At 41.5% G+C, this 576,716-nt stretch overlaps 5 protein-coding genes, 1 non-coding gene and 1 pseudogene across 12 annotated transcripts in view; 2 read left to right on the top strand and 5 right to left on the bottom strand.

The window, feature by feature from the left end:
* Positions 1–11,620: 11,620 nt before the first annotated feature.
* Positions 11,621–45,503, bottom strand: MUC13 (mucin 13, cell surface associated). Its single transcript, XM_054574928.1, has 12 exons — positions 45,478–45,503; positions 43,294–43,490; positions 42,887–43,240; positions 39,021–39,134; positions 37,273–37,379; positions 27,250–27,305; positions 24,157–24,317; positions 19,853–19,978; positions 19,386–19,515; positions 18,650–18,687; positions 16,983–17,064; positions 11,621–11,819 (listed from the first exon to the last, which is right to left on the bottom strand). Exons 1-12 carry the CDS (start codon positions 45,501–45,503, stop codon positions 11,621–11,623), a joined length of 1,590 nt encoding a protein of 529 aa, XP_054430903.1.
* A 21,609-nt stretch (positions 45,504–67,112) lies between these two features.
* HEG1 (heart development protein with EGF like domains 1) lies at positions 67,113–157,064 on the bottom strand. 2 transcript variants are annotated; one of them, XM_054575181.1, is made up of 18 exons: positions 156,589–157,064; positions 129,643–129,930; positions 127,429–127,725; positions 120,983–121,336; positions 119,761–120,093; positions 116,024–116,266; positions 114,022–115,356; positions 111,785–111,901; positions 111,063–111,182; positions 107,140–107,243; positions 104,241–104,299; positions 103,848–104,008; positions 99,816–99,950; positions 94,932–94,974; positions 94,762–94,799; positions 80,635–80,722; positions 77,029–77,203; positions 67,113–72,522 (listed from the first exon to the last, which is right to left on the bottom strand). In XM_054575181.1, the coding sequence occupies exons 1-18, from the start codon at positions 156,917–156,919 to the stop codon at positions 72,373–72,375; spliced, it is 4,371 nt and encodes a 1,456-aa protein (XP_054431156.1). In that variant the 5' UTR covers positions 156,920–157,064; the 3' UTR covers positions 67,113–72,372. The 2 variants fall into 2 exon arrangements, with proteins under 2 accessions (XP_054431156.1, XP_054431157.1); XM_054575182.1 differs by lacking the exon at positions 111,785–111,901.
* A 20,212-nt stretch (positions 157,065–177,276) lies between these two features.
* Positions 177,277–332,333, bottom strand: SLC12A8 (solute carrier family 12 member 8). The gene is made up of 14 exons (XM_054574927.1): positions 332,215–332,333; positions 331,190–331,286; positions 307,140–307,286; positions 303,579–303,770; positions 286,162–286,393; positions 236,382–236,495; positions 220,137–220,224; positions 218,506–218,593; positions 211,367–211,513; positions 205,815–206,460; positions 195,370–195,467; positions 194,713–194,830; positions 180,945–181,005; positions 177,277–177,656 (listed from the first exon to the last, which is right to left on the bottom strand). Exons 1-14 carry the CDS (start codon positions 332,331–332,333, stop codon positions 177,494–177,496), a joined length of 2,310 nt encoding a protein of 769 aa, XP_054430902.1. The 3' UTR covers positions 177,277–177,493.
* On the top strand, positions 327,801–327,907 carry LOC129071875 (U6 spliceosomal RNA). The gene has a single exon (XR_008529301.1). It is a non-coding gene; the product is annotated as a U6 spliceosomal RNA (small nuclear RNA).
* Positions 332,334–341,541: 9,208 nt separating the features above from the next.
* Positions 341,542–524,877, bottom strand: ZNF148 (zinc finger protein 148). Of its 6 annotated transcripts, none has more exons than XM_054575177.1 (10): positions 524,860–524,877; positions 452,757–452,862; positions 434,436–434,516; positions 426,527–426,668; positions 409,686–410,034; positions 383,540–383,665; positions 374,761–374,884; positions 373,368–373,451; positions 348,837–348,955; positions 341,542–348,515 (listed from the first exon to the last, which is right to left on the bottom strand). In XM_054575177.1, exons 5-10 carry the CDS (start codon positions 410,016–410,018, stop codon positions 346,917–346,919), a joined length of 2,385 nt encoding a protein of 794 aa, XP_054431152.1. In that variant the 5' UTR covers positions 410,019–410,034; positions 426,527–426,668; positions 434,436–434,516; positions 452,757–452,862; positions 524,860–524,877; the 3' UTR covers positions 341,542–346,916. The 6 variants fall into 6 exon arrangements, with proteins under 6 accessions (XP_054431152.1, XP_054431150.1, XP_054431153.1 ...); XM_054575175.1 differs by lacking the exon at positions 524,860–524,877 and adding an exon at positions 470,305–470,534; XM_054575178.1 differs by lacking the exon at positions 524,860–524,877 and adding an exon at positions 470,222–470,236.
* A 20,254-nt stretch (positions 524,878–545,131) lies between these two features.
* SNX4 (sorting nexin 4) overlaps positions 545,132–576,716 on the bottom strand; it is a 73,355-nt gene continuing 41,770 nt past the window's right edge. The window contains exons 8-14 of the mRNA XM_054575173.1: positions 571,437–571,498; positions 558,319–558,384; positions 554,815–554,904; positions 553,264–553,363; positions 551,146–551,291; positions 549,903–550,017; positions 545,132–546,502 (exon numbers count right to left, since the gene is read on the bottom strand). Of these exons, the coding sequence (XP_054431148.1) occupies positions 546,455–546,502; positions 549,903–550,017; positions 551,146–551,291; positions 553,264–553,363; positions 554,815–554,904; positions 558,319–558,384; positions 571,437–571,498 (627 nt within the window). The 3' untranslated portion in view covers positions 545,132–546,454. The remainder of the gene's footprint in view (positions 546,503–549,902; positions 550,018–551,145; positions 551,292–553,263; positions 553,364–554,814; positions 554,905–558,318; positions 558,385–571,436; positions 571,499–576,716) is intronic.
* LOC129071615 (anillin-like) overlaps positions 571,828–576,716 on the top strand; it is an 11,145-nt pseudogene continuing 6,256 nt past the window's right edge.

The raw sequence follows: 576,716 nt of genomic DNA, 5'->3' as shown, positions 1-576,716 counted from the left end.
TACAATTTGACAAGTTTTGCTGTAACTGTGACACCATTACCACAATCAGGATAAGGACCATGCTCTTCAAGATTGACCTGGAAGAGTCCCATTTTTTTTTTTACCTTTTCTGTTTAATCAGAAAGTAGTCAATAAAGTCCCGAGGGTTGTTGAAATCCAGGGATTCCTGCTGTTCTTTTACTTTCTCTAAAATAAATGTTTTAATTTTGGCCATATTTTTATTTTTAAAAAATTTTTTTCTACACAAGGCTTTATTTATTTATTTACTTATTTATTTTTAATTAATTAATTTATTTTTTAGATTACATTTGTTTCTGCCTACACCCCACCACTTTCCCTTGCCCCTCCCGCACTCCACCCTCAACCCTTTCCCTTTAGTTTTGTCCATGAGTCCTTGCTATATGTTCCTTGACTTTCCCCTTCCCTTCCGTCCCCCCCCACCCGCCCCTCCCCGCTCCTTCCCCCTTGTCTCTGCTGGTTTCTTTTCCTTTCAGTGTTGCTGGTCTTATTTTCCTTGCATCTTTGTATTGTTGGTTAGGCTCCACTTATAGGTGAGATCACATGGTATTTGTCTTTCGCCCTCTGTCTTATTTCGCTTAGCATAATGCTCTCGAGTTCCATCCAGGCTGTCGCAAAGTTTAGTAGTTCTTTTCTTCTTTCTGCTGCGTAGTAGTCCATTGTGTAAATGTACCATATTTTTTGATCCAATCGTCTACTGATGGGCATTTAGGTTGCTTCCAACACTCGGCTATTGTAAATTGTGCTGCTATGAACATTGAGGTGCATAGGTTCTTCCGAATTGGCGTTTTGGGATTCTTAGGGTATAGTCCCAGCAGGGGAATCACTGGATCAAAAGGCAGTTCCATTTTCAGCTTTTTGAGGAAATGCCACACTGCTTTCCCCAGTGGCCGCGCCAGTCTGCATTCCCACCAACAGTGTACTAGGGTTCCCTTTTGTCCACAGCCTCGCCAGCACCTGTTGTTTGTGGATCTGTTTATGATGGCCATTCTGACCGGTGTGAGGTGGTACCTCATGGTGGTTTTGATCTGCATTTCTCTGATGGCTAGTGATGCTGAGCATCCTTTCAAATGTCTCTGGGCCCTCTGTATCTCCTCCTTGGAAAAGCGTCTGCCCAGGTCCTTTGCCCATTTTTTGATTGGGTCGTTTGTCTTCTTGGAGTGGAGTCGAGTGAGTTCTTTATATATCTCGGAGATCAAACCTCTATCGGATGTATCATTAGCAAATATATTTTCCCATACGGTTGGCTCCCTTTTCATTTTGCTGATGTTTTCTTTAGCCGTGCAGAAGCTTCTTATTTTGATGAGGTCCCACTTGTCTATTCTTCCCTTCATGTCCCTTGCTTTAGGAGACATATCGGTGAAAAAATTGCTGTGTGGGATATCTGAGAGTTTCCTGCCAATGTTCTCCTCTAGGACTTTTATGGTGTTGCGACTATATTTAAGTCTTTCATCCATCTTGAGTTTATTTTTGTGTATGGTGTTAGCTGATGATCCAGCTCTCCCAACACCATTTGTTGAAGAGACTATTATTGCTCCATTTTATGCTTCTGCCCCCTTTGTCAAATATTAGATGCCCATAGAGACCTGGGCTTATTTCTGGGCTTTCTATTCTGTTCCACTGGTCTATGGGTCTGTTCTTGTGCCAGTACCAGATTGTTTTGAGTATAGTGGCTTCGTAGTATAGTTTGATGTCCGGTATTGTGATCCCTCCTACTTTGTGTTTCTTTCTCAAAATTGCTGTGGCTATTCGGGGTCGTATATAGTTCCATATAAATTTTTGAAATGTCTGTTCTATTTCTGTGAAATATGTCATTGGTATCTTAAATAGGGATTGCGTTGAATCTATAAATTGCTTTGGGTAGTATGGACGTTTTGAGGATATTAATTCTTCCAATCCATGAGCACGGTATATGCTTCCATTTACTTGTGTCTTCCTTAATTTCTTTCTTCAATGTTGTATAGTTTTCTGCGTACAGGTCTTTTACCTCTTTGGTTAAATTTATTCCTAGGTACTTTATTTTTCTTGTTGCTATATCGAATGGTATTTTTTTCTGATTTCTTCTTCTTCTATTTCATTGCTGGTGTACAAAAATGCCTTTGATTTCTGAATATTGACTTTGTATCCTGCTGTTTTGCCAAATTCACTTATTAGGTTGAGGAGTTTTTTTGGTAGAGTCTACAGGGTTCTCTATGTACACTATCATGTCATCTGCAAACAATGATAGTTTTACTTCCTCCTTTCCTATTTGGATGCCTTTTATCTCTTTCTCTTGTCTGACCGCTGTGGCTAGGACTTCCAATACGATATTGAAAAGAAGCGGTGAGAGCGGGCATCCTTGTCGTGTTCCCGATCTTAGTGGGAAAGCTTTTAGTTTTTGCCCGTTGAGTATGATGTTGGCTGTAGGTTTTTCATATATGGCCTTTATTACGTTGAGGAATGCCCCATTTTTTCCCATTTTGGTGAGTGTTTTGATCATAAATGGGTGCTGTACCTTACCAAATGCTTTCTCTGCATCTATCGAGATGATCATGTGGTTTTTGTCTTGTCTTTTATTTATGTGATGAATTACGTTTATTGACTTGCGTATATTGAACCATCCCTGCATGCCTGGGATGAGTCCCACTTGATCGTGGTGGATAATCTTTTTAATGTATTGCTGGATGCAGTTTGCCAATATTTTGTTGAGGATTTTAGCATCTATGTTCATCAGCGAAAGTGGCCCGTAGTTTTCTTTCTTTGTAGGGTCTTTATCTGGTTTGGGGATTAGTGTGATGCTGGCCTCATAGAAAGAGTCTGGGAGTCTTCCCTCCTCTTGGATTTTTTGGAATAGTCTGAGAAGGACAGGGCTTAGCTCTTCCTTAAATGTTTTGTAAAATTCTCCTGTGAAACCATCCGGCCCTGGGCTTCTGTGTGCTGGGAGCTTCTTGATGACTGCTTCAATTTCCCCAGCTGTTATCGGTCTGTTCAAGCTTTCTGTTTCTTCCTCCTTCAGTGTGGGAAGATTATACTTTTCTAGAAATTTGTCCATTTCATCAAGATTTTCGAGTTTCTTGGCCTATAATTGTTCATAGTAGTTTCTGACAATCCTTTGTATTTCTGTGGTATCAGTTGTTATTTCTCCTCTTTCATTTCTGATATTATTTATTTGGGTCCTCTCCCTTTTTTTCTTGATGAGTTTTGCAGATCTCATCTGCAAAGAACCAGCTTCTGGATTGGTTGATCCTCTGAATTGTTCTTTTGGTCTCTATGTCATTCAGTTCTGCTCTAATCTTGACTATTTCCTTGCTTCTACTCGCTCTGGGATTTATTTGTTGTTGTTTCTCCAATTCTTGAAGTTGTAGTGTTAGGTCTTTTATTTGAAATGTTTCTATCTTTTTTAGGTAAGCCTGTATTGCTATGAGCTTCCCTCTCAGGACCGCCTTTGCTGTGTCCCATAGGTTTTGGACTGTTGTCTGTTCATTTTCATTTGTTTCCAGAAATTTTGTGATTTCTTCTCTTATCTCATTATTGACCCATTCATTGTTTAATAGTCTACTGTTCAGTCTCCATGAGTTCGCAAGTTTTTGAAGTTTCTCTTTGAGGTTGAGTTCCAGTTCAAGCCCTTGTGGTCCGAGAAAAAGTCTGGAATTATTTCAATTTTCCTGAATTTGCTGAGGCTTGCTTCGTGTCCTATCGTGTGGTCTATCTTTGAAAAACTTCCATGAGCCTTTGAAAAGAATGTGTATTTTTCTTCTTTGGGATGTAAGGTTCTATATGTGTCAGTTAAGTCTATTTGATTCAGTGCGTCATTCAGCTCCACAATATCCTTATTAATGTTTTGTTTGGAAGATCTGCCCATTTTTGACGGCGTGGTGTTGAAATCCCCTACTATCAGTGTGTTGCTGTGCATATCTTTTTTGAAGTCGTCCAAGATTTTCCTTACATATTTGGGTGCTCCTATATTGGGAGCATATAAGTTTACAATGTTTATGTCTTCTTGACAGATTCTTCCTGTAAGTATTATAAAGTGCCCCTCTGGGTCTCTCTTTATGGCCTTTGTTTTGAGATCTACTTTGTCTGATACAAGTATGGCAACCCCGGCCTTTTTCTCTTGCCCATTTGCTTGGAGTATTTTTTTCCATCCCTTTACTTTCAATCTGTGTAGGTCTTTTGCTCTGAGGTGGGTCTCTTGTGGGCAGCATATGTGTGGGTCATGTTTTCTTATCCATTCAGCTACCCTGTGTCTCTTGATTGGGGCATTTAGTCCATTTACATTGAGAGTTATTACTGATAGAAACCTATTCATTTTTTCTCTTTGTACCTGCGTTTTTCTCTTTCTCACTCTTTTCCTTCATCTTCTTAAACCAGTCCCCTTAGCATATCTTGGAGTGCTGGTTTGGTAGAGACGTATTCTTTTAGCCTTCTTTTGTCTGGGAAACTCCGTATTTCCCCTTCTATTTTAATGGAGAGCCTTGCTGGGTAGAGCAGCCTTGGCTGTAGGCCCTTGCTTTTCATGACTTGGAATATTTGTTGCCAGTCCCTTCTGGCTTGTAGTGTTTCTGTTGAGAAGTCAGCTCCTAGCTGTATTGGGGCCCCCTTGTATGTTACTTTCTCCTTCTCCCTTGCTGCCTTGAGGATTCTCTCTTTGTCTTTGATAGTTGCCATTTTAATGATGATGTGTCTTGGAGTGGGCCTCCTTGGGTCCCTCTTGAGTGGGGCCCTCTGTGCCTCCTGGATCCATGAGACCTTTTCTCTTCTCAAATTGGGGAAATTTTCCATCATTCCTTTTTCGAAGAGGTTCTCTATCCCTTGCTCCTCTTCTTCTCCTTCTGGTATCCCTATTATGCGGATATTATGGCGTTTCGGGTTGTCCTGCATTTCCCTAAATGCCTCTTCATTCTTTTTGAGTCTTTTTTCCATTTCTTGTTCTTTCTGGGAGCTTTTTTCTACCTTATCCTGCATCTCACCGATTCGATCCTCAGCTTCATCCGGCCTGCTTTTGATTCCTTCTCCTGTGTTCTTCAATTCAGAAATGGTATTCTTTGTATCCTCTTGTGTCTTCTTGATAGTTTCTATGTCCTTTTCCAGGTTGATATAGTTTGCTGTAAGATCCTGATGGTTTCTCTGCAGTTTCTCATAGTTCTCTTTGAGCTGGCTGAGCTCATTGAGCTTCCTTAGAACCATTGTTTTGAATTCCATATCTGATAGTTCCCTTGCCTCTATTTCATTTAGCTCTCTCTGTGGGGAGTCCCCTTTTCCACTCATTTGGGGGGAACTTCTTTTTCTTCCCATTTTTGTGAGAGTCTATTAAGTTATTTATTTATTTATTTATTTTTGCTTCTGCTTCAGTTGGGCCATCTAGATTTCCTGACTTTGTGGATTAAACTTCCATGGTAGTAGGCAGGTCTTCTTTCTTTCTTTCTTTTCTTTTCTTTCTTTCTTTCTTTCTTTCTTTCTTTCTTTCTTTCTTTCTTTCTTTCTTTCTTTCTTTCTTTCCTTCCTTCCTTCCTTCCTTCCTTCCTTCCTTCCTTCCTTCCTTCCTTTTCTTTCTTTCCTTTTCTTTCTGGGCCTGCCTCTGATGATGTCAGTTGCTGACCCTATATGACCTTGGGTCATTTGTTTGAGCCTTCCAGGAGTCTATTGTCTGTGTCTGGCTCCTGCTTTGTGCAGGTCTGTGACCCCTTCGGCCAGGGATCCACTATTTCTGTGGATCGCTCTGCACTCTCACGCCGGCTCCTTGAGCATGCTTCCTGGACCAACAGGATCCCCAGCCCGCCTGGGCGCTTATTCGCCTGACCTTGCACACTTGTGTGGCACCTGGCCTGGTGGGCGCCGTGGGACTGGTCAGTTTAGGGTCTTCTATTGTGTGCTTTCCCTGCTTTTGGCTCTTTGGGGGTGTCGCCTGCCCATGCAAAATGGAGACTACGGAAATGGGAGGAAGTCAGCTCCAGGACTCTCTGGTTAATCCTGTCTCCAGTCTCTCCTCCAGGGACCCTGGGCAGCTCTGTGTTCCCATCCGCCCGGGATCCACTATTTCTGCAGGCCGCTCTGCACTCGCGGGCCCTCATGGGTGCCGGTTTCCGCCTGCCCTCCCCAATCTGCGCACTCCCTCACAGGCGCTGTGGGCGCCAACCTGTGTGAGCCCTTGCCAGCCCCCACGGTCGGGGGTCCACACATGTTCTGGCCAACCCTTGCCGGCCACTCGGTGTGTGTGTGCACACCTGCACTGGGTGGTTTTGGGCTGTCTATTTTGTGCTTTTCAGCTTTTGGCTCTTTGAGGGCATGGCTTGCCCGCGCGCAATGGAGACTATGGAAAGGAGAAGGAGTCGGGACTCCCCGGTTCCTCCTCCTGGTCTTTCCCCAAGGCTTCCATTTCCAGTCTCTCCTCAGGGGTCTCTGGGCAGTTCTGTGAACCCTTCAGCCAGGGATCCACTATTTCTCTGAACCACTTTGTATTCGCGGGCAGTCTGGCTCCCGCACGCCCCCTTCTGCCTCTTTGAGGGAACAGCATAAGCAAAGAATGGAGGCTGAAGAGACCTTGGGTTAGGCAGCAGTAGGTGTGTCTAGAGTGTTGGCGCACTTGGGGTATGAGGCAAAGTGGGAGCAGCTGGTGGCAACAGGCAGGTGACAAGCAGTGATGAGCCACAAAGAGTCTGGCTTGATTCTATAAGCTTTATTCTCTCCTGAAGAATTTCTGAAAGCCTTCCAGGGGTGTCCAACTTTTTGGCGTCTCTGGGCCACACAGGAAGAAGTTGTCTTGGGCCACACATTAAATACATTGTGACACACAATCACAAAAACATCTACAATTTACAATTTTGTGTTGGGCCACATTCATAGCCATCCTGGGGCGCATGTGGCTTATGGGCCACAGGTTCGACAGCCCTGCACCTCAAACAAAGGAATGGCATGATCAGATTTGCATCTTAGAAAATTCATTCTGACAGCTCTCCAATGTTACAGGACAATTGGTAAACTGTAAAACCTTTGCAAAGTGGGGATAATGGTGGTGGAAAGAGACATGACTCGGGGTGGGGAACACGCAGTGCAATGTACAGGTGATGTGTTGTAGAATTGTGCACCTTAAACCTATGTAATTTTATTGGTTTACACTTATCCTTTGTGTAAGCCTCTGTAGTGGTTTACAGTTTTAGTGGGGTTTACACAAAGTAACCCCACTAAATTAAATAAAAAAAGAAAAAAGGAAAACCTTTGTAAAGCTCCCAGTTAGCAGAAACAAATGAATTATAGGCCATATTACGTAAAAATCAAAAGCCATCTTGAATGCAAATCTGCTTGCATAAACATTACGTGTATACATATTTAGAGCATTATTTTTATTTAAACAATAGCAATGAAAGTCTTTGAAGAATGATACTCTGATCTGTGAAGCCCAGAATTTGTGTGGCGCAGGACCTTCTGAAAGCAATGGAAGCTGGCCTGCTCTGGTGCAGAGGGGCATCAGAGGTGGGACTCTTTAGAAAACAGGTTCAAACAGCCTACTTCTAGCACCAAATTCAGAACCATCTTCAAATCAAAAAGAGGTAACAGCAAAGTCAGAAATAAAATCTGTAGTTATAAGTTACAGTGGTCCAGCAATATTAAGTTATGTTTGAGTTAATTCTGTTGCTAGTAACCAATTGTTTGAGTGCAAGTGTCTGTCCTGTGGGTATTAATAGCTACTGAGAGTGTACCTCTTTTATTCCATTCACCACTGAGCGTTGAGAACACAAGAGTAAAAACAAGTGTTATCAGTGAGGATGCTCTCAGCTGCAAAACAGAAAACAACTATGGGCTGACTTCGTTTTATTTCACTTTGCCATATTGCACTTCACAGGTGTTGCATGTTTTTACAAACTGAAAGCAAAAAAGAGTATAACTGGGTTTATTGCAGTGGTTTGGACCTGAACCCACAATCCTTCGAGGTATCCTTCTAATCAAACTGGCCTAACAGTAAAGTCCAGAGGCTTTAAGTATAGCCTGACAATAAGGCCCAGCTACATCTTTCCATGGTTCTCTCAGCTCTGTCCTCCTTTCTGTGTCAGCTCAGCAAAACTTAAGCAGTTCTAGGATTCACATCTTTAAGCACATTCTCCAGAAGAGGTTCTCTTCCTCTAAACCTCCTACCAGAGTTTGGGCTTCACTCTAATTGCACCCGCTTATGCCATGTGTTCACTCTTAAGTCAATCACTGTAGCAAGGAGGGCCAGGATTCCACTGATTGGCTTGATCCAACCAAAGTGCACTCATGGGAGCTGAGGATCCAATCATTCCCATCTGAAAGGCTTGGCTGCTTCGTAATGGAAGGGGAGTGGGATGTGCACCAGCAAGCAGCTGAAAATATCTATTTGATTAAAAATTCTCTGGGTCATCCAACAGCCCCTGAGGACAGCAGACGTCAATCCTGTTGGCCATGGATCATAGTTGCTATGGAAAATGAGACTTAACTGCTTTGTACATCACCAAAAGCCCCAAACATAAGGAACACAAGGAAGGACACTATCTACCAAAGGTATTTTATTTGTTATTTTTCACATGAACACTCAAGAACAAATAATAATAACAAAAATAACTCGCAAGGGGGTCAGACATTAGACATAAATAAGGATGCTATTAACATTAAAGAAAGCCTTTGCTGGATGTGGCTGCCCCATGCTTGGGTGTGTATATGTTGATGGCCACAGCTAAGCCTCTGCCACTTTTGAAAGCTGAGACCTTAGTGAAGTCCCTCTGGACTCTGCATCACAGGGCTGGACAACTGGAGCCAGAGCACAACTCCCTTTCTCACCCTCAGCCAGATGGAATGCCTGCAACTTCAGAGAGACTTCAAGCTCTTGCTCCTGAGGGTTTTGTCTTTCCCCTTGTCCTAGGCTCTGAGTCTTGGGTAGGGGATGAATGAGAGGAAATGCCCATTTGCTCATGGAGGAGGGGAATCTGGGAACAAAGGTGTGTCCTGTGTACTTTCTCCTTTACTCATCCTCCCAGTCCAGCTTCCTCCTGCCTCTGTTTCTCCTGCCCTGGTCACATTTTCTCTCCCTGTCTCCCCTACTGACTGGCATTTCAAAAACTCTAGACTGTACCCCATGATGGCCATTTCTAGTTCAAGCCTTCTAATTCACAAAAAGGTCCTGTATCCCATCGGTCCTCCTGAAAAAACAGAGAAACATGTCTTTTTTCTTTCTTCTTGGCGTGAGGCCAGGTCGCAAGTACCTGGCTCTTCAACAGCAATGAAATCCCTACAGCCGAGGGACAGAAGAAGAACCTTAGAAGATGGCACCTCTTCCCATCCCCTGGGATAGCCACAGCTGATGTGCAAGAGTCTCCCAAGATTAGGTTACTTATCTGAAGGCTATCAATTCAAGAACAACCTTTTCCCAGGAGAAAACAAACTTCAGGAACTATCCCCTAGATTAGAAATGGTTATTGTTGCTCACCAGAAAAACAAAACAAAACAAAACAAAAAACCCCTAATCATTGTACTAATTGGAGAAAATCAATTGTCTTATAACTGCGAATAGCATCTAAATGCCTTTAATTTCATAAGTACTTAGCAAACAAGCTGTAGTCTTTGCAAACATTCACAACTTCCATTCAGAGAGGGAAGATGTCAGATGAAAGAAAAATAGCAAAGGCCACATCATCACTGTTGCTCACTCCTCCATCAGTCTCTTAGTCAAAATACAGGCTCATATGCTGGGTTGAGGGCCATGGATGGTTCCATATTCTTACTATTCTAGACGAAAAAGAGAGAAAGGGGGAAGGAAAAGAAAAACTCTTAGAAAACAAGGATTCCAACAGAAACACATGAGAAAATTTAGATTCATAAATTATTAACATTATTTTATTTAACATTATTTGAATAGCATTCTTAAATTAGAACCAGTCATTGTGCTAGATTTTTGTCCTATGAGATAGGAGTCATTTTGTCCATTTCATAGATAAGAAAAAAAAGCCAGAAAAGTCAAATAACTTGTCTGAGATCACACAGCTCATAACAGGAAGGGCAAGGCTTTGAACCAAAGTCTGTCTGACTCTAAATCTCACACCTACTCTACCACTAAAGGGATCTCTTGCAGGGGTGTCCAACTCGCAGCTCATGGGCCACAATCATGTGGCTCAGGATGGCTATGAATGTGGCCCAACACAAAATTATAAATTTACTTAAAACTTTTTTTTTGCTCATCAGTTTTCATTAGTGTTCTGTGTATTTAATGTGTGGTCCAAGACAACTCTTCTTCTTCCACTGTGGCCCAGGGACACCAAAAGGTTGGATACCCCTGCTAGAAGTTATACTCAAAGTAAGGGCTCCATGGATAAGGAGGGAAGGAGGTTTTTAATGAGTTTGGCGGTTAAGGTTCACCTTAGGTGGGGCTGACAGGTTCTCCCACAGGACATGCATTCATGGCTATTGCTGGCTAGACCCTACATGTGATCCAATGTGGTACATATTGTGCAAGTCACCCCTTTGTACACACATGAATCATTTAGACTTCCTTGACTAAAGGAAAGTTTATATGCAACATAACCATAAGATTTTAAAATGAAGATAGGTCAAGTTTTCCGAAAGTTCAAAGTGTGTTAAGATCCTTAAAGGGCAGTGTGCTCACCTGGGAAGCCTGCAGAGATGAAGTGTGTACACAGAGACCTCGGAGCCTGCACCGGCCCTCCTCAGTCCCTTCCACCAGCCTCTGTGTCCCCCTGTTCCTTTATCCTCTTTATTTTCTACTCTTCTGGGTGTGCCTCACTCTTACCTTTCCTTCTTTCCCTTTCTCCCTTTTTCTTTCCTTTTTATTTTTTAAAAATTGGTTTTCTCCTTGCTTTCTTTTTCTTGATTCCTCTCTGGCCCCCTGTCTCCTCTTCCGTCACCATCTCTCTTTCCATCCATCTCAGTTCCCTTGTCACTCTCCCCATGAGAGTCACCTCTTACAGGCTTCCTCCTTTCAGCATTTCCTCTGGGTCAATTGCACTGAGCAATGCCAGCTACAATTATCCAATACAAATATAATGAGTACAACCTATTCTCCTTGACAGTCCTTTCATGGGATATAAACAGTCACCAGCCTAGTTTCCCTTGCCCCTTTAGTAACTGATCAGGTGCCTTAACGTGGGGTGGGGGAAGAAAAGGAGAAGACTTGCATGGGCTGCTGGAAAGGGTCCACAGAGCTGTCTTCACACACATCAATCCTCCTCAGGCCTGACCTACATCCTAGTTACACAGCCTGGGGATTGTAACTCAACTCAACACAACCATTGGAGTCATAGCCATAAGAGCTTGTATTTACAAGGGACCTTACAGGAATCTAAAATAAGCTGCTGCTTGTCTTTTTTTTTTTAAACAACTAAGGACATAGCTGGCTAAGGAATTAAGTGATATAGCAAAAATCACATAGATGGTCAGTGTTAGGGACCAAGTGGCGGCTATTTACAATAGCAGAGAGCTTCTTCTGCTCTTTCTCTTTTGATAGAAACAAACAAACACACAAAACAAAAACAAAACAACAACAACAACACAAAAAAACTTGCAAGGCAGCCAGGACTTGGTGAAGATACAATAGCCAGGTCCCTACTCTACCTTGGGGCATTTCACTCAAAAAAAGCCAAACAGAAGCCCACTGACTTACCTAATAGTCAGGGCGGGGTATGCTTCTAGGATTTGCGTAGGGATTCTGCATCCCACCATCTCTGGGGACTGTGGATGTGATTTTAGGGAAGATGCTCCTTTGTGCTGGAGAGCTGAAGCCTGTTGTTTGCTGCAGTCTCAGATTCTGAAAGTCATTCTCAATCAAGTTCTGTTCTTCAATGTCTTTTGTTTTCTTTGATCTGCAATTAGTAACAGGGATTAGGATGTGAAAATGGCAGGTGGTTTCTGAAAGCAAATGTTAATACTCTTTTCAAAAAATGCTTTAAAATTTGGGAATATTTTCAAATTTACACGTGAGTTACCAAAAAAATATTACACAGAGTTCTTATACATCATTGCCTGGGTTCTCCAATTCTGAACCACTTAAGAATAAGTTGCAGGCCTGATGACCTATTACCTATAATATCTCATTACTTCATTCAGCATAGATTCCCCAAGTTTAAAGACAGTCTCTTCATAAGCTTTGTGTAACCACCAAAACCAGAAGGCTAATGTTGATCAAATATTACCATGTAATTCCACCAGTCCATGTAAATTTTGCTAATGATGTTAGTATGCCTGAGTGTGCTTTTGAATTATTTATGGAAATAAAAATAGGAGTCAAAGAGAAAAGGTGATTTGTGATATAATTTCACATTCAAGGAAAGTCAATGTCTATAGAAGTACCTCAGTGAATGAAACAAATTTAAGACATAAAAGTGTTTTTTTTGTGGCCTTTATTATATTGAAGTATGTCCCCTTTATTCCCACTTTGCAGAATGTTTTTATCATAAATGGATGCTGAACTGTATCAAATGTTTTTTCCACATCTATTGATATTATCATGTGATTTTTTGTCTTTGCTTTTGTTTATGTGATGTATTACGTTTATTGATTTGTGAATATTGAACCATCCTTTCATCTCTGGGATGAATCCCACTTGATCATGGTGGATGATCTTTTTAATGTGTTGCTGGATGAGATTTGCCAATATTTTGTCAAGGATTTTAGTGTCTGTGTTCACCAGTGATATTGGTCTGTCGTTTTCTTTCTTGGTTGTGTCTGTATCTGCTTTTGGGATTAGGGTAATGCTGGCTTCATAAAAAGAGTTTGGGAGCCTTCCTTCTTCTTGGATTTTTTGGAATAGTCTGAGAAGGACAGGGGTTAGCTCTTTCTTAAATGTTTTGTAAAATTCTACGATGAAATCGTCTAATCCAGGATTTTTGTGTGCCGGGAGTTATTTGATGACTGCTTCAATTTCCTCAGCTGTTATCAGTCTGTTCAGGCTTTCTGCTTCTTCTTCATTCAGTGTGGGAAGGTTATATTTTTTCTAGAAATTTGTCCATTTCATTGAGGTTTTTAAATTTCTTGGCATATAATTGTTCATAGTAATTTCCTATAATCCTTTGTATTTCCGTGGTATCAGTTGTTATTCCTCCTCTTTCCTTTGATATTATTTATTTGGGTCCTCTCCCTCTTTTTTCTTGATGAGTCTGCTGAAAGGCTTGTCAATTTTGTTTCTTTTCAAAGAACAAGCTCCTGGATTTGTTGATCCTTTGAATTGTTCTTTTAGTTTCTAGATCATTCAATTCTGCTCTGATCTTGATTATTTCCTTCCTTCTACTTGTTCTGAGCTTTGTTTGTTGTTGTTTCTCCAGTTCTCAAAGATGTAGGGTTAGGTCATTTATTTGAAATGTTTCTGTCTTTTTTAGGTAGGCCTGTATTGCTATGAACTTCCCTCTCAGGACTGCCTTTGGTGTGTACCATAGGTTTTGGACTACTGTGTGTTTATTTTCGTTTGTTTCCAAAAACTTTTGATTTATTCTTTGAACTCATTATTGACTCAGTCATTGTTTAATAGCATGCTATTCAGTCTCCATGAGTTTGGATGTTTTTGAGTTTTTTCCTTGAGGTTGGTGTCCAGTTTCAAGCCATTGTGATTCAAGAAAATGCTTGTTATAATTTCAATTTTCTTAAATTTTTTGAGGCTTGCTTCATGTCCTATCATGTGGTCTATCTTTCAAAAAAACGTGTATTTTGCTTCTTTGGGATGAAAGTTTCTATATATGTCAGTTAAGTCCATTTGATCTAATGCATCATTCAGTTCCACAGTATCCTTGTTGATGTTTTGTTTGGAGGATCTATCCATTGTTGACAGTGGGGTGTTAAAATCCCCTACTATCAGTGTGTTGCTGTTTATATCTTCCTTGAAGTTGTCCAAGATTTTCCTTATGTGTTTGGGTGCTCCTATGTTGGGTGCATATAGGTTTACAATGTTTATGTCTTCTTGATGGATTCTCCTTTGAGTATTATGAAGTGTCCTTCTGGGTCTCTTTTTATGGCTTTTGTTTTGAAATCTATCTTGTCTGATATAAGTAATGCTTCCCCTTGCTTTTTTTTCCCTCCCTGTCCATTTGCTTGGAATATTTTTTCTATCCCTTTACTGTCAGTCTGTGTAGGTCCTTTGTTCTGAGGTGGGTCTCTTGTAGGCATCATATGTGTGAGTCATGTTTTCTTATCCATTCAGCTACCTTGTGTCTTTTGATTGGAACATTTAGTCCATTTACATTTAAAGTTATTATTGATAGGTACTCACTCACTTTTTTCTCTTTGTACCTATGTTCCTTTCTTTCTCACTCTTTTTCTTCATCTTCTTAAAACAGGCCCTTTAGCATATCTTGCAGTGCTGGTTTGGTGGAGGTGTATTCTTTTAGCCTTCTTTTGTCTGGGAAACTCCTTATTTTGCCTTCCAGTTTAATTGAGAGCCTTGCTCGTTAGAGCAGTCTTGGTTGTAGACCTTTGCTTTTCATTCCTTAGAATATTTCTTGCCATTCCCTTCTGGCCTGTAATGTTTCTGTCAAGAAGTCAGCTGCTAGCCCTACCAGGGCTTCCTTGTATGTTACTATCTGTTTCTCCCTTGCTGCCTTTAGGATTCTCTGTCTTTGATATTTGCGTTTTAATTATGATGTGTCTTGGAGTGGGCCTCCTTGGGCTCCTCTTGAATGGGACCTGCAGTGCTTCCTGGACTTGTGTCACTTTTTCTCTCCTCAAGTTAGGGGAGTTTTCCATCATTACTTTTTCAAACAGGTTCTCTATCCCTTCCTCCTCTTCTTCTCCTTCTGGTATCCCTACTATGCGGAATTACGTTTCAGGTTGTGCTGCATTTCCCTCAATGCCTCTTCATTCTTTTTAAGTCTTTTTTCATTTTCTTGCACTTTCTGGGAGCTTTTTTCTACCCTGTCCTCCAGCTCACTGATTCTATCCTCTGCTTCATCTAGCCTGCTTTTGATTCCTTCTACTGTGTTGTTCAATTCAGAAATTGTATTCTTCATTTCCTCTTGTCTCTTATTGATATTTCTATGTCCTTTTTCATGGTGATATAGTTTGCAATAAGTTCCTTGTAGTGTCCCTTGTAGTTTTTGGTAATTCCCTCTGAGCTCACTGAGTTCATTGAGCTCACTTAGAACCATTGTTTTGAACCCAATATCTGATAGTTTACTCGCCTCTAGTTTGTTTAGTTCTCTTTCTGGAGATTCCTTCTTTCCCTTCAACTGCAGGGTGTTTCTTTGTCTTCCCATTATTTGTGAGACATGTCCTTTTTGCTTCTGCTTCTTCAATTGATCTGTCTTGATTTCCTGACTTTGTGGTGTGAACTTCTATGGTAGGAGACTACTGTTTTTTCTTCTGGACCTGCCTGTGGATGTCAGATGTTGACCTTGTCTGACCTTAGGCAGTGTGTTTGAGACTTCCAGGAATCTACCATCTGTAGGTGTCTCCTTCAGTTGTAAACATAGTCACTCTACACTCAGCAGTCCTCAAGGTATAAAAGTCTTAATACCTTTCACTATTGGCCTCTCGAGGATAAGCGCTCAAAGTCAAATGAAAGTTCTTGCAGATGAGGGAGGCACATGCTCCCACTAACTCTGATCATGACCCTATTCTTCCTTCTGTCACACAGACCATGGCCCGCTCCTGCAGTGCCCTAGGGTATAGGAGTGGCATGTGGGGCGGGCTACATCCACGATGCCCACAGGGCCCTCATGGGGTGAGAGTCACATACCCTCAGTCACACTGAGAATGTGGTAAAGAAAGAACTATTCACCCTGGACCTTCATGGCCAGCCTAGCCAAAAACAGAGTTCTTGTCCTTTGACAACACTCCTGCCTAAGATGCCTGAGGAGAGGCTTCCTTCCTTTCCAAATGGGCAAGAAATAACTCTTGGGGTGTGTTCCCAAGAACCATGAATCTGAGGTCAAGCTCAGAGCAAAGAGAGCTCTGTGGCAGGAAGGAGGAGGTGAGAGGCATGGTTGTCCCAGGGTCACAAGTTTCTGCAGCAGCCTTTGACCCAGGATGGAGAGACAATCCTCCCAAGAAAGGAGGAACAGCATTGCTTCATAATTGGAAGGGTCTGGCCCTCTCCCTGGGAAAGGGAAAGACACATTTCCTGTTCCCAGCTTCCTGTCTTTATAACGGTCCATGGGGTAGAGTTACTAGCTTACTAAAATTTTTAAAAGAGGTAGAAGCAAAATATTTTAGGAACCTAAAATCTATTTATCCTCTCACATTATAGTGCAAAAATACATATTTGCAAAAATATAAGATACAAACTAAATGTTATTTTTATAAAGTAACTTGTTTTTTTAATCAAACTGGATCCCCACTTGGCACATTTAGAATGGAATACATAATAGTATTCTCTCTCCCTGTTAATGAAGGGTACTTTAGGATATCTAAATATCTGTTGAATAAATTAATGGACCCTACTTCAGCTCTTAATTAAGACATCTAGCTGAGAAATGGCCATGCAGAGAAAATGTTTCTACTTAAATAAAACCAAAGGTGCTCCAACTGAGGCTGATTTTTGATCATTTGAAGCAAGATTCTGGGGAAGGGGACTGATATTATGAAGATGACATTTGACAACATCAATGGAGTTAAATACTGTTAATGAAGAGTTTTTATGACATAAGAAAATGATTGCTATGCCACATTATAGTGTTAAGCAAAAATAACCTAAACAATTTTTTAAAACAAAAAGGATACAAAATTATGTATATAATATCCTTTAAAAAGATAGAGAAAAACCTGGAAGGATATATTTCAAAATGTTAGTTGCCTCAGAGAGGTAGGTTGGTTGGGTGATTCTTCTTTCTGCTCCTTTACACATTTCTCTCTTTTCCAGACTTTTATTCAGTGATCATGTAGAGCTTATATAATGAGAAGGTAAGACAAAAACTCAGTGGTTTTCGAGAAGCCTCATCTTACTTCCTTTCTCTTGCCTGGGAAAGACTGCGTGTGTTTGGGAACCAGAGTGTCCTGCCAGTGGCGCTGAGCCCCAGGACAGGGACATTTCCAGACCATACCTCATGAAGATCACTGCAATCACCATGCCAAGAATGAGGATGCCTGCAATGGTGCCCACGACAGTGAGGATTAGCTGAAAGTCTGAAAGAGAGCAGAGAAGAGTAGGCACGGTATCCACGAGCAGGCCCCCACTGACTGTCTTCTGCACAGATACATGTATACCTATGGGCTCCTGGTTGTGAAGACCAATGGCTCTCATCTCTGACCCCTCCAGGGCCAGGTGGGATGGGTGGCTCAACTCCTTAAACCCTCCCTCCCCACCTCCAAACCCTAACTCTGTCTTCAGAACCCAATCAGAAGAGGCAGCCTTGCCAGATAAAAGGCCACACATGCAAAGGAGGCCATGGTGACAGAGCTTTCCTGGGCTTCGTGGGGACTGGGATCACAACCCAGGACCACACTCTCTCCTGAGCTCTGTTGCCTTTGCCTGCCCACCGCCCCTGACCTGGAAGATAAGCTGGAGGAACTTTAATTGCCACTAATGGCAGAGCTGGGTGATGGCTGACAGCATCGGTGAGGGAAGAGCCTGGAGGTTCATTACCACCCATCCTCCTTCTCTGGCTCTGCTGTCTAGGACTAGTGAGAGCTTGAAATATGGCTATGAAATAGCCTGTAAGTGTAACAGACACAGTGGATTTAAAACACATTTGAAAAAACTGTAAAAGATATTATGAATAATTCTTATATTGATTACATATTAAAGTGATAATAGTTTTGATATGTTGAGTGAAGTAAAATGTTATTAAAATCAATTTCACCTGTTTCTTTTTACATTTACAAATTTACTTAGACTTTTAGATTTTGAAATTAAATATGAAGCTTACATTATATTTCTATTAGATAGTGCTACTTTAGACAATTTGTCTCTCTGCGACATGACTGTCCTGTGTGCCACCTCCAGCAAGGATCTGTGGGGCCATGGGCCTGAAGTCTGGAAAATACCTCAAAGGTCATCCAGTCCAAACCTCTCATTTTATCAGTGTGGGCGCTAAAAGCCCAGAAAGAAGAAATGATTTAGCAAACCCAGCCTCGCCACAAAATACAGTAGAAATTGAGAGCATTTCTCATCACTAACTTTGGGGCTGGCTGGGAGACCAACAGTAATATTTCCTTCATCTTGGAGCACTGGTCTTTTGTTCATTAGGTTAAATTTTAAATATAAAATAATTTAAAATATAAAGTTAGCATTGTCCCAATCTGGTGGGTGTGGGGCATGGGAGAAAATAAAGCAATTGAATTTGCAACAATATATATCAAACTACTAAATAACTCTGAAACAAAGAGATTTGAATATTTGAATGTCTAATTTCTAGTTCTGCTCTCCCATGACCACAAACCTTTTCAAAACATACGAGTCTTTTATCCTTTCTAGTAGCAGAAAATGCATATTTAACCTAATATAGATAATGAACAGAACATTCGGAAGCCCTGGGCTGACTGGGCACTTGTCTAAGGTGCCAGCCCACCTGTTGGGCTGAGTTCTGTGAATTCCTATAACAAGGGTACTTCTGCCTGTGACCCAGGTGCAGGACCCAGAAGACAAACTGAAGGCAGATTTCCTCCCTCTTCATAAAGGGAACCAGAGACTTCAGGGGACCAAATTAAATTCTGAGTGTGATTAATATTTTTCACATGTTTAACAACAAAGCAAGACTCTTATACTCACTGTCTTCACAGTTGACTCCTTGGTAACCAAATGCACACCTGAAATACAATGCATAATAGGAAACCATGGTAAAGAGCATATGGGAGCATGTCAGAGTTCCCACCTAACCTCCACGCCTTCCTTTCCATATTTCTTTCATTCTCTCCTCCCTTGTGCCTTCTCCTCTTTCTCTTTTCTTCCTTCCAGTCCCATTCTCCAGGTCAACATCTTTCATGAAGCTCTAGAAGGTCAAGGGTGGGGGTGGTGGTTACACAATCCCATATGGTCTTTTTTTCTCCTGATCGAACACTCCATCTCCTGAGCTCCAGGAATACTCAGCACTTCAGGCAAAGCTGAACCCCAGAGACATGGAGCATAGTGGGACCCTCTCAGCCTGCAAGGCCACGTGGCTCTGCCACTTATTTGCTGCCCTGTGAGCTGGGACAAATTATTTATCGTCTCTGAGTTTCTGCCCCTGAAAATGGGGAACTGATACATTTCTGACAGTGTTGTTGTGTGAAAGATGTTATCTAGTGTGATTCCTGGCACATAGAGAATGTACAAAAACTACTGATGATGATGATGCTGGCAATGATGATGCTGACGACAGTGGTGATGATGCTCTGTACATACTAACTTCTGCCAGAATGCCAGGTTCCTGACCATAAGGCCATGTTGCCAGCTCTATCCTTTCTATCCTTAACCCCATACATAAGTTCCAGCTATAGCAAGATAAAAAAGGAATGATTTCTCTTACGCTTGACATTTCCCGCCATCATCCTTCTTGTAGCCCGCCAGGCACACGCAATCAGAATTCCCATCGTCCTTCACCAGGCATTGCATATTGTGTTTTGCATCGCAGGCAGGAGGACACTCTGGACTTAACGCTTAAAAACAAAGTGGTTTCTGGGTAATTTTCAGAAACAACCTCTTCAGCCCAAAATGATATGTCACAGAATACAATTTTTTTCTCATGCTTTTTTCTAAGTAAAATGAGGGTCTCATTGGCTGTGCATGTTATGCCCCCTGCGAATGCTCATGGGCTATCTCACCGGCCCGTGGCCAAGGCAACACTCCATGTCCATGTGTCTAAAGCCAAAATTCATATCCCTCAGAATCTGAAAGGCACATGGACTCTTGAGCAATAAAATGTTTATTCTGCAAATGTGAAAGGAGAAAGGGTAGGTGTTGTGAAGAACATTTAGAAGCAGGTGGAATACTTACGAACACAAAAAGCAACCTGTGCGTTAGGTCTTCCAAGCCCTGGTTTGCATTTACACTGAATACCATTGCTGCAGTCATCTTGCTCATTTTTTTTTTCACAACCATAATAGTCACACAGATCTTGCGCTGAAGGGTACAAGTAATTCAAAAATATGTTCAGGAAGACGAGTGTGGATAAAGCAACTTTTGAAAGTCCTCCACTCTATTGTTGTTATAATTGCCCTTTAATAGGTTTTAGGATTTAAAAAATGAAAATCTGGGATTCTAAAATCCAACTTCCCAATCCCTTCATCCATGACTATTTCCTTACATTATTCAGTTCAAATTAATTCAATCCAAAGCAGTGCTATTAGGTTCAAGTTCAAGATCTCTTTCGCACCTATCTCTCTGCTGGATTCTACAAAGGACACAGTAGCTATATAACTTTTGGGTCCCATTTTTTTTAGAGTTACACATTTGAGCCCACAGAGAATTGTTGCTTCAAGAAACTCATAATTCAGATTTTTAAGTACAATGGGAATTCAGGGGCTCAAGTAGCTAAAGGTAATATCATGGAGGAGATGGGGATTGGACTATCTTGAAAAATAGGGAAAATTTAAACACTGAAAGGAGAGGCAAAGCCTTTCTAAGCAGAGTAAACAAGGCATGAAAAGAAGGAAAGAATTGTAATAGTGGTGGTGTATCTGGGTGGGGAAAAGGCAGTGTGGTAATGTGGAAGAAAGAGAATTCTTGGCTGTACCATTTATGGGCAATGGGCTCTCTCTGTTTGATCATCTGAGTTTTGGTGGGTCCAAGTTCCCTCAACCTATAAAATGGGGCTAATAATTCTTACATGATTGTTGTGAGCATTGAATGAACTAATGCAAATGCAAGCCCACTGCAGGAGACTCAACAAATAATCATTCATTTGCTCATTCATAGGTATAGCAGGGTTTGAATGCCAGGCTAAGGACAGGGACTTGAATCCTACAAGCCTGGGAATCCATTGGTAGATTTTGAGCAGAAGCATAGCATGAGAAAGTAATCTTTTAAGAATATTAGTTTAGAATAGATAAAGAAGTAGTACATATTTACAATGGAAAATTACTTGGTCATAAAAAGAATAAAAATCTTGCTATCTGTGACAACATGAACAGACCTAGAGGACATAATGCTAAGTGAGATAAGTCAGAAAATGAAAGATAAATACTGTATGATTTTGCATATACCTGGACTCTAAAAAACAAAATAAACAAACAAAACAGCAACAAACTCATAGATATGGAGAACAAATTGATGGTTGCCAGATGGGAGGGAGATTGGAGGAATAGATGGAAAAAATGAAGAGATTAAGAAGTACAAATTCCCAGTTATAAAAATAGTCACAAGGATGTACAGTACAACACAGGGCACGTAGTCAATTATATTGTAATAACTATGTATGGTGTCCAATGGGTACCAGACTTAATGGAGTGATCTCTTCATAAGGTATATAAATGTCTAATTACTGTTGTACATCTGAAACTAATATAATATTATATTTCAACTCTAATTTAAAAATAAAATTTAAAAAGAATGTTGGTCTAGAAGCAGGTCAGAAAGCATTCAGAATAAAAAGATGAATCTGAAAATAGATTAGTGGTGAGAGAATAGGAGGAGGCAGAACAGTTATGTGGTTACTCTCTTCTAAACATCCCAGACCTGTAACAAACCTTTTTTCATCCCCTACTATTTAAAAATGCCTCCAATTAAAAGTCTAGAGTAAAAGATTCTACAGCTTTTCACACAGAAAAGAGAATCTGTCTTTGCAGCAGAAGCAAAAAGCAGGGAAAGGTGTTTTTTTCCCTAACAGTTCTGAGCCTCTCCCTTCCCTTTGCTGGGTGTTTCATGTTTTTGTGACCACCTCTAACCTGCGTCATTTGGAAATTTGTTAATGTATTTACAAGTGTATGCCTGGTCTCACAGTGGAGAGATGTTGAGAGGAGTTGTCAAAGGAGAGCAAGTCTCAGAGATGAGGCCAAATGGTTTTGAGTATGCCAGGGCTTAGAGCCAAGGCAATTACTAAGGAGAGCCAAAATGAGAGAATTGTACCGGGGACCCCAACTTTATCTTGAAGAACGCACTGGTTATTTTCAGCTGGCAACCATGCTGAGTCAGTCCCCCTGCTGATGGGGTCCCTCAAACTTCCTCACACTTGCTGGAAGTCTCATTTAGCCAAAAGCAGAGTGTATGACAAGGTTTGTCTTGCCTTGCAGACAATTCCATCTTTCAGGGAGTAGAGGTTCTGACTACATGAATTGCTACTCTGCACCAATTCTGACCCAAGGAGAAATAGATTGATGGGTAGAAGTGATGGGTCCCTTGGAATACAAGAAATAAGTAATAGCCAGGAGGATTAGTTTGACAGAATAAATATTAAAATGTTCAGAAAGGGAAAGGTGTAATTCTGAGGCATGAGGCTCTGGAAGGTGAAAATAGTTCAAGAAAGTCAGAAGATCTGAAAATGTCATTCTAACTGTGCAGCTGCTAAATGAGCTGTAAAAACAAAAAAAGTAGGAAGAGGGTCTGGTAATTTAAGAAACTGCCATTGTTTGCAAAGGAAGGTGTCAAATAAGACATAAACAAAATATAGAAAGAAGGCCCTATACCCAAAGACAGAATATTAAAAATGTGGCAGGGAAAGTCTAGAGCCCCAAGTGAGCTCAGGTTTCCCACATAACCCAAAATAATGACAATAAAATCCAACAACAAAGAGCAAAGGGGTAAAGTGGAAAAATGGGCAAATGAATGAAGAGGGGTGTGTATGTGTTTTCCATACTAGGGGGCCTCCTGGCAAAGCAAGGCCTGGTTGGTGTAATGTTTGTGGATAAGATGAAAAATAGAATGGCTCCACAACTGTCTTCCCAGGCTCTTCTGCCGGGAAACAATACTTAGATGGAAAAATGTTGGACACTGCTAAATGGACTGCAGCCCAAGGAGAGAGAACAGTACAGGGGAGCCCCCATCTTTTGTGATAGAATTTTAAGTGTCTTATCACAGAGCATTTACATCCCAGGTCCTGAGAGAATAGTGAGACTCTTTGTGAAAACTTCAAGAAAAAAGAAAGGTGCTGAAAAACTATAAATGAACAGGATTTGTTTATATTTTTAGTGAGAGAAGTAAGTTTTGCACACTAGGCCAATGATGTTATAATCATTAAAAAGTAAAAATTTAAGAGACTAAAGAAAGAGTCTTAGAAGGATCAAAAAGAAGGATGAGAGAGGCAGGAAGGGGATCAAGAGAATGGTGGATGGAGGCCCAGGGAGAAGAGGACTTCAGGAGGGGAAGGATACCAGTATCAAATGCTACAGAAAACTCAAGTCAGTTTTGCCTTATTAGGTGCCTTTGGATTTGGCAACCAGGACTGAGAACCAGGTGCACAAAGCTGCCACCAGGGCTGGTCGTAACAGGTATCCCTGAGGCAAGGAACTTCTGATGACTGCTCTAATGGTGTCAATTTACTTATGCCTTCCTGTATCCATGCATCCCCTTTGGTAGGGCCTGCCAGACTGTGCTTGGTCAAGCGAATTGCTTTGGCCATCAGGACAGCTGTACATGTGACGTAAGCAGACACTTGAGAAATACCTGTGCTTTGAAACTTACCCTCTTGTTGCTTTTGAAACCCTTTAGGATAGCCTGCTGGAGGGTGAGAGACCAGGTGGAGCAGAGACAAACCATCTAGCTGAACCATCGTAGATTAGTCAGCTCCCAGCCGACCCACCCAGTAGCTAACAGCAATTGCTTAAGTGAGCCCAGTGGAGATTGGCCAAGCCTGGCCTTGATCAGCAGAACTGCCCGGCTGAGTCCTGTCCAAATTCTGACCCGCAGAATGATGTCATTGCAATAAATAAATAGGCCACTAAGTTTTGGGGTGGTCTATAACGCAGCAAAAGTGAATTGTTACAGTTATGCTGTGGGCTTGTGTGTCTGCCTAAAGGCGAAGCAGTATAGGTAAAATGAATCATTTGGAAAGCTATAACTTGGGATAAAGCTCTCTCATTTCACCTTGCTTCATCTTTCCTTGTCCAGAGACCATTTGTCCAAGACAGCCTTCTAGACAGAGAAACAAACTGGTTAGTTTGATGACTAGGGAGATGGTTGGAAAGGAGTAGAAGCCAAGTGAGAGAAGAGAGGGCAGAAGAATGGACTGGAAAAAGGAAACTTGAAGACACCTATTGATTTGGTTATTCAGTTCTTCTTACCCTCTTCTTACATATGATGAAAATATTTACAAAAAGGTAGGTAGGTGTTTAGATAAACTTTGAATGAAATTATTTAGTACTTACTAGTATACTTTGTAATGTCAGTAGAGCCGTTGATTGCCTCGTTAATTGCAGTCAATACGGTCGTCTCATTTTGCTTTGTCCCTTCTGCAAAAATGTTTACTACTGCTACATCCACAGCCTTGTCACCAGCACGCATTTCAGATCTTGCTGAAGCAGATATTCTAAAAATGAAATGAATTTATCACTTGATGAACTAAATTCAAGCATCAACAAATTGGTCTTTGAACCTCTCAAATTTCCCAGTTCTAATCCTGATCAACAGATATATCCACAATTGGGGGCCCAATATGGAGGACTTAGCTTGCAATAAGATGGCAACTTGTAGGCCCAGAGATCTCTATTCAATGTGTTCTCAGAGGAAATCTACAGCTAAAACAATGTCCTCTTGGGGGAAAATTGTGAACTATTATTTTAAGGATCTAGGAGTCTAGAACTAACCAGAAATAGAACAAGTAACATCTGAAATAGTAACTTATCACTTTCTGTAGAAAATCAAGAGTAAGTCTCTCACTGGGCTGTTAAACCTCAGAATTGTACTTAGAGAGAGAGGGGTATGTGTTCCTCCCTGTGCACAGAGAGCAGTAAGCAACCATGCAGAGTCTGGATCACTCTCAGAAAGGGCCGGGAAGTCAGCTGGCAAAGTGGGTAAGGGATTGGGCCTGGGTACACATGACCCAGAGGAGAACTGGAACAGGGAGAGGTGAAGCTGTGGGGAGCATGAGCACATGATACCAAATCATATCACCAAATGCATAGTATCTGCTATGTAAGACTCTCTCTAATCAGCACTGCAGTTTGGAGCCCTAAGAATAGCTGGGCCAACTTCTAACCCTTTCATTGACCCAAAGGAATCAAATAATACAACCACTGAGAAAAAAAGAAAAGGACTTTTAAACTCCCTCTCTATCTGATTTGTGGCTGTGTATTTTTAAGATTCTCGATATACTTTTCCTGTCCACCTTTTTCTCTCTACTCCATTTTGACTTTTGAATGAATACGGAAGCTCAAAAACATAGCCAGCCTACTTGGGAAATGTTTACAGTCACATTGATTCTTCATAACAATCAGCATAATCCGAAACATTAACCAAATTCCATTTTTAGGAATGATCACCTCAGAAGGGAGTCCACATAAATCTCAACACCAAAACAAACAAACAAACAAACAAAAAAACCACACCCAAAACCCCCAAAACAAAAAACAAACAAAAAAAATCCAATTTAAAAATGGGTGACCTGAATAAGCACTTCTCCAAAAAGGACATACAGATGGCCAATAGACATATGGAAAGATGCTCAGCATCACTAACCTTCAGAGAAATGCAAATTAAAACCACAATGAGATATCATCTCACACCTGTCAAAACAGTTATCATCAATAAATCAACAAACAACAAGCACTGGTGAGGATGTGGAGAAAGGGAAACACTTTTGCATTGTTGGTGGGAATGCAGACTGGTGCAGGCACTGTGGAAAGCAATATGGAGTTTCCTCAAAAAAGTAAACATGGATCTGCTGTTTGACCCAGCAATCCCACTTCTGGGAATATATCTGAAGGAACCCAAAACACTACTTTGAAAGAACATAAGCATCCCTATGTTCCTCACAGTTATTTACAATTGCCAAGATACAGAAGCAGCTCAAGTGTCCATCAGTAGATGAGTGGATAAAACAATTATGGGACACTGAGCTCAAGGTTAAAGGTTGCCCCTGGACACTCCAGGCTCTCTTTTAGTAACTCCAGAAGGACAGAAGGAGAGCCACGACTTCAGGGAACTCCCCAAACGACACTGTGGGACCTGCTCTCCATCACACTTGCAGGGTCCCATATTCTGGAAGGGAAATAGATGGGAACTAACACACGTTGAAAGCACTTTGTGCAGGGGAATCTTTCAAATGTTATCTCATTTATTTTTCCCAAAGTTCTAGGAAAGTCGATCAGATTATCCCAGCTATATGGATGAGGTAACAAAAGTTCAGAGAGGTTAAAACAATTGCCCATTCATTCAGTGAGAAGGTACTAAGGCCAGGATTCAAGTACAGATTTGGCTGAAGCCATCACACCTCGCTGTTCCTGTGTTACCCAGTGGTGCTCAAAGCATGACCTCTCTGTTGTCCACTACACCAAACCGAATGCCCTGAAACAACGCCTAGCCCTCCAGCAGCTGTCCACTGTGAATCTTCACATTCAGAGCCTCTGCATTGGGGCCCAGCCTCTCTGCCTGCTGCCTGCTCCTTGCCACGTGGCACTGTGCCCCTCAGTAGTCTGCCTGATGGTCTCCTGCCTGCCAATCACACTTGCCCTTCATTCACCATCAAGCTCAAAACTCACCACCTTCAGGTTGCCTTCTTTGAATTTATATGTATAAATACACCCTGTATCTTATTTCACAAAGAATTTGACAAAGCTTATAAAGATAGGTGCAATAATAAAACCATAAAATATGAATGCATTAGGACAGCTTTTTCTGCACAACTTCATTTGTCTTAAACTAGAGCGTTCTTTCTTCAAGTTGTAGCACTTGTATGTTAAGGTGCCTCAGAGAAGGCTGAAATAAAACTGCTAACTTCTTAATAATCCTTTGCCTCTGTGGGTCCCTAAATAGCATTCAGCACTGATCATTGTATATGGTATGCTCAATGAATGCTTGTTCTTACTGCAGTGAGAGCTCACTACTGGCCCTTTTGAGCCACATGTGAGATTTGGGTGTTAACTCCCTCACGTCCTCCATATGAGGGAAGAGATGACCATGAGCTACTCATTCTCCTCCTGGCTCCCTGGAATGCATGTTCTAGAGGTTGGCCAGGTGTGGTTTGTAGTCAAGGGATCAAACCAATCAAACTGATCCAGGTGATGCACTGGACCATGTGTGCAAATTGCTGAATAGGCAGTCACAGGCAGTGTCTTGCTATCCCCAGGCTACACTGCCCATCCATACCAAGGTTGGTGTGACATCAGACTAACCACTTCTTCCTGACTTGTGATTTACCCCCAGAGGGCCATAGTGCTGCACAGGGAACTCAAGGGAAGGTGAGAAGTTAAGCAAATGCACACCTGCCTCCGAAGTACCCCATTGATCGATAGCAAACTTACCTTGCTTTCTGAATTACAGTCTGTCCATAATCAGAAGCTTTAAATGTATTTTCAAACTGTGGAAGAGAAGAACAGATTTAAAAACAACTACAAGTCGGAGCGGGGGCGGGTGGAGAACATGGTACTGTATTTAGGTCTTAACATAAATATATTTCTATATTCCTGTATATAAATAAATATGGTTCATCACAGCAAATTGTTTATTCTTGACATGCTCTCTAACAACTTCCGGTAATTTTTGCTGTAAAATAGTAAGAATTTAATATAAGTCAGAGTTCTCTAAGAAAAAGATGAAAACCTGAAGTAGACAAATCAATGATTATACTCTTAAAAATTAAGGTGACTAACTTATTAAGTTTGTCTTTTTAAAGTCACAACAAAGTTTTGCATATTTGTTAGACTTATCTATATGCCTGTGTCATGCATGCATTAATATACCCAAGGAATGCTTCTTTAATTGTCTCCAAGGCAATTACATTAAGTGACTTAGAAATTACAAAGATAGGCTTGCCCAGTACTGGGATCAAATAAGAACCACACCATGAGGTTGAGACAGGTAAGTGCCATAGGGTGATATGATCTTACCATGACAGTTCAAGGGAACTGTCTTCCATAATTTGCATAATTTAACTTCTTTGAACTTCACTTTTCTCGTTGGAAACTTGAGATAGCAGTAATTCCTAACATGTAGGGCTATGATGTGTATAAAATGAGATGGCTTTGTGAGCTGAAAGGTGGATCTTATTAGGCTTGAGTTGTGTTATAACAAGAGAGACAACTCTAGAGACTTGTAGAGAAGCAGCTAGACATAAAGCTGAGGATGAGGTAGATGTGGGCTGAGGGTCCCAGTGAGAACATAAGTTCTCTGATGTCAGAAATTGAGTTTGTTTTTTTCTCTCTAATGACACAACCTCCTCCGTTCCTATCCAATAGCACTCTGTGCAGGACAATCCCTATGAAAAATTCAACACTGGTTGGCTGATGATTGAACGAATTAAATGTGAAAGACATGAACTTGGATGTGTCTCCCCTATTTTGGGTCCCAGCCTCCATATTTATTACATAAGTGTTGAACTGGGTTGATGCAAACTTTTTATAATCCATGGTGTTTAAAAATGTTTCTCCCAATGGGGACTTCCCATTTTAAAAGATTGTGGCAACCAATGTCATTTAAAAAGATGTTAAATAATTTCTCTTTTATTCTAGTGAAATTCAAATAAATGTGATGCTTTAGTTAGTCTGGGCATCTTATATCCAGAATATGTCCATATTCCTTTTAATTCTTTTAAATATGAGGAATAGCTAGTATTTCTGTAAACTGTCAGGGAACTGGAAATCCATTTAGAAACAAGTTAGCTGGATGACCTCCAAGGTCCCTTCAGCTCTCCTGCTGACCACTGCCCAGTAAATTTTCTTAATCCCAAAGAAGAGATTGTGAAATTAGCATTTGGCATAGGAAAAAGTATTTCTGTTTTTTCTTCCAGGTCACCTTTTGAGAATATTGGGATACACACCTCTAGATCCAAAGAGCTGTGTGGTTGGACAGGGAGGCAGGCACTATCCAGACAGGCCTACCTGGCCTCCACTGCACAGCAGAGTCAGCAAGTGAGGAGAAGGCAGATCTGGGTTCAGATCCCCACCTCGTCCCTCATCAGCTATGTGACCTTCAGTCAACTTAATTAATTTTTCTGACTCTTGACCACCTCATCCACAGAATAGGCACCACAGTATCAACTCCCCCATGGGGCTATTTTGAGGTTTAGAAATATTACACATAGAATGCCAGGCACAGCATGCAACAGAGGAGCTCTGAATCGGGAACTATCCATTTGGAGCCAGCCGGGTAGAAAATGCATCCTGGGAAATTACTCAGAGTCTGAGCTGGGACTGCCCCAGCTACAAGGTCTGCTAAGAGGACCCTGAAGAAAATAAATTGTCTCTGCTTTCTTATCTCTAGGAGCTGCAAGGGAGTTCTGGCATATCCCTTTTGGATTAACAGCCTCTTGGAAATTATAAGAATGCTCTATCCCCTCCCTCGTGCCTCTGGGACCATGAAGACTTGACTGAGATCAAGTCTCTAAACTGGTCTCTGAAGGCCAGGCATAAGCCTGGAGCTGGAGGGGCCTTTTGGACACTTATACCCAAAGCAAGTTTGGGAAGTGTAGTGGCCACAGTGGCCAGTGCCCAGTAAAGTCACATGAGAAAATCAAGGGACTCCCTGGAAATAGGAACGTATTGATGTTGCCTTCTTCAAGGTACTGACTCTCATGCAAGCAGGCAAATAGGGATGTAGGTCCAGGATGAGAAGAGGTCTCATGGGCAGGTGGCCTGTCATGCACAGAAGGTATGACAAAGGGGCCACAGCAAGCCCTGGGCTCTGGCGGCCAGGGGTTTCATCCCAGCAGAACCAGGCACTGGCTGTTCAGTCATGAGCACTGCTTTTCTCTGTCCAATTTGTGAAATCATTTGGATAATCTTTTTTTTTTCATTTTATCATTTCTAATAATGAAACTCTTTTGTAATGATGTAATTCCGAGTTGAAAGACATTGTCATCAAATAAGACCTTAGTTTCCAAAGTCTTACTAAACTTAGAGACACACTGGCTGGATCCCCCCTGCAAGCCCTTCCTGGTCCAACAGCTGCGGTTCTAGAACGGAGTTCTGTTGACACAGCCACTTAACAATAATCAAAATGATAAGAAGCTATTGTACAATTTGACATTTTTGACAACAGGGAAAAAAGGAACAGATGTTAATTCAGATGGAGTTGCTCTTTCAGACATTTAAAACAAGTCATACTAGTATAGAAACGTATGCAAATTGGAATGTAAAAAGAAAAACAGAACATCTTTAGAACTTTTTAATTCTGTGGAAAGAATTCATTTTAAAATATCATTATATTTGAGAGGAAAGACGGCGGAGGAGTGAATGGGAGTCATGCTGACCTCCTCCTCCCAAGACCAAACTGGTATTGCGACTAAATAGTGGAGTAATCACCTGGAAAACAATGGAGCAATAGTGGGAGAGGAGCCTTGGAGCCCCGGACAGTGGATTCAACTCTCACACATCCCAATGGGTGAGAAGTGCGGTGGAGGCTCGAAAGGGTGGGCTGGGTGCCCACGGGCACCAGCACCAGAGGGACATTGAAACAGCCAGTTAGCTCCCCCCAAGAAGAAAGGAGTCTGAATCATAAACAGGGACCTCTAAACTACAGCAGCTAAAACCAGGAAAATACAGACAAAATGCAACCCCGAAAAGCTTAGGGGTGCTCTCTGCCAGAGACAGGTGGCTGGGGATGCAAAGAGACATTTAAAGGGCCAATGCAAAAATTGCAGTGGCAGCCACCCTCCTTGATCTCTGCGTAGAGGCAGCAGCAGAGTGGGCTGGGTAGAGCAGAGCAGCGCACTCTGCTGCTGCCTGGGAAAAAACTGGTGAGGAAAACTTTGTGAAGAGAACTGAGATGGCAGCCGTTGGAGCCCAGGTGTTAACGCACCTCCCACTCTGCAGCTACCATCTCACTCAGGCATAAGGGAATCAATCAACCTGCCTTTTGTATGCTCTGCACACAGCTTGTACACGTGTGAGCTGGGGGGCTAAGTGCAGACTGGCTGGAAGAAATAGAGGATCCCTGGCCAAAGGGGTCACACGGCTACATTGAGAGCCTTGAGGAGAGACTAGAGACGGAGGCATTGGGGAAAGAAGGGGAGGAGGAACCGGGGAGTCCCGACTCCCTCTCCATTCTGTAGACTCCATTCTGGGCAGGCAGGGCGCGCCCCCAAAGAGGGAGAAGCGGGTCGCGCATGAACCAGACTGCCCGCAATTGCAACGCCATCTGCAAAAATAGTGGATCCTTGGCCGAAGGGGTCTCAGAACTGCCCAGAGACCCCAGAGGAAAGACTAGAGACAGAGGTGTTGGGGAAAGAACAGGAGGAGGAACCGGGGAGTCCCGACTCCTTCTCCTTTCCGTAGTCTCCATTGTGTGGGAAGAGGCCACACCCCCAAAGAGCCAAAAGCTGAAAAGCACACAATAGACAGCCTAAAACGACCCGGTGCACATTCGCACACTTGCACCGAGTGGCCGGTGAGAGCTGGCGAGCGTGTGTGTAGACCCGTGAGGGCTGGCAAGGGCTTGTGTGGGCTGGCAAGGCGTCCCACAGGTTGGCACCAATGGGGCCTGCGAGGGAATGCGCAGATCGGCAAGAGCAGGTGTAAATAGACCCGCGTATGCCCGCAAGTGCAGAGTGGTCCGAAGAAATAGTAGATCCCTGGCCGAAGGGGTCACAGACCTGCACAAAGCAGGAGCCAGACACAGACAATAGACTCCTGGAAGGCTCAAACAAATGACCCAAGGTCATATAGGGTCAGCAACTGACATCATCAGAGGCAGGCCCAGAAAGAAAAGGAAAGAAAGAAAAGGAAGGAAGGAAGGAAGGAAGGAAGGAAGGAAGGAAGGAAGGAAGGAAGGAAAGAAAGAAAGAAAGAAAGAAAGAAAGAAAGAAAGAAAGAAAGAAAGAAAGAAAGAAAGAAAGAAAGAAAGAAAAGAAAAGAAAGAAAGAAAGAAGACCTGCCTACTACCATGGAAGTTTAATCCACAAAGTCAGGAAATCTAGATGGCCCAACTGAAGCAGAAGCAAAAATAAATAAATAAATAAATAACTTAATAGACTCTCACAAAAATGGGAAGAAAAAGAAGTTCCCCCCAAAATGAGTGGAAAGGGGACTCCCCACAGAGAGAGCTAAATGAAATAGAGGCAAGGGAACTATCAGATATGGAATTCAAAACAATGGTTCTAAGGAAGCTCAATGAGCTCAGCCAGCTCAAAGAGAACTATGAGAAACTGCAGAGAAACCATCAGGATCTTACAGCAAACTATATCAACCTGGAAAAGGACATAGAAACTATCAAGAAGACACAAGAGGATACAAAGAATACCATTTCTGAATTGAAGAACACAGGAGAAGGAATCAAAAGCAGGCCGGATGAAGCTGAGGATCGAATCGGTGAGATGCAGGATAAGGTAGAAAAAAGCTCCCAGAAAGAACAAGAAATGGAAAAAAGACTCAAAAAGAATGAAGAGGCATTTAGGGAAATGCAGGACAACCCGAAACGCCATAATATCCGCATAATAGGGATACCAGAAGGAGAAGAAGAGGAGCAAGGGATAGAGAACCTCTTCGAAAAAGGAATGATGGAAAATTTCCCCAATTTGAGAAGAGAAAAGGTCTCATGGATCCAGGAGGCACAGAGGGCCCCACTCAAGAGGGACCCAAGGAGGCCCACTCCAAGACACATCATCATTAAAATGGCAACTATCAAAGACAAAGAGAGAATCCTCAAGGCAGCAAGGGAGAAGGAGAAAGTAACATACAAGGGGGCCCCAATACAGCTAGGAGCTGACTTCTCAACAGAAACACTACAAGCCAGAAGGGACTGGCAACAAATATTCCAAGTCATGAAAAGCAAGGGCCTACAGCCAAGGCTGCTCTACCCAGCAAGGCTCTCCATTAAAATAGAAGGGGAAATACGGAGTTTCCCAGACAAAAGAAGGCTAAAAGAATACGTCTCTACCAAACCAGCACTCCAAGATATGCTAAGGGGACTGGTTTAAGAAGATGAAGGAAAAGAGTGAGAAAGAGAAAAACGCAGGTACAAAGAGAAAAAATGAATAGGTTTCTATCAGTAATAACTCTCAATGTAAATGGACTAAATGCCCCAATCAAGAGACACAGGGTAGCTGAATGGATAAGAAAACATGACCCACACATATGCTGCCCACAAGAGACCCACCTCAGAGCAAAAGACCTACACAGATTGAAAGTAAAGGGATGGAAAAAAAATACTCCAAGCAAATGGGCAAGAGAAAAAGGCCGGGGTTGCCATACTTGTATCAGACAAAGTAGATCTCAAAACAAAGGCCATAAAGAGAGACCCAGAGGGGCACTTTATAATACTTACAGGAAGAATCTGTCAAGAAGACATAAACATTGTAAACTTATATGCTCCCAATATAGGAGCACCCAAATATGTAAGGAAAATCTTGGACGACTTCAAAAAAGATATGCACAGCAACACACTGATAGTAGGGGATTTCAACACCACGCCGTCAAAAATGGGCAGATCTTCCAAACAAAACATTAATAAGGATATTGTGGAGCTGAATGACGCACTGAATCAAATAGACTTAACTGACACATATAGAACCTTACATCCCAAAGAAGAAAAATACACATTCTTTTCAAAGGCTCATGGAAGTTTTTCAAAGATAGACCACACGATAGGACACGAAGCAAGCCTCAGCAAATTCAGGAAAATTGAAATAATTCCAGACTTTTTCTCGGACCACAAGGGCTTGAACTGGAACTCAACCTCAAAGAGAAACTTCAAAAACTTGCGAACTCATGGAGACTGAACAGTAGACTATTAAACAATGAATGGGTCAATAATGAGATAAGAGAAGAAATCACAAAATTTCTGGAAACAAATGAAAATGAACAGACAACAGTCCAAAACCTATGGGACACAGCAAAGGCGGTCCTGAGAGGGAAGCTCATAGCAATACAGGCTTACCTAAAAAAGATAGAAACATTTCAAATAAAAGACCTAACACTACAACTTCAAGAATTGGAGAAACAACAACAAATAAATCCCAGAGCGAGTAGAAGCAAGGAAATAGTCAAGATTAGAGCAGAACTGAATGACATAGAGACCAAAAGAACAATTCAGAGGATCAACCAATCCAGAAGCTGGTTCTTTGCAGATGAGATCTGCAAAACTCATCAAGAAAAAAAAGGGAGAGGACCCAAATAAATAATATCAGAAATGAAAGAGGAGAAATAACAACTGATACCACAGAAATACAAAGGATTGTCAGAAACTACTATGAACAATTATAGGCCAAGAAACTCGAAAATCTTGATGAAATGGACAAATTTCTAGAAAAGTATAATCTTCCCACACTGAAGGAGGAAGAAACAGAAAGCTTGAACAGACCGATAACAGCTGGGGAAATTGAAGCAGTCATCAAGAAGCTCCCAGCACACAGAAGCCCAGGGCCGGATGGTTTCACAGGAGAATTTTACAAAACATTTAAGGAAGAGCTAAGCCCTGTCCTTCTCAGACTATTCCAAAAAATCCAAGAGGAGGGAAGACTCCCAGACTCTTTCTATGAGGCCAGCATCACACTAATCCCCAAACCAGATAAAGACCCTACAAAGAAAGAAAACTACGGGCCACTTTCGCTGATGAACATAGATGCTAAAATCCTCAACAAAATATTGGCAAACTGCATCCAGCAATACATTAAAAAGATTATCCACCACGATCAAGTGGGACTCATCCCAGGCATGCAGGGATGGTTCAATATACGCAAGTCAATAAACGTAATTCATCACATAAATAAAAGACAAGACAAAAACCACATGATCATCTCGATAGATGCAGAGAAAGCATTTGGTAAGGTACAGCACCCATTTATGATCAAAACACTCACCAAAATGGGAAAAAATGGGGCATTCCTCAACGTAATAAAGGCCATATATGAAAAACCTACAGCCAACATCATACTCAACGGGCAAAAACTAAAAGCTTTCCCACTAAGATCGGGGAACACGACAAGGATGCCCGCTCTCACCGCTTCTTTTCAACATCGTATTGGAAGTCCTAGCCACAGCGGTCAGACAAGAGAAAGAGATAAAAGGCATCCAAATAGGAAAGGAGGAAGTAAAACTATCATTGTTTGCAGATGACATGATAGTGTACATAGAGAACCCTGTAGACTCTACCAAAAAAACTCCTCAACCTAATAAGTGAATTTGGCAAAACAGCGGGATACAAAGTCAATATTCAGAAATCAAAGGCATTTTTGTACACCAGCAATGAAATAGAAGAAGAAGAAATCAGAAAAAAATACCATTCGATATAGCAACAAGAAAAATAAAGTACCTAGGAATAAATTTAACCAAAGAGGTAAAAGACCTGTACGCAGAAAACTATACAACATTGAAGAAAGAAATTAAGGAAGACACAAGTAAATGGAAGCATATACCGTGCTCATGGATTGGAAGAATTAATATCCTCAAAACGTCCATACTACCCAAAGCAATTTATAGATTCAACGCAATCCCTATTTAAGATACCAATGACATATTTCACAGAAATAGAACAGACATTTCAAAAATTTATATGGAACTATATACGACCCCGAATAGCCACAGCAATTTTGAGAAAGAAACACAAAGTAGGAGGGATCACAATACCGGACATCAAACTATACTACGAAGCCACTATACTCAAAACAATCTGGTACTGGCACAAGAACAGACCCATAGACCAGTGGAACAGAATAGAAAGCCCAGAAATAAGCCCAGGTCTCTATGGGCATCTAATATTTGACAAAGGGGGCAGAAGCATAAAATGGAGCAATAATAGTCTCTTCAACAAATGGTGTTGGGAGAGCTGGATCATCAGCTAACACCATACACAAAAATAAACTCAAGATGGATGAAAGACTTAAATATAGTCGCAACACCATAAAAGTCCTAGAGGAGAACATTGGCAGGAAACTCTCAGATATCCCACACAGCAATTTTTTCACCGATATGTCTCCTAAAGCAAGGGACATGAAGGGAAGAATAGACAAGTGGGACCTCATCAAAATAAGAAGCTTCTGCACGGCTAAAGAAAACATCAGCAAAATGAAAAGGGAGCCAACCGTATGGGAAAATATATTTGCTAATGATACATCCGATAGAGGTTTGATCTCCGAGATATATAAAGAACTCACTCGACTCCACTCCAAGAAGACAAACGACCCAATCAAAAAATGGGCAAAGGACCTGGGCAGACGCTTTTCCAAGGAGGAGATACAGAGGGCCCAGAGACATTTGAAAGGATGCTCAGCATCACTAGCCATCAGAGAAATGCAGATCAAAACCACCATGAGGTACCACCTCACACCGGTCAGAATGGCCATCATAAACAGATCCACAAACAACAGGTGCTGGCGAGGCTGTGGACAAAAGGGAACCCTAGTACACTGTTGGTGGGAATGCAGACTGGCGCGGCCACTGGGGAAAGCAGTGTGGCATTTCCTCAAAAAGCTGAAAATGGAACTGCCTTTTGATCCAGTGGTTCCCCTGCTGGGACTATACCCTAAGAATCCCAAAACGCCAATTCGGAAGAACCTATGCACCTCAATGTTCATAGCAGCACAATTTACAATAGCCGAGTGTTGGAAGCAACCTAAATGCCCATCAGTAGACGATTGGATCAAAAAATATGGTACATTTACACAATGGACTACTACGCAGCAGAAAGAAGAAAAGAACTACTAAACTTTGCGACAGCCTGGATGGAACTCGAGAGCATTATGCTAAGCGAAATAAGACAGAGGGCGAAAGACAAATACCATGTGATCTCACCTATAAGTGGAGCCTAACCAACAATACAAAGATGCAAGGAAAATAAGACCAGCAACACTGAAAGGAAAAGAAACCAGCAGAGACAAGGGGGAAGGAGCGGGGAGGGCCGGGTGGGGGGGGACGGAAGGGAAGGGGAAAGTCAAGGAACATATAGCAAGGACTCATGGACAAAACCAAAGGGGAAGAGTTGAGGGAGGGAGAGTGGGAGGGGACATGGGAAAGTGGTGGGGGGTAGGCAGAGACAAATGTATTTGAAAAAATAAATAAATAAATTTTTAAAAAATTAAAAAAATTTGAAGAAAACCCATCATTATATTTACCTGTCCTTTAAAAATATTCTCATAGCTTATGTAATGACAAGTCTGGCATAGACCTCTGCTGAGCCAGACATTACTTAGAGAGGTTCAGGGCCATGGAGAGGTCCCAGGGTACCCAAGGGGCTCAGGGTAGCTGCTGTTTACCAACCAATTAGGGTACATTTCGCTGTTTGAATAATGGAACAGCTGTACGCGTGCGAACCGCCCACACATCAGCCCTGTGCTCTGCGACTCAGTGTTGGAATGAGGAACACTTATGCAGGAAGGAAGGTTGGAAAACACTTACAAAGCTCACAACTTTTACATGTAATTCTTCATAGGTTATGGAATTTTCATTGTCCAGGCCAGATGTGTCTGTTACCTTTACTTGAATTGTTCCAGGGAATACCTTTCCTGAAATTCAAGAAGAATCTTTCTGTAATGTTTAATGTAGAGAGGGTCATTTTCATTTTGTTTAAACCATACTTTCAAAACATTATAAACATTATATGATGATACTACAGGAAACCTGGAAATATAATAAATGTTACCTCAAATCCTACTCCTCCTAACACAACTGTTTTCATTTCGGTATAAGGTATCCCTTGCTTTTCAAAAGTTCACTTTATGCCTCTTCACTTTCATAAAGGACCTACTGTAGGACCTGTTTTCACCAACCAACAGAAATCTTACGAGGATTTTTGCTCTTATAAAAAAAAGCTGAACATTGAAAATTGCGTTCGGCATTTGTTCTGCCGCGAGCTGCTCTAGAGGCAGCACACACCCTGAGCAGCCAGTGCGCCTGGCCAGCTCCAGCACGTGGCACCGCGGCATCAAGCCGCCCCGGCTTTGAACTGTGTCTGTGAGCAGCTGTGCTTTATTTTGACTTATTTTGTGCATCCGTTAGCAAGATGTGTCCAAAAGCAATTGCTTCTTCTTTTTACACCACTTTGGTTTACAAATGGTTTCATTGCAATGCTCTACCTTTAGATAGATGGGGGAACCTGTATTTCTCCCAGCTCCTTTTTTCCCTATGCATGGTTTATATCATTATAATTTCAAGTTTATATCATGAATCTTCTTTACTTATTATTAAATAATAAGCATCTTTCCAAATCATTACCTGGTCTTTATGACTATTATTTTTTTACAACTGCATAGTATCCTATGAAATCTATGTTCCCTTCATTGATGTAGTTGTTTTTTGTTTTTAGCATTTTTAATTATTTAAGAGAAGAACAAAGGTTGCAATGAACGTCTCCATGCCCAACACTTTCTATACTTGTGGTCATTTACTTAGAGAGGATCCCCAGAAATGAGATTATTAGGACTAAAAATAAGAACATCCTTTTGGCTTTTGAAATATCTCTAATCCCTTTGGTCAATACTATGCATTTGTTTTCTGTACAGTTGATCTGCTCTGGCAAGGGGGATATTTCTCATTCATGAAACAGATAAAAATTTATTACACAGGAAACAGCCTTGGACCTTCATAGCACATAGCTGATCTAACCAAAAAAAGTGTTATGTCAAGTTTATGGAGATTTGCTCCTGAAGTCCATTTCTATGACTGAGAGGCTCCTACGTCTCTAAAAATGGGGTTTGCTGTTATGGAACAAGCAAATCCTATGACAGAGAACTGACCAAAGCCAGAAGAGCAGGCTCCCAGGCTTGTCTGATTGTGCGGTCTCAGGCATGTCACCCTCTTCTGCCCCAGCGTCCCCATGTAACAGCGCTTCTTTGTGCAGTCTTTGTGTACTTTACAGGGCCTATCATTCTCATTTTGTTCTCACGGCACCATTCCCTTGAGCAGGCCTTCATGTTTAGGAGGGACCTTCATGTTTAGCCCACACACCCCACTCGGTTCATTCCCACTCACACTTGGTTCCACTGAGACAAAGGCAGGAGCCGTTGTCTTACTTTGCTGGCCTTCATTGCCTCCAAATGTCTGCCTCTCTCTAGTATCCCAGAAGCTCTTTTTGCCATTAGTTTAAGTATTCTGTTACACTTTAGGTATGAGATGCAGCTCTGCATGGTTCATCCTTTGTAACTCACCTTTATTGCATTTGGTATTCTTATAGTAATATCCATCTATACACAGGCAAAAATGTGATGTATGCAGATTAATGCATGAAGAGCCACCACCACAGGAATTGGTTTGGCAAGGACCTGAGATGGAGTAGAAAGAGATGAAAAGTTCACAGAACAGCAAACAACATCCAGAAACATACTTTTGAATTCTCATGCCTACCTCCTAAGCACTTTCTAGTCTTTGGTTGTATTATTTCAGGGCATACCCTTAGAAGAGGTAGAAACAAGTACATATTTTCTTATGTATCTAGGGAGTTTGTTGCTGAAATTCTGGAACAAGTGCTTGTCTACAGTAAAGGTCAGAGGTTGGTGGGCAGGGTGTGTTCAGAGTAGTCTTCTAATCCAAGGAGTCCGGAGGTTTTGGACCTCAAGGACCTTCTAGAACCCTGACGTTTGATCCTCTAACATTAGATAGGGCTCCCCAAAACTGTTTTATAGAAAGTATCATATTTTTAAGGAAGGCATATAGACCTGACTTATAGGGAGGAACAGGCAGGAAGTTCCTAAAAGAAACTAGATGTTATAGTCTAGTTAACACACATGGTATAAATATCCATAATGAAAGGAAAGGGATGTTAAGGGGAGTATGTGGATTAAGTCAATGAAAATTGTAAGAGTAATTGATGAAATGACATTCCACTGTCTGGCTTTCTGAGTGGATGACTTGAATAAACGGTTAGAATAATATTGTAATTGTTCCTACACCACTGGCTGGCACTCACAGACCAGGAAGGGCGTAGTGTCTTTTCTGTCTCCAGAGGTCAGATGGGATTCAAAGAGGAAAGTTAGGTCAGTAGCCAAATGGTGATCCTGGCTGGCCATTTCCTTCATCTCTTTCAAATGAAATGATTCTGATCTTAGATTTCTGAATAAACTAAGTGTCTCACAACCTTCAGAGCTATCTGAATGCTTATGAACCTATAGGTAGAACTAGAATAAAAAAAAAAAACCTACCTATAAGATACAATGTGTATAACATTCTCTTTTTGTGATTAAGAAAGGGGAACACACAAAAACAGAAATATATATATTTATATTTGTGTAGATTATTTATGGAGAGAGACACAAGAAACTGGCCACAGAACTGGCTTCTGGGGACAGAAACTGGAAATTTGGGTCCTAGAGATTTAGGATGGGAGGCAGATTTAGGTTTTACTGCATCTATTTTTTACCCTGGTTAAGCTCCCCCTCCATAACTATGGGCTTAATTTATTTTTATTTAAAAATATAAAATAAAATAGGGCTGATGAGAATGTGGAGCAGCACTGTTCTTGGGAATGCAAAATGGTGCAGACACTTTGGAAGACATTTTGGGGATTTCTTATAAAACTAAACATATTCTTACCATGTGATCTAGCATGCAAACTCCTTGGCATTTACCCAAAGGAGTTAAAGACTTATGTCCACTCAAAAACCTACACACCCATACTTGTAGCAGCTTTATTCATAATTGCCAAAACTTGGAAGCAACTAAGATGCCCTTCAGTAAGTAAATGGATAAACAAACTGTGTTACATCCAGAATGTGGACCATTATTCAGAGATAAAAAAGAAAACGAAAAAGAAAAAGAAATGAGCTTTTCAGCACTAAATTATAATCAAACCATGAAAAGACATGAAGGAAATGTAAATGCATATTACTAAATCAAAGAAGTCAATCTGAAAAGACCACATACTGTATGATTCCAACGACATGATATTCTGGGAAGGGCAAAACTATAAGCAGTTAAAATAGCGGTGGTTGCCGGGGTTGGAGGGACAGAGGGAAGAGTAAGTGGAGCATAGAAGATTTTTAGGGCAGTGAAAATAACCTACGTGATACTGTGATGATGGGATATGCATTTTTCAAAACTCATAGAATGTACAAACACCACCAGTGAATCCTAATATAAACTGTGGGCTGTGGGTGATTATGTTGTGTCAATGTAGGTTCATCGATAATAACAAATGTACCCTCTGTTTGGGATATTGATAATGGGGGAGGTTATGCATATGTGGCATTTGGGGTATATGGGAAATCTCTGTACCCTCCTTTCAATTTTGCTGTGACTCTAAAACTTCTCTAAAAAGTGAAGTCTATTTTTAAAATTTCTTTTAAAGAGTTTTAAAAAAATTCTTCATGGGACAAAAGGAAGCATAGTACAGTAGTATCTCATAAACAGCAGTAAGGGTCACTGTTTATGAGATACTACTCTGATATTGGCTCTGATAAGACATGAGCCAATATCCTAAGTGAAATAAATGGCTTTAAAAAAAAAAAAAAGCCTCAGTCACATTGCAAAGATGATTTGGGAAACCTAGGTAAGAAACTGAGCAAAGCTCCACTTTGGACCCACCAGACAAATAACTGCTGGAATGCTTTCTTTCCTGAAATGAAGGGCAGCCTTGGCTTGTTTGGTGGACCAGGAATGAAGTCACTGGATGTTACAGCTGGGAGGTTTTGGTGGCTATTTATTTTAGCCACACCATTGTACAGATGAGGAAGTTGAAGCCCAGAGAAAAGTGGCTCGCCCCATTCCCCACAGTCAGTAATGGGACCAGAGCACAGTGAAGGTCTGGGGAAGCAGAAATGGCTTGGAAGAGCTCCCTTCCCTGGCGCTAGGAGAGCTGGCTGTGTAGCTGTGATCCACTTGTCCCAGCCTTCAGGTTGGCCCCTCCAAATATGAAAGGCTGTGAACAAGGTCTTAGATACAGGCTCTGGATCCATTTGCTTAATTATCCATTTTTTAGATCTATCTCAGAACATTGGGGAAGACAAACGATCTAAGGGTATGAAAACTAAACTTACTTGCTCTTTGACCTTGGGCAAGTTGCTGCTCTCTCTAGGCCTCTGTTTCCCTATGTGAGAAAAAAAGGGTTGATCTAGGCCCTTCAAGCCTAGGTTTGAGGGTTTTTTGTTTTTTGTTTTTTTTTTTTTTTGACTAGGGGTTGGCAAACTACAACTTACGAGCCAAATCTGGCCAAGCTTCTGTTTTTTTTTTAAATAAATTAAGTTATATTGGTACACAGCCAGGCTCATTAATTTACATATCGACTGTATCTGCTTTTATGGCAAAATTGCAGAGTAGAGTAGTTTCAAGAGAGACGCTAGGTTGTGGCCCACAAAACCTAAAATATTTACTAGTTCGCCTTAATCAGTAGTTTGCTGACCCCTATTCTAGACCAAGCTTTGAGTCAAGTAGTTTCTGTTTCAATAACTTTGGCTCAAGATCAACTCTTAGACAGCATTCCCAGAACATCTGTCCTTTGGACAATGACCCTGGTCATGTCCAGGACTGTTTGAGCACTGCTGTTGTTTGGCTTTTTATCCCTCAGGCTCAAACTCCACAAATAAGCTCAAAATCCCAATTATGATCAGCCACTACCATAACTTGTTCTATTTTTCAATAACATCTGATAAGCAGTCAGGGTAGAGTTGACTCTTTCTTTAGGTAAAGGAGCTAGACCAGTGGGGCTGAAGAGCTGGTGCTTATTTGGACCTCACCTTCACAGAGAAACTGATGTTATTTCCAAAAACCTCCTAGGAGAGAGCAGCTAGAGAAATAGCTTTTATAAAGTCCGAGTTCATAAAAATATTTCACATTGGGAAAATAGCTTGAGGTAGGATGGTTAGTAAGCAAAGGAGAACAGAATGGAACTGTGGGTAACTTTTTAGGGTCTCTGCCAACACTGCCAGCTTTTCTTACTTAGATTTTTTAATTCTAAGGGTTCATATCCAAGAAACCTCGAGCGTCTTTATACCCACTTCCTTATTCCAGCAGAACATATTTGCCTACTACCCTCCACAAAACTGACTCCTCAGTAAGGCATCTTTGAGGGAGTCACTCTTACCTTTAGTATTAGGGTTTGGATCGCTAGTTGTCGGGGAAGCAGGTGCAGGCGTTGTGGCGGGAGTAGCTGCAGGAGTCGTCGGGGAAGCAGGTGCAGGCGTTGTGGCGGGAGTAGCTGCAGGAGTCGTCGGGGAAGCAGGTGCAGGCGTTGTGGCGGGAGTAGCTGCAGGAGTCGTCGGGGAAGCAGGTGCAGGCGTTGTGGCGGGAGTAGCTGCAGGAGTCGTCGGGGAAGCAGGTGCAGGCGTTGTGGCGGGAGTAGCTGCAGGAGTCGTCGGGGAAGCAGGTGCAGGCGTTGTGGCGGGAGTAGCTGCAGGAGTCGTCGGGGAAGCAGGTGCAGGCGTTGTGGCGGGAGTAGCTGCAGGAGTCGTCGGGGGAAGCAGGTGCAGGCGTTGTGGCGGGAGTAGCTGCAGGAGTCGTCGGGGAAGCAGGTGTAGGCGTTGTGGCGGGAGTAGCTGCAGGAGTCGTCGGGGAAGCAGGTGTAGGCGTTGTGGCGGGAGTAGCTGCAGGAGTCGTCGGGGAAGCAGGTGCAGGCGTTGTGGTGGGAGTAGCTGCAGGAGTCGTCGGGGTAGCAGGTGCAGGCGTTGTGGCGTGTGTAGCTGCAGGAGCTGTGGATGAAGAAGTAATAGGCATAAGGAACAAAGGTACCAAGTTTCAGAAGACAGAACATTAAATATATAACAGTAATTGTTATTATTTAATACAAGAGTTATCCCTTGAAAAATGCAGGTCTGAACTGCATGAGTTCACTTACAATCTGATTTTAAGAATGAAACCTGTGTTGTTCAAGGGTCAGCTGTAATTAGTATCCAATCAATTCTTTTCAGAAAAATAAATGCAGTAAGTCTTCAAATGACATTGTTCTCTTTCAACATCTTTTTTGCTATAACTCTGATGAGATGATGTAGGAACTTAACTCTTGTTTGTACCAATTAACCTATGGTAGAATTGGTTGCATTATACATCATTTCACTGTAAGTTGTAGAACCTATCTACAATGTTAGATGAGGACTTACTGTTTGGTTGACCACATTAAAAACAAAAAGACATGACTACTTCCAAAAATACACACAGAAAAACCCCACAATAAATCAAATAAAAATTTTAATAGACAAAACTGGAAAAATGTTATTAAAAATATGACAAAGAGTTCATGAGTACCAAGAAGTAATATCATTTATGTCTGTAGTTGCAGAATCATCAATCTGGGTTTAATATTCCGCAGAGTAGTCCTCAGAGGGACAATTAAAAATGTCACCAGGTGGCGCTGTTACAACCTTGAAGTAAACTCCTTTGTCTTACAGTTTAACACAATTGCCAGAATTTTCCATGATGTGGTATTTTAGCCATTGAAAGGTATGAGGGAGGGTAGGAAAAGGGCATGTTTAAAGAATGATGAAATAAAAAACAAACTTCATTGTTATTAAACTTCTTCCAAAAATATTTTTCTAGTAATATTTAACTATTAATAATTCCAGACACATGAGCTTTTTAAAAGAGTAGAATGCATAGAGATGGGTTTTGCCCTAAGGGCTATGGTGATCATCAAAGTTGCCTTTTTCTTAGATTCTTAAGAGCCCCTGGACATATGGGGTAGTAAACACTTAGTGATTTAGTGATCAGTTTCCTAGAACCCTTATTGTCATTAAGAACTCTGACATTGACAATCAGTTAAAAAAAATTATTAAAAGTGAGAAAGCAGTTTCTAAACATCTGAATATAGAAAAGTGATGACGAGGCTACTTGATTCCTCCATGGGTCTGTAAGTCCCTGGCTCTTCACGTAAACAGGGTCTCGCTTAAATAGTCATTCCTAAGAGATAAGCAATTGCTCTTGCAGGGGCAAGAAAATAATCCAGACTTCTGGTCAAGATGGTGGCATAGGTAAACACAGCTTGCCTTCTTGCACAACCACATAAAATTACAACTAAACTATAGAACCATCAGAAATTGAGCTGAATGGAAGTCCTAAAACTACAGAAGTAAAGAACAAACTACATTGAGACTGGTAGGAGGTCAGAGACATGGTACAAGCTGGTCCCGCACCCATGTGCAGCAGATAAAAATTAGGAGGGATATTTCAGGGTTTCAGTGCTAGGAAGATAAGTCTCCATAGCTTCTGTCTGTAAAACCCAGCGGGGATTGAGGCTGTGGAAGACAGATACTGCTGGACTCCCTGGAAGTTCCTTTTAAAGGGCCCACACAGACTTGCTCAGACTCACTCCCTCTGAGCTCCAGCCTGAGCTCACTCCCTCTGAGCTCCAGCCTGGAGGCAGCTTGAAAGGCACCAGAGACATAAGGGGGGAACTGAATTGTCTGGTACCAGGGCAGAGATGGAGGGCAGCTTTCTCCCAGACAGAAGTACTGGCAAAGGCCTTTGTTTCTTTTCTGAGTCCTCCTCCAACAGAGCCACAGAGCCAGCAGGCGGGCACCATATCTGAGATTATATCCAAAGAGGGGAAAATTGGGACAACTGTAATAGCATACCCAATAAATATAATATAAAATATTTTTAAAAAAGAAAATAGTCCACCAGCCAGTCATTTTTGACTGCTGCTACTCCTATTCCTACTATTCTCATTTATCAAGGGCTTACCCTGTGCCTGGCAGGACCTGGGACATGGATATGAGAGACACATTTAATAGAAGACTGAAACAATACTCAGAGGGATTAAGAGATATATCTGGGGGAAAATCTTTAATTCCCACATGCAAGGGGGTAAAAAACTCTGATGGCAGAAGCAGAGGTTAAACCAGTTACCTGCATAGCATTAGGGCCAAAATGACATTTCACGGTCAAAGAGAAGGCCACTGGGCCCTTGGAACCTACCAAGTCGCTCTTCTCTGGCCTCAGGAACTCTTAAGGACAAATCTCTGGCTTGCTGAACCCCAAATCTTAGTTCAGAGGCCTCCTTACTACTGCTCTATCCTCCGTCACAGACTGTTACGCTTGTGTCTTTGAGCCAAGTTGGAGAGGAAATTTCATCCACAAAGTCGTCCATCTGTTGGGCTGCGGGAACTAGTAGCTAAAGCCTGTTGATTCTGCCTCAAAGACAACAAACATGGTTAAAAGAATTTAACATTTTTAAATGTTCCTTACCTAAAGTTACAAAAAGGAGGGCGAGAAGAGTGAGGTGAGTGAAGGCTTGCATTTTAGATCTTCTTGCTAGGTAATCCAAGGAGGAAATGGTTTCCCACTCAACTATCTTTAGTTTTAACTCTCTTTCGGGTACAAAGTCCAGTCATTAACTGACGTCAAATCAGCCAAAAGCAATTACTTCTCAGGGCCAGTCATATACCCCAGGTCTCAGTTGAGTTTTTGAGATAGAAGAGATAAACCCGGCCTTATGAACGTTTTCTGACTCATAGTCCAAAATAACTCAGGAGAGTTCAAACATCCTTGAGAGGTGGCAGTTAATCTCTATATAGCTCAAATGTCCCCAAAGTACCACCTTTTAGGAGGTCACCATTTCTTTAACATCTGTGCTATTGTCTGTGCTTCAGTCACTCCCTGGTGAGTGCAGAAAATCCACTTTCTTTCACCCTTAGTTTTGAGAATCCCTGAGGAGTACTTACATGTTTCCTCTGACTGTTTGTTGCTTAGCTTTTGTCACATTTCGCTGTGGATCCCTACTCTGGGCCTCCTTGATGGTCACATCCAGCAACTTTGTCTCCAAGCTCCCACACTCTCCAGAGGTCACACTACCTGTATACAGCACCCCCACCCCCCCGCCTTAATGTCCCAAACACAGTTAATATCAAATTGTGACATTTAACCTAAGTTTACTGTAGGCTTATGGGTGACAGGTCAAGGAGTGGGAAATAGAATGTAGAAGAGGGAAAAATTTAGAACAGATGACTCCATCTCTTCATTCCTGGTTGTTCACTGTTCGTGTAGCTGCCTCCCAGTTCCTCTACTTACCTGCTATTCCTCAGCTCCTGACCTCTCACCCCATTTCAGGAACCAGCTTTATTAATTGGATGAGGGTCTTCTCAATCCAGTCCTCCCTCTTTAAAACCCAGGACTCCAACTCCCCCTGGGTGTAGCCCTAGCCTGAGGAACAAAACCAATTAACATCTTGTGAATATTAGCCAGAGTTTTAACCCTGACCTTAGTAAAAGCAAAAATTTTCGTATTATTGCATAGCACGTTAGTTTCTTGTTATCTTAAAAGTCTCCATTCAGCAATGGGATTTGGGGTTGGCTTATAAAGCTAAGAGGCCCATTTACATAATTTCCCCAAGAAAGACACCTCTCAGGCCCATGTTTTGTGCTGTTATTCTTAACTTGAATGATTCCTGGCATGAGGAGTTAAACAAAAACCTTTTAAACAGCAAAACTTTTTTTCTTTTAAGAATCACTCTATTGAGGTACGTATAATTTGCATCAATAAACAAATCCATTTAAAGTGTTAAATTCCATGAGTTTTGATAGGTGTATATAGATATGAATCCAACATTGCAATCAAGATACAGAACATATCTATTGCACCCTGAAGTTTCTCTCGCCCCTTCACAGTTTATTCCTCCTTCTACTCCCAACTCCAGGCAACCACTGATCTGTTTTTGTCTCTAGAAAGCACTTGGCTTTTTCTAGAATTGTATAAAATGGAGTATTACTGTATGTCTGGCATCTCCTCAACACAATAATTTTGAAATTCTTGTACATTACTGTATGTATCAGCCCTTCCTTCCTTTCTGCCTTCCTGTGTTTCTTCTCTTCTTTCTTTTCCAATATTATTGACATATATTTTATATATAGTAAATTGCATATACTATTTAAAGTCTTGACATATGCATACAGCCATGAAATTATCACTGTAATTGAAATATCAAACTTTCTTATAATCCCCAAAGGCTTTCTTATGCCCATCCTTCCCCACTCCCCCAGTCGGACGTAACCACTGATTGGTTTCTGTCATTATAGATTAGTTTGCATTTTCTAGAGTTTTATATAAATGTGATTGTACAGATGTACTGGGTTTTGAAGTCTTTACTTTTTGATTTGGCTTTTTTCACTCAGCATAATTATTGGAAGAGTCATTCATGTTGTACATATTAATAGTTTTTTCTTATTTCTGAATAGTAATAATAGATATGCTGGATATACCATAGTTTATTTATTCATCGGTTGGTGGACATTTGAATCATTTCCAGTTTTTGACTATTACAAATAAAGGTGTTATGAGTAATCATGTACACATCTTTGTGTGGATATATGCTTTCATTTCTCTTGGGTAAATACTTAGGAGTGAAATGGCTTCATCATATTGTAGGAATATATTTAACTTTTAATAAATTGTCAAACTGTTTTCCATAGTTGTACCATTTTACATTCCCATCAGCAACATGAGTTTCAGTCGCTACCCACCATTGCCACCACTCGGTTATTGTTATCTTTCCATATTAACCATTCCAAAGGGTGCATAGCGGTATCTCACATTGGTTATAATTTGCATCTCCTGATTACAAATGACACTGAGCATCTTTTTTTTTTTTTTTTTTTTTTTTGCACTGGGATAACTTTTATTTTTTTATTTAATCTTTATTGTATTTCTTTCCATTACCATTTAGTCTCCTTATACCTCCCTCCCCTGAGCATCTTTTCATGTGTTTATTAGTTACTGCTATCTCTTCTTTTGTAAAATATTTTTTTCAAATTATTTGCCCATTTTTTTTGGTTGAGTTGTATATTGTCTTATTTTTGAATTGCAAGAGCTCTTTATACATGTTTTAAAAAGATAGTCTCCCTTTGCCATTTTTACATGGCATTTCAAATTACTATATTCACTTTATAAAAGACTAACCAGGAATCTAGGAAAATTTAAAAGTGGCCTGAGGTCACAAAATTAACTGCTCAGTCTCAGATTCAGGGTCTCAAATTCTGTCTCCCAAATCAGGAATAGCTCACTGCTCTATCTTGTCTTGGGTTCAAGATAGTAAGAAAGTAGGACCCACAGAGCTAATGTCTGCTAATGCCATTATATTACAACAGTGTCAATATTTACCCTGGTTTTCTATATCACTTCTCTGCTGACCATAAAATGCAAAGTGACCAGGAAGGGATGGAGGCCTGCTAAACACCTGCCTTCCTTACTCATCCCCAGCCTTACCTGGGAAAACATAGTCAATGCCTGAGAAAGCCAGGCAGTCCTGATAAGAGCCAGCAATCATCTTTTTTATGCCCCCTGTCACGCAAACCACATCAGGTTGCAACACCCCAGAATTATAGACACAGGTACACAGGGCTTCTCATTAAGGGAAGTGCTTCTCCTTTGCCACTACTGTTTCTTTCCATGTGGAAGGGGCTCAATGTGTGCCATGCTCCTGGTCTCTGGGCATGCCTTTATTCGCTCTTCCCGAAGTTGAGATGCAGTGAGTTATTTCAGAAGAATAAACTGGGAATGCTCACCTCAAATCCTGCCTTTTGCCTCCTGCAAGAGAACCTAAATTTTCACAACTGTTGTACCTGGGAGGAAAAGGTGTCAGCATTAAGAAGCCCTAAGTCACATTCTCCAAAATCAGAGATATTTTGTGTCCAGTTATCATATTCTTTGTTTTATTTGTCACATGACTCAAAACCTGGGTGAGGAAAAAGGATATTTATTAGCATGGCTATATTCTAGTTATGTATCCATAAATCATGAACACAGACTCCATCTTTCCATAGAAACAATCTTATGCACTACAAGGAAACATGGGCAAATTAATGCGTTTGATTTGTTGGGAGGCAGTATTGTGGTGGAGCTCTCTTGCGAGTTTTTCTCTTATACAAATGATGTCAGAAACTCAAAAGAGGTTTAAATGCTGACATGTGGACTTTTAATTACCGGAGATGTGTTCCATTTAAAAAGAGTAGGAATAGGGTTTTAGAGTCTTGGCTTGTAAAACCACACAATCCCTTATCTATTCATTCCACTGAGTTTAGTCACCTGTAAAAAAAAATTTATCTTCATCATCTATCTTCTGGAATCAACAGGCTTTGGAGAAGTTATATGAATGGGCCTTTTCCCAGGAAGTAGTTTGACTTCTCACCTACTTCCTCCTCCACTCCCGGAGTGGGATTAAGGGAAGGTTTGACCAAGGTCAGAGCTCTCCTTAGGCAGCTACCAGTTGTAACTCAGGTTTCCTCCTAGAGGAAGTGAATGGTTACAGAGAGTGTAACTACCCTCAGGGATGTTAATGGTCGGCCTGGGTTGGTTGCTCTTTAAGAGGAAAATTGTCAACAGATGGAAGCAGGTTGCCCCTGTTTGGGGTTTGCAATTGTTTTTGCTTTGCACCTGTCAGCCTTCCCCAGACCAGTTATTCCTAAGTGAGAGATGATGCGATGAGGGCAACGGCTCTAGGACTGTGTTCCCCAGGCCAATGGCACCGGCATGACTTTTTGCAAGTGCACATTTCAAGCCCTAGCCTAGACCTACTGAGTCAGCGGTCTGTTTTAACAAGACTCCCTGTAACTCTGATACATACTTATGGCACAAAAGATTTCAAGCGCTCCATGGACACAGCGTTAGAGAACATGGACTCACTTAGAAGGGGAAAATAACTGCCTTTCAAATTTATTTTAATCATTCTGATTATACCAGGAGAAACATCTCATTTACTGCTAGCATATCTTTAACTGTCTCTCCAATACTTGCTTATTTCCCTTTACAAGGAAGAGAGAGCAAGCAGGCCTCAGGCACAGAACCTTTGTAATCAAAGATATACACCTAGGATCCAATAACACTTTATTTTTATTGTGTTTATTTTATGGTGACTAATTTTGACAAAGAAAACTAGTGTTTTATTTGAGGTTTATTTTATTTATTTACTTAATCATAACATTTTAAAAATATATTTTATTGTTTATGCTATTACAGTGGTCCCCATTTTCCCCTCTTCAGTCCCTCCACCCAGTACACCCCACTCCCTCTGGCAATCGCCCCCCCCCTTAGTTCGTGTCCATGGGTCCTGCATGTAAGTTCTTGGCTACTGCATTTCCTATATTGTTCTTAACATCCCTCTATCTGTTCTGTACTTTCCAGTTTGTACTTCTTAATGCCCTCACCTCTTTACCCATTCCCTCACACTCCCCTCCCATCTGGCAACTGTCAAATACTGTTCATATCCATGATTCTGTCTCTGGTCTTCTTGTTTGCTTAGTTCGTTTTTTAGGTTGAATTTTTTATAGATATGCATTTATTGCCATTATACCTTTCATAGTTTTGATCTTTTTCTTGGATAAGTCCCTTTAACATTTCATATAAAAATGGCTTGGTAATGATGACCCCTTTAGCTTTACCTTGTCTGGGAAGCTCTTTATCTGTCCTTTGATTCTAAATAATAGTTTTGTTGGGTAGAGCAGTCTTGGCTGTAGGTTGCTTTGCATGACTTTGAATACTTTCCAGTTCCTCCTAGCCTGCGGTTTCTTTTGAGAAATCAGCTGACAGTTTTATGGGAACTCCCTTGTAGGTAGCTAACTGCTTTCTTTTGCTGCTTTTAAGATTCTCTCTTTATCTTTAACCTTTGGCATTTTAATTATGTGTCTTGGCGTCAGCCTCTTGGCAACCATCTTGTTTAGGACACTATGCACTTTCTGGACTTGCATGTCTATTTCCTTCACCAAATTAGAGAAGGTTTTTTTCATTATATTTTCAAATAGGTTTTTCAATTTTTTGCTCTTTCTCTTCTCCTTCTGGCCCTTCTACAATGCAAATATTGGAACACCTGAAGTTACCCCAGAGTCTCCTTCACTTTTTTCCGGATTCTTTTTTTTCTTCCTGTTGTTGTTTTTCAAAAATAATTTTTAAATTTATTTATTTTTTATTTTTTTACTTTTATTTATTTATTTAAGTCATGTTTATCCTATTATAGTCATCTCAATTTTCCCCCCCTTTGCTCTCCTCCATTCGTCTCCCACCCTCCATTCCCACAGTCAATTCCCACACTGTTGTCCATGCCCATGGGTCATTCATACATGTTCTTTGTCTATTCCCTTCCCCTTCTTTCCACCATTGTCCTTCTTCCCCACCCTCTCTGGTCACTTTCAGTCTGCTCCATGTTTCCATGCCTGTGGTTTATTTTGTTCATTAGTTTATTTTGTTGAATAGGTTTCACTTATAGGTGAGATCATATGGTATTTGTCTTTCACTGCCTGGCTTATTTCACTTAGCTTAATATTCTCCAGTTACATCCATGTTGTCGCAAAAGGTAGGAGTTCCTTCTTTCTTTTCTTTTTAGAATGCAGGTTGATTTTATTTACTTATTTTTAAATGTCAAATCCATTATAAAATATTTAAAAATGTAAATCCGTTATAAAGTCTCAGCAATTAAAACAACATGACACCAGCACAGAAATAATCAAGTAGCTCAATGAAATAAAATGAGCATTCTAGAAACAAACGAACATATCTGTCTAACAATGAAATCCATGATTCAATTGATATTTCAAATCAATGGGGAAAATAAGGCTTATTCAAAAAATAAAGTGCATGGACCACTATTGAAATAAAAAAAATATAGAGCCCTATTTCATACATTATACAAAAAATATTTAGGTGAGTGAAAAATTAGTATGTAAAATCTAAGCAGTTTTTGCAGAAAATACAAAATAATATTTTCCTTACCCTGAAGTAAAATATTCAAAGCCAGGAGATACAAAGTAAAATATTGACAATATGACTAAATTAAACATTTAAGACTATACAGTAATATACAAAGAAGAAAAGTTAAAGGACAAGTAATAGAGTAGGAAAGTATTTGCAACACATCTAAAAAAGGGTTAATAGGTTTTTTTTAGGGAAAAAATTCTACAAACATTTAATCAAAAAATGAATAAAGAATAACAAAAAGTCATTTAAAGCTTTTTTAAAATAATAGAAATTGGCAAGAAATATACAAAAACTGGTTTAGTTTCAACAAATAATAAAGCAACATTAAAATAACACATCGTTGTCACGATCAGATTAATAAGTATTAAAAATATTGGTAATATCAAGTACTGTTGACTGTGAAAAGAACTGGGTATTCATAGACCCTTTTTCTTTATCTTCTAAAAGCAGTCCCTTTAGCATATCTTGCAGTGCTGGTTTGGTGGAGGTGTATTCTTTTAGCCTTCTTTTGTCTGGGAAACTCCTTATTTTGCCTTCCATTTTAATTGAGAGCCTTGCTGGTTAGAGCAGTCTTGGTTGTAGACCTTTGCTTTTCATTCCTTGGAATATTTCTTGCCATTCCCTTCTGGCCTGTAATGTTTCTGTCAAGAAGTCAGCTGCTAGCCCTACCAGGGCTTCCTTGTATGTTACTATCTGTTTCTCCCTTGCTGCCTTTAGGATTCTCTGTCTTTGATATTTGCGTTTTAATTATGATGTGTCTTGGAGTGGGCCTCCTTGGGCTCCTCTTGAATGGGACCTGCAGTGCTTCCTGGACTTGTGTCACTTTTTCTCTCCTCAAGTTAGGGGAGTTTTCCATCATTACTTTTTCAAACAGGTTCTCTATCCCTTCCTCCTCTTCTTCTCCTTCTGGTATCCCTACTATGCGGAATTACGTTTCAGGTTGTGCTGCATTTCTCTCAATGCCTCTTCATTCTTTTTGAGTCTTTTTTCATTTTCTTGCACTTTCTGGGAGCTTTTTTCTACCCTGTCCTCCAGCTCACTAATTCTATCCTCTGCTTCATCTAGCCTGCTTTTGATTCCTTCTACTGTGTTGTTCAATTCAGAAATTGTATTCTTCATTTCCTCTTGTCTCTTATTGATATTTCTATGTCCTTTTTCATGGTGATATAGTTTGCAATAAGTTCCTTGTAGTGTCCCTTGTAGTTTTTGGTAATTCCCTCTGAGCTCACTGAGTTCATTGAGCTCACTTAGAACCATTGTTTTGAACTCAGCATCTGAAAGTTTACTTGCCTCTAGTTCATTTAGTTCTCTTTTTGGGGATTTTTCCTTTCCCTTCGACTGGGGAGTGTTTCTTTGTCTTCCCATTATTTGTGAGACACGTCCTTTTTGCTTCTGCTTCTTCAATCGATCTGTCTTGATTTCCTGACTTTGTGGTGTGAACTTCTATGGTAGGAGACTACTGTTTTTTCTTCTGGATCTGCCTCTGATGATGTCAGCTGTTGACCCCATCTGACCTTAGTCAGTCTTTAAGAAACTTCCAGGAATCTACTGTCTGTAGGTGTCTCCTTCAGTTGTTAATCTAGTCACTCTGCACTCAGCAGTCAGGCTGAGACACCACAGGGCAGGGCAGAGTCCCTCCTTGGGCAGGGCTATTGGGTCCTCTCATGCTGCCGCCACTCAGAGGAGTGGTCAGCCTGAGCCAGATGGCTGCTGTCGTATGCAGGAGGAGTCAGCACTGGGATCCCACTGGTTACTCTCTCAGTTCTCTCCCCAAAACCTCTATTTCCAGTCTCTCCTCAAGTGTGTCTAGACCACTCTGTGCCCCCTTTAGCCAGGGATCTACTATCTGGGGCTGCCACTCTGTACTCAGCAGTCAGGCTTTAGCACCACCGGGCCAGGGCACAGTCCCTTGGGGAGGGCGGGGCTACTTTGTCCTCTCATGTTGTTGCCGCTCAGGAGAATGGTCTCCTTGAGCCAGATGGCTGCTGCTGTATGCGGGAGGAGTCAGCATTGCGATCCCGCCGGCTACTCTCTCAGTTCTCTCCCTTAAGTCTTCTTCCGCAGTCTCTCCTCAGGCATCTCTAGCCCACTCTGTACACATCCCCAAAGGCATGTCTGCCTTTACCAGAGACCAGGGTAAGTGGCAGTGTGGTTGTGCTAATGCTGATTCCTCTGTCTGTCCAAGGTTATAAGGCCCCTCTCTCACTATTGTTCAGTTGTTTGTCCCAGGCAATTTCTCCACAATTTAGTTGTAATTCCAGATCAGTCCTGGGAGGAGGTCAGTGTGATTTCCATTCACCCCTCCACCATCTTGATTTCCTTCTTCTTCTTCTTGTTCTGATTGGGTGTTTTTTGCTTCCTTGTGTTCCAAATCATTGATTTGATTCTCAGCTTCATCCCCTCTACTGTCATTTTCCTGTAATTTGTTCTTTATTTCAATTAGTGTATCCTTTGTTTCTGACTTGGTCTTTCTGATGTTGCTGAGGTCCTCACTAAGTTCCTTGAGCATCCTTATAACCAGTGTTTTAAACTCTGTATCTGACAGGTTGCTTGTGTCCATTTCATTTAGTTCATTTTCTGGAGTTTTGATCTGTCCTTTCATTTGGGCCATGTTTCTTTGTCTGCTCATTTTGGCAGCTGCCCTGTGTTTGTTTCTATTAGGTAGAGCCACTATGATTCCCTGTATTGATATTGTGGCCTAACATAGTGGGTGTCCTGTAGGGTCCAGTGGCACTGCCTCCCCTATCACCTAAGCTGAGTACTTGAGGTGCACCCTTCATGTGATCTGAGTTCACCCTCCTCTTCTAGTTGAGTTGAATCTTGGTTGCTGTTGGCAGGTAAATTGGAGGTGTATACCCAGGCCAGTCAGCTGCAAAGACTTGGCTGTGGTCACTGGCCACCTACCTGCACCCACCATGGAGTATCAGCTCTGCAGAGGCAGGTTGGTGGGACTCTGACGTGGTTTGTAGCTGTCTGCTGGGTGTGCTGGCCCTGGGGTTTCCTGAGTGGTGCAAGCCAAGGTCAGTCCCTTCCTGTGTTTTTTCTAGGGCTATCTGCAGATGCCTGCTACTTTTGTTGTGCTTGGAGATTCCCAGGTGAAGCCAAGCTGTGAATGTAGACTGGTTGCTGATAGTGCCAGGCCTGGGTCTACTTAGCAAGTGGTACTGGAGTTGGGGGCTCACTGAGGCTGGTTGTTGCTTATTTGAGAGTAGCTAGAAAATTGTGAAGCATGAACATGAGCCAAGACCAGCCATTCATATGGAAAAGCCACAGTTAACAGCTTGGGTAGGTCCATCAAGGAAGTGGCATGGAGTTTCAGGGGATATCCTGAAAGGACAAACTGTGTTAGCCAGGTTGATGGGGTCTCAGATATGGCTCTTGCCTGCCGGCCCTGTGGCTCTGTTGGGGGAGGGTTCAGGAAAGAAGAATGGCTTCTGCCCACCTTTCTCTCTGGGAGAAATCTGTCCTCCAGCTCTTGTCTTGATGCCAGACACTTCAGTTCCCCACCCCCCCGCCATATTCCACTGGTGCCTTTCAAGCTGCTACCCCAGTGCTGGAGCCCAGAGGGAGTGCGTTAGAGTAAGTCCGTGTGTGGGTTCTTGTAGAGGAACTTCTTGGTACTCCAGAAGTTTCTTCCACCGACTCAGTTCCTGCTGCTTTTTGTAGCTAGAAGTTATGGGGACTTATATTCCTGGCACTGGAACCCTTGGCTGGGAGGTCTGGTGTTGGGCTGGTACTCCTTGATCCTGAGAGATCCCTCCCAAATTTTTATCCACTACACATGGATATGGGACCAACCCTTTCCATGTCTCTGCCCCTCCTACCAGTCTGGGTGGATGTGGTTTCTTTAATTTCATACATGTTGGATTTCCACTCAACTCAATTTCTGATGGCTCTGAGTGATGGTGCTTGTATAGTTTAGTTGTAATTTTGATGTGGCTGCTCAAGGAGGTGAGCCATGTTTACCTATGTCACCATCTTGACCAGAAGTCTGTGTTAATCATTGTAAAGTTTATTTTAAAAGTAAACTCACTTAGGTCTTAAAGAAATAAGGCCATTTCATGAAAAATATTATTGAAGGTAATGTAAAGACAATAGAATAGTGCCCCCCCCATCCACAGAGTCTATGTTCTAAGACCTCCAGGGGATGCCTGAAATCTAATAAAACCAAGCCCTAATCAACTTCGACTCTGCCAGAATGTGGCAGCAGAGTCTTCATAGCCGAACAGGCTTTCCAGTAATTTCTACATTTTACAGCCCAAACCAGTTTCTGAAATGTGTAACCATCCCTTACCTGCAGTAAATGGCTTGTTGTTATTTGTTTCAGGGCATCCCATGCTGAAGTTTTTATATAGGTTCACTGCTTTCTGGTGCAACAGATTAGTGTCAATCACTATGTGATCTCTGTTCATGTCTTCCACCCACAAATGCGATGCTTTTTCCATCCTAACTAAGCACTTATCATGCACCATGGCCATAACTTTTGCAGTTTGATGTGTGACAGCAAAACTAGCACTTTTTTTTTCCTTTCTTACAATTTCATGGATAGAATATTCTTTCTTACCATAGATCTTAGCTACCTTGGCTTACAATTTTTTTTTTCCTTATCAGGTTGAGAACTTTCACTTTTTTACTTAAAGGAAGCACTTCATGGCTTGTCTTTGGTATATGTGATTGTCAACATCACTACTCTTCCTCTTTGGGGCCATTATTAAGTAAAATAAGGATTACTTGAATGCAAACACTGAGATACTTTGGCAATTGATCTGATACTTTAGCCATCTACTAAGTGACTATACAGTGTGGATAAAAGTGGGCTGGACTTGTGAGATTTCATCACTACTCAGAATAGTGCACAATGGACTTTGAAATACAAAAATTTTTTTAAAAATTTTATTCATTTTTACAGAGAGGGAAGGGAGGGAGAAAAAGAGGGAGAGAAACATCGATGTGTGAGAGGAACTTGGATCAGTTGCCTCTCACGTGCCCCCAGCTGGTGATCGGCCTGGCCCACAACTCAGGCATGTGCCCAGACAGGGAATCAATCCAGGGAACTTTTTGGTTTGCAGGACAACATCCAATCCACTGAGCTACATCAGTTAGGGCTACAGAAAATTTTTTTGTAGTTGCATTAAAATCCAAAATGTATTGCTGAAACTGTAGTTTAAGTTCAGAATATATGTCTGCTGCAAATTTGTTTGGGAAAGATGTTGCCTCTCATTTTAACTTTTGACCACATAGGAATTATAGAAGGCCACTTAACATTACTTGTGATTTACACATCAGCTGTTAAAATGACTTTACCACAGCATAAAATTTGCATGTAAATGCTGTTTTGCCTTGTAATTATAAGTTGAATTCGTTAAGAATCATCACCAAGTCTTCAGCTCAAGATGATTTCAAAAACCATTTTTTCCTGTTAAGAGTGTTTCTTCTCACTCAGAAATATTTTAATCTCAGCCCTGTGCTCAAAAACTTGCAAAAAAAACTTCACTACTGCTAAGCCATCAAACTGCTTTATAGTAGGTAGGATAAATTATGATATCAGCTTCTATATCTGACAAAAATTCACAGAACCAATAATGGTTAAGTTCATTAATTCACGGATAGTGAATGAAGTTCACTGTTTATACTACCGGTTCCACAACACATCATATTTTCAAATATTTTCCACAAAATACTCACTCATGAGTAGTACAATAAATAACCATAAGCTTTAAGTACCTAACATTTTCACAAGCTTTGTAAATGAATCACACTATAGCTTTTTCTGTTCTACCTCCAGCTGTAACATGTCTTAGCAGATTCTTCTTCAGTTTATACTGAACTAATGTTTTCTCAGCTTCTTTGAAAATCATTTTTTAAACTGCTTTATTGAGATTTAATTCACGTATCATGCAATATACTCATTTAAATGTATGATTTCATTTTAAAAATATCCTTTCTTATAGTTGTTCCACAGAGGCTATTTATTCATAGTGGCTAATTTTTCAGTCACTTTAAACTTGTCTCTGACTCCTTGAATAAACAACTGAGTGTATTGGTAACATCTGTCAAGAACCAAGAGAAACCACTAAAAATTATTTGCCTTGTTTATTGACTATTGATACTGTTTCCAGTGTTGTCAACTCTCTGAGCAACTGTTCTTACTGAAACAGTCTTAAATAAGCTTCTCTCCTTTGAACACATTGCTTGGGCAGCTTCAATCAAATACAATTTAATTAACTCATCACTAAATGGCTTTCCTTGCTTGGTTAACAAATGAGCCACTTGGAAACTTGCTTTGATTGCAGCCTTATTTTTGTTATTTAGTTTTAGAATGAAAGTCCGCTGTGTGCGTGTTCACTTTTAACCTCCTAGAACAGCGATTTTCCATTGGCGTGCTATAAGAATTTCTAAGGGGCTGAGGGCAGGGCAAAGGGGGCACCATGTCCCCCAGTGGGGGCTCCATGATGCCCCTACCCTCTCTGCCCATTACTCCCTTCCCTCCAGCAATCCCCCCACTTAGTTCATGTCCACAAGTCATTCATGTAAGTTTTGGCTTCTCCATTTCCTATGATATTCTTAACTTCTCCCTGTAAATTTGGTTCCTACCATTTATGCTTCTTAATCCCTGTACCATTTTTCCCATTCTCCCCATTCCCTCTCTCAGCTCATAATCATCCAAATGATCTCCATACCTGTGATTCTGTTCTGGTTATTTGCCTAGTGGTTTTGTTTGTTTGTTTGTTTGTTTTTTAGATTTAGTTGTTAATAGTGAATATTTGCCTTTCTAATGTTCATGGCTTTGATCTTTTTTTTCTTAAGTAAGTCCCTTAAACATTTTCCATAATAATGGCTTGGTGGTGGTGAATTATTTTTGCTTTACCTTGTCTGGGAAGCACTTTATCTGTCCTTTAATTCTAAATGATAACTTTGCTGGATAAAGTAACCCTGGCTATAGGTCCTTGCTTTTCATCACTTTGAATACTTCTTGTCAGTCCCTTTAGCCTGCAAAGTTTCTTTTGAGAAATCTGCTGAGAGTCTTACGAGAACTCCTTTGTAGGCAACTCTATTCTCTTGCTGCTTTTAAGATTCTCTCTTTATCTTTAACCTTTGGCATTTTAATTATGTTGTGTCTTGGTGTGTTCCTCTTGGGGTCCAACTTGTTTGGGATTGTCTGTACTTCCTGGACTTGTGTGTCTATTACCTTCATCAAATTAAGGAAGTTTTCTTTCAAATTATTTTTTCGGGTAAGTTTCCAATTTCTTGTTCTTCCTCTTCTCCTTCCAGCATCCCTATGATTTGGATGTTGGCATGTTCGGGGATATCCCAGAAGTTCCTAAGGCTATCCTTGTTTTTGGTTTTTGGTTTTTTTTTTCCTAATTCTTGTTTCTTCTTTTTGTTCTGGTTGAATGTTTACCTCTTCCTTATGTTCCAAATTGCTGGTTTGAAGCCCAGCTTTCTTTACTTCTCTGTTGGTTTCCTGTGGATTATTTTTTATTTTACATAGAGTAATCTTCATTTCTTCCTTTATTTTTCTGCTGTACTCAAGTTCTCTGAGCATCCTGACTACCAGTGTTTTGAATGTGATCTGCATCTGATAGGTTGGCTATCTCTGTTTCACTTAGTTCTTTTCCTGGGGGTTTTGTTCTATTCTTTCATTTGGGCCATATTTCTTTCAATTTAGCAGCCTCCCTGTGTTTGTTTCTGTGTATCAGATAGAGCTGCTTTTACTTCCTGTCTCAGTAGTGTGGCCTGTGTAGAACAGGCACCTGTGAAATGTGTGGGATGGAGCCTTAGGTAATTGCCAGGGTAGGGCAACCCTCTCTGCTTCTTTGTGGCTATGTGGGGAGAGCTGGGAGAGGGGAGGATGCCACTTCCTGGCTGCTGGCGGTTTGCCTGGTGCTTGCCCTGTTTCCAGTCACTTTACCCCCTTCCCATGTGCGACTGACACCCTTCCATCTGCTGCCCTGGTGGTGAATCCTGGAGTAGGTGGGTTTGCATCCATTCTAAGACTGCGCTGGCCCTTTAAGTGGTGCAAATCTGGCAGTTTCTTCTGCTGCCCCAACACCCACTGGTTTTTACAGCCAGAAGTAACAGGGATCTGTATTCCTGGTGCTGGAACCCTGGGCTGTCTGGTCTAGCCTCTAGCTGGGACCGCTCACTGCCAAGGTATCCCTCCTGTCCATTCTGCCACCACCACTGCCACTGTCGCCTTTCAGTGCCACACCATCCCCCTCTGCCTGCCTCTGCGACTCCGCCCCTCCTACCAGCCTGGATGACTATGTCTGCTTTAAATCCTTGGTTGTTGGACTTCCATGCAGCTTGATCTTCTGATGGTTCTGGGTGTTATTAGTTTTGAGATCTGGTTGTAATTCTTTCTATGGTTGCATGAGGAGAAGAACCATGTCTACCTATGCCTCCATCTTGACTGGAAGTAAAAAAAAATTTTTTTAAATGCAATACCTGACTATTTAGTCAGTGGCACTGACCTCTTTTTCCTTATATTGTCAAATTTAAAAAATTGCAAGAGCTAACACAAAAATAGTTATCCAGTGTGAATGAATCAAAATTATACTTATTTATTTTGTCAGATAGGCAAAAATATAAAATATTTTTGGTGTGCCATAGAATTTTATTAATTAGCTTATGTGTGCCATGAGATGAAAAAGGTTGAAAATCGCTGTCATAGATGGACCACAAGACTTGACCTCCATGAAGAAGTCACAAGCCACCATCTTTCAGAGCTCTTTCCTAGAGCTGAGTTGACTATTGCAACACATCCATTTGTCTCCTTTAACTCCATTCTGAGAAGTCAGTTCCATAAGCGAATTTTTACAGCTGAAAACTTGCATCTTAAAGATGTTAAGTAACAGGGGATATGTGGCATCCCTGGGGTTGAATGCCCAGTTTTAAAGGCCATGTTCTACTCAGCATACCATACTGTTTCTTTTCCTCCAGACACTCGTCTATACCTACCTCACATCCCTGCCCATGTTCTCCAACCAGGCCCTCTCCCAGCATCACAGTGACCTGTCTCCATTATGGAGCTCTGCCTTGTCAGTCAACACAGCAGGGAGTGCTGGCCTTGTCCCCTCCCATACACTGCTGTTGCTTACGAGCTCTTATGACACACACTTTTGATGACAACATGTACCCTGGAAATCATAATAAACTGGATGCCTAGACCCTGGACTCTTATCCTAACCCTTCCAGGAACCAGAATGTAACCTTGGGAAAATATCCCCTCTCTGATCTTGAGTTTCCTTACCTGTAGATTTGGAGTGGGAGTTGAGTGATCCCATCATTAGCTGAGGTTCTTCCTAGTTTTAACTTCCTGTGAGTCAACTGACACCTCACCATGTTCTATTACCCGCATATTGCCATATCACTTTATTAGTAAGAGTTATGAGAAGTTATTACTGCTGATATGTTCAGAGAGGCATGGACCCTGAACCTTTGCTTCAAGGTATATGACAACGAATCTATTAATAAACATAGTACTCCTGAAATGCCAACATGTTGGCACATACACAAAGACATTAAAGAATAATTAACTGAACAAAGAAACCAACTTGACCTTCAGCCAAAGCACAAACTAAAGAGGGCAAAAAAGGGCCATTCTGGAGCGGGGAACAGCTGGAATGACCACCAGTTCTATGAAGGTTTATTAGGCATCTACTATTTAAGTATTAGCAAAAGAGAGTAGAGGTAAATATGAAACAAATAGATAAATACTGTAAAGCTGAGATTCATGCCCTTGAGGAGTTCAGTCTAGTGAGTGAGAATCACCAAGGAGCTAATAGAAATTTAAGAATTATAGAAATGTAGGAATCAATAGCAATGAAGTTGGGAGGGGGGTGGCTTTTGACTTACCTGCCTCTGTAGAGAAGTAGACTGAGAAATCTTGCATTATTGGGATGCTATAAAGCAGGAGACAGAGAGCCTCTGGCCTCAGAGTTCTCTTATTTCTGAAGGTTAATCTGACTTAGATCTTTGGATACAAGCATAGAGCTTGCTGGGAGGCAAGGGAGTGAGAAGGGTGTACCTCTCCCCTTTCTGATTTTGGCTTTGCATTATTTCCTTAGTATAAATTCCATGGAGTGAAATTACCAAATCAAGGGTTAAGAATTTGTAAATCTTCTAGAAATTATTGCCTAATTATCTTTTTAAAGATGTATAACAATTTACACCCCTATAGTTTTCCTCTCATCCATCAGCATGAAGCATTTCCATTTTTAAAAAGTAGGCATTTTTCCCTTCCATGACAGGTAAAAAAAGCATACTTCAGTGTTTAAATTCTCATTTATTTGATCACTAATGTGACTGAACATTCTCATATATTTGTTAGGTTATTTGTAGTTCCTGTAACTGATTTTTGTCTATTGCTTTAAGGGAAGCATTATTCATAATGTTCTAGTTGACGTGTATGAGACGTTTAGGTATTTTATGGATTGAAGATAGTAACCTTTGTTGGCCCTTCATTTTCCCCAGCCCTCTTCTGACTCCAGACCCACAGGCTCAAGGTTAAGTCCTCAGCCAGGACTCTCCCATTCTGGTGCCACCAACCAAACAAAATCTCAATTCTGGGTCAACCCATTGGCCCCTTCTATACTCTAATATCCACTGCTGAGCTCTGCTAGAGTAAAATGAATTTTTTAAATATATTTTTATTATTATTTTAAAATCCTTTCCCAAGAATATATTTACTGATTTCACACACACACACACACACACACACACACACACACACAGAGTCACACACACCCTGAAACATCAATGTGAGAAACACTCACTGGCTGCCTCCCGCATGCACCCCGATTGGGGAGCAACCTACAATGCGGGTATGTACCCTGACTGGGAATTGAACCTACGAACTTCCAGTGCATAGAATGATGCTCCAACCAGCTGAGACACACCATCCAGGCCTAGAGTAAAATGATTTTATGTAGGGACTGCTGCTACCACAAAACCTGCTGTTCTCAACCTGTGTCCAATACTCCTCCATGTTCTGAATCAACTCCCTCCTGTGTTGTTAATCAGCCATTTCAGATATTCTCTCCCCTCCTCCTTTCAACCCTTATCACCTGCTTTCTTCCTCCTTCAGGAGAAGACTTTGTCTTTATTTTTTTCACCAAATGATATATAATTGATATGTAACATTGTACTAGTTTTATGTATACAACATAATGGTTTGATAGATGCTTATATTGTGAAATGATCACTACAATAAATTTAGGTAACATCCATCACAGTTATAAAAAATATTTTTCTGGTGATGAAAATTTTTAAAATTTACTCTTAGCGGCTTTTGTTATAATGCCTCTTTCATAATGTGATTTGCAACATGCTTTAGAGTTTAGGACGTTGTCAGGAATATAATTAAAAAAGAAACATGAGAGTACATGAAATTGGCTATATAAATCATGAAACCCAAGTCATGATTCAATGATTTAGTTTGAACTTCAAAATGTTTTATATTTAACAAATATAAATAACAGCGCTTACTACATGTAAAATACTGGTATAAGTTTTATAGATATTGACTCATTTAATTTGTATGACAAATCTAAGAGGTAGATTCTACATTATTACTTCTGAGGAATTAAAAATAACTTGCTCAGGGTCACAGAGCTAGTAAGTGGGGATGTGAATCCAGGAAATCTGCATGAGTGCCCAGGGCCATCTGTCCTGTCCCACAGCCTTGTCAGTCTATGCCGTTCCTGCACCATGCTCGCAGGGACAGCTGGGGAGAAGGTGGCAGAAGTGGGCAAGGACCTCTTTCTCCTCACACATTTTCCGAGTGTCCCTGAGAAGCTGCTTGTGGCTCATCCAGAGCAGAAGAACCTGTCCCGTATCACTGGTATGTGTCTGCATCTGGAGCCTGCTGCCTTCATACAGACCCTTCTTCCCAGCCTCACCTCTCCGCTCTCCTGTTCAGCTTTGCTCAAATCTGTCCTTATAGAGCCCTAACCTAAATCCAGTACTTCACCCTCTTCAAGCTCCTTGCCCCTTTCAAGAGGACTCTTGTCCAAGAAGGAGGAGATTACTTGGTTGAAAGTAGGAAAGAACTTTCTAGTAGTTGGAGTTATTGAGATAAGCAGGGGGCTTCCTCCAAGCAAATGAGCTCCCTATTCCTGGGACAGCTACTCAGAGGAGAGGGAATTTAAGTGCTTTTTAAGGATAGTTGGAATAAACAATGGCTAAGATCTCTTCCAAATGTGAGATTCTGGGATTCTGTATTTTATGTTTCCTAGGGTAATTTGAATTTGTATTTAGTGTTTAAAAAAACTTTTTACAAAAGATTTTATTTATTTTTAGAGATCAGGAAGGGAGGGAGAAAGGAAGGGAGAAAGAGAGGGAGAGAAACGTTGACCAGGACTGGACCACAGCCCAGGCATGTGCTCTGACAGGGAATCGAACTGGCAACCTTTGGCTTTGCAGGATAACATTCAACCGAGCCACACCGGTCAGAACTATGCTTAGTATTTTTTTAAGGAAAAATTCTCCTCTCTAATGTCCTGAAGTATCTCTCTTCTCCATTGAAATTAGTTCTAACTTTAGTACTGATGCTTCCCATAAGGATATTACATCCACTTCACCTGGAGAGGTTTCCCTGCATCTTTCTTCTCCTCGAGCCATCCCCTTAGAAAATCCTGAATGCCCTACTTCTGCTCAGGCTACGGGTCACCTTTGATGTATGATATTTCTTATCATGCCCAGGTCAATACCTACTTTGATAATTCTGCTTTCCATCACTGAGGCAAGATAAGAAGAAGCTAGAGAAATTGCTTGGCAAGTGGAATAAGGGAAAGAGACAAAATGATTAAATGAGGCCAAACAGTTTGAGCAATTTACAGCCAACTAATGAATGTCAAGGTTTTATATTCCCCAACCAAGAACACTTAGGAGTAAATGTTTTACACATTCTAGACCATGCCAGGGCAGATTGGCCTCAGTCCTGGTCCCTATTCGATGATGTTTCTTAAAAATGAAACTAAACAGACAATAACCCTGACCCCCCTATATGCACATTTTAATGAATCAAGATCTTGAAGGACACACCTGGAAAGCTAATGAATAGTGTTAAAATCCTCCCCTGAGATCTCCCACACGATTCCCATCAGCTAAAAATAAAAAGCCTGGAGTGCATGCATTCTTTCACGAGCACGCCCATGCCTTTCTCCCTTAGCTGTGTATCTGTTTTCTTTCTCCTAAACTCTAAGGGTTCCCATGAGTCTTGCAGTCAGGGGAGCAGTGGGTAGTGGCAGCCTGTCTGGACTTACCCCCTGACCCTGTCTCCAAATCTCCCTTTTTCTTTGACTTTCCAGTGAGCTCATAGCAGCCCCATCTTGGCTCACCTCTTTCACTCTTTCATTTCTCAGTGAGCAAAGCAGCTGCCTAGCCTCATTTCTTTCCAATATCATTTCTAGGGAACCAAAGCAGCCTAGGCTCTCCCCAGTTGCTTCTTTTCTCCTAAGCCCTTCCTTCATTTCACTGTCCCCAGCTTTAATAAACATACCCTCAAAATCACCTGGACTCTCATGTAGCGAGATCTTTCCTAGGTGAAGTCAAAGAACTCTCACATACTACTGGCTGGCCCAAGGCAGACTTGCTTTGGGCCCAGTCCCCATTCGGTAACATGAATGCATGTCATTGATTTCCAAGAAGTTGAATCAAGTCCAGGGTTTTCAGGACCAGTTACTAGTGAATCGTCATTGAAAGGACATATTAATCCCACAATTGCCTGCCTTCCTTTTGGTGACAAGAGGGCCCTACTGAAGAGAATCAGTATGTGTTATGTTCCTTTGTATTTTATGGAGTGTTTTCATATGAATTCTCCCCTTTAATCCTCCCAGCAACTTTAGGGGGCAGTAATTATTATCCCCACTTCACTGATCAGGACCCTGAGCCTCAGAGAGCTGAGCAGACTCTTAGGCCTGACAGCACAATGTCAGAAAACTGTGACATTGTTAGAAAAGTGTCTTGTACCAGCTGTCAAAATCCAGGCCTCCTGACTGTGCAAGTTTTTATGAAGTCAATAACAAGCAACACGAATACCTTTATTCCTGGCATCTGTGATGTTTATAGTGTCTAGCTGAGCTGGGCAGGACAACAAAGGGGTTCCTGCTGGGTTTCTGTTAAGAGCTCAGGCGGGGTTGCCTGGGAGGCCGGGAGGGAGGCCGGGTCCGCAGCGGAGCGCTGCCGTCCTCTCCTCTGAGATGTGTGATGGGCTGCAGTCCTCACCTCCTCTGCCCAAAGGTCACCTTTATGTCCCACGCAGCCACTGTGGGTCTCTCCCAGGGCCGAGTTTCTCTTACAGAGCTGCAGACTCCGAGGGGCTCACCCATCCCTGCCACAAAACGTGCCCAAGGAAACAACTGATTAACACGTATCTAGCCAGGCGGCCGCATTCACTGGCCACTGTAAGTGTAAGGCCCATGGCCCACCATCTTCAAGTTCCACAGGTTCTCTTCACCACAGAGCACAGATATACTCACTCAAAGAACTGGCATGGAGTGGTAGTGGGAGGCATCCGGGTGGAAATTCTGTGTCTGTAATGGTTACTTATGCTCTCAATCCACAGAAAGAAAAGTGAACAAAAGTAGTTGTTATACCTGAATTAGGCTTTTTATCATTTAGGTCAATCTGTGTGTCCATCCATCCATCATCAAAAGTATATCTCCTCACTGTGTTGGGCACTGAGGATACAGAAAGTCCCTACAATTGCCAGGTGAGTTTACCGTTAAGGGTTCACTGTAAACAGTGCCATGGTTTACGTGATGCCCTCATGAAAAACAAGTTGCTGTACTGCCTGGTTTGCTGGTTTTTATGAGAAAAACACACAATGAAAATGACACTTATTTTATTGCATTATTTTACTGACTAGAACGCCAGATTTATAGTGGGTATAAAAATAACCATATTCTTACAAATAATATTTTGCTGCTACAGTACTGAATAATTAGTGGAGGTTGCAATTATAATACAACTTTAAATAACATTCTCATAATTGATTTAACACAATCAATCAGGGGCTAAGGTGTAAAGGTTTGCAAAGAGAAATCTAGGACGTGGAAACTCAAAAAATTCATATTCCAGCTACATGCTTCATTTAACTGTAAATCCAGCAACACAAACATTAAGAAAACTCACAACAACCCATGTTGAAAGAACTCCTCTTCTTTTTTTTTTTTTCAAGGAACAGACCAAGGTAATACAGAAAGATAAGGGAGGCATGTTAGTTTCCCAGGTAGACTGGTTCCATTCCATCCCTGTGTGGTCCCATCCTTCTTACCCAATAATTCTGCATCTGAAGTGCATTTGATGTTTCCCCCCCGCCCCCACCAAAAAATAAAATAAAACCAGAAGCTAATGTGTCCTCTTCAAAAACAGAATCTAATGCCAAAGGGACAGATTCAGTCTAAGATCTCTTTTCAGACCTAAACCGTCACCTTTGGCTTCACAGACTTTTCTGTGCTCAGTTTACACCAAATAGGATACTCCGTAATACTACTAAAAAGATATTTTAGCACAACAAATTAACTGACATTTAATACTTTAACGTTCCTAGTATTTTAACCAGTTTCCTTCTCTGGGTATTGGAGAAAAGAAGAAGAAAAAAAGAATACACATTATACTCAAAAGCCGACTCTACAGAACCATACATCTTTTTTCAAAAACATACACAAGAAGCCCAGAATGAAATAAAATGTCCCTTCTAATCCCCACAAGTTTTCATATAGAAAAATATCTCTGATATTAAGGGTAGTTTTAAATAAAATGCAAAATATTGAATTCTCCATCTCCAAAGAATTGCTTTAGTTTTCAAATCAGTGTATCTTAGAACTATGGGTGAAACCCAAGTTTTGGGCGTGTTAGGCTAAACTAAGCCAGGAGCAACTGGACTTTACAGCTCTAGCTTCTCCGGGCGGCCCACAGAACTGCAGGGCACCCGGGCACTTCACCAGTGGGAAGGTGGCTAAACAGAGGCCCCAAAAAGCCACGTGCAAGACCCTACTGTGTCTGCCCCAGGAACTTTCACATCAGAATGTCATCCTTCAAAGGCATTTTCTTGGGTGGCCCTCCAGCCTTGTACTGAAGAGATGCTGCCCTCCCTTTTGGGCCAACTTTAACAGTTATCTCTTCAAGAACTTAACAATCACATCGTAGTTTTTGACTCCAATCCTATCAGCCAACTTGATTACACTATCCACTCAGCAATTTTGGCTCTAAATGACATAGCTACTTTTGAAAATAAACTTTTGTGGAAGGAGGAAGATTTGTCAGCATTTAAGACATTCAACTGAATATGTTCCTGACTCTGATAATATTCACGAAAACATACTTCCAATATGTGGGAGTCATGTCACAGCCTTACCATGGGAACAAGACAAGTCAGCCCTTAAATGGACGTGTAAGTCTGGCTGTGTGTGTCAAAACCCCAGGTCATCACCTCACTCCCGCACCCAAAGCCGCCTACCAACATGCTTCTTGCTAAGCGTGAGCCAGCCGCCATTTTCCTGATGACCACAAGAAACAGGTGTAATTATAAACCTGAAAAAACTTTTTCAAAAGGGGATTTAACTTTTTTTGGCATTTCACGTCATTAGTTATTGCTTAATGACATTATGGTTCTTTTTTTAAACAATAACATACTTAAAACCCACTCTCTCATGCCCTTTGACATTTGAAGTACAGGGATGGTGAGGCAGGGAGGGATGGTGAGGCAAGGAAGCCAGGCAAAAGAGTTTGAATCCTGGCTCTCCAAGGCAATCATGCTCTGAAGTTTCCCAAGTCTGAGAAATGGGCACTCTCATGCCCACCTCACAGGGATTTTGCGAGGCCAAGTACCTTGCACAGAGCCCGGCCATGGTGGGAACACCGGAGATGCCATGTGACTATTCGGATTCCCTGTCTGTCTCTAGAGCTGTGGCCTGGCTCATGGGGAAAAGGGAAAAAGACATGAGGAATAAGACTTTGGCTTAAGAGTTTAACAAAGCCCACAGATGCTAGGAGGCCAACAGGTGAGCACTGCCCTGCTCTAAGAGTCACCTTGCTCAGGAATGCTGCAGGACAGGTGGGTTCTATCTGGCCCCTCTCTTCTCTACAAAAGTTTAAGGGTCTCATGGGCAGTGAAGTGCTACTCTTCCCTTCCTCCCACCTTCCCCCACCTGTGCCCTGCCCCACCCCACCCCAAGTCGCAGGACTGTGGCATTTCTGTGTGCACACATTCCAGGTGCAGGGGCTGACACTGAAAATGCGTGTCGGAGCTAAGAGCTTCTATTTGCCAGGGGTGCAACCAGACCTGTCCCTTGAGTCCAGAGCTGCCCTACCAGGGGTCTGCCCTTGCCAGACAGCACCCTTCTGGAGGTACTATACCCAAGCAGAAGTGAAGCCAGGCTCTCCCTTCCTCCCTTAGGGTCAGAGGGCAGTTGGCACTGGCTGACAGTCAAGCTATTTCTATGCCTTCTTACACCCTCGTGCTCTAGAGATGCACTTTCCCTACCATCACATGCTTCCTAGAAACTGTGCATTCTATGTGAACTCAGCCTTGCAGGGTGCTTGCTTTTTTCACAGTAAAAGTAAAACAACATTCCTGATCCACTTCATATGCACAAAACCCATTCATAGGAAAGTATTCTTGGAGCACACAGGAAATTCTTTTTTGGGCCCTGAAATTCAAGAATGCTTTTAGGACAGGACACATTATTTTGTGGTGCTTGTAGCTTCTGGCCCAGATATAGGAGATGATTTGTCAGCTGTGATGTGAGCTTAACGGTGGCAGATGCACGTAGGCCTGAGAATAGCCCCACCTGGGACTCGGGGTCCTGGGAATGAACAAGAATCTGATCAAGAGCCAGGAAGCTTGGCCACCTCAAGTCTGTTGGCTCAGGTGAGCTGAGTGCAGGAGCTCAGAGCTCTCCAGTTAGATGTGAGGCCATGAGGCACAAAAGGCTGTTTGGTTCCACAGAGAGATGCAAGACCCAAGATTTCAAAAAGGCGATGCTCTGAAATTTTAAGCTGGCTTCCGGTGACAAAAACAGAATTCTCTTTGTATCTATGTCATGAGCTGAGTGCAAATTAATTTCTAAGAGGCCTGACACCTGACTCAAGTTCCTGCTGCAGCAGGGGGATGATGGCTTGTGGAGCCCACCAGACACAGGAGTTTGCACTTAAAACTGTTAGAATAAGGATTAGATACATTCTGAAGAGATTAGAGAACCTTGAAGAAACAGCCATGCCCAGGACAAAGCTGTCCCCAAAGTCTACCCCATTTCCAAAAATAGGGGTTCCAATGAGCTCCAAGCTTCAGGGTAGGAACAGTTCTCTTTTACCTCTGTGTTCTCTTCACTTCACTCAGAACTAGGATGTTTCAAAGGCAGATGACAAGAATAATCACAGGAGCAGTTAAAGACACCGAGCACTGGATGTGGCCCCTCGCAGGACCCGTAGCACAGGCATAGTAAGACACGTGACATTTCCTTCCCGAGGGCAAGCTCTCTCTCCCCAACCTGTCCAGAAGTCTTTAGTCTCCAACACTGACCCGAATTAGAACCATGTTTCTGAGGAAAACGATATAGTAGTATAAAGAGGTACAAATTACTGGATGAGTGAACATAAATTACTTCTTCAGTGAATAGCTAGCTTTGAGCAGGTGGTTGAGAGTTTATACCGAGTTTGTGAATGAGATCAGGGGTACAATCAAAGATGCAGCCCTCGGAGGTAAGCAGACTTACGTGTGGCTCCATCGCAGCTCCCTATTCATTCTCAGGAATCTGCGCGGCTTCCCCAAGCACTGGTGTTTCAGGAAATGGAACTTGCCTATTCAGCTCATTCCTCTAACCACATTCAGCTGTAGGGACTAGTAAGCTGCTTTTCTCGTAGTGGTGAAACACCAGCTCAGACCCAACCTGCATTCAGCTTTCCATTTCCACTCCATATGGAGCAGCCTCAGCCTCAAATACGAAGGTCGGGGCCCCAGGCCCCACGCCACATCCTCAGGGATGAGAAGCGCCCCACCGCCTGCATCTCTCCCTCCAGGGCCTTCCCTCAGCCCCAGTGCCCGCTTGTTGCTGCTTGCAGGGCAGCTGGATGCCTCTAACTAAAACCAAATGCAAGCTATTTTACCCTGATCTGGACTTACTTGAGAAGTGAGATTTAACTGCAAAGGGAAAAAGTAATCTTAAATCTGTGTGTCACCTTGACTGAAAAAAAACAAACAAACTGGAGTTGTGCACTGTGCCTCACAAGTTTTGATTTCTCATTTTAGGGGCTGGCTTGGAAACTGTAGAACAAAAAAACCTAGCAACATGTTAAACTATTGTACGATAACCTACAGCATCACCAAACCTTAGTGGTACGTTCATCACCATCGTCTGTTGTTTAGCACATAGATAATGGGCAGAAAAACAACTAAAGAGCTGGTATTGTGCTGTAAATTAATCACCAAATTGAGGCCTATGGAAGTGTCTGGGGAAAAGAGGCCTTCTTTCTGGAACAGTCTTGAAAAAACTCCAAAAGGAGACCTCCCTACCCAACTTACTAAAGTGCAAACTAAGGAAAAACTGGGTCCTTACAGTGGTGCCTAATGGTCTGTTCGAGCTGACATCGTCCCTGGAGCCAGTGGCCAAGCTGCAGTCACTGAGAGAGGCGCTCCTGGTACTGGCCCATGTTCACATTCACAGTAACAACAAATGGGCGGCCTACAGTGTCATGTCCACAGGTTCTGTCTGTCCCCTTCTGCTGTGGCCAGGCCCCCACACCGGTCCCAATCTCTGCCTGCCACTCCCGTGTGGCTGCACAAGTCTGGGAGCGGGGAGCAGCCGGCAGGCGGGGCGCCCCCTGGGGCAGTCCTCAGAGCAAAAGCGGTCTCGAGCCACTCGCTCAGGGCAACGGGCTCCTCTCTCTTCTCACTTAAAAGTAGTCTCTTCTCCTGCTCTCATCACTGATGAAAGACGGGTTATACTGTCCCGGGAAAATGCAAGAGTGCCGTGATCCCGGCAACCCAGTGTAGGCCGGGTAGAGTCCATTTCGTTCAAGTTCAGGATTCCTTACACTTGTGGGCTGGTGGCCAAAGAGAAAAGAAAATAAATTTATTATTCACGGTTTAAATATATGTGTATATATACACACACACACTTTTTTTTAAAGAATGCTCTGTTTTAATAAACCTCAGATGGAGGCAGCTAATACACAGCAGAGCAAGGTCTGCCGCGGAAGTCAGGACCTTCCCCCAGGCCATCTCTTTATGGAAAAAACATCAAATGAAGTGATTTTAGACCAGCATGGGAAAAAACCTGCACTAATTATGATTTTTATTATTACCAAGATTGTTATCTGATTATTAGCTTGACCTTTTTTTTACATTTTTTAATTATATTTTATTGATTATGCTATTAACAGTTGTCCTAATTTTTTTCCCCTTTCATCTCCCCTCTGCCCAGTACCCTCCTTCCCTCCAGCAATCCCCTCCCTTAGTTCATGTCCATGGGTCGTGCATATGAGTTCTTTGGCTTTTCATTTCCTATACTATTCTTAACCTCTCTTTGTCTATTTGGTACCTACCAACTCTGCCTCCTAATCCCTGTATCTTTTCCCCCATTTTCCCCCTTCCCCTTCCCTGCCGATAACCCTCCAAATGATCTCCATTTCTGTGATTCTGTTCCTGTTCTAGTTGTTTACTTAGTTAGGTTTTGTTTTTGTTTTTTAGGTTCAGTTGTTGAGAGTTGTGAGTCTGTTGTCATTTTACTGTTCATAGTTTTGATCTTCTTGTTTTTCGTCAATAAGTCCCTTTAACATTTCTTATAATAAGGGCTTGGTGAGGATGGACTCCTTTACCTTGACCTTATCTGGGAAGCACTTTATCTGCCCTTCTATTCTAAATGACAGATTTGCTGGATAGAGTAATCTGGGTTATAGGTCCTTACTTTACATGACTTTGAATATTTCTTTGCAGCCCCTTTTTGCCTGTAACATTTCTTTTGAGAAATCAGCTGACAGTCTTATAAGAACTCCTTTGTAGGTAACTTACTGTTTTTCTCTTGCTGCTTTTTAGATTCTCCCTTTATCTTTAACCTTTGGCATTTTAATTATGATGTGTCTTGATGTGTCCTCTTTGGGTCTAGCTTATTTGGGACCCTCTGTGCTTCCCGGACTTGTATGTCTATTTCCTTCACCCAATTTGGGAAGTTTTCTCTGAAATTATTTTTTCGAATTTTTCAATTTCTTGCTCTTCCTCTTCTCCTTCTGGAATCCCTATGATTTGGATGTTGGCACGTTTGGAGATGTACCAGAGTTGTCTTATTTTCTCCTCGTTTTTCCTTAATTCTCGTTTCTTCATTCTGTTCTGATTGACTGTTTATTTCTTCCTTATATTCCAAATTGTTGATTTGAACCCTGGCTTCTTTCCCTTCACTGTTGGTTTCCTGTGGATTTTTCTGTATTTCACTCAGTGTAGCCTCTATTTCTTCCCTTATGCTTCTGCTGTACTCAGTGAGTTCTCTGAGCATCCTTCATACCCGTGTTTTGAACTCTGCATTTGATAAATTGCTTGTCTCCATTTCATTTAGCTTTTTCTGGGGTTTTATTCTGTTCTTTCATTTGGGCCATGTTTCTTTGTCTCCTCATTTTGCCAGCCTCCCTGTGTTTGTCTCTATGTATTAGGTGGAGCTGCTATGACACCCTGTCTTGGTAGTGTGGCCTGATGTAGTAGGTGTCCTGTAGGGTCCAGTGGCAGAGCCTTCCCTATCACCCAAGCTGAGTACTCAAGGTGCACCCTTTGTGTGGGCTGTGTTTACATTCCTCTTGTAGTTGAGCCTTGATTGCTGCTGGCAGGTCAATGGAAGGGATCTACCCAGGCCAATCAGCTGCAAGGACTGGCTATGACCACTGACTACCAAACTCTGCCCTCTACGGAGAATCAGCTGTTTGGGGGCAGGTGGTGGTGCTCCGATGTGGTCTGTAGCTGTCCACTGGGTGCATAGGCTCTGATGTTTCCGAGGTTGTTCAGGCAAAGGTAGCCCTCACCTGTGTTCTTTCTGAAGTTCCTCTGCATGAGCTATAAAACTATCTGAGGTGGCTGCTACTTACGCTGGACTTGGAGATTCCCAGGCAAAGCCAAGCTGTGAACCTAGGCTGGCTGTTGCTAGTGCCAGGCCTGGGGCCACTTAGCAAGAGGTTTGGGAGCTGGGAGCTCTTTGAGGCCAGCTGTTGCTTGCTTGAGAGGATTTAGGAAGTTGTGAAACAGGCACCTAGGCCAGCAGTTCCTATGGAAAAGTCATTGTTAACAGGTTGGGTGGGCCCATCAGCTGGGTGGGACAGAGTCTCAGGGGATCCCATAAACAGTGTTAACAAGGTTGATGGAATAACAGATTTGGCACACACCTGTCGGCTCTGTGGCTCTGTGGGGGAAGGGTTCAGAAAAGGGACAATGGCGTCTACTTGCCTTTCTGTCTGGGAGAAAGCTGTCCCCCAGCTGTCGCCCTGATGCCAGACACTTGTTCCTCCCTTTATGCCACTGGTGCTTTTCAAACTGCTACCCCACTGCTGGAACTCACAGGGAGGGAGTCTGAGTAATTCCATGTGTGGGTTCTTTAAGGCACATATCTTCCTGGCACTGGAACACTGGGCTGTGGGACCAGGACTCATTGCTCTGGAGATATTGCTCCCTAATTTTTATCTATCACACGTGGATGTGGGACCAGTCTGTTCCGCACTTCCACCCCTCCTACCAGTCTGGATGGATGTGGTTTCTTTAATTCCATAGTTGTCAGACTTCCATTCAACTCTATTTCTGATGCTTCTGAGTGGTGGTTGTCCTATAGTTGCATTGTAACTTTGATGTGGTTGTGTGTGGAGGCAAGTCATGTTTACCTATGGCACCATCCTGACTGGATTTTTAGCCTGACCTTTTAAAAAAGTGTCTTTTTCTGTGGAACACAATAGCTTTAAATCCTCTCTGGCATGAGCTGAACTCAACTCTGTGAAAGGTTATATGACTGCCTGTGAGAGGTGGAGTTAGGATCCCAAAGTAGGAAACCAACAGCAATTATTGGTATCTTTAACCAGGTATCAGCTTAGTAGACCTTGACTATCTATCTAACGTGCAAAAGAAGCTCCCAAGGAATGACATGGCTATTTTGAAGAGGCCCTCATTTGTAGCCATCAGGGCATAATGCCTGCCTGCCAGAAATAAGCACTAGGTACTGTGTATAACAAATGCAAATTCTAGGAAAGCACAATGTATACCTGAGACCACCATAAGAGGCAGAGCTCTCACAGAGGTGATAGCTTCATGCCATAGCTTAGTCTCTGCTTCTACAGAGTGCTCAGCCTATTTTTGAGATGAAGACAGGTTCATTTCAGTTCTTATCTAAACTTATTTATGGCAACTCTTTAGCTAATGCCATGGAAACACACAGGGGTCCTATGTCTCTGCAGGCCTGTTTGTTGCTATGTTATGATACCATGCTGGGACTGAGGACACTTGCACAAAGGGTGTGAGTGTGTGGTCGCTCCTGGGTAAGACACCTGCTTAGTTATTCCTGCAGTTATTAGAGCAAAAGGACTTTCCTGACAGAGAATCAAAGAAACCCGTTATGCAGAAAGATCAACAGACCCATCTGAACTAGAGCTAAGTTTGTGTCCACATTTATCTTTCCCCTTTGTCTTCTTGTTCTTCCTCCTGGTTGAAATTTTTCAGAGTCCATCGAGACGATGGCTTTCTTAGCATGAACAAATTTGCCCTTCCCTTCCAAAGTCTGAACCGTCATGGTTAATCCCCATAGCAACCAGAGGGGTTGTGGTTTCTGTCACAGGATTGCCTATTGTTATTAAGTCCCTATGGGGCAAGGTTTCATGTTTATTGCTATAGCTCAGCCTCACATGGCCTGACATCTATTTTTCAGCTCAGATATTCCTGTATGGCTGAATGTTTATGGCTGACAGTGTAATGTGAAATGAACTGAGCAGTGCACGGGACTGTGACATGGATTTTTCAATGTGGGACAAAAGAAGCAAAGGCTCAAGGGAGCCTCCCATCTATCCAAGGGACACAGTCCAGGACTGGGTGTAGCAAATTATTAAACACCTACTGATTACATAATCTTCTAAACCTCTGAGAAGTGCTAGTTGAGGAGGACATTGAATTGTTCTCTATACCTTTCTCCAACCCCTCAGTTTCAACTTCCCAACTACAGGAGGTAAAGTGAGGCAGACGAGATCAAAAAGGAAAGGGCCGAAGGCTAAGTGTCACCAAATTCTTCCTCCGTCTTTTAGTATCCAATCCTGTAACTTAAAAGCAAGGTCAGTAATCAGAGGCTCACTGCCACAACCCCGAAAAAGTAATGTGCTCTGTGGAAAAAGCCTTCGTATCTCAATGTCTAAACCAATAAATACCATGCAAATAGATCATAAGTGAACTGAGTGTTGAATTATGTGAATAAGAGGTTTAGGCCATTATTCTCATTAACTCTTAACTAGCTGTAGTGATTTTACTACAGCAAAAAAGAATCCCTTTAATTCTCAAAGGAAGCTGGAGCCTGAGGTGGCCCTAGACACAGGTATACACACCGAGTAATACACATCCGTCATCTGGAGGAGGTTTTTGGTACTTCCATTCTCATGCATTTCAATAGCTTCTCTGCCCCATTCTTGTGAGCGAGGGTTCTTGGGGTACTCAGCATATGGGGACATTTGGAAATCTCCACTTTTGAAGATGAGTTTGCTTATGTCATTTTTATTCTTTCTGTGGGGTAAAAGATATTTGAAATTTTGAATGAATAAGTTCTGTAAAGAAATGATATTTGTGAAAGCACCACTTAGTATTTTATAAGACAAATTAGACCTAAAGCTACCACTATATTTTTTTATAACTGCCCACTGAGGAATGTTATTATTGTTGTTATTCTTTTTAGTATTTGCTCAAAACAGGTAAAAATGGCATTTAGGTGCAAGAAAAGATGCAAAAAAGTCTTCCAACCAAAGAGGGCCAGGAACCCATGGGCAAACCTAGACTATCCTGGGGGCAGAGGTCAGCGCATGTTGGGGGCAGCCAGGGAACCAAGAGGCATAGAGTAAAGGCCTCTAGGGCTCTTAGGCCTTTAGTCCGCGGGTTCCCAACCAGTTTGAGCATCAGAATTTACATGGGAGCTTCTAAATCTCACACAGGTTTACTGAAACAGGAGCTCTGGCTTGGTGAAGAGCTACGACCTGTTCCCAGGACACCTTCTGCTATTAGCTAAACTGTGGCTAGAACACAGGCCTCCTGACTCCCCCTGCTAGTGCTTTTACCACATGAAACTACTTCACAAACCATGAAAACAGGATGTGTTGTTTGCACAACAGCCTACCTATTTATACACCTACACGTATTCTCAGGCCAGCGGATCAGGGAAACCCTGGGACAAGTTCCCTGCTTGTGACAGTTGAGGGAAGCTATTGGCATATGTTCTTCACCTACCTAACAGGCATTTTTACTCCTATTTGTCCTGGGTAAGATAATCTGAAGTTTCTTCCTTCTAGCTCATTTTTCTACAAGTAAACTTTCTGGGGAAAGCACAAAATTACTCAAGGTCATAAAATCAAATGCCCAGCCTGTGGCTTAGGTGTTGTCCCGCTTGCAAATTCAGAACAGGCTTGCCATTGTGTTGCCCCTGGGGGGAGGGGTGCATCTGGTCTCAAACAATGACTTAACTTATTCACAACTAGCCTGTCTCTCCAGAGACCAAAAGTCACAGGCTCCTTCCCCAAATGGTTACCCAACTTGGTGCGGGGCATTAGCAAATAGGAGGCTTCTGTCCTACCGAGCACTCATGTTTTGTCTCTCCAGTTCCTAGCCTTAGCCCCAGAATTTTATTTTCGCTCACGCGCTTGCTTTGGTCACTTGGTGGCAACTTTGTAAATGACAGGCAAAGGCTGTGCCATGAGGCCTGCATTCCGGAGTGGGCAGTGTGCTCCGCAGCCTCACTGGAGATGGGGGGCACCTTCCGATTGTCCTCCATGTCGAAAAAAGAGCTTGCTGTTTTGGTATGTTTCCTCCATCTGTTATGTCGGGATAACTCCTGCCATTTATTATCATCGAAATCACAGGCCATAATGTTTCCTTATCTGAATAAATACTCACAGAGAAGGGGAGCCACTCTGTCCTTTGTCTTCCTCTCCCAGTGGAAACCCAATCCCACTGGCTCCCAGGAAGCCCAGAGCCAAGCACACTGCCAAGTCTCTGCTCATCCCAAGTGCCTGCTACGGCTTCTCTATATGCTCAAATAAATACTTCAGGTAACCCCTTTCATTTCTTTTGGTTTGTTTTTTAATTTGTCCACTTAAAGTGTTGATATATAATCAGTGGCTTTTCGTATATTCAGAGTTGTGCAACTATCATCACAATCAATTTTAGAACAGTTTCATTACCCCAAAGAGAAACCATACTTCTCGGCCATTACTTATCAATTTCCCCCCTGCCCACCCAGCCCTAGGCAACCACCCATCTACTTTCTGTTTCTATTGGCTGCACCGACTTGGAACATTTCATACAAATGGAATCTCATACAATAGGTGGTCTTTTGTGACTGGCTTGTTTCATTTAGCATCATATTTTCAAAGCTCATGCACATTATAGCATGTGTCAGTATTTCATTCCTTTTGATGGTTGAGTAATATTCCATTGTATGGATATGTCACATTTTCCTTATCTAGTCACCAATTCATGGATATTGGGATTATTTTCACCTCTGGCTATTATGAATAATGCTACTATGAACATTCACGTACATGTTTCTGTGTGGATGTAGTTTTCATTTCTCTTCGTATATACGTAAGAGTGGAAGCACTGGGTCAAATGGCAACTGTTTAAGGAACTGCCAGACATTTTCTAAGTGGTTGCATCATTTCCCATTTCCACAGCAGTGTATTAGTGTTCTAATCTTTCCACATCCTCACACCAACACTTGTAGTTTCCTGCCTTTAAAATTGCTTTGTAAATAGCCATCCTAGTAGGTGTAAGGTAGTATCTCATGGCGGTTTTGATTGAATTTCCCTTATGGCTAATGATGTTGGACATCCTTTCATGTGTCTACTGGACATTTGTATGTCATCTTTGGAGGAATATCTAATCAAGTTCTTTGCCCATTTTTAAATTGGGTTGTCTTTTTATTATTGAGTTGTAAGAACTCAATAATAAACTTCACATATTCTAGGTACTAGTTCCTAGTAAGGAACTTCACATATTCTAGGTACTAGTTCCTTATTAGACATATGATTTATTTGCAAATACTTTCTCCCATTCTGTGTGTGGGGGTTGTCTTTTTCACTTTCTTGATAGCAACCTTTGAAGCTGAAGGGGTTCAGAACAGGTCCTGCCAGAATGTGCCACTTTGGCATGTGGACTATTTTGAACTAAAGACAATCAAGGCCCAAAAGACTCAGGAAGAGCTTTTATACCTCCCTTTAAGTGCTGAAAAGAATTTAGATAGAGGGCTTGCTCCAGAAAGAGAGCTATCACCAGAGATAACTACAAGGAGTACGGGGCTAAGTGTGGAAAGCGATGGGGGAGCTCAGGGGGGCCTGTTTGTTCGAAGTCCTCTCTGCATCCCACTGCCTCTGCACGGCATGGCAAACACTGTTTATAAAACATTTGCTCTTTCCATCTTCCCGTAAATTGCTTTCCTCCCTTTTGAAGTCCCAGGCCCCTACCCCTTTCTCTTAGCTCAGGATGGTATATGAGCCTTAATTGCCTGCCTGCCTGGCTACCTGTGGGTTTCATATTCTTCTGTGCTGTCACCCACCCCTCTACATATGTAATTAAACTTCTTTTCCCCCATTTATCGGCCTTATGTTAATCTGGTTATTGGACCAGCCAAAGAACCTAGAAGGGTAGAGAAAAAAATTTCTTCCGATATAGCAGAGATGTTTTTAATTTTGATGCAGTCCAACCTATCGTTTTTGTTGCTTGTGCTTTGTGATATTTCTTTTTAGTAAAGAAAATAAAGTCCTATTTGCTGTCTTTTTCTTTCCTCCAATGGCACTACCTACCATGAATTTCCCTTTCTCCTTTTTTTAACGGTTCAGTCATAGCCATTGACAATGTCATAAACCACCCCAAACATTCCTTAAGAGTAAAAATTGGCCCTCGTGTAGCACACGCAAAGAAACAATTAGAATGTGAACTCCATCACTCACCGGCAACAGGTGACAATCAGTGCGATGCCTAGAATGAGCAGAAGCCCACCTCCTGCTGCTGCAATCACTACGGTGATAAGCTGATAGGCTACGCAGTGTTAAAAAAGAAAAAAGGTGGATTGGTAAGCGTTAATGAAAGAATCCATGGATGCAAAAAATGGTTCTCCTCCCCTCCCCACAGCTACAGTGCCTCAGCGGGTGGCCTCACCTTTTCCTTGGCCTTCCTACATCTTCTAGGTCAGAAGGCAGCAGAATTGCCAGGCAATTTGGCATATTTATTATTTTTGAGAAATGGCAGACACAGAAGCTCTGAAAACTGAGTATCACCCTTCTGTAAGGAAGGTTCACACTAGCAAGGCGGCCTGCACCAGGAACAGGGCTATCAGCAGAGACAACTTTTCACTGGAGAGACTTACCCACGAGGCAGGGACGCCACTGTTTACCAAACACTTCCTCTTCTCACCCTCCCCTGAACTGCAGCCCCAGGCCCCTGGCCCTGCCCTTAGCTCAGGAGGGTATTATTAGCCTCAATCATCTGCGCTACCTCTTGAGTCTCACCTTGTGGGACTGCCACGTGTATGTATGTAATGAAAATTTTTCTTACCCGTTCACATATTTTATTATGGTGATGTCTGGGGGTGTCAGCCAAGAATGTAAGAGGGTAGAGGGTAAATTACTTCTCCTATACTACACTGTTTTGAGTAAAGTTCCTCCTTCTCAGCCACTCCTAGAATGGCAGCTCCCAAATTGTACCTGCAGACCAACCTGGAGGACTCTCTCACCAATCCATGGGAAAAAGAGAAAAATAAAAGAGATGTATGCATTTTTCAAACACTAAACCTAAAATATTTGGTTTTAATCGCTGTTCTGTTTTCTAAGGCTCTGTTCTATTTTTTCCTCACTTAATAGGCATGCATTTTATTATGTATAAAGTATGCCTCCAGTAAAATTGGTTTTTAAAAACTAATGGAGATCCATGGCTTGTGTGGCTCAGTTGTTTGAAGCATTGACCCATAAACCAAAGGGGCGTGGGTTTGATTCCCAGCCAGGGTATGTGAGGCAACAGACAGATAGATGTCTCTTTTTCACATTGGTGTTTCTCTCTCTCTCTCTCTCCGCCCCCCTCTAAAATCAGTGAGCATGGGGAAGGATTGAGGGTGGGATGTGGGGGCAGGTGGGGCAGGGGAAGTGGTGGTGGGAAAATGGAGACCAATGGATTTGAACAATTAAAATAAAATAAAATAAAAGAGTGAGCATGTCCTTGGGTGAGGATTAAAAAAAGAAAAAAACTAATGGAGAAAACAGGACCTTTTCTTTTTTAAAAAAATTTATTTTATTTTCGATTTTAGAGAGGGGGAAGGAAAGGAGAAAGAGAGGGAGAGAAACATTGATGTGAGAGGGAAACATCGATTGTTTGGTCAGTTGCCTTCTGTACGTGCCCTGACTGGGACCAAACCTGCAACCCAGCCATGCGCCCTGACTGGAACTGAACCAGCGACTTCTCACTTTGAGGGACAATGCCCAACCAACCAAGCCACGCTGGGCTAGAATCTTTTCTTGTCTACTTCCTATCCTTTGGTGTTTTTGGTATTAACTGTTTCTTAGATTTTTCAATTTATAGTGACAGTAAAGATAAAAATTCTTAATTTGGTTTTGTAGGTTTTTAATTAATAAAATAAAAAAGGCGCCCTGGGTTAGACTCCCCAATTGTATAAGAAATATTACTGGCTAGTTAAGACCAGAATCTGGGAATCACTGCATAGACCATGCTAGGCACTGAGTAGTCTCCTCAATACATACAAATTGAATTTAAATACCAAAAGTTAGTAGTCATGTGAGCAGACACATATCATATATAATAAATAATATTAAATTTTTAACTGATAAGTTTTATACCTGTGTATTCCTGGGGAAATCATATTTTCAATAAAACTCGTTAAATATTCAGATTGATTTTTGTTGTTGTTGTGGAGATAAAATTAAAATCATTTTCTCAGGTTCTAAGGTCCAGAATGAAAAAAAAAATAAAAAAGGACAATAGCTAGATTTTCTATAGTAGATTAAGATGGAAACATGCTCTCCAGGTCTTCAGGTAAAGTCAGAGGAAAATGCCCAGAGCTGAGAGCAGACTGTGAGACAAAGGCAAATGCAAGCTATACAACCATTTACCTATCCTGCATTGGAATAAATAGCACAGAAACTTGATTGTGTTGAAAACCTTGAGTATTAAGATAGACAGGAAATAAAGCCAAACCTTGGAATGAGGCAATTCTCTACCTCATCTCCCTACACATGCATTCAAACTTTACTTTTAACAAAAGTGAAGACAAAAGACAAATCTTGATTTCCAACTTTTCCTCATCTCCAGCAGCACCACCATCCTAAGCTCCAGTCAGCTCTTGACCAGGCAACTGCAAGTGCCTTCCCACTCATCTTCTTCCACCCAGTCTCCCCTCTTTATTTCAAAACACGGATCTGATTGTGCCATTTCCCAGTTTTAAAAAACCTATGGTGAAAAAAACAAACCTACAGTGCCCCCCTTTGTTTCTAAAGGCCAAAGTCTAGCTCCTGCTTATCCCTCCACACCAAATTCAAAATCTCCCACTCCCAACGAACAAGCAAGCACTCATTTTAGAAGTGCCCCTTGCAAGTGGCTGCCGCTGTGGCTGGTTCCTCTTGGAAACAAGCAGTTTTGTCTCAGAAGAGAAACAGATGGTGTTTTTCTTTGCTTGTGCTTTTGTACACTGTTTTTAACTAAAGAAAATGAAGTCTCATTTGCTCTTTCCATCTTTTCCCACGGGTACCAACTTTCACGAATTTCCCTTTGTCTTTTTTTTTTTTTTTAAAGGAATCTACTATGAAGAGATTTTGTAAAGTACAATAAAACTATTTTTAAAAAAGAATTGCATGGTTGGATGTTGCAGCCATGTCAAAGTAACACAAATATTTCTAAGTGGTTACTCTGAATTTTTGTATTGTCTGGTCCAGCCCAGGACTAGGTGGCAGACCACATCTGGAGGAGCACCGGTTACACACTGGTCCTCCTGAAACTTTCCAACCGCGGTGACTCGGATGCACAGGATGCGTGCTCACTGGAAGGGATTTGACTCAGCAGGCCTGGACCAGGGCCAGGGAGAGATGTTGTCATCTCCAGCAAGTTTCAGGGGGACAGTGATGCTGCCGGCTACAGACAGACTTCAGGTAGCACTGGCTTCGATTACACAGGAGAGGAAAGAACACTGGACTGAAAGCCAGAAGGACTCCGCATGTGAGCGTTGAAAGAGAGCCTGGGACGGAGTTCACCAAAACGCTCACAGAAGTAGGTGCTGCCTCAAGTAATTATGGCTTCACTTTACTTTCTTCTTTGTGTTTTCTATATTTCCAAATTTTATTCATATGTACACATACACACACACACACACACACACACACTCACAACCTCCTCTAAATGTAGAAATTGTATATATACATATATAATTTATTGTATACATAGGTGTCATTTAAAAATTATTTTAATCTTTACCAAGGATTTTTTTTTTTTTTTATTGATTTTAGAGAGAGAGGAAGGTGGTGAAAGGGAAGAGAGAGATGAAGAGAAACATTGATCAGTTGCCTCCCATATGTGTGCCCTGACTGGGAATTGAACATGCAACCTTTGGTATACAGGATGATATGCTCCAACCCAACCGAGCCACCCGGCCAGACCCATATCATTTTTTAAAGGAGACGTCTGATATTCTTCGGCAGCCATATCACTGGAAACTTGTAATAAAGTTTATGGACAATATAACCCACAGATCTTTTTTTCTCATACCTGCTGTGGAGTCAGTTCATGAACTACAAGTGATCTTTTGAACTCAAGTGCTGACTTTTGATTTAGTATGAGGCCACATGATGATGCACAACTGCACGGAATTTGAATCAACACCAACCGTAACTAACATTTGTCAGTTCCAAAGGTGCTCTGACAGTTTATTAAGGCAAGGCAGACGGCAATGGGTGCCGTCTTAGGTCTGGCTGTCTTATCCTTTCCACTTTGAAGAGATCTTCAGAATGATGAACTTGGAATCCTTAGTCTTACTTTCTTGTTGATATCTGTTGACATTTCAGTCTTTCTCCAGCAATGGTTGTACCTTTTCTTTATTCTTGTGGTTTGATCCTAGGTTAACGTTGCTGTCATTGCTGTTGGTATTTTTCATTAAGCCAACCATTCTGAGCCTTAGCCTTTCCTATAAACTATTTTGTCCTGCTTGTATGTTTATTTGGATGGAATCTACTGGACTGTCTGCTCGGTCAACCCTGGTTTGGGAACTGTTCACAGTGCAGGTTATAGTGGGATAGTCAGGCTTGTACATGTAATACCATCTGCTGGCTAGCTACAGCAGACTGGTGTGGGAGTTAACATATGATCCAAACTGATCAATTAATTCCTTCCCAGGAATCTCAATTTGGGAAAGAGAGAGAGAAGCTCCTTCTTCAAAATGGCTGAACCAGTAACACACACTGGAAGCTGTTTGGCAAGCCTCTTTCCATCACGCTGTCTGGGAAGGGGAGGAAGCGTGTGCACAGCAAAGAGCAGAGAGAGAGAGGAAGAGATGGAGCCATGTGAGAGGAAGGCCCCTAGCCTCCAGCTGCTGCGGCTCCCACAATTCTCCTAAGGCTGGAATTCCATGACATACCCCAGGGTCCTTCCAATAGTGTTTTTGTTGCTTAAATTAACTAGGCTTATTTACTCCAGAAGAACCTTAGCCAACTGTGATACTGTGATTTATAATACAAAATACAGACTTGGTCTTCGTCCCAGTTCCAGGCACAGAGCTCCTAAAACCCTTAGAATGTCTTTAGTGATGAGAACCCATAAAGGTGTCCTTTGTTATGCTCATGAGGTGACTTTGCAAAGTACCTAAAGATGGGGGCCGGTTGCCAGGGGAACCAACCTTGTGATTAGAGAGCTGAAACTTTCAATTCCAACTCCTGACTTCCAGGGAGGGGAGAGGGCCTAGAGGTTGAACAGATTGCCAATGACCAATTATTTAGTCAATTGTGCCTACGTAATAAGATCTCCAGAAAACCCCACAAAGATAGAGTTCTGAGAGCTTGGGGAGAGTTACACACTCGGAGGGCACAGAGGCTCTCACCCTGTCCTCACACACTGCCTTGTGCATCTCTTCCATCTGCCTGTTCCTGAGTTATGTCCTTTTACAATAAGCCAGTGATCTAGTAAGTAAAATGTTTCTCTGAGTTCTGTGAGCCACTCTAGCAAATAAATCAAACCCAAGGAGGGCGTTGTGGGAACCTCCAATCTAAGCTAGTAGGTCAGAAGCACAGGTGACAACTTGGACTTGCGACTGGCTTCTGAAGAGTGGGGCAGTCTTGTGGAACAGAGTCCTTTGCCTGTGGGATCTGATGCTATCTCGAGCCAGATGTGTCAGAGTCAAATTAACTGACTGGCAGGGTGAAAAGAACACACTTGTTGAAACTGACATCAGAATCACACTGTGACAAGCACTTAAACAGAAGTGAGCAGAGCAAGGATGATGAGCCAGGTGCAGGTCACCGGGCCGGAAAGTCCCGGGTGCCTAGGAACTGGGAAAACTGGGAAAACAAAGACCTTGCCCCCAGGGCACTCTGTCCTCCCCTGGTGTATGGCAGGGCATGCAGTTTGGGCACCCTGACCTTTCCTCCCTCGCCATAGCATGGAGGCCTCAAGTGTGTTCCAGCTTCAGGCCCAGAAAAGCAGCAACACCAGAGAAGCGATATCATCAGGACATCAGGACCAGACGCATTGATGGCCCGGCCCTGACCGACCAATTAGCAGAGACAATGACCCTGAAAGGATACACGTGGAAAGATGATAAATATTCTTTTGGAATCCTCCCCTGGGACCTTCCCTAAAATTCCCACCCTTAAAAGCTCTTAGCACTGCCCTCGCTCTGGGAGTGGGGGCACGTCTCCCGCCCCCCCCCCCCCCTTCCAGGCTCCTTTTCCTTGCCTTTTTCTCCTAAGCTCCAAGGGCCCTTGTTTTGCTTCTATAACTCGTTTCCTGAACCCATTTCCTCTACAGCTCACTTCTTCCACCTTGGTGATTTTGTAAATAAACTTTCTCTTACAGTTTGTCTTTGCTCTGAACCCTTTCCTAGCCAGAACTTGTTGAACCAAGGTCTGGTCTGACCCATTGGGTCTAATACCTGGTGCTGTTCTCGCCCACCAACAAGGCCAGCCAATATGCCTTCCTTTAGAACTTTTGAACTCATTACAGAACTTTCTAGGTGGCCACATTAGTTTTATTTTAAAATCTATTTACTGCTCCACATTTGCCCCTCACTGACCTCGTTAGTCATATATGGTTAGAATTTTGCCTTTTAAATCTTTCCAATCCTCTTGCATCACCTTTTCTTTATAATCTCTATCCATGGCATTTCTTGTTTTTTCCTCTGCGCTTTTTATGAGAAACATGCCTTTATCTCATACCCAGGCTATGCGTGGCCACACCCAAGAGCAGATACGCAGCAGTGTTCCCCTGCTGCCTTCTCGTTCTGACATAAAGTGAGGCCACTCAAAACTGAGACATTTGCTTCTTGCTGAATATGAGACTTCAGTTGACTTCTGGATAATCAATTCTCCCTTTACTTCCTAAGCAGTCTAGCTCTGTCTTCCTGAATGTTTCTTATGAATGACCACTGTTAACACTCAGCACTTCCTCTGGCGTGAATCTTTTTCAGCCTGATGTAGCAATACAGCAAACACAGTTAAAAGGTACGTTATATCCTTGCCACTGACTCTAGGTTGGGGTGGGGAGACAATGCAGAAAGATCGTTAAGCTGAGGTTCTGGTTTTGCTGGAAGAGGACCATACATGCGGGACCCAGGCTCTAACTCCTCACTGGCTGCGCTGGTGTGAAAGAATGAGCTATAAAAGGGCAGGTGGTGAATATGAAAGAGGGATGGACAAAAACATCTGCGGCCTGACAAAAGTAACTGGGAAAATTTTGTGAGTTCTGTTATCGCCAAGTGTCAATAACCACAAAACTGGAAAATGGCTTACAGGATGGGACTATAAAAAAAAACTTTTAAAGGGTGATAAGAGGGAAATGGTTAAATAAATTACGGTAATCCACAGAGGATCCCAGAGAAAACTGATGTTATAAAATTATGTAGATAAAAATATCACATAGTTTACTAGAATTAAAAGCAGGTTACAAAACAGTATATTCTGTGAGATCCAATTTCTATTTGCAAGATACACACATACATACCACTGGAAAGGTATGGAATACTAGTTGCTTCTCAAACTTGAAAATGCATACAAATCTGTATATTAACCAAACCTAGGGGTCCAGTTAAAATTCAGATTGTGATTCACAGGTCTGGAGCAGTCATCTGAAGTTCCACACTTCCAACAAAGGCTGATGTTGCCGCTGGTCTTTTGGGCCACACTTAGCAGCAAGAATATAGACCAGGGTATTAACAGTGATGTTTAATGGATGAGACTGTTTATTTTAGCTTTCTTCTTCCCTTAGTTTACATTTGTTTTCTAATAACTTGGGTTAAAATTAAAATCAATGGGTATGTGTTATTTTGTTATGAAAAAATAAAATTTATTTCAAAAAGAGAAAGAAGGTGAAGCAAACCAAGATGTCATGGGAGATGTAATAAAACTGTGAGGGGCAGCCAATATAAAATTCAAGCGAAGGAGGGAACACGCACACCTGAGAAAAGGGTGGAAGGACGTGGGAAAGGAAGGGACGGGCATCTCTGATAACATGCTTGTAAAAGAATTCTGTAGCCATTGAGCACGTGGTATAAGAGCTGTTGGGATCTGGGGAATAAACAAAGACTTTTCAAACATGGAAATAAAATAAAAAGGACAGCAGTGATGAGACAGGCGCCGGGCGTGCATGGGAGTCCAGCTGGGCCTGCATTCCCTCTGGGACCTAAAACCTTGAAAGAAGGTTTGTCCTGCCCTCTCCAGTTTGAAGGAAAGTCTCTATGAGGAACAAGGAGTGCAACATGGTACAACTAGAAAGCCAAGGGAAACCTTTAGGAAGACAGATCATAGATTATGCCTAAACCCAGAATAAAGTACAGCTGGATGACTCCCAGGTATACTTTACATGTAGGAGTGAGGGTATCTCAAGACCATGGCCTGGGAAAAAAAAAGCAGACTGGGGCTTCCGTCTCACTGAGCTTGGGTAGAATGTGTGCCCCAAGAATACACAGAGAACAAACATTTGTTATCTACAAAAAATCCAGCCTAAGCCACAGCCCCAAGAAGGCACTTACTGCCTTTAAGTGACAGCAGAAGTGACAGTGTTGAGTGTTCAGAGCCCTATTCTTCAGCACAAAACACTGAATGACAAGCCACAGACTTCACAAGGTGTCACCGCTACAGATAGGCGTGAAGTTCATGGGTTCCTAGTTCCTTAACCAACACCCAGGGCTGGTCTGAGACCACAGGAAAAGGGACAGGTGGCAGGGTGTATTTGTTATCAGCCACGATTAGTTGCTAGGCAACACTAAAAATAATACAGATATTCAAATCATAAAATGGTATTTACACACCATCACCGAGTTAACAGAAGGAGGCCGGCAGCTGGCCTGCTCCCAGGCAGGAGTGTGCCCTCTGCTGGCGAGACAGCGACTCGGATAAACAGGGAGGAAAAAGAAGTCTCAGAAAATCCTGGTTACTTCCAAGACTCCCCTACACATAAAGGAGAGACACAGAAACTTACCAAATAGTTAATAGATGTAGGGGCTTATTATCTCCAGACATATGTGGTATTTAATGATCACCAGGAAAAAAGCACTAACCTCCACTTAGAAAAATGACCTGCACTCACTTCCTTCTACCAACCCTTCAGAGGGCTTTCCCCTACGTCCATCTTCCCTCCATGGATCACTCTTCCATTCACTGAGAAAGAGGAAGCATTTTCGGGTAAAAACTATGTATGGAACTGTTTGACCAAAGAAGGTCTGACGCGCTGGTTCTATGAGAACCTGTCAGGGCCCAGAGGCCCGAGGAGGACCTGGCAGATGGCCTCTCCTCTCTTTGCTCCCTGGCTTACCCCAGAGCTGCTGCATCTCCACACTCCTCACCTGTCTTTTTTCTCTTGTTAATCTTCAGCTGAAGATATGTTTATTGATTTTAGTGAGAGAGGAAGGGGAAGTAGGGGGAGAGAGAGAAACATCGATCAATTGGTTGCTTCCCATATGTGTCCCAATCAGGAATCAAACCCCCAAACTTCTGGTGGATGGGACAAAGCTCCAACCAACTGAGGCGCCCCGCCAGGCCAAGGTGCCTCACCTGTCTTGCTCATTCATTCTTTCTTTCCCATCTGATGGGACTGTACTCCAAGAAGTTCCTGGCAAATGTGATACAACTCTGTTGTAACTCCTCCCTCACTTAAATTATTCTCTATTAATTATACTATCTAAGCATCTCTGTTTTTAATACTTCTAACATCCTAGGATCAAGGTCTGCAGGCTGTGGTGCAATCACTACTGTGAGCCCTAAAACCACCTCTTCTGAAAGACTATACCATTTAGATCTAGCATTCCAGCATTTGGTGAACGGGTCTCAGGTATCTTCTTCTTCTTCTTCTTTTTTTTCTTTTTTTTCATTTTTAAAAATTATTTTCTATTGATTGTGCTATTAGAGTTGTCTCAATTTTTTCCCCTTGGACCCCTTCCATCCAGTACCCCCAACTCCCTCAGGCAATCTTCCCACTGTTGTTCAGGCCAAGGGTCATGCATCTAAGTTCTTTGGCTACTCCATTTCCTGTGCTGTACTTTACATCCCCATGGCTATTCTGTAACTACCTATTTGTACTTCTAACTCCCCTCACATCTTTACCCATTCCCCAACAGTCCCCTCCCATCTGGCACCATCAAAACACTCTCCATATCCATGATCTTTTCTCTGTTCTTCTTGTTTACTTAGTTTGTTTCTTAGATTCAATTGTTGAAAGATATGTATTTATTGCCATTTTGTTGTTCATAGTTTTGATCTTCTTTTTCTTAAATAAGTCCCTTTACCATTTCATATGATAAGGGCTTGGTAATGATGAACTCCTTTACTTCTTTTCTTGTCTGGGAAGCACTTTATCTGTCCTTTCATTCTAAATGGTATCTTTGCTGAGTAGAGCAATCTTGGATAGGTCCCTGCTTTTCATGACTTTGAATATTTCTTGCCAATCCTTTCTAGCCTGCAAAGTTTCTTTTGAGAAATCAGCTGACAGTCTTATGGGGATGCCCCTGCAGGTAACTGCTTTTCTCTTGCTGCTTTTAAGATTCTCTCTTTATCTTTAACCTTTGGCATTTCAATTATGATGTATCTTGGAGGGGGCCTCCTTGCATCCTTCTTGTTTGGGACTCTGTGCTTCCTGGACTTACATGTTTATTTCCTTTATCAAATTAGGGAAGTTTCTTTTCATGATTTTTCAAATAGATTTCCAATTTCTTGCTCTTTCTCTCTCCTTCTAGCACCCCTATGATGCAAATGTTGGAACACTTGAAGTTGTCCCACAGGCTGCTTACACTATCCTTGTTTTTTGGGATTCTTTTTTCTTCTTGTTGTTCTGATTGGTTGTTTTTTGCTTCCTTATGTTCTAAATCATTTGATTTGATTCTCAGCTTCATCCACTCTACTGTTGTTCCCTGTAAATTGTTCTTGATTTCAATTGGTATATCCTTCATTTCTGACTGGATCTTTTTTTGTTCTTTTGAGGTGTTCTGAACTCTGCATCTGACAGATTGCTTGTCTCCATTTTTCTGGAGTTTTGGTCTGTTCTTTCATTTGGGCCATGTTTCTTTGTCTGCTCATTTTGGAAGCATCCCTGTGCTTGTTTCTATGTATTAAGTAGAACTACTATAACTCCCTGTCTTGGTAGCATGGCCTAATGTAGCATGTGTCCTGTAGGGTCCAGTGGCACAGCCTCTCAGATCACCCAAGCTGGATACTCGAGGTGCACCCTCCATGTGGACTGAGTACACCCTCCTCTTGTTGTTGAGCCTTGGTTGCTCTTTGCAGGTCAATGGGAGGGATTTATCCAAGCCAGTCAGCTGCAAAAATTGGCTGTGACCACTGACCACCAACCTTTGCCCTCTGTGGAAGATCAGCTGTGCAGGGGCAGGGTGGTGGTGCTCTGATGTGGTCTGTAGTTATCCCCTGGGTGTGCAGGCTCTGAGATTTCCCAGGTGGCACAGGCCAAGGTCAGCACCTGCCTGTGTTCTTCCTGGGGCCACACTGTACGAGCTAAACCAATCTACGATGGCTGCTACATGTGCTGGGTCTGGAGATTCCCAGGCAAAACCAAACTGTGAATCTAGGCTGGCTGCTGTTAATGCCAGACCTGTGGCCACTTCGCAAGAGGTACAGGGGGCTGGGCGCTCACTGAGGCCAGTTGTTGCTTATCTGGTAGGATTTAGGAAGCTGTGAAGCGTGAGACAGGGCCTGCCATTCATATGGAAAATTCACAGTTCACAGTTTGTGTGGGCCTGTAAGTTGGGTGGGACGGAGCCTCAGGTGATCTCCAGGGTGGGGCAGACAGTGTTAGCCAGGTTGATGGAGGCTCAGATATGACACCAGCTGTTGGCTCTGTGGGAGGAGTACTCTGAAAGGGACAATGGCCACTGCCTGCCTTTCTGGCTGAGAAAAAACTGTCTTCCAGCTCTTGCCTTGATGCCAGACACTTCAATTCCTCCCCATATGCCTCTGGTGTCTTTCAAGCTACTACCCCAGTGTGGGAGCTCAGAGGGAGTGAGTCTGAGTAAGTCTGTGTGTTGGTTCTTTAAGAGGAGCTGCTTGGGACTCCAGCAGTTTTTTCCACTGACTCAGTTCCTGCTGTTTTTTGCATCCAGAAATTGTGGGGACTTATCTTTCTGGCACTGGACCGCTGAGCTGGGGCGCCTGATGTGGGGCTGAGACTCTTCGCTCCCAAGATATCCCTCCTGAATTTTTATCCACCATAGGTGGATGCGAGACCAGCCTGTTCCGCGTCTTCAGCTCTTGTACTAGTCCGGATGGATGTGGTTTCTTTAACTGTGTAGTTGTCAGACCTATTAAACTTGAATTCCGATGGTTCTAAGTGATGTTTGTTCTATATTTTAGTTGTAATCTTGATGTGGTTGTGTCAAGAGGCAAGCTATGTCTGCCTATGCTGCCATCTTGACTGGAAGTCTTCAGTATCTTCTATGTTTTGCCTGACTCCTCAGCCTCCGTTTTCCATATTGAAATGTCCTAGCCTTTCTCTGGTTTATTCTTATGTGCAAGCTCCTCTTCCCTCTGGTCAGTTTAAGGATGTCCTATATTCCGGAAAATTACTGAACCTGATGAGGGGGTTAAGGGAACCTCTAATTTATAGCTAGTTGGTCATAAGTGCTGGAGGCCTGGATTTGAGACTGGTGTCTGAAGTGGGGTCAGTCTTGTGGGAATGAGACCTGTGAGGTCTGGAGTAACTCTGGAGACTGTCAGAACTGCTTGGTGTGAGGAAACCCCCCACATATTTGATGTTAGAAGTGTTGTGAGCAAAAATCAGTTCACAGTAACACAGAACAGCCTTTGGTGCATGATGACGTGGGTCCATCATAATAGATGATTGTACTTCAGTTGTTTCATGGCACCATGGTGTCCTTAGGGACTACTAATGATGACGGGGTTATTTACTCCACCACTTAGTGGCTTCAGGTTGCTACTTTTTAATAAAGCAAATATTAATTCTGTGGTCTCATCTCTCTCTATTCAGCATGACTCTAAATATAGTTGCTTCTAGGAGTACTTCCCTAGTCTTTCTCATAGGTTGTCTACTGTAACCTCTTGCTAGTTTGCCGTCAAGATAAAGCGGATGACCAAAGTCACCAGTAACCCTAGATGGATATGTGATTCTGAATCTCTAGAGTCTGGCCTGAGAGTGGCTCCATGCTGAACACCCCAAGGGAGTGTGTTGTCAGTTTTATAGTCAGGACTGAATTTGCTTTACTTTATTTAATTTACTATTTATATATATTTTAAAAAGTACATAATGAAACTTACTAAAAGAAAGCTTTATGAGCAAAGAAAATATTGAGGATGTAAAATGCAAGGTACACCACCAAGGAACAGAAACTGGGGACTTTAATACACATTAAGTTTTAAAATGTCTATTTTTGGTCTAAGTAAACTTAGAATATGGACTGTTGGCATGTTTATGTATAGAATAAAGGACAAAGCTATCCTAAAATGTAGTACTGAGTGTTATTATTCCTATTCCATCCTATATCCAAGGATACCTTTCATAATTTTGAGGGTGATTTCAATTTATCAGTTATCCATGTAAGAAAGTGTCAATGAAAGTGACCTTAAGTAAATCACAATCACTTTTTCTTGAAGAACTAAATTAGATGTGAAACATACCACATGCACAGTTACCACTACCCTACCCTGCCTACTCCAGGGAGCGTGAGCATCAGCCAGCAGTGCCTGCGAGCCTGTCTTGAGCCCTGAGCCCCGGCTACGACTGCACTGGAAGTCTCTAACTCCCCATGTTCTCCCTGCCTCATCTGTGTTCCTCACTGCAGCCTGACTTGATTTTCTTGTTCAAGCTGCTTCCTGTGCTAAGACCAGCCAGTTCCACACTGGATACTGACCAGAGTCTCAGCTATCAGGCTGGCCATCCCAAACCCAACAGTTTGGTACCCTACACTCTGCCAACCTAGTCCTTCATTCTTCACCTTCCTGTCCCCAGCCACACTCACTGACTCACTGTCCTGAAATACCATGGGCCCAGGCTGCCCCAAGACCTTTGCTTAAATTGTTCCTTCCTTCTTCTTCCTCCCTACATACCAGTCAAAGTCTTCCAAATCCTCCAGAACCATCCCCTCAAAGAAGAACCCTGGAGGTTCTTCTATTCTCCTGGGTGTGGCCCCTTCCTCCCTGCCTCACATCTCACACCTAATTTACTGTATTGACGCTCCACAGTCAGAGCTATTTAGGAACGTGTTTATCTCCCCTACGAGGTCTCCAGCCCCTGGAGAACACTCTGCTTTCTATATACCACCCCGCGCAGGAGCTGAGACAACAGCCATCTGAACTGCGGGGAGGAGGAGGCGACGGACCCTCCCCACGCGGAACTCAAGCCTTCTGTACACTTACGGTTTCCACAGTTGAGACCTCCAAGGCCAAATGGGCAACTGCAAGTCAACAAAGAAAAATAGCAAGAATTAATTTCAAATCTCAAAAGAAATCATTGAGGCAAATTTACTAAATAATTTCTAAATAAGGTTTGTAACAAATTCATCAGAATAAATGAACACGAAGCCTACCTCATACAGGTTTCATTTTCAAGCCTGTATCCATCTTCACATGCTGAAAGAGAAGTGGACAGTCCATGAATGTGTCTAGCTCTCTTGGCCCAAACTGACAGTTGATTGAATGCCAGCCACCCTAAAGTCCACAAGAATATTCTAGAACCAGAAGGCCACAAATAACTTTACAATTATCTATTATCTGGGCTAAATACTATGGTCAGCTCAACTTGTAATTTTATTTAAAAAAAGTTTCTTAACTTCTTTGTAGCTCTCAGTTTTGCATCTGTAAAGAGTAATAATAATATTAATAATAATAATATCTACCTTACAGTTCCTTGGAGGGGATTAAGGAAAATAAGGCATGCAAATGGCTTAGCACAGTGCCTGACGGATAGCAACCACCAAATAAATGCTTTAAATTATTCTCCAGCAAGTGCAATGCTCTTTAGAAGTTCTCTGTGGCCCCGTGTAACATTGTATACACAAAGACAAGTGCTTCACGTTCTTTAAGTCAAATCTTTAACCTGCCGCTGGCCCCATGGCCCCCCTTCTGTGAGGTAGTATGTGGCATCTTCTGGACTCTGGTCCTAGTGGTTGCCTCAGTTTTCATAAAAGAAGCTTCCCCTATAGTCTGTGCAGGGGATATCAGACATATCTAGCTTAGCCCTGATCAGCACGTCACCCAAGGACATAACTTTGAATCCCCTGGTGCTTTCCTGCCAAGGGTGGTGGTCCAGCCATCCCTCTCAATGAGCAGCTCCCGAATTTATTTGATCACTAAACACTTTCAACACTACACTCAGGTGATAGAATCTCATGAGCTACCACACAGGTTTGGATGAAAGCAGATAATAAGAAAAATGGCCTCATAGACAAATCCATTGCTGCAAGGAATGTTAAAAATTTGATTCATAATTAATATATGGTATATACTGCAAAAAAAGATCCTGGGTAAGAACCAGTACGTGGTGTAGAGCAGCAGTCCCTGGAGGGACAGCACACATGCGAACGAGGAGGTGTGAGCACCAGCAGCACGCATGGCTGGGGAGAGGCGAGGGACCGGCCCAGCAGGCCGGGATGCAGACTTCCTGCATCCTCCCTTAAGGATCAATGCATCATAATGCTAACTACATAGATGTGTTCAACACTGTTCTTCCTTCTGTTTTTTAATGTTAGACATTAAATATTCCTAGCACCTACTTTATTGTCATAGAGTATAGACACATCACAATAATTTTGTGGAACGGCAAACACTGTTTTAAACAATCTGTATTTCTCTCACAGCAGATCACGAGAGCTGGGAACCTGGACTGTACTGTTCTGACTCTATGGAATCGCTTTTCCTGAGCTACGTTCTCTTGTATTAAGGGCTATCTAGTGGGAGCAGAAGCCCTGGGCAAGTCCGGACGGTATTTATTGTAGGATGTCATGAACCTCATCACCACAGCACTGCTCAGTCACCTCCTGGTGAGGCCACCCCAGAGACACTTCTCTTGGGTCCCCAAGTCTAGAAAGATAGGGATGCTCCTGAACAACTGCATGTTATGGTCCCTACCTGTTTTCAGAAGCATGTTTCTATATTTGCCTCAGTGTCCAGGAAGCTCAGAACTTGAACGAGAGGCCTACCTTTAGGAAACATGCAGGGCCTGATGGTGTATCTTTCTGGATAGTCACTTTCCTCCTAGCCACAACAGAGCAGTCATTTTATTTTTCCTTCAACCTGATTTACCTTTTAAATTAAATCTAAATATGTTACATGGATATTCCTTAGGTGCTTCAATTCTTTTTTGCAACAAGGTAGCACACAATCATAGCCCATTAAGAAAGGAGGAACCAGCCCCTCCCCCAAATCTGGGACATCTTTGAGAGCTGCATTGGCCTGGCCTGTCTCAGGTGAGGCCTTGTCTAAGGGACAAGCTGAGCCCTCCGCCTCCTGGTCACGGAAAGCACCATGCTGTGGCTGTCCTCATGCTATGGCAGGCCATGGGGACGTGGGAGGCCACCCCTGGGTGACCCATGGCTCTGTCTGCAAGGCAACTACTGGCATCCCCAGCGACTCATCCCCACCCACTGTGGCACCAAGGCGGGCTGATGTAACACCGGCCTGTCCTGTCCTAAACACTTTTTCCTGGAAATGTTTTTACCTCAGATCGACCCACCCAATCCTCTTCTGCTGGGTGGGAGCTTTCCACCCTGTGACCGTCAAAGAAGCTGCACGTCAAGTACATCTGTTGCCCTGCCTGCAAGCTGATGGGTCACTTAGCTTCAGAAGTATCCTGACTCCTGATATAACAAAATTTCTTTATTTTGAATGGGCTCATTTGGTTGTTCATCAAAGACTGATGCTACTGTGGGCATGGAGCTATTCTAGGGTCTCTTGGAAGAAAACCTGGTTATAAGTCACTCCAGTGCACCTCATGGCCACCCCGTACAGGGGCTTCGAGCCACGGAGCACTGAAGATGAAGTAAGTGTGGGTAGAGCCAGCATATACACCCAAACTGGGTTTCCCTGTTGATATGGAACAGAAGAAAATTCAACCCCTCTGGGCTTTTTTTTAAAAAAAGGGGTAGAGTCTTAAAAACTCTTTTTGTTCTCTTGCAGGAAACTAACTCAAGACCTGCCAAGCTTGTCCTATCATATTTGCTGCCCTATCATCCATTTGTTCCTTCAGCAGACATTTGCTGAGCATCACAGTGTGCTAAGCACATTCTAGACACAGGTCGCACCCTTAAGGCACTCGTGGTCTGGTGAGAGAAAGAAACCTGCAAATAGGTAGCTGGAATTTATCATGATGCCTACATGACGGAAGGAGGCTAAGACACCTGAAGGAAGGGCACCTACTTTAATTTTATATGATGCTTGGAAAGACTGGTAAAGACACTTATGCAAAGACATGTTATGTGAGACACTGTGTGTGTGTGTGCGCACGTGCATGCATGACAAGAGAACAATACAGCTATGTTAATGAACAACTACAAAGTGCAGAGATTTAGAAAACACACCCAAACCTCTATCTTACATTTATTCAGAGGACCGACCCTTGATTTGCCATGTCCAAAAGGGGGACTCCATTTTAAATACCCCTGTGCTCCAGCACCAATGGCCAGAAGATGTCACTGCTAACCCATCAGGACCCAGGTGACAGGGCTGTGACCTGTGGAGATCCCAAATGTACTCGTCAGAGGCCTGACAGCCACAGATGAAAACCGAATGAGTGAGGATACTGCAGAAATGAGGCTTCGCAGCATCTCAGCAACAAGCCCAAAAGCTAACCAAGGCTTCTTTGTGCGGCTTCTTGGGTCATTACCTGATGAGCAGATTGCCAGTGCCTGTGTCACTGCATTTGAAAATCTAGGACAGCTCTGCAATTGCTAATGCTAGACTGTAAGTGACACAATTATGATGGGGAAATAGAGGGGAAGTGGCTCAGGCCAGCCAGGAGCAAAAGTGGCAGGGCCACACTTGAGGCCATCAGAAACTGCAGAGGCATGGCACGCTCGGGCCCGCACGCCTACAAGCCTGCGCTCCTGCCCACCTTCCCTCCCCTCCCCCGGCCGTGGTAAGGTGCCCCAGCAGAGCGATGTTAGCAGCAGTCGCCGTCCCACATGAACCAGGGCTCTACAGCCCGGTTTCTCAGAAGGGCGAGGAACACTTTGCGTTAAACCAGGTAAGATGGAATTAGAAAGCACCATCTCTTCGCATCAAAGCAGCAGCCTGCCACGGTGCTGAGAAACACTGTGAAGCTGTCAGGTATCACGGCTGCTGCCTGTCATGGAGCACTGGCCCTCTTCTTCCACACCCACTGCAGAGCCCGCATGCAGAGCTAAGACTGTGCACTTTCAAAGCCCTTTGTATATAAACCTAAGTCACAGGGTCTGAAGCGCAGGGTGAGAACACTGCCCTGAAATCTATTTTTGTCCTCTCCTGATAGAATGAGTCCCTTAGTGGGAAATTTTGACAGATATAAGTGGCATGCCACCTTTCCTGAGTATGCAATTTTTTCTCGGATTTCAGTACACCGGTCACCAGGAGGAAAAGTGAGCCAAACACGTTCTAATGCCATGCGATGCTTAAAGCTGCGTCCTGGCCTTTACATCGCCATGTTTTTCTCGCGATCATCCACTGTAGCAGTGTTTAATAAGCCAGGCACACAGTGCTCGGCACTTGGATTCATCTCGTGTTAAAGCACTACTCAGTGAGCAGCCTTTAATCTCAAGCTAAATGAATTTAAGCCTCACCTAAAAGGTTTGCAGAATTTGCTTTTTGCCCTCAAGCACTTTATGAAACCTTTTAAACTACAACTCATTGATTCAACAACAACCTGGGTAAAAGATAATAGTAAATGCATCTGGTGTGCAAAGTACTGCTGTTGTACTGCTTTCTTGAATTCTTAGAGGAAACTGAGGTTCTGTGAAACAAAGTGACTTGCCCAACATGCTGCACGACCGGTGCTGCTGAGGTGGCCTCTGACCCATCTGCCTGATTCTCATCAGAACTCTGTCTACTGAGCCACAGGTGCTGCTAAAATGTACATGCTTGTATTCCATGCTTGTATTACAATTTTAAAAGATTAGCAGAAAATAGAATAAAGCTTTGGGAATTGAAACAAAAGTTTTCTGACTTCCTTAAAGCGGTGGGAAGGGAAAGACGCTGCCACCACAGGCGTTCCATTCTCTTTCCTTCCCTTCGAATCCAGTGGCCAGGCCAGTGCAGGGCCAGAGATAATCCTATTATTCCAAGGAGATAATGTATTCTACCCTGCTGTGAGCAAAATAAAAAGAACTGGTTACCCTAGGTTTAGAACAGTCACACCTAGAGCAGGAAGAGAGCCCCGGGGCAGAGAACAGCATCTATCCTGTCCCAAGATGGGCCACAGAACCCCTGAGACCCTGCGGTACCTCGGCAGGAGTGGTCCATCTTGTTGAACTGAAAGTAGCCCGACTTGCACTGACACAGTGCGACACCATCCAGGTCAGTGCAGATGGAGGTCTCTTTGTCACATTCTGGAGTCTTCCGCTTACACAAGCTGCCCGCTGGAATGGAAAAACAAGACAGTGAAACAAAACAAAACCTGACAGACTTCAAACCTTCAGATGCATAAACTTTCTATTTTGAGAGGCTCTGAGAACAATTTTCCAAAAAGTGTTCAACAGTACACACCCCTCTCAGAGGTCCATTCTGCCTTCTGCCATGCCTCCCCTCTGTCAGCCCCAGGCCTGCTCCCTGAAAGTTCGCGCGGTGCGCTGTGAGACAGAGAAACCCGGGGGGAAACAGTGCTGTCCCCAACCCCAGCGTCCACTGCAGATCTGGCCCCCAAAGGTGTGGCATCTTCTTGCTTAAGGACTGCAAGGGGGAGACTGACACAAACACCAAAGCCATGACCACACTCTTCTGAGGAAGATGAGGGACTCAGAAAGCATATCTCAGAGCCACCTCTGTGCCGCCGAAAGGGACGCAGCACACTCCTGTGGAGGGTAGCTTGCTACCTAACACAGACGATTCCATGGAGAGGTGTGGAAGATGAGCTGCTGTCTGGGGGCTGCAGTTTAATTATGTCACCTGTCTGCCGCCCCACTACAATGACCATGTCTTCAAGCGTATCTGTCTCTGCGTCTTCAGCACCTTGCACAGAGACTGGGCCACACAGCGCCCGGCACAGACATGCTGAAGGCGGCGTCAGACCACCAGTCACCGGGTCAGCAAGGGAGACAGGCAGGCGGAGGAGTGTATCTTTCAGACCTTCTACCTCCTCTCCCTATTTCTTACAGTGTATCTACCTGTCTGTGTCCGGCCCTGAGCACGTGGGCCATGTCCATTTCACAGATGACAAAGAGTCATTTCATTATGATCAAAAAAGCACTCGTGTTGGGCATGTGGCCCTCCCTGAGACTGTACTCATTGAACCCTCTCTGAGATTGCACAGAGCAGACCCTCTTGGAGGCTGTATGCAGTAGACAGAACGAGGGCGCATTTTACCATGTAAGATAAGCCCAACTAAAAAAGATACACATAATTGGGGTACACAGACAATAGGACAAAAATATAAAACCAGCTGGAGAGTAAGCAGTAGCTGATTCAGACCCACGCACAGGGCAAGGCAAGCCTGCTACATGCTGTTGTTGTTGGCAGACAAGTGCAAGTTCAGAATGGGGAGAGGGCCATGGAAGAACAATGCATATTGTGCAGTGAGGATGGTATCTCTTCTCCCTTTTGCCCACCTTAAGGAAGACATCAACCTATTCATACACCTGCTCTTAACACAGCAAAGCTGACCCTCCGGGGCAGGTTCTGGTGATGGGAGCTGACACCCCCACAGGAGGGCTGGAGTGTGGGAGGGGGTCCCAGAATCAGCCTACTTTTCTGAGTCTTGAGAGCTTGGGGCCTGGTGGACGGCCTGGCCACAGGGAGGTAAGTTTAGGACACAACTTTAGTTCTCAACGCCAAATTTCCTGTCTTTATCAGTGGAAGCTGACGTGCTAAATGAGAACCCTGTTTGTGTGTGTGATAGAATTTCCTTTGTTTATTGCGAGGAGTTTGTATTTAAGGGGGAATAATAAAAAATGGAAAACCTCACCAAGCAAACACTGCAAAGCTGGCACCAGAGAGGTCCCAAAACCCTGCAGTCCCTCATCTGTATTTTCTGAAGGCCCTGCCAGTCCTCGAGCCTTAATCGGGAGAAGCACCCCCAGGGCTAAGGGCTGCCCAGGCCAGCACTAGCCTTGTCTGGCAGCCAGCCTGAGTTGCCTGGCCTGATTAGGTATTTTCTGGAACCCAGTGTGGTGTTTGCCTTTTGTCCTGCCCATTCATCCGGCGTGCTGCCTGAGGCAACCCTTCCCTGCACAGAGGCAGGTTCATGGGAAAGCAAGAACAGCTGGCCTAGCCTCTGCGATGGAGGAGCTGCTATCCTAAAAATTCTTTATTAACATTCTATCACAAATCCATCAGACGGAATCACTCAGAATCCCATTTGCATTGCAAGCCCAGCAATGTGACTTTTCTACATCCACACTTCCCATGGTCCTGCCTGGGCATAACGTCCGCCACACAGGCAATGAGAACTTCCGTAAATCTAAGGCTAAGGTGCCGCATGGGGGGTTTCCAAGGATTCTAAACCTCTCAAGGCATGGGCTGTGGGGTTGTGAAAGGTAAGGGAGTAGGTATTTTGTGAATTGAAAAGTAAAAACCCGCCTTTCGAATGGCCGTGTCCATTGTAGCCCGGTGCTGCCCAGAGGTTGGAAACCCCCAGATGTCAGAGCCTGAGAGCTCCTGCCCGCCATGCCCGCCTCTCCCACACTCAGAAAGGTGAGCCAGAGACCAAGCTGAGTGTGTTGGCAAAGCCTGGAGAAGACCTGGGATTAAAACAGAGAAGTGAGCCTGCAATTCACGGGCTCTGAAAGGAGGGGCGAAGCATGTGTCGGGACAAGGGGCTATGTGGGAGAGCTGTGTAACTTCTTCTCAATTTTGCAGCGAACCTAATACTGCTCTTAAAAATTAAAGTCTTAAGAAAGAAAAGAATGGGACCTCAGCCAGGAAAACAGGAGCTTTCCCATGAGCCTCAGACATCCAAGCGGTTGGAAGAATGGGAGTCTGAGAGTGGGCAAAGCTGCTCCAAACAGGACCTTACAAATCCAAGTACCCGGACACTTGATTTGCAAGGCATGAACTGCATTTACTGGGGACAAAAATGTAACCTCATACAATGCTGACCACAGAGGATATAGTCCCTAAGTGTATGATGAATTCAAAGGTCCCCTTCCTACTCGCTAGGGAGGACAAATTGGGACCCCTGAATCACAAAAAGAAACAAAGTAAAACCAAAGAGTTCTTGCCTCAGAGTTCAGAGCACAGTCTAATGGGACATGAATTTTTAAGCTAATTTCCCAATGATTCTGAATGATAGCAACTCTAATTCCAGAAAGTTTAGTTTAATTTTTTTAAAGGAGTAACTGGCCCTGAAATAGGCCAAAGATTTATCCCAGAGTGAAAGGTTAACTCCTGGCTCGCAGGCTCTCCAGTGAGGGCCCTGTGGAGAGCACGTAGGACCAGCACTCACAGAGCCCCAACCCACAGGGAAGTCCTGGATCTACCAGCAGATACAGCACAGAACCTGCTACCTACAACTTGGGTCAGCGTCTGGGCACCAGAAGGGAGGTTCACACAGACTCCACATCCTACTTGTGTAGTAAAATGAGCTTAGCAGAGCCCACTTGGGTCACTTATGATACGGCAGCAGGGACAAGCCCCCTTTGTGAGGAAGCACTTTGATTCCAGCAGCTTTCCCATCCCAGAGGCAAAACCTCCCCTCCAAGACCCAAATTTGCCTCTGAACTTGTTTCTAACCCCTTTCTCCATCTGCTTTCTTTCTACTAGATGCCCCGCAGACACTTTTTGACAAGACAGGTAAAGCAAGAACAAGAAGAGGGAGGTTATCTTGAACAACACTGGGCAGTCTTGTTCCTGTGCTTTGGTGATGTGCAAATAAACAAAAATGGCAGGTAATGCTGCACATGTTTTTTTGTTGTTGTTGTTTTGTTTTTTAACATAATGGCATACATATCCCGATGAAGGTTTGGGGTATTGACAAGCAGGTACACTCTGTGTGTGAATGTTTGTCTCCCCAGAGAGAGTAGGAACTTCTCAAGGGAAAGAAGAGTGATTTCTGCTTCATTACATCAGGTCCTGTAGAGGAAGAGAAGGGGAAGCATGCCAAGGACCAGGTGACTTCAAGACTGTGTGTACATGCGTGAGTGCATGCACGCATGTACAAAGGTGCACACACACAAAGGTCTTTGGCTTAACACCCATTTCAAAGATAGCCTGGCTCTGTGACAAGCTTTCTTGGGCCTGAGAGCCCTGAGTGCTTTACATGTCCACGCTAGGTCTGTGCCTAACTGTGTGGGTGAGGTCCTCCCCGAGGGCCTTTCTCTTACCTCTAAAGATCCGCCTCTGAGACCCCAAGAGCTGGCAGACCTCAGCAGAGGACCTGCAGGAGTTGACGCATTTCTGCATCCCGTCAGCCAGATCAAACAGCGTCACATTGGAGGCCAGGGAAAAGGTTGTTTGCAGCGACATGACCACAGCGCTGGACTCTCTATAGGCAAAGTGTGTAGGTTTTTAATTGTTCTAAAATGACATGCGGGCCCCAAGGCTTTTGAAAAACAAGTGTCATCTCCATTGTCTGAAGAGGAAATGGGAGAGCACGAAGGTCCACTGAGTTTGGTCACATTGTCGCTTGGTCAAATCAGGGCCCAGCTTTATTGCTGTCACTCATGTAAGAATATCCTCCCCTTTCTAAAGACTGGTTCACAAGCGAATGTACTTACCTGGAAGCATGAGCTGTGGATCGGGTATAACCAGGTAATGTGGAAAAACACGTATGTAACTGAAAGGAAGAACAGGTTTGTAATTAACTGTGAGTTAGACAAAAGCCTTAGACCTGGAACCAATTTCCCATTTTCAGAATTAAAAAGGCATTATCTAGCCATCAAGTCATCTGCAGGGGGTTTTACAGAAGAGTGCTGCCCTATTCTCGTTCCCTTCTCAATGCCTTCCTGCACTTACACTGTTTTCCATGAGTACAAAGGGAGGGAGGCAGATAGTAAATCAGTGGGGAAAACCTTGGCAGGAACGATGTTCAGAACAGCACCCTTGGATGCAAAACATCTTCAAAGCAGCAGATCTCTTCTAAGACCCAGGGTTTCAAAAAACTCACAGGCAACTGTTTATTTGGACTTTGCATAGTGAACAAGCCTCATGAAAAGGCTGGCTCCTTTCAGCTACCCAAGTCTGGCAGGCCCTACACAGACCCTTCTTAATCTACAATGAGTTGACCTAACTCAAAGATAGGTCCTCTTCAAAAGGCTCTCCGCAGGAAATTACATTACGTGGGTCAAGGACTGACCCCTTCTGTTGAGAGCAAATTAAGACTGACTGCCTGTGTTTTCCTTGTGCCCTCAGAGAAAGCAGGAGGTCCCTCCAGGGCATAAAGAAAGTACCATGCCTGATTCCCTGTTCTCCCCACTGGGGGCCGGGGATTCCTTTTAGGCAGCAGAGGGTCTCAATACCTCGACCAATGCAGATCGACCTGGCTTCAAAGCTCATGTGTCAGATACATCTCACTCTTCAGAAGATTCAAACACGGGATGTTATCAAACCCTTTATGGCTTTGAATGATATTGCTTTATACTTTGATAGGCAATGATTTATTATTAGCATTATTACTTAAGCTTTGTTTTTTCCCCAGGTGGAAACAGAAATGGCACACTTTAGAATAAAATGACACCTTGGGAAAGGCCACTTGAGCAGCTTTTCCAGTCTCTGCCCAAATCTTCACTAGTTCTTGGGGAGGAGAAGTCACTTAATTAATACATTGACACTGGGTAAAAGTTAGCAAGTCAGAGTAGTCACTGAGCACTGTGTGCGCACTGAGCACTGTGTGCGCACTGAGCACTGTGTGAGCACTGAGCACAGGGGCAGTCTGACTACAGAGGCAGTAGTCAGACTGCCCCTGGGCACAGGGTCCTGAGCCCCTGTACTCTCTTAGAAGGAAATACTGACCTGCAGCACAACCAAGAGAGAGGTGCTATGGAGTGACACTACCAGCAGGTATAGGGTTAGAAGACATGGAAGTTGACATAAAACCCACCATATAGAAAAGAAGTTAACCTGGTCCAAAGAGAGGTCTAGCCCTTGGCTCCCGGGAGGTGCTCTCTAACTAAGCCTCTGGAATGGCCTGCCTTTGTTTACCCGGAGGCTTGGGCCTCTCCAGATAGTCTAGAGACGTGAATTATGGTGAGGACTTTGAGTTATATGACATCTCCTTGACCTCCAGAGGGGCTGGAGACTGAGGTCAGCCATATGGGCAGTTGACTATGTCTACATATTGGCTCTAATTTTAGTATATGTACCGCCGAAGTGAGCACTACATATTGTCTCTAGACACCAAGACTCAAATAAGCCCCCGTGGTTGGCCATACTCCATAACTATTACACACTTTTTTTTGCCAAGAGGAGATAACACTGTCCACAACTCCATGGGGAGAGAAACACTGGAAGCATCAAGTTTGGAGCCCTCCTGGACTCTGCCCTACATGCCTCTCTTCCCTTGGCTGATTGTAACCTGGATCTTTTCACTGTAATAAACCATAACCGTGGTATAACAGCTTTCCGTGAGACCTTTGAGTCCTAGTGAATTATCAAAGCTGAGGGATCCCCAAACTTGCAACTGGTATCAGAAATGAGGGCAGTCTAGTGGGCTGTTCCCTAACTTTTCACTTGCTCTGTGTGAGCTCAAGAGATGTCATTAACTTCTAGAGCCTCTCAGTTTTCCATCTATAAAGGTGTTAGCAATACTTCTTGCAGAAGTGAGGTACCTTGTCAAAGCACCTGTCACAGAGCAGATGTTCAGTAGATACAGAAACAAGACTGGAATCAAAATTTTATACAAATAAAATCCACAGTTCCTATAAAATCCTATAGGTTTTGGTTAATATAGTAACTCTCACACATAGAGAACAAGTAAAATTGAAATCAGAAATCAGTTGATCTCTGAAACTTATTTTAATGACAAACTTCAATTTTCTAAACACCAAACCTTACACTCAGGTAGCAGCTGAGAGGCAACATTTACTATCTGAGTTTCATTTTCATTTCTTCTTTCTTTTCCACTTTTCTTTTTCTTTCTTTTTTTCTGACAAAAAGTAAGCAACGAGGGAGAGAAGAATCCAAGTCCCCTAGATAGCCTGTGCAATGCATTCTCAACCCCGGACAGTTAACTACTCCGGCTCTGGCATTCCCTTGAGGAAAAAGAGCTTCGTCCTTTCCATGTCCCTAAATACAGAGAGCGGTCCCAGAGCATGTCAACAGCACATGGGATAGTAGGGTTCTCTGGGTCCTTCCTCTTTACCAACAGCTTTTACAGGTTCATGGCATCTAAACGTCTGTGACTATCAGTTTGCACATGGAAAAGAAATGCCAAGACCCTGATAAAGGCTGTGCACAAGGACAAACTTAAAGAAATGCTTCCACTGGAAACTACTAATTCTCAATACCTCCCTTCTACTTCTGAGAGGCCTTTTATTCCACCACGGCGTCTCCCTTTCAAATATAACAGAAATGAACAGCACAGGAGATATAGCCAATCCCCAGGAGGTTCCCAATTCTGAAAGAAATCTGTTCTAGAAGGCAAAGTACTAGAAGGAAGATGTCTTTCAGAAAACTTACTGTTTTGGTGATCTCATTTTCAACTTCACGTAGGTCTGAATGTTTTTCCACAGTGGTGTTAAGAAAGAGTTTCTTTAATTTAAAATCTGTTACGAAGGTTCTAACTGAAAATAAAAACATAACCTATTAGGCTACAAAACAGGTTGACCTACACCCCTGTGTGTATGTAACTTTCTGGGGCATCCAGCTTTACTCCACCTCAAAGGACCACCTCTGTGCATTTCTCTCTACTGGAGGGTGGAGACCACCTCTCCCATCCTGGGCCCTTCTCTAGGGAAGTGAGCATCTACTGAGCTGAGCTGAAGGCTCAGACTGAGCAAACCTTTGGGCGAGAGACTCCAAGGAGCCTTTTGTGTATGTGGGAGGACTGCGGAGAGGAGCCTTCTTGATGTCTCTCTCGTGGCCTTCCCATAACAGATGCCTAACAGAGCTGTGACAAAGAAAAAAGATGAGCTGGCCTAAATGACATATTCCTGGAGGGAGACGTGGGGCTAGACATAAATAATGCTCACCAAGCCCATAAAGGTTTAGAGGGAGGAAAGCTCTTTCACTCTAGGTCTTTCAACAAAGTCCTCACCTTCAAGGGTTTCCTCTTCTCACTACCGTCACCCCCATCAACCCCTGTTCCTCTCACTCAGAGGAAACGCCCATTTTTTCACTGATAAAAGAGGTGTCCAGAAGTCAGAAACTTCCCAAGGTTGCACAGCTTCCAAGGGCCAAAATTAATATTTAACGTCACGTGTGCCCATCTTCTGGGTTCTTCTACACCCTCAGCCCCCTTAGGAATCTGATATTCTAAGGACAGCCAAGGGGCTAGAGCAGAAGGTTCCAAACATCTGTAGTGAGACCGCACTCCAGGAGGCTGCCAGACTCCATGATTATAAGCCACGTAATGAAACGACCCATATTCAAGATAATGTTGGATTCAGACATGAAAGGAAGCAGCCTCATTTCCAAGGCCCATTTCACTCATAAAATAAAATTCTAGTTAACGTCAATTTGTGCTGATTAGGCCTGAGGGGAATGGAATTTAAAAATGGGCAGGCAACCAAAAATTAGTATAGCCTGCTTTATATCTGGCTCTTATCTTCTTTTATATTAAATTGTTATCTTCCCCTCTGGACAGAAAAAAAAAACAACAACCCTGAAACACAGAAACCTCTGAAGCTGCTCTTTCACAGAAAGCTTTCTTGCTGAATTAAAAAAAAAAAAGGGGGGCCCGCAAATGAGCCAGGGAAAACATTTAACATCTTATACTTACTGTCTAAGGCCCTTAATCCTTATTTAACATCTTTTTGCTTGTTCTACAGTTCAGTGAAGCCAGCTGCTAAGGACTCTTTCTGAGCAGCAGGGAGCTCTTTGAAAACATTCTTGGCCAAATGAAAGCATTTCAGCATGCTCTAATTTGCATGTTCCTCTAGTGTTTATGAACAATGAAGTTAATGACTTGAAAAGGGAAAGATGATTGTTAACACAATAGACCCACTCTCCTCCTGGATTGTGGGGCCTGTGGGACACTCCACAAACAGGCTTCCAGAACTGTCTTCACATCTCACAGGCACACAGGTTTATACCCAGACGCCTTGTATAGAAACATACAGACTGTAAATGCTAAGTACACAGATCCCTTCTGAACCGTGACAGTGAATGTGGCCTCTGCTTTCGGTGTGAATGTGAGGCTGGCATCACGTGGCATCTTCCCAGCCCCTGCACTCTCCCCAGGCACACAGGCATCCCCACCTCTGCAGTTACATCACTTAGCTTTAAGGCAATTTTTTTCATCAGATTTAACTGTCCACTTACACAGGTTATCAAAATGACTTACGATCCATAATTATTACTCTGTATTCAGAGTGCTTTATTATTTTCAACTCTGGTCCAAGCAGTCTCAGAGGTTAAAGGCTAATGTTAAAAAAATACCTCGCACCTAGAGAATTCTACTGTTTTCTTTTCTCAAAAATTTTTATAAGAGTTTATTTGAACCAAATGGCAACATATGCCAAGGAGGGCTCCTGAAATCTCCCGTTTTCAAAACTTGCTCAAATACATTACTTTATTTGATCTTCACAATAACCCTGAGTGGGAAGCAGACAAGGGGATAATCTGAGTTCACAGATGGGGAAACGGAGGCTCAGGGGTCACGTGCTGTGGGTGGGGCGCTGCAGCCGGAAGCGGGGCAGGCGTACTTTCCGTCCGGCTTCGGGACAAAATCTTTTCCGTCTTCTCCATTCTTAAACCAAAAACTCCTGGCTTATTTCTTATGTGGTGTAACTAAATGGAATAGGTTACCGAAAGCGAATAAACTATTAGAATAAGAGGAATTCTTGATTTGGAGCGATATCTATATTCCCAGAGTTTTCGTTCTTTAAATAAGGCTTTGATTTGATCCTTGTATTTTAAACAATTTTCAAAATCCTACCATTATTTTAGTAGGGTAGCAACTGTTGTGATACATTTCTTGGCCCCAGGTGGAGCCACTCCTGTCCAGGGTGCTAGGTCAGCAAACTGACCTGTTGGGGCCCTGTCAGTGCTCTGTTTGGCCAGTAGTCCATCCAGTCCGCCAATCCCCATACTGCACGCCAACCCTGGGCTCTATACTTATTTCCTTGTTCCTTGATCTTTCTAAATAAGGTCAGATACACAACCCCAGCCAATCACACACTGTTTCCACATTGCCACTTCTCGCCCTCTAAAAATTCACTCTTGCCCACAGTTCCCCAGGAAAAGTGCTCCACAGTTGGCGAGGCACTGTACTCTCCCACCCATGAATTGTTTTCCTTCAAATTAAGGATGTCAAACTCGTTACTAAATTGCTTTAGTTTTTTAGCCATTTGACACAACCTTCTAAAAAGTCTGATGATTCCCTTCAGCGTACAGGCAATAGGAGTTCATGCAAATGATATTTTCAAAAGATGAAGACATCTGTTCTCTCAAAAAAATATTTACTGAGTACTTTTTGTGTGTCAAGAATCACACTGCACGATTAAGGATGATTCAAAGTTGATTCACTTTACCTGCCAGTTTCCTTACCAAGCTTAGATAATAACTCTAAGTTCTTCATGTCTAATTTTTCAACAAGTTATGTGTTGAACTCAGCACTCCAATACAGGGTTACACACTGCGTGCAGGAAAGCTCTTACGATTAACACATTATTGTGCAAAAGAAGGAATGTGGGCTGGAAACTTGGCCTCCAATCAAGCAGTTGTTTACCGTTGGCCACTTAGCACCTTGTCAGGGCTGTAGTTTTCATGTGGATTGTTTACTTCTTACTCTTAAAGCGGTGATTATATCTAAAATCAACCAAGTTTCATGAAGCTATCAAATTAGGAAACAAAAGATGACAAATTGTATAATACGATTATGACAATAGCTTTGTAAAAATATGTCTGCCCGTGGACAAGAACATGAAGATTGATTTTAAAAATGAAAAGAATGTGTGACTCTGGTAGGACAATCAGGTTTTTTCCCTCTTTTTTCTCTCCCTTAAATGTATTTTTTAAACTATGTGGTTAGAATACCCTTTGATATATACATACATATTTATTCCTAACTGCAGGATGGAACGATTAAGTAAAAATTGTTATGCACAACTGATGGCATATGTATGCACTCATTAAAAAGTTTGTATAATATTTTCAATAACATGGGAAAATGCTTAAGATGTAAAGTTTGCACAAATACCACATAATTTCAACTGTAATAAGAATAAAATGCACACTAAAAAAAGTTTCAAATAAGGCGATATATTTCTAAGTGGTGGAATAATAGGCAGCATCGACTACTTCTTCCTATATTCCTCATGTTATACCTTGGATAAATATTGATTTCGATTACAGAGAAAAACAATGTTACTTTTTACGTTACTTAGCAAAATATATTGTGGTGTAGAAAGAGTTCCAAGACAGGCTAACTACTCTCTTACCCAAATTGCATATTCCTTTTTCCAACTGGTACCCAACTGGGCATCTGCAGGTGAAGGATCCCTGAGTATTGTTGCACATGGCCAGGGGTGGGCAGGGGTTCGAGAGGCACTCATTCACATCTGCAGAGGACAGAAGAGCAAAACCAAAACCCATTACAGTAAGCACTGACTGAGGGCCAAATGGCACCAGGTGCAGCGGGCCCCCAGAGATGAGCCGGCCACTACCCTTGTTCCCAAGGGGCTACCAGACTAGCGAGGGTAGAGGCAGCATGTATACAGCTAACTATACACACAAGGCAGGATCTGGAAGTACAGAGAAAGTAGCAGCTTTTAATGGAAGGGAGGATTAAGACTGTTTCAAATAATATATGGACTAAGACTAGAAGAACTTCAATACACAGACATACGTGGGGGGATTCCAGGCCGAGGCCCCAGCAGAGCGAAGGCCGGGAGCAGGAAAGTGCAGGGGCCGAGGGGAGCTGTGGATGGCCCCGGGGGTGGGAGCAGAGGGAGCCCACAAAACGAAGCCAGACCATGGAGACTTGTCAACCTTACTGCCTGACGTCATTCTACCCATAGCACCTACGCACGTTAACTCTTAGGTAAGCAGGGAATTAATTGGAAAATCTCACTCCCCTGCATTTTGGAGAAAAAAAAGAATTTACTGCCTATCTCAATGTGCTGTTGGACCGCAGACCACCGGGGACGACCTTCCCTCTTACCCGCACTGCAGTCATCCCCTTGCCAGGAAGGGGAGCACGCGCACCGATACCCACGGCTGGTGGCGTCCACAAAGCATTTCCCGTCGTGAAGACAAGGATCAGGGTCACAGCTGTTCGCTAAAAACACATTCCAGGAATAAAGCAGTTAACCACACAGGAAATGTAAAGGCAGCTCTAGGTAAATATTTAATTCTCCTGGCTAATATTTGATCCTTGCTTATTTCGGTTTACTTGCCCCGAAAGGCCACACTACTAAAATAGAATGGGTTCCCAAGAGGAACAGCAGAAAAACGGTGAAACTGGATTCCAGCACTCGCTTGTGCACAGGCACAAGCAACAGACGACTGGATCCCTGAATGCAAGAACTGGTTCAAATCCAAAAGCTACTTACAGGTCACTCCATTCAGGGTTGCCAATTATATTGCCTTTGCGATACTTGGAAAATTCTACTTGAATTAATGCCCATTTAAAACACATGTTAAGTGGAAAAGGATCTCTGATCACCCATCTTCCTGCTGCAGATTTCCCTTTATCCGAAGTGCTCAAAATGTAACAATGTGTGGGCCTCCACAGGTTGTGCAATCATTTAGAAAACCTTCTGGAGCTGAGCACTGCGATGCCTCTTCTTCACATACTGTAACAAAGCGCCTACATGACTCATCTAGGCCCTAATGATGCACTGGCTTCAATGTCATCTTGGACTCGCAGTTCCCAAGGGCAGTGACCACAACCCTCTGTTTCAGTCTGTATAATCCACACTGTCATGCTCCAGTTACATAACAACTGCCTAATAAAGGTTTCGGACACATATTTAGAAAAGCCAAAACCCACAAAATAACTGCCTCGTCTCCAAGGAGAAAATCGGTGGTAGGATGAGGAAAAAGAAGGCAGAAATCAAGAGTTCTTACTCCAAAAGAATAATCCTGAATAAAACCAAATCCTGAAAAAACCTAAAGATTGTGTTCCTAGTCCTCACTGCTATGTTCATATACCTAAAATCACCTAAGCACAGCAAGTATATATCCAAACACTGAACGCATGGATCCTGCCACAAAACATGTTTCCAGCCAGTAATGGTACTCCTAATACTTGCCCACAGTTACCATTGCAAGAGCCATCAGCTCTAAGGGAGATCATGTATGTTTGGCCACTGGCAATGAAGCTCTGTGAACTGTGAAGCAGGGATCCCACATTCCCAGGTGAAGGATCCACTTTTCACTTCCCAGAGGTGCTGGGATCACTGTATAAAGGGCCACCGACGCATCATGGCACTGTGGGGCTGGTGGGGACAGTGTGGTCCCTCCAGTCACCACACTGCCGATGGCTGATTCAGGTGGAACTCTGCCACTAACTGAGCTCACTGCCCCAGTCACTACAGAGCATTTCTCGTCTTTTCTTTTTCCTTAAGATGTCAGTCTCCATGTCACCCTGTCACCAACAGCAGTTCTCCTTTCCTGGGTCTGGACAAGCCAAATGTACCATTTTGAACATGATATCAAATGATAAACCATCTTCCTTCTACCTTTCCTTACACAGTAAAGAATCGTGTGGATGACGGCTTTATTTTCCTGAGCCAAGAACTTCAGTGTGGATGTAAAGATAACCTCAAGCACAATTAAAATAGCCCTAGACATCCATTCACTATGGGAACAGATTAGCTCATCATCTTCTTATTGAACGTGGCCACCTACCCCCCTCAACGCCCCCTCCCCCACCATTTCTCAACTAGCAACATCATCTGTGGGAGGCCAAGGGGCCTGGGCTTCCCCTGGACCAAGAGAAGCCTCTCTGGTGACCGGAGCCACCTGACTGACTCAGAAGCTCGGAGCTCTGATCTGGGAGCCATCACCGGCTCACTCCATGTCTCAGACAGGCCACCTAACGCTTCTTTACTCCATTTTCTCTTCCCTCCAATCCCACATCACTGCCCACTCTGGCTGTGGAAGAGTTAAGGCATGCTTGAAAAGCTCTTGCAATTACAGGGCTTTAGAAGCTGCAATTACGCTATCTACTGATGTCACGCACAGCCAGTGGCACCCTCTCCTCCTTCTTTAGGACGGATTACGTAACTCAGCGGTGAGAAACTTAGGTTCACCACAACATTATTTTATGCTTCAACAGGAAGCATTTGAGATCACAAACAAATACTGTACTATTGCAAACAGCAGCCACTGCCATGCATTCAAGTGAATCCCCTCCCAAGCAGCTCTCGGCATGCTTGTGTGCCTGTGTCCTACCTGAGGATGTTGGGGACTGCGTGCTGCTCTCAGCATGGAAGGTGGTAGATCTGGGAGGCAACACTTCTGCTGGAGAAACACCTGTGCTTTGGGGAGAAGGAGGTGTTCTGAGGAAATGTGAAGCTCGGCTATACTCCTCTGAAATGCCAAGCCCTGTTGTCAGTTCTTTTGCTGATGTGGATACACTGGTCAGGAGGCTCAACTGGGTAGTATCATCTATACGCATTTCATTCCTTTTTGTGGTAACAGCAACTCCTGTAGAGATTTGCGGTGCTAGAATTTCAGGACTGGTTGGCAAGAACTCTCTTCCGGCCACAGTCTGTACTGCTGGGGGGCCAGCCATCGGAGTTGCTGTGCTTGACGAGGGGCTGGGAGTGGGCACGGGGGGATGAGAGATCTTGAGAGTGGTGGCTGTCAAAGCTGGAAGCCTTTGGGCTAAGCTGGTGCTTGTGGCTGGAAGGATCTGCTCAGGGGAGGACCCTGCTAAGGTCGGGGGCAAAGGAATCCCTGAAGCAGAGCTCACGGTCTCAGCTTCAGCAGCCTCCGTGTGCACAGGCTGCAGGCTCGGTGGCTCCGATTCTGTAAACATTCTCTCATGGTGTGGCCTGCTCTGGTTCTTAGGATCTGCTGGTTGACTACTGGAGGGCATCGCCACAGATGATGCCGTTGCTGACGTCTGAATCGCAGCCACAGGCGTGGTCCTTGCCCTGGGCAGGGCCAGCGTAGGAGATGACGGTGGTTGGGTTGTCTGGGGCACGGGCAGTGAGGCAGGGGTGGAGACTGTCAGGGATATTGGCAAAGGTGGTGGTGAGGAAGACAAAGGTGTGGGCGCATCGGAGGTGGACTCCAGTGGACGAGCAGAGGCCCTGGTGGATGATAAGGTTGAGGGGGACGACTGGTGGGACTGTGACACTGAGGGTGGCGGCAAAGGGGAGCCTGACGAAGATGGGTCCCCAACTGATCCAGTATGCATGTCCAGAAGCACCAAGGTTTTTGGCATATTAATGGTGGATGTGTAGGATGGAAGGTTGGCTGTACGCAGACCCAGTGACTCAGTGGAAGGCTGAGCATATTCCCCTCCATAGGACGAGACATTACTTCTTTCAGTCTGAGCCTGAGAAGAGGAAGGATAGTCTGAATGTGAGGAGTCTGAGATCTTAATAGAAGAGGTCGAGCTCTCCCTTATGTCCAAGGAGGAACTGCCATCTGTGATGGACAGCAATGCTCGTTCTCCTTTGGTAAAAGTAGATGAGACATAGGTGTGGTCTGTGTGGTCACTGGAAGTCCTCTGTTCAGTACTGGTGCCACTCACTTGATCATAGGTAATTCCAGAGCCTGCAAAGGGAAAGACTAAAGTTAGGCCAACTACACAAATAAGCAGTCTCCTGAACACACACCATACAACAGACTGTCAGTGTCCTATCCATGAACCCCAGTGGATGAAACACTTCCTTGGAGAGGCGGTTTTCAACGGTGAGCTCTCCGGAGAGTGAGTTCTGAAGGCAGGCAGGGTCTGTGTCTGCTGGGCAGATTTGAGCTCCTCTGAGGAGCGCAGTGGCAGCAGTGGAAATAAATGGTCATGAAAGAGAAGGGGCCGGGGGCCAAAGAACAGGGAACAGGCCCAAATTCCTTCCACAGGCCTACTTTGATCAAAGCAAATTGGTATCTTAAAAGCTCTCAAGACCCCAAATAGAACAACTGTTATGCCTAAGTGGAAAAAGGAAAACCCTCTCAACTTTGCATTCTGTATGAGATATTTCTTTCCCAGGAGACCGGCCTTAGCCACAAAGTGCCTGCTCTCTTTTATTCAAGCATCCTGGCAGATGCGGTTGGCAAGTGCCTTAGGCAAGTGCGTGTATAGGGGGAAGGTGAGAGAACACAGGTAGGGCTCTTGATAAAGAGCTTGTAAGGTACTTCCGCGGTGGACAGCGAACTTAGTCGTTCTGGGACCTCAAGGCAATGGACAGGTGGCTGAAAGAGTGTGGAAGGAGGCCCTGCTCACCGCCTCTGGGAGTGGCACCAGCAACGGTCCCGTTCCTGTGCAGAGGAGCGCTGTCTGTTTCTCTGGGCACCGCCTCCCCGGAGGTCACGCTTGTGTTGGTGAGAGATCGCAGCGTGCGCTCTCCGCTTCCAGTGAACGTAGCTGAAGTGTGCGGGCTGCGGGCTTGGGCCCTTGAGGTCCCGTCAGGCCCTCCCTGCGCCTCCAGGTCAGCGCTGACTCCCAGCTCAGGGCTATCTTCAGTGGCTACAAGCAGATCCAAAAGGGAAAGACGAATGTCATATGATTTCTCTCATACGTGGAATCTAATGAACAAAATAAACTGCAAAGCAAAAGAGACAGACTCACAGATAAAAAGTGCGCTGACAGCTGTTGTGGGGTTGGCAGCTACAGAGATTGAGCAGGAAAGAAACAAGAGAAACCTCTGGACACGAACGACAGTGTGGTGATTGCAGGTGGGTGGGAGGGGGAAGTGGAAGACGGTAAGGGGGTAAGTGGTGATGGAAGGAAATTTGACTTGGGGTGGTAAATACTAAATACAATGATATGCTGTGGAATTATACACCTGAAACCTGCGTAATTTTGTTAACCAGTGTTATCCCAATAAACCCAATAAAAAGAAAGAAAAAAAAAAAGAAGACTGCGAAGGGGATGACGGCTCAATGCCGGGAGGACGATGATACGGACTCGAGTCTCAGGAATAAACCTCACTTCCTGGACTACATTAGCCCAAAAGCTTCCCTAGGCTTTCTCGGGGTGTTTATTGGAGAAAACAGAATGTGTGGTGTTCTGCAGACGCCCATCCGTGACTAAAAGCTCAGGGGCCACTGCGGATCAGCATGTGTCCAGGCGACCTGGATTTAGGGGAAGGTTTATTACTTAAGTGAACAGGATCAATGCTGTCTTCTGCTTGGAGATATATAACAAATTGTGTTTACGTCGTGGAAATGGGTGGTGGCTGCAGAGGAGGTGAAAGCTGGGCTATAGACTAACAACCCTCCTGGGGTTTTAGACCTTCTGACAAGGCCTAGGGGGAGGCCCCCATTACTCCGAAGGCTTTCACCTCCTGGTGGGACCAGCGACGCATGAACTGACACAGGGCCTGTCATTCTGTACTGTTCGTTCTCTGTCCTAACACATCCATGAGAAATGGCATTGTGATCAGAGGTTATAGGTGGGCTTGGGTTTTTTGTGTGTTTTTTAAATGTATTTGTTTTGTTTTCTTGGTGGGGATAGAATAGGGACAGGTGACACATGAATAAATATCCTTTTCTTCCTTTCTTGGATATGGAAGTGAGGTCCAATTTTTCTTCACCTAAATACTTCACAATCTGGCTTTATGAGAAAACAGGTTCTTTTCCTGGTTTTCATTCCTATTCTCAGACCAGACTAGCTCTTGATACCCCATGGAGACACCTCGATGGAAAACAGATGTAAAGCGGGGTGTTACGTAAGTTCACTTCACAAGAGGTTCGCGTTCACTGACAGAAATGAGTGTGGGGACAGGGATACAACAGTGACCTGGAGCAGCACCGAGAGAGCCAGGAACCAGGGAAAGACGACACTTGACTCAGGGCTTAAGAGACCCATGGAAGATCCACCAGGAGAGGCTTCAGAGCTGCGCAAATCTGAGCACAAGCGCCCTAGGCAAACAGGGCAAGGCCTGGGATGGGCAGATCGTGAGGCTCTGTTAGACAAAACTGAGGCAAGCGACCCCGTCAGGCTGGCAGACTTAACTGCGTGGAGTCACGACCTGAAACAGAGGGGCTGCATCTGAATCCATGAAAGGAACAGCTCGAGAACTCTGAAAGGCTGGATGGCAGAAGCAACTTTGAGCAGTCAGAGGAAACAAGATACAGCATTACGTTAGCCCACAGTGAGATGGTTTCAGGCATGAGGCTATTCCGTACCTAGCACTTTATAACCCAACCCCAGGATCCGCTCCCATTTTCTACTAGAACCACCTGAGCATTAACTGCAGTGCAAAGGGCACTGAAGGGGCAGGAAAAGGAAAGGCTACAGAACCTGAGCTCCTGGTGTGAAAGGTAACAAGTCTGAGCCCCAAAACTGTGAGGCTGGAAAATGATTCCTTTTGTTTAGGAGAGAGAGAATGCGTTTTCCATGCACAGACATAAAAGAGCATGAATAGCTTCCATGCACACATATGGTATTCTTTCCTGATAAGCATGTTTTCTCACATCACATGAGTAGTAATACATGCTAATTTTCCTCATCAATTAGGATGCTCATATGCGGAAATGGAGATGCTATTATTAGTGGTAAAGAGGTAAGAATTTAAACCTATTATAAGTTTAAATGATAAATTAATGCATTTTTGCTTTAGTCGGCATACGATTCACACAGATAAGGCTGCTGAGAATGGGTTTTACAAATTACACAAAAACATCATTAGAAAGGAACATCAAAAAAGTTTCCTCAAGTTGATAAATTGGACTTTATCAAAATTAAAAACTTTTGTGCTGTAAATAATGCCATGAAGAAAGTGAAAAGACAACACACAGAATGGGCAAGAATGCCTGCAAATCACGTTATTTGATAAGAGACTGGTTCCAGAATATGCAGTGAACACAAAGCTCAAAAAAAGACAAATAACTCAATTTAAAAATAGTCAGAATATCTGAATGGACATTTCCTAAGAAGATATACAAATGGCCAATGAGCACGTGAAAAGATGCTCAACTGGAAAATGCAAGTCAAAACCACAGTGAGACAGCATGTTACACCCACTACGATGGCGAGAGTCAAAAAATATGGACAATAATAAGTGTTAGCAAAATTGTTGAGAAACTGGAACCTTTGTACATTGCTGACAAGAAGACAGAGTGGTAGAGCCACTTTGGAAAACAGATTGGCAGTTCTTCAAAAGGTTAAAAATAGAGTTACTACGTAACCCAGCAATCCAAGAGAATTGAAAACACATATTCACACAAAAGCTTGTACTGGAACAGTATTATTAATAGCCAAAAGACTTTTAAAAAACTTACACATCCATCAATTGATAAGAAGATAAACAAAATGTGGTATGTCCACACAATGGAGTAACACTCAGCGATGAAAAGGAATGAAGTGCTGCTACAACATGCATGAACCTTGAAAATATTATGCCAGCCACATATCAAATGATTACATTTATATGAAATGTCTACAACGGACAAGTCCAAAAAGTAAATTAGTGATTGCCAGAGGCTGAGAGGGGGAGAGAATGGGGAGTGGCTTTTGGTGCTGGGCTCCTTTCTGAGTGATGAAAATCTTCTGGAATTAGACAGTAGTGATGGTTACACAACTTTGTGTATAACCTAAAAACCATTTTAAATTGTATGCTTTAAATGGGAGAATTGTATAGAATGTGAATTCTATTTCAATAAGGCTATTTTGGAAAGAGAATTTCTCGAACAACCTTCCAGAAGCTGTGTGACTGAGGCAGGCATGGGGTGTGGGGTGGGCTAGAGGGAGCAGAAGGACATGGACAGAGAGGTCCCTGAACTCTGTGTGCGATAGGCAGGTACAATAGCAACTCTGTGGAGAGGTACCAGAAAAAATTTGGGGACATATTGGTATATCTGTATCCACCGGCTAGAAGAATGGCCTGGGAATAATGAAACTAGAGGAGACTATGGAACTATTTCACTGACACATGGCCTTACTATGCTACAGAAGATCGTAAGCCTGGTAAGTCCTTGTCCCCTCCACAAAGGCAGTTCTCTGAAGCAGAAACTCACTCGAGCGTTCCCCACGTGGTGCTGAGGACTCCAGGCTTTCTGAGGAGGAAGAGGACAAAGCCTCAGTGTCTGGCTCAGAGTAACTCTTCTCATCCAGCGCTGTGTCACTTCCTCTAGACTGTGGAGCGGAGGCTGAGGACTGGGTCAAAACCGAAGTGTTCACAACTTCAGGATAGGAAGTAGAGCTTCCTGTCCTGTCTACGGACGTCTTGCTATTGGTCAAGGCCCAGAGTGCAGTGGTCCCTCCAGCTCTGCCCAGTGGGACTGACCCAGGCACAGTCTCAGTCTGAGGCATGGGGCTTCCATTTTCTGTATCAGGGCTGCTGGCCGAGACTGTAAGGTGTCAGGGAAAAAAACTGCCATTACATGGATGTGAAAGAGACCCCTCCACAACTGACATGTGAGTCCTCTCTAAGCAAAGATCTCCTTTCCCATGACCTTGCATAGAACGCATTGCATGTGTAACCTGACATGCATTTTCATATTCTAAATAATTAATTCTAAATTTTTCAGTGTCAATAAGATAGCAATACTAAGAGTAAACGTTGAAGAGAGGAGCTTTTAAACAGCATGAACAAAGCAGCAGAGTAATTAATAGGCTTGAGTATTTTATTCTCTTTCCCCAAAAGGGGTCAAGGGAGGAATGGTGTTATGTCCAACAAATACAACATACCAAATATAGTGCTTGGTCAGAGCAGTTTTTCTAAAGCAGTTCTATTATTAATACAGATTATTCTAATTTTGAAGTATAGCAAACAAAAAATAAACTCTGGGGAGTACATTAAAACTATGAATTCAGGGAATGTATTTGTATCTGCACATTATAGTTTTAAAGATGATCTATAAAATAACCAACTAGTTTTACAAAGTGAGAGCAGGACAGGTCTCGTTTTGAAGACAATGCTGCTGGGACAAGAGTCAATCAACAGTGAGGGCTCGGGGGGGGGCTGAGGTCTCTCAGTGCTGCTTAAGTCCTCTGACCCTTCATTTCCTTCCTCATCTACAGAAAAAGCAGGAGGAACGATGCCTGTCAGACGAACTTCACAGTGTTTTCATAAGGACGAAAATCGAAATGTGGTAATGTGACATAGTAGATAAAGGGGATGGTGTTATCCAAGGACACTCTTTTTCTTAGAGACTGCAAATCACCTTGAAGCCACCCTCGAAAAAATCCAACAATTTTTAAATATCCATAATGGATCAGGCAAAATTGAATACTTACTTGGGGAATCATTTTGCCAAAATCCCACCGAGCCCTCGGAAGATGAAAGGCCAAATCCATTTTCTGTGGATGACTCGGTGAATTCCCCGTGCCCTGGATTCCTGATCAGCCCAGTGTTTCTTCTCAATTCTGCATCAGACGGTGAAGAATAGACTGATGCTAAAGTTGTGGTAATTTCAGTGTCCTCAGGGAAACTCTCTGTTTCATTTAGCAGCCCCAGACTGACCGGTGAAGACTGGATTACCCGAGGGTCACCACTGGGGACTGTGGTGGCAACATGCATACTCTTCGTCCTGCTGATGAAGGGGCTTTGGAGAGCAGTGGAGTTGCTTAGCTCCTCCAAAATTTCAGATGCTGAAACAGAAAAAAAGAAAAAATGCTCAAGACTAACTGAGGAGTTTAAGAAAATCAGGGATGCATCTAGATACAAATAATATCTGATACATTTTGGCGGGTAAATCTAGATAATGTGGACCTAATATAAACCCATTTGACACACTCACCAACTCTCTCCTCCCTTGCTCTAATTCTCATAGAGCTAAGTGGACAAGCGGTGACGTCCTTCACCAAACACAATGAAAAGCTTCTGCTCAAAGTAAAAGAAATATTAGAGAATGACAGAGAAAGCTTCTACACATTATTTGCCTTGGTTTTTATAGAGGGAGGTGAAACTTTTACTCCTGAATTCACCTTATAGCTTATATAGGACAGGCCATTGTGATATTGGACAGGTTTTTGTTTGTTTTATTTTAGCCGTTGTAACCTTCTGTTCAGGTGCCATTACAGAGGAAAAGCCATACATAAAAATGAATAAAAGCGAGGCCATACTGGGATACCCCGCTCCCAGGTTACCCATGAGGAGGCCCAGGGCTCTGCGCAGTAGGAACAACACCCACCCAGAATAACGATTCCCAGCCTTGTCATCTTCAAGGGTTCTTTGTTACTTCCTTCCTCATGGCCACCATAAACCTTCTGTCTGAAAAGACTATTGACTGAAATGCAATTATTAAGTAACAGAGCTTCCAATCAGCAGGAGATAGTCATTGTTACCCCACTGATTTGATTTAATTCCAGCTGAAAGCAAATGGGCCCCATTATTGTACTTTGCCTCTGTAGGTTTTGGAGGCCAGCTCCCAAGCTTACATTCTACTCCACTGGGCCCTTAGCAGATCCAGGACTCCAGGATGGGAACAGTTTTTCTGATGAAATGGATGGGCAGAGACTGGATTAATTATCAAGAACCTCTAAGAACTGAATTTTACACCATTATTTAAAATGCACAACCTGCTGCACAAGAGGACGGGTGGCTTGCTCGTAGCTCCCTTTCACAAAGAACTTTGTGAAGGACGCCCTGAGCACAGACCTAGGAGCGCACACTGAAATCCTCACCCTGAACAGCAGTGATCTGCAGGAAAGCTCAATGAGTGGGAAGAAACATGGCAGGCAAGATCCAAAGGCAAGGAAAAAGAGTGTTATTTTTCTTTTTAAGCCAAAAATAAAAAAAAAAGGACTCTATACCTTATAATGAAAGGTTTCAAACTGTTAATGATGACCCAGAAAGGGAAGAAGGAAGTTCTCATTATAGACGGTTCCTTGAAGACCTGTCCTATGTATAGCTCTGACCAAAATCACAAATAAGTATTATGTATAATTAGAAAAAGAGCACAGGAAACACAAAGGTCCCTTTTAATTGTGTACAAACCATAGAACCAACTATGCCCGAACATGGCTGGCAGCTCTGTTCACGGGGCCTTAATGAAGACAAAATGAAGATGTAGGTGATCCATACAACTAGCAATTAGAACAAGAGAAAAGACCCAGGCACAAAAATTCAGTCCCAGCTTACCTAAACCCATCGCTACTTATAAACAAAAATGCATTGCCCTGGCCAGTGTGGCTCAGTCGGTGGGAGCATCATCTTGTACACTGAAGGGTTGTGGTTCCAATTCCCAGTTAGGACACACACCTAGGTTGAGGGTTTGGTCCCCAGTCAGGGTGCATACAGAAGGCAATTGATTGATGTTTCTCTCTCACATCAATGTTTCTCTCTCCCCCCCTCAATCCTCTCTCTCTAAAATCAATAAATGTATTTAAGTAAATAAATGGCATCCTTCATTTAAAAATCAAAACAAAAAAAAAACCCCCCAAAACAAAAACACGTTAATATAAAAAAAGAAAAGCTTACTATAGATACATCCCAAATCCTCACTCAACCACTTAGCTTCTCAGGCCTAACTTCATTACAGTTACAGTCTAACTGCACCAAGTTACAGCATCATCGGGTTGCTCAGTGCTCTTTCAAAGCACTTTTATTCCCAGTAAATGGTGTTATTTCATCCATCCAATGGACCATGGTAGTTACAATGGACTCAGCCTGAATACCTTCTAGCAAATCAATGGCCACAGAAATACAATTACAGAAGTCACAGATGCTGGCAATCACAAAAAGAAAGTGGCTGTGTTTTCCCTGACCCTTAGGGCTCTGTGGAACATTTACTTCATCAACTCATTATCATCATTATTAAAAGCTGCCATTTACTGACCAGTTACGATATGCCAGTACTATACATGCAGCTTTCTACATTGTGCCAAGTAAGTACTCTGTGTACATAATCTCACTCAGTCCTCACAGTAAAGTTCTGAAGCAGTGTGAGGACTTCTGCAGAGCCAGTGCCTCTTAATCAAAAAACAGAATGTAAGTACAATCAGCACTTACATCACTAAATGAGCACCTGTTCACTACACGTAAGAGAAATTTACCATGTTTCCAATGAACAGGCCAGCTGTACTGATTAGTTAAGAGTTGCTCTTCCTTCATTTCTACCTTTAAAGCAGCAATGCAAAAATGGGAAGACCACCCATTTGGAAGCAGAAACAAGCGAAGTTCCCTGATTCCAGTGTAGGAGGTAGAAAGAATGACTACTCCTCTGGTAACGTACATGGGTCAGTCTCCAGTCACAGTGCAGGCACGGCGCTTCAGGCACGCATCAGAATGCTCAACCTTGGCTTGACTGCTACCCAAACCTGCCAAAACTGTAGCTGAAGCAGCTGATATTTGCGAAAGATACGCTAAATCTACAATCTTCTGAGTTATTTATGCTCTCTTCCTTTACAAAGTAAAATCACCACAAAGCCATTTGCCTGGACCACATTAGCTCAGCTCCCCACAGAAATGGCATCGTGAGTTGAGATCCAGTATTACATCCTCAGCTCCAATTCAGAATCTACATAAAATATCACCTTTTAAAGAACATTAGCATTTGCACAAAACAGCAATTGATGGCATTTTCTATTATAATTCTCAAATTTCCCTGTATAAATAGTCCTCTTAGAATGTACTGCCCCCAAAACACTTAGGCCCATGGATGGAACTGTATGCTTATCTTATCAGACAACAATCTCATGCCCCACCCGGTTTCCCTTTGTGCCCTGGTTTCCAGGAAGCTCAGTAGTAAATTTAGGGCTCAACTGTAGCTACTCTCGCACAATTCAACATACACATATCTCTTTTCACCTTCAAAAGAGAACTTTTTTCCCTGTCGGTTGCTTTACTTACTTTTTCCCCCTTATGATCAAATAATACATGATCATTATGGAAAGTAGAGAAAGATACAAAGCAGCAAGAAAAATAATTTCAAATGGCTTCCAATCTCTTTTTTAAATCTTATTTAGCTCTCTGGGCCCACACCTGCTTTCAAACATACATTGGCTGGCATACTACTTCTTTTTGGAAGTGGTTAACAGCTGGCTCCCCGAGCCACAGGAGAGGTTGTGCTGCACGGCTGTTTCTGTGCAACAGGGCGAGGGGTGAAAGGAAGCACAGAATACAAAGGCTGGTGTGTTTGGAGTAACAGATGCTGGAACTAGGAAGAATCTTTAGGATCATTTGATCTAATCCTTTCATGTTTCAAATAAGGAGCCCCACTCTCCCTGGGTCCGGCTCCTGGTGGGCCACCCAGCGATCACCTGGTGAGGAGCGCCGCTCCTCTGAACAATCTAAGAGCCAGGGCTCTCACTGAGTCACACTTATTAGTGTATGGAGTGGCCAAGTGTCAAAGACATACGCCCCCGCCACACCACCTCTTCACTCTGTTGTACAGATGGGCCAGCAGGGCTGGGCGATTCCGGCCTGCCTCTAACAAGCCCTGCCAGCTCCCGGATCCTGTGGCCAGAAAGGGTCAGTAAAATCTCAAGATGTAGATTTAATGGGAGGAAGGAGGTATACCAGAGCTCGGGTTAGCAGGTTAGGGGGTACTAGCCCAGCCTTAAAAATGAAGCAGGACTTTGCTTTCCGGTTGGCTTCAGGTCTTTGTGCATGTCCCCTCTGCACCCTCACAGGGAGGTGAGGAGGCTGGAGGCTGGATCCAGACTTCCTGGATGCCTGGCTATCCCCTCACTGAATAGCAGCCAAAGCCCTCTTCAGCTTCTAGAAGGAGGCGGGACTCTACTTAGCACAGAACACATAGGTCGCAGAGAAGGAAGCAAAGTTCTCAGTGAAAGACTCAAGAATTGGAAGGATAGGGTACTATTCTTTAAAATTAAAAGTATAGAGTTTTGCTATGACCTGGGTGACTCAGTTGGCTGGGTGTGATCCTGCAAAATGAAAGGCCTTCGGTCTGGTTCCCAGTCAGGGCCTGTGCCTGGGTTGCGGGGGGCATGTACGAGAAGCAACTGATCGATGTTGTTCTCTTTCTTCCTCTTTTCCCCTCTCTCTCAAAATAAATAAATAGAATCTTTTTGGAAAAAGCGTAAGGTTCTGAAGTGATGAATGCTCAAGGAATTTGAGGACTAATTTTTTTTAATGTTGAAAATATAGGGGACTACTGAGTCAAGTGCAGTAAAATTAGAAACATAGGTGATTTTCAAATATAGCACAGTAGTGGGTTGAATTTAAATGATAAATATTGAATGACCCTGACCAGAACCAAAGCGTAGCTTAGAAAATGCTTCCTTTCCACCATTTAGTAAAGCTGGTAGTAAATCACTGAACCACAGACCTTTGAAGCTGGAAAGGATCAGCTCTTATCTGATCTAACCAATGTTTAAGAATAATCTTAAAAAGCAATCTCTGAAGAACACGAATCATAAATTATACACACACTCAGCCAGCAGGAAGCAGTGTACAGAATATATGGATGAGGAACTGGTGGTTTTAAATAGGCATTACAGAGAGGACCTCTGGATTCCGTTTCTGCTTTGATGACATAAACCCAAACCTCTAGTCTTGCAAAGTACTTTGAAAAACCTCTGACCTTTAACAATTTTGGAGTGGCAATTTCTAAAGCAACCTAACTTCTATTTCCCAAGAATATGTCTAACCCTCTCTGTCCTTCTCCCTCTGGCATGGGGATGAAAACAGATGCAACGTTCACCAACTAGAAATAAAACCTCAGAGAAAAAGTGGACAGGATTGCCAATATTCTCTTTGGCCCCTGGCTGGGGGAGCCTTGTGATATCTGGGAACATGCTATCCCCATTACTAATCAACTGTACCTTGTTCCGGCACAGTGGGAAGCCTCGGAGAAGTAATAGACACAGCCTATGCCCTCAAAAGACATACAATTCACCTGGGCAGACAGACATTAGGTAACCTAGTATGATAGGGTATATGACACAGAGGCTCTGAGTGCTGAAGAAACACCTCGCAGAGATGGAATGAAATGTCTGAGCAAGACTTAACTGACAGCTAGGGATTGGAATGACAGAGAAGCGAGTGCTCCACTTCTGTAGCCTTGCAAATACCGGTATTACATGATTTTTTTTTTTTTAAATGATGCTTAGAAAAATGCACTTTATCTTTGCCATTAAAACAAACTTTTGCAATAGTGAAGAAATATAAACCTAACTCCTAATCAAATGATACAATGCTCACCATTTCATTCACCCCAGCATGTGGCTTCTTGTGCAAGAATTCAAACCAATAACACTTAATGTTTGTTGTGTGTCTATGCGTGTGTATGTAGGGAAAAAAGGGAAGACCAGGGGTTGGTGGACAGAAAGCTCTAGAGCAGCCACCAGACCAGCTATTATCTTCCTCTTTATACAGTTAAAGAAAATGTATCTTTTTAAAAAAAAATTTATTGATTGATTTTAGAGAGGGTGGGGCAAGAAACATGGATTGGTTGCCTTCTGTACGCTCCCCAACTGAAGATCGAACCTACAATGTAGGTATGTGCCCTGACTGGGAATCAAACCTGCAACCTTTTGGTGTATGGGACAGTGCTCCAAACGATTGAGCCACCTGGCCAGGGCAAACAAAACATATTCTAAAGATGAACTTCAATATGAGATAAATTGTGTGGGTTGTATTTTTACCCCAAATACTTTGCATTTGTGCTTACTGTCTTTTTCCCCTAGCCCATGTGACAAGTATGTCTAGCTATACATGTCTATTTATTTCTGTTCTGAATGACGTCAGAGTGTTAGGCTGGGACAGGGGTACTCACTAGCAGAATGATCTGAGGGAGGTGAGTAAGCCGATGTACCGGAGAAATGCAGCCCGGAGAGCTCTGGTTCGGAGGAATTTCTCTTCCTGGAGAGTGTGGTCTCTTCTCCCATCTCCAAATCAGGGAGAGGGGACTGGCTCAAAACCGAAGTGGCCACCTGGACGTGCATCATCACTTCTTCGGGGAACCCCTTTCCTCTGGCCAGGGAACGCCAGGATGTCCTGCTGTCTGTGTGAGAAGGGGCACTTCTTCCCTCCAACCCTGTACTGCTGGATGGCAGGGCAGGCCTTCCCAAGGCTGAAAGCAGACAGCAACAATTCAGGTTCCACCAGGAGACCTCCAAATATCTGAGTGATCTTTAAGTGGGCTGATGACATAAACCCAAACCCCTAGTCTTGCAAAGTACTTTGAAAAACCTCTGACCTTTAACAATTTTGAAGTGGCAATTTCTAAAGCAACCTAACTTCTATTTCCCAAGCATATGTCTAACCCTCTCTGTCCTTCTCTCTCTGTCATGGGGATGAAAACAGATGCAACGTTCACCAACTAGAAATAAAACCTCAGAGAAAAAGTGGACAGGATTGCCAATATTCTCTTTGGCCCCTGGCTGGGGGAGCCCTGACCTATATGAACGAGCTCTGACCTCTATAACATATACAGGCGTGAGAAGAAGTCAGGAGCAATTACTTATTCTATGGAAAGCTAAGCCCTGAACAAGAGACCACAAACTAAGACAAAGACTGTCTAGATCTCACAGACGAAGACTTTGCATCTTGTGGCAAAATTATCAGAGAATGAGCACAGTGAAGCTAAGTATTAGATGTTATGGAACGAGAGACTGGCTTCTGATCAGCATGACTCATCATCCACATTCCACTAAGTTGGTTTAAGAATTTACTGGAATTCAGCATAAACAAAATTCCCAATACCTGGATGCCCAGCAAACCCAAGCATCATTCTGTGCAGAGGTTCTAAGCTCTAACTCCATTACTCGTAAATGAAACACAAAATACCCTCATATGCACTCTTTACAGAATTGAGTGCTCCAAACAGACCTCCTGTCACTAGGCTGTACAAGTGTGGGGACATCTTTGATGGATTCGTTCACCGTTAGGCCACGACCAAGTCCTGCTGATTTTCCTTTGTGAAGAGTCTCCATCAATCCCTTCCTCACCATCCTTAAGGCCACCAGGCCCCATTTTAGCCCCTGGTGTCTGTATTTCTGTGTCTGTCTGGGTGGTCCCCCTGACTCCAGGTTCCCTTCAACCCTTCTCTCTCCCCAGACCTCTTATACCTGTCTGCCAGGTGAATCTTCCCCAAACTCACTCTAATCCTGCCACTGCCTGGTTCAAAAACCTTCAGTGACTCTTGCCACTATACCAGATCTAAACTGCCAGCCTTTTAACGTCCTCCATGATTGCCCCTGACGCCATTCACACAGCCATCCTGCCCACTGCTCCTCTCCTGTTTGTGACTTACACCCTCCCCCATGGGCTGCCCCACAGAAAGCCCACGCTTCTCTCCTGCACTCCCAAGGTCCAGGCATCCACTCCTCAGCCATCCTTCCACCTCAGATACACAGATTCAGGCTCAAATCCCAGCTCTGAAACCTGTTAGCTGTGAGTTGACTTCTCTGAGCTTCAATTTCCAAATTCCTATGATGACAATAATGTGATTTCATTGGCTTACTGCGAGAACTGAGAGACTAGACAGGTTGGTATGTAGTAAGGACTTAACACTAGTCTTCTGTCTTCCCTTCCTCAGTCAAATCGTGTTCATGCAGCCCCAGCCCCATCTTGATATCCTTTGCTAAAAATGGCAGAGGACCAGCTGTGCAGACTAAAGCAAGAACATCCATCTGCGCCACATCAACACAAACACGCAGCCACACATCCCACCACACCTGGTACCTCTGATATTTGCAGTGTGTGTCAGGATCCCCGGATGCCGTTTAGATTCAGATTGACAATAGAATATAGATTCTATGGGATTGGACAGGCCCTCAGCAAGTCTGCACCCTTGTCTTGTTTATACTTATAACCCAGTTAACCGCAGAGTGCCACAGTTAGAGCCTAAGTCACAGGCCTGATCCCCAGGGGCCCAGGACCCTGGGATGGTACCGAGGCTCTGGATGGGACAGGGAGACTGGCAGCATCTGTCTTTTCCAGGACTGGATATACATAAATGAAATGAGCGTCATCAGCCCTAACTCACCTAAGGTGCGGCTCTGGGAAGTCACAGCTGTTGCTCTCTCAGGCCCAATGGGGAAAGTTGTGACATTTGTTCTCAAGGAGTTGTTTCTTGCTCCAGCACCTGCTGTTGCAGTTTGTGAAGTAAAGTTTTCAGGAGCATCTAAAGGAGCGTGGCTCCTGCCGGGGGCCTGAACCGTCCCGTGGCCTTTGGAGGCCACTGCGGAAGAGAAGTCTGTTTGATTCTGATCAAAGGTGATGTCTTCCGCCTGGGGCTCAGTGTTGCTTTCTGGCCAGTGGTTCCTTACAGTAGCTGAAACGATCGGAAAACATATGGGTAAGAATGCGCTGGCTTCTGAAATGAGAAATAACCCTTCAGAAACACCGCCATGAATAGCTTTGTCCATAAGAAGTGGATTCAAGTAGAATGATTTCACCTTTCTTTTTCCACCCCACAGTAATTACTCTTACAATCAATCCAGTGGAAGAAATTATAAAGCAACAATGGTATATAGGATTACATTTTACCATAAGTGGAATAAATGATGAAAACTGATACAGCTCAACATGGGACTCTGGGAAGAGGACTTGAACCTCTGCCACCTGGGCAGGCTCAGAGCGGGGCATGGGGAATGGAGGCCACGTGTGAATGGAGGAAAGGAGGCTCTTCCTCAGCACTAAGGCTGTGAACTGTGCCTTCACAACGGTGGTGGGGAAAAGCCGGCAGCTCTTAATCCTGACTCCTACTCTTGCAGGCGGGAGGTGGGACATGAACAGTTCCGGAAAAATATGTGAAGGATTTGGCAATATTGCCAAAACTTTATTAATGTAAATAGGTTTGATGTAGTAACTTCATAGGAAGAGAGCAAGCAAGAAAGAAAAAAGTGACAGAGAAGGGGAGGGAAGAGAGGGAGGAAAGAAAGGAAGAAAGAAAGGACCTAAAATTCCGATAGCAGGTCAATTAAACCAGTTGCAATATATCTATATGAAAGAATACTATGACATTAAAAGTATGTTATAAAATAAAACAAAGATAGTCTATAGGTACCATTGAGTTAAAACAACAGGCTTCAGGATAAAAGAGTATGATTTCGTTTTGTTAAAAATAGTGATCAAGGCTATCATGTGTGAATGTGCCAAACACTGATGTAAGCGCTTAACATGCACTCATTCATTTAAACCTTGCACTCGTTGGAGGTAGGTGCTCTTGTTCTCCCCACCTGGCCTGGAATGCAAAGGAGGCTCAGGGAGGCCACATTCCTTGGCCAAGCCACCAAGCAGCCTGCTCGAAGCCCAAGCCCCTCAGCTCTCGGCTGTGCTCAGCTGGAAGATAAAGTGCTGAAGAGGAGCGTTAGAGCAAATCCTCCTGTTTCCCTTTATTTCCAGTTCAGAGGTACTGTGAAATGTTGCTTGTTAGTAAGGAAGGTTACTTGACGTTTATAAATTAGGAATGTATTTATATTAGAAAAAATTTGAAGTGATCATTTACTTCCGTATCGCCCAAAATGATTACAAAGAGGACATTAGTTAAAAACGTTGTGAGCATGAAGTTAAAGTTGAGGGTAAAATTGAGCACAGAGAAAATCCTCCCGTAATATCACAGTCACTTGTAAAGGCAGGGGGTTCAGAGTTGGGCAGGTGGGTGGGACGTCCAAATCCAACTCAAGAAGGCATGTCGCACATGTGACTTCAAATTTTCTAGTAGCTGCATTTTAAAAAGTGAAAAATGACAGGTGGAATTAATTTTAATAAATATTTTATTTAATCTGACTTATCCAGAATTGTGCCCTGGTGGGGTGGCTCAGTTGGGTGGAGTATTATCCTGTACATCAAAAGGTTGCAGGCTTGATTCCTGATCAAGGCACCTACCTGGGTTGTGAGTTTGATCCTAGTTTGGGCATGTATGGGAGGCAACCAATCAATGTTTCTCTCTCACATTGATATTTCTCTTTCTCAATCAACTAATCAATAAACATATCCTCAGGTAAGGATTAAAATAAATAGTACCATTGCAATATCTAATTAATATAAAAATTATTGAGGTTTTTTGCATTTTTGTATTAAACCTTTGAAACCCAGTGACTATTTTACTAGTCATGCTTTAAGAGCACAGTAGCTATGTGTGGCTAGTGGCTACCATATTGGACAGTGCAATTCTAAATCAATCATTCTCAGCATTTTCCCCACTCTGGACCACTCCTAGCAGAAGCAGTGGGGTTGGGAGGGTGGTGATTATAAAAACTTCCATAAGAGATTCTAACAAACTTTCCTAAGGGAATCATTTCCTCCGCCAATCCCTTGAGATTACTGTATTCATGTCCTATTTTGTTTCCTGTCAGTGATAATTAGCAGAAGCTTCCTGAAGGGGGAGGGAAGTTGTCCAGGCATCTGGGCTCGTCTGGGGCCCAGCCCCAGACAGGCAGGGCACAAACTTACCCAGAAATGGGATGTGGAGAAATGTTTCCAGGAGCAGATGCAAAGTCACTAAATTGAACTTGAGACTCTGGGGTTGTGAATAGGAGCCACCCGCAGGACATGTTCCCTTCGTTCTTCCTATCTGAGTTGCTGGCCTCCCAAGAGGACGTGAAAGGGTTTGAGGATGCTTTCTCTATCGTCTTGGCATAATGAGAGAGATGATTCTCAAAAGAAGCCAGAAAAAAGTGATTGTGGGGAGACAGAGGGACTCAAACTCTATGCCCCAAGGCTGGCAAGCCGTAAGCAAAGGTAAGGCAATGAATTTAGCCCTAGTATGCCCTAAGGCGAATGTGAGACTTATATGTTTGGGCCTCTGAGGAAGCAGCAGTGTCCCCTTCTTCAGGGATAAGGAGTGGAAGTCCCAGACCCCAGTCAAGTTAAGGAATTTCACTGCAGGCTCCAAAAGGAAGAGAATGGCTGCATGAAACAGTGTGCAGCGAGCACTGAACACACTCTCTCCCTAGAGGGCTGACAAAAGATGGAACAAGAGCAAAATGCACACTATAAGCCAAACTAAAACACAGATGACAGTCCTGTGGTATCCCAAATAACCATGCCAGTAAAAAAGATGCTGAATAAAATATTTTTCAAAAAGATTTCTACATGTATTGCTGAGTTGACAAGTAAGTAAAGAATCAAATCTTCTGAGGCCAAAAATGAGGCAAGAGCTAGAATTGAGGGGTTGAGCTAACTCTGAAGCTAGTAGCTTCCCTGAGGCACCTGCTCAACATTTGTGACCTTGAAATTCTGTTCTGACAGCTAGAAGGATACAAGAGACAGGAGACAAAACTCTCAAGGAGGGAGTCTGAGAGGAAGCTCCTAGGGCCAGGGCAATACCTTAGGTGTCAGGCAAATAGAAACCAACCTGCCCTGTGGAAGGAAACAGCAAGAAAAACAGCAAGGACCTTCAATCTTGATTTTAGGTGAAAGAAAAAGACATCTCACCCAAGGATTTGTAACCACAAAGCTGGCCCTCATGTGCATATGCAGCACAAACTCACAATACCTATGCTGATTATACCTCAAACGAAGCCTGTGCTTAAAGGTGGTCTTGAACCTTGTGACTATACTAAAAACCACTGAATTACGTACTTCAAAAGGGCAAAATTCATGGTATTTAAATTCCATCTCCAACACACACAGAGATCCTGTTAATGGAGGGAACAGTGGTCCTGATATATAGTGCCCTCGAGAACTTGGCAGAAATAAGAGCTCAAAAAATTACAAAATATACAAGGGGAAAAAAGCACCCATGGACAAAAGTCAGCAAATTAGACAAGCAAAGACTTCACATACTAGAATTATCAGACAAAAAATATAAGTATATAAAACTACATGAAAATAAATAAGAAGTGAAAAAACGAGAGAAAATGGACTATAAGTAATGTCCAAAGACATTTTTAAAAAGTCTAAATGGAAATTCTAGAAATGAAAAACATAATAACTAAAATTAGGAAACTCAACAGTGGATTAGATACAACTGTGAAGAAAGTTAAGAATTACAAGACAGTAAAGAAGAGGATGCCCAGGTGACATAAAAAAGCAACACACATGACAGAGGGGAATCTACAAGGAAGACAGAGTGAGAAAGTCCAGCATATCTCTCACTGGGGTTCCAGGACAAGAGAGCTAAAGGAGAAAAAAACAATATTCAAAGGTAATGGCTGAGAATTTTACAGAACTAATGAAATGTATGAACCCTCAGAGTAAAGAAGCCCAACAAAACCTAGGAAGCCAAATTAATAGGAAATATAAACTCCTATTATAGTCAAACTGCAGAAAATCACAGAAAAAAACCCACTAAGTCTTAAAACCTACCAGAGGAAAAAAATGACAAATCATGTGCAGAAGTTGATAGTCTAACTGCTGATTTTTCAACAGCAACCATGGAAGCCAAAAAATGGTGAATAAATATTTTCAGTGTGTTGAGAGAGAAAAAACTAGTGTCGAATACTCCACAAAGCTGTCTTTGAAAAGCATCTTGAGATTATATTTCAAAATAGAAACATCGCAGTCAAATTTGAGTTCATCAACCATGTCCATTAAAAGAAATTATGGAGAATTTATTTCATGCAGAAGAAAAACAATCCTAGATGAAAGCTATAATAAGATACAAGAAGAAATGATGAGCAAAGAAAATAGTAAATATGTGCATAAATCTAAAGCGATATTGGATTTATAAATTAACTTTTCATTTGTGGGATTAATAAAACAAGATAGAGCAAATCCTTGAAAACAAGAGCACATAAATTGGGAGAGGATGATTAGAATCATGTTGTAGGAGAGAGGTAACTTTAAATTGTGTCAATGATGCATTATAAAGTTCTTCAGCCTAACCTTAAGGAATAGAAATAGAATATACCACTTCTAAATGGTATAGCTTGAAATGATGTAAAATTTCCATTGCGTGAAATCAATAAATGTTGCCTAAAACCAAAACAAAAAAAAATCAATAAATAGCAACAGAAGCATGTTATTTAGAGATATGGACATAATTACTAAAAGAATCAGCTAAAGGGGTTGAAAGTGGCTGATTCTGGGAAGCAGAAAATGATGATAGTAGGAGTGGCCAGGGTTTTAAAACAGTTTTATAAAACAAGCAAATGAGGATACATGTTTGCAGTGCATGATAATGTTTAGCGTTCTTAATACATGAAGAAATTTTCCAAATTCCTAAAGTGTCCATGTCATAAACAAAGAACATGAAAATGTGATGCACAAAAGAAAGTGGAGAATATATATATGGAAGTATTCTTGGAAAGAAAGAAAATGCAAATCCAAACTAGAAAAAACCTTTTTTAATTTTTACATATTTGTTTTTTCTATCTAATTGGCAAAGATTAAAAAAATTCTAATATCTAATGTCATTGCAGGTATAGAAAATGGACATTTGCTACCATGGGTACCTGAAATATTGGCTGGGGGGCCACTTAGGAGTCTCTGGTTATCCAACTACAATGCTGTTACATCTGAAACTAATACATAATAATACTGAATGTAAACTTTAACTGAAAAGTAATTTGTTTTAAAAAATGAAAAAAAAAGAAAAGAAAAAGAGAAAAGACACTTGCATACCATGTTGGTAATGATGTCATGGGCACATTCTTGAGAAATTTCACAATCTAATGCAAAAGCTTTAAAAATGGGCCTGTACCACTTCAATGAGTTTCTGGCAGCCAGTGGCTGGGAAGGAGATGTTCAGCTTCATCCTGAAGCAGCCAACTGCCCCCGGAGGGCCACAATAAAGAGAGTAAATCTTGAAAGTTCTAATCACAATAAAAACGATCGTAACTATGTAAAGTGATATATATTAACTAAACTTATTGTGGTAATCATTTCGCAATATATACCTATATAAAGTCATTATATTCTAGATCTAGAATCAGCAATTTTCAACACGGGTGCCATGGTACACTGGTATGCGGCAAGAAATTTTAAAATATGTAATATCCGACTATTTAGTCAGGGCACTGATGTCTTCTCCCTTAGATTATCAAATAAAAAAATGACAAGAGCCAACACAGCAATAGCCATCTGGTGTGAATGAATAAAAACTATACTTATTTTTTGGCCAGATTGGCAAAAAATATAACACATATTTTGGTGTGCCACAGAATTTTAGTAATTAGTTTATGTGTGCCATGAGATGAAAAAGGTTGAAAATCGATGCCTTCAACTAACAATGTTATTGTGAATAACATAGAAAAAATGTTTATTTTCTCAATAAAGTTAGAAAAATAGAAAAAAAAATGGGCCTGTATTTTGAACCAGGAATTCCATTTCTGAAAATTAATTCCAAGGAAATTATTAAGGAAGTACACAAAGTTTCAGGCATAAGGAAGTTTATCACAGCATTGTTTATAATAATGAAAATTGGAAATAACCTAAATTTCTGCAATAGGGAGTTGGTAAACTTAATTATGAGATAACATAGTTTTAAAGAACTGATGAAAATATATTAATAGTTTTACATATGTATTATGCTCACCCTCTATTGTTAAGTGAAAACATAAATTACTAAATGGTTTGGACCACATGATCCCATGTTAGTAAAAATACATCTGTTAAAAAAAATGTATCTCCTAAGAAAAAGAACAAAAACGGTTGGTATCCTGGTATCCTCAGGTCTGGAAGCCACCTTGTAATGGGCTTTCTTTGGTGCCCAGACCTGCCCCCTAAAGTAGGCAAAGCCTGTGGACTCAAAGATAAAGGTGGCTCACGCAACTTGCTAGTAAGATGGTGTGTGGGTTTGGGCACCGGTGCCATTTCTGAAATGTAAGCATGTGAGTGGCATTTGACTGCTCAGCTGAAGGGCTGATGAGTTTATTGAGGTCTGGGCCACTCGGCCTCTACATGCTTAACCACTCTCAGCACCAGCCGTGGCCTTAGCTGGTGGCCCGACCAAGGAGGGGTGCCAACGACCATCTCTTCAGAGCAGAGACAAGGCACACGGCTGGTCAGCGCTGCCACTGCTGGGTCCTGCTGCCTGCAGAGACCTGCTGGTTTGTGGTACCACCTCCATCCTCTTTCCCTAGTCACGGGTGCCACAGCTGCCTAAATTGGTGAGAAACTCTCACCTTTTTGTCCTTCTTTATCTAGGGGCCTTTCTCTTTTTTTCCCCAGGAACACAGGAGGCAACATAAAAAGTTGCTCTTTTTACCCACACCTTGTGAATCCGTGTCCCCTGTGCAAAGGGCCTCTCATCTGGAAGGAAAAGAGCCTGCTTCTGGCTCCACGTCTGCATCTAGAAATTCATTTCTTAGTAAGACAGGCAGTGCTAACACACAGATTGTGGTTAAGGTCAGGATGTCTGGGTGAGACTCCTGGCTCTACCTGTTACATAGGGTACCCTATTTAAGAGGTAGAGCCAGATGAGATGCACAGTTTCTCTGCACCTTGGCTTCTTCACCTGTAAAATGGGGAAGAGTAGAGTTCCTGTCTCACTGGGCTGTAGCAGTACACACATGTGAGAGCTCTGAGTGGTATCTGGTACATAGTGAGTGCTATATACATTGTAGGTATTAAATGAATTAAGGTCTATCGACTTTTAACAAACAGACGTGGAGATGGCTTTGGCAGGTACTGCGAACCAGTCATGGCTCAGTCTCCCAATCCCTCTCCAGGCAGCAGATCAGAGCTGATACCAGAGGTGGAAGCCCCTGCGCCATGCAGGCCCCCAGGCCCTCCTGGAAGTGAGCAGTGCATCCTGCTGGAAGGACAGGTTGGCTAAGCGGCTGCTGGGGCAGCCTGTGCCCGACTCTAGCTCTGCCCCATGACACCCTCCTGGCAGGTGCAGGGAGGAGCTTGGGGCACAGGGTGACCACCTCTGGCATGACAGACCCCTGATGTCACTGGCCTGGAGTTCCAAAAGAGCAGTATTCTTCTGCATCCTGTTTAACTCCAGACGTCCCTCTACCTCTTATACTGCCCTTGAACTATTATTCCTCAGACACGAGATTAACAAAGCAGGCAGGCTGGGGGCGCAGCACCAGCCTACCCCCTGCCACTCAAGGTCTCGATTGATTGTGAACATCCAAGTGTTTTACACTATTCCATGTTGTATCTCAGAAGAACAAAGCGTCAAATGCTAAAATATTCATTGACGTCAAAGGACAAACCCTTTCAGAAGCCTTGAGTTGCTTAGGGCTCATGTGGTTGAGCTTCGTTTGCTATGTGGCTCCTTATTCTGCACACGTGTAAACCCTGAGTGGGAGAGTGATTCAGAGTAAAGTGGACAGGACCGAACAGGGGCCAACCTCTTGTAGGGAACAGTCCCAAGGAACCTGCTCTTACTCTTGGTGAGGAAGAGAAATGGCCCTGGAGAAATGGAAAGGAAAAGGGATGCCTCAGGCAGCAGAGCCTGGGCCAGATGGGGAGTGAGAAGAAGAGACGGTGCCCCTGAAGATGCTCAGGGGAAGATGCTGGGCAGGATGGGCACCCCGAGGGTCAGCAGAGGCTGGCACTCGTCACCTCACCCGACCCTCCCCCCCAGCTGGCCAGAGACAATTGCTAAACCCCCTCACATCCTGTGGCAACTGAGCCACCCCACCAGCCTCACATTGGAGGTTAGAGGCCCCCATTTCCCAGGGATTTTTTGAGCTGGAAATACCGTCCTTCCCTTTGCACTCAGCCCCCGTCAGGCCATCACTTTCTCTTAGACCATGAATAGAGATTAAATTAACAAGACAGTTTTATTGCTTTGCCTGCTTTCCCCATCCCCAAGTTGACAACTTCCACTTCTGTGGTGTCTTTAATGTTCCAAATCATCTGTTTGTGAACAAACATCACTGGGATACTAGCATGGCCCAGGAGTAGGATTGCCTAATTAGCAGCTGCTAAAGAGTCAACCCCTCGTCCCCCTCCCACCCCAGGAATTGTGGTTTTTCAACGTGCATTGTGCCTGAGCAGCGGAGTGGGTGTGGACAGGGAGTGCGCTGTGTCATCCCAAGAGGCAACTTCCTCCCGGAGGGCTGGGCGGCGCCCACGCTGCTCCAGGGGGCCCTGTGTCAAGTGCTGCCAGCCAGTTTCGGGTTTCTGGGGCACAGAGTCGAAGCACCAGTCCCTTCTTTTCATTTCCTTCTCCTGCCATTCAGATTTCACCACCAAGTGCTAAGTGTTTTCACATGTGCTATCTCATTTAATGTGCACATCCACCAGTCAAATGGGTATCATGGGGAAACTGAGGGGCAAAATGATTAAATGATCATTCAGGGTCACACACTCAAAAGCAGAGAGGTCCAATGAGAACCCAGGTTTCAGTTTGTCATTCGCCAGCTTACTCTAAGGTGCTAGCCGGGGATCAGGGCCAAAAAGGTCCCATCGGCCTTCAATTCAGCCTTAAACCCAATGGCACTGACTTGCTTCTCCCTCAGAGGAGATGGTGAGAATCACATGGGCTCTGGAGTCAGGGTGACTTGTGTGACAACAGCTGCACCTTATTGGTTGGAAGACTGCACAGGAAGACTTTTAAATCAGCTTCAATGTTAGAAAGGAATTTCATGGGTAAGGAGAAAAAATAAGAAAGAGTAGAGGCAAAATGGAGAACAAGTCTGAGGGACAAGAAATGCCTGTTTTTGAAATGTGAAGCTGGGGGGAGGCTGGAACTTCCAAGTGCAAATGTCCGACGGGCAGTTAAAGATTGGGGACTGTGGATTAGAAGGAAGGACAAGCAGACGGCATATGAATGAGAGCAAAGGTCAAGGACTGAAGGGAAACAAGAATCTGGAGGGAGGAGAAGCACCAGTGAAAGAGACACAGGTGACGAGGGAAGGCTAGGACAACCGTAAAAGTAGGGGCCCGAAGGTGGCAAGTGCTGAGCTGTGGCAGAGAGGAGCCCTGGACGCCAGGCCTGCAGGAAGAGATCAATCAACGGAAGTCCCAGGCCTCTCCAGGGAGCCTTGGTAGGGGGATTATGAAGTCGGGCTGAGGGGATAAGGCTTGTGAGGAGGGGATTCTGGGGCAATGAGGCACGGAGCCCGGCTGCGGAGCTCCCCCGCCCCGCCTCCCTCTCGGAGCCTCCAGGGCTCTCACAAGAACTGCTCTTGGTACCAGCGTGGATCTTAAATCTGAGACGGCAAGCTTCTGTGTAACTTTCTTAAGATTTAATCTCTTCCATAGGGAGGGGAGAAGAGAGACTTTTTTAAAAAGAGACACTGTTAGTCCCCTCTCTTGTGAATTTCCCTTTGAGTATGGGGGAGGGCTGTAAATCACAAGAGGAAGAGGACATTGGCCACAGGAACTTTACAGAAAATAAAATTATGTTCTTTTTCTCAGAGGTCAAATAAAGAAATCCCACTTTTACAATGAGCAAAGCGCTTTTATGGGATAATTTCGGGGCCCTAAATTAACCTGTTAGATCCTGACATTCTAAGCGGTGGGCATGATAGGAATTCTTATCCCGTGTCACAGAAGAGAAGGCTGGGGCTCAGTACTAAGGCCACCTTCCCAGAGTAACCCAGAAAATAAGTGGCAGAGTAGAGAAAAAGCCAGCTCTTTCATTCTAGTGTCTCTCCTAATTAACCACCCATACGCCAACCAATGAGGACCGAGAGGCAGCGCAGCCAGCTCTCCCCTAATCGATGTAAGGCACGCAGCCGCCTCACTAGCCAGCACCCACAGTGCTCTGCATCCTTCATTCCGGCCCCAGTCGGGAAATTGGCTGCATTGTCTCTGGTGTCCCCATCCCTCCCTGAAGGGGACCCCCTCCATTAGGGACCATAGCAACCAACTAGTCTGACCCTCAGATGAGAGGATTGAGCTCCAAGAGGGGCAGTAACAGTTCCAAATCCACAATAGAGCCATTGAGTGGCACTTATGAATTTAAAAAAGAGAAAAAGAAAGTTCACTTTCATACTCCTTAGGAAGGCTATTATTTAAAAAAAAAAAAAAAAAAAAGGAAAGTAAATGTTGGCAAGGATGTGGAGAAATTGGAACCTTCTTGCATTACTGGTAGAATGTAAAATGGTGCAGCCACTGTGGAAAACAGTTCCTCAAAAATGTAAACATAGAATTACCATATAATACTGCACTAAGTATACACACAAAAGAATTGAAAGCAGGGAACCAAAAAGATGCATGTACGCCCATGTTCATGGAAGCATTATTCACAGTAGCCAAAAGGTGGAAGCAACCCAAGTGCCCACCAATGGATAAATGGATAAACAAAATGTATTTATATACAATAGAATATTATTCAGCCTTAAAAAGGAAGGGAATTCTAACACATGCTACAACATGAGGCAACCTTGAAAACTTTATGGTAAATGAAATAAGCCAGACAAAATAGGACAAATGATGTATGATTCTCCTTATATAAAGTACCTCGAATAGGCAAAGTCATAAAGACAGAAAGTAGAATAGAGGTTATTAGCAAGGACTGGGGGAGGGAGGAATGAGAAGTCATTAATTAAGAAGTTTCTATTTGGGAAAATGAAAAATTCTGGAAATGATGGTGATGATATTTGTATAACTTTGTGAATGTGCTCAATGCCAATGATTTATACACTTAAAATGGCTGAAATGGTAAATTTTATGAGATATATATATATATATATTTACTGAGCACCAACCACACATGAGACAAGGTAGCATGTGCCTGACAGAGCTCACCGCTTCCAAGAGAGCCACGGCATGTCAATGACGCCCTACAGTGCCGCTGGGGAGGGAGAAGTGGCCCAGTACCGCGGAGGGCGCCCCGGAGCTGGGAGGGCACAGTGCTGAGACCAGGATCCCCTGCTCCCTTTGGGGCTGCCGCCTTCTCCTCCAGATCACGGCCCTCCCACCGCAGGGCCCTCGTGGCCTCACCGCGTTTACCCCAGGAACCCTCTGAATGAGGGGGATTTCAGGCCAGATGGCCAGTGGTGGGATATTTTGGGGCACACAGGAACCCTGGGGGCGTGGGGGCAGGTGGCTGCGATCTCACTAGAAAGGCCGCCTCCTGCTCAGCTGGTCAGCTCTTGGCTGTGTTTTGAAACACTGCTGCGGATGTAATGATTCTGGGTGGAGGACGTTTAGGAGCCAAATGAGTTTGTGTGAACAAAAGACTCAGCCCTTGATCTGAACTGTCCAGGGCTCACAGGGAGTTTCATTTCCTTCCTTGTTCTTGCCCTGAAAGGAGAGGCCCTAAGGAAAACTGAACACACTGAGAAGTGTTTAGACTTGAGATTTGATGATCTGATTTTTTAAAAAAGATTCCCCTGAAAACAGCCTCTAGTAATGAAAAGTATAACGTTTACAAAGCATATTGCCTCCCCTCCCTGTGAGACATCAGCTTCTGCCCAGCCGATCATCCTCTGGGGAGAAAGGCAGGCTGCAGGGCCCGCCTGTGACCCAGGGGCTGGCTGACCTGAGTCTGGAGTCGGGCTTCCAGAAAGGGAATCACCCCTGCCATGGCCTGGGGCCGACGAGAGCAGCTGCCTACCCGGGCAGGAGAGAAAGAGGAAGAACCGGGAAGCAACCTTGACCTTGAGCTCTTTGTTTTAGAAACAATTCTATGGGTTTAAAAACAAACAAACAAACAAACAAACAAACAAACTTGAGAAAAAGCTGCAGGGTCCAAGGTCAGAAGATTCTCATTCAATTAACCTTGTGTGTGGAGGGGGGGGCTGCGGGGGAGGAGGTGCCTACATTGTGCCTTGTTTTCTTTGCTTCCCTCGGCCTCTGAAAAAGAAACACCCATCAGAGGGGCTGAAGAGGAGACCCTTTGGCCGATGCGACTCCCTGCAGCGCCGGGGGTGAAGGTCAGGCAGCCAGGGCAGGGGTGCAAGCAGGCCGCCCTGTCTCCCCTGTCGTCACCCTAACATTCACTCACACCCAGAGAGGAAGCCTGGTGGCAGGGCTCCACCTAAGGAGGCCTGCCAGGTTAGCGAAACAATAAAAAGGCAAGGAAAAACATCCTGGTTCCGAGGAGGAAGGGGGTGGGGGCAGGAAGAGGGGGCTGCTACAGGGGCGGCGGGCGAGTTTAGAGAGAGGTGGCTGTGGGCTTTACACCCTCACTCGGCACCGGTGGCTGACTTTGGTAAGTTCTGCGGTGAATTTATTCTACAGACCTCTGTGAAGTGGCCCAGGACCCTAAGGAAATCGTAGAAGCATCATTTGTCTAGTAAGTTTACAATGTTGGAGAATGTACACAGCGGAGTGGCGTTGTGGCACAAAGGGCATGAGGCCTGAACTGGAGGCGGGAAGGGAACACGGTCACTGTTGCCACTGTCTCCCACGGAGCGGGGTGCTCACTGCGCGCCCTCCAGGACCCTCCAGATAAGAGAAGTAAACGCTATTTAAAGGGGTAAAATAGACTTTTAAAATTAAGATTGGGAAACTTGACACTCAATTCACATATAACCAGTATTTTAAAAATCAGTCAAATACCATAAAACAGAGGGAGGAAAAAGGGAAGGGGTGAAAAGGGAAATAAAACGAAAGGGAAAAACTTACAGAAGGAGGGAGAAACAAAGGTAGGGAGGGTTAAAGGAAAAAAAAAGACACCAATCAGAGTAGGGTAACTATCACAACTGTGGTTATAGCAGCTCAAGCATGTGTGGCGTGTTCCCTGAAGGCACCATGCTAAGCACTTCACACAGACTGTCCCAGGCAGGCCTTGCTACAGCCCTGAGAGGGAGGTGCGATTATTACCCCAGCTTTCTGAGGTGTAGTGAGGGGAAGGAAGTTGCCCACAGTTACATAGCACATAGCAGAATAGGACCCCAACCCAGGTCTGCCTGACTCCAAAGGAAGTCCAATTTAAAAAACATAGAGAAAGAATAAAGGATCAGAAAGGGAAGAGCAAAATGAAGACTGAGAGCTTCAAAGAAATGGCAGTATCTTCAGATAAGGAAAGCCAGAAAGGACGGAGGTGACACCTCAGGTGGGCACCCATGATGCCTCCCTAAGGGCGTCTGGAAGGATCACATCGCAGTCTCCTGACGCAAATGGAGAATTACATCTTGACAGCCTGCGAGCTCACTTGCAGATGGAACAAAGTGTACTGACAGGATTCAGAAGAGGGAGGGAAGGAAGAAAGAGAGGGAGGGTGGGAGGATGGGGAGAAAGGAAGGCAGAGTCGATGGTGGTTTCGGGTAAGAAAAGGCAAGACAGACACAGTTGAGGTTTGGAATGCCACCACTTCCATGAAGTCTTTCCCAAAGAGAACAAACTCTCCCTCCTGGCCATTGCTTCATCTTGTTATACAATTCTAACTTATTTGATCACACTTCCATGTCCCTTATGAAAGACTGTGGCCCATGGGTGGTGCTCAATAAAGGTACACGGAACCGAGCTGGAGGTGGAAGGTCAAGCGCAGAACTGTGAAGAACATCCCAGCTGAGGGGAGGGAGAGGCGCAGGGGAAGAGTTCATCATGGCAACTGGCAGGAGCCGAGAGAACATAGAGATGAAGGACTGGAAAAGACCGTTCAGACTGCCTCGAATGTTCTCCCTCTCTCCACCTCCTTTCCAACCTTCTACTCACCCTCCCACATCTACTTTCTTCATGAAGCCCCGCCTCACCTAGCATGGTAATGATTCCTTTGTGTTCTGGGAAGCCTTAATGACAAACACACACACAGCACATGCATGTCTACTAAGCTTGTCCATGTGGATTAAATCCTCTCACCCCACAAAACACTGCAAAGTGGACGGAACTGGGATTATCATTTCCATTTTGCAGATATGGAAATAGGCTCAGAGATGAAATGCCTTGCCTAAGGTCACAGTCAGTTTGTGGTATTATGGCTCAAATTATTTGCTACATCCACACTTAAAAGTGCTTTTGCAGTCTTCCTCAAAAGCCTTGTTAAGGAAACAAGACAGATATTATTATCCCCATTTGTAACACAAGGAAAATATGACCCAGAGGCATTAGGTAGCTGTCCGGTGCCACTGAGCTAACAAGTGAAGGGGTTAAGACTGAAAGTCCTCTGACCCCAATGGAGCTCTTGAGCCGCCCCTGGCACCTCCTTTCCCTAACTCTTCCGGGGGCTATGGATGGCAGCACTCCATTACCATGAGGAGTGGCTACACTATAAATAATTCCTAACAAACCACAAGAATTCATCTATCCAATGGCTATGGTCCTCTTCAAAGAGGTCCATTAAGACATATTTATTCCAGCCATGCTGTGATTGCTCAAGCTGTTTTCTGAAATTCTCCAATTTTCAATAGAGCCCGCAGAATACTCTCTTTAGTTTCCTGAATTTTCATCCCTTGATTATGGATTTGTATTTTTTTGGAAACAGACAAAAATTCAAAGCCCAAACTAATGGCTGATGCAGGAGATGGAGATGTCTGACCCCATTTTGGGTCCATAAGGTTTCACTGCAAAGTAACACCAGTGAGTGGCTTGCAGCCCACGCATGGGCTCTGAGGATGGCTCCTGACTCCTTCCAGTGCTTCTGAGGCATGTGTCAATAACTTCCAAAGGTCCTGGGCAGAAAGGAAACATTCATTGGTGACAAAGGTCCCAGTATACTTGATGTTTTTTTGAATTGTATGCAGAAATATTTATTTATTGTAGTTTTCTCCATTACCATTTATCACCCATACCCTCTTCCGCTTCTACACACCTCCTCTCCCTCAATCAGCCCACTGTTAGTCTGTGTCCATGAGTTCTTTCTCTCTTTTTTCTTTTTTGTTCCATCCTCCACCCCCCAACCCTCCCCAGAGCTGTCAGCCTGCTCTCTATGAGTCTATCTCTATTTTGCTTGATAGTTCAGTTTGTTCATTAGAGTCACATATGATGAAATCATATGGTATCTATCTTTCTCTGACTGGCTTGTTTCACTTAGCATAATGTTCTCCAGGTCCATGATTGATTTCTAAAGGTTTATTATTTTGCAGCAAACTCTTCACACACTTTTTTTTTTAACCCTTATTGCTTCATATGTATTAATCTGGTCTCCTCAGATGGCTACAAGTGAGGGCTGTGGCACTTAGTTTTTCTCACTTCAAATCTTGCTCTTTCCTCTCTGCATCTGAAGCTAATGGTGAACAGAAAGTCCTAGGAATACCAAGGGGTGAGGTTGCAGGGGTCCAGGGTGAGGAAGGACCAGATAACTGAGGTCCTTGGAAGGTGGACTTGAACCCTTTGCATTCAAAACTTGTTCCATCTCCAGTGTCCAAGAAGCCTGGAGATGAAATGGGTGCTGCCATCAATACAATGGTCCAGATAAAGAGGCCGCTGATTTCAGTAGCATCATCACTGCCAGTATTCGCAGAGCTCGCCTGCCCAGGCACTGGGCAGTCTGCTTCACAGGGGTTACGTGAAACCTATATTCCCTGAGTAGGGCCTATTAAGAGCCCATTTGACAGATGAGAAACTGATGGCACAGAGGGGCTGAATTACCTTCCAAGGTCCCACAGCGAGCAAGTAGCACTGTTGGGGTTTGAACGGAGGCACTCTGGCCCCAAGCCAGGACCTCCGCAGGGCTGTGACTGCAAAGACAGCAGGGCTCTTATCCACACCCTGGCAAAAGAGGATCCCGGGAAAAGTTTCACCACATGGCCAGCCTCAGCCCAGAGGCTACGGGAATGAAACTGATCCCCAGGTTGAAGCTGTTTCCGTCTCTTCCCACCACCCAGGGAAGGAAAAACAAGTGGTCTTCAATACTGGCCTAACATACGACAATCACAAGTCATGACCTTGTGCAAAGAACATCCTACTACATTACAACGAGGCATCCCTCCCTGTATTCTTTCTACTCCTTCCTCCAATGTGATGGATTCAGTTCAGATGGCCCAGGATGGTGCAGGGCCAGCTGGCGAGCTTGACCTTGGCCTCTGGCCTCTTCTCATCACCCATCTTCTTCCTTGGTCTTCATTTCCCAACTTAGTAAAGACCCTGAGCAGAAAGTTGTCAAACTTACCATATCCATCTCCTTGCCTCCAGTAGCCCAACTCTTACAGCGCAAGGAGGTGGGAACCACGGTTACTCATTCAGGGTCTACGAGTGAGGTCGGAGCCTCCCCTCGTGCCCCCAGTGAGGGCAGGAACTGGGAACACAGAGCACGCCTGCCACACCACCTGACCTGTGAGCTTTCCTCAAATATTCCTACCATGACAGGGAAGCTAGAATAGTTCCATAAAGCACAAGTACCCCAGAACCAAAATATTACAGAAAAAAAAAAGTGTCCATTTTTAACAGCCTCTGTAGACTTGGCAGGTGGTCTTGCCAGCTCCTTATTACAGGAGTCCTGGGTCATGTAGCGGGGAGGGCATTGCTGCAGTACCACCCGGGCAGCTGGAGGCCACAGGCTGGACAGATGCTCCCTGGGCCAAGGCCTGTGTTAGGCGGTAGGGAACCATGATGGACAGAACGTGGTCCTTCCCCTGAAGGGGCAGGAGGTCTAGCAGGCCCACTGGTGTACATGCAGATCCTCCATGACACCCTTTTCCTTGTCTCTCACACAGGCTCCCACAGCTCCCGGACCCTAAGCTCAGAGGCCAGGTGTTAAGTCTCCTCATACTTCCTGCCAGCATCAGGGAGGTTCGCAGACTAAAGGCAGGCCCTCCCAGGTGGAGCTTTTAGCATAGGATGGACCAACCCCTCATTTCATAATAAAGAAACAGAGGCCCAGAAGCGGATGTGATTTCCTCAAAGCCACACTGACGTAGGGGCAGAGCCAGGACTTGATCTTTTGGACCAGCTTTCACCTTTAGTCTCTCCTGGTTGCTGGAGCACCATTTCCACCCTCAACTCTTAACTGTCATGAGGATGGTTTTGAAACTGCTTCACTGGTCTCCAGCACCTTTCCAGGCCCACCTATGTCTGTGAGCTGCAGCCACCTATCGCTCAGATGGAAGTGTCTGGATTTATGAAATAGCGTCCCAATCTGAGGTGACCTTGCATTCTGTATCATGCCCTGAACAAAGAGACCAAAAGTTTCTGAGCACAAAGTGAAATTTACTGATTCTGGCTGGAAATCAACCAGGGAGGATGAGGCTAAAAATGTTCTTATAGACACAAAACAAAAATCTAATTTTTGCCCAGCACTGCACAATTTAAAGGATCAATTACTGCCAATGAAATGGATCTAAATTAGAAAGATACAGGTCCCTGTGGCATTCTCTTGTCCCATTCCAAATTCTGCATTCCAGTTCCTTCTAAAACACTGTTTGCCTTCTGCCTGGCCACTTTGCCAAAGCACTTCACTGGGCTGCCTCCCTGCCCCAAAATGCGGCCACCTCAACACACCCGCAGCGAAGGGCTTGCCCGAGTCTCTGGGGACACCAGCTTCCGTCAGCAGTGTCCATCCCTCTTCCTGCTCACCACACACCCTGCAAAGTCAGTCACCCACTGACACATCCTCTCTTCAACTTGCCTCGGACCAGAGGATAACAAGGAGCCTGAGCAGCTTCAGGATATGAGGTTGGCAGAGCGATGCTATTATTGCCCTTACCCCCACACACCACTATCAAAAGATATCTGGGTGGAAAAGGTGCTTGGTTTTAACCAAAAAGCTCAGTGGCAAACAGGGCATGGTGAGATCTATAAAATCATACAATGCTGCTAAAAGTATAATTTGGTTCAATTCTAAGAGACCATTTGTTAGTACTATCAGCATCTTAAAATTTTCCACGTCCAGGAATTGACACAAAGCCAATAATCAGGCACAAATACAAAACTTGATGCAAAAAGATATTTATCACAGGATTATTTATGATGGTGAAAAACTGAAAACACTCTATGTATCCAATAGAGAAATAGCTAAAAAACAAACTTATGGTATCATGGAACAGTATTCATTCTGGATATTTATATGGATATACATATAGATACACAGGGTCTGGCAGAAGTAAGGCCCCTTTTATATTACAAAATCTTTTAATACAAAATCATGAGCATGTAATTTTGTAACATAACTATGTCACACTCAAGCATACCATATGATATTTTAGGTGAAATATTCAAATTAAAACTATAAATTATTACACCCATATTATTACCCTACCAACCACGCTCAAGCAGGCCTTACTTCTGCTGGTCCCTGTATACAAAATTTTATATTCCATGTAAATGAGAAACAAAAAGAATTCTTAATGTTTTAATGTATTTCTTGTAGCTGGAGTATAGGTGATATTTTATTTGTTATTTTCCTCTTTAACTTCCAAACTGTGTGATACACACATAAAGTGTTTATATTAAAAAAATGTTATAACTTTTAAAAAGAAAAAATGACCATACAGCTTGGAAATACCAAAATGCAAACACTTCATCCTGAGCTTAAGTCAAACATGTCGCCTCATGGCCTCACTGTCGATTGACAGCAAGCCAGGTGTCTCTGGGCTGAGGGTCCCTGGTCTGGCAGGGGCCACAAATGTCAGAGAGGAGGGGCCCCCGCCTGAAGAGAGAAGCATCCTCACCCTCTCACAGTTCCTGGACCAACAGGGAAGCGGGGACACAATAAGAAAAAGGTAAACACCCCCGACACGTACAGTCACGCCTTTGACTGCAGAGATGTCTACCCCAGACCACAGCCCACACCGCAGCAAGGATGCAGGAGGCCCCTTCTCCAGTGGCTGCCCCCTGCCCTCTCCTCACCCAGAGAGGAAGACTGTTCAGTCCACTGTCCTACTGCTTCTGGGGGTAAAGCAGGAGGAAGGTATTGGCTAGCCTGTCCCTGTTTTGTTTTTTAAGATTTTATTTCTTTTAGAGAGGAGGGAAGGGAAGGAGAAAGAGAGGGTGAGAAACACTGATGTGCAAGCAAAACATCCGTCGGCTGCCTCTCACTCACCCCCAACCTGGGACCTGGCCTGCAACACAGGCATGTGCCCTGACCAGGAAGCAAACCGGTGAGCCTTTGCTTTGCAAGACAACGCCCAAGCCACTGAGCCACACCAGTCGGGGCCTACCCCATGTTTTGATGATCCAGGAACATAAGGATAGCTCAGCCAGAAAGATGACTGCCCACATGCACTCCTCTTTCCACCTCCAACTTTTACACCTGGACCCATTTTCTCTTAGCGATCATTTATTCAACAACTGCCCATGAATGCTTACCATGGGTCAGGCACCAAACTAGCCCTGGCTTCCCACCTTTGCTTCCTCTGGGCTTCCTATAGTCTACTCTCCACATCATTCCTCTACTAAACCCCCTCCATGGAGCCCAGGAGAAAATCTGACCTCCTCACCGCAGATCCCATGGCAACTATGTGACTCCGCCACTGCGGTCTGCGTTTGCTACAGTCCTGAGACATCCAAGCTTGTTCCGGCCTTAGGGCATGTACACTGGCTAGAAGGCTGGTTCCACCACAGGCAGGGGGACACGATGTGCCTAGTTTCCAGGACAGGAAAAAGTTTGTCTGGTGTGATTAGAAGAGGGGAATGGAGCACAACGAGACCAGAAGGTTGGCAGGGTCGGATCCTGCGGACCTTGCATTCCAGCAGGGAGTCTGGATTTTATCCTAAGTACAATGCAAAGTCCTTGGAGGGTTTTCAGCCTGAGAGTGAGGTGACCTGAATTACGTTTTAAGAAGATCACTTGGGCTTCTGTGAGCATGGATTAGAGGGAGAGCAGAAGCACACGCAGGGAAGACAGAAAAGAACAGTGCAGACAAAGAAGGCAGATATGTAATATCCCCTAGAAACAGAATCTACTGGTGTTGCAAAAAAGAAAGAAAGATGTAGAGGGTGAGGAAAGGAGAAGAATGGAGGGTAGCTTCTAGGCTTCTTGTTTAAGTAACTAAGTGAATGGCGTTGCCAATTTCTGACATGTGAAGTGTAGGGAGTTGACAACAGATTTAGGAGGTATGCATCAAGGGTGCTGGTTCTCTCTGACTTGCCTCTTTCTGAACCCTTAAAAGCTCCCCTAAGGCTCAGAATCAGATCCAATGCTCCCCCATTTCCCTTCTCCTTTTAACTTGGATAGTGCCAGTTATCCAGGATGAGAAGACAAGCCCTGACAGATACACGTTAACCTCCAGGCACCTTGGCAGACTGCCACATTCTAGGCATCAACTGTGCACTATATTCAAACCATCTGCCAGTCCACAGACAGGTCCAGACTGCCCAGCCCTCCCTGCGCCTTCAGGCCAGGCTGGCTCCTTGGCTGGCGCCACTTCCACCCCCGCCCCCCTACACGCACTGTTCACACTGGATGGTCTCCACCCAGTCAGAGAGGCTCCCTCTTCTCCTGTGGCTTCGACCCCTCCAGGCTAACTCTGGCTCCAACTTCTCCCCAGTTCAGTTCCACGTTCTCAACTGGGCACAGAATACTTCCACTGAGACCTTGCTGCAACCTTGACAGTGAATGCACCGGAAATTCAGGTAGCTGTTTCGATGGCAAACCAGCGTCTCTCCACTCTCCCATCATCCCTACAGCTGGGCAGTCACCAGGTCCTCTAGCCTTACCCTTTTAAATGGCCCCTGCATTGCTCCATTTCAATGTCCACTGCCCCCATTCGAGTCCATGCCCTGTTTCAGTCTTTTCCTCCCAATGTATCCACACAATACCTGCCAGCGTTCAATATTTCTGAACTCACCACTGGCTGTAGTAAGGGCGGATCTGTCCGTGGCTCATCCACACTCAAATGAACAATGAACAAGCAAATGACACTGCTCCTTCCTCAAAAGCTATCAGGGGCTCCTCAACACAATGTGGTAAAAGAAATGCTTTAAACACGCCTCTAAAGCCCTTCGCCATCTGCCCTAATCCTCCTTTGCCATCTTGTCTTCAACAACTCCAGTTATTCCGGAGCCTAACTAGTCTCCCCGAGTCCTCTCCTCACCCCAATCCCACCTTTCTGGTTGTCGACTGCCTCCATTTTCAAAGTTTTGAACTTTTTAATATTTGGGATTTTGCTGGTACCAACACCCTCCCCACCTCTCTGTCTGCCCATACCCCAGTCAACGCCCTCCTCCTCCCTGACGGCTCCCCAGGCTGCCTGCCCGCGGGGGCCTCTCCGCCTCTGCCTGCTGCGCCCGTCTACCCACACCGCTCCTTCGGTCAGCGTGATCCTCTCGCGATATTCGCTTATAAATCACTAATGCATTGTTTCACTCTATATAATTTTGATGTTTGTGCCTCCCAAAGACTGCATGCATGTTCCCTGGGAGCATCGTAGACCTGCACTGCAACCTCCATATCACCTGGCACAGCCTCCTTGAATATAGAAAGTGCTCTATAAATATTTCCTGATTTACAAATCAGTCAAACGTGACACAGACTGTGACATCTGCCACACTCCAGCAAAAGAAGAGGGAAAAACACAGGATAGAAACATGTTTGTTTTTGCCTACGTAAAATGAACAGTTAGGGTAGAAAGAGGGCATAGATGCCAAAAAGAAAACAATTTTACAGGCTCTGATGGGGAGCACCATTTAACCTCTCCTCCTACTAAATAGGTATACTTAAGAATTGCCTCATAATATCAGCCATGCTCCCAGGAGAGAGGCCATTAAAAATGTCATCAAGTTGTTTTAGTTTGGTTGATAGTTAATATAGCTACCTCCAGCATCAATAACCTATGGACTGGCATATAAGCAGGGCATAATTCACGATGTCTATTTAAAATACCGTTATATCACAGACACACACACACACACACACACACACACCCTCATCGTGAGCAATTTCCAAAAAATGTTTTTTTGATCTCTACTCTGCAGGTAGTCCCCATCCCCACTGTCATCTTTTCATCCCATCTCTTGCCCAATCTTAGTCCCTACTCTCTAAAAAGAGGCTGGAGCCCAGAGAAGAAAGGAGAATGATGCGCTGGAGAGGATCTTAGAGATCTAGAACAATTCTCACCCCATTTAACTGGTGGGAAAACTGAGGCTGCATGACACTGGAAAATGCAAATCGCTCTGGTCAAACTGATTTAAGTTCTGCCTCCTCCATTTCCTGTGTGATCTAACCTCATCAGGCTTCAGTTTTCATGATTGTAGAAGAAGAAATAATACCTCTCACAGGACTGTTTGGAGGGTCATCTGGGAAGAGGATCAGGAAAGCTCCCACCACAGGTAGGTGCTCAAAGGCTGGAAGTCCAAAGAGGGGTCAACACATACCGTCCCTGTTGCCTCCCTAGGATTCTTCAAAGGGAGAGACCTTTATTACAGCTGAAACCGACCATTTATACAAAAAGGGCCTGGGGGCAGAGGGAAGCCCCTGAAGAAGGAGGTAAGTGGCTCCTGAAAACTCTGACTGCCATCTGTTCTCTGCTTTCTTTCTGAAGGACTCTGAGACGAGTCAGCACCAAGAACACTGTTTTCAGCCAGCCGGGCAGAGCCACTGGAAGGCAAAGGGGATCACTGGGAGGGCAGAGGCTCCTTCCCCAGCTCTCCAGGATGGGGAATGCAGTCGCTGCCCAGCTGGGCATCGAACACCTTTCACTCTCCCTCTGCCCACACCATTCAGCTCTTGGGCAGAAAATAGCAGGTCAGCATTTGCGCACATGCCGAAAGAAGAGTTTTTGCGAGGTTAAAAGGACGTGGCTTTTAAACACACACAGGCACGGAGAGTCCCTTTCTCCACACCGCCCCTTCTATTGGGGACATCCTCCATCGAAGCAATCAGGCTTCTCAGGGATCCCCATGTCCCCAGCCTCCCCCAGCCTGGCCAGAACACAGGTGGCCAAACCCCTCTCCCTTCCCTGCAGAGCTGCCTCTCGCCCAGCCTGGGTCTTCACTGCCCTGTGTATTGGTCTACCCAGCAGCTGAAGCTAAATGATGAAGTTGGCCCACAAAGTTACTGCAGTTCAGGCGACAGCTATGTAACAGCCCAGAAGGGGCTGGGCTCACAGCGCTTCCTTTACTCTAGGGAACTGCATTTTTCTAAGATTATTATTCCTTGGGCTGGCTGCTCAGCTACTCGGCGTCATTTCCCCTTTGGGTGGGAAAGTTCTTTCCTTCTCCATTGATTTTCATTGTGACTTAAGCTTTTTCCCCTTCTCATCCGCAGAGCTCACAATTAGAGCATGGCCCATAAATCGCAAAAATCGAGGCATATAAAGATCAGATTAGAACTGTGGCTTGGAAGCTCTGAGTTATATTTAAGAAAATATAAAATATTTGAGAAAAAGAAAACCTCCAGGACTTGTTATCCTCTCTATCTCCACTGGCTGAATTATCAGCAACAACTTCAGCTATATGACGAGCAGGTAATAGGTGGACGCATAAGTTTAACAGTGGCTATGGGGTGGGGGGACTGCGGTCCTGGGCCTTGCTGTCCAACGCAGGCCAACAGCCCCCAGACAGAATGCAAGTGCATTTACTTAACAGTGAGAACCTTGAACTCTGTCAAGAGGAGGGAAAGGACTAGAAATGGCCCCAAGGAGAAAAGGTATCTCTGGTGTCTGCTGCTCATGCCCATGTATTTGGAAGCCCAAGCCACGAGGGCCAGGCACTGACCACGAGCATCCTTGTAGCACAAGGGGTTGCAGGCAGTTTCCCCAACAATCAAATGAAACACGTTATTTGTAAGACGCATTAGCAGCAGGAGGGAGCACCTTCCCAAACACAAGCATGTTGGTTCGCAGCCTGGATGGCCATGTGTCAGGTGCTGAGAGGGCAGTTGCACAATGGGATGCAATGTGGACCAGAGGGCCTTTGGAGACACATTCAGCATGGTGACTTTTCTTCCTTGGGAGATACCTGATTGTACCTTGTGATACATGGTGGCCTATCAAAAAGGGTCCAAAAAAAAAAAAAAAGTCTTTGGAGATTATTAGGAAACTCAGACTCACTGAAATCAGGCAATGCTGGCTCTCTTGTTCTTTCTTTTGTCCCCTAAGTGACACTGTTTGAGCGACCACCAGGAAACAAGCACAGGCTGTGCCTGAATTCTCAGTCATGTTAGTAGCTTCTAGTTTTCAACAGGTAATCAATCTCCTCTCTTCTAATCTCAGGTTTCTAACATCCTACTTGAGATCCAGCCTTCGCTCAGCAGAACAGCAGACACTCCTTGGGCATTCTTCATGGGAGCACCAGGAGAGACCCTCTTAGGTAAGAGAAGTTTTAGACTACACCTCCGGCCTGCTTACTCTCTGGGACTCTCACGTCTGTTCCTCCAGATCTCCAGCACCTGAAATCTCCCTCACTCTCACCTCTCAAAATGAATCAAACTGAGAAGGTTGTAAAGCCAAGACTAGCAGTGTTTACCTGCCAAACCTGGGAAGAAGGGTGCGACACTGAGGGCAAAGGAGGACTCCCTGATTAGCAAAGGTCAGCCCGACTCTTACCTGCTGAGTCCTCTGAGCCAGTTTTCCTCCACTGCCTCTCTCCTTGCAGCACCTAGCTCTCTAACACCTAGCTTTCTGTGATGTATAGGGATTCCCAGCACCAGGAGGAGGAAGGAGACTTAGGTACCAGCTCCATCCAGCCAGAGCCCGCACCGGACCCTGCCCTGAAAGCCAGCATCCCCCCCCCCCCTCTCTCCCATCAACTATGATCAGCGCCTAAGCTAAGAAAGCCTGACGACCAACCAGAGAAAGCTGCCTTCAATTCCTGGGTGTCTCTTCTGACAGGGCCTCAGTCCCCTGCACTACACTTTTCACTTAGAAAACTCACAAAAGACAACAGTGTTCCTCAGTTACTTTTCTAGTGCAAGAAAGCCAGGAAGTGTTCTCTTTTATGTTCTTAATTCCTTCCTGTGGAACTTAAAACAATGTGTGTTTTAAGTCATCTAAAATGGGAGTCACAGGGGGTGTGTATGCAGCAGGTCTTTTGAAGCTTCTTTCTCCTTTCCCTTCCCTTGGTCTTCCTCAGCTCTCAGTCCTGTGCCAGTGGTCTAGCAATTCACAAAGACAGGGTATTTTGCAATGATGGAAGTACTATTTGAATATGGAGTTGAGTTTTTACTGGGGGATCTGGTTTTGGTTTTGTTTGTTTTTTTTTACTTTTTAGAATTTAATTAGAGGATGGATCCCTAGGTTCAACAAAGCAAGCTAATTCCTAAACCACAGAGTTTGTGTGATATGAAAAACTTAAATGAAATGTCAACTAGGAAGATGAAATCTCAACCTTCACCTAAACTTCAAACCTCCAGAATAACCCCAAGAGAGCATAGGTCTTGTGTCACTCACAGGGAGGCACTGGCTAACGCCGCCACATTGCTGACTTTGTTCAGAGCACTTTCCATTATTTTTACTTTCATTTTGTCACATCATCACTAGGAGGCCAGGAGAAACAGGGATCATTACTTCCACTTCACAGATGGAGAAACAGCTCTAAAGACGTGACATTCCCGAGGTCACAATGGTATCATAGTTGAAATTTCACTCAGACTTTATAGCGTTTCTTCCAGACCTAAAGAAGAAACTGGGAAGAAAGGAGGAGGGGAGTGGCAGGTCCTCTGAGCAGTTCAGGCAGTGGCTATGTATATAAGGAAAGGGGAGGAAAGGCTCAGGAACGGTCCTGTGTCACATGAGCTTCCGCCTTGCAGGGGTTCGACCTTGCAACCCCTCATCCCATCTCCCCAGTCCCCCTGCTTTTAGAGTGAACCAGCAGAGCGTTTTATTTCCAACTACATCCTTTGTCCTTTACAATATCCTAAGGGCTGGAAGTCTTTCAAAATCAGTTATTTATATCTGAAAGTCAGGTTGTGTAGCTGCAGAGGATACTTCTTTATAGGAAAAGAATGGACTTGGAGACTGGGCAGGCCGGATGTCATCACTCCGAGAGCTTGGTAGGATGCTTTGGTAGGTTTGGGATTTTTCCTTTTTTTTTTTTTTTTTTCTCTTTTTAAAGGTGGGGGATGCACATACGGTTGGGAGGTGGGGGGATCCTGGGTACGTCATGGGAGATAAGTTTTCTTCCAAGGAGTGGGAGGAAAACAGGATGGTCACACCCCCAGTCCAGCTACCAGCGAAATCGTCTAGGAAATCCACACTGCCCGCTCGCTGCCCTCCCTCCCTGCCCGCTCTCAGGATCCCACGTACGCCCGGGTCAGGGGAGCCCCCACCCGGGTCGAGCGGCGCTGAGGGGCCTAGGGTGGGGGATGCGGCCCCGGGACGCGCCCACACCCCAAGCCCGAGGCTCACTCGTCTCCTGGTCCCCGACTCTCACTCACCCGCGCTCGCGCCTCGGCGGACCCGGCCCCAGGGTCCCGGCCGTGTAGCGGCGTCCGGCGCTTGGGCCGTCTGGCTGGAGCCGGGGGGCGCGGGCCCGCGGCGCTCCCGGGGCGGTGTGGGTGGCGGCGACTGCAGCTCGTGCTCGGGGCCGGGCTGGGACGACCGCGCCAGCCCCGCGCCTGCGAGAGGCGCCCCACTGGGCGCGCCGCGGGCCGGGGAGGGCGGTTGGCCCCGCGTCCCGGGGGCGGCCGGCGGCAGCAGCAGCAGCAGCGGCGGCAGCAGCAGCAGCGGGAGCGGAGGCAGCCACCGCGAGGCGCGCGGCGAGGCCATGGTGGCGGCGTCCGCCCGCGCTCACATGCCCGGCGCGCGGGGTGGGCGCGGGGCGGGCGCGGGTGCGAGGGAAGCCGGCGGCGGGTGCCGTGTAGGGCCGGGGAAGTCAGCGAAGTGAGGCTGCGAGCGCAGTCCCCGCCTCAAAAGTTGTGGGGAGCCGCGCGGGGGGGGGGCGGCCGGGGGCCCGGCAGGCGCGGCTGAGGCGGCCCGGGCGCCGCTACATGCTAATTAGCCCGGGCGGGTCGCGGGGCGGGCGGCTCCTCCGCTGGTTGACATCACCCGCCGAGCGCGGCTGGCCCGGGGGCGGGGAGAGGGCAGGAAGGGGGCGGGGGCCGGCCACCGCCGAGCGGTCGGCCGGCGACCGCGGGGTGACAGCCCCGGAGCCGTCAACTTGCTCTCTCTCTCTCTCTTTCTCTCTCTCTTCCCTCCTCCCCCTCTTTCTCTCTCTCTCTCTCTCTCTTTCGCCCCCCCCCCCCCGCCTGCCCCCACACACACCTATTAGTATGGCTTTGCCATTTCGAGAAAAATTAGAAAAACCGAGTCTTCCGAGTCAGGAACCAGAATTTCCCAACTCCTTAAATGCACAATAAATCGGTGAAAAGCAGGCATTGGGTAATTTAATTAGCACTAAAGAGATTTTACAAAGTGCTTCAATATGGGGGAGGAGTGAAACCTGTGCCCCTGCTCCCCACCCTGTGCGGTCATTGCCCCTGACTAATTTGAAGTGTCCCCCTTCCCCACCCCAATACTCCAGGCCCCAGGGCTGGTGCTGGGTTCGCTGCTGCCAAGCCTGACACCTCATCCTGCGGCCAGTGCCGGAGTCATCATCCTTCACCGCTCGCTCTCCAGCCTGGATTTCATCCCCAGTGACCGCTGCCTTTGGCTCGCACCAGAGTTCTGCAGAAATGTCACCACCAGGACACCCGAACAGGCCGCAGGGAAAAGAAAACTGTGAATTCAGGAACTGCTAGGGCGAACTCAATCGGTAAAAGGGCTGCAGATGGCAAATTCAACAAAAGTCCTCACAGAGATCACTGAATTTTAAATGGGAACCTTCAAGGGAGAAATGTAAAGATTTAATGTAAACAGATTTTTCTGGTAAATAAAGTCCCGTATGTGTCCATATTCCCTCCCTTCCCAGTAAATTAATGATAAAAAGTCTAAATTTTAGGGTTGCGAGCCTCTTCATTTCTAGGTGAAGAAAGAGGGGCCCAAAATGGAAAATAACTTGCTCAAGATTCTGAAGCCAGACCCAAAGATAAGGAATGTATCTATGAATGACCATGTGGCATCATTAATTCTGGTCCCATTTTTCAGAATTTGCAATGTTTCAGACAATGTCTCAAATGAAATAAAACCCAGAGCTCCTTGGGGATCTCGTCAGTTCTGTTGGAGGTCCCTATCTGAGCACCAGGTGCTCGTGAAGCTCTGGGTTGCGACTTCCCCCTCCGGTCTGCCTCTCCACCCCATTTCTCTGCTCTCTCCGTTGCGATCCAGAGCCTCAGAGCCCAGGGCCAGGGGAATGAGCCGATCCTGGTGTCCAGGGCAGCTGCTGGCAGACCTAGGCCCATTTTCTGGTAAATCACTCCATGTGAGTCACTGGGCAGAAGACATATGGATGCGCCACATAAACAAGCTCATCTTAAATAGGGGAGTGAGAAGGAACAATTTGGTTTTATTTTGTTCTGTTTTAAAAAAACCACAAAACCCCAGTTTTCCTGGGCTCTCACAGGGAATTTCCAGGTCCTTCCAAGAAGGTATCATACAATGATCCCCATGTAAGTAAGTTGGTTTGATGGCCCCCACTCAAATGCTTGGGATTCTGCTCTCATATTAACAGGCAGGACACCCCAATTGCCCAGACACAGCCCTGCAAGCCCCAACAAAGACAAGACACTGTGCTTAGAGATTCTGGTCACGGCTGCTCCCTTCCTTCCTCAGAAAATATTTCACGTAGCACGAATTACCATCCCCAGGCAACCAGTAATGTTCAAGAGTTAGTGGCTCTTACAGGTTTCTCAGGTGGATTTAGAGATCCCACTAGAGACTCTACCTTCATTACCATGGCCCAAGGAGCAAATGTGCACCTGCCACATGTGCCTTCCCTGTAAGCACCAAGAATTCTCTCTCTCTGATCTTCTCTCTGACTCCTAAGGGAAATGATCAAGTTCAGGTGAGCTGAGTAGGGCTTAACCTATGAATGAGGAGCGGGGGCAAAGGAAAACCTGGAAAGATGGATCCCAGTGAAGATGAATGCCTGTGCTTTTTCATCTTCTCCTAGGACAGAGCAAGAGGAAACAGCAAGAGCAAGCTGGAGGCAGAGAGAACCCTGAAAGAGTCATTAACTTGGTCCTAGAGCCCTTGCTTCTTGTCCTAGCTTTACCACTGTTTAACATTGTGATCTAGGCCTTAGTTTCCTCATCTGTAAAATAAAGATCGATCTCCTAGATGATTGCAAAGGTGCTCCAGCTCTGTTGTTTTAGGATTCAATAAAGACCTTCTGACATAGTAGCAAGGGTATATGAAACAGATGTCTAAGGACATTTGCAGTGTTTCCTTCCCAGAGATATAAAAATCCAAACAATAATTTTGGTCATTTCAGATGGTTTAGAAGACGCCCTATCTGGAGCCAGGGGGGTAAGTCAGATGACATAGCAGATCCATTCCAGCCCTGAGAGTTTACTTATCTAGAATGAAACAAGTGGGACACCTCAGACCACATTTCGAGACTGAGTTAGGAGTCAGGCATTCCTAACCTCTCCAGAGGGAGCGTGAGGACACTCAAAAATGGTTGAGTCCGTTGTCTCTACTACCCAACACCGTAAGTCGTCAGAGCTTTTGCAGGGCCTTTCCTGTCTCTACTTGCATTGATTGGATTAGGTTTAAGCTAAACTGCAATAACAAATAGCGACCCTCCCCCACAACACAGCAGTTTTACATGATAGATGTTTTATTCTTCTTGTTCACTTAACAGCCTTAGGCACTGCTGTTCAAGTGAGTGGGGTGTGTCTCACAGAATCTTTCAGGGATCTACACCGTGGCAGTTCTGCCATTCTCTAATGTATGGATGGCTTCCAAAGTTGCCCTTGGAATTGACACTCCTGTCAGCCAGCGGTGAAAAGAACATGGAGATGTGAGCATGGGAAGTTTGAATGGGCCCAGCCTGCAAGTGGCATGCTTCTCTTCCTCTTAGATCCCGCTGGAGAAAACATGGCTCACCAAACTGCAAAGGCATCTGGGAAATACAGTCTAGCCATACAGGGAAAGCAGGGGAGAAGGGGTTTGGGTAGATAGCTAGCAGTCTCTGCCCTATCACTCAGTATCAGTAGGAAAAGGAGAGGAAGGGTAAAGGAGATTCCTCGGTTTCTTCCTTCATAAAACAAGAGTGTTGAATCAGATGATCTCTCAGGGCCCGTCTGCTTTAACATTCTAGGGTTCCAAGAGGTGATGACATGTGTTTCTGCACCAAAGCAAACAAGCCTGCAGGCTTCGGCTGCAGATCCTTCGGCTGAGCAGTCCTCCTCTGCCAATTGGTCTGGCTGGTAGACCCCATAGACAGGGCCTTGGGCTCTCTCCATGTTCTCTTCCTGAGTTGTTCTCAATCCTTGGCCAAGTCAAGTCATCTCTGTTGACCTCAGTCTCCCCAGCTGTACGGTGGGAAGAAAAATTATTAACCTTTGCATTACCCAGAGTTGGTCTGAGGACATGATGAGATCACTGTCCAGAAGGCACCAGAAGCTCTTCTGACTGAAGTGCTCTACACGATGCTTTTATTATGACCAGGGTCTTTAATAACACTGCATTCAGAACAGGTTCGGAGAGTACCCAGTTCCTAAGGAGAGTGCTCCTGCAGAATTTGTGGCAGTGTGGGTGGCATTGCCATGGCTGGGATACAATGGTGGCATAGCAGTAACATCACAGCATTGCTGAGGACTGAGAGCTCAGTCATAGACACCTGACTGAACTTCATCTGGGGGGTGGTGAGCTGGGCCCAGGCATAATCGTCCTTTGGCCTGCCCCTCTGCTATGTTCTCATCACCCTGTTACACCCTGGATCTGTTTACTCATCCTCTCATCTGCTTGTGCCTTCCCACTCCCAGTCTCTGAGTTGTTTTCTGGAATTTCTGTGCCTTATTCATCTTTGTAACCCCAGAACCTAACATAGTAGCTTCTTCTTTCTTTTCTTCAGTTATTCAACTAATATTTACTAAGTGACCATTCTGTGCCTGGCACTGTGCTGGTATTGGGTGAGTCTCAGACCTCATGGAACTTTAAGGTTTGGAGGAGACGGACAGAAATCAAAAGAACATGAATGCAAACTTGCCACTGTGGAAGGCACTTTAAAGCACAGCACTAGGGAGGGGATGTCGTTGTTCTCCACAAACATGAGGTTGAGCCATGATTTGAAAGCTGTATGGGCCATTCCTATGTTGGCTGTTAATCAAAGGAGAGTGGGAAGAGTATGTGCAAAGGTCCTGAGGCAGGAGGCGTTGCGATAAATGTAAAGGATCAAAAGAAAGCTAATGTGGCTGGAGTGAGAAAGAGTGTAGAGGAATCATCTGGGAAAGAGAGTGAGGCTCTCTTTGATAGCAACCAGATCAAGCAGACCCTAATGATCCAATTCAAAGATTTTTGCTTTATCTTAAAAATTTAGGGAAGTCATTTTAAGGTTTTAAGTTAGGGAGGTAGGGTAAGATGGGAGTTGGAAGAGAGAAAAAGTGATGAGTGACATGATTTGCAATTGGAAATCATGATTCTGGCTATGATATGGGGGATAATTTAGAAAGAAATAAAAGATTATGCCTGAACTCCAAGTGAGTCCAAGTGAGAAATAATAATTCTTGGACAGGATGACAGAAATGAGTTCAGAGAAACATATGAGCTTGAGATTATAGGAGATAAAATCCACAAAATACGGAGGATGAGGAAGAGAGGTCAAAGATTTCCTTAGTTTCTGGTTTTCATGATAGGGTAGATGGTAGTACCATTGACAAGGAGAGGTAACAGTGGTTGAGAACTAGATCTTTGAGGTCAAGATTGTTAACTTTGTTTTGGACTTGGGTCTGGGGTAACGTTAAGATGTCCAAGTGTTAAATGTAATGTGTGCATTTAGCCCTGGCCAATACGGCTCAGTTTGTGGGAGTGTTTTCCCACACACCGAAGATCACGAGTTTGATTCCTGTTTAGGGCACATACCTAGGTTGCAGTTTCCCCAGCTGGGGAACATTTGGAAGGCAACCAATCAATGTTTCTCTCTCACGTAATGTCTCTCTCTCTCTCTCTTCCCGCTTCTCCTCTTCCTCTCTATCTAAAAACAATGAAAAAGTGTCCTCAGGTGAGGATAAAAATAAGTAAGTAAATAAATAAATAAAATTTAAAACAAAGTGTGCATTTAGACCTGCAGGCTTGAAGCTGAGGGGAGAGGTTCTAGTCCGAGGTCTAGATCTGCAGGCAGGCAGTAAGAGCGCATAGGGAAGAGAGTATAGTGAAAAGAGCCTAAAAATGAACCCTGAGGACATACGAGATGGCCAGCGATAGAAGAGTGAGCCACAGAGGAGACTGGGAAGGAGCCACGAGGCCCTGGGAGGAATTTCAGACAGCCTGGTCACTGGAGCAAAGGGAAGAAGGCGTGGTTAACAGTGTGTAATGCTGCTGAAAGGTCAAGCAAGGTGAAGGCAGAAAATATCCATTGGTTTTAGCCACATGGAAGTCACCTTACCATAACAGGAAAAGTTTCAATGCAGTGATTGGAACAGAAGCGACAATGGAGCAAGTTGGGAGAGTGGGAAGTGAAAAAACCAAGCTGGTCAAGGGAGTTTGGCTTTGAAGGAGAAGAGTGAGTGAGGACAGTGACTGGAGGGCAATATAGGCATAGGGGACTTTGTCTTGTTTTCAGTGGGAGAATTTGAACATGGAAAAGGTCTACTTGGAAGAGAGAAAACCAAAATTCTAAGAAAGAGAAAAGATGGTTAACAGGATTAGGTTTCTGAGAAGCAGGAGGGAAGGAATGCATAGCCCAGGCAGAGGGGCTGGCCTTGTGAGGAGGAGCAAGGAGAGGGTGGCCCAGTGAAGGGGTCTGAATTTCTGCCAGAGGGTTTCAAGAGGACTTCAGTTTTCTTCGTAATGTAGGGGACAGGGATATTTGCTTAGAGCAGAGGGACTGAAAGGGTGAGGCCTGAGGGATTTGAAATTTTGAGGAATGTAATATATTCATTTTCCAAGGCTGCTGTAACAGTGCTACAAACTTGGGGACTTAAAGCAAAAGAAGTTTATTGACTTACAGATGTGGAGGCTGGACATCCAAAATCAAGATGTCAGCAGGGCCATCTTCCCTCTGACGGTTCTAGGAGAGAGTTCTCCCTTGCCACCTAAACTCTGGCAGTTGCTGGCCATCCTTGGTGTTCCTTGGCTTGTGGATGCATCACTGCAGTCTGTGTGTCTTCACATGGCCTTCCTATAAGGGCACCAGTCCCTGGATTTAGGGCCCAGCCTAATTCAGTATGTTCTCCTTTTCACTTGACTATATCTGCAGAGCTCTTTTCAAATAAAGTCACATTCATAGGTACCAGGAGTTAGGACTTGAACCTATCTTTTGGGGGACACAATTCTGTCCACTACAACGAAGAAGCTGAGAAACAGTTCGTAGAGAGTGAGAGAAATGTGCTGGAATGCCAGCCTTGTCCAGGGCTCACAGAGATTAGTGGAGCATGTCCAGTGACACCAGCCGTTCCCAACTTGCTCCTCTCTGCTGATCGGCATCCAGCACCCTTGGCCTGAGCTGGGGCGCCTCAGTCCTCTCCCACTTCAGGGTAGATTCCTATCTCCTGGGAACAGAGACTTCACCTCTCTTGACCCATCCTCCCTTCCCATATCAATCTCTGCATACCACTCAGTCTTGCCCAATGATACATCAAGAATCCCTGAAGACCAAGGCTGCCAAGCTGGCCCTCACAGCACCAGGGTTATAACAGAAGAGAGAGAATTCCAGTCATTCATGTAGCACCGGGTACACCTGCACTGTCTTGTTCAGAGCTCCAGGAAGCAGAGTGCCTTGGAATTTTGACTAAAGAACTGAAGGAATAAACCCATCTCCTTGTTTTTGACCTCCTGGGATAAACCTTACTGTCACCTTTCTGGAATGTCAAGAATGGTTTTCTTTTGTTTAGGCTGAGCTGAGCTGCTTGCTGGACACAAGCCAAGGACCCCTTGCCGCTTCCCCACCAGCCGGTGCAGGACTCCAGGGGCATTTGCATTGGCCAGCCAAGGTGAGAATGTAAACACTGCAGTCCACTGCTAACGCCCTGGGACCGCCTCCAGGGAGGAAGGCTTGCTCACGGCTTGGCCAGTATCCCAAGCATCATGTACAGCAGTTCTGAGTTCCAACTTAGACAGCTTGGGGTGGGTCCTTGAATGACCTTCTGTTTCTTGTCTGCCCATCTGAGAGGACCATTCCATTCCAGAAAGCATTCCTCCGATAAAATCGGTTACGCGCTGTAAACATCAATGAGCCAGGAACATTCTCGGACGCAACAGGATTCTGATAAAGTGATCTTATTTTGCAAAAAACTTTCAGTGTGAAAAATCCTCCCTGGAACAAGCAAGGAAATTCTTGGCATGCCAGGCCCCTGGGCAAAGTGGTCAGAGCCCTAGGGCAGGAGAGAAAACCCAGAGAAGTTCCCACTGTGGGCATAGGGGCCTCGGTTTTCAGGCAGCATTTCATTCATTCAGTCAGCACAAGTTTGATGAGCTCTTTCCAAGTGTCGGGCCCTGATCCAAAGTCACTGGGAGGGCAATGTCTTCATGTGGTTGCAAAGCTCTCCTGCCTTTCACAAGGCAATGGTAACTTGCCCCCCTCACACTGTCTAGGTCAGCAGTCAGTAAACATCCACAGTTGCACCTCTAATCCAGACTTCCCACTCCCATTTGCCACTGTTCTCTGCCTCACTCTGGGGCGTTGTGAGTTCTCTTCCTTTGCGCTCCACTGGACCTCCCATTCTTTTGGCCTTTCTCTAGACCACTTTCTGTTCACGGGTGTCTCCTTGTGGGACTGTTTCCGGATACCTCAGTCTCTACTTTTCTTCATGTCTCACTGTGCATCGCTGACTGCCTCCTGGCACGTCCAGTTCTCTCCATCTCTACCAGGCTCTTTTCCTCTGTTTCTATGCTTTTCTTCCAAGCAACTCATCCCCATTACGCACCCCCTTCTCTTTTCTGTTTTTTTCTCCTTAGCACACTTTTACACAGTACTAAATACATTTTTTAAATATTTGTGAAGTAAACTTTTACATTCCCTGGGTTTTATTTTTTAAATTGTTTGAAGAACATGTGAACTTCTCTGTGTTGTCTGAATTTCTTACAAGAGCATGAGCAACTACTTAAAACTTTTTATTGAAATATGATGTAAACAGAGAAAAATGCACCTGCAGAGGGCCATTGATGAGCCATGCAGAGCCTAGTGAACGTCACTAGCAGAGCATTTGTATAGTCCACACTCAGGGGGAAAGCTGCCCACGCTTCCCTCCAGCCATTCTTCCCCACACAAGTCACCACTATCCTGACTCCTTTCAGCACAGCTTAGTATTTTTTGATAAAATACCTGGTTTTGTATTGTGTATCACTAGAATGCTATAACATGTATCTTTCCTATTGCTCAGCATCGGGATGGTGAGATTTATCCACGTTGCTGCATGTAGCGATAGACTCTTCATTCTCCTCATCAGTAGTATCCACAATGGGTCTAGCCCACGACTTATTTTTCCTTCTGCTGTTAATGGGCATTTCATAGCTATTACAGACAATGCTGGTACTAACAGTCATGTGTGTGTCATTTGATAGCATGTATTACCTTTATAATCAGGAAAGAAAACTATTTCCATTTGGAAAGATGGAAATAGATGGCCAAGTTGCATATTTACAAAAGGGGCCTGGAGTAGGAAGCAGAACACATGAGTCCTCATTCTGGCTTCTCTATCATCTAGTTCTACAGCTTTGAGCCAATCAATTAACCTCAGTGAGTATCAGTTTTTTCATCCACAAAAAAATGTAATGTCTGCCATTGGTAGGTATTATTACCTCATGGACTAACTATGACAGTCATATAAGATGATAGATATAAAAAAATATATCATGCAAAGATAAAGTATGTTATTTTATTAAAGAAGAAATTAAATAAGTTACATTTTGAGGTTCTTGATTTATCTGTTTTTTCATTTTGAAAATAGAAATTGAGCTTGTGGCTTTCATTAGACAGGAGGTCTCCCCAATCCTTGACCCACTGTGGGCAATAAAAGATAAATAAATAATAAATAAAATATAGTGAATGTCTCAAAATGTCCTGTTTCCAAAGGTCCCAGTTTTACATGAACAAGTGGGAACATGTGGCCTAGGAAGTCTTCTGCCCCTTCCTAGTGACCTTAGTTTATAACACTTGGGGGATCCTCATCTAGATAAGGAACAACAACAACACCACCTGTCTGGGCTGTAGGGACACAAGGGACAGGCCCAATATTCTCCCGCCACCACCAAAGGATAGGGACATGCCCAAAGAAGACACACAGAAGACCACATATACCAGACCAGTGGCTGGTCCACTACCCTGCATCCTAAGGAGAAAATCAGGAAACAAGAAACAGGACTACATGTCGGCTGACCAGCAGAGCAAATCTAAGGCTCTGTGCTCTCTGCCAACATAGAGTCATTTGTTAGTGTAGGGAAGTTGGTCCTGTTCACACACTGGTGCGGAGGCAGGCTTAGGCACCCGCCTCCAGCTCCCACCCAATTCTTCCTCCCCACCCAAACCAAACAAACTCTGTGCTGTGAGTCTCAGGCCCAGCAGTTCCCATGACACCAACAGCCCTGTGCTTAGTGTTCTGGGGATGCAAAGCTCCAGGGTCCAGGTCCTCATCTGAGAGGGTGTGGAGGGTGGAGGGACAGAGCAGGACCTGAATGATTCAATACAGTTCAGGAAGGATGCCACACATGCAAGAGGGACTCTGAGCAGGAATTCATGAAACGATGGGGAAGTGAACAAGAGCCTTGAAAACTTGACATTAGACTAGTGATTCTCAACCTTGCTAGGGAGTTTCTACAACAGGTCAGTGCCTGGATCCCACCTACCTGATGAGAATCTATGGCCATGGGGCCTGGGCATCAGTATTCTTTCAAAGGTCTCCAGATGATTTTAATGTGCAGCCAGGGCTGAGAATCACTGCCTTAAACTTAGTGCAGTAGGAAACAGAGATGTATAAGCCTTCAGAGTAGAAAAACATGATCAGAGTGGTTGCTCAAGGAGCATTTATTGAACACCTACTCTATACCAGCAGGAACTGTAGTAAGCTCTTGGTACATGAAGATGAGAAAGCTATTGGGTTAGCCAAAAAATTTCATTTAGTTTTTTCCATACAATGGCTCTAGTACTGCTTAGTTGTCTTCAACTCCATTCAAAGCAATTTTGTTAGACTGTACTGTGACAGCTGTCACATCAGTGTGCATTTAAAAAACTTATCAAAATTGGTGAATTTTTGTGCAGCCATTTGAATAATGAAGATGGAAGAAGATATGCAACATTTTTGGTATATTATTCTTTATTATTTCAAGAAAAATGAAAATGTAACCGAAACACAAAAAAAGATTTGTGCAATATATGGAGAAGGTGCTGTGACTAATCGAATGTGTCAAAAGTGGTTGGTGAAGTTTCTTGGTATTGTTGACATTTTGGTCAAATAATTCTTTGCTGTGGGGCTGTCTTATGCATTGGAAGATGTTTAGCAGCACCCCTGGCCTCTATCCGCTAGAAGCCAATAGCAGGAGACAGCTGACATACTCAGAATATACACCTCAACAAAGTTATTGATGAAAATGAAAAATGTATCTTTTATTTTATGGAAAAAAACAAACAGACTTTTGGCAAACTCAATATATAGAGTCCCTGCCCTTGATTAGTCAACAGATTAGGAAAAAAGACAGATCTACAATAAGGATAATAAAGTACCTTATGAAAGTATGAACCAAGAGCTCTAAGAGCATTGAAGATTTTCTGGAGAAAGCTTTCTTAGAGACTTGACATTAGAATTCGTTTCTGAAAAAGCTAACCAAGCAAAGAAAACAGAGAACATTTTAAGTGGAAAAAAGTAATATACAGGTGCTGAGTCCTACCAAAACCTGCTGTGTTCAGGATAACAAAGGAGCATAGGGAGAGCACTCAGGAAAGAATGCCAAAGGCAATCACCACTGGCCCAATTATATTTGAGCTCTCTGTACGTGAAAAATGAGCTAGAGAGGGTAGATGAGAAGAGTGAGAGGAAGGTAGGAGGCCAGCCAGGAGCCACTGTAGTGATCCAGATGTGAAGTGATGGAGGTCTGGGCCGAGGAATCGATGGTGGGAATGAGGAAGAGAGCAACCTAAGAGATATTTCCTAAAAAAGCAACAGGTTGAATCGGGTAACAGGACAGATGCAAGGAGAGCTAAGTTGTGTGTGTGTGCATGTGTGTGTGTGTGTGTGTGTGTGAGAGAGAGAGAGAGAGAGAGAGAGAGAGAGGGACAGGGATGTAAAGATGGCTTTACAGTATGATTTGAGGCAGTAAGAGAACAGTATAACATGGCATTAGCAAAGATAGGGGTGCTGAATAGATTACGTGAATTTCATATAACTCCAAGATATCCATGTGGAGATGTTTCCAAAAGGCTAGCTTAAGGACAGGAGGTGGATTGTAGCGGGTGAGGAGGGACAGTATAAGGCAGAGAAAGAAAGAAAAATGGATGGCACCCGGCAGATGAGGCACAGGTGTGTATTTACCAAGACTGACCTGTGTGGTGTGTGTGTGTGGAGACAGGAGGGAGGAGGAGGAAGCAGAGCTGGATAAGCAGCTAGGTCCATGCGGTATGAATGTGTGGCCGCTACCAAAGGAGGAGTACTTAATTTTAGGAAGGAGAGTCATTTCTTAATGGAGGTGCAGATGTCTGAGAAAACTTCTCCCAAGGCCTGGATCCAGACCCAACCATCTAAAGCAGGGTCCAGGAAACCTTTTTCATAAATGGCCAGATAGTCAATGTTTTAGGCCATGTTGGCTACGTGGTTTCTGTCTCAACTCCTCAGCTCTGTGGTTGCCATGTAAAAGCCGCCAGAGACAGTATGTGAATGGATGGGCTTGGCTGTATCCCCATAAAGCTCTATTTAAAAAAATAGGCAGTGGTTAAAATGGTTAATTTTATTTTGTGTGAGTTTTACCTCAATTAAAAATTAAAAGAGAAAAAAACAGACCTTGGGCTTGATTTGGCTCAGGGGCTATAGTTTGCCCACACAGGCTCTAGAGATGAAGGAGGAACAGCTGGGGACTTACAGAGAGAAGATAAGGTCTATGCTGGCCTCTATGGGGACTGTGAAGAGTGATCCAGCTCTGCCACTTACCAGCTATGTGACATTGAGTAAGTTATTTAACTATCCTCAGCCTGTTTCCCCATCTGTAATATGGGGGAAATAGCAATACCTTCCTCATGAGTTCTGAGAATCAAAGGAGACAATGAAAGTGTGTAGCATAATTCCTGGCTCAATACAAATTTTCTTAATGAATTTTAAAGGACTAACCATGAGGCACAGGATCACAGCTGCAGATGGGTGTCTTGACCATGGAGCCCAGGCAGTGCTGTCATCGGGTCCCTGAAGGACAGTGTAGATAGAGCTCCCCACCCCTTTCTGACTTGAGTCACACTGGAACAAGAGCCAGAAATAAATGTGTAGAGTGTCAAGTCACTGAGATTTAGGGGCTGTTTGTTGCAGCAGCAAGTCCACCCTGACTAAAGCAGATGCACAGTCACACAGAGGTGCCCATCTGACAAGCAGCTCAATTAAAAGTTGACACTGCCGTTTGGAACATCTCCCTCTGTGACTTTCGGTTTGGGGTTCATATTGGAAACCAGTGTTGTTTTCTCCATCTTCAGCCTCTTACCACATATGGTGTATGTCACATCGCACGGATCAGCACTCATCGAGCCCTCCTGCTGGCTGCTGGGGGGTGACTGCTAATCCTTTGAAATGCCACTCACCCTCAGGGCTTCCCAAAGTGAATCTGACAGAGGCCACATGGCCCCTATTTTAAGCCAGACCTCACATTTGGTGAGTCCAGCTTTTTCAATAGCAGGCTTTCTCTAACAGTCAGGAAAGTACACACACACACATACGCCCATAGGTGTGTTTTTGAAGAAACAATAAAATAGGCTAAAAATCCAGGCTCTCTATTCTTTTAGAGACTCCCAAGTAGAGAGCTGCTTCTGCCTCTTTTAGAAGAAGGCTGTGGCTGCCTTCCCCTCAATGACTGCTCAACTGCTCCCTGCCCTCCACTCACCCCCGGCCCATGAGGCTAAGGAACAGGGAAAGTGCACCCACCTTGATGCTGTTAAGCGGGCTGCGTGCCCAGGAGCACAGCCAACTGGGGACCCCCTGATGCTGGTGGGTCTTTCTTGCCATCTGCTTTGCCTCTTACTTGAATGTGACCTTCCCCTCCCAAAAAGTACTTTGTCAAGAGTCGGGGGCTCATGCCTAGACTTGCTGTCCCAAATCAATCAACTAGCTTGCATCTATTTCTGCTTGTAAGTCTCCTCACAGGAGCCTCGGTACCTCTCCCGGATGCTCAGGTGTGGTGGGCACAGACTTCTGCATTCTGTCGTCTGCAGAGAAGGGCAAACAGTGTGGGATAACCCCCGCCTGTGCAAACACCACATCTGATCGTGGGCATCGATGTGAACATGGAGGGTACAACCCATGGCAAGAAGCGGGTTATTTGCTCCAGAGTAAGCCTTGGTTCAAAAGAACAAGTGATGGGGGTAGGTTTTTTGATGCTTAGGAAAAATTCCTAAGGCTCTAGGAAGGGAAGGGAGAAGACTGAGAGAAGTGATACAGGGAAGTGGCCAAATGAATGCAATAAACCAAAGATGCGGGAGGAGGAGGCAAAGTTGAAATGGTAATCAAGTGACAACTCTTGTCAGCTCTCCTCACTCTGACCGGGTCTGCGCAGATTTTCTGCTGTTGGCTAGTGAGGATGTCCCACTGTCTATGGCTGACAAGGGACAGTGTGGTCCATTGAAGCCATAGGACTCCGCTGTGCTCTAAAATTTCAGTACAGCAGGTGCCAAGAATCACAGCAGTTTCCCCCCCCCTTCCCTCCCTCCCTCCCTCCCTCCCTCTCTTCCTTCCTTCCTTCCTTCCTCTCTTCCCATAGTAAGTGATGCAAAATCAGCAGGGGTAGTAGGATAACAATTATGACACCTCCTCCACCTTTATTTCCTCTCCCAAAATGTGAGTCTCATTTTATTTAGTGCTCAAAACTCCACTTGGAGGCAGGCAGAATTATAATTCCCATTTTACAGACAAGGAAATCATGGCTCAGTGAGGTTAAGAAGCCTGTCCAAGGGCACAGAGCAAGTAAGTAGCAGAGGTGGGATTCAGAGATTTTCATCCCCAAATCCATGAGTTTGCCACTATACCAAACTCCTGCTCACATGAGCCCACTTAAAAGACACAGGCAGTCCTTTGTCAGGTGGCTAAGTTGGTTGGAGCATCACCCCGTTCACCAAAAGTTTGCAAGTTCAGTCCCCAGTTGGGGCATGTGCTGGAGGCAACTGATCAATGTTTCTTTCTCACACAGATGCCTCTTTCTCGCTCTCTCTCTTTCCCCCTCTCTCCCTTCCTCTCTAAAATCAATATAAACATATCTTTGGGTGAGGATAAAAAGAAAGTTACAGGCAGGAAGAAGAGTAGTTAGGCTAAACATAAGATATACATTCTCTCGTTTTGGTCCTTCTGTCTCCTTTGTTCACGTCATCCCCTTGTTTCACAAATCTTTCCATATCCTCTGACCAATCTGGTTCACACTCCACTTCCTCCGTGTCTCCTCAGCCCTTGTGACTTCAGCCCGCAGCCTGGGGTTTGGCCGCATGCTCTACTGCTTTGTAGTTATGTCCAGCCTCCACTGCCTCCCCCAGCAACCCCGGCTCCAAGTCAAAATGGACAGCTCCTGATCCCCAGACCCTGCGAGCAGTTACTTGTATTGCAAAAGGAACTCATGTAATAAGGATCTTGAGTTGGGAACATTATGCTGGATCATCAGAGCCGTCCAAATCTAGTCACGTGGGTCCCTAAAAACAGAGAGAGAAGCAGGAGAGCTAGAGATGTGATGACAGAAGCAGGGGTCAGAGTAAATATGACCACTGGTTGCTGTCTTTGAAAATGGAATGGGCTACCACCAAGGAACTCAGGCAGCCTCCGGAAACTGGAAAAAGCAAGGAAACACTTTCTCCCTGAGACTCTCCAAAAGGAACCCGGCCTTGATTTTAGCCCAGTGAGACCCATGTCGGACCTCCGGCCTCTAGAACTGTCAGAGAATGCACTCGTGTTGTTTGAAGCCACTACATGGGTGGTAATTTGTTACAGCAGCGATAGGAAAGTAATGCAGTGTGTGCTATTGCTCTGTTCTTGCCTCCACACCGCCCCACCGCCCTGAAAACTCATATCCACAAACTGTTAATTGGTATAGTTGGTACTCAGTATACATGGGGGCTCCGTGAACCTGAGGTGACTGGTCCCTGCACATGCAGAGCTCTGGGCTGGCTCCTCAGGCTCTCCTCCCCTGTGCTCCAACCTCTGGCGTGGAGCCCCCGCTGGCTCTCCACCGGCTCTCCAGCATAGCTGAGCAGAAAGAGCAATGTGTGTGTCAGAGGAGGAGTGCATCTAAAGCGGGATTGTTCCTGAGCCTGGATCATGCTTAGTCCTCATAAAGGTCTTCTGATAAAGCACTATACAATATTAAGGATGGACTTTCGTTATCATGCTTCAGCCTTCCCTCCTCTTTCTCATAGCATTCAGGATGGGGCAAAAGCTCCTTCAGGACTTGGCCCTCGCCTGCCTTTCTGGTACTGCGCTTGCCTCACAGTGCCTCACCCCTATGCCGCTGCAACCCTGAATTTCCAGTCAGCCCCACATGCCGTCGATCATGCTGTCCCTCCTGGTGGGAATGCCCTGGCCCTCCTCTCTGCAGATGGCTCCTCCTTCAGAGAACCCCCTATGACTGCTGTCAGAGTGGCTTGGGGCACCTCTGGCTCTCCACAGGCCTTGTGTCTGCCTCTGCCACTGCTCTCACTGCTCCTGGGTCCCTTCAGTTCTCACTTTCTTCCTCTGCTCACAGAGAGGATGGGATTACCACCCAAACTCCAGCCCCTTGCCACCCCACAGCAGAGGCAGAGGGAACAGTTCTGTCCCTACCCTTACCCTATCATCATGTATTTGCTCACGTCTGTGGGAGGGAGAGACCAACCTGATTGGTCAGAGCTAGGGCCACATTTCATTGGTGGGCAGGACCTGGATTTGAAAGATAAGGTGTGGCCCCTTTATGATCTCTGCCCTCTGCTACTGGTGGTAAGGACAGTTGGTCATTCTCGCTTGATTCTAGCTCCTCATCCAAGGGTCTTCAGGAAAAAGTATTCTTAGATTCAAGAGAAAGAAAGTTAGACAGCACAGGCCTTGCTTCAGCCTTCTGGCCTCAGCTGCATTCTCCCTTGCACCTTTGTGCAGTTACTAATACATAAACCGGCACATTGTTTTTTACCCTTAAATATACTCCCATAGTCAGAAACCTGGAGGAAAGGAATGATGGTGGAGTCCTGAACCTCAAACTTTCACACTGATGTATAGCTGTCTGTGCAGGATGCACCCTATTGTGTAGGTCAGAGGACTTGTTAGCATGGCTCCCAGAGACATCTGAGAAAATGACCCCTGTTCTGGCTCCAAGCTCCAAGTTCAAGAATGCTCTTGAATTGGGCTGTACTTACTCTGTAGGTGTGAGGGGGTGGCTGAGGAATTCATTTCTGCCTGAATGGTTTATGGTCCTAGTTTTACGCTATAAAGCTCTGAGATTGGTGAGAAATAGCTGGCTCATGCGAGGTGGTCTCAGGCATGTGTACAGTTGCTCCAGCCATGGATGGGTGGATTGGTAGATCAATGGGTGAAGGGGTGGACCAGTGGGTGAGTGGATAGGTGCATAAATGTATAGATGGATCAATGGATGGATAAATTGATTGACAACATGGCCTGAAGGATGGTGTTCATGGTCCCAGAAGTTCTGATAGGGCCCTCGCTCATTCAAACATTCTCATGCACAACTGTGAATTCCTTGGTAAGACATTTAGACCAGGAACCTGCACCTTTCTCAACTTTAGAAAATGTTCCAAATCCCACTACCATATATCCCGCAAAATGTGCTGTCATTTTTCAGCATCTGTTAGAGAAATAAATTATCTGAATGATCCAGCGACACCCATGTCTCATCTTTCTGACAACCTGTACTTACTACTGACCTTTGTCAATAAACGGATTTTGTATAACACCTTTTATGTGCCCCTAAGATCCTCTCTGCCCCACGCCTGTGGGGCTGAAGCCGTTTGTCCCACCTCACCCCCCACTGCAGCAACCAGTTCTGCTGAGCTCCAGTCCATTTCATGTACGTAAACCCAGCAGTGCCTCGTGCCCACAGGGTAGCTGTTTACAGTCAAACTCACAGGTACTCATGCAAGTGCAAATCACAAGGGTGGGGGTGGGGGTCATTAACACCCTTCAGGGCTAACATCTGCTCTGGGAAACAGGGACCCCTGGATGAATTTTCATACTTTCCTTCCTCTGAAAGGGGGTCTTGTGACACGAGTGTTCCTACAGTCCCTCAGGAGGGTCCTTCGAGATGCTGAGGAGTCACCAACTCAATGACATGCACTGTTCCTTGCTTCACTCCTCTTCCCTGATGCACGTGAACTTCTGCTTTCTGGGGTGCCCGGGCTAAGACCTGATTATTGCTTTACTGATTATTGTGACTACTTATATAATATAGTTTGGGTTAAATACAAGATTTTTAGACCTAATTAGAGATTCAGCATGTATAGCACCTGCATCTCACGCTAGACACCAAGCTATTCATTTAGGTATCCCCAACACTGAGTAGAAGGTTGGAATTCTTTGTCATACCTCATCCTTCTCTTACTCTTTTCCATAAAGATAATCACTTTAAGGAAGTTCTCATCCTGGATAATTGAGTCTTCTGCCATGTATGGTTTTCAAACTCAGTACCATCTTTTTCAGAGGGGTTGCTTTTTTAGCTTGTTTGCAGAATTCAAAAAAAAAAAAATCAAAAAGCAGAATCAGTAAAGGCTGAGGTAGGCTGATAAATGGTGTTCCCAAAATATATCCACATCCCAGTTCTTGAAATCTATGAATGTTTCCTCATTTGGCAAAGCCTCTGCAGATGTAATTAAATCAAGGATTTTGAGATGAGGAAGTTGTTCTGGATTACCTGAGTGGACCTTAAATACAATCACATGAACCTTGTAAGTCTGAGGCAGAGGCCAGCTTCACACACACAGAGGAGAAGGTGATGTGACCACAAAGCAAAGAGAGAGTTTGAAGAGGTTGGCCTTGAAGAGGGGAGTGACGTGGCCACGAGCTGCAGAATGCCAGCGACCACCAGCAGCTGGGCCAGGCAAGGATCGAATTCCTCCCTAGGGCCTCTGGGGGGAGCACAGCCCTCCTCACACCTTGACTTCAGCTCAGTGACACTGATTTCCAATGTCTGGTCTCCAGAGTTGTGGGAAGATAAATTCCTATTGTTTTTAAGCTATTTAGTTTGAGTAATTTGTTACAGTAGCCACAGGAAACTAGTGCAGCTTCTTCTTAAACAGGGCCCTTAGAGATCACCTCCAAGGTCAGCCCTTCATGAATACAGTCTGTCTTTTTAGTTTCTACTTTCCAATGCCTATTGTTAACTCAGGGTTTCCTTTCTTTAATTTGTTTCTAATGATGCGTGGAAGTCTGGTATTTAATCAAAATAGGGCATCAGCAGTGATGACAAATTAGATCTCATTGTAAACTGTAATCATGAGCTATATCTCATTTTCTGGGAGAGAATGTCAAGATCTAACTAGCCCCTCATCACCACCACCCCACCACACCCTCCCCAGTCCATTCAACGGGTCACTATTTTTCAAAATGGAGCCTGAGGATCACCTGGGTTGAATTACCTGAGGCACTCATTAAAATGTAAAGTCCAGGACTCTCCCTCAAACTTACTAAAACAAACAAACAAAAAACCCCCCAAAATTGTGGCTGAGGCACAGAAATCTGTACTTTTAAGAAGTCTCCCGGGTGATTCGGAGCCGACTGACTTGACAGAACTCTACTACAGGAGAAAGAGGTCATGACTGACCTAATAGTACTTCCCTCTGTGGCTAAGCGGTGAAACCACTGACTCTGGGCCAAGTGCTGAATGTATCTGGGGAGTCCCTACCACGGCCCCCAGGACTGGATGCTCACAATGAATGCTGAGCTCAGAGAGGAGCCAAAATAGTCCCGACCCCTCATGCATTTATACTGAAAACAGCTGCAAAGGTGTTGGGAGAGCTGGGGACCACAGATGCTTTTGGGAACATGAATCACCATTAGGTAATTCATGTTAATTTACCTTTTTAATTAACAAGACCCTTACTAAACAAAAATAGCTTACAAAGGCATGTACCCTTTGATCTTGCAATTCCATTTTTGGGAATTTATCTTGCAGAGATTCTTTATATTTGTACATATGTACAAGATTATTCACTGCAGAACTGATTATAATAGCAACAAAAGATTGGAAATAATCCAAATGCCATCATTGTGGAACTGATGAAATAAATTATACATACATACAATGAAAAATAATGAGAAAACTGTATATGTAATGATATGGAAATGTCTCCAAGATAGATTGTTAAAGGGAAAAGCAAAGTACAGAGCACATGTATAATATGCTACGTTTTGTGTATAAAAGGGGAGTAATAAGAATCCACAGTCCACCTTGATGAGTATTTGCTTTATACTCATCAAGAAATGCTGGCCCTGGCTGGGCAGCTCAGTTAATTAGAGCATCATCTTAATATGCCAAGGTTGAGGGTTTGATCCCCAGTCAGGGAACATACAAGAGTCAACCAATGAATGAATGCATAAATAAGTGGAACAACAAAAATTGATCTCTGTCAAATCAACAAATAAAAATTTAGAAAAAAATTTAAAAAAAGGAAATGCTGGAAGCACATATAAAAACAGTGTGGTTACCTTTGGGGCAGGGAATGGGAACTGAACAGATAGAGACACAAGAATGGGAGGGAGGCTCTTAACTGTGTGTGTGTGTGTATGATTATACTTTGGAGTCTGAAAATATGTGGGTGCATTATTTATACAAAAAGTAAAGGATAAAATAAAAATTTAAATAACCATTTATTGTGGACCTCAGAACAAGCAGTCTGGTCTGGTTCTCCACACCTGCAAGTCTTGGTGTCCACATGGAGCTCTTCAGACTGGGTGCGTGGTTCAGAGCCACAGCTGTTCCAGTGGTTAGCCTGGTTGGGTGTGCTGCTCCAGACCAGAATGCAGATTTTCATTGTCCAAAGCGGCAATGGGAGGACAAGTCTTTGAGTTTCTTACTGAGGAGAATCAGCTCCACAAAGGCCCTGGGGCTCAAGCCCACTGTGCACTAGACAGCTCCAAGAGGGGAGGGTCCCCGGCCTGCCTAGTACTGAGGCAGCAGCTGTTCTCGACTCACAAGGGAAGAGTGGTGGTAGCGATCCCGAGTAGCGAAGTCTGCGTTCTCTTGGGTGAGCTGAGTCATCTCCATGTCAACCCGAGCCAGGGACGGCGCCAAAATTATCTGCTCTTGGGGGGATCTCAAGTTCCTGTGGTGAGAGAAACACAGAAGACAGTCAGAAGGGAAGGCCAAGAGCCAAACAGTAAAGATGAGTCTTCTCTGGGATAGAAAAATTATTTGCAAAAACATCATTGTGCGTATTATTGAACCTGTATTTAAAAAACATAACTTTGAAAGCTATATGTACAAGGGTTTATGAACAAAGTATGAGAAATAAGTATTATATAAAATAAGGAGAGAAGTGACATTTACCTTTCTTTAGCAGAAATGTATAAAACTGTACAAAATAAATATCCAAATAGTGTCAAGTTGGAGCTCTATAGTTTTTCTTTGTGTTTTTTTTTTTTTTTTTGGTCAGGTGAAATAACAGAATGGAGAGGCTGAAAAAGTGAGAAGAGTAGAAAGAGAAACCTTCTCTTTGATTCGTGGAAAAGAAAGTTGAATGGGAAATGACCTCCAGAACTAAGGTTGATGTAACAAGCAGCTATGAGATAAACCACAAAGGCTTTGACACCAATTTCGCCTGAGTCGAAAATCAAGTCCCAGTATGGATCGCACTCTCACCAAAGTGTCTACATACAGTTGGAGTTGGATTAAACTGGTAAAGAAAAATGTTAAGGATACATGAGGAAAGTGCCAGAGGCAGAAAGGAATAAGGAAAGATCAGACTGGCAGTCGGGTACACACAGCAGCCTGGCACAGTCACAGCCTTGCCTCCAACTAGGCCTGTGGCCTCAGGAAAAACTCTCCACCTCCTGCGGTGAGGCCCTTGTCATACCTTAGACAGGACTTGCCGCTCAGAGGTTCTATTAAAAAAGAATCATCTATTTATAAGTAGGAATGTTCAACTGTATAAATAAGGAATATATCTGATAGTTGCAAAAATTTTTCAAAGGTACAAATCTAATGTTTAAATCTTTATAACTTAGGCAGAAAGCTTTGACTGACTCTGGCCAAGAGTGGTGTTACAGACACTCAGATCACATGACTAAGGCTTTGCAGCCACTGATGAGAACAGATCTGAGTTAGGGAGGGAGGTTTTCTGAGGAATGAATTAACTTCTATAAAGATTGAATCTCCTAGAAGTAAGGTTGAAAAGTGACAAAAATGCCATACCAATGAACATATAAGTGTTTTTGCCAATGCAATTTTTTCATTAATGATTTTTTTAAGGGGAAACTAGCATTCTTCTGAGTTCTAGTAAATAATATACTCACTTTCTAACCTAAAATGGCCTAAGAATTCTCATCTGGGCAGTTGTTAGGACTTCAGGAAAGCAAGCCTTCTCAAGGTCAGACTAAATTTTACATAATTCTGGGAGTCGTAACTGTAACAGAGGAAGCAGCCAAATTCCTTTGCCCAGACACCTCTACTATATTACTTTGCTTTGGTTTTGAAGAGCATCTGGGTCTATAGTTGCTAAACAAAATACTCTCAAAATTACAAAACAAAAACACACAGCTACCAATTTCTATTTTAAATAAATCACCATTTCTTGGTCCCTTTACGCTCCTAAATGATTATCACAAAACAATCAGTAGCCATGGTGAGACCAGCAAGTTTGAGGTTGAGACAGCTGAAGCCTCCATCGCCCACTCCATAAACCCACAGAGCTATGCATAGTGTGGGCTGGGTTCTTTTCCAGCCAAAGTATTGTCCTTCTCTAAGAATAATCTCCTCCTAATACATTCTTCTTTCTACATAGCACTACCATGACCTCAGAGGTGAAATTCTATGAATTCAGAGGGCAACATAAAGAGTAGTGACCACCGATGGCCACGGGTAGGCTTTAAAATTGCAAGTGCCTAAAAATATTCCTGTATATCAGATAGGGCCAAACACTCTTAACCAGTCATCACTTCCAAGTCCAGGTCCGTAAGCAGCCTCTACACAGAAGCTATTTCCATTTATACTCTACTTTTCCTCAGGACTACCTGACAGAGAAAAGAGATCGATGCGGAAGTGCTGTGACCTGGTCACCTGACCTGGCGCCACAGACTGGAAGAGAGGCAGACAGGTGACCCCACCCCTCCTATAGTCCCACACAGAACATTTAGCCCATCTTCCAAGCAGATGACAGGGATTGCCCACACACACACTACCCTCCCCCCCAGCATTTTCCCTGTTGGCTTCCATAGGCTCTGCTCCTTTTCCTTCACCATCCTCTTGGCTCTAGTATCAATGTTTCATTTCTTGTACAATCTTGAACAAATTGGTAGTGCTTATAAAGACCTGTCTTAAAAGGGATTCTTAGAAGGGAGGAAAAAGGAATTATTGTTTAATAGAGCGTTTCTGTTTTTGCAAGATGAAGAGTTCTGGAGATTCATGGTGGTGATTGTTGCACAACAATATAAATGTACTTAATGCCACTGAACTGTGCACTTAAAAATGGTAAGTTGATAAATTTTGTTATAGGTATTGTATCACAATAAAAAAAATGGGAAAAAAGGATTCTGGGGTCAAAGGGAAAGGGGTTCGTAATTCATTAGCAATGTCTGGATATGGAAGATGAAAATATCGGCAAGTCCAATCCAGATATCTAGAGTTTCAAAAACAAAACAACAAAATGAAACCAAATAAAGACTTGGTTGGATCCTGCTTGGATTTTCCCAGCCTGCAGCTTTGGCTCCTCACTGATATTGAGAGAGGAGAGAAGTAATTCCCCAGGGTCCCGAGGCCTCCAAAAATGGGGAAGCACTGTATTCAGAAGGGTGGAGAAGGAGGAAAGAGATTAGGGCACTCATGAAATCTTGCTTTCCCTATGAGGCCTTCTCTGGCTTCTCAGGGAAGTCTGTGCTTCCCTTTCCCTGTGCATTTGAACATGAGGTCCCACAGAGGTCCTCCCGGATCTCCACCTATTTCTGTACTGGGCATCTGCATGTTCACCAACACAGTCACATCAACCATCTCTCACTTGAGATGGAAGAACAGGAGTCCTTTGGGCCTTAATCTTGTGTGTGATGATTTCACTAATTGTGGTAACTTCGGTCTAGTGTGTCTTAAACTGTGAACCCACTGGGAGTAGCTCTCTTGACTTATTACCCAGCAATCAGATTCTACATAAAGCCTCTGTCCATGATTCCTGAGAATATCAAGGGGAGAGGACATGAGTCAGAGGACACTTTGATGAGCTGAGTCTAGGGCCTGGGTGGTGGAGGGCAGTGAGGAGCAAAATCTGAGTCTCCTCCGGGTTCTCAACTGTCAGGTTGCCACATTACAAGTCACTCAAGCAAGGCAAAGAATGGGACACACTTAGCACCTCCTAGGGCTAAGGGACGCTCATCCACCCTGGTTCTGGCCCTGGATTAGCACTGACCTGCAGGAGGGGATCAGAAGAGACCTCATCCATCTGAAAAAGCTGAAGTTGGAGGCTGATCCTACAGAGAAGACATATACATAAATATTGATGAGGGCTCTAGGTATGCATCTATAACCTTAATTTTAATAGAATATACATTCCCTGACACACATGCAGAATTAGCACATTTTTCCCCCTTTTCAGTCTAACCAAACAATATTCATTGAAATATTTCCTAACAGGAGCCTGCTAAGGACTTCGTACCCATATGTAGTTTCCAAAAATTTATTTCTAAATTCCAAAATCCCAAGAAAGAAACAGAGAAAAGGTAGACAACTTGTTAACTTCAGTTCTAGGAATTTAAAAAATTTTGATAATTTTTTTTCTTAGATTCAAATTATGTGTTAAATATGTCCTATAAAATCCCCTACTAGACCACACCCTCTTTGAGGATAGGAAGCACATTTTTTTCATCTTGTAACACTCACAGTACAACACCCACAGGAATTGGCATGCAGAAAGTTTTCCACAGGTGTTAAGTGAATCAAATAGCTCAACATGTAGAAATGTTAGAGCTGAAGTTTGAAGTGAGATTGTTGTTGACACAGACATATTTTTTTTCAAAATGATGAGTTTTTTAAAAATCTTGTATAACAAATTATATATATACAACTTTAGGAAACCAAATCAAATGGAATTTTATAAAATTCTCTTCCAAATTATATATATTTGTGTTAATATCTGCAATTGTAAATAGAAAGTTCCTAATATATTCTGATGTCTTCAGAGGAAGGAAATAGACATTTTATCAACTTGACTTTACTTATCTGTGACCATTTGGATTCTAAGTTACTTAAAATTTAGATGGAGAAATTTGATTTCATACTTTTCTGTGAATAGATTTCTGGGAAATATTTTAATTTCTTTTTTATTGTATTTTTTCCCATTACCATTTAGTCCCCCTTCCCCCTCTCAATCACCACACCATTGCCCATGTCCATGAGTCCTTTTTCCTTTTTGCTCAATCTCTCCATTGCTTCTCCTCCCCTCCCAGCTGCCATCCTGCTCTCTATTTATAAGTCTGTCTCAGTTTTGCTTATTAGTTCAGTTTGTTCACTAGATCAGACTAACTCATAAGAAATTCAAAAGCAGTCGCTGATGTAATAATCACTGTGTTAATTAAAACCTATTCTATCCTTTAAATTTGTTGATATAAGGACCTTTCCTTAGCTTGACTTTTCTAAAGCATTATTATTGTTTTTTGAAACACCTCACAAGGGCCCTGGCCAGGTAGCTCAGTTGGTTAAAGCATCATCCCAATAAACCAAGGCTTCAGGTTCAATCCAGGTCAAGGCACATACAAGAGAACAAACAAATGAATGCATAAATAAGCAGAACAACAAATCAATATCTCTCTCCCCTCTTCTCCTTTCTCTCTCTAAAATCAATAAATTTTTAAAAATTAAAAAAATTCCCTCACAGACACAACCACAAATAACCTTTAATCTGGGCACCCTGTGGTCCAGCTAAATTGACATAAAAGGTTAACCATCACAGGAACGTTTCACAGGTGAGGGGGGCTCTTGATGGATCCTGAACTGAGAGACTTGGGCCTTCACCACAGGTCACCCCTGAGGGCCTTAGACTGGGCATATCTTCTTTCTGGAATTTGTTGTTCCCTCTTCTATTCCGCCATCTTGACCAGAAGTCCTCCAAAGCATTATTCTTAGTGTGCGTGTGACTAAGTATATAAAGAGCATTTCTTCCAAAAATATACACCAAAGTATTCTAATTCTGAAGAATTTTTCTTCAGTTTGCCTGGGTTGTTACGGTTCATATGATTTATTTAGGACTTAAAACTAATCGCTTTATCTTCAATTGGGGCATCATAGAATTTTGCTGAAAAGGGTTTGCAAATTTATTTTATTTTTTTCTGTGCCAATGAGTTCTTTCTCACTTTTTATTCTTTTTTGCTCAATCCCTCCACCCCATAACAATGTATTTTTTTTTTACAGCTTTATTACTGAGAAATAGCTGACATACAATAGAGTATTAACTATAATTTCTTACTTTCTATATTTTTGATGCTCCAGTATTTAAGGCCTTGATTTTAGGGGTGCTAATTCCTAGGGGTAGTAACAAACTCGCCTATGAGCACACCTTCGATATACAAACCAACCGAACCAGAGCCCACACCCCCAACCATCTCCACTGTCAAATTTCCACACACCAAGTCAATACACCCCTGTCCTAAATCACACTAGGGCCAGATGCCAGACAACTAGAGACTACTCTTCTGACTCAGAGCCCACTGAAATTATTCAAACTATCAATCCTAAACTTGCACAGCTACTTACCTGCCTCACCCATTCCTTCCCAATAAAAGCCTAACAAAAGCTCTGAGCCATGGTCTTCCCTCTTGCTCTCTCTATGATGACCAACGCTGGTCCTCCCTCATGTGATCCCGCTTGGCATGCATGCTGTGCCACAGGGATCTGTGAGGATAAACTCATTCCTCCATGACAATCATTTCTGTGTCTGTGCGTCTTTAACATACCTGATTAAAACAACTTCAGGGTACATTTTTAGAACAAAATACATGCATTTAAAGTGTACCATTTAGTAAGTGATAACACATGTAGTACACTGTGAACCCATTACCACAAGCAAGAGCATGAACACATCCATCACCTCCAAACGTTTCCTCAAGCCATCCCCAACCCCATCCAAAGGCAACCAGTGATCTGCTTTCATTATAGGTTACTTTACATTTTTAATAACTTTATATTATATATAAATAAATACTCTTTTTGTCTGGTTTCTTTCACTGAGCATAATCGCATGAGATTAATCCATGTTACCCCATGTTCTTTTTTATTACTGAGTGTTCCATTATATAGATATACCACAATTAATTTATAGTCACCTGTTGGTGGATATTCATATTGTTTCCAGTTTTTGACTATTACAAATTCAGCTGCTGTGAATGTTCATGTAGGTGTTTTTGTATGCTTTCAATGATCTTGAGTAAATACCTAGGAGTATATTGGCTAGTTCATATAGCAGGTATAAGATTAACTTTTAATAAACTGCCAAACTGTTTTACAAAGTGATTGTATTACTTTACTTCCTACCAGCAGTATATGACAGTTCTAATTGTTCCACATCCTTGCCAACACTTGGCATGATCAGTATTTTAAATTTTAATCCCTTTAATAGGTGTGTAATAGTATTATATTGTGGTTTTAATTTGCATTTCCTAATGACTAACCATGTTGAGAATCTTTTCATGTGCTCATTTGCCATCCATATATCTCTTTCGTGAAATCTATTTAAAACTTTTGCCCATTTAAAAAATCTTTTTGTTTTCTTATTATTGAGTTTTGAGAATTTTCATGTATCTTAGATACAAATCCTTTACCAGATACATGATTTGCTAATATTTTCTCACAGTCTATGGCTTACCTTTGCATTCTTTTAAAAATTTTTTTTAAAAATTGTTGTTCAAGTACAGTGCCCTCCGTTTTCCCCACCCACCCCACCTCCCATCCTTGATCCTACTGCCTTTGACTTTGTCCATGGGTCTTTTATACATGTTCCTTGATGATCCTTCCTCTTTTGCTCCCTGTTATCCCTTCCCCACTACCCGCTGGTTACTGTCAGTTTGTTCTTATTTCAATGTCTCTGGTTATATTCTACTTGCCTGTTTTGTTGATTAGGTTCCACTTATAGGTGAAATCATATGGTATTTGTCTTTTACCAACTGGCTTATTTCACTTAGCATAATGCTCTCCAGGTCTATCAATGCTGTTGTGAAGGGTAGGAGCTCCTTCTTTCTTTCTGCTGCATAGCATTCTGTTGTATAAATGTACCATAGTTTTTAGATTCACTCTTAGTGATGGGCACTTAGGTTGCTTCCAGTACTTGATTATTGTAAATCGTGCTGCTATGAACATTGGGGTACATAGGCTTTTTTGAATTGGTGTTTCAGGATTCTTAGGGTATAATCCCAACAGTGCAATTGCCAGGTCAAAAGGCAGTTCCATTTTAGTTTTCTGAGGAAATTCTATACTGTTTTCCACAGTGGCTGCACTAGTCGGCATTCCCACCAACAGTGTATTAGGGTTCCCTTTTCTCTACAACCTCTCCAGCACTTGTTTGTTGATGATTTGTTTATGATGGCCACTCTGACCAGTGTGAAGTGGTATCTCATTGTGGTTTTAATTTGCATCTCTCTGATGGCTAGTGATGCTGAGCATCCTTTCAAATGTGTCTAGGCCCTGTGTATGTCCTCCTTGGAGAAGTGTCTTTCCAGGTCCTTTGCTCATTTTTTAACTGGGTTGTTTGTCTTCCTGGAGTGGAGCTGTGTGAGATATGTTTTAGAAATCAAACACTTGTCTGAGGTATCATTGGCAAATATATTTTCCCATATGATTGCTTTCCTTTTCATTTTGCTGATGTTTTCTTTAGCAGTGCAGAAACTTTTAATTTTGATGAAGTCCCATTTGTTTTTTCTTTCCTTTATGTCTCTTGCTCTAGGGGACATATCGGTGAAAACATTGCTGCGTGGAATATCTGAGATTTTCCTGCCTATATTATCCTCTAGGACTTTTATGGTGTTTTGACTTATATTTAAGTCTTTTATCCATCTTGAGTTTAATTTTGTGTATGGTGTAAGTTGTTGGTCAAGTTTCATTTTTTGCATATAGCTGTCCAGATCTCCCAACACTGTTTGTTGAAGCAGCTATTTTTACCCCATTTTATGCTTCTGCACCCTTTGTCAAATATTAATTGACCACAAAGACTTGGGTTTATTTCTAGGCTCTCTATTCTGTTCCATTGATTTATGTGTCTGTTCTTATGCCAGTACCAGACTGTTTTGATTACAGTGGCCTTGTAATATAGTTTGATGTCAATATAGTGATCCCTCCTACTTTGTTCTTCTTTCTCAAAATTGCTGCAGCTATTCAGCATCATTAATGGTTCCACATAAGTTTTTGAAATATTTGTTCTAAATCTGTGAAATATGTCATTGGCATTTTAATAGGGATTGCATTGAATCTATAAATTGCTTTGGGTAGTATAGACATTTTGATAATGTTAATTCTTTCAATGCATGAACACAGTATATGCTTCCATCTGTCTGTGTCTTCCTTAATGTCTTTCTTCAGTGTTGTGCAGTTTTCTGAGTACTGGTCTTTTATCTCCTTGGCTAGGTTTATTCCTAGGTACTTCATTTTTCTTGTTGCTATAGCAAATGGGATTTTACCCTGATTTCTGTTTCTGATATTTCATTGTTGGTGTACAAAAAGGCCTTCAATTTCTGAGTATTGACTTTGTATCCTCTGTTTTGCCAAATTCACTTATTAGGTTGAGTGGCGTTTTGGTGGAGCCTATAGGATTTTCTGTGTACACTATCATGTCATCTGCAAACAATGACAGTTTTGCTTTCTCCTTTTCAATTTGGATATCTTTTATTTCTTTATCTAGTTTGATCACTGTGGCTAAGACTTCCAATACTATGTTGAATAGAAGTGGTGAAAGCAGACATCTTTGTCCTGTTCCTCATCTTAGTGGGACAGCTTTTAGTTTTTGCCCATTGAGTATGATGTTGACTGTAGGTTTCTTGTATATGGCCTTTATTACCTTGAGGAATCCTCCCTCTACTCCTACTTTGCCGAGTGTTTTTATCATAAATGGATGCTGTACCTTAACAAATGTTTTTCCCACATCTATTGATATGATCAGGTAATTTTTGTCTTTCCTTTTGCTTATATGATGCATTATGTTTATTGATTTGCAAATATTATTCCAGGGGTACATCCTTGTACCCCTGGAATGAATCCCTCTTGATCATGGTGGATGGTTTTTTTAATGTATTGCTGGATCTTGTTTGCCAATAGTTTGTTGAGGATTTTAGTGTCTATGTTCATCAGCGATATTGGCCTGTAGTTTTCTTTCTTTGTTGTGTCTTTATCTGGTTTTGGGATTAGGATGATACTGGCTTCATAAAAAGAATTTGGGAGTCTTCTCTCTTTTTGGATTTTTTTTTGAATAGTCTGTGAAGGATAGGGGTTAGCTCTTCCATAAATGTTTTGTAAAATTCTCCTGTGAAACCATCTGGTCCAGGGCTTTGGTGTGCTGGGAATTGTTTGATTATTGCTTCAACTTCACCAGCTGTTATCAGTATGTTCAGGCTTTCTGCTCCTTCTTCATTCAATTTTGGAAGATTATATTTTTTGAGAAATTTGTCCATTTCACCCAGGTTTTCAAATTTCTTGTCATATAGTTGTTCACAGTAATTCTTACAGTCCTTTGTATTTCTGTGGCATCAGTTGTAACCTCTCCTCCTTCATTTCTGATTTTGTTTATTTGGGTCCTCTCTCTTTTTTTCTTGATGAGTCTGCTTAAAGATTTGTCAATTTTGTTTATCTTTTCAAAGAACCAGCTCCTGGATTTATTGGTCTTTTGAATTTTCTTTTAGTCTCTATGTCATTCAGTTCTGCTCTGGTTTTGGTTATTTCCTTCCTTCTACTCACTCTGGGCTTTGTTTGTTATTGTTCCTCAAGTTCTTGTAGATGTAGTGTTAGGTTGTTTATTTGAAATGTTTCTATCTTATTTTGGTAGGCCTGTATTGCTATGAACTTCCCTCTCAGGACTGCCTTCAATGTGTCCCATAGGTTTTGGACAGTTGTGTGTTCATTTTCATTTGTTTCCAGAAACTTTTTTATTTCTTCCTTGAACTCATTATTAACCACTCATTGTTTAATAGCATGCTATTCAATCTCCATGAATTTGAACATTTTTGTGTTTTTTCTTAGAGGCTGGTTTCTGGTTTCAGGCCCTTGTGGTCCAAGAAAATGCTTGATATGATTTTAATTTTCTTGAATTTTTTGAGGTTTGTTTTGTGTCCTATCATGTGGTCTATCTTTTAAAATGTTCCATGTGCACTTGAAAAGAATGTGTATTTTGTTTCTTTGGGATGAAAGGTTCTGTATAGAGAGAGAACCTTATTATATATATATCAGTTAAGTCCATTTGATCTAGAGCATTGTTCAATGCCACAATATCCTTATTGATATTTTCTTTGGAAGATCTATCTATTTTTGATGGTGTGTGTTAAAATCCCCTAGTATAAGTGTGTTGCTGTCTATATCTTTCTAGAAGTCCTCCAAGATTTTCCTTAAATATTTGGGTGCTTCTATGTTGGGTGTATATATGTTTATAATGTTTAGTTTATGTCTTCTTGATGGATTCCTCCCTTGAGTATTATGAAGTGCCCTTCCATGCCTCTTTTTCTTTTTTAAATATATTTTATTGATTATGTTATTACAATTGTCCCATTTTTTTTCTCCCCTTTATTCCCTCTGCCCTGCATCCCTCCCCCTCTTACTTCATGCCCATGGGTCATACATGTAAGTTCTTGGACTTCTCCATTTCCTATACTATTCTTAACATCCCCCTGTCTATTTTGTATGTACTATTTATGCTGCTTATTCCCTGTACCTCTTCCCCATTCTCCTCCCTCCCCCACCCCTCTGGTCTTCATTTCTGTGATTCTAATACTGTTCTGGTTGTTTGCTTAGTTGTTTTATGGGGGGTTTTTTTTAGTTTCCATTGTTGATAATTGTGAGTTTGTTGCCATTTTACCATTCACAGTTTTTGATTTTCTTTTTCTTACATAAGTCCCTTTAACATTTCATATAATAATGGCTTAGTGATGATGAACTCCTTTAATTAGACTTTATCTGGGAAGCACTTTATCTGCCCTTCCATTCTAAATGATAGCTTTGCTGGATAGAGTAACCTTGGATGTAGGTCCTTGCCTTTTATTACTTTGAATACTTCTTTCCAGCTCCTTCTTGCCTGCAAGGTTTCTTTTGAGAAATCAGCTGATAGTCTTATGGGAACTCCTTGGTAGGTAACTGTCTCCTTTTCTCATGCTGCTTTTAAGATTCTCTCCTTATCTTTAATCTTGGGTAATGTAATTGTGATGTGCCTTGGTATGTGCTTCCTTGGGTCCAACTTCTTTGGGACTCTCTGAGCTTCCTGGACTTCCTGGAAGTCTATTTCCTTCACCAGATTGGGGAAGTCCTCCTTCATTATTTTTTTCAAATATGTTTTCAGTTTCTTGCTCTTCCTCTTCTCTTTCTGGCACCCCTATGATTTGGATGTTGGAACTTTTAAAGTCGTCCCAGAGATTCCTAAGCCTCTCCTCATTTTTTTTGAATTCTTGTTTCTTCATTCTGTTCTGGTTGGTTGTTTATATCTTCCTTCTGCTTCAAATTGTGGGTTTAAGTCCCGGTTTCCTTCCCTTTACTGTTGGTTCCCAATGTATTTTTCTTCATTTAACTTTGCGTAGCCCTCACTTTTTCCTCTATTTTGCATTCCTACTCAACCATTTCTGTAGGCATCCTGAGTGTTATGAACTGTGTGTCTGAAAGGGTGGCTATCTGTTCATCACTTAGTTCTATTTTAGGGGCTTTGATCTGTTCTTTCATTTGGGTCATATTTCTTTGTCTGATAGCTCCTGTTACATTATAAGGGGTGGAGCTTTAGGTATTCACCAAGGCGGGGCAAACCAGGTCCACTGAGTTGTGATGCTGGATGTGGGAGAGGAGTCAGAGAGAGAACAATGCTGCTTGCTTGGCTCATGGCCATCTTTCAGTCACTTCACCTGCTACCCATGAGCAGATTGGACCCTTCTGGTACTGATTCCCAGGTGGGTGGGTTTGTGTACATCCTATGACCCTGTGGTCTCTCCAATGAACACTCCTGTGAGGCTGGGAGTTTCTCCTACTGCCGCATCTCCCACAGTTTTTACAGCCAGAGGTTTTGAGGCTTTCTTTTCCTGTACTGGAACCCTGCATTGTGTGGTCTGTCTGGCTCCCCAGCTGTTCCTCCCAGTTTATCAGCATGCAAATGTGGGACCTCTGGGTCTGCCAGCTGCCACCTCACCCACCTGGTCCTCCAGCTGCCTCATTGCCACGTGTCCTCTTTACCCCAGCTGCCTGTCTTAACCCCTCCTACTGGTCTGGATAAAGGTTTCTTCTTTAACTCTTTGGTTGTATGACTTCCATACAGTTGATTTTCTTGGAGTTCTGGTTATTTTTTGCTTTAAATTTATTCTTGTCCTTTTTTTTTTCCTGTGTCTCTCTTTATGGCCATTGTTTTGAAGTCTATTTTGTCTGATATAAATATTGCTACCTTGGCTTTTTTTTTTTTTCCTGTCCATTTGCTTGGAATATTTTTTCCCAACCCTTCACTTTGTTTGTGTAGATCTTTTGTTCTGAGGTAGGTCTCTTATAGGCAGCATATGTGCAGGTCATGTTTTCTTATCCATTCAGCTACCCTATGTGTTTTGATTGGAGCATTTAATCCATTTACATTTAAGGTTATTATTGATAGGTACTTATTCATTGTCATTTTACCCTCTTTGTACCTGTGTTCCTCTCTCTCTCACTCTTTTTCTTCTTATCCTTAAAGCAGTCCCTTTAGTGTATCTTGCAGTGCTGGTTTGGTGGAGGTGTATTTTTTTAGCCTTCTTTTGTCTGGGAAACTCCTTACCTCACCTTCCATTTTAATTGAGAGCCTTGCTGGGTAGAGCAATCTTGGTCGCAGGCTTTTGCTTTTTGTTACTTAAAATATTTCTTACCATTCCCTTCTGGCTTGTAGTGTTTCTGTTGAGAAGTCAACTGCTAGCCTTATTGGGGCTCCCTTGTATGTAACTTCCTGTTTCTCCCTTGCTGCCTTTAAGATTCTCTCTTTGTCTTTGAATTTTGCCACAGTAATTATGATGTGTCTTGGAGTGGGCCTCTTTGGGTTCCTCTTGATTGGGACCCTCTGTGCTTCCTGGACTTGTGTCACTTTTTCTCTCCTCCAATTAGGGAAGTTTTCCATCATTACTTTTTCAAACATGTTTTCTATCCTTTGCTCCTTTTCTTCTCCTTTTGGTGTCCCTATTATAGGATATTATTACATTTCATGTTGTCCTGCAGTTCCCTTAATGCCTCTTCATTATTTTTTAGTCTTTTTTCCTTTTCTTGCTCTTTCTGGGAGTTTTCCCTTGGCTGGGAGGCCCTGTGCTGGGAGCAACAGAGAACGAGTCCAACGGGCAGCAGGGGAGCATGGGCAGGGGAGGAGGAGGAAGAGGATAGGGAGGAGGTAGACTTGGGGCACCAGCTAATGGAAGTGCCACCCTCCTCTTGGCTGCTCTGCAGCAGGAGCCCACCTTTGCATTATTTTCCCTATGTGTTTGGAAGATTGGAGTCCTTAATTTGAGGAAGTCCAATTTACCACATTTTTTCCTGCTTTTGGTGTTGTATCTAAATCTTTGCCTCTCACTCAGAGTCACAAAGGTTTTTTTCCTTTACTTTCTTTTAGAAATAATAGTTTTATGTTTCACATTGAGTTCTAGGATTCATTTTTAATTATTTTTACATTGTATGATACCTAGGTTAAAGTTTACTTTTTGCATATGGATTTCTGATTGTTGCAGCACCATTTGCTAAAAAGATACGTGTTTCCTTCATTGAGTTGCTTTTGTACCTTTTTTGAAAATCAACTGATATATACATATGGGTTAATTTCTGGATTTCCTACTCTATCCACTGACTTATTTGTCTATCTTCATTTCAATACCATGCTGTCTTGATTACTTTAGCTTTATGATCAGTCTTGAAATAAGGTGGTGTAAGTCTTCCAACTTTGTTCTTCTTTTACAAAGCTGGTTGGGCTATTCTAGGTTCTTTGCATTTCCATATACATATTTTAGAGTCTGCTTGTCAATTTCCACCAAAAAAAACCCAACAAAAAAACAGAGCCCTGGCTGGTGTGGCTCAGTGGACTGAGCAACTGGTCTGTGAACTGTGCTAGTTCAATTCCCAGCTGGGTTGTGGGACAGGTCCCCAGTGAGGGGCGCTTGAGAGGCAACTGCACATTGATGTTTCTCTCCATCTCTTTCTTTCTCCCTTCCCCTCTCTAAAAATAAATAAATAAATAAATAATATCTTTTTAAAAGAAAAAAGAACAAGACTTTAGGATTGTGTGGATTCTATAGGACAATTTGGGGAGAATTGATGTCTTAAGAATATTGAATCTTCCAATTCATAAACATAGTATATCTCTTCACTTATTTCTTTAATTTCCTCTCAGAAATGTTTTAGTTTCCTCCTCTAGTCTGTAAATATGGTGATTTACTTGGAGTAATTCAGAATGTTAAACCAACCTTGAATTCCTAGGATAAACTCACTTAGTTATGATATATTATCCTTTTCATATTTTTGTATTCAGTTTGGTAAAACTTTGTTATGAATTTTTGTATCTATGCTTATGAGAGATATTGGTGTGTAGATTTCCAAAGAGTTTGTATAGAATTTATATTCTTTCTTCTTTAAATGTTTGCTAAGTTTCATTGGTGAAGCCATCAGGGCCAAGAGTTTTCTTTGTGGGAAGGTTTTAATGACAAGTTTAATTTCTTTAATAGGACTTAAATAGCCCTATCTTTCTTCTAGATCAAACTTTAATAGTTTGTATCTTTCAAGGAATTTGGTCAATCCATCCAAGTTATCAAATATATTGAAATAAAGTTGGTTAAAACATTTTTGTATATTCCTTTTAATATCTGTAGACTCTCTAGTAATGTCATCTCCCTCACTCCTGACACTGGATCTTTTTTACCTTCTCTCTTTTCATTCTGATCAGTCTGGCTAAAGGTTTGTCAATTTTATTGATATCACATAACCAGCTTCTTGTTTCATTGCCACTTTCTACTTTTTTCCTATTTTATATATTATTGATTTCTATTTTGATCTTCATTGTTTCACTGTTTCTCTTATTTAGATTTAATTTGCTCTTCTTTCTCAAGTTTCTTAAGTTGGAACCTGGGGTCATTGATTTGTCACCTTTCTTCTTTTCTAATATATACATTTGATACTATAAACTTCCTTCTAAGTACTGGATTAGCTGCATCATATAATTTTGATGTTATATTTCAATTTTCATTCAGCTCAAAATACTTTGAAATTTTACTTTATTTCTTCTTTGAACCATGAGGTATTTCATTTCTTTAGTTGATTTAGTATTGTTTAATGTCCTTTGTAACATAGTGTTATTTAGTGTTCTTCAGTTCCTAAAAATTTGAGGATTTTCCAGATATCTTTCAGTTACCTATTTCTAATTTACTTCCCCTTTGGTCAAAGAGCATACTTTGTTCTTGAGTTGACTTGAATACCTTTAACTAGACATTGAGACTTTTTATGTCCTAAAATGAACTTAAAATGAACAAATATTCTGCTGTTGTTAGGTGACATATTGTATAAATATTAGTTTATCCAGGTTTATTGATACTGTCATTCAAGTCTTCTAAAGTCTTACTACTTTTATGCCTATTTGTTTTATCAGTTATTGAGAGAGAGATGTTGAAATCTCTCCCTATAATAATGGACTTTTCTATTTCTTGTTACAGCTTCATATATTTCAAAGCTCTGTTTTTAAGTACATAAATGTTAAGGTTTATTACATTCTCCTGATAAGTTTTTTAATATCTGCAAAATAACCTTCTTTACCCCGGTAATATTCTTTTCTCTAAATTCTACTTTGCCTGATATTAATACAGTCATTACAGCTTTGTTCTGACTCACGTTATCATATCTTTTTTCATACTTTTACTTTTAATTTATTTTGTCTTTTTGTATTTAAATAGGTTTCTTATAGATAGAATATAGTTGTATCATCTTTTTTTATTCAACTTGACATACTCAGTGTTCCAACCACTTTATTGGGAGTGTTAGACCATTTATTTTCAGTGTGATTTTTAAAAATATTTTTTAATTTATTTTTAGAGAGGGGAAGAGAGGGAGAGAAACATCAGTGTATGGTTGCATTTCATGCACCCCCTGCTGGGGACCTGCATGTGCCCTACACTGGGAATCAAACCAGTGATCCTTTGATTCGCAGGCCAGTACTCAATCCACTAAGCCACACCAGCCAGGGCTAGTATGATTACTGATATGACAAAGTTTATATAAATTGCCTTGTTACTTGCTTTTGTTTGTCCCATATGCCCTTTATTATCTTTTCCTCTTTTTTTGCTTTATTTTGATTTGAGCATTTTTTAATTTAATTTTATCTCCTTTATTGGTTCACTAACTATAACTTTTTTTTTTTAATTCTCACCAAAGACATGCTTATTGATTTTAGAGAGGGAAGTAGGGAGGGAGAACAAGAGAGGGAAAGATACATCACAGAAAGAGAGAAACATGGATCGGTTGCTTCTCATACACGCTCCAGATCTGGGATCGAACCTGCAACCTAAGCATGTGCCCCAACTGGGAATCGAACCTGTGTCCTTTCAATTTACGGGACAATGCCTAACCAACTGAGCCACACTGGCCAGGGCAACTCTTTGTTATTTTTAATGGTTGTTTTAGAGTTTTTAGTACACATTTGTGACATGTCGCAGTCTACCTCTAAGTGATATTATATAATAGTATTTCACACAGATTATCAGAAACTTAAAACAGTATATTTCCATTTCTTCCCCTGACCCGTGTGCTGTTGTTGTCATTCATTGTACTTCAACATGTTTTGTAAATCTCACAAGTTATTTTTTAATTTATTATCATTTATGTGCGTATCATATTTTTCCTTCTAGACTGTAAGTTACTTGAAAATAGGATTCATATGTGAGCCAGTGTTGGTATTTAATAGGTGCTCAAAACACATTTCTTCAATGGATGCTAAAAGGGAAGGAGGGAGACGGTGGCAAAATGCCTCTGCTGCTCACCAAGCTGAAGCCCTGGGCTGGTCCGACCAATGTAGAAATACACAATGGCAGCAATGCACATGTTAATCAAGGTGTAGACCCACTGGATCACGAACATGATGACAAGGGACCCAACAGCCTGTGGAAACAGTAAGAAAGGCAAGTCACATAATGGTTTATCACATGGCAAACAAACCACAAGGCTAGGGCTTTAAGAAACAATAGTCTCTCTCATCAAACACTGATCACTATAAAAGTCTGCTTAATTGGAGTTCACTCATAATTCAAGAAACCTCACTTAATCAGATATTGGAGAAAACACCCTCTGAAAGTACCCTCTAATCAAAACTATCAGTAAGTAGATATTCTATTGTAGCTCCTTTTCCTATTCCTCCCTAGAAGTAACAAAGTGAAATGATTCTAAGTTGGTATACCTAGAAATTTAGTGACCCAGACATTATCAGAGATGATTAATTATTTTACCAATAATGTAAATGGTACACTAAATGTACTCTTGCCATATGTAGTCTCACCTAAATTCTAATGTAACCGAGAGTTAAATCATATTGCTTCTAGTTAATTAAGGCTCTCCTCTTCCTCCTCACAGCCCCAACCCTGAGATCACACATGTCTTCACCTGAATTATGTCTCAATTGAGATCAAAATGAGGCTACTCACCCCCAACAGGGAGACCCAGGGATTGCACATGCAAGTGTAGAAAGAAGTAGGCCTGCTTTGTATATCCTGTTCCTGGAGTCTACACTTCAGGAAGAAATCTAAAAAATAAATGAACCAAAACCTTGGTTACCAATTTGTTACCAAATCTTCTTTTATTTTTTATGAGCACATACCTAGGAGCTCTTCTTCTCCAATTTTGTAACTCAGCCTAAAAAGATAACTTCCACTTACTTCAACTATTAACTCCCTTGTGGTCTTAGTAAACTCATTCTCTTACTCTCTATATAACAAGTTTACAATTTCTCCTCTCAAAAGAGAGCTTTCATATTCTCTCATTACTAAATCTACCAACCCAGTTGCATCTAAACCCTCTCCTCTGCCTTCCCTCTTTGTATAGTGGGTGAACAGTCCTGGCTCCTACATAAGGCCCACCCTTCCATTTGTGCCCTGCTCAAGGATTTTGCTTTTGCATCATTGATTTTTTCCATCCTATACCACATCATTCCCATAAAACACAAACATTCTATGCTGCAATTTCTCCACCTAAACAAAAATACCTCTGGTCAACCCCTAATTACTGCCCTATTTCTTTGTCTCCTATATAGTAAAACTCCTCAAAAGAATAACCTATAAATTCTTTATCTCCCAATATTTCCTCAACCCATTCATAGGATTTTAACATCCCACTAAAATTACTCTTCCTAAAGACACCAATGACTTGATCTTTTCAAATACAATGGTCAACTCCAAGTTCTCATCTTACTCAGCCTTTCAGACAGTATCTGATACATGTGATCACATCCTGATTATTGAAGCACTTCTTTCTCTTGGTTTCTAGGATGCCTCGCTCTCCCAGTTTTCCTCCTATCTCATTGCCATTTCTTCCTAGTCTTTGTTGCTAGCTCACCTCCTCCTTCCAATCCCCAAATATTGCAGAATCCAATATTCATTCAGTCCTCAGCACTTCTTTTTTTTTCCCTCCTCCATATGCACTCACTCCTAGGAGATCTCATCTAGTCCCATGGCTTTAAATACTATCCATATACTAATGATCCAGTTTTATATCATCCTTGACCCTTGAACTGAAAATTTGAATATCTAGTTTTCTTTTCAATATCTCCCCTCACACAGCTAACAAGCACCTCAAACCTTAACATGGCTAAAGCAGAAATATATTCTTCCCAAGTCTTATTCATCTGAAAAAACGACACCATCATTTACTCGAATATCTAAGACTCATTCTCGACTCCTCTTTTCCTCACACCTATATCTATTCCACTAGTAAATACTGTTGATTCTGCCATCAAAATATATTCTGAATACAACTACTCCTTACCACGGGCACGGCTCCTGCCCTAGCCCAAGCCACTTTGTCTGATTTGCTGCAGTGTGCTCCTGTGGTAGAGACTGTGGCAGTTAGTGTGGTCATGTCACCAAATTCTCATCAATAAAATGTTAGCAGAAGTGATGAGTGGTACTTTTGCACCATGATCTTTGAGAGAGAAGGTGTGCTTCTTCTCTGTTCCTGAAATCTGCACAAAGTAATTCAGTCTTGAGTTTGAACATGACAAGGTCCTAGATAGGGGATGGAGGGAGCCTGGGTCCCTGAATCAGTGCATGGAGGAGAGCCTCCCACTTATTTGGAACACACTTCCTGGACTGTGAGTGCAGGTAGGAAATCAATTCCTATTGTACTTGAGCCACTATATATTTGGTTATTTCTTATAGCAGTTTGCCTACCTTAATTAATATACCTCCAAATAGACTTCGGCTCCTTCTTTTGCCATTATATAATACATTCCTCATAAAGCTGGTGATCTTCTTAAAGCCTGAATCTGATCATATCACAGCCCTAGCTGGAACCTCCGTCAGCCTCCTATCACTGTCATGGCCCTACATAGCACTGACTTCCACTTCCCTCATGGCGTTCACCTCCCACCTCCCGCCCCTGGCACACTCCTGTCCCATCACTGTTGGACCACTGTTCTTCTTAGACCCTGCCAATCCACTTCCTACCTGTACCTGTATACACGCCATTTCCTCTGCCTGGAACTCTTCCCCCACATCTCTGCATGGCTCACTGCTTTATACAATTCAGTTCTACATTAAAACATCCTCTTCTCAGAGAGATATTTTCTAACAAACCTATCTCAAAGAGTATGCCCTCTTCACCCTAGTCTCTCCTATCCCATCGCACCTCTTTATTACTCATCACAGTACCTGGCATTACAGTGCATGTTTGTTTGTTGATGTATCTTCTCCTACTAGAATGCAAGCTCAATGGAAGCAGAGACCCATGTGTATTCAGCATGTTCCCCCAGCACTTAGAACGGTTCTTAGAATGTAGTAAATGTCCCATTCATGTGGTTAAATGAATGAACAAACCATTCTAGCCCCCAGAGAAGTCTTCATCTTCTCAACATGTCTTCCTTTATCATGTGCTGCCAACTATTATACTTATTTTTTATACCTCCATACCTGAGGGCAAGGACTGTCTTTTATATCTCTAAATGCCAAATCTAGACATTGAGAAGTTCATGTGTAGGAAGTGCTCCAAAAAATGTTTCCTTATTAATTGTGGATTAAAATAAACTCTGCAAGGTTTATGATTGATTTGAATTAATGGTTCTGTTACTTTTTTAAATTTTATTTAGTTATTTTTAGAGAGAGGGATGGAGGGAGAAAAAGAGGGAGAGAAACACCAATGTGTGGTTGCCTCTTGTGTGCCCCTCAGTGGGGACCTGGCCCACAACCCAGGCATGTGCCATAACTGGGAACAGTATGGCAACCCTTTGGTTCACAGGCCAGTGCTCAATCCACTGAGCGACACCAGCCAGGGCTGTTATTTATTTTTTTAAAGAAAGAATACTGTTATTATTCCATTAATTAAATTGTATAATTTTAACATGTTCAAAGTGTGATTCTCTTTTTCAGTCATTGGTTTAGTGAAATACAGTTGCCCCCTTTGTTATTAAGAAAAGTTCACTATTGGTTAAGGACCTAGATTTTTGCCTCTCTGAGATTTGTTAAATGTTAAGCTCACCCTTTTACACAGTCTTGATCTTGCACAATATCAATTACACTATACCTAAGGGAATTGCGTGTGTGTGTGTGTGCGTGTTTTCTGAAGAACCCAGGAGGAAGCAGTTAGGAAGGGGTGTGTCCATCAGGCAAGCGTAATGCAGTTCTATACATGAGAATGTGAGGGAGAATTCATGCAAAGATGCTCAATGACTTCAAACTGGTATGACAGTACAGGCAAAAAAACATGGTTTCAAAACCCTTCCAAATGACTAAAGGAATTTTTTTCTCTTGTGAGAACTTTTCTGGAAGAAACAAGCCTTGAAACTATTGGTAGAAGGGGACGTTTTTCACATTAGAAATTCTAGAGTAATAGCCAGAAAGGCAACTTTATGTTTCAAGTCTTAGTGGCAAAACAAAAACCAAGTAAACACAACTATGCATCAGGCATGATAAAAATATCAAGTATTAAAAAATAATAATAAAAATAATAGTGGTATGTCTAATAAATTCAATATTCACAAACCTATGCAGATGCAAACACTTTGAGCATGAAGTGAAAAACAATTATGTTAATTTTTAAAATCATGAACTTACGTAATTTTTTAGAAATTACTGAAAATAAATATTAAACCATCTCTACAAAGGCATTCCATATCTTTTTCAGAATAATAAGCACACAGGTTTAGTTAGCATGTACAGGCTGAAAATGCGCCTCAATGCCATCCACCAGGATCATGTTACAAGTCCATGTGGTCTTTTATCATAGTGATAATGCAATTTTTTTAACTGCTTTTCAAATGCGGTACATTTAAGTTACTTCTAACTTGATTATACAATTCCTCCAAATAGATTTACTAAGCCAAGGGCAATTAAACAAGTTTGTATTTCTTGTTACATCTTGAATGATCATGCTCCAGTAAGAATGAACCAGAGGGACTTTTGGCTATGGCATGTGAAAAAGTAGGTGAATTCTTTTACATAAGAATTAAGGGTGCACCTACGCAAAATAAACAAAAACAGTAACTCAGGGCTCCAGAAATTTACCAAATGGAGAAAACAAATTAAGAAGTGTTTTTTGTTGTTGTCTTTTTTTTCCCCAAAAACGGGTAGAGCTAAGAGTAAGAACAGTGACAGTCTATGACTTTCTTGCCTGGGCTGCTCCCATTTCTGCCCTAGTTCTTACCTGCATGGAGTGGCCAGAAACCTACAAAATTGTAGGTTAGCCTTTATAAACTAAATGTGGTGAGTGCAGTAGGAAACTGAGCGGGGAAAACTCTTCGGCTTTGCTAGAGACCCATTTAGGGGTGGCAGTGAACAAGCAGAAATTTACTTGAAAGGCCCTGGTAATGAGAGAGCCACAAAAGAACTATAGCTCCTCACATTTCCCTGGGTGACTGGGAAACTATCCCCCTGCCTGGGGAGATCCAAGAGAGACTGGCAAAAAGTAAAAGCCTGGGGAGGCTGGATTACTGGCTGCAACTTCAACTGTTTTTCCCAAGCCACAGACAGATCCACTGAGAGAGAATAGAAGCCTTATGGGCCATGTAGACACAGGGGCAACCCTCTAAGAATCCAGGCTTAAAATTTAAAATAAGAATAAAAAGACTGAGTAAAGATTTCAGCAGCCAAACACCACAGGGGAAACAGATCCCACAGTTCAAATCCAGGCAATTTGCTAAAACAAGCTAACAAAAACTCAGAAACATACATCAGAATCAGGAGTTGCCACAATATATTATCTAAATTATCTAGTTTTTGACCAAAAATTACAAGACATGCAAAGAAATATGCAATCTGTGACCCATGTAATCAAGAGAAACTGACTCTGAGTGGGGCCACATGTTGGGTTTAGCAGACAAAGACTTCAAAGCACCTACTATTACACACACACACACACACACACACACACACACTCAAAGAATTAAATAAAAACACAATGTCGGTGACTTATGGAAAACTGATGGCAATGACTTTCCAAATAAGGAATATTAACAGAGATATATAAACTATGAAAAAAAAGAACCAGGTGAAAACTCTACAGCTAAAAAGCACAATAACAGAATGAAAAATTTACTAGATGGCTTCAACATCAAATTTGATGTGGCAGAAGACAGAATCAGTGAAACTTAAAGATAGATCAATAGAAATGATTTAAACTGTAAAACAGGCAAGAATAGGTGGACGAAAAAAAACTGAACCTTGGAGACGTGGGAAACGATGTCAAATGAACCAACTAATGTGTAATGGTAGTGCCATAGGATGGCAAGGAGAGGAAAGGGCAGAAAAAAGTATTTAAAGAAATAATGGCTAAAAACCTCCCAAAGCAGATGAAGAACTTTAATCCGCAGATCCAGAAGGAATGAATCCACTGACATTGCTTCCAGCAATGTTCACATATACTTGATTACCACAGACCTACTATTATCTTTATTTAAATTTTTGACAGTATAATAGATATGCAATATCTTAAAGGTGGTTGAATTTGTGTTGATTTAATCATCACCATGTCCTAGTTCATAAAACATATGGACAGCAAGCACCATACACCTAGAATAGTTAAGAACACAGGTTCTAAAGGGAGACAGACCTGAGTTCAAATTCTGATTGGTTTGTATCCTGAGCAAGAGTTTAGTTTCTCTAAGCCTCTGTAAATAAAGATAGTAACAGTGTCTACGCTGAACCAAGATGAGACAACCTGTGTTAACTGCTCCTCTCAGTGTCAGGAACATGGGACATGCTCAGTAAATGCTGCCTCTTTTTTAGCTACTAACATTATCCAATACTTAACAATAATAGTTTGTTGAGTGGACAGTGAATGAGTCTGGGAATTGATGTTTTGAATGTAAACTGTATATTCATCTCTTCTGACCTCTGCTTAGTAGAATCTAGACTTTGATCTTTCTGTTTTTAAAAGTAATGTGCTTTGGAAGGTATGCTTTTGTCAGTTGTGTTTGTCTGAATAATTGTTTCCTTCTGCAACACTGTTGTTCAAATGCTTTTTGTTTCTATTTAATCAGATTCTTTTTATCTCTGGTGATGTCTTTAATAGTCAGAAACATCTTTTTTGCACAGCTGCTATAAATAAGAAATTCATGGCTATATAAGGCATAAAATACAGCCCCAAGTTAATTTTTTGGATCCATTTGCTCTCAACGATATTTATTCAATAGTGGTTTGATTCTTATAATTTCATGCATCTGGTTTGTCACAGATTAGGTTCTTATAATAGTTTAACACTTTCTAGTCTACTTTACTGATCAAAGTTTCACTTTTTTAGACTGTATTTGTTCAAATGTTCATCAGTGTAGCCAGCTTTTACCGTTTGTGGTGTGCCGCGTGCTGTGTGGGAATACTGCAATGAATACATGGTGAAAAGACATGGCTTGTGACTAAAGGAGGCTCACGGTTTATAGGCAAAGGAATGGAACTAGTATTTCTTTTCCTTAAGACAGACAGACGAGTGGGCCTGAAGGCAGATATATAAGCACATGTGATCTGAATGTATAAAACAATGTGATATTTATTTGTACTTCCTGTATGATTCAAATATTATGCTTGCACAGCAAAGAAATTAGGTTATCCTTCTCAGAGGGGATAAAAATGGGTCTGAAAAGCCAAATGGATTTTTAAACCATAAGTGGGAATTTTTCAGATGGAGAAGGGGGAAGAGAAGCAATTTGAGAAGGCAGAATGTATTCAAAGGCAGGAAGGCATAAAAAACATGATGTGTTTAGGGGCTAGTCTGGGCTTAGCCGCAATACACAGAGCGTGGGTTGTCATGAGAAAAGCGGCCAGAAAGGTAGGTCAGGAAGGGAGGAATGTAAAGAACGTTGCAGGTCACATCAAGCATCTTGAACTTTAAATGGAAGGCATTAAATTCCAGCGAAGGTTTTTAATCAAGAGAGACATGAGGAGAGTTTTATTTTCAAAAGATCATCCAGTGGACAATGAGATGGAAAAGTGGGACGTGGAAAAATCTGGAGGCAGGAGACTAGTTTGGAGACGTAACAGGAGCCTGGATGCAAGATGACAAGGGTCTATTCCGAGGTAAAGACAGCAAAGGTGGAGCAGAATGAACGGTCAATAGCTATGACATTTCTAGATTGGGCAATTGGGTAGCAACCACTTCATTGATTAAACATGGCAAACTGACCATATGTCTCTCCTGAAAACCAAACAAGACAGAAAAGGAATTAAATAGCTATAAACCCACAGACACAAGGAGAATGAGAGAGGAAAGAGAAACACAAGCCTTGGAAGATGAAAAGGTAACACAGGAGTGGTGCCAGGCTGAGCAGAGCAGAGGAGGATGAGGTGCAGGTAAGAAGCAGCCCCAGGGCAGCCCATAGACTCCAGCAGAGTTCAGGACCAGGAAGCACCCTGTCCCCAGGAAGTGGTAAGGTGCAGGGGCCTGGTCATAAAACCGTACATGAAACAGTTGGACACTGAGGTCCTCTGCCCATGCTGCTAGGTAACGACTCCTTCGCCCTCTCCACTCTCCAAGAGGGATTTTCTCTAATGAAATCAAACAAGAGAGTGCCCACACTTGGGCCACCAAGCTCAGCAAAGAGTATGGGGATGGAGCTAAAAACTGGGGGACTAAATGAAAGCCTATATCCTAAAAAATGGGGAGCCCCCAAGTCCCTTCCCTTACCTTGCACCCTGAATGCAAGCAGACATCTTGGTGAGCCCCAGGCAGGAGATTAAATGACTCTTCTGCAGAAGAACTGAAGAGCCCCAGAGGAAATCCTCTAGAGATTGTTACAGTTGGGAGTTTCCTTTGAAGAAGCTAGTTTACTCCCTAAGCATTTCACAGTGAAGTACCCCAATGAACAAGCCCTGCCCAGTATGTTTGTTAGTACTCCACTTCTAAGTATGAAAAGAAATCAAAAGATCAACAGACATGTTGGTAAAGCCTCTAATAAGAGAGAGAGAGAGAGAGAGAGAACACTAACCAAGCCAAACAGAAAAGAACCTAGAGAACACAGGGCAGTAAAAGGAGAAGAAAAAGACTTTAAAGGGAGAATAAGTAATATTACCAGAAAGATGAGATAAACCGTTGTACCCAAAACACAAGAATAAGATGATGTTCAATTGTTTTTTAAAAGGACAAGGACAAATTAGGTTACAACCAAGAGCTCTTGGAAATTAAAACATGACAATAGTGGTATAGCCTGACTGTGGCCACCCAAGCTCCTCTTCTTCTTTAGGGGAAAAAACCTACATCATTTCATGTGAAGCAGCAATATGACCAATCAAAAAGACATTTCCTAACCTCCCCTGTAAGAATAGCTGGAAAGCCTAGTGAATCAAGTTCAGAGCTCCACAACCAGGGACACCACTCAAAATTCTCTGCCAGAGCAGCTTAATGAGGGCACCAATGCCGCAGGCACTGTGGCCTAGACACCGCAGCCTGAGCGTAGACCCTGAAAGCCCTGGACACTAGGACTAGCAATGGTCACCCTGCAGCTATGGTCATGCTTCCTGAGAATTCCTTCAAAGTCCCCATTTCTTTGGGGTTCCACTTCCCAATATAAGAAGGACTTATCTGATTAGCAGATCTTTGGTCTTGTGCCTGAACTCTGGCTGCAGGAGAGGTTAGAAAACTGATACCTGACACTTTGTTATGAGTGTGAAAGGCTTGCTGTGCCTCCAACCAGGACTCATAACATTGGAAAGTCTCCAAATATAGGGAGGTCACTCAATGCTGGGTAGGCAAAAAAGGGGCAAAAAGTCTGCTATAATATTGTATCCAAAGAAATCTCTTGTACCCTAGATCCAAAGAAATCTCTCATTCTCTGAATCCAACAAAAAAAAGTGCAACAAAGAGAGGAATTCCAAGACTAGCTTGTAGCAGCCTAGAGAACAGGTGGTCTAGAGCAGAACAGTAGAGTAGCCATGGGACAGAGGGGGAAAACAAATGGATGTGACAGATTTATGGAGAATTCGAGCATTTGGGAAATAATATTAAGAGGCATTTGCTGTATCTGCCAGAGCATTTAGAGAAGAATTGATGACCAAATAAACAAATAAATAAATAACCAGTGCAATTATTAACTCCAGGAAACAGAAAATGTTGGACAAAAAAGGAAAGGTAGTCTTAGTAGAGTTTAGGGTTCAGAGTTAAGCAATATTTACTTAATCATGATAATATAAGTACTAGATATTAAGTTAATGAAAACAGTAACGTAATTACCCTGGGGCATTGAATGAGGAGTCAGAGTGGTGTAAATGGGTTAAACCTTCGTTTAACAATAACAGGAAGTCAAAAGATGATACCTGAAACTGACATCGAGGAGGAGCAAAACAAATATTATTTACTAACATTTAGGTTAACAGAAGAAGCACCCTTTTTTGTTGTAAGTGGGGTTTTCTGGGAATTAAACTAGGGGGCAGAGAAGAACTACTGGGGTAGCATAGAAGAACGGAAAGTATTTTTGATTATGTGGCTTTTAGTTCCACTTGGCTCATTAAACTATACAATTATTACTTTGATAAAAATAAAATGATTTAAAAAATTTTAATACTGCTCCTACCTTTAAAAGCCTCACAGCAATTTGGAGGTAAGAAGAAAAAGTGGGGATATGGAAAAATGTAAAGCATTTCTTCTTAGACACCGTCTATGTCCTTCTGCCTCCTCCTCCTTGCCCGCTGGGCTCGAGGGGCCAGGCCCTGTGAAGGGGGCACTGGGCTTCCCGCACAGGCGGGCCTGGGTGGAACGCCCAGCTGTGCAAACGCTCCGCTCGGAGGCTTTTCTGTGACCTCCCTGTGCATCCGGGTCCTCGTTGTAAAATGAAAAATGCTAATATCTATTATATTACATGAAATGACGTGTCAAGTGCCTAAAATAGGGAAGACTCAAAAATTGAGTTCTCACTCTCTCAAAATTTCTCATCTCCTGTAAGCCTCTCTTTGAAGCCTCTCTTCATGTCTCTGTGTTCGCAGATTTGAGAAAGCAAAGAGAAGCTGTCTTCTTTTCGCTACCTTCTCTCCATCCCCTCTTGCCTGTTTTGGATATTCATCTTCTACAGACAAAACATACTGAGTCCTTGCCAGGCAGCTTTTCAAAGCACATTTCCACTTCTCTTGAAAAAGGAAATTGTTTTCATTCACACTGGCCTTATATCTCAGCTGATTTTAGAGTAAAATAAAATTAATATTCAATTTTTAGTTGTGGCTCCCACATGTAGGAGTAGACAGCAATTTCTGTTTAAAATCAACCGTCTATAATAGAATTAAAGTTCAGCTGATATCCGAATATAACTTTTGAAATAAATATAAAACAAAGTGAGCAAGGATTTTAAAGCCAGCTATAAAGTGACTGGCAAAGGACTTGAAAGAGTATTGTGATAACTGGGTGGGGGAGGCAACCAGTCGTCAGCCCAAATTAGGAGGCCCCAGTACGATTTCAGAGTGCTCACCTTCTCCACCTGGCCCTGGCTGGTTGCTCCGCTCGGGGACAAGTTTCTCTCCACACGCTCCCCGAGGCTGAGCCCTTTCACTCCTGGCACACTGCTTGTACCGGTGGGACTCTTGCCCCTCCCAGGAGGCAGGAGGGAATCTGTCAGGGCCCTCAGGAGGCACGGAAGTTGGTGACTTGAGGTCCAAGAGGAAGCTATCTTGTAGGGTTTGCTTGGTAGCCTTCTTGCATTTCCCCTTCTGATGCTCTGGGATCCTGTCACTGTCTCCTGGCCTGGCCTGGCTACTCTCTAGCTTCCTGGTTAGCTGAAGGAGCTGATCCATGTCTTTGGTGAATTCTAGCAGAGTGCCCTCAGAGAGGCTTCGGGCAGTGCCCTCAGAGCCATAACTGGGAGCCTTTTCCAGCAGCAGGTGCTCAGAGCAGAGGAGAGCTTCCGTGCCCTCCCTGTGCACTGACTCAGGCACCTGGGGGTGGCCGCAAGAAACCATTGACAGGGAGAAGTAAGAGTAATCCACCGCGATGTACGTCAGCATGAAGTTGATGGTGACAATGGGAGCCAGAACATTCACCTGACCCACAAGGACAAAAGCCATGGTCACCAAGCTCGTCAGGCAGATGGCAGCTACAGGCGTTCTGTTTGGCCCTTTCTGCAAAAATAGAAATAACATGCAGTACTATGAAGTTTTAGAAGAAAATCACATTATATGATAGAAACACAACTTGAGAGAAGGGCTCCACCACTTCTCTCAAGCAAAATACAAAAATAACCCACGGGACTATGAAATTTCAGGAGAAAATCACATTATATGATAAAAACACAACTCATAAGCACTGAGCCACTTCTCCCAAGTGATTCTTGGTATGTTAATAATTGGTCATCTACAAACTTAGGATAATATAATAATATCCAACCGATGGAATTATTGTGGGATCAGAGCTAATGCATATAAAATGCTTGATGTGGCACTGACACACAGTAGGCTCCTAACACAACATGCGTATCAGTTGTATCAGTAGCTATTAATATGGGGCATTAGCCTAGAACTTGGACTTCCCAAGTAGTTCTCCTTTTGTTTTTCATTGGTTTCAATATCACTTTGGGAATAAAAAGGATGGAAAGTTGATTTTTTCCAGACCACAGTGGAGAAAATGACTCTAGGGGAGTGGCAGACCCTAGAAGACAGCAGAATCATTGGTGGCTGAGGTGGGGGAATTCTGATACTAAACACACACATGCACATGCTCACACACACATTTACACACATCTGTTATCGATGGGGGTGGGTATGGCGAATTCAGAACAGGAGTGGAGAGTATGTGCTGACTCCATACACTCTCTTACTCCACAGAAGATGTTTATCACAGAAACTGACACAGTTCATGGGCCAAAAACAATAGTCCCTTCTCAGGCCTCATCCTCCTTGACCTAAGAACTACATTTGACCCAGGCGATCACTCCCTGGTTTTTGTAAGACTCTTCACCCAGCGTCTCTTGATTCGCCTCCCTCCTCAGTGACTGCTCCTCTGTCTCTGCTGCTCCCCCACGTCTTTGAAAGCTACATGTAAAGCTGCCCAGGCTCCATCCTCAGACCCCTTCTCTTGTCTGTCTACATTCCCTTCCTAGGTAACCTCAACTAGGCTCAGGGCCTTAAATACCAGCTTTATGCTCTCAACTCCCAAATTTAATTCTCCAGCCTGAAATGTTCTCTGAAGTCCAGACTTTAGTATTCAACTGTCTTCTCAGCATTTCCAGCTGATGTCTTATAGGATCTCAAACCTAATATGTCCAAAATCAGATTGCTGGTCCCCCAATCTCCTGCTCCTCACATCTACTCCTTCTGCAGTCTTTCATCTCAGAAAACTGATTGCATCCTTCCAGTTGCTCAGTCAAGGAAAATTCTTGATGCTTTTCTCATTTTTCATTAGCAAATATTGTTAAGAATTTACCCTCAGGATACACACAGGATCTAGCCACCTCCTTTGCTGACAGCACTCAAAATATGAAGGTCAGGAGTATAAGCCTCTTCCAGATCTGCCCTGGGGACCTCCCACGTGTGTTCCTCCAGGTGTGCCCTGTAACTGATGACTGGAATAGAGAGCAACCTATGAAGTCACAGGATGAAGATGGCAAAGTCATCATCAGCCTGAGTCTCTGAGGGTCAGAGCCCCTGTTAATCTGAAATACCTTTCTTAGAGCTTTAGAGTAAAAATCTTAAAAAAAAAAAAATAAATAAAGGGGAGAGTAAAATTACACTTTTATTGTTTTTGAGAATTATTTTTTTTGGTACAGCTACAATTCTTTAGCATATTCTAACAATAAAACTACTAAGAATAAAGTAAATATTCAGAAACTAAAAAAAAAACAACAAAACCTTAAAAGGAGAGTCTTAGGTATGCTGAAGGAAATGCTAGCAGTCCAGGCCAGGACTTTGATGAGGGTGGATTGTAAAGAGACACATTAGTCGAACAAACTTTTGTTCACCAAAAAACACCATAAAGTAATGACAAGACAAGCCACGGAATGGGAAAAGATATTTTTAAAACATACAGGGGTGGAGAAAAGTAGGCTTACAGTTGTAAAACAAATAATATAATAATTAGTAAATAATAATACAAGAATAAACTCTGTTCCACATATTCACAACTGTAAACTATTTTTGCCCACCTTGTGTAACTGACAAAGGGTCAGACAAAATATACCAAAAGAAATCCCCACAAAATACTTAGAAAAAGATAGACAACCCACTAAAAAAATGAGCAAAAGGATACTTATTAAACATATTGAAGATGCCCAATCTCATCATGTAATCAGGAAATTGCAAATTAAAACCATAGTAAGATACCATTAAACACCTACCAGACTGGCAAAAATTAAGTCTGGTATTATTAAGCATTAGCAAGAACACAGAGAAATAGGATTGCTTATCCACTGCTGTGTAAATCAGCACAGCTACTTTGGGAAAAGATTTGGGTGTTTTCTAGTCAGGGAAGATATACAGACCTTACAGTTTAGCAATTGCACTGATGAGCATGTAGTCTGGGAGAACTCTACGTGTGTACCAGCCTACCAGTGCAGGAATGGGCATTGCTCTGTCTGCAATAGTCCCAAGTTGGAATGACCCTGATACCCATCAATAGCACAATGGATAAATAAACTGTAACAGATGAGGACATGCCATACAGGGATGACAATAACCACACTGCTGCTCTGAGCCAAAGTGTGGACGAATCTCATAAATGTAACATTGAGTGAAAGAAGCATGCCACACTTACATAAAATTAAAAAACAGACAAAATTAAATTATCTTGTTTAGAGACGCTCATGGAGTAAACCAGGAGCTGGCAAACTATGACCCCTGAGCCTGATCTGGCCACCGTCTGGTTATATTTGCCCAAGACTTAAGAACAGTTTTATATTTTTAAACAGCTGGGGGGAAAAATAAAGAACATAGAGAAACATAGTAATATTTTTGTGACACATGAAAATTACATGAAATTCACATTTCAGTGTCCTATAAATAAAGTCTTATTGGAACACAGACACACTTATCCCATTGGTATTATCTGTGCCAACTTTTGAGCTACAATGAGAGAGTGGAGTTGGGACAGAGACTATAGGGCCTGGAAAACCTAAAATATTTTCTACTCTTTGTCAACACTTGAGCAAATGACCAAGAAAGTAAAGAATACTATTATCATAGAAGCCAGGACAGTAGCTTCCACAGGGAGAGGGCTGGGCCTCTAACCAGAGAGGACATGTGGAGGGCGGCGTCTGGGGCCTGGCAGTGTCCTCGGGGTGCAAAGATGTTCCCTTCATACTTAGTCTTTAAACTGCTCATATTGCTTTTATAACCTTTTCTGTATATTGAATAAATCTCAAAAAATTTAAAGTTTCTTCTCTTCCCCGTAAAAAACATGTTAATAAAATTTAATCATATGTAAAAAAACTTTGGGAAAAAATGGTTTAAAAGCTAAAAAGCAACTAACAAATTAGAGAAAATATTTGTAATACATATCCCAAAAATTAATCTCCCTAACAAAGAAAGGCTTCTAGCCACTGAAAAGAAAAAGACCAACAATCACAGAAAACAAAACAACAACAAATACACACACACACACACACACACACACACACACACACACACAAATGACTCTTTGAGGAAAAGTGTTCAATCATAGTAAGAGTAATACAGCCCTGGCTGGTGTGGCTCAGTGGCCTGAGTGTCAGCATGTGAATGAGAAGGTTTTTGTAGCTGGTTTGTGTCCCGGCAAGGGCACATGCCTGGGGTGGGGGCCAGGTTCCCCACTGGGGGCCTGCAAGAGCCAACCAATTGACGTTTCTCTCCCTCTCTCCAAGTGTCCTAACCATATCTCACTATCTCACTACACAATGGCAAAAATTCACATTTAACAGTGAGCTGTGGGCAAGTTCATTGCTCACACTGTGATGCCTGGGGCAAGAGTGCAAATGGCAGCCCAAGCACCCTATGTATAAATGTTTACAATTATAACCCAAGATAACAAGCTGTTAATTCAAATTTGTTCTATCCTTGCCTTGGCGAACACATTATAAGGACGATGGGAAGGCTGGGAGGCCGGTTTAGAACTCTCGTACTCCTCAGGGTGCCGCACTGGAGGATGGCTGTGGCACGGTTGAGGAAAGAGATAAAAAGATTCGTGATAGGAGAAAAAACTTTCAGCGAATACCTTTTATATCTCTTTTAGTTTTAAACCCTGTGCATGTATCACCTAATAAAAATAAATGAAATTAAAATAAAATAAGGCATAGACCACATGGAAGGTACAGAGGTCATAGTCATTACTTTTACCAGCCTGTGCTGACTGAAGGATAACGAGTGGCGGAAGGTAAAGAGAAGAGTTAAGGATGACTCGCAACCGTGAGGCCCTAAGCCAGAGGGAGGCTCAGGATGGGCGAGGGGTTAGGGACGGTCTCTATGGTGCTCCAGTGAGACAGAAATGAACTGTAGCCTGCAAACCACATTAATGGAGAGCAGGGTTCTCTGTTTATTTCTTGTTTGTCATCCCCTCGATTTTAGGAATGTTTCATTTGATTGCCCCATGGCTCAACCAAGCCACAATGGATCAGTTACGGTTTGGGCCATGATGATTCATAGGGAGTTCCGAGGCCAGAGGTGTGGGAAACCATCATAGAGCAACCCCAGAGAGAAGGTGGCCTCAAGGACAGTTAGATTCACAAGGGCCAGCACCCCTCCTCACCAAGGAGCCGGAATTTTCTGTTTTTAAAGGAGGTGTTACTTCCTCTCCCTTTGTGCAGAGTCCAAGATGTTTCTATGACAGTAAGCTAGCCCAGGGCCGGGGCCCGGGGTGGCTGTGACACAGACAGACTCTTTGTCCAACTCGCCGCAGCCGAAGACAGTCAGAGGACGGGGCCATAGAAATGATCCCTGCATTCCTGTTTCTCCTGCCCTGGAGAACTTGACCAGTGGCTCTAATGAGAAGGCCTTAAGCAATTTATTCACCAACAATCAGCTAAATGGACATTTGTCAAAAAAAAAAAAAAAGGTTACTCACCCCTTGCCCCAGACAGGCCAGTGCGGGAATCACTTTCTCCTGGGCAATGCACTGCAGAATCCGGGGGGCTCCGTATAGGCCTCCCATACAGGAGGCCAGAGATGAGATGTATAAGCCCAAAAGGAACAGGAAGCCCACCAGGGACACCTGTATGAGGGAGCAGTTCCATTACCCAGTGCCAGACCCTGCTTCTGTCCCTTTCTGCCCCCCCTTGTACCCTCTCCCCCCACTTAGATGCATCTCATCTAATCTTAAATCCACTAGATTCAACCTCTTGGACGTATTCCCAATATCAGCCCCACCCACTTCATTCACACAGCCACCATTTCAGTTCAGGTCGTCGTCACACCTTGTCTGGACTACACAGAGATTCTCAAATTGAGCGTGCACCGACACATCTGAAGGGCCTGTGAAAACCGATTCTGGGTACCACCTCTGAGTTTCTGGCTCAGTCGGTCTGGGGTAGGACCCAGGAATTTGGATTTCCAATAAATTCCAGACATTGCTGATGCTGAGGGTCTGGGGACTACACTTTGAGAACCACTGGCCTCCCGCCTCTACTCAGTATCCACACTGAATCATCCCCAGGCCTCTGTGACAGTGACCCCTCCAAACTCAAAACTGATCATTAATGCCTCTGCTGCAGAAATGTCAATGGCTCCCCACTGCCCTGACATATGAGACCTTTCCTGGTCTGTGACCTCCCTAGCCCTCTACCCTGAACACTCAGTCCTTGTCAGCACCATTTCCCTGCCTGCTCACACCTTTAATTTACTCTTGTCTGTTAAATTCCCAGTTGTGCTTTAAGACTCAGCACAAACCCCTCCTCCTCCAAGCAGCCATCCCCAACCCCCTCCCAACTGTGGCTGCTCCTCAGGCCCCACAGCACCTCAACATGAGATTGGGGGCACCTCGTGCACTGTCTCCTCTACTGGCTTCGTTTCTCATTTATCTTGATATACCTGGCACCAACACGGAATTAATAATGTTGAATGAACGATTGAATGAATGAATGAATGAATGAATGAATGAGATCTGTGACTCACAGGGCCCACAAGGCACCAACAGACAGAGTAAGAGAGAGCATTGTTGTTCTGCTTGGCGTCACCTTGTAGAAGATGAGTGCTGCCGGCCATGCAGCTGTGTCACAGGCTGTCCGTCGTGAGCCCACCTCACCCCCCTGACCTGGGCCCACAGGGAAGTCTCTCTGTTTACTCAATTACTTGAGGTGCCCTTCTCCATTCTACTTCACCTTAGGCACAGTCACCAGAACTGTTTACTCCAAGTGCTCATTTGCTCAACGATTAAGATGGGTTAAATTTAATTTTCAGTTTTGCTCCTCTTACCCCTTCTCCATGAACCCTCACCTGATCCCATATTTTAACTTTCTTGCTTACAATGCACCACATCAACGACATCAAATTACACAGAGCTCCAGCCCCTGGTTAGTCCTCTTTCCTGGTTCATAAATTATCACCAGAAACCTGCATCAGCCATGATTCTTGATGGGAAATACATTTTTAAAGAATATATTTGTAGGACACAGGAGGTTCACAGAATCATCAGGAGGCTGAAAGATTAGGCTTGGGAAAGGGCAAGCCCCCAGCCTGGAGGTGCATCCAGGCTCTTGAACATGAACAATTTGAGCAGGATACTGCCCATCCACAGGTGCCCTATGGATGAATTCCCACCATTTTTTAATATTTGCCTCATTCGTTACAATGGAAGCATCGATGGGCCTAGCCTAGTGTACATGCCCTACTGAAGGACAGGCAAAAGGGGGTCTAGTCATTTGGGCTTCTGTAATATTAAATGGGGTTCACTCCTTTAAGAACACACATAAGTGGAATAACCTCCTAACGGTCAGTGAGGCCAGAGGTTTGATGAACGTGACTAAGGCCAACTACAGAGACTACCTTGTCCTTAATTCAGTGTGGGTTACTTTTCCCTAAATGCATTACCTCATCTTCTCCCCAGTGAATCTTCCCTGTTTCTTCAACGTTACAGGTTTCTTGTGTTTGTTCCATCCCTAAACCTTCACTTACCGTTTTATTACCAGAAGAAATTAAGGTCATCACATTTTTGTGTGTGTGCTGATGACATTTTGTTATTTTCTAGCCTGATATAGTTTATTATAACCCCATAGTATAGTTAATTATGCTCATGGCTTATCTTGCCCATGCACCATACGCTCCCTAGGGGTAGATCTGTGTCCCACATACCTGGCCCCCCCCCTTGCCGCACATAACAGAGTCTGGAAAGCAGGGCCCAGCAAGTGCCAGCTGAATTCATGAAGCTTCACAACACCACTGTGATTTGCGTGCTGGGTGTCTTACAAAATTTTTAGATGAACTGGTCCCCTTATCAGTCCTCGATCCACTCAGAGATGTGATCATTCATCTATAAGCTTTGTTTCTGTCTTTGCTCCCAATCCCATCCTATGCCAACTGATTCTAAAAATACATAGATTATGTGATAAAATTTTATCAAAAGCGCTTTAAGAATGTAGCTCAGTAGTTCTCCACTCTGGCTATCCATAAGAATCAGCGCAGAGATGCTGCTTCAGTCACTGTGGGGAGGGAACAGGCATCCTGGCTTCTCGAAAGCACTCCAGGGGATTCTAACGGGCAGCCAGGGTGAGAAGCACTGGGCATAGGACACTGTATTATTCTGCGTTCTCCCCCACACAGAATTTTCCAGTCCAGTCTGACATGTTATATTCTTGCAGAAATTTCACTCCTTCTTACCCAAAATGTTACGCATATTTTCGTTTACAATATTTTTTTTCATATATAGCCTGTTCATTTACTCAGAATAGAAATGAGACTGCCTTACTATTCTGGTGTCCTTTTGGTGTTGGGACTGACCTCAGGAACTTGGTGAGTCTCTGGCACCCAAAGGCCATGATTCAGTGACGTGCAGCCGTGGCCAGCCCTCCCGCAAACACTCCCTGGGATCCCTGCCGAGCCCTTGCGCTAAGGCCAGGCGGGGGACTGTCTAGGTACAGGGACTTGTTTGTGTCCAGTTTGTCAATTGTGTTTACAATGGTCTGTTCACTTGCCAATCCTTTATATAAAACTACTATTCAGTCAGTTTTCTGAAAAATAAATGACATGTTGGTCCTCGTGCCTGAATAAATTATTTAAAAAACTACATTTCATCTCTTTCTCACCTGAACTTTGTCTCTTCCTTCCTGTATGCAACCGGCCATGTAGAGAACATTAGCTAAGGACAAGCTGTACACCTGGTAAAGGACTAGGCACAGAGCAAGACTTTACAAGTACATTAGTAAACCACCAGGTTTGCTTCCAGCCCTTGCAGAACTTAATCACTTTCTCTATTCATATGGGACTAGAAACTTGTTAACTGTGCCAGTGGAGGTGGACATGAGGCAGCAGATGAACATTTTTTAAAAAAGGTACCTTTTTGTCCTATACTTATTTGAACCATCACAAAAACTTCTTCTTTCCAAAATATTGTCTGGGGTGTGAGCTACCGTTATTTATTTATATATTTATTTTTATAGGAACTACTGAGGAAAATCATTAATTCCATCTCTGCTCTTGGTATCTTGTTCTTGCTCCCACTTGAGCTGTAGTCAGTAAGAGATCCCACCAATCCATCGACTGCCCCTTGAAGGATTGAAATTGAAGTCATTTGCAAGGTGCTCATTCTGCCACATTCAATCCTGTGGCTCCTTGCCATCACCGAGGGAAACCCTTACAACCTCAAATTCATTAATACAGCAATGTCTCAATAGTCCTAGTTTCCTTTCACATCATACTTTTATAGACCAGAGTTTTCTGTCCACGCTAAACAAATTGACTGACATCCCAACTTACAGTCGTATTTTCTCTCTCACAGGATAGCCATTTTCAGTAAGGAAGCAACGTTGGTTTCCTTCCTGAGAGGCCGCGCTGTGTCCATGAGGGAGAGACACGGAGAGCCCAGCCGGGCTGGGTGGCGGGCGCTGAGCAGCTGGCTGGGCTCGCTCACCGGCCATGAGCCCCGCCTTGCCCTGTCTTCCCATGCACGACTGTGAACATGTGACACCATGACTGTCACAACCAAGGGTGACTAGGGTTTACTTTGTGGGATACCCCACCTTTAATAAATATGTTTTGGGGGGTACTCTCATTACTCAGTCTGTTCTTACTCTGTTAGTTAGCAAGTCCCAGGGCTCCTAAAGGACCTGGTCTTTTTGCTGTATTAAGAAAACCATTTTTTTCCTGGATTGTGTACAAGTTTATCCTGAAACAATCATTTAATCTATTTAACTTAACCCCTACTAATACCTGCTCTTTGTATAATTCCTTTCTGTGTAACTGAATAATGCTGGGATTGACTTTTTAGCCTTTTCTATTCAGTTAAATATGGTGGATTCATAACAAAAAAAAATATATGACCTCTCCCAATGTGTCCTACCTGTAAGGATGTCCCCATAAGGGGTGTGTAAGGGAGTCAAAATTTATAGGCACCTACCCTGTACCAAGTATTGTGTTTTATACAGAGATGGCCTTAGAGCCACCACCCACATGGTATTTGAGATTTTTTAGAAAGCATAACATTACTGAGACTGACACTTGAGAGCCAGGATAAAGTTCTTGTGGGGCAGGGACATAAGGCTAAAAAGAAATTAGAGAAACTGTGGACCAGGAAGCCAAATAATTAGAAACACATCAGAGAAGCTGCAGGAAACCCAGAAAGAAACAGACGAACTGAGCAGCTGCAGGCCACTGGGAAGGAACCCAGCACAGACAGCAGCCAGGGAAGGTAATTTATACCCAGGAGAGAGACAAGAGTGGGGAGGGGCTTTGTGAGAACCAGGACCAAAGGCCAGCTCCATGCCAGAGGCGAGGCCCTCTGGGCACACAGACCAGGCTGAAGAGGTCTGGCTCCCTCTGGACTCAGGAAAAGCTCCGAGATGGACAGGCTCACAACCAAGGCCACAGCTAAGATGTGAAACCGAGATGGATAGTTCATTAAAATCACATCGTGGTGGTAGGAAAGTTGTATCGAGTGACAACATAGGACTGGGCATTTACACCTCCTGACCTCTATACACTACTCCTTTCCATTCCCTAGAACTGCGAGTAAAATTGTTTGTGGCCCAACTTACTGACTGATTATAGTACCTGCTATCACAGCAGAGTCAGCCCCAAGGAGGGACACCAGAGAGTAGGAAAAGAGAAAGGCCAAGGTTCAAGGCTTTAAGAGGAAAACCCTGCGTGGTCCTGGGCACGCCAGGGCGCTGCTCTTGTAGTTGCCTGGTTACTGTTGCACCAGCCCATCAGCTACTGGGAACCAAGAGTAGTATCTTTTCTTTCTTCCTACGCTTCACGACTCCTATTGCAGGAAGTGGTCTCACATCCTCTCCAAAAACTAACTCTTCACTTCTCATCCCTGGGTGTGCATGACATTCCCATATATTATTGCCAGGCATGGTTCAACACATGCCTCCAACCGGCCAAGTACTTCCCTACCTGTTTTATGGTCCAGGACAGGTGGCATTCCCAACAAGTTCCCCCACCTCCGTGGATGTTTCCACGATTGGCAGTGGAAAATTCCCACCTGCAGAGGCTCTCCCATGCTGTTCATGGAGATGTTTTTACTCTCCTGCTGTCGTGGCCTTCCTTAACTTCCGCTGCCTGTCCTCCCACACCCCCATTCTGAGTTCCCCTGCAAGGAAGGGAAGGGAGGGGAGAGAGGAGTCCCAGCCCAGTGGATAATTTGCCTCATTCCATCCAGATCGGAGTCTCTGGTAGTTGAAAGGTCCCCTGGGAGGGAATCTTCTAGGAAAAAACCAGCCTTGGAAGCAGGCAGAGGTAGCTGGCCACTGGCAAGGTGCATACAGCAGCAGACAGTCCTCGTGGGCAGAGGACCTGCTGCTCCCCGAGGCCTTTAATTCCTCTACTGCAGCCAAGCTTTTCATTCCACAGTTTGAGAAAAGGGCGCTGGGAGAGGAAACTCAAGATGAAAGCAGGCACATAGCACAAATGAGGGCCACAGATTCCTTCCCCGAGAGCAAGCCTTGCTCGTTGGGGGTCTAAGGCCTTGGGCACCGGGGGCTGACATTACAGGAACTGCTGCCCCTTTTGAAACCTGCCTCCAAGGTAAGGTCATGACCCCTGAAAACAAATATCACCTTTACATCAGTGTCTCTGTGCTGTAAAAAGAAGCCTGTGCTCGTGTCTACACCAAGCCCAAATGTAGCTCTGAAAAGTAAGCTAGTTTCCTGCCCCGGGGTTGCCCAATCAGTGCCCCCGTCCCTCCAAAGACCAGTGAGGCGTCACCGAGAGAAAAGGGTAATTTCTCCTAAAATATGAGCAGTGATACTCAGGAGTTAACTAAGAAAGTCTCCCTAGCCCACTGTATTTCTCTCATAAATGACAGAAATCTCAGGGTCCAGTTTTCCTCCAGGAGCTTAAGGGAAAGTAGGAGTTTGGGGGGATTTCCAGAAAAGTGTCAAGCAATCTTATTCTCCTGGGTTCCAGAGATGTCAAGTGAGTGTCTTTGACCATCACAGGCCCCCCCAGCCTGCTAAGGGGGCAGCTGTGGAATGTGAGGAATTCACTAATCTTTTCAGGCCAGGATGTTCAACTTGAAACAAAGATGTTACAGCCACATCTACCTGGCCCACCCTGTGTGGAGAGCCCAAGGGGTCAGGGTTCTCAGAGGACAAGGGGGCCTCCTGCCCTGCCTCCCTCAGGCTCTCGCTGGGCTTCCTCCATCTCTCCCCACCTTGCTGCTCTCTTGATGTCCATCAGCCTCCTCCTTCTTACCTGCTTCTTGTGAGCAGCGCTTTCTGCTCAGGGTGCCAGGTGAGGCCCTGGCAAAAATAAAGGGCTGGTTGAGCAGGGGATTTCAGGTAAACAGATTCTGTTTTTGTCTTGATATTGTTTTCCCCACTATTTAGTCAGCTGGGTGCACGTACCTTGACAGGTATTGTTACCTGTTTCTAGGGTTTCATAAGAAGAGCCTATATCTTTCCCGTGTCTTTGCCCCCCATCCTTCTGTCCTGGGTCCAAGAATATATGGATTTCCAGGCAGGACTGCAAGGGGCAGGCTGCCATTTGTTGATGGGAACAAATAAATGACCCAGCACATGGAGCCCTTGGGTTAGTACAGGACTCACCCACCTTTTCGGCTATCAGGAAGTCATAGCGAAGGGCCTCTCGGGTGCAGATGGAGCCGAGCAGGAGGACAAAGACAATGTACAGAAACCACCTGTAAAACACCCAAGAGCAGAGCAGAGCAGGGCTGCCCCCGGCCTCAGCCAACCCCGACCCAACCCACAGCACACGGCCTTTGGGTTCCCAAGGGGACCTGACTCGAAGGAAAGAGAAAGGCTGGTCGTGAAGACTCCCTAGTTCATCTGGGGGGGCCTTCATACTCTTTCTCCTTACATTTTTCTTAGCAAAAAGAAAGTAGCATTGTTTTGTCTCTTTTTGCACAATAAAGAAAAAAAACACACAAAGGGTGTTGGACATGGGGTAGAGGGAGGCCCAGCTGGCCTCTGCTTTGCCAGGACTCAGGCCAGAGTTCACTGGCAGCCCCCACCTCTTCATTCCGCAAGGAGAACAAGTTGATGATCTCTCAGACCTCTAAGTCCTGCTGTGCTTGGCTTCCAGATGATAGACAACCAGGCCAAGTATAAAAAGGCCACAGTGGTCTGGCTCCGCCCCCAGATGCCCTGTGACCTGGAACAAGTCCCATGATCCCTGTGGCCTCATTCCCATCTGGGCGGTGAGAAGACAGGCCAAAGGTTCCTTCTGGGACCTCCCAGCTCTGACCAAAAACAAGACAAGGTTCTTTCTTTATTTCCTCCCCAACTACCAACCCCCTCTCTCTCCCCATTGGCTTCATTTTCTTCCCAATACCGTTGATTGCCCCGTTTAGCATAAAACAGACTGGTGCTGTGTGCCTGGCTAAGAGCAAATCTAGCACTTGTGAAATACATATGTTAATATTTATAAATATCATAGTTAAAATAATGCAGGCACTTTTAAGTTTTCAAGTCATTGTTATGTCTGTGATCTCACTGCCTTTTACATCCACTCAGTGAAGGCAGAGAAGCTTTTTCCCAGGGTACAACAAGAAAATCAAAAGATAAGGTCAGAAATAGACCCAAGGCCACCCAGCCTGCTTGTGTGGGTAGCACTGTGTGACCTAACACCCAGGACAGCTTCGGGGTGGTGCAAGGAGGCTAGCTGGGAGAAGGACCAGCCTCTAAGCTCGTACTCTGTGCCTTCATCACATAATATCTTCTCCACAGTCTATGAGGCCCACTTATTTTCATTGTCCACATTTTACAGAAAAGAGAAAGGAGACTCAGAGAACTAAGTAAATGGCCCAAAGTCACGCCACCAAGCAGTGGCATGGCTGAAATGCAAATCTGAATTTGATTGCAAAACCCTTCATCTTTATGCTCCTTCCAAGAGTCCTGGAAACTCAATGGTTAAAAAATCCCCAAGTTCAAAATGCTGGGGTGGGGGAGGGGGGGAGGATGTGAGGAGAAAGGAAAGAAAGGACTGGATCTGTGCTAATGACACTTGGCCCTGCATTCCCAGGCAGGGGGTATGAAAGGGCACTCATCTGAACCCGCCAGACTTAAATTTTCCAGCCCGCTGAATGTTAAAAGGAGGGTTGGAATATGAAATAGATTGGTCAGAGTCAGGGCACTCTGAGAATGAAGGAGGCAATCCCCTCCCTCTTTCACCTGGAGTTTTCTCTTCCTCTCTCCAGCTGATTGCCACTGAGGGGAACTTACGAGATGCCAACAGCTGCTAGGGAGCCCAGGGGGATGCTGGTGGCAGGCTCCCTGAGGTCGCCCCCCATGTTGAAGCCGGCCATGACTCCTGAAAGACATCCAGATGGGAGAGGGGTGAGCAGGGTATTCAGTGAATCACCTTCCCCTCTCGGGTCCCATCTTGGTGGGGGCGGGGGTCCCCTCCTGGAAGCTATCCTTTGGCAAGCCCTCCCCTCTGCAGCTCTGTAAACCTTGCTTCTCGATCTCCCTTGGCAACTAGGAGGCATCCACAGGCGTGAAAGGGACTCTTGTATGTTGGGCAATGCTAAGGAAAGCCCTAGCAGCTACAAAAGCATCTTGCAGCTCAGTGCAAGGGAGGCATCTGGCAGGCTGCACAAAGGTCCCAAGGCTGCATGCTGAGTGCTGTCTTCCCCTGGTCAACACCCAAGAGAGGCTCTGCCTCAGCATACCACCCACTGCAGCCTGTTCAGCAGAGTTCCTGGCCTCTGCTGCCCACCGTCTACACTGGAGTTCAGGTGTCTGGGGACAAGTCCCACCCAATAGTCAGAAGCCACATTCAAACCTTCTGAACTGCCAAAGGGCTCTAAACAAACTCTGAAGAACAACCCTGAGGCTACCAACACTGAGTCACATTGTCACTGCCATTCCCAAATTAAAAAGTAGTTAGTGATGATGTAGGAGACACAACCATGCAGGGTGGTGGAGGGGGATGTCGCTTGCCTCTGTCCACACACTCGCACAGAGGGAAGCTACAAGCAATGTGTTCCAAACACCACATGGGGGTCCAGCCAGCAAGAGCTCTACCAGCCCTGGTCAGAAAAGCCTCACAGAGGGTGGGTGCCAACGTGGCCTTGAAGGAAGATTTGCATAGGCTTGGGGGAAGGAATGGCCTAACACCATCATTTTTGATTTGTGAACACTTTTTACTTCATAGGGCCTGTGCTAAGCGCTTTACATGCATTTTTATCTTGTTCAATCCTCACAACAACCACATCAGAAGGGTAGAATTATTTCCCGCATTTTATAGAAAAGGAAACTAGTGCTCAAAGAGGTTAATTAAAATAGCCTCAGGTCACACATTTATGAAGTAGCAAAAGCTGTGATTCAACCCCGGTCTGTCTGACTCCAAGCATTATGTTTGCAAGGCCTCGGCAGTTCATGCGCACAGAAGCCCAAGGGAAGCGGAGCAAAGCGAAAGCTTGGGGCCAGAAAGTTAAAGTGGGGCTGTTTCTGAGAGCACCCTGTATGCTGGACCGAGCAATTCCGCTACTAGGATTTTATCCTAAGTGAATAGTCAAGAATATGAGTCAAAAGTTAGCCAAAAATACCTATAAATGTTTTTTATTTTTGTAATAGTGAAAAAAAGAAACAATCTAATATCTAAAAATAGAAGACTAGCTAAATCAGGGATGATACATCTTTCAATAAACACTAGGTCTCCCAATATTTTCAGGAATATGTTGTGACATGGAAAGATATTTAAAAGCTCTTGTTTTGTTTTCAGAGGCATATTAGAAAACAGAACAGATGGTATGATCCCACTGTAAAAAAGAATAAATAAATAAAAAATAAATAGACACATAGCAAAAAGGAACTAGAACATGTTTTAAAATGTTGACAATGTTATTTCTGGGTGATGGAAAAACATCTTTTTTCATTTTATCACTTATCTATATTTTCTCAGTTTTCTACAGTAATCATTATGAAATAAAGGAAAAATTATTTTTAAAGAGCTATTTGTTTAAAATGTCATGTTAAACACATTTTATTTCCTCCGGTTCCCCTCTCTCCCAAGATCCTATTAAAAGGGCAGTAAAAGGGAAAAATGGATACATGCCTACAAGAAAAGAGAAAGGTTTCTGCAAATGTCCGAAGCACAGAAAATGCAGGTAATGAAATGACAAAGAAAAGGAAGGAACTGAAAGTTTCGGAATGCTTCTCCAGAGGATTTGAATATGCTGCCCGAGGAAAATCAGGGCTGCTAACGTGGCTGCCTGCACCCCAAATGAAGCTCTCCTCAGAACCAGCCCTTCTGACAACTGTGCTGTGCAGCCTGCTTTCCCATGAAGAGGGAGCCCCATCAGGAAAACAGATGCACACACGGTACAGCAGGGAATCCACGCCAGCAACCAAAGACTGCCAGCTGTATGATAAAAACCAGGAACAAACACACAAATACATGTGTGATAAAAATAGAACAACCTGGGCTGGAAGAAACAGGAGAAGCAGGACACAGAACAGAATTTTGAAGGGAACAGTCACTAGTAGCTCCAGACACATCCCAAAAGAATATTCTATCAATAAAAAAAAGTTGCCATGCAAAACAAAAAATAATCCAAGAACCAGGAAAAACTTTTGGAAATTAAAAACATGATCACTAAAATTAAAAATGCAATAAAGATCTAAATGATAGTTAAGTAAATATACCAGCACTTAGAACAGAAAGATAGTGGGGTAAGAAATTTGAGCAAAGAATCTAATAGAAGAGAAATCTTGGAGTTACAACATCCAACTAATTAATAGGAGATCCAGAGAGAGCAAACAGAGAAAACAAACTAAGAAAATAACCAGACAAATAATAGAAATAAATGTCTTCAAACTGAAGAAGACAAGTCTTCAGGTTGGTATAACTCATAAAGTAGACAACACAAAGAACCAAAACAAAACTTCCATGTCTAAATGCATCAGGAGAAACTCTAAATATTTTCAAAGATAAAAACTGAACACTTACAAAGGAACAAAAATTAGTATAGGATCAGACTTCTCATCAGCAACATTGAATGATAGAAAGCAATGGAGCACTGATTTAAAATTTCTGAGGAAAAATTATTTTGAAACTAGAAATTTGGCCAGATTACAATTAAGTGAAAGTGAAGTTAAGCAATCAACGGCTCATCAAAGTTACCTCCACTTCTGAGGGAGATATTAAAGCATGTACTCCAGCAAAATGAGGATATAAACCATAAAGGAGGAAAACATGAGATTCAGAAGACAGAGGTGATAACTCAGGAATGGAATAAAGTCCCAGAATAACAGCTGAACAACAGAGAAGCCGACAGGGATTGAAGCTGAAGGGTGGAGATCCCAAGAGAGGTGCCTCTAGATAAAAACTGGGGTCAACACAATGGATAGTACAGTTAACAACCTGAATGATTTTAAGGATATGTTTACTATATATTTTGACAAGAAAAAAAAAAGGCTCATTGCAAGTCCAGGGAAAGTGAATTAGAAAGTCAAGGTCTAAATATCAAGCAAACTAAAATGTGACATGATTTTAAACAGCTAATGAAACTTAAGAAAAATTAACCCAGTTGGCCATGATATTAGGAGCATTCTCCCCTGAGCATCACAAGGAGCTCATTATAATCACAGCAAAAGGAATGGAAGTTTAACCCACTATTTTGCTCATCAATGAACAACAGCTACAAAGCCACAATAGTGTGTATGTGTATTATATTTAACTTCTAAAATTTGACCTGTGGACAAAGCACAGAGGACATAACTATAGCTACAATAGAATACCAATATTATCTAGTGTGGTGAAGCTATAGCTAACCAACATGAGGAAGTGAAAAGAGAGAATAAGTAGAGGGAAGAGAAAGAGCACTGACATTTTTGTTGTAGTGGTGTGGAAAACAAAATTTCAGTCCCATGATTTTTCACTCAGGACTAGCTTGAATGTTTCAAGCTTCTATTTTTCAATAAGAAAACTTAAATGGAGAGCTAACCATTAAATTTGTTAGGTAGATAAGGAAAAGGCTGGAAAATATTTATATACAGTTGCAATACATTATAAATTAACTCTATACTCATTCTGTATCTTGTCACCCTAAAAGGGAGTTTCTAAGTGTTTGCTAAGAGCAAAGAAATTTCCAAAAATATTGAGCAGCTGTCTTTTAAGCTTTTAAAAAAGTCTTTTTTTAAGAAGACTTTTTTAAGTCTTTTACAAAGACTGTAGATTTGTAAACTTAAGACAAAAATTTCTCAAATAGATTTGAGTGTGTGTGTGTGTGTGTGTGTTCATGTGAGAAACTGTGTTCACTTTAAGTTGTAAACTACAGTTTTCATGGGATTTTGTCCACTCACCTGCTAATAACCAACTTGTTATGGTTTCCCTGATATCGGTCTAAAACACAAATATAAGAGGATTATGCAGATTCCCTGAAAACTGGGTATTCCCTGGAGATAACTAAAGCATTCCTTGTAAGACTACTTTACACATAAAATAAATATGACTCTAATGCATTCATCTTAAAACACAACACAGAATCTCAATTTCACCAACGATGCAAAGTGAAAGGATGCCACCTACAACTGATCAAATAACAGAAATTTAAGTATATTATTTAGAGTTATAAAGGTAACCTAAAAGAACTAAAGATTAAAATATAACTCTCAAAAATTGGGAAGTGAGTGGAGAACACGTAAGCAAGCTACATTCTCATATTGCTTAGCATGGAGTCAATAGATTATATGCATCTGACTTTGATTAATCAAGGTGCAGGTGCAGGCATATGGTCTGGTGATATACAGATGACTCCCAAAGTACTGAAATGGATATAAGTGGTTGTCCCTATGGAGGGGAACTTGGAGTGGTAGGGGGCTGGGGGGAGACTTGCTAGATATATCATAAGCACCTCTGTCCTATTTTATTTTTTATCATGTGCAAGACTTACTTGGATCAAAAAAAGACATGCCCAGGACCTTCCTTACTCTGCCCAGTGACCGAGGGACCAGGTCCTATGGCTGAGGTTCTGCTCAAGGGCTGGAGCAATCTGGTGCCAAGGGTACCCCCGGCCAAAATCTCCATGTTTACCTGGCCTCTGGACACCACTAACTTCATCACTACCCCTTCCTTGGTGTACCCAGGGCTGACCTCCTGCCAGCGTTCCCACCTGGCTGCCCACATCAGCTCCCACTGCAGCCTCACTCTGCCCGCAAGCCCTAGCAATTCATTCAGCTTCATGAGATTATCTACTGCTATTTATTCTTTGCCATTTTAGTCCCTCCTACAGTTTGCCATGTCTTCTTTCCAATCACTTATAAAAGTTAATAAATGGGAGATCTATGAAACTCCACTGCTATAATACGTGCTTTAATCTAGGAAAATGATTGAGTAATCCTAACTGCCTCCTGCTTCCACACAGGTTCTGTATCCACAACAATGCCCATGTCTTCTCTGCCGCAATCCCCTGCACAGTCAATGGCCCGACCTTCGGCTCTAGGTCCTACGCGCTGGCCTGGGTGTGGGGGTACGCCGGGATCCTGGTCAGCGGGAAGAGAGGGCAGTGGCACTGCCACAGGCCACCCTCAGGAATGGGCCAGACCGAGACAGCCAGGAAGCTGGCTTTTGAGATGACAGCCAGAAAGTGGGTAGTCAGTACCAGAGACACAAAGCACCAGGGACAAGGAAATGGAGACAACCCGCATTCCAGTCAGGAAGCCTTGTGGGCGACTCTTGCTGGGGCGACATGGGCGACCTGTTACTCGTGTTAGACCAGCTTGCACACTGTGTCTGCTGCTTCCAGAATTTTGCCTTTGTTTGACTACCCAAGCCTCGAGCAGATGACCTCCAGTTCTGGTGAATTAGAAATGTCTTGCTTGCCAGTTAGATCTAGAAAAAATTCTTTTGATTCAGTATGTTTTGCCAGCGCTTGTCAAAGATTATGAAGATTCTCTTGTTTGCTGTCCCTGTGCTTCTGGTGCAATTTAAAAATATTATTGTTAATGTTAGAGCTAGATTTAGGGTGGATGTCATAGAATAGATACCATTTCCCAGAGCATTAGTGTCCAGATGTTTTACAGAAAAGCTTAGCGAGGTTTTCCTGCTGGGCTTATAAGTGCCTGCAATATGCTAATTTCATCATCTACCTCTAAGAAGACAAATGTAGCACAGCGTTTCTCAAAACTTATTTTGACCATTGAACACTTAAAAAAAAAAATGAAACACTTTATTTATTATTAGTGTTCCATGGAACACAGTTTGGGAAACACTAGGTGTCCATTTTTGAAATTACTGTTTGATCTTTACACTTTTCTTGGCAGTGTTCCTAAAATTGTTTAAAATGGCTATCTAGAATCAATGATTCTTCAAGCTGAAACGTATCATAAAGATCATCTCCAATCTTTCATTTCCTCAAATGAGAAAACTGAGACCCAAAAGGAGAAGTGATTCTGCCCTAGTTTTTAGCTAAATGCTAGACGAACCAGCACTAATCTGTAAGTTTCTTGACCTCAAGTCAGCGTTCTTTCTACTGCATCATACACAGTCTCTCCATTTCACCTTAACACCCATGCTTTTCTTGGATTTCCTTTTTTAAAACAGGGTAAGTGCTGATTAATTTGGGTTACCTCCCCCACGAGAAGGCTGAACTTATCAGTTACAATTGGCACGACACATCGGTTTACCTGCAGGTATCCGTCGCCAGTTCCGAAGCACCCTCCTGGGCCTGGTCGCGGCCGTTGCCCCTCCTCGCAGGGCTGATACTGCCCGTTCCTGGAAGCCGTTAATCCTTTACCCCCAACCACGGTTCTCCCTGTATCAGGATGACCATGTGGTCTGCGCACTGCTACCATGTGACTTAGGTACAGCTCCCTTCATATGGTTTAAGCCTTCTGACTTGGTTTTCCACCCTAGTCCTATGGTGGAAACTAATCATGCACTTACCCTGTTTTAGCCTATCCTCATTGTTCTGGTTTAATATATACCTAAGATGGTGTTGGCCATCACTTCCCTAGGTACGTTTATGAGGCTAACCCTCCAGCACCATCCATAGCCTCCTGGGCTTTGACACTACGCCTACAGTTTGGGTGGGTTGCACCAGGTACAGGGGGCTTGGGCCTGGTTCCCTGGCTCTGATGTCTGGACTGACCACAGGCACAGGTGGCCAGGAGAGGACCTTGACCCCTTACACAACTCAAAAATAAGCTCTTACGTAAACTAACCAGTGTTCGGTGTCAGGTAACCACTTATAAACACCTGCCAGGTAGAGGCCATCTTTCCCTGCCTGCCCCCTTAGCCCACCACAGCACGCAAAGATCAGTCTCCACCGGTTGCCTGTTGGCACAGTCCTACTTCTCACCCTACTCTCTTTTTTGTTCCTGAAAATGAGAATTGGTAAGAGGAAGGGGAGAAGCTTAGTAGTTTTTCTAGGCTTCTCTGGCTTCTGTCAGTTGTTTATTAAAGGACTACTTATTCTTTCTCAAGAAACTTCCAAGCTTCCTCCTGAGAGCTTGTCAATCTAAATCTGTATTCAGAGAAACCTTTCATTTTCACTTTCCACTTATAGCTTAATTGTTTCTCTGCTGCCTATCTTCTTTCTCTTTTTAAGTGCATAAATTCATTATTTTTCTTTTTAGTGAAGGTAGAATATCCACGCACCAAAGTGCCCAAATCTTGTTTGTTGCCTTTTTGTTTGTTTGTCTCATACTGTTTGAAGGCAGTGTAGCTCTGAGCGGCATCTGCAAACAGGGATAAGATTATTTACCTTGCAGGACTGTTGTAAAGTTAGAATGAACTAGTTTGGCACCTAGTAGGTGCTAAATAAATGTCCACTCAAGAAGGATGGGCTCTGTCCCTCACTCAGAGATGCCTTGGCTTCCTAAGGACTCTGGTGGTCTCGTCTCACTTTGTACCTGATTTCCAAACCGCACTCCTCTGCACCTGGCTTCTTGGTTTGTTTGTTTAGTTCTTCTTGTAGGAAACTTTAATTACCTCTTTACTCTATTCTTGGAGGCAGAATTTGTCAATCCTCAGCCCCATCATGCCTTGAGATTCGGCTGAGAGACAGTGTCAACGAATGGGATATTCAAACACCAGGACTCAAGCAAGATTTGTTATCTTCTGGGCTGGGGGCAGCTCCAGACAAGTGTGTGTCCTCTCTTCCAGCATCCTCTCAAAAAGGATGAAGGAAGCAATGGGGTTCACCATCTACTGTCTGTGTGACCTTGGGGAAGTAACTTAACCTCTGTGTGTCTTTGTTTCCTCCTCTGCAAAATGGGTTAACAGTAGAACAAATGGAAGGATCCAGGTTGTATGGGGCCTAAAACTTTTCAACAATATAGAGTCATAAATAGGAAATTGGGACGAGGGCTTTAGAAGGAGCTTATCATGGAAGTGAGGGACAATGAAGCCTAGGTTTCATTAGCTTCATAGTAAATCTGCATCTACCAACTAGTACCAGTGGGGTGTGGTGAGGTTAAATGAAAGACTTCATCTAAAGTGGTCAGCACAGTGCCCGACATAGTAGGGTATTGTAATGATAATGACTATTGTGGATATTTATAATAATTCTGATAAAATTATAAATTAATTCTATATATAAAACTACAAAAATAAACATGTAGAATAAATAGAAAGCCTCTGTCTTTTCTCCTGTTCCTGTTCAGAGGTCCATCAGGATGCAGTGGGATCAGCCCTATCTTCAGACTGTCCTTATTTGGATCTCTGTTCTTTAAACGAGGGGCCCCATTCTGGTGCAGCAAGTTCTTGTTCTCTCACCCACAAGACACACAGCTTAGGAGGAGATGTAGGGGGTGTCTTGGGCAGTGAGGAATGTAGGGGGTGGGCAGAAGGCGGAGCAAGCACTGAGGCTCTGGGCTGAGGTACTGGAGACAGCCCAGAGGGGCCCAGCAGAGTTGCCGAGCTTCTCAGCGTGTGGGTGTGTGAGCTGGGAAAGGAAATCAGGCCCAGGAGGGTCAAAGGATGTCACAGAAATAGCACAACTCTTGACCATGAAGATGACTATGGACATTCTGGTAAAGGCTGTTGGTTTCCCTGCTACATTTTTATGCTGGGTGTGGTCAACCACAAGAGGCTCTTTCCCTTCCAAGTACGAGTTTGAGATTTGGGGACGGGGTTACATGACTTCACATACTGGTATTATTCCCAGTAAATTTCCATTTACTAGTTCCTCTGTGTATTATGGTCCCAGATCCCTGGAGTGAGTGAGTGAGTGTGTATGTGGGGGGGGGGGGCAGTGAGAGAGAGAGAGAGAGAGAGAGAGAGAGAGAGAGAGAACCTTGTAGAGAGATGTTTGTTTTTCAGGGCAACTTTGGTGTAGCTTGGAAAAGGAAAGTACTTTCAAAAACAAAGCAAATACACAATCTATCCAAGGCCCTAACCCCACCCTGCAGCCACTAACACAGGGTGTGGTAAAGTGCAGTGAAGGACAGAAGGACAGAAGGACTTGCTTCATAAATCCAGAGGAGCCACCAAAACTTAGTCTTCAGCTGCTCTTCCCAGGAAATCTCTTGCCTTTGGGGTAAAATCTCTGAAGTAACCTAAATAATAGGTCTCTAGCAGGACATGGGGTTGCAGGGTTGGGGGACTAAAGTGTTTGTTCTTCCAAACTTCTCTTCCCTCTCCACAGCCTGGAGCTTCTCTTCTTCCAGAAGAGGATGGTGTTGGAGGAAGCCCCAGCCATGACTCACTCAGAGCTAATCCTTGGCAAAGCCATCACCATGGAAACTGCCAATCATCCATGCTTTTCATAGCTTAACAGAACATCTGCCAGGGAAAGCCAAGTGATACAAATTGTTCATCCTGCCTACTGGGTTTACATTGGGGCCCCTGGAAAACAGAGAACAAGAGTAGGCCACCCTCCGCAGTGGGAAGGTGGCCCAGCTCAGGCCATTAATGAGCTGGGTGACCTTTAGCAATCCTTCAAAAACTGCTCAGTGCTCCTCCTTTACTGGTTGGTCAAATAAAGGGTTCAGATCAGTGATTCTTAACCTGGCTGGGCCAAGGGGAATGGGAGGGACAGGGAACTATATCCCCTAAGAGGGGTGGGGTAAAAGAAGCCTGTGTAGACAGTTTGTTAAGTATTATAGGTTCATATTTGGAACACTACAAAATAATATTTTCATAATTTAAACCACAGAAAATAAAGATTGACTAATGTTCTTAGGTAGCAGTCTTCTTCAAAGAAAGGAGAAAGATACTCCTCTATGCTCTTAGAAGGCATCTCAGAATTATCAGTGTATGTGAGGTTTTTAGGATGATTATCAAAAAAGAATGTGGATTATAAGTCAAGACATCACTGGACTAGCTGCTTTCAAATGTTAGTCCAGCTCCAACTCTGGGCTAGTGGGTAACATCTTTGAATTGGAGACACTGTTAATTCCATCCTGCAGGGAGGAGTACCGTAGGGGAGGTTTGTCATGCCCGCCCCTTCTCAGACTAGGCACTCCCTCTTACTATGACGCAGGGCCTGGGGAGGCAAAGGGTGAACACCATGGGGACAGTATGGAGAGAGCCCAGCCCAGTCACATTACTGAGGCAACCTCCTGGGGTATTGGGAACCACCCCATCTGGTTTCAGGGACTGCAGTCTCGCCAACAGGCAAGAGGGCCCCAAGGCTGGAGCTGAGCTAGGAGGCCTTGGGAAAATTGGCCACTGAGGAGACAAAACCTGTCCCCCTGCAGGGGTGCAGCCCCTGCCTCCCTCACATCACCCTGCTTGGTCCTGGAGGATGGCTGGTTAGTCAATGACGGGTAAGATCCCTCGATGGCAGGGGCAAGCTAAGACAGGCACAGTCTCATGGGGCCCATCAGGGAAGGACTTGGGGAACATGGAGAAGAAGCAAAAGTCCCTCACCCCTGCTCTGTCAAGGCCAGAGTCCTCATTCTCTCTGAGAGAAGTCTCCTTATCCCTTGGCTGCTCTGCTCCACCTGCCTGACTAAGTCAGCAAAACAATACTAAAGGCAGGTACAGCCCTAAACTGGATTAGGTGGTTCCCAGGGAAATTAGGTCTGGAAAAGGAATGCATTAAATCCTATGAGATTTACTTTGCTAAGAATGCCCTCAAGTTAACGAATACTGATGTTTGGGGTCTGAGCATAGATTGTGATCAGTTTCCCAGGTTTCAGGGCCGAATGGGTGCCATCCTGTCTACCAGACCCTGACCTGAGGCATATTTCTGTGTTCCTTTACTCATAGCCTTTTGACATTGGTTGATGAGCTTTGCATGCCTGCTGAATACCCCTGTGCACATCGTTCTCAATAAAAGCCATTTCAAGGGAAGGGCTCAAGGCATTCTCCACTAGAGGGAATTGCCACCCTTTCTTCCTGGCAGATGAGAGGGTCTGGAACAACTTATTTTATTTTCACCATCAGCAGTTACCCAGGGGGACTCTGCGGGAATGGGGTCCTCCCATCACTGGGGGTGCCTGAAAAGAACTCCCCTGGGGTACTGCCAGCCAAAGAGGCCCAGAGCCCTGCTTCAGGTGTAACTGTTAACCTGGCATCTGCACCCAGGAGTTCTTGACTTGTCATGGGACTCACTGCCAGACCCATGGAGACACCCGTGTGGGAAGCCTCTGTGTCAGGGGGCAGGAGACCAGGGAAAGGGGAGCTGGAAAAAGTTTCAGATAATTTTAAAATGTTTCCTCTATTTTATTTCCCCCTTTCGCTTTCCATTCAAAAGGAAATCAACCTATCAGTTGACTCTTGAACAATGTAGGGATTAGGAGTGCCGACCCCTCATGCAGTCAAAAGTCCACATATAACTTCTGACTCCCCCAAAACTTAACTATTGGGTTGGCCAAAGAGCTCATTTGTTTTTTTCTGTAAGCTGGTTCTAGTAGCGCTTAGTTGTCTTTAACTTCGAAACAATTTTGTGTCATCATTTTAATATTGAAGACAGAAGAAATTAAGCAACTTTTGGGGCATATTAGGCTTTATTATTTCAAGAAAGGTAAAAATGCAATTGAAATGCAAAAAAGAAAAGATGTGTGCAGTGTATGGAGAAGGTGCTCTGACTGATGGAATGTGTCAAAAGTGGTTTGCAAAATTTTATGCTAGAAATTTCTTGTTGGTTGATGCTCCATTGGCAAGTAAGCTAATAGAAATTGATAGCGATCAAATCCAGACATTAACTGAGAAAAATCAATGCTCTGCCATGCAGGAGAGAGCTGACATACTTCAAATATCCAAATCAATAAAGGTATTGGTGAAAATGAAAAACATGTCTTTTATTTTATGGAAAAAACTAAACGGGCTTTTTGGCCCATGCAATACATATAGTCGACTGTTTACCAGAGGCCTTACCAAAAACATAAACAGTCAATTAACACATATTTTGTATGTCATATGTATTATATACCCTATTCCTATAAAAAAGTAAGCTACAGAAAAAAAAAATGTCATTTAAAAAATCATTAGAAAGAGAAAATATATTTAAAGTACTGTATACATTTGTTGAAAAAAAAATTTGTGTATAAATGGACATGAGAAGTACAAACCCATGCTGTTCAAGGTCAACTGTATTGGACTGCCTTGGGAGTGCTGTGTGGCAGCAAAGCAGCAGAACTTGCCTGCACTCTGTTTTGGGCTGTTTCTCAAAAGCCTGAACCCTTTGGAGATTTTAGCGGCTAGAGAAGGAACAGGATGGCTGGGGAGAACATGGGCAGACAAAAGCAGAGTTCACAGGGATCAGTGTTAACAAAAGGACAGCATTCCTTGTTGATAAATTTTTAAGAATTTTACTAGAACAAAGCATTAAGGCATTAGGGGGACTCTCTGAGCTAGGGGCACAGTGTGACTGCACAGGTTCATACCCACGACGCTGGCCCTGGACAGGGTGTCCCCAGTATTAGAACAGAAGATTGCCCCTGGAGCTTGGGGAAAGGACCAAAAAGCCCATGGGACTGGGAGCAATAAGGACCTGGAGTCCACTCCCTGGCAGCACTGGTGGGAATCAATCAAGCAAGACCTCAGAAAGGAAGGTCTGGGAAACGCATAGACTCTAAGTATGAGGTCCCCAGGCTGAACAGATTTCTAGTCCCTGAAAGTGGCTCAGAAGCAACAAAGAGCGCACACCTGAAGGAGTCCGCATACTAGAAAATTGGAAGGCCTGGCTTTGGGTATAGATGATGAATACTCAGAGTCCCCCTAATGTGCTTTGGTTCTTTGTAAGACTCTAAGATCCTGGGACAAAATGGCAGGGCAAGGTGGAGGCACGACCAATAATTGACATCAGTTTTCAGTCATCCTGGAAGAATGAAGGCTTAGGGTCAGAAACTGACTCTCATGAAAGAGATGCACTATCTCTGGCTCCCTTGTATTCAAAGGCCAGGATTCTACCTACCACTACTGAGGTCCAGCTCCAGGCTCATGTCTATGGCCAAGCCTCAAGGGGCATCACGTAGAGACCACTGCAGTGATCCAGATAAGAGGTGAAGCTTGGGCCAGAGTGGTCCAGTGGTCCAAATGGATAGAGGAAAAGTAAAGGAAGTATCATGAATTACTCCCCACTACTGGTTTGAGCAATTGACTGGATGGAGGTGCCATTTATGAGATTAGGAGTAGAGGAGAAAAACCAGTTGGGGGCAAGGTGGGATGAGGTTTTCTGAACATGTTGGGTCTGCAATACCCAAGAGATGCCATATGGGCAACTGAAACTGTGAAGTGAAGCTTAGAGAAGTCTGGGCTAGAGGTATAAATTTGGGAGTCATTAGCATTGTAGGTGGTCAGTGAACAATGGGCATGGATGAGATTCCAAGGTAAGCAGTAGAGAAAGAAGAGGGCCTAGTCATAGCCTGAAGAACCCCACCATTTAATGGGCAGGCAGAAGAGGATGCATCTATAAAGGCAAGTCAGAGGGAAAGGGAGGAGGAAGTGGAATGCTCCCAAGAGGTCCAACACATTGACAGCTTGAAAATGACCATTGAATTGAGTCATGTGGAAGTTGCTGATGATTTGAAAAGGAAACCCTTCACTTGGAGAGATGGGCTTGGAATTCCAAAAGGAGAGAGTGGAGGGGTGAACAAGCGGCAGAAACACAGAAGTGGGGACACAGACAAAGCTCTGGTGCCGGCTGTGAGGAGGAGAAAAAGGGGCCATTGCTAGACAGAGAAAACTGAGGGACCGAGGAAGGGTGATTACTTTTTTTATTATTATTATTTTATTTCAACAGCTGTACCACGGCATAATTAACATACAATAAGCCGCACATGTGTAAAGGGTAACACTATGAAAAGTTTTGACATATGAATAGACTTATAAAACCATCACCATAGTCAGGTATATATTTTTCACTCCCCGAAATTTCCTTGTTCCCTCTCTTGCTTCCCTCACCCCCATTTAAAGGCATCCACTCGTTTGCTTTATTTACTATAGTTGGAAATTTATAGAATCTTCTATAAATGGAGTTTTTATCATTTTAACCTCTTAAAAAGGTACTTTTTTTGTCTGACTTCTGTCAGCGTAATTATTTTGAGACTCATCTATACTGTTGCATATATCAATAGTTCATTTTTGTAAAGATTTTATTTATTTGTTTGTTTGTTTGTTTGTTTGTTTATAGAGGGGAAGGGAGGGAGAAACAGAGGGAGAGAAACATCACTGTGTGAGAGAAACATGATCAGTTGCCTCTCACATGCCCCCAGTTGGGGGCCTGGCCCACAACCCAGGCATGTGCCCAGACTGGGAATCAAACCAGCAAGCTTTTCATTTGCAGGCCAGGACTTAACCCACTGAGCCACACCAGCCAGGGCAACAGTTCATTTATTTAATTAATGAGTAGTTTATATTGTATGGTAACACTATCATTTGTTTATCCATTCACCCACTGATGAATATTTGAGTTGTTTCCAGTTTGGGACTATTACAAATTAAGCTGCTTTGAACTTTCATGTATAAGTCTTTACATGCTTTTGTTTTCTGCAGTACAGCACTGAGAGTGGAATGGCTGGATGTATGTATACTTAATTTTTAAGAAACCATCAAACTTTTCCAAAATGGTTGTACCATTTTACCTTCTCATCAGCAGTGTGTGAGAATTCCAGTTTCTCCACATCTCTGTCAACATTTGGTATGGACAATCTTTTAAGTTTTCAACATTCTAGTAGCTTCTCCTCCTTTTTCTACCCCTATCCTATTTGGGGAGGAGATAATAAACAAGGAAATAGCCACATATAACAAGGCAGAGGGACTGCCATCCAAGTACAAACCAGGCCCAACCTTCCTTAGCTTCCAAGATCAGATGAGATTGGGAGCGTTCAGGGTGCTCTACCCAGCAAAGTTCTCATTTAGAATTAAAGGGCAGATAAAGAGTTTCCCAGACAAGGAAAAACTAAAGGAGTTTACCATGACCAAACCATTATTATGTGAAATGTTAAAGGGACTTATTTAAGAAAAAGAAGATCAAAACTATGAACAATGACATGGCAATACATACATATCTACTAACAACTGAATCTAAAAAAACAAGCTAAGCAAACAAGAAGAACAGAGACAGAATCATGGATACAGAGAGAGTTTTGATGGTTGCCAGATGGGAGCGGAACAGGGAGTGGGGGAGAGGGAAAGAATGGGTGAAGAGTTGAGGGGATTAAGAAGTACAAATAGGTAGTTACAGAATAGCCATGGGGATGTAAAGTACAGCACAGGAAATGGAGTAGCCAAAGAACTTATATGCATGACCCATGGGCATGAACAAATGGGTGGGGGGGTTGCCTGAGGGAGTGGCGGGTGCTGGGTGGAAGGGGGGAAGGGAGAAAAATTGGGACAAGTGTAGTACTATAATCAATAAAATATGATTTAAAAAAAAAGAAGGCCGAAGGAGAAGGCAAGGAGAGTAAGAAGATAAAATCAGCCACACTCCAGGGCATTCATATAGCCTGATCAAAAGTGAAATGTTTTTCTGACTCTGTGCCCTGGGAACAAGCCTAGTCCCCTCCAGGCCAGGCCCCCAGCCTGAGACAAGAGTTCTATAGGGACCTCAGCTGTGGAAGGCTCCTCCTGGGCCACCCCAAAGAGGAAAAGTGGGAAAAGTAGGGGAGGGAGAGCCCATGGGGTTGTGGTTTCCCCCAGGGCCAGCGGGTAAGAAAAGACAACAGCATTTCTCTGTCTCCTGAGACAAGATGCAGAGGTCGGGGAGAGGGGAGGGGAGTTTCTAGACCAAGTTTGCACTCATTCCAGGGTGGAAGGACAGCTTGTTCTGCTGAAGAACTCATTCTGCTCAGCCCTAAGGGAAGTATGTCCCCTCTATGAACTTGGCCAGGAGGTGTCAATATATAATATAAGTATAGGGGTTAAGGAGGATTAAATCATGTTGGGGGCCTTCAGGAATTATGAATGAGTAAACTGTTACATAATAGATCTTTTAGTCAAAGCTGAGGTCATCTCTAAAATCAGATATACATTCTAAGAGCACACGAAGGCCAATTACCATTCTGTGTTTTTTAGGAACCAAACATTTATACCCTTAACAAGAGTGTGTAAAAGAATCCAAATCACAATACCTGTAGCTGCTGGGAAAAACACCCCAAAGACAGTGGAAAAAGACTCTCCTGGGCTGTAATCTGGCAGAGTGTTGTTCCTCAGCAGTTCCGGTGAATATCCAATAAAACCATGTTCTGAAATATACACAGGAGAGCAAAATGAGCCAGGTGATAAGATATAGCACAGCCTTCCCTAGATTCCAGTCCTGTCTTCTGACAGAACCTCTTTCCTTCCCACATCTAGGCTTGACTTTTCTGTATCTGTGTCCGTAGATACATGCAGATGAAATGACATAAAGGAGTATTGGCTGGTGTGGCTTAGTGGATTGAGCACCAGCCTGCAAACCAAAGGGTCGCTGGTTCAATTCCCAGTTGGGGCACATCCCTGGGTTGCAGGCCAGGTCCCCAGTAGGGGGTATCCAAGAGGCAACCACACAGTCATGATTGCAGGTTTGATCCCCAGTCGGGGCACAGAAGGAAAGCAACCGACAGGTGTTTCTCCTCTTCCCTTTCTCCCTCCTTTTCCCCTCTCTAAAAATAAATAAATAAAATCTTAAAAAAAAAGAAAAAGAAAAAGAAATGACATGAAGAAAAAGAGAAGTTTCCTCTGGGAATGAGAGCATTGCCATCTTTTTGCTTACAGACTTCGGTATAGCCAAAATCTTTCAATGAGCATGTGAGTGTTTGCTTGTAATTTAAAAATTTAAGCTACCTTACCCTGGCTTGTGTGGTTCAGTTGGTTGGACTGTCATCCCATAAACTGAAAGGTTTTGTGTTCAATCCCTGGTCAGAGCACACACCTAGGTTGCCGGTTTGATCCCCAGTTGGAGACAGACAGAAAGCAACCGACAGGTGTTTCTCTCTCACATTGATGTTTCTCTCTCTCTCTCTCTCTCTCTCTCCCTCCCCCCTTCCTTCCTCTCTCTAAAAGCAATGAAGAAATGTCCACAGGTGAGGATAAAAATAAAAACAAATTAAGTTACCTTCCTGCTCAGAAACCTTCCCATGAGTCCCCATTAGCTACAGGATAAAGAACATGATGAATGTCAAAGCCCTCCACAGCCTGGCAACATCCCAGCATTCCCTATTCATCGTTTGCCTTTTCCCTCTCCCCAACAGTCACATAGACAGCTCTCCCCAAGAACATCACGAGTATCCGTCCCTGTGTCCCTGCCTCCCAGACCCTTCTCCTGCACCTCTGAGCACCGAGATGGCGCTTACTCTTCAAGCCTGCCTCAAATGTTGTTTCCTTTGGGCTTTACATGAACTCCCGTTGCCACCATGGCTAGCCACATTAGGTCTTTCCCCAACTAAACTCCTTGGGGCAAGAAATCCAGTCTTAACACATTTCTGTTGCCCAGAGTCAAGTACTGTGGCTGGCACACAGCAGGTAGGTCGCAAATATGGGCCACACTGAAAAGAATCTTCCTCTTAGGTCTCAGCTACAGGCACAGCCCATGTTCACGCTTTCTGTTTGACTTGTTCACAGACTACTTTACAGAAGGGTTATCTCAGATCTGATTTCTTCAAAGCATTTTAAACATTTTATACATTGATTTTAATGAAATCCTTCAAGTGGTTTTAATCCTACAGACACTTTGCTTCTTTGTCAGAGTAGAACACTTTGAACAGCATCTATGGACATGTTAGGGGGCTGTGGAATTTCAAGAGACAAGTATTCTTGGGCTCAGGAACACCCAAGATATCCAGCTGTGCTTTTGAATCTCATCTCCGAGAATGAGTCGGTTTGCTCCTGTTAACTATAGTCCAAGAGAATCCAATCCTGCCCCCTTTCCCTCAACCCCTGCAGCCACTCCATAGCCGCCCCCTCGGACGGGTGCCATACCCTCCTGCCTGCTTGTGCTCCACCTGCCTCAGGGCTTCTCTTCACCCCGCACATCCATCCACAAAAGAACTCCTGCTCCCTGAGGAGCCCAGCGAGATCGCCAGCACCTCTCACAGCTTCCAAGATTCATAACTTCATAGGAAAAATATTTTCAAAAAAAATAAATAAAAGCTCAGTGAAGCACAAGGGACCCTTGGGAGCCCAGTCGGGACTTAAAATCATTGTCGACTGTTCTCTTTCCTGAACACAGAATTTGTCCTGGGACATTAAATCCCAAGAACTGTGCAACATTTCTGAATGGTTTGGCATCTTCACAGCTGATTCTTCCCTCATTAACAAAAAAGCGATAATAGCTATGTTAACTTTAGTGTATCCGCTGGCTGACCCCGTGACTAGCCTTTCTGAGGAGAAAACCAGTCCAGCCTGCCTTGGAATGGAGCTCAGCTGAGCTGGAAGGATGCAAGGGTCTGAAAGCACGTCTGAGCACAGGGCTGCGAGTGCCCCGCCCGCCGAGTAGGCCAGCCTTGCAGGACATAAACACTTCATCAGGCCGCATTGATCTCTGCCGTCCCCAAAGGGGCCCTGACATTGGCAGGTATTTGGTCACCAGGCCTGGAGGGCTTTACCCTGGCCAGCCTGAAGGGTCAGAGTGATTTCAGGTCCCATAGATGAATCACTGGGAAGTGTTTTCTCTCCCTCCATCCCACCAACCAGAGCCACAGACGAGAGAATGAGTCACTTGGCTCCCACGGGGCTGGGGAGGAGGCCTGCCCCAGTCCCCTTCTCTTCAGGGCTCACTGAAAATGCAGCCTTCACACATTCACAAGCACTTTCACACTGATCCTGCCAACCCAGCCCTCTCCTCCCAAGTCCACTTCTGAATCTCTCTCAAGGGAATAATCTTAACTTTGGAAAAAAGTTTATGGACAAAGATGTTTGGCAATGCTTTACTTACAATAATGTGAAACAATGTAAAATGGACCTCAAAGTCTAAGTATGGGGACTGCAGTATTTTTAAATACTTATAAAGGGCTTTTAGTCCCGTAGAAAACTGTCCATGTTATATATGTTAAGTGACAAAAGAGGATGCCATTTATAGTGTAAATACTCCCAAAGTTTTCCATTTATACATGTAAGGAAAGACTAGAAGGAAACATACTAAAATACTAACAGTGCCTGTCTGTATAATGGAATTATGTGCAATTTCTTTCTTTCTTTTTTTTTTATGTTTATACATTTTCCACAGTGTCTTTAATGAGCATAATCGACTTATCATCAAAATGTATCTTTTAGAAAAACAAACAAAACAGCCCATAATTGAAAGCCCACTTTCTGCAGACAGCTTTTCTATAAACAAATATCTTTTTTTCTTCCCATCTGTGCTCCCCCTGCTTCTCAAAATGATCACAGTGGTTTATAAGTAAACATAAGTAATACAGGGCAAATAAAATAAGAATCAAAAAAAAGAAAAAAGATGACGGGGTAGGGTGGGGGAGAGAGGGAATGCTCACAGACCACTGCAAAGCTGCGGAGAGCCCAGCTCAAGGCTTCTGAGTAAGGGTCTGACGTAAGATCCAGGAGTCATCTCCCTCAAACCTGAGTTTGAGGTCCAGAGAGAGCATTTTATGACTTTTTTAACCAAGCTCACTCAGTCAAGGACAGGCTCTAGGGCCCACCCTCCTATGGGCCATCTGCCCATGGATGAGAAGGAGCCCCAGAGGCTTGCATGGTGGACTGCCTCATTTCCTCTGCCCCTACCTTCCCAGGACCTTGTGATTTCCACCCCTCCAACCCCTCCACCATCACCTCAGACCCCCAGTCCAGAGCCAGCCCCCACAGATGCTTGACCCCACCAGCCCTCACCCCAACTTCTGGGACGCTGGAGTCTCTCCCACACTCTGAACTTAGTGGTCCAGCTGGACCTTGAGCTTATGCAGACCAGGTACCCAGGTCAGGGGCTCCTGTCTCTGACTGACTTGCACTTGCTGGCTGAGGCCTGGGGTGAGGTGAGCTAGGCTGAGCAGACACTACCCGCCGTGACCTCTTACAGTGGGTCTTCATGGCTGATTTTCTGGTGTCCAGACCAAAGGTACCTCATTCTTCTGTCATGGCCCTGTTTGAGATTCTAATGAGGGAGACCTGTGGCCCCTCTTCCCACAGCCAGCACATTTTGTATACCATTTGGGGCTCTCAGGCCTCGTAAGATGTTCTGGGAGGCATGGAGCCCGAAGTTCAGGACCTCTACTCAAGGGGCTGCCTCTGTACCTGAAACTGTTCTGCCAGGCCCTGCATGCACCTACGGCTTCCCAAGTCCTGAGTGCCACCCCTCCCGGCCAAGGAGTAGACAGTGGCTCTAAGGGGCACAGCCAACAACATGCTACACTGCAGTCCTTGCCAGGCAACGTTGAGCCTCTGCGCGCAAGGATTGCCCAGGTCCCCCAGGGACATCACAGGGCAACACCTCTTCTGAGAATAATGACGAGCAGCCACATATGGAGTACCTTGGCCAGGCCAGTCCCAGACCTCGGGTCTTTCTGAATTCAAAGGTTTCCATCACCCATACCGTTTCTCTGTAATTCATCCCAGAGCTGTTTCCCCAGAACTTCCTAAAAACTATTTCTTTGCCTCTGTAAGCCTTTTGGCTCCTCTTCTGGTAGAACAGGGGAGCCAGGCTGGGGCCTTCTCAACATCTGCCAAATCTGACTGGCCTGGGACACCCAGTGCTTGTGGCTGCTGCATGTGAATGTGTCTGGGTTCGACCTGACCATCTGTTTCTATGTCCACAGAAAAAATAGCATGGTCCATCTGAGCTATGTACTTTGGAAAGAACAAAGAAAACAAATCACTACAAAAGCCAGGCAAGAATAGGCAGAAAAGACATTTGCAGGTCTGTATGCAAAAAGGCTTGGCCTTTCCCCGCAAATTCATGTAACACAGCTTCTTGAGATGCCACCAGGGAGCTGTGGTTCTTCAGGTTCACTGTCTCCTGAGAAGGGATGCTCATGGGGTGCCACCCACCTTGCCTGGACTAAAGGCAGTCAGCCTGGGTCACAAGTAACAACAATGCACAGCTCCTTCAGGGTTGGGCTGGGCTGCAGACCCTCTGGTAAGGTGGCTGATAGGAAACTCTTTGTGGCACCTGTGGCTCCCCCACCCCTGCCACCCCGGGCTTGGCAACTTTCAGGGTGAGAAGGGCTATGAAAGCTTGTCTAGTATCCTGCTACTGGGAATGTGACCTTCATCATCTGGGTGGGGTGCTCACTAGGAATGCAGAATCTCAGGCCCACTCCAGACTGAGGGTCAGAATTTGCAGACCCTCTGGGGTCTTCATAAATTAGAATGGGTAGTCAGGAAATTATCAGCCCCAGCATGTGGATGTCAGACTGCAACCCATGACTAACTTAGAAATCAAGATTTCTAAAAATGACGCTGGCATTTGGGCCACTACCTCGCAGTGAACCGTGGGCTCCAGGAGGGGAGAGGGACTTCCGGCACTGGCTTTCTTCTTGGCTCCTGTCCCCACCCCTCAACCAGCAAGAGAGCCCTTTCCTGGGAATGGACAATGAGAGTGGCTGGTCCAACCAGGAATAGAAAGAGTGGAGGAAGGGCCCGGGAGAGAGGAAGGTAGGGAGGGGCCCACCGCCCAGACCCAAAGGGCAGGCTGGGCCTGGGAGATCACAGGAAGAGCAACTCCCACAAGGAAAAGGAAAGGAGAGGCTGAGGTTCTAGGAAGGGACCCTCCCCCCAACAATACCTGGGGTTGGGGGACAGGGGGAACTCAGGCAGGGCAAGAGAAGGCCACCAAGAGCAAGCTGAGGATCCCCAAAGGAAGAGGAAGTATAGTAGGATGTGCCCCAAGGAAAACATGAATTGGACGCCTTTTCCAAGGGTCAAGCATTATGCTGTGGACAAGGATGGTCTTCCCGGCGTCCCTTATACCTTGACCACTCTGGGACATGGCCTGATGGGGACAGGGATCTGCAGCTTGGGGGGAAGGGGCAACGAGTCTAAAATAACAGCCTGACAAAGAGAGGTCAGTGAAAAGGGGAAAAAGGGAATATCCAGGGCCCCATCCTGCCACTAAGTGCCTCACAGAGCTCCTGCCCAAGCAGCCCCCCAACAGTCACTTGTTTAAATACTGCCCGACCCCACATGGTCTAAGGTGGATGAAGAGGGGCAGTTAACCCAGCATGCCCCTGGCCACCAGGGCTGGTCAATGGAGTTTCTCCCCTTCTAGGCTTTGGTCCTGGGAGCTGCAATGAGCGAGCCAGCCACAGGTCACAGGAAGGAAGGATGTGCCCAACAGGCATAGGTTTGAGAGAAGCCCAGGCTATTCTCCTCCTCCCTGGTGTGGGGAATGAGGGCCCCCACAATCTCTCGGGAGGGAGGGAAGACTATGACAAGACCAAGAGTCAGGACACATGGGCTCTGCCCTGGTTCCACCACAGACACTGTGGGACTGTAGGTGAGCCCTGCATTTTGAAATGGAAACTCTGACCCTCAGTCTGGAGTGGGCCTGAGATTCTGCCTTCCTAATGAGCACCCAGCCCAGGTGATGAAGATCACACTCCCAGTAGCAGGGTAGTAAATGAGTTTTCACAACTCTTTTCATTCTGAAAGTTGCCAAACCGGAAGCCCATTCTCAAGACTCAGGACACATGGTCCAAATACAGCACTGATTTCCAATGGCAGATGTAAAATCCCAAACTAGCTTCCAAAACATGTCAGCACCGCCCCCTACTTCCCTGACACCCCTTCCCTTTCTCTGTGTCTATTGATACCACGTGTGCTCCAGAACTGTGAGACAAGCTCATAACCACATTTTAATGTTAATGAATCAAAGTAAATATGAACAACAAATACTGGTGTAACTAACACCTTCCATTACTTCAGTGTCACGGGTGCTCTTCATTAGTGCAGATATTAAAAATTCATGGTCTAATTCATTGGCTCAGTTTTACAACTGAGGCAAATGGAGTTCAGAAAGGGAAGCCAGCTGCTCAAAAAGCATGGAGAGTTGCAAACGCAACAGAGCCCTAGCTTCCAGTTGAGTTGGAGTCCACATGGTACCAAGTTCCCGAATGCTGCCCTTTCCTTGAACTGAGTCATAACAATACTGGTCCACTATAGATGCTCCATAAAAAATGTTTAAAACTGAACTCAGCTGGGCTGTATTGATCTGGACTGTATTGATCATGAACTGGAGAGATGCAAGGGGAAATACGATAGGTTTGGAAGAGGTCCCCAAGGCGCCCGCCCGCGGCACAGCTTTCTCTCCCTGCAGGAGTTCTGGGCAGTGAGCTGGGAGCCTTCCCCAGGCCACAGGCTCCTCTCTGGCTGCAGCACTAGTGAGTCTGGTCCTCCAAAGGGAGGGTGGGGAGAGGATGTGAACAGCGTTTCCAGCTCCCAGGCCCCCACCCAGAGAGAAAATACACAGAGGGAGGGCTGGGCATTCCAGCAGAGGCCAGAAGGGAAGTCAGAAGTGGGGCTGGGCCTGCCCAGAGAGCCAGGGAGGAGCAGGCCGGAGCCTCCGGGCCCCTGGGGAAGGCCTCCACCCTGCGGGACAACTGGCTGGCGGGAACAACCGGAAAAGCCCCAGAGCTGGGCAACTCAGGGGATAAAGGGCCCCCATTGGGGTGATCTCAGGGCAGCCCCCTTGGGTGGGGATGGCTGGCAGTTCCAGTAACAAGAGAGCCTCCTGCCAACCCCTACAATCTAGGACAGGACAGGCAGTCCTGGGGTTCCTTCTGAGCAAAGGATTCCTCACTTGTGGAAGAGACCATGAACCTTTTCCTGATGAACAATGATTTCTGACATCCAAGAAATTGTTCTATCTGCTGACATGTGCTCTATTTTAAGTGTTTAACGAAACTTTTCTTACAATGACCTTGGAGTCAGCGAGTTCAGATGAGAAGAGATTTTTGCCTGGAGAGGCCTACAGAGGAAAGAACTGTCAAATGCCCCAGAACGTTAAGGAACTCAGGGCTCACCTGGGCGCAGGACACAAAGAAGTGTCTCGGGATAATAGGGACTGCCGCGTATGCTGAGCAAGGGTTTGTGCCAGGCACTGTACCGAGTGCTTTATGTATGTTAGCTCATCACAACCCGAGGAAGTAGGTGCATTTTTCAGGCAAGAAAACTGAAGCATAGGCAGGATTCAGCCCTTGGCTCCCACTGCTGGGGTCAGTGCTGGCCACAGGAGGATGCAGAGAGTGTGGGAGGGTAGTCCGGAGCCCAGCTGGTCAGCCTGGGGCCCTCCTGAGGGGAAGACAGAGGCTCCACCCCACCCCAGCCTGCAGAGCCCTGGCTGGGCTGCCCCAAACAGTTCTCAGCTCAAAGGAGCCCTGAGAAAGGAAAATCTGGCCTTCTTATCTCCGAGGGGAAAGGAATGCACTCTCCTGCCAGGATAAGTGGCTGTTTTGACAGGAAGTCTCCACCCTGGCTGTGGGTTCCTCCCAGCCACGACTTATTCCTTCTGGCTGTCCTTGCCTCTGGCATCCTAATTCCCATCCTGCTTAAACTCCAGACCCCGACATTCCCCAAAACAACCCTAACCCCTTCACTGGTGGTCCCCCTGAGCAGCTCTGGCCTCCAGTGGTGGTCAAGTGTTCTGACCTGTGAGTCACTTCCCTGCCCTACTCTTGCCTGGACACCCTCTCCGGGCAGCTGGGAAGGGGGCGGACAGTCAAGAGACCCTCCTGCCAAGAACCATGCGGAAAATAAACTCCCAGACTCCTCAGTTCTGCAGCCACGGGCAGCTCTCCCCGACCCCAAATGCTACTCAAGGGAAAAATGGAGCAGGTGCTCTCTTAGAATCCAATGGCAGCAGATGTGGTGTCATAGGCCATTAGAGTGTTAGAACACAGGGGTATTTAACCGCAAGTCCATTTCACAGATAGGAAGGCTGAGGTCTGCAAAAAGAAAAGCCCATACTACACAATTAGCAGCTTACCAGGCAAGACCAGAACCCAGTGTAACTGAGCCCCCATCCAAAGTGTCCTGTGGGTCCCCACAGGCCCTGTGATGGCACTCACCTGTCTGTTGTCACTGCCTGGCTACCTGGGGGCAGGAACTGTGCTGTGGTATTTCTTGATGTGTTTCCATTGCTTAGGCCCAGGGGGCAGGCAAAAAGTGTAAAACATTGTAAACAATAAACAATGAAAACAACCCAAGTGCCCATCAACAGATGAATGGATATATCCATATGATGTGGTATATCCATACAATGGAACGCTATTCAGCTATAAAAAGAAATGAAGTATTCATACATGGATGAACCTTGAAACATTATGTTAAATGAAAAAAACATGAAAGGACAAATACTGTATGATTTCACTTATATAAGATAGCTAGCATAGGAAAATTCATGGAGACAGAAAATAAAATAGGGGTACCAGGGGCCAGGTGTGGAGGGATGGGAAGTTATTGCTTAACAGATACAGTTTCTATTTGGGGTGATGAAAATGTTTTAGAAGCAGAGCGTCATCATGGTTGCCCAACATGGTGAATATAATTAATGCCACTAAGTTGTTCATTTTAAAATGGCTTAAATGGCTATTTTATGTTCCATTTTACCATGATAAAAAAATAATAAGCAACCCTGGCTGGTGTGGCTCAGTGGACTGAATGCCGGCCTACAAACCAAAGGGTCGCCAGTTCAATTCCCAGTCAGAGCACATGCCTGGGTTGCAGGCCAGGTTTCCGATGGGGGATGCATGAGAGGCAACCACACATTGATGTCTCTCTCCCTTTCTTTCTCCCTCCCTTCCCCTCGGTCTAAAAATAAATAAATAAAATGTTTTAAAAAAATAAATAATTTCTTTCCTGCAGGGGCCACCCCTTACATCCTTATTTCCAGCCTGGGTTCTTCTTTCCTTTACAGATGTGGAAATAGAGGATAAATAGAGCTTTCTGACCACAGCTGAAAAGTGAGGGGTAAAGCCACAGGTGCTCACTACTCCTAGACTTGGACTCCAACTCCTCTCCAAAGTGGAAGCAGGGAAGCTCCAGCCCTCAGCTGCTGCACAGCTGTGGAACCCCTCAGTGACCTTCTGACCGTGGTTCCACCAAGGCAGATCAGGATAGAGCACCATGTTCTCAGGAGTTTAGGTAGAAACCATGACTTTCTTTGCTGACATCTAGAACCTATGGGGTTTTTATCCATGGGTGAAGAGTGGGGTAAGAGGATTTCAGGTAGAGCTGTCAAAAAGCAGATTGAGTGAAGCACAGACTGAGTGCACATGCTAGGCTCTTCTGAAGGACTTCCAGTCAAGATGAAGGCGTAGGTAAACAGGGCTCGCCGCCTCGCACAATCACAGCAAAAATTACAACTAAACTACAAAACAAATATCACCCAGAATCATCAGAAAATCGAGCTGAATGGAAGTCTGACAATGAAGGAATTAAACAAGTCACATTCATCCAGACAGGTAGGAGGGACAGAGGTACAGAGAGGCAAGGAGAAACGGAACGGGTGGTCCCGCACCCATGTGTGGTAGATAAAAATAGGGAGGAATACCTTGGGAGTGTGGGATCCCAGCCCCATATCAGACCACCCAGCCCAGGGTTCAAGCACCAGAAAGGTAAGTCCCCATAACTTCTGGCTGTAAGAACCAGTGGGGGTTGGGGTGGCAGAAGAAACTACAGGATTTTCAGGTGTCTCCTCTTAGAGGGCCTGCAACAGATTCAGGACTTACAGAGGCTCACTCCCTCTGGGCTTCAGCACCGGGGCAGCAGCTGGAAGGGCACCAGTGACGTACGGGGAGAAACTGCAGTGACTGGCATCAGGGCAAGTGCTGGGGGACAACTTCCTCCCAGACAAAACCCCAGAGGCCAGGCAGTGACACTGTCCCCACTCTGAGTCCTCCCGGACACAGGCCTCCCAGAGCAGCTACTCAGGTTGCCCCGGCCTGGGGATTACCTAAGGCTCCGCACCATCCAACTTACGGGTGGGGTTTTCTACAATAGGCTACACTATTAAGACAGGGAATCAAAGCAGCTCTACCTAATACACAGAAACAAACGCAGGGAGACTGCCAAAATGAGGAGACAAAGAAACAAGGCCCATTGAATGAACAGAACAAGACTCCAGAAAAGGAACTAAACAAAATGGAAATAAGCAATCTATCAGATGCAGAGTTCAAGACTTTGGTTATTAGGATGCTCAAGAAACTCACTAGGCACTTCAACAGCATAAAAAAGACCCAGGCAGAAATGAAGGTTACATTAAGTGAAATAAAAAGAATTTACATACCCTGGCTGGTGACCTGCAAACCAGGGGATCGCTGGTTCAATTCCTGGTTGGGACACTTCCCTGGGTTGCAGGCCGGGTTCCCAGTGAGGGGTGCATGAGAGGCAATCACACACTGATGTTTCTCTCCCTCTCTTTCTCCCTCCCTTCCCATCTGCCTAAAAATAAATAAAATCTTTAAAAAAAAAAAAAATTATCAGAGAGAAACAACAGTGGAGGAGGTAAAGCCAAGAATCAAATCAATAATTTGGAACATAAGGAAGAAAAAAACATTGAATCAGAATAGCAAGAAGAAAAAAGAATAAAAAAAGAAAACCCCAAGGATAGACTAAGGAGCTTCTTCAAAAGTACCAACATTAGAATCACAGGGGTGCCAGCAGAGGAAGAGAAAGAGCAAGAAATTGAAAACTTATTTGAAAAATAATGAAAGAAAACTTCCCTAATTTGGTGAAGGATTAGACAAACAAGTCCAGGAAGCACAGAATCTCAAACAAGATGGATGCAAAGAGGCCCACTCCAAGACACACCATAATTAAAATGCCAAATATTAAAGATAAAGAGAGAATCTTAAAAGCAGCAAGAGAAAAGAAGAGAGTTACCTCCAAAGGCATTCCCATAAGACTGTCAGCTGACTCCTCAAAAGAAACTTTGCAGGCAAGAAGGGGCTGGCAAGAAGTATTCCCAGTGAAGAAAAGCAAGGACCTACAACCAAGATCACTCCATCCAGCAAAGCTAGCATTTAGAATGGAAGGGCAGGTAAAGCACTTCCCAGAAAAGGTAAAACTAAAGGAGTTCATCGTCACCAAGCCATTATTATATGAAATGCTAAACAGAATTATATAAGAAAAGGAAGGTCAAAATGATGAACATTAAAATGGCAATAAATTCATAGCTATCAATAACTGAATCCAAGTAACAAGCTAAACAAACAACTAGAGCAGGAACAAAATCACAGAAACGGAGGTCACTTGAAGGGTTATCATCAGGGAGGGGCATGGGAGAGGATGAGGGAAAAGGTACAGATAATAAGAAGCAAAACTGATAGGTACAAAATAGAGGGAGGTTAAGAACAATACAGGAAATGGAGAAGCCAAAGAACTTATATTCATGACCCATGACCTAAGTGGGGGGTACCGGATGGAGGGGGGAAAAGGCAAAAATTTGGACAACTGTAATAGCATAATCAATAATATTTTTAAAAAACGAAGCACAGATTGCAGTTTTTCAGTATCAACCATGCCCAGCTCCCACTGAAAACTTTAGCAAAGTCAAGGGCACTTCTGTTCCTGTCTTGCTTTTGGCACACTTTGCTACTTCAGAACTCCCATGGTCCCTGGGACCCCAGGCCTGGAAGCAATGTATAACACAGGTCTCACTTAATGAAGAGCTGGCTGTGAGTGCATGTGCCTTTAAGCTGGGCTGCTCTGGGCTATGCAACAGCACACTGACCTTATCGCTTCTTGTTATGCCTGCACCTTCCTGGGGGCAGGGGGCAGGGACTGCCAGAAGCTCACTGTTCTCAGCACCCAAAGCCTTCTGGCTCTGAGACGGGCAAGCAGGTCAAGGCACCTGCCATCTCCCATCTTCCGGAGCTGCTGGAGCCCCAGAGGACATGGTTCATTCCAGTGTGCTCCTTCACAGGGGCCCCACAGCCTTCGTCATTGTCTTTCGCACACCTTTCTGCAGGGTGCTCAAGGAGAGCACAGTGTCTTTGTATCAACTCCCCATCAGATTAGGATCTCCTCCAGGTCAGCTACAAGTTCCCTCCTCCCTCTGGATCCCCTCTTCATCTCCAGATGCAATCACTGAGGGTGTTGGCTGGGTAGGGGGAACCACACATCCTACCTGGGACAAGCCCAGCTTATACCTGTTGTCCTGAGTACTTGTCAGTAGGGCGAGGGAAGGTTTCTGATGACCAGTTGCCCAAGGAGTGCAGAGAGAGCAAAGAGAAAGAAGGAAGGTTGCCGCTTCTCAAGGCGGAAATTGGCTGATGCACCTTGTTAGGCACAGTATGGTCTAGGAAGAAACTGCCTGAGAGCCTTTGAGAAATGAGACTCTCAACTTTCTCCCTTCCTCATCCCCATCACTCCCTCCCCCACCTGAAGAATTAGAATCTTCATTTAAACAACATCCCCAGATCTTAAGTTGGAATATAACAATACATTGGAATATAACCCAGGGACCTCCAGAGACCTATTCTCCCAGGATGAACAGTGATAATGATAATAACTCTTTATTCAGCACCCACATTGTGTCAACTATGACACTAGGCCTTTTACCTGTAATATCTTATTTTTATGCTTTGACAACCCAGCAAGGTAGGACTCATTACATGCTTTTCAGAAATGAAGACAGCAATCAGAAAGGCTAGTGCAATTGACCACGCCCAAGCAATAAATTATAGCTAAGCTGGAATTTGAACACATGGATCTGACTCCTTAAAGCCATGGTTCTGACAACTGTAGTAATGATGACGCAATCTTTCAAATTGGGCCAGCAGTTACAGGCACTTGTCAGCCCTCTACAGGGCCCAGAAGTACATTGGCAAATGCAATTTCCAGGGAGGTGTGCTAGGGCTCTCTCATTGCCTTGCATCCTGGGATGCGGGTGCCTGTGTGCTGGGGTTGGGCTATGCCAGTGCAGAGGGCTCGCTATTTTCTCAGGTCACATCCCTGAAGATGAACTTTCCTGGCCCGGCCCCCAGTGAGCATTAAGGTCTGGGACTGGAGCAACAGATAAGTTGAATGGTGAGTAGGTCTTCTACTGCAGGCTCAGGAACCTCTAGTACTAACCTAGTCTGGGCCCTGGAGTGAGAGCAGAGTGGAGAACAAGAAGGGGAGGCCCACACTGGATCTCATTGTATAACTTTCAAGTGTATGACTTAGGGCTTCCTCTACCGCCAGCCCTCAGGAGGCAGCACTCTCCTGCCAACTGCACCCGAGGCAAACACCATACTCCTCATCAGCCAGTATCCACGGGGTCCTGGGGTCATAGCCCAGCCTGCAAAGTCCTCTCTGCACTGCCTATCATGGCCTGGGGTGATCTATCTGGTTCTCTGGTCTGTAGATGGCTACCTCACTCCCTACCCACATGTGACTGACTTGACAGCATGTCTCCCTGACTTTGTGTCCCTCACAGACCCACTTATAACACCTCTCATCCCAGTAGGTGACCCAACAATGTTTGTGGCAGAAGACGCTGTCCACAGCCACACAGAGGGCATTCTGCTCCTTCCTCACAGCCAGACGATGCAGGCTGCATGCAGTGAGAGAGGCACGGGGCAGGGAGAGGAGCTGGGGGCACAGGCAGGGTACATGAGCCTATCCCTCAGGGCGTCACCTTCTACTTCCTGGGAACTCCGAGGAGCTCAGGGCTGAGGTAGGCGAGGCTCAGCAGTGTGAAAGGTCCCTCCCAAGCCAGTGACTTCTTATTTCCCCAGAACACTGGCCAGGGAGCGTGGAGGCCAAACCCCTGCCTGCTCACAGAGCTGGAGGGGGTACAGGGGTAGAGCTGGGCACCGCCAGCTCTCACTTCCTCCTGCAGCCTCGACTGGGTCTCCATGGCCTCTTCAGTCTAATTGTTCCTTTCTCTGCTTTACACAGGCAAAGCCCGCAAATGAAAATAATTCAGTGGAGATAGCAGGAGGCCCTTGGAGCCGGGGCCAAGGGTTCTGGTCAGTCATGGTTTCTTCATCAGAGTCAAACTCAGAAGCAGAGGAAGGCCTGAGGCTGCCTGCAGCTGTCCCATTGGCATTTGGGCAGGAGTGAGGCCCACTACCCACAAGAAACCTCCTTTCAAGGGCTGAGTCCAAAAAGCCAGGAGTTCAGGGTTCCCAAGGGACTATTTTCTACCTCTCCCGGAGAAATATTAAATGGTCAACTATCTAATTCTAAAAACAAGAACCACAAACATAGAATGTTATCCAATAGGTAGAACAAATAAACGAAAGAGCATGATTTGCTTCCTATTTAAGTCACTAAGGGAGGGGACGAGAGAGGAGATGGGTGGTGAGGAGGGGTAGCAAGATGGAGGAAAGGAATTCAAAAAGGGAGAGAAAAATATTAGGAAAAAACAGAGAAAGATGAACCTAAAGGAAGAAAGGGTGAAGCAGAAAGAGAAGAGGAGAGAAACCAGGTCTGTTTTGAGGAATGTTGGAGATCACAATCTGCAACTGGCTCAGTTTGCAAAAGTTCAGAAATGCTCAGTGAGACGTGAGTCTGTGTTTACAGTCCTGCACCATTCCAACCTTTACAAGTGCCCCTGCGCAGAGCCCTCACCTCCCCCCTTCAAAGTTGCACATACCTGTGAGAGCCTGGCAGTGGTTCTGGACCCTCTCCTGGAAAAATAGACTTATTATATATATTTTTGCATGTAATTTCAGGGGCTTATGAATCCTAAATTAAAAATTACTTATTCTAGAAGCTCCACTTTGATGGGAGACCCATACTGGCCAAAGCAGAAACACCCCAACTGCCAGATTAAATTAAGACAAGGGTGGGATGTATTGGGTCTTATGTGTGTTCAAGCCATCATATGAAGCTTGTAATTATACCATCAGCATCATTGATAGAACTTTTGGACTTAAACACCCTTCCTTAGTTACTACCCCAATAGTGGCACTAGAAGCAAAGTTGGTGACCCAAAGGGGCTAGCTGTGTGTCTGGATGGTTCTTATGCAGTAAAAGGTCTGCCTTTAACCCAGGTAGTAATGCCTGTGCTTACCTTAAAATTAACTCTACAGATCAATGGGATTATTAAATCACACATATGCAGTAATTCACAAATCTGAATGTGCATAACAATTACCAGTGTGCTGGTTTGAAAAATGCAGATTACTAGTCCAAAATTTAAGAGTCTGATTCAGTGCTTTTCTAATGAGCTTCTAGGTGATTCTAATGCAGGCAGTCCCTAGACCAAACTCTGAGTTACACTGTGCTCATAGAAAATTGCAGGCCTGGGAGTTCCAGAAAAGATGCAGGCCTAGGTAGATACACTTCGCCCCTTGCACAACCAAAAGAAGGAAACAACCAATTTAAAAACTAAACAAACAAGCAAACAAAAAAGAAGAAGTGCCAGAAAATTGAACCATATGGAAGTCCAAACACCAAGGAATTAAAGAAGCATTCATCCAGACTGGTAGGAGGGGCGGAGACAGGGAGCTGGGGTGGAGAGAATGTGTGGCAAGGTGGCAGCTGGAAGACCAGGCAGTCCACATTCATGGGTGAATAAACTAGGAGTAACAACTGAGGAGCGAAATAAGCCACACAGCCCAGGGTTCTAGCAACAGCAAAATAAAGCCTCCGAACCTCTGGCTGTAAAAAACTGTTGGGGTTAGGGCAGCAGGAGAAACTGCCAGTCTCTTGGAATGTGGGGTGAGAGCCAAGCAAGCAGCATTATTCCCTCTATAACCTATCCCCCATGTACAGCGCCACAATGCATACACCTGGATTGCTCCTGCCCCGGGAAATACATAAGGCCCTGCCCCTTACAACCTAACAGGTGTACAGAGACAAAGAAATATGGCCCAAATGAAAGAACAGATCAAAATTCCAGAAAAACAACTAAGCAATGAGGAGATAGCCAACCTATCAGATACAGAGTTCAAAACAGTGGTAAGCAGGATGCTTGCAGAAATGATTGAGTATGGATGCAAAATGCAGGAAGACATGAAGGCTATGCAAAGTGAAATAAAGAAAAATATTCAGGGAACCAAAAGTGAAGGGAAGGAAACAGAGACTCAAATAACTATTTGGAACAGAAGAAAGAAATAAACACTCAACCAAAACAGAATGAAGAAACAAGAATTCAAAAAAATGAGGAAAGGTTTAGAAACCTCTGGGACAACTTTAAATGTTCCAACATTCATATCATAGGGGTTCTAGAAGGAGAAGAGGAAGAGCAAGAAATTGAAAATTTGTTTGAAAAAAATAATGAAGGAGGACTTCCCCAATCTGGCAAAGGAAATAGACATACAAGTCCAGGAAGCTCAGAGAGTCCCAAAGAAGTTGGACCCAAGGAAGCACACACCAAAGCACATCATAATTACATTATACAGGATTAAAGATAAGGAGAGAATCTTAAAAGCAGCAAGAGAAAAGTAGACAGTTACCTACAGAGGAGTTCCCATAAGACTATCAGCTGATTTCTCAAAAAGAAAACTTACAGGCAAGAAGGAGCTGGAAAGAAGTATTTGAAGTCATGAAAGACAAGGACCTACATCCAAGATTACTCCATGCAGCAAAGTTATCATTTAGAGTGGAAGGGCAGATAAAGTGCTTCCCAGATAAGATCAAGTTAAAGGAGTCCATCATCATCAAGCCCTTATTCTATGAAATGTTAAAGGGATTTCTCTAAGAAAAAGAAGATCAAAAACTGTGAACAGTAAATTGACAACAAACTCACAACTATCAACAATGGAACCTAAAAAAAAAAGACAACAACAAAAAACAACTAAGCAAACAACTAGAACTGGAACAGAATCACAGAAATTGGGATCAGATGGAGGGATATCTGCAGGTAGGGGGAACAGAGAGGATGGGGGGGAAGGCACAGGGAATAAGAAGCATAATTGGTAGGTACAAAATAGGCAGGGGAAGGTTAAGAATTGTATAGCAAATGGAGAAGCCAAAGAACTTATATGTACGACCCATGGGCATGAACTAAGGGGGGTAGGGATTGCTGGAGGGAATGGGGGTACTGGGTAGAGGGGGATAAAGGGGAGGAAAAAAGAATGGACAAAATGTAATAGCATAATCAATGAAATATACTTTAAAAAAAATTGCAGGCTTGGGAGGCTGAGCTTCTGGCCCTGCCAATCAGCAAATTCCCTCTTCATTGTGCTGTCCTCATACATCAGGGGCATATATGCACCAGGACTCTGTGACCAGGTTTGGACCACTGCATCAGGAAGGTTACCTTTTATGAAAAGGTAAGTAAACAACATAGGACATAAAAGGTAGGGCCTTTAGGGCAGTGGTTTCTTAAACAATCTGTAGAACTTCTTACATTTAAATTCCCAGACCTCAGGCTATCAGGGAATTTATAAATATATTTTTATGAGGTCTGTCTGGAAAAAGTCCAGTCATTGTTAAAATAACAAGAATGGTTTGCATGACATCGATGTAACCTGGCAGCCAAGGAGAGTGGACTAGAATGCACATGCAGGAACAATGACTATTTCGCTCTACTAGTCAGTGGGGGCAGTTGACACCTTTGAGTTAGTACGTGAACTGTGTAGCCATTGCATTCAAAATGACTGAGTAGAGCAATGAATATGCATCAAATTTTGTGTTAAGCTTGAACATTCTTCTGTAGAAACTATTCAGATGATTCAGAAGGCTTTTGGGAACAATGCAATGCATGCAGCACAAATAAATGTGTGGCACAAACACTTCAAAGATGGTAGAGAATCTGTTGAAAGTGACCCAAGTTCTGGAAGGCTTGCAACAAGCAAAATACCTGAGAACACTGAACATGTACATGCTACAATCAACAAAGATTGGTGACTGACAGTGTGAGAGCTAGAAGCTGATTTGAGGATTCCAAAAACTATTGTGTCCGAGATTTTGATTAAATCACCAGGTGACTCAGTCCTTCTACAGCCCAGACTTGGCGCCCTTTGACTTCTGTCTTTTCCCAGAACTAAAATCACCTTTGAAAGGGAAGAAATTTCAGACAGTCGGTGAGATTCAGGAAAATATGAACTGGGCTGCTGATGGCAATTGGGAGAACTGTGTGAGGTCCAAAGGTGTCTACTTTGAAGGGGACTGAGGCATCATTGTCCTATATATAATGTTTCTTGTATCTTGTACCTTCTTCAATAAATGTCTCTATTTTCCATATTATGTGGATGGATACTCTCTAGACAGATTTCGTATTGACACATGATAGCTGTTCATGTGTCAGAACCACTGGAAAAACTTGTTGTTTATGATACCCACCAGCCGAAGGATATTTTGATAAGACAACAGACAATTATTGTAAAAAATACTTTGAAAAACTAAAATGTCCTTAAAATTCTCCAGCAAACAGCAATGAACATCACCAGAGTTTTCTTCTTCTTTTCTCTTTTTTCTCCCTTCTCCTTCTGTTTTGTTTTCCATAGAAACTAACTGGAAAAGGTGGGCCATGCTGGAATGCCTTGAATGGGCTCCAGATGGTAAAGATTTGGCCTCTTGGCCTGACTGTTCCTCCTTTTACCCCGGAGCTCTATGCAAATATTCTCATTTGCTGGCTGTGTAGTGACGTGAGAATAGTTGGAAGGCACAAGGTCAGGTACAAAAGAAACTCACAGAAGGGGAGCAACTGCTGTTCCAGAAGAGATTTTGGAAGTATTCTCTGATATTCCGCAAGGTGGAATTTCCACACAAAAAGCAAACCACAATGTGCCCCAGCTGATCCACTCTGGGCTTGGCATCTGATTGGGTGGGACTGCAGGGGCATCGAGAGAAAAGCTGAAAAGGCAGCCCTACTTTAGGCAGCTCAGCAAGGTGGAGTCACAGGGTAATCCGGACACAGATTGCAGCTTCGCCACCGCAGAGAGGATGCGCACATAATAAGGCTGCCTTGTGTTTGCTTAGAGTTCCACAAATGGCAAAGCGCTCTTATTTATTGTGCTTCCTCAAAGTCGAATATATGTATATTTTTTATATTTTTATTTCCTGAAATTTGGCTGCCTTCCAATCAATGTAATAATTTTTTTCCACCCAAAAATTTTGTGTGTCTTAAAATTGACTGTGTCTTAGAATGGAGGAAATAAGGTTTATCGTCCCATATAATCTTGAAACAATCTGTGATGCAAGTGCCATTATTTTCTGTTTTCCAGATGAGGAAACTGAAGCACAGACGCATGATTTGCCCAAGGTCAGGAGTGAGGAAGTGACAAGGGGGTGGGGTTGGGGGGGGCCGGAATCCAACCTTCCAGGGCCTCCTCCCCAGCCCCGTGGGAGCACCGCCATTCGCACACCAGGGCTGGGGACTGCAGAGTGGCTGGTAGGAGAGCGGTGCTCTGAGAAGCAGCTTCCCCGAGTCACTCACTGCGGTACAAGAAAGCAAAAAGTAATTTTCCTCTTACTTCAAATAGAAATTTGAGAAAAAAGGGAAATGTATATAGACTCTGTATGGGTTCTATTATTGGTTTGTTTTAGGCCACAACTAAAGTTTCCTAATGTCTTTAGGAACTTAAGAATGTGCCATATATTAACAACTTACATCATGATCACATTTGGCGTGTTAAAGTTTAAGAGAATGTTCATTTGGATAGTAATTACAGGTTTACTGTTTGAATTTATTATTTTATTTACTTTTGAATATTTGTGGTTTTTTGCAATCAGGACTGTAAGATGTTAAACCTTAAAAAAATCTAGCATTTTGGTTTCTGCCATCTTAAGAGAAGCAGAAAGAAGTTTAACAGAAGAGCTCTTTATCAAAGTGATAAAACCGAAAAGTAATTGTCTATCAGATTCCATCAGTGTTCTTTTTCTGAAAAACAGCTGGGGTAGGGGTGGTGGAGAACTCCCCCCTCCCCCCCCACACACACAAACTCAAAGAAAAAAATAGCCTCTATTGACATACACTATAATTTCTAATCTTTAAAAATGTCCTTCCAGGGAGGTATTTATTTCCATTTTACAGATGAGCAAACTGAGGGGGTTTCAGTGACTTGCCTCCAGTCACATGGCTAGGAAGGAGCCTGCGTTCTGGTAGCACTAATCAAAAAGCTAATAGTGTCATTAACAATAATCTTGCCTAATCCTCCTCCTGTGTCAGGAAGACTGGGACCACATCTATTTCGTTCTCCATTGTACGCTGGAGCCCGGCTCCGCCCACCCAGTAGGCTTCCGAAAGTCCCTACTGCGTGGGGGGATGGGCCTGGATGGAAGGCGGCGTGGAGGCTGGAGGAGCGGTGTGCGCTATGTGGCCCGCCCTCCGGCGGGTGCTCTTTCCACCGCATCAGTCAGTGCACTTCTTTGGAGACTGTGCTCCGACAATCTGTTTCATTGGCTTCATTGTCCTACAACTTGCATCACGTTTCCACAGCTGCTCCGATTCATGTTTTGTAGGACTGTGTCCATCTGCCTGACTGGAGCATCTACTCTGATTCCTTTTTCAGTCATCCACTCAGCAAAATGAAACTGCGTGCCAGCCACGCTCCAGGTTCTTTCTAAGATGCCAGATAAAAGGACAGTAAAATGCAATCCCTGTCCTTGAGGCGCTCACAGCCTAAAATGACGACCTCTGTATTCCTACTGAGCTCTGCATGCCCTCAGAATCCAATGCAGAGAGGGTCTTCTGAAGCTGCCTACCAAACTCTCTTTCTTAGCTCCCACCAGCACTTCTGCTCTCTCTGATGCTTTGCTTTGTTATTTTCAGAGACATGAAAGGATGGCCTGAATTGAGATTCTCTCCTCTACCTGTTAGCACAGTTTCAATTCTTTCCTACTCAGGGCATGTTTTGCAAGCTGGCAAGCACGAGAGAAGCACGAGGAGTTAGGCAGGCAGTGCCCCACAATGATCTAGCCTGAGCTATTACATGGCTGTGACTCGAAGAACCAGCCTGGGACGTGGAAGAAGCGTCCTTGTCTTGTAGGTGAGGAAACAGAAGGTAAGAAGGGCCCTACCCCAATCACTGGCAGAGTCAGCTGCTTTTGGCCAGTGTCCTTCCATGACACCTATTCCACTCGCCAAAGGATGAGGGGTGACTGAAGAAGGGACCACAGCCCACAGACTTCTGATGATGGACCTAAAATCAAGTTTTATTACAAGGCTACCGAGACCCACAGATGTTAGGGTCCTGGCCCCAGAGTCCCACAGGCAGTGATTGAACCTTGGCGTCATGCTCCCGCATATGGAACACAGACTACAGTTCCTTCCGCTTTACTATTTAGCAGCTTCTCAGAAATGCATTTAAAATATCACACCCTGAATGTACAGCTTGTTTCATAATTCAGCAGCTAGGAGCAATGCGACCTTGACCATGGAGAGGGACATGGATGCTGGGGTTCCAACTCTGCCTCCATCACTTAGAACTGTGTGGCCCTGAGCAAGACAACCCCGCTGAACCTCGGTTTTCTCATATAAAGGGGAGGGAAAGTAATGCCTTTGGATCCCATCCGTACTGTGAAGTGAAGTGAGATGCAGAATGCCCAGCACAGTGCCTGGCACATAGGGTAAGCCAGCTATTTTTACCTTCACATCGTAAATTCGAGAAACCTGTGGCATCTGAAACATGAATTGACCCACAACCTTCTTCCTCTTCTTTAAAAATTATTTCATTTATTTTCTTCTCTGTTTACTAGGAGAAATATATTTAGTGTTTCAAATGTATTAATTGTATCTGGGCCATCTATAAAGAAGTCTAGCAAGGGCACTTCAAGATTTCTAATGTACACACTCACATATACATCTGACATAGAAACCTGATGGTCTATTAGAAATAAGTTTGAAAGCGTTAAGACGCGGCTAATGGTTTATGAACGATATTTCTTAATCATTAGGCTTCTTGTTGGGGGGGAGGGGCGGGAAACAACAACAACATACAAGGCTTCATAACCCAAAACTTGGAATTTTTCAGAAAAGTGACCCAAGTTCTTAGAGAAGCTGGGGAAATGTTTCCCTTCACATCTCTAGACCCTGCATCCAGGATGAAAGGGAAGGGATTGTTGCTGGGCCTCAGACTTGTGAGACAGACATTATTTTACATGCAGATGGTGGCCACGGAGAGTGAGAATCCGGGCCTGGTGGGGGCAGAGACCCTGGTAGCTGTGCCTGCAGGTGAGCTATAAATCTGTGAATGGGTGCCCGCCATTCAGTGGAATGGGTATGTGTGAAAAAGGCTAAAAATGCAAAACGTGGAAGAAACATGCAAATGAACTTGGTTCAGAGTAAGAAGCCTTTGTCACTGAATCATGACTTGGGCTGGCTAAGATTTATGGAAGGAAGTGAAGTGTTTGGGTTCATGTGTCAGGCACTTTCTATATAGTGTCTCCAGCGGCCAGGTCAGCAATGCATGTGACCCTGTGTGGGTTTATGTGTGTGTCCACTCAGATAGCCAGTGGTGTGGAGTAAGACAAATATTTACTATAGAATCCTTGTTTTCTTTTTTGGATCATAAACTAACAAGAGAAAAATCATTCAAGAGTCTCATTTGTTAAAAAAAACTTTGTTTGCTTGCGTTTGAGATGTTCCTGATGGTGGGGGAGGGCAGAAGGGGGTGGAGGTTGGGTCAGGAGGGAGCAGATGAGGAAAATAAAGAGACACTTAGAAACAAGAGAGTGAAGTCACTAAATTGTTTCCCAAATTGCATCCGGGTTTCCTCTCTACCCTAACCCGCAGCGGCAGCCCAGGCTGTGCTCTGTCTTGCCTGGACAATTGCAGCACCGCTGGACGGCCGCACCTGCCTTTAGTCCCTCTGCATCTGCACCCACACTGACCCCTGGCAGCGTTTCCAAAGAACGAATCCAATTGGCCACTTCCCTGTGTAAAAGAAAAACCTATCGATGTTGCTCAGCTTTTATGATTTCTGCATTATTAAAAATCATATTGAGTTTTAAAGTTTTTCTCTGTTATTTTGTTTATGTGTTTGCTTTTCCAACTAGAAAGACTGAGAACATCCTCAAGGTAAGACATGTCGTCGAGCCTATGTTTATAATACATCCTATCTGGGACTCCTGGATGTTGCTACATTAATTTTACCTTTAAAAATACTATGCACTTTGTGAGCTCAATTATTTTAAATAAAGGGGAGGGGGGGATGGCCTGGTAGCTCAGTTGGTTGGAACGCTGTTCCATGCACCACAGGCTTGCAGGTTCAATCCCCATATATCAGTTTGCAGATTCAATCCCTTGTCAGGGCGCATTCAAGAGGCACCCAATTGATGTTTCTCTCTCATGTTGATGTTCCTCTTTCTCCCTTCTTCTCTCTTTAAGGTCAATAAACATATCTTCAGGTGAGGATTAAAAAAAATTTAAAAACAAAGGATAGAAAAAAGACTATAAGGAAATTGCCTTTATACTTCATATTTTAAAATTAACACGCTGTTCTACATAAAAAATAAATTCAAATTATAATTTGGTATATACTACAAGCCAAGATGAGATCCCTCACCAGGAATCGAATCAGACAGAACCCTGATATTGGACTTCTAGCCTCTAGAACTGAGAGAAAATTAATTTCTGCTGTTTAAGCAATAGTTTTCAAATTGGCTACCTCTTTCTGGCATGACCTGTATTACACAGGAGGAAACTTGGTTTCTCCGTACTTAGATAATCCAGGAAACCCTTGATGTTACCATACTTACATCTTTTGAGAATATGAGCCATAAAATTTATTTCTGCCCTAAGATCCCCTTGTACCGTATGACCCTGATTTTCTAGACACAATCTCTCAATCAGAGATGGGAGCCTGAATTACAGGTGACCACATAAAGGGTGGTCTGGGGCAAGTCCACTGTCCAAGGGATTTCCCATGAGATCTTGCTCAACCAGCTCTCTCCCTTGGTGAGAACAAAGGGAAAGACCCTTAGAGAAGGCCGCAGAGACAGCAGGTGTCAGCTATGGCTATAATCTCAGGAGACAAGCTAACGATCCATTTCTCACCAAGGTCTACAATATAATCTGAACGTGGAAGCATCAGGATCCTACACAGCAGCCAAGAAATTGCTGAACTTCCCTTTGTCTCCTAACATTAGGACAGGACTCTGCTTTGAACCTGAAAGAGCCTTCTCTTCTTTTAGCCCTTCCTCCCTAACCCTGCCCCAGCCCTCTATGCTCCAGCGCACCTAACCCCTGCACTTTCTCGTATTTCCCATGTACTTTCTCACCTCTGTGTCTTCACGTACACTGTTGCCTTTCCTTGGGATCCCCTCTTCCAGCTTAGCTTAGCACCAGGTGAATGAACTGGGTAACCTCCAAGGACCATGCCAACATCACCTTCTCCTTGTAGACCTCTCTGACACCCCAAGGTCCTTCCACTATCCTCTACCAGCAATTCATATATTTCCCTTTATAACATTTAACCAACATAGGGTAATTATTTGGTTAGGGGAGAGGCTGCGCCTTATTCCTGTGTGCATTTAAACTTCTAGCATTGGGTCTGCATATAGTGACACTCAGAGGAAGTTTTTTGTTAATTGATTACAGTGGGAGAGAGGGAAATAAAGGTGGGGTGGGGACAAAGAGAGCCAGAAATCAAGAAACAAAGGGGCAAAGGAAGGACATGTGGAAATGAAGGATTAAGGGAAAGAACATCAGCAAGACAAAACTTTAAAATGTACAGTGAAGAAACAAAGAGAGAAACAAACAAAAACAAAGAAATTAAGAAAAAACAACCAAAAAAAGGAAATTCAGTGAAGAGTCTTTTCAGGAATAAATGCATTTTCCTGTTTCCACCTAAGGTTTCATTGCCGTGTAGACCATTTCTCTGCTCATTTTCGGTTGTTGTGGTCCCTAGTGCCCATTACAGAATCCCCTTTAGACAATTTAGGCTTCTTCCTTAGATACTATTCCTGCATATTTCAAGCATTAGTCACTGTTTTCCCCAGAGCACTACCTAAAACTTGTTTCTGTGTAGCCTGCAAACTCTCAAAAGTGGGGGAGGAAAGCTCTCCAGTCACCAGGGAGGGTTTTCACAATGCTAATTCACAGTTTCTGACTGTCATGGTGAAGTGTCAACCCACAAGGTCACACCCGCTGGCGATAACAAATATATTCTCGAATGTTTATTGTGACAATGGTTCACAAATCATGTTGCAGCAACCCACCAAGAAAAAAACACCTTCTTCATATCTCTTCTACAATATCATCCCAAGCAGCTTCAAAAACTTTTAGAAATCTATTTAAAATGGCATCGTTCAGGGTCTCACAAGTAGGCCCAAAATCAGAGGTATGATCTACACAGTGCTTATAGTCCTGAGTACAGCACGATGGAGGTTGCCAGAGGAAGAGAGACAATAATCTCTCACAAAAATATATGCTAATATTCCTTTAAAGAGGAAAATGCTGATTTTTACAGGGGAGGAAGTAAATAAAATTCTGTAAAAAATAAATTTAAACGTGGTCGGTTTGTCATTTAAAAATATTACACCAGATCTCTGGGGTAAGATGGCAGACTGAATACACATACCTAATTTTGTTCTCCCCCCAAATCCCACTCCCATACAGTAAAGAGGTTTTTGTTTATTTTTAATGTTTTTATATTTTCATTCTCGCCTGAGGATATTTTTTCATTGCTTTTTGAAAGAAAGGAAGAGAGAGAAACATCAATGTGAGAGAGAAGCATCGATTGGTTGCCTCCTGTATGCACCTGGACTAGGGATTGAACGCACAACATTTTGGTTACAGGACGACATTCCAACCAACTGAGCCACATCAGCCAGGGCAGTAAAGAGATTTTTTAAAGAATATAAATCCATATGACACCCTGGCTGGTGTGGCTCAGTGGATTGAGTACCAGCCTGCGAACCAAAGGGTCACTGATACGATTCCCAGTCAGGGCACAAGCCTGGGTTGTGGGCGAGGTCCCCAGTAGGGGGCGCACGAGAGACAACCACATATTGATGTTTCTCTCTCTCCTTCCCTTCCCTTCTCTAAAAATAAATAAATAAAATCTTTAAAAAATAAATAATTAAATCCATACAAGTGGGGAAAACAGCAACGAAATTTTAGAAGCTAGGAAAGTAGATGGTCCAATGGTACTGAGATCAGACCTGACAAAATGGAATCTCAAGTTAACAGAGGGAAAAACTGAGGACCAACCTGATTTACGCCACAAAATTCTCAAAGGTCTCAGGACGGGCAGCCCAGGTGTCTGGATATAGGAGTGAGGGATGGTTGGTTAAAGCGAGGAAGACCAAGATGGAAACCCTGAGAAGCTACTCATGCTACCAGGTGCCCAATGTTCCCCAACCAGCAGAAGTCTGGAGGTTTATTCTCTGGAGAGGGTAAACCAAGGGCTTTGGCTGGGGGTGTCAGGCCTAGCTGAGGGAAATCAAGTGAATGTTTATTCAGTACTGAAAGCAGAGATACCTCCTCCCTACATCCTTTCCTCCACTTCAGCTGCCACAACAGGAATGGGCAGATTCATCCTTCAGGCAGATTGGAAGACTCCTTTCTGGAGGAAGTGAAACAATTCAAGAAACACATAAAGGTATGAACACTAGAGAAGATCCCCAGCAACAAGTCCACCCACCTCAACACTGACAAGACCCAAGTGTGTGCTCAGTAGTTCAGTCACCTTTTCTTTCCCTACCTTTAATCATGAGCTAAAAGCCAAAACTTACCAGATATCTGATAAATTCCTCTAACGTGGATGATAAATACCCAGACAAAAAAGGAAAAGGCCACTTAGGGAAGCAGAAACTATGCAGAGATAAGAAAACTTTAAAAAAAAAACATATCAATAAATCCTCTGAGAGCTAACAGAAAGAATTGCATCCATGAAACAAAAAAGAGAATGTTATTAAAACAATAAAATATAACATTCAGAAAACTTAAAATGGTCTGATTATTAAAAAGCATAATAGCAAAATGAGGAAGTTGATAGAGGGAACTGTAGAGTGAGTGGGGGAAATTTCTCAAAAAGTGAAGATAAAGATAGGTAAGAAATAATTAGACAGCTCAATATTAAATAATAAAAGTACCAGAACAAGAAAACAGAAAGTAGAGAGGAAAAAAATCATCAATTGAAATAATTCAAGATTTCCTAGAACTAAGACCATGTTACCAGACCAGACAGGGCCCATCAAGTGCCCAGCAGAATATAAACAGACACTCATGATAACATATCATTTCAAAATTTCAGAAAATTGGGGACAAAAATAACTTCCTACTAGTTTACACTTACATATAAAGATTATGAATCAGAATGGCTTTAACTACTCAATAGCAATTCTAGAAGCAAGAAGACAAGCAAGCAGAGGTCTAAGAGAAAATAGTTTCCAGCCTAGAATTTGCTACCCAGCTGTTATCAACCAAGTAAACATAAAAAAATAGAGAGAGAGAGAGTTTTCAGACATAGAAAGTCTCAAACAATTTATCTCCCAGGTACTCTTTCTCAAGAAGTTACCAGAAGATTTCCATCTAAAAAAAGAAAGCAGTTTAGGATGACACGAGATTCAGAAATAGGAGATCAAGCAGAGAAGAGAGAGAAAGGAGGGTGAATAGAGATCCCGGGATGACAGATGTGCCCAGGAGTAGAAGGTGATCCCCCAAATTAAAACAGTGTCACTAAACACACATTGAAGGCTGTCATCATTAAGATCATGCAGCCACTGAACTTGAGGTCAGAACACTGGGGTGGGCCTATCTCAGAGTCTTATCTGCACTTGGCTCAGCTGATCCTGAACTTGAATATTAGGTAGCTATTCTCCCCTCCTCAGCCTACTCTTTCACCCCATACAAGAGTTTTGACCTACTCCTGAGGGCTAGAGGTAGGCAATGATGAACTTAGATGTAGAAATACAGAGCTGCTCACCCTCCCAACACATTCCTCCGGGCATCTAGTACCAGCTGCATATTACAGCGCTGAGAAAGGCAGAGACCAGAATAACCAGAAGTCAGATGAGTACTCCTGTTGGGGAAGGAAAGACATGCACTTGGGGAGGAACAACAGGGAGCAGCTGTGGGACTAGCAATCTTCTATTTCTTGGCTTGGGTACCGAGGCGACGTTTTGCTATGCTTTAACTACTCTCCTACATGTAAGATATGTTTTACAATAAAATAATTTAAGAACTTAATTCTAATGTATCAGAAGTGCTATTGGGGTTGTTTTTATTTTTTTTTCCCTGTTTAAAGGTAAACACCCCACCCACGTTCTTTCTCTGCAAAGTGTTCTACTTCATTTTACATAGAAAAACATAATTATATTTATGAAGTAAAGGTTATACTTTCTATACTTGAGATTTGGACATACTTTCTATAAAGACTTTGAGAATCTTCTTTGCATTTTTACAGTTTTAGGCATAAATTATATCATGCCCTAAAAACAGATATGGACACCAGATTAAATTAAGCCAAGGACCAGAAGCTGCTCATTTCAGGCTTAGGCCTAAGTCTAAGATCCTAAGATTCTCAAGAGACCTGTAATATAGTGCGTAAGAGATTGGGCTCTGGAGCTAGGCTACCTGGGTTTGATTCTCAGCTCTACTAACAACACAACCTTAGGCAAGGTACTTAACTCTTGCAGCCTCAGTTTCCCCATTTGTAAAATGGGAATAATCAGAGTACCTACCTCATATTTTAAAGAGTAAATAAATCAATACAGGTAAAGCACATAAAACATGCCTTGCATATGCTAAGTGCTCAGTAAGGGTTAGTTGTTATGATTACTATAAATAAGCAACTATCTTACTATGCATGGCAACCATCTTCCTGTAACAGAAGTTATTTCTGTCAAAGGTTCACGAGCGCCAGGCCTCGCTGTGCTCGTGTTCTCCCATGACCTCTGGGTGTTCCGCAACTACCGTCATCTTTCATACAGCCACTACGTGCAGAAGTGAGTTTGGATGAAGCAGGTGGTGTTTGTAACAGTTTGTTTAAGGCTTTTCACACCCAGGATTGAGAAATGGTTCCCTAAATGTGGCTAACTTAGCTTGCAGGCATGGCTGTCAAACAGTACAGCTGCTTCTTTTACCAAGCAGCTTCATAAGAGGCCCCTTCGAAGTAGAGTCAACACACTGGTGTGCGCAATGACTCACTGTAAACATACTGGGTCTCAGGGCCACATTGGGGTACGGGGCAAACAACACCAGATTGGGAGCTGGGGGACTAGGTTCCAACTGTGGCTCTGTGTGACCCAGCAAAGGCCACACAACCTCTCTGTGCCTAAGTTTTCTCACCCACAGAATCAGGCACATCGCTCAGATCCAATTCTCCTACGTTCTGGGACTCTAAATGCATGGTGGTTTGCCCTTGAATACCATATAATTAGTGCGGGGGGAAAGAGAGGTCAGTCATGGCGCAGTGAGTCTCCTGAAAACACAACCTATCATCCAAAACTGACTTCAATGCCAGTACTGACCTGCCTGGGCTTCCATCCCATGTCTAGGCAGAGCCTGTAACAATGTTATCACTTTTTAAAACATATGCCTAAACTAGTTCCTACTGCAGACAATTGGCAGGTGCCCAGTCAATAGATTATTCCACCAGACAGTTTAATGCATTGGCCATTGGTCAAAAATGAGGTCACCGCAATTCTATGTGCTATAACTAGAAAAGCCTGATGAGAAACAATCATCTCTTTTTTAACAAATAGGAACCCATATTCCCATACCCCTAAATTTGCCTTGCTTGGTGTATGGTTCAGGAGCAAAGGAAGATTTTGTTCAAGACCAAGCTGTCTTTGCACTTTGACTCATCTCTTGTGGGCTTGACTGTCCATGCGTGTTTTGCATCAGCAAATCCCCGACCCAATTCCAGCTGACCTGAAGGAATTTCTGGCCAATGTCTCTAGATCCCTAGTCTTTCTTGCAAACCTGCAGTCGGAAAGAACGGGTCAGGAGACTCCTGTCCCAGCCATCTGGACACACAGGCTCAGTGGATATGTGTAATATAAAGCACATGTGCTTTTCTTTAAAAAAAAAAAAAAAAAAAAAAAAAAAGGTTCTAAGGGATTCAGGGCTGTTATTACCAGAGGCTCCGGTGTTAGTCCTGCACACAGGCACCCCCAGGCAAAACTATCCTTGCTGACCTGCTACAGGTAAAGTCTGCACTGAGACTTAACCAGTGATTCAGCCATACTATTTTGTCCAGCATTTAATGCCTCCCTAAGCATGTCCATGCCTTGCAAACAGAAAATCCAGTAAGGAAAACTTTCAAAGCCCCATTCTCTTTTCGGCTGCAACCCTTCCTTCCTTCCTCCTTCCCAAGACAGTCTGACTGAACTTGCGACCCGCCCCGCCCTGGGCCCGGCCCTCCTCACAGGCATTGTGGTTTCCCTGCCAGCAGCAGCCTGTGCAGACAGAGTACCTGAGCACCCCCGCCCAAACAGGAAGGTTGGCGCCTCTCTGAAGGGAGGCCTGGGTAGTATCCATCTCCCAGGCGACTGAGATAAGAGATGAAGGGGCTAGGGCATTCCACCCCTCCGTTTACGTTCCAGAGCCTTTCCCTCATACTTTCTTCACTCTGTTTGATTCAGTCTTCGCTTGTTCATCGAACAAACATCTTAAGCACCTACAGATATAAAGCCCTGTGCTGGAGTTGGAGTCCCATAAGTAACTGAGATATATCCCTATGTCTAGGGACACTTGTGTTGTTGTGAAAGGCCACTTGGGGGGCAACTCTGCCACCTTGGACTCCCCTGGAGCTCCCAGTGAAACCACCTCTCTGCAACGGCAGCACAGATCCCATGAGCCAGGTCCCTGAGACAGTGTCATAACAAAGCCAGTGGAGGGCCTGAGTAAGGGTATGGGTGGGAGATCCTCCAGCCTCTGCCCCGCCTCCTGAGTTTCACCTCTGTCTGAGCACAGGCAAGGGTTTCCAGACTCAGGGCCACTTTCTGGTCCTGAGAACAGGTCATGACACACCCAACTGGCAGGCTGGCCACGAACACTGATCTACTAAATGAATACTTTTCGCTAAATCATCAGTGCCACCCACTTCTGGATCCTTCAAAAATCTGTTTAAAAAGAGTCTACAAAGAAATGAATCTTAAATTAGACAGTAATAACATATCCGTGTTGGCAAAGAGGGCTTGGGACAGTAATAATGACCCAGCCTGAGTCAGAAACCCTCATACAATAGTTCAGGCCAAGGATTCAGCCATGGATGGAGGGAGAAGGAAAAAGGGAAGAAGATCAAAGGAGGAAACCAGAAAACAGGGAGGGAAAAATGGGAGTCAGAAAGGCATGGGAAGAGAGGAAGGGCAGGTAATAGTCTAAGAGCCTGAAATGCTATTAGCTACTTCCCATCTCTTTTACTACAGCCACGAATCCAGTACAGCGCCTGCTGCCCCAACCAGGGTCCTGTAGTCCTTTTACATTTTTGAATTAACACAATTTCCCAAGCAATCACCTTGGAAAGTGGCAGAACTCTCACCCATTCGAGGGTCAAGCTGCCTGATGCCAACAACGTGGAGGGCTGGCAGCTGAGTAGCGTGGCTCCCATCCGCACGGTCCCTAAAAGGGACCCCTTGTGCACAGGTCACCCCTCTGCTCTTCAGAGAGAAGGGTGGTACCTGAGGACCCAATGACAGGCATCAGGCTGAGCAGGGTGCAGCCCCTGTCCTGACCCACATCCTGCCCTGCCGGACTTGGGACCTGAATTCAGTCCCAGTCCACCGAGCTGGTCTATGGCCACTATTCCCTGTGGCACTCAAGAGCCATGTTTTAGACACTTTAGTACCTGGTTCTGGCCCCTGGCCTTGCCTAATTCTGACCCGGCATGAGAGGGCCCAGCACAGACCAGCAGGTTCTCCCCTTGATCTGAAGGTGGAGGAGCACCTCGCCCCTACCTTCCTCGAAGGGCTGCCAGAGCCACAACGTGCCTGGAAGCACCACGGAAGAGCCTATTCAAGTCAAGAGCTCTGGTTCACGTTGGCAGAGCCCTTCCTGTGCAATCTCAGGCAAGTTGTATAAGCTCTTGGCACCTCAGCTTCCTTGTGGGAATAATCATTCCACCCATATCCCTGAGTTGTCTCAAGGATAAGAGGGAATAACATAGGTAAAGTGCCTGACACAGAGTTGGTGCTCATGACTATTTCTCCCCTGCAGGTTTTGTGGTACACATAGCCCTCAGCAGGCTGCTGGTCAAGTGAGAAATGCAGAGAAGGGGGAGCCAGTTCTCACATTCAGGGGTTAACTGAAGAGCTCCTGTCCATGCCTTGTGCTCGCTCCCAGTGCTGGGAGCTCGTGGGTCTTGTCTCCAGGATTCTGCCAGCCTGAGCAGCAAGGTGCTTGGCATGACCACATTTCAATCTTACTCTGCTGAGTCTGTCAGAGAGCGGCGCCAAGACCTATGTGAGCAGGGGCCAACCAAGGGGCCGCAGTGCTGTCCGCGCGGTGCAGTCATCTGGAGCACCTGAAAGTACGGGCCAGGAGGCCCTGCCCCTGGCCGCTGCCTGCTGTGGTCTGGATGCGACCTGGGATTCTTTCTCACCTCGAGGCTCCTCTGGTGCCTTTAAGGTGCAGGCAGGGTTGAGAGCCCCAAGGACAGAGGTTGGGAGGAGAAGCAGAGGCTCTCATTTGAGTACCATCAGGTGTTCCAAGAAGACACTGTTCCTCTCTCTCTTCTGGATCAGGAAGGGGGCTGGGAACCAAGGCCTGGGTTCTTGGAAATTACCTCACCTCTTTGGGTCACCATTCCTGCATCTGTGAGATGAAGAAAATAACCCTGTCCCATCTCCTTTACAGAGTCATTTGTGAGGGTCACTTGAGCTGGTGGGGGTGGCAGCCCTGCCATAGAGTACCTCCTGCTCAGCCGCCCCATAAGTAAAATGCAAATGCCAGGGCACCACAAACCACTCCAAGCAGAGGAGTCTGTGTTTTCTCCCAGTGTCTCCTTGGGCAAAAAGGAAAGGCTGAGCAAACTGCTCTGGTCGGGCCCTGAGAGGCCAGAAAACAAACAGCCAGCATCACAACTCCACACAGAGGCCATCCTGGGCACTGCAAGTACTTCGGGTCCTGGAAAGCCCTTCCTCCCACCCGTGGAGAGCAGACTGGACTAGGATGGCATCAGGCCTGTCGACTAAGAAGCCACGTTTAGAGCATGTGCAGAGAAGCAATGATGCAGAGGGATAGTGCAATTCCTTGAGCATGAGCAACACGAGGTAGGCAGCATGTGCTTATCTGAGGGTCACACCACCCTCTGAGGGCGTGCATAGCGGAGCGACAAAGTCAGCAGGTGCTTACTCAGGGAGCACAAGACATGTGTTAATCAAAGGTGGTGCAGCATTGCATTATATGAGAGTACGAAAGCAAGGCCATCAAACAGACAGCTGAGACAGCTGAGAGGAAGAGAACGGCATGCTGCTGCTCCGATCCACCCTGCTCTAGCTGACTCTGAAACCGCCGCAGGCTCCGCTGTGCAAGATCCCAGCTGGCTGCCTACTGGACCAGGACTCTGATCTGGACTCAGGACTTGGGTTTGTTACCCTTCGATTCTCTTGTGTAATGTTATTGCTGACTGTTTCCAGTGATTATTAGCTTATTAGGTTATCATAGATTTGGGTTGAATCTTCATTAATAAAAGCTGAGTGAATAGCATAGTCACCTGTTGATTCTGTTATTCCTTCACGTTGGTGATACCTGCAGGATGGGTGGCTGTAAAGGTGGCCCGGCGTGTTAGATTCTTAATGCCCAGGTCAGACAACCTGAGTGGGAGGGGTGGGGGATGGTTGAGGGCTGACTTATAGGAAAAACTATACTGAGAAACATTTGCTTGCACCACCACCACAGAGGAAAAGGAAAGTGCAGGGAAGGTTCTGGAAGATGCTTGACTGGGAAGATGATGCTACAGACTCATAGTGGTAGTTAGGCCTCCGTCTTTATCTCAGGAGGAGAATGGGCCCCATGGAAGGGGGTACCTGGACAGATAGGTGTTCCAGAGTCAAGGTGTCAACAGTCAAGCCATCTTCACCTGCTGGTGAAGAGGAGACTGCAGTTGGCATCCCATCCTTCAGTTAGTGTGTTCATTTCTGCACAAATGTTTCCTGAAAGCCTACTACATGCCCAGTGCCATGTACTCCAGAAAGACCCTAATCCTTGTCCTCAGTATCTGCAAATGCAGGCCAACTACGTGTTCCAGACAAAACATTTATGTATCCTGAATGGAACAGGGAAAAGTCCCCTGAATAGATTCTGGGGTGTATTCTTGGGTTATTGATCTTTAGCTTACCCACTTGTATGTTTGGGATTTTTGTCAGAGAAAAGGTATTTTTGTTTCTTTTCCAATGCAGAACAGTGAAAAATGCCTCTTCTGGTGAATTGAGTTCTACCTTAATTAATAAATATTGCTCTGTTGGCCATAAAATTGGCACACTCTCCCCAAGAATTTCAGCCCTTCCCACCTCTTCACCTCTTCCCACCCCACACTGCTTGTGACTTTATCTCCGGCTCTGACCACACCTCAGAGCTCCAGGCCGTCACATTTAGCTGCCTACTTGGGCTTTGCTCAAACTATTGCTACTTCGCCCTCCTCCAGACCTCCTTTCCCACTGCCGTAATCCTCCCAGACCCCAGCGCATGATGCCACAAGGCCGCCAGCCTCGTGTGGGCCATGTCCCTTCCCTCAGCCTCATCCCTGCAGCCTCATCCCTGCACCCCGTCCCGCCATCCTCATCTCTCTTTAAACCACCCCTCTCTGCCCATCCCCAGAGGCACTGCATGATTTCCTCTCAAATAAGTTTCCTGCCTCCATGTTTATCCTTATCACCAGTCGTTGCTTTTCCATATTGTGGGCAAAACAAATTTTCTAAAATATAAAACTGATGGCACACTTCCTACTGCCCCGAACACAGAGCCCAAGGCCACTGGAGTAGCAGACGAGGCCTCCTGTGAGCCAGTGTTGCCTGCTCCTCAGTGGTAGGGCACTCTGATCTTGCCCAGTGCAGCAGGCTCTTGGGTCTTTGTGTAAACTGTCCTCACTGCAAATGGTCTTCCTTCCCTTGGTCCTCTGGCTAAATCCTGTATTCCCTTAACACTCAGGTCAGAGGTGACTTCTCTGGAATACCCTTCCTGACCTTCAGGCTGGGTTAACATCCACCCCCCCACCCCCGGAACCCCCCAGGTGCCCTGTTGTAAACCCCTGTCATGGTACTTGTCACTGCTTAGTAACTGTCTGTTTACTTGCCTGTATCTCCCATGACACGGAGAGGTTAAAATGAGTGAAGTGGAACAGCATGTCCTAACCTAGGTAAATCTCAAAAATATTTTGGGTGAGAAAAGCAAATTGTAAATTAATTCATGCATCTACCATTCCAATATTTATCAAATGACAGGGTCCATGCAGTATAATACAATGCATGTAAAGTCTGTAAGTGCTAAATAATAGTAGAGATAAGTTGTAGAGCTCTCTACATCTGTTAGAAAAATAAGAACCCATGGGAAAGACATACATCAGCTGCAGAATACTGGCTGCCTGGGAGAGAAGAGAAGGTGGATGAAGGCATAGCTTAAATTGTGTCCATAATGCTGTATTTATTTTTATTTTTAAAAGAGATTTAAGGCAAAATTGGCAAAATAGTATCCATTAAATTTTTGGGGGGTGGATATATGAGTATCTGTTATATTGTTTCCTGTGTATTTGAAATATTTCATTAACACATTTTAAAAACTTTTAATGAGGAATCAGAGTCTCAGATGCCCTCAGTAAAGTCCCGAGCAGGGCCTGAGCAGGCTTCTGTGGTCACTCACTTACCCAACCGAGCTGCGCGGGCCTGGCTGCCACACTGGGACAGGCAGGCACACAAGCTGAAGATGTAAAAATTTTTATCCTCATCTTTACTGATGAGGAAACTGAAGGTCAGAACATCTATCCTTGCTCAAGACCAAAGGGGATCCTGGATTTCAGTCCATGTTTTCATGTATAATTCCCACTAACTATTTCATCAAAGAATGAGAGCAGGTTAAACAGGTCATGGTGCAAAGAATTCCAGAAAAAGAAGCAGAGCTGCATTCATATGCATTTATAACCAGTGAGTACATATATTTTGGGGAAGGAGGTGGTTCAGAAAGGTGTAAAACTGGAAATATAAGCAAATGAGCAATTTACAAATAGACCATGAAGCTTATTGGGTTTGGATTTTGTCTTATAAGCAACAGAAAGCTACTGGAGATGTTTAAGCTGAGGAGAGACATAGCCAAGCACTATTTTAGGAGAGATAATCTGGCTTCAGTGTATAGGAGGGGTTGGTTGCCCACAGAAGGTAGGTGGAGCTAACTGAAAGGAAGATCCTGGAAGGATAAATTTAGATGGGGGTGGCCCACTTAAAGAATGACATCTGCTGATCTAAGGTGAGAGCTACACGGTTGGAAAGAATAGGAGGGTTTAACTAGGCAGAGAAATAAAAGTTAACCCCAAGCTTTCCAGGCTTGGCAAAATGCAATGGACATTCAGAAGATAAGCTAATTATTTGCTTATTGTTTTCATGGGGACTTGGGGGGCGGGGCAACAGTGAGGAGGAGAAGGTAAACAAAGGGAAATTGAGGACTTCAGCTTTGCTTGTCTTTCATTCAAGGTGATGCTCAGACATCCAATAGGAGCTGGTGACACGGGTGCTCAGTTAGACAGGTGCAGGCGCCGCAGACAGAAGTGCCTGAGCAGCACTGTGCTGACAGGCTGCCTCCCAGGAAGGCGCAGCTGAGCCTGCGGTCCTCCTGCCCACAGGAGGGGACAGGAAAACTAAGAAGAAAGCCAAGACAGTGTAGTGTTCTGGAAGAGACAGGAAGAGACTGTTTCAAATCAGCATAAGTGATTGCTGTAAAATGAATATTTGTGTCCCCCTGAAACTCATATATTGAAACCTAGTGCCCAATGTGACGGTATTAGGAGGTAGGGCTTTTGGGAGGTGGATTAGGTCATGAGGGTGGAGCCTTCTTGAGTGGGATTAGTGCCTTAAAAATGAAGCCCCAGAGAGATTCCTCACCCTTCTGCCACGGGAAGACACAATGAGAAGACAGCACTCACTGAACTAGGAGAGGGGCCTTCACTAGACATCAAATCTGCCAGTGCCCTGATCTTGTACTTCCAGGCTTCAGAATTGTGAGAAATAAATGGCTGCCATGTATAGGCCACCTAGTCTGTGGCATTTTGTTATAGCAGCATGTATGGACTGCGACAATAGTCAACAGTGCAAAAAGAGTGAGGAATAAGAAGTGAACAAAGGTTCTAGATTTGGAGATCATGAGGTCAGTGAGTCCCCAGACAGAGCAATTTCATCCGGGAACAGTCAGGCATGCTTGACTCACTCTTATATAGCTCCTAAGCAGTGGCCTTGGCCTTCTTAGAGCCTATCACAAGCCCCCAGCCTCAGCAAGCAGAACCAGCTCCCACCCGCTGAACGCAGCACGAAGCGAACCTGTGCCTGCCCCTGTCGCTCATGGTCCAGGGGGCACCCCCTGGCTGAGGCCGAGTGTTAAAGCGGAGCAGAGGCTGCAGTGTGGGCTCCAGAGTGCAGGGTACTACAGAATCATTCCAGGCAACAACCTCTTCAGACAACCAAAAAGTTAAGCTTGGAAAGGCATAATTTTGTCCCAAAATGTAGAATATAGAATTAAGCTGTGCCACATGTCACCTTATTTTCTAAAATATATTTTCTCTATATTTGCCTGACTTCTATGGCAATAAAATCATTTTGGCATGGCACTCAGCTTACATAAATGAAAATATAATCTTATGAAAATGACACTTTAGAAGATTTAAGCCAAACAAATGCTGGAGAATTCCTTGTTTCAATTAAATTGCCGTGTTATTTAGTTTTTACAGTAACGGAGTGCCGTGTCTCCACAGAGCCTTGCACAACGATACTTATTTTGGAAGAGATGGGAAAGGAGGTGAGGAAAGGACCAGGGGCCCACCCACTGCCTGTGTGCAGGTTTAGGAATTAGGAGGTGAGGAAATGGAGGTGATGAGTAGAACCCACTGTTTCTGGGAGTTTGGAGATGAAATGAGAGATATGACATAGTGACTTGAACGGAGGGAAGGAGGTGCCAGGTGAAACACACAAGACTAAAGAAAGTCTACGCCCTGCCTCCATGACCCTGAGCCCCTCTCCCCAACCTCCACCTGCTCCCAGAACTGTGGCAGCTAGGCAAGGCCCTGGCAGGAAGTTGGAGAATTCTCTGGAGAACATGAACTGCATCAGAAAGACCTGCATAAATTGACATCAGGAAACCCAGCGAAACAGCCCCGCCTGCCACAAGAGCACCGCACAGTAATGTCCTCCTGCCATGACTGCCGCCCACTCTGACTGTGCATTGGGCTTCCAGTCAGTCTTTCTGTGCCTCCTTACCAATGAATGAATGACCAAGGACTACCAGATGTTTGTAGAAAGTTTGCAGGAAGTAACACAGAAAACAAAACAAGCTAACAGAGGCAAAGAAACCTGGGGTAAAATAGACAACATAAAGAGCAGAAGAAATTTCAAAAGAAAATAAAATCCTGATAATTTACAGCCTGAACTAGTCAAAAGAGGGTATTAAATCGATGAAGTGAAAACAGGATGTGATTTTGAAAATAATACTTGGAGAACAACAAAGAGCTCTTGAAAATTAAGGATCACCAGAACAAAAAATTCAGTTAAAAAGTTGGAAATACAGTTGAGGAAGTCTCCCATAAAAGTAGGGGCTGGGGGGCGGTGCAGAGATTAACTATAGGAGAGAGAAGATTAGAAAAATAATCATAACAGAAAGTTCAGACCAGGAGCCAGCTCCAACAATCCAGCTAGTCAGAATTCAAGAAAATAAAAAATTTGAAAACACAGAAAACAAAGGAGAAGAAATTGTCAAAGAAATAATTGAAAATTTGAGATTAAAAGTACCCAGGCCAGTGAATAAGTTTTCATTGTAAAATTTTAGAACCGCAAAGGTAAAAGGAAGGTCCTAAGCATGATGAGGAGAAGAAAGAGGTTACCCGTCAAAAGCAGAAATCAGAAAAGACTCCAGCTGTTGGATGCCACCAAAAGGCAGAGTAATCTTAACTTTAACATTCTAAGGGAAAATTAGTTTCAGCTTAGACTTTTATCTGTCAATCAATCACACGTGAAAATGGAAAAGTTACTTTTTCCATGATAGACAGAAGGGGATAATTTGTCACCCAGACAACTGAGATGAACGCCTGAGAGCAGCAAAGGCAGGTGCCAGCGCTGCAGCTGTGATCCTGCCCAAGAGTGTGCATCCAGGGGGAGGACGGTGAAAAGAGCATCTCTAAGAGAAGACATAGCATAAGAAGCACTGGTAAAAAATGCATGTAAGTATTTGAAACCTCAATAGAGGATTTCTTTAAAATGGTGACCCAAGCCTAGAAAATAAAGCAGACAAAAAAAAAAAATGACTGTAGCAGTTGAATAGTGACCCCAAAAGGTATACCCATGTTCTAACCATGAGAACTTATGAATGGGACTTCATTTGGGAAAAAAAGCCTTTGCAGATGTAATTGAGTTAAGGATCTCGAGATGAAGTCATCCTGGATTATCTAAGGATGAACCTATTTTCAATGACAAGTTGTCTTTATAAGTTACTCAAGAGGAGGAGAAGGCCATGTGAAGACAGAGAAGTGATGTGGCCACAAGCCAAGGAATGTCTGGAGCCAACAGGCACTAGAAGAGACTAGGATGGATTCCACCCTTGAGCCTGTGTAGGGAGCTCCACTGGCCAAAACCTGGATTGCAGAACTCCGGCCTCCAGAACTGTGAGGGGATAAATTTCTGTTGTTTTAAGCCACTCAGTTTGTGACTATTTGTTAGGCAACCCTAGGAAACTAATGCATGGAGAAAGCTTAACTCCAGGAGAAGTTGAAAGATGTACAAAAAGAAAGCAATCAGAGTACACAGTTTGGCTCAAAATGAACAGCTGTATGTATATGTATTATTTTAATTACATATAAAAATTAACTTTAAAAGAACAAATGACATAGGCAAAATTTTTCAACATATATAACAAACATTATCTAGCATTAATAAAAGCTAAGCCAGTATTTGTTTTATGTTGAATCAAATCATTAAAAAGTAAGATAACCTTCCCTGGCAAGTGTGGCTCAGTGGATTGAGTGCCAGCCTGTGAACTGAAAGGTTGCTGGTTTGATTCTCTGTCAGGGCACATGCCTGGGTTGTAGGCCAGGTCCCCAGTTGGGGGTGTGTGAGAAGCAACCAATTGATGATTCTCTCATACATCAGTGTTTCTTTCCCTCTCTTTCTCCCTCTCTTCTCCTCTAAAAATATAAATAAATAAATAAAATATTTTTTTAGAAGATGATCTAAACAGAAAAATTATAGATTATAGACAAGCAGCAATAAAAATATAAATAAAATTATCCCCATTAATGACCACCTTCTTATGCCACACAAAAGAATAAATTCAAAATGGATGAAAGACTTAAATGTTAGTCCTGAAGCTATAAAAATCCTAGAAGAAAACATAGGCAGTAAAATCTTGGACATTACTTGTAGCAATATTTTTTCTGATATAGTTCCTCAGGAAAGGGAAACAAAAGAAAAATAAACAAATGGGACTATATCAAACTAAAAAGTTTTGCACAGCAAAAGAAACCATCAACAAAATGAAAAGACAATCTGCTGAATGGGAGAACATATTTGCCAATACACCCGATAAGGGGTTAATATCCAAAATTTATAAAGAACTTATAAAACTCAACACCAAAAAACAAACAATCCAATTAAAAAATGGACAAAGGACCTGAATAGACACTTCTCCAAGGAGAACATACAGATGGCTCATAGACATGAAAAGCTGCTCAATGTTACTAATCATCAGAGAGATGCAAAATAAAACCACAATGAAATATCACCTCACATCCATCAGAATGGCTATCATCAATAAATCAACAAACAAGTGCCAGCAAGGATGTGGAGAAAGGGGAACCTTTTTGCACTGTTGATGGGAATGCACCAGCAGCCACTGTGGAAAGTAGTATGGAGATACCTCAAAAAATTAAAAATGCAATTGCTTTATGACCTAGTGATTCCATTTCTAAGAACTTACCCAAAGAAACCCAAAACACTAATTCAAAAGAACATAAGCATCCCTATGTTCATTGCAGCATTATTTACAATTGCCATGATTTGGAAGCAGCCCACGTGGCTAAAACAACTACGCAACATTTACACAATGGAATACTACTTGGCTATAAAAATATAAGAAAATTTTACCCTTGTAACAGCATGGATGGACCTGGAGGACATTATTCTAAGTGAAATAAGCCAGTCAGAGAAAAACAAATACCATATGATTTCACTCATATGTGAAATCCAATGAACAAACTGAAAAAGCAAAATATAGACTAAAGAAAGCAATGTCAGACTCAGATAAAAAGCAAGCTGACAACTATGAGGGGGGTTTAGGGGGTGGAGGTATTGAGCCAAAAAGAAAAAGGACTCATGGACATGGACAACAATGTGGTGATTGTAGGAGAGGGGAGGAGTAGGTGGAGGTGGAGGAAGGTATAAAGGGGATAAGTGGCAATGGGAAAAATACAATAAAAAGAAAAAGAAAAGAAAATTAAAAGAAGAGGATCACAATTTTTCCCATCACATAGCAGGAATTTAAAAGATTAAACATATTCAATGTTATTCAGGGTATAGGAAATCAATAATTCTTATATATTTCAGGGGCTTCAGAATGAAACAACCTTATTGGAAGGCAATTTGGCAGAACCTAACAAAATTCAAAATGTGTTTGATCTCTGTCCTATGAATTATTTTGATAAGCCTTGATCCTATTAAAATAAGCTTCACCTTTTGTACAAGGACATTTATGTCAGCAATATTGTAAAGCAGCAAACTAGAAAAACCTAAATACCCATCAATAAGTTAATGTTTAAATATAAGGCATTTAAAAATCTGTAATATGGAATACTATGCAGGTGTTAAAAAAGAATGAGGGAATCCTACATGCGCTGGCATTGCAGGATGTCTATAATGTGCTACTGAGTGGTAAAGAAAAAGCAGCAAAATAATGTAGAATTTAATTACATTTTTACAAGGGGTTATGTTGTATGTATGTACATGTCTGTGTACATGTGTGCTTGTACATGTATGAAAAGAGACTGGAAAGCTATTTACCAATTTCTCTCTGGGAAGTAGGCATAGAATAGAATAAGGGGAGGGAGCTTTCACTTTTCACTTTGTATTTCAGAATTTCTTCTTACCATACAAAAAACATTTATTTTTGTCTTTTAAAGTAAAAATATAATTTGACTTGTGTATTTAATTTTTTCTGATTTTAAAATTAACCGTGTGGTTTTCAAATGTGTCTGCAAACTCTCTAACACCTCTCCATTCAAAAGGTGGAAATTAATTCCCCTCATTAGTGCCAGACTAAATGGCTCACTTGCAACAACCTCTATGGTGAAAGTGCTGTGTGTGACTTATGGAGCGAGATCATAAAAGGGACCACTTCTCTCCCTTCCTCTTTCCCTCCTTCTCTGATTGCTTGCTCTGGGGAAGTCAGTCACCCCACACCCCATGACTTGAGGGCACCTAAGAAGCTTTCAGGAAGGGACCACATGGAGAAGAACTGAGGCCTCCTGCCAGAAACCAGTACCAACTTGCCAGCCAGATCCTCCAGCCCTGGTCAAGTCTTCAGATGACTGCAGCCCCTGCCGACATCTGACTGAACCTCATGAGAAACCATGAGCCAGAACCACCCACCAAGCCACACCCTAATCCCTGGCCCAGAGAAAAGGCAAGAACGAATAAATACTTTTTGTTGTTTTGTGCCACTATATGTGAAAGTAATCTGTTCAACAAGAATACTGATAACTGTACCACTCTCCCTTTGGAGATTAAAAGTGGGAACAGAATAAGGAGCCCAGAAATAGACCCATACAAATATAGTCAACTGATCTTTGATAAAAGTGCAAAGGCAATTCATGGGAAACATGGTACAGGAATGACTAGACATCCACATGCAAAAAAAAAAGATACTTATCTTACCCAAAAATTACCTTAAAATGGATCATAAACCTAAATATAAAACACAAAACTATAAAACGTCTAAAAGATAAACTAGGAGAAGAACCTAGGTAACCTTAGGTTTAGTCATGAGTTTTTAGGTACAGCAACGAAAATCTGACCCATGAAAGAAAAAAAATGGTTAGGTTTTATTACAATTAAGAATTTAAGCTTATACAAAAGACACTGTTAAAAGAATGAAAAAACAAACCACAGATTAGGAGAAAATATTTTCAAAACGTATGTCTGATAAAGGGCTGGTATCCAAAATGCACAAAGAGCTTCTGCCACAACCATTGAGGAGCAGCAGCCATGGCTCTGAGCTGCCTGGTGGTCAGAGGCCTCCACAAGGGCCACTGGTGGCCAAAAACGTAAGCAAGCAGAGGCACAGATGTCAAGCAGGCACCTTACCAAGCATATCACATTCATGAGGGACATGATCTGAGCGGTATGTGGCTTTGCCCACTATCAGTGGTGTGCCATGGAGCTGATCAAGGTCTCTAAGGATAAGAGGGCCCTGAAATTCGTCAAGAAAGGGTAGGGACACATATCCATGCCAAGAGGGAGAGAGAGGAGCTGACTTATGTACTTGCAGCTGTGAAGAAGGCAGTAGCCAAGAAGGGCAGAGCCTCATCCCCCTTGTGTGTAGTAAAACCTGTTCAACTTCCAGCCAAGATGGAACTGTAGGTAGGTAGACTTTGCCTCAGCACACAACCAAAAGAAAGACAATAACCAATTTAAAAATAAAAAATAACCAGAACTGCCAGAAAATCAAATAGTATGGAAGTCTGACAACCAAGGAGTTAAAGAAGAAACATTCATCCAGACCAGTAGGAGGGCAGAGAGATGGGCAGCCAGGGTGGAGAGGACGCGCAGCAAGGCAGCATCTGGAGGTCCAGGCAGTCAAGACCATGGCTGCCAGACCAGGATGTCCCACATTTGCATGTGGATAAACCAGGAGGAACAGCTGGGTAGTGAGACAGACTGCACAACCCAGGGTTCCAGTGTGGGAAAAGAAAGCCTCAAAACCTCTGGCTGCGAAAACCTGTGTGGGATGAGGCAGTGGAATAAATTCCCAGCCTCACAGGAGAGTTCACTGCAGAGACCCACGGGGTCCTAGAATGCATACAAACCCACTCACCCAGGAATCAGCACTAGAAGGTCCAATTTGCTTGTGGGTAGTGGGGGAAGTGACTGAAAGCCAGCCAAGAGCCAAGCAAGTGGCATTGTTCCCTCTTGGACCCCTCCCCCACATACAGCATCACAATGCATTGACCTGGGTTGTTCTGCCCTGGCAAATACCTAAGTATACCCTTCCAAAGTAGCAGGTGTGCTGAGACAAAGAAATATGGCCCAAATGAAAGAACAGATCAAAGCTCCAAAAATAGAATTAAGTGATGAAGAGATAGCCAACCTATCAGATGCACAGTTCAAAACACAGGTAATCAGGTTGCTCGCAGAAATGGTTGAGTATGGTCACAAAATGGAAGAAAAAGTGAAGGCTATGCAAAAGGAAATAAAGAAAAGTATACAGGGAACCAACAGTGAAAGAAAGGAAACTGGGACTCAAAACAATGATTTAGAGCAGAAGGGAGAGATAAACATACAAACAGAACAAAATGAAGACACAAGAATTCAAAAAAATGAGGAGAGGCTTAGGAATATCTGGGACAACTTCAAACGTTCCAACATCCAAATCATAGCAGTGCCAGAAGGAGAAGAAGAAGAGCAAGAAATTGAAAACTTATTTGAAAAAATAATGAAGGAGAACTTCCCCAGTCTGGCAAAGGAAATAGACATACAAGTCCAGGAAGCTCAGAGAGTCCCAAAGAAATTCGACCCAAGGAAGCATACATGGAGGCACCCAAAATTACATTACCCAAGATTAAAGGTAAGGAAAGACTCTTAAAAGCAGGAAGAGAAAAGGAGACAGTTACCTACCAAGGAGTTTCCACAAGACTATTAGCTGATTCCTCAAAAGAAACCTTGCAGGCAAGAAGGGGCTGGAAAGAAGTATTCAGAGTCATGAAAGGCAAAGACCTACATCCAAGATTACTGTATCCAGCAAAGCTATCCTTTAGAATGGAAGGGCAGATAAAGTGCTTCCCAGGTAAGGTCAAGTTAAAGGAGTTCATCATCACCAAGCCCTTATAAAATGAAATGTTAAAGGAACTTATCTAAGAAAAAGAAGATCAAAAACTATGAACAGTAGAATGACAACAAGCTCACAACTATCAACAACTGAACTTAAATAAAACAAACTAACTAACTAACTAAGCAAACAACTAGAACTGGAACAGAATCACAGAAATGGAGATCAGAGGGGAGGGCAAAGGGAGAAAATAGGGGGAAAGGTATAGGGAATAAGCAGCATAAATAGTAGGTACAAAATAGACAGGGGGAGGTTAAGAATAGTATTAAGAAATGGAGAAGCCAGAGAACCTATATGTACGACCCATGGACATGAACTAAGGGAGTAAGTGGGGGATGGGGGCGGGAATGCTGGTGGGACAGGAGTGCAGGGCAGAGGGGAGCGAAGCAGAGAAAAAACTGGGACAACTGTAACTGTATTAGCGTAATCAATAAAATATGTATTTTTAAAAACCTGTTCAGAAACATATACACACACAAAATTCTTAAAATTCAACAATAAGAAAATAACCCAATTAAAAAATGAGCAAAAAATATGGACAGACACCTCACCAAAGACAGTATGCACAAGTCAAAGAAGCATATGAAAAGATGCTTAATATCTAATGTCATTAGGGAATTGCAAATTAAAACGAGATACCATTATGCACCTATTAGAATTGCTAAAATCGAAAACACTGACAATAGCAAATACTGAAGTAGATGTGGAACAATAGGAACTCTCATTTGCTGCTGATAGGAATGCAAAATAGTACAAAACCGCTTTGGAGGACAGATTGGGAGTTTCTAACCCAGATAAACATAGCCTCACCATATGATACAGCAATCATGCTCCTAGGTATTTATTCAAATGGGTTAAAAAGTTATATCCCCACAAATACATGCACACAAATGTTTATAGGAGGTTTATTCATAATGGCCAAAAGCTAGAAGCAACCAAATTGTCCTTCAATTGGTGAATGTATTAAAGAAAAAACTGTAGTACAGCTGTATAATACAATATTATTCAGTGATTTTTAAAAAAAGAAAGAACTATTAAGCCATGAAAAGACATGGAGAAACCTTGAATGCATATTGTTTCATGAAAGAAAACAGCCTGAAAAGGCTGCATATTATGTGATTTCAACTCTATGACATTCTGGAAAAGGCAAAACTATAGAAACAGTAAAAAAATCAGACGTTGCCAGGAGTTGGGGAAAAAATCAAGGTTGGGGGCACAGGGATAAATAGGTGGAGCACATGGTATTTTTTAAGGCAGTAAAGCTGTTCTGTATCATACTATGATGGTGGATGTGTGTGTATATATACATATACATACGTGTGTATAAATATATGCATATATATTTATATATTTGTGTATATATATATTTGTGTAAATATATATATTTGTGTAAATATATATATTTGCCAAAACCCATAAAACTATATAACACAAAAGGCAAATCTTAATCTAAATTAAGAACTTTAATTAATAATAATGTGTCACTCATCAGTTGTAACAAATGTACTATACTAATGCAAGATGTTAACAATATGGAAAACCACGGTGGGAGGGAGAGAGGAAGGATGTGGGAACTTCTGTATCATCTGCTCAATTTTCTGTAAATCTAAAACTACTCTAAAACTAAAGTCTATTTATTTTTCTTTTAAGCAGCACTAATCAATTGAAGGAAGTGTAAGTAAAATAATATAGCCACTCAGTATCTCAGCAGAAAAATAATTGCCATTAATACGATGACATAGTTCCTTCCAGTCTTTCTTTAAGCCTTTTTTCAAATGTTCATATATATGTCACTTTTTAACAGAGTTAAGGTTATTCTGCTAAATTCATTCTAAAGGTTTATGGTCTAGTTCAAGTTTGGATTTTAAACCACAAAAAAAGTAGTCCCTTATAAAACATCGGTGATACCAAAAACAGATTATAGAGGGGCTAGTTGCTATGGGAAGAATTGAAAATAAATTTCATTTCACACTACACCCTGCTAATGTACTGACCAGAAGGAAGAAGAAATATTTGGAGTAACTTAGAAGAGCAGCCAAGAAATGTTCTAATCAAGAAGGAAAATACATCAGCCTCATGAGGTTTCAAAGAGGCCAGGGCATCTCCCCGAAAGTTCACTAATTATGCCCATCCAGCAACCATGTAGATGAAGGGGCCAATCACCCAGGAGTCAGAGACACGAGTAGACTATAGACTCTCTCTTTCCTTCACTGACAGTTTGTTGGCCAAACAGGCAGCAGGTCTCCCTCAGGGTGTGGCTTGTCTGTCTCTATAGGGTGGTGTGAGGCCAGGAAAAATAATCACCCCTTCCTCCCGTGGAGATGCTCCAAATATTTTGCAAGCTGCAAGGCACAGGCTTCAAGTGATCTGTTTGGACACTGCATCGGACCTTACCATTGGGGTGGGTCTTGGGGCCTCTTCTGCACATGCTGGGTCATGGGGCAGACTGGAGAGCCCAGGGAGGAGGGTGGCAGGTAGAGAACCAGGATGCCAGAGACACAAGTAGGGAGCACTCGGGGAGCTCAGGGGAGTGACTATTTTCTAAAAGAAGAATTTTAATGTATGAAGAAGTGATAAGGCTGGATCAGTATGCTGTACCAACTAAACTCTGACCTTCGTTCAACCAACATTTTTATGGTAGACAATCCTCGACTCATGTCAGGGGCAGCCTTGAAGGGACAAAGAACTGCTGCCATAAAGGGACCACCGGTAGTATGAAGACAGGCCAAGCCCACCCCTCAGAGGACAGCTTAGTTCAGAGTCCCTTGGTCTAGTTTCATTCTGAGCTCTGCCAAGCATTACCATGAACGATATAATCTCTGAGCTCTAGTTTCCTCATCCGTAAAATGGGTAAAACTGTTCCCTTGTGAGGTCACGGTAAGGGTCACATGACATCAGCCATGAGAGTGGTAACAAATGCCCGCATATCCCTGCTCGGTCAGATGCGGCCACCATCACCACCACCGTTAGAGGCAATTGTGCTGTGGATCAGTTTTACCTTCCTCTTTCTTTTCCTTTTCCTTTTTCCTTTTTTGTTTTTAAACACAGCTGGCGGCCCCATCTCCCTTTCCTTGTCTCTACTCCAATGTAGATGTCTGGTCACTACGGCCACATGAAGACAGAGTCCCTGAAGAGTGAATCATCAAGCAGTTAACTTTTTTCTACAGCATCCTAGGCATAGCTCTGTACTCTGGAGAGAAGACTTTTGATGCTTAACCAGCTCAAATCACAAAACTACCAAGTTACACACAGTCTGGATACGGCCATTCGATTCAAAGCCCAAGGACTGAGCATGAGAGTTGCCCAGCACCCCCGCGGCTGAGGAGACCCAGGCCTGAGCGGTGACCGTTGACTACCACTGTATGACAGCGCTTCCCAGCGCTGAAGACTGCACCTGGCTGCTTATTTTCTTTCTCTAAACTTAGTTAATAGATTCATATTTTTACTTTGAAAAAATTTTTCATAAATAAAATTATAATCAAACGTGTACATATCTCCATCTCCCCAAAATGACAATTGTTACCATTTGTTATATTTACATCAAGTCCTTTTAAATAATTATTTAAGTATGACAGATAAAATTGAAGTATATTTTCTTCTCTATGCCCAGATCTATCTCTTGCCCATACCCTTAATCACCCTTGTGAATTTGATGTTTATCTATCCAGTTCAATTTTATTGGCTTAGCTAAATTTTCTGGGTTTTTATAGCAGAAAAGACAAAGAAATGCGGGAAACGTGCTACATGAAAACATCTATGTGAGGAGGGGCTTTTGTGCCTCTGCAGCTTCACCAAGGCACCCACTCACGGGCCCCAGGAGCAGCACTCACCTGTAGGTACAGCACGTGGGGGGCAGTCTTGCAGACTCCCATCTATAAACTTGGAGAAAGCAGTGCAGACCCTGTAAGGCTATCTGCTGAACTCCCAAGGCTTACCTGGGTCCAGGTGTGTGAAAGAGCCCACCACGAGGTCCAGCGTGGACACAGCCAGCAGGAGCAGCAGCAGCAGCTGCAGGCGGATGATCCATTTGACACCCGCTAGGTTAATCCCTAGCAGGGCCAGAAGCACCACAACTGAAATTCCTCGCACAGCCCAGATATTCCTGAGGCTCAGCAAATCTGAGATGGATTCGGCGAAGCCAGTGATGTACATGGCACCTGCAACACACTGACAAGCAGTTCTCGGTAAGAAGAGTCAGCCAGAGTGAGAGGCATCGGGGTCCACTGGCAGAGCAGCCCGGCACTTAGAACCCCGCTCACCCCTGTCGGCAGGGGCCCTGGGGACAGCACAGGGGTAAATGAGCCCTTCCTGCCGGAACCCTGCCTGAGGCCCCATTTCTTCTCATCTACCTCTCTCCCATCATACAGAGGGGAGAAGGAATACCCACCCCCAAGCCTAGAGCCAGCTGATTAGCAGTAGTAACCAAAAGGAAGAGATCATGAGAAGGAGAAGATGGGATTCTGGGCCAAAGAGACATTTGGACTTCTCTTTGAGTTATTCAAGAACTGAACAGAGAACAAAATGCTCAGGTGGTTCCATCTCACTTGAAAGGGCACTGAAGCAAACCCCAGTTTTCTCCATTTCTTTATAGGTCACTATTATTTAAAAAATTATCTAAAACTTGGAAATAAGGGGAAAAAAGGGGAAGCAGCACATCCTTTCAATGTTATATGGGACAATGGCTACCCAAGGACTATCTAGGTGAATGTACTTAGTTCTACTCAGTTTACTATTGACTAAACATATCAAATGCCCCAGAATTAGTGGTTTACATGTTAACTTATGGATTTTTGTTTTCCAGCAGAGATGCAAATAACTTCTGCCCAGTAGAACAGATAACCCAAAAGATTTGGATTTGCTGTCCTACAAGACATCGATCAGTTTGGTGTGTAACCAGCAAACTAACGCTTATATTTATTTATGAAATTGCCTAACTTTTAATTTATGGACTTGATCTGTATTCACCCAGGATCCATACCTAGCATCTCAACTGCTCTTTAATATCTTAGTGATTCCTCCATTAACTAAACGAGTTAAATAAAATTGTTAGCATATGTTTATTTTATATTTGCCTGGGAGTCATGGGTTTACTTTTTAAAAAAAGATTTGAAACATGGTTTTAAATAAATATTTGAAAATAAGATCAGCCAGCCTTATTTTCCATAATTCCTCGGCCTCCTTTCCTCCTCAGGCCCAGCCCGACACCATCCCGCCAGCCAATGGGTCGCTCTTCCCACTAGACCCTGGGCCTCTGCACTGGCTGCTCCTAAAGGGAGGAGATTCTCCTTGGGCCTCCATCACGTTCCTCCTTTTCCATGAGGCCTTTCCTTACCCCGACTGTCTGAATAAATAGTATGCTTACTACCAGGGCCATGTAATCAATTATTTGGTTCCATATTCCATTATTTAATGCATATAAGTTTTTCTCCCCTGCCACCACCAAGAAAGCAAACATCTTAAAAAACAAAAAAGTGGTTACACTGACTACACCTCTTAAAATACCCTGCATTTTCTAAGTATGTTGCAAGCATTCAAAAATACTTTGTAATATGTTTACTATATGCAAAGTACCCTGGGAAGTAGGCACCATTAAGTTTCAGCCTTTTATGTGAAGACCAAAAGGGTCATACAATTTCTGTATTTGAGAGGAGCTCACAAAGAAGGCCCCAAATTTAACTGATATTGGTTCACTTTGCAACCAGATATAACATCATTGGCAGTGTCCCCCAAGTTTATATTAGGCATTTCCTTCTATATTTGGGTAAAGTGGGAAACCCAATAAACATGGGGAAAATACAGTTATCTCTGAGATGGAGGCAGAGCTAGAAATGAGATGAGATGAGATGAGATGAGATGAGATGAGATGAGATGAGAGATCTACGTTTTCCTGTACTCATCTCAAACGCAAACTAACTCTTGACTAAATACTAAGGTGTGATGGGGATAATGATGCTGTTTCATCAGTATTCGGGCAGGTCACAGGACTCTTCCTGGTCATACGTATCAGAGTTTAAATAACAAATGATAAAAATGTGGTAATGACAATCATTTGTATTGACATCTACTTCCCAGGCATCCGAGGCCTCTGACATGCAGAGGATGCCAGAACTTGAACGTGGCCACCATGTCTGGAGCTTCCACACTAGTTGTTCCTTTTTCCAGCTGGAGCACAGAATTTGCTCCCATGAAGTGGGCCAAGCAGTAAATGCTGCCTTTTGCTTCCAGGAACTTCAGCTCAACTCCTCTCTTGGGTTTGTACCTGAAATCACTTTTTGGCCCAAAGATGCCAATAACAGGAAAAAGAAAAGGCTTTTGAGAATGCGTGGAAGAGCATGGTGGTTAGGAGCTTAGACTGTGAAACCAGACTACCTAAGGCCAAATCCTGGGGCTTAAAAAAAGGAACATTTTCTAATAAAAGGAAATATGAAACGAGTGACACAGAAGAAAAATATCAAAAGAAAGAACACAGTGAACAAAAGCTGATCTTTTAAAAGATCAATAAAATACATAAACACTTGGCAGCATGATTAAGAGAAAGTACAAAAATATAGACTATTAAGAATGAGAAAAGGGATAAAACTACTCTTACAGAAGAGAGCAAAGGAATGAAGAGAATATGAATGTGTTATAATGTTATGGTACATTCACATTATATAATACTAAGTAGTTAAAAAGCACAGGTTTAGCAGTTTGGTGCTAGTGCACTGCTGGTAGGAATGCAGACTGCTGCAGCCACTGTGGAAAACAGTACAGAACTTAAAAAACTAAAAATGAAACTGCCTTGTGACCCAGCAATTCCGCTGCTGGGAATATACCCTAAGAATCCCAAACCGCCAATTCAAAAGAACCTCTGCACCCCAATGTTCCTAGCAGTGTTATTTACAATAGCCAAGTGCTGAAAACAACTTAAGTGCCCATCAGTAAATGAGTGGATCAAAAAACTGTGGTACATTTACACAATGGGGTACTATGCAACAGAGAGAAAGAAGGAACTCTTACCTTTTGCGACAGCATGGATGGAGCTGTAGAATATTATGCTAAGTGATATAAGATAGTCGGTGAAAGACAAACACCAAATGATCTCACCTATAAAAGGAATCTAATGAACAAAATAAACTAAAGAACAAAATAGAACCACAGGCATAGAAACATGGAACAGACTGAAAGTGCCCAGAGGAAAGGAGAGAGGGAGATAGTGGTGGAAAGAAGAAGAAGGAACTAGACAAGGAACATGCATGAATGACCCATGGACATGGCCAACGGTGTGGGGACTGACTGTGGGAGTGGGGGGTGGGGTGAGAAGAGGAGGGCAAAGGGGGAGAAGTTGGGACAACTGTAATAGAGTAAGAATTTTTAAAAATGATTTAAACAAAATAAAGCATGGGTTTAAATTGATCTAGTGGGATGTCTATGGCTTATTGTTAAGTAAGAAATTCAGCCATGGAATAGAGCATGAAACCTGTCCCCATTTCCATAAAAACAAGCAGCACTTCAAAAATCCATAAATGTATGTAGCTGAGCACAGCGAAAGGTGACATGAGAGGACACGAGTGTGAGGGAAACTTTTCCTTTACTTTATCTCCAATGTGTTAATTGCTTACAAGGAGTAGCATTTTGCAATTTTAAAATAATTTTACAAAAGAAAAATAAAAATAAATATATTAAGAGTATGATTCTGTTTATGCAACAACTACATTGGGTACATATAGCACAGTGCATCCGAGTGGAGGAAAGCGCCCAGGACCCAGGGTCCCCTCACCCAGCTCACCACCAGCAAACACAGGACTGGCCTGCGCCCCAGCCTCCCCTGGGAGGTGCGTGGACAGCGACTGCTAGCCTTCCCCACAGCAATCCAGCCACCCCAGAGGTAGCCTACCTTCCAACCATGAATACTCCTCTTCATTGGCAAATGTGCCTGTTGGTTTGTTTAATGGATAAACACCCTCAGAGTTTATTATATTTTTAAAAGCATTTTTATCTCCTCTTAAAGTCTGTAATCACAGGCGTTCCTTTTCCTTTTCATTCTCCACAAAGAAACTTCGAGCCCTTTGGCACAGGAATTGGAGGGGCCAGTCAGGGTGGGGGTGCACCCACCATTTCAAACAGAGACGGTGACCTATTTTCAGAGTGTAAAGCCTCCCTTCCAAGGTATTTCTTTCAGAAAAACTGTACTCCCACAATCACAGACGTTTTTCTCTTCACCTTTGAGTACCTACCTAGAAGACGAGGGCTGCCCCTCTGCACGCCTCCCCTCTGACACAGAATCCTTGGTTTAAGTTCAACTTAGTTGACTCTATGTCCTGCATAGGTGTTAACTCTCATAACAAAAATCCCAGGCCCAAATCAGGTTTATAAAAGCTCTCCAGTCCTCCACTGCTTTTGCACAGAGTCCAGCACAGAATTAAAGGAAACCATTAATAAATGCTTTATACATAACAGTACAGACTGAAGCTGGATGTTTTGGTGCCCGGGATAAGCAGCTCCAAAGAAGCCCTCAGGTCTACAAAGGTGAGAGGGGTAGGGAGTGGGGAGGGGCGTCCGCTCACCATGTCTTCCACTGGCCAAGGGGCCTGGCCTCTCACAGCAGGTCTGCTACCAATGCCTCAGAGAGACGAGGGGGAGGGGTTGGGAGGACGCGGGGCAATGCAAAATGTTTGCAAGTGTAAAAATCATTATATGAAATATTTATATCTTCTAAATTTTGATGTCCTGTAGGCAAGGGTTGGCAATCTTCACCCCACCGGCCAAATCCTGCTCACTTCCTGTTTTAGGAATAAAGTTTTATTGGAACACAGCTATGCCCATTTCTTCACATCATCTATGGCAACATTCACACTACAATAGCAGAACTGAGCAGTTGTGACAGAGACATATGAGTCACAAAAACTGAAATATGTACTAGGTGGCCCCCGTTCTAGGGCAAACAGGCCATCTGCTCTGGCAACCATTAAAAATAAATGATCCCATGAGCAAGCGTGCCCTGAGATGAGGGCATGAGGGGTTAATAAGAATTATTATTATTTCTTCTTCCAGGCTCTGGAAGAAGAAAGATCTCAAATCAATGACCTAATCTTCTATTTTAAGGAACTGGAAACAAAAAAGAGCAAACTAAACCAAAAGCAAGTAGAAAGAAGAAATTAATAAAGATTGAAGCAGAAATAAATGAAATAGAGGCCAGAAAAACAATAGAGAAAATTATCAAAACCCAAAATTACTTCTTTGCAGACAAACCTTTAATCAATTGGATAAAGAAAACAGAAGACTCAGATTATGAAAATCAGGCATAAAAGCAGAGACATTACTACCAATCTTACAAAAACAAAAGAATTATAAGGGACTCTATGAACATGCATACCAATAAATTAAATAAACTAGATGAGATAGACAAATTCCTAGAAAGACACAAACTACCAATACTGACTCAAGAAGAAATAGAAAATCAGGATATACCTACATAAGTAGTTTCTGAATTAGTAATCAGAAACTTCCTACAAAGAAAAGCCCAGGACCGGATGGTTTTAACACTAAATTCTACCAAATGTTTAAAGAATTAACAACAATCCTTCACAAACTCTTCCAAAAAGTAGAAGAGGAAACACGTCCCAGTTCATTCTATGAAGCCAGCCTTGCCCTGATACCAAAACTAAATAAAGATATGAGAAAATTATAGATTAATATACTTCATGAATGTATATACATACATACATATGCAAAAATCCTCAACAAAATATAGGCAAACAGAATCCTGCAGCATATGAAAAGGACTGTGCAGAAACCACCCCTGATCAGAAAGCCCCAGCCCAGGGCCATGCAGATGAGGCAGAGGCATAAGAAGACACCAGCCAGAGGGGCAAAGGTGTTTCTGACCCAGGCCCAAAGGAAAAGAGGGCAAAGAAAGCAGGAGGTGGATATGATGGCTACTCTGGCTGCAGCTGCCAGTGATCAGAAAACATCTTCTTGGTGAACATGTTTTCTTCCAAGTCAGCTCACACATAGGAGACTCAACATCTTAGCCCCTTCTCTCTGTGGCAGGTCTCTCCCACTGGTTCCGCACTGGCCCCGCCTGAGTTATCTGCTTCAAGAGGCAAGCTTGTTGTCTGCTCTCGAAGTGAGAGAAGTGAGGGCTGCTGTTTGCCCGTCTTGCAGCTTACTTGGCTATAAAATAGCAGAAAAGTAAAAAATTAATATATAAATCCCTGGGGTAATAAAATAAACTGTTTATTACTCACCTCCCAAACTACTATGCTTAAAGATCTTTCTCCAAGCTTCCAGTCAAAATGGCAGAGTAGGTAAATGCCTTCCCCCATGACCACATCAAATTTGCAACTACACTACAGACTCACCTGAAGTCTAGCTGAACATAAGTCATAAGCTGAACATAACTAAGGGTATAAAGAAGTTGTAGAGACTGGTAGAAGGGGTGAAAACACAAAATTGGCTAGTCCTATACCCATGTGTGACAGTTAAAAAACCGGATTGCCCTGGTCAGCATGGTTCAGTTGGTTGAAGCATCATTCTGTAAACCAAAAGGTCGTGGGTTTGATTCCTGGTCAGGGCACATGCCTAGGTTGCAGGTTTAATCCCTGGTCAGGGCACATACAAGAGGCAATCGATCGATGTTCCTCTCTCACATTGATGTTTCTCTCCTCTCTCTCCCTCCCTTCTCCTCTCTCTGAAATCAATAGGCATGTCCTCAGATGAGGATTAAAAGAAGAAGAGAAAAAAGTCTGTTCTCCACATCTGCCTTTGTCTTTAAAAAAAAAAAAATCATGATATCTCAACTGTGGAGCTCCCTCTTCAGGAGCCAAGGATCCCAGCCCCACCCCAGGCCACTCAGCCCAGTGTTCCAGTGCCAGGAACTGAAGTCCCAAGCTTTGGGCTGTGAAAAACAGCAGGGATTATAGCTGAGTAAGACAGAGGGTTTCTGGAATCCCAGGTGTTCCTCTTAAAGGGTGCACACAGACTTACTTGGACTCACTTGCTCTGAGCTCCAGCTCCGGGGCAGCAACTAGAAAGGTGCCAGGGACATACAGGGAGAAACTGAATTTTGTGGCGTCAAGGGGAGGGCTGTAGGGGCAGCTTTGAAGCTGTTGTTCCCATGCTGAGCCCTTCCCCTGCAAACACAGGTGGGCACCTTATCTGAGTCTCCATTGACCTGGCTAACACTGCTTATCCCCCTACTAATTCCCCATGACCCCACCCCACCTACTTTCAGGTCCACTCAAGCATTTCCAGTGACTTTTCCATACAAATGGCCTGTCTTGGCTCATGTTGCCGGCTTTCCTAAAATTCCTCAAAGGTTCACAAACTCCAGAAAGCATCTGGCCTCTGCATGCCCTGAACCTCTTGCTAAGCAGCCCCAAGCCTGGCACTAGTGGCAGCAGGTCTCAGTTTGCAGCTTAGTGTTTTCCAGGCACCTCCAAGCCCAGCACAAGCTATAACTATCTGCAGATCACTTTGTAGCTCAGACAAGGTGGTCCCAGGAAGAGGGAAGGCAGTGGCTGAACTTGGCCTACACCAGAACCCTTCCCAAAAAACCCCAGACCCAACACACCTGATGGACTGCTTCAGACCATACCAGAGCATCACCCAACCAGAAGGAGATGAGAGAGAACACAGAACTGAACGCCTATTTGAAGAAATTACAATAGAAAACTTTCTTAACCTGGTGAAGGAAATAGACATACAAATCCAGGAAGCACAGAGAATATAAAAGAAAGATGAACCCAAAGAGACACACCGTAATTAAAATGCAAAAGATTAAAGACAAAGAGAAAATCTTAAAATGAGCAAGAGAAAAGCAGTTAGTTCCCTACAAGGACACTCCTGTAAGACTGTCAGAAGATTTCTTTTTTTTTTCTTTTTTCTTTCTTTAATGTTTATGCTATTACAGTTGTCCCATTTCCCCACCTTCATCTCCCTCCACCCAGCCCATACCCCACTCCCTGCTCCCACAGTCAATCCTCACACTGTTGTCCATGATCCTTCATGGATGTTGTTTGACCAATCCCTTCACCTTCTTTTAATCAGTCCCCACTCTCCCCCTCCCCTTTTACAGCTGTCAGTCTATTCCATGATTCCATGTCTCTGGTTCTATTTTGCTCATTAGTTTATTTTGTTCATTAGATTTCTCTTATGAATGAGGTCATATGATATTTGTCTTTCATTGACTGGCTTATTTCACTTAGCATAATATTCTCCAGTTCCATCCACGCTGTCACAAAAGGCAGGGATTCTTTCTCTCTCTCTCTCTCTTTTTTTTTTTTTTTTTTTGCTATGTAGGATTCCATTTTGTAAATGTAACATAGTATTTTATCTGCTCATCTACTGATGGGCATGTAGGCTGCTTCAAGATTTTGACTATTGTAAATAGCATTGCTATGAACATTGGGGTGCATACATTCTTTTGAATTGGTATTTCAGAATCTTAGGGTATATTCCCAACAGTAGAATTGCTAGGTCAGAAGGCAGTTCCATTTTAAACATTTTGATGTAATACCACACTGTTTTCCACAGTGGTGCACCAGTCTGCATTCCCACCAACAGTGCACTAGGGTTCCCTTTTCTCCACATCCTTGCCAGCACTTGTTGTTTGTTGATTTATTGATGATGTCCATTTTGGCAGGTGTGAGGTGATATCTCATTGTGGTTTTAATTTGCATCTCTCTGATGGCTCGTGATGTTGAGCATCTTTTCTTACGTCACTGGGCCTGCTGTATGTCCTTCTTGGAGAAGTCTATTCAGGTCCTTTGCCCATTTTTAAATTGGATCATTTGTCTTCCTGGTGTTGAGTTGTATGAGTTCTTTATATATTTTGGAGATTAAACCTTTGTCTGATGTATCATTGGCAAATATGTTCTCCCATACAGTCAATTCCCTTTTCATTTTGATAATGGTTTTTGTGGGGGGTTTTTTAGCTGTGCAGAAGCTTTTTAATTTGATGTAGTCCCATTTTTTTCCCTTGCCCTAAGAGATATATCAGTAAAAATATTGTTATGTGAGATATCTGAAATTTTTCTGCCTATGTTTTACACAAGGATTTTTATGATAAACCAAGTTATATTTAACTCTTTTCTCCATTTTGAGTTTATTCTGGTGTATGATGTGATTTGGCTGGCTAGTTTCATTTTTTTTGCAAGTACCAGTCCAGTTCTCCCAACACCATTTACTGAAGAGACTGTCTTTACTCCATTGCATGCTCATGTCCCCTTTATCAAATATTAATTGACCATAGATACAGGTATTTCTGGGCTCTATTCTGTTCCATTGATCTATGCATGTGTTCTTATACCAGTGCCAAACTGTTTTGATTACAGTGGCCTTGTAGTGTAGTTTGATATCAGGCACTGTGATCCCTCCAACTTTGCTTCTATTTCTGAAGACTGCTGAAGCAATTTAGAGTCTTTTTCAGTTCCATATAAATTTTTGGAGAATTTTCCCTTTATCTGTGAAATATGCCATTGATATTTTCATAGGAATTGCATTGAACATATAGATTGCTTTGGATAGTATGTACATTTTAATGATGTTAATTCTTCCAATCCATGAACAGGGCAATGCTTCCATGTATTTGCATCTTCCTCAATTTTTTTCTTTCAGTATTCTATAGTTTTCTGCGTACAGGTCTTTTACCTCCTTGGTTAAATTTATCCCTATGTGCTTTATTTTTTGTTGTCATTGCTATAGTAAATAGGACTTTTTCTTGATTTCGCTTTCCGATAGTTCATTGTTGGTGTACAAAAATGCCATCAATTTCTGAATATGGACTTTGTATCCTGCTACTTTGCTAAATTCACTTACTGTGTCAAGTAGTATTTTGGTGGAGTCTATGGGGATTTCTATGTACACTATCATGTCATCTGTGAATAATGACAGTTTTACTTCCTTATTTCCAATTAGGATGCCTTTTATTTTTCTCTTCTTGTTTGATCACTATGGCTAGGACTTCCAGTACTACATTAAATAAGAGTGGTCAAAGCGGACACCCTTGTCTTGTTCCTGATCTTAAAGGAAAGGCTTTTAATTTTTGCCCATTGAGTATAATGGCAGTAGGTTTTTTGTATAGGGCCTTTATTATGTTAAGGTTCACTCCCTCTATTCCAACTTTGCTGACTGTTTCTATCAGAAATGGGCACTGGATTTTATCAAATGATTTTTCTGCATCTATTGATATGATCATGCAAATTTTGGTTTTTATTTTGTTTAAGTGATGTATCACATTTATTGACTTGCAAATAGTGTACCATCTTTGCATCTGTGGAATAAATCCCACTTGATCATGGTGTATGATCTTTTTAATGTATTGCTGGATCCAGTTTGCTGAATCCAATTTTATTGAAGATTTTAGCATCTATGTTCATCAGAGATTTTAGCCTGTAATTTTCTTTCTTTGTTGTGTCTTTACCTGATTTTGAGATTAGGATAATACTGGGCTCATAAAAAGACTTTGGGTGTCTTCCCTCTCCTTGAATTTTTTGGAATAATTTGAAAAGGATAGGTGTTAGTTCTTCGAATGTTTGGTAAAATTCACCTGTGAAACCATCTGGTCGAGGACTTTTGTGTGCTGGGAGGTTTTTGATTATTGCTTCTATTTCACTAGTTCTTATTGGTCTATTCAGGTTTTCTGCTTCATCCTCATTCAGTTTTAGAAGATAGTATGTTTCTAGAAATTTATCTATTTCACCCTGGTTGTCCACTCTCTTGGCCTATAGTTGTTCATAGTAATTTCTTACAATCCTTTGTATTTCTGTGGTATCAGTTGTTACTTCTTCTCTTTCATTTCTGATTTTATTTATTTGGGTCCTCTCTTTTTTTTTTCTTCATGGTCCTGGTTAAGGGTTTGTCAATTTTGTTTATCTTTTCAAAGAAACAGCTCCTGGATTCTTTGATGCCTCGAACATGTTTTTAGTCTCTATCTCATTTAACTCTGCTCTGATATTAATTATTTCCTTCCTTCTACTCACTCTGGTCTGGTTTGTTGTTGTTCTTCTAGTTCCTTTAGGTGTAGGGTTGACTGACTATTTGAGATTTTTCTATTTTCTAGGTAGGCTTGTAATGCTATGAACTTCTCTTTAAGGACAGCTTTCACTGTGTCCCACAGGCTTTTGGGATGTTGTGTCCTCATTTTCATTTGCTTCCAGGTACTTTTTGATTTCTTCCTTGATTTCATTGTTAACCCATTCATTATTTAATAATATGTTAATCAGCCTGCATGTATTTGAATGCTTTTGAGTTTTTTTCTTGAGGTTGAATTCTAGTTTCAAGCCACTGTGGTCGAAGATGCTTGATATGATTTCAATTTTCTTAAATTTGTTAAGGCTTATTTTGTGTCCTACTGTGTCATCTGTCTTTGAAAATGATCCATGTGCATTTGATAAGAATGAGTATTTTGTTTCTTTGGGGTGAATTGGTCTGTAACTATCAATTAAGTCCACTTGATCTAGTGTGTCGTTTAATGCCACTATAACCTTGTTGATTTTTTTTGCCTGGAAGATCTGTCCATTGTTGGCAGTGGGGTGTTAAGATCCCTTACAATAACTGTATTGTTGTCAATCTCTTTCTTAAATTCCTCCAAGATTTTCTTTATATAGTTAGGTGTTCTTATATTGGGTACATATATGTTTACAAGGCTTATATCCTCTTGTTGGACCACTCCCTTAAGTATTATGTAGTAAACATCTTTGTCTCTTGTTATGGCCTTAGTTTTTGAGTCTCTTTTGTCTGATATAAGCATTGCTAGCCCATGTTCATTTTCATGTTTATTTGCATGGAATAATTTTTTCCATCCCTTCACTTTCAGCCTGTATAAATATTTTGTTCTGAGGTGGGTCTCTTATAGACAGCATATTTGTGGGTCACGTTCAGCTACCCTATGTCTTTTGATTGGAGCATTTAATCCATTTACATTTAAAGTTATTATTGATAGGTATTTATTCATTGACATTTTTCCCCTTTGTACCCGAGTTCCTCTCTCTATCTATTTCTTCTTCTTCCTTAAGTAGTCCCTTTAGCATTTCTTGCAATGCTGGTTTGGTGGAAATGTATGCCTTTAGGCTTATTTTATCTGGGAAACTATTTCACCTTACATTTTAAATGAGAGCCTTGATGGATAGAATAGTCTTGGTAGCAGGTTCTTGTATTTCATTTTTGGAATATTTCATGCCAATCCCTCTGGCCTGTAGTGTTTCTGCTGAGAAATCAACTGATAGCCTTATCAGAGCTCCTTTGTGGGTAACTAATTGTTTATCTCATGCTGCCTTTAACAGTCTCTCATTGTCTTTAAGTTTTGCCACTTTAATTGTGATGTGTCTCGGTGTGGGCCTCTATAGGTTCATCTTAATTGGGACCCTCTGTGCTTCTTGAACCTGTGTGACCCTCACCAAATTAGGGAAATTTCCTGTCATTATTTCCTGTCATAGAAAACAGGTTTTCTATTCCTTGCTTTCTTCTCCTTCCGTTATCCCTATGATGTGAATATTGTTATATCTCATGTTGTCCCAAAGCTTCCTTAAACTAGCCTCATTCTTCCTGAGTCTTTTTTAATTTTGTTGCTCTGACTAGGTATTTTTTTTCTACCTTGTATTCCAACTTGCTGATTTGATCCTCTGTTTCATCTAGCCTGCTTTTAATTCTTTATAGTGTATTCTTCATTTCTGATATTGCATTCTTCATTTCCAATTGGTTATTATTCAAGGCTTCTATGTCATTTCATGCTGATGTAGATCCAACTAAGTTCCTTGTAGTTCTCATTAAGTTCCTTGAGCATCCTTAGGACCATTACTTAAAACTCTATGTCTGATTAATTGCTTGCCTTGATTTCATTTAGCACTTTTCTGGTGATTTCTTCTTTTCTTTCATTTCAGGATTGTTTCTTTGTCTCCCCATTTTAGTTATCTCTTTGTGTTTGTTTCTATGTATTAGATTGACCTGCTTTGACTTTCTGTCTTGTACAGTGGCCTTGTGTGTTAGGAGTCCTGTGGGACCAAGTGGTGCTGACTCCTTAATTTTCTAATTTGGATGCTCTAGGAGTGTCCTTTACACGGGTTATGTGGACTCTTCTATTGTATTTGGGTCCTGATTGTTACTGGCTCATTTGTTGGTGAGAACTCCCCTCCAGCTGGCTGACTAAGAGGCTCAACCCCTACCACATCTCGTACACTATTGTATAAGCACTAGCAGAACAAACCAAAGCAACACCAAAATGAGCAACCTCCTCCAAACACAACAGCAATATCAACAAGAGAACAAAGAACAATAAAAGCGGAAAGAGAAATGGAATAGTAGAGAAAGGAGAAAAGGAAAAAGAATATGAGAAGACCAAAGGAAAGAAAAGTGATTATGAGAGGAGAAAGGGGAAGAAACTAATGCTAGTAATGAATAGAAAGAGGAAAACAAGGAAAAGGAACACAGAAAAAGTAACAAAAATAATAAAAGGAGAGAAGAAGGGGATAATGGAATAATCAAAGATAAGATAGGAGATATGAAAGAAAAGCAACAAAAATAAAAGAAAAAATAGATAAAAATAAAAAAAAGGCTATGAAAAAGAAAAAATAGCTATAATAATGAAAAAAAGAACCATGTAGATTCATCTCAGCAGAGTTTAGTGCTTGCCTATTGGTTCCTCTCTTTGGATACAGCTCTGATGTCTGAGTCTGGTGTAAGCCAATGTCAGGTGCTGTCCACAACCCTCAGCAGTTTTTTCAAAGGTACAATTGATCCACAACTTGTGGCTGATTCCTCCAGGCTTGGCTTCTCACAGGGTGGGCCAAGTTGCTCTAAAAAGCTGGCTTTTATCAGCACTGGGTTCAGAGGTGTGTCAGTAAATGTCCCAAGTCACCACAGGATCTGCCTCTGCCTGCTGGCCTTCTGTCAATCTTATACTAGTCGTAGACCTAACTATTTCTGAGAGGGTTCCTGGCAGAAACAGGGGGCTTGATTCCTGGATCTGCCATCGCAGGTGCCTTTCAAACTTCAGGAATGATGGTGGGTGTGTTCCCCGCCTCCCCCAAGCCTCTAATTCTATCTGGAATTATTTTCCTGTACTCGGCATGGTGGAGCCCCTAGTAGGCCTCCACAGACCAGACTTTGAGTCTTCTGGATGCCAGGAGGGTGATTCTGTGGCTCTCCCGTGAGGGGGATGCACCAGTCTGTTTCCCAAGAAATCCTGTGGATTGGTTGCACCATACAGTCAGTCTCTGACAAAGAGGGCTGAGTCTGTTTAGGTTGCTGCCTCCTCAGCAAAGATCAAGATGCAGAATGGGAGGAAAAAAAGGAAAAATAAACAAACAAACAGAACAAAACACGGAGACACAGCAAAACTAAAAAAAGGACAAAAAATGTGCAGGGTGGACAAACAGGATTTCAGAGGGTGTGGTGAGCAGAATTCCAGAGGGCAGAGAAGCAGTATCTCACAGGGTAAATGGTTTTCCTCTGGGATGGGCTACGTCTTCTCAAGAAAAATCCTGAAAATCCCAATGCCACTCTCCTGAGTCTCTCCCGAGTTCCTCCCCTTCCAGCCTCTCCTCCTGTGACTCCAGTCAATGCCAGCCTCCCTTCCTTGGGGCCCAAGGTGAGTAGCCTCAAACACAAAACCTGTGCTTTGCCCCTTTAAGGGGTCGGGGGGGAAAGACGGTGGGTTTGTCTCCAGGGGCTTTCATCTCTCCTGAGCAGAGAGAGCCCCTACAGCCTTTCACCCCTGGGTGTTACCTGGTGGGCCAAACTTGGCACTGGCTCTCTGTGTATGGGAGCACAGTGTGTGGTCCTGGCTTCATTCCTCTCAAGGGGAAGCTCCTGCAACTACACTGCTGCCCCCTGTGTGTACAGGGCCAGCCCCTTTAAGATATCCCTGCCCTTCCTTCTGGCCTAGGGGTGGTTTTTTGACCACGGTTAAAAGTCTCTTTTTCAGGCAGCCTTTGGTTTAACTTGGGTGACTGTTCTCCTCTTTAATTTTGTTTCCAGTCTTGTTCTGGGAGGTGGTGCATGCTATATTCTCCTACTCTACCACTGTCTTGTCAGATCTCTCTGTCAGCTGATTTGGCAAGAAATGTTCGAAGTGCTGAAAAGTAGGGACCTACAACCAAAATTACTCTACCCAGCAAAGCTATCATTTGGAATTGAAAGACACATAAAGAGCTTTCCAGACAAGAAAAAGCTAATTATCACCACCAATTTAATATAACAATAAATGTTAAAGGGTTTTCTTTAAGAAGAAAAAGATCAGAAACATGAATAATAAATGGCAATAACTACATACCTATCAATAATTACTTTACATGTAAATGGTTAAGTGCTCCAATCAAAAGACATAGGGTGGCTGAATGAATAAGAAAATAAGACCCATACATATGCTGCCTACAAGAGACCCACTTTAGATCAAAAGATACACACAGACTGAAAATAAAAGGATGGAAAAAGAAATTTCATGCAAATGGAATCAAAAGAAAGCTGGAGTGGCAATACTTATATCAGACAAAATAGACTTTAAAACAAAGGCTATAACAAGATAAAAAAAAAAGGACCCAACAATTCTACTTCTGGGTATTATCTGAAGAAACCCAAAACACTAATTCAAAAAGACATATGTACCCCTATGTTCATTGCACATTATTTACAATAGCCAAGATATGACCTAAGTGTCCATCAATACATGAATGGATAAAGAAGTGGTGCATATACACAATGGAATATGACTCAGCCATAAAAAAGAATTAAATCTTGCCATCTTCAACAACATGGATGGACCTAGAACATATTGTGCTGAGTGAAATAAATCAGACAGAAAAAGATAAATACCATGACTTCACTTACATGTGGAATCTAAAAAACAAAATAAACTAATAAACTCATAGATATAGAGAACATTTTGATGGTTACCAGATGGAATGGTGGTTTAGGGGAAAGGGTAAAAAAAGGGGAAGGGATTAAGATATGCAAATTGCCTGTTATAAAAACAGACACAGGGATGTGAAGTACAGCATATGGAATATATAGTCAATAATGTTGTAATAACTATGTATGGTGTTGGATGGGTACTAGACATATCCAGGTTATCACTTTGTAAGTTATATGTCTAATCACTGTTATACATCTGAAACTATATAATATTGTATGTCAACTGTAATTAAAAAATGATGTAAAAATAAATAAAAAGAACAATGGCAAAAAAGGAAAAAAAGAAAAGTTCCTTCTCCAGTAAAGGCCAGTGGTTTTTAAGAGTGCAGTAAATTGTGTGTACCTTCCATGCATCTGGGTTACACACACACACACACACACACACACACACACACATACACAGCTTTGTGCTCTTGGAGAATCAAATGTATTTATGTTAAAATACCCTGCCCCTGCTGCTCAAAAGTAAAAGAAACAAAACTGATGCTTTCCTTGAAGAGACTCTTGTAGTCTTACTTAGACAAATTCTTTGCACTAAGCTGTTTTTTGACCACCCATCATCCTTTGCACAATCATAAAAAACCTTCTTGAAGCTAAGAAATGCCTACAGAGAGCTGCTGTTTAATGTCTGCACTTCTTTCTTCTGCATTAGGTCACCATGCCTGTGTCTCAGCTAAGTAAGCCTTGGCCACTGTGGTGAGGCCTCCACAGGGGCTCCCAGCCTCCCAGCGGAGGCCATCTTGCTCTCTGTGCGTCTACAGCTTTAGCTCGTTTAAGAAGTGTCTGCTTCTAGGAAAGTCCTGTGGCATAGGCAAGGTGTCCCCTCTTCAGCACAAAAGTGTCCCAGGAACCAGGCACCCAGCTGTCACCTGGGCTCCAGCCACTGTCATTCACTCATCTCCCTAGAATGGGCAGCAAGAAAGGTTCCAGCCCAGGCCCTGCCCCCTTGGTCAAGTCAGGACTCCATGAAGCAGGACTGTGGAGAGGAAGGAGCACTGACCAAGGGTGAGGGTCTAGTCACTGGGCTTGGCTCTGCCACCGAGCTCCATCTAAGAGCCCCAGTCTTACCATCTATAAAACAGAGGTGCTCTGGCCAGGTGGCTCAGTTGGTTGGAGCATCATCCCACACACAAAAAGGCTGCAGGTTTCATCCCCAGTCAGGGCGCAAACGGGAGGCAACAGATTGATGTTTCTCTCCAGTGACCCCTGCCTGCTCTCTCTCTCCCCCCTCCCTCCCTCTCCTCTCCTCCCTCTCTATGCCCCTTCATCTCTCTCTAAAGTCAATAAACATATCTTCAGAGGAGGATTAAAAAAGGGAGGGCAGCTGTCCCACCCTTGCCTCTCCCCAGGTCAAAACGTGTAGATGGTGCAAAGATGGTGGCAAAGAGTAGGTAAAAGAAGAGATCCCACACATGCTGGTGGCCTCAGGACACAGCTCCCAGCCCCAGCAGCCCAGACTCACCTGTCCAAACACATAAAGCAGCCCAATCGTGCCTCCGGTCTGCCCACCCAGGACTGAGGAGATCATGGAATAGACGCCACCACTGCCGACGCCGCAATGCTCCCCAACACCGATGCCAGAAAGCACGGTCACGAGGGCCACCAGGATGACAAAGGACACCAGAAACACACCCATGAGGACTCCTGTGTTTCCCTGCAGTGGAACAACAAGGAGCAAGGACAGGGGTTAGGATAAGGAGGCCTCGGCAGAGGTAGCTCCCCCAACAGCACCAACCACCTCCCCGACACCCCCAGGGGAGGGGCAACCAGAAAAAGATGATGGCAGCACCATGGGAGGAAAGCCTGGAAGAAATTCCGGATGGAGGGAAATGTCCTTGCTTCAGATTCTTCAGTGACTGCCCATCACGCATCAGATAAAGTCAAAGCTACTGATGAGGCCACTCTTACTCTGTCCCCTCTCCAACCTCCTAGTCTCTCTCATCCCTTTGCAACAACCCTTCAATCCATTCTGTGCCCCAGACTGAAGTCACACATTCTCACCCCACCACCCTCTCACCATGCTGATCCCCTGCCTGGAATGTTTTTCTCGTTCAATTCCTTGCTAGGGCACCTCAACACATCCTTTAAGACTCAGTGTCCAGGAGCCTCCTCCTCTCGGAAGCAGTCCTGTGCCCCTTGTTCTGGGCTCCTGCTGCTCCCACAGTGTAGCACCTACCATGGTGCTTATCACAGCGAGTCTGTCTCCAAGTTGGTCTTTATTTCTGGGCTGGGAGCTCCAGCAGGTTTATGTTTCATTCAGATTTTCTCATTTCATTGCTTGTATATTTTTAATGAAATTATATCATTACTATTTTTTCCTTTGTGTGTGCTTTTAAATTGTCTTCATGTGATAATAAAATATCTAGTACCAATCTTTAAGTTTTCATACCAAAAGTACCACTCTCACATTTTTCAATTATAAGTCTGATGTTAAACTATGCTTTAGAGTTAATATTGTCTATGTATTATTTTTGTTAGGGTTTTTTTATTTTTTATTGTTTATGCTATTACAGTTGTTCCAGTTTTCCCCCTTTGCTCCCCTCTGCCAATATTGTCTATTTAAAAATCATTTTGGCATGACCTATACTTACTTTAATTTTATGCCATCTCCTAGAAGCTCTACCTTATTTTTGGCATTTCACATTTGCCTTTTTTCCCATGATCAAACATGGTTTTTCAGGTAAAACTAATGTCAAAACTAAAAAACAGATCACTTTAAGGCAAAAGGACATATTTGTGTGGTAGGTAGCTTCCAAGATGGCCCCAGTGAGCCCCACCTATGGCACTCAAGCCTTTGTGGAATCACCTCACCTTGAATGGGGGCTGCATCTAGTGATTCACTTTTAATGAACAGAATATTTCAGAAGTGATAGGATGTCACTTCTGAGATGAGGATATAAAGACCGCAGCTTTCCTCTGGGTGCTTGCTCTCTCTCTGATTGTGGGCCCTGGGGGAAGCCGGCCTCATGCAATGAGGCAATCCTGTGCAGAGGCCCACGTGACGAGGCCTGTCAACTATGCGAGTGATCTTGGAAACAATCCTGCCCCAATAAAACCTTCAGATGAGACTGCAGCCCTCGCTGACAGCCCAGCTACAGCTCCATGATAGACCTGAGCCAGAGGTGCCCAGCTCCTGGATCACAGAAACTACAGGATGACATATTCACCACTTTAAGCTGTGAAGTGTTGGGGATATTAGTTATACAGTAATAGGTAACTAACACAACCTATACTTTCACATTGGGGACAAACTGACACTTCCAGGTTTCTCAAAAATAAATAAATAAATAAATAAATAAATAAATAAATAAGTAAGTAAGTAAGTAAGTAAGTAACCCAGTTAGAGGGTTCAGAGGAGGCCCTTAAAAATCAGAATAGAGAGAGGTTACCCTCCTGTCCTTCCACTGTGCCATAACCATCCCCTGCAGGGAGCAGGGCCTCGTGGCCCAGGCTGTCCCTGGCCAGGCCTCCCTCTGCCACAGTGGTCGGTTGATGGGCCTCCCTTGGACACAGGCTGAAGACATGCCTGGCGATGAAGCGGCCTGCAGGAAAAGGCAGAAAAAGAGGTCCATCCCAGAAACCTGAGGCCGCTGCCAGGATGAAAAGTCTGACCTGGACACTTTGTGTTTTTGTAAGTGGAAGCCCCTGTAAGTTTGGGAGGGGTGTTAACGGCATGAAGTCTTAGCATCCACACTGGAGAGGCTGCTGACTCTGCCCTAAGATTTCCACACATTAATAAAGTAAAAATCAGACCCACCCTGGATATGGTTAAGGCTGAACCCTGGGCCAAGCCCTTTTTTAAAAGAATGCTTCTATTTTTAATTCTCACCATTTTAAGTATTGGATTCTGCAAGGCCATAATTAAAACTCTTTGGGATGGGATATGAATTTATATACACTTAAAGGCTAGATCAAAAAATTCAATTTAGGGCTCTCTGATATTAAGGTTTACATGAACATATGGAGAGAGAGAGTTAGTTAGTTAGTTAGCTAGTTAGTTATATGTTTTCTCTGGAGAACACTGACTAATCCATTCTACACCTTGTATGGCCCCTCTCCCTTGCACCTGTCCAGTCCAGCTCACGTTTCGACACCTGGTTTAACCACACCTCCTCCAGGAAGCATTCCTGGACTCCTCAGCCACCACACATCCACAGCCTGTTCCACTCCTGAGAGATTTAATGATGCTTTGAGACCTCTTTTAGATTCCTGATGTAATATCTAACCTGTTGACTCATCAAGGAGAGGGTCTTATATTTTGCAATTCTTTTGGCACACAGGGGTGCCTGGCTCACACTGGCTGCTCATCAATGATTGTTGACAGTCTGGCCTTTTGTTCTGAGCAGTCCCTTGAGTTTCCTGAAGTTCCAGGGAGAAGGCACTGTGTGAAGGGCTAAGATCTTCTCAGGGACATACATCCATCTGCCTGGAAGGTATGCTTTCATATGAGATATAAAAATGAGGCCCTTGTTCCTTCTACAGAGGAAGACAAACTGACACCCACAATCTCATGCAAAAGGACTGCTCCAGGTAATCTGGCCCTGAGTGCAGGCAGTGTGCACCTCTCACCAAGCCAGTGTGCACCTCGGACCAAGCCTCCCCGGACACAGCCTTACACAGGGGTCGGTGTGCAGTGGAGGAGGCAACCATGTGGGTGAGGAGCTGGAACCACCAGGAGGGCACCAGATGAGTGGAAGAATACCAGGAAAACTGGAGAGGGTCACAAATTGGAAGCAAACGTACCTCTTGCTGACCCACCTCCAGTACCGTCCATGATGTACCCTGAGTTCTGCGCTCGCATTTCAGTAGTTAAATCCAGGGTGAGGCCTGCGCTGGAACCTCTGGGTGAGGCCCAGCCTCTCAGGATTTTCATTTGAAAAGCAACACTAGCTATTCAATGTACCTGATCCTTGTTTCTGTGCTTCAGGAATCTGTCACCTGCACCATAGAATGCCCAAGGGTGATAGCACTTCCCATGTCACAGGTCCACAAGAGACTCCAGGGCCACCAAGCCATCACTCACCACCAGCCAGCCGGTCCTCAAGAAAAGGATAACCCCAAAAATGTTGATCATGCAGGATGTAAACACACCATCCCAGGTCCCGAACAGCACTGGCTCCCACACGAACAACTGGATCTTCCACCAGGGTTGGGGCTGGGCCAGGGCCCCCTGGAAATGGGGCACACAGAAGTCAGCTCAGCAGCACCAGGGAGGGCCAGCACAGGGAAGGGAAGGGAAGTAAAACAGAGAAGACAGGAGAACTCAGCTTTAAAACACTCCCATCTTAGGCCCACAGGATAGGCTTATGTGTATGCAGACACAGTCTTGAAGGTTGAATCTGCAAAAGGGTCACTGTTCTCTCCTAATAGCAGTGATTCCTGTACCCGCATGTAGCAGAGACTAGTCTTCAGCAAGCCCGTCCTCTTTCCTCTGGCCACTCTGGAGACTGCAGTTCCCAGTCTCTTTGAAGGTAGGTGTGGCCCTGTGACTGAGTTCTGGCCCCTGGAGTACAGGTCAAAGTGCTCCTGCCACTTGGTGAGTGTGGGATTCCAGTTCCAGGTCAGGCAGGGGTCAGGAGTTCTGAGTAATGCCATTGTCCCCTATAGCCCTCCCAGTCTTGGGGAAGGCACGGAGGAACAGCAGCTTCTATCTCTTTCAAATCTTTGGGTAACCTTACTTTACACTTTTTGCTCCTCTCACCCTTCTAACACTTCTGTAACTAATTCTGTGTACTAAATTCCCTCTGTTTCAAATACCCAGAGTAGTTTCTGTGTTTTTGACCAAACACTGGCTGATACGGTGATCTCTAAGCCCTTTTTCAGGATTCTGAGACATCGTATGGCAGTTGTCTAGGATCAAAGGCTAATAAATAGTTAAACAGATACCTTCCTCATTTTTCCAGTTCAAAAATAACAAAGGCACTTATGCAACACTCAAATGGAAACTCTTTACTAAAAAGACTAAGCCTTGTAGAAATATTAAAATGAACTTAAACAAAACCAGAAGCAACTCATGCTGTGAACTGCTCTTGCAGAGGCTTTGTCACTAAATTCAGACATCAGTAGAGTCTTGCGATACCCTCGACACCCACAGCAGTGATCACGATCTCCCCTGGGACAGCACTAAGACCCACAATGAACCACTGTGTGCAATGAGTCTAACTGGTGGGTGTATGTGATCTACAAACACAGTGAAAGGGCAGAAAATCAAGAGTGCCGGGGGGAGAAATCTAAGGTCAGAATCACAAGGGCATGGCTCCCGAGTGGCTGAGGATAATGGAGGCGCCCATGATCCAGGGCCAAAGGTTGAGGCCAACTATGCTTGGCGAAAACAGAAAGAGGGGCGCCCAGCTCCTTTTTCCCTCTTACATCACACACCCACAGACCACAAAATCATCAGGGATAGAACTGAGGCCACAAGGGACAGATGGGCCAGGGGACTGCTTGGTGGCCCCTGTCAGTCCCTGACTGCAGCTGGAACTTTTCTTATCTGTGTGTATTTCTGTTCTTCTGTCTTTCACAACCACAAATGAGGAGTCTCCTGAAAGTCAATAAATGTGAGAACAGCGATCTTGACTCAAAGCTAGGACCCTGCCAACCTACGCTTGTCCTTGAACAAATGGTAGCAAGGGCTTTGTGTGGTGGACATAGGATTGTTTGCCAGGATCCTAATCTCACAGTTCAGGATGTGGCCCAATTTCTTGTTTCTGCGTGTGTTCAGCTTCCTATCCATGGCTTGTTACAGGCTTATTATTTATTAGAAACAGTAATAATAATAGCAACAACCAGCCACAAAAAGTAATGATTTGGAGAGTGCTTTCAGCTTCCACACCAATTCTCTCCTTTGGTCCTAACAATGACCCTGGGAGGCGGGCAGGGAGAGGGGCCCTGTTTGTATAACCAAGGAACGAGAGTCTGGGAGAAGAGACACCTTGCCCAAGTCCACAGTGGCATTTGAATCCTCCAGTGCAGACTGTAAAATCTGGGCTTTGCCTTGCAGGAATCCAAGTAACCACAGATTAGTTGTCCTCTTCTCTCCTAAATTTCAATCTTTTAGGTTTAACTTTCTCACATCCTAGAATTGGCTTAATTGTGAATACATCTGCCTTGTCCCTAAAACTCCCATTGTGATTTTCAGCACGTTATTCCTCTTTCACCTCGGACTTCATATTTTCGCTCTGAAGGCTGTTTTTGCTTATGCTGTTTACCTAAAGTCAAAGTCACACGAAAAGCTTTTCACCCCCTGGATCTCATTAGACTTAATCAGCATTAAAGGTGCTTCACAGATGAATGAGGTAGAATCTCTAAGAGACCCTTAACTGTGAGAATGGAAGTACAGATAGTGTGAATGGGGTCTGGTGGCTAAACTACAACAGCTTATTTCGAGATGTGTTAGAGGAGTGTGCCTACCTTTTCTAACCAAGTGACAAAGGAATATAACTAAGTCTTCACAAAGCCTGCTCATCAGACTCGCAGGAAGAGCCTGAGTCCGACCCTCCCACTGCAGTCCTCAGAGAGAGAGCCCAGCATAAGTCCAGAGAGAGATGGGGAGAGAAAGAAACAAAAGCACAGAAAAAGGGGCAGAGGCTGAGACAGAAACCCTAGAACAAAATGCCAAAGAGGTAATTCAGAGACCTGCGGGGATATTTGCTAGGGCCTCCCTGCACTGACACACTGTCTCCAGACATCAACACAGGAGCCCCAGCGCAGTGCTCCGTTCTCACCTCTCCCTTCTTCTCACCTCTCCCTTCCCAATACATCCTCCAGACTCACCACCTACAGGACACCCTCAGCCTTTTGCTACTGCTCCAGAGTTAAGCTTTCAGGGAGTACTACTTAGACAACTCAAACCAGCTGCCTTGCATCACTAGTAACCACTTGGGCCATTTCTGGTATGATCCCATGCATTGGAGTTGGTGTCAGAGTCATACCACAGCAAGCAATTCTCTGGCACCAGTTACAATTCAACTCAATTCTGACACTATCTACACAGAGATAATGTCAGATCCCTCAGGATAAGGGCTCAGATCTTCAAGACTGTGTCTCCCATCTCCTTGCAGATGCCATTTGCAAGTCCAAGTAGTCAGTCACCTGGGCTTCTGACCTACAGGCTAACGATCAGAGGTTCCTGCAACCCTCTCCTTGGGGTCAGTTAATTTATTAGAGTGGCTTGTGGAACTCAGAGAAACATTTCACTTACTAGATTACCAACTGAGTATAAAAGGATATAACTCAAGAATAAATAAGTCAACAAACAACAAGTGCTGGTGAGGATGTGGAGAAAGAGGAACCCTTCTGCACTATTGGTGGGAATGCAGATTGGTGCAGCCACTGTAGAAACTAGAATGGAAATACCTCAAAAAATTAAAAATGAATCTGCCTTTCAACTCAGCTATTCCACTTCTGGGAATATATCCAAAGGAACCCAAAGTACGAATTCAAAAGAACATAAGCACCCCCATGTTCATTGCAGCGTTATTTACAGTTGCCAGGATTTGGAAGCCGCCCAAGTGTCCATCAATAGATGAGTGAATAAAACAACTATGGGACATTTACACAATGGAATGCTCCTCGGCCATAAAAAAGAAAAAAATTTTACTCTTTGCAACAATGTATGGATGGACCTGGAAAAAACTATGCTAAGTGAAATAAGTCAGTCAGAGAAAGACATGTACCATATGATTTAGCTCATATGTGGAATCTAATGAACAAACTATAGTAACAAGGAAAATGGGGACAGACTCATAGATGGAGAGCCGGCTGACAGCTGGAAGTGGGTGGGGTTCTTTGGGGTTCTTATGGAAGCGTCATTACATACACTTGATTGATTCTATCATTGGCCACTGGTGATTGATTCAACCTCCAGCCCTCTTCCCCTCCCTAAAAACGCCAGCCCTCTGATCACATGATTGGTTCCCCTGGACGCCTAATCAGCCACAATCCTCAGGTGTTTTCCAAAAGTCATCTCATTAGCATCAACCAGGTTGTGATCAAAATTGGTTTGTTATGAATATCGGGACATCATTGTCATTCTTACCACTTACCACTTAGAAAATTCCAAGGATCTTAGGAGCTCTATGCTAGGAATGGGGATGAAAATCAAGTATGTAGTTCTTATTAAAAATCACAATATCAGAACTAGGTAGTCTACAACCGGCTCTGGCTCTGCTCTGGAGCCCTCTCCAGCTCATGTAGCCCCTGCTTAGATGGGCCGAGGGCAGGTCCGGGGGCTGGAGGTCTGGGGGCTAGAACACTAGCAAACATCCTACAGCAGGATGGACTAACAGCCGCTCCTCATATGCACGACCCCACAGCCAGCTGCCTCCTCTGTGGGAGGGTAAGGAACCCCCTTATCTTCAATATGCCTTCCCAAAAAGACCTGGTTCATGGATTCTCCCTTTGCATCTCTACCCAGTAGTATCCATCACCCAGGGCAGGGGGAGGTGGGATAGCTGGCTCACAATAGGCAATAGTGGGGCCAGGTCTGGGGGTTGTCTTGTTAAGCTCTGGGGGAAAGGTCTGATCCCAAATGTTGAAAACTGTCTTTACCCTCAAATTTGGTCCCCAGTCATCAATTTCAAAACAGCAAGAATCCCATTCAACATTCTATGACACAGACAGAACAGATTGTGGGGAAAGAGATGAGAATACAACATGTGCTGTGCCTAGTACGGCATCTCCTGGAGAGGAGAGGTGGGGACTAAGAAAAGATAGAGGTGGGGAATAAGATTAAGGCAGGCAAGGAGCCAAGAGGCCCCTCAGACCTCATACCACAAACGTGCTCAAGGGTCAGGTTCCTTTCTTTCCTGCCAGGGACCAGCTAGGAGCACAGGGGTTGGAGCCTGGACCCGGGTGATCACACCTCCATGCTGCTCACTGCTAGGATGTTCCTTCCTGAGTTCCCAGGAAAAGAGGCAGGCCTCCCTCCCCCAGAGCCCAGGGGCCTGCCCCCGACATGGAGTTCAAATGTAGGAGTCTTTTTCCTGTGCATAGAGAGTCTCTACACTGAGCAGAGCACCTAAAAAGGGAAGAGGAAACCACTAAGCTTTCTGCATCCAGCAAGCAGAGCTGAGTGAGCAGAGTTCTGCTGCAGGCGGCGATGCACGCTCACTCAAGCCTGGGAGCCTTTCGCCTCCAGCAGGCCACCTGCCAGGTCTTAATGAACACATCTGAAATGCAAGATGACTCCTTTTCCCTTTTAGCAGCTGGAGGAAAAGAAACCAGGTGAGAAACTCTGCTTCTACCCACTCAGGTCAGGAGCAGGTCAAAGCAAGACTCAGTCTGCCCCTTCCTCCCGAAGGGCACCTGTGGAGGCTGGCTCTTCCTGGAGTAGACACACACGAGCCAGTGGTTTGCTTTCAGAAAGCTAGGTATTTTACTATTAATTACACAACAGAGAGTATCCCAAGCTGCTGCTAAACTGTGATCCAGTGGGAGAGTGAGCACCGCATTCCTTTCCTCTGGCTCTGAACTGGGCCCTGGGTCAGAGCCCACTCGTGGTAACCAAATGAGATGCAGGTAGCTACACACCTGCATCAGGGAGGGTTTATGTGGTTAGATGAGATGGTAACTGTGAAAGCTTTTTGTAAGCATGAAGAAAAACAAACAATTTTATATTTTTATTATTTTTAAATCATTTTCTGATAATTTTCACCTGAGGATATGTTTTTATTGACTTGAGAGAGAGAGGAAGGGGGAAAGACAGACAAGAGCGAAAGAGGGAGAGAGAGGCATTGGTTGTCTCCCATATGGACCCTGATTGGGGTTTAAACCCACAACCTTTCAGTGTATCGGATGACACTCCAACCAACTGAGCAACCCAACCAGGGCACAACAGACAATTTTAAATGAGAATGAGGGTGTCTTCAGGGAAGTCAGGAGGAGGAGAAAGTAAAGAGATCCTATCAAGGATGCATTTTCTATTTTTCCCGCTACCTTGTCCTCATGTTTGAGGTGAATGCCTGCTCTACAGAACAGCCCTGAAATCTGCCTCTCCAACTTCTGCCAGGGACCAGCCTTTCTCAATTGTCCTAGGAGTTCTAGAACAGCATCAGTGAGTGCTCTGCACCCACTGGTGCTGGAAACAGACACAGCTCTGCGGCAAATGGAGGTGAGGATCCATATGGAGTGGTCAAAGTCTGATTTCCCTGGATTCCGCTCTGGGCAGCACCCTTGGTCAATATTGATTTAGTCATTCCTAGAAACAGGAGCTCTTTGTGGCAGTGTGGGTGTCTTCGAAAGCCGATGTCTACAAAGAGTAGTCCCTGCTTGGTTGACCTGTGGTTTTTCCATGCCTGTTCACCCAAATCCCTGTCCAAGGCTAGAAATCTCCCACAACCTGGTCACACAACCACATGGCCCCAGGAGTGAGTGACAATACCTTCGGACACCATGAAAACATTGATACTGATGGGAAATCCATGCCTGAGTTCTGCCTCCGCGGACCACATCCTTCCTCACAGAGCTGCCACTCTGCCCTTCAGCACTCAGGCCCCAAAGACAGTGCTCTGGACATCTGATACCATCCTCCAAATGGCAAAATCCTGCAGAAACAATGCCACAGCCACTTAAACAAGAGCATCCCCATCTCCTCCCAGCATCCTCGGCAAAACAGCAGAGCCTTTCCTGCAGGACGCAGGCTGCAGAAGGTCCACCTGGGTTTAACACTAGGAGGAGAAACATAGACCCTAACACCCTCTCCCAATAACAGGCAAACCAGCTAAAACTCCATTTGCAAAAGGTTTCTTCTTCTAGGTGCTTCACTGGATCCGCCATTATTATATCTGTTTAAGAATTCTTATGGGCTTTCAGTCAGAACTGCCAACTTCCAGTAATTTGCCAAATGACTAACACAAAGGGGAGGAGAGGCACCTGCTCTATGTTCTCTTGGCCTTTTAGAAAACAGGGAGTTTTTCCTTTGGCCACATACATGTGAATCTACAAGAAAGGTGATACTGTAGACATCAAGGCAATGACCACTGTTCAAAAAGGAATGTGCCACTAATGTTACCACAGCAGAACCAGAAGAGTCTACAATGTCACCCAGCATGTGATGGGCAGTATTATGAAGAAACAAGTTAAGGGCAAGATTCTTGCCAAGAGAATTAATGTACATATTGGGCACACTGGGCACTCTAAGAGCCAAGATTGCTTCCTGAAATGTGTAAAGGAAAATAATCAGAAAAAGAAAAAAGCCAAAGAGAAAGATACCTCGGTTCCACTGAAGCTCCAGCCTGCTCCTCGCAGAGAAGCGCACTGTGCGGGAACCAGCGGAAAGGAGCCCGGGCCGCTGGAGCCCACTCCCTAGGAGCTCATGGCAGGAGAAGCGTGAAAAAACAAAAGACCACTGTACTGTTCAAAAAAGAAAGAATTCTTATGTACTGACTAGTTTTGACTTTTGGAAACACATTAATATTTTACATACTCAAAATAAAACAAAATTAGTCTGTGTGTGCCTTTCTATCTGCATATGTATGGGTCTTGTTTTCATTTTAAAAATTTAAAAAATAAATAAAACAAACTGAAGTCAAATTAATGGGATGAGAGATAAAAATTAAAATAGAATGCAAAATAACTTAATAAATTCAAATGCATAACATAATCACACTGAAGGTGGGAAAAGACGTGACCAGAGGAACTTTTTAACATAGTACTTTAACTATGTGCTCTCAGTCCAAAGACTACAAACTAAAATCAATCCTACATAGAAATTTTGGGGTTTTTTTCCGGGGGTGGAAGTTACCAATTCAGAACCTACATTCTGTGAGTTATAGGACTTAGCAATTAAGAAAATACAAGGTGGACAAAAGTAGGTTTACAGTTGTTGGAAAATAATACAATAATTAATCAATAATAATACAAGAATAAACTGTGTTTTGTGTACTCGAAACTGTAAACCTACTTGTGCCCACCCCTGTACATTGAATAGGAGTCGAATTTCTCACTGTTGGAGAAGGTAGTTACAACTAAGGAAAGAGAAAAGAATAGAAGAATAAACCCTGGGGTGATGAATTGGAATTAGAGATACCAGTTTAAGTTTATAGTTTTTAATATATATAGAAAGAGAACTAGATAAATATGCAATGTGTGTATTTATATCATATTTCTTCTCTCTGTCCACTTACAGGGTCCATCTGTAAGATACCCCCTGCAGCAATAAACATACCTAGCACTTTTCTCATTTCCAAATTACCACAAAAATAATAGAAAAGATGTCTTTTTTAAGTATGAAACCATAATTATAACTAGAAAGGAGAAAACACAGCAGATCAGACATTTGGAGAAGTTCCTGCAAATGGGCTTTGGGTGGAGGGGTTAGTGGGAAAGCAAAGGAGAGAACTGTCTCCCAAGGCACCTGAGAAGCTCCAAGCTCAGAGGCTGTGGGTCCTAGAAGTGGACATGAGTGAACATTATTTTGATGAGCAGCCATTCTCAAACTTTTTGGTCTCAAGACCCCTTTACATTCTTAAAATTATTGAGGACCCCAAAGAGCTGTTGTTTATGTATATTATACCTATCAATATTTACCATTTTAGAAACATAAAGGGAGATATTTTAAAATATATATTAATCATATAAACATAATAATAAGCTCATTATGTGTTAAAAATAAATGGCATATTTCCATGAAAAATTACTTTCCAAAACAAAAAAAGTGTTTAATGAAAACAGAGGCCTTATTATACATTTTCCAAATCTTTTTACTCTCTGGCCTGTTAGAAGACAACTGGATTCTCATATCCACTTCTGCATTTGATCTATTGCAAAACATCATTTTTAAAGTAGAGGGAAAAAAATTGGCCTCCCGCACTTCTGCAGTTAGAAAAAGAATATTTTACTTTATTTCATATACTAATTCATATATGAAAAAACATTACTATCACCCAAAGGATAACAGAATCACCAAAAACAAAAGGTGACATGGAATATAAGAAATGGCAGTAGTTGCATAAGAATTAGAAGAATTAAAGACATGAAGACCCTGTTGCTCAAAAACAGCAAAGCTTCAATGACAAGCTTATGTTTTCTCCATGAGTTCAATAATGTCACCTAGTTATTCATTTACACACATAAACTCTATTTATAGATTTAAAAAACTTATAAACAACTATAATTAACATGGAAATGTTCGTTATAATTGCAGAAAAATATAAATTGTATAAACCTTGACAATGTAAATATAATAATCCAACTAACAAAAATTAGAAATGAAGTGAGAAAAATGGAAGAAAGAGTAAATATGTCAATTATCTTTTCTTCCTTTCAGGAAGCAATAAGTAAACTGATAATAAATTGGTAGCTTGGTCAAGAAATTTAGGTATAAATATATTATTTAAAGTTATAATCATAACCATGAAGGAAAACAAAAACCAGACCATTAGCAGTCATTGTCTCTGGGGAATGAGGATGAAAAGGAAAAGGAAGAACCTTTTTCATTTTACATCATTTTCTAGTGTTTAACTTTTTTTATACTGCATGCTTGTAGTAATTATATAATAAAAACAGTAAGTTATTTTTATTTAAAATATTTAAATTATCACATTATTAAAACATTTTAAAAATAGAATGCTGACCTAGAGTTAGTAATCTGTCCAAAACTCGACTTCATTTAAGCAGTGGATGAGTTCACCAAAAGGTGTCTGTGATTTAAATCACATTTTAAATATGTTATATAAACAAGTACTTAATGATAGTGTGGCCCTTTGTAAAAGTAATGTCTGTCATTAAAACTTGTGCATCTTTTTTTAAAATTCTAATTTGTTTGGGGTTTTTGTTGTTCTTTACTGATAATTGCCTAAAATAAAAAGGAACAGTTACTCAAAATGAGTCATGGCTTTCTAAGTTAAATTCTGTGAACACTGGGATTCATGTAAGAGTGAATTTATCATCTGGATCAGACATAACTATTTTTGGCATAGTGTGGGTTGCTAGGCCATCACTGCCTCAAATTCATCAGTAAGCACCTGAATTCTGTAACTGCTGACAGAAAGTATGAGTGTGATTTCCAAGCTATCTGGAAATTAATTAAAAAAAACACTGTAGATTTTTTTACATGGACCAGTGGTTTTTACTGTACTGTCTTTTACTTTTTCTTTATGCCCATTCATGTGAAGAAGCAAACACTCAAACACCAAAACAAAAACAATGGAAATATAAATAGGACCCTTCTTTGGACGCTGGAAACTGCCAGGCATGCCTATTAGAAACACATCAAAGTATGAATAGGTGCAACCTCTAAAGACTTTTCATGCCAAATTATTCTAAAGCACATCGCCACAGTCTTTTGATTCAGGTTTAAACTCAGAAGGAAAAAGAAAAACAATTTTAAGAATCAGATTATATTATACTTGATGACTTAAGAACAAAAAAAGCCATTGAATTGAATTATGCTCACAAAAGTATAAAAGTTATTTTTATACTTATATTTTTTAAAACTTATTCTAATTTTTTAAAACATAATTATTTGACATTGCTCTCTGAATATACAAATACCTAGCATTTAAACTATTAACTTGAAGACATCCAGCCAAGATGAAGAGATATGTAGATACACTATGCCTCCTCGCACAACCAAAGATAGACAACAACCAATTTAAAAATAAAAATAACCAGAACTGACAGAAAATCAAACTCCTCGGAAGTCCAACAACCAAGGAGCTAAAGAAGAAACATTCAGAGAAAATCAAGATGACAGATGAGTGAATGGAAGTCACACTGACCTCCCAGAACCTATCTGGAATTACAACTAAATTGTGGAGAAATCGCCTGGAAAGAACAACTGAACAATAGTGAGAGAGGAGCCTTATAACCTCGGACAGACAGAAGAATCGGCTTTAGCACAATCCACTGGTAAGGAGTGCGGTAGAGACTCAAGAAGATGGGTGGGGCGCCCATGGGCAACGCCAGAGGGATTTTGAAATGATCAGTTGGATCCCCCTGAGAAGAGTGGGGTCTGAACCATAAGCAGGGATCTCCAGCCAACAGCACCATAGTCCAAAAAGTACTCAGATAACAGCCAGCTGTGAAAAGCAGCAGGGTTGCCCTCTGCCAGAGATGAGCAGCTGGAGATGCAGAGTTGTTTAAAGGGTTAACACATAAATTTTTATTTGCAGCCACTTACCCTGGTCTCCGGCAAAGGCGGGGACAGAGTGGACTAGAGACGCCTGAGGAGAGACTGGGGAAGGAGGCCTTGGGGAGAGAACTGAGAAAGTAGCCAGAGGAATCCTGGTGCTGACTCATCCCCCGTATGGCAGCAGCCATCTTACTCAGGCAGACCACTCCCCTGAGAGGCAACAGCAGGAGAGGACACACTAGCCCCATCCCAAGGAAGGATGTGGCCCAGGCCCAGGGGTGCTAAAGCCTGACTGCTGAGTATAGAGTGGCAGCCACAAATAGTAGGTCCCTGGCTAAAGGGGGCAAAGAGTGGTCTAGAGATACTTGAGGAGAGACTGGAAACGGAGGCTTTGGGGAGGGAACTGAGAGAGTAGCTGGCGGGATCCTGGTGCTGACTCCTCCCCCATACAGCAGCAGCCATCTCGCTCAGGCAGACCACTCCCCTGAGCGGCAGCAGCATGAGAGGACCCAATAACCCCGCCTGTAGGAGGGACTCTACCCCTCCCTGTGGTGTCTGAGCCTGACTGCTGAGTACAGAATGACTAGATTAGCAACTGAAGGAGACACCCACAGACAGTAGATTTCCGGAAGTCTCGAACAGACTGCCTAAGGTCAGATGGAGTCAACAGCTGACATCATCAGAGGTAGATCCAGAAACAAATAACAGCGGTCTCCTACCATAGAACTTCACACCACAAAGTCAAAAAATCAAGACAGATCAACTTAAGAAGCAGAAACAAAAAAGGAGAGTCTCACAAATAATGGGAAGACAAAGAAACACCCCCCAATCAAAGGGAAAGGAGGAATCCCCACAAAGAGAACTAAATGAAATAGAGGCAAGTAAACTATCAGATATGGAGTTCAAAACAACCGTTCTAAAGAAGCTCAATGAGCTCAGTGAGCTCAGAGAGAATTACCAAAAACTACAGGGAAACTATGAGGAACTTATTGCAAACTATATCAGCATGAAAAAGGACACAGAAACTATCAATAAGAGACAAGAGGAAGTGAAGAATACAATTTCTGAATTGTCGAACACAGTCAAAGGAATCAAAAGCAGGCTCGAGGAAGCAGACGATCAAATCAGCAAGCTGGCAGATAAGGTAGAAAAAAGCTTCCAGAAAGAGCAAGAAAATGAAACAAGACTCAAAAAGAATGAAGAGGCAGTTAGGGAAATGAAGGACAACCTGAAACATAATAATATCCATATAACAGGGATACCAGAAGGTGAAGAAGGGGAGGAAGGGACAGAGAACCTGTTTGGAAAAATAATGACAGGAAATTTCCTTAATTTGAGGAGAGAAAAAGTCACACAAGTCCAGGAAGCACAAAGGAGGCCCACTCCAAGACACATCATCATTAAAATGGCAAATATCAAAGACAAACAGAGAATCCTAAAGGAAGCAAGGGTGAAACAGGTAGTAACATATAAGGGAGCCCCAGTACAGCTAGCAGTGGACTTCTCAACAGAAACACTGCAAGCCAGAAGGGAATGGCAAGAAATATTCTGAGTCATAAAAAGCAAAGGCCTGCAACCAAGACTGCTCTACCCAGAAAGGCTCTCAATTAAAATGGAAGGTGAAATAAGGAGTTTCCCAGACAAAAGAAGGCTAAAAGAACACACCTCCACCAAACCAGCATTGCAAGATATGCTAAAGGGACTGCTTTAAGACGATGAAGTAAAAGAGTCTATGAATACCCAGTTCCTTTCATAGTCACCAATACTTGATGTTACCAATATTTTTAATACTTATTAATCTGATCGTGACAATGATGTTATTTTAGTCATTACTTTATTACTTGTTGAAACTAAACTTGTTTGTGTATATTTCTATTATTTTTAAAGAGCTTTAAATGACTTTTTTGTATTCTTTATCCATTTTTTGATTAAATGTTTGTAGAATTTTTTCCCTAAAAAAACCCTCTATTAACCGTTTTTTAGATGTGTTGCAAATACTTTCCTCTTCTATTACTTGTCCATTAACTTTTCTCACATGTATATTACTGTATAGTCTTAAATGTTTAATATAGTCATATTGTCAATATTTTACTTTATAGCTTCTGTGTTTGACTATTTTACTTCAGGGTAAGGAAAATACTATTTTGTATTTTCTCTGAAAACTCCTTAGATTTTACATACTGATTTTTCACTCACCTGAAGTTTTTGTATAATATGTGAAATAGGGCTCCGTATTTCCTTTATTTCAAGTAATAGTGGGTCATGCAAGTTATTTGTTGAATAAGCCTTATTTTCCTCATTGATTTGAAATATCAGTTTAATCATATATTACACTGTTCAACAGATGTATACGTTTGTTTCTAGAATGTTCATTATATTTCATTGATCTACTTGATTATTTCTGTGCTGGTGTCATGTTGTTTTAATTGCTGAGACTTTATAATGGATTTAAATTTTTTAATATTTTATCATGGATCTTGACATTTTTAAAAAAATAAACAAAATCTGTATTTTTAAAAATAAGAAAGAAGGAACTCCTACCTTTTGTGACAACATGTATGGAACTGGAGAATATTATGCTCAGTGAAATAAGCCAGTCAGTGAAAGACAAATGCCATATGATCTCACCTATAAGTGGAAACTATTCAACAAAATAAACTAACGAACAAAATAAACCACAGGCACGGAAACATGGTGTAAACTTAAAGTGACTCGAGGGGATGAGAAAGGAGGACAATGGTGGAAAGAAGGTGAAGTGACTGGACAAAGAACATGTATGAATGACCCATGGACATGGACAACAGTGTAGGAATTGACTGTGGGAGCAGGGAGCGGGGTGGGATGGGTGGAGGAAGGCAAAGGGGGAAGAATTGAGAAAACTGTAATAGAATAAACATGATTTAAAAATAAAAATAAAAATAAAGAAATGTCCAGGCAAACCTAGAGAGAAAATGTAGATTAGTGGTTGCTTCAGGCAAAGATTGGCTGGGGGCCAGGTAATTACAAGGCTGTTAGCTAAAGTGTATGGTGTTTCTTCTTGAGGTTATAAAAATATTCTAAAAATTGACTTTGGTAATTGTTGCACATATCTGTGAATATATTGAAATCACTTGAACTGGAGAAAGGAGAAGGAGGAGGGGAAGGAGAAGAAGGAGAAGAGGAGGAGAGAGGAGGAAGAGAAAGAAAGAGAGAGAGAGAAAGAGAGAGAGAGAGAGGAAAGAAAGAAAGAAAGAAAGAAAGAAAGGAAGGAAGGAAGGAAGGAAGGAAGGAAGGAAGGAAGGAAGGAAGGAAGGAAGGAAGGAAGGAAGGAAGGAAGAGAAAGAAAGAAAGAGAGAGAGAAAGAGAGAAAGAAAGAAAGAAAGAAAGAAAGAAAGAAAGAAAGAAAGAAAGAAAGAAAGAAAAGAAAGAGGAAAGGAAGGAAGGAAGGAAGGAAGGAAGGAAGGAAGGAAGGAAGGAAGGAAGGAAGGAAGGAAGGAAGGAAGGAAAGAGAGGGAGAAGGAGGAGGAGGAGAAGAAGAAACATTCATCCAGACTGGTAGAAGGAGCGGAGACAGGCAGCTGGGGCGGAGAGGATGCACAGCAAGGCTGTGGCTGAAGGACTAGGTGAGCAAGGCAGCAGCTGGTGGATTGGGCGGTCCCAAATTTGGATGCAGATAAACCAGAAGAAATAGCCGGGGAAGCGAGACAGACTGCACAATCCAGGGTTCCAGTGCAGAAAAAGAAAGCTTCAGAACCTCTGGTTGTAAAAACCTGTGGGGGATGAGGCAGCAGAAGGAACTCGCAGCCTCACAGGGGAGATCGTTGGAGAGACCCAAGGAGTCCTAAAATGTACACAAACCCAGCCACCCAGGGATCAGCACTAGAAGGGCCCAATTTGTTTGTGGGTAGCAGGGGAAGTGACTGAAAGCCAGCCAAGAGCCGAGCAAGTAGAACTGTTCCCTCTCAGACCCTTCTCCCACATACAGCACCATAATGCAGCAACCTGGGTTGCCCCACCCTAGCGTATACCTAAGGCTCCACCACTTCCAAAGTAGCAGGTGTGCTGAGACAAAGAAATATGGCCCAAATGAAAGAACAGATCAAAACTCCAAAAACAGAACTAAGAGATGAAGAGATAGCCAACCTATCAGATGCACAGTTCAAAACACAGGTAATCAGGTTGCTCACAGAAATGGTTGAGTATAGTCGCAAAATGGAGGAAAAAGTGAAAGCTTTGCAAAGTGAAATGAAGAAAAGTATACAGGGAACCAACAGTAAAGGGAAGGAGATTGGGTTTCAAATCTACAATCGGGAGCAGATGGAAGAGATCAACAGTCAACCAGAACAGAATGAAGAAACAAGAATTCAAAAAAAAATGAGGAGAGGCTTAGGAACATCTGGGACAACTTCAAATGTTCCAACACCCAAATCATAGCAGTGCCAAAAGGAGAAGGGGGAGAGCAAAAAATTGAAAACTTATTTGAAAAAATAATAAAGGAGAACTTCCCCAATCTGGCAAAGGAAATAGACATACAAGTCCAGGAAGCTCAGAGAGTCCCAAAGAAGTTGGACCCAAAGAAGTTAGACCCAAAGAAACACACACCAAAGCACATCATAATTATATTACCCAGGATTAAAGATAAGGAGAGAATCTTCAAAGCAGGAAGAGAAAAGGAGACAGTTACCTACAGAGGAGTTCCCATAAGACTATCAGCTGATTTCTCAAAAGAAACCCTGCAGGCAAGGAGGGGCTGGCAAGAAGCATTCAAAGCCGTGAAAAGCGAGGACCTACATCCAAGATTACTCTATCCAGCAAAGCTATCATTTAGAGTGGAAGGGCAGATAAAGTGCTTCCCAGATAAGGTCAAGTTAAGGAAGTTCATCATCACCAAGCCCTTATTATAAGAAATGTTAAAGGGACTTATCTAAGAAAAAGAAGATCAAAAGCTAAGAACAGTAAATTGATAACAAACTCATAATTATCAACAACTAAACCTAAAAGAAAAACAAAAATGAACTAAGCAAACAACTAGAAGAGGAACAGAAATACAGAAATGGAGATCAGAGGGAAGGGGGGAAATGGGGGAAAAGGTACAGGGAATAAGGAGCATAAATAGTAGGTAGAAAATAGGCAGGGGGAGGTGAAGAATAATATCGGGAATGGAGAAGCCAAAGAAATTGTATATATGACCCATGGACATGAACTGAGGGGCAGGGGGGAATTCTGGGGTGGGGGTAATGCTGGTGGGAGGGTGGGTGAGGGCGGAGGGGAATAAAGGGCAGAAATAAAAGGGACAATTGTAATAGTATAATCAATAAAATATATATATTAAAAAAAATTTTTAAACTCTTACCCTGAAGAGATACATTTTAGTTGGGGAAAGTATAAAATAAATGGGAAAAATAAGCCAAAACTCAGTTATCCACCCTGATAAAAGGCCAGGGTGTCCAATTAGGCCAGGCCAGAGGCTGATCACCACCTAGTGGCACCTTCCTCAAATTACAAGCATAGTAGTACTTCAAAGTCATGACGAATCTCCTTGCAAACCCCCGCAACTAAATGATGGCAAGGAACAATCCTTATCTGGCCATGGATGAAATGTATCCTTTGGCAGTAAGAAGTTTTCAAGTTACCTAACCCATTCATTCAGATAAGTTGAATGTATTAATCATATTTTTGTTTGTTTTTTATCTTATGATGTTATAACATTTTTAAAATCTTGCTGCCTAAGGAGATGAACCCTCTCAGGGTTAACCAATTCTTAGAGATAGCAAAGGGCTGACCAGGAGCATCCGTTTCATATGCAAATCAACCAATTCCAAATCTTTACCCAAATCACCCCCTTTTATGTAACTTTCATACACCAAGGCATACCCTGCTCTAAGTCATCTCAGGGCTATTGACTAGACAACTAGAAACCACCCCTTTAGCCCAAAGCCTGCCAGAACTATTCAAACTAGCCAATTCTAACCTGCTCTGCTCTGCCTTTCCCATGGAAAGTCCAGTAAAGGCTCTCGCCCAGGCCTCCCCCTCGCTCCTGCTTCTGCCCCCCAACTAGAACCTGATGCTGCCCCTCTCGCCTTGTGTGTGCAGCACTCCCCCTTCTCTCAGGACATGTAGGTAGGAAATTCTTCCAGTGGCATTGACCTCTCCATGTCACCACTCGCTCGCCTCTATGAATGAAGATCCTTGGGTACCAATGAGACTGAATCCCACCTAATTCATTTCAGTGAAGAATCACTTTCATTCCAGGTTCTAGGACATCAGCCAGAAAAGGTCTCCATTCCACTTTTTACAAATATGCAGCTTTTTCAGCCTAGTTGCCATTTTCAGGGTTGAGCTCCCAGGTTAAATAACAAACGGGGCTGCAAAATGGAAAGGGGGAAGGGCAAAGAAGAAAGAGTGGGAAAGGGTGAGAGTGCCGATGTGAAAGCCACAGACTCAACTAGACCCTGAGGACCATTTCTGTCCTCTCTTCTCTCCCGGATTTTGGGGCTGTGAACTTCTTTTCTTCTGCTACCTCCAAAAGCTACCATTGGTGGTCTTTACAGTGAAGCTAAGAGCTTAGGCTTCAAGACCTTTCACCTGCACTGGGTTCCTCCCAGAGGTTATATCTAATTTTGTATTTGTAATTTTTACTAAAGACAATCCATAAAAATTGTATAAGCTTCATGTTCTACAAAAACCTGGCAGGCAAGAGAACTCGTGGCTCCAGAAACCCCAGACGTGAGCCCTTCATTTCCCCACAATGATTCCGGGCCCCAGTTTCCTTATCTGTAAAAGGAGGGGCTCACAAGACAGTGTTGTCTTAAGTTTCCTTTTCTCCTCAGGTGCATTCACTTCTCTGCATACTGACAAAGCAATGTGTTTTTACCTCACATGTAGCTGATGAGGCTCACTTTGCATATTGGCTTTTTAAAGATGCTAAAACAGGCCTGGAAAATGCATAGGAAAAACAAGTCGGTTCTTAACTGTACACTGGCTAATGAGGATGCAGAAAATAAGAGCAATGCTTTTGCAATGAAGCCTGGCACCAGTGCTCAAATTTGCATTATCACCTAAAGACTGGATGCATTAAGAGCAACTCAGAGCTGTATTATGGGATCGTGGGTTAGCCTGGCTCTGTCATTTGTTTGGACAACTCATTCAACATCTCTGGGCTTGTTTCCTGACATGGTGAGCAACGAGACTGGGTCAGAGGAGCTCTCTGGATCCGTGTCTCTAAACATGTTCATTTCTATCTGCCTCTCTCTTGCTCGTGCCACTTGACCAGACTCACTTTCTTACTCCCATCAGACTAACCTAGGTAAGCCACTGAACTGAGGAGGAGACAACAGAGAGAGTCAAAGGAGGGGAAGACAGAGAAGCGAAAGAGAGGGCAGGACGTCAGGCAATGCTGGGTACAGGGTCGGAGGTGGGTCACACCCTGGAAGCCAATCTGGACACATCTCCTCCCACAGGTGGCCCAGATGCCATGGCTCTGACAGGAACCCATTCCCTGGGTCTGCACTGAGCTTTTCTGTAGGGTGATTAGCTCAGGCCAGCCAGATATTACCCCACAGACTTCCTAAAAAAAGAGTCCTCATGGACCTACTTCAGCTGGAGCTCAAGTCTCTGGAGGAAAACGGGATATAGAGGAAAGAATAAAATGAATCACTTATACTACCTAATCTGTAGTTTCTGGTGACTTGTTCTCATGCCATAGCATGCCACAGCTTCCCTTTCAGTTTCTCTGAAGACCATCCAACTCTGAGAGAAAGAAGGCAAAAGCTTCAGGTTGGTTGGAGGTTTTCCTTATTCCACAGTAATTAAGAGAGTTCAGTTTTAATATCTCTAGCAGTAGCTGGGGATCCTGGCAAGAATAGGCACTCAGTAAACAAGCCCAGCGTGGCTCAATTGGTTGGAGCGTCGTCCCATAAAGCACAAGTCTGTGGGTTCGATTCCCAGTCAGGACATATGCCTAAATTGCACGTTCGGCCCCGGTCAGGGTGCGTGCAAGAGCCAAACGATGAATGTTTGTCTCTCATGTCAATATCTCTCTCCCTCTCTCTCCTTCCCTTTCCCACTCTCTGAAATCAATAAGCATGTTCTCAGGTGAGGAAATAAACAACCAAGGAGGCAAGCCAGCAGGCAAGCCAGTTGAGCTGAATTTTCTCACTATTACCCATGCTCAAAGCATCTGATCCTGCTGGACTACAGATCTCCCACAATATGTCTACTTGCCACCTCCCTCTGTCTCAGGCTACCTGCTTTCTGCTGCCAGCTTACTCTTCCTGACACACCATGTTCTTCACAGTCCTCTCTGTCCAGTGACTGGCAGAGACAAGCATGGAATCTAAGGTTATTAGCCTTCCATTCACTCCCCTCAGGCACCAGCTGCTCCTTAGCTTTCCAGCCCTGTGTTCACCAATAGCCCACTCTATTGGGTTTCAATACGATATCTGCTTCATCCAGTTACTGAACATGCATTGTATTTAGTGCTCACTCGTGACAGCCACTGGGCCAGGTCCTACTGCATACGGCATAAAAACCCTGACAAGCAGGTTCACACAACCCATCTCGCAGTTGTGAAAACAGACTGGGAGCCCTTGAGTAACTTGTCCAAGGGCCCAACACATCTAGTGGCACAGTCAGAATTTGGAATTCAAGTTAACAGGTTCAAGTCCACCACCAAACCAACCAAGTATCAGTGAAGTACCTGAGGACAGAGGCTCCTGGAGCAAGATGCACACTTGCCACAAATTCAGTGGGTCCTCAAACACATAAACACACACACATGCACACATTCCTGAACTACCCTAGACCCACTTAGACCTAGAAAGTATCCCATACCCCTCAATGGACTGCTCACCCAAGAGGTTGTCCTGGACAATATCCCTCATTCTTGTTTTGGCCACTGGAATCATTCTGGATTTGGGACTCCTGCCGTAGGTCTTCTGCTTGAATTTGCCGTGCTGAGTCATTCGTTTACTTGCCAACTGAACCTTCCGATCATTTACATCACTACCTCATATGTGGACCAAATACATACTCCGTACCTTAGTTTTATTATTAGCCAACATTTACTGAATATTTACTGTTAAACAAGCACCATACTCAATATTTACATGAATTATCTCTTTTAACCTTTGTAATCTTTAGGGTAGGTTCTATTACTGTAGCCATTTTATAGGTGAGGAAGCTTAGCAAGTAACTAGCCCAAGGTCACAAAGGGTTAGAGTTAGCACTTGAACCCAGGCACATGTATGCTTGACCATCACACCATGTTCCCTCAGACCTACAGCCTCTTCCCAGTTGGTCCCCTTATTACTGACCAACACGCATACATGCACACATTACGCACACTGCTACCCCATCTGGTCCTGAGAGTAGTAAAGCCAAACCAAGGATCCATTCATTCACCTCTCCACCTAACTCACAACATCCTCTCTGTGGCCAAATTTCCTGAGAGCTACTTTCCTGTCACAGTGACCAAGAAAAGAGCAGATCTGAATTGATGGGCTCACATAGCACCCATCAGGTCTCTTCCCACTGGGCACTGCCTTCTTAATCCCATGTTCCTCAGGCTCCAAACCTCTTAGCAGGATTCCCAACTCCCAAGACTTGGGTAAAGCTAGAAAAAAGTTCACAGGAGTGCTCGCTTCAGCAGCACATGCACTAGTTTTGGAATGGTACAGAGTAGATGGGCATGGCCCCTGCGCGAGGATGACATACAAATTCATGAAGCGTGCCATGCTTTCATGGAACTGGAGAGCATTATGCTAAATGAAATAAGCCAGGCAATGGAAGACAAGTACCATACGACCTCACCTATAAGTGGAACCCAATAAACAAAACAAACAAATGAGCGAAATAGAACTAGAGACATGGAAATAAAGAACAAACTGATAGTGACCAGAGGGGAGGGTGTAAGGGGATAATGGGGGAGAAAAGGGGAAGGGTCTAGTCAAGGAACATCTATAAAGGACCCAAGGATGTGGGCAACAGGGTGGGGATTGACTGAGGGGAGGGGGGTGGGTTGGGCAGGGGAGAGCAACAGGGGAAAAATTGGGACAACTGTAATTGAACAACAAATAAAAATACATATGTACATTCATAAATAGTTCTGAGTCTGATGGAAAGTTCACAGTCATTTGCATGTGAAAATGAGAGCCAGTGTTCAAATTTCTTTCTGGCTACATGGCTGGTTGGCAATATTACATAATATAGTATACATATAATCTACCTTCTCAAGATCCCCAAATCTTTTTCCAATGTTGTATTAAAAATTTTTTAAAAACATATTCAAGAGAAAAAAAGAAAGGTTCATGGGAAACTCCTGGAGGGCTAGGCACTCCCAGAGTTCAGCTTCAAACGTGTTAGCTGCCCAGCCTGCTATCTGGTCCCCACCCAGGCCTTGGGTTTACCATCTGCTGGCCTTGTTCTTACCACTGAGGCAGGAGACATACAGCAGAAAGGATTAAAGCTTAGACCTGGGTTCCAAGTACCTCTGTTTTTCATCTGTCACACCAAATTAGTCCTGTCCTACTTCAGAATATTGCTGTAAGGATTCAATGAGGGAATGCATATTAAATGTTCAGTACATACTTGCCCACCAATTGGTAGTTATTAACATTGTCTTACCCTCTCAGCCTGGGACGTGCTTCCCAACGTCACCATTTGTTCTATGTCCACCAATACTGCAAATGGCACTGCCCCAGTCCCTAGCCAGGCAAGTTCGGTTACATAGTACCAACACCGACTGAGCATTTTCTATATGCTGAGCACTCGGGGCCTGTATTGAGAGCACAGAAATGAATAAGACATGACCTTGAACTTACAGAGTTCATATCCTTCAGGGAGACAGGAGAGAAACAGCTCATTGCAATGCCATGTGGTAAGCATAGTGGCAGCGCCTGCTGTGGGAGCAGGGGTGCTCAGTGGGATCTGGGGGTGTTGGGCACCAAGATAAGGAGTTGGAACAGAATTGTGAAGCCATTGAAAGGCTTCAAGCAGAGGAGTCAAAGGCACAATTTTATGCTTTAGAAAAAGATCACTTTAGTGGCAATGTGGAGAAAGAACCGCAATGTGAGGAAAGAAGTTAGAAGGGTATGAATAGTCCAGGCAAGAAATGGTACCTTGGAAAAAGAACAGAGGAGACAGAGAAAAAGAGATGGATTTCAAATGTGTCTCGACTGTGAACACCAAAGGCCTGGACATTGAATGTTGTCCAATCCCTCAATGTTTGGAGATTGAAGAGGAGGGAGAAGGAGGAGACACGGAGGAATTTGCGTCCACCATATTTTAAAAATCATCACTTATGGCAATTTAACTTGCATTGTGGTTATCTGTTACTTGTTCATTTGCTTAATCAGCTAACATTTATTGTCCACTTAGATACCTAGCACTGCTTTAGGTACTTGGAGGGTTCTGGTGGCAAATGAATTTAGTGAACAGTATCAGCAAAGACCAACCTAGGGGAAAGATGCAAGCACAGAGCCTAAGGAATGGTGAGCTTTGGCTGGAAGGTGGGGCACAAAGAGGAGCGCACTGGGGACTCAGGCTGAGTTGGACAGCGCAGGGCTGAGGCTAAGGAGTTTGTACACCGGGTGGTCGACACGGGGAGCCACAGAAGGCTTTGAACAGGGCAGAGAGCATTACAGCTGAGCTCTAACAGAGCTCAGAGATGAACCGAAAATGTCTCATTTCTTTCCCTTTTTGGAATCCCTGGGCACAAGTGCCTCATGTTTTCCACCCGAGTATCTTTTTCACTCTTAGCCCATTATTTAGGAAGTAGTCCACAAATATATGTTAAGTGTATAAGCACTCATGTCCAGTCTTATACACCCAAAGGAAATGCATGGGAAGTATGGTGGGAGACTGGACAAGGTAAATAAAATGTAAGACCCCTGACAAATCAAGGTCTTTCTAAGGGTCCTTGGCCCCACTGAGGATGAGGCCATAGGCCTTGTCACCCAGGAGTGAAGAGCTCTGGGCAAGAGCTCTGAGATTTCTATGAAGAGCCATTCCAAGTCTCCAGTCACTCATTTCTAAGCAGCCTGACTACTTCCAGGGCTATGTGTGAGGAGCAGGATTACGGCCCTGGGCCTGCCAGGGGGAAGGGGAACACTCACCACCCGCCCGCCATCATGCTGCGTTTCTCACATGAACTCGTGTCCATGAAGAGAAGGCACACAGCCAGTCTGGGTTCCCCCACCAACCCTGAGCCCCTCACCAGCCTCCATTCCTTGGCCCAGGACCCCCGGTTCTAGACCCTGCTCTTGCTATTGAGTAAGGCCTTGAGTTGATTCTCTCCCCTCTTGGGGGGCTCATTCTCCCTGTTACAATCTCTAGCAACCCTCCTGCCCCACTCTACAAAGCATGAGAGAATCCAAAGGACAGTGAAAAGATCAAGGCTGAGTGGTTGTTAACCAACAGACAAAGACACTGGAAACAAGTAGTTTCCTGATATACGCTTAAGTACTTTTTTTTAAGGGATTAACTATTTCTAGGGAGAGCCACTTCAATTCCATAGCTACATCGAACATTTACTATAACTAGAGGTCAACAGGAAGAGGATAAAGGGGAATAAATAGCCCTGCAGACATCAGGGAATCCAGAAACTCATTTGCCTTCAGCATATATGAAATTATCAGAAACATTTTTTCCTTCTTACATTGGTTTAATTCAATATTAAAAGTTCATGTTATCTGAGTCCTTACTCTGTTCATGGAAAATCTCCATGGTGGGGGTGGGGGTGGGGAGAGGAGACCAGGATTAAAAATCCACTACAAATAATAGCAAAGAAAAGAGTCTACATAAATGGTTAACAGTTGGCTATATTTTCTCAAGCTGAAATACAAAAAAAACCCAAAAAACAAAAAAAAAACACACCAAAAACCCACCAAACAAACAAACAAAACTCCAAAACTTCTGAGATAATTCTTTCTAAAATAGTGCACTGTAATATTTGCATTCAGTTTCCTGTCTGATGACTCTTTGTTCATGGGTCGTGGCTGTCCCCCCACACCACCCAGGCCTACCTGCTGGGCTGCCTCGTGGAAGAGTTCCTGCACCTGAGACATCTGGGCCATTCTTGTGGAAACAGGGGGTCCCAGCGGTCTGGGTGGGGAGGCCCCTCTGAAAGGTAAACACCATCCTCAGTCAGGCTGGCTCCTTCCCCCCTCTCTCCTGGTCACCCATCCTTCGTCCACACCAGAGGGTGGCCCTGGCTGAGAGAGCAACCTTGTTCCACCTCATCTGGAAACTCACCCCCCTCCCTCTTCAGTACCCAGATAGATCCCACTCATCCTTCAGAGGCTCCCTGTGTTCAAATTGTGCTGTCCTAAAGCCACAACTGCCCCCAGCTCGCTCTCTTCACTGAGCTCCTTCAGCTGGGTCGGGGGGTGGGGGGTGGCCAGCTGCCCAGCCCTTAGGCACACAGTTTCACGCTCCTCTCACATCCTCTGACCCTCTTTATCCAGGGCAAGGGCACTATCGCTCACTAGACCGGGTCTCAGGCAATGAGTGAATGTAGGACAGGACCGTGAGCAGCGTGGGAGAGGGATGGTCGGGAGGGTGTCCTGGGGGTCCCTCTGGAGCAGAGTCAGAAAGAGGCGGGGGTGGAGCGAAAAGGATGACAGTATCATCATCAGGGCTCGGTTCTCATCAGGGGAGGGCCATCTTCCCTGGCCGCTGGATCCAGCTGTCCTTGGAGCAAGGACCTTGTGCCTAGCTCTCTGTGCCCCTCTCCCCAGCAGAGGGCTGGAGCTGAGACAGGGCTCCTGACCCTTTGGAAGGAGGAAGAAAAGGCAGAATGAGAGAACGGGTAGAGTTTGTGGTCATGTAAGAAGAATATGCCCCATGAGATTGGCCAATGAAGAGGAAGAAGAGAGAAGACTCACTGAGGAGTATTCAAAGCTGAAGAGTTGGGGCAGGGGGTGGTGAGAGGGGGTCACTGCTCTGAGAGAAGCTGGTGAGATTGCAGGGATTTGGTGGGCTGCAGAGACGAGTAGAGAGTGGAGGGACCCCAGAAAGCTCCCCAACGCAGCTCAGCTCGGCTGCCCACATGTAGATGGAGCGCTCATCCTCAACACATTCGCCTCTGCTCACACCCTCGACCCACTGGAAAGGACCCCAAGATTTACTGAGGCTTGCTCTGGAGCCGGAGCCCAGCACTCCTTGCATCTCCGGCAGCGCACCCCTCACTTACCTGAATCCGAACCCGGCATGGCACAGCCCTCTCCCCTCCACCCACAGCCCGGTAGGAAGCGCTGGGCCTGCTGGAGGCACGCGTGTTCGAGTGCTCACGTGCAGACGCGCCACCCTTGCAAGCACCCCAGGTGACTGGGAAGGGGGGTTGCTGTACCTGAGCAGGGGGCAAACGGGACCCACGCCTGGCCCCCTTTCTATGGGATAGAGCTCCTCTGGGAAGAGTAGCCGCCCCTAGACCTGCCTGAGCGCTCCCCACCAGCCGCGTCAGCCCTCACCTGCTCCCAGGACAGCGAGCTCCTGCCGCTGTGCCCTTCCTGTCCCCGCCCCCCTACCCCCCCCCACCCCGTTCTGCCACGTGGCTGACCAGGTGTCGCTGTGCGGGTCCCAGCTGTCCCACGGGCCAGGCGGTCCTGCCCGGGATTGAGAACCTCAGCCACATCCGCTCCCAAGAGTCTGGGTACAGGTGGAGAACGAGGGGGCTACAGAGCCTTCTCCTCCTCAAGAGTCGTCCCGTCTGCACAACTACCAGTGCCCAGGAGGGCTCCGCGCTCCCAGGCAGCGCTGCCTGGCCCAGAAGAAGGGGGCTCAGATCTTGAACCGTCTGGGAAAGGCCTGGGAGCAGCAGTAAGGGGAGGAGGGTCTGCCAGCCTTCAGACTTGTCTCCACCAGCCACTGTTCCTACTGCCCTCGACAACGAGTTCAATACAGCCTGCTGAGATGCCCAGCCTGGGATTAAGGGACAGGACGCAAGTTTACTCGCTGCAGTTCCGTTTTAGGAATTGCAGTCTAAGCCTGCAGACAGGAGTGAAAAAGCCTGCGGAGCGGGGAAAGCCCACCACTCCCACGCTGGTCGTGAGGCCTCCGGCAGGTGCAGAACCATCCCTACAGGAGACCGAGACTGCGCTCCAGGGATCCCGAAGGGCACCGACTATGGGACCGGGTGACCCCCAGACTCTCAGGAAAAAATTCTTTTTGCCAGGAAAGTGCCTTCAGATATGCTAAGGTGTAGGGAGGAAATGATCCTCACCACCTGCAGTACCACTTAGAACCCCCTTCGGGGTCTGGGGGTAAAGTTTCCAGGGCCCCAGCTTGCAGGAAAAAAAGACTAAATTAACACAGAGAGAGATTAAATTATCTCCATCTCCAATCTGGCACATTCTCTAAATTTGAATAACTTGCTAGGCTTCCATGAAATAGGAGGGCAGCTGGGAGTACTTCCCACACACCCACAATCCTTTGTGTGAAAATCCCTAAAAATAGAGGTTTTTATTTTAAGAACAAAAAAGAAGGCAAAGCCATGGGAACACTGACAGACCCCCAACCTCTCCTGCTCCAAAAAGAAGAGGTTTTTGTTTGGTTTTGGTTTTTTCTTTTGGTGGGTGTTTTTGGTTTTGGTTTTGTTTTTTTGGTGAGGAAAGATATGAAACATAAAATGTGCCATTTTAAACTATTTTTAAATGCACAATTCAGTAGCATTAATTACATTCAGCAGGTTGTCCAATCATCACTGACATCTATTTCCAAAACCTCCTCATCACTCTAAACAGAAACTCTTACCCACTAGGCAACAACTCCCCATTCCTCCCACTCCCAGACCAATGTAACCTCCAGTCTGTGTTGTCTCTGAATTCACTTCTTCAAGATATTTCATATTAAGTGGAGTAGACAATTATCTGCAAGTGAAACAAGCCTTCAGGTGATTCCAGCCCCTGGTGTCAGAGGCTTCCCGCTGAGGTCCCAGACATTGTAGAGCAAGCCTGAATTCCTGACCATAGACACCATGAGAGATAATAAATTATTGTTTTTAAGCTAGCAATTTTCAACTGGTGTGCTGCCACTCACTGCAGCCAGAGGCACCCTGGTGTGCCGCAAGAATTTTTAAAACATGCAATGCCTGACTAGTCAGGGGAACTGGCCTCTTTTCCCTTAGACTGTCAAAATAAAAAATGACAACAGCCAACACAACAACAGTTGTTCGGTGTGAATGAATCAACATTTTACCCATTTTTTTTTCCTGTCAGATCAGTAAAAAATAATGTATTTTTTGGTGTGCCACAGAATTTTGGTAATTTATGTGTGCCATGAGATGAAAAAGGTTGAAAACCACTGCTTCAAGAAAATGAGTTTTGGGATACCTTGTTTTTTCAGCAATAGATAGCGAATACACAGCACATCCCGCCAAGGTAAAAGTATTTTGTCTCCTTTAACAGTACTTCTATTTATTCATTGTTCAAATTCACTGTTATTGCAGCCCAGTTATATTTTAAAAAATCAAAATATGTTTCTTAAGCTCACCTTTTTTCTACTCAGGAACAACTCCAGCTCAAGGTGAAGCCCACAGTAGTGAGGCTGTTGCTCAGCTACAGTCATGAGGTCCTTCAACCCTTTCCCTTCCAGGGGTCGGTCCTGCGACCTGCCTGCCATGTGCAAACTGGAGAAGAAATCCTGTCTTTAAAAACTGACTTCCTTTGTCATATAGTCTGAACCCTGGGGAGGGATCAGAGCTTGGACAAACTTAACCAAAACTGAAGTGTGAAAGCAGGTTAAAAACATTAATTCATGATATAAACATACAAAAACACATCTCAGAGCCTGCTTCCTAAGGCCAGAATCAGAAGGGCTACAGAGGCATGTCAGCTAGTCTGGTGGTCCTCTCCCCAGGCTGACTTTAGAGTCACCGGGGTCGGGGGGCGGGGCTTCAGAAAGCACAAACTCCCGGGTCTCAGGTGGGGCCTGGGCATCAGAATTTTCTTTAAATTCTTCAGGTAATTCTAAGGTCAGCCAAGGTTGAAAACCATAGAATTTCTAGCTCAATAGTTTGGGGGGTTGGGAGGGAGTTGGTCCCTTCTTTAAAATCTCTGAGAGATAGAATACATCCTGTCTGCCGTGGTGTCTTATTCCAGTTATAATTGTCAATGACAATGAGCACAGGTAATTTAATACAAACAGGGTGGAACAAAGTAGGTTTACAGTTGTTGATGTGGAAAATAATACATTAATAAATAATAGTACAAGAGTAAAACCTGTGTTTTATGTACTCACAACTATAAACTGACTTTTGCCCCACCCTGTGTGTGTATATATATATATTTTTAAATAAATATATTCTTATGCATATAAAAAAAATTTCTTAAATAAATAAATTATGGGTTTTTTCACCAGTCATTGTGATGTATGTACCTGCCTGGGGCACATCAGCCCTTTTTTTTTTTTTTTTTTTAAATGACAGGAATTCTGCACACATTCAAAAAAGTTTGCTGGCTCTGAGGGTGGACTCAGGATTTAAACCTAGGTCTGGTTCCAGTATCAGGTTCTCTCCTCTACACAATACAGCTTCTCCAGTCCAGAGGAAGAAATAAGACAGAAAAAAGAGGTTTTCTGTCTCTCTGGACTTTGTAATGTGTTTCCCAGAGCCCCAGATACAAGAAGGAAGCCTGTCACAAGGGCTGTCAGGCAAGAATTGGAAGGCGGCAACTCAGGGGAGGCAGGCCTGACTGAGGCATAAGCCTGAGAGCTCCCGGGCTGCGGCTGCGCAGAGCTGGGGGCAGGACCCCGGGGAGGCTAGTCCTGCTCTGCCGGCCGGGGTAGGGCTGAGAGGGAGGGGCCGCCACTGTCTCGCTGCCAGCTCCTGTTGCGCAGGTTTCTCCTCCAGGATATAAGCTATTTGTTGACTCTGGGAGTTTGCCCTCTAACGAGAGAAAGGCATTCTCCTGCAAGCAGCCACCTGGCATCCGGCATGAGCCAGGAGCCGGTGGGGCTATGAGAAAACATGTAACACAGAGAAGCCTGATAAACAGAGTCCAGTGTATTTTATGGATGACAGTGGCAGTCTTACTGTACTGTGGCAATAGTGCAGTTGGCATTCAGCCTTTGTTTAAATATCATATATGAAAGACCCAATGATAGACCTTCAAGAGTCGAGATGAGAGAAGGTTTGAATTTGAGTTCTGGTTCTTCCTTTCCACTATGTGACCTTGTCCACAGTCCTTAATGTGTCTGAGCCTGTCTCCTCATTTGTAACATAGAGCTAATGCTAAGACCTGCCAAACCTACTTGGCAGAGTTGCGGTGAACAGACTAAAATTTTGCTGGGGTTTGAAATCCAGCTGAGTTCTCTGCTGTTTCCTCAGTGCAAGACACAGATGACCAGTTTTCTGGTCCCACTGCCGCTACCCACAGAGCCTCAAACTCCCTGGCAGTGCTTCCTCTCCAGCACTGGTAAGCTCTCCCTGTGCCCGTGGGTGTGACTTACAGGCCCTGGATGCTCTCTTTAAACCATGTTCACCAGTTATCTGATCAGCAAGCACTGTGCCCAACACTTAGCACACAATAGGCAGCAAAACGGCTCTGGACGGTGGGAAATGAAATTTTCATACTAAGAAGCAGATCATTACAAACAGTCATCTACGCCAGGAAGGAGCTATACAGGGTGGCCTGGACTCTGAATCGGTTGGACGGGTCTGGCATGGGCGCAGTTGCACAGGGGAAGTGGTTATGACCTATTCAGGGAGATCAGAATAAGCTTTTCTGAGGAGAAAGTGATGCTGGGACTGAATGTGCTGGGGGGATTAATAGATAAAGACTGTAGAAGAAACTCTGTGGCAGAAGGGGGCATGAGCAAGCAGGAGACTGAAAGCAGTTCAGTAATGACAGCAGAGAGGATGAGAGGCTCAACATGGGGAGGCTGGGGCTATGGGCAGAGGACAACCATGCAGAGCCAAGGTAAGGAGCTTAGTGTTTATCCAAATAGTAATGGAGAAGTTTCTCAAGGGTTTTTACATAGCTGTTACCTGGGAAAAGTACTGGAAGCCATCGAGTTGTTGTGCAGAAACTTGCTGGAAGGAAACCAGACAAGACTTGAGTGTAACTCGGGCTGTGGTTGTAACAGGAGGGAGTATTTTAAAGAATCTAATAGTCACAAGCCCCCATGAGTGGCTAATGTGACTGATCAGATTGTAAAACACCTACTGAGCCCCATCCAGCAGTGAGCAAGGTCATTTGCCATTGAAGGCCACACACACATAGACATGGCTTTATCGTCTTTTCTTTGTTCCTATGCAACTGGGGCGGGAAAGGGCTGGGGTCCACCCCACTTGCTCATTGATGGAGTCCTGGCCGTCCTGCTCTTTGTTCACTCTTCTCCAAATACTGAGATGTTCTCATTTCTCTGAAGCCACAGGATGGTTAGATGCCAAGGGGAAGAAAATGACTCTAGAAGCCTGTAGTCCTGGCCACATCCTCTGACCTATTTGTACACTAGGGCTTGGGAAACAGGCCCAGGACATAACACCTGTTTCCTACTAGCCACTGATCATTGGGTCCCCTTTGTGAACCTTGTTTATAAGTCTGTGGTCGAAAGTAGAAATTCAGCTTTTCCAGGTTACCTGATCATAGCATTTTTAATTTATTTATTTTTAAAGATTTTATTTATTTTTAGAGAGAGGAAAAGGGAGGGAGAAGAGGGAGAGGAACATCAGGGTGCAAGAGATTCATCGATTGGTTGCCTCTTGCATGCCCCCAGCTGGGGACCTGGTGAGCAACCCAGGCATGTGTCCTGACAAGGAATGGAACTGGTAACCTTGTGGTTTACAGGTCTGCACTAAATCCAATGAGTCACCCCAGTCAGGGCCAATTGTAGGATTTTTATTCTCAACAAATCTCCAGCACCATTTCTAATACCTTCACTGTTCATTTGTTTGGTTCATTCATTCATTCCTGTGTATGTGTGAGGCACTGTTCTATATTCTGTGAACAAAATGCTTTTCAGAAGCTTACTCATTCAGGAGGCCGCCAATCTTCTCCTAATGAACCATTTTAAACTTTCCTGAACTTAAAAAAATAAAAAACACACACAAAAAAACATTTGGAATAAACCAACCTAACCTTCACGAGAGTCTGGGCACCACAAACCATCAGTCAGTTGTTTCCATTTGGATTTCATCTGCTACACATAGTTATTCAGGGGGAAGAAAACAAAGGAGAGAGCGAAGAATGGAGAAAGATGGAGAAAGAAAAATATGAGAGAAAAAAAGTAAGGAAGTAGTCCCAGCACATCCTCGTGGACGTGTACCCCTTCCTCCTGCCCGGTGAAGTTGGCTGCCGCGTTCCAACCTTACTGTTCATGACGTTTGCTTTTGCTTCATGGGCAAATAGCCAGGTTCCTGTTCATGGTTAACCGATAGCTTGGGATTGAGTTCAGTAGAGTCTTACTTTTGTGGCCTCTTTGTTCCTGACAAGTCCACTGACTTTTCCCCCCTGTAGCATCAATCTCCAGAATGTCCCATCCCTCCCATAGTCTGATAATGGAATCATAAATTTATAAAATTCCTGGCATGCCCACTTCATTAACAGTTATTCCTTAAAGATCAATTCAATGCAGACAAAGCCCTCTCATAACTTATTTTGAAAGCTACCATCAGCAAGTTGGGAATTTATTACATTCTGTGTCCAAATCTGCTCTATCTTGCCTTTGTGTCACTACTGAAATCTGATCTAGGAATTGTTTAGGGATTTATAGTTTACAAATTATCTCAATAGTCACAGTGATACTGATAGATATTATTATTCCCATCATCCAGATGAAACACCAAGGCTCAGGAATAACTGACTTGAACAGTTACACGTAGATCGTGGTAGCGCCACAACTTAAGTCTCTGGATGCTACGTCCCTCGTTCTGTACCCACCCACGCAGCCTGCAGCCTATCGCCAAACTGCACCCCTGCTGTCTCACTATCCTCCTCAGCAAGTTCACATACAGCTCACGCAGAGCTGCCCCACGCGGCACTGGTTATCGGGCTCAAGTGCCATCATCCATCTGCTCTCAAACCATGACAGCCAACTCAGCAAACCACATGAGACAACTGCTCTCAGCCACATCAATTGTGGAGTCCCAACTTGTTCTGAATGTGGTTCACGCAGAGCTGTCCTCTTCCTGCCATTTGATTTTTGTGCTCCGGAGGTCAGTTTCCATAAAGAAACGAAGGGCAACTATCATACTGAGGACTGAGTGTATGGTGGCACCTTGAAGGAAATGGTCAAGGAAAAGAGAGTATCAGATCAAGGGGCTAGTGGAAGTTACATGGCATGAACAGTGTAAGCATCATCAGCCTGGGAATGCTGACTTCAATGGCAAATAATGTTAATACCATTCCCTGAAGACTGTGCTAGAGTAACTAATTAGCTCTAGATCAATTAGTTCTACTTCCAGAAAAGCACCCCCAGTATCCATTTCCAACTTCCCAGTAAGGGACAGGTGACCACTAGCATATTTTTGCCCTCCGGTTTGTGAATCTGACAAAGCATTAATCTCCCACTCCCATAATAGAAAGTTCCTTCTAAACAAAGCACATACTTCCACATTCCCACAGTTCAGGTTTCAATCTTATTCATAAGGTTGGTATTTTAACTAGGTGATAATTTCCTACACTGTTCTCTATGTCCACTGGTTTGGTCTATATATTTTTCCATCTTTTGTTATATTTTCTAGAAAACTTTCCTAAAGTACGTACCCCTATTACTTAACCATTTGTTGATAAATGAGATACAAATTTACTCAGCATAGCACCCATCTCAGCAATCTGCTTTAATAACCTCAAGTACAATAATGCATCCTGCAATTGCCACCATTATAAACACCTATCAGATGTTCAAATAAAGATGCTTGTAGCCTCAACCATCTATTATTGCCATCTATCACAACGCCTTTTACTAAGTGATCAATGCTGAATTAATACTACGCACTGACGAGGACTTAAATCAACGGAAAGCACAATTACTATCACGGGTGATCTATTTCGTTGGTCCCCTTCACCATCTTGACACAGGCATCACACACAGGACACTTGAAAGTGATGAAAAAACTGAAATGATGAGACCCAAATTTTATCTTTAGTTCACTTAAATTGTACCACTCCATTGATTCTCTATCCATCAGGTAACTATAATTTAACACCTTATCAAGTTCACCAAGATGGCGGCAGGCAGGAGAGCCAGCTCTCTGAAAAAAGTTCAAAATTCTGTCCAAAGATATAACCATAAAAATCTCCACTTTTGTGCATAAATTATCGACTCAGTAACAACACATTAATTCACGTGACTTCATTTTTTCTTGTAATCTTCAGAAGATGTGAGAAGTACCACAGAGTGGCTCCCAACCCCTCTCCCTACTACTCCTAATTGTTAAAGAAAAACCGGGAGCTAGAAAATGGATTAGTAGACTTACCAGTGGTATTACTATGCATAATTGAACGAAGCACTATGTTAATAAAGCCAGGGTTGTAGGATTAACCTTTACAAAGGCCAATTAGTTTACATTCCTATTTGTCCCAAGGACCTGGACTGCTCTCCCAACTGCAGACAGCTTTCTTACAATCTGTCCCACTGGTCACACAATAGGGGACTGGCAAGGTGGTAAATGGATAATAAAACAACCTTCACTAATGGAAAAAGAAATCCCATAGAATACGTTAATAAATTCAAGTCTAAAATACTGCACGACAGTAGTGTCCTGAATTTTAGAACTGCCCAATACCATCCTTCACAAAGCTACAGTAAACGCCCAATTGTTTCCCAATTTGTGTAACAAATTATTACCTCTACAGGCATGCTTTCCCCTTTTTAATATTAATCTACATGTTACTGTTTTTAAAAATTTACCTTTAGATATTTGGTTCAGAATGTTGTGAAAAATTCAGCTAGGAAATTATTCATAAAACTGTATTCTGTATTTTTTTTTATTTTTGAAACAGCCAGTGTCCACATTTAAAATGCAGAATTTGCAAATATAAATTAGTCTAATAATTCAATTAAAAATAAAACAAAACAATTTCCTTTAGCATCACAATACATAAAAGGGTATTATCAACTCCAAATGGCAAGGTTAACTTTATGACAAGAATGCCAGAAGCTGGAAACTCATTAAAACTCTTCATGAATAGCTCAGTTTAAAGAACATTTCTATGTTCCATGATTATGCATGAAAAAAAATTTCATTGCATTATAAAGGCTCAGTAATTCATTCATGGCATAATATGAAGTTGAGCAAGATTTTATTTTTACAATGACAATAAAATATGCATTTAAACAAAAAAAAATACCCTCCCAATTGTTTAAAAACAATTCTATTTGGAGGGTAAAATATATTTTAAAATATATTGACTCACCAAATTTCAATTTAGGCTGCTGACTACTAATATGAAAGTTTTTATTTAAAAATATCACAAATATCCTTTTAACAGTGAAAATTTCAATGTGGTAAGTTTCACTGCAAAGCAATTTTCACCTGAGTAGATTTTGAAATTTAGTGCGCTCATATATTTGGGGGAAGGTGGGGAAGGAAAAATCCACTTATATCAGATAGTAAGTTTGTAGTTGATTCTTTCACATTTATTTCACATTGAGTTAAATGAACATTTGCTGTGACCTTCCCAGGACACACGATACCTCCCTTTTTCCTGTAAATTTGTTCTGGCATTTTATGAATTCTCGGTGTCCATAATATTTCCACTTCGTTACCCATTCAAGCATAGCAACTCCATTCAGTTCTATACAACAGTGTCTATAATATATACACGTTTAATTATTAATAGGAAATAGAAAATAAAAATTTACAGTGATTGAAAAAGGGTCAGAAAATGGGATACGAATAGTAATACTGTATAATCAGAATATCCTATTATCCTATCAATTCCAAAGACAGGGTTTTCCCTTTATTAGTTGAAATACAAAAAAGGCGTTGGGGATCCCAGGAAAATAACACTATATGTCAGAAAATTCAACGTGCTCCACCATCAGGATTTCCATCACACATTTAATTTCTTCTGTACAATTTTTATAAACTTGTTTTTCTCTTCAAAATCATTAATTTCCAGATTAAATTCAGCACTACACAGTATGCCCTTTAAGTAAAATGAGGTTACCTGCTTTATTTGGATACCAAGTTCCCTTCCAGACAGCATTAAAATAAAGACAAGTAAGACTACACGGATAAAATCCAGTATAATTCAAATCCAACAATGAAAAATTTCCCCCATATTTGTTGCAAAATTCTTTCTACTGAAATGCTTTGCTACAATAATAAAAAGCATACATTACATATAAAAGATACCAGTGTACTAAAAAGTGACAGAAGTGAACTAGCAAATCCTTCAAAGCACATTTATATAAATGACTAGCATTTAAAAACGTTTCTCCTATAAAATGTAGGTCATATACATTTAAAAATTGGCGGTTTTATTTCTAAAGCAGTGATGTGTGTGTGTTCAAATAGCCATTCTGTACAGTATATCTACTCAATTCAAACTACAATAAATTTGTCTTCCTTTGTATTGAAGTTGAATAAGTTCATCTGATCAGCTGAGAAATCGAGCTTGAAAAATAAGTATCTAAAAATCAAAGTAGAAAGTTCAGAATGACTGAAATGTAGATATGAAATATGAAGAGAACTATTTATTTCACAATGGAGCTGAAGTCACCTCAAAACTTATGGGCTTGAATCTAAAACAGAAACAAATATTAAAATCCAAAGCAAACCATAATATTAGGTAGCAGTACAGAAGCAGGAAAAAAACAAACAACACACCCCCTTCCTTCAGTGTGATGGGCACTAAGTTTTGCAGTCTTCCTCCATCTTGCAGAAGAGTGGTAAGGCCATTCAATGCTTAGTGAAAGTGAGTACAGATGAAGTCAGATTTAGCCTGTCTCCCCTGCAACTTCAATTATGCTGTGTAAACAGTGTTACGTTCCAATAGGAGGAACAATGGAATTTGCTTATAAAAACTGATTAAAGATAATTAAATGAAATAAGGATAATTAATAACTCTGAAATGCTTTTTAGAACTTTCCTGATGCTACTGGTAAAATTAGCACTGCTATGTATTATTGCTTACATACAGTACAACATCATATGCCTTCTAACATAAAGCAGTACTGTGATTTGTTTGTACATATTTACAGATTCTTAAAAACAAGCTGTAAAAACACTACATACTTTCAGACAATACAAATTAGCACATTGGTACTCACTTCAAAACAAATGGAATGCATAACATTAATAAACATCATAAAGGAAGACTCACATAAAAGTCCTTGATTGTCAAGACACGTTTATATATAAACTCTAACTGTGCAGAATTAAAGATTCAATCATAGGTACATCCTTATTTGATGAACCATATTTACAGCATGGAATTGCATAAAAAAATAAAATAATGTTTACAGGGTTTTACTTTTTTATCCATTGGATTAAAGAAAGCAACAAACACAAGAAATGTTTGTCTGCTTTAATTTGTTTCCTACCTAATTTTAAGTGAATAAAGGAAACATACTGTTTTATTTGCAAAATATAGCAAAAACAACTGGAAAATTATTTCCCTGAAATAAAGTAATTTGAAACGGAAAAAAGTTTAAATTAAATTGCAGAGTCAAAAAGTTTCTGATTATAATAGTGCTTCTTCAAGTAAATATACTGTGGAAAAAAATGAGTTCTAGTTTAAAACGTCCTAAGTCTAAGAAATGTAGTACTACAGTAATGCCTACTTTTAAAGTTTCCCGGCTTTTAAAATTTAAACAGCCCTTTAAAAACCCAAATTAATAAAATGAAACAAGTGGCAAAAGATCTAACCTAGCTGGCACTTGACAAGTTTCTCTCACCTGTGGAAATGAAAGCCTCCCCTGAGCACAAGGCCTCTTTAGCCGCTCCCTCAGAGAGAAAATCGCCCGACCACTGACAGTCCTCAGCCAGAGCTAAAAGGATCGATCTCTATGGCATCAAGTAGAAAATTTGCAAGTGATCCAAAACCTTTAACAGCTACTCAAATATTCCCAACAAAACAAAATGTGTGCAGTAAGTTAAAATGTGAGAGTAGGTCCTACGTGAAATAGCACCTCATTCACATTGACCTAAAGTTCAAGGGTGGAAATTTAAAAGAACAATTTTGCTCACTAAAAGTAATGAGAAACACAAACTGCAAAAGGATATCTCATATCCTCAATATTCTGATCTAAAGCAACACAAAAAGCTACTTGCTTTCTCTATTAATGCCCAGATAGAAGTAACTTTCTAAACCAAACAGGGAAACCCAAAATGTTGAGATGTTTATCACGATGATAATACAAGGTAACTCCGGTAGGCATTTAGAATTTCACAGTAAGAGAATTAACCATACTTAAACGGTAAGTCAGAAAGTTAGGCCAAGATCGTTTTCCTCAAAAATGCTCATAATGGGGTGGAAATGTCTGCCATTAGACAGATTTAAAGAAATGTGCTCAAGGCAGGAATGCAACATCTGAAATTCTGCTTGCTTAACTACCATTTTCAAAGGCCTTCCTTCCTTAGCTTTACGTAACTGCTCAGCAGTAGAGTTATGTTCTAAAAACTGAGAGCTGCTGTTAAAACAAACAAAAAACTTCATACTGTACCAGGAACAACATCAAGTTCTCAACAGAACAAAAATTTTGATCAGGCTCAAGAAGTATCAACTCAGGATATAAATGCCTACTCTCATCAGTTAGTAGTATGAGAAAATTACAAATGCCTACCTAGGGCAAGCAGTTCCATTTTTAACACTTCACCTGAATGAAGGCTTCGTGCGATGGTGATGTGCAACTCCACACACACCATTCTTTAGAGCCAATAATGACAGAACTTAAATATCTGCCTCAAAGAAGTCTACAATTCTTGAAAAATTGGGCAGCAAAGAAAGCTGTCAGATGGAGAAATGAGTATTTCAAGCAAAGCTTAATAACCGAAGTGTAGAGAAAACCACATTAAAGATAATTTATATTCCTTACCATAAAAACACCAATATATTCAAAATAACTGTCAAAGATGTTTAGGGTGACTATTTCTTTGTTCCCTTTCTTTATGAGAACACTCTTGGGATAATATTAAATAAAAGAAAAAATAATTTAAATGTATAACATTCTATACTGAAACAAAGACTACAAACCTACAGGGCCAATATAAAAGATGGAAATTAACAATAAATTTTCACTTTCCAAGGGTATTAATTTTAGATTATCACTGGTACTGTATCAGTGTGTGCATTATGACAGAGATGGTGAAAACTTTAAAAAAATGAAACTACTGTTATTTTTCCAAAACTTAAAACTGTCCAATGTATAACTCAAACCATCACTCTTCAGAAAAGTATATAATGTATATATGTATATATATAAGCACTACTTTTTGTACCATGCTATATTATTTTAAGACAAAGTATTAAAAAAAAAACATTCATGGTATAAGGATAAAGTCTGCAGTTTATTTAGATTTTGAAATGCAACAAAAAGTTTCCGATCACTCGTCTAGCTGAAAAAAAAATTGTCGTTACTAGAATTAGTAAACACTTTTGGATTGTGAAATTGCAATGAGCAGTGTTCATTAAAAAGTAACTCAAGATAAAATAAGCAATTAAAATGCCCATTTCTTTAGTTTCTCTGGATACTGTTTAATTATCCAATCTATCAAGAGTCTAGAAAGAAAAGAATTAAGCCAGGTTTTACATTTCCAAAGATAACCCAATTTCCTTTTATTGCCGAAAATTAAAATTGTCAATTATGAGATGATTATGACACAACCATATCAAACCTAAAAATCTAAATCTTTTTTTAACTTTGAGAAATCAAAAATACCAAATAGATTCTAAGTGCTCTATGTTAACTGAAGTGTATATGTAAAGTAAAATACAATTAAGCTTTAAAACGTGGAATATACATTTGTATAAGCATTATGTCCTTGGGAATGTAATCTACAGAATATCTTCTTACTAAAACTTCAAAATCTTGATACCTGCACGTGAAAAATCTTAAAAAATATCTAAGTACAACTGTACAAAGAAACTGACACCAATATGCATACTTCCATAGAAGTGAATGCTTCAACAGTTACATATTTTGGTAAAACTTTAGAAAGTATGCATATTTTAAAAGTAATTAGGCTTTTAAATAGTGGAGTCTTAGACTATCCGATTTTTATTACTTTTTCTTTAAAAAAAGTCAATATAATGCAAAATGAAAATCAAGGGTATATGGCGTATCATTCTTTTTAAAAGGGTGGTTTCTTGGTTTCTTCCCCCCGACACAGGACACACTAATTTATTTAAGCCATAATCTCTTGACATTTAAACTTTTAAATTCACTCTGTAAAGTAAAATCAGAATCCCTGCTGAAGTGCATGACTATGCTGAAAAACTTAAGAAACAGTATGAGTAAATTTCACACAATTACTAAATTCCTAAGAATGTACAATGTTATCAGTTAGGAAACAATTGTGCGAAAGTCTTTTTTTCCTTTTAAAAGTGGTGTAGGTGGAATAGCAAGTTTCTGATCTAAAACAAGTAATGCATTGCTTCTATAAAGGTGACAACATGTAAGGCAGTTCAAAGAATGCTGACTAACCAAACAAAATGCAGTTATTGGATTATCTTGCTATTCATATCAGCTTAACTTGTTATATCGCACTGCTCTTAAATCTGTACAGCACTCCATTTTACACAGAGTAACCCCACTCTCGATTAATCTGTTCTAAAGTGCCAGTATTATTTACACATTTTTTTTTTAGCCAAAAGTCTGGCCAGTTGTGGCATCAGGTGAAGATGTCATCCCAGCTCTATTATCATTTACATTCACCAAGGGAAATTCTGGAAATTCAGCACTTGTCCCTGGTCCCCGAAGGTTCACCTGTCCATTGGCAGTGCTAAATTGAGTAGCTATTCCAGCTCTTGATCCGTGATATGGAGCACGAAAGGGCTGTTCAAAGGAGCTCATTTGGTAAGCTTGGTGGACAGGTTGAGCCTCAGCTTTCTTCTGAGAAGTCACTTGATCCAAAAAGTCCTGTGTGGATGTGGCAGAAGCATGGTTTGTCTCATCACCTGAAAAGGGAAATGAGTGCTGTGAATCACCTACTATTAGTCCAAAGTGGGACTTATCTGGAGTTGTTCTTAGTGGAGAATTCATTCCTGATCGAAAGCTATTGATGGGCATGGCTGCATAGACTTGCTTGTCTATGGAAGAGAATGCTGGCTGATTTGGAAGAGTCTGGTTATCAGTCACAAAGTTAAGGCTCGGGCTATTCAAATAGGCATCATTTTGGCTAGTTCTGTCCAAAGCCTGCTGCAGAAACTTTGAGTATTCCTGCAACATGTTGGCTTTATCTGATGAGGATGCTTGGGAGCTTGATCCAACATTCTCCGACTGGGTCACCTCAGGTACCTCTGAAGAATTTATTGATATGCTAGATGTCACCTCTGTGTCCGCAACACTGAATGATATCTCATGCTGTCCGTTAGCTTTATGGGAATAATGATCCAACAGAGTCTGCAGTACTTCGTCTGGAATAACATTTTTGTCATGATTACTCTTAATCTCCACATTCAGTGCCTGTGAATCTAATATGGATGCTGTGGTACTTTCATCGATGACACTTGCCACAGCTGCTTGTGTTACAGAGGGCTGAGAGGCTATGGTACCCACATTCAGTGCATACTCCCTACTGTTGTTACTTGCTGCTTGGAGATACCGCTTCTTCTTCAAAAATTGCATGGCATCATCATAATTGGTACTGCTATGCACAGGTTTACTGGGACCCTCTTGCAAATTATCAACCTGATCAATGTCAGCATTGCCCTCTGAGTCCAGCAAAGCTTGTTTATCCACAAGTTCAAAAGCATACTTTGAAACTTTGCTCTCTTCATATGTAGATAAAGGTGAAATTGTTTGATTTTGCTCCAGTGGCTGTTTTAGGCTTCTCTTACTGTTAATTTTTTTGAGAACCAACTTAGGCGGATGTATTTCTCCTGATGCATCTTCTAAATGTGATCCCCCCACGGAAGAATGTGGCATTTCAACAGCATACTCTGCTACCATATACTCATCTTTTACTTTAGTACTTGAAGAATAAAGAGGCAAATAATCATTTTTGTCTTTCTTCAGATCAGATTTGTCCAAAGCACTCTCTTTGTCCATCCCAGATGATTTTTTCTCAGTTTTCTGCCTTTTCTTTTTTGGCAGTGAGTTATCTTTTGGTGATGTAGAAAAGCCAGAATCTTCCTCCGATGTCAGAAGGCCACCTTTGATGGCACATCTGTTCAGTTTTTTGTCATGATTTTCATGGCACATACGTTTATGTTTCAATACACGATCTGTTCTAGAAAAATACTGTCGAATTCAGAGGTCAGTAGTGAGTTTTTGTTTTGGTCAACCAAGAAAAGAAAAGAAAAAGAAAGAAAAGAAAAAAGCAATTAATACAAAGATAGGCAGGAGTATAAAAATATAAGCAATTCCTAACTAATTCGCTGAGCCACTAATCTGTTATAAGTCTAATCAACACTTAGGACATTCTTCAAGTAGTTCTAGTCGCAATAGTTTCTAATTAACTAGAATTACTTTATAATTTAATTTAGGATAGAAGAATTTTCAAGTGTCAACCATACCTCATTAAAGTGGATTTTAAAATAAAAATTTCAAACCAACTCTTACCTGTAAACAGTATTCACACTGGTAAGGTTTTTCTCCACTATGAGTTCTCTTATGCCTTTCCATATGATATTTTTGTATGAATCTCATACCACATTCGTCACAGCGAAATGGTTTTTCACCTAGTATACAATATAGAAAGTTTAAAACAAAACACATATTGTAAAATAATGAATCTTAACACAAAAATCTCTAAATAAATGGCTTTTGAGAGTTGTTACACTCTGCTCTTTTTAAATGACGAAAAGTCTCTCTATACTACAGGTATCTTCCAATTAAATTTTTCAATAATATTTTGCTTTATAAAAATGAAACAGATTGGCATATGCCACTGAAAAGAAAAAGCGGAAAGCAGACATCCTCAATTTCCCTGTCTTTCAATTACGTGTGTACATAAAACACTCTTCATGGAGACCAGCAGTACCAGGAACTTAGAGCAATATGAACATTGTGTCAGTAGAGTAACTGATGCTTTTTATAATCACACAAAATAATATTTTAAGAAGATTTTTGAGAAAAAAATGTTACTCATATGTATTCCAACACAATTCTCGGGTATAACCTTTTTAATTCTATACTTATTTTAAAATATTATTTGTGGTTAAATAAAATTGAAATCCTAGGAAAATATTCTTGAAAATCTAATTACTCAAAGAGAAGAGTTTAGACTAGAGACTAAGTTTTAAAAGTACAAGTCTGATTTTCGTTTTCTCAACTCAAACCAGCATTGCTCATGTCCTTTTGGGAATGAATTAAATGAGCACTGTTAAATTAGGGACATACACACACCCCCCCCAGACACTCTTAAAAAAAAAAAAAAAAACTCATAAAGGCATCTTACCTGTAAGGAACTATTAACATGGAGATCTAAAATAATTTATATTTATAAAACCACACAGGTGCCAAGACACTTCAGTGGGAAAAGAACAGTCTTCTCAACAGTGATGCTGGGGCAATTTGATACCCAAATACAAAAGAATGAAGTTGGACCCCTCTCTCACCTCCTACACAAAAATTAACTCAAAATGGATCATAGGCCTAAATGTGAGAATTAAAACTATTAGAACACAACACAGGAAAAAATCTTGACCTTGGATTAGGCTATGATTTCTCAGATCTGACACCAAAAGCCCAAGCAACCAAACAAAAAATACAATGTACTTCATCCAAATTAAAAACTTATGTGCCTCAAAGAACACTATCAAGAAAGTGAGAGAGAAAATGGTGTAGCTGCTGTGGGAAATAGTCTGGAGGTCCCTCAAAACATTAAGCATAGAATTACCGTATGATCCAACAATTCTACTCTTAGGTACTTACCCAAAAGAACTGAAACAGGACTCATTCAGACAATAACCAAAAGACGGAAGCAACCCAAGTGTCCACCAACAGGTGAATGAATAAAATAGGATATATACATGCAATGGAATACTATTCAGCCATAAAAGAAATGAAATTCTGATATATGCCACCACATGGATGACCTTGCAAATACTATGCTAAGTGAAAGTAACCAGATATAAAAAGGACAAAAACTGACTGATTCCACTTACATGAGGTACCTAGAGTAGGAAAATTCACAGAGACAGAAAGTAGAATAGAAGTTAGCAGGGACTGGGGGAAAGAGGAAACAAAAGAGTTATTCATGGCTTAATGGTTCCAGATTTTTGTTTGGTTACATGTAGTAAATGTAGTAAATGTACTTGATGCCACTAAAATATGAAAAACTTCAGGTTATGGTTTAACAAAAAACTAAAAAGACATGAAATGGGATAAAATATCTGCAAATCATACATCTGATAAGGGATGTGTATCTAGTTTACAGAAAGAACTCTTACAACAGTAAAAAGAAAAATAATCTAATTTAAAAACAGGCAAAGGATCCAAATGGACATTTCTCCAAAGGAAACATACAAATAGCCAATAAAAACATGGAAAAATGCTCGATATCATTACTCATTAAGGGAGTACAAATCAAGACCACCAATAACAATTCACACCCAACAGGATAAATAAAATAAAAAAGACAGACAACACGTGTTAGCATGGATGTAGAGAAATTAGAACTCTCATACATAACTGGTAGAATTATAAAAGGGGTGCAACTGCTTTGGAAAATAATTTTGTAGATCCTTAAAATGTTAAAAGCAAATTTATCATATGACTCAGCAATTCCACTCCAAAGCATATACGCAAGAGAACTGAAAAGGTATACTCACATACAGCTGTATACACAAATATTCATAGCAGCATTATTCGTAACAGCCAAAAAGTAAGAATTCAAATCTCTATCAACTGATGAATAAACAAAATGTGGTGTATATATAATGTTCAGCTATAAAAATGAATAAAGTAATGCTACAACATGAATGAACTTTAAAACCCTATCCTAAGTGGATGAAGCTACACACAAAAGACTACCTACTGTATTATTCCATTTATATGGAATGTCCAGAATAGGCAAACCCAAAGAGAGAAAAGAAATTAAAGATTGCCTGATACAGTGGGAAAAAGTACAGGATTTTAGAGTGACAAAAATCTTCTGAAAAGTAGATTGTGGTGATTGTTGTACTGCTCTGTGAACATACAAGGTCTGTCTAGAAAGAGTCCAGCCATTGTTAATATAATGAGAATGGTTTGTGTGACATCAGTGTAACCTGATAGCCATGGAGAGTTGACAAGAATGCATAAACAACAACTTCACTATACTGGTCAGTGGGGATAGTAGATGCTGTTGAGTGAGCATGGAGTACAGTGTGGCTGTCCATTCAAAATGGCTGAGCAAGTAGAGCAACAAATTTTGCTTTAAGCTTGAACATTCCTCTGTGGAAACTATTCGGATAATTCAGAAGGCTACAACTATGGGCAACTGGTGATTGGCAGCTTCATCATGACAACATGCTCCCTCATGCATCATGTCTTGTGCAGAGTTTTCTGGTGAAACATCGAATCACCCAGGTGACTCAGTGCCCCCATAGCCCTGATTTGGTGCCCTGCAACTTCCGACTTTTCCCAAAACTAAAATCGCCTTTAAAGGGAAGAAATTTCAGACCTCTGATAAGATTCAGGAAAATATGATGGGGCAGCTAATGGCAACTGGGAGAACTGCGTGAGGTCACAAGGTGCCTACTTTGAAAGGGACTGAGGTGTCACTGTCCTTTGGACAATGTTTCTTGTATCTTCTTCAGTAAATGCCTCTATTTTTCATATTACATGGATGGATACCTTCTAGACAGACCTCATATTATAATATAAACTATTGAACTACACACTTTAAAGGGGTAGGCATTGGGGCAAGATTTGGGAAACAGCTTTCTCCCAGACAGAAGTGCTTGCAGAGGCAATTGTTCCTTTTCTGAGCCCTCCCCTAAGGAGAAGGCAGAGGGCTGCCATATCTGAGACTCCATCTACCTGGTTCACAGTTTGCCCCACCCTGATGACTCTCTGAAGGTCTGCCACACACAACTTTTGGGCCCAGCCAAGCTCTTTCCAGTGGCTTTTCCATATGAATGGTTTGTTTCAGCTCATGCTTCACTGGGGGCAGCATCTGGCCTCAGTGAACCCTGTACCTCTTACTAAATGGCCCCAGGCTAGCACTAGCAGCAGCTGGCCTTGGTTCACAGGTTGGCCTTGCTTGGCCACCTCCAAGCCCAGCACAAGTAGCAGCCATCTGCAGACTGCTTTGTAGCTGACGCCAGGTGTTTCTGGACAGAAGACAGGTAAGAGCTGACCTTGGCCTGCACCTCCTGGGAGCCCCAGAGCCTGTGCATCCAATGGACAGATAGAGACCATGTCAGATCACCACCATCCAACCACCTCCACAAGTGACATACCCAAGGGGTGAACTCGGTGGGCACCTGAGCCCTGCTGAAGTCAGTACTGCTCTGTGGAGTGATCCCCTGCACAGCTAATCCTCCACAGTGGTAAGAAGTGGGTTGTCAATGGTCACAGCCAGTCCCTGCCATCTGATCAGCTGGGGTAGAACCCTCCCACTGACCTGTCAACAGTAATCAAGGTTCAACTACAAGTGGAGGGTGTACACACCTCAAGTACGCAGCTTGGATGATAAGGGAGGCTGTGCCACTGTATCCTACTGGACACCTACTATATTAGGTCATTCTACCAAGCTTCGGAGTCACAGCAGCTCTACCTAATACAAATAGAGGGAGGCTGCCAAAATGAAGGGACAAAGACACCATCCCCCACCCCCACCCAAAAGAACAGAACAAAACTCGAGAGAAAGAATTAAACAAAATAGAGACAAGCTATCTACTAGATGCAGAGCATCATAATAAGTATGCTCAATGAACTTAGGGGAAGAGCGAACTCAGGAAGAACTTCAACAGCATAAAAAAAAGGATCTGGAAACCATAAAAAAGAACTAGACAAAAATGAAGGATACACTAATTGAAATGAAGAATAGTTTACAAGGAGTCAGCAGTAGAGTACATGAAGCCAAGAATCCAATCAGTGATATGGAATATAAGGAAGCAAAAATACCCAATCAGAACAGCAAGAAAAAAGAATCCAATAAAATGAGGGCAGTGTAAGGAGCCTCTGGGACAAATTCAAACATTATCAACATCTGCATCATAGGGATGTCAGAAGGAGAAGAAAGAGAACAAGATATTGAAAACCTATTGAAATAACTAAATGACAGAAAACTCCCCTACACTGGTGAAGGAAATAGACTTACAAGTCCAGGAAGCACAGAATCCCAAACAAGATGGATGCAAAGAGGACCACACCAAGACATATCATAATTTAAATGCCAAAGGTTAAAGATAAAGAGAGAATCTTAAAAGTAGCCAGGGAAAAGCAGAGTAACCTACAAGGGAACTCCCATTGAACTGTTAGCTGATTTCTCAAAAGAAACTCCACAGGCCAGAAGGACTGGCAAGAAATTTCAAAGTGATAAAAAGCAAGGACCTACAACCAAGATTACTCTATCCAGCAAAGCTATCATTTAGAATCAAGGACAGATAAAGAGCTTCTCAGAAAAAGCTAAAAGAGTTCATTACGAACAAACTACCATATTTTGCCATGTATAAGGTGCTCCCATGTAAAATGAGCAGCCACATTTTTGTGTGTGCATTATACATGGGATTATTTTACCCATGGAATGCAATCACTATGTCCATGTACAATGTGCACCCTTATTTATCCCTCAAAAATTTGGGCAAAGGAGTGTGCATTATACGTGACAAAATACAGTAGTAGTATATGAAATGTTAAAGGGTCTTCCTTACGAATAAGATAAAAAATATGAATGGGAATAATTACATATCTATCAATAATTGACCGTAAAAAATAAAATAAATGAACAAGCAGAACAGAAACAGAATCATTGATACAGAGAACATTTTGATGGTTGCCAGATGGAAGGGGGGTCAGGGAGATGGGCAAAAAAGGTTAAGAAATTAAGAAGTACAAATTGCTTATTATGGAACGGTCATGGGGATGTAAAGGACAGTGCAGGGAATATAGTACCAAAGAATATATATGCATGGACCATGGACATGAACAACGGTGTAGGGATTGTCTGAGGGAGTGTGGGGGGTCTGGGTGGAAGGGGGTAAAGGGGAAACAAGTTGGACAACTGTAGCAGCATAAACAATAAAATATAACTTAAAATTTAAGTTTTTTCATTTATGTTTGTGGATTAGGTAACCTATATACATTGTCCAAAGGGAAAAAAAAAAAAAATCAAAACACTGCAAAAAAAGGGTTTCCCTTCCGTCTTTTCCCCTTCATAGGTAACTATATTTATTTACTAGTGTTTCTTTCCCTACTCTCTTAACACAAGCATAAGGAAAAAATACATACTCTTTTTCATTTTTCTTTCTTACATGAAAATAACTTATTTTATTCAGTGTTCTGCATCTTTTTTCTTCAGTAGCTTAGAGATCTTATCAGTTGAAAAAGAGCTATCTCATTCTTTCTGACAGCTGATATTTTTCATAAATAGATATTAAACACATATAAATTTAACTAGTCCCCAATTATTTCCAAACATTTCCTATTATTATGAATGTTGTAATGAATAACTTGTAAATATATTAATTCACACTTGCAGGTATATTTGTAGGATAAATTCTCAAAAAATAGGAATTTCTAGTCAACTATATGTACTGAATTGGCCAAAAAGTTCGTTTGTTTTTTCCTCCCTAAGATGGCTTTAGTAATGCTTAGTTGCCTTTAACTTCATTGGAAACAATTGTTACATTGTATTGCAACAGCTGTTACATCGTTTAAAAAAACCTTATCAAAATTAGTGAATAGAGGAAGATGGCGGAGGAGTGAATAGGCGTCAGGCTGACCTCCTCCCAAGACCAAACTGGAATTGCGACTAAATAGTAGAGTAATCGCCTGGAAAGCAGTGGAGCGACAGTGGGAGAGGAGCCTTGGAGCCGCGGACAGTGGATTCGACTCTCACACATCCCAACGGGTGAGAAGTGCAGTGGAGGCTCGAGAGGGTGGGCTGGGTGCCCACGGGCACCAGTACCAGAGGGACATTGAAACGGCCAGTTAGCTTCCCCAGAGAAGAACAGGGTCTGAATCATAAACAGGGACCCCTAGACTACAGCATCTGAAACCAAGAAAATACAGACAAAACGCAACCCCGAAAAGCTTAGGGGCGCTCTCTGCCAGAGACAAGTGGCTGGGGATGCAAAGAGACATTTAAAGGGCAAACGCAAAAGTTGCAGTGGCGGCCACCCTCCTTGATCTCCGGGTGGAGGCGGCAGCAGGGTGGGCTGGTGCCTGGGAAAAGACTGGTGAGGAAAACTTTGTGAAGAGAACTGACAGGGCGGCCGGTGGAGCCCCAGTGATAACGCACCTCCCACTCTGCAGCTACCATCCTGCTCAGACATAAGGGAATCAATTAACCTGCCTTTTGTGTGCTCCACACACAGCTTGTGGAGCTGAGGGGCTAAGTGCAGACTGGCTGGGAGAGCCTTGAGGAGAGACTGGAGACGGAGGCGTTGGGGAAAGAACGGGAGGAGGAACCGGGGAGTCCCGACTCCCTCCCCGTTCTGTAGCCTCCATTGTGGGCTGGAAAGGCGCGACCCCAAAGAGGCAGAAGCAGGGCGCGCATCAACCTGACTGCCTGAGATTGAAACACAGTCCGCACAGGGGGTGGATCCTTGGCCGAAGGGGTCACAGAACTGCCCAGAGACCCCTGAGGAGAATCTGGAAACGGAGGCGCTGGGGGAAAGGACAGGAGGAGGAACCGGGGAGTCCAGACTCCTTCTCCTTGCCGTACTCTCCATTGCGCGGGAAGAGGCCACACCCCCAAAGAGCCAAAAGCCGAAAAGCACACATAGACACCCCCAAAACACCCAGTGCAGGCGCGCACACTTGCGCCCAGTGACCGGTGAGGGTTGGCGAGCGTGTGTGTGACCCACGCGGGCTGGCGAACGCTTGCACCGGCCAGCAAGGCCTCCCGCAGATTGGCACCAATACGGCCTGCGAGGGAGTGCACAGAGCGGCAAGGGCAGGCGTAAACTGACCCGCCCGCCCGCGATTGCAGAGCGGCCCACAAAATGAGTAGAGCTGCCCACAGTCCCTGGAGGAGAGACCGGAGACAGGATTAACCGGAAAGTCCTGAAGCTGACTTCCTCCCATTTCCGTAGTCCCCATTTGGCGAGGGCAAGCAACCTACCCAAAGAGCCAAAAGCAGGGAAAATACACAACAGAAGACCCTAAACTGACCAGTGCCGCAGAGCTCGCCGGCCAGGGGGGCCAGATGAGTATGCGAGGTTGAGAATAAGCCCCCTGGTCTGGGGCAAGCACATGCGAGCCCAGGCAGGCAGGGGATCCTGCCGTCCTGGGAGCGCGCTCAAGGAGCCTGCGTGAGAGTGCAGAGAGATCCCAAAAAATAGCCCAGCCCTGACCAAAGGGGTCACAGAGCTGCTCCAAGCAGGAGTCACACACAGACAGTAGACTCCTGGAAGGCTCAAACAAACAACCCAAGGTCATATAGGCTCAACAACTGACATCATCAGAGGCAGGCCCAGAAGGAAAAGTAAAGGACAAAAATACTTAAGACTCTCACAAAAATGGGAAGAAAAAGGAGTTCCCCCCAAATGAGTGGAAAAGGGGACTCCCCACAGAGAGAGCTAAATGAAATAGAGGCAAGGGAACTATCAGATACTGAATTCAAAACAATGGTTCTAAGGAAGCTCAATGAGCTCAGCCAGCTCAAAGATAACTATGAGAAACTGCAGAGAAACTATCAGGATCTTACAGCAAACTATATCAGTCTGGAAAAGGACGTAGAAACTATCAAGAAGACACAAGAGGATATGAAGAATACCATTTCTGAATTGAAGAACACAACAGAAGGAATCCAAAGCAGGCTGGATGAAGCCGAGGATCGAATCAGTGAGATGGAGGATAAGGTAGAAAGAAGCTCCCAGAAAGAACAAGAAATAAAAAAACGACAAAAAGAATGAAGAGGCATTTAGGGAAATGCAGGACAACCCGAAACGCAATAATATCCATATAATATGGATAAGAGAAGGAGAAGAAGAGGAGCAAGGGATAGAGAACCTCCTCGAAAAAGTAATGATGGAAAATTTCCCTAATGTGAGGAGAGAAAGGCTCTCATGGACCCAGGAGGCACAGAGGACCCCACTCAAGAGGGACTCAAAGAGGTCCACTCCAAGACACATCATCATTAAAATGGCAAATGGCAAAGACAAAGAGAGAATCCTCAAGGCAGCAAGGGAGAAGGAGAAAGTAACATACAAGGGGACCCCGATACGCCTAGGAGCTGACTTCTCAACAGAAACACTACAAGCCAGAAGGGAATGGCAACAAATATTCCAAGCCATGAAAAGCAAGGGCCTACAGCCAAGGATGCTCTACCCAGCTAGGCTCTCCATTAAAATAGAAGGGGAAATACGGAGTTTCCCAGACAAGAGAAGACTAAAGGAATACATCTCTACCAAACCAGCACTCCAAGATATGCTAAGAGGACTGGTTTAAGCAGATGAAGGAAAAGAATGAGAGAGAGGAACACAGGTACAAAGAGAAAAGATGAGTAAGTTTCTATCAGTAATCTCTCTCAATGTGAATGGACTAAATGCCCCAATCAAAACACACAGGGTAGCTGAATGGATAAGAAAACATGACCCACACATATGCTGCCTACAAGAGACCCACCTCAGAGCAAGAGACCTACACAGATTGAAAGTAAAGGGATGGAAAAAAATATTCCAAGCAAATGGACAAGAGAAAAAGGCCAGGGTTGCCATACTTGTATCAGACAAAGTAGATTTCAAAACAAAGGCCATAAAAAGAAACCCAGAGGGGCACTTTATAATACTTAAAGGAAGAATCTATCAAAGACATAAACATTGTAAACTTCTATGCTCCCAGTATAAGAGCCCTCAAGTATATAAGGAAATTGTTGGATGACTTCAAAAAAGATATAGACAGCAACACATTGATAGTAGGGGATTTCAACACCCCGCTGTCAAAAGTGGACAGATCTTCCAAACAAAACATTAATAAACATATTGTGGCGCTTAATGACACACTGAATCAAAGAGACTTAACTGACATATATAGAACCTTACATCCCAAAGAAGAAAAATACACATTCTTTTCAAATGCTCATAGCAGTTTTTCAAAGATAGACCACATGACAGGACACGAAGCAAGCCTCAGCAAATTCAGGAAAACTGAAATAATACCAAACTTTTTCTCAGACCACAAGGGCTTGAAACTCGAAATCAACCTCAAAGAGAAACTTCAAAGACTTGCAAACTCATGGAGACTGAACAGTACACTATTAAATAATGAATGGGTCAATAATGAGATAAGAGAAGAAATCACAAAATTTGTGGAAACAAATGAAAATGAACAGACAACAGTCCAAAATCTATGGGACCACAGCAAAGGCGGTCCTGAGAGGGAAGTTCGTAGCAATACAGGCTTACCTAAAAAAGACAGAAACATTTCAAATAAAAGACCTAACACTACAACTTCAAGAACTGGAGAAACAGTAACAAATAAATCCCAGAGCAAGTAGAAGGAAGGAAATAGCCAAGATGAGAGCAGAACTGAATGACAAAGAGACGAAAAGAACAATTCAGAGGATCAACCCATCGAGAAGCTGGTTCTTTGAAAAGATAAATAAAATTGACAAGCCTTTAAGCAGACTCGTCAAGAATAAAAGGGAGAGGACCCAAATTAATAATATCAGAAATGAAAGAGGAGAAATAACAACTGATACCACAGAAATACAAAGGATCGTCAGAAACTACTATCAACAATTATATGCCAAGAAATTTGAAAATCTTGATGAAATGGACAAATTTTTAGAGAAGTATAATCTTCCAACAGTGAAGGAGGAAGAAACAGAAAGCTTGAACAGACCGATAACAGCTGGGGAAATTGAAGCAGTCATCAAGAAACTCCGGGCACACAAAAGCCCAGGGCCAGACGGTTTCACAGGAGAATTTTACAAAACATTTAAGGAAGAGCTAAGCCCTCTCTTTCTCAGACTATTCCAAAAAATCCAAGAGGGGAGACTCCCAGACTCTTTCTATGAGGCCAGCATCACCCTGATCCCAAAACCAGATAAAGACCCTACAAACAAAGAAAACTACAGGCCAATTTCGCTGATGAACATAGATGCTAAAATCCTCAACAAAATATTGGCAAACCGCATCCAGCAATACATTAAAAAGATTATCCACCACGATCCAGTGGGATTCATCCCAGGGATGCAGGGATGGTTCAATATATGCAAATCAGTAAACGTGATACATCACATAAATAAAAGACAAAAACCACATGATCATCTCGATAGATGCAGAAAAAGCATTCGATAAGGTACAGCACACCCATTTATGATCAAAACACTCAGCAAAATGGGAATAAATGGGGCCTTCCTCAATGTAATAAAGGCCATATATGAAAAACCTACAGCCAATATCATACTCAACGGGCAAAAACTGAAAGCTTTCCCACTAAGATCGGGAACACGACAAGGATGTCCGCTCTCACCGCTTCTTTTCAACATCGTATTGGAAGTCCTAGCCACAGCGGTCAGACAAGAGAAAGAGATAAAAGGCATCCAAATAGGAAAGGAGGAAGTAAAGCTATCATTGTTTGCAGATGACACGATAGTGTCCTAGAGAACCCTGTAGACTCTACCAAAAAACTCCTCAACTTAATAAGTGAATTTGGCAAATCAGCAGAATACAAAGTCAACATTCAGAAATCAAAGGCATTTTTGTACACCAGCAATGAAATAGAAGAATAAATCAGAAAAAAAAAACCATTCGATATAGCAAGAAGAAAAATAAAGTACCTAGGCATAAATTTAATCAAAGACGTAAAAGACCTGTATGCAGAAAACTATACAACATTGAAAAAAGAAATTAAGGAAGACACAAATAAATGGAAGTATATACCGTGCTCATGGATTGGAAGAATATCATTAAAATGTCCATACTACCCAAAGCAATTTATAGATTCAACGCAATCCCTATTAAGATACCAATGACGTATTTCACAGAAATAGAACAGACATTTCAAAAATTTATATGGAACCATAAACGACCCCGAATAGCCTCAGCAATTTTGAGAAAGAAACACAAAGTCGGAGGGATCACAATACCGGACATCAAACTCTACTACAAAGCCACTATACTCAAAACAATCTGGTACTGGCACAAGAACAGACCCATAGACCAGTGGAACAGAACAGAAAGTCCAGAAATAAGCCCAGGTCTCTATGGGCATCTAATATTTGACAAATATGGCAGAAGCATAAAATCGAGCAATAATAGCCTCTTCAACAAATGGTGTTGGGCGAGGTGGACGGCTACATGCAAAAAATTGAAATTGGATCATCAGCTGACGCCATACACAAAATTAAACTCAAGATGGATAAAAGACTTAAATATAAGTCACAACACCATCATAGTCCTAGAGGAGAACATTGGCAGGAAACTCTCAGATATCCCACGCAGCAATTTTTTCACTGATATGTATCCTAAGCAAAGGGACATAAAGGAAAGAATAAACAAGCGGGACCTCATCAAAATAAGAAGCTTCTGCACGGCAAAAGAAAACATCAGCAAAATGAAAAGGGAGCCAACCATATGGGAAAATATATTCGCTAATGATATATCAGATAGAGGTTTGATCTCCAAGATATATAAAGAACTCACTCGACTCCACTCCAAGAAGACAAATGATCCAATCAAATAATGGGCAAAGGACCTGGGCAGACGCTTTTCCAAGGAGGAGATACAGAGGGCCCAGAGGCATTTGAAAGGATGCTCAGCATCACTAGCCATCAGAGAAATGCAGATCAAAACCACCATGAGGTACCACCTCACACCGGTCAGAATGGCCATCATAAACAGATCCACAAACAACAGGTGCTGGCGAGGCTGTGGAGAAAAGGGAACCCTCGTCCACTGTTGGTGGGAATGCAGACTGGTGCGTCACTGTGGAAAGCAGTGTGGAATTTCTGCAAAAAGCTAAAAATGGAACTGCCTTTTGATCCAGTGATTCCCCTGCTGGGACTACACCCTAAAAATACCAAAACGCCAATACAAAATAACCTACGCACCCCAATGTTCATAGCAGCACAATTTACAATAGCCAAGTGTTGGAAGCAACCTAAATATCCATCAGTAGATGATTGGATCAAAAAATTATGGTACATATACACAATGGAATACTACGCAGCAGGAAGAAAAAAAAGAAGTACTAAACTTTGCGACAGCATGGATGGAACTGGAGAGCATCATGCTAAGCAAAATAAGCCAGGGGGCGAAAGACAAATACCGTATGATCTCACCTATAAGCAGAACCTAACCAACAATACAAAGATTCAAGGAAAATAAGACCAGCAACACTGAAAGGAAAAGAAATCAACAGAGACAAGAGGGAAGGAGGGAGGTGGGGCGGGGAAAGGGAAGGGAAGGGGCAAGTCAAGGAACATAGAGCAAGGACTCATGGACAAAACCAAAGGGGAAGAGCTGAGGGAGGGAAGAAGGGAGGGGGCAAAGGAAAGTGGTGGGGGGGGAGGCAGAGACAAATGTATTTGAAAAAATAAATTAAAATAAAATTTAAAAAAAATTGGTGAATATTTGTGTAGCCATTATAATATTAAAGATGGAAAAATTAAGCCACATTTTCAGCATATTATGCTTTATTATTTCAAGAAAGGTATAAACACAACTGAAATGCAAAAAAAGATCTGTGCAGCCTATGGAAAAGGTGCTGTGACTGATTGAATGTATCAAAAGTGGTTTATGAAGTTTTGTGCTGGAGATTTCTCACTGGATGATGCTCCCTGGTCAGGTAGACCAGTTGAAGTTGACAGCAATCAAATCAAGACATTAACTGAGAACAATCAATGTTACACCATGTAGGAATTAGGGTTTAAAGTTAATTGTCCCTATCATCAGTCAATTGCAAATATTTATCTACTAATAATTATCTGCATGAGATTTTTACATATTCCACCTTTGAAGCTGTCTTGTTACAAAGACAGGTACTGATTATCAACCCATAAAATCATAATTTTAATTAAGAATTATTCATCACTTGGAAGGCATTTATAAAATTCTATTCAATTCTTCTCTTGATAGCTGTCTTTTAGCATGCCATTATATTGTAGATTAGTTACTTCCAAATGAAGATTAGGTGGAGTTATGATTTATCGGATTTTGAAATATAGACTTGCATCAAAGTCCAAAAATTGACTAAAGTGCAGTTTGGGCTTAGAAAGTATTTCTACCCATAACTGTGAGGGAATGGAGGTTTTCCTTCTTGTCCTAACTTTCAACAGACAGGGAAGTGTACAAAGCAGCATTTTATGGTTCTATAAGCTTAGGAGCTGTCAAAATGACTTAACCACAGTACAAGTTTCATTATAAGCACTGTTTCCCCCTGTAATATTAGGTTGATTTTATTAAGAAACATTTTCAAGTCTTCAGGAAAAGCTAATTTCCAAAGCCATTATTCAGTGTTCAATAATATTGGCAGACAGTACTTCTTCTCATTCAGAAAAACTTTAACCTTGGTTCTACCCTCAAAAATTCCCAATGAAACTTTACCAATTCTAAGCTCTTAAACTGCTGAATAGAATAAGCAAGGGTATCCAGCTTCCATATGAGACAAAAATTCATGGAGCAAATCCACTACTGTTGACACTACTGGTTCATATATTCAAATGTTTTCCACAAAGTACTGGTTAGGTACTACTATAAATATCCATATGCTTTAAATGCTTTACATTTTCTCAATCTTTAAATTAGTCCCGATAAATGTTTTTCTGCTCCACACATTTCTCCTACTATCAGCTGTAACACATCTCAGCAAAATCCATTTCAGAGTACACAGAAATGTTTTATCATGTATTCTTTTTAGGAAAAAATTTCATTGAGATTTAACTCATCTACCATGCAAGTCAACCATTTAAAGTGTATAATTCCATTTTGAAAATATTCTTGTCTATACTTGCTCCATAGTGGTTAATTCTTCAGTCACTTAAGACAAATACCATATGATCTCACCTATAAGCGGAACCTAACCAACAATACAAAGATGCAAGGAAAATATGACCAGCAACACTGAAAGGAAAAGAAATCAACAGAGACAAGAGGGAAGGAGGGAGGGGCGGGCAGGGAAAGGGAAGGGAAGGGGAAAGTCAAGGAACATATAGTAAGGACTCATGGACAAAACCAAAGGGGAAGAGCTGAGGGAGGGAAGGAGAGAGGGGGCAAGGGAAAGTGGTGGGGGGGAGGCAGAGACAAATATATTTAAAAACAAACAAACAAACAAATAAATAACGTCATCTTGTCTCCTTGAATAAAAATAAAAACTGAGCAGTACTGATAAATCTGTCAACTCACCAAGAGCCAAGGAAACCACTTGGAATCATTTGCCTTGCTTTTTGGTTGACTACTGATGTTGTCTCATGTAGGATTTCATTTGACAATCGGGTTCCACAATAAAAGCTTAAAACCATTATCATATACTAGTTTTATTCCTTTAGTTCCTTCTGATTAAACTGTTATTAAATTTTAACTGTATTTATTCTTCCGTTGAAATGTTTTTCTATCCATTTCATTCAATTTCTGGTCTTAATGTCTTATTTATAAGTTCAGGCCCTCATCAGAGTTCGAGAGTGGCTTTCCTAAGAAATCTCATAAAAGCAATTGTTTCAATGAGGAAGAAAAAATAATTATTGAGATTAGTCTCAGAAGTTACTTTCCTACAGTGGGGAAGAGTATTAATAGCTAATTAATTAATCCAAACCCAAACACTGATTAGCAAATAAATCCAGACTGTTAAAGAAGTAGTAGCTTCATCTTTCAATTGAGCACAGTAATGATTTAATGTAATCTTTGATATACGATATTCAGGAACATAATTACTATCCAAAAACTATCATCGAAAATTTAAAACCAATCCGAATATTACAGCTTAGAAATATAAAACATTACATGAAATACAAGGGGAGAAATGATCAAACATGCTACTATTCTGCTAAAACAGCCTGTTTACCTTTGTCTGTTTCTTGGTTGCCCTATTTCTCCTTTTAATATCATAAAGAGCTAAGTAACACTGGCTAGGCAGTGAGCTAATTCTCCTACTAAAATAATAATCCAGAAGCCTCAGTAAAGAAGCATGGCATCAAACAATGTTTTTTGTAGGTAGCCTCTATCCCTCCTCATAATAATCATGCTCTTCTACACCCTTGCTTAGCATTTCAGCTCCTTAATAGCAACTCCTCTAAATGTCTCCTCCCCAAGACCCTAATATTTAGGTCCATAGCTTCTGTGTAACAGAAATCCTTGCATTTGTCACTGAAAACAATACCTTTCAGTTCCAGGATCCCATCAACCACTGTTCTTCCCCCCACCCCCCGCCCCCAATTCTGATACAATAAAATGTCTTGAGAGGGCAGATATTTCTATTTTAACTTCTCAAGACTCTTATCCCTTCCCTGTACCCTACAAGAACCAAAAGGTAGACAAAGTAGGTAAGAACATACCTGACTGATTTTTAAGGATGACGAGAATTCCTCCATTAGATAAGCACAGCAGGCCTATGCAGAATACTATGTGGTTTCCAACAACAGTAATAAATGTTGCTCTCTTTATGTTAGTACCCATTTTAAAATTTTTTAAAATAATTAATCTACAATCTGGTCAATTCCCCCAAGGTAACTGAAAGTTGACTGAATATAGTTTCTGGAATAATTAAAAATGCACACTGAAAGTTCTTGCTCAGCTGTCATTCTTTAAGCATCCTTAAAAAATAAAAATCAAAACAGGTAATAAAATATAGGCAAAGAAGAATCCATTAAGCCCTTTCAAGAATTTACAGGGGCATGAAATTACATGGGGGAAAAAAATCAATAAACTTTTGGTTAATTTGTCTATCAGCTTTTTTATGCGGCCATGAAGAGGAGATAACACAGAGTTACACAGGAAACAGAGTAGGATGTACTTGCATCAATGATCAATAATGCAAACAGCTAAAAAGTCAAATGGGAGACAAGCTGGACAGAGAAATAACTACCTAGGTTCTGCACTAGGATGCTGTGACCAACTACATTTGCTCCTTAACAGTACCATGAGACCTACAGAGGAGCAAAAAAGTTACAAAATACGTAGAAGCTGCTACTATCATTTTGGTTGCTTTCAAAGACAGTCAAGACAAGACACTTTCATAAATTCAGATGGGGGCTGAAAACAACATTTAGGCCTTTTTGAAAATAGAAACTCTTTAGAGATGATATCTAAACATCTTAAAAGTACCAGAAAAATAATAATGACCTTGATAAGTAATTTCAGATTTCCCCAAATATTTGAAATTTCTTCATCATGACTGTGTCCAGGTCGGAAAGTACATTTTGTCAGCCACTCTTTCACCAAAGGTCCAAATAAAATGTATGAACTCTGAGTTCATGTCTTTGAAAGTCAGTCAAATGAAAAACTATCAACAAATAAAAATTTTGTCATCAACCAATGTAGAGATCTGAAACCTTAATAAATTCAAGATTTGCAAGGCATGAATGTTGGTCTTCCACTCAATTGTGTTCTGGAATAATAAGAAATAGAAGTAGCTATCAAAATGGCTGCTTCAAATACTAAAGCATCCTGAAGGTCTTCTGGCATTTGAGTTCCAGTGAGTAGTATGGGTATTTTTATGGATAAATCCTTTCATAGAACATAAAATAATGTGAGGGTGGGAAGCAGGGTAGAACCCATATTAAAGGCAGGCAAACTAACAAATGAAAGAATAAAGAAACTTACTTGTTCTAGACTAACCATGTTTTTTAAAGTGCAAAAATGATTTAAAATACGCACACACACAAATGCAAAACATCAAAATGATAAACTGCTCTGAGTAACTTTCTTTAAAAATTAGGAAATTCTGTAACAATTAAATTTGGGGAGTCCTTTTTCAGCTCTTTGTCTGAAAATTAGTGCATCCTATAATGTACAAAAATGAAGAGAATCCAAAGTTCAGAAAATGTAACTTTTATAACTGTAATATGCGGTGATTTCCAAGTTTTATCTGCTTCTCATAAACTGGTCACAACTAAAGTAACACTACATTCCTTGAAGCTTGACAATGTTGTTTCATTTGTTTAAATTTTAATACCTAAAAGTAAACTTGATTAATAAATTTGCAATTAGCTGAGTAAATTATAATTTTTTATATTAATTACAGTTAATAAAACAGTGAACAAATTTCCAAATTTCTTCACAAAGCAGTAATAGTCTTCCAACATGGGAGTTAAATGCTGTGGTACTTTATAATATTTACAGGATAAATTTGACACTCTGCAGCTGGGCATCAAGGCTTGACAATACAATTCTAAGATCAAGCCGTATAGTCTTGTCTATTCATCCCTACTCTACCCACTCCTTTCTTCTCTATTCAGAATGGTTATTTTCGTATTGTCCATCCTGCCTTTGTTCACCCCTTACCAGCTGGAATTTGCTCTTTCTCCCACACCCATAAATGTCATTTGAGGCAGGCATAACCAGTCACCCACACGCCACAGGGCCAGGTCCAGAGGTGGCTCTGTTCTTACATGAACAAAATAAAAACCTCTATGTTTATAACCAGAAGTTTTTGTGAAATGAAAATTTTCTTGGTGCTTATCTACCTTTTCAATAGCACGCTGGTTAAAGGGCATGAACTTTGAAGACCTGGAATAACCAGTTGTGCACACTGAGGGGCAAGTCACTTAATCATTTTTTTAAAAAGATTTTATTTATTTTTAGAGAAGGGAAGGGAGGGAGGAAGAGAGGGAGAGAGAAATCAATGTACGATTGCCTCTCATGGGTCCCCTACTGTGGACCTGGCCTGAAACCCAGGTATGTGCCCTGACTGGGAATCAAACAGGTGACTCTTAGGTTCACGGGCTGGCATTCAATCTGCTGAACCACACCAGCCAGGGCTCACTTAATCATTTTGACCCTTAGTTTTCTTATCTGTAAATACTCCTCCTCCTCCTCCTCCTCCTCCTCCTTCTCCTCCTCCTCCTCCACCTCTTCTCACAGGACTGCTCTGAGGATAAAGACAATTTATGTACTGTGTTTAATAAAGTGCTTGGCAGAGAATAGGTTACTCGATAAGTTTATTTGACAGTATTATTAGGTCTATAATAATGATGACTTCTTAGGAATTTCTTTTTTTTTTAACTCAAAGACATTTATTTTATTAAAGTCAAGCAGGATGATCTGTTGAGAGCTAAGTGGTAAGTGTTGAGCATGAAATCTGTAAACATTTTCCACAGGGAACTGCAGGATAAAAGCCACAGGCAATAACCCTGACTGAAACCTTGCTATACAGAGCATTCCACAGCTGAGCTACAACTGAGGGGAAGGAACTAGGAGTTTCTAGCTTATTAACTATCTTGAAGTACCTGTCTCCATATGGTTCTTTTATTTATTTTTTTAATTAATACATTTATTGGGGTGACACCAGTTAATAGGATCGTGTAAGGTTTAGTCAGGTTCTTTTAAACTGGCGTTATCTGACACGCATCTATAGCTGTCCTGATGGCTGCCTGTCTGCCTGATTTTAACATACTACTATCTGTGTTTTTCTGAATTGATTGTCTGCTACCAATTTACCTATCCTTACCCAAGGTGTGCCAACTTCAGGACACCCCAGATTTTCCTTCTGCTCCTAGCTTCTGTCATGCTTCTGCTCTACCACCTACATGAGATGACAACTGATCTCACATGAGATGTTACACATGGACTACAAAATCTAAATCTACCCCACAGGGCCAGGTAATTCTACCTCTTAATCTGAATCCTCATTGGTCTATTTCATCTGAACTGCTAAAACACAGGTTTTGTACTGCATTATAGGATCTGTCCAACGGTGAGTCACAATCCGCTCGTTCATTCATTTACATGTAATCAAATCATTCCATGATAAAACATAAATAAGAGTAAGACTACTTCAAGGAGATTTGTTAAACTGGAGACTTGTCAAAACAAATGGTACAATTTTTTAAAAACTATGGACACTATAAACTAATACTTTACATGAATCTGAGAAGAAAAGGTACTCACACATAAAACATACAGAGGTAGGCAAAAGTAGGTTTACGGTTGTTCATATGGAAAAAAGATATGCAGGTTATGATTATTACAAAAGCACAATGCACTTAGGTACAATCCCATAAGTGCCACTGTGACATTTGAGTTGACAACACCATCGTAATAATCATAACCTGCATGTTTTTTTCCATACAAACTGTAAACCTACATTTGCCCACACCTGTATACACTTTGTAGAAAACTAGGCAACTTTTATTTTAAAGTGTCTGATTCTATTCTATATTTCAATTCTAAAGCATAATGTTAAAAGAGTTAATTTTCTGAATGACTCCCCCCGACCAAAACAAACAAACCAGAAAATCTTCAAGTATGGTAAAATGTTTTGTACATACGCGCACTTATGCGTATGATTTCTTTTACCTCTTCTGAGATGTTTTGTTACATAGTGTAAAATTTGTACACGTGTTTTATGGGTAATCAAATCTTTTAGTGTGAATTATTAACAGTTTTGTAGAGTAAAGTCATCTGGTTTCTGAAAGCTTTGTTAAAGCAGAGAATGTCAGTCACAGCAATCTGCACTTCCCTGCTTAATCTTTCCTGGCAGGCTCTGCCCATGCCAGTGCTGCCTGGCTTCAGCTAGCACAAGGCCAGAAGCTCACAATGCAGGCATCGCTCTGACTAGCACAAACAGGATTCCGTTCCTTCGTCTTCCAAATAAGAGTTAAACCCTATCTAGGTCTGTAATATTTTCTTTTAATAAGGCTTCTCCATTATAGCTAATAAACTATAAATTATGATATTAAAATAGAGAAAACCTGTTAATTTTTATTAATAATGAACCACAATGAAGGAAATCCAAAGTGTGGCGCTAACTTAGTTAAGGGTGAATCAACATCCTCTGTGACTCCACCCCACTAGCCCAACTGGTTTAAAAAATAATAATGCTATTATTCAGCTAGTTAACATGGTCGTGAGCAAAAGTCAAGGGGAAAAGAACATCAGTATGTTTTCAGGTATAAAAAAATGCTTACTTAGGAAATATGTTTTCTAGTATTTTTTACTACATTTTTATCTATAAAATTGTACATCTTCAAGAATTAAAGCCTTAATAAAAACCCTAATGTATATGCATAATTCTGAATGATTTCATTCATTTTCAAAATCCGTTTTATTTGGGAGAGGATATATAAAATCAATTTTAAAAAATTTCCCTATACACAGAAATGGTTCCATAACATTTTTACTAATGAAATAAAAAACAACTTACGAAAAATGTCAGAACTATATAAAACAAGCATAATTTGTTAGAGTATCAGGACAGGTAGTCTGTGACTTACTCTTTAGAGGAATTTAGAAAACTAAAATAAAATACTAAAAATTGTACTTAAGTTCTTTATTCCTCAACCCCACTCTCCCTCCTCATGGCCATAAGACTGGCATTTCCTTGGAACAAAATGGTGACGAGGTTTTCCTCTAGAAGAGAACACAACTGGATAGATGTCATTCTAACATTTATTCTATACAGGCATTTGAAAATGCAGAAGAAATGGCACCTTAGATAAAAGCACCTGATCACAAGGTAAATCTTCCAGTGATGAAAAAAATTTAAACTTGGAGGGTGCCTGAGCAGTAATTCTGACCCTGAACACAATGATCAATTAGAATTATTAATTTCAACCTTTAAGTCCCCACCTTCTCCCCAAACATATTAGATGCAAAAGATCTCTAATATATTCACAAGATATAAATCTCCAATAATTATAAAAAAATAACAATCCCAAGGATATTTGCATTTTGACAGTTTTCAATGACTTAGGCTAAAAAAATAAAAGCTTTAACCAGAATTTCAAGGATCAGCCTTGGGATGAAAAAAGTACTCTTGCTTAAAGTGGTATTTTGTAGGCCAGCCTACATTTAGGAAAGAAAACGAAGTGGTAAGTCTGTCCAGACTGAGCTTAAAATTTTTCTACTTGAAAACCAAATCAAACTATGTTCTTTTTTATTTTTCTTAAGATTTTAATTTTTAGAAGAAAAATTAATTTTTTTTAGAGAGAAGAAAAAAGAGAAAGAAAGAGTTGAAGAGAAACATCGATGTGTGAGAGAGACATTGATAGGTTGCCCACCGAAGACTGGGCCCACAATCCAGGCATGTGCCCTACCTGGAATCGAACTGGTGACCTGTCACTTTGCAGGACAATGCTCAGCCAACTAAGCTGCACCAGTCAAGGCCATTCTTGCTTTTTAAAAGCCTCAGAGGAGTTATTTATTGGTGGTGAGAGTAGCACAGCAGGTACTGACTTTTAATCATGTTGCAGATAGAATGGGTTTGGGGGCTGGGAGACTAGAGGAGACAGCATAGTAAGATCTAAAAGGATGAGGGAGGCTGAAAGGAAAATAAAGTCTGTTAAGAAATGGTAGTACTTCTTACCACACAACCTTTGAGGATCAGTTGACAGGTGACTCATTACCCTCTTGACAATTTAAAAGTGGATAAACATGCAAAATCTTAACTGCAATAACAATTTCAGTGAATTTTTCTGAACTAAGAGCCTACAGAGGGCAAGCCTTGACATGGGCAAACTTTAGGGCACAATACCCCTCCAAAAATAAAAGCTGGTTAAAATATGAACAGTAAGAACAGAAAAATAAATAATGGAGAGCATATTTGTGATTCTAAATATATCTTATAGGTATCTTGATATTAAGCTGAAAATATCTTACTGTCTTCTATAAGAAGAATCAAGAAAATGAAGTAAAGAAGGAAAATCTACCCCCCTTATATCAGCAGTTGCACAAGGAAGGTGATGAGGGGAGAGAGGACACAGGACCCATGGGGTAAAACTGAGAGTCTCTTCAAAAGAAACTTTTTTCTGTGAAGGAACCATAGTGACTGGTTTGCCCTGGTTCCTCCTAACTCCTTATCTTCTTCTAAATGTATTTTGTTTACAGGAGAACTTCAGCCTTTGCTTTAGCCCCCAGATGTTACCAAACCCATGGGAAGGCTCAGTAGCAGAGCAGGAAAAACTCAAAAAGGCCCAAAGATACTGTTCTGCTTCTAGTCCCATTCTGCATTGTTAATGATCTCACAAGTGTACTCTGGAGTCACAGAGACCTGAGATGGAACCTTGGCTTCACCACCTAGTAAGACCATGTAAATTTAAGAAAGTTTCTTAACTTCTAAAAAATGGGAATAGTAATAGCTCCTCTCTTTGAAGATTAATGTGAGAAGTTAATGAGTTATTTAACAACATATTTAGCAGAATATCTGGTCTTCAAGATACCCTAAGACCATCTTCAAGGTGCCTAGCAGAGTAGTTTTTCCAAAAGGGGGGATTACAAGACTGTGACCAGCACTCTCTAAGAAAGAATTAACCAGAACTAAATAGACAACAGCAGAGCACAGCAATGAGGGTTAGCACTGTTTCCAAATATTTTTTCAGGCACACATGCATGCGCGCGCACACTCTCTTAGCTGGGCCTCCTGCAGTTTTTGTGTGTTGCCTTCCCTATGTAACCTTCAATGGACAGCACACCTGGCTATTCTTCAGGGCACAACAGTATTTTGTATAAAACTCAACAAAACTTATTATATTGTGCTTGTTCATATGTCCGTCTCTAACATGAGAATGTAAGCTCCAAGGAAACTGCTTTACATTACCTCTGTATTTCCAGTACCTAAAAAATACTGTTCTGTTCAATGAATGAGCAAATCATCAAAATCTAATAGGTATTAAAAACATACAAAAATAGTTAATGACTTTCAATTATCATTGATCAAGTTTTATTATTACATGGAAATTTAAATTTAGCTATGAGTCACAATAAAATTGAAAAAGTTGTTCTTCTTCCCAAAATGCCTAGTCCACTCCCTTCCATCTGGAAGTGATGAATAAATGTTTACTTAAGAAATTGAAATGGGTGGTATGCACAATAATAATCTCTGAAAAGTAGAACATCAAAGCACATAGATATGCTGCATAGTTAAGTTTTATTTAAGGAGATGGACCACAGTCATGTTTCCTTGTTAGGGGCAAAGAAAGGTAAGGAATGTTATTAGGCAGAAAAGGTTGCTTCTTCTACATGACAAACTATTCAAGGATCCCCTTTCATCGGTACTGCAGGTACCATGAGAATACATCTAAATAACACCACCAAGCAGGTACTTGTTTAAGTACTTAATATAAAGAAATATGAAGAACCTTAATATTTGTCATATTCACATATCATCACCATCATTCTCAATTCTATTTAAATGTAAGAATCAAAGTCATACAAATTCACCACCTATACTTTTATAGTATCACTAAAAGCAAAACACTGAAAATAAATTCTAAAGAAACACTTTTACCATGTTTAGAGACCTCAAAAATCAAAAGCTAACAGCCTACAAAATCAAGATTACATATTAAAACTATCAAAAGTAAATAAATGTTTGCTCTAAAATGGATTCCTTTATAGTAATCTTCCAAAATATTTGTTTCTAAACAATTTAACAACTTAACCAAAAAACTCAAAAGTTTTCAACTTATCAGGATTACAACTTTCTTGATACAGCAAGCTACATACATAAATATTAAGGAAAAAAAGTGGTATCACTGCTATCTTAGGGCTCAGACATTTTGCTTTCATCCCCCAAACTAATTAATGTAAATGATAATTTTACTTAAACTTATTAAACCTCTAAGGAAACAGCTATTTCACAACAACTTTCTTTTGTCACTTTAAATATATTTTGTTATTATAAAACCCTATTTTAAGGTAATTTATTGGACTTGGACAGTAAAGACAAGTCTTAACAGTTAACATTGGTTTATTGCAAGAAGAAAAAAGATGAACTATGCTATATACTCTTTAGAAACAAAACTAATAAAAGTGGCAATAAGTTGTTGCTATTCATTAAAACTTTTCCCTATATTTGAAATCGTAATTTTAATGACCCTAGTAAGGTGGTAACACTCACCAGTATGAATCTTCTCATGTCTCTGTAGCAGGTACTTCTGTATGAAACGCATGTCACATTGACTACATTGAAATGGTTTTTCGCCTTAAAATAATTTCATATCCACAAATTAGTTACTGGATACAACACAGTTTATATTTATAAACTGAATAAAGATAAACCTTAGAAGCCCAAATTCTGGAAAATGCCAAATTATCCATACAAATGTTTGAAACTGTTTATTAACTTAACAGAATTCTATTTCCTCTCAATTTTTCCCCAAAGTTTTAAAATTCACATCCTCAGAATCACACAAAAACGAGACTAAATCTGATCTCTAGCCTTTAAGGGATTAAAAAAAAAAAATGATATAAAACTTAAAATAGAATTAAAAAATGATGGGCTAGGGGGCACCCTACAGGTTATCTAAGTGTGTCTTAAACATCTTCCTTTTTATCTGGAGGAAGATCCACCCACATTGTTCTCTGTGGCTGACCATCACTTTATGCCCAAGTACTTATTTTCTCCAGAATCTTCAGAGCTTTCTAAACATCCTTCAAAAATAAAATCCTGTATCTTCAAACGTTCCCACTCTGCTGGAGCTTTTCCCTTTAAGGAAAGTATTCTTTGGTCGGCTCTATGCAAAAAAACTTCCAGAAATCCTGAAACACTCCTTCATTACTTTCTCACCTTTATATCACTCCTCCTTAAAAGAGAAGTCTATCCTATGTCTCTAACTCTTTACTACCCACTTGTGCTTTAAGCCATATATTCTACTTTCTTAAAAAGCTATTCATTATCTCCTTGCTATTTATTCTAATTTTTTTTTCTGATTTCTCTATCCTCTCAAGAGGTTGTGCCATTGTTGATCATACCGTCCTTGGTCTTCTCTCTCCTTCTGGCTTCTGGGACAACTGTATTTTCCTAGTTCATCAAATCTACCTCTTTACTGTCTTCCCCAGTGCCCCCTTAAGTCAATCTGCGGGTTTAATCTGTTTTCCCAAAGATCTGTGATCAGTCTTTTAGTTCTGCTCTGTAAAACTTCATGTTCTTAATTATCATTTTTTATAGTTGATTCCCAAATTCATATTCCAAGCTCCATCTGGATATCATACATAGAAAAATAAATGCTGACAGGCTTTCAATAATACACTCTTTAACTGTTTCTCTAGCTAAAAAGAACACATTAAGCCAAGTAAGTGTCCAATTAAGATTAATTAATTTAGCACATCTGTGCTAATTGTTTTCTCATTTGAAGTTTTTCTTGGTCTCCGTCTGACATTCTGGCCTTATGAAATCTCTGATTTGAAATGCCAGGTTAGCTATGGTCTTAGGAATGAATGACATTTACACAAAGATGAAAATAGCAAAGATAATTTTAATGGACATAAGCCCATTTTAAATCAAGAAATACCTGTATGAATGAAGACATGTCTCTGTAAGTGATAGTTCGTTCTAAAGGCAGCATTGCAGTGCTCACAAACGTGAGATTTAGGGGTTTTCAAACCAAGTGATCCATCCTCATTTATTGTAAGAATCTAGTTTAAAAAAAAAGGCAAAAACAAAAGAAAGAAGTTTTAAAAATGTAACACTAATTTATAAAAAAGATAATGTCTTTTGATGCAAACAGTGCTCACCAAAGATTATAAAATAATTTTTTCCTAAATAATTTTGGAAAGGCTGTTAGAATGACATTATTGTTAATTGTAAAGAACAGTGTGACTCAGAATGGGTCAGATCGCTAATAAAACCTTGGAAGCTGGTCACGTAAGATTTCAGTACTCTGCCCCTCCTCTCCAAAGCTAATGTCTAACAGAGTCCCTGAGTGTCCTCTGTTAGTGTGAAGATAGCTTTATTTTCAATTTCAAATTCTCACATACACAGAACAAAAGTCTTATGTTTTAGACATAGTGTAAATATCAATCAGTATAGGACTGGTTAAATAAATCACAGAAATAAATCATAGAAAATTAATATATTTAATATCATGTGGTTATCATGTAAAGTGAGAAAGCTCTCTATATACTTATATGGAAAGAGGTCTGGGGTTTATTAAGTAAAAAAAGCAAAGTTTAGAATCCAGTATATAATTTTTCTACTTTTTGTCAACAAGAGAGTACATAGAGGATGTGTGTGTGTACATATATATTTGTTTGTATATACATAAAAACTATTTTAAAGGGTGTACATAAAATGTACATAACCTCAGTTGTAACAGCTGGGGAATCTGGCAGATGGGAGATAAGTCGAGAGACTTTACATTGAACATACTTAAAACACTTTTTTAAACCTCATAAATGCTTGCCTATTACATTTTCTTCCTTTGACCAGAAAACAAAGTTTTCAAGTCATCCTAGGACAGAATTTAGAGTCTGGTTTGGACCAGTCCTGGATCGCTAAGGTTATTATTTTAGGACTACTAAATTATTAAGAATATTCCTAAAAATATTTGCTGAATAAATAAACGAGTGGGTATGGGAAAGAAAGGTGACAAAGAAGTCAACCTTATCTTCTTGGGCTTCTTAGGCTGAGAACACTGAGGGCCTGGCGTGGACAGTGCCAGAGAGAAGGCACATTTAGGCTTCACGTATTCCAATTTATTGACCATTTGTTAAACTGCAACATTAAACTGTCTTGCTCATCAGACAAGTGGCAGAGTGAAAATGATCAATGATCCCTTTTCTCATTATTGAGGAGCGAAGAAGGACGGCAGAGTATGATTCAAAGCATATAAAACTAGGAAATAAGATCAAGAGGAAAATGGCAAGTGAGAGGCAAACAATATCAGAGTTGGGGGCATATGGAGGGGAGCTAAGAAACTGTGTCCCACACAGGCAGAGAAATCTAGGGAACATCTTAAAAAATACAAAGTCCTTGGAAACTGATCAGGGTCTGTAAATGCACACTATGACCCCTTCTCCACCCTAGAAAAGAGGAATAGGTAAGAAAAAAAAGATTTAATTAAAAAAAATTTTTATTTTTTACTTTAAATTTAGGAAGACAATTCACCTATACTGTATATAAAGCAGTGGTAATTATTACACAAATTATACAGGGCTTTGGGTTCAGGGCAAACTGCCAATGTGGTCAACAATGCTTCAAAGCCTGTGCACCAAAGTCAAAGGGAAACATTTGGCAGGCAAATGGAAGTGGGAGTCACGGCTTCCTAAAGAGAGTCAATCAGTGAGAATGAAAAGTTTCATCTCTGGCCAGTCAGTTTAAAAATTTTTTCAACGTTTCAAAATCACAAAATAATATGCAAGTTAACACTGTGCGCAAAAAAAAAAAAAAAAAAAAAAGTTTTAAAATATGATACAAAATATTTCTAACATAAAAAACAAAAAGACATTAAACATGTTATATAAAGCAGAACTAAAAACAATATAGTACCAGGTATTTTTTTCACATGTATTGCTAAATAAGAGCTATGTGCCCCCAAAACATGGCAGCTCAATAGTTTTCTGTGGCACAGCAACTGCAAGGAAAGGCTCTGTGAGAAACAAATCTGGCCCAAGTTACTGAATGTGAAACGGATGTAATCTTGACTGTACAAAGCCCTTTTATGAACAGTGGAGTTCTAGGTCATTGTTTTCTGTCACTAGAGGTAATGCTGCCTTTCATTGTGGATTCAAGCCTTTATTTGAGGTGGATTTTATGGATGAAACAGCTAACACTGGCTTGTGAATAGCAGACTAAAAAAAAATCTAGCATATTTATAAAGTTCAAAGACAGAAAAATCAAATTCTTAGGCATTTTATATTTAATTTTCATTTTTTTCTTTTTAGGCTAGAGTAACAAACATCTTTGCATAAAAGGACACAAAGTAAAATTCCTCTCGCCTCAGAAGACCATCAGTGGCTCTTGCCATTTGTAATCTGTTTTAAACATAACTACTTGACTTTGTGTTTTACTCACCACTATAAAGCCAATGTCCCAAAGTGTCAGGAACACAGTAAGATGTTACACATGTCTATTGATGTAGCCACCTGCTATGCATACCAAACATTCTCACAAGCTTAACACTTTATTTTTTTTCAAACGTTTTACAAGAAGTAACACACTTTTCAGTTTTTCAAAGTCACTAAGCAGTGCCAGAGAGAGGTGAGTATGCAATGAACCAAGTCCCTTAGTGGAACAGAAATGGCAAATCAATGCAGGCAAAATTTTCTTCCTTGGTATCAGGTTGTCTCCTTTTCTCTTGTTCACATCCCCTTTTTGAAGACCTTTCCATAGAATGTGATCTACCAGTTAAGTGAAGTGCATTTACCTTAGACATTAGCTGTCTTACCTGCTACTAGTATCATAAAATATTTCTGGTTCTCTTTTTCCCTTCAACATATGAACATTACAACTGAAGAATCTGAAATTTCAAAGTTTAAATTCTGAGGTGCCTCCTATATCTCTACATGATTTATCTTGTCTCCTGTCACTGATACTTTTGAAGATATATGGTATATTATAAAGCCAAGCAATCAAGCTTTATCAAGAATGGCAAAATTCCTAATAGTCTAAATAATACTCAACGTATTTGATTTTTTAATTGTTTAATAAATTTAAGACAGAATTTTACAGTAAAAAAATTCAGTATCAAATGGAACTCAACTAATCTGTTCTCTTTAGCTCATGGTCCATTAGCAGGTATGTTTTTATTCTGAGCCAAATGTGTTCTCCCCTAACTGCCTATAAATATAGTGATGGTAACCATAAACAATATACCGACTTTGCCCTCGCCACTGCAGCTCACTTGGTTGGAACATCATCCTGTAAACCAAAAAGTTGTGGGTTTGGTAACTGGTGAAGGCACATGCCTATGTTGCAGATTAGGTCCCTAGTCCGGGTGCACAGGAGAGACAGCCAGTCAATGTTTCTCTCTCACACTGATGTTTCTCTCCCTCTTTCTCTCTTTCCCTCTCTCTAAAATCAATAAGCATGTCCTCTGGTAAGGAATAATAATAGTAACACCCACAACAATAATAGACAACCAACTTTAGTCAGGCAAAGCACTAAGCTCTACCTATTCATTCCAGAGATTTTTCAGTCCTCAAAGGTCACAGCCACTGAGTAACGGACATATGACATCCCTCAGTCAGAAAGTTTTGCCCTCTTAAAAGGCAGAGGAGGGTTCAATCCATCTAGAGATGGAAGAACAGTATAACCCAAAAGTCATACAACAAAATAACCAAGTCATCAAGGGCAATGGCCACTTCATTTTTACTCTCCTGGTTAACTCTAAGATCCCATCCTCACATTGTCACTTACTTTGTTTCTTCAGGATTTTTGTTGTTTCTCAATATTAGATTTTACATATTACCAAAATTTGTTTTTGAATGGCAAGCTTTTGACAGTGCCAGAACACAAAATACACGAATCTTAAGCATGGTACAATAAGTGATGTTCATTATAACAACCCTGAGTTTTAGAAAAGGCTATTTCTCTCATGTTTTCTAAAAAGCAGGCAAAGAAGTATGTCATATTTTTTAAAGAAAGATATACATCAAAATATTTTTAATAAAATAGTTCTGTGAAAAAATGATTTACTCAGAAACTACAACTCCATGGGAAGGTTGGATAAATAAAATAGTAATACCTTCTTTTACTCATTTTCTCCTTCATTTTTCTCTCACGTATTATTCCCTATATCTACCGCGCACCCTCCCCCCAGTCTCATACATCAGTACTTCACCTTCAAAGTCACTTCTTCCACAATCACATCTGCATACAGGACAAAGTATGACACATGCCTAGGGTATCTATTTCTCTGCTGCTTTTAACTCAATTTTCCTCATTTTATATCATTTAACTTTAAATCTTTTTGATATCAAAATCACAAATCTTTTCTGGGAACCAACGGTATATAATAAATTGTCAGAAAAGAATTCTTTACATGATTTAAAATCTATTTGACTTGTGGAATATGCTCTTCCTGAGTTCAGCATAACTTTGAATAATTAATTTCTATTCAGAACACCTAGAGTGTTATAACAAACAAACCCAGTTCTTTTATTCAGAAAGAGATCCTGGCATATCAGACACAAAAATTATTTGCTGACAGAATGAAAAAGGAGATACATCTCAAAATAAGGAGAAGTTATTAAAAAGTATCCTGTGCTCTATTTCATTCAATTGCTAGAGAGTTTGAAAGAAGTATAATATATATACAATATTAAGACAATATCGTTATATTTTACTGAAAAGGATTCTTCGAGTTCATCAATATTAACTCAACAACCCTCATAAAATCTTCTGTGGTGGAAAAATCATCTTCTAATCGCCTAATAAGTTAATAGCAAAGTCAGGTGATAATACTTTATTTCTCCCAAAACTTGTAGTATCAAGGCTTGAAATTCTTAAGCTTAAATATAAATCACAATCACCCTGAACTCTTTAATATATAATGGGAAATCCTCTGAATAAGAATCTCTACTGATGGGGCCTGGGTATTCATAACTGGACAAGCTCTACAAGTGACTCTAATGCAGAGCCAGGATGGACAACCACTGACATGAATGCACTGAGCCAGAATGAAGTCTACTGAGACTCTTCATACATCTCTAATAACTTTAGTGCTCTGTAGTCCTAATCCACAACAAAACAAAAATAGACTCAAAGGGACAATGGAATGGAATGTGAAGTGGCCATATAGGTATAGCAATGTAAAACTGAATACTATGTCATTAAGGTAAGCTATTATAAGCAGTCAAGGAATAAAATCTGAGCCCGGGCTGGTGTAGCTCAGTCGACTGAGTGCCAATCTGCAAACCAAAGGGTTGCGCGTTTGATTCCCAGTCTCAGCACATGCCTGGGTTGCAGGCCAGGTCCCTACTAGCGGGCACACAAGAGGCAACCACACATTAATGTTCCTCTCCTTCTCTTTTTCCCTCCCTTCCCCTCTCTCTGGAAAAAAATAAATAAAATCTTTTTTTAAAAAAAGAAAGAAAGAGGGGGGGGGAGCAAGGGAGGGCGAACTTAGCAGTAAGGAGTTTTCAGTGTAAGTGGGGGAAAGCCCTAGTATCTCGGTCCTCCCAGAGGGCTTCATTACAATACATACAGTATTTTAAAAAAATGTTTTCAACATTAACCCTAAAACATTAAAGCTGAGTCATGTTCAAATGCACTATATTTAAAAAGAGAACAACACATTAAAGATTTCCACCAAAGTGGTTAAAATAAAATTAAATTTGACATTTAAAAGTGACATGCTTTTATTATGCAAAAAACTTACTTTCATAAAACAGCTTACTCCATGACAGTATCAAATAACTTGATCTAGATAACATTCCCTAGCTTGATTAGCCTCTTCTTCTACAGACATGATGCCAAATGTATTTTGGCAACTTTCAAGTATCAAATCTACCATAAGACAACTAGGCTTTGCCATATGACAAAGGCTCAGAAAGCAATTATTGATTAAAACCCATAGCAGCTAAAGGTGATCTAACAATACAGAACTTCACATCACAATGCTCATCTTGAAGGGAGCCACATTTATATGGATATTATAAGCTCTGATATTTTTACTTAAAGTCTATCACATTACTTTAGTTATATTTCCTGTACAGATCCCCAATCTAATATGACTCAATGGTGACAACACATTAAAACTATTCATAATGGAAAAATTCAAGATTTTGGGAAGATGCTGGGGGAGAGTAGAGACTTCTAAGTATAATAAGTTAAAATTCTCTGATAAGTTTTAAGTTGGTTTTAAGGAATTTAAAACAAGCAACACATTGATTTATAAATGTGAAATAAGCTTTTCCTGCTCTCCATACAAAAGGGCAGAAAGAATTTAATGAAAAATCAGAAGTATGAATTTTTAAACACAGGCCTGAGAAAATGTGGAATAACTCACTGATTATGCCTCATAGTTCTAAAACTCCAGACACAAAAACCATTCATCTGGAGACTGCAGACCTATGTTAAAAACAGTCCACAACCACTCCCATCCCATTACATGTAACATGTCAAAACAGTTTAAAAATACTTGTTGTTATTCTGAGATCCTGTCTGCCACACAGTATTCCTGGTCATTTCACCCTCCTCTAAGGATTCCTTAAAAAGACTGCCCCAAAATATTTTCTTATATAAAATATACTTAGACTAGGCCAAATCTTCCTTCTAGCAACTACAGAGATACATAAATACTTAAATAATACCTTTAGAAATATAATACATTATAAAGGAATTTAACTATCTAAGAAAGCAAAATAGCTTAAACACTGTAAAAATCTGATCTCTGTACTCACAAACCACCTAGAACATATTATCAAATAACACTCTACTGAAAGATAATAGTAGGAGTTTTAGTCAGTATTTCAGAATACATTACAGTGAAGAATAGTACAAGAAAAACATGACAATAAAATATCAAAGAAAATGTAGACCTTACATGTATTTGTTTTTAGACTTGAAATAAATTTCTCATAGATCACCAGTGAACCCAAAGTAACATAATTACTATCACAAACCATTTTAGAAATTAATTTTTTCCTCCAAACCTGGTATGGTTCTTTAATGAAGAACCTGATTTATTTGTTAATGGAAAAAAAACAAACAATAAGTATCACATAAATTGCTCAGAAAAACATTAACTCCTAGAAAAGAGGAAGGAGGGTTTCAGAAAACATGAAATATAAAATGCCAATAATTATTATTTTTTTTAAATTTAGTATAGCTAGTAGCTAAAGGAATTAAAATTTAAACTATACTGAGACACCCATTTTAAGCTACACAAAAAGCAAAGTCCCACACTCCAGGCTGATGAGAGTGTGGACAGACACTCCGTAGGTCACTGCAGGCAGCAACTGGTATAATTTTTCTGGAATGAGTAATATTATCAAGAAACCTTTTTAAAAGTTCATTCCCTTTGATTCAGTAGTATACAAATATCTCTATACAACTGTTTTAAGTGCAGCATGATTTAAAATGAAGGCAAAGAGAATACGACTTTCCAACAATACAGCAATCATTGAATATGTGATATTTCTAAAGAATATTGTGCAGCTAATATCTTTATAAAAAACATTAATAACTTTACACGTAAAAATAACTTACACACATTTCAAGAGTTAAAAATCTGGAAGTCCTATTCATCTACAAATCTGAAGACACTAAGTGAGTATGGCAGAAAATTAAGGAATGTATCTCTAGACAACATGACTATAGGTTATTTTAGTCTCTGTATTTCTCAATCTTTTCTATAACACACACTTGTGTATGCCAAAAGCAGTGGTATGTGGGTAAATGTTTAAGAACAAGTTAAGAAGTCAGGGGATTGGGAAGGTTTTACTGATTTCCATAGAGTAAATAGTCTCACCATCGCTACTTTTAAGCTACCAGTGGTTTTAGTGCTGACTTGCAAAGTTCCTGCAATCTTAGCAATCAGCCCTGGCAAGCCAGTACTAGCTGGCTCCAATGCACCACTGTGTCCAAAAGCATACAAAATATATTAATAATGATAATTATAATTTAAATCACAAAGGCAAAATCAATTAGCCATCAAAATAACAGGTCATATGATCTTTTTTAAAAAAGCCTGTTTTCCTTATATGAGGGAAGAAAACAGGAGTTCACAGATTCTATAGGAGTATCAATAGATAACTATTACTGTACTAAAGGAGGGAGAAAAGCAGGCAATTCCTAATAATGCTTATTGGGTCACTTGCTTACTTACTAATCCATTCAGTCACCCAAAAAGTATTTATTGTCTCTCTATTGCATTATGCCTACTATTCCAGGATCTTGGGATATACCTGTGGGTAAAATAAGTCCCTGCCCTCATGACACTTGCTTTCTAGTCTAATACAGATATTCCACAGCTTTTTCCTGATGAATAATTGAATTTTCCTAAAACCATATTAAGATAAGTAAAATTAATATGAATGAAAAGCCAGACACTCACTGCATACCATCTGCCAGTTTTTAAAGAAAAGAGAGAGACAGGGAAAGAAAAGTTTGTTTTTAGAAAAAAGACACGGTGAAAGAGAAGTGAAAAAGTGGAAAGCAATGGCCCACCACCGCCATGCAGGCATGCGTCCCCTCCTCCTGATGAGGCTGATGCAACATTCCAACTCTACTAAGCCATGTGATACTTTCTACATCTGCTCTATTGTCCAGTCAGGTGCCACCCATAAGATTAACCAATTGTTTGGGATTAATAGGTTAGGGGCCACCACCTTAATAGATGCTCTTACTTTTGCAGGAGAACGTTGTTTCCGTTTCTTCTTTTTCTGTAAGTCTACTGGCTCTCTGATTTGTTTTTTGTCTCTCATCAGTTGCTCAGATACATCAGTAAAAGTAATTTCCTGCTTTACACTTATCTGTTAAAAAAAAAAAAGGAGTCAATTTTAGAAAAGTCCATTGTGACAAAAAGCCATTGCATGTTTAATCCTTTGCTCCTTTGCTAACCCTACAGCATGTGGCTCCCATGCTAATCTATGTGTGAGCAAGTAAATAGTGCACTGAAGAATTCATTAATAGACAATTGAAAAATCAGAATCAGGAGTACATGAACTAAGGGATAAAATAAGATTTTACAAACATTTACCTGGTAAAAAAGAAGTCCTAGGAAAAGATGGTTATAAGACCTACCAGAATAAAGCAGATGTCAAGACAGTAACATCAATTTCACGCCCACGTTTAAGAAAAGTGATGCTGAAGTTAAAAGCACTCACAAAAAAGGGTTAAATTCCAAATATCAGAAAAATATTGGAAGAAAGAAGGAGTATTTAGACTTCACAATGGGTTTTCTTCTCTCAATTTAAAAAATATCAGGAAAACAACACAAAATTCTAAAAGGTAAGACAAACAATAAAAATGTAATTATCTTTAAGCACCACACTTTTGACACTATTTTGGCCAGTATTTTCCTGGCTTCTAAAACAAACCATCACCCAATAATTTTAGGGAGTTGCATATGGTTTTAGGCTGGCTGCTATGTACAAGACATGATGCTAACTACACAGTAACTATAGAAATACTACAAGAAACATTAACATGTCAACAATATTACCTATCTTCAGATTTCAGTTCTCACAGATATGAAGAGTTGTATGTCCTAAAAAAAAAAAAATACACCAGGGTTCTAAGGTCACTAATGGTAGTGTCGATTCTTATAAGGAATTGATGGTGCTGAGTCATCCATCCCTTACTGCTACATTTACAATCTACCTTTGAAATAAAAACACAAGAATCTTAAAGCTAAGAAACTTTCAACTCAACAAGCTATGAAATACATTAAAAGTATTTGACCCTTGCACCATGTGAGGACCCAACAAAAAGTTGACAACCTGGAAGAGGGCCCTTACCCTGCCATGCAAGCACCCTGATTTCAGATTTCTAACCTCCAGAACTGAGAAATAAATTTATGTTGCACATAAGATTTTTTGGAAAAATGCTTGATAATAATCCAGGAAGCAAAATGTGCTAATGACTACATTTTTAAAAAATACACTAAAACAGATGCAAAACATTATAAGCATCTTACATTCATAGTGTAAAGTTCGAAGACACAGCTGTGTGGAAGGAGTTCATGAAGAAAATGCAACATAAGCCAGGGATTTCAGACTAACAGAATAAGGAACTGAAAGCTTTCATAAATTCCTGGAATGTAGGCAGTATGAGAATCGCAAATCAAGAAGAACCTTGACACCAAAATGTGACTTAAATGATTATTCAGTTAGTAATTCCATCAGTTATAGAGTAACACCAGTGACCATTCTTTATGGCTTCTTTTGGTATCATTATTTGGAACATAGAGACATGTTACCATCTGGAGTGATGGTAACCAAAAGTGACATACTCGGGCTGTGCATGAGACACGGAGAAATGATAACAGACCATCTAGGTATCTGTTGAACTGCTCTGTCCTATTTTGCAGTGGCACTAAAGTAGTTCCAACATTTCTGTCAGCTTATAGATTGCAAAGAAATCATGAGAATGCAGCATGTGGCAATAAGAAACAGGGAAAGTTGTTTTAGTAAAGGTGTCAAGTGGAGTGTAAGACAAATGCACAAATGAGTTCTGTAATTAGCGGTTATTTACAAATTTTAAAAAGTGCCTTTATATGCAGTGAAAAAGGTTAACACATGTATCTGAACCTTTTAGTTATTTCCACGTATATAGAAAGTGATCGTATTACTCCTTGCATTTTCAAAAATAAGGAATACTTTATACATTGGGAAAACACAAACACAAACCTAGAAATATCAATGGATCAAAGCATTAGGCACATAGCAAGTTAAATTTTTAGACGCTCCAACAGGCTTATCATTCATAAATGGAATCTCCTCTATACATAACCAACCACACAGTAAAGTATATGGTCCAGCCTCAAGTGCTTAGAAAAGATGTCAGGAAATCCAAAAACATAAAGCGATAGGTGTAATAATAGGACAGTTATAAAAAATTAGTTACAAAAAATCTGGGGAAACTTAAGCCTTCTTTGGCCCAAGGAAGACTATAACCTATAAATACATGAAAAAATGAGCATAGCAAGAAAGACAATAATTCATCCCTAAGTTATCTACTCTTTCACTGAGAACTGTCTTTAAAAGGAAATCAAGTTCTCAGTGTTACTTTTCACCTAAATAAACTGAAACATAATTAAGCAATAAAGTATATATAGATGTATAGTATTTGAAAAGACTGGTTTGCTGGATTTTTAAAACATATTTACTAAAGCATCATGAAAACCAATAAACTAGGAAGTAGGTTAAATTTTTTAAAAACAAAATCAAAATTAAACCTTTTATTTCTTCCCCATCACTTTACTATTTTACCTAGTCCCACTTGAAACCTTGTGCCTACATTTGAGAGATAAATTTCAATGCCTGTCTCACACTACCAAACCAGAAATACCATCAACATTGTCAATCACACTACCCATCCTTCTTTCATAAGATCTGAGTAAACCCAGGCTTTTAAAAATGTTTTTTACTTATTTTTTTAAAAGGAGGAAGGGGAAAGAGAGAAAGACATGGAGGGAGGAAGGGAGAGAGAAAAACATCAGCTTGTTGTTTTACTTACATACGCATTCACTGGTTGATTCTTTTATGTGTCCTGACCAGGGACTAAACCCACAACCTTGGGATGTCAGGATGACACTCTAACCAACTGAGCTAACCGTCCAGAGCAACCCAGACATTCCTTCTACACCTAAAACTCTAAGACTCATCCACCAAGTGAAGCTCTCTCTGGGTCTCCCACTTTGAGACTAGGGAAGAAGTCGGACATGGCTTTCATGTCTTATCTACCCTCTATACTCATCAAACTTCTTCCCCAGCATCCTTAGAAGACCTGAGTCCTACAGTGTTAATGCTTCCTCATCCCTTGCCACAGTCAAAGCTGGTCCTTTCTTGCTAGTTCTAAAGTACATCTCATAATTATTCTGATGTTTTTCTCTTTTTTGACCTTTCTCTGTTTTTATTTTCCCAACCTTAAACATAAAGAGGGCTCTCCATATAAAAAGACTCTTTCCCTTGATTCTAATCACTAATAAGTCAAGCCCAGAATGCAGAATAATTCTTTATTTTTCAAGGCTTACTTCACTATTTCTGGCTCAATAATAAAAAATCATCCTGAGTTGGCGGTGGGGGTTGGGTGAAAAAGGTGAAGGGATTAAGCAAAAAACAAACAAACAAACAAACAAACAAAACCCCACACCAACTACCTCATAGACACAGAAAACAGCAACGTTATTACCAGGGGTAAGGGAGGATGGGGAAAGACAGAAGAGAGTAAAGAGGTTATAAACAGTGAGGGAAGGAGGCTTAACTTCAGATGGTAAACACAATACAATATACAGATGACATATTATAGAATTTTACACTTGAAACCTATGTAATTTTATTAGCCAATGTCACCTCAATAAATTCAATAAAAAATTATCCTACTTTTATATTAAGCTAATTCAGGTACCTACATATTATCTTGATATCTGAAGATAAGATACTCTTCTTCGGTATTTTCCATAACAGCGTTCATTCACTTATTCATTTACCTGCTATTAAGTGCCTACTATGTATAAATTCAGTTTAAATAACACAACAAAAGCTTTAAATTTACTGAGATTCTAATATGTATAGAGCATAACTCTAGAAACTGAGAACACATTCTAAATATAGGGTCTCTGGCATCAACAAAATTAAAAGAAAACCTAATGAACAGGAGAAGATCCTATGACTTTCTTAGAAAAGACAAGACCTAGGTCACTTGACAGTAGTATTTGTCCTTAACCAAATAGAAGACAGTGGATAGGGAAGTTGGGGAGGGTGGGGGGAGCGGGAGTGAGGTTCGTGGTCTCTAGCCTGTACCCTATTGCATTTAATCCTACAGTAACAACACTATGAGGTTAGTTATTTTCATCCCATCGTAAAAGAAAAGAAAAATAAGGCCCACAAAAGTTACTTATCTAAAATCCCATTAAGAGGGGAAACCAAAATTTAAACAAATCTTCCAAATCCAGCAACTCTGATCCTAACTACTGCAATCTGTGAATTACTTTTTATCCTATGTTACCAGTTAGAAAACTAAAACTTCAAGGAGTTAAAGTGTCTTACCAAAGCTACTAAATTTCAAAACTAGGATTTTAATCAGGATCTTCTATTTTTTAATCCAGTGTTAGTAATAACAATCCAGTTACAGTAATAACTGCATCTTAATAAATCTAAATTATTCAAAATTATTTTAAAATTATTTTTGCATGAACACTTTATTTTTCCATATATGCATGAACTATAGTTTGGTTACTACCAGAATGGGCAAAAAATTTCTAGCCATTCTCTAACATCTACTACTAAAGGAAAATAATTTTAAAAATAACAAAGTGGACAAAACACCAGTAATATTTATGTGAAACATTAAGACTTGAGAATTTCAATCCCACCTCTTCCAGTTACTATCTGAATACACCTGGCTTCCTGAAGTAGTAGATGGCAAAGCAAAACAAAGCACAGGTTGCAGTTAAATGAAACGCAATCTAATTCCAAATAGTAATAGTAGCAGTGAGGCTGATTAATTACATTTTAATCACTTGGAACTTCTTCCCACTTGTAAAATACAGGAATTTTAACTTGCGGAATTTCTATAGACATAAAATAAAAAAGATTACATACATAAAGCATCATCTACAGTACACAGCAGTATATAGTAGATTCTTGATGCTACTTATTAAAATCATTTCCTCATTATGAATTAGTGGCAGCAGTAATATCCAACACATACACATCAAAATATCAAATGAGATTACATAAAAAGCACCCTGAAAACTTCCAATTCTACACAAATACTTACAGTTATTACACAATTACAAATGTATAATTCCTTTGCTAAAAATATCTTTCCCTTTCAATATGCTCTATTATCCCAGTCTCCTATCTAAAGACAACTTTTCTTTTTTCTTCTCCACTTCCATCCCAAAACCAACTCCGGGTGTTTTTCTCAGTGTCACATACAAATCTAGAAACTGTAGGTCACACTCCTACTCTGGATCATTTATAAAATATTAACTTGGGAGTCTGACACTCTACCCAAAGGAAGAACTGGTCAACTTTTATGGGTTACAAATTATATACCAAATTATATACCAGTATAGACCAAGAACTTAAAAAAAAAAAAACTAAGCTAAAGAAATAATCACATGACAACAAATTCAACATATAACATCACAATATTATTTATATGACAGTAAAAAAATGTGTAGTCTAATAAGTCTAGTATTCAATAATAAATAGCGAGATAAATTACAATACAGCTATACAACATTATACAGTTACAAATCTTCTGAATATTAATGACAGTGAAATGCTCATGCTTTGATAAACAGATATGACTCATGTAGATAAAAATACTTGTACAATTCTATACAAACACATATGCATGCAAAAAATTTTATACGAATATGCAAATACATACACAGAAAGACAAATAAGGAAATACTAAAATGCTAACAATGAAATGTTAGTAGTAATTATCCAAGAGTAGTAAAATCACAGCAATTTTTTTCTTCTCTATTTTTTTAATTTTTTTTTACATTTTCTCAAACAAGTTATGTTACTTTATAATTTTAAAAAGCTATTTTAAGTCCAGTCTTAATATAAATCCCTAGTATTAATCAAAGAAAAATCTATTTATCATCTTAATATATTAAATTGTTCTAAGAACTGAAACATTAAGTCAGCAAAGTAAAACTGAAAAAATTTCTACGGATTAGCAGGGGGAAAAAAACCATCAAATAAATACCCTTATCTCACAAGAGCAAAAACCAATTCCAAATGGACTATGCACTTAAATGGGAGAAGAAAAAAAAAAAAGAGGCTTCTAAAACAAAGGAATATATCTTCATGACCTTGGAGTAGGCAGAGGATTCTTAAACAGGATATACACAAAACACCAACCAAAAGAAAGGACTTACAAATTAAACTTTATTAATATTAATTTGTTTATCAAAAGAGTAAAAAAGACAAATCAGAGTAGAAAAGATAACTGCAACACACACACACACACACACATATATACACATATACAAGATCTATATATGGAAAAAGTTCAAATCATTGTTAGTATAACAAGAAGGGTTTGCGTAATATCAATGTAAGCTGACAGCCAAGGAGAGTAGACTGGAATGCATGAACAATGACAGCTTCACTGTACTGGTCAGTGGAGGCAGTAGGTGCTGTTGAGTGAGCATGGGTACTGTGTGGCTGTCCAGTCAAAATGGCTGAGCAAGTAGAGAAACAATTCTGCATCAAATTTTGTGTTAAGCTTGAATATTCCCCTGAGGAAACTATTGGATGATTCAGAAGGCTGCCTTTATGGGCAACTGGTGACTGGCAGCTTCATCACAAAAATGTGCCCGCTCATGCATCACGTCTGGTGCAGAGTTTTTTGGCGAAACATCAAATCACCCAGGGGACTCAGCTCCCTTACAGCCCATTTGGTGCCCTGTGACTTCTGGCTTTTCCCCAAACTAAAATCACCTTGAAAGGGAAGAGATTTCAGACTGTCAATGTGATTCAGGAAAATACGATGGGGCAGCTGATGGCAAATGAGAGAACTGTGTGAGGTCCCAAGATGCCTCCTTTGACGGGAACTGAGGCATCACTGTCCTATGTACAATGTTTCTTGAATCTTCTTCAATAAATGTCTCTCTTTTTCACAGTACATGGCTGGATACTTTCTGGACAAACCTCATATAAGCATGATCCTTTCACCATTATTTCATTCAAACAAATCTAGTAATAATGTAAATACCCATCAATAGGGGAGTGGTTAAATAAAAAAGGGCACATCACTTAATCAGTCATTAAAATAAATAAGCCATTTTATATGTAATAATATGGAAATTTCTGTTATTGAATAATGCAAATTTCAAAAGCATACAAATATCATTACCTAATATGTGCAAAATGTATTATTTTCAGAAGATGTATGCTATAATTATGAGATATTATACAGAAATACACATATTCTGTATGTCTGTTTATAAATTTAAATTTTCCAGAAGAATATCAATATTAACAGTTATTACTTTGGAAGTAGAGTAGGCAAGTGTTAGAAACAAGGAACTTTGACTTTGTTCTCTTCTATACTATTTTTTACAGTGACTATGTAGTCCTTTTATAATAAACTACATCATACAATTATGAAAAAACCAAAGCAGACATCTCTGTGACTGAGCTAGCTAGGCTGACCCTATCACATCATAGCCTTGTCCATAACGGTTTCCATTCATGCACTATTCACCTAAGTAAAAGGGTATATCTCTCATTCAGTACTACTGTCTCACAATTCCAAATCAATTAAGTAGACATCAAAGATTAGACAGGATTTTATTAAAAGTGTTAGGAAACTGGCATCTAGAAGAAATTGTTCACTGACAGTTTATATCCAAAAAAAGTAAAATAAACTCAGTCATGGGAGGATACTGAAAAGCAGACCATTCTGGCTTAGCTCCCTAAAACAATCCACTAAAAGGGATACTTTGATTCATCTACTTACCAGGTAAGTTGAAATCAATTAATAATAAGCAATAACATGACTCTCACCAGGCAAAACTATAAAGCAAGGTTACTTCATATTTTCTGCTCAAATACGGCCACTTTCTAAGAGCCATATAGTATATGAGTAAAATCTTGATTTAAAGAAAAAACTGGAATTGATATAAATTACCATCTATTCACCCTAAAATGAGCTCAAGTGATAAATTTATTTCTGAAAATGATATCCAAAGAGTATGCTGTAGCATAAAATATTTGAAGGGAAGGGAGTGCTTTTTAAACATACAGCCCCAATAAAACCCAGTGCAATCACTTCAAAACACAACAGCCCAACCGATAATGAACATAAAACTACTTCTGAATCCCTCAAATGAGTTTTAACAGAAATGTAATGATAATAAGAACTAGCTACAACTAATAAAAAGACTTTGTTGAAAAAGTATATAATGGGAATAACAGGGAGTTAGCCAAAAAGTGGAAGAAACATATCCTACCAATGACTACTTAAGCAGATAAATACAAAGGCAAACAGATTTGTCACCTTCCAGGATGACTGTGAAAGATCATTTGTAACCGATAAATGAGTCCAACTCTGCAATAAACCAGGGTATAAAATATGCGGCAAAAATAGTAAGTACTTTAAAATCACTGCAATGGGTAAAATAAATTTTTTTAATGGAGGGAAACAGTCACCCATTATAATACACACTCAACTTCCTAGAATCAGCATATTAAGTTTTTATTAACTGGCGGGAAAGAGGTATTTAGGAAAATATCCATGCAATCCTCCTTAAACTAAAGACAAAATTTAAGGAAACTTTAAACTTAAAGACAAAACAGAGGTCTTACACAAATAGCCAAATATATTTTGAGTTTCCTAGGCCATTTAATAAAATAATCATACATGTAAAATACATAAAAGTATGTCTAAAATGTTAATCTTGCTCTTTAATCGCACAAAAATTTGTGACTAAAATAAAAAGCTACATGAAAACTGCAGTATATTTTTTCAGGACTTATAAATACCTGAAATACTTTACATTTTCTTATATTAATATAACTAAAACATTGTTTTCTTTATTTATTGAGTTCAGAGAGAAGGGAGGGAGGGAAGGAGGCGGAGGAAAGCAGGAGGAGAGGGAGAGAGAGAAACATCGATTTGTTGCTCCACTTTGCTATGCATTCATTGGTTGATTCTTGTATGTGGCCTGACCATAAACTTGGCATACCAAGATGATGCTCTAACTAACTGAGCTAGCTAGCCAGGGAAAAACATGATATTTTTATAGCTCCTAATTTGTAAAACCTTTAATCTAAAGTGATACAGGCCAAGAGTTTTCTAGAAAACAAATGTGGCATACATTATGAATTACAATTTGTTCCATTTTGTCAATAAAGATATGTCTTTACTCTTCAACATGCTTGCCATCAAATTGGAAAAATAAAGACCATAAAGTGGTATGATTTCCCAATTCCTCATGAATGGTTATAAGAATAAAAAGAATAAATCAAATAGTTTTTTCAAATTCCTGAAATAAATTTGAGTTGAGAAGCTTTCTAACACAGTATTATCCAATAAAACTTTCATAGTATCATTTCTCATGCCTGTTATGTTCTAGCATAAAGCAGTGTTACACAAATCCTAAATTTTGCCCATCTGGTACATATCAACTTTTCATAATTCACTGTCAGAATCAACTCAAATTCATCATAATCAGTAAGGAACATCAGGATTTAATTATGGATTATCTATAAATATGGAATATCAAGCAGACATTTAAGAAATATGATCAGAAGAATAGATAGTTGATAAAAGTTCAAAATATGATGGTAAGTAAAAAGAGTGGATAAAAAGCAACATGGCCCTGGCCGTATGGCTCAGTTTGTTGGAGCGTCATCCTGTACATCCCAAGGTGATGGGTTCAATCCCCAGTCAGGGTGCATATGGGAGGCAACCAACTGATGTTTCTCTCCCCCCACCTCCCTCTCCCTTTCTTCTCTCCCTCCCTCCCTCCGTCCCTCCCTCTCCTTTCCCCTTTCTCTAAAATCAATAAAACGTATCCTTGGGTGAGGATTTTTAAAAAAGCAGTATGATCCTATACATGTTATACATATCAAAAAAGCACAGAAGTGCATATTCCAAAATGTTAGGAGTGACTTATCTGCTGGTAGGATTATGATATCCTGGAGATACCAACATCAATAACCTACATGGGAATGTTCACAATAGCTTTATTTTAATAGCCAAAATGTGGAAACAACGAAAATGGCATTCAATAAGTGAATGGTTAAAATGTGGTTCATCCACACCATGGAATACTACTCTGTAATAAAAAGGAACAAATTATTAATACACAGCTATTCGGATGGCTCTTGTGGGCATTATGGTAAATGAAAAAAAGTCAATCTCAAAAGGTTAAATACTATAGGATTCCACTGATATTCTCAAAATGAGTAAGTTATAGGAATGGAAAATTAGGAATAGGACAGCCAGGGATAAGGAATGGTGAGCGGGGGAAGAGGTGTGACTACAAAGCGACAGCACAAAGACGACTTTTGCAATGATGAATTAGCTCTCTACCCTGACTGTAGTGGTGGTTACACATACCCACATGTGTGATAAAGTACAGAACATCAGATATACTGTAGCAATACCAATTTCCTGATTCTGAGATTGTACTATAGTTATGTAAAATGTAACCCACTAAGGGAAACTGGGTGAAGAGTATGTGAGACCTCTGTAGAGTATTTTTATCCATTTACTCTTTATGAACCACTCACTCCTAAAGCCATAAGCTAGAGCAGAACATGGTATCATATCTCAAACAAGATAAAGAGGGCATGTGCATGGCAGGGCTGACCAAAATCAAGATGCCAAGAGTGTAAGCAAAATGAGAAGGTTCTCTTCATACAAGGGCAACTCAGCATAAGGTGTCAGAGCCAAAGGAGCATAAGTAAGGATCCACGCTATGGGGAAGAAGAGCCTGGAACAAGGTTCAGAAGCTAAGTAAAACGGGGAAGGTCTCAAAAGAGCAGGCATGGACCAGCACTGTGTATAAAGAAGGATGGCAACCTGTGAGGAGAGAAAGGCAACTATGCAACGGACAGGGGGTGGCATGCTCTGCCATGGAGTATAGGAACCAGGGTATAGGAACCAGTGAAGAGGGCATCTACGTGATAAGGGAGTAGTGGGGGCCATATCAAGTAAGTAAATACATTAAAGATATCAAAAGTCAGGTTTTTCACTGTCTCAGAAGGGAGTTATAAAATATGGAAGCGAGAAAACTAAAAGTTATTCTGTGGTAATGGACTCTAACTGGAGGTTCAGTGTGAACTCATGATTTTTAATACTGATAGTAGACACGGAGGTAATTATAGATATAAATGGGTGTATAATATACACATATAAATGCAGAATTATATACATACATATATTCCCTGGTTTTGTCCACTGATAGGCCTGGGAAAAGCTATACCCCAACAGCACATTGAGAACCCAGAACTTGGATTTTAAATACCATTCTCCACCAAAATGAACCAAAAAAGCTCCTCAGAGAAATGAATGATTTCAGGGTTGAGACAAAAAAAAAAAAAAAAAAAAAAAAAAGGGCCAGGAAAAATAAAAAGGTAAGCATAGAAAACCTGTGACAGAAGGTAAGGAAATGCTCAAAGACAGACAGAGCATGTGAAAGCCCACAGAAGCCAGGCTGAAGAGGCTCCAACTGGCCAAATCTTAAACCAAACATTAACATAATGATATAACAGATTTAAACCCAGTGAATGAAATAAAACTTAAAATAAAAGTCCATGTTGACACAAATAAATAAATGACTAAATTAAAAAGTGTGATGAGGAATGAGGTTAGCTTTACAGTGGAAAAATCTGGCAGACATCACCTTAATCAACTGATAAAAGTAAACCACCACCAGAATAGCCCAAACAAAAATCATGTGTCACAAGTTAGAAAGCAACGGAGAGAATACTGCATTATTTTTTGCTATATCCCTGCCAAAGGTTTTAACTTAAATCTTATTAAAGGGGAAAATGAAATGAACTGAGAAACAAAATAAATGGTTGGTAATTTTCAAGTATTACAATAAAAAAAAACTAACTCAAACTAAAGAAAACTGAAGAGACATGACAACAAATGCAACATCAAATTTAAACTGGGTCTTTCTGCAAACAAACTTTAATTGTTGGAAAACAAGTAAGACAATGGAATGCTACTTGGCCATAAAAAAGAAGGAAATTTTACCCTTTGTGACAGCACAGATGTATCTGGAAAGCACAATGCTATGGGAATAAACCAGTCAGAGAAAGACATGTACCATATGATTTCACTTATATGTGGAATTCAACGAACAAAATGAACTAACAAGCAGCTTAAAGAGACACACTCACAGATAAAGAGCATTAGGACATCTGTGGGTAATGTGGGTGCTGGGTGGGTGTGTGTGGAGTGATCAAACAAAAAAGAAAAATAAAGAGACCTCCTGTCCATGTCGGACAACTACTTGGTGACTGTCAGGGAATGGGGGTGGGAGGAAAGCTAAGGAGGTACTGGCAGAATAAATGGTGATGGACGGAGACTTGACTTAGGGTGGTGAACACCCAATACAGTGTATAGATGATGTGTTGTAGAAATGTGCACATGAAAATTGTAAAATTCTGTTAACCAGTGTCACCGCAATAAATTCATTAAGAGGGAAAAAACAAATACGGATGTAAGAGTTGAAGAACACACCTAGTCCATCTGACCTAACTGAATTATAAAATAACTAACCCAAGGACAGCCAGAGTACACAATATGTTTTCATGTGTTAAATAAAGAATATTCTCCACCCTGACCGGGTGGCTCAGTTGGTTGGAGCATAATCCCATGTACCAAAAAAAGCTGCAGGTTTGATCCCTGGTTGGGGTGAGTTTGAGAGGCAACTGATCGATGTTTCTCTCTCACATCAATGTTTCTCTCACTCTCTCCCCCTTTTCTCTCTCTCTAAAAACAAAACAAAAAAAAAATCAATAAATATATCCTTGGGTGAGGATTCAAAGAATTAGGAATATTCAATAACTAATCAAAGGTTGAGCCTTAATATGTCTCAATAAACTTAAAAAGATTGAAATTATTCAATGTACAATTCTCTCAACACAATGATTAAGTATCAATGGCAAACAGTATATGGAAAATTTCAAAATATTCAGAAATTGAGCAAAACAATTCTAATGATTTCATGGATCAAAAAGAAATCACAAAGAAAGGTAAGAAGTTTAGAGCTTCAAATGCTTACATAGAAAAAGAAAAAAGATATAAGAATCGTCTAACCCTCCACTTCAAAACGCAAGGAAAAGAGCACAGATTTTAAGATGTAGAAGGAAGGAAATAAGAGAATAAAGACGAATGAGAGTAAAAATGAACAGTGAAAAATCAATAAAACCAAAACTTGAATATTTGAAGAAACCAGTAAAATTAATAAATCTCAAAAAAACCAAGATGGCGGAGGAGTGAATGGAAGTCACACTGACCTCCTCCCAGGACCTATCTGGAATTACAACTAAATTGTGGAGAAATCGCCTGGAAAGAACAACTGAACAATAGTGAGAGAGGAGCCTTATAACCTCGGACAGACAGAAGAATCAGCTTTAGCGCAACCCAATGGTAAGGAGTGAGGTACAGACTCAAGAAGGTGGGTGGGGCACCCATGGGTGGCAGTGCCAGATGGATTTTGAAACGGCCAGTAGGATCCCCCAGAGAACAGCGGGGTATGAACCATACGTAGGGATCACCAGCAAACAGCACCATAGTCCAAAAAGAACACAGATAGCCAGCTGTGAAAAGCAGCAGGGTTGCCCTCTGCCAGAGACGGGCAGCTGGAGATGCAGAGTCGTTTAAAGGGTTAACACATAAATTTTTATTTGCAGCCACTTACCCTGGTCTCCGGCAAAGGCGGGGACAGAGTGGACTAGAGACGCCTGAGGAGAGACTGGGGAAGGAGGCCTTGGGGAGAGAACTGAGAGAGTAGCCAGAGGAATCCTGGTGCTGACTCATCCCCCGTATGGCAGCAGCCATCTTACTCAGGCAGACCACTCCCCTGAGAGGCAACAGCAGGAGAGGACACACTAGCCCCATCCCAAGGAAGGATGTGGCCCAGGCCCAGGGGTGCTAAAGCCTGACTGCTGAGTACAGAGTGGCAGCCACAAATAGTAGGTCCCTGGCTAAAGGGGGCAAAGAGTGGTCTAGAGATACTTGAGGAGAGACTGGAAACGGAGGCTTTGGGGAGGGAACTGAGAGAGTAGCTGGCGGGATCCTGGTGCTGACTCCTCCCCCATACAGCAGCAGCCATCTTGCTCAGGCAGACCACTCCCCTGAGCAGCAGCAGCATGAGAGGACCCAATAACCCCGCCTGTAGGAGGGACTCTACCCCTCCCTGTGGTGTCTGAGCCTGACTGCTGAGTACAGAATGACTAGATTAGCAACTGAAGGAGACACCCACAGACAGTAGATTTCCGGAAGTCTCAAACAGACTGCCTAAGGTCAAACGGAGTCAACAGCTGACATCATCAGAGGCAGATCCAGAAACAAATAACAGCGGTCTCCTACCATAGAACTTCACACCACAAAGTCAGAAAATCAAGACAGATCAACTTAAGAAGCAGAAACAAAAAAGGAGAGTCTCACAAATAATGGGAAGACAAAGAAACAACCCCAATCAAAGGGAAAGGAGGAATCCCCACAAAGAGAACTAAATGAAATAGAGGCAAGTAAACTATCAGATATGGAGTTCAAAACCGTTCTAAGGAAGCTCAATGAGCACAGTGAGCTCAGAGAGAATTACCAAAAACTACAGGGAAACTATGAGGAACTTATTGCAAACTATATCAGCATGAAAAAGGACACAGAAACTATCAATAAGAGACAAGAGGAAGTGAAGAATACAATTTCTGAATTGTCGAACACAGTCGAAGGAATCAAAAGCAGGCTCGAGGAAGCAGACGATCAAATCAGCAAGCTGGCAGATAAGGTAGAAAAAAGCTTCCAGAAAGAGCAAGAAAATGAAACAAGACTCAAAAAGAATGAAGAGGCAGTTAGGGAAATGAAGGACAACCTGAAACATAATAATATCCATATAAGAGGGATACCAGAAGGAGAAGAGGAGGAGCAAGGGATTGGGAATCTGTTTGAAAAACTAATGACGGAAAACTTCCCTAATTGGAGGAGAGAAAAAGTCACACAAGTCCAGGAAGCACAGAGGGGCCCATTCAAGAGGAGCCCAATGAGGCCCACTCTAAGACACATCATCATTAAAATGGCAAATATCAAAGGCAGAGAATCCTAAAGGAAGCAAGAGAAAAACAGGTAGTAATATACAAGGGAGCCCCAGTACAGCTAGCAGTTGGCTTCTCAACAGAAACAGCACAAGCCAGAAGGGAATGGCAAGAAATATTCCAAGTCATAAAAAGCAAAGGCCTGCTAACCAAGATTGCTCTACCTAGCAAGGTTCTCAATTAAAATGGAAGGTGAAATAAGGAGTTTCCCAGACAAAAGAAGGCTAAAAGAACACACCTCCACCAAACCAGCATTGCAAGATATGCTAAAGGGACTGCTTTAAGAAGATGAAGAAAAAGAGTCTATGAATGCCCAGTTCCTTTCACAGTCACCAATACTTGATATTACCAATATTTTTCATATTTATTAATCTGATTGTGACAATGATGTGTTATTTTAGTCGTTACTTTATTATTCGTGGAAAATAAACCTGTTTGAGTATATTTCTGGCCTATTTCTATTAATTTTAAAAACCTTTCAATGACTTTTTGGTATTTATTTTTTGACTAAATGTTTGTAGAATATTTTCCCTAAAAAAAACCCTATTAACCCTTTTTTAGATGTGTTGCAAATACTTTCCTATTCTATTACTTGTTCTTTAACTTTTCTTATATGTATATTACTGTATAGTCTTAAATGTTTAATATAGTCATAATGTCGATATTTTACTTTATAGATTCTGTGTTTGACTATTTTACTTCAGGGTAAGGAAAATATTATTTTGTATTTTCTCCAAAAACTCCTTAGATTTTTACACACTGATTTTTCACTCACCTGATTATTTTTTGTATAATGTGTGAAATAGGGCTCTGTATTTGTTTTATTTCAAGTAGCAATGGTCCATGCACCCTATTTGTTGAATAAGCATTATTTTCCCCATTGATTTGAAATATCAATTGAATTACACATTACATTGTTAGACAGATATATATACATTTCTAGAATGCTCATTTTATTTCATTGATCTACTTGATTATTTTGTGCTGGTGTCATGTTGTTTAATTGCTGAGACTTTATAATGGATTTAAATTTTTTAATATTTTATCACAGATTTTGACATCTAAAAAAAATAAAATCAATTTGCAAAGAAAGAGGAGGGAGGGAGGGAGGGAGGGAGGGAGGGAGGGAGGAAGGAAGGAAGGAAGGAAGGAAGGAAGGAAGGAAGGAAGGAAGGGAGGGAGGGAGAGAGGGAGGGAGGGAGACAGACAGACCTACCTATCTACCTTTTGGGACAATATGGATGGAACTGGAGAATATTATGCTAAGTGAAATAAGCCATTCGGTGAAAGACAAATACCATATGATCTCACCTGTAAGTGGAATCTATTCAAAAAAATAAACTAAAGAAAATAAACCACAGGCATGGAAATATGGAGCAGGCTGAAAATGACCAGAGGGGATGGGGAATGAGAGCAATGGTGGAACGAAGGGAAGGACTAGACAACGAACATGTATAAATGACCCATGGACATGGACAACAGTGTGGGAATTGACTGTGGCGGGGGGTGGGGGGGGATGGATGAAGGAGCGCAAAGAGGGAAAACTTGAGACAACTGTAATAGAATAAACATGATTTAAAAACAAATAAAATATTTTTAAAAAGAAGCTAAACATTTAGACAAAGTATTATGGTCATCTTCTGATTTTCATCATGGCAAAAATAATGATTTAGATGACTAAAACGGTAGATTACAAATAACTGACGTCAGAGGATTTTTGTTTTTATACTTTTGTATTTGTGCATTATATAGGTGAATATCAAAACTTTAAGATAAAACAAAGATTTATTATTGAAGGACTTATCTTGAAACCTGAATTTCTCTCCACACTTTTTATTCTGAGCCTCCTCCTGTGGCGAATGTTGCCTTTTGCTCCGGTGAAAAATATTACAAGGACTCTTCCATCTGTATATGGAGTCTACCTTTCCTGAGCTGGCAGGGTGAATTATACTTCAATATAATGAAATTACCCTTCTTTGAAAGTAAAAAAAATTGATAAATCTCTTTTCAGACTAATGAAGAAAAATAACAAATTACCTCTATCAGAGGTGAGAAAGAAATCACAGCTCTTATAAGACCATAAAAATAAAATATTAAAAACTTTTTTCAACTAAACAAATTGGACAAACTCCCTGAAAAATACAACTTACCATGAATGGTTCCAGAAAAAATTTTAAAATCTGAGTAGCCTCATATGTGTTTTAAAAATTAAATCTGTAATTTTAAACATTCCCACAGCTCCCTTGCTCCCTCTGCCTGCCCGTCCAGCACTTGCAGCATTGACACCAGCGGGGCTCTCAATGTAGCACCAGGACAGGCACTGCTGCTGCCTCCTTCTTCTCCAGTACCTGCCGCTTCAGAGACAGACTATGGACTCCACTTCCCCACCCTGGCCAACCTCATCGAGCCAACGTGTTTTATAGATCCACGTGTTTTAGAAAAACAAGAATTACAGCAGCAAACCTATGTTGCCTTCAGTTACATTAGCAGACGTACACGGGCACTGTAAAAAATTACAGAGAGTGTAATCAACCTCAGGTGATGATGTAGGCATAGGTAAACATGACTCACCTCCTCACCCAACCACAGCAAAAAATCACAAGTAAATTACAAAACAACTATCATCGAGAATAGTCAGAAAACTGAGCTGTACAGAAGTCTGACAACCAAGGAGTTAAAGAAGTCACATTCATCCAGACAGTTAGGAGGGGTAGAGGGGCAGAGATGCAGAGACACTGTATGGGTGGTCCCACATCCACCTGTGGTAATTAAATGTCAGGAGGGGTACTTCAGGAGCAAGGGATCCTAGCCCCACACCACATCACTCAGCCCAGGGTTTCAGTTCCAGGAAGATAAGTCCCTATAACTTTTGGCTATAAAAACGAGTGGGGGTTGGGGCAGCTGGAGAAACTGTGGGATTCTTAGGTGTCTTCTCTTAAAGGGCCCCACAATGGTTTTAGGGACTCATTCAGACTCACTGCCTCTGGGTTCCGACACCAGGGCAGCAATTGCTCGAAGGGCACAAGTGGCATACAGATAGAAAATGAAGTGTCTGGCATCAGGAAGAGTACCAGGGGACAGCTTCCTCCCGAACAAAACTCCACAGACCAGGCAGCAGCCATTGTCCCTGGGCCCTCCCTCTCACAGGGCCACAGAGCTGCTACACCATACCTGAGATGCCATCAACCCTATTCACACAGGTTGCCCTGCCCTGGCAATTACCTAAGGCTCTGCCCCATCCAGCTTACAGTGCACTTTTCTACATTAGACCAGGCTACTAAGACTGGGAGTCAAAGCAACTCTACTTAATACATAGAAACTAACACTGGGTGGCTGCCAAAATGAGGAGACAAAGAAATACAGCTTAAATGAAAGAACAGAGCAAAACTCCAGAAAAAGAACTAAATGAAATGGAGATAAGCAATCTATCAGATGCAGAGTTCAAAACACTAGTTATTAGGATGCTCAAGGAACTCACTGGGCACTTCAATGGCATAAAAAAGACCCAGGCAGAAATGAAAGTTACACTAAGTGACGTCAAGAAATATTTATAAGGAATCAACGGTGGAGTGGATAAAACCAAGAATCAAATCAGTGATCTGGAACATAAGGAAGAAAAAAACATTGAATTAAAACAGTAAGAAAAAAGAAGAATCCAAAAAAACGAGCATAGGGCAAGGAGCCTATGGGACAACTTCAAACGTACCAGCATTCGAATCATGAGGGTGCTGGAAGGAAAAGAGAATGGGCAAGAAATTGAAAACTTATTTGAACAAGTAATAAAAGAAAATTTCCCTAATTTAGTGAAGGAAATAGACATATAAGTCCAGGAAGCACAGAGAGTCCCCAAAAAAGATGGACACAAAGAGGACCACACCAAGACACATCTTAATTAAAATGCCAGAAGTTAAAGGTAAAGAAAGAATCTTAAAAGCAGCAAGACAAAAGCAGAGAGTTACCTACAAAGGCATTCTCATAAGACTGTCAGCTGATTTCTCAAAAGAAACTTTTCAGGTTAGAAGGGACTGACAAGAAGTATTCAAAGTGATGCAAAGCAAGGACCTACAAACTACATTACTCTATCCAGCAAAGCTATCATTTAGAATCAAAGAGCAGATAAAGTGCTTCCCAGACAAGGTAAAGCTACAGGAGTTCATCATCACCAAGCCACTATTATATGAAATATTAGAGGGGCTTATTTAAGAAAAAGAAGATCAGAAGCATGAACATTAAATTGGCAATATATTCACAACTATCAACTACTGAATCTAAAAAACTAGGCACACCAACAGAACAGAAACTGATTCATAAATATGGAGATCACTTGGAGGGTTATTGGTTGGGAGGGGGAAGGATGGAAAAGATGCAAAGATTAAGAAGTACAAATTGGTAAGTACAGAAAGACAGTGGGATGTTAAGAACAGTACAGGAAATGGAGTAGCCAAAGAATTTATATGCATGACACATGGACATGAACTAAGGTGGCGATTGCCAGAGGGAATGGGGGATACTAGGTGGAGGGAGAGAAAGGGGGGAAAATTGGGACAACTCTTACAGCATGTAAGAGATAGTTAAAAAAAAAAAAAAAAAAAAAAAACTTTCCCACAAAGCAAGCACTGCCCCAGATTACCTTTACTGGTAAAAACCTATCAAATATCTAAGGCAGAAATAATACTAATCTTACACAAACACTTTCATAACAGAGGATGACATATTCTTAACCCATTTATACCAAGGCCAGTCCAAAAACACAGATATGTCAAGAAAATAAAACTATATCCCTCACAAACAAACAAAAGTTCTTTCAAAAAATTAGTAAACTGAACCCACCAACATAAAAAACGATGGCATATCATGACCAAGATCAGTTTATCCCAGGAATGCAAAGTGGATTTAATATTTGAAAATCAATGTAATTCATTATATTAAGATAAAACGGAGGCAAAAAAATCAAATGATCATCTACGAAATGGAGAAAAAGCAATTAATGAAGTTGTATACCCATTCATTTATTTTCTAAATTTTCAACAAACTAGAAAGAAAACCTCAATCTAATACAGATCATCAATAAAAAAACTACAGCTAAAATAATTCTTAACAAAAAAACTGAATGCAGACCCCTAAAGGTCAGCAACAAAGAAAAGATGTCAAGTCTTACTACTTCTATTCAACATTGTACCGGAGGCCCTAGTCATTGCTGTAAGAAAGGAAAAGGTAAGTCATACAGATTAAAAAGGAAGACATAAAATTTATGAAGAATGTAATCAGACAATATGACCATGATTAAACCTAAATAACTACTAGAATAAGTATATGTAACAAGGTCACAGAATACATAGTCAATATAAAAAGAAGCAATTGTGTTTCTATATACTAGTCATAACCAATTAGACATTAAAAATTTTTAATGCCATTTATAATTGTATCCAAAAAATTAAATAATACTTAAGAGTAAACTTAAGAAAATATGTGTAATAACTCTATACTGATAACTACAAAACAATGCTAAGATAAATTAAATAAAACCTAAATAAATGTAATAATATACTGTGTTAATGGATTGAAAGTCACTATTGTTTAAATGCTGATTTTCATCAAGTCAGTATATAGAATCAATGCAATCCCAATAAAAACCTAGCTGGTTCTAAAGAAACTGAAAGGCTGATTCTATATATTTTCACATGAAAATGCAAACGACCTAGAATAGTCACAACCATCTTGCAAAAAAAAATAGTAAAATCAGCCTGGAGGGTGTGACTCAGTTGGCGGGAACAGTGTCCCGTACTGTTCCATAAACCAAAAGGTCGGGGGTTCAATTCTTGGTCAGGACACATGCCTAGATTGCAAGTTCATCCCCAGTCAGGGAGCCATGTGAGAGGTAACTAATCAATGTTTCTCATATCAATGTTTCTCTCCCTCCCTTCCCCTTCCTCTGAAATCAGTAAGCATAACATTATATGAGGATTAAAAAAAGAAAAAAAGAAATAACAAAATTGGAGGACTGTACTACCGGATTTTAATATTTACTATAAAAGATGTAGCGATGAATATCATATAATACCAATGTAAAGATAGATTATTAGATCAAACAAAATGAAAACAAAAAAGAAATGGTAACTTCTACAAAAATGTACCCAAAAGAAATGAGAAAAGATATGTACCAGAATGTTCCCAGCAGTTTTTTCATAAAGTTTGAAAATGAACACAAATAGCCATAAAAAGAAAAATAAACAAAATTTAGTATAAAACAATATAATATTAATCAACATTAAGACGAAATAAAGTAATTGCTGATACACTCAACCAGCATGGATAAACTGCAAAAACATTATGCTGAGCAAAAGAAGCCAGAGTAATTTTATGAGTCCATTTACATGAAGCTCTCAGGGGATGACTCTAATCTGTAGTGGGAGGAAAAGAGACAATTGTTGTGGAGGGTACTGACCAGGATAAAACACAAAGAAATCTTCTAAGATGATGGAAATATTCTATAGCTTGATGGACTATGGGTTATACAAGTTTATGCAGTTGTCAAAGCTCTGAACTATAACTCAGGATATGAGATCATTCCACTTTAAACTTTCCTTCGGTTAAAAAATATGTATGTATTTTCACTCAAAAAATATTTAATTGCTTACTATAGCCCAGGTATTGACAACACAAAGTTAAAAGACAGGCTCCAGAAAACAGACCTTATAGTTTTGCAAGCAAAATAAGTTAGTTACCATAATGAAATGCACATAAAAAAGAAAGCTTCTGAACTGAGAAGTGAAAAATGGTACACTGTCAAACAAAGAATAGTACAGGTACATGCAACATGTACAGAAGTAATAGAAAAAACAGCAGTGAACCTGGACAACTTAAGTAATTTCATATGCTTAAAGAATGAAGTGAGGAAAGGAGCTTGAATAACGAAGTAAGGAGCTGGATAAAATGAGACCTGATTTGCAGGCTCTTTCAGCCCATGTAAAAGGGTACATTTTAGCTGTTTGGAAACAAGGAATCTCTGAAGTAGTTTTAGTAGAGGAATTAGAATTAAAATTCTCATTTTGGAAAGACTGCTATAGAAACTATATGAAATATCGATTAAACAAGGCTCAGGCTACAGTCCAATAAAAAGGTTATTTTAATGTACAAACTAATTCATCCAACAAGAGCAGAACACATATTCTTCTCATGCTCACATGGAGCATTCATTACATTCAGGGCCACAAAACACACCTTAATGAATTTAAAAAGACTAGAAAACACACTATATATGCTCTAAACCACAGTGGAATTAGACTAGAAATCAACAACAGAAAAACAGCTGGAAGATCCCAAAATACTTGGAGATTAGACAACATACTTCTGAATAACACATGGATCAAATAAAAAATCTCAGGAGAGAATTTTATAATTTGACCTCAAAAGCAAGGGAAGCAAAACCAAAAACAGATAAACAGGACCATATCAAACTAAAAAGCTTCTGCATAGCAAAAGAAACTGTCAAGAACAAAAAGGCAATCAACTAAATGGGAGAAGATATTTGCAAACACCACCTCCCAATAAGGGGTTAATATCCAAAATATATAAAGAACTCATACAACTCAACACAACAAAAAAACAATTGGCCAAAAAAACAGAAAGGCAACCAACTGAACAGATTTTTAGACAACAGCTCCGACAAGGGATTGTCTATAGCCGAAACACATAAAGAACTCACACAACTCAACAGCAAACAGACAATCCAGTTAAAAACTGAGAAGATGACCTGAACAAACACTTCTCCCAAGAAGAAATATAAATGGCCAATGGACATATGAAAAAAATGCTCAATTTCAACAGCTATTAGGGAAATGCAAATGAAAACTACAATGAGGTATCACCTCACACCTGTTAAAATGGCTATAATCAATCAAGACAAGTAACAGTAAGTGTTGGAGAGGTTTTGGGGGAAAAGGAACCCTCGCTGACTGCTGGTGGAAACGTAAACTGGTAGAGCCACTAAGGAAACCAGTATGGAGGTTCCTCAAAAAAATTAAGAATAGAGTTACTAAATGACCCAGGAACCCCTCTTTTGGTATCTACCCAAAATATTTGAAAACACTTATTCATAAAGATTTATGTACCCCTACGTTCACTGTAGCATTATTCACCATGGCCCAGACATGGAAACAGCCAAAGTGTCTCTCAACAGATGACTGGATAAAGAAGATGTGGTACATACATACTATGGAATACTTACTACTCAGCAAGAAGAAAAGATGAAATACTGCCATTAGCAATAACATGGACCTTGAGAATATCCTGGTAAGCAAAGAAAGTCTGACAGAAAAAGTCAAGAACCATGTGATTTTACTCATATGTGGGATATAAAACTGAAAACAGTTGGAACAAGACAAACATACACTCATAGACACAGACACCAGTATGGTGGTTACAAAAGGGGAAGGGGACAGCAGTAGCAAAGGATAGATGGAGTCCAATATGTGGTGATGCTGGGTAGTAAACACGCAACGCAATATACAGATCACATAATCATAGAACTGCACACCTGAAACCTATATAACCTTATTAACCAAGGTCACCCCAATAAATTTGATTTATAAAAGAAATCTCAAGAGAAATTAAGATACATAGGACAAAATGAAAATAAAAATATAGCTTACCAAAATTTGTGGGAAATAATGAAAGCAAAGCTTAGAGGGAAATTTATTTTACTGATTTTAGAGAGAGAGATGAAAGGAGGGAAGGAAGTAGGAAAAAAGTAAGAGTTAGGGGGAGACATCAATTTGTTGTTCCACTTATATGCATTCATTGGTAGATTCTTGTATGTGCCATGACCAGGGAATGAACCCACAAACTTGGCATTAAGAGGATAACGCCCTACCCAAGTGAGCTACCTGGCCAGGGTGGACAATTTATAGCGTTAATTGCATTTATTAGGAAAGATTTAAAATCAATCTTCTAACCTTCCAACTTAGAAAGCTAGGGGGAGAAAAGCACAAATTAAATCCAAAATAACAGGAAAGAAATAAAAATTAGAGATCAAATCAATGAAACTCAAAACTGGAAATCAATAGTGAAAATCAAAAGTTGGTTCTTTCTAAGTATCAACGAAATCAGTAAGCCTCTGCTGGGGGTGGGGAATGGGTAATTGTTGTTCAATGGGTACAGAGATTCAGTTTTGCAAGAGGAAATGGTTCTAGAGGTGTTCCACAATATGAATATAGTTAACAATGCTGTGCACTTAAAAATTGTATTTAAAAAGGAGCAGCAAGACCCTAGCCAGGATAAGGAAAAAAAAGAAAACATATAAACAATATAAGTCACCACTACAGACCCCATGGAGAGTGAAAGGATAATAAGGGAATACTATGAACAACTTCATGCTTACAACTTTGATAGCCTAGATGAAATTAATCAATTTCTTGGAAGACAAAACCTGTCAAAACTCACGTAAGACAAAACAAATTGAATAGGCTTATATCTATAAAAGAAATTGAATCAGTAATTAGTAACCTTGCAACAAAGAACATACCAGGTCATATGGACTCACTGGTAAATTCTACCAAACATTTAAGGAAGACATATCAATTTTCTACAATCTCTTCGAGGAGACTAATTCATTATGAAGTCAGGATTGCTCTAATATCAACAATCAGATTAAGATTTTTTGTTTCAAAAAAGAAGAAAACTAAATAAATATATCTCATGACCACAAATGCAAAATTCCTCTACAAAATTATTAGAAAATTGAATCCAAGCTCTGGCTGGTGTGGCTCAGTGGACTGAGCGCCGGCCTGCAAACCAAAGTGTCGTCGGTTTGATTTCCAGTCCTGCCTGGGTTGCCGGCCAGGTCCCCAGCATGTGAGAGGCAACCACACATTGATGTTTCTCTCCCTCTCTTTCTCCCTCCCTTCTCCTCTAAAATAAAGAAATAAAACCTTTAAAAAAAGAAAGAAAACTGAATCCAATAATGTATAAAAAGAATTACACACCACAACCAAGTGGAATTTATTCCAAGTATGCAAGGCTGGTTCAACATTCAAAAATCAATGAACGTAATCCATAATATGGAATAGATAAAAAAAGAAAAGGCTATTGTAATGGGCTAGGTAAAAGCTGCTAAGCATATGTATTAGAACATAACTATAAGCAGTTTTTCCATTTATTCACACCAAGCGCGAACAACTGGAATATAAGGGAAAATAAGACAAACTTCATGCTCTTGTAGAGCCTACAATCTATCAGAGACTCAGAACAATGAACAAGCAATCACAAGCCCCTGTAGCAAGGACTCAACCTAGACTGGAGAGAAGTGGCAGGGTGATGGTGTGATGCAGTAACGAGGTTAAAAGACGGGCAGGCATATGGTTGGCTGAGGGGAGTATTGTAAGCAGGATATATGAAGGTCGTGAAGCAAAAGAAAAAGTACAGTATGCTAAATATACTGAAAGGAATCCAGGTTTAGTATCACAGAAAGAATAGAAAAGGATTACATATGGTTGCGGTTTTGCTGGTTATCAGGTAAAAATGGGTCTCTACAAAAGAATACCTTAGGTAATAAGCCATGATAGCTGGGATAAATGGAGAAGACTAAAGGTCTGATATACGTTCAAAAGATAATTTAAAAAATAAAGAATGCAGGAATTCCTGAGTTACAGAATTTGAAGACAAACCCCTAGAGTGCATGATCTTTTTCTAACTATGCTCAAGAATCAATCTTTCTACCCATTAAAGACAAACAGATACAGTATCTTAAAAAAGAAGCACTTGAAACTTACACTGTAATCTTGATAAAGAAATAAATGTTCTCCTGAAAGAGAGAAGTTTCTAAAATGTACATAATAACAAACTTAATTTTGCCTTTCCAGATAGGATTTCTGTCATTATTTGGTGTATCTATTTAAAACACCCATTTGAACTATTTAGCCATGAAACATTTTCTGAAATTTCTTCAATAACTTGTAGCATTACTTAATACAAAATTATGTTTCTAATTATCTGTTTAATATTTTATAAAGGAGTTACTTACAGGGACATTAAGTGCATACTGTAGTCCTTGAGGAAGTCTTTCATGTGTTTCCATCTGCTCTTCATCATTTTTCACTGTCTCCTCATGGACCATGAGTTCATCATGTGATATCATATCCTGTTGTCTCATCTCACTTTCTTGTAACACTTCATCTGCAGCAAGGATCTCCTGGTGGGGCATACTTCGATCTTGAAGTACCGACTCCTGCAGGTCCCCAGACACACTGGACTGGCCAGACACTCCACCCATTACAACCATTGCCCTGGAAGACTGCATTTCGTCTATGCCGCCACATTTAAGAAATAATCCTTCCAGTTTGTCGTCAATGTTCATGCTTAAGTATAACTGCCTAGAAAGACCAAGTGTGGCAACAAAGCATAATAAATTAGTTTTATATGTCTACTTGATAATCTTTAATTAAATTATGTAAAGTACATACTTTAATAGAAAAATTTCACTCGTATAAATCAGTATTGCCTCCAATTTTTAAATGCCAAGATAAATTTCCATAAGGCTAGTAGAGGAAAACACAAATTTTCCCTTTAGTCTGTAAGGCTTACTCTAATCTATTTTTAGGAAAAAATGGGTCTGACATTAAACAAATTAGAGAAAAAGTATTTGTAACAGTTAAAGGATTTACATCCTTTAATATATTAAAATATCTTAAAAAGAAATTAATTCATTAGGCAATAAACTGACATAACATTATCAGGCAAATCATAAAGGAAACTTAGAAACAGTCCCTAAATATATAAAATACTAGTCAATTACAGAAGTAATCAAAGAAATAAATATTAAAACAGAGGTACCATATTTAAACCACCAAACTGGTAATGACTCTTAAAAAATTAAGTCCAAAGTTGAAAATCTCTTATCTACTGACTGTGGAAATATAAATCAGTTCAGCAATTTTCAAAGGCAATTTGGGTCTACGTATCAAAAGTCATAAAAATGCACATATCCTTTGAATCAGTGATTATACTTTTAGGAACCTATGCTGACAAAATCAGAAATACATACAAAGATATGCACGAAAAACCACTGAGTGTTTACAATAGTGAAAAACTGCAAATACATTACATAATCAACAAAAGAAAACTGATTAAATATATTCATACACATGCTTTAAAACTAGACTATGGTGATGGTTGTGCATCTCTGCAAATTTACTAAAAATCACTGAAATGTACATTTAAAACAAGTGAACTTTTTTTCTTTTTCTTTTTTTTGCACAGAATCTTTTTAAATTTTATTGCACGTAAGTTATATCTCAATAAAGTTTTTCTTAAAAATAAAGTCAGAATGGCTACCCTTTGGAGGGGCTGCTGAAAGGAGGCAGGAAGAGGGGGAAGTCTGGGAGCTGGCAACGTTTTCTCTTGAGCTGAATGATTATTGCAGAAGTGTGCTCACTTTGTAAAATTCCAAGATATACATCTGTGATGTGTGCACATTTCTAAAGTATGTCAATAAAAAGTTAATCTGTTGAAACAATAACATTCATATAGTCATAAAAAGTATTCTTGAAAAATATTTGAAAATTTGGGGAAATATCACAATATAAAGGGATGTGTGTGTCTGTATGAATGTGCACTGGTTTGTCTAAAATGCTAACATACTAACATTACCACTGGGTGCTAAAATTACCAATTTTTAACCATAATTATATTTACCCTAATTTGAAAACTTTCTATAGTAAAATTTTATTTTTTACAAATGATTCTCAATTTGTTAAAATAAAAAGTAGTATTTTCATTCCTAATATAGTCTTAAATACTTTTACATGATTAAATAAGTACGTCATGATAAAAACTAGACCCTATTACATTATCTTTTTTCTATTATTATAGAAAAGGCAGGAAATTTTAAATCTGTCCTTTTAATTCTGGTTGCCATAAATTCATCTTCCATGATGTTACTTTAGGAACTAACACTAATTATGAAATCCAAAGAAACAACATTTCAAAGATTAAAGGATTGGTACAAAGCTTGTTTTATAAAACTGCCTTCTATTAAGACTATGTGAAATAAACATATATAACCAACCCAAGGAGAAGGGCCCACGATTAGTAAATGCATTAATTATGTTTCAGTCTAGTTGCCTCTCTCACAAATCAATCAGGTAGGTAAGGGTTACTAACTTGATCACAGCTTTCAGAGGTAAATGATCAGTTAAATACACTACTAAAATATAAACACTATTTCTTTTACCAAGGCTTTTTATCTAGGAAGAAACCTTTACTTAAACAGCTCAAAAACCATATACACAGAGAAGTAAACAAAATAAAAATGTAAGTCATACTTGCTAATCTTGTTTTCCCTGATACCAGGTACTATCAGCCTAGAATACATAGGACAAAGAACCAAGAATCCAATTTGACTTTTTAAAACCTCTAAGTAGCAAAACAAAATCTAAAAGAAAAAGACTTTAAATACATCACAAAATAACCAAATATTCTGTTTATCACATTCCTTAGGAAAAAAACTACTGTATGACTAAGTGAAACTTAAGTGTTTTAGGGCTAAAATTTGCTTAGTCTGGACATTCTTTGGAAATCCTTACCAAATAAATTATATTCCTCTAATCTACATACTGTTTTGTTAAAAAATTTGGAAAACCCCTCATTTAAAAAGGACTTATTTGTATAGGAAGACATCACTTACTACAATTCTTTGTGACTGCTACACTGCTATTGCCACACATGGTTATCATTTTGAAAAGGAGCTTTAAAGAATATAGAAAAAGTAGAAAAGTTATTAAAATATCAATTTAGAGAAACTGATCTAGGACAGAACTTACTTTTTTAAAAAAGTGGTGAAAGTTGAGGCTGACTTGCTAACTCAACACAAGGTCACCATTTCGCTACAGCAGTAGTACCCAACTCCAATGTTACTGATCAAATACCTCATCAATTTATTTAAATTTACCATACCCTGAAGATGGCGGCCTAGGTAAACAGCTCAGCTCCTCACACACTCATGCAAAACAACTAAATTACACAACAATCATTATTCACAACTGCCAGAAATGGAGCTGAAGGGAAGTCCTACAACTATAGAATTAAAAAAGAAACCACATGGATACTGGTAGGACGGGAGTGAAGATGAGGAACAGACTGCTCCCACACCCACGAGTGCCAGATAAAAATTGGGAGGGATACCGTGGGAGCAAGGGGTCCCAGCCCCACACCAGGCCTCCTAACCTAGGGTTACAGTGCCAGGGAGGTTAAGTCCCCATTTCACTTCCTGGCTGTGAAAACCAGCGGGGACTGAGGCTGTGGAAGACAGAAACTTCTGGATTCCCATGCAGTTCCTCTTAAGAGGCCCACACACAAATTTACAGACTCATTCCCTCTGAGCTCCAGCACCGGGGCCACAACCTGAAAGGCACCAGAGGCACAGGAAAGAAACTGAAGTGTCTGGCACCAGGGCAACAGCTGGGGGACAGCTTTCTCCAAGACAGAGCTGCTGGCAGAGGTCATTGTTCCTTTTCTGAGCCCTCCCCCAACAGAGCTGGCAGGCAGGGGCCATATCTGAGACTATATCAACATGGCTCACACTGTTTGCCCCACCCTGGTGATTCCCTGAGGGTACGTCCCATCCAACTTTCAGGCCCACTCAAGCTGTTTCCACTGGCTTTTCCACATGAGACTTGTCTAGTTCATGCTTCAGATTTTCCTATATCCCGTCAAACAAGCAGCATCAGGCCTCAGCAAGCCTGGTACCTTTTCCTAAGTGGCCACAGGCATGGCACTAGCAGCAGCCAGCCTTGGTTCATTGCATGACCTCATTTGCGCATCTCCAAGCACAGCATTAAGTAGCAGCCATCTGCAAGTCACTTTGTAAAATAGATATGTGAGGTGACCCCAGACAGAACACAGGTGGTGGTTGACCTTAGCCTGCACCTTCCTAGAAACCCTGACCCTGTGTATCTAGTGGACAACTGCAGATCCCATCAGAGCACCGACTTACCCAACCACATCCACAAGTGACACACTCAAGGGGAAGACTCAGCAGGCTCAGAGCTCTGCTGAAATAAGTCCTACTCTGTGGAGTATCCTCTGCACAGCTAGTTGATTCTCCATGGACGGCAGAAGTTGGTGGTCAGTGGTCAAAGTCAGTCCCAGCAGCTGATCAGCCTGGGTAAATCCCTTCCACTGACTTTCCAACGGCAATCAAGGCTTAACTACAAAAGAAGGGTGTACAGAGACCACACGGTGGGTGCACCTTGAGTACACATCTTGGGTAACAGGGGAGCCTGTGCTACTGGACCCTACAGAACACCTGCTGCATTAAACCACTCTATCTAGCCAGACAGTCATAGCAGCTCTAATACATATTATAGAAACAAACACAGGGAGGCTGCCAAAATGAGGAGACAAAGAAACATGGCCCAAATGAAAGAACAGACCAAAACTCCAGAGAAAGAACTAAACAAAATGGAGACAAGCAATCTACTAGATGCAGAGTTCAAAACACTGGTTATAAGGACACTCAATGAACTGAGGGAAAGAGGAGATGAACCAGAGAAAATTTCAGCATAAAAAAGACATGGAAACCATAAAAAAAGAACAGTCAGAAATGAAGGATACATTAAATGAAAAGAAAAACAGTTTATAGGGAATCAACAGTAGAATAAATGAACCCAAGAATCACATCAGCAATTTGGAATATAAAACACAAAAACACACCCAATCAGAACAGCAAGAAGAAAAAAGAAATTTTTTACAAATGAGGATAGTGTTAAGGAGCCTCTGGGAAAACTTCAAGCACACCAACATCTGCCTCATAGTGGTACCAGATAAGGAAGAGAAAGAGCAAGAAATTAAAAACCTATTTGAAAAAATAATGACAGAAAACTTCCCTAACTTGGTGCAGAAAATAAACATGCAAGACCAGGAAGCACAGATACTCCCAAACAAGATGAACACAAGGAGGCCCAAACCAAATATATCATGATTAAAAAGCCAAAGGTTAAATACAAAGAATCTTAAAAGCAGCGAGAGAAAAGCAGTTAGTTACCTATAAAGGAGTTCCCATAAGACTGCCAGCCGATTTCTCAAAAGAAACTTTGCAGGCTAGAAGGGATTGAGAAGAAATATTCAAAGTCATGAAGAGCAAGGACCTACAACCAAGATTACTCTACTCAGCAAAGCCATCATTTAGAATCGAAGGGCAGAAAAGGAGCTTCCCAGAAAAGAAAAGGCTAAAGGAGTTAATCATGACCAAACCTGTATTATATGAAATAACAAAGGGACTATTTAAGAAAAAGATAAAAAATTTGAACAATAAAATGGAATTAAACACATACTATCAACAATTGAATCTAAAAAATAAACATACAAGCAGTACAGAAACAGAATCATAGATACAGATAACATTTTGATGGTTGCCAGATGGGAGGGAGACGGGGGATGGGTTGAACAGGTGAAGGGATTAAGAAGTAGAAATTGGGCCCTGGCTGGTGTGGCTCAGTGGGTTTACCGCCAGCCTGTGAACCCAAAGCTCACTGGTTCAATTCCCAGTGAAGACACATGCCTGGGTGGTGAGCCAGGTCTCTCTTGGGGTGTCCGAGAGGCAGCCAATCAATGTTTCTCTAGCACATCAACGCTTCTCATCCTCTCATTCTCCCTCCCTTTTTCTGTAAAAAATAAAATCTTTTTTTTAAAAAGTACAAATTGGTAGCTACAGAACAGTCATGGAGATATAAAGTACAACACAGGGAACAGAGTAGCCAGAGAACATATATGCTGATGCATGAACATGGACAATGGTGGCAGACTAAGGGACTGGGGGTAAACTCGGTGGAGGGGCGGAAAGGGGGAAAAACTGGAACAGCTGTAATAGCATTATCAATAAAATACAATAAAATAAAAATAAATAAATTTAGCATATTCTAACACAGCTGACCTTTGAACAATGCAAAAATTAGGGGTGCTGATCCCATGCAGTTGAAAATCTGGGTATAACTTTTAACTCTCCCAAAACTTAACTACAGTTGCTTGGTATCTCTAAGGGTTTGGTTCCAGGGCCCCCCTTGAATACCAAAATTCAAGGATGCTCAAGTCTTTACATAAAATATCATAAAACAAGGCATACAGTCAGCTGGCCCTCTGCATCTGCAGATTCCCAACTGAGGATCAAAACCACAGTTTTCAACCTATGGTTGGCTGAATCTGCTGATGCAAAATCAAGAAATATAGAGAGTCAACTGTATATTTATTGAAAAGAAATCTGCATATAAGTGTACCCAACACAGTTCAAACATGTGCTGTCCAGGGGTCAACTGTATATGCATACTATTTAAAACAATAGTCCTATTATATTGTGTTAATATATAATGTACACATTAACCAACATAACCTAACATTAGGCTGAAACAACTGGAATTGAGGAAGTCCAAGTATTTTGGTAATAAAGAACATTTTTTGGGAAAAAAGGCAGGTGTGCATAAAGTGGCAAAGTGCTAGACTTGCACACCTCAATACAGAGGTAGAAAAGCGGAAGGGAAATGGGAATACTGTAAATGAAAGACAATCTGACCTCTTCAAAAATTTTCTTGAAAACAGATCATATACACACAAAGAATTCTCTCTTCTTTTTACCTATGGTTTCTTATTCCTATGACCCCCGTATTAGCCATACACTTCAAAAGTCATTGGCTTAGCCTAGAAATTGTTTTTAAGACAATTTCCCTGAAATACCAGAAACTACTAAGATAACATAGATTTCATTATCAATGAAAAATGCTCTGACAAGGTTTTAAACTGAAACTTGAAAATACCTATGAAAATGAAAATTACATGTACCCTTGACTGAGCAAACCCACTGCTAGGAATGCATACAATCCTTTATTCATAAAAATTAACCAAAGACATAGATACAAGAAAGTTTAGCACAACCCTTTAATAGGAAGAGATGTGACACAACCTAAGCATCCACTGACAAGACTTATGATTCGACCACACACTGGCATGCACACAGCCATTAAAAGGAATGGGGCAGCTATCTATGCTGGCGAAAAGCTCTCCAAGATATGTTAAATGAAAAAAATCCAGCAGAAAAAGAAATAGGGACAAAAGCTTGACTCATATCACATACCTCAGCTAGTGTCTGGGCACAATAAGCTGATCAGGAAATGACACGAGACAAAAAAGTTAATTTCACCAACCTTATGATAAAGGGGAAAAGTACAAAACCACAATATGAGGAATTAAAGTAAGGAAAGCACATTTTTTTATTGTCCTCAATTTTCCCCCTCTAACTCCTACATGGACTCAGTCAAAGCTTTCCTGTGCTTCACAGCACATGCAAAAATCCAAATACAACAAAAGGTCCCAAGGTCCCATGTACAAAATTTAAAACAAGATACCTCCCCTTCTCTAATTTCAGTATTTTCAGGGAGTATGAGACAAGTGTAAAGAAGGAAACTCAGGTAATCAATCCACATTTACATATGAATAGTTAAATGTTTTTTCCCAATAAAGCTTTAAAAAGCTAACTGTTTTTGACCCAAATGTCTGTACAATTAATGGAAATTCAGGGGTTAAGGGTTTTATACATAAGAGAGGAAGGAAGAAAGAATGCTTCTTTTAAAACAAGTTACTTACATGAAAGAGTGCTCTGAGGACAGAAAGAAATAATTAAATTGCATTTCCAGGAGTCTCCGGCCAACGAGGGAGAAAGAAAGATTAGGTGGAGTAATGAACAATAAGGCACCTTGAGCTCCTGGCATTGACCCCATTGTCTTATAAGTGAAGGCACACTGGGCAGCTGACAATGGCATAAAATGGATGAGCTGTTAACAGCCAAAACAGGCTAATTCAGCCAAAGGTGTAATGGTACTCGAGGAGTTTCAAGTTAACCAGAATAGAGACTGCTAAAACCTACAACAGAGCAGGGGAGAGAAAGAAGATTGGGTCCACCTTGGGCCAATTTCTGTTAAGTCTCCCTTTAGCAAATTACTTCTAACTGTTAAGTCTCCCTTTAGCAAATTACTTCTAACTCTGCATTATTTCCCCCTTTCCAAGTTTTATTATTCTTATCTCCATTCCTCTGCCACAGAAGCCAAAAGGTACAACAAAATGGATACTTAAAGGGCAAGGATACAGCTTCCTGCTCCATTCAATTCCCACTCTCCCCCACACACTCCTACAATCCTTTTCAATGAAAAATGTCTGCTTCAGCTGTGTAAAAGTAAGCTGAATTGTGCTGGGTTAGGTAACCCCCTCGTTAGCTATATGGCAATACTGTAAATAAAGAGAATATGAATTACCAACCATCACTCTCCTATCTTCCAGAAGAGACAACTTACTCTTCTTCTTGTCACCTTCTAATTTAATGCTTCTAATCAACTATGCACATGCAATTAGAAACTAAGCTTTATAGATCTGTAAATTAAAATGGAAAAAATGAGCTTTGAGTCAGAGCTTTACATAGGGAATTAAACACATGGGCTTTTAGTTTGTTTTGTTAATTATATATTATTGTTGATGCTATTACCAATTCGTACTTCTTAATCCTTTCACCTTTTAGCTCATCCCCCAACACCCCTCCTTTCTAGCAACCACCAAAACATTCCCTGTGTCTATAATTCCATTCCTGTTCTGCTTGAATATTGTTTTTTAGATTCAATTGTTGATACATACATGTGTATTGCCATTTTATTGTTCACAGTTTCGATCATCTCCTTTAAAAAGACCTTTTAGTATTTCATATAATACTGATTCGGTAGTGTTGAATTCCAGCTTTTTCTTGTCTGGGAAGCCCCTTATCTGTCCTTGGATTCCAAATGATAGCTTTGCTGGGTAGAGTAATCTTGGTTGCAGGTCTGCTTTTCATCACTTTATTTCTTGCCAACCCCTTCTAGCCTGCAGTTTCTTTTGAGAAATCTACTGACACTCTTTTGGGAACTCCCTTGTAGGTAACTAACATATTTTGCTGTGTATAATGCACACCTTTTTGCCCACATTTTTCAGAGAAAAATAAGAGTGCACATTATACATGAGTATAATGAATGTACACTATGGGTATAATAACCCCGTGTGTAGTACGCACAAAAAGATGATTGTGCATTGTGCATGGGAGCACATTATACATGGTAAAATATGGTAAATGCTTTTCTCTTGCTGCTTTTAACCCTGCCAAGGTCATAGCTGATCTGAGAGATACAAATTCTTTTCTTAAATATTGTTACATATATCAGGTGCATAGGTTCAAAGTGATGACTAGCTACACATTTGTATATGACTAATGTTAAGCTGTAACGTTTATGCAATCAGTTTGGTTATAACATGTTTTGTAAGGGTGTGTGATATCAAAAGTAAATTGCATCTGAGAGATACTGTGAACTCTGAAGTCAGTGTTGGTGTAGTTGTTTTCTTCCCCACAAACTTTGAAGTCAGTGTTGGGGGGTGGGGGGGATGTTGAAAATGGCAGAAAAAATAATACAGCTTCCTCAACAATCATCTATAACAAGTAGCTTATCAAAATATTTTTGCAAGTGTTGTCAAAAGTATGTATGCCTTGAGCGTAGCAATATTCTCTGCGATGAGTGTTACAAACATTTTGCAAAGCCAAGCATTGAGGACTCTGATCAATTAATGTTTAAGACATTTTTGGGGTTTTTTTTTTTTAGCAATATCCATGTTTCCATTATTTGAAAAGAAAAATTGTTCTTTTTGTTTTTATATTTCTTTCTTCAATGATTAGGGTTGTCTTTAGCTGAAGCAGTTACTTTGTCATGGCAAAGTATAATATATTATATAAATATAATAAATGCAAATTTGCAGTATTTTAACTTTTTTTCAGCATATACTAGTAATGAATGTATCTCTCAAATACATGCTGTCTATGCGGTAATTTTTTTGACTGCGACCTCCTCAGGGCTAACAGTCTCTGTCTTTAACCTTTAGCATTTTAATTGTGATGTGTCTGGTATGGGTCTCTTTGGGTTCATTTTATTGGGGACTCTGTGCTTCCTTGACTTGTGTGTACTCCTTCCTTCATCAAGTTAGGGAAGTTTTGTGTCTTCTTTTTCAAATAGGTTTACTATTTCGTGCTCTCTCCCCTCCTTCCAGCACCCCCATGTGAATGTTGGTATGCTTGAAGGAGTCCCAGAAGCTCATTACACTATCCTCATTTTTTTGGATTCTTTTTCCTTCTTGCTGTTCTGTTTTTTGGTGTTTTTTGCTTTCTTATATTCCAAATCACTGATTTCATTCTCCGCTTTATCCTCTGTATTGTTGATTCCCTGTAAATTGTTCTTTTATTTCAATTGGTGTATCGTTCATTTCTGATTGGATCTTTTTTAAGCTGTTGAGGTTTTCACTAAGTTCACTGAGCATCCTTATAACCAGTGTTTTGAACTGTGCATCTAGGAGATTGCTTGTCTCCATTTTGTTTAGTTCTTTGTCAGGAGTTTTGTTCTGTTCTTTCATTTGGGCCATGTTTCTTTGTCTCCTCATTTTTTCTGTGCATCAGCTAGAGCTGCTACAACTCCCTGGCTAGATAGAATGGCCTAACGCAGCAGGTGTCCTGTAGTGTCCAGTGGCACAGACTCCCTTATTATCACCCAAACTGGGTACTCAAGGTGCACCCACACTGTGGGCTGTGTACACCCTCCTTTTCTAGTTGAGCCTTGATTTCTATTGGCACATCCAAGGTCAGCCCCTGCCTGTATTCTGCCTGGGACCACCTGGCATAACCTACAAAGCAATCAGCCGATGGCTGCTACTTGTGCTGGACTTGGAGGTGTCCAGGAAAGGCCTAACTGTGAACCAAGGCCAGCTGCTGCTGGTGCCAGGCCTCGGACCACTTAACAGAGGTACAGATCTTGCTGAGACCAGATGCTGCTTCTGTGAGATAATATAGGAAAATGTAAAGTGCGAGCCAAAACATGCCATTCGTATGGAAAAGCCACTGGAAACATCTTGGGTAGGCCCATAAGCTGGTTTGGGTGGGGCCTCAGGAAATCACCAGTGTGGGGCAAACAGTAGGAACCAGGATGATGAAGTCTCAGGTATGGATCTACCTGCCAGCTCTGTGGGGGAGGGCTCAGAAAAGGAACAAAGGCCTTCTCTGGGAGAAAGATGACCCCTCCCCGCCCCCCGCCCCAGCTCTTACATTGATGCTGGACAATTCAGTTCTTCCCTGTATGTCTCCGTTGTCAATAGAGGAAGTGAGTCTAAGTAAGTCCATGTCGGGCCCTACACGAGGAATGCTTGGGAATCCAGCAGTTTCTGTCTTCCACAGCCTCAATCCCCACTGGTTTTTACAGCCAGAAGTTATGAAAACTTATCTTCCTAGCACTGAATCCTCTGCTGGGTGGTCTTGTGTGGGACTATAACCCCTTGCTCCTGAAATATCCCTCCCAATTTTTATCTGCCACACGTGGATGTGGGACAAGACTGCTGCACGTCTACCCCTCTTACCAGTCTCAATGTGGTTTCTTAATTTTGCAGTTGTAGGGCTTCCATTCATCTCGACTTCTGGTGGTCCTTAATGATGGTTGTTCCATAGTTTAGTTGTAATTTTGATGTGGTTATGCAAGGAGGCAAGCTGTGTTTACCTGTGCTGCCATCCTGACCAGAAGTCCACATGGGCTTTTGATGCAAGTATTTGTAACGAATACTTCCAAAACTGAGGGAACTGTTAGGCTGGTTTTTTTCAGAGGACAGAGTTAACATATGGATGACATATGAATAAATTGGGCATTACTACTCATGTTTAATCAACTACATTAGGCACTAAAATGCTTTTTGAATTCTTTTTTATGAGAGTTCTATGTAATTAATGCGGAAAATATCTTTCCACATTTATTAATAGGTTTGAGTCTCTATTATAAAGTTCAGAAATTATCATAACCTCGAAAAGCACCGTGATACGCACATTTATGTATCTTACTTCACTTAATGTTCACAATAACACTCAAGACATTAAGAGTAATCCCCATTTAACAGATGAAGAAAGTGAATTTTACCCAAAGTTATATAGCTAAGGGGGAGTTAAACTATGATTTCTAAGTAGGTTTACCTGTTTTAATACACCACCTACCATACCATACTGCCTCCTGACTTGAAAAGGCACTGGACACAGTAAGAACTCAGTGAATTCATTGTCTTCTTACCCACCTACTTCTGAGGCCATTGCTTGGCTTGGTAAAGCAATCCAACTCTCCTTAACTGGCTATTCCCACATCATGGTTAGGAGAATTTTGTAACATAGAATACCTTTTCTCCTTCAGGGGAAATGGACACTTTCTGCATGTCCTGTTGTACCACTTCCATCTATTATTCACACCTCAGTGAATTTCTTTTTATTCTATTTTTCATGAATGTGCATATGCTGTCTTAATCTTTCCATTTCTTCTTGAAACCTTTACCAAGTTACTTCAGGAAAATGTCTCTTCCTCTCTTTCCTTTATCTTGCTCTTTTCATTTGGAAATCAAATAATAATAATAATCCTAAATATGGCTGATCAATGTAGGCACATTGCTAATGACATACCTATACCAAAGAAAATAAAGGTGTAAGCTTTAAGGTGAAAGCACCTAACTCCCGTTCAGAATATATGTAATTATTCACCTGCCACTTTATCGCCTTTAATTAAATCTGCACTCAATAACAAAAGAAATATTTCTCACTTCAAAATACTGCTTTTTCTGCTTTATTTAATGAGTTTAGCTGTAATATTATTTTCTATCAACTTTTACTGAACAATGTAGAACTTCAACTATATATTATGAATCAAAAAAAATTACAGTAAGTTTAAGAACCTACACATCATTCTTTTATGTAAAAAGTAATTTTCAAATCAAAACATTTTCCAAATCAACAATACCAATCTTATACCAGGACCCACTCAACCTATAAAGAAACCTCGCTTATAGGCAAAAGAGAAGTACTCAGAGGAATCTATTCTGAAAGAGGTAAAAAAAAGAAAAACTCTATTTCACAGATTACTTCGGATCCAAAGCATTTTCGGCAAACTCCTTGTTATTTGGAAGATGCCAGTTACATTAAGTTGTATATTAACATTTCTAACCTACACAGAGTCAGTGAGAAATTACAACTTTAATATGTCAGCATCAGAAATACAAATACCAAGCAGCATCAAGATCGAATGATAATCCCTGACTGATGTGGTTCAGTGGATTGGGCATCACCCCACAAATCAAAAGGTCACTGGTATGATTCCCTGTCAGGGCACATGCCTAGGCTGCAGGCCAGGTCCCCAGTTGGGGGAGCACCAAGAGGCAGCTGATCAATGTTTCTCTTGCACATCTGTATTTCTCTCCCTCTCTTTCTCCCTCCTTTCCCCTCTGTCTAAATATAAATAAAACCTTTTTGAAAAGATCAATGGATAAGACAAAGCAAGAAAGAAAGAAACCAATGATTAATATGGATTTAAGAATTTGCCATTTATCACTTGTAAGTTTTATATTCTCAGCCTTCAGAAGTATAGTTTGATCTAAGTAAGAACTACTTCATCTTCAATTTATAAACAAAATCTACTTCTGATCTAGGTATATTCTAAGTTCAGAAATCCCTTCAGATATACCTGTGTATAACTTCCATTTTGCACCTATAAACTATGCCCTTTGATGATTTTTTTAAATTGCAATTTTTTTAAACATCCTAATAGGAATATCATTTATAATAAAGGCAACCAGACAAAAAATGTCCATCTGATTATTGCTAGCAACAACAGAAGATGTTTAATGAGAGAATTTACAGGCTAAGATCAATCACTTTACACAATATAGTAACTAAAGAAAAACCTGTGATCATTTTTTAAACACAGAAAATGTTATATATATTAAAGCCAAATAACAGTCATTTCTATATGCCTGAAGCTACCACTCAAAAAAAAAAGCAGAATCTACACATATTCTGAATTCCAAATATTAATCACCAAAGTCTTCTAAACAATGTAAATTTATGGTGACCCAAACTGCTTAAGACAGTTTTTAATTCATCACAAAAGGGAACCCAACGTTCTGCTCGATCTAGTTGTTTCATCCATCACATTTTATGCAGACAATTCAAATGTTAATATTAAAAATGCTTATTCTATTACTAGGAAAACTGTGAGTTTTACAGTCTTATATAATAAAAGCAGTACCAAAACTATTTACTAAAACAAACTTCCCTGTACACTGTGAACAAACATTAAACACCTAAGTTATTTTTAATATGTACTATTATAGCAACCAAAATTCATTCCAGAACAGAAAAGTGATAACTACTTTATCAACAACCTTTTATTCTTTTAAAGATTAGATAAATGCTCTGACTTTAATAATACAAACCCTATTTGTGAAGTGCAATAGCACTAAAGATGCATTCATTGCCTCAATGCCAAAAACACCTGTCTTATAACCATTTAATAATAAACTTAAATCAATAATCCCAGTATAACTACTGTATACAAGTATCCAAATTTATCAAAAACTGTTATCTCAATTCTTTTTTTAAAAGAAAGTACCAAAGTTAATATATCTTGACAAACTATGGTAGAAAACTGACAACTAGTTTCCAACCCTTTAAATAAATCCTGTAAAAGAAATATATAGTATTTGATAGTTGTTTCAAAATACAGTATTTACGACAGGAAAAGCACCATAAAATAGAATGTGCAATGCAATAATTTTTGTCTAAAAAGAACTATTTAAAGTACATAATGTCCTTGGGCATAGTTGTTCTGATGGTATCTAAACATTTAAAATAACAGACTTTTTAGAATTAGAAGGAACCAGTTAACAATCATTTAGCGTTATGTGTAGCTAAATATTCTTCCCATCCAAGGCCGCACTCTTGACTTGGGAGTCTGAAATGTAGACAAATTGTTTCCACCTAATGACAGTATAACAAAATGAGGAATTCTCAAATCAATTTTGACTTTTAATACCTTACACCATCTTGTGATGTCAAGACTAGCAGTGTTTAGTTAAAGAGGCATAACAGCTAGTCACAAACACAAATTGTCTCAGAACTCGAATAAGCACAATTTCCAAAGTATTGTTCCAGGCCAAGAGTTAACAAGTCTTAGATAGTAAAAATTGTATTTTAATGCTAGTCCAAACTAGCCAAAGGAAATCTGACACGAAGCCTAATATGACAGACAGCAAGCTTAGCTCTGCCCCTCCCCAACTCTGTTCTCAAGTGAGACACATGACTACCTCTAGGTATGACTCATTACTACTCCTATCCCAAGGGAATGAGCAGAAATCGTGTACATAACTCCCCTTAAAGGAAAGGAAAATAATCTCTTTTCCTTCTTCCTGTTGGCAGACACCATGGTAACCATCTTGGGCCACAAGATAGAAGCAACATAATAAGAGCAGAGCAAGACAAAGAAGCCTCTGTCATAGTAGCCAAGTCTGTATTTTAATTAGTATATCTAATATAAATGATTACTGATTCACCTATTGCACATACTGCTTTTTGATAATAGTATAGGCAAACACAACATGTACAAATGCAGAGTAACTGATATGCCTGTTCACATTTGAAAAATTATATGCCAAACACCATTAAATTTGATTAATAGGTCTAATGTTCCCACATATAAAAAAAGTTTCCTTGGAAATCCTGGAAAATTTAATGTAGGTATATGAGGTCTATGAGGACAAAGTCCAGCCATTATTAATATAATGAGAGCAGTTTGCATGACATCCGTGTAACCTGGCAACCAAGGAGAGTGGACTGGAATGCATGTGAGTGAACAATGACGACTGCACTGTACTAGCCAGTGGGGCAGTATTAGATGCTGTTGAATGAGCATGTGTAACTGTGGCCATTGCTTTCAAAATGGCTGAGCGAATAGAGCAATGAATCTGCCTCAAATTTTGCATTAAGCTTGAACATTATTCCTCTGTGGAAACTATTCAGATGATTCAGAAGGCTGCCGCTATGGGCAACTGGTGACTGGCAGCTTCATCATGACAATGCACCTGCTCATGCATCACACCTCATGCAGAGTGTTTTGGGGAATCATCACATCACCCAGATGACTCAGCCCCCCTACAGCCCAGATTTGGCACCCTATGACTTCTGGCTTTTCCCAAAACTAAAATCACCTTTGAACGGAAAGATATTTGAGACCATCAATGAGATTCAGGGAAATATGACAGAGCAGCTGATGGCAACTGAGAGATCTACGTGAGGTTCCAAGGTGCCTACTTTGAAGGGGACTGGGGCATCATTGTCCTGTGTACAATGTTTCTTGTATATCTTGTATTTTCTTCAGAGTAAATGTCTCTATTTTTCATATTACATGGCTGTATATCTTCTGAACATACTTCATATATGTGTTGATGACAGGTAGGTGAAAAATACAATGCCCTACACAGAAAAAGGGTTAAAGAAAAAAAATCTTCCCACTTAAATTTCACTTAAAATTACACAATAAGCTTCACATATTGTTCTTTTCAGAACTAAACTTAAAATCTAAAATACTGTATTTTGCCATGGATAATGCACACTTTTTTGTCTGAATTTTTGAGAGAAAAATAAGGATGCGCATTATACATGGGTATAATGATTACATGTCATAGGTAAAACGATGAGTATAATAATCCCATGTATAATGCGCACAAAAACGGCGGTGCGCATTATACATGGAAGCGCATTATACATGTCAAAATACAATAGTGTCATTATTCATTGATTTTCTCATCACACTTTTATCTCAGGGGGAAAAAGTTAAATCCTAAATTTCTATGAAATATAAATACCAGTGCGTAAAGAAATTATTGTACAAACTCAACATGAAATCCTAGCATCCAAATACTGGTTTCATATTTGAAAATTTTATTATGAAAAACAAGTACTGAAATTACCTGAGACTATGGTAAAAATGAAGACTTCAAGGAAGGGAATGCTGTAGAGTTGGAAAAGAAATCATGATTGAGTTTCTACCTTTCATAGGCTTCAGCGACCCTTAATCTCAGTATCACCTTAATCACTTATGCCATCCAATTCCTACAAAAAAAAAACAACAAAAAACCACAATGAACAAGACACATTACTAATGGAGGAAAAAGATATTGTACAAATACAATATGGAGAGACTGGTACCAATAATGAAATGATCATTCTTTGTAAATAATAAGCTATGCCTGAATGACCAGTTCAATGACTTGTTTAAAGTCTGAAACTAGGATGATACAATGGTAAGTAGTAACTATGATATAACCCTTGCCTTATAGAGAATAACTCGCCTAGATCTGGAGTTTACACATTCAGATATATGGGACATGGAAGGATATTCAGAGAATTACAGACCTAAAAGTTTAGAAGAATGAAAACAAAGATTACAAAACCACTGAAAAACATTATTCTTATCTGCTTTGTAATATCTACAAAGTAAAGAAAGGAGCAAACACAATACCAAACCTTAGAAATAACAAAGAAAACTAGTCATGTACAAAATGCATATGTAATCACAATAGAAAGGATTACAGTTGTAAAAATTAAATATCTAGTTTCAGAAACATAATCAGCAAAATCATCTTTGACAGAAAAAGCTTACAAAAAGATGAAAATCATCATAGAGAGACTGTGTACCATATCCAAAAATAAAAAATAAAAACCAAGACATAAGCTACACACAAGAAGAAAACCTCCTGACAGTATTTCTGAGCTTAATAAAACACTAAAGAATTTATGGAATTTCCTACCACAGAGGTCTTTGAAAATATTAGGTTCCTATCCATCAAGAACAATTCATATATACTCCTTCACAGGAAGTCTGGAGACCAAATAACATATGAAAACTCCTATGAGTTTATATCAGTTTTTACAATGGTGCAAGGTAAGAATAGTCTTTTTCACCTAGAACAAACCAGTAATAATTCCATCTTTGAATTTCAGAAAGTATATTAATTCACTTTTATAAACATTTCAACACTGTATCCTTATTTTTAAAAACTTCCAACTGTGATGAAGCTATTCATCCTCAGCACTCTTCTATTTCAAAATTTTCCTGGATACTTAGGCATGTCAATTTTTTCAGATAAACTTTTGTCCAAAATGAAATTCATTTTCTTTCAATAGGATTGTATCATATAAATGGTAATGAAATGACAACAGTAACAATAACCTGGGCAGAAGGGGGATACCACAATCCAGAATTGCTCCCATAAATAATATAAAATGCCTAGTTTTCAACGATGTATTATAAGATGTATATATTTTAAAAAAGAAAAATGTAACCCATATTAATGAAAAATAGCAGTCACTACAAACTGTTTCTGCATATCCCCAGATCCTGGTTTAAGCAAACAGAGATTTCAAAACATTTACTATAGATATGGTAAAAGTAAAAATAGCAGGAAAAAAAAAATCAATGACCTTAAAGAGAGACACATGGGTAAAAATTATCCAGTTTGAAGAACAGATGAAAAAAGATTGAAGAAAATTGAACAAAGTGTCAAAGACCAACTTACCAATATTTCTGGAGTCCCAGAAGGAGAGAAAAGGGCAGAAAAAAAAATATTTTTTAAATAACCAGCCAAAACCGTCCCAAATTTAATTTTTTAAAAGAAATCAAATCTACAGGTCTTAGAAGTTCAATGAATTTAGAGTAGAATAAATATAAAGAGACCACACCAAGACACATCATAAGCAAACTGGTAAAAGCAAACTCAAAAGAAAAATCTAGCAAGTGTTACAGAAATATCACTCAGCATGTTCAGGGAACCATCAGCACAATTAAGAGCTGACTTTAAATCACAAACAATAAAGGCCAGAAGACAGTGGCATCACATATTCAAAGTGCTGGGATAAAAAAATCCATCAACCAAAAGATAGCAAAATTATCCTTCAAAAATAAAGGCAAATATGGTCTCGGATAAACTAAAGCTGAGAGAATTTTTTGCTAGCAGAAGTGCCTATTAGGAAATAATGAAGAAGTGCATGAGCTGAGAGGAAAAGACCAGACTCAAATACACAGGAAGGAAAAAACAAAACAAAACAAAAACACCTGGCTGGTGTGGCTCAGTGAATTGAGTGCTGGCCTGTGAACCAAAGGGTCACCAGTTCAATTCCCAGTTAGGGCACAAGCTTGGTTGTAGGCCAGGTCCCCAGTAGGGGGCGCATGAGAGGCAACCACACATTGATGTTTCTCTCCTTTTCTCCCTCCCTTCCCTCTCTGAAAATAAAAAAAAAATTTTAAAAAAACCAGAAATGGTAAAAATGGTAAATACATGGGTTACAATACAGTCATGCACCCCATATAACATTTTGGTCAATGACAGACCACATATATGACAGTGGTCTCCCTTAAGATTATATGGAGCTGAAAAATTTCATATACTGAGGTCTTACCCATTGTAACATACCACAGTGCATTAACAGTATCTACAGTATTCAGTACATAACATACTGTACAGGTCTGTAGCCTAGAAGCAATAAGCTATACCATATAGTCTAGTTTATACCATCACGGTCTGTGTAAGTGCTCTCTATGTTAGTACAACACACTTCTATAACAACACATTTTTATGCATGTATCCCCATCATTAAGTGACACATGACTATATTTTTCTCATTTCTTCTCTTAATGTCTTTAGAAGACACAAGATTGTATAAAGCAATGATTATAACATTGTGTTGCTGGGCTTACAGCATATATAGATGCAATATATATCAGTATCACAGTAGTGAAGGGAGAAAATGGTGCTATACTGGAGTAAAATTCTATATTTTATTGATACTGAGTTAGTGTTAATATTAAGCAGAGTGAAAGAATGCACATTGTAAACCCTACAGCAACCACAAAGAAAATACCTTGAATTATGTTTAGTTAAAAAAAAAAAAGAGTAACTATTTATATAGAGTAATATAGCACACTAAAAAATATTTAACACAAAAGGAGGCACAGAGGAACAAAAACTGTGAGAAACATAAAAAACAAATGGCAAAATGGCAGATGTAAATCCAACCATGTCTATAATTAAATGTGAATGGTCTAAACAGCCCAAAGGAAAGGAAGAGTCTGTCAGAATGGACCAAAAAAAGATTAAATGATAAGCTGTCAACAAAAGACATGCTTTATATTCAAGACTGAAAGGAAAAGTTGGGGCTGGGGGTGAGGGGAGGATATACTATGAAAACAATAACCCTAAGAGAGCTGGAATAGTTATATTACTATTAAATAAAATAGCCCTGACAAATGTGGCTCAGTTGGGCGTAATTCCACAAAGGGAAAGCTCACAGGTTCGATTCCCAGTCAGAGCACATGCCTGGGTTGTGGTTCAGTCCCCAGTTAGAACAAGTACAAGAGGCAACTAACTGATGTTTCTCTCCCTCTCTTTCTCCCTCCCTTCCCTTCTCTCTAAAAATAAATAAATAAAATCTTTGAAAAAATATTTAACAAAATAGATTCTAAGATAAATATTACTGGAGACAAAGAAAAATACTTCATAATGATAGTGAGTCAAAAAATCTGGGAGATATCATAATAATAAGTATGTATGCACCTAAAAACAGAACAGAGCTCGCAAAATAATGAAGCAATAACTAACATCACTGAAAAGTGTAAAGAAAAAATCAAATAATCATAGTGGGGAATTTTACTCTAAATAACTGATAGTAACTAGACAGAAAACTGGCAATACAGAAAAGCTGAATCATACTATCAACCAACTGGCATATATAGAAAACTCCAGCAAACAAAAGAATATATATTGTTGTCAGGCACCATGAAATACTCTCCAAGACAGATATAAATGGACTGAAGTCATACAATGTGCTCCAACCATAACAGAATTATATTAGGTATCAATTAAATTAGAAACTAGAAAATCCTGAAGTGTTTGGAAATTAAACTTAATATTTCTAAATAATATATGGGTCAAAGAAGAAATTAAAAGAGAAATTAGGTAACATTTTTAACTGAATAAAAACAAAAACGTATCAAAATCTAAGGAAATTTTTAACTTTAAGTATGCATTTTTTAGAAAGCCTCCACCTTAACAAAACAGAAAAAGAGCCAACTAAATCCTATAACAAGCCAATGAAAGAGAATAATAAAAATCAAAACAAAAGGTAATAAACTACAAAAAAGAAAATTAGAGAAAAACTTGGCTCTTTAAAAAATAAATAAATAAATCAGCCCTGACCAGTGTGGCGCAATTGCCCATAAAGCAAAGGGTCACCAGTTCAATTCCTGGTAGGGGTATATGCCTGGGTTTTGGGTTTGGTTCCCAGTGGGGACACATACCAGAGGCAACCAATCTATGTTTCTCTCCCTCTCATCCTCCCCTCCCCTCTTAAAAACTTTTCTAGGTAAATTCATCAAAATCAAAGAGAAAAAGAAAAACAAATTACCAAAATCAGGAATAAGAGAGGAGACATTACTCTGACCCCTCTTCCCCAAATTATTCTAAGAACCTGAAACAAATGTTACATGTCAATTATACTTCAATGAAAGTAATTTTAAAAGAATTATAATGGAAAAAATATTATAAACAAATTTATGCTAACAAATGAGACTTCTATGAAATACACAAATTCCTAAAAAGAAACATTATCAAAACTGACTAGAGACAGAAAAATCTAACTATGACAAATAAACAAACTGAATTAGTACTTAAAAATCTTCCCCCACAGAAAAGAGAAAAAAAGACCAAGTCCAAATGGCTTCACTGATGAATTCCCTCAAATATTTAAGAAATACCTATCCTTCACAAACTCCTTCACGAGAGGAAGAGGGTACATTCTGCAGCTCCATTTACGATGCCAGAGTTACCCTGCCTGATACCAGTCAGACAAAGACATCACATGAAAACTACACACCAGTGTCTCTCATAAACAAAGATACAAAAAATGCTTACAAAATATTGGCAAACTGAATCCAACAATGTGTAAAAGAGCCCTTACACCATAACCAAGTAGATTTGGCCCATGAATGCAAAGTTGGTTTAACATTTGAAAATCAATTAATGTAATACACCATATTAAGATAAGAAAAAACAAAACCTACATGGTTACCTCAATAGACAGAAAAAAGCATTTGACAAAACTCAATATCTATTCATGATTTAAAAAAAAAAACAAACCTTCATCAATAGTAATACTAGAAGAGAACTTCCACAACTTGATAAAAGGCATCCACAAAATACCCACAAGTAACATCATACTTAATGGTTAAAGTTTTTCCTGTAAAAATCATGACATCCAGTTTACCCACTTCTATTCAACAATGAAGGTTCTAGCTAGTAAAATAAAGCAGGCATTAATTAATTAAGGTATCATGATTTAAAAGGGAGGAAAAAAGGTCTTCGTTTTCTGATGATTCTGTATTTAGAAATTTCCCAAAGATTCCACAAAAAGAGCTATGAGAACTAATGAACAAGTTCAGCACAGTCTCAAGAAACATATTCAGCAAGGTCACAAGATACTAGATCAATTAAACAGAAATCAATTCTACTTCATACCATATCTTCCCAACAAAAATCTGAATTGATTCAAATTTTCTTTCTTATCCCTTAACAGAGCTTCAAAGTTTTCAAATAGATTGCTCCAAGGCATTTTTATCTTTTTGTTATTGTCAATATATATCTTTTCTTCCATTATCAGTCCCAAAGTCTATTATTTGTATAAAAAGTTAATTATGCATATTCATTTTATAAGCACCTCCTTTAGTGAATTCTCTTAATATTATCAATACAAAAACAGGCAGGCAGATGAACTGGACTGGTTTCAGAAACAGCCACCCCCCCCATTAACAAGGAAATTTAGTGTATGATAAATGTGGCATTTCAAACATGTAGGAAAGAACTACATCATTCACCCTGGCTAGTGTGGCTCCACTGCTTGGGCACCAGCGGCAAACCGGAAGGTGGCGGGTTCGATTCCCAGTTAGGGCACATAACTAGGTCATGGGTTCGTCCCCAGTTGGGATGCCTACAAAAGGCAACCAATCAATGTTCTTCTCACATCGATGTTTCTCTCCCTCCTTCTGTTTCTCCCTCCCCTCCCCATCTCTAAAATCAATAAGCATGTCCTCAGGTGAGGATTTTTTTAAAAATACATCATTCACTAACTGGAAGGGGACAACTGGATAGTCACCTGGAAAAAAGTAAAGCTGGATGTCTACATCCATTGCTTATACCAAATATTTTCCATATAACAAGATTTTAAACAATTTAAACCATAAAATGTAATAGAAAACCTGTGTAAGTTTTATTCAAGTACCATAGTTTACTGAATCTAAAACTACCAATCTCAAGATACATAAATATTTTATGTGTCACTATGAAAGAAAATAATTTATTGTCAAACTATGACAAACCAGCGATTAATGTGATTCAGGAATGTTATAATGAGGAGGGACCACTGAGTCCTACAATTAATAGTGAAGAACTTTTAAACCTCACACAGAAACCTTCCCACCCTCAAGCATTAACAAATTAAAACTTCTGTAAGGTAAAAAAAAAAAAATCAAAAGATAAGCAAAACCTCAGTGAAAATAACCTGCCTAACAAATGAGAAGGGGCTCAGCACATGACCAAAAAGATCACTGAAAAATACACATATGGGCAATAATACTGGAAAAAGTGCTCACACTCATACTGAAAATTTGAAAAGGAATACTAAGCAACAAAAAACTCACGAATACTAAAAAGTCTGACACTAAGTCATGTTGTCAAAGTGGAGTTCCATTATCCAAGAACTACTGATACTGGGGCAATCTTTATAGTTACACAATTCATCCACCAAATTATTAAATGTAGATACTCTTTGGACCAATAATATTTCCCTCAAGAATTTATATTGTAAATATATTTTAAAATATGTGCAAAGACATTCCCAAGAATATTCACTATAATAGCACTTGTTACAGAGAAAGAAAACTAAAAACCTAAATATCCATAAAAGGGTGACAGTTAAAATAATTATGGAACATCCAATTACTGGGATACTACAGGGAATGAAATAAGGAACAATATGCAAAGACACAAAAGTTTACCACAACAAAAAAGACATGTTGTTTAACAATATATACAGTACGATCTCATTTGTGTAAAGTATATGTAAATACAGGTGGAGCTATAAATGCTCCCACATGTATACAAAATTTCACACACACACACACACACACACACACACACACACATGTTAACAGTGAATTGGAAAGGGGAAAGCCTTTTCTTTAATCTTATAATATTCTCTACTGCATCGGCATGCAGTCCTCTTATAATAAGCCCTTGCTAAGGAATGAGAAAAGCTGAACATGACAATTACCAGAAAACGTGGGGGGGGGGAACCAACTGAAAATATGGCCACTAAAACTGCTAATATTTTCACATCCTTGTTTTAAAAGATTTCTCAAATAAAATTTATGAGAGACATGAGAATGTGTGCCACTGACAGATATGTAAATACCCTGAAAACTGTTAAATGTTTAATTTCCTTTCACTTTTAAAGATAAAGCACAGGTCCAATATATGCATCAACATAGGTCAACAAGAAAGAAGACATGCAAGTAATCTACTTACGTGAGGAAAGATAATTATCTTCATCTTTTAAAACTAATAGTATTAATTCATTTCAATGTACAGGTGTTATATCTATATATAGTGGTATGCTATGTGCATGTAATATTCAAGCTATATATAGGTGGGTGTAAAAGGGAAAGGGATGGTCTAGTAAATGCAGTTGCTATCAGTGTGTTTATATGCAAGCATATGGGCATCTAACATAGGCAAAAAATAAAGACTGAGGAAAACAGAATTGGATTACCTTTATAAAATATGTCAGGCAAATGCCCATCCCGCCAGATCACTTGGTTGAATTTCCAAGCTGCTGATTCCTCCCTCTATCCTATAAAAGTACAAAAATACAGGTTACCCCCAAAAGAATCAGGATTGGACATGTTCTTAAAGTCAGGTATAAAGCAGTTGTATCTAAATATGCTAAATCCAACAAAAGTTTTTCCGTGACAGATACTGTTGAATTAAATCAAACTAGTAGCAACTAGTACTTAGTGCTAAATGGTATCATGAAGAAATGACCCTAACATTCATTGGACTTTTCCACATTTAACTTCTAACTGAGGATAAAGATTTCTTTAAAATCAGGGCAATAAATCTAAAGTTATCTTAAACAATTTAAAATAGGAAACAGCACAAAATGTGTTTCTTTAAAATCTTACGTTAAATACTCTCCATTATGCCACTAGTAGTATTTCTTCATGAAATCCCACAGTAACATTTCCCTCAGCTCAAAAGTCTAAATATATTAGGAATATAGTTTCTAAAAATACAAAAATAGTAAGTACTGAAAGTTTTCAAGGCAAAAGTATTTAATAATGCCAAAATGATCCATATTTTTAAACAGAAGATTAACACCCTTTGTGAATACTGCATTGCTCTTGGACACACAATGTCTTTGTGTAACTAGGATATTTCTTCCTGATACAGTAAATGGATAATTAAAAGCAGACACTTTATTATAAACAAGAGGCCAAATATAATTTATTAGGAAATAATGAAGTATTTTATAAAGGAACCCAAAAAATGTGTTGAGCCCTCACACATTTTTTAGGGCTCAATAAATATCTTGCAAATCAATATAGCTACAAAAGCAGAAAAATTAAGGAAACTTTAAATCTGTAGAAAATAACCAAGTACATTATTTCAAAGTTGTGTTATATAATTTTGTCAAGAGATTACAAACACTACGGCCTTCTGATAATCCAACATTTTGTAGTCCAGAGCTTTGTCGCTCCACCAATTACCAAAAACAATCTACTTTAAAATAATTTATTTCTATTAAGTTCTTAATTGCTTGCCTCAAAGCTTTTTTCCCAGATTTTCAAAAGGGCATATATGCCATTCTTCTCCATTATGTAAAAACTTCTTAAAATACATATTTCTATAGTGATAGTATCAAAAAGATAATAAAAGCCATTAAATATATTAACGTTACGTGCCACTTAACCATAAGGATACATTCTAAGAAATGCGACATTAGGCTTATTTCATCATTGTGCAAACATCACAGAGTGCACTTACACAAACCTAGGTGGGGTAGCCTACTGGACATTTAGGCTGCATAGTATATAGTCTATTGCTCTCTGTAGGGGAGGAAAAAAAATTTATCCTCTACCCTTCTGGGTTCTTGACTGAGACATCCCTGTAATAAAAGACGGATTAACAAGAGAAAAACAAAAATTTAATAGCATGTATACCTCCTGTATCAGTGGGAGAGACCCAGGAAAACCGGACAACTCGCCAAAATGGCTGACCCACCACTTTAAATACCATCTTTACTTAAGACGGAAGTAGATGTGGCTTGGAAGGAGTCAGTCAGTTATGGGAGGTTACCAGGAAAAGCATGGTAAACTAGGGTAAGGTTGTTGTGGGGAGTGGTCTTCTGAAATACGTAAGTTTCTAACGATAAAATCATCCCGCGTCCCCAACCCAGGAACTTGAGGGAGAAACCTTACAAATGGAAGTTTCCCTTACAAATGTATCTTTTACAAAGTGTAACTTCTACCTGGTTTTCAGAATTTTTCCCATGTCTTCAATTTCTTAAAATTAACCAGCCTAACATAATCCTATGCCAAACAGACATATTTCGAGGGCAACACATTCTGTTCCCCTACAGTTCTTATGCTACAAACCTTTACAGCACGGTACTGTACTGGACACTATGGACAACTGTAAACACAATGGTTAAGTATCTGTGCAATGTGTTACACTAGGAAGTTAGGACTAATAGGCCCTTAGGAGGGCTAGGGCACCAATACGAATTTTGCAGCTCCACTGTCACTAGGTGATAAGAATTTTTCAGTTCTATTATAATCTCATGGAACTAAGGTTGTAAAGGCGGTCCATCATTGCAGGAAACATTGTGTGGCACATTATGTTACTGTGGTAGTCATTACAAACAGGTAAAGCAAAACAGTATCTGCACTACACTGCTCCTCACCATTCTAATGTTCTTTACTGTATTCAACTTTCAGAATTTCTAACATGGCTACAAAAATAAAGTTGACAGAAAAAACATGGCAAACTCTGCATAGAGGAAATAAAAATGCCTTCTAATTATACATTTTAGTATTACATTCTGAATCTTTTTAAAAGTTGATTGGATATATCTAGTCCACAAACATATTACATTAAGTCATCTCATAATACAGTAACATCCACAGACTGAACAAATGTTTCTGAAATGTTAATTTTTTGTTTAAAAGGCCTAAATTAAGGCTGTCATACAGCGAAGAACATGACTAGACTGTACTGAATACTGTGGACAACTGTAACACAATGGTTAAGTATTTGTGCAATGTGTTACACTAGGAAGTTGGGAAGTTAAAAGAAAAAATAAAATAGTGAAGGAAGGAGGAAAAAATAAACATGCCTCTCTCCCACATGAACATGCACAAGATAATATAACCTCAAAGTCTAAATCTATAAACAGAAATTTTGGGGTATCTTTCCCATTACAACCTTTCTTCCACCATGGAAACCCACAATTTCCCCTAACCCACCTGCCATACGTCTCTATCTCTGGAACCCTAATTCACTTAGCATTATCTACCAATTTCATTTCTCCTTCCAAGTTTCTATCCCTCTTTTTCTTCTCCCAACCCTCTCCACCAACAATGGAGAAGAAAAGAACCTACCAAGCTAGAAACTAAAACCTGGAGTACAAAATAAGGGATAAAGTGACTTGGACAACGACCCAAAGGTCCGTTAATAGCTCCTTCTTTTCCTGCCACTCTCCCACTTCAGAAGTTAGTGTATATTCTTGCTTAGCAATTCTTCTGATTCAAGCTTTTACTGGCTAAATATTCCCTAATTATAATCATTTGTGCAGGTATAAACAGTCAAATGAAGATTAAAAACATACTCTAAATTGGAATTTTATATGTATGCTACCAATCATGATGTTTATTTTTAGTCTATATATGTTAATAGATCCATACTACAGTGTAAATATGGACTTCATTTTTTAGGGACTTCACATTTATTTAATAATTAAGACAATTTTTCTACCAATACAAATTTCAATAACTATGGTGCATAAAGAAAATTAATGAAATCTTCTACAGGGACCATTAGCTATTGTCCTCCCCCAAACTAAAATTATTTCATTTTAGTCCTGGCCAGCATGGCTCAGGTGGTTGGGTAGAGTCCTGCAAAACAAAAGGTCTCTGGTTTGATTTCCGGTCCGGAATGCCGAGGTTGCAGGTCTGGTGTCTGCTTGAGACACATGCAAGGGCAAAACGGGTCAATGTTTCTCTCTTATATCAGCCTTTCTCTCCCTCTTGTTCTTTCTACCTTCCTCTCTTTCTAAAGATAAAAATAAAATCTTTTTAAAAAATAAAATTATTTCGTTTTGATAGACTGGCAATATTCCAATAAATTTGCTAGCAGACGGTCTGATTTGTTATTTAAGCCAATGCTTTTGCCATTGAGTCAGTATTTTTGATCACTTGATATGTATGTACAACACACTACCTAAGTAAGATTTTTAAGACATGCACAAAATACCATGATTTCTACTCAAAGGAGTTCATAATTTAGCAAGGATAGTAAGTACACAAACAACAAATGTTTGTGATAATAATGTATATGTGGTAAATCAAAGCAGAGAGCAATTATTTTCCCTGGGCCACCACTTCAAAAGAAAAGGAAGAAAGGAGTTTTAATTTTGATTCCACATTTAAAAATGCTTTGGACTTTGCTTAGTAGTGTTCCTAGGGTTTTGTAGGTATTAACTCACTTAAACCAAACAACAAACCTATCAGATTGGTGCTATTATTATTCATATTTTACAAAAGAAAAAAAAGAAGGGTTAAATAACTTACCAAAGGTTATAAAACCAGAGAGGGGCAGAACTGAAATCTTCATTATGGTAAATAATTTATTGTGCTGTCCCCTCCCCCCCCCACACCGCCATCACTGTCGCCCTGTCAGCTTTCAGACCTCATCTTCCAGGGTGTCCAACCTTTTGTCTGGACCACATTAGCAGAAGATTTGTCCCAGACCACATATTAAATACATTGCAACACATAATCACAAAAAAAAATCTCATAATGTTTTAAGTAAACTTACGGCTTTGTGTTGGGCCACATTCATAGCCATCCTGAGCCACCATGGGCCACAGGTTGGACACCCCTGAGTCTAGCTCACTCCACTTGAGTCTCACTGACCAGACCTCCTTATCTTCAAGATCTTCGCGCATGCTACCACCTGTAGGGCCCACTGCAAGGGCTACTCCAAGGCCTGAAATACTCTTCCCCCAGAGACCCTCAGAACCAAAAATTCCCTACCAACTTCAAGTCTTTGCTCACTCATCATCTTGTTAATGAGGCTTTTTCCTGCCATGACATTTAAAGTTGTAACCTGCCCCCACATACATTCACCTAATTCTCTTTTTATCCATTATACATTTTGTATAGTACTTACCACCTCTTAACATATTATATAACCTACTTATTTATGATGTTTTATTATTTTTTACTGCCCTCAACCATAAGTTCCACAAGAGAAGGAATTTTTGTTTGATTCACTGATACCTTTATCTCACGGACCTAAGACAGTGCCTTGCAAATAGTAGATACTGCATATTTTTAAATGATTAAATAAAGCTAAATTTCAACCCAGGAAATCAAGCTAAACCACCACACAACACTATCTCTCGATTACAGAATCACAGATGACACCAAGGCATCTCAAGAAGTCACATGAACCTAATGAATCAGCGGAACCTGGTATTAAAACCAGCCTCATGGGGTTCTGGCAACATTACCCTTCAGCCTGATAATGTCCCTAAAAAGGCTCGAAGGTCTTAACAATAAAGAAAATCAACCTACTGAAAAGTCTACTGTAAACTTTATGAAACACTATTACCAAACAGAAAATAATAATTCATTGCAATGTAAAGAATGGGTTAATCCTACCTAACTAAATTTCCAGTCTTTGTTATAAAAGAATGCTAATAAAGGATTTCAGAAGTACTCTGTTAGAAAAGCTACAAAAATTGCATGCACTTTACAGTAAGTAGGAAGAGCTTCTTCAGTTTCCTTCAAATATTTCACATGCTTCATGTTTTGGTTCAAAGATAACTTCTACCTGATAGATTATTTTCAAAGTGTATCTTTATTTTGTTTGCAGAGTGTACTTTCAGCCTACCAAATTGTTTCAACTGTCATCTGTGCCCAAAAAAATTGTGAAAGATAAGGTTTATGAGTGAACCTATCAAAATCCAGATAAGAAATGTTAATAAAAGAAATCCCCACAAAAACTGTCAAGAATATGAATTTCTAAGGCAAATAAAACAATATAAAAAAGAATCTAATCAAAACTTAACTGTTTCATACTTTCATTGTATCATGTACCTTAATAGCACTTCAAATATTCAATATGGCCAGTCTAAAAAAGCCATTCATTGATAAAGAACATAGTTCTTAGTTAAGATTATCTTTTTTAAAACCTTGTTTTTAGAGTTGCATTGAAATGTGTATGCTTACAAATCTTTTTACCTTATATACTTCCATAAGCAATGTCAAAGAAAAAGGCTACCTCTGCCCTTTAAATGTAATCAAAAGGAAAAAAAAACCCAAAGCAAAAAAAAGAATAAATCATAGCACACATGGCATAAGAATCTGAAACAAAAAATGCTGTAGCTAAAAGTCCTTTAGCATCTTTTAACTAGATCATCATTTAATATAATTAGTCAAGTTCCAATTTTACATTGATTTTTACTTTTGTGAAAGTAAAAAGCTTGTTCTAGGCATGAGATTTCTATGAATATGGTTAGAATTTCTATATAGTAATAAAACACAGACATGTGTGTTCTTTTAAGAACTCTATCTGAAAAATGGTCTAATGGTATACAAAGTGGGACAAAAATAGGTTTGCAGTTTTTATATGGAAAATAATACAATAAATAATAATGCAAGAATAGACTGTTTTGTATATTCACAACAGTAAATCTTTTACCCAATTCTGAAATTTTCATGCCCAGATCTATTCCAAGGAAGAATGACAGCCCAACCAATTCAAACAAACCACCCCAGAAATTACCCCATTCAGGTCTTTTCAAACCATTTTCCTTTTCTACTCTCACCAAAAATCAGGCCAGTATCTCATAAACTCTGCAACTACTGTAATTAATCCACTTCATTGAAAAGAAAAATCCTATAAGGGATAATCAGATTCTTAAATGATAACTGACCAAAGTGAGTAAAATCAAGCCACTAACTGAAAGTCTTCACCTGCCCTTGACCTTTGCAAATCACCTAACCAGTGCACAACTCCTTAGCTAAGAAACCAACTTTCCACCCACATTAGAAAACACAACAGTAAGCATTTTTATATACTCCTCAAACAATAAATCACTAAAGAGATAGAACTGACCTTTAAATCAAAATCACTCATTGAGGGAACCCACTTCCCAAATCAAGTCCAGCAAGTGGGAATGTAAACAATGTAACCCTTCCCAAAATTTACCAATAGAAATTAGTTTTTACAATTTGTAAGCCACTACACTCAAGGAAAAGCTGCTTTATTAGTCCATGAATTTTCAAGACATACATATTAATTTTGTAAACAATCGTAAAATACTTTGTACTGTGATGATCAAGATCATTCAGGCAATTTTTCAAATGATCTCCTCAAAGATGATATAAGCATAACCTGATAAAGTACATAATGGTTTACAAAGTGCATTCTCATGACACATTTCACTTGAACCTTACAACCACCTGAATATTGTTATTGTTTGTTTCTGTTCTATAGATGATGAAACTGGGATTCAATGGGTCAAGTATCCAAGGTTACACAATACCTAAGTGTCAAGTCAAAGACTTCAACCAGATCCTCTGCCTCCTAATAAATGCTATTCTAACACAGAACCATGAGAGGTCATTCCCAAGTTAAAGTAAGTTAATATTACTCTTAGCAAAGTTCTGAAGTTCCAAAAACAAAACAAAAAAACCCTTTGAAATCCAACATCAATGAACACAAAATTTGAAATTAAATGTTTATCTATCAGTTATTATAGAAATAGAGAAAATTCATCTGGTTTTTATGACACAGAAACTATTCTACTGTAATAAGAGAACCCTACAAAAATTATAGGAATACACATTTAAAAATTAGCTTACATATTTGATTTTTTAAAGTGTCATTCTTTGTAAACAAAAACATAGTGTTAAAATGTTATTAAAATTCAAAGATAAGGGGAAAGAGTAATTATTACTTCTAATATGAAATATAATTAAATACTCTCATTTAAAAACTTGTATACGGTTCATAAAAAGCCAGTTCATCATTTGACAATTTTCACCTTATTCAGTACCAAAGTCAATCACTCTCATCTGCCTCAAACACACATCCAGGACTAAACTAGGTAGACACAATACAGAGGTGTACCCATATGTACAGGAAATGGATTTTAATCTGATTAGGAAGCTGAGATTCACCATCAAGAGTCAATCAGAGAGTATTTCAAGAAGTAGCTGCAAAGGGCGCCCAGTGATTTCTCCACAATTGCAGCAACTGTATTAAATTTGAAACATGTTAGTAAGACTGTTTTTTTCTTCCCCTTAATAAAAGTCAATTTGGCAAGTTAACTTGTTTTTTAGAAACATAGCTTCTACTAATGCAGAATGGACATTTTCTTTTTTGAGGTCAATTTATTCTCAGAGTAGTAGGAAATGTAAAAGCAGGACATTTTATCTTACCTTTTCAAACTATAACTTAGAAACAATACAAGACTTACAGTATTGTTTTGAAAAATGCCTAATATTAAAATACTATTTATTACTGAAATTACTAAACATCTTATATACAAATAATCTATTAAACACATCTTTAAACAAAATACCCAGACTTTATAACCTCATTTTAATTAACTACATAACAAAATTCTATTCATATGATAGAGGCATAGTAAAATAGCGTGACTCTATTCCCTGGCGCCCTCTTGAATTCATTTAACTGACCTCCCTAAAATTTGTGTGTCCAATATTGTGAATTATAACCTGAGCAAACATTTATATAGTGCTTAAAACATCACAAAGCACATATGCATATACCATTATTTTCAAAGCTGAAATAACCCACTGATGGAGATCACTCCCGTTCACAAAAATTAAAGATAGGATAAGATGGCATAGATCTGTTTTTCCCTGATCCTCCTCACCAAACACAGCTCTAACTCATGATAATAACACAAGAGACAACCAAAGGAAAATTCTGAAAAGTGTTAAGAAGGCAGAGAACCGGTTTGGGACCTCCAGACTGGAGAAATAAAAGAACAGCAGGATGTTTTAAGTCTCTACACACAAAAGAAGGCAACCCAGACTGACACTTCCCAACCACCAATTCAGCAACTGAAAGCAGACCAGAGAGTCACATTCCTCCCCCAAATTAAAAGAGAGTCCCTCTGCAATATCAGGGGAAGATCGACTGGAAGCCCAGCCAACAGCAAACACCAAGAGAAGCAATTCTTCCTTCTCCACCTGGTCTGAGACTCCAGCTTTCTGCCTAGAGATATGCTTAGAGATATAGATGCCAAGTAGGCAAAACTAATGGGCCTAGCAAGAGCAAGAAGCTCAGTTTGGGTCTAGACTTTCCTCCCTCACCCAGAGAAGCAGAGACAGCAAAGAATGTTGGGGCAGGGAGAGGCAGCAGGAGCACCCCACTGCAATCCCCTCCCTGAAGGAGAGACGCCTGGCATGGGGAAATCCCTTTTGCTCCCTCAGGAAGCACCAACAAAGACCACTGGGAGTCCAGCAGCATCCAATAAATCAAGCTGCCCATGAAGGCCCTGAAGATTAAACTGTCATTAGAACCAGTGCCTACAAACGTGGGCCAAGACCTATATGCTAAATCTATACAGGGTGACTGCCTGCTAAAAAAAAGAAATGTAAATAGGGTCCAGAACCTTCTAAAATAACAGATAAAATAGAAATAACACAAGAAAATCACAACATGTGTGAAAAAAGATAATCAACTAAGGCCAACAGAGAGAACAATCAAAATGTTGGAGTTATCCAACAGATTTTAAAGCAACCATAATAAAAACGTTTCAGCAATCAATTATAAATTTTCCTAAAACAAGTAGAAAAATGGAAAATCTCTGGAAAGAAACAGAAGCTATAAAAAAGAAGCACAAGGAAACTACGGAACTAAAAAGTACAATACAATAGTTGCCCCCTTGTTTGTGACGGATATGTTCCAAGAACCCAGAGTACCTGAAACCATGGATAGTATCAAACCATACATATACTATGTTTTTTCCTATACATACATATTATTAATACACATGTATGATAAAGTTTAATTTATAAACCAAGCACAGTTAAGAGGTTAACAATAACTAATAATAAAAAGAGACCAGAAATTTTCAACTGTTGTGCCACAAGAAATTTTAAAATGTGCAATACCTTACTCTTTAGTGAGGGACACTGACTTTTTTCCCCTTAAATCATCAAATAAAAAAAATGACAAGGGCCAATACAACAATAGCCATCCAGTGTGAATTAAGCAAATTTATTCCTTTTTTTTTTTTGTGGTCAAATCAGAAAAAATTTATTTCTTAGTGTGCAGCAGAATTTTAGTAATTAGTTTATATGTGCCATGAGATCAAAAAGGTTGAAAATCACTGAAACATAACAATTTTAACAATATACTACAATAAAAGTTATGTGAGTGTGGTCTTTCTCCTCAGAATCATATTGTACTGTACCCACTCTCTTCTTGTGATGATACCAGCTGATAAAATGCCTACGTGATGAGATGATGTGAGGTGAATGATACTGACATTAGAACGCAGCATCAAGCTAGTACTGACTTCTGACAACACGTCAGGAGGAGAATCATCTGCTTCAGGTAATCCTGTATCACCAGGCCTAACAATGTCTATGGTCGAATGTCAGCAGCAGAAAATGTCACCTGGAAGTTTTAATATTTTCAAACTGTGGCTGACCACAGATAACTGGAACCACAAAAGCAAAATCACATGAGAGAAGAGATTACTGTAACAGAAAATTTTAAAACTCACTGGAATGGCTCAATACATCTCAAACATGGAGATGATAGGAAAGAGAATCAATGAACTTTAAGACAGAAAAAAAAAAGAACTCACCCAGAGAGAAAGGAAAACAAAAGAAGAGCTGAAACAGTATTTGAAGAAAGAAAGGTTGAAAACTTCTCAAATGTAGCAAATACAAACTTACAAATCAAAAAAAACTAAGCAAACCCAAAACACAATAAACCCAAAGAAATTTACGTCAAGACACATAAAAATTAAATGTTCAAAAACTGAAGATAAAAACAAACAAAAAATCCCACTTTCAAGGCAGGCAGACATTAAAGACATACTTGCCTATAATGAAACAATTCAAATGACACTAGGTATCTCATCTGAAAACACAGAAACCAAAAAAAGGTGGCACAGTATTTTTTGATTACTAGAAAATATGAACCACCAACCAAGAATTCTACAGCCAGTGAAACCACTCTTCAGGAATGTCCTACTCCATTCAGGCTGCTTAATAAAATACCAACAAATGGGTGGCTTATAAACAAAAATTTATTTCTCACAGTTCTAGAGGCCAGCAGTCCGAGACCAACGTCCCAGCATAACCAGGTGAGGGCTCTCTCCCTCAGATGGCATAAAGGCGGCCTCTTTCATCACATCAATAACCCCATTCATGAGGTCTCCCCACTCATGGCCTAATAACCTTGCAAAGGCTCCAACTCCTGATACCACCATATTGGACATTAGGATTTCAACATATGACTTTTTTTAAAAGAATTCTCAAAAGAAGAAAAACTAAAAGAATATGTCACTAGCAGAAATACAGGTATATACAGAGCTTATCTTTCTATCAGTAGTTTTATAAATCATACTTGATGATTGGAAACAAAAAGTATACCACTGCCTGATACACAATTATATTTCAAGTTGAGAAGAAAAGGCTAAAATAGGACTGAAGTTTCAACACTGCAGTAGAAGTAATAAAATGCTGATACCAATAGACTATGAAAAGTCATATATGCATTCTATAACTACAACCACCTACAAAAACTATACTAAGACAGACTCCAAAACAGTATTATTTTTATTTTTTTTAAGAGGGGGAGGGAGGGAAAAAGAGAGGGAGAGAAACATTGATGTGTGAAAAAAACATCCATTGGTTGCCCCTCACATGTCCCCAACTGGGAAACTTGCCAGCAACCCCAGGCATCTGTCCCAATCAGAGCAGTTGACCCCTGGGTTTGCAGGATGGAGCCCAATCCACAGAGCCACACCAAAACAGTCAGGGCACCAAAACATTATTAATAGGTCATTTATAACAGATGGAATCCTAAAACATGTTCTAGTGATCTTCAGGAAGACAATCAAAAGGCTGGCAGGGTAGATTTTTATAATCATCCAACTATATGTTACTAACAAGAAATTTTTATGGGGGTAGGGGGATAAGTGGTAATGGAAAAAAAATTTTTTTAAATGAACAATTAAAAAATAAAATAAAAAAATAAAGAAATTCTAACATACATTGAAAATAAAAGAATGGGAAAACAGTTAACTTTTTTTTTAAAGACAGAGAAGCCAAATTAATAACACAATCAACCAAGAGTCTAATTGGTATGTATACAGGAGTGGGGGCAAAAATAGGGTTTACAGTGTGACATTCTTTTGAGTTAGTAAAGCTATTGTAATAATCATAATCTGCATGTCTTTTTCCATACAAACAACTGTAAACCTACTTCTGCACATCCCATACAGAATAATCCACACAACAGAAGCAGAATTTATATACATTTCTCTTGAAGCACCCATGGAACATTCACCATTGACAGACCATATGCTAAACTATAAAACAAACCTCAACAAATTTAAAAGAATTAAGATAATACAGTGCATTCTATGGCCATAAAGAACTCCAAGTAGAAATCAGTAACAGAAAGACAACAGGAAACTCTCTGAACACATGGGATAAAAACAACGTACTTCTAAAAAGTCTGGGAGTTAAAGAGAAAGTCTCAAAGAAAATTTTAAAATATATACATAAGAGTTAATGAAAATAAAAACGTCATAATATGTGGAATGCTGATACAGCAGTAATTAGATATTACTAGTATATAGCACTAAATGCATATACTAGAAAGGATGAAAGATCAAGCCAGTAACTTAATTACCTGCCAACAAACTAAAAAAAAAAAGCAAAATTTAAACCCAAAGCAAACAGTAGAAATGAAACAATAAAGAGCAAAAGTCAATGAAATCAATAATTAAAAAATAGAGAAAATCAATAAAGCAAAAATTTTGTAAGCCTCTAACATGACTAACAAAAATAAAAGGAGAAAAGACACAAATCACCAATATCAGGGCTGAAACAGGGATATCACTATAGATTTGCAGCAATTAAAAATTACTGTGGTAATACTACAAAACAACTTTACACTTTTAAATTAGAAAATATGAACCAATTTCTCAAAATTTCACTACCAAAACTAAACTGAAACAAATTCCATAATCTAAACAGTTATGCAATTCATAAAGAAAAATGAATTCTTAAATTTAAAAGTTCCCCAAAGAAAAGAATCTCCAGGCTCAGAAAGCTTTGCTGGGGTGCTCTACCAAAAATTTAATAAAGAATTAATCTCAACTGTTCACAAACTCCTCCCAAAAATATACAAGGGAATATTTCTCAATACATTTCAACTGGTCAGTATTAATGAAACCAATGATACTAAATAAAGACATCCTAAGAAAAGAAAACAAGAAGCCATTATCGCTTATTAACATAGACACAAAAATTCGCACCCTGACCCTGTGGCTCATTTGGTTGGGGATTGGCCTGCAAAGCGAAAGGTCATCAGTTGACTGCCGATTCCAGTCAGGTCACATGCCTGGGTTGTAGCTCGGGGCGCATATGAAAGGCAACAGATGGATGTTTCTCTCTCACCATAGACATTTCTCTCCCTCTCTCCCTCCCTTCCTCTCTCTCTAAAAGTAAGTACAATATATTTTTTTTAATCTTCAACAAAATACTACCAAACCAAATTCAGTAACACATAAAAACAATTATGCACCAATGCTAAGTGGGATTTATCTTGGAATTGCAAAATCGGTTTAAAACCTGAAAATCAACCAATATATTATTACCCTATGAAAAGAATAAAGAACCTAATATATAAAAATATAAATAAACCTTTATATTTTTTGTAAATAATCTCAGTAGGTGCAGAAAAACATTTGATGAAGTCTAACAAACTTAAACAATAAAAATACCCAACAAATCAGGAACAGAAGAAAATTTCCTCAACCTGACAAAGGCCATCTAAGAAAAATCCCGAGCTAACAACATTATACTTAATGTTAAAATACTGAATGCTTTCTCCCTAAGACCAGAAACAAGACAAAGATGTCTACTTTCTACTCAAAACTGTACGAGACATTCTTCAGGCAAGAAAATAAAATAAAAAGCATTCACATGGAAGGGAAAAAGTCTCTATTTGCAGATGACATGATACAATATACAGAAAACCCTAAAGAACCGACTAAAAAATTACAAGAACTAATAAATTCAGCAAGGGTGAATAGTACAAGAACATTATACAAAAATCAATTGTATTTCTATATATTAGCAATAAATAATGCATCAATAAAATTAAGAGAGTATTGTCACTTACAATGGCATCAAAAAGAATAAAGTACTTAGCAATAAATTTAATAAAACAGGTACAAGACCTGCACACTGAAAAACTATAAATTACACCTTTTAAATAAATTAACAAATACCTAAACAAATAGACATCTGGTGTTCATGGATCAGGAAACTTTAGATTGTTAAAATGAAAACATTTTACCAAATTAACCTGCAAATTCAATACAACCCATGTCAAAATCCCAACAGTGGTTTCTGCAGAAACTGACAAACTAATCCTAAAAATTGGTATCAAATTACAAGGGACCCAGAATACCCAAAACAATCTTGAAAATGAACAAAGTTGGAGGATGCATACTTCCTGATTTCAAAACTTACTACAAAGCTACAGTAATCAAAAACTCTGGTAGTGACATAAAGATACAGACATACAGATCAAGGAATAGAATTGAGAGTCCAGAAATAAACATCTATTTTTATGGTCAAATGATTTCTGACAGGGTGCCAAGATAATGCAGTGGAGAAAAAATAATCTTTTCAACAAATGTTGCTGGGGCCAATAGGTGTCACATGCAAAGGAATGAAGTTAAGACCCCTTCGTCATACCATATACACAAATTAACTCGAAATGGATTCAAGAGCTACATGTAAAAACTAAAGTTATAAAACTCTCAGGAGAAAATATAGGAATAAATCTTTGCAAGCCAGGATAAGGCAAAGCCTCCTTAGATATGACTCCAAAAATACAAGCAAAAAAAGAAAAAGATAAATTTGACTTCAAATTTCTCAAAATTTAAAACTGTTACAATAGCATCAAAAAGAATGAAGTACTCAGGAATAAGCTTAACCAAGGGGACAAAAGACTTACACACTGAAAACTATACAATGCAAATGAAAGAAATTAAAATGCAAATAAATAGAAAGACATCCCATGTTTATGTCAAAAGATCTATACTAACCAAAGCAATTTACAAATTAATGCAATCCCCATAAAAATCCTAATGGCCTTTTTTACAAAAATAGAAATATAATTCTAAAATTCAAATGGAACCACAAAAAAACCCCAATAGCCAAAACAATATAGAAAAACAAAAAAGCTGAAAACTTCACCTCTTCTAATTTCAAAGTATAATACAATGCTACAATAATTAAAACACTATAGTTCCACCATACAGATAGACATACAGACCAGTAAAAGAAACACAGCCCAGAAATAGACCCATACATATAGGGACAAACTGATCTTCAACAAGACTACTAATACTTGGCCATACAAAAAGAGTAAAATCTTACCGTTTCTGAAAGCATGAATGATCTAAAGGATATTATGCTAGTGAAATAAATCAGTCAGAGAAAGACAAATACCATAATGATTTAACTTATATGTGGAATCTGAAAAACAATATAAACAAACAAAACAGAAACAGACTCATTGATACAGAGTACAGACTGATGGTTGCCAGAGAAGAGAGGGGCTGGGGAACTGGAGAAAAAGGTGAAGGGATGAAGAAGTACAGATGGGTAGTTACCAAATAGTCATAGGGATGTAAAGTACAGGATAGGAAATATAGTCAATAATATTGTAAGAACTATATATGGTGCTGGGTAGGTACTGAAGGAACACTGTAAAATATTGTCTAAACACTATGCTGTATACCTGCAATTAATACATACTGAATATAGACTGTAATTTTTTAAAAATAGAAAAAAATTTCTGAATACACAATGGGGAAAGAATAGGCTTTTTTAAAAAAAGACACTGAGAAACTCAATATACACATGCAAAAGAATAAAAATGGACTCTTACACCATACACAAAAATCAACTCAAAATGGATTAGACTTGAACATGAGGCTTAAAACTGTAAAACCCCTAACAACACTTAAAGGGAAAAGGTTCAAGAGTTTGTCTTGGCAATGATTTATTGGCTATGACTCAGCAATTCCACTCATAGGTATATACCCAAGAGAACTAAGAATAAATGTTCACATAAAAACTTGCATATGAATGTTCGTAGTACCATCATTCATAATAGCCAAAAAGTAGAAACAACCCACATGTCAGTCAACTGATGGGTAAACAAAATTAGTAATATCAATGCAGATTACTATTCAGCAATAAAAACAAATGAACTGCTGATACATGCTACATCATGCAATGTTATGCTAAATGAAAGAAGCCAGACATACTGTTATGATTCTATTAATATGAAATGTCTAGAATAAGCAAATTCATAAAGACAGAAAGTAAAATATTAGGGGTTGCCAAGGGTTAAGGACAAACAGAATGGAGAGTGACTGTTAATGGATACAAAGTTTCTTTTTAGGGTGATGCAAATGCTCTAAAACTGATTATGGTGATGGCTGTACAACTCTGTAAATACACTAAAAACAACTGAAATGGGTAAATTGTATTGCATGTAAGCTACAGCTCACTAAAACTGCTTAAGAAAAACTACATGATGCCTAGATTTTACTTCAAAATAATATGGAAGCTCTAAACAAATGGAGAGACTTTCCATGGTCATAAACTGAAAATCTCTATAAAAGAAATTCTCCTCAAATTAAATTATAATTTCTTCCATTCCTATCAAAATCCTAGCAAGATGTTTTTTGTAGACATAAACAAGATTATTCTAAAAGTTGTATGAAGAGAAAAGAAACTACAATAGCTAAAACAGTCTTCACAAAGTAAGAGGAATACTCCACCTGATGACTGTCTTACAGTTATAGTAATCAAGCCAGTGTGGTACTGACAGAGAGATAAACAGATAGATCAATGGAACAGAATACTAAAACCCAAAAATAGAGCACCAAAATATGCCCAACTGATTTCTGACAATGGGCAAAAACAATTCAATGGAGGAAGAACAGTTCTAACAACAAATAGTGCTCAAACAATTGAATATCCATAGACAAAATAAACACACACCACATAAGTCTTGACCTAAACTTCACAACAATATACAGAAATTAATTCAAAATGGATCATGAATTTAAACATGAAATTATATAACTTTTAGAAGAAAATACAGGAAAGCTCCAAGACCTAAAGAAAAGGGTTCTTGGACTTGGCACCAAAAATATGCCCCATATAAAATAAACCAAACACCATCGAAATAATAAACACTGGCCCTGTGAAAGATCTTGTTAACAAAATGAAAAGATAAGCTTCTAAGAGAAAAATATTTGCATATCATATATCTGACAAAGATCTTGTATCTAAAATATATATAAAGAACTCTCAAAACTTAACAGCCAAAAAAAAAAACCTGATTATCTGATTAGAAAATGAGCAAAAGACATAGAGAGCTAGTAAGTATATATAAGGATGCTCAATATCATTAACCATTAGAGCAATGCAAATTAAACCTACAAGATAGTACTATATATTTATTAAAGTAGTTAAAGTAGTTAAAATAAATAATAGTGATAACAAATGCTAACAAGGATGACGAAAAAGTAGATCTCTCTCATTCATTGCTTATGAGAATGTAGAATGGTACAGCTATTCTGAAAAACAGTTCAGAAGTTTCTTATAAAATTAAGCATGCCCTTGTTGTATAACCCAAGAAGCTCACCCCTTATCTGGGAGAAATTATACAGAAAATCCTGTACATAAATGTTTATAACCACTTGATTCTTAATAGCAAAATACTGAATATACCAAAAGTCCTTCAACAGGTGAATGGTTAAACAAAGTATATATTAATATACCATTATACACTATTCTTGAAATGATGAAACTACAGAGGTAGAAAATAGGTTTTCAGGGGACAGGAAGGAGTTTGGGATTGGGGTATGACTACAAAGGGGTAGCAAAGGGGTTTTTAATTATGGTAACGGAACAGTTCTGTTATCTTTGCTGTGGTGGTAGTTGAGTTATATATGAGAGAAAACTGCACAGAACTATACATACAAAAATGAATTCAGGTTAAAAAAAAGATTTAAAAAAAAATTAGGTTTAGTTAATGGTAATGCACCAGTATCAATTTCCTGGTTTTGATGTCTTACTAGAACTTTGTAAGATGTCACTACCAGGGGGAAGCTGGATAAAAGATATATAAGACTACTAATTTTGGAACTTTTGTGAGTCTACAATTATATAAAAATAAAGTTGTTGTTTTTTTTTAAATAATGAGAAGGGAACCCTGGCTGGTGTGGCTAAGTGGGTTGAGTGCCGGCTTATGAACCAAACGGTTGCCGGTTTGATTCCCAATCAGGGCAAATGCCTAGGTTGCTGGCCAACAAGCAACCCATCGATGTTTCTCTCACGCACTGATGTTTCCCTACCTCTCTCTCTTTCTTCCTTCCACTCTCAATAAACAATAAATAAATAAACGAACGAATGAATGAATGAATGAATGAATAATAAATTAAAAATAACAAGAGGGGAGAAAGGGGATGGAGATACAGGCATACCTCAGGATACACTGCCAACTTTGGTTCCAAACCACTGCAATAAAGCAAGTTGTAATCTTTTTTCTGGTGGATGGTCTTGCCTTCAATTTGTTGAAAATGCAAACACCTGTGAGGTTCAATAAAGCAAAGCACAATAAAACAATGTGTGCCTGTATAGATGAAACAAGACTAGTCATTTCATTACTAACTGTTAAGGCTAGGTCACAGACACAGAGATTCATACTACTACTCTATTTCTCATCTATTCAAATTTTCCCATAATAAAAGGTTAAGGAAAATATAAAAAAGCCATATATCAAAATATTAATGGCAGCTTCTCCAGTTGGTAATTTTTTTTTTGCTAATATGCATTTTAAATTTTTCTATAAAACAAATTTCTTATATAAAACAGTTTTTAAAGAAATCTTTGCCCGTATGGTCTTTTGTACTTATTGTTTTACTCATATTTTTAAAAAATAGCATTGCAGGAAAAAAATTCAAACATCGAAAGAATCCAAATGATAGTTTTACTGACAATACACAGCTTTATTTGAAAATAGTTCATCTAAATACCCAATTTATATTTTACCCAATTACATTTCACCTCAAAGTTCCATTATTTTTTTTCCAGAAATAGCCAAAACACTCCCACTAGAATAGATTTACAATCAGCACAGTAATTATTATAGTGACGGTCACACGACAGATCAGATGTCCGAGTTCAAGACACCATAAGATATTTTAACAATTCCAGTTGGGTTTTTGCATTTACAATGTTGCCTAAGGTATCATTATTAACTTTCAATTTTGTTTTAAAATTGTATGTGCTCTTTTTAAATTTTCAACACTTTTTTAAAAGCAGATGCTGAAAAGTTGACAATGATTACAAAACTATGCTAAAGAATCCACATGTTAATCTAAAAAAATAACAATTCACTGAACACTAAGATTCTCACAATGTAATTTTATTTTTGTCTATTTATCTGTATATCAAACAAAAATGATAAAATACCATGTCCCTCAGTAATAATTAAATTAGTTTTAATTAAATAAGTTATTATAATTTAATATTAATAGAAGTAACAAGAGAACTGAGCTCTGCACTAACCGTGGGAACTTGGGTAAGTCACAATCTCTCTAAAGTCCATTTCCTTATTTACATACTGAAAGGGTTATACTTGTTACTCTTCCACGTCCAAAATTCTAAGCAGTGAGGCTCCAAAAAATACTTAGAATCTTTGACCCATGATCATTCTAATAACATGTTTGGAAAAACGTTTATAACAGATGTGATACAGAAATGTCATTATAAGTATTGTAACTATATAAAATAACATTACATAATACAGTATTTAATTACAATTATGTTATAATATAATTTTTATAGATTCACATTATTTTGGAGAATATTATTCTTGATATATTAGATCAGGGTTTCTCAACATCAATCCTACTGACATTTTGCACTGGAAAATTCTTCGTTGTGGGGGCTATCGTGTGCATTGTAGGATGTTTAGCATCTACCCATTAGATACAAGAATCCCCCAGTGCAACCAAAAATCTTTTTTTTAAAGAAACATTTTTAAAATTTTTTTATTGATTGATTATAGGGAGAGAGGGAGGGAAGAAAGGAGATTTGTTGTTCCACTTATGCACGCATTCACTGGTTGCTTCTTGTATGTGCCCTGTCCAGAGATCAAACCTGCAACCTTGGTGTATCTGGATGATGCTCTAACCAACTGAGCTACCTGGTCGGGGCTCAAAAATATCTTTATACCTTGCCAAAATCACTTCTGGTGAAGATCCTTTGGTATCAGATTTAAAATATTGAGGGTTCTTTGAAGATGGGAAAAAGAAAGATTGCTTTTGTTTTTGTGGTATAGGAAAAAAGGCGTAAGAAAGAGTAGGAAAGACCAAAAAAGGTTCAACTGCAACTCATACACTGTAAAAAGAAAAGGTATTCCTTTGTATGAAGCTTGCTGAAAAACATGTTAACCAAATACTGTTGTGCAGATCTAATATAGTAACAAGAATGACGATGACAGTACATGTATAGAGCTGAGGAGAAAACCCACAGGTATTCCACCTCCAGAAAGAGCATCCTCAATAAGACCAAAGTTTTTGTTTTTTTAAACAGAGATTAATGATGTTAACATAACGTATTTCGCCGTGTATAATGCATTCCAGTGTATAGTGTACACACACGGTTTTGTGACTATTACACACAGGATTATTACACCCATTATTATACCCATGGTATGTAATCATTATACCCATGTATAATGCGCATCCTTATTTTTCCCTAAAAATTTTGGGCAAAAAGGTGTGCATTATACATGACAAAATACATGTAATTATTCTTCCCCCTAGCATTTGTGAAAAGGCTAAACATTCTCAAGTTACCTACTATTCTCTAACCTGTGAGAATACACACATGAAAAATATCCATCCAAATACAAAAAGCATCCATCTGTTTTAATCAAATGTAAATGGGCTACAAATGCCTTAAAAGGTAACACTGAGGAATATATTCAAGCCCTTTATGTATTTAAAGACAGAAGACATTCAGTGTGGAGAAACTACATTTAAATATTACAACAGAAAAATAAACATTCACACATCCGTTTTTTGGCTCTTTTAATATCCACTATGAAAATCAAACTCAGCCATTATTTCCCACCAAACATACAAATACCCAGTTTCCTCAGTCTATTCTTGGATAAGTCACCAGACTGGGAATAAGAGACCCAGAGTCTATTCCCAGCTGCAGAAGAGACTGGTAATCTCAAGCAAATTATTCACTCAGGTTAAGGTTCTATACCGGTATCATGCTGACAATACTGAAAATCTGCCCAGAAACATGCACTGAGAAACCCAGGACTTCCTCTTACACCCAAAGGACAACTGCAAACGTATTTTTAGATTTATTAAATCTAAAAATCTGAATAGGATTTTATTTATAGCAACATTTAACATACTTGAAATTTCAAAACTGTGTGGTGCCTTTACTACTGCCCTCTATAAAATTAATAAGCAATACTTTTTATTACCACCATACCCCATTTTGCAAAACTCTACTTCTAAACTACACAAATCGTAATTATTATGTAAAACCAAAAATAAAAGTTGTTTTTAATTCAAGCTCTTGGGAAGGACTGTAAGTCTGTCTAGCTTTTGGTCGGCTTCACAAATAGTTCTTTCCTGCCACTTTGTGCTTCACAAAGTCTGGAAAGCAAAAGTTTGCCCCCTACTCTAAATCTGGAAAGGCCTTAAGGCTGTTCTGACCACTAAACACACAGACTTTACTAGCTCAACCAATATGCGGATATCTGCACACATTTTTTGCTCTAGATACCAAGTAAAAAACTGTGTATTAAACCAAGTTACCCATCTGACCTTTTCGCACACCATAAAAATGTAAACACAATGCAGTACCACAGAAGAGTCGGAAAAAACAGGGTTAGGCGAGAAAAGGGGGTGTCAAGGTTCGCAGCCCCCCCACTGTCGGCCAGGCACTTGTTAGTCGCCGAGAAGCCACTCACGAAGTTTGCCATCTCGCTGCGGAAAGGGGGCCTAGACAGCGCCGCGGGCCCGGACCCGGAAGACCGGTGTCTGGGAGGCCCCACTGCCCGCCAAGGCCCCGGGCGCAGCAGCCACCAGAGCAGGAAAAGCCCCGGCTCCTCCACGCTCCCCGCCGCCTCCTGCATAAGGGCGCACTAACGCACGCGCGCGCACTCACACACGTATACATACAACAAAAGGAAGCCGTGCGAGCCGCGTGCGGAGGTTTGGTCCCGGAGCTACGGAAAGTCCCTCTCTACAGCCCCCACCACGCAGCCCCAGGCCCACTCACTTAACTGGAGTGCCCCGAAGGGGCCTGTGGGTGCGCGGATCCCTGCGGCCCGTGGCCCACCGGCCCGGCTCCACTCGGCTGTGCTCGCGGGCGGAGCCGGCGGCAGCGAGGCGGCTCTGGGTCCAAGACCCGGGCTGCTCCGCCCGCCGACAAGCTGAGCACTGGCAAAATCCCCCCCGGTGCGGATGTCGGATCAGGCCTGGGCTCCAAGAGCCCAGAGAACCGGAGGGCTCCCTACTTCCGAGGTTTCTTAAGAAATAAAACCATTATGCATAGTTAGCCTTAGTAAAATTCTCCACCCCTACAAACCATGGTATATTTAAGCTCCTTTTCCTTACTGAAGAACAATCAAAAGTAGAATCCAACGCAACACTCCTTAAAATCAGAAATCTTTCAGTAACCTCTTCCTTAAGTCTTCCTTTTACTCTTACTTCTCCACACCTTAAATTACTCATTTTAGTTTCCCCTCACCTTCCAGTTTTTAACCTAAGAATTGTATTTTCCCAAAATAACCTTCCCTAAACCATCTTTCCAATTTTACTCTTTTGAAATTTACTTTTCTAATAGTAACAAGCCTCCTCATAAATCCCTTCCATCTCCCACTTACCTATTCAGAACCTCTCCACAACTTGTGTAATTTTTATCAGCTCCTACCAAACAATTCAAATAACTTTCTCAAACACTCCCTCATTCCCTGAAAGCTAACACTGATTTTACAAATTTGCCCCAAACTGCCCTCAAATCTTGTGAACCTACTTCAGAGGCCACCAGTCACCGAAAAATTCATTTCCTAAGCATACCCCCCAATAACTTGACAATGATCTTTCCAAATATTCTCTACCAATTCATTTGAATCACTCATAATTCAAGACTACCATGCCCATTTCCCTAAAGACTAGTTATAGAACCTAATCAAATTAACACATTATTTCTATCATTATACGTATCTATGCACGCAGGTGTATATGTGTTGACAAGCACAAATATACAAGACCCTGCAAAACATCAAGTGTGCATTTCATTCTAATCCCTTAGATATTGGCTCTTCGCAAATTTACAAGGAAAACTCCTTGCCAACCAAGATTTCAGGCATCCAACAGCTAACTTAAGAAGTCACTTATCTATGTTAAATTAATATAATTATCACTTAAAACAAACTCCATTTCTACCATAACCATTCCCAACACCTTCCTTAAGATAACCATCTTTAATTAGTCTAACCCAAACAATCCACTCAAATATTCAGAATATACCCTTGCTCACCAAGGCTCAGCTATGTTTGAGGCTGGTCCTAAGAAACAATTCTAGACAAACTCAGAGGTTACAGCAAAGATTGAGTTGGGCCAAGTGACATCCCTTGGCTTTCTTAGGCTGTCAAAGGTCTGGATCCCCACAGGCCTTTCATTATTAAATTTGGAGGGTCAGAAAGTATTCTTTGCTCAGGGTTTGAAAGAGTTAATCATATGAGGTTATGTAATATAAGTACTAAGCATTGGTACCTTCATGGTTTAAAATATCAATTGCCAGGACCATAGCAAGGCACTGATAAAGAATCTCAAAAACCACAATTTGGTAAGCATTTAAGAGTCAAATCTTTGCTAGTACAGGGGAGAAGTTGACAGAAGACAAAGTCTGACATAAATGAATACTACTAAAGGACTGGACAAACAGAAGTTTGGAAGCAGAGACAAAAGCCAAAGAGGAGACCTGGCTAGGTCTAAAATATCATCTATGGAAGACAATGAAGTTTCCAAGTCCTTAAATGTTCAAGATTTGAAAGCAAGACAAAACAAAGGAAGTTGTAGTATTTGGGTTTTAGCCACATTTTGTTTTGGGGACTGGTAAGACAGCTCCTTTTGAGATGTTCAATAAATTATAAATAACTAGATATAAGATAAGAAAGCATTTTAGAACTGTATAACTGGGAGTCACCCATATCCAAGTAATAAATGAAATGAAAACACAAACCAAACCAGCCTCCTTGTAACACTAAGAAATATGAGATAAAAGTTTAGACAGAAAAGAAAAAAACTATAGAGGCTATATTATATTCTTAAGGACACCCACTTCCTACCGTCCACCCCATTCTTTCCTACCTGCACCTCTTTACATATACAAATGACCACCACACAATTTTTGCAAAAAAAAGTTTGATATGATTTTTGAGGCACTCAGGTAGACACCAGTGATCTCAATGTCTCTATCATTTATGCTATTTTAAAAAATAGTTACGCATGATATACTATCATCCTTTTAACATAATGGATGGCAAGGACTGTCCTTATACATGCAGAGAAGAAACAGGCTTCTGGCATTAGTAATTTCCTTGGTACTATTTTCCTAGAGCATTATTTTCTCCATATTTTCTTTGCTACAAGCTACTCACACGCCTCTTCATCTTACTTTTATTTCTATTCGGGTCACCTCCAACCTCCTAATTCATTTCTGTATTATCCATTTACTATCTTCTATCAGCTTGCCTATGTTCTTTGTCAACAAATTACCCTATGTCTTTTGCCTTTCATATTATTGATTTGGCCAAACAATTCATTTAGTTTTTTCCTTACAATGGCTCCAATAGTGCTTAGTTGTCTTTTAACTTCATTTGAAACAATTTTGTTAGATTGTACTGTAACAGCTGTCATAGCAGCGTGCATTTTTTTAAAAACTTACCAAAATCAGTGAATTTTTGTGCAGCCATTTTAATACTGAAGATGGAAGAAGATACCAACATTTTTGGCAACTTATGCTTTATTTCAAGAAAGGTAAAAATGTAACTGAAATGCAAAAAAAAGATTTGGGCAGTGTACGGAGTAGGTGACTGATCAAACGTGCCAAAAGTGGTTTGCAAAGTTTCTTGGCACTATTTGACAGTTTTGGATTTTTTTTTTTTTTTTTTTTTGATGTGGGCTATCTTATGCATTGGAAGATGTTTAGTGGCACCCCTGGCCTCTACCCACTAGAAACCAATTGCAAGAGATAGCTGACATACTCAAAATATCCAAATCAATAACGTTATTGGTGAAAATGAAAAATATGTCTCTTATTTTACAGAAAAAACTAAATGGACTTTTTGGCCAACCCCACAGGAAAGCTTTACCCCATCTTTTTTTTTCCTTTCATTATCTCATTTCTAATTCACAAATCTCTCAGCTGAATTTTTATCAGTATATTACACATGAATGGTTATAATTTTTTAAATATTTTTTTTATTCTCACCTAAGGATATTTTTTCATTGTTTTGAGAGAGAGAGGAAGGGAGAGAGAGAAACATCAATTAGCTGCCTCCCATATGCGCCTGGACTGGGGATGGAATCCACAACCTAGGTATGCACCCAGACAAGAAATAGAACTCGCAACCCTTCTGCTACAGCGACGTCGCTTCAACCGAGTCACATCTACCCAGGCTGGTTATGATTATGAAGTATAATTTATTTATAAAGAAATTTAAAGAACTGGTGAATGTAACAAATCCATCTCTTTATCTCCATCCCAATGCCAGTATTATTTGGATCACTTATTTCCTTCCTGGATTGTTGTGACCACCTCCTCATTTTATTTCAAGCTTGACTTTTCCCGGACAACCTGCTTCTCTCATTACTTAGCTATCCTTTCTCCTCCAGTTTGTTATAGGACCAACTGCTCTGGACACTCCCAGTGTTCTCAATCACTAAAAGAATCTCTTTGCAGTTCACTTTACTGACTTAAACCATTCCATCTGCAAAATCGCCAAGCTCTACAATACCCTCCCTACCTTCTCTCCTCAAAACTTTCAATTCTACTTTGTCCCAGATTCAGTCTTTATTCTCAATGACTTCAAAAATGCTGAAGGATTTTCTACACCTTGACTTTCCTCAAGTCCTAAAACCTTCATCTGTACTTAATCCTTGCACATATATATACTGAAAAGAGGCCATCAACTAGAAGTGCTGTACCACTAGTACTGTAACTTCAGAAACCCTTTCTTTTTTTAACCATAACTACTTTTTGTCTAGTTCTACACCTGCTCTTCACCTCCTGTTAGCTTCACTTGTTTCCCTACACAATTTAAATCTTGCCATCAGTCATTTTAATACAGCCCTCTCCAGAATACCATAACCTTCCATGACATTCACCATACACCTCCCCAACAACAGACAATCTTCACTATCTGTTTTCTCCACATCTACACGCTGGGTATCAAGCACCACCAGAAATCTATGAAATCGTTTCCAACAGATTTATTCCAAATACAACTCCCATCTCCTTGATTAATCCAAATCATTTTTATATGTACTTAACCCCATCAAATAATCTCATAAAATTCCCTCAAATCACACCTCCTCTATCTATAATCAAATCTTCTTTACAGCTTCTAAAATTCTGTATCTTCCTTCATCCACTTGTTACTTCTTGCTTCCAGTTTTGGAAATAGAATTGTTCCTCCTTCTAAAAATAAATTTCTTAATACAACTTCTACAGCCCATTTTTTCCATATTATCCCAACAACCCATTCAGTTCTTTACCCCCATGCACTCTGGCCTCTAAACTGTTCTCTTGAAGACAACAACAACAGTAAAAATTTCGTGTATCAAATCCTATGACCCACCAACTACCTTTGCACTATACCACATATTCCTACTCTGGTCTCTTAGCTGCTGTTTCTTTCTCCAATGACTACTGGTCCTCTTCTTAGCCCAAAGAGTGGATATTTTCCCTAGTTCTGGCCTGGAGCTTTCTCTAATTCTCTCCCCGTCACAGTTTCATCCCTTACCACTGCTTCTACATTTTCATTCCTCATATGGTTATCTACCTCCAGCTCCCCAAAATATTTAAACCATCAGAGGTAAACCATTACCTCTGATAATCCTATTCCTGAGAAGTTAGGAATAAGGAATGACAATGGCTTCTTTTTAACTAGATCTTCAATTATTGCTTCGATGAACACCTCAATTAACAGTCCAAGTAATTTCATAGCTGTCAGCGTCCTATCAAACCGAGAATTGGTGGCTTCAATTATCGACTCTGTACGTATTCCCAAATCTCTACTGGACCTCTTTCCTCAGCTAAATCCAGTATTTTTAATTGTAGGTAGATAATTCCCTTTGTATACTTTTACTAGTGTCTGACACATTGGTCAATGTGTCTTAAAACTAAAGTAGCCATTCTTCCCCACCAAAATAGTTCTGCTAACCAATCCAACAATTTCTGTTAATGGTACCACCATTCTCACTGTCATCCATGTTAAAAGCCCTAGAACTTCTCTTAACTTTTCTTGTTCACTTTTTCTCAATTTTCCCAAAAGCCCAACTGCTGTCAAATCCTTCAATTCTTTCTTTGGAGTATTCCTTGTATCTATCCCTTTCCTTTTTATTCCCACTACCACCATTCCAACTTAGACTCTCAATACTTCACACTTTTGTCATAGTCTTCTAACTTTGTCTCCTAGTCACTAGATTCTCTTCACTGCAAAAACAAAAAGAACAAAAAAAACAGGTCACCACATTAGTATTCTTAAACCCACCTTATTTCCCCACTCAAAAAACATCAATGGTTCCTCACTGCATAGCGAGTCAAATTAAAACTCCTTAGACTTCCAAAAAATAGAAACTACTCAGCTGTCCAACAATTACAGAATGGATAAATGAACTGTGGTATATTCATGTAATGGAATCCCACAGATCAAAAAAAAAAAAAAAAAGAATGAACTACTACTATATGCATCATGGATGAGCCCCACAGACATATGTTCAGCATAAGAAACCAGACAGAGAAGTATGATTCCACTTACATGAAATGCAAAAATACACAAAACCACTCTGTTGTGATAAAGGTCAGAATAAATTACATTTGGTTGGAGGAGACGTCAACTTCGAGGTGACACATGAGGAAGACTTTTAACATGTTAGAAATGTTCTATATATTGAACTCAGCAGTGGTTACACACCACTGTATACCTAAAAAATTTCATTAACCTGTACTCTTGAGATTTGAGCACTTTATGTAAGTTATAGCTCAATATTTTAAAAATCATTTTAGCCTAGACTTTTAGATATTTCAACTACTTTACAGCTATTTCCCGCCATTCATCAACATGAATCCGAAATTCCAGCTAATCTAGACCACCAGCCTCTAAACACATCCACAACTTTTCTCGCTGTCATTCATCTCCCACCACCTGGCCTGCTACAACCCTACGCGTCCTTCCAAGTTCTAAGCCTCCACAAGACTGAACGTGCCATAATACCTCTGTCACAGGCAGACATGTCCACATTTATGTCCCTAGATAAACTCCTAAAGAACATAAACTGCGTCATATATAAACATGCACCCTTAACAATGCCTACCATGGAATCTTGTACAGAGTATACAAAATTATTTCCTCAATGAATAAATTCTCCGTTCATCAAAAGCACCCTTCAGTCTAACCCAATCTTCTCAAACCCATCCATCCCAGTCTCCACTCAAAATCTACTCCTCAGTTTACATATTTAATCATTCAACAAATAACTGAGGACCTATCATATGCAAGAAACTGTACGCTAATATACCCCACTAAACTACCCAAAAATGCAATCCAATTGTAGGTGCTGCCTCTTGAATCTTTCCACAACTCCAAATTTCCAGTCACCTTCCCCTCTTCTCTCCATCCAGTCACATCACACTCCTTCATTTCAAATCCCTCTGCTAGCAAACTAATTCGAGTCCTTCTTAGTTTCTCCAGTAGCACCCTAACTAAGCTGCTCACCTTCAATCTTACTCTACCACCATACTGACCCCAATCTACCCTGTAGGGTATAACGTATTGTCAGGTTAAGGCATCTAATATACAGTCCTTGATTCAATTCTCAAAAAAGTTCCATAGCTATACTTTAACAATATGTATTAACATACTTTAATAATATGTTACCATATTTTAATCCTCAAATCCTTGCCAGAAGGTATAATGATTATCAATTTTCTGATGAAAAAACTGAGTCTCAGAGCAAGTAATTTCTCAATAATCACGGCATGGGTAAACAGATGGGACAATACTGAAATCCAGCTTCTGTCTGCTTACTAAGCGCAACACTATGTCATATCAAATACAAACTATTTGTCTTAGCTTTCAAGGCCATCTATTTTCTACCCAACCCCAAATAACTCTCTTTCTACCTTATATCATATTATGTTCTATCCGTGAACTCTATGTTCCAAACTACAGGTGGTGATCAATTATTTAGTTAGCCATGAAATCAGCTTAATGAGTGATGGCCATCTCTTTTTTCTTTTTAGCCAAACAGAATAAAAAGCATTTGAGTACATCTAACATGGTAAGGACTGTTTTTGTTATTGAACCTTTTTCTTTTATACATACACACACACATTCATACATGCATATATTAGGTGAAGATGTTAGCATATATTTCTTACTGTAGGTCGCAGAAAAAAAATTTAAACTCATTATCCTCCACATATCCTTGCTCCTCACCTCCAAACCTTTGATTTTGCTCATCTCTCAGGTTGGAATGCTCTCTTTCCAGTAATTTCTGCCAGACAGGATCCTATCCATTCCTTCCAAGCCAGCTAAAATACCACTTCCATGCCACTAAGTGCGGTCCCAGGTTCTCCCTTAGTCAAATGTTTTTTACTCCCTTTTACTTCAGTAACATTGGGTATTTTTCTTATGACACATTTGTGATCATAGTGTAGCTATTTGTGTACAAGTCCAGCTCCCTATCGGAACATAAATCCCAAAGAATTTATTCCTGACTGAATCCCAACAATGCTTTTCCATATAACAAACGTGCATTATCTGTGGACTAAAGAAGGCTCATCCCATCATTTTCTGAAGCCTCAGTTATAAATCAACATGATAAATAATTTCTACTACTGTTATCCTTCAAATAGTCTTACCATCTTCCTCACCAAAACAGCCATTTCAAATAACCCTCTTTACCTTCAACTTTCTCTTGCTTTCCTCTAAACATACCCTGTCCTATATTCATCTTTTTCTTCTTTCAGAATTATACTTTCTATCAGATAACACCTTTCCTTCTCCATCTGCTTATCTTCCACTTTATTCCTAGTTTTCTAACATCCATAATGACAGATTTTACAGTTGTTAAACAGATTTTTCTTTCATTTTCTCTTCAGTATACTTTTCATGTACACACAAGGGTGGGCAAAAATAGGTTTACAGTTGTGAGTACGGGAAACAGCTTTATTCCTGTATTACTATTTACTAATTATTGTATTATATATTTGTATTATTTGTGTTATTATTATTTCACATGGTTACTTATGATTTATCTTTTAGGTAATGATGGCTGGTAATTTAAACTACTTTTGCCCACTCCTGTATATTTGTCAGCCCCACTGCATCCTTTGTAGAAAAAGTCTTGTTATAAATAAATAAATTGAAACAAACAGAAATCATGTAATTTGGAACTTCTAAATTATCCCAGATAACTTAGATCTCCTACATTATCTCAAATACTTTCTCATTCATTCATTTATTCATCAAGCATGTGTCTACTGGACATAGGCCCTCAATTCTCTGTCTATTCTACTCTGTAATACAGAAGACAGCGTTGAGAAAAACATGCAGGAAAATGCTAGAATAACAGAGCCAAGTTGACTCATGCTCTTCACTCAGAGAAACCAAGCAATTTGTGGGGTACAGGGTCAAAAAAGGAAAAACTAAAAGTTAACACTAGACATAGATGGAAAAGACCATCCCCCTCAGTTGTTCTGGAGTGCTCAAAATCTACCCAGTAAAGTGGATTTGAAAAGGAACAAACCAGCAGGAGTAGCTAAAATGAAAAAGGCAGAAAGCATTCAGACAAAAATAGATTAGGACTCTAAGTTTATTCCAGGGCTGCAAGAGAAATTTGGAGCAATTTAGTTTCTCTCCTGAGATCCCTAAGGAATCCTTTCAAATATCTAGCTAAAGTATGGTACACTGCAACCCCTTTCCCCAAACCTTAGCCAATATTCATTTCTCCATTCTCTGAACTCCTAAAGCACTTACTGTCTGTAAAACTCATTTGGGAACTTAATGATAAACTGTCTTGTTCACAGTAACAACACTATTAACAAACATAACCTGAATTTATTTACTTGTACATAGTAAAATCAGTGTGGTCCTCTTTAAAATATTTACCTTGGTAGGCTACTGCTTACTCATTTATTCACTCCACTCATCCAACTATCTGATGCATTTAATCAACATTCATCTAGTGCCTAACTAACTAGATGTGAACTGTCACCAACATTCAAAATATCTCCCACTTCCTTTTTAGTAGTGTTTTCCAAAGTCGGTTAGTAAGTCAACCAAAAAATATATATATATACCACTCCCATTTCTGTGACTTAGTGCATTTAAACTAAAACAGTTCTTTGTTCACTCTACTGATATCAATGGATCTTCAGCATTTCTAAAAATCAATCTTTCAAATTAAAAATATCTGTCACCAATGAGACTATTCGGAATAACAGTATGCCTTATATTATTTGCAACTGTGCCATCCTGGAGGGATTATGAACTCCAAGAGGATAAGGACCATGTTTTACTCACCTTTAAAGGATCCCTCCCCCAACAACAGACAATAGGTACTCAGTAAATAGGTAAATTGTATAGAATGTGCTAAGAGGCTCAGGAGGTATTCAGAAAAGGTGTTCTAAAAAAGTTCTGAACACGACTCTGAAAATGACTATCAAAATATAAAAATTCTCATCGAAGGTATACTTTTGATATTTCTTTTAAAAAATCAATTTCTGTACTCTTACACTATTACTGAATTCATTCAAACTTTCTCTCCCTAAAACAATATAAGTATTATAAATTCCTTGAGAGAAGAAACTTCATCTCACACTTCTTTTTATCTTAAAAATGAATTAAGTCAAATCAGATTCTTAAAATAGCTAAAAATCTCTAAGCTGTCACTTAGGCCTCAGGGTAAGAAAATCCAAATTAAAGGAGCCCCAGCCCCAGACCAGATTTCCTCAGATTAAACTAGCCTCTGACTAGACTAGAACCTTTGGTCCCACCTCTTCAGTGTTTTTGTAGGACTGTTACAGATCCATTCTAATCCACTCTGTATTTCTTCCCTTAAATCTAAAGGCCTTGCCCACTAGGATATCTCTTTTGTGTGTGTGGTTTCTTTCTCTCTTTCTTTCTTTCTCTCTTTCTTTCTTTCTTTCTCTCTCTCTCTCTCTCTCTCACATGCATTTTGTCACACACACACACATACACACGCATTTTGTCTGAAATACCCCCAGAGTGTTCAGCAATTTCACATATTCCCACTATTTATTACTAAAGCAGTGAATGCTACTTTCTATTAGTCATTCAACAGGTATTTTATTAAGCACTGAAGAATCAAGCTGTTGTGAGTGTCCCCAGAGATTAAAGTCAGTCTCTGCTCTAGAGCAGGTTACAACAGCCACCTTTCGCACAGCAGAGACTAATTCCCATAAGCAAAGACAAGATTTAGCAGCATGTAAATGCTGTTTTTATTCAGAATAAGAAAGAACTCAAGAGGTGGGGTTACTTAAACAAGACTTCCTAAAACAGGAGCAAGATCTTTCTAGTCTCTCAGTCTCAGTCACACTGACTTGGTAATGTTGCACCTCATACACAAATTCCAAAAACCAATATTTTATGAATCTATCCTAATATATAGGCAACACACCTCTTTACACCATATAAGCAACATATTTGTGGCTTAAATATGCTAATATCCTTATAACTTCCACAAATTTCAGTCTCACTGCTGTTAATTTAAATCTCCTTCATGTCAACTGTATCCAAATGTCCTCAGAATTCTTTACCTTTTCTACACCCTCCCACAAATCTACCACCACCTGCTCTTACCCTGTCCCTAAGCCTCGTTCCGCCTCATCACATTTCCTCATCCCTCCTTCCACAAAAAAATGAAACATCCACACCAATCCTTCCTTCCTGAAAACCTGCCATAGAAGCATGGAAAGAACAATTAAGGGTCATTTGATTTCATTCCCAGATTCACCACACTAAAACTCTCCAGAACACTGTCAAAGAATACTACTGCGCAGTTGACCTGGTGACTAATTCCAAGACCAACAACTATCATTGCCAAGCAATCCTCATCTCTAACAAGCAACCCTTACGCTGCAAAGACGCTATTTCTACAACCTACTCTTTCTTTATAGGTCCATCCATCAAACTTCCCTGTATCATCTCACCCAGTATTTCCAGTCTAATTCTAAATGCTTTCTCTTTAAGCATATTAAAGGTATAAAAACAAAGAATAAAAAAGTTAAAATAGTAACTCTCAAAGGCTGGAAAGGAGAAGCAGAAAGGGGACAATGCCAGTGACATAAATCCTTTTCATTCATAGTGAGAAGTCTTTTGACTAGTTCATAATGTCATTTTAATCATCCAGAAAATAACGGTACATTCTAATTATTTTTGGACCTCGAGAATAGCATGATAAGAACTAGAAAAATTAATGCTTAGAAATAGTAGAGTCTGGAAAGAGGAACTACAATTGAACAAGTGAGACAGGGGCTATTGCTTTTCATTATAAGCTCCCTCAGTACAATTTCATTTTTTAATTATGCACATGTATTATTTCACATAACTTAAAAAGGGGAGAAAAACAATGACATACTATATTTAAGTCCATAAACTTACAAAGTTTTTTTTTTAAAAAACCTGATACTACTCAGTGCCAGTGAGGGAGAAGAAAAACACACCCTCTCATACTATGATAATAAAAATGTAAAATATTTAATCATCTTACAGTAATATATAATGTACTGAGTTTTCCAAATTTTAAAAAAATAACCTGGATTACTTCTATAAATTTACTAAAGGCCCCTCTCCACTACAACGCTAAACTATTATCCTCCTTTAGAGATCATTGTTAAATGAATGACTGAATTTTTCCATTCCTCTCTCAAATTTCTTTCCATCCCCCCCATTTATCCCTCCAACCAACCTCTACTTCCATAAAAGGATTTTCATACTGCCCACTCCTCAGCTGAACTGATATTATAGTGTAATGTGTCTAAGAGTCTTCGTTAATAACCAATTTCCAGGTGAATAAAGCTGATTCAGAAAGTGAATAAAGGTTTAAGGATATGGTTCTACCACAGACTTCTCTACTGAAATCAGGTCTGGTGTGAATTCAGCAGCAAATCCAATAGGTCCTGGCTCATTTCCTGATGTAAAAATGCTCATACTCCCTACAACCTGGATTTAGAATCACCCAGTCTTTTCAGGTTCCCCTAGACTTCAAAGCAACCAGTCCTGACCTTGCAACCTAAGACCAAAATAGATATTCTAGATCCTTCAGTCTGCTGGCCTACACTTTGTAGGCTGATGCATGTTCTTCAATACCACCATGCCTCAGTGAGAATAGACATTCAGGAACTGTGAATGGCAAAAGGTCTGCCACCGACCCCAGTTATGGAACCAATCCAGTCAATTACACTAATCTGAGCTACAAATGGAGCCACCAAAGGGCCACCATGCATGGAATCCCCCCACCATTAATTATAACCCTGTGTACTGCAATCCAGGCTGAATAATATGGCACCAGTTCTCCTGGACCAGTTAAGCTGAGCAGTGAAGAAGAAAACCGCTAAGTCAAGTAATTTCCATTCCAACATTTGCCAAGATAGTGTTCGTCCAGCCTCTGGTAAGTAATAATACTTCAAATTTGCAAAAAATCTAAACTCCATGGTCTAGAGAATACCTGTGGGCCAGGTGTTTCCTTAAGATCTGTTTCAGAGATTCTCGCATTCACTGGTGCAGGTCTAAAATGTCTGAGACCAGACTACAGGCTAAGATCTAATTCTGAATGACCCCAACCACCGCCGGGACCCACACTTACCAGATGTCACCTACCGTAGAGCCTAAACAGGTTCAGAACTAGGCCACCCTGGCCCATCTGGAATAACTCTTTAGTCCTTAGGCCAGCATTTATTAATTCTACTATACTGTCTATTCTATCATGCATTCTCTTCATATTCTCTAATATTAACACTCTCTCTTGCTTCAAAGGCTCTTCTTTCCAGCACGGAAACTCCTTATATTCCTCCTTTCCTTTTCCTCAGATACGCTTCAGTTTTTTCCATAACGAAGTACCTAATATATCTGCACAATGAAACCCTCCCAGAATCCTCAAGACTTCTTCACAGCCACCCCCTGCATTCCTCCACCTATCGGGCATTCTTTCCCCCCAGCCGCTCTCGTTGTACACACTCCCACTAGATTTCCTGCAAGGATTCCCTTTTCTCCAATCCCTTGCCCTTCCTTCTCCCCAAGAACACTCAGGCAGCAACACTGACTGAGGCCTGCGGTGCATAAAGCACTGCACCAGGCACAGTGGACAGAGACCCGGTGTCTCCCTAGCCTTTTCACACCCACACTGAGTACCCTCTGGCCTCCCCGTGCAAACATTCCACCTTCTTCCCTACCTCTGACACCTTCGTCAGGCCTCGGAGGCCGCCTGGTCGCCTCTGCCACCCCCGGCATTATCCTTTCTCAATCCCCCAACCCACCATCCGCGCCCTGCTTCCTCCCGTCCCCCCAGCCTGCTCCTGCGTTTCCCTCGGCCTCCGCCGGTCCCCCGGCCACCCCCAGCGTCGCCACGGCTCGCTCCCCCCGGGGTCAGGCCCTTACCGCCGCGCGCTCCCCCCGCGCGCCACCCCCTCCCCCTCCCCCGCCCTCCCCCGGGCCCGGGCCTGCCAGGCCGAGCGCTTTACCGCGGGCGAGCGCCGAGTCGCTTGGTCACCGACTGTAGACGACAGCAGCTCCAACCTTTCTAGGGACCTTGCGAAGAGGGGAAGGGAGGAGGGGGGAGAACTTTTGCTGTAGCAGCTTCGGCAACTGCTCCCAACCCTGCGCCTTTCTCCTCTTCCTCCCCCTCCTCCTCCTCTTCCTCCTTCTCTTCCTCCTCCCAGAGCAGTAGAGACGCAGACATGCCGCGGCTAGAGCGCCGCCGCGGTCGCCGCCACTGCCAGCGCGGTGCATTATGGGAAGCCCCGCACTCGGAGAGCGCTCCGCTACGCCAACCCTCCCTGGCCCCGGGACCCAGCTGGGAAGCCCTAGCGTGGCTTCGATTCCGGCGCCTGCGTGTCACCAGCCCAGCGCGGGGGGAGCTGATCCCGAGCCACAGGTCTCCTGGGTTGGGCCTGGGAAAATAGCAGTGTGAAAAAGATCGGAACTGTGGAAAGTTGTTTAACTGGAGGTCCGCCTTCAACCCTTGATCAGTGCCTAGCGTGCGGAGACATGGAGGACTCGGGGTCGTTCTCGTTTCAGGCCCTGGGAAAAGGAAGGGGCGGCGACGTAGGTTAAAGGTTACCCGCCAGAATTTTTTGTCTTTTTCGTTTCTCCTCCCTCACCTAGCCCTTCCCACACTACCTCCAATCGTTAGCCTCCACCACCCCAAATGCCACCTTTTCCGGAAGCTGCAGCTTTGCGCCCTTGAAACTAGCAAACCCCCTTTAGTGTCTGTAAACTGAGATGCAGAGTGTGAGCATAAAGATGAAGAGATGCGGCTGTGGATCCTATTGCGCAAGTTCTTACATGGTATTTTCCGTTCACTTCACCTGGGGCCCAAAACTTTTCAGTCTGTATGACAAAGACTTGGTAATCTATGTAATGCTGGAATTGCACAATTAAGTCTCATCCCTTGGAGGCCCTTTAAGTGACCTTAGCCAAACTGTGACCTCCGTAATGGTGCCTTCATTCAACTGACACTTGAGAGGCACCCTGAGGTCCCTGTGCATACTGTTGAATAGTTTACAATTACTCATCTTTATGTCCCACCCTAGCACAGGGTCGGCCTTGTGGCATAAAAGATGTTCAGTGATATAAGTGATTATGAGCATCAGCAACATACCATAGGGAGAAATGCCTTCATTACTGTTTCTTCATAATAGCCTTAAGATTTATTTAGAATGTCTCTCCAATACTTAAACATATCTTCTGAGGGGAGAGGAAAGCCGTTAAAATATCTGTATAACCATTTCTGGAGTTCTTTCCTTGTTCACACCCACCTTCCTGCCCCTTGCCAACTGAATGTTCATTCGAATAGTGCTTTTTGGCAAAATTCCAAACTCCAGCATCATGCACTTGTGATGGCGCTGAATTAGGTTAGTGTCTGCAAGGTTAGTGTACCTCCAAGCACTAACCTTTATAATCAGGATGCCTAGTTAGAAAGATCCAAAGACCCTCCAGAGGTTTAACTTAATTTAGACACAGGTAGCTAAGAAGAATAAGGATAAACTACAGCTCCACAATCAACTCTCCATGTACTTTCTCCATTAAAAAATATATTTTTTTAATAACATGACAGTGCATATTCTGAATGTTAATTGCAACAAAACAATGATTCCAGCTAGAACAAGAGAATTATCTAGAGGACAGCCTTCTGGCAAATTCTAGCATCTGCAACAGCATCAAAATCAGATGTGAAAATGAAAAGCACCTCTGGCAACAAAGCAGCAGACACTGAATATTAGGTAACAGGAAAACTAATAACTGAAAAGGATTGAAGTCTTGGAGATGATACTCAAAGGTCTAAGATTTATTGGTTTGTCATTAGGACTAGGTCTAATTCTCTGCTCGGCACCATAACTAAGAAACAATAGAAAAACAATGGTCTAACGTGAAACTGAATAAAGAGCGCAATCGAGGTGATAACAGCAGAAGTGTTGGGAGGAGCAAGTTTAAGCTTTTTGTAGGTTAAATTACAAATATTTCTTAGCCCCCATTGACCTCTCCATGTTGCTCTTGCTTGGCTCCCCAAATACCAGCCTTAGGCATTCATCCTACTTTCCTTTTTAAAAACAATTTTATTCTGAAATAATTACAGGGTTACAAAAAGTTGCAAAGATTGTACCGAGTCCCATTTACCCTTCACCCAGCCTCCCCCATTGGTAACACCTTAAGTTTTATTAAGAAGTTAAAACCAGGAAATTGACAATGATCAGGGAGAGAGAGAAACATCAGTATGTTGTTCCACTTATTCATGAATTCATTGGTTGCCTTCTGTATGTGCCCTGACTGGGGATTGAACCCTCAAGCTTGCTGTATAGGGGTGACATGCTAACCAACTGAGCAAGAAGAAGAACAAACTATACCAGTACAAAAAATGATTTAAGTGGGAAAATATCTTAAAGGTTGTTTAATAGGAAATAAAAAGGTCATATGATAGGTGGAAGGAGCTAGGAAAAAACTAAGCAAGCTGCATTAAAAAATGTATAATGTTATTCAGAGAATTTATTTCTGAGCATAATCTTTGAGTAATTTAGAAAACTGATGAAATTGGGCTATTATAAAGATGTTTGCTATTTTCTACTCAACAAATACCAGTGAATCAAGTTTCTACCTCTTTTTTCCCAAAGTTTAAGCAGAATGACGAGAAGTTAACCACTTAAATATATTAAAGCTCTGGGTTTCCATAAAACACTATCAATTGGAAATTTTTTATCATTCTAGAGATTTCAGACATTTTTATACATTTGCTTATTGCCAGATAGTGTGACATAATGCAGTAATGAATTGTTTCTTTCTTGTTTTTACTGTCTTTTTAAAATTTAAATTTAAAAACATGTTAGAATCCTGGGCTTATCAGGGAATATGAAAATTACCCTGTTGCTAACCAATTATGGAGGTCAACACAAGGGAGTTACTTTCCTGAAAATAACCGTCTTCTGTCCTGCCAATGTTCATTGTAAACATTTACTAAAAGTCCACATGCAAGACTCAACAGCAGAGGTAAAAGAGGTCCTGGTTTTCACTGGGTTCATCAGCTATGAGAAAACCGGTTTAGAGGGATTCAGGGTAACGCAGGAGTGAAAGGTCAAGATGTGCAAGAAAACAAAAATGGAGTGCTAGGCGTGAGGCTGTGTTAGATTTTCATTCACTAATTGATTTTTCATGAAGGCAACCATTTTACACTTTCCTGGAGATTATGCAGCTCCATAAGAACACAAGGGCTGGGTTCAAACAAGGTTAGGATATGGTCTAAGCTCGTAAAAAGCTCTAACGCTAATGGAGGAGACAGATTTAAGAAATGCAACAATTTCAGAATAATAGTCTGTGAAAACAAGCAGTATAGAGGGGGCACTTTAGGTTCCCTCTCTGATGGAGTCTATAAACTAGCATATTATACTGATACTAAAACAAAACTTTTCACCTGTTCATACCTCTAAAAACATACGTGCAAAGTTCTGTACAAATATCAAACATTCTGCAGGACTTATTTATATTTATATCTAGGGGAGCATTTATTTCCTGGTAATTAACAAATGTGTAAGCTTTGAAGCAAGTCCTTTCCAAACAACATACACACCATCAAATGATTGGAGAGTAATCCTCCATACGCCATGAGCAAATCATGAACAAGTAAGGCTGAAGAGCAAATGCAAACTAAAAGTTAGGTGAAAGTGATCTATAGCAGTGATATTGAAAGAAAATTATAGCATCAGTGATAAAGTAGATAACAGGTGGGAACGAGGCTGTTTTACCTTTTCTATCACTAATGGATATTTCCTAAAGATAAGTATTTTACACTTCCCCCCAAAATTAGACAGCTACATAAGTTTCATTATTCCATTATGAAAAGGAGTATCTGTTTTATAATTGTGAACGAGTCTTCCAGACTCTGGTTATACAAATGGAGAATGAATAAACATCATTTATCTCCCCCACCCCCTGAAAAAAAAGCGGGGGGGAAAGAGGGGAAAGCTCAGATATCAGCTGCTTTGGGATTTGGTTTGGTTTGCAAGAATATAAATTGCAATGTCACAGCCCAAGTCATCGTGCACGTAGCCTCAGGTCCCATATCATCTGAGGCTGCATGAGTGCCCCTCAGACCTCTGGCATGACCAGATAGGACATCCAAATAACGGATGTCCATAGGGAGAGCCCTAAGTCAGCATGGAACAGTTAATATTTGGGATTTCTTTTTTAATGGCAGGGAAATGTGCAATATTTTGGTAAAGTTCCCATATTTTTTGTTTTTTAATATTTTGGTGCTTGCGATATTAAACATCAGTTATTTGGAGACTCCATTTATACTAAATACCACATTCCCCAAGATGTCAGAGAGTAGAGCTAATAAAAGAAAAATAAAAGTCTTTGAGTACAATGTAGTTACTGTGAAGCCTTTATTATATATCCCTATGGCACACATTGTAAGACATTATTAGCATCAGTCTTAAAATCACATAGGTTTTATTCTAGAATCTCAGAAAAGGGAAATAAGGGCATCAAAATCTAGATATATAGTAAAATAACATTAAATGAACTGAACACATGCGTGAAGTATTGATTTTAATATTTGAACATTTGATATTTACTTTATAGCTACTTTACACTGAGCAAGAGGAAGTGGTACAGATATATGTCCCCACTGTGCTGTGGCTTTCCCCATGGACCCTGTCCTCTGTTTGTGGCAGGCTTGTTTATCAAGGGACCAAAAGTCTCTTAGGCCACAAATAGACATTTTGACCTCATTTCTGACCTCTGCCTGGGCACAGAGGAGAGAATAATGTCACAGTGAGCAAAGACATTAGAAATTGAGACCATCTCTCAATTTAAAAAAAAAATAATTGTATTTTTTCCATTACCATTTACTCCCCTTACACCTCCCTCCCCCTACAATCACCCCACTGTTGTCCACATCCATGAATCCTTCCTGTTTTGCTCAATCCCTCCACCCTCTAAACTCCTCCTACCTTAGCTGTCATCCGGCTCTCGATCTACAAGGCTCTATTTCGCTTGTTACTTCAGTTTGTTCATTAAATTCCACATACGAGTGAAATATGGTATTTGTCTTTTCTCTGACTGGCTTATTTCACTTAGCATAATGTTCTCTAGGTCCACACATACTGTCACAAAGGGTAAAATTTTCATCTTTTTTACCAACAAGTAGTATTCCATTGTGTCATAGTTGTTTTTTCCACTCATGATGGACACTTGGGCTGCTTCCGTATCTTCGTCATTGTAAATAACGCTGCAATGAACATAGGGGTGCTTATATTCTTTTGAATTAGTGTTTTGAGTTCCTTTGGAGATATTGCCAGAAGTAGGATCGCTGGGTCAAAAGGCAGATCCATTTTTAATTTTTTGAGGTGTCTCCATACTGCTTTCCACAGTGGCTTCACCAATCTGCATTCCCACCAACACTGCAAAAAGGTTTCCCTTTCTCCACATGCTCGCCAGTACTTGTTGTTTGTTGATTTATTGATGATAGCCATTCTGACAAGCGTGAGATGATACCTCACTGTGGTTTTAATTTGTATTTCTCTGATGATTAGTGACATTAATCATCTTTTTACATGTCTGTTGGCCATCTGTATATCCTCTTTGAAGAAGTGTCTATTCAGGTCTTTTGACCATTTTTTTAATTGTTTTTTGGTGTTCAGTTTTGTAAGTTCTTCATAAATTTTGGATATTAACCTCTTATCAGATGTATCTGTGAATATATTCTCCCATTCTGTGGGTTGTCCTTTTATTTTGTTGATGATTTCCTTTTTTGTGCAAAAACTTTTTAGTTTGATGTAGTCCCATTTGTTTACTTTTTCTTTTGTTTCCCTTGCCTGGGGAGATATATCTGATAAAATATTGCTAAAATCAATGTCCAAGGTTTTTCTGCCTGTTTTCCTCTAGGATTTTTAAGGTTTCAGGTCTACCATTTAAGCCTTTGATCCATTTTTAATGTATTCTTGTGTGTGGTGTAAGAAGGTGGTCTAGTGTCATTTTTCTGCACGTATCTGTCCAGTTTTCCCAACACCATTGATTGACTACACTATCTTTAGCCCATTGTATGTGCTTGCTTTCTCTGTCAAATATTAATTGACTACAAACGTGTGGGTTTATTTCTGGGCTCTCTATTCTGTTCTATTGATCTACGTGTCTGTTTCTATGACAGTACCATGCATGCTGTTTTGATTACTATGGCCTTATAGTATAGTTTCATATTAGTTAGCATGATTTCTCCAACTTTGTTCATCTTTTTTTTTTTAAGGTATTATTTATTTTTAGAGAGAGGGGAAGGGAAGGAGAAAGAAAGTGAGAAAAACATCGATGTGCAAGATATACATAAATCAGTTGCCTCTCCTACACCTGCAACCAGGGACCTGGCCCACAACCCAGGCATGTGCCCTGACTAGGAATCAAACCAGCAACACTTTGGTTCACAGGCCGACACTCAGTCCACTCAGCCACACCAGCCAGGGCATGTTCTTCTTTCTCAGGATTGCTGTTGCTATGCAGGGCCTTTCATGGTTCCACATAAACTTTTGAAATATCTGCTCTAGTTCCATGAAATACGTCATTGGAATCTTGATAGGAATTGCATTGAATCTATAGATTGCTTTGGGTAGTATGGCCATTATAATGATGTTAATTATTCCAGTCCATGGACATGGTACGTGATTCCACTTATTTGTATCTTCTTCAATTTCTTCAGTGTCTTACAATTTTCCGAGTACAGGTGTTTTACATCCTTGGTTAGGTTTATTCCTAGGTATTTTATTCTTTTTGAAGCAGTTGTGAATGGGATTATTTTCTTAATTTCCCTATTAGGTCATTATTGGAGTATAAAAATGCAACTGGTTTCTGGATGTTAATTTTGTATCTTGCTACTTTGCTGAATTCAGTTATCAGTTCTAATAGTTTCTTGCTTAAATCTTTCGGGTTATCTATGTACAGTATCATGTGACCTGCAAATAAAGACAGTTTACTTCTTCCTTCCCAATTTGGATACCTTTTGCTTGTTGTCTGATTGCTGTGGCTAGGACTTCCAGTCCTGTGTTGAATAAGAGAGGTGAAAGTGGGCATCCCTGTCTTGTTCCCAACCTTAAGGAGAATGATTGTAGTTTTTGCCCACTGGGATTGATTCTGGCAGTTGGGCTTGTCCTATATGACCTTTATTGTGTTTAGGTATGTTCCTTCTACTCCCACATTGCTGAGAGTTTTTATCATAAATGGGTGCTGGATTTTATCAAATGTTTTTTCTGCATCCATTGATATGATTATGTGGTTTTTATCTTTCATTTTGTTTATGTAGTGAATCACATTTATTGATTTGTGAATGTTGTACCAAGCTTGCATTCCTGGAATAAATCCCACTTGATTGTGGTGTATGATATTTTAGATGCATTGCTGTATTTGCTAATATTTAGTTGAGGATTTTAGCGTCTATGTTCATCAGGGATATTAGCCTATAATTTTCTTTCTTTGTAGTGCCTTTCTCTGGTTTTGGAATTAGGACAATGCTGGCCTCCTAAAGTGAGTTTGGGGAGACTTCCCTCCTACTGAATTTTATGAAATAGTTTGATAAAGAGAGGTGTTAGTTCTTCTTGGAATATTTGATAAAATTCACTTGTGGAGCCATCTAGTCCAGGGCTTTTGTTTGTTGGGAATTTTTTGATTACTGCTACAGTTTCAGTAAGTGGAATCTGTCTACTCAGATTCTCGGATTCTTCCTTATTTAGTTTTGGAAGATTGTATGTTTCTAGGAATTTACCCATTTTGTCCTGGTTGTCCAGTTTGTTGCCATCTATTTATTCATAATATTTTCTTACATCTTTTGTATTTCTTTGGTGTCAGTTGTTATTTCCCCTCTTTCATTTCTGCTTTTATTTATTTGGGTCCCCTCTCTTCTTTTTCTTGATGAGTCTGGTTAAAGGTTTGTCGATCTTGCTTGTCTTTTCAAAGAACCAGCTCTTGAATTGCTTGATCTTCTGGTTTTTTAGACTCTATTTCATTTATTTCTGCTCTGATATTTCTTATTTCCTTCCTCCTACTCACTTTGGACTTTGTTCTTTTTCAAATTCCTTCAAGTGTAAAGTTAGATAGTTTATTTGAGCTTTTTCTTGTTTTTTGAGATAAGCCTGTAATGCTGTGAATTTCCCTCTTAGGATTGCTTTCCCCGTGTCCCACAGATTTGGGGTGGTTGTGTCCTCATTTTCATTTGTTACAAGGTATCTCTTGATTTCATAGTTGACCCATTCCATGTTTAATAACATGTTACTTAGCATGTCTTTGTGTGTTTTTCAGTGTTCTTCTTGTGATTGATGTCTCGTTTTATAGCCTTGTGGTCAAGAGAAGATTTTGATATGATTTCAATCTTCTCAAATTTATTTAGACTTTCTTTGTGACCTAATTTGTGGTCTATCCTAGAAAACATCCCATATGCACTTGAAAAATCTGTATATTCTGCTGCTTTGGGGTAAAATGCTGTGAAGATATGAATTAAATCAATTTAATCTACCGTGTCATTTAAGACCGCTGTCAACTTGCTGATTTTTCTATCTGAAAGATCTATCCCTTGAAGTCAACGGGGTGTTAATTCCCCAACTATACCTATTTCTGTCAATCTTTCCTTTTATCTCTATCTAGATTAGCCTTACATATGTAGGTGCTCCTATGTTGGGTGCGTACAGGTTTACTAGGGTTATATCCTATTGTTGGATATAACATTTGTGTGAAATATCTTTTTCCATCCCTCTACTTTTAGTCTGTGTGTATCTTCTGATCTGAGGTGGGTCTCTTGGAGGCAGCATATATATGGGTCATGTTTTCTTATCCATTCAGCCACCCTCTGTCTTTTGTGGGGTTTTGTGTTGTTGTTGTTGTTTTTGTCTGTTTATGAAAAATTTCATCTTTAATTTTACCAACCACCAAAAAAAATTTAGCATTTTGTTCATATATTAATGTGGGCCACAAACCACAATAGGTGTGGCTGTATCTGTGATTTTGTCACATATACAATACACATAATTTCAGAGCACATTACCATTGTTATACGTATCTTGAACACCCTCTGTCTTTTCATCAGAGCATTTAAGCCACTTAAATTTAAGATTATTGATAGATTTGTATTTACTACCATTTTATTGTTAGACTATTTCCTCTGGGGTTTTTTTTCTTTTTCTTCTTCTTCTTAAAGTAAGCCCTTTAACATTTATTGCAATACTGGTTTGTTAACAAAATCCTTTCGCTTTCTCTTGTCTTAGAAGATCCTTATTTCTCCTTCATTTTAAATAATAGCCTGGCTGGGTCCATCTTGTTTGGGACTCTCTGAGCTTCCTTGACTTGTGTGACTTTTTCCTTCACAGATTAAGGAAGTTTTCAGTTATTTCTTCAAATAGATTCTCGATACCTTGCTCACTCTCTTCCCCATCTGGTATTCCCATGATATGGATTTTGTTTTGCTTCATATTGTCCAAAATCTTTCTAAAGCTCTCCTCATTTTTTAACATTCTTTTTTCTTTTTTGCTGCTCTGCCTGGTTATTTTTTTCTACCTTGTCTTCCAAATAACCGATTTGTTCCTCTGCTTCATCTAACCCACTGTTTATTCCTTCCAGTGAATTATTTCATCTGGGCCATGTTTCTTTGACTCCTTGTTTTGGCAGACCTCCCTGTGTTTATTTCTATGTATTAGGTAGAACTACTGTAACTCCTTGTCTTGGTTGCGTGGCCTAATGTAGAAGGTGTCCTGTAGATTCTAGTGGCACAGCCTCCCCTATCTCCTAAGCTGGGTATTTGAGGTGTGCCCTTCATGTGGGCTGAGTACACCCTCCTCTTGTAATTGAGTCTTGGTTGCTTTTGGCAGATCAATGGGAGGGATTTACACAGGCCAGTCAGCAGCAAGAACTGGCTGTGACCACTGACCACCGAACTCCACCGTCCATGGAGGATCAGCCATGCAGGGGCACGGTGGTGGTGCTCTGATGTGGTCTGTAGTTGTCACTGGGTGCGCTGGCCCTGGGGTTTCCCTAGTAGTACAGACCAAGGTCAGCCCCCACCTGTGTTTTGCCGGGGCTGCCTTTCCTGAGCTAAAGCAGTCTGAGAAGGCTGTTACTTGTGCTGGGCTTAGAGGTTCCCAGGCAAAGTCAAGCTGTGAAAATAATCCAACTGCTGCTAGTGCCAGGCCTGGGGCTCACTGAGGACAGCTGCTGCTTGTTTGAGAGGATTTAGGAAGTTGTGAAGCATAAGCCAAGACAAGCCATTCATATGGAAAAGTAGCTTGGGTGGGGCAGAGTCTCTGGGAATCTCCAAGGCAGGAGAAGCAGTGTTAGCCAGGTTGATGGAGTCTCAAATATGCTGTCAGCCTGCCGACTCTGTGGCTCTATAAGGGAAGGTCTCAGAAAAGGGACAATGGCCTCTGCTTGTCCCGATGCCAGACACTTCAGCCTGTCCCAGTATGCCCCTGGTGCCCTTCAAGCTGCTACCCCTGTGCTGGAGCTCAGAGGGAGTGAGTCTGAGTAGGTGAGTTATATGTGGTTTCTTTAAGAGGAACTGCTTGGTGCTCCAGGAGTTTCTTCCACCGACTCAATTCCCACTGGTTTTTGCAGTCAGAAGTTATGTAGACTTAGCTTCCTGGCACTGGAACCCTGGGCTTGTGGGGTGGGGACTCCTCACTCCCATGATATCCCTCCCAAAGTCTTACTCATCACAGGTGTGTATGAGACCAGCCTGTTCGCATCTTTGCCCCTCCTACCAGTCTGGATGGATGTGGTGTCTTTAATTCTATAGTTGTCAAACTTCCATTCAGCTCGATTTCTCACAGTTCTGAGCGATGGTTGTTCTATATTTTATTTGTAATTTTGATGTGGTTGTGTGAAGAGGCAAGCCATGCCTGCCTATGCTGCCATCTTGACCAAAAGCCCTTCCAGTATATTATTAATTTCAGATATTGCATTCTTTATTTCTGACTGGTCTTTTTTATGGTTTCTATGGCTTTTTTCATGATGATGAGTATCCTTATAATCATTACTCTACAGTTTCTCTCTGATAAATTGCTTGCCTCTATTTCATCTAGTTCTTCTAGAGAATTCTGTGCTTTTAATTGGGGTCTGTTTCTTTGTCTTCCCATTTTGGCTGCTTCTTTGTGTTTGCTTCTGTGTATTAGGTAGACCTGTAAAGACTCTGGTGCTGGTCTTTGTCAGACGCTGCTTGTACCTGGCCCTGGGCAACCTCTTTGGAGTTGCCAGCGATCCACAGCTTGTGACTTCCTCTCCTGGGCCAGTCACATTGCTGTGGTTTCTTCTGTCTTTCCTTGGTTATAAGGCTTCTGTCCTGTTAGTGTTCAGTTAGTTTTTAAGGACGATTTCTCTACAATTTAGTTGTAATTCCAGATTGGTCCTGAGAGGAGGTTGGTGTAGCTTCCATTTACTCCTCTGCCATCTTGTGAAGTCAGATAATCTCTTTAAAGTAATATCACTAGGGTGAGGATCAGCCCTCATTTCTTTCAATCACTCAACAATATTTTTTGAATGCCTAGTATGTTTCAGACAACACGCTGAATGTTAGCAATATTTATTTCCTTGAGAAATCCATGCATTTGTTCTTTTGTTCATCAACCAAATCATTATTACATTTTTGGAACTATACTAAATACTAGAAATACTATGGTAAATAAAATACCCTTCCTTTCCTAAAGGAGCCTGTGGTCTGCAGTTGAGCTATAACATGGTGAATAAGCTGCTTTACTTCAGGGGAATACACTCCAAGACAGGGCTAAGCATGGGATCCTGGGCGTGCACCAAGCCCTGCTGCCAGGACAGGTTTCCCAAGGTGACATTTAAGCTGAGACCTGAAAGAGGCTGAGTGGGGGATCTAGTGGAGGTCTGGGCAGAAGAAAAAGATGGCAGTACAGAGCCCTAGAGCCAAAGAGAGCTTAGTGCATTTAGGGACCTGCCAGTCATTCAGAATGAATGAAGGCAGGAAGTGGTAAAAAAAAAGAGAGAGAGAGAGAGAGAGAGAGAGCGCGCGGCTGCTGCAGTGGAAAGCACCAGCAAGCTTCAGAGTACCTTGTGGGCTGAGTTGAGGCATTTGACCTTTATCCTGAGAGAAGATTTCCCCAAAGTGTGGCTGGGTGATAAACAAGAGGATTGCAGATGGTACACAGTCCAATGTTTTTCATTTGGGCAGTAAATGGATTTAATATGCACTAGAAAAAAAATATAATTTATGCATCTAACATATTACTTTTCTTAAATTATTGCTTAAGATGAGGCTAAGTGACAAAAGTGATTCAATTTACAGAAAAAAATGGAATATATTATAGTTAGTATATGAAGAGCCATAAATAACTAATGTTTGGGAAAAAAACTGCCTGAGACTAACAGATTGCTATTGAAGGATTTTATGCAGGGAAGTAACATGACAAGACTTCTGAGTTAGAAAGGGCACTCTGATTGTGGAGGATGTATTAGGATGTTTATCAAGCTTCTGGTAAAATCCCATTAGCAGATTCTCAAATCAAGTTTAAAGTTGTAACTGGCAGGGGTTTTTTTTTAATGAAACATAATAGGGTAGAATAAATAATATTAGGCAACTTCACACACAATCAGACAACAACATATATAATAATACTTTTAAATACATATGTATACATTCATGTATTCATGTGTGTAAGTCTTCACTGGATCACAATGTAAAATGTTTTTCTTCCTGAAAGTCAAGGTCAAAAAAAGTTTAAAAGGCACTGGAAACACACTAGTTAAGAGGCTGTTGCAGTACTTTGTCCATTCAAATACTATTTGTTGAGCACATGTCATATGAAAGTTATTATTCTAGACCCTGAGAATATAATTGCTAAACAAAATAGATAATGCCCCTGATCTCACAAGGTTTACATGTTGGTGTGGAGAGGATACAATGAACAAGTAACCAAATAAATAATAACACAATTTAAGATATGGCAAGGTTTTAAAAGCAATAAATCGAAGGGAGAAGTGTAAGCTCCAAACAGACTATCTCTGCCTGGAACATGGCAGCTGTCCAGTAAGCACTTGTTGAGTAAAAGAATGAGGGATAATATTGGCTTGACTTAGGTGGTGACAAAAAAAATTAAGACAAGTACATGGGTCCAAGATATATTTAAGAGAGAAAATAAACAGGGCTTAGTGAGGGGAAAAAAAGTTTTGGAGGCTGAGAGATTAAAAAGAAAAGGAATAATTTCTCTACAACCTATTTTAAATAGAGTAGCCAGCATGATCGTATGATTTCTCTATTCCAAACCCGCCCATGGGTTCCCTGTTGTGCTCAGAGTAAAAACCCAAATCCTTACAACGGCCAGTAAGACTGTACGTGATCTGGGCTTGGGTACCTCACTGACCTCATCCCTAAAAATGTCCCTCTGGCTCTCTCTGTTCCGGCCACACTGACCAGCTTGCTGTTCCTCAACATCTCAGTTAAGTTTCTGGTCAAGGCATTTGCACTAGCTGTCCTCACTTCCTGAAATCCTCTTTTCCCAATATTCACATGGCATAGTCCTTGCTTCCTTCAAGTGTCTCCTTCTTCATGAAGTCTATGCTGACAACCCCATCTAAAGCTACAGTTCACATTCCATGGCATTCATTGCTCTGCCTGCTCAATTTTTGCCCAATACCATTTAATGTTATGGATATAGATATATAAATAGAGAGAGATATAGATATAGATAGATCTCACACTATTTCATGCCATATAATTTATTATCTTCACTGTCCCTCTATTAACAAGAATATAAACTCTCCCTTAGCCGAGAGCACTCTTGGCACACTGTAGGTGCTCCATAAATGTCTGTTGAATAAAGAAATGAAAGGTGACTCTCAAGGTTCTTGTTTGAGCAGCAGGGTGGCTGGTGGCTCCCTGAGGCAGAAAACACAGGATGATGCTGGTTTGGGCAGGAATAATAAGTTCAGTTTTGGACATGTTGAGTCTCAGTATCTGTGAGACCAACATTGAGACAGGTCTGACATTTAGGCAGTTGAATATATGGGCCTGGCTCTCAAAAGAGCTAGAGATATAAATTTGAGGGTCACTGGGCTATGGATGGCATTTGAATGGGTGGTGACACTGGTAAGAAAATATATGTGGAAACAAAAGAAGAATCTTAGAATCAGTGGGAGTTGACAGGCAGCAACATCAGAAGAGCCCATGAAGGAGAGAGAGAAGGAGACACGGGATTCAGGAAAACCAGGAGCTATGGAAATCCATGGAAAAGTCGTTTTAGGAAGGAAGATCTAACAGTTATCTATGCTATGTAACAATTATCCCGAATCTTTTCTTTAATTATATTTTAACCCCAAATCTTAAAGGCTTAAGACAAAGTACATTTCTGATCTCACTCTTTCTGTGGGCCAGGTATTCGCACACTGCTCAGCTGGGTCCTGTCTTTTAGAATATCTTACAAGGCTGCAATCGAGGTGTTAGCCACGGCTGTATCTCATCTGAAGGGTTGACTGGGAAGGCATCCTCGTCCAAACTGTTGGCAAACTGTTCAATTGTTGGCAGGATTCAGTTTCCAGAGGATTATTGGGAAGAGGGTCTCGGATCCTCCTCACCTGAATCTCTCCATAGGACACCTCACAACATGGGAGCTTGCTTCACAGAGCAAGCATGTAAGAAGACTCAGAGAAAGAGTGCAAACAAGTCTGTTATAACTTAGAGTTAACCACGTCATCTCATCTCACCCCATTTTTATCTTATTCTGTCCAGTAGAAGGAAGTTACAAGGCTCAGCCCACACAGAAGGGGAGAGGATTCCGAAAGGGAGTGCATACCAGGCGGTGGCGGTCCCTGGGATCCGTCTGCGAAACTCCCTCCTATGGAAGATGTGTCAGCAGTGCTAAATGTCCAGGAGATTTGGCGATGAGAGGAAGCCCTTTGTTACTTTAGAGAGAACTGGCTTAGGAGACCAAGGAAGCAAAGACCAGACTATGATGGACTGCAGAGTGAGTTACAATGGAAAAAGTAGAGACAGCAACCCTAGACAATTCTTTTAAGATACTTAGGTATGAAGGAAAGGATGGAGATAGGGTGGCTGGAGGAAGGAATGGAGTCAAAGCCAAACTGTGGGTTTTTAAAAACTGGAAGAGATTTGAACTTGTTCGAATGTTATGGGGTAGGCAGGAATAGAAGGGAAGACATTGTGGTCAGAGGTAGAGAAGAATCACTCAGATGGTTTTTTAAACCAGGAGAAAGATGAAGGACTAAGTAACTACCATTACGAAGCCCTTACTTAGTCAGGCTTATTGTATTAAGTGCTTTACTGTATTATCTCAATGAATTCTACTCTCAAAGGTTTATCACTATTATATAAATCAGGAAACAGGCTGAGAAACTAAGAAACTTGCCTGAGATCACATAGTAAATAAGAGGAGTAAAATTTGAATTCAGCCTCTATGCCAACAGGTACCAAAGTGCAGTCCTAGACCAGCAGCACCAGCATCCCCAGGGAGCTTGACGGAGTGCGGATTGTCAGGCCCAGCCCCAGAGTTACTGAATCTGAAACTCTGTCGGGGGAGCCCAGTGATTTGTGTTTTAACATGGCCTGCCCTGCAGGTAACTCTGATGCACGCTGAAGTTCTAGGGGCACTGCTTCAGGGGCACTGCCTCTGCCGGCCCAAACCCGGGAAGTGTGGTAAAAACGAGAGGGGAGGACAAACTGGAGAACTATTTAGAAAGTTAAGGGAGAGCAGATGAGTGAAGAAACTGAAGATGATTTCTAGGTTTCTAGCTTGGGTGACTCAGAGAAATCGCCAGAGCAGGAAGGGGGCTTTGTACAAAAAGAATATGAATTTAGTTTTGGACAAACTGATTCTTGTAGGAAAATAGTGGAGCTAGTAGTAGATAAATAAATAGATGCTTCAGATGGTTGAAGTTACGGTCACGACAGAGACAAGCCTGTCCCTAATATTTACGGGGCCTGGGGCAAGAGTATAAACAACCACATACCAAGGACCTAAATATTTAAAAGTTATAAATCAGCCCTGGCTGGTGTGGCTCAGTTGGTTGGAGTGTCGTCCCACACACCAAAAGGAGGCGGCTATCGTCCCCAGTCAGGGCGCATAGGGGAGGCCGCCAATTGATGTTTTGCTCTCACATCAATGTTTCTCTCTCTCTCCCTCTCCCTAAAATCAATAAACATATTTTTTAAAAAGTTACAAATTAAACTAACTTGTCATTAAATAAAATACACTATCTCTTTTTACCTTGACAAAAATGTATTTATTATGTGTTTATAATGACAAAAAATTTTAAATATGTGTAAAGCAATGGTTTTCATACGATCGAAAGTTGGCAAAATGGCAAAGACAATTAGGAGTACTGTTGAAGGGTTGGTGATTGGGATAGATCATAAAACATACAGATAATTCATGAATTATTGTCTATTTCCTCCACGAAATTTATTTTTCATGCTTTCATTTCAGCAAAATTTTCAATAATGTTATAATGAGGATTTTCACATAATTTGTATTCAATTGACAGTAGTGATTATTCAGAGAGTTAAAAATAAATGTAAATACTCAAAACACAAAATTTTAAATAAATTTTCATAAAAAATGTAAATCAAAGAAGTGAAAAAATTGTTAAGTTCTTATTCTTCTAAACTATTCAAAACTATTAAAATTAAAAAGCAAAACACAAATCATAATTAATCAATATCCACAATTTAGATCAAAGTTACTTAAAGCTGAAAGTTTTAATAATTTTTTTTGACAATTTAAGTCTTACTATTTTATAAAGATAAAACCATTAGCGCCCTGGCCAGTGGGCTCAGTTTGTTAGAGCATTGTCGATTCTCCAGGTTGCAGGTTCAATCTATGGTCAGGGCGTGGTCAACCAGTGAATGCATGAAAAGGTGGAGCAACAAATCTATCTCTATCACTTCCTCTCTCTCTCTTTCTCTCAGATCGATAAAAAAAAAAATGATATAGCTATTAGCAACTCTAGCAACATTTATGTTTTAGTTATCTTTTGCTGTGTAACAAATCACCTTAAAACTTAGTGGCTTAACATAACAGCCTCTTATTTCTCACCAGTCTGTGCATTGAATAGCTGGCTCTTCTACTGGTCTCTCCTGGGCTCACTCATGCGACTGTAGCCATGTGGTGGCCCTCCTTGAGGTGGAGCGTCAAAGATGACCTCATTCACATGTCTCGGGCCTTTGAGGGGATGGCTAGGAGGCTGAGATCTCTCCCTCCATATGGTTTCTCATTGTTCAGCAGTCTGAAGGAGGGTCGCTTCCTTACATGCTGGTTGGATTCCAGCAGGGGAGTAGGAGCTGTCAGGCCTAACACGTAGGCCCTGAACTGGGAGTCACTTCTGCCATACTCTATTAATCATAGCAAGTCAGAAGGTCATCCCAGATTCAAATAGAAACAGACTCCACTTCGTTATTTCAAAAAATGTTATATTCATTTACTAGGTGTCAGGCACTGAGCTAAGTGCTATATAAATGTCAACTCATTTATTTTTCTTAATAACCCACTAAAGTAGGCAATGTCATTATCCTCATTTTACAGATGAGGAAACTGAGGCAGAGAGCAATAAAGTAACCTGCTCAAGGTTACACCATAGCTAGTATGTGGCAGAGCCAGGATTCTACCCCAGGCAATCTGGCTACAGAATCCATACTCTTCCCTGCTAAACTATGTTGTCTCTTGCTTATTTAGTTAATGAAACACGAAGACTTGAAGAAGTTAGAAGTTTGAATCTTCTAGCTCTAGGATTCCTTCAAAATTCAGCTTACAAACACCAAAACCTCTTGAGACTGATGTCAAACTCCTATTTCCATTTAAAAAAACATATTTAATGAGCCTTGCTGTGTGCTCGACTCCAAAGGAAAATCCATAAAGATGACATAGCTGTCCTTAACAAACTTTCCACTGAGTAGGGAGATGGTACATGACAGAGTCAATTGGTTGTCACAGGTGAGGTCCTGCGTGGTGGGGATCAAAGAAAAGCAGGGATCATATTTAGCTGAGGCAGACTCCACTTCTCAATGGGAGAGACGGCATGAGTGCACAGGGATAGGAACAATTATTGGCAGCTGTCTTTGCAAACAATTTACCACAGTCTATCAGGTTGCCAGTGTAAAAGACTGGTTATTTACATAGCTTCACATGTGTTATGCTGAAACCTACATATACACAAATAGTATGATATATTAAACAATAGAATATATATCAAAACATTGTTCCCTATTGTAAAATGTTTCTCTGACATTCTAGGCAACTACTATATCTACCAGGAGAATCACGATTTAGAACGTGAAGGGAAGCAATAAATGGAAATTCAGCACTACTGGGAAATACTTTGTTATGCAATAATCAATTACACTCATGCAGTCTAAGAGGAAGGATTTGACAAGTTAATTGTCTAAACACTTACCCTGCTCAAATCCTCTCCAAACTCAGAAGCAGCATCCATCTGCACTGTCAGTAGCACAAATTTGGTGGCAGTTGCCTTTTGTTTTGGGGACATAGAGCAAGACATGTAGAGAAGCGTTTGCCTGGAACCTGAGCTGTGTTAGTTAGCAGAGTTGATGTTTAAAGATATGGGTCACACTGTACCTGTGCTGAGTGCTAGATCCTGAATGACAAAGGTGCCCGTGTAGTCCTCACTTAATTTACATTGTGTGTTTGCATATGTAGGGACACACAGTTTAAGGAAGGACCCTCTTGTCTAAGCCTAACAAAGGTACTGGGTAGGTACCATCGGATAGGAGGTAACAAAAGAGTAGGGAAGAGATAATCCAGGGAGAGAGCGTGGGAGTGAGAAAAGTATTGGGTAAACAAGAATGGAACTCTGGGGAATAAACACATTGTTTACAGAATAAATAGGCTAAAATATATATCAACAGGGGAAATAATTAAATTTTGATGCATTTATTCTATGAAATACTAAAGAACTCCTTTCTCTCATTGTCTTTCTCTTTCCATGTATGTATGTATCACAAAATAAAAACAGCCAGCAAGGTGTAGCACAATAGACATAACATGATTTATATTATATCTATTTCACACACACACACACACACACACACACACACACACACACACGGTTGCATTAAAAAAGGACAAGAAACAAATACACAAAACTGCTAAGAGTTTGGAAGTACGAAGGGGAATTTTCACATATTATTCAGCCACTTAGAACAACTTTTGTCTGTAAACATAAGTTTTCTTTTATGTAAAACAGAAATTCTAATAGTATGAGGGGGGATCCCCCCCAAAAAAGCAGATTGATCTGCGGGAGGGCGGGCCCCCTGTAGTACAGGCCCCCCCCCCCCCCCCCCGCCGCCGCTAGGTGAGGGTTCTGGGAGCCCATCTGTATCAGTGCACCAGCTGGAGTGGTGAGAGGCTGCGTTCAGCCTCAGTGAACTTTTTTTGAAGACTCTTCCAATGCCTTTGCCCAATTCGTGACAGGTGATTTACGTGTCCACACTGCACTGAGTGTTCAGCAGTTTTTGACCAAAGATGGCATGACACCCACGCCCCACCCTCCCTATTCACTCAATCTCAACAAGAGAGATTTCTTTTTGTTTCCCCAGATGAAAAAGTCCTCAAAGCAAAACATTTTGCTGATGTGGAAGAGGGGAAACAAAAAATGGCAGAAGCACTAAAAGGCATCAAAATCAACGAGTTCAAAAACTGTTTTGAGCAATGGAAAAAACATCTTGATAGGTGTATTGCATCAAATGGAGGATGCTTTGAAGGTGACTGAAATTTGCACACATAAGAATAAATACACAATTTTTAATAAATAAATTCCATTTTGGGGGGCCCCCCCTTGTATAGTCTGATCACATTTTTGCCCTTATGACTTTAGTTGTCTTTTGGAATTCTTCATCTCACCCATCTACCTTTATTTATTTTGGGGTTTTTTTCTTCTCAGTTTGTTTTCATCCTATGGCCTTCTGCTCATGATTTTGAAAAACATTTCTTCTTACATCATATTAAAGATGCTAAACAATCCCCTAACATTTTTTCTGTATCCTGTAGTAGTTTGCATTTTCGGGAATTTGTTCTTTCCTCTTGGTCCTTAGGGAGGAAGGGATTTTTCCTTTCTCTTAGTCAGCATTTTTTCATGGACTCCATTTTTTTTCTTTTTTTACTTACTTGGCTTGAATGAAACGAAGCCATCAGCTTGTCCCCACACTGTCTGCTTGGGAGATAATATCATCCTTTTCTTAGAACAACAGCTTGAGAGGAGGTGGGTGTGAATGGTTCCCAGTCAGATTCTGAGTTCTAGAGGATTCCAGTACAGCTTTGTTCACTGAGGCGACATCTTTAACACCTACTGCCTGGATCTTTGGTTCGCTGGCCTCACATGCTACATAACAACTTTAATTCCTGTTCCATTCAAAGGAACCAGGGCTTCTAGGGGAAATGGCTCATTCCAGGTCTGGGTAGGAAATATACAAGATAAATGTGAACGTCTTGTTGTATCGGATAGTGAGAATTGTGCATCAAAAGGATTCAGGAACCAACTTCAAGGGGCTTCCATTGACCAGTGATGGAAAATTTTGGCACCAGTGAGGATAACTACAGTGGATTGAAACACATCAAATAATTAAATCCATGTATTCACATTACATCTCCCCACCCCAAGCCCTAACTGGTTTCTGTGGGAGCATGCTAGAGACCAACTAATTATTTTGAAAATTGATAAATAAAGGTAAGGAATAAAGCATTTATGTTGCCTTTCCTGTATGAACTGTATCACAGAGAAACCAAATACAGATTGTGGGGAGGTTTCATTTATAGAAATATTAAGTTAATAAATGAAGAAGAAAGGTTAGAGAAAAGCATTTTGCAATTCCTAACATTATAATGGATATAGATCCTAATCATCAACAGCTACCCACATCACAAAAAACAGCTGCAACCAGGCATTAAGAAAACTCCTGGTGGAAGTAAACAGCAGCACCTATAAAGTACTCTTACGAAAAAAATTTGACAAACCTGATCAAGCCTCTAGATTTGATCTTCCTTTTCACATAAAATTCAGAGGGCAGAGGAACGTGTTAAACATTTTACCACCACCAACATGATGATGCAATCAGCAAAATCCAGATTGCGGGAAACTCTACCTGCTCCCTTCAACAAATAATCAACAAATAATTTGCCAGGAAAAAGAAAATCTATCTATATGTATATATCTACATATATACATACTCATACTTGCATATTTATATATGATAAAAAGAGAATGTATAAAGATCCAAATATAGAGCATACATTTGGATTCTGATTCAAACAAACCATTAAAAAATCATGATATTTATCAAACAATTGAAAATTTGAGCCCTGACTGGATTTTTTTATAACAATAAGAAATTATGTTAACTTCCGGGGTAATGATATTGTGTTAGTGTGGAAACAAGATTTTATTTTAAAAGATAAATGCTAAAATACAGGGTCCGGCACAAATAATGCTCCTTTTTATTACAAAGTTTTTTATTACAAAACCACAAGCATGTACTTTTATAACATAACGTCACACTCAAGCACACCATATGACATTTTAGGTGAAACGTTCAAGTTAAAACCATAGCCCTGGCTGGTGTGGCTCAGTGGATTGAGTACCAGCAAGTGAACCAAAAGGTCGCTGGTTTGATTCCCAGTCAGGGCACATGCCTGGGTTGCAGGCCAAGTCCCCAGCAGGGGGTGCTCCAGAAGCAACCACATATTGATGTTTCTCTTCCTCTCTCCTTTTCTTCCCCTCTCTAAAAATAAATGAATTAAAAAAATAAAGTAAAAATTAAAACTATAAATTCTTATACCTATATTATTTTTCTGCCAACCACTCTCAAGCAGGCCTTACTTCTGCCAGGGCCCTGTATTTGCAGGCGAAATGACACAATGTTTGGAGTCTGTTTCAAAGTGAATGGAATATAAAGAAACAAGATTGTCCCTGAGTTGCTAATTGTTGAACTGGATGATGGGATCACATAGGCTCTTACATCATTATACTTTTCTGCTAAATTTGCACATCTGCTCTTCTTGGTAATAAAAAGTTTCAAAAATTGCAATTTTTAAAAATTGAATGAAATAAACCCCTAACACTTGACTCCCCAGTAAACACTGCCTTGGTCCTTAGTACTTAGAAATCCTTCTAGCATCCCGGGACCTACAGTGGGTCCCATCTGACCCCAGTTACGTTCTTCAGTCAGCACCTACATCTAAAATCAAGCCATGTCAAAATTGCCTTGAAAACCCTTTAGATTTCCCACAAAATAGGTAAATAAAGTATTGTATATAAAGCTTGTGGAGTGATTCTTAGGTATGTTAGCATTTGGGAAACACTAGTATAAACTAAAGAAAGGTCCAATAGCCTGGACCACTTTCTCCATTTGTTTTCCTGAACATCACTTCATCTTGATTCTCCCTCTAATTTGTTAGTCGCTTCTCTTGCTGCTTTCCCGTTGCCCCTGGCTCAGTGATGGAGTGTCCCAGGGTTCGGTCCTCAACCCTTTTCTTTTCTGTCTGCCCTGACTTCCTAGTGAATCAATCAGTATCGTGGCTTTAAATAATGTCTATCATTTAAAGATTTCTCCCTCTAGCTCAGAATCAACCCCCTGAACTCCAGATTCACTTACTAATTGCCTGCTTGCTCCATCCATCTGGGTGTCTAACAGGCACCTCAAACTGACATACCTGAAACAGAATTCTTGATTTCCAAACCTTCCCCATCTTGCTCCCCTTCAACTGTCACTCTTCCTTCTAAATGGCACCAGTTGCTCAGGCCAAAAACTTTAGAGTCATCCCTCCCTAATGCTCCATTTTCCCTCACATCTCATATTCAATCTTTTATTAAATCCTATTTGCTCTTTAAAACCGTTCTGTAATCCAATCACTTCTCACCACTTCTCAGCAGCGGCCTGGATTACTTCCATAGTTTTGCAGCGGGTCTCCTCCAGCCTTGCCCCACTGACAGTTTCTCCTCAAACATGGCAACCAAACGGTCTTACAGCAGATCATGTTACTCTTCCTCTCCAGATCTGCTCATTGTGTCTGATCTCAGAGGAAAATCCAGTCTTTCTGTTTTTAAGATTTTATTTATTTTCAGAGAGAGGGGAAAGGGGGAAGAAAGAGAGGGAGAGAAACATTGATTGGTTGCCTCTCACAGGCCCCCAACTGGGGACCTGGCCTGTGACCCAGGCCTGTGCCCTGACTGGGGATCAAACAGGTGACCTTTTGGTTTGCAGGCTGGCACCCAGTCCACTGAGCCACACCAGCCAGGGTGAAAATCCAGTCTTAAAATGGCTTCTGAAGCCCTTCAAATTATTGTGCAGTGAACTCTATTACTTTCTGCTACTCAAATACCCCTGTGACTTCATGTCCGTCTGTTCTCTGCTTCACTGACTGTGCTCCAGCCAAACTGACTTCATGGCTGTTTCTTGAACCTGCCAAGGATACTGCCGCTCTGGGACCTCCGCCTGCCTTCAGTTGTCTGCTCAGTGCTCACATTATAACCTTCCACCGCTGTGCACATGCACGCACACACTTCTTAGCAACCCCTTTCCCACTTATGCTGCTTTATTTTTTCCATAACACTTATCTTCAAATATACTGCACACTTTTAATTTATTTATCTGTCTTTTCTACTGGAATATAAACTCCCTAAGAATTGAAAATGTGTTTTATTCACTGCTGTATTCCCACTGCCTAAAACAGTTCTTAGTCTATAGAAAGAGCCCCAAAATGTGAAATGAATAGGTAAGTCAGTGAAGAAAGGAACAGGAAGAAAGTCTAGATGCGGACAGGTAGGCATGAAACATTTAAGGTGCTCCTCACATCTCAGGAGTGACTGTAGGATGGGTGGGAAATGTGGAAGAGATTTTGTCACTGAGCAAACTGGGGCTTGGCCACGTGGTGCCTTGACTCATGACCCAACAATTACTGTTGGTGTTGAAGGAAACAGGTTTTTATTAACAGGGTCCCAACCTCAGCGGGTGGGGGCTGAGAGCAGTCCTGCTCAGAGCCCCCCTCTCCCGCGAGAACCAGCATTTCCTCTGCTCCCCGAAAGGCTACAAGCCACAACCATGCCCAGAAATTCCCCACATCCTTATCTGTTCTTAAGCCGGCCATGCAAACAGATCCCCATCCCCTCTGGAATGTGCGCTTCGGGTTTCAGAGTCGCCATCCCTCGCAGCAGCTCTCTCCTTCAGGTTCAGAGGGGTGCTGTTCTCAGCGTCCACGCAGTGGTTCAGGGAAACACGTGCCGTGTTACACTGGGCCAGGGTGGGGTCCGGGGAGGCACAGTCCCAAGAGAGTGACTCTTCCATACACCCTTCAGGGAAGCAGGAGTCTGCAACTCAGCATCCCCGGTCACGGTTCAGCTCCAAGCACCCCTCACAAATCCGTGCCTGGGTAGGCACGTCCCCACATGGCTCCATCGGCTCTGCTGCCGTCCTCCCTGGTCTGACCCTCTTCCCCTCCAGACCTCACGGTGCACTCTCGTGTCTCTCTCACTCACTCCAGGCCTCTTCTCTTCCTGGTGGACTCTCTCCTACACGCCAGATGTTGTGGCGGGCCCCCTTCTCTTCCAGCCCGCCCTCGTTTAAATGCTCGGCCCAGAACTTCCTATGTGACCTCATATCTGGGCCCTCCTATAATGTATTAGTGTCTACCTTTGTTGCCAGTTCCCCTGTATCTTTTACCTTCTTTCAGCTGCCATCTTAAGCCACAGAAAGAGTTCCCAGTGACACAGGGACATCGGGGTAAGCATCCACCTCCCCTGGTATGTCACGAGTCACTATACAGGCTCTCAAAGTCAAGTCACATACACCTTTCCCTTCAGGAAAGGCATGGGTATTAATTTCCCATTGTTATGCAAAGCATTTTAAATGCTTCTCCTTCCTCTAATCAAGGGTTGTGGGGGTTACGTCTGCTATTTTCAGGGGAGCCCCCAACTCGGCACCCTGTTATAATTCTACTTATTTCCAGGTTGACTCCATTCTGTTTTATCATTAAAATTCCTCAAAAACTGATTTATTGAGATATGCTCTGTGGAGAGGCCTGAATCTCAAGGACCCTAGGGATTCTCAGTCCCACAGTGGTTGAGGAGCTGAATCCCACCAACACCCCATGAGTGAGGAAGGTAGTGGGTCCTTCCTCAATGAGACTTAAGATGAGGAAACTTTGGCTTTGCGAGAGATCTAGAGCCAGGGGACCCAGCAAAGCCATGCCTGGACACTGACCCACAGGAACTGTGAGAAAATAAATGTTGATTAGAACCCCTAAGTTATGGGGGCAATTTGTTACACAGCAATAGTTAACTAAGACAGAGTTTGGTTGTTTAGTGACTGGACCAGAAATTCCTTGAAAGCAGTGACTATTGACTCAGCGCTTGTCAGATGGATATTTTTTAAATGACAGTTGACAGAGTTTTTAGCCTGTTTCTGAGTCTGCATGTGCCTTAGTGGGGGAAGCTCAGTAAGGCAACATTAGGCAGATGCTAACTCGATGCTACTTGGTCTGCCTGTCAGCCTTGAACCTCAGTCCCTAATCTCACCGTCCCATTTAAGTGAATGTCTCAATGGCTGCGATAATGTAGCAGGCTGACTGAGGACTAAAAAGCATTGGATGTGTACACTCCCCTTTATATGCAGGTCTCTTCTAGGCAAGTGGTGTGAGTGCCCAGGAGAAAGGTGGTCAGGTCAGAATCTTTGCATTGAATCCCACATTCCGTATTCCAAGGAAGGATTTCTCCTCTCTTTGGGGTGAGATCCAGGGCCTTGGGGATTGGGAGAATGCAGGTCCTTTTTTTTTTTTTTAATTCAACATTTGTATGCTATTCCTACAGATAATTACTAACACTGTCAATGCTGGACAAGCCTAGATCTAATTTTTTTCAGCTAAAAATTAAAAAAGAAAACAAAGATTTTCCAAGCTTCTCTCTCTGAGGAGGAGAGGGCTTGGTGATCGCCCAGCTGGGCAGGACGTTCTCTGGTTGGTAAAACTAGAATTCTGCAAGGGTGGGGGGCGCCGCACGGGAAGCGAGAGGGGCTCTCCCTGGAAGGGTGTGGGCTAGTGCGGATAACGTCAGGGGGAGACGGCCCTGCAGAGAGGACTTCCACGCTGCTCAGGCTGAAGGGGTTGGTCATTTAGAAGCTCATCCAAGGTTTCATATAAATTGACCCATCTTTGTTCTGGCCACCCAGTTTCTCCCTAAGTTAACATGTGATGTTATCCAGGTCTGTGTCTGTGGATACCTGAGCATTTCTGTGAACTTCTGGGGAAACCAGAATCTGTAAGTAAATTTATTTTATTCTATTCTATTCTATTTTATTTTATTATCTGGACAGTCTCTGGCGTTCTGTCTGTGCCCTGGTCGTCGTTTGACCCGTCCGCTCATGCATTCATCCACTGAGTACATTTCTCGGGCATCCCGTTCGTGTCAGACACCCTAGGGTTTGAGGTTACGAGGGTGGGGAGGACCCATGTGGTCTGTGGCCTGTGCCTTCGTGGAGTTTACTTTCATGTGGGATGATATGGGTCTGCCCCATCCCAAAGGACATGCCCGGTGGCTCAGCAACTTCTGTGGGCAGCTAGTTATATTCCAGTAGTCAGCACAGATGTGATTTTCCCAGTGGAGAGCTTTTTGAAGATAAACAGCTGTGATGTCAAAAGGCTCCTTAAAGGAGTACTCTCTCTTGTCTTAGGCTTTAGAGGCCTAAGGTTGCACATCAGAACCACCGAGAGAATTGTAAAAATTACCATGCCTGAGCCCAATTCCAGTCCAATTAAATCAGTAGCTCTGGGTAAGGGGCGTGGGGCACCTTTTCTCTTCTCCTCCCCTCCCTTCCCTTCCTCTACTTTCCCTCCCTCCCTCCCTCCCTCCCTTCCTTCCTTCCTTCCTTTTCCAAGAATTTTTGAGTTTTTCGAGCCAAACTGAGGACATATGCCGGGGAGCAAGATTTCAAATGCCCCTTTCCTTTCCTTTTTTCTGTTTTAAAGCTCCCAGTGACCTGGAGGCACAGCCAGAGCTGGGAGCCGCGGCCCAGGCTGCTCTAGCCCAGACGCAGCCGCGCCTGTCAGAGGGCAAAGGCAAGTTCAACAGGCTGCTTGCACACGCCAGAAGAACTTGCAAGCTCACCAGTAAGTTGATCAATAAGCCTAATTTCAAAAACAAATTTCCAAAGTTCAAGTCACTTTTCCTGTGGCTAGAAACCTTTAAAATTGTAAAAGCAAACTTTTATTTCCAAAGCAACTTTGAAGTTTGAAATTTAAAGCTGGCAAGCTGTGTCTTCCCACAGAAGGGAATGTTTTACATTCCTGGACAGCATGTCAGAATTTCAAAGGATAATAATAATAGGTAAAAGCTGACTGATGTCTCGAGCCAAGCAGAGAGCAAGGCTTCACAGGATCCTCTCTGGACCCTCTCTCCCTCTTCCTTCTAGAAATAGACGATCATGGATTTGGGAGGCCAGCTCTTATCCAACAAAAGAATCCTATCTGGAGCACTGCTGGTGGAAGGCCAGCTTATCTCTGCCAGAACAATTTAGGTAAAGAGGCACTTACTGTTTTCTAGAACAGTTTGCATCTCTTTAGTTTAGCTGAGCTGGTGTAAGAAGGGTTTATCTTTGTGTTGAACTGAAAGCAGCCCTGCCTCCGGTCCACCCCGGCCCTGCCGGCCTCCTGCGTGGGAGTGAGCGCCTGTGATGGCCGTGCCCGCGGCCCAAGCCCTCCTTTCTCTGACCCTTCTCAGTGTAAGATGGTTTCCAGATCCCTCCCCACCTGGGTGTCCTCTCAAACTTGTCAGTGTGCTTCTTAAAATATGACACCCAGAACCAAACACTGGGTGTGAAATATCAGATGCATCAAGCACTGCAGCAAGTTTCAGACACAAAACCACCACCGTTGAGTTTGTCTGTCATCAGAAGGGTCAGCGTGGGGACTCGGGCATGGTCTGAGAGAGACCTGGGAGAAGCACAAAACTTGGCTGACCATGACCACCCGGTCAGAGAAGGACAAACAAGATTTAGCACCAATTTGTAACCAAGGATTAGAGGCAAATACTACTTTGTAATTTTAGCACAATTACTCCTCTGTTAGTAAACATCTTGAACATGCATGGTCTGCTCTGCGTGCTGTCTTTGGAGTATGGGAGACAGGGAGGTCATAGACAGAGAATAATGAAAAGCAAGGTAAAAAATAGCTTCCTATGTACTGGACAGGAAGAAACCCGTTGGTCACTCCTGTAGGCTAGCTGCGAAGTCAGAGGCTCTGATGTCAAACAAAAGTGATATGGGAGGGCTGAGTGGTCCCCAGCCAAAAACTAGCTCATAACGTAGAAGGCAGGGAGGGGCTGAGACCAACAGCGGTGCTGGTGCTACTGCTCTGCTGCCCTGCTGCCCTGCTGCCCTGCTGATAACCTTGGGAGCTCAGTATCCTAGGGGGGAAGCACACGTACAGCCCCAAACATACTCATCAAAAGACACCCCTCTTGGAGAAGGAAAAGGACAGTTGTCTCAGCTGCCTTGCACACCTGTTTTTGTCTTGTGCCAAAGAGTCAGGGCTTTAAAGAATGCCTTGTCTTGGAACGAGACATGTTCAGAGAGATTTCCAAGGATAGAAGACCAGAGAGAGCTTTGCCCTTCAGAAGGTGAAAGCTGTTTGGAGAGCTGGAGGTCTGGACATGAGGATACAAGCAAGCATATTGCTTCCTTATGCTGGAGCCAGAAAAAGGAATTGTAGTGAAAAATGACGTAATCATTCTGCTTGCTTATAATTTCTGCAGTTGTCACAGGTGGAAGGAACCTGGAGCTTCTCTGCAATGAAGATGTTCTGTGTCTCAACAACAGAATGGGCTTGTTTCAGAAAGAGGCTCAGGGGAGAGCCATGGGGTCATGACCCTCCGTCGTACAGGAAGGGGGCTCTAAGCCCGTGGTGACAGCGACCCAGGCATCTGCCATTACCTCTTGGTCATTTTGTTTGTTTAGTCAACACATCACCACATGCGATAACTTCATAATAATAAGCTTTCTGGTTTTGTGGGTGGTTGGTGATAAGGCAACATCTGATCTGATTTTCTCCCTCTAATTTGACCATCTTCCTGGATACAGTCTCCTGAAATACAAAGGGAAACAAGAAACAATTAACTACGTAAACTGAGGGGCAGATGTGGCGGTGGAGCTTGGGGCTCATAGACCTGAGGGTCTCTGTTCCTGGGGGCCAGCTGAGGTGGGAGCACGGACTCTGATTCCTGCGGGGCCCGTCCCGGGGTTGTCACGGATGAGGGGGAATAAACATGAGTCGTCGCACACACTTCTCTGTCTGCTGGGAGAGGGGGGCGTGGCTCTTCCCTCTGGTGGAGAAGGCCCCGAACCCCTTTTCCCAAAGGCTTTTGTTGAAAAAGTTATCAATGGGGCTAGGTAATAGGAATGTACAGGTGATGTCATTACATCAGTATGTTAATGTTTACAGAGAATAGATGATGTTTAAAGAAAACAAATGGCAGGAACACAATGATTTACATGGGTCTGAGAAGACAGTAGTAAACATGAGAGCGTAAACATAAGCGCGCCAAAAGGTTAAGCCTTAGGGTCTGTGAATAATGTACATTTCCTTCCCAGCATGAGCTGGTTATCATAGTTTCTAATGGAAAAACAAAGCATGCCTTAAGGAATTTACTTCTAGGCCTCATTTCCTCTGGGAACCGCCAGATCCAGTTTAGGCCTGTCTCCAGTATTGTTTCAAGCCTGAGCCACATGGGCGGAGGGAGCTGCCAAGAGATAAGGAGACTTCTTTCAGAGAGAATGAGGACCCCGGCCATATCAAAGTTGAGCCAAGGGGTGCGGGTCTTTTTGCCCTTTCTCCGTGTCTACCAAGTGTTTCCCTGATGCCCACGTAGCTGTGCCTGTCTTAGGTTGCCCCTTCCATTGAGGGATCTTACCCATCATTGACTAACCAGCCATCCATGCAGCCAAGCAGGGTGATGGGAGGGAGGCAGGGGCACACAGTTTTTGTCTCCTCAGCAGCCTGTTTTCCCAAGGCCTCCTTGATTAGTTCCAGCCTTGGGGCCCTCTCGCCTGTTGGTGGGGCTGCAGTTCCTGAAACCAGACAGGGCATTTCCCAACAGGCAGAGCCAAAGGGAAGACTGTTTTCTTTGTCTGAAATACCTAGATTCTTGAGTTAAGTCATGGCTTGCCTGACATCTGAAACGATGTGACATGTAGCAGATCTTTCATGAATGGGTATTTTCTTTTTAAAGAAAGCAACCTATTACTGATGCGATTTCTTTAAACTGGAGGGAGACGACATTTAGCCTGAGTAGATCCTTGCAAGCTCCTCTAGTAATTCAAAAGAAAAACCTAGATAGTGCTTAATAAAACCCACAATGTCTCAGAAATTCCAGGGACCATACCCTTCTCATGTTTTAGAGAAGGAAGCAGGTATGGAAGTGGAATGTGTCGGAGTGAATGTCAGCCTGCAAGGAATTGCATTACTTGGAGAAGAATTTAAATGTCCTCAACATGTGCAACTCTCCAAAGTCACAGAGTAGGAAATGTGTTCGTTCATTCACTGTTCATCTATTCATTTATTTGACAAATATTCATTGAGAGCCATTTTGTGTCCACACATCTATCTGGCTTTCCTGGTGGGAAGCAGCTCTGCCCCAGGGATCGAACTCTGTAGAAGGGAGATAGTGCATACTCATTACTCTCCTCCTGAGAGGCAGGGTAGACCAGGCGATTGGATGCCAGTCAAGCACATGGAGCATCACTCTTATGGTTTATTTTGTGAGCTCCCAGCATCTTTCAAGTCTGGAAACACAATTACAGAAGCAAATGATCTCACCTGCATGGCTGGGATTCGGGCCACCTGAACCGAGGCTTGCTCACCTTATCTCCACAAGGAAATGTCTATATCTTCACTACTTTCCTCCTTCCCTCTTGTTTCAGAGAAAGAAGTGTTCAAGGCTGGCCTCTCCAGCTGTCCTCCCCTCTCCACCCTCTGGACTTTCTCTTCCCTCTTCATTTTTTTCTCCTCTCCCCAAACATGCCTAGTTCTCCCTATCTTATATAGACCATCTCTATTCTGCTACTCCTCAAACTACCATTATTTTCAGTTTCCAGTGGCCAACTACTTGAGCTGGTACTTCCTCTTCTCTACTCACTCCATTCTCTCTCTGCAAACTGCATATAGCCCACCAGATGAACTAACTGCAAAGGTGACCGATGACCTCTACTGTAAAGACTTGTATTCCAAAATCTGTCGTCTTTCTCTTTCTTTAGAAATAGAACCCCTCAGTTTTCCCCCCAAGTACCAGACTGTCCGGCTAAAGGCAATATCTTCCAGCTTCCCTTGCAGTTATATGTTACCATCTATGTAACTCTTGGCCACCCTCTCAAAAGGAAGGGGCACGCTATCCACTTTTTGCTTTTTACCTTCATGCTGGCTAGACTGTGGAGGAAATCACAGGACCTGAGATAGAAAACTCATCCTCAAGATGGTAGAGCAACAAGACATAATAGAAGGAGGATGGGTCCCCAACAAGGAGTCATGACCATGTAAGTCCTGAATTGTTTATGCTGGACTATTTGGTGAGGGGAAATACATCTCACTCTGTTATTTTGGCCTTTATTACAGAAGTCAACCTGTGTCCTTATAGAATAACCTGTATCTTCATCAAATAAGCTTCAGAGTGTCAATTCCAATGTACACTCCTCAGGACCCATCCTTCTGGGCCTCTCAGCAACTGGGCACCGCGGACAGCCTTTCTCCTCCTTCAGCCTGCTCGCTGCTGCACATCCTGGTTCCCTTCCCACCTCTCTGATTGTTCCTTATTTGTCTACCTCGGTGACTTTGCCTTCTCTATCCCTACTGTACTTATTTTTTATTATTATTTTTGAGTGAGTGTGGGAGGGGGCATCTATTTGTTGTTCCACTTATTTATGCTCTCACTGGTTCATTCCTGTACCCACAACCTTGGTGTATTGGGGTGACACTCTAACCAACCGAGCTACCCAATCAGGGCCATCCTCCTTTAACTATGGCTTTTGTCCACTGACTTTCTTCTCTCCCTCGGGTGCCCTCCATTGGCAAACTGATCACAACTCATAATTTCAATCCTTTCTCGAGACCTCACAAGCACCACCTTGGCCTGCCTCCCAGACAAGGCAGGAATTTACCCAGCAGCATGGCGTGATAGTTAAGAGCTCGGACTGGCCAGTTTGAATCCCAGCTCTGCCAGTTACCCACTGTGGGAACTTGGGCAAGTTACTTAACCTCTCTCTGCTTCAGCTTCCTTGTGGATGAAAGGAAGGTAGTAAGAGTTCTGATCTCAACGGGTTGTTGTGAGCATTAACCGAGTTAATAGGTATACAGCAGTTAGAGCAGCGCCTGGCACCTAGAAAGTGTTAGTTAAGTGTTAGCTCTCATTGCTGTTGGCATTTATGCCTGAGGACACAGGTCTCTGTCCCTGACCAAGTTGTAGCTGGTGCAGACATTACATCAGAGTCACAGTCACTTCAGAGCACTTCGGTGGCTAGAAACGTGATCGGATTTCTCTGCCTGCCTGGATTCCTGATCTCCTCCCTGCTCTGGTCTCTGGTGATTACAAAATAGTTTTATTCCCCTCTGTGTTAGTGACATTTGGACACCAATCTCCACCCTTTACCCTTCACTAGAGCCCCATTGCTGCCTCTTAAACAACTCATAGCTGCCACACCTTGAACACATGCTTCATATCACTGTCAAAGCTGCCTGGCTGGGCTCTGCTTGGTTGGTGGACGCACAGGGCTTATCCACTGTGCTAACGCCCAGACACTATTGAGCATTTTTTAATGGGAAGTTTCTATTTCCTTCTCCTGGACAACTACAGTGTCAGACTTGTGCAGATTAGTAGGGAGACCCAATTCCAGAATCAGATTGATCCTAATTTAAATCCCAGCTTCTCCACTAGCATTGGGGAAATTATTGAACTATTCAGAGTTCCATAATACACACCTCACAAGTGTGTTAGGTAAAATTGGATACTTTCAGATAATGCTCATAGGGAACTCGGACACAGGAGGCAGTCAATATATATATTTTCTCTTACTTTAAAAGTAACGCTCATTCTACCTATTTTTATCTATGTTTTGCCTTCGTTTCCCTGTTAACCTTATATGAGAGTGTTTGAATTTGCTTGTGCCCTTCTCTGCAGGGCAAGCTCACGACTAGTGGCTTTGCTACCAGTGCAGTGACTCAAATAGTATGAAATGGTGAATTTATATCAGGCTGATTCCAGAAATGAGTTCAAGTGGCCCTCTCAGGAAGATGAACTTGATTCCTCCCCTAGTTATGCTGCATTAAACAGGCAGGGCAGTCAGTTTTTCATCTGACTTTGCACAAAGCCACCCCAGCAGGAGCTGTGATTTTTTTTTTTTTAAACAGGAATTGTTACTGAATGGTAGGTCACTGCCATCTAGCTCTGCTCCTTTATACTTCTCAGGTCTCATGGCTAATGCAGTTTTGGGGGATATAAGTAGTTGTCCGTATACCTGCCTCTGAAGGAAAAACAAACAAACATAGTGGGCTAAAAGAAATCAGATGGGTTCTTGTCTCTCTCCTTAAGTAACAGCTTGACTCCTCTGGTAAAAATAAGCTAGCTCCTCCAACATGGGCCGTGGAGGAAAGCTCCAAATACTGTATGGGACGTACTTAAACCAAAATTTATTTATTTATCTGAAATTCAACTTTGGGGATCCTGTATTTTCTCTGGCAACCAAGACCAGGGGAGCGAGGAGCCATGGCCGGGGCCACGGCTGCTCTGTGAGAAGAGGCGGAGGAAGGCACGGACCCTGGAGGCAGGCCCACAGCCGCTGGGCGAAACAAACAGAACTCCTGCGGGCAGATGGTTACAGTGCATGAAGCGGTGCGCTCCGGTTGGGTCTGAGTGCAAGACCGTGTTTTCCCTTCCTTTCCTGTTTTTGGAAGCGCGTCTGATGGCCGTCTCCATTGCCCCGTTGTCCTCAGAGAGCGACACTCTTCAGTCCAACCCAGATCTGTTTGTTCTTTTGAGAACCTTCTGAGAAATGGTACATTGAGGGGGGAAAAGAAGAGATATGTGGTGAAACGCCTAAAGTATAACCTAATCTGAGCCAAATGTAGCCCACAGTATCCTAAAAATGAGACACGTGGGCACCTCCAGCCTCTAATTACACAGTGAGGATGACGCAGATTGGCTGCAGCTCAGGGCTGCTAGAGAGTGTCCCAAAGCAGACGTTCCTTTCTTATTGGAAATGGGGAAGCAGTCACTTTGGAGATGGTAGGGTAGGGAGAAGGCATGCATTTAATTCTTGTCAGTATGAACATATTGGTTTTTTTTTAACGTACCCAATATAGTTTTTGTGAGATGTGAAACATCCAAAATAGCCTGTATGTTGTGAAATAAAATCAAAACAAAGGAGCTCACTAGTTATTAGAGAAAATGCAAATTAAAAACACAGTAAGATACCACTATCTAACTTCTAGAATGACAAATTAAATTATAAAGCAAAACAAAAACTGACAACACCACATACTAGCCAGAGTATATATCAACAAGGCAAAATGATAGTCACTTTGAAAAACAGTTTGGCAGTTTCTTACAAAGTTAAACATATACTTACCATATGATACCTAGAAATCTCATTCCTGCGTTACATTTATTTATTCCAAGAGAAGTAAAAACACATTCACATGAAGACCTGTATGCTAATGCTTCTAACAGCTGCTTTCATAATACCGAAACACTGAAACAACCAGAAGTTGCCACTGGCTCATGGCTACACAAACTGTGGTGGATCCGAACAACGGAGCGCCCCTCGGCATCAGAAAGGAACAATGCTGCTGACACACGCAAGCACACAGGCCACAAACCGCTGTGACAGTGAAAGAAACCCAACTCAAAGGCTGCATGCTCTGTGATTCCATTTACATGACATTTTGAAAAAGGGGGGAAAAAAGATACAGAAAGTAGGTAAGAGGGATGGGTATTTTCTACAATGGCATATGGGGGAACTGGGGCTGGTGAAGCTGTTAGATACCCTGACTATGGTGGTGATTACACCGTTGTGTACATTTGTCAAAACTCATTGGACTGTACACTCTATAAATTAACCTAATAAACCTGACTTCAAAAAAACCCTCAAGTACTATTTCTATGAGGATATTGTTATGTATGTTAATGTGAGATAACATTTGAGTAATTTGTACAAGTCACTATGCCACACATTATATGTATATTAAATAATTTTAAATATATATTAGATGATGGTTATATACATGTTAGATAATTGTGTGTGTGTGTGTGTGTGTGTGTGTGTGTATGAAAGTGATTATTAGATGAAGAAACCAAGGCTCAGAGAGGTTAAGGAACTTGCTCAAGGTCACAAAGGTGGTCAGTGGTAGAGCTGAGAGTTGAACCCAGGTCTGTCTGATTCCAGAGCCTTCCCATCTTGTTGCTCTAGTTCAAGGTGTAAATAATCAACTCACATATATACCTACCTAGTCAGGGTTTCTAAATCTTAACACAAGTGACATTTGGGGCTGGGTTTTTTTTGAGGGGCTGCCCCGTGCACTGTCGGATGTTTAAAAGGACCCCAGTAATGTAACCTGGGGGCAAAGCCCACCCCTCCCCCCCATTAAAGCCCCTGAGATTTCCATGAGACTGTCCCAAAGACAAATCCACATGGACTCCCTGAGAATGTCGAAGATCCGGGCAGGCTATCTGGCATGTTTGGCATATTTGGGCAGCTGGAGCACTAATTTAATTGGAGCATTTGGGTCATGGGTGAATCTTCAGAAGTTAATTCTACATAAAGCTCATGAGAAGAAATATATATGCACGTGGACATTGAAACACAAGAATAAAACTATAAAGTTTCATGGCAATTACTAATGTCAAAATGTGTGTTTTCCCTCCTATGCAGTCACCCTAGGAAGCTTTCTGCTTGTGCCAGAGGTGCCTCAGTGTCCGGGACAGTGTTGGGGCTGCCCTTGGAACTGCCTCTGCCTGAGATCATCACCTGGGGCCAGTCTTCACCTTTTGGAGATAGCTAGCAGTTACCAAGGATGGTGGACAGGCAACCAGACTAGGTGATTATGATATATATTATTTATATTTATATTTTTCCCCTCAAAAAGGAGATGTAACCATGAAGTAATAAGATTGATCTTTCTTTGCAGTTTGTTCAGTGACTGTTGTGTGTGTGGTGGTTTTTTAAAATAAATCATACAATAGTAATACCAGCTACCAGTCACTGAGAGCTTACTATGTGCCCTGTAGTATGAGATACTCATCTTGTTGAGTCATCACAAGAACTCTGAGACATATCACCATATACAAATATTAACTCAAAATAGGCCAATGAACTCAATAGGAGAGCCAAAACTATTAGTTTTATAGCTACAACTCTTAGAAAACATAGGTATAAATCCTTGTGACCTTGGATTAGGCAATGATTTTATACATATGACACCAAAACACAAGCAATAAAAAAATAGATAAATTGGACTTCATCAAAATTAAAAACTTTTTTGCTTCACAGGATGCTATCAAGAAAATGAAAAGATGATCCACAGAATGGGAGGTATTTGCAAATCACATATCTGTTAAAAGAGATTGATATCCATAATATATAAAGATCTCTTACAGTGCACCAATAAAAAGACAAACTACCCAATTTTAAAATGGGCAAAGAAAATACACATTTCTCTGAAGAAGATATACAAGGGCCAATAAGCTTGTGAAAAGAAGCTCAACATCATAGCCATCAGGGACATACAAATCAAGACCATAGTGAGGCACTGCTTTATACCTACTAGGATGGCTGTGATAAAAAATAAAAGATCATACCAAGTGTTGGCAATGATGTGGAGGAACTGGAACCCTCATACATTGCTGATGGGAATGTAAAATGGTGCAGCTGCTGTAGAAAACATTTTGGCAGTTCCTCAAAAAATTAAACATAGAGTTACCATATGACTCACCAATTCCACTCCTAGATAAGTATCCAAAGGAGATAAAAATATTCCTAAGACAAAATCTTGTACAGGAATGCTCACAGCAACAGTATTCATAATAGCAAAAAAATGGAAACAGCCCAAATGTCAGTCAACTGAAGAATGGCTATATTGTGATACACTCATCCAATGGACTAATACTCAGCCATGAAAAGGAATAAAACTGTTACACAGTTTAACATGGATGAACCTTGAAAAGAATGTAATTTCATTTATATGAAATATTCAGATTAGCCAAATCCATAGAGGTACAAAGTAGATTAGTGGTCACCAGGTGTGGGAAGAAGGGGAATAAGGAGTGATTAATATGGGTATGGGGCTTCTTTATGGAGTAATAAAATGTTCTGGATTAGATAGTGGTGATGGCTGCACAACTTTGCAAATACACTGAAAAAGACTGAATTGAACACTTTATTCTTTTTGAAGCAATTGTGAATGGGACTGTTTTTTTAGTTTCCCTTTCTGATAGTTCATTGTTGGTGCATAAAAATGCAACCAGTTTCTGAATATTGATTTTGTATACTGTTACTTTACTGATCATTTATCAGTTTTATTAGTTTTTTTGTGGAAACTTTAGGGTTCTCCATATACGGTATCATGTCATCTGCAGATAATGATAGTTTTACTTCTTCCCTTCCGTTTTGGATGCCTTTTATTTCTTCTTCTTGTCTGACTGCTGTGGCTAGGACTTCCAGAACTATGTTGAAAAAGAGAGGTGAAAGCGGACATCCCAGTCTTGTTTCTGAGCTTAGGAGGACACTTGTAGTTTTTGCCCATTGAGTATGATCCTGGCTGTAGATTTTTCATATGTGGCCTTTGTTGTGTTGAGGTATATTCCCTTTATTCCCACTTTGCTGAGAGTTTTTAATCACAAATAAATGCTGGATTTTTATTAAAGCTTCTTCTGCATCTATTGATATGACCATGTGGTTTTTATTTTTATTTTGTTTGTATTAAATTGTACACTTTAAAAGGGTAAACTTTGGAGAAATCAAGATGGTAGAGGAGTGAATGGAAGTCACACTGACCTCCTCCCAGGACCAATCTGGAATTACAACTAAATTGTGGAGAAATCACCTGGAACAAACAACTGAACAACAGGGGGAGAGGAGCTTTATAACCCCAGACAGACAGAAGAATCAGCTTTAGCACAAACTCACTGGTAAGCAGTGCAGTAAGACTTGAGAAGGCTGGCGGGGTGCCCACACCAGAGGGATATTGAAAGGGCCAGTGGGATCCCACTAAGAGTGGAGTCTAAACCATAAGCAGGGATCTCCACCATACAGCACCATAGGCGAAAAAGTACACAGGTAACAACCACGTGCAAAAAGCAGCAGGGTTGTTCTCTGCCAGAGACAGGCAGTCAGAGATGCAAAAAGCCATTCAAAGGGCCAATGCATAAATTTTTATTTGCAGCCACTTACCCCGGTCTCCAGCAAAGGTGGGGGCAGAGTGGGCTAGAGACACCTGAGGAAAGACTGGGGAAAGAGGCTTTCGGGAGAGAATTGAGAGAGTGGCTGGCGGGATCCCAGTGCTGATTCATCCCCCACATGGTAGCAGCCATCTTGCTCAGGCAGACCACTCCCCTAAGCGGCAGCAATGTGAGACCACCCAATAACCCCACTCCCAGGAGGGACTCTGCCCCGCCTTGTGGTGCCTAAGGCTGACTTCTGAGTGCAGAATGACTAGACTAACAACTGAAGGAGACAGCCACAGATAGTAGATTCCTGGAAATCTCGAACATACTGTCTAAGGTCAGACAGGGGCAACATCTGACATCATCAGAGGCAGACCCAGAAAGAAAAAACAGCAGTCCCCTACCATAGAAGTTCACACCACTGAGTCAGGAAATCAAGACAGATCAATTTAAGAAGCAGAAGCAAAAGAGAAGGGCCTCACAAATAATGGGAAGATAAAGAAACACCCTCCACTCGAAGGGAAAGGAGGAATCCCCACAAAGAGAAATAAAAAGAAATAGAGGCAAGTCAACTATCAGATATTGAGTTCAAAACAACCGTTCTAAGGAAGCTCAATGAGCTCAATGAGCTCAGAATTACAAAAAACTATAGGGAAACTACAAGGAATTTACTGCAAACTATATAAGCATGAAAAAGGACATAGAAACTATCAATAAGAGACAAGAGGAAATGAAGAACACAATTTCTGAATTGAAGAACACAGCTGAAGGAATCAAAAGCAGGCTCAAGGAAGCAAAGGACTGAATCAGAAAGCTGGAGGACAAGGTAGAAAAAAGCTCCGAGAAAGAGCCAGAAAATGAAAAAAGACTCAAAAAGAATGAAGAGGCAGTTAGGGAAATGAAGGACAACCTGAAACGTAATAATATCCATATAATATGGATAAGAGAAGGAGAAGAAGAGGAGCAAGGGATAGAGAACCTGTTTGAAAAAGTTATGACGGAAAATTTCCTTAATTTGAGGAGAGAAAAAGTCACACACATCCAGGAAGCACAGAGGGTCCCATTCAAGAGGAACCCAAAGAGGCCCACTCCAAGACACATCATCATTCAAATGGCAAATATCAAAGACAAACAGAGAATCCTAAAGGAAGCAAGGAAGAAACAGGTAGTAACATATAAGGGAGCCCTGACATGGCTAGCTGCTGACTTCTCAACAGAAACACTACAAGCCAGAAGGGAATGGCAAGAAATATTCCAAGTCATGAACAACAAAGCCCTGCAACCAAGAGTGCTCTACCCAGCAAGGCTCTCCATTAAAATGGAAGGTGAAATAAGGAGTTTCCCAGATAAAAGAAGGCTAAAAGAATACACCTCCACCAAATCAGCATTGCAAGATATGCTAAAAGGACTGCTTTAAGAAGATGAGGTAAAAGAGTCTATGAATACCCAGTTCTTTTCATAGTCACCAATACTTGATATTACCAATATTTTTAATACTTATTAATCTGTGACAATGATTTGTTATTTTAATTGTTACTTTATTATTTGTTGAAACTAAACTTGTTTTTGTATATTTCTTGCCAATTTCTATTATTTTTAAAGAGCTTTAAATGACTTTTTGGCATTCTTTACCCATTTTTTGACTAAATGTTTGTAGAATTTCCCCCCCCCCCAAAAAAACCTATTAACTCTTTTTTAGATGTGTTGCAAATACTTTCCTAATCTATTACTTGTTCTTTAATTTTTTTATATGTATATTACTATATAGTCTTAAATGTTTAATATAGTCATATTGTCAATATTTTACTTTATAGCCTCTGTGTTTATTTTACTTCAGGGTAAGGAAAATATTATTTTGTATTTTCTCCAAAAACTCTTTAGATTTTACATATTGATTTTTTACTTACCTGAATATTTTTTGTATAATGTGTGAAATAGGGCTCTATATTTATTTTATTTCAAGTAACAGTAGTCCATGCACCTTATTTGTTGAACAAGCCTTATTTTCCCCATTGATTTGAAATATCAGTTGAATCATATATTACATTGTTAGATATATACGTTTGTTTCCAGAATGCTCATTATATTTCATTGATCTACTTGATTATTTCTGTGCTGGTGTCATGTTGTTTTAATTGTTGAGACTTTATAATGGATTTAAATTTTTTAATATTTTATCATGGATTTTGACATTTGAATAAATAAATAAATAAATAAATAAAACCTGCATTTAAAAAAAAGAAAAGAAAGAAGGAACTCCTATGTTTGCGACAACAGGGATGGAACTGGAGAATATTATGTTAAATGAAATAAGCTAGTCAGTGAAAGACAAATACCATATGATCTCACCTTAAGTGGAATCTGTTCAGCAAAATAAACGAACAAAATAAATCACAGGTACGGAAACATGGAGCAGGCTGAAAGTGACCAGAGGGGATGGGGAAGGAGGACAATGGTGGAAAGAAGGGGAAGGGATTAGATAAAACACACGTATGAATGACCCATGGACATGGACAACAATGTGGGAATTGACTGTGGGAGCAGGGGGCGGTGGGTAGGATGGGTGGAGGAGGGCAAAGGGGAAAAAATGGAGACAACTGTAATAGAATAAACATGAGTTTAAAAAAACATTGAATTTTGTGATGAGTGGATTATCATCTCAGTTTTTTAAAAAAAGAACTCTGTGAGGTGATTTTGAGGGGGGACCCGCCAAAATGGAATTTATTTATAAAAAATTGTGCATTTATTCTTACATGTTTATACTTCAGTCACCTTCAAAGTACTCTCCATTTGATGCAATACACCTATCAGGACTTTTATTTCCACTGCTCAATAGTTTTTGAACTTGTTGATTCCGATGCCTTTTAGTGCTTCTACCATTTTTTTGTTTCACTTGTTCCACATCAGTGAAACATTTCCCTTTGAGGACTTTTTTCCTCTGGGGAAACAAAAAAGAAGTCTCTCGGGGCAAGATTGAGTGAATAGAGAGGGTAGGGCACAAGGGTCATGCCATTATCTGGTCAAAAACTGTTAACACTCAGCATGGTGTGGGCAGGTCTGCTCATTAATGGCCCGTGATGAAATGGGCAAATGTGCAGAAAGACTTCAAAAAAATTCACCAAAGCCAAACGCAGCCTCTCACAACACCACCAGCTAGTACAATGATGCAGATGGGTTTTTAGAACACTCACCTAGTGTGGGAAGCCAATACTACAAGGGGCCCACCCTCCAGAAGATAATCCCGTTTTGTGGGGGCAGGGCTCCTCCCCTTGTACATCTCCATATATAATACTGTTGTCTTCACCTGACAATATATGAGAAACATCTTTTCATAGGTCATTAAATATTTTTTTTATTATGATATTCCTAATGACTAGATTGCATGGATAATTCAACATATAAAAGGTCACATTTCATTGAACTCATCCCCTCATGTTAGAAAATTAGGTGTTTTACAAGTGTTTTGCCATTATGAGTAATGTGAAGGGAACACATCCTTGTACATCTGTCCGTGTATTCAATAACTATTTATTGAGCCCTGGCTTGTGTGGCTCAGTGGATTGAGCGCCAGCCTGTGAAGCGGAAGGTCACTAGTGTGGTTCCCTGTTGGGACACATGCTTGGGTTTAGGGTCAGGTCCCCAGTTGGGGCCATGCAAGAGGCAGCTGATTGACTGTTTCTCTCTCATTGTTGATGTTTCTCACCCACTCTTTTTCCTTCTCTTCCCCTCTCTATAAAAATAAAAAAATAGAATCTTTTAAAAAATAACTATTTATTGAGCAACTAATGACTAGTGGGCAAGTGTTAGATGCTGGGGCACATGGTGGTGAAAGAGATAGACACAGTTCCCATCTTCATGAACCAAAAGGGAAACAGGATGACTAAGTAAGAAATGTTGACACTTTTGTGATAAGTGGTAGAGAAACTGTATGGTGATAAGGAAGCACATGGTAGGAACCTAACCTATTTTAGATTTTCCTGACAAAGTGCCATTTAATCTGAGACCTGAAGAATGAGAAGAGTTAAGCTAAAAAAGAATTGCAAATAACATTTTAGGGAAAGAGAATAGCATGTGCAAAGGCCTAAAGGTGAGAAGGGCAAGGCACACTCAACATCCAAAAAATTCAGTGGCAGGTCATGAGGACCCTTGACACTGGAAGATGTTAAGCATCTTCCAGTGTTGTGGTGTTGTGGTCAAGTTTTTTGCTACAGAAGAAGCATTTTGGAGCACAATAGACATTTGATTATAGCAAACCATGACTAAAGGTAATGGGGCCATTTAGGAATCTCTTCAACAGCCCAGGAAAGAAAGGGTGGTAGGCCAGAGAGGGTGTTGGCAGTGAGGATGCAAAGAAACAAATGGACTTGGAAAATATTTAGGAGAGGATAATTTTTTTTTTAGGCTGATTCATTTGATGTAGATGATAAGGGAGAGGGGATTCAAAGCTGGATCCTAAGTTTCTGACTTTAGTTATGAGGTGGTGCCATTTACTAGTTAACAGGATAAAGAAATAGGGGAAATTATGAATTCAGTGGGTTAATACTGAGCTTAAGACTTCTACTTCCAAAATCTGTAAATGGAAGTTTCCAATATGTAGTTGGAGATACAGATCTGGAGCTCAGGATCTCTCCTGAGACATGGACTGGAATTCTAGATTTGGGATCCATCAGCATAGGGATCATAAGCAAAGCTTTGGGAGTGACTGAGATCTTACAGAAAGAATATGTAAAGGTAAAAGAGAAAGCACCTAGGGCAGACTCCTGGGGAACAGCATGAACATTTAAGGGATGGGTAAAGGAAAAAGACATTTAGAAGGAAGAGCCAGAGGTTAGGAAGAAAACAACAACAAAAAAATACAGCTTTATAGAAGCTGGAAAAAGAGCGTGTGTCATGAAGAAAGGTGTAACTAACAGCATCAATATTTCCAAGAGGTTAAGAGAGACAAGGGTTGAAAAGACTCCATGGGATTTAGTGACTATCTACCTGACTTGACAAGAGCAGTGGCAGGGGCGGGTTGGGTGTGGTGACCAGATTTCACAGTAAACAGCTGAAGGAATCAATCAATCTCTCCTGTGCCTTCTGATTCAATTTGAGAATCACTGTCTTTTACTCATAAGGCAGGTTTAACTCATCTACATTGTTTTCAGAATGCTTTTATTTGGTCTGCTTCTTTCATTTTGTTTTATGCTTTCTAGATTTTACGTTCCCTCATTCTTTCTTTTCTATCCATTTTTGCTAAGTAGACCATTGTGATTACCGTGAACTGCTGAAGTGAACCAGGGGGTGGCGGTGGGGTGGGCAAATGGCTTTTAATTCTACTCAGTAGTAAAACCAGAATTCAAACCCAGGCAGTCCAGAACCCGCTCTTAGCCACAATGCTATATTGTCTACCTTGTGACCCAAAGAACCTAATAGACATAGCAAATTAATTTGTCCTTGAAAATAGTTATACCATATGGACAATAATTTCACGTCTAGAAGTGTTGGCAGTGAAAACAGCACCAGTTGTAACTGGTGGAGTCAGACCAGACCTTGGTACAGCAACCTTGGTACCTGAGTTCTGGCTAAGAAAGAATTCAGAGGCAAGACTCAAATTATAAGAGAAAGTTTATTTAGAAAGTCACAGCATTAGAAGAAATGGACTCAGGGAACAAGTTACAGAGGCAAAAGAAGGGCCCTGCAGCTCAGGAGAAAGGGAGAGGCAAGGAAAACAGACCTTGGGAGAAGGGGGTGGGGAAAGGCAAGGGCATAGAGAGGGCCGCACTGGATCCTCCGTCTTGAAGGTATTTATCTGGAGGTTTCAGAAGAGGATCCCAATAGAATATTCATCAGCTTTCCAAGTGTGTCCTTTCAGAGTCAAGGTCTCCACTGATTGGTTGGTGCCAGGGCAGTGGGTCATTACATTAGCCAGTGCAGCTGGTTCTGATGTCAGCCACGGCGCCACTTGTCTGGCTTTGCTGCTTTTCTGGGGATGGAGCTGAACACAGCTGAGGCCTAGGTGTTATCCCTAAGGGTTAATGCTTAAGGGAGTGGTCATGCAGGGGTCTGCATGGGAGTCAAATGACGCCACTCTTTGGCTCCTGTTCCTCCTCCAAGTGGGTCTACCGCATTGACTAGCAACATGCCAGGGGAAAGAGGTCAGGGGAGGGTCTGAGACACATGGCCAGCGATATGCTAGAGGAGGAAAGGTTACCCTGGAGGTGAGACCCTTGTTTCCCCAGTTTTGCCCGCTGCTAGGCACCTGGAGCTTTCTGTCCTGGTGACCTTCTGTTCCTGGCCCATCGTCCTTGCTCTGCTCATGTTTGTCTAACAGCCCACCACAGAAGTATACCTTAAAGAACTAGCCAGAGAATTATGCACACAGGTATTTACTGCAGCATCATTTATAATAGCAAAACAATGAGAATTTGCAGAGATTTTCCTTTTTGAAAAAATAATATCCATCATCTGTTCTACTCCAGCGCTTGACTTGTCTTTTAGTCTTTGTTAATAGTTTTTGGTCTTGTATCTGAATTTCAGTTGTTAAATTGACCATGACCTTTCAAAAGCTGACTGAAGAAATATTCACATTAAAATTTGAGTCCCGTTTGCTTCCTGAGTTTGCTGTTTACAGAAAAAGATGACATTCTGGGATGGAACAGTTCAGAGTCCATCTGAAGGAGGAAGAAGGGGCAAGCATTTTCTGGCTTTAGAGCTGAACCTATTACAAGACGTAGGATATTTGGTTCTAAGATGTCTGGCAATGAAATAAAAGGAAACAAAATAAGTTACATAATTTTCTTTGTCCAATAAGACAAAGAATTCTAATTTTTCTGTGGTGTCAGCTTTGGCATCTGAAATCAAGCAAAAATTGCCCTAACCAGTGTGGCTCAGTTGGTTGAGTGTCACCCCGTAAAATAAAAGGTCACCAGTTCTATTCTGTCAGGGCACATGCCTGGGTTGCAGGACCAGGCCCCCAGTTGGGGGCATGCGAGAGGCAACCAATTGATGTTTCTATCCCATATGAATGTTTCTCCCCTGTCCCTCCCTCCCTCATTCCCTCCCTCCCACTCTGTCTCTCTAAAAGTAAATAAAATCTTTTTTAAAACCAAATAAAATCAAGCAGAAATTTATGATGTGCATCCTCACATAAAGGGTATTAAGGGACACTGAAGACTATCTGTGATATTGTGATTCATAATAAGAGGCATACAGTAGGTCTTTTTTTCTGGCAAGAGCTCTCCAAACCCTTGGAGTTCACTGAGATCAATAGAAGCATCTTTAGTTATAGCATTTAGTCTCATATCCTCAGTTACCAAAATTACTTCAGTCATAAAGGTGAAATGAATGTCTTATTATTTGTAACGAGATTCTTTCAATCACAACTGAGTGTATGTTAATAAGGTGACTTTTGAAAATCCCCTCAAGACTGGCTGGGGGTGTTGCTGATTACTAGGGAAACCAATCATGTGATTGGAAGGTTGGAAAGCCTACCCCTGATCTCCAGGGAGAGGAGAGGGACTGGATATTGAATTAATCACCAATGGCCAGTGATTGGATCAATCATGCCTATATAATGGAACCTCCAGAAAACCCCAAAAGGAGGAGGTTCAAAGAGGTCCCGGGTTGGTAAGCACGGGGAGAATCGGCGGGGGTGTTGCGCCCGAGGACGGGGTGGGAGCCCTGCGCCCCTTCCCCACACCTTGCACCCGGCATCTCTTCCATCTGGCTGTTCCCGAGTTCTATCCTTTTTATAACAAACTACTTTTGTTGTTTGTTCTAACTACAATTGTTCTCTGAGTTCTGTGAGCCACTCTAGTAAATTAATCAAACCCAAGGAGGAGGTCATCGGAATGTCCCATCTATAGTTAGTTAGAAGGGCAGGTGACAACCTAGGCTTCCAACTGCATCTGAAAGGGGATGGGGACAGTCTTGCAGGACTGAGACCTTCACCTTGTGGGATCTGATACTATCTTTGCATAGAAAGTATCAGAACTGAGTTGAATTATGGGGCACCAAGCCAGTGTTGGAGAATCATTTACTGGTATGGGGGAAAATACCCTCTACATATTTGGAATTTGGTGCTCTGACCCCTTACTACCTTTAAATAGTTCATAAAGAAACCCTGTTAATTAAACCCACTTGCCTGGATGACTCTATGAACCTGCAGTGAAAGCACGCTGAGATATCTGCTCCTAAGTTGGGGGAGGGAGTTATGCAAACAGCTGAAAGCGCGGTCCTGGTATGTTGTCTTCTAGTCATATTTTTGTCTTCCTCTCATCTGTGCGCTCTGCCACGGGCAAGGCACTGTCAGGTCCGGTGCTTCCTCAGCCGCGCCATGAAGGCGCTCTCACGTGATTACCGGCTGGAGGTGGCTAAAAAGAGACTGTAGCCCAGAGAGGCCAGCTGTAAGCTAAAATTTCTTCAAAGATTTGCAATTTATATTTAAATTCCATGTGAATTTTACACTTTGTTTCATAATGTGTTATAGATAAAAATACACTCCTCCCCCCGCCCAACCTTAAAAATCCTAACAAAACTGGCACTCCAGGAAGATGGGCTGTATGCACGCTTCTCCTCTTTGAGTACCTGGCGGCTGGCTGCCTCGGGCCTCCCACCGCCACAGACACATCATTATTTTAATTGGATGTTGGGCCAGTACTTCCAGAGTCTAGATTAGTAAACTGCTTCTTTCCAACATCAGATGCCTCGGGAAAGAACATCACATATTCTTCTAACATATAGAGAACACTATATACATTTTGGTTGACAGGTGTTTAAAAATAAAAAAAAAAAGTTCATATTACTTTGTGAATATTTATGAGTCAGGCTTTTCGCACAGCCAGCAGAGGAACCCACTGTTCTAGCCAGGTGCAAACCTCAAGGTCACCACATCAGGCAACAGCCAATACTCATTTCTCAAGAAGGACCTTTTAAGCTCTGGCATCCACGATTGGTCTTGGCCTACCTGAAGTGCCAGGGAGAGGAGGCCTGGGTGGCTGACACTTGGCAGGGCTGAGCTCACTAGCATAACAAGGCTCTAGCGAGAGGTTTGAAACCTCCAGCCTGGCACAGGCTCTCTGGGAGAGTGAGCACACCCTAAGAACTTGGCGCACAGTCGTTAATCCTGTAAGCTCAGTCCTATTCAGTTGGCTCTTTCTCTGGCTAGGATGCTGGGTGTTAAAAGCCTCCCCTGCACTAAAGCAGCTCTGGAGGGAGGGGTATAGCTGTGCAAATCCTCCTGCTGGGCCACCACATGTGTTTACAGAGGGAGAGAAAGCCCAAGGCCATTCAGGAAAGTATATTCTCCTGAAACTGGAAGCCACAACCTGCATGGGCAGGACTGTCAGGCTGCAGGCCCTGGGTGGGCCAGCAGGCACCTGGACAGCTCCATGGATGAGGGAACAAAATACTTCATTGGGAAAAAATATCTAAAGCAGATGCTGGCCATCTCATCCATCAAAGAACCTCAGAACAGCCTCAGAAGCACAGCTATTTTAAGAAAAATTCCCTCTCAATGAACCACCAAAATGAGTAAGCTACACATTGCACCTCTAAAGAGCTAAAATATTTGAACTGTTTCATACCATTTTTAAAATCACTTAAATACCAGCAAGACTATTGCTTGTGTTTACATGGGTTGGACATGGGAAGTAGCAGCAGGAGGAAAGGTTAGGGTATTTATTTCCCCAGATCCCTCCTTGCAGAGATGTTGGTTGTCAGCGATTACATTTTTTTACAGAAGGCTACAGCTCTGCTGGGTAGCTCTTCCTACACTTCCGGCTCTCACCAGATTCTGGAAACTACTCCCTTTCCTGCCCCTCCAGGCATGGAGCTGGTAATGCTGGCCTGAGAGGTTTCTCCATCCCTTCCTGGTTCCTGCTAAGCCTGACCACACCTTTGTGGATGGTCCCTTCATTACACTCTTTTCAACTCCCCTTTTGCTTATTTCTTCATTCCTCTGCTGGGATCCTGACCCACATATGGTCCTCACTTAGGGCCAGGCTGATGAAGCATCACCATCTGGGACCTGACTGGGAAAAGAGAGACGTGGATTGTACCTTGTTCTGGCACATGATACCATTGTCCATGCTGCACAGGCCAAAGCAAGTCACAGAACGTATTAGTTATCTATTGCTGTATAACAAGTAGCTCCCAAATTTGTTGTTGTACCAATCAGGTGGCTCAGTGAGTTGCAGCATCATCCCATACACCAAAAGGGTGCAGGTTCGATCCTTGGTCAAGGCACATAACCTAGGTTGCAGGTTTGATCCCTGGTTGGGGTGCATATGGGAGGCACTGATTTCTCTCTCTCTCTCTCTCTCTCCCCCCCCCACCCCCCTTCCTCTCTCTCTCAAATCAACAATAAAAAAAATCCTTGGGTAAAGATTAAAAAAAAGTTTGTTGTCAAAAACAATAAACATTTATGGTCTCACACAGCTTTTCAGGGTCAGGAATCTGGGAGCAGCTTCGCTAGGTGGTGCCTGCCCAGGGTGTCTCACAGGACTATGAGCATCTGGAGGTCTGATGGGGGCTGGGGGAGTTGTCACTCTCTATACACACCTGGCAGTTTAGGACTGGTTCCTTGCCACACAGACCTCTCTAAAGTGCTGCTTGAGTATTCTCATGAGATGGCAGCCAGCTTCCCCTGGAATGAGCAAGTCAAGAGAGAGCGCAAGAAGGAATCCACAAAACCCTTTTTTGACTTTTATGATCCAGTCTCAGAAGTTAGACACCTTTGCTTCCCAAATATTCTTATGCACTGTGAGTCAATAACTCTAGCCCATATCATCCGGGCAAACCTGAGCTCCACCTCCTGAAGGGAGGAGCATCAAAACATATGTGGATATTTTAAAACCACCACACAAGCATACACCTAACTTCAAAGCACACAGTGTGGCTGGGACATGAAGAGGCAACATTTGGTGAATAGCAGTAACAAGTAGAAGAATCCTCGGACATTTTATTGACCACTTAAAAGTTAAATAAAATCTGGATCCAAGCTTGACTGTTGTGTTTGATTTATGAATCTTTGCTATATGAATCTTGGGGTTATGGTGTTGAAATACAATCTGACCCTGACCCAGAACTCTCCTGGAGTAGGGAGAGGGACATCCCAAAATCCGACAGCCTTGAAGTAAGTCATTCCAAGGGCTGATCTCCTCTGGAAAAAAGAAGTTTTTTATTTAAGAAAATGAATTATTAAACAATGCCCTAGGCAGGCAGGAGTGAGAAATCCACTTTTTTCTATGAGCCTAACTGTCTTGACCTTTGACTTCCCTTGGAGAGGGGACCATGGTGGGGTCCATCTTGTGGATTTGGGAGGCCCGGGGTCAGAGAGAGGGACCTCCAGAAAGAGTCACAAAGTAAGGCCTGTTGTGTAAACCAGATTGCTACTTCTATATAACTCTGTGTTCATTGCTTATTTGAATGTCCTAAGTTTTTTTTTCTTTTAAAACAATAGAGTTTATTACATCTGAAGCCACAAATATTCATTACATAATGAGAAGAGGTTGAACTTAGGGATTATGTTCTCTGCTGAAAAGTGTGCAAAAATCCCGCTTGGTACAAATTAAACTAAAGAATGTTCAAACACTTCACGAAGGGTTTGACTCCATGAAAAGCAGATCGGCTCTTTGCATGAGTTGCTCAGGAGGCCCGATTCTCACAGGCAGGTGAGTGGGTTGGGCGGGATGGTGAGGCTGCGGCCCCCCAGGGGGCTTTAAGATGAAGACCAGTGTGTTATCCTTGAATAAATCATGAGCTCTGGAAGCCCAGCCAGGGGCAGTGCCTCTTCCCAGATTCACCACTAAACTGGTGACTGACTGAAAGTCTAAGGTTCCTCCTGGTGGAAAAGTGCTGTTGTGACGGCTGGAATGACTAGATAATGGCTCCTGCCACTTCAGGCTATGACAAGAAGAGCCACGGCCCTTCTCTTGGGCTATTATGGATTCTGCTGACACAAAGGACACCCTCTACCTGGTGCCGGGCAGATCCTAGGAACTTCCTGCATTAGCCAGCGTGAGCAGCTGTCAGCTCACTGGAGAAAACAACTGCCTTGAAATTTCGGGGAGCTCAAATGTCAGTTAGCTTTCACTTCTTCACTTTGTCTTAAACAAGTACTTGGTTTTATTAAAAGGATTCCAATAAAATATATTAAAGGGAAAACAAAGAAAGAAAAGCAGATAGTATGTCCTAAGATTGATAATGCCTGTTTAGGTGGGCGCGTCTTGCCTCGGCCGTCCAGAGAACCAGAAAGGTGGTGCGCCCCACCCGAGACGGGGCCTCAGGAGGGATGCAGCGAGTGGGAGGCGGGGAGCTGAAGAGGGACTCATCGGCAGAGGCTGGGCTCCCACTGCAACTTGGAGACTCAGGGTTCAGCTGCCCTCTCCCCATGAAGAGGTTCTGCTCTCATGACTAGACCTAGAAATTCTGGGCTGTATTTTATCAATGTATCCAGAATTTTCTTACTACCAGCCACTTGACCCAACACCACAGCTATCAACAGCATCCCAGGAACCCAGGCAATAGTAAGCTGTTGGCCCACGGGTGCAGGTGTCCAAGGACATATCTGTGAGGGAGGTGTGTGGTCATTTCCAGGCTCAAGATGCAAGACAGAGATGGAAGAGACTGCCAGGCCCGTAGGTCCAGAATCTGATGGCTCTGACGCCCTGCAGGGAAATGGACATCCTTTCCACCTTTGAAGCCTTCCTGGGGTCTGGGTGAACTTTCTGCTGAGCCCATCTCCCCTCAGCAAAGCAAGGTCATAGGAACAAACAATGTGCACGACACTCAGAGCCATACCTGCTCCACACTGAGGCCTTGGGCCCTGGCGTCATGGCGGTGTTCCAGTGTGGAAAGCAATGTGGACCCGAGTCCAGGATTTGCTGTGGCACAATTCATGGATTGTATCTGTGTGATGAACAAGCATGGTTTGTTACTACATAAACTTTTTTTTTGTCTCCCACTACCCTGTGAACTTTATTCAGTGGGGAAAGCTTTTCTTCTGCTACAGAATGAAAACTCAGTGGGCCTCATAATTTTTGTATGCACAGTGTTAGGTGATAGAGAGCCCTGCAGTCACTTTAGGTTGGAAGGACAATCTCATCTGGTAGTTCTATATTAGCCACTCTGCAGTCTTCATTTAAAGGAAAGTCTTCTGCCTCTCACAGCCAAGGCTTGCAGTTGGTGCTACTGCCTCTGGGAAAGGCTTCTCCTTCTTCCTCCTACCAAATTCTGTCCTTCCCATCCCACAGCGGCTGTTTCCACCATCAGCAGCTGAGGAAAGGGCATAAGATGAGGTCAGGGGACGGTCACATGCTACTTGGCTGGAGAGCTTTGTATAGTAATCTGGGCTGGCAGAAAATTAAATCTGACTTTCTGTTGTGGGTTTTATAGATTGCTCAGAGACTCCCAACCTAGGGCCTTTCTCCCATAGTTCCCTGGATCCATGTGACACATCTGTATTCTGAATGGTCACTTGTGACATCTTCACTTCCGGTGTCTCACTGAGGTCCCACAGGCTTGCTCCTTTGCTTGGGTCACTTCTTTTCCATGGAAAATACTCACGCTTCCCTTTGTTCCAATGACGCCTGGGGTGATCCTAAGACACCAGCAAGCTCCTGGCTCCACTTCAAAAGCCTGGACTCAGTATATCTGTCTGTCAAACTCCAGACAAGGAATCAGACCCCAGGTTCCACACACCCTCTCAAATCCAAAGGTCCCGAGGAATCTTCACACCTTCCAAAGATGGACACCATCATCCTTTGCTATCTCTATATGCAAGCCCACCTGGCTATCAAGAAGCAGAATCTATCACTCCGCCCCCTTGAATTGGAGCTAGCCTATGACTGCTTAACTGACAGCATGTGGTAGAAGGGCCTCGGCACCAGTCCTGTGCCTGTCCTTCAAGAGGAACGGCAGCTTCCCCGTCCCCCCTGCTGGCAGCCAGTTCCATGCTGCACGGAAGCCCAGGCCACCTGGTGGAGAAGCACCGAGCCCCACAGCCAACAATCCCAGCTGCCTTCCCAGCTGTCAGCCAGCGCCAGCTTGCCAACCAGGTGACTGAATCATTTTGGAATTGATACCAGGTGGAGCAGAGACAAATTGTCCTGTCTGAGCCTGGCCCACATTGTAAAACTGTGAACAAATCAATGATTATTGTTTGAAGGCACTATTTTTTGTAGTGGTTTGTAAATGAAGCACTTGGTAACCTCTCCGAGTGGCCCCATGGAAGCTTTGCCCTCTAGGTTTGAGGTGGAGCAGAGAACCCTGCTGCCTTCCTCCGTGGGTGGGACGAGGGATTCGGCATGGCAGCAGGTCTCCCCAAGGAGATCTCTTCACAAACCACCTTCTCTCCCCACACTTTGAACCCAGTTTTGTATATACATCCCTGATCTGCCCAAGGAGTCCAAGAGATGTGGAACCAGTTCTTAAAATTTCCTTTGTAAATTCAAGATGCAAGATATAAATTCACACTCACTTAGATGTCTGATATCTTTCCTGCTAATCCCTCAATTAAAGTGGAAGCCCAAAGAACCTCATGCTGAGATCATGTGGCACTGAGTCCAGGACTGGCTGTGGCAGACACTGGCACTGAGAGTCTTTGGGTAGATGGATGGTGCAAACAGAGATTCTTTTCAAAATTTACTTTTGCAAGAAAATCCTGGCAGAATCTTATCTGAAGGCCCAGACCAGTTAAAGGCTGTGCTATAGTTAAAGAGGGAATGGGAGGTCCCAGCAGGGCCAGGGGGCTCTTCCTTGCCCCTAGAGTGCCCTCCAAAGTGACATAATGGCCTGGGTTCCTCCGAGCACAATATCAACACCACTGTGTAGGGCACTGAGCTTGGGCTTTGGAGCAGGTGAATGCCTGCTTCTCAGTTCCTTCATCTCTAAGACCTGGAAGATGATAATACCTACTTCCCAGGCTGTTAGGAGAGCTGAATGAGGGTGTGAGCAGAGCTGCACTTAGTTGGTATTCCACAAATGTCTTTTCTTTCATTTTGATTCATGTTCTGTGTCAACAGCAATACCGACTCTCCTCCCTGGGCTCAGGGGACAGCCTGCTGCTGCACCTCAGGCCTCTGCAGTGTCCCTGTGTGGGACAACCTGAAGCTCCCCTTCTAGAAGGTGTTCATACCATCCCAGTCCTGTGGCCAGAATCAGAAACCAGACTCCTGGCAAAGGAGGGGCCACCACAGGCGCCCCTCCCCGACAGAATGAAATCAGTCAGGAGAAAGGCCAATCACTGAGTGTGGAGAGGAACGGAAGCCTTTTCATCACCACCCCCCCCACACACACATACACACACGGTAACCCAAGGAACGTCCCTCTCACAACCGTTGCTGGTACTCACTATATGCTAGTTGGGTGCCAAGCACTTTACATGCATCATCTTGTTTAGTCTGCACAACAACCCTCAGGCGAAGATAGTATTACCCCATTTTACAGGTTAGAAAACTGAAGTTCAGAGCGGTTAAGCCAGTACCCCCAATGTTTGGCTGTCAGAATAATTGGGGAACTCATAAAATGCATATTGCCAGGCCCCGCCTCTGACCAACAGAACCAGAACTCAGTTCCTTAGAGTCCAAGGTTGCATCCCTCCCTACCCAGTGGGAAGACAGGGCTGGTTCGAGGGTGAGACAATAAAGGTGGCTGGAGCCTGGGTGCACCTCACCCTCAGGTGCCGATCTGCTTTCGAGACCCAGTGACTCAGAGCCTTCTAACCATCTGTGCCCGAGGCGCCTCTGGCCTCACCCTAGTCCCACCCACTGCAAAGCGAGAATCGGGACACAGACCTGCCTATGGAAAGTCCACACTCTTAGCTGTGAATCTACTATCATCCTAGGATGCCTAGGGCAGAGCTTCTCAAACTTGAGCGCATATCAGAATCATCTGAAAGGTGACTGTCCAGGCTGCACACTGAGATCCACCACCTACAGCAACAGCTCCCTTAGCCAGATTTCTTCTCTAAGGATCTGTGATAAAGTGCTCCAAGCAGCTGAGATGCCTCACACTTCTACCCCATGGTACCCCAAAGTAGAGTTAATTTCCCCTTTGCCCACTAGCACCCAAGCACACTGATGTCCAGTGCTTAAGCTGCCCCAGGTCTCAACAAGGAAGAGTACCTCACAGAAAGAGCCTGCTGCTTTCCGGCACGGAGAGGTCAGGCCTTGCCTGGCGAGGGCTGCTGGGGCCTCTGGTTTCTGACCACTCCTGGTTCACCTGCGGGCTTCCAGGACAGTGTTGTGCTCGTTTCTCTGCACTTTTTGCTTCTGTGTATTTCTGCAGCTGACCGGGAAAAGAAGAACCTGACTGTAAATCCCTAGGGTCCCACCGCTCCCTCATTAAGTAGCTGTCCTGAGAGCAGTTGCAGACACTGGCACTAATTCGTTGATTTATTTTAATGTGTGCTTGTTAGGACCCCAAATTCCATCTACACATTAATGGTAGCTCTTATGCCAATGAACGAAATTCACAGTCCCCAAACCTCATGGTTTTGGTTTTGGTTTTGAAACAGCCCTACAGACCCATAAACCGGCACTGGGTATTTCCTTCTAGTCCTCAAAAAAGTGTTTCTGACTCATTAAGCACCTAATTGCACACCTCTTGAGGGAAGTTCCTACTAAAAATGAAAACCAGCATCCAGTGGGCCTCCCCCCGTCGTCACCTGCACCCCCACCAGTCGCACACTCAGCTGCTGCAAAACGCTTCCAGGTGCCCTGGCTTAACTAACCTGCTCCTGATTGCTCGCCCCTACCTATTCCCCCCGCTTCACCATTCCAACATGGGCTCTGTGGTTATGGAAAAAGCTCTCTAAGCTGGGTGTCAGGAATGTGGGCTCAGCCCCGGGAGCAGCTGTGTGTGCTGAGCTTCAGTTTTCTCATCTAAATGCTGGGGCAACAGGATGGTGGTTTCTCCTGAAGGAAGTGGGAGACCCTGCTGGGAAGGGAATCTAGGGCAGGAATGATGGTGGCCCTTGGAACTAAAAGAGGAAGAACTTCCTCTGGGGTTGGGGGAACTGGACTTGGAGGTTTGGGGAGAGCGGCGAGTTGATCCTGGCGAGGTGGAGGGGAGATTCGCCACATTGCAGGGCCGCCATTTGATCTTTGCTGCAACTGCAGGGAGAAACGGCCTCCAGCCTCAAGGTGAGGCCAAGGGCCCTTAGAGATTCTTCTCCAGATCTGTGGGAAGAATTAGCACAGCCTGTGTGTACGTAAGTTCGAGGAACTCAATCTCTAAACCACCATCGCCATAGGAGCCCAGTCTGGCCCTAGCCTACCCATGCCCCCGAGGAGAAAGGCGTCTTCGCGACAGTCCTGAGCCCTGAGAAACACCTGTGGCCTGGGAGGCAGAGGCCTCGGAGCTTCCTGAGTGGACGTGGCCTTGTACTGCTGGGCTACCACTCCCTCCTCAGGAGCAGCCACACAAAGAATGGCCCTTTTGGCCTATTTGTAAATTCTCAGAGGGGATGTGACCATGACTAGGAAGCACTCAGGGGTCTCTAGATTCACAATTAGGAGGACATTTTTCTTAATTTTAGAAAATGTATTGCTTTTAAGCTTTATTGAGGTATACTTCACAAATAATGGAGGATATTCTAGTAAGTAGTATATTAGGAGTTTGGAATCACTTATTTGGATCTTAAAAAATAGTTCCTGCCCTGGCCAGATAGATCAGTTAGTTGGAGTGTCATCCTGTATACCAAAAGGTTGTGGGTTCAATTCCCAGTGAGGGCACGTACCTAGGGTTCGATCTGGGGTCCAGGTGTGTTCGAGAGCCAACCGGTTGATGTTTCTCTCACATGCATCTCTCTCTCTCCCTCTCTCTCTAAAATCAATAAAAAACATATCCTCAGGTGAGGATTTTTAAAATTTTTTCCTTATTTTTCATTCAAGCTGATAAAGCAAAACATCTCTGCTTATTTGAGAGAACTAAACTGTCTTACTTCTTTTGAGCTGCTATGACAAAATACTACAGACTGGGTGGCTCTTATAAAGAACATGAATTTAGCCCTGACCAGGGTAGCTCAGTGGGTTGGAGTGTATTCCCATTAACCATAAAGCCATAGGGTTCGATTCTCAGTCAGAGCAAATGCCTGGGTTGTGGGTTTGGGCCCTGGCCGGGGTCTGCATCCTGGAGGCAACCAACTGATGTTTGTCACATCATTGTTTCTTTCCCTCTCTTTCTCCCTCCCTTCCCCTCTCCCTAAAAATAATAAACTTTTTAAAAAGATTAAAAAAAAAAAAGGATAGCAATTTATTTCTCACAGTTCTGGAGGCTGAAAGTGCAAGATCAGGGTGCCAGCATGGTTAGGGTCCAGTGAGGGCCCCCTTCCAGGTTGCAGAAGGCCAACTTCCTGTGTCCTCACACACTGGAAGGGGTGAAGGCAGTCTGGGGGGGCCTCTTTCATAAGAGCACTAATTTCATTTATGAGGGCTTCACCCTCAGTACTAAAGACTCATCTCCTAATACCATCATCACTTTGGGCATTAGGATTTTGACATATGAGTTTGGGCATCTTGAACATTCAGACCGTAACAAAGACCATGATGATATCTGTGGGCTCATCAGCAGTAATGGTCCGGGACTCCGTGCGCTGTCCCTGACCCCTTCCTTAATTGAACAATAGTCAACCAACATTATTGAGCACTCAGGATGGAGGGCTGGGTGCCGTGCTAAGCACTTGATATGCAATATTGTATCTGATACAACATTTCTGCAGAGTAGGTGTTATTTTTATCCCCACTTGGCACTGAGGAAGCTGAGGCCCAGTAAGCTTAAGTAACCCACCGAAAATCACAGAACTTGTAAAAGATAAGAGTCAGGAGTCAAACCAGGCCTGATACGCAACTTCAGAACCTTGATTTTGCAGCCTAGAGCCCCTGTCCTGGCGGCTTCTTCAGGTCCAGCCCCACTGGAAATCCTTAACTCTGGTCAGAAACTCGCCTCTGCCTATGGAGCGCAGAGACCCAAGGACCTGGGACTGGGAGACAGGCAGCTCACAGCCAGGGATGTCGCTGGGAGTGGCGTGGCGTTCAACACTGAACCATCAGGCAGAACTGATGTGTAGCAGAATGTTAAAGAAAAAATCCTATGTTCTATTTCTGTTGAAACATAATGCAGTTAGACAATACAAACGTGTTTGCTCAAATGATTTGAAAAGTGCTGCCGACTAGGAGGGGAAATCAACAAGCACAACTCCGTTCTTGTTCAGGAACTCTAAATTAAAGAACAAATAAAAACCTCTCTCTCCTTTTTTTTTTTTTTAAGAAGCAGAAAAATCTCAAAATGTGACTGGGCGAGTGAAGTAATGGAAGGGGTTGCTGACTCTTAGAAAGAGGCACGTCCTTCCTCACAAGCTGGACAGATGGAAGGGTAGATGGGTGGAGGGATTCATGGACCACCAAGGTCCCCTCCTGCAAATCCCTTGCCCCAGATTCTGGTGAGTTCTCCCAGCTGAGGATCACCCTATTGCCTTGATTCCTGCTAGGGGTGCACAGGTGCAGTGGGCAGAGGCAGCAGAGCAGGCAGAAAATCAGGAAGAACCATTCAAGGGCGGGTGAGGAAGGAACAAACCTTTTCCCCTGAGGAATTATGTATATTGATGAAATCTAGGCTAGAAAGGTCCAAGTTCAAAGGTCTGTTTACTTTATTATCTTTCTACCCCAAGGAATGTGCCTGTTGGGTTAATGTTTAGTCTATTGAAAAATCTATTTTAGGCATGTCAATAAGAGTTAGTGTTACTTTTATAGGTCAATAATGATGATGATGATGATGACAACGACGATGATGTAGTTTTGCCACTAATTTCAGGTCTTAAGCCAGAGGTTCTTCCTAGACCCATTGGCTCTACTGCCACCTGGTGGTAGATTCCTCTCTAGAGCCAGGCAGTCTATTTGGGCTGCAGGCCAGAACCCAAGTCCTGGGTTGGACTCTGGCTCTGCTCCGTCTGAGCAGGGTGACCAGTTAGACAGAGTCCCTCTCCCAGAACTCCAATTTCCATCTTAAAATGGAGACCATAATACCTACTTTTGGGAGTGGTTGTGATGATCCAATGAGTAGTGTAGTGCCTAGGGTATAGTAAATGTTTAATAAACTGTAACTATTAGTTTCATTGGAAAAGAACTTGATATGCCAGTGGGGTATATCCCTGCGGGGTTCTGTTCTCATCATTTTCATCCTGACTCCAGCAAAGCTACAGAAGACATGGCCCCCAGAGTGGTGGCTGTCACTGCTAAATCCAAGGCTGAGGGTTATTGGCAGGTTGGGAGGGATGGGCCAGATATAACAGGTGAAATTTAAAAGGGATAATATAAGTTCTAAATTACATATATTATCCAACAAGTGCACAAATATGGGAATGCCTGTTGACAAAAAAGGCCAAGCCAAAAACACGACTGAACTTTAGGAACAGAGAGCTCAACACGAGTCAACAGGGTGACTTCATACTGAAAATTCTAATTTGATCAACAGCCATGAAAGAGCAGCATTTATGACCAACTTATGTTAAAATGTTCATGTACCCTGATCTTGTAATTCCACTAATAGGACTTTACTCAGAGGAAATAACCAGAAATAATTATACAAAATATAATTATATGAAGTACAAAAATAAGTATACAAAGATGCTCATTGCAGTGATTGATAAAAGTGAAAAATTAGGAACAATAAATGCCCAAGGATAGAAGATAAGTCCTCATAGAGGATAGAGGATAAATTGTGATTTATCCATATGCAACCCTTGAAATTTTTCAATTTGCTCCTTACATATAATTTTAAAATGCTCATATATAGGTTGAGGGGTGATAATCAGGGTATAATTAAAATGGAATATCATAACATAGTGATAAAAGTTTTAATTAAACAAAGATGTAAAAATTAAATGCCTGAATTCACCAAATGAGATCTCTTCAAATTGTACAGTGCATAAATTGACAAAACTCTCTGGAGAAAGTGGCAAGTCCACATTGAAATAGATTTTAATGTACTTCTCTCAGTAACTGATAGCTCAAGTCAACAAAAAAATCAGTAAGGAAAAAGTTTTGAACCCATTAGAAGCTTAATATAATGTCCCTGTGTGGTACACTGAAGCCCACAGCTGAGGAAGACGTGTTCTTTTCAAATGCACATGGGACATTGATAAAACTTGGCCACAGATACATAGAAACTAGCAATTTCAGTACCTGGTGCTAATTCTAAGACAGGGAGTTGGGGGGCCAGAGGTGCATCGAATTGGAATTCAGAGATTTCCCAGAGAATTGTGGGGGAGATGAGTTTGTGAGCATAGTTCTCCAGATACAGGAAATGGCACTGGGGGCTGAGCCCCCATTAGGCGGGAGGAGCAGTAGGTCCAAGGGCCTGAAGCAAACAAATCAATTGAGTTCTATAAAGAGCAACTGCAAAGAGAGTCCCAGATTTCACATCCCTTGCTCTCCAAAATACTGAGTTCTCTTAGTATGCTTCTGGGCAGTGGCCCTGTCATGAATATCCAGGGGCCCCACCAAAAGCTACCGTTCAGTTTCCATCTCTAATAGGAGACAGGGGGCTTCAGTTACCTCCAAGCCGGGGCATGTCCCCCAGAGAGGAACATGAGCTGAGTCCGAAAAGGAGCTGATCAGAGCTCAGATGTCACGAAGGCTTGGCGAGCTCGCAGCAGGAAGGTCACAGGACTCCCGAGGCTCTGCCAACAACTGGAAACACTCTCTGCCCATCCCCCAAAAGTCCCCCAGAAAGCCTTTAGGGGTCTCCCTGCAGGGAGATTTTCCTTACTGGGACAAGGAAGAAGTGGGACCCGGGACTCCCAGGCCTGGTCCAGCCCACACTGGGTGACCAGCTTGTGTGTTCTCGGGCTCAGGACACCTGTTAAAACATGGGTATCACTGGCTTCCTGCTCACCACGCCAAGGTGTCATATACACAGGCTCATGTTTGGGGGGAACTCTAGAGTGTTTACAACACTGAAGTCCCTGATGGTTGAAATGCATTGTTTATCCCAAACCAGCATGTCAGTGCATTGCTTTCCTGTGTCTTTCCCACAAAACACTTTTAATGTACCCCCCCTCCCCCGTATGGGAACTCATTTCATCTCCCTTTCAGTCCTTCTCCCGGCTACTGAGTAGGTGGTGAGATGTGATCACCACGGAATCTTGGGCAAGCCACATGAACCCCTTAGCTCAGGAGACAAATATGGAAAGAAAATACAGAAAGGAAGGAATAATACCGGCTTAACCTGACCAGTATCCTGAGTGAGCAAGGGGCCTCAGCAAACACCCGAGGCAGTGTGGGTGAAACCGCACTGCCTGGGTAAACAAGCTAGTGTGGCTCATGATGACAGATCCCCTACCCCTGGCGAAGATGCGACAGGAGGAAGTCATTGTGCGGAGTGTGTAGGAGGCCAGTGAAATGTTTGGCTAAGGCTAAAAGCCCTTCTACTCCCTTCCAGTCCCAGAGAACACAGCCACCTGTGACCTAGAAGTCAACATGGTGGCAGGGGGAGGTGCAGCCCCCTAAGTTGACCCAGCCCCCTGGGTAAAGGATGAGATTAGCTGGGGCCGGGTGGGGGGTGGGGTTCGGGCCTTCCTGCAGCGGGCATGGAAGCTTGGGCTGGGGGATTTAAACTGAGGAAAGGCAGAGATGCACTCTTTTTCTGGATGCACCTCACAGATGTGCAGGAAGGGGCTTGCAGACCTGCTGGCCATGGAAGCCATGTGGCAAGTGGTGGGGCTGTCGCCACATGTGGACCCCAGGAAGGGGTCTGAAGCTGGACAACAATCCACTTAGCTGCCACAGGCTCCAAAGCACAGTTAAAGATGGAGAGGAATCCTGGACATTGTTTTGGGCTTTAGTCTTCTTTGGGAACAGATGGGTTTTGTTTGTGTTTTGCAGAAGAGATGAGCCTGGAGACTGAAAGTCTCCACTCTCCCAAATTGTACAGTCTTTTAATAAAGACCTCTTTCCTTCCCCAACTTCTGCCTCTGGAATTTAGCTGTGCGTGGTGGCAAGCAGCTGAACCCCACTTTTGCTCAGGAACACTGCCCAAAAGTCAGAAATCTGCACTCACTGGCTGTGTGACTCAGCAAGTCACTTCTCTGTGGTCCTGTTTCCTAATTCTTAAAATGAGGGGAAATCATCTCTAAGCTCATTTCTAGCTGAAAATTCTGGAATCCTATCATTTGAAAGAACCAAGGCTATTTCAAGGGTCAATGAGCCAGTTCTTAATCAGAGTACACAGTCCCTTCCATTGACTTTTCAGAGAGCTGGGAGGTGGAAAGAAGCATAAGTGGGAATTCATGAGCCTTTGCTGAGTCACGGACCAGGAATTAGACCTCACAAGGGGCTGCAACTTGGACTTAAACAATAGGGCCACGGTTCTCAGTCATCGCCACCTAATAAACACAGCAACACAAGGGAGAGGGATAATACTGGTGTTTCTATCTGGCCTGACCAATATTTTTGATATGCTAATAAGTAAGTCCTACTGAGAAGCCAATCCTCTAGGTGTGTATCTCTAGCTATAGTTTTACCTACATATAGATATAGACCTATAGAGAAAACTGTGATCTCTCTTCATATATATATATATATATATATATACACACATTTATTTTCACAAAAAGAAAAATTATGGCCCTGGTCAGGTAGCTCAGTTGGTTAGAGCATCATCCCAATACACCAAGGTTGCAGGTTTGATCCCTGGTCAGGGTACATATAAGAATAAACCAATGAATGCATAAAAAAAAAATCCATGTTTCTCTCTCTCTCTCCCCCCCCCTTCCTCTCTCTATAAAATTAATAAAAGTAAAATTATGTGATAAAATGTAAATTGGTTCTTGAGCATTGTTAGGGGTGTTAGGGAAACAGTGAAGGCACCCTGGTTCACACAGGGGTGATCTTTCGCTTGCTGATGGGAACTGAGTGGCCTAAACACCAACAGTGAGTAGTCTTCCTGTACCCTGCTTACTTGGGCTGACCTCTGGAGGGAGGGTCTTACTTAATTCTTGGTACTAAGTTTTGAGAAGGATCCTTCAAAGCAGGGGCTTCCGGGTAACATCACCTCAGAGAAGGTAGTGCCTGGAAAGCATGTAAGTGAAGGTTTAAAGAGTTGGCCATTCAGGGCCTTGACAAGAGCAGACAGGAGAGGAATGCACTAATGGTACACAAAAAAGGCAATGGATATGTAGATTAGGATAAAAATAGTTGAGTTTTTACCAAAATGAGGTAGAAGGAAGATTAGTTACAATGGTTAGCGCCATATTCACACATAGTTTCATCCTTGGGTCTCCTTTCACTCAGCCTACTCCCCTCAATGACTTTGTTCATTTCCAGGGTTCACTTTACGTATATCTGCTAAAGTCTCTGGACCCATCTTCAGCAACAGTCCTCCAGAGCTTCAGAACACTACAGCTAACTCCCTCTGGTGACCTTGCCCTGGATGTTCTCACGCACACCTAGCTCAACATGTCCTACAGTGAACTCTTCATTACATCCATGACCTGGGACCATATTGAGAAGAGCTTCAAGTTTTATGAGTGCCATTTGTAGCTACCACGTTTGGAAGGCAAGGAAGGGAATGTGATGTCATTTTTAATGAAAGTCCAAAGTGGATATTGCCTCTGTCCTTAGAATGTTGTCTTTCAACTCATTTGCTCACTGGAGCCACCTGGAACATTTTGGGAAAATGCAGACTTCCAGGCCTTGCCCGAAATTCCATGAATCGAATCGTATTAATTTTTTTTCAAATTTTGAATCCTACTAATGAAAACCAATAAAAATCAGCCCTGCCTGGTGTGGCTCAGTGGACTGAGTGCCGGCCTGTGAACCAAAGGGTCACAGGTTCAATTCCCAGTCAGGGCACATGCCTGGGTTGCAGGCTGGGTCTCCAACCGGGTGCATGCAAGAGGCAACCACACATCCATGTTTCTCTCCCTCTCTTTGTCCTTCCCTCCCCTCCTCTCTAAAAATAAATAAATAACATCTTTTTAAAAAACAGTGAAAATTATGCTCATTAACAAGTCATAAATTCCACCATTTAAAATTCATTTTCACACTTACTATATACTGAGTAGGAAAGATCAGGGATTGAATTTGAGGAACAAATGCCTTGGCCCTTATTATCACCCTTACCGAGAAAACTTACCTACTGCTACTGGCTCAGTCCGCTCCACCACTCTTTTAAAATTTAGCATCTCTTGGAAGCATTATCCACTTGATGTCTCAAGATGGAATCCTCCCTCCATTCTGCCTCTCTAGGCATCAGATGCTTGATTCCACAATATTAATTTGCTCTCCCAACACTTCTGTGCTTTTCGTGAAACTCAAATCGCTTTTCCTCTTCCCTAACTGGAAACATGGGAGCAGGGAAAAAAAGGGCAAGGAAGCCAGAATAGGAACTGACAAGAATATGACATTTTGCAGCCTCGATACATTGGTGGTCACCTGTCTGTAATTTTGATAGCTTTTCCCTTTGAACAAACAAAATACAGTTATGGTCCTGGCCAGCATGGCTCAGTTGGTTGGAGCACCATCCTGTAATCAAAAGGTTGCTGGTTGGATTCCCTGTCAGGGCACATGCCCAGGCTGCAGGCTCAATCCCCAGTCAGGGTACGTGCAGAAGGCAAGCTAATGGGTGTTTCTCCCTCACACTGATGTTTCTCCCTCTCCCTCCCTTCCCCTTTTCTCTTGAATGAGAATAAACCTTTAAAAAGAAAAACAAAAACAATAAAATATAGTTATGCTCACCTCCCTGGGGGTGAGGGGGTAAAACATAAGCGATTGTAAATGCTAGGTCATTGCCAAATTATTTTAAAACCAGCATGAGAATGTAATTAGACATGTGTTTACTAGAATACACTACCCACTCCCTCAGTTACCTACACACTCAATTCCATTTGACCAACGTGGAGACAGTGGGTAATCCTCACAGAGCAAGCTTTTCATAGATTATCAAGAGCTGACTTTTTCTTATGAACCGACCGCATACTCAAACTACCACTGGGAGAACATAAAGTTCACTCAACATTATTGGAAATACACTATGCAGGGTATAAACCTTTATTTTAAAAAATTCCCACCAGACTTCCAGTCAAGATAGCAGTATAGGTAAACACGGTACTGGAACCCTCCCACAACCACATCAAAATTACAAGTAAACTACAGAACAGCCATCATTCAGAACTGCCTGAAATCAAGCTGAATGAAAGTCCTACAGCCAGGGATTTAAAGAAGTCACATCGAGACTTGTATGAGAGGCAGAGACCTGGACCGGGCTGGCCCCACACCCATGTGTGGCAGTTTAAAGTTGGCAGGGATACCTTGGGCTATGGAGGTCTCCCCTGAGCAGCGAGGCTCCCCAGTCCAGGGCTCCAGAGTCAGGAAGACAAGTCCCCATAACTGCTAGCTGTAAAAATCAGTGAGGATTGAGGATGAGTGAGAAGGAGAGGTTCTGGAATCCCAGGCAGTTCCTCTTCAAGAGCCCATGGCTGGACTTACTTGGACTTCCTCCTTCTGAGCTCCAGTGGAGGGGCAGCAGCTTGAATGGAACCCAGGACACATGGGGAGGAGCTGAATTGTCTGACATCAGGGTGAAAGCGGAGGGGCAACCTTCTGCCAGACAAAAAGCGCTTTTGTTCCTTTTCTGAGACACCCCTCCTTCCCAGCCACCCACCACAGAGCAGGCAGGCAGACACCGTTATCTGGGTCTCCATCAAAGTGGCTCACACTGTTCACCCAGCCCTGAAGATTCTCCAAGAACCTGCCCAACCCAGCTTGCAGGCCCATCCAAGACATTTCCATTGGCTCTTCCCTACCGATGGCCTCTCTCACCTCACACAAGCAGTATGTGCCTCAAACAAGCAGCATCTGGCCTCTGCCTAGCCCATATCTCTTGCTAAGTATCCCCAGGCCTGGCACTAGGAGCAATAGTCCTTGGTTCATAGCTTGGCCTCTTCTGGGCACCTCCAAGCCCAGTACAAGCAGCAGCCATCTGCAGATCACGCTGTACCTTATGCCCGGTGGCCCCAGGCAGGGCACGGTTGGTGGCTGACATGGCACTTCCTAGGAGGCCCCCGACCCAGTGCACCCAGTGGACAGCTTCAGACCATGCTAGATGACAACCCTACCACCTCCATGAGCAACACACTCAAGGGGCAGAATTGGTGAGCACCAAAGCCCCACTGAAGCAAGTCCTGCTCCATAAGGTCGACTCCTACACGGCACCTCCGCTACAGTAATAGCTGATCTTTGCAGCTGATGTGCCTGGGGGTCAATCCCTCCCAGTGCCAACAGCGACATTCAAGGCTCAACCACAACAGGACAGTGCACACAACCACACAGGGGCGCACCTGGAGCCCCCTGGAGGAGGCTGCACCTCTGGGCCCTACAGGACATCTACTAACAAGGCCACTTTGTAGACCAAGTCTGGGAGACATAACAGCTCTAACAAATACACAGAAACAAACACAGGGAAGCAGCCAAAAATGTGGAGACAAAGAAACAGGTCCAAAATGAAATAAACAAGAGAAATCTCCAGAAAAAGAACTAAATGAAATGGAGGCAAGCAAACTACCAGATACAGAGTTTAAAACACTGATTATAAGGATGCTCAAAGAATTTAGTGAGAACTTCAACAGCATAAAGCCCGGCTAAGATGGAAGCACAGGTAGATATATTTTGCCTCCTCACACAACCAAAAGGACAACAAAAAATTTAAAAACAAAAACAACCAGAAGTGCCAGAAAATCAAACTGTATGGAAGTCTAACAACCAAGGGGTTAAAGAGGAAACATTCATCCGGACTGACAGGAGAGGCAGAGACCTCAGCGGGGATGGAGATACACACAGCAAGGTGGTGGCTGGAGAACCAGGCAGTCCTGGTGGTTCCACATTCGCATGCAGATAAACTGGGAGGGACAGCAGGGGGACGAGACCGCACAATCCAGGGTTCCAGCGAGGGAAAAGAAAGCCTCAAAATCTCTGGCTGTAAACATCTGTGGGGGTTGTGGCAGTGGGAGAAACTCCCAGCCTCACAGGAGTGTTTGCTGGGGAGACCCACACAGTCCTAGAACATACACAAACCCCCCACCTGGGAATCAGGGCTAGAAGGGCCCAATCTGTTGTGGGTAGTGAGGGAAGTGAGTGAAAGCCAGTGAGAGCTGAGCAAGAGGCATTGTTTCCTCTCAGATGCCTCCCTACTTACAGCATTATTACACAGCGACCTGAGTTGCCCCACCCATGCGAATACCTAAGGCTCCACCCCTTCCAAAGTAACAGGCCTGAGGAGACAGAGAAATACGGCCCAAATGAAAGAATAAATCAAAGCTCCAGAGATAGAACTAAGCAGAAGGAGATAGCCAACCTCTCAGATGCATACTTCAAAACACTGGTAATCAGGATGCTCTGAAATGGTTGAGTATGGTCACAAAATGGAAGCAAAAGTGAAGGCTATGCAAAGTGAATTAAAGAAAAATATATAGGGAACCAACAATAAAGGGAAAGAATTTGGGACTCATGTCAATGATTTGGAGCGGAAGGAAGAGATAAACATTCAACCAGAACAGAATGAAAAAACAAGAATTCAAAAAAGTGAGGAGAGGCTTAGGAATCTCTGGGACAACTTTAAATATACCAACATCCGAATCATAGGGGTGCTAGAAGGAAAAGAGGAAGAGCACGAAATTGAAAACTCATTTGAAAAAATAATGAAGGAGAACTTCCCCAATCTGGCCAAGAAAACAGACTTCCAGGAGACCCAGGAAGCTCAGAGTCCCAAAGAAGTTGGACCCAAGGAAGCACACACCAAGGCACATCATAATTACATTACCCAGGATTAAAGATAAGGAGAGAATCTTAAAAGCAGCAAGAGAAAAGACAGTACTTGTCTACAAAGGAGTTCCCATAAGACTATCAGCTGATTTCTCAAAAGAAACCTTGCAGGCAAGAAGGGGCTGGAAAGAAGTATTCAAAGTCATGAAAGGCAAAGGACCTACATCCAAGATGACTATCCAGCAAAGCTATCATTAGAATAGGAGGACAGATAAAATGCTTCTCAGATAAGGTCAAGTTAAAGGAGTTCATCATCACCAAGCCCTTATTATAAGAAATGTTAAAGGGACTTATTTAAGAAAAAGATCAAAAACTATGAACAGTAAAATGGCAACCAACTCACAACTATCAACAACTGAATGTAAAAAAACCAAAGTAAGCAAATAACTAGAACAGGAACAGAATCACGGACATGGAGATCAGAGGGAAGGGGGAGGGGGAAGAATGAGGGGAAATGATAGGAAGAATGATAGGAAGCATAAATAGTAGATACAAAATAGACAGGGGGAGGTTAAGAACAGTACAGGAAATGGAGAAACCAAAGAACTTATAGGTACGACCCATGGACATGAACTAAGGTGAGGGGGATGCTGGTGGGAGTCGGGGTGCAGGTGGAGGGGAATAAAGGGGAGAGAAAAAATGGGACAACTGTAATAGCACAATCAATAAAATATATATTTAAAAAAAAAGAACAGCATGAAAAAGACATAGAAACCATAAAAAAGTCAGAAATGAAGGATACACTAAATAAAATAGAAACAATTTACACGGAATCAACAATAGAATAGATGAACCTGAGAATCAAATCAACAATTTGGAACATTAGGAAGCAAAAAACATCCAATCAGAACAACAAAACGAAAAAAGAATCCAAAAAACGAAGATAATATAAGGAGCTTCTCAGATGGTTTGAAGCATATCAACCTTCACATCATGGGGGTGACAGAAGGAGAAGAGAGAAAGCAAGAAACTAAAAACCTACTTGATCAAGTCCTGGCTGGTGTGGCTCGCTGGACTGAGTGCTGGCCTGTGAACCAAAAGTCACCAATTTGATTCCCTGTCAGGGCACATGTCTGGGTTGCAGGCCAGGGTCCCCCGCTGGGGGCATGTGCGAGGCAACCGATTAACGTATCTTGCACACATTGATGTTTCTCTCCCTCCCTTCCTGTTTCTTTAAAAATTAATAAAAATAAATAAATAAATAATAAATAAAATAAAATAATAAAATAAAATCGAATTAAAAGAAATATCTGTCAAAACCTATTTGAAAAAATGACAGTAAATTCCCCTAACCTGGTGAAGGAAAAAGACACAGACGTCCAGAAAGCATACAGTCTCAAAACAAGATGAACCTAAAGAGGCCCACACCAAGACACATCATAACTAAAATGCAAAAGGATAAGGACAGAGAAAGAACCTTAAAGAAAGCAAGAGAAAAGCAACTAATTATGTACAAGGGAGCTCCCATAAGACTGTCAGCTGATTTCTCAGCAGAAATTTTGCAGGCTAAAAGCAACTGGCAAGAAATATTCAGTGATGAAAAGCAAGAACTTACAGCCAAAATTACTCTACGAAGTTAGGCTACCTGTTGGAATCCAGAGACAGGTAAAGAGTTTCCCAGACAAGAAAAAGCTAAAGGAGTTCACTGCCACCAAAGCAGTACAACATGAAATGTTAAAAAGGGTCTTCTTTAAGAAGAAAAAAAGATTAAAAAAATGAACACTGAAATGACAATACATACCAACAATTAAATCTAAAAAAACAGATTAATAGAACAGAAACAGACTCGGAGATACAGAGAATATTTTGATTGTTGCCAGATGGAAGGGGGGATGGGGAGATTGGTGAAAAGGGTGAAGGGATTAAGAAATACAAATTGGTTGCTACAGAACAGTCATGAGGATGTAAAGCACAACATTAGGAATATAGTCAATAATATTCTAACAACTATGTATTGTGTCTGATGGGTATGACATTTATCAGGATGATCACTTGGTAAGTTAAATAATGTCTAATTACAAGGGTGTACACCTGAAACTAATACAATATTGTATGTTAACTATAATTGAAAAATAAAAAAGATTTTAAAAATTTTTATAAAATCTTTTTAAAAAATTCCCACCAAATTTGTTACTCTCATATGCGCATAAAGACAAAGATATTCATTGCAGCATTATAATAACCCCAAACCAGATACTCCTCCCATTTCCAGCAATATGAGGCTAGTGATGTAAACTATGGTCTATTTGAAATAGCACACGACCAAAAAGAAGAGTATGTATTGACATGGAGCAATCCTCAAGACACATTATGCACTGTATGCTCCCATTTGTATGTGTGGAGGGTATATATACGTGGATATGAGACTTTTTCTGGAAAGGTACACAAGAAACTGAGAAAGTGGTTACTTTGGTGAGAACAGGGAGACAGAGAGGTGGCGAAAGAGAGGAAGGACACCAGTTTTCAGGTACAGGCTTCTAGCACATTTCAATATTTTTTTACCATTTCATGTATTAACTTAAAAAATTAATGTTCGACTGAAATGTCAAGTATGAATTTCACACTCTTAAAGAGACTTGGATATGCCCTTTATCATTTGTGTTTACAATATTATGGGGTCTTTGATTTGACCTCTTAATTTACTTCCCTGGGCGAGGATGGGGGAACGGAATTTGGCTTTCCTTTGCCTTTAAGTGTGAATTGTTTAACTGATCTCTTTTTCTCCTCTTCTTATAAACACTGGAGAAAAAAGTCATTATTTTTTCCTTTTTATTACACATTTTGAATTTGCTATTGCTTCACACTATCTGTTCTTTCTCCATCCTGTCATGTAAGGAGAGCCACATCTGTTTACCAAGTAGTGCTTCTAACATGCAGGCAATGAAATTCAGTGTTTATTAGGAACATAACAATAGATAAAATTATCTATTAATATGTAGAGGGACCAGAGGTGGACACTGCCCTTCATTCCAGGCTGCTGTAGTCACATTTTACTGATAACCCAATTCCTGACATTTGTTTATTTTAATCTTCTTTAGTTTCTTTAAAGTTCTCTCAGGAGCCACTTTTACAGAGAAGGTGTGTTACTTTTGTCACAATTATTACCCAGGTCCATATTCATTTCCCGTGTATTCATTGCACTATCTAGGAAATGTACCAACTTTTGATCAAGTTCCTATTGGGCCACATTGTGTGAGGTAGTGATTACTGTAATTTTTGTTTTGGTGGCAAAGCAGTTTGGTATAAAGTGGTATCTTTCTTACAAATATTTTTACCACTTCAGGAACAGGGGTGTTCTTTTGATTATGTCCTTATCTCTGGGTAATTATTCATCTGCACTTTAAAAATATAGACTTTTATTACATAAATAATACATAAGTGTGCAAAAATTTCAACAGTACTGAAATAATGTAAAAGGAGGCTGCTATTCCAACCAACTGCTGATCTATACCCTAAATGTAACCATGTAACCATTGTGACTCATGTAGTATCGTACCAAAGATTCCCAAAGCATATGCAAACATAGATACATTAAGACATAATCAAATCATCTGTAAATTAAAAAAATAAAACTGGCTCACGCTGTAATATACGTTCTGCTACTTACATTATTTGTTTTCTCTACAGGAGATATATTTTAAAGTCAATCCAATGTTTTAAAGTCAATTACTTTTAAATTATGTATTTTTAATCAGTTATCTATCATATAATTTAAAAATCAGAACAGTACTTAAAAGGTTTAAGATAAACAGCAGCACCCTGGCTGGTGTGGCTCAGTGGACTGAGTGATGCCGGCCTGCGAACTAAAGGGGCGCTGGTCTGATTCCCAGTCAGGGCTCATGGCTGGGTTGTGGGCCAGGTCCCAAGTAGGGAGCATGTAAGAGGCAACCACACACTGATGTGTCTCCCTCCATTCCCCTCTCTAAAAATAAAATCTTTAAAAAAAAAAGATAAACAGCACCCCTTGCCCCTCTTTTACCTATTCCCCATTCTCCTTTGCTCTTTTCGCTGTTTCTTTTGCCATTTACCTTCCTTAAGCAATGTTTCTAATGTTATGTCTTCATTTATTAAGACATCCAAGATGGGGCCTGGCCAGGTGGCTTGGTTGGTTGGAGCACTGTCCCATACACCAAAAAGGTTTGCAGATTTGCAGGTCTGTAGGTTTGATCCCTGGCTGGGGTGTGTACAGGAGCAAACCAATTGATGTTTCTCTCTCACATTGATGTTTTTCAGTCTCTCCCTTCCTCTCTCTCTAAAATCAATAAAAATATTCTCATTTGAGGATTAAAACACACACACACACACACACACGCGCGCGCACACGCATGCACTCACGCTAAGTATTTGACTCTTAACCTCTCTTCTAAACCAGACACTAAAATCATCAACACCAGGTTTGGATAAGCATCATGTTTATCATTACCATAATTATGTAAAAAATTTTATTTATTTTTAGAGAAAGAGGAAGGGAGGGAGAAAGAAAGGAAGAGAAACATTGATGTGCAAGAGAAACACGGATCAGTTGCCTCTCACACACCCCCAACTGGGGACCTGGCCCACAACCCAGGCAGGTGCCCTGACTGGGAATCAAACCCTCAACCTTTCTGACTGTAGGTCAGCATCAGTCCACTGAGCCACACCAGCCAAGGCAGTGTAAATATTTCAAACTGCAGAACCATAGAGTATGTTCTGATTATCCCCTCCCTGAAAAACTTGTCTCTTTCTCCTGAATATTATAATACCCTTGGTTATTGCTTATGATATTGCAATGATAGTTTTCTATCATTGGCTAAATCAACCCACTCAACAGCCTCCAAATACAACATTCCACATTTGCCAACCTATACATAAGCCTACAATTCTCTTTCCCAGCTGATCTTCCTCCTTATAGCCCTCCATCTGAGGCTCCACTCTGGACAGTGTCTCCTGGGACTCCTTTTCACCTTATCCTGGGCATACCTGTCATCTCTCTTCTATGCTGAATCTCCTGTTTTCTGAACCCCATGTCTTCCTGATTTTTGATCTATGCTCCTGCACTTCCTTTATTCTGCCAATATGGCGGATTCTAGGAATAGACTTTTAATGTTAAACCAAGCTTCCATTTTGAGATAAACTCTACTTGGTCATGATATTTTGTAATGCTCCTTATATATTGCTGGGTTCAATTAGCTAACAATAATGACTTCTGTATCTACGTTCATGATGTATATTGATACACCACTTTCTTAGAATGTCTTTGGCCCATTTTAGTATTATGGTGACACTGTTCTCATTAAAGAAATAAATGGCAATAATATTTGGTCATTAAAAAAAAAGATCGAACAGCCATTTGCAACAAATGGATGAACTTTGAGGGAATTATTCTAAGTGAAGTAAGTCAGCTGGAAAAGGACAAAAAGCATATGATCAACTGATACGTGGAATACAAAGAAAAAGAAGAAACAAACAAAACAAAAACACACTCATATACATGGACAACAAATTGGCTGGTTACCAGAGAAGAGGAAAGGGTAAAGGGAGTCAAGTGTCTGTTAATGAATGGAAACGAAACTACTGGTGTTGAGCATGCTATAGTGTATACAGATAAGAGTTATAAATGGTACTGAAAATTGTTATAAACTAATGTAACCTCCATTTTAAAAAAGATTGGGGAGAAAGTACTTCCTTTTCCCTGTTTTCTGAAAGTCTGTATAATTAAAGGTTTTTCTTCTTTAAATATTTGATAGATCGCACCAATGGAGCTATCTGAACCTGGAGTTTTGGTTTGTAACAAGATTTTTGATAATACATTTCTTTGATATGAAGCTATTCAGATTTTCTATTTCATCTTATATCAGTTTTAGTAAGCTATATTTTTTAAGGAACTTGTTGACTTCATGTCATTTATTGGTTTAAAGTTGTCCATAATGTTCCTTATTATCCTTTTATTGGCTCTAAGATCTGTAACAACATTCCCTATTTCACTCATGATAGGGGTAATCTGTGTTGTTTTCTTTTTTTCCCCCAGTTTTGTTAGAGGTTTAATTTTATTAATCTTCTCAAAGAACCAACTTTTGGCTTTGTTAAGTCTATTATTTATCTATTTTAAATATCATTGATTTTACTTTTAGTATTTCCTTTCTTCTACTTACTTCGGATTTAATGTTTAGCTTCTTCCTTCCTTTCTAATATATACAGCATCTGGCAGGAGTAAAGCTTGTCTGAGTGCGGTTGATAGGGTATGTGAATGTCTCACACAAGATAGACAGCAATTTGAACATTTCACCTAAAATGTCATATGGTGTGCTTGAGTGTGATATTTGTATGTTACAGAATTACATGCTTATGATTTTGTAATAAAAAAGGGGCATTATTTGTGCTAGACCCTGTATTTAAAACTATATAATTTAGGAAATAATTATAATTCTACTGATTTGGCCTTTATTACTTTATTTCTATGGGTTATTCGACCTTGAAATAAATTCCTACGTCTTTTTTGGGGGAAACCTTTTTAAGAGAATCAGTAAATTCTACCCAGGAGGAGAGTATGCATAAAAACCTAAAGAATGATTATAAGGATATCAAAAGCCTAACATTGCTGTTACATAATTCTTTATTTTTTCATTCCATTCCAATCTGGGTGTGTGTTTATTCTAAGGATGCTTGAATTTTAAAAATCCTCAGTTCCTGTTTTGGATGCTGTGTTGTAATTACAAGTGACTCATTCATCCATACTCAAGGTTTTGGATGCAAATGAAAGTTTGACTATACCAACTGCACACACTGTCAAGATGAAATCTTTCAGTTACTAAGTATTTCAATTAATGTCATGAGTGATTTGTTTTTTAGTTATTGTTTACACTGTCTTTTTACATTTGCTGTTGGAGATCTAACACCTTCCCTTTTTAATAATTCATTTTGAATTCTGATTTTTAAATACCAGAAGAGTTACTGCATATAGATTTTATTTTCTTTATACTTATTCTGGATAGTAGCAGAAATTATTTCCATCATAAAATTCTTTTGAGGTTTTTTTTTTTAAAGGAATGACTGTTATAAATTTTTTCAAATCAATCCAAGTCAAATATTCCTTAATACACCTACAACCAAGTGAAAGTCTGTATATTTTAGAGAAGATAATAAAATGGTTTTTTCTAATGCATCTTTGAAAACATAGGTAACAATGCCCCTATCAAATTAAGTCCGCTGGTACAAAAAAAAGAAAATCTAATACGTTCTACATTTAGCCTAAGGTTAGTTTGGACCAGGGTGGGTGGTTTCTTTTAAGATTTAATTTATTTATTTTTGCGAGAGGGGAAGGAAGAGAGAGGAAGAGAAAACATCCATGTAAGAGAAACACTGAGAAGCTGTCTTTTGTATGCACCCTGACTGGGCACAAAACCCACAACCCAGCCAAGTACCCTGACTGGGAAGTGAACCAGAGACCTTTCACTCTGAGAGAGGGATGTGCAACCAACTGAGCCACATGGATCACGGCAGGCTTTTGGGTTTTAAATCACAATGTAAAGTTACTTTATTGCATGAGTCAAGAGATATAATTCGATGGAATGAAATGTGTATCTATAAAGAGACTTTTGCTTCTAACAAATTTATCTTTAAAAAAATAAGTACAATTTAAAAAATCTCATTTCAGCATCATATTTTTAAAAATCCAACATTTTCCGTATGACAAATTTTGTATAATTAAACACTTCAAAATATAACATGGCATATATTATTTTCTCACAGGGCATCAGATACTAATATGTATATATCACTTTAAAAATAACAGAAATTGTATGAAAATCAGCACAATACTTCATTTATTTATTGTATTTGGCAGACAGCACAGAAATCCAGCAATATTTTAAACATGTAAAAAAGTCAAATGCTGAACAGTAATAGGGATTTTCTTTTTTTTAATATATATATAATTACTAGTAATAAGCACACAAAAGATTCTGCAAAGCTAGCAAAATAAGGGTGCTTGGCTTCTGAACATATACCACAAAATGACATAGCAAAAAACAATATAATTTATCTTTACAAAAATTACAGCCAAGCAACAGAAAAGAAAGATGTTAATAATGAAGATACTAACACGTATGCTCACTAGATATTACCTTGTACATTAAAATGCTACATCTTGTACCCTGAAATGCCATGTGTAGAGAGCCAAGCAGAGTAAATTTAGGCTCATCACTGAGGTTGGTAATTATCTGAGAAAAATTTAACGCCTATTTGTAACATACTCAAATTCTATATATCAATTCCTAGATCATAACAATGTACTCCATTATATATCTGAGAAGTAGATTCTTTGTTGGCAGTATAAAACTTCTGACCAGTACCAAAATTCTGGTAAAACACAAATTGAAGGCATTTTCTAGTGGACGCAAATGTTATAGGGGCATCAATGACTGTGGGAGAAGCTCTTAGATTTCACACTAAGTTTCTGCTGAGCTTTGTCAAACCAAACAGCTCAGCTATAAGGCAAGAAAAAATAACCCCCTTATAACAGATTAGTAGGTCTTACCAAGTAAAGATAGGAATTTAATCTTGGGAAAAAACTCTCTACATAAAACAAACCTAAGACAATTGGAACTGAGATGAACATCTAGAAATTACCCAACATTTTGACATTCAGTCATTGGTTCAGAAGCCTGACAAACAATCTATTGGTATATTTTATCAAATTAACTTTTGGAATCAGCACCAGTCCCCAAAACCTCAAATTATTATATTTAATCTTCATTCAAATAGATCCTTTTGTGCTATATAAATACATCTACAATTAAATTAAAGAAAGTTGAATTTACTCAACTTATGTTTTTTCGTGTAGACTGGGTAGCAACTTAAATTTTGATTTACTTGTGCTTCTGTTCTGGGGCACTTTGATTGAAGAGAAATTCAATTTACAAGATTACATTTTGCTAAAGCATTCCTTAGCATTGGTCCAAACTTGAATTCCCTTAAAGAGAGAGAGAGAGAGAAAGAGAGAGAGAGAGAGAGAATGCTTTAAAATGTGATTTTTAAAAGGATCCTAAAATCCCAAGTATTTGGCTTGCTGTTATGCTACATTTTGCTTTTTGGAATAACTAACAAGTCCAGCAACTATGACACTTTCTGGCAATGGCTAATATAAGTGAGTCTCTAATGCTTATGAAAAAAGTAAGAAAATCATTTGTATGAGCCTGTCTTAAAAATGCAGACAGGACTCCTACTTCTTTTTCAAAAACTGCGTTTTCAAGGTTCAAAACATGAATTCATTTACTCATATCACATATTCATATTATTTCTATTTGTAAACCAAATATGTTTTCATGCAGTTTTTCTATGTAATTTTTGAAAAAAACGAGAAAAACATTAAACAAATATAAATTAATGAATTATTAAAACATTAGTAACTAATGCTTTGATAGAAAGTAATTATACTAAACTATCAAATCCCTCTCAATGCTTCTGGCAGGCTACTTAGCACAAAGCTAATATGATACAATATACCTAATATGCTTAAACAAAAGGCATGTTTGTAGAAACTTAACATTAAAATCTAAGGAACTGGTAGAAACAAAAATATTTTTTTTCAATTACAAGATACATAGTCTCTTAATAATTACTCACCTATGAAGAAGAAATACTTTAATATTTAAATGTTAAAACATGCCTATATTTAAGGAGGCTTCAAACAACAGAGAAAAGAAAAAAACAAGAATCCAGGCCCTGATAAGGTTTCTCAGTGGGTCAGAGCATCATCCCAGTCTGCCATGGTGGCAGGCTCAATCCCCGGTCAGGGCACATACAAGAAACAACCAATGAATGCATCAGTAAGTAGAACAACAAATCAATGTTTCTTTCTCTCTCTAAAATTCAATTTTAAAAAAAGAAATCTTTTCAGTTTTTTTCTTCCTTGATGGAATATAAAAAACATAAATTTTAAAAACACAAAAATCCTTTAAAATGCCTCAGACTGGCTGAATAAAATAGTATCTAATGAATAGAGTATTTATTTTTAGAAAGAATAAGATAGATCTCATGCTCTGTCACAGCAATGCCCATGAGGCATCAACTTCAAACACAAGAACTAAGCACTAGGTATATAACGCAATCTTGCTTTTTGTGGGGAAGAGGAGAGCATATATTTTCTAAATGACTGCATATGCACAAAAATGTCTGAAAGGATACAAGTGAAGGTGTACAGTGGTGAATTTTCTAAAAGAGATCTGGGGTAAGAGGATAAGAATTTTTACTTAAGAATACTTTTGGATTGTTTGATATTTTTGCAATGAACAAATGTTATTCTTAACATTTAAAAATATTTTTAAAATTTATTTTAATAAATAAATTTTTTTAATTTAAAACTATAGCTTGAAAAATTGAGTATTTCTTTAAAAAACCTTGGTCTTGATTCAACAAATTTGAAAACTCACTATCAAAAAGGTTGACCAAAGCAACACTTAAAAGTAATATTTGCTCTTAATGTTAATATTTTTATTAAAATTTTTCTTTTGGTTTATTACTACTGTAATTTAGTATTTGATTATGTTCAATTACCCTTATAATTACATTATAACAAAGTATGATTTTAAGTTATATACAAGGAAAATATACAAAATATGCCAACCATATTTATCCAAAAAAACCCTAATGTTAATCTTATCAGGGCACATAAAGAATTAAACAATGACTTCATTAAGTGGAACACCAAATCAATCTCTCCCTCTCTAAAATCAATAAATTTAAAAAAATTAATAGAACACTGTAGATTTTCAAATATAAAAATATTTTCCTGTTACAGAAAATAGTAAAACATGATGAAACTTTCTAGTACTGTTCTTGGGAAATAAGGTAAACAAACACTCCTATTAATCTCATGTGAGTAGACTATTGCTTACTGCAGTTATTAGCTTAGGATATGTGAGTTGACCCACAAGATATCCAAGGTATGTCCAAATATACCTACAGTAATATCTTTTTTTATTCAGAAACTAATTTCTAGCACCCTCAAAGCACCCACCCTAAGTAAAGTGGGGGAAAAAGTCCTTTGAATCATTATATGAAGTCTGCATTTCATTTAGGGGAAAGATGCAAATGGGAGATCACAAGGAGCTTCTCAATAAGTTTATTCTAGGAAAACAATATGAAACCAACTCAAAAAACCCTTGTTACCTGATCTTTCAGACCACCCAAGACTGAAAAAGGCAGACTAATATGAAGGTAAATGAGAAGCCCCCTGTGAAGCAGCAAGGCAGGTGGCAGGAGCTGACAGGATAATAGCAACAGAAAGAAACACCGCCAAACTTCAATACAGTAAACCGTCAGCATTTGCAGATTGGCCGGTCATGAATTCAACTTCTCTTAAGTGACCCCAAAGGTCCACAGCATGAAGTAACTTACAATTTCACTGAGTCAAAAATATTATGAATCAGCCCAATACAAAAGGAGCCCACCTGACTAGTGTGTAAATAAGTTTGGTGTTTGCATCTCAAAATGTTTGTTCTTTATTGCTATTACTATAGATACAAGTGAAATGGTCTAGGAATGTGATGGTTCCTAGCCATAAAATACATATTTTGAATAAATTAAAGCATAAAAGTGTCTACATGAGTGTGATTTTCCCTCTAAGAAGGTCTTCATAAAAATGAGAATTCGTCTTACTATATCATTTTCTGGGATAGTGAATGTAAAATCACTCGATAAATTGTGAAGTGCTAGACAAATGTAAAGCACACATTTTGGGTTATGAAAAAGCGGTTAAGGAATGTTTTTTTTTTTGTTGTTCTTAAAACAGCATTTCAGAAAGAGTTCCACCATTGTCAAACACTTATTTTAACTAAAACGAGCTTCAATGTTTTTATCTTCTACAGATAGCATAGTTTACATTCATTTAGGAAAATGACCTTATTTCTCAACCAATGTATCCATCTCTGTTAAGAATGGTATTCTCCTGCCCTGCTCAAGAACATCATGTAATCAAAGTAATGTTGTTAATATATATTTTCAAATACAAGTGATAAATGGGGCACACAAATTTTGGAACTTCAGATGAGTTAGAGACCCAGTAACTGATATTTCAATTATGCCTCTTCTTTTAAAATTACATAAATAAATTGGGAAGTATTCTGAAAGGGAAGAAGAATGGGCTTTAAAAATGAAAACAATAAATATTTTGATTAAAATAAAAATAGTTCTTTATTTTTTCAAATACATTTGTTTCTGCCTTCCCCCCCCACTTTCCCTTGTCCCCTCCCCCGTCCCTCCCCCAATCCTTCCCCTTTAGTTTTGTCCATGAGTCCTTGCTAAAAATAGTTTTCTAAAAATCTGTAAGCACTTCTGCATACACTTGTAACTTTACTGAAACCAAAACGTACCTTTTTGCACATACTGATCTGCATGACTGCATAGCTTATGAGGGCCTCCTTTAAATCACGGTTCTTCTGCTCTTTGAAGCGTTCAATATCGGTCCAAGCATTTTTCACAAATTCTCTAAAATAAAAGGTATAGTCATTGTTATTATTATTTAAATTAAGTAAATTATTTTATGAATTCAAATAACCAGTTCTCATTTGAGTTAGTTTTTATTTTTCTATATGGGGGTAAAAGTTATTGCTTGTGTTAAGATCTATTTTTCTCTTTCTAAAAATTAATGGGAGAAAAAGCAGACAAATATTCTTCTACATTTTAATAATCCATATTTTTGCCACGAGAACTCCAGCCTCAAATTATTCCTATATTACAGACAGAGATGGCTCCTTGAACCAGCTCCCAATCCTAACAGATACCACATGCAGCTGTCTGTCTCAGTCACCGGAAAAGATATACTCATTCCGTATCACATTTATCACATGTACTTGCTTATAATGACAATCAGAGTTTTAAAAATTCTGACAGGCATTTGTCTTTTTAACTCTATTTACAGAAGTTTATTTTGACTTATCTGGTGCCAACAGTTCTAAAAATTAACAAAACCACCTCCAAATCAATGATAGTCTGTCTGCCTTGGTCTACTCACTGACTAACATGAAAATAAGGAAAATGAACCAAACAGCAATGGCATATCTCTGAAAACTGAATTTCTAGAAACATTCATGTAATAATTACAAGGCAAGCCATATTCATGTTGGAAGATAAAGATGAAAAAGACAGTCACTGCTTTGAAGAGCTTGTAATTTAGCCAGGGACACTCACACAGAGCCACTAACCTACAAAACACTGCTGCGCTCCAGTGGCATGAACCAAGTGTTACAGTAGCCTGTGAGGACAACAGAAGGCTTCACAAAGGAAGAAACGCAAGAGCTGGGCACTGAAGAATGGTCAAGTTTTTTGTTCAATAACAGGGGAAAAGGGCAGAGGGAATGTGCAAAGGATTTATCATGAACAGGGCTGCAAAATAATATTATGAAGCTAAAATTCTTTCTTCCTCTCTCCCTCACACTACAACAACTGCTTCTATAATATATTTTTGATAGCTCAAATTTTTTAGGAATTCAGTAAGTGCATTGTAAGAAGAACATGCTGTACACAGAGATGCTAATGAAACTGGGAATTGTTATAAAGAACAATCTGCCACGTAGTTTACATGACTGGCTTCATTAAACATCTCAACATTTTTACCTGCCTTCCAGATTTTTAGACTTTAGCTGCTGTTCTCCTTCACTTATTTGTTCTTCCAGCACCTTGATTCTTGCTTCTCTCTGCTCTGGAGTTTCTTGACCAAAGAGCTTTGTAGTCATTCCCTTCAAAGAAAACGTTCTCACAGTCTAAAAGGATATAGAAACAGATGAATGGATACACAAAATGTGATGTATACATACAAAGAAATAAAAAGAAGGAAACGCTGACATATACTACAATATGGATGAATCGTGAGGATATTATGCTAAGAAAAAATAAGCCAGTCACAAAAAGACAAATACTTTCTGATTCTACTTCAGGCGGTATCTAGAGCAGTCAGATTCATAGACAGAAAGTAGAATGGTAGTTGCCAGGGGTTGGGGGAAGAGAGAAACTGACAATTGATGTTTAATGGGTATAGTTTCAATTTTGCAAGATGAAGAGTTCTGGAGGTTAGTTGCACAATGTGAATGTTCTTACTATTCAACTGTACACTTAAAAACAGTTAAGATGAAAAATTTTGTGTTATGTATATTTACCATAATTAAAAACTTAAAAAAAAAAAAGAAACAGAAAACTTCTCATTTTCCGCCCAGATCAGACAGAGGCACCATAAGCCTATAACCAAGGGGCTCCTAACATGATAGCTAACGCCGGAATAACATGGAATGGACAAAAAGGGTAAAATTCTAACTGAGCTTCTTAAAGAATGGAAAGCTTCTAGCTGAAGTATTAGGCAAATTATTATTTTTTTAACATTTTATTTATTTATTTTGGTTGTCTTGCACATGCCTCCAGCCAGGGACCTGGCCCACAACCCAGCCACGCACCCTGACCAGGAATCAAACTGGTGACCTTTCAGTTCTCAGGACAAACACCCAACCCACTGAGCCACACCAGTCAGAGCAGGCAAATTATTCCTTTATATTAGTAGTCATATTTTTCAAAATTACTCTGATTCAACCAGCCAAAAAAACAAATAAACCAAACTAAAAAAACATGTAAAATTGGCAAAACACACTGAAACTTGGGTATCTTTAATAAATACGATGCCCAAGCCCAAGCATTAAGCCTCGCTGCTTTAACATCTCCTCATTCTCTGCAGTTTGCAGAGGGAAACACTTTTTCCTCCACATGCAAGAGCAGAGGACCAAGCTCCCTGAAAATGTACTGGGAATTTCCAGAGTTTTAAAAATAAATTAAGCCTAGTATAAACCCATTTCATGGTCAAAGGTCTTTTCCTACATAAATCTATGACTTTTCATACATGTAGCAAGTGGGTAACCTATAAACACTTTTAAAATTAAAGTACTTGTTAGTTATGAAGTGACTTATAAATGGTAGCGCTGCCACTGCTTACTACTTCCAGATTGTGTACCCTCACTGTGACAGCAAATTTATTTCAGTGATAGTGATGGAGCAGCAAGCTGGTTATAAAAATGATCTAAGCCCTGCCTGGTGTGACTCAGTGGATTGAGCGCCAGCCTGCAAACCAAAAGGCCACCAGTTGGGTTCCCAGTTGGGGCACGTGCCTGGGTTGTGGGCCAGGGCCTTGGTCGGGGGCATGTGAAAGGCAACTGCTCAATGTTTCTCTCACACATCAATATTTCTCTCCCTCTCTTTCTCCCTCACTTCCCATCTTTCTAAAAATAAATAAAATCTTTTTTAAAAAAGGATCTAAGTCTAATACAGGAAGACATGGAATTTTCTTCACAAGACTCACTGTAAGCATTCAAGAATAAAGTACACAAAAATCTCCTTGTAAAGAGAAATAGACTGTAAAACTATACCCAGTTAGAATCAAAGTCAACTAAAATTTCTACAATATACCTTGTAAAATTAAACCTGACAAAGGTCATTATTTCAATCCCCCAAAATAATGTTTTTTTCACTTGAACTTAATCAGAAATGACACTACACACAGAAATGTTAGTAAAATATCTTAACAATACTATAGCTTACGAGTTTTTATATCAAGATTACAACCCAAAGAATTAAAAATTGCTCAAAAATGATTCCCCTGTAAAAGCTACAGGCATCCCAAGTATTACAACTGCAGCTCATTCCACAGAAGGCTGGCTACAATAATACCAGAGACCTAAATGGAAACACACTCACCCCAGTTGCCAGTTCCTCGCACTGCTGCTTCTTGGATGCTAAGTCCTGTGCAGCCATCTCCAAGTCATACTGCATAAGTTCATGTTTCCTGCACACAGCCCTAGGGATGGAAAAGAAAGTGCTGCCATGTATTGTGGCTTCCCTTTTAGGATCTTTAATTTTTTCCAGGGTAGACATCACAATGTCTTGGCAAGGTCATAAATTGTATACCCAGATTTCCGAATTGAAATGTAGTAGCCCAATATTAAAAATTAAATCTAGCAGAACCTAAGCATAAAAACCGTCTATGACTTAAAACAAAAAGCTGTATTCTAGATACTTGCAATTTTTTTCAATAAACATACAAAATTATCACATAAAAAATATTTCGTATAACAGAAACTAATGCTATATATAATCTCACATAGCACCTATTATTTAAAAATATATTTCAAAGCTTTCTTTTTTTAATTTAGAAATGTCTATTAGTTTTTCTTATCATAAAAGTAATCCACGTTCACTGTAAAAAAAAAAAATTCTAACACAGGAATGCACAAAATAAAGTTTCAAGAACCCTGTCTTTTCTGTGATCCCACTATCTTGACACAGGCCATGTTAATAGATGGTGTATATTCTTTCAGACTTTAGCCAGGCACTTACAAATACATTATCTACATGCCCCAAACAATTCCACATCTTACTTAACTATAAACCATAAATATGTTTCCATATCCATGCATGTTAACCTTTTCTATAATTTTTAGGAGTCACATAAAATTCCACTGTATTCAGCAACTTCCTACTCCTTGGTAACTTGAAAATACCTCGGTGAAATTATTTCCTACGCAAAGTTCTAGAAGGAAAAAGGCTAACAATGTTACTTTTTCATACCAGTTACTGAACAGATAAAGAAATAATGCTCCCTTGTTTTACTAACAATATTTTTTGTAATAGAATTTTTATACTGCTTTTAAAAGTGACAGGAAAATAGCCAAAGGCGGTTACAAACAAAAGCCACCTACTATAGGAAAATGATTCACTTTTCTAAAATAATACAGAAAAAAATATAGTAACTTCTTAAATAATAGAACTGCCTACCAGAGAGTTCTGTTTGGCTCTGTAGGAGATACTGTAAAAACAGAAGACAAAAGTCCTGATACTAAGAAGTTTTATAACCCTACTAAGGAGGTATATGCACGTGTGAAAAAATTACAGAATAAAAATGGCAGCATACAACCTAGTAACAAATAGTGCTACACAGATACTCAATCTGTTCTTTGCTTCCAGTCTTCAAACTGAAAAAAGTACAAACAATATAGAGACCTGATGCCTGAGACTGACAGGCTTTTTTATCAATACAATATTTCAAGGACAGTGATCATCTTAAATTTCTATACCTAGCATTCTGCAACACAGAGGATTACAGAGATTTTATTCAATACCTAGAGGAATGAATTCATTTAAAAATTTTACTACTCATTAAAAAAACTTCACTATCTCTATTTTAGAGTGGCATGTATGAAGAGTGATGACCAGCCAGAGGGCTGCACCTGGAACACTTACTATACCCACCGTAAGGCCTCTGCATAAAAAAGATACTCCTTTAACTGATCTGCATAATGTTCTTCATCTTCCAAAATATCATCAATAGAAGATGCATACCTGTTTTAAAAAACATTGCAGAAGTAACTTTTATCAATCAGGACATTCTAAAGAAGTGCTATTCAAAGTGTGGTCCACAGGCCATTTGCTACCCATCAGTAACAAAGGTAGGTACAGAAAATGACAATAAGCATTTAGAAATATTTATAGCAATTTCTAATTACCATGACAATTTTATTGCATTTTACTATAATGTTTCAATGAGCAATGGCTTGGAAATAAAAAATAAAACAAAAATATGCCCTTCTTACACGCAGCTTAAGAAGCATTGTAAGACTGTGATATGCTTTGTTTGAAGATACTATAAAAGAGCTACAAAATCTGTAGAAAGAATTAAAGTTTAGTATAATCGGTGCACAAGTGTCCTTGGTAGCAACCACATACAGTAATGCAAAAAAGCTATCAAAGCAAAAGTTAAGTAAATAATGATTACAGAAAATTTCAGGAGCCTTATTTTATTCAAATCCTCGATAAACCTCTGCTTGGATTCAAACAAGCTACACCATTCTTGTTATGTCATTCTCATTCCTGGATCTGAATCGTTCCTTGTACAGAAATGTGATGGCTCTCCACATTGCTTCTCCAAATCCTACAAGCACATACCTGAACATCTCTAGGAAATCCTGCCAGACTACTTAAGTCTCTATTCACCACTCTACTTCTGATCTCTTACCAACAATCTAAAACTTAAACTGTATCAAAGTAGTATCGCAAGTATTGGTTTTATTTCTGATTGCACTGTAAATTCGGTAAGGACATGGGCCATGCCATTTATTACTTCTGCATAGACTAACAGTCATGCTCTTTTCAAATTAATTCTGATTCCTTAGCGTGGGAATAAAAGAAATACTTTAAGTCTCGAGGACTGCTTCATGGAGGTAAGTAAACAAAGTTCACTGAAGTCCTAAAAATAAATAACTAAACCTAAGTAAGGTTCACTACAAAGTGATATGCTTACAGGATTTATAAAAGTAGACAAATTACATTATATTCTATAATTACAAATTTGCATTTGTAGAGTGTGGAGTATCTCATAAGAATCATTGTTTTGAGTAGGAAAAACTGCCTTTAGCTCATAACCCTACAATTCTGGAAGAGTTAACGTTAAGGAAACAAAAAAGAACCACAGGGCTAGCGGTTTAAAAAATAGGACAGAAAACTTAATTGAAAAGCTTAATTGATAAAGATTTTAGCTGCAAGTACTAACATTAATTTTATTTACTACTTTACAATCAATTGAAGGGATAATCCTAAATTCCTGCAAATACTGAAAATGTGATGTCAACAGAATGCAGGAAGACTTCTTAATAAACTGGTTGAAGAGTAGCTAGTTAGCTGAAATATATGGCCCAAAGAAAAATAACCCTTAATTTTTTTTAAAATTTTTATTATTGAGTTGTGGCTCTTTACATATTAAGGTTAGAAATGTTCAATCCTAGTCTGTGACTTGTTTCTTCATTATCTTAATGGTGTCTTTTGTGCGTACGTGGTAAAATATACATAACATAAAATTTACCTTTTAAAAACATTTTTTATATACACAAGGATATGTTTACTGATTATTTTAGAGAGAGAGGAACATTGATCAGTTGCTTTCTGTATACACCCCATCCAAAGACTGAACCCCCAACCTATGTATTTGCCCTGACTGGAAGTTGAATCCGTAACCTTTATGGAATATGGGACAATGCTCCAACTGAGCCACCTGGCCAGGCCCCTCTTTAAGAATTTTTAAGTCTACAATATGGTGGCATTAAGACATATTCATATTTTTTGTAACTGACTTGAGAGAGAGAGAGAGAGAGAGAAAAGGCAGAGAAGGAGAAGTGGGGTGATAGGGGCAGAGAGAGAGAAACATCAATCTGTTGTTCCACTTACTGATGCATTCATTGGCTGATTCTTGTATGTGCCCTGACTGGCGATCAAACCAGCAACCTTGGCCTATCAAGACAACGTTCTCACCAACTGAGCTATCTGGCCAGCGCCAGATCAGTCTAGTACATTCACATTGTTGTGCAACCACCACAACCACCCATCTTCCCCACCTAAAACGGTACCCACTGAACGGCAACATTCTTCCTCCTCCATAGGATCAATCTGCCTTCTGATAGGCAAAATTTTAAATTTTGGTGAAGAACAATTTACCACTAAGTTTTTTCTTTTTATGTCCTCTTTAAGAAATCTTTGCTTACTCAAAGGTTGCAACAATATTTTTCTGTTTTCTAGTAAAAGATGTAATTTTTACTTTTACACTTATGTTTATGATCTAAATTGAATTAGTTTTTATGTAAGGTGTGAGATATGCCTCAAGATTCATTTTTTTCCCTCCATGCAAATATCTAGTTAATTTCCAGAATCATTTCTTAAAATGGACTACAGTAAATATAAGTCTATTTCTGCACTCTTCCGTTCCATTGATCTATTTATCTCAATATCTTACTATCTTGGTAACTATAGCTTTCTACAGTAAGTCTTGAAATCAGGTAATTTATTTCAAACTTTTTTTTCAAGATTATTTTGGCTATTCTAGATCCTATGAATTTCCATGTACATTTTAGAATCAGCATATCAATTTCTATTAAAAAGTCACTGTAATTTTGATTAGGGCTATAATTCAGAAGAATGGTCATATAAACATCTCTGAGTCTTCCAATCCAAGAACTTGATTTTTCTCTCCATTTATTTAAGTCTTCTTTAATTTGTCGTAGTAATGTTTATATATAAAGTTTTCAGTGTAGAGGTCTTCCACATCTTTCATTAAATTAATCTCTAAGTATTCTGATTTGATGCTATCATAAATAACATTGTTTTTAAATTTTTATTTTCCAATTGTAGCTAGTATATAAAAACATCAAGTTTTTATAAATTGCTAGTTTTATTACGTTTTTGGTTGATTCTTTATGTTTTTTAATGTAAAAGATCCTGTTACCTGCAAATAAAGACAGTTTTACTTCTTCCTTTCTAAGATTTATTCTAAGGTTGATTATCTCGTCTCATGGCACAACTAGGACCTCTAATACAATAGCAGACAACCTTGCCTGTTCTTAATATTAGGAGAAAGCGTCAATCTTTCATTATTAAGTACAATATTAGCTGTGCATTTTAGATTGAGGTAATACCTTTTATTCCTAGTTTGATAATTTTTACTGTGAATTAATGCTGAAATGCCTTCTCTAGATGTATTGAAATAAACATACAGACTTTCTTCTTTAGTCTCCTAATATATGAGTTAGACTGATTGATTTTTAAATGTTAACCTTGCAACTCCTGACATAAACTTCTTTAAGAGAGATCTGTATAAACAAAGCATAACATAAATGCCAGAAAACTCGGTAACAGAAGAACAGAAGAATCACTAACACTTCACCACTAGACCTCACCTTTGGTTCTACCTCATATTCTCTGGGTACTTACACATCCATGTGATGGCCAGCACTCTGCAGTCCATCCCCCATTTCTTTTTCTATGGCACTCCATTCACTAGCAAGAGAAAAATAATTCAAGAACACCCTGAATTAGAAATGGATTACTAGAAAATACAATCTTTTACAAGGTTGTTTTCCTAACTAGCTTTTAAACACTGTATAGTATCTACATTTGGATTTATTTTCTGTGACTCAAATACGCTGCTTTCCGCTTAAGTTTAACAACTAAATGCAAGTGAAGGCTATCAAATGTTATTTCAAAGGTTGATAATCAGCTGCTGACAGGTGCAAAGTAAGTATACAAAACAGCTTCTGCTTACAAACAATATTCTCAATGAGGGTGCCTATTTAAACCAATTGTGGAGATTTTAGAAACTATGGGTGCTTGCCCTGCTCTTGACCTACTTAAGCAGGGTATCTGCGGTAGAGCGAGGCATGTATATTTTTAAACATTCCACAGATGATTCTGATGAACACACCTGATTATATGACACTATATAATGCTAACACAAAAAGATAATTGTACAAAAACATTAGGCGCACAAAGAGATTTCAATTATTTTGAGAAAGTATACTGAAGATGACAAATTATTTGTTGAAATGCTCCAGGTAAAAATTCCTTTTTACAGAAGTTATATATGTACATTACAGCAAACTGGGAGAATCAATGTATGTAGTGCAATGGTCTACCACCTTTATTTTATTTACCATATTTTGCTGTGTATAATGCACTCTTGTGTATACAGTGCACCCACATTTTTGGTCAAACCTTTCAGGAAAAAAATCTTTAACTTTTTAAGTCAATTTTTTATTTATTTATATTTAGAAACAAAACTGATTATTGTATTCCAGGGTATTATTTTGCATACAGATGATCATTATTGCTGTCTAGAGTTACACTTCTAACGCATAAGCATAAATAAAAGAATTACAAACATTTATATAGACATGGAATTAATACTACCCATGTATAATGCACACCCTTATTTTTCCTTCAAAAATTTGGGCACAAATGTACACATTATACATGGTAAAATACAGTATTTTTTTTAATACTCACCTGAAGACATTTTTCTTTTCATTGCCCTTTTTTTTGGGCGGGGGGGGGGGGGGGAGTTGGAGAGAAAAAGAGAGAAACATCGATTGGCTGCCTTCTTGAATGTGTCCCAACTGGGGATCGAACCCACAACCTTTTGGTGGACAGGACAACACTCAGATCAACTGAGTGGCACCGGCCAGGGTAGTTTAACAATTTTAAATTCACTTTTTTATGACTTAAGTGAAGTTGTTTTAATCTACTTGTTTATGACAAAGACAAAAAAGAGTTGTTTTTAGAAGTTGTTTTGTTATATGAATGAAGTAAGTTATTTCAGAATGTGATCATCTCATCTAATGCCCCTGCTAAGCATCTCAGCAGCATGGCTGCTGACGGACTCTACCGGGGGCTTATCAATAAAAATGTGTGGAGAGCATGGCAATGTACTTATGGTGGGCCTTTCTCTGTCAGCCTGTCACAGTGTACCCGTGCCAGCACTGCAGCCTCGAAGCACTGCTCTGCCTCTTTACCAATGGACTGTGAGCAATGAATGATAGGGGTTGTGCTATTAAAAAAAAAAAAAAAAGAATGGGGGTGGTTTTAAAAGGAACAAAAAATGTATAGAGAAACAACTATGGCAAGGGGATATTCAGACCATAAACACTGACTTTGTGAGGACTATTTGAGAGTTTCAGTTTTGGGTGAGGCAACTCCTTGGGGCAGGAGTGGCTCAGTGGCCCCACCAAGGAAGTCAGCCAACACCAGCTTTTTTGTTCCTGGCAACATGCTCCAGCAGTAGAAGAATTTCACTTTTGCACTGGCAGCTGGAAATCAGCTCTTGGTTGGTCTCCGACTCTGCCTTGTATAAAAAGGTACACCTCATACTAAATTTGGACTTCAGTCCTTCACTGCCCCTTGACCAAAACAACAGTGATTGATCTGTCATTTATTTAAAGTATGTTATTTCTTTATTTGGCTTATTGAGTTTCTTTACTAGCTTTTATCTTGTATGCTACTGGCTTGTAAAATCAGTATAATTCCCACAGCTAAGCTGTGCTAAATGAATTGTTGCCAGCCTTGGCTGGGTAGCTCAGTTGGTTAGAGTGTCATCCCAATACAGCAAGGTTGCAGGTTCAATCCCTGGACAGGGCACATACAAGAATTAACCAATGAATGCATAAATAAATGGAACAACAAATTGATGTTTCTCTCTCCACCTCCCTCTAAAAATCAATAAATAAAAGTTTTAACCATTTAAATAAAAATGGCTGCCAAAAACAAAGTTTCTAATTATAACTTTTGCTGCCTCCCCAAAACAAAACAATCTATAATTCCAAATACCAAGAGATGACTTAAATTGATATATTTCCATCTAGTCTTTTTATTTACTCATTTTAATGTGTCTGCAATCATACGATATATACAATTTTATATCATGCTCTTTCTCCTTAACAGTATTTTCCAATATTATTAAAATAATTTGCTCTAAGCACTGTTTCAAATGGCAACTTACAATTTTTTAAAGCCATTTCCCTGGACATTCATGTTGTTTCCAATTTTTCTGCTATGTAGAGAATGCCTGACAAATATCATCAGTTGTACCATTGCAAAAAAAGGAAAAAAACCTTAAAACACTACTTAAATAAATTATATGCTTACAGCACTAGAAGGAAAGAAGTCACATTTTTAATATTGTCAAAGAAGAAAAACAAACATAAACCATCTATATAATAGTACAGTTATGATTAAATAAAATAGGCAGGACTACCTCTGATAATTTTTTTCCTATGTTTACTCTCAAAAAGTAAAAGCAACAGTTAAACTTCTGGTTTTTTGCTGTTTACAAATTGGATTTTTAACATCTGTAGCTACAATATAGGCTCCAAAGCTGCATTTCTAATGCTTACAAGACAATTCTGCTTTTATATACCTCTATCACTTCAAATTCAACATATCCAAAACCCAGATCTTTATATGAAGAAGAAAATCTAGGAGTTTTGGTGGATATAGGCGCAGTAGGCAGACAGACATAAGCAGAGCAAGGTTGATGGGCCAGGTACAGAAGGTCACCAGGGTTGAAAGTCCCAGGTACCTAGCAACAGGCAAAACTTAAAAAAACAAGGACCTCTCCCCCAGAGTAACCTTTCCTCCCCTAGCATATCTCTAGTCATGTGGTTCAGACAGCACCCCTCGCCCCTTCATATTGCCGGTCGTCTGGTTAGGTTCGAACCCTCCCGCGACCTTCCCTCTCCTTGTACGCCACCAGTCATGTGGCTGGCCCCCTTACAGGAGGAACAAGGGGCAGCAGAACAGCTTCCTGAGATACTCATACAAGCCCCTGCATGACCACTTCCTTCAGCATTACCCCTGGAGATAATAACATCTAAGCCTCAATTGTTTCAGCTTCCAGTCTCAAAAAGTAGAAAAACCAGACAAGACATGATACAGCTACCGTGGGCCTCAGGAAAGGCTGCACTGACTAATGATCCCCTGCACCGACAGCTAACAGTCAGTGGAGACCATGACCCTAAAAGGACACACACCTGGAAAGCTGATGACTAGTTTATGAAGATCCTTCCCTGGGACCTCTCCTAAAATCCCTGCCCTTAAATGCCCTTAAGATAGAGGAACCAGCATGCTCTCCCTCCAGGAGCACACCTGTGCCTTTTCCCTCCTCCTCATCTTCACCTCAGGCACAGTATCTTTACATTTCCCTCTCCTAAGCTTCAAAGGCCCCTTCTCTTGCCTCTGTAACTTGTTCCCTAAGCCCATTTCTACAGATCGCTTCTACATATGTGACTTTCTAGATAAACTGTCTCTTATAGTTTGAGTCTTGGTTCTGAATTCTTTGCCAGCTGAAACTCAAATACCAAGGTTGCAGAACCAAGGTCCAGTGTGACACCACCAGTCTAACACCTGGTGCTGGTCATGCCACCACCAACACAGGTGTAAGTAGCCAAATGTGTAATGTACAACAATCACAGTCAATGCAGCTGTAGCTCACATTAACAGAACTGAGGGACAGTCCATACCAACTGTCTACTGGATGTACCACAGGTACTTCATCCATCTAATCTTTGAGCACCTTTTTATGTGCAACCAACTCAAATTCAATATAACCAAACTTAGTAACTTTTTAAACAAAAAACAGACTAAAAACTGCCCTTGCTGGTGTGGCTCAGTGGACTGAGCACCAGACTATGAACCAAAAATTCGCTGGTGTGATTCCCCCAGTCAGGGCACATGCCCAGGTTGCAGGCCAGGTCCCCAGCTGGGGGCATGCAAAAAGCAACCGACTGATGTTTCCCTGGCACATTTCATGCTTCTCTCCCTCTCTTTCTCCTTCCCTTCCCCTCTCTCTAAAAACAAATAAATAAAGTCTTTAAAAAAAAAAAAAGACTAAAAACTAGTTTGAGAGAGGTAGGACCTACACTCAGTCATCTATGTTTTCCTGTTAAGTGGTTTAGGTCCTGATAAATACTTGGAATTTATAGTTTTCAGGTAAAACGACAGAATGAACCAATAAATGAACTTATAAACATGAGGAGGGAAACATGTAATGAGTTCTTATGTATCACCACTGGTAGGCACAAGATCTAGTCTAGGCACATATATAGTCTAGTCCTATTCTATTCAAACTGTGGTCTAGCAACAGCATCATCTACTAACTTGTTAGGTTGCAGAACCCATTCCAGATCGACTGAATCAGAAGACTGAACAGTTCTCCAGGTGACTTGTATGCCCATTAAAATTTAAGAAGCTCTAGCTAATAAACACAAGTTCTAATCTGGGATCACGGGTATGTCTAGGATTGGAAATAAGAAATGTTAACCAGTGGGAGAAGAGGAAACCATTAACAATACAAAGAACTACTGAAGAGCAGAAGTACTTAGGATCAATTTTATAAGAGGCAAGATAACCACATCAAAGAGGGTCCTGTAAGGATCTTTATAGCATAATGAAGATGATGGACCTTTCTCTTAAGGGGGAAAAAAAATCACGAAGGCAGTATTTTGCATATAACCTCAGACTTAAACAACCTTAAGTCCATCCTCACCTCTTAGATTATGAACTCTGAACTATAAAATATGGCTGGCCTTATCGCACAACCACATGAAAATTACAACTAAAATATAGAACCACCATCACTCAGAACCATCAGAAATCATGTTGAATGGAAGTCTGACAACTATGGAATTAAAGAAAATACATCCATCCATCCAGACTTGTAGGAGGGACAGAAACGTGAAAAGGGCTGGTCCCACATCTACCTGTGGTGGATAAAAATTTGGGAGGGATGTCTCAGGAGTGAGGAGTCCCAGCCCCACACCAGGTCTCCCAACCCAGGGTTCCAGTGCCAGGGATTAAGTCACTATCACTTCTAGCTGCAAAAACCAGCAGGGATTGAGTGGATGGAAGAAACTTCCAGAGCCCAAAGCAGTTCCTTTTAAAGAACCCACACATGGGCTACTAAGACTCACTCTCTCTGAGCTCCAGCACTGGGGTAGCAACTTGAAAGGCACCAGTGGCACAAAGGAAGGAAATGAAGTGCCTGGCACCAAGGTGAGAGCTGGGGGACAGCTTTCTCCCAGAGAGAAAATTAGGCAGAGGTCACTGTCCGTTTTCAGAACCCTCCTCCCACAGAACCACAGAGCAGGTGGGTGCCGTATATGAGAATCCATTAACCTGGCCAATACAGTTCGCCCTTCCCTGGAGATCCCTCCCAAGCTGTTAAACACCTTTTCCATGATTGGCTGGTCTTGGCTCATGCTTCACAACTTCCTAAATCCTCTCAAACAAGCAAAGCTGTCCTCAGGGAGATCCCACCCCCTCACCCTCCCCATTACCTCTTGCTATGTAGCCCCAGGCCCGGAACTAGCAGCAGCCAGCCTAGGTTCACAGCTTGCCGTAGCCTTGGAATCTCCAAGCCCAGCACAGGTAACATCCATCTCAGATTGTTTTACAAGTCAGGCAGGGTGGCCCTGAGCAAAACATAGGTGGTGGCTGACTTTGGACTGCACTACTCGGGAAAACTCAAGGGCCTGCACACCTAAAGGACAGCTACAGACCATGTCACAGCACCAACAACCTGCCCCTGCTGATCCTTCATGGAGGGTGGAGATTGGTGGTCAGTGGTCACAGCCAATCCTTGCAGCTGACTGGCCTGGGTAAATCCCTCCCACTGACCTGCCAATAGCCACCAAGGCTCAACTACAAGAGGAGGATATACTCAGCCCACACAAAAGGCGCATCCTGAGTACCCAGTGTGGGTGACAGGGGAGGCTGTGCCACTGGATGTTACAGGACACATATATTACATCTGGCCACACTACCAAGATAGGGAGTCATGGCAGCTCTACCTAATACGTAGAAACAAACACAGGGAGACTGCCAAAATTAGGAAACAAAGGAATATGTACCAAATTAAAGACCATATAAAAACTCCAGAAAAAGAACTAAACAAAATGGAGATAAGCAAACTATCAGATGCAGAGTTCAAAACACCATTTATAAGGATGCTCAAATAACTTAGTGAGGACCTCAAAAGCATAAAAAAGAATCAGTCATAAATGAAGGATACACTAATTGAAATAAAGAACAATTTATAGGGAAACAACAGTAGAGTGGATGAAGCCAAGAATCAAATCAATGATTTGGGACTTAAGGAAGAAAAAAACAACCAATCAAAACAACAAGAAGAAAAGGGAATCCAATAAAATGAGGATACCATTAGCAACCTGTGGGACAACTTCAAGCGATCCAACATTTGCATCATAGGGGCGTTAAAGGAGAAGAGAAGCAGCAAGGAATTTGAACTCTATTTGAAAGAATAATGAAAGAAAACTTCCCTAATTTTGTGAAAGAAATAGACATGCAAGTACAGGAAGCACAGAGAGTCCCAAACAAGCTGGATGCGAAGAGGCCCACTCCAAGACACATCATAATTAAGGTGCCAAATGTTAAAGATAAAGAAAAAAATCTTAAAAGCAGCAAGAGAAAAGTAGTTAGTTACCTACAGGGGAGTTCCCATAATATTCTCCAGCTGATTTCTCAAAAGAAACTTTGCAGGCTAGAAGGGACTGGCAAGAAATGCTCAAAGTCATGAAAAACAGTCAATATTGCTCTACCCAGCAAAGCTATCATTTAGAATCAAAGGGCACATAAAGAGTTTCCCAGACAAGAAAAAACTAAAGGAATTCATCATCACCAAACCATTATTATATGAAATGTTAAAGGGACTTATTTAAGAAAAAGATCAAAACTAGGAACAATAAAATGGCGATAAACACATGTCTATCAATAATTCAATCTAAAAAAACAAACTAAGCAAACAAGAACAGAGAAAGGATCATGAATATGAGAGCATTTTGATGGTTGCCAGATGCGCATGGGATGGAGGACTGAGTGAAGAGGTGAGAGGATTAAGAAGTACAAATAGGTAGTTACAGAATAGCCACAGGGATATAAAAGTACCATATAGAAAATGCAGTAGCCAGAGAGCTTATGCACATGCCCAATGGACATAAGCAAGGTGTGGGGATTGCCTGAGGGAGTGGGGGGTTGCTGAGTGGAGTGGCACAAAGGTGGAAAAACTGAGACAACTGTAATAGCATAATCAGTAAAATATAATTTATAAAAATAAAACCACCAAGGTGCCTCCTGATCCAGTATTATACAATTCCACTACAGAAGGAAAGGAAAAGACTCCAAGAATACCCAAGCAGTAAGATTTTGGTAAGGAATGAAAATATTACATGGCAATATACAGATTATGCATTTGTAGACTGTGTAATTCAAACTTATACAATGATGTTAATCAATGTCACCCAATAAATTTAATTTTAAATAATATATATTATCACAACAAAAATATAGATTTAGAGCTAAATTTAGTCACCCAATCTGTTGTTTATCAGGGATAGAGGCACAAGAGGGAAAGTCTCCAGCCCCAAGCAAATCTGTGGCAATAGGTTTCATCTGTTTATACCTCTATGTATGACTTCATTTAACACTCACTTCCAGCCAAGATGGAGGCATAGGTAGATACACGTTGTCTCTTTCCACAACCAAAAGAAGGACAACAAATAATTTAAAATAAAAAAACACCAGAACTGCCAGAAAATCGAACTATATGAAAGTCCCACAACCAAGGAGTTAAAGAAGAAACATTTATCCAGACTGGGAAGGAGGGGTAGAAAGGCGGGCAGCAAGGGCGGAGAGGACCCACAGCAAGGCGATGGCTGGTAGGCAGGGTAGTGCCACATTTGCATGTGGATAAACCAGGAGGAACAACTGGGGAGCGAGACAGACCATACAACACAGGGTTCTAGTGTGGGAGAAAGCCTCAAAACCTCAGGCTGTAAAGATCTATGGGGTTGTGGCAGCGGAAGAAACTTCTAGTCTCACAGGAGAGTTCATTAGAGAGACCCACAGGGTCCCAGAACGTACACAAATCCACCCACCCTGGAATCAGCACTAGAAGGGCCCAATTTGCTTGTGGGTAGTGGGAGAAGTGACTGAAAGCCAGCTGAGAGGCAAGCGAACAGCATCATTCCCTCTCTGACCTCTCCCCCACATACAGTGCCACAACAGGGTGGTATGACTGGCCCTGATGAATACCTAAGGTTCAACCCCTTATGTCGTCACAGGAGCACTGAGACAAATAAATATGGCCCAAATGAAAGAACAGATCAAAGGTCCAGAAAAAAATGCAACTAAGCAATGAAGAGATAGGCAATCTGTCAGATGCACAGTTCAAAACACTGGTAATCAGGAAGCTCACAGAAATGATTGAGTATGGTCACAAAATAGAGGAAAAAGTGAAGGCTATGCAAAATGAAATAAAGAGACATATACAGGGAACCAACAGTGAACAAAAAAACCCCACGAACTCAAATTAATGATTTGGAGCAGAAGGAAGAGTATGAACAGTCAACCAGAACAGAATGAAGAAACAAGAATTCAAAAAAATGAGGAGAGGCTTAGGAACCTCTGGGACTGCTTTAAAAGTTCCAACATCTGAATCAGAGGGGTGCCAGAAAATGAAGAGGAAGAGCAAGAAATTGAAAACTTATTTGAAAAAATAATGAAGGAGAACTTCCCCAATCTGGCCAAGGAAATAGACTTCCGGGAGAACCAGGAAGCTCAGAGAGTCCCAAAGAAATTCGATCCAGGGAAGCGCACACCAAGGCACATCATAATTACATTACCCAAGATTAAAGGTAAGGAGAGAATCTTAAGAGCAGCAAGAGAAAAGGACACAGTTACCTACAAAGGAGTTCCCATAAGACTATCAGCTGATTTCTCAAAACAAACCTTGTAGTCAAGAAAGGGCTGGAAAGAAGTCATGAAAGGCAGAGATCTATTGCCAAGATTGCTCTACCCAGCAGAGATATCACTCAGAATTGAAGGGCAGATAAAGAGGACCTACATCCAAGATTACTCTATCCAGCAAAGCTATCATTAGAATGGAAGGGCAGATAAAGTACTTCCCAGATAAGGTCAGGTTAAAGGACTTCCATCACCACCAAGCCTAGTATATGGAATGTTAAAGGAACTTATCTAAGAATAAGAAGATCAAACACTATAAACAGTAAAATAGCAACAAACTCACAACTATCAAAAACTGAACCTAAAACAAAAACAAAGCAAACAACTAGAACAGGAACAGAATCACAGACATGGAGACCACATGTACAGTTATCAGCAGGGAAGAAGGGGAAGGCACAGGGAATAAGAAACCTAATTGGTAGGTACAAAACAGACAAGGGGGAGGTTAAGAAAAGTATAGGATATGGAGAAACAAAAGAACTGTTATGTATGACCCATGGACATGAACTAAGGGGGGGGGAATGCTGGCGGGACAGGGGGCGCAGGGCGGAGGGGAATAAAGGGGAGAAAAAAATAGGACAACTGTAATAGCAAAGTCAATAAAATATATTTAAAAAATAGATTTCATTTAACAAAGTCCCATCTTAGAAAGAGTTTGGAATAAACTCTCATTTAATCCCAAATTTGAATAATGACAAGAGAAAAATATCTGAAATGTCCTAAATTAAATTACAGCAGGCCAGAGGATGAAAGGTAGAGATGAGAGGTTAATCAGTTAGCAATTGCAGGCCAACACCAACAGAAGACTTCTTATATTCCTCAATATACGAATATTGAAATTTTGAATTAACTTCCAGGTGGTTATTTCCTGCATTATATAGAGAAAGCATCAGCAGAGCTGACCATCAGGGGCACCAACACATCTTGCCCTAGGCATGAACTTTCCATACTGTTGCCCACCACCAATCTGAAGGAGCGACCACTTTTTCCTTACAGACTCTGTGCCTATTGCAGAACTAGCCGTGCTTCACTTTCTCCCATCCCCTACAACTTACACCTTTCTTCTTCAGACTTAATGTATAGAAGAGCTCTGTCAGCTCCAGCACAGCAGCCTTGTCTTCTACATCTAGCCCTGCTGCTGGTTTACAGTGCATGCCCCAGGACCTGGTCCTTTTTTCTGGCCAGCATAAACCCTTCTTTCAGAAGAGCTTGTGACCGAGAAGTCTTTGTTTAACAATAAATACTTAAAATCAAGCTCAGAGATCTAATATAGTTTACTAAAAGTTAGGCAGCTGATCAGAGACAGAACTGATTGCCAATAGTGTTCTATCAGCTAATCCCAACATACAAAACTTTGTTTTGTTTTTTTCCTTATTCAAAGTGCTCTTCCCCTCCACTCGCCATGCGGATGACCAGAAAATAAAAAATATAGAATCATTAAGTAAAATACAGCCTGTGCCTGCCCTGGCTGGTGTGCCTCAGTGGACTGAGTGCCAGCCTGAGAATGAAAGGGTCACTGGTTCGATTCCCAGTCAGGGCATATGCCTGGTTGCAGGCCAGGTCTCCAGTAGAGGGCATGCAAGAAGTCAAGCACACATTGATGTTTCTTTCCCTCCCTTTCCCAGAAATAAATAAAATCTCTCTTAAAAATAAAAATCCTATGCGCTTAAGCTCTGGGGAACATCAGTTTTGTGTATCCCTAAAAACGTGCACATGACTTTCTGAAATAAATTTGCTTATGTAGTCTACTGGAATTTACCAAATAAATCTGCTTTTCCCACCATTCTGTGAATTACTACCACCCGCCCTTTGAAGCTCCAGACCCCATCCCTTTCCTTTGCTCAGAATAGCATATAAGCTCAAATGCCCAACTTTCTTACTGAGTCTCATACCTTTTGGGTTCCCATTAAATACAAAATTAAATTTGCTTTTTTTTCTCCTGTTAATTTGTCTTTTGACAATGTATTATTAGACCAAATACCAAAAACATGCAAGTAAATATTCCAAAAACCCATCTCACAAGTCTTCAGAAATTATAAAGTGAAACAAAGAAAAAGGAAATCACTAATTTTATATGACACTAATTTACAATGAAGTCATCTTGGGCATTCTTCTAAGAAAGCAAAAACACTCACTGCTTCATGGTAGTTTTGATACCGGGAGACCTGGCCAGACGGCATGGCCAGGCCCCAGAGGGAGGGAAGGGTTGAAGAAAACAGCCAAGGCGGTGGAAGTGAAATCGTGGTGCTAGCTCCTTGTGTTAGGACACATTTCCCTATCCCCAGGCAGAGACGTGGCAGGAGGAAGCCCTGCATGGAGTATGCACGAGGCTAGAGAGTCATGGACAAAGGGAAAAGCCCTCCTATTCCCTTCTGGCACATGATGGAAAGGGGAGGTGCTGTGCTGGAGTAAGACCTGTCAGTCTAGCCTGGCATAAGGACAGGAAAACAACAGGAAAAGGTCAGGATTGGCTAGAGGAGCTGAACCCTTCTGAAGCGCACAGAAGTTTGCGCCGGGAGATTTAAATGGAGGGAAGGCAGAAACACAGGCCCTTCTCTCTTCCTCTGGGATCCAGTGCACAGACGTGTGCGCCAGAGCACTTGTGGACAGGTAAGCCCTGGAAGCCGTGGTCAGGCAGAAGGCCCCAGGCCTCCCGGCATGGGAGGCAGCAGTGGCAGCTGGTGGCACTGGCTATCTGCACAGGCTGCAGCAGAAGCCTGAGGCCCGACAGTGATGGTGAAAGAAGATGAGCTGCCTGGATGATCCTGCAGCCGCCACCTGCAGGTTCCCAAAGGACAGTATTTTTAAATGAGAGAAGGACTCCAGAAACATCCTTGGACTGATGTGGCAGAGAGCGGTGGGGTTTTTCCTCTGGGTGTTCTACAGGGGATGGACTCTGAGGCAGAAGCCTGTCCTTCTTCCCAACTGTGCAGTCTTTGAATAAAAGACACCTTTCCTTTTTCACCAAACCTGTCTCCAGAGTTTGCCTATGGGTGGCGGGCAACAGAACCCCAATTTCTGTTTGGTAATAGTTTCACTACTCTGCAATATATTGGGTTCACCAAAAACCCCACTTAGTTTTTTCCATAAAATAAAAAGACATGTTTCATTTTCACCAATAACTTTACTGATTTGGATATTTTTAGTATGTCAGCTATCTCCCACGTGGTAGAACGTTGATTGTTCTCAATGACTCTATTTGACCTCTATCAACTTCAACTGGTCTACCTGAGACTGTCCAGCAAGAAATCTCCCGCACAAGTCTTCGCAAACCACTTTTGACATGTTTGATTAGTTACAGCACCTTCTCCATATACTGCACAAATCCTTTTTTGTGTTTCAGTTGCATATTTACCTTTCTTGAAATAATAATATGCCAAAAATGTTGCTTATTTTCTTCCATCTTCAATATGAAAATGGTGAAACAAAAATTCACCAATGTTGATGACAGTTGTCACAATACAATCTAACAAAACTGTTTCCAATAAAGTTAAAAACAACTAAGTGCTACAAGAGCCATCTTACCGAAAAAAAACGAATGAACTTTTTGGCCAACCCAATGTAAGACTTCACCATTTTTTACGTAAAACAAAAAGTTTAATAACTACTACTAACAGGACATCATTAAAAAAAAAAAATCTTCTACTTTCCAGCCTCATAAATTTTCAAGAATTACAGTTCCTAGGCAAAATGCTAATTAGAGCTCAATTATTTATTTTAAAAGTTTATGTAATGCTTACCTGAAAACTCGCCCGTAATTCCCATGTACTTTATATACACCATAGAGTCGATCTGCTACTCTCTGGAATAAATATTTAAAAGAAATTGCTATAATATGGTCAAAGATATATATATTTTTTAAAAAGCATGCATAGTACCATATGCTTGGAAAATATGGAAAAGAAAAACTTGAGTCTCCCAAAGTCTTATCACTTTTGATATAGGAAATCTAAAGACAACAATTAAAACATATACAGAAAGAAGTATGAAAGTGATTACATAAATATGATGACAAGGAGGCAGAAAATAAGAAGCTAGGAAAATTTCTTGGCAAATGGAATGGGGAAACTGAGACAGATGGATGAACAAACTGGTTGAGCATTTTACAGCAAGATACAGAAGGTCACCAGGATGGAAAGTCCTGGGTACCTAGCAGGGGGTGTGACTGGCATTGGACCTCAACCCCAGGGTGGCCATTCTTCTCCTGGCATATCGCTGATCATGAGGTTTAGAATCCCTGACCTCTCTTCTCTAGAAATAACATCTAGTCCTCACTCGTTCTTCAGCTTCAGGTCCACAAAAGCTGCAAAACCAGGAAGGTGAGCCAGGACCAGCTGCAATGACTAATGACCCCCTGCCCTGGTGCTGACCAGTCAGTAGAGACGACCACCCTGAAAGGGCACACCCTGGGAAACTGATGACTATTCTATTGAGATCTTTCCCTAAACTCCCAGCCTTTACAAACCCTCAAAACAAAGCTCTTTGGGAGCAGGCCCACATCTCCTAAACTCTAAGGGACCCCACGAGACTTGCAACCAGGGGAACAGTGGGCAGAGGCAGCTCATCCTGGGCAAACCCCTGAACCTGTCTCCAAGGCCCCCTTTTTGTCTACTTCTCAGTGAGCCAAAGCAGCCCTGCTTTGTCGCATTTCTTTCCTATAACATTTCTTGAGAGCCAAAGCAGTCCTGCCTGGACTCTCCTGTAGCTGCTTCAACCCTAAGCCCTTCCACACTCCTAAAAACAGCTGGACTCATGTTGTGAAGTATCTCTTGCACAAAGTCAAGAACCCACACATTACAGGCCTGCCTGAGACAGACTCGGTCTCAGTCCTCTTTCCAGTAACAACACTATTTTTTCCTCTATGGTAATATTTTTATCCAGTAGGTTAACAGATATCACCTTAAATAGTTGCATAAAATTCCACCTAGTGTAAGCATTCCTTGTTAGATAATTAGTTATCCTTAATTTTTTCAGTATTATAAATAATCTTATAATTAGCATGTTAGAGCATGGCTTTTCCATACTTCAGATTGTTTCCTTATGGTAAAGCCCCCAAAGTGAAATACAGGGGAAAGAATATACAGACATTTTCAATTCTATTGATAGTTTTATACATAAATGTTCAACATGTGCAACATACTTCTATGCTACTGTGTCAAGGTAATTCCTTCTAACCAACAAAAACATTAGATTTTAACTAATAACAGAATTACAATTCAGATCACTGGGTTGAAATAGGTACTGCCTAGCCATTTACACATATTTTACAAAAGACAAAATGTAACACCACACAAGGTAATTTGCTTTACTTTCCCCCAGGTTATGAACACGAACTGGAAGATCAAAAATTAATCCCAGCCCTGGCTGGGTAGCTCAATTGGTTGGCTTGTCGTTCTGACATGCCAAGGTTATGGGTTCGGTCCCCAGTCAGGGCACATACAAAAATCAACCAATGAATGCATAAACAAGTGGAACAACAAATCGATGTTTCTCTTTCCCTCTCTCAAATCAATTTTTTTTAAAAAAGTCCATCCCACATAAACCCCCTTGACCCCCGCAAAAAAAATTCCTAGTTTAGAGTTTGTAAATGTAAACCCTAAGGATAAATTAAGGTCCTAATTCCTTACTCATACAGGAGTAATTTGAAGAATTAGGCATTAACTATAAACAAACCTTAACCCTTTCAATACTTCAGCGTAAAGCGAATAAAATATCATTGTAATACTTGGAGCAGGCCTAAGAGGATCATAAAATGTTTTTCATCTCACTTGGCCTGCTCTGAAAGAACATATACCCACTAGACCAAGGGGAAGCACACTACAGGTTTGCAGCTTGTTTTTTTAAAGTCTTTCTGGGGCACAGTCAGGCTCATTCATGTTAGAATTTTCTATGGCTGCTTTCACAGCACAGCTGAATAGATTCAATAGAGATCATATAGCCCAAAATGCTAAAAATATTTACTATCTGGCCTTCAGAAAAAGTTTGCCAACTTCTGTACTAATCTTTCCGGACAAAATTCATAGAAATGATTCTGCCTGAAAATTTCTGGGATTGTCCCTACTTCTCTAAACTAATTTTTATGGCATATTATTTCCCAACAATTTTTTGAGAATCTTATAGAGTGGCAAAGGCTGTTTGTTTTTTTAAAGTGATTCCTTTGTAAAGTAAGTTTGCGAAAAAGTGAGCTAATAAAGTTTAACTGGTTTCCTTTCTGCAGGACATTTTAAATCATTAACACTATATGAATCATGACTGTTCAAGAGAACATCTTACAGGACTGGCGTTCCAAAGAGTATAAAATAGAAAATTCCATTCTAGATTACTAACTTTTGTAGGTCCTTATACTTCTAAAGATAAAACCTCCTCCTGAGAATTGAGCATTTTATCATCCACCTAAGGTATTAACCATGAAAGAGAGGGAGAGAGCTTGTTAGATAGCCACGTAAGAACAGAAACTAGCCCTGGCTAGGGGACTTCTGGTCAAGAGAGCGGCACAGGCAGACACTGCTCACCTCTTCACAAAGCCACATCAAAATTACAACTAAAATACAGAATAACCATTACTCAACAACGTCAGCAATAGAGCTGAATGGAAGTCTGACAACTACAGAATTAAAGAAACTACATCCATCCAGACTGGCAGAAGTGGCACAGGCACAAAACGGGCTGGTCCCACACCCATGTGTGTGGATAAGAATTCAGGAAGGATATCTCAGGGGTGAGGAGTCCCAGACCCACACCAGGTCCCCCAGCCCTGGATTTCAGTGCCAAGAAGGTAAGTCCCCACAACTTCTGGCTGCAAAAACCAACAGGTATTTAGTCAGTGGAAGAAGCTGCTGGAGCCTCAAGCAGTTCCTCTTAAAAAACCCACACACGGACTCACCTACACAGACTGATTCCCTCTGAGCTCCAGCACCGGGGCAGCAGCTTGAAAGGCACCCATGGCATACGGAAGGAAGTGAAGTTTCTGACATTAAGGTGAGCAGAGGCCATTGTCCCTTTTCTAAACCCTCCCCCAACAGAGCCTGGTAAGCTGGTGCCTTATCTAAGACTCCATCTACCTGGCTAACACTGTTTGACCAGCCTTAGAAATTCCCAGTAGCTCTGCCCCACCCAACTTACGAGCCCAACCAAGCTGCTTTTGGCTGGTTTGGCGCCTAAATCGTATCAAACCAGCAACAGCTGGCTTCAGTGAGCGATAGCAGCCGCCAGATTAGATTCACAGATTGACTCTGTCTGGGAATCTCCAAGCCCAGCACACGTAGCCGCCATCTCAGGTTGCTTTATAACTCAGGCACCAGGCAAAACACAAGTGGGGGCTGACCTTGGTGTGCACACCTGAGAAACCTCAGGACCAACGCACCCAGTGGACAGCTACAGACCACGTCACAGCACCAACACCTTCCGCTGCACAGCTGAACCTCCAAGGATGGCAGAGGTTGGTGGTCAGTGATCTCAGCCAGTCCTTGCTGCTGACTGGCCTGGGTAAATCTCTCCCATTGACTTGTCAACAGCAACCAAGGCTCAACAACAAGAGGAGATTGTACTCATCTGCACAAAGGGCGCACCTCGAGTACCCAGCTTGGGTGATAGAGGAGGCTGAGCCACTGGAATTTACATGACACCTACTACATTAGGTCACACTACCAAGACACGGAGTCAGAGCAACTCTACCTAATACACAGAAACAAACACAGGGAGGCCGCCAGACCAGGAGACAAAGAAACATGGCTCAAATGAAAGAACAGATCAAAACTCCAGAAAAAGCACTAAACAAAATGGAGATAAGCAATCTATCAGATGCAGAGTTCAAAACACTGTTTATAAGGATGCTCAAGGAACTTAGTGAGGACCTCAGCAGTATAAAAAAGACCCAGTCAGAAACAAAGGATACACTAATTGAAGTAAAGAACAATTTACAGGGAAACAACAGTAGAGTGGATGAAGCCAAGAATCAAATCAATGTTTTAGAACATAAGGAAGCAAAAAAAACAACCAATCAGAACAATAAGAAAAAAGAATCCAAAAAATGAGGACGGTATAATGAAGAGGTCGAACATTCGCATCATAGGGCGCCAAAACAAGAGAAAGAGCAAGAAATTTGAATTCTATTTGAAAAAACAGTGAAAGAAACCTTTCCTAATTTGATGAAGGAAAGACACATTCAAGTCAAAGATACATTCAAGTCCAGGAAGCACAGAGAGTCCTAATTATGATGGATGCAAAGAGGCTGACTCCAAGACACATCATTATTAAAAGGCCAAAGGTTAAAGATAGACTCTTAAAAGCAGAAAGAGAAAAGTTAGTTACCAGATGGGTGCCAGATGGGGGGGTGGAGGGAGAACATGGGTAAAGAGATGAGGGAATTAAGAGGAATCAAGATGGCAGAGGACTGAGTGGAAGTCACACTGACCTCCCAGGACCAACCTGGAATTACAACTAAATTGTGGAGAAATCACCTAGAACAAACGACTGAAAAATAGCGAGAGAGGAGCCCTGAAACCTTGGAGACAGAATTGGCTTTAGCGCAATCTAACTGGTAAGGAGTGTAGTACAGATCTGAGACGGGGCGGGGGGGGGGGCACCCACAGGTGGCAGCACCAGAAGGATATTGAAACGCCCAGTGAGATCCCCCTGAGAAGAGCAGGCTCTAAACCAAAAGTGGGGATCTCTAGCCCACAGCACCTGAGCCCAAAAAGTACACAGAAAACAGCCAGTTGCGAGAAGCGGCAGGGTTGCTCTCTGCCAGAGACAGGAGGCTGGAGACGCAAAGAACTGTTTAAAGGGCCAACGCATTAATTTTAATTTGCAGCCACTTATCCTGGTCTCCAGCAAAGGCAGGGGCAGAGTGGGCTAAAGACGCCTGAGGAGAGACTGGGGAAGGAGGCTTTGGGGAGAGAACAGAGAAAGTGGCTGGCGGGATCTCGGTGTTGACTCATCCCCCATGCCGCAGCTGCCATCTCACTCAGGCAGAGACCACGCCCCTGAGTGGCAGCAGCGTCAAAGGACCCAATAGCCCC

The sequence above is a fragment of the Pteronotus mesoamericanus genome, unplaced genomic scaffold (genome assembly GCF_021234165.1).
Source record: "Pteronotus mesoamericanus isolate MK-2021 breed Mesoamerican mustached bat unplaced genomic scaffold, CSHL_Meso_final contig_27, whole genome shotgun sequence".
NCBI lineage: Eukaryota > Metazoa > Chordata > Mammalia > Chiroptera > Mormoopidae > Pteronotus > Pteronotus mesoamericanus.
Note: the sequence above shows the minus strand (reverse complement) of the source record. Positions and strands in the feature narration are given on the sequence as shown.

What these genes read in the sequence shown, in the direction of transcription:
- HEG1 (XM_054575181.1), bottom strand. Translation starts at nt 156,919, where the DNA reads ATGGCCTCGCCGCGCGCCTCGCGGTGGCTGCCTCCGCTCCCGCTGCTG. An exon ending in AGGGGATGACTGCAGTGCGG is followed by an intron (nt 111,183 to 111,784) that starts GTAAGAGGGAAG and finishes TGTCCTCTGCAG; the next exon opens with ATGTGAATGAGTGCCTCTCG. An exon ending in AAAATGAGATCACCAAAACA is followed by an intron (nt 104,300 to 107,139) that starts GTAAGTTTTCTG and finishes TCTTCCTTTCAG; the next exon opens with TTACATACGTGTTTTTCCAC.
- ZNF148 (XM_054575177.1), bottom strand. Translation starts at nt 410,018, where the DNA reads ATGAACATTGACGACAAACTGGAAGGATTATTTCTTAAATGTGGCGGC. An exon ending in AGTATGCACTTAATGTCCCT is followed by an intron (nt 383,666 to 409,685) that starts GTAAGTAACTCC and finishes TTTTTTTAACAG; the next exon opens with ATAAGTGTAAAGCAGGAAAT. An exon ending in AGTGTGAATACTGTTTACAG is followed by an intron (nt 348,516 to 348,836) that starts GTAAGAGTTGGT and finishes TGAATTCGACAG; the next exon opens with TATTTTTCTAGAACAGATCG.
- MUC13 (XM_054574928.1), bottom strand. Translation starts at nt 45,503, where the DNA reads ATGTCCCAGGTCCTGCCAGGCACAGG. An exon ending in GATGGCGGGAAATGTCAAGC is followed by an intron (nt 18,688 to 19,385) that starts GTAAGAGAAATC and finishes ATTGTATTTCAG; the next exon opens with GTGTGCATTTGGTTACCAAG. An exon ending in ATTGCAGTGATCTTCATGAG is followed by an intron (nt 11,820 to 16,982) that starts GTATGGTCTGGA and finishes TACTAATTGCAG; the next exon opens with ATCAAAGAAAACAAAAGACA.
- SLC12A8 (XM_054574927.1), bottom strand. Translation starts at nt 332,333, where the DNA reads ATGCAAGGAGTGCTGGGCTCCGGCTCCAGAGCAAGCCTCAGTAAATCT. An exon ending in TTTCACACACCTGGACCCAG is followed by an intron (nt 236,496 to 286,161) that starts GTAAGCCTTGGG and finishes TGTATATTTCAG; the next exon opens with AACATGGTTTTATTGGATAT. An exon ending in ACTTCCTGATAGCCGAAAAG is followed by an intron (nt 211,514 to 218,505) that starts GTGGGTGAGTCC and finishes TCCCTCATACAG; the next exon opens with GTGTCCCTGGTGGGCTTCCT.